This window comes from Tympanuchus pallidicinctus, unplaced genomic scaffold (assembly GCF_026119805.1).
Source record: "Tympanuchus pallidicinctus isolate F22 unplaced genomic scaffold, pur_lepc_1.0 scaffold17, whole genome shotgun sequence".
NCBI lineage: Eukaryota > Metazoa > Chordata > Aves > Galliformes > Phasianidae > Tympanuchus > Tympanuchus pallidicinctus.
In genome coordinates, this window is record NW_026294690.1 from 1,943,032 (window position 1) to 2,392,575 (window position 449,544).

General features: G+C 50.8%; 21 protein-coding genes and 1 long non-coding RNA gene across 45 annotated transcripts; 12 read left to right on the forward strand and 10 right to left on the reverse strand.

The window, feature by feature from the left end:
- Positions 1-1,197: 1,197 nt before the first annotated feature.
- LOC128078783 (uncharacterized) lies at positions 1,198-52,297 on the forward strand. 2 transcript variants are annotated; one of them, XR_008205795.1, is made up of 7 exons: positions 1,198-3,695; positions 4,672-10,694; positions 33,856-33,962; positions 35,356-35,573; positions 41,512-46,645; positions 50,912-51,197; positions 51,800-52,297. It is a non-coding gene; the product is annotated as an uncharacterized LOC128078783 (long non-coding RNA). The 2 variants fall into 2 exon arrangements; XR_008205794.1 differs by having other exon boundaries at positions 1,198-10,694.
- An 18,898-nt stretch (positions 52,298-71,195) lies between these two features.
- On the reverse strand, positions 71,196-77,088 carry TNNC1 (troponin C1, slow skeletal and cardiac type). The gene is made up of 6 exons (XM_052679346.1): positions 76,962-77,088; positions 73,432-73,462; positions 73,106-73,252; positions 72,171-72,285; positions 71,931-72,067; positions 71,196-71,371 (listed from the first exon to the last, which is right to left on the reverse strand). Exons 1-6 carry the CDS (start codon positions 76,983-76,985, stop codon positions 71,340-71,342), a joined length of 486 nt encoding a protein of 161 aa, XP_052535306.1. The 5' UTR covers positions 76,986-77,088; the 3' UTR covers positions 71,196-71,339.
- Positions 77,089-78,483: 1,395 nt separating this feature from the next.
- NISCH (nischarin) lies at positions 78,484-108,976 on the forward strand. Of its 9 annotated transcripts, none has more exons than XM_052679293.1 (21): positions 78,485-78,635; positions 83,415-83,498; positions 83,780-83,962; positions 87,841-87,889; positions 89,266-89,429; positions 90,687-90,782; positions 91,594-91,689; positions 92,202-92,354; positions 93,169-93,237; positions 93,641-93,826; positions 94,022-94,150; positions 95,395-95,508; positions 96,308-96,416; positions 100,095-100,216; positions 101,033-101,076; positions 101,556-102,869; positions 103,254-103,428; positions 104,555-104,708; positions 105,270-105,398; positions 106,253-106,409; positions 107,588-107,707. In XM_052679293.1, exons 1-20 carry the CDS (start codon positions 78,552-78,554, stop codon positions 106,372-106,374), a joined length of 3,576 nt encoding a protein of 1,191 aa, XP_052535253.1. In that variant the 5' UTR covers positions 78,485-78,551; the 3' UTR covers positions 106,375-106,409; positions 107,588-107,707. The 9 variants fall into 9 exon arrangements, 8 of the variants coding, with proteins under 8 accessions (XP_052535256.1, XP_052535254.1, XP_052535257.1 ...); XM_052679292.1 differs by having other exon boundaries at positions 78,487-78,635; positions 106,248-106,409; positions 107,588-108,976; XM_052679296.1 differs by lacking the exons at positions 106,253-106,409; positions 107,588-107,707 and adding an exon at positions 106,140-106,249 and having other exon boundaries at positions 78,484-78,635.
- A 20,332-nt stretch (positions 108,977-129,308) lies between these two features.
- Positions 129,309-132,318, forward strand: LOC128078778 (E3 ubiquitin-protein ligase RNF123-like). 2 transcript variants are annotated; one of them, XM_052679344.1, is made up of 5 exons: positions 129,309-129,523; positions 129,616-129,713; positions 130,465-130,657; positions 131,235-131,306; positions 131,845-132,318. In XM_052679344.1, the coding sequence occupies exons 2-5, from the start codon at positions 129,670-129,672 to the stop codon at positions 131,986-131,988; spliced, it is 453 nt and encodes a 150-aa protein (XP_052535304.1). In that variant the 5' UTR covers positions 129,309-129,523; positions 129,616-129,669; the 3' UTR covers positions 131,989-132,318. The 2 variants fall into 2 exon arrangements, with proteins under 2 accessions (XP_052535304.1, XP_052535303.1); XM_052679343.1 differs by lacking the exons at positions 129,309-129,523; positions 129,616-129,713 and having other exon boundaries at positions 130,015-130,657.
- Positions 132,319-132,635: 317 nt separating this feature from the next.
- On the reverse strand, positions 132,636-136,880 carry LOC128078765 (guanylate-binding protein 1-like). 3 transcript variants are annotated; one of them, XM_052679324.1, is made up of 9 exons: positions 136,400-136,877; positions 136,185-136,312; positions 135,999-136,108; positions 135,302-135,519; positions 134,977-135,219; positions 134,212-134,510; positions 133,775-133,987; positions 133,599-133,701; positions 132,636-133,090 (listed from the first exon to the last, which is right to left on the reverse strand). In XM_052679324.1, the coding sequence occupies exons 1-9, from the start codon at positions 136,590-136,592 to the stop codon at positions 132,702-132,704; spliced, it is 1,896 nt and encodes a 631-aa protein (XP_052535284.1). In that variant the 5' UTR covers positions 136,593-136,877; the 3' UTR covers positions 132,636-132,701. The 3 variants fall into 3 exon arrangements, with proteins under 3 accessions (XP_052535284.1, XP_052535285.1, XP_052535283.1); XM_052679325.1 differs by having other exon boundaries at positions 134,212-134,486; positions 136,400-136,876; XM_052679323.1 differs by lacking the exon at positions 132,636-133,090 and having other exon boundaries at positions 133,097-133,701; positions 136,400-136,880.
- A 2,681-nt stretch (positions 136,881-139,561) lies between these two features.
- Positions 139,562-142,202, reverse strand: LOC128078767 (guanylate-binding protein 1-like). Of its 2 annotated transcripts, XM_052679329.1 has the most exons (9): positions 141,912-142,198; positions 141,712-141,839; positions 141,530-141,639; positions 141,262-141,446; positions 140,939-141,181; positions 140,553-140,833; positions 140,271-140,483; positions 139,929-140,195; positions 139,562-139,813 (listed from the first exon to the last, which is right to left on the reverse strand). In XM_052679329.1, the coding sequence occupies exons 1-9, from the start codon at positions 142,102-142,104 to the stop codon at positions 139,613-139,615; spliced, it is 1,821 nt and encodes a 606-aa protein (XP_052535289.1). In that variant the 5' UTR covers positions 142,105-142,198; the 3' UTR covers positions 139,562-139,612. The 2 variants fall into 2 exon arrangements, with proteins under 2 accessions (XP_052535289.1, XP_052535287.1); XM_052679327.1 differs by having other exon boundaries at positions 141,712-142,202.
- Positions 142,203-147,063: 4,861 nt separating this feature from the next.
- Positions 147,064-151,104, reverse strand: LOC128078766 (guanylate-binding protein 1-like). Its single transcript, XM_052679326.1, has 9 exons — positions 150,843-151,104; positions 150,628-150,755; positions 150,442-150,551; positions 149,745-149,962; positions 149,420-149,662; positions 148,641-148,939; positions 148,204-148,416; positions 148,028-148,130; positions 147,064-147,518 (listed from the first exon to the last, which is right to left on the reverse strand). The coding sequence occupies exons 1-9, from the start codon at positions 151,033-151,035 to the stop codon at positions 147,130-147,132; spliced, it is 1,896 nt and encodes a 631-aa protein (XP_052535286.1). The 5' UTR covers positions 151,036-151,104; the 3' UTR covers positions 147,064-147,129.
- Positions 151,105-157,437: 6,333 nt separating this feature from the next.
- On the reverse strand, positions 157,438-158,868 carry LOC128078779 (G2/M phase-specific E3 ubiquitin-protein ligase-like). Its single transcript, XM_052679345.1, has 4 exons — positions 158,347-158,868; positions 157,995-158,157; positions 157,798-157,904; positions 157,438-157,631 (listed from the first exon to the last, which is right to left on the reverse strand). Exons 1-4 carry the CDS (start codon positions 158,487-158,489, stop codon positions 157,514-157,516), a joined length of 531 nt encoding a protein of 176 aa, XP_052535305.1. The 5' UTR covers positions 158,490-158,868; the 3' UTR covers positions 157,438-157,513.
- A 6,261-nt stretch (positions 158,869-165,129) lies between these two features.
- On the forward strand, positions 165,130-167,619 carry LOC128078633 (G2/M phase-specific E3 ubiquitin-protein ligase-like). Its single transcript, XM_052679022.1, has 8 exons — positions 165,130-165,179; positions 165,624-165,739; positions 166,025-166,116; positions 166,208-166,306; positions 166,563-166,687; positions 166,877-167,039; positions 167,130-167,236; positions 167,403-167,619. The coding sequence occupies exons 1-8, from the start codon at positions 165,130-165,132 to the stop codon at positions 167,518-167,520; spliced, it is 870 nt and encodes a 289-aa protein (XP_052534982.1). The 3' UTR covers positions 167,521-167,619.
- Positions 167,620-169,043: 1,424 nt separating this feature from the next.
- On the forward strand, positions 169,044-187,035 carry RHOA (ras homolog family member A). The gene is made up of 5 exons (XM_052679342.1): positions 169,044-169,185; positions 180,853-181,010; positions 183,499-183,619; positions 185,144-185,274; positions 185,758-187,035. The coding sequence occupies exons 2-5, from the start codon at positions 180,855-180,857 to the stop codon at positions 185,929-185,931; spliced, it is 582 nt and encodes a 193-aa protein (XP_052535302.1). The 5' UTR covers positions 169,044-169,185; positions 180,853-180,854; the 3' UTR covers positions 185,932-187,035.
- A 1,242-nt stretch (positions 187,036-188,277) lies between these two features.
- GPX1 (glutathione peroxidase 1) lies at positions 188,278-189,319 on the forward strand. Its single transcript, XM_052679341.1, has 2 exons — positions 188,278-188,654; positions 188,732-189,319. Exons 1-2 carry the CDS (start codon positions 188,433-188,435, stop codon positions 189,095-189,097), a joined length of 588 nt encoding a protein of 195 aa, XP_052535301.1. The 5' UTR covers positions 188,278-188,432; the 3' UTR covers positions 189,098-189,319.
- Positions 189,320-192,655: 3,336 nt separating this feature from the next.
- USP4 (ubiquitin specific peptidase 4) lies at positions 192,656-224,139 on the forward strand. Of its 2 annotated transcripts, XM_052679304.1 has the most exons (22): positions 192,656-192,828; positions 192,919-193,046; positions 193,159-193,289; positions 196,513-196,639; positions 197,778-197,923; positions 198,178-198,239; positions 202,046-202,189; positions 202,809-202,926; positions 203,598-203,771; positions 205,527-205,685; positions 207,302-207,526; positions 208,775-208,858; positions 209,570-209,664; positions 217,047-217,238; positions 217,772-217,860; positions 218,338-218,553; positions 218,632-218,702; positions 219,708-219,823; positions 220,376-220,525; positions 221,362-221,465; positions 221,694-221,782; positions 221,911-224,139. In XM_052679304.1, exons 1-22 carry the CDS (start codon positions 192,656-192,658, stop codon positions 222,010-222,012), a joined length of 2,895 nt encoding a protein of 964 aa, XP_052535264.1. In that variant the 3' UTR covers positions 222,013-224,139. The 2 variants fall into 2 exon arrangements, 1 of the variants encoding a protein (XP_052535264.1); XR_008205793.1 differs by lacking the exons at positions 221,694-221,782; positions 221,911-224,139 and having other exon boundaries at positions 192,678-192,828; positions 220,350-220,525.
- A 2,069-nt stretch (positions 224,140-226,208) lies between these two features.
- EMC3 (ER membrane protein complex subunit 3) lies at positions 226,209-230,014 on the reverse strand. Its single transcript, XM_052679339.1, has 8 exons — positions 229,761-230,014; positions 229,626-229,683; positions 228,982-229,075; positions 228,269-228,373; positions 227,577-227,658; positions 227,333-227,412; positions 226,670-226,752; positions 226,209-226,434 (listed from the first exon to the last, which is right to left on the reverse strand). The coding sequence occupies exons 1-8, from the start codon at positions 229,913-229,915 to the stop codon at positions 226,306-226,308; spliced, it is 786 nt and encodes a 261-aa protein (XP_052535299.1). The 5' UTR covers positions 229,916-230,014; the 3' UTR covers positions 226,209-226,305.
- A 21-nt stretch (positions 230,015-230,035) lies between these two features.
- FANCD2 (FA complementation group D2) lies at positions 230,036-274,683 on the forward strand. 2 transcript variants are annotated; one of them, XM_052679287.1, is made up of 44 exons: positions 230,036-230,162; positions 230,520-230,621; positions 231,372-231,503; positions 232,572-232,639; positions 233,343-233,446; positions 234,319-234,382; positions 235,537-235,589; positions 236,982-237,057; positions 237,768-237,892; positions 240,766-240,853; positions 241,260-241,364; positions 242,424-242,524; positions 243,339-243,447; positions 243,795-243,830; positions 244,218-244,361; positions 245,336-245,470; positions 246,829-246,960; positions 248,964-249,071; positions 249,977-250,086; positions 251,504-251,564; positions 252,056-252,181; positions 253,047-253,120; positions 253,223-253,363; positions 254,506-254,606; positions 254,903-255,018; positions 255,859-255,967; positions 256,144-256,242; positions 257,822-257,931; positions 259,079-259,225; positions 260,468-260,584; positions 261,094-261,222; positions 261,422-261,537; positions 263,281-263,394; positions 263,905-264,032; positions 265,501-265,600; positions 266,865-266,987; positions 267,769-267,862; positions 268,678-268,749; positions 269,809-269,847; positions 270,434-270,508; positions 271,507-271,581; positions 273,780-273,926; positions 274,424-274,498; positions 274,569-274,683. In XM_052679287.1, exons 2-44 carry the CDS (start codon positions 230,543-230,545, stop codon positions 274,617-274,619), a joined length of 4,308 nt encoding a protein of 1,435 aa, XP_052535247.1. In that variant the 5' UTR covers positions 230,036-230,162; positions 230,520-230,542; the 3' UTR covers positions 274,620-274,683. The 2 variants fall into 2 exon arrangements, with proteins under 2 accessions (XP_052535247.1, XP_052535248.1); XM_052679288.1 differs by having other exon boundaries at positions 230,037-230,162; positions 230,520-230,609.
- BRK1 (BRICK1 subunit of SCAR/WAVE actin nucleating complex) lies at positions 274,663-275,376 on the forward strand. Its single transcript, XM_052679347.1, has 3 exons — positions 274,663-274,815; positions 274,902-274,984; positions 275,052-275,376. Exons 1-3 carry the CDS (start codon positions 274,698-274,700, stop codon positions 275,076-275,078), a joined length of 228 nt encoding a protein of 75 aa, XP_052535307.1. The 5' UTR covers positions 274,663-274,697; the 3' UTR covers positions 275,079-275,376.
- A 4,586-nt stretch (positions 275,377-279,962) lies between these two features.
- Positions 279,963-301,710, reverse strand: LOC128078634 (uncharacterized). The gene is given in 9 exon segments (XM_052679023.1): positions 279,963-280,789; positions 280,931-281,049; positions 281,201-281,308; positions 281,527-281,630; positions 281,721-281,883; positions 288,134-288,258; positions 300,312-300,511; positions 301,152-301,392; positions 301,642-301,710. Coding segments are annotated over 9 exon segments (1,875 nt in total). The 3' UTR covers positions 279,963-280,043.
- On the reverse strand, positions 282,129-308,131 carry LOC128078760 (maestro heat-like repeat-containing protein family member 6). The gene is made up of 22 exons (XM_052679311.1): positions 308,078-308,131; positions 307,866-307,982; positions 307,375-307,702; positions 307,175-307,261; positions 306,803-306,907; positions 306,490-306,670; positions 306,296-306,405; positions 305,926-306,075; positions 305,632-305,786; positions 305,379-305,526; positions 304,983-305,164; positions 304,763-304,900; positions 304,484-304,598; positions 304,195-304,332; positions 303,857-304,033; positions 303,573-303,728; positions 303,292-303,393; positions 303,114-303,219; positions 302,963-303,022; positions 300,814-302,827; positions 294,746-294,837; positions 282,129-282,556 (listed from the first exon to the last, which is right to left on the reverse strand). Exons 4-20 carry the CDS (start codon positions 307,256-307,258, stop codon positions 302,652-302,654), a joined length of 2,283 nt encoding a protein of 760 aa, XP_052535271.1. The 5' UTR covers positions 307,259-307,261; positions 307,375-307,702; positions 307,866-307,982; positions 308,078-308,131; the 3' UTR covers positions 282,129-282,556; positions 294,746-294,837; positions 300,814-302,651.
- Positions 308,132-314,068: 5,937 nt separating this feature from the next.
- Positions 314,069-367,432, forward strand: RAD54L2 (RAD54 like 2). Of its 4 annotated transcripts, XM_052679285.1 has the most exons (23): positions 314,070-314,147; positions 329,137-329,340; positions 346,618-346,816; positions 348,579-348,718; positions 350,003-350,134; positions 350,864-351,096; positions 351,677-351,859; positions 352,120-352,253; positions 353,596-353,792; positions 354,514-354,856; positions 355,699-355,876; positions 356,482-356,733; positions 357,336-357,454; positions 357,767-357,882; positions 358,669-358,768; positions 359,103-359,308; positions 360,492-360,667; positions 361,348-361,544; positions 361,656-361,852; positions 362,334-362,423; positions 362,980-363,072; positions 363,263-363,727; positions 365,779-367,432. In XM_052679285.1, the coding sequence occupies exons 2-23, from the start codon at positions 329,193-329,195 to the stop codon at positions 365,844-365,846; spliced, it is 3,966 nt and encodes a 1,321-aa protein (XP_052535245.1). In that variant the 5' UTR covers positions 314,070-314,147; positions 329,137-329,192; the 3' UTR covers positions 365,847-367,432. The 4 variants fall into 4 exon arrangements, with proteins under 4 accessions (XP_052535242.1, XP_052535245.1, XP_052535243.1 ...); XM_052679282.1 differs by lacking the exon at positions 365,779-367,432 and having other exon boundaries at positions 314,069-314,147; positions 363,263-364,746; XM_052679283.1 differs by lacking the exons at positions 314,070-314,147; positions 329,137-329,340; positions 365,779-367,432 and adding an exon at positions 338,587-339,029 and having other exon boundaries at positions 363,263-364,746.
- LOC128078762 (semaphorin-3D-like) lies at positions 367,339-375,150 on the reverse strand. The gene is made up of 18 exons (XM_052679316.1): positions 374,402-375,150; positions 372,416-372,698; positions 371,190-371,350; positions 371,041-371,103; positions 370,818-370,937; positions 370,634-370,736; positions 370,430-370,558; positions 370,207-370,352; positions 369,805-369,919; positions 369,662-369,731; positions 369,439-369,583; positions 369,142-369,364; positions 368,958-369,040; positions 368,845-368,886; positions 368,579-368,736; positions 368,427-368,491; positions 368,194-368,324; positions 367,339-368,126 (listed from the first exon to the last, which is right to left on the reverse strand). Exons 2-18 carry the CDS (start codon positions 372,516-372,518, stop codon positions 367,758-367,760), a joined length of 2,226 nt encoding a protein of 741 aa, XP_052535276.1. The 5' UTR covers positions 372,519-372,698; positions 374,402-375,150; the 3' UTR covers positions 367,339-367,757.
- Positions 375,151-377,032: 1,882 nt separating this feature from the next.
- RBM6 (RNA binding motif protein 6) lies at positions 377,033-430,441 on the reverse strand. Of its 3 annotated transcripts, none has more exons than XM_052679301.1 (23): positions 430,342-430,441; positions 426,033-426,145; positions 422,759-424,103; positions 421,862-421,951; positions 420,863-420,932; positions 409,240-409,313; positions 391,820-391,894; positions 390,601-390,661; positions 389,464-389,532; positions 388,157-388,408; positions 387,501-387,661; positions 387,013-387,110; positions 386,561-386,603; positions 385,938-385,998; positions 384,894-384,985; positions 384,059-384,211; positions 383,200-383,289; positions 382,375-382,464; positions 381,518-381,781; positions 380,876-380,950; positions 380,219-380,316; positions 378,917-379,028; positions 377,033-377,331 (listed from the first exon to the last, which is right to left on the reverse strand). In XM_052679301.1, exons 1-23 carry the CDS (start codon positions 430,405-430,407, stop codon positions 377,206-377,208), a joined length of 3,678 nt encoding a protein of 1,225 aa, XP_052535261.1. In that variant the 5' UTR covers positions 430,408-430,441; the 3' UTR covers positions 377,033-377,205. The 3 variants fall into 3 exon arrangements, with proteins under 3 accessions (XP_052535261.1, XP_052535262.1, XP_052535263.1); XM_052679302.1 differs by having other exon boundaries at positions 426,033-426,142; positions 430,342-430,414; XM_052679303.1 differs by lacking the exon at positions 430,342-430,441 and adding an exon at positions 430,296-430,316.
- A 220-nt stretch (positions 430,442-430,661) lies between these two features.
- MON1A (MON1 homolog A, secretory trafficking associated) lies at positions 430,662-435,524 on the forward strand. Its single transcript, XM_052679333.1, has 6 exons — positions 430,662-430,921; positions 431,424-431,565; positions 431,795-432,262; positions 432,488-433,253; positions 433,379-433,526; positions 434,374-435,524. The coding sequence occupies exons 2-6, from the start codon at positions 431,439-431,441 to the stop codon at positions 434,512-434,514; spliced, it is 1,650 nt and encodes a 549-aa protein (XP_052535293.1). The 5' UTR covers positions 430,662-430,921; positions 431,424-431,438; the 3' UTR covers positions 434,515-435,524.
- Positions 435,525-436,029: 505 nt separating this feature from the next.
- On the forward strand, positions 436,030-443,987 carry MST1R (macrophage stimulating 1 receptor). Of its 4 annotated transcripts, XM_052679290.1 has the most exons (21): positions 436,030-436,319; positions 436,775-438,069; positions 439,051-439,239; positions 439,341-439,466; positions 439,536-439,706; positions 439,842-440,011; positions 440,079-440,256; positions 440,366-440,511; positions 440,615-440,776; positions 440,890-440,986; positions 441,063-441,284; positions 441,359-441,505; positions 441,571-441,727; positions 441,891-441,983; positions 442,063-442,284; positions 442,362-442,442; positions 442,519-442,700; positions 442,775-442,884; positions 442,960-443,125; positions 443,207-443,343; positions 443,420-443,987. In XM_052679290.1, exons 2-21 carry the CDS (start codon positions 436,855-436,857, stop codon positions 443,646-443,648), a joined length of 4,200 nt encoding a protein of 1,399 aa, XP_052535250.1. In that variant the 5' UTR covers positions 436,030-436,319; positions 436,775-436,854; the 3' UTR covers positions 443,649-443,987. The 4 variants fall into 4 exon arrangements, 3 of the variants coding, with proteins under 3 accessions (XP_052535250.1, XP_052535249.1, XP_052535251.1); XM_052679289.1 differs by having other exon boundaries at positions 442,960-443,343; XM_052679291.1 differs by having other exon boundaries at positions 442,144-442,284; positions 442,960-443,343.
- The last annotated feature ends 5,557 nt before the right edge of the window (positions 443,988-449,544 follow it).

Below are 449,544 nucleotides of genomic sequence, written 5' to 3' on the forward strand. Positions count from 1 at the left end.
TACCAAGGAAGATCCCAGAGCAGGAATTTTCTTGGTCCCTATCTACTTGTCCACCAGCATTCCAAGATGCCATCTCAAAACAGAGGTGAGGAGTCTCAATCCCACTGTTATTCCAAAGCATAGTAGACGGGGGCTGGGAAGCAAGGTGTGAGAGGCAATTAGAAACCCCAAGCTTGGAGGCCAGTCGTGACTTTTATGATCTCATTTCCTCATCCACACACAAATGTTTGGCCAAAGCCCAATCTCTGCAAACTAGCTTTGTTCACCGCTGGTTTTAATTAGCAGGAACAGTCCAGTGCTATGTTCCCAATATGAGAATGACAAAGTATCAGTCTCAGTCTCTGGCAGTTTTCTCTTCTTCATCCTGTCAGAGGGCCTCTTCTGAGCCCCAAACCAGCCCCTTGATCTCCGCTTCCAGGAAACCTTTATAAAATTCATACCAGATTCTTGAGCAAGAACCAAATGTTTCAGCCAAAGCATTTCTTCTTTTCTTTTCTTTTCTTTTCTTTTCTTTTCTTTTCTTTTCTTTTCTTTTCTTTTCTTTTCTTTTCTTTTCTTTTCTTTTCTTTTCTTTTCTTTTCTTTTCTTTTCTTTTCTTTTCTTTTCTTTTCTTCTCTTCTCTTCTCTTCTCTTCTCTTCTCTTCTCTTCTCTTCTCTTCTCTTCTCTTCTCTTCTCTTCTCTTCTCTTCTCTTCTCTTCTCTTCTCTTCTCTTCTCTTCTCTTCTCTTCTCCTCTCCTCTCCTCTCCTCTCCTCTCCTCTCCTCTCCTCTCCTCTCCTCTCCTCTCCTCTCCTCTCCTCTCCTCTCCTCTCCTCTCCTCTCCTCTCCTCTCCTCTCCTCTCCCCTCCTCTCCTCTCCTCTCCTCTCCTCTCCTCTCCTCTCCCCTCCCCTCCTCTCCTCTCCTCTCCTCTCCTCTCCTCTCCTCTCCTCTCCTCTCCTCTCCTCTCCTCTCCTCTCCTCTCCTCTCCTCTCCTCTCCTCTCCTCTCCTCTCCTCTCCTCTCCTCTCCTCTCCTCTCCTCTCCTCTCCTCTCCTCTCCTCCACTCCCCTCCCTTCCCCTCCCCTCCCCTCCCCTCCTCTTCTCTCCTCTCCTCTTCCTTCCCCTTCCCTCTCCATCCCTCTCCTCCCCTTCCCCTTCCCCCTTCCCCTTTTCCTCCCCCCACCCCCTCCTCTTCTCCTTTCCCCTTTCCCTTTTCCCTTCTCCTCTCTTCTCCTCCCTTTCCTCCCCTCCCCTTACTTTCTCTTCCCTTTTCCACTTTATTTTTGGAAAGGGCGTCTGGAGGATGATTAAATCTGAACAGATGATACTTTCAGTGGCACATTTAGCATCTATCTGAGGAGGCTTCTATGGGCACAGCCTTGCTGTTTTCTTTTTTTAAATATCAAACCGGCCAATGTGTTTAAATGGTTTTGTCTGTTGCCTTCTGTCCTCATGTTTCACAAGTACAACCAGTGAATCATGTACAATCTTATTTACTTTTCTTACAACACAGAAGTGAAGGCCTCTTGTGGGAGTCACTGCTTAAAGTCAGAGAAGGGCTTCAGTTTTAAAGAGCATCTCCAGCAGAACACCCAAATTCAGCTAAAAATGTCAACCTTCATTTCATGCAAAACTTCACAGCCTCAGCCTCTGCTGTGATGCTGAACAGGGCTGTGCACATTAGGGTTTGCTTTACAGGTGCCCACCTCACACACTGTGTTCAGGTAAGTTTGTACCCTTGCAAGTTGCACCCTTGTTTGCACTTTCTTGCTGTTGTGGTGTATGGTAGGGTCAGCACGCACCTCCCTGACCCCGCACCCACTGGCAGAGGCTTTTCAGCACCCAAAATGGGCTTTCTCCGGGCCTTAGTTAACTTCCTGATAAATGCAGCAGCATTAATTATTCATCAAACTGCTGATAAGGCAATTAAATTTCTCTCCCTTTGAAGGTAGCAGTACTTATTTCTATAATGAGAGAAAAGGAGGAGGCTGAAGAAGCAACTACAGGTGTGCAGAGCAAGGGCTTCTCATCTGCTGCTCTTATACTGTGCATGAAAAGCCTGTCTTTTATGGAGATGTCAGTAGCAATCTCACTTGCTTTTAAGAGAAACAAGTGCCTTTAACCATTTAAACCCACTTAAACATAGGGCTTTTGTTCTTTGATTAAAGACATAAAGCAGAGAGAAAACATCCCGGCTGCCCATGAGCATCCTGCTGGGTGGGGGTCAGCAGGGGCCAGCACAGGTCATGAGTGCTGTGCCACCCTCCTGACCCCAGCCCGTGACAAACCCATCCATGCAGCCCAGGCTGGGAACTGCAGCCGGGGCTCAGCCTTCACTGCAGGGTGCAGCAGGGAGAAATGCCCTCACCTCTGGGTGATGCCCTACCCCATCTCACATGCCACATCCCAGAACAGCCATTTGCCTGGTGCTTGAAGCACTGGCTGCACCAGCTTTGTCCCTTCACATGCTGGGCAGCTTTGTGCAGCCCACCAGAGTTACAGGGAGATGTGGGATGCAGGAGAGCAGGAATTTGGGTGCAGCCATCCAGCCCCCAGCCCCCAGTAATGAACTTTCTGGGCACCAGCTCTGAGCAGCCTGAAGTTCTACCAGCATCTAGGAATGCTGTTTTTGCTCCCTGATTTTGATACCGATATCACCATGTTGGTTAAATAGAAAAGAAAGCAGAGAGACTGCTTTCACATGTTCACAGTGCTTCCAGCCTCACTGTAAATAGCCCAGGAGAAAGGTGGTGGTGCCTACCTGCAGGCACTGGGCTGCCCACATGCTGACTGTGAGCCATGTCATTAAGGGAACAAGGTATCCCTGACATAACAGTGTTATTTTTGACATTAAAAATGTGATAAGGTTAAGGAGATTGTCTGGACCAGACTCAATTAGCTCATGGCTGGAGTGAAACCATGGAGGCTTTGTAGAGCAGGCTGAAGCACCACAACAGAGCTGCATAAAAGCCCAGAGACAGACACCCCATCTCCTTTCTTCACACTTTAAAGTTGTTTGCTGGCTTGTCAGATTTAAATCTGTTTCTTGTGCCATAGCTGGCTTGGAATTCATCTCAGCCTACAGCAGGAAACGTGTCAGCACCCAAAACTACAGCAAGAAGAAAGTTGTTCTGTGTCTGGGCAGACCAGGAAAAGGAAAGATGGTGGCAAGAGAAAAAAAGCAGTCGATTTCAATTTCTATTTATCCCTCTAGCCTTTGCACAAGGCATCAGGGAATGAGCATGGACAAAAAAAGGCTTAGAAATGCATCTCTCTGGCCGAGCTATGCTTGCTTAGCCCCACTCCACCAGAACACCAGAACACGTTGCCTGAGCTGGTGGTCTCTAGCAAGGACAATGCTACCACCTAGGCAAGGTCTTTTTGACTCACTGATTTATTGGTTCGTGGACAAAAGGCAAAAATAAACTCCTGGAATCCCAGATCCCAGCAGGGGAGAGAGGAATTCCTGGTGTAGCTGCAGGACAGCAGTGTTGCAGGTGTGCTGCTGCGCTGCAGAGTAGCTAGCACTGAACCACACCTGTTGGTCATGAAGCACTAAGGAGATTACATGTCATGTAAAACAGATGTGGTGGTAATATGTCAGAAATAAAGCCATTTCCCTATGAAATACAGGAACATGGTATCTGCACTTGTCTACCAGACCTCACAGCACTGGATGGATGCCCAGGGATGCGGTGGAGAACATCCTACCTTGAGGTGCTCAAGAGAAGGGTAGATGTGGCACTGTGGGACATGGTTAGTCAGCATGGTGGTGATGGGCTGGCAGGTGGACTGGGTGATCTTAGTGGTCTTTTCCAACCTCAATAATTGTATGATTCTATTAATCTGGTTCAGGAACCATGTTGGAGTCAGCATATGAACCACATCACAACCTTCCACGTCTAACATCAGCATGACGGGGCTACAGCGAATGCCGTTCCCACTGTCCCTGGGTCCTCCTGTAGCAGAGACAGAGAAGAATCGTGCAGGTGCAGGAAAGGTGCTGCTGCAGTTAAAGCAGACATGCCACCCGCAGTATCTTTTAGAGCCAGAGGCTGCAGTGTCCTGAGAGGCCACAGCACTGGCAGCCACAGCTGCGGGACTCTTCATGGAGTTGATAATGGTTGTTTGGAAACCAGAAGGCACCACAAAGAGTCATAAAACTAGAGAAAACTGTTGTCAAGGGAGGAGAGACGCATCCAGTCAGAGCAAGAGAGGTGAGATGCTATTTGAAGTTTGTGCCTGAGCACTTTCGTGGAGAAGAAGCCTCAGCTACGCCCAGTCTTCTTCATGTGGGAGGGGATACAGAGCCAGCATCTTGGGCTGCAACATGAAGCCAAGGAAGTTCAGCAGAGCCCGTGGTTTTGGCAGTGAGGCTGGTGAGCCTTGAGGCGAACTGCCCCCAGCAGAGGCTTCTTTGTCTCTGATGCTGTAATAGTCTCTTTTTCAGAATAGGCTTTAATCAACACAAGCCATTAATCTTAATTCTGGGGTAATTAAGCTTAATACAGGGTAACTGTGTGAAAATTAGTGGGCTGGGATGTACGGGAAGTCAGACAGGGTAATTCTCCCTGGCCGGACAGTATGCAAACCAGCTCTGTATCCTGATGTGAGCCCAAGGCTTGCTGTGCAGCATTGGAAGAAGGCATGTCTTGCCCTAATAACCAGACAGCCTTCTGCTCTGTTCCTACAGAAGCTGGAGCACATTGCTCAGCTAGAAATGGCACTGGATGATGAAGAGGAGGCTCTACAGAATTTTCTGCTGCGCTGCTGCTGGTTTCCATTGTGCATCCAGCAGGCCAAGTGAAGTCTGCAGGGTGAAGCATTTGAGCCTGAAGCTGCATAAAGAGGCTCCCTCCCCCTGGCAGCCTGCTGTGCCCCAAGTAACTGCAAAATCAGCTCTTGGGGAGCAGTGTCTGCATAGGCAGATCCAGGACTTCTGGACATGTGCCTGGCAGTGGCTGCATGAGGAAAGTTCATCTCGAGTGTAAATGTCTCCCTAGCCAAGGCGTCCTATGGGCAGAGGTGGCAGCAGCCACTGTCTGGATGTGAATGTCACTGCCCATCACTCCTCTGCCTCGGCACGGAGCCCTGACTGGACCCTGCTGAAACCTTGGCATTTTGGGGAGAAAGGGATTTCTTTCTGCTTTTTGCCTGCATTGCTTCTGATTTTGTAGCTATTCCTATACCTAATGACAGTTTTTCAGCTCCTCATTAGTTTCAGCTCTTTCAAGTCTTCTCTTGGGCTTCAGAAGGGAGAAAATGCAAATGTCCCAAGTCTGGAAGAAATAGAGTCGGGCAGCCGCTCAGACTTGGCTCCTCATCTGAAGGCCAGAGCTGCGCTTCTGACAATGCAGCCCCCACCCAGTTCTGAATTGTAAGGGATCACGCCTTGCCCTAGGTCCTTGGCTTATCCTTGGCTGACCCTGAATTAAAGGGCATGATGTGTGGCTCACTACGTCCCTAACCTGCTGTCCTAGGGACAAGAATTACATCTGTACCCCTCTGACACACAGCGCTAGTGGAAGGGTTGCCCTCAACACAACAGGCAGAAATGGATCAGCCCTGATTTGGGAAGCTCATGCTGCTCAAAGTGAGTGGGGAAACAGCCTGTAGAAATCAGAGGCCCCAGGTCCTGTTCTCGATCCTGTAGGCAGCAAGTCTGAAGTGACTGAAGAGGGCAGAGTGCTGCAGGTATTATCCCTGTGAACAGTGCTTTAATGGTAATGAAATTAGGAAACAGACCAGTTTAAGAGCTGTCTCCTTAGCAAGTGTTAATCACCTTGCTACCGTCAACATCTGAATTTAGATTAGTATTAATTTCCACCAGCCAAGAATTTGGCAGTGAGGAGCCTTATTGTAACCTTTTCCAATGCAATTCAAGTGCCCCTACTGTTTGTGATAACTGCAGTGGCAACACAAACCTCATCTGTATTCCCCTTCCCCTCTTCTCCTCGCTCTGATCAAATCCTTCATTCATAGTTTTTCTACCATGCTAGGGTTTCTTGTGCAGCTCAGCTCTGAGTAAGTAGCTGTATGATAACAAAACAGTGCTGTCTTTGTTCTCGAAAAGCAGAGAAATGAGGATGTATAATCTTGAAAGGAGGAAGCTCACAATGAGAAGAAAGCCACGCACGCACTGTTGTGCTCAGGCACCAGCTGGATTGAATTTAGCAATGCTGTTCAGGGAAAGAGCAAAGAAAACAAATTCATTATTTTGTTTTACCTCCTCCTAATTGACCCAAAGCTAATCAGAGCTGATGGTGTTTCTGTGGAGTTCAGGTTAAACTGATGACATTCATCTGCTTTTGTGCTTTTACCTTATTTGCTGTGTTTGGCTCTTTTACTGCCTCTTCACACTTGTGCCCTGTGCTCACTCTTCCTGCCTGCGTGGCCACGATGGAGTTCTTCCTTTTGGGAGGCATCAGCTCTTCAATCACTGTTCCAGACAGCAAACCATCCCCAGATCTGTGCTTCCTCAAGGGAACCTTCTGCACTTCCTTTATCACATGGGCCCACCCTGACAGCCTGGCCAAGTGTGCTGCAAGGAAGCCTCCATCGTGTCTCTTCCCGGGTGGTTTCCAGCAAATACAATCAATTCACCATGTTCACAGATCTGTGTGTCACCTTTAGGTATAAATATATAAAGACATGTATTCACTTCCACTGCAACTAGTGGCAACCTGCTGACTTCTGCAGGTGATGTTTGGTGTCTCCCACAAGGGCTGTATAAAATACATAGTTGATATGATATGACTGATATGATATGACATGACATGACATTAGTTGTTTTTTTTTCTCTGTATACATAAATAAAGGCATCACTTCTGCAGTTTACAGGCAGGCACACAAAGGATGGGGACAAACCTCTGTGCCTGGGAGCTGGCCTTTAGGGAGCCAAGAGCTGATCTGGGAAGCAGGGGAAGCGCAGCACTGCTTTATTAGCCTGTAACCCTGCAAAGCCTGCCCAGACATTCAAGGCACACTGTGGGCAGGAAAGGGGGATGAAGAACAGGTGGAAACCAGTGCATGCATGTTTAATTTGAGAGCTTGCAAACAGACCTGGGGAATATTGCATTCCCTGCTCTGTTGAGTCCACTCTGTAGTCTACTCCACAGAATGCGCACTCAGGATAGATTCTCTTGGGAAGTTTGGTTTCTTCATCTGATGACAGAATGCTCAAGATGGCTACAGGGCAGTGAGCTGAGAGGGAAGGAGAGGCAGGGCCAGCCCAAGAGGGACTAGACAGCTGCAGAAATCACCCAGAGATGCTCTAGAGGAGTGGAGAGTGGATGCAGGAGAAGAGGCACTGAGAGTATTGAGTCTGGGGAGCTCAGTGAAACCAAGAAAGGGCTTATTGTACAAGGCAAGACCAGGAGAACAGAAGGTAGATTTGGGCTAGTTTTTTGGTTATTTTTGGTGGTGGTGGTGGGTCTTTGTTGTTGTTGTTTTTGATTTTGGTTTTTTGGGGTTTTTTTTTCAGTGTTAGTCCTTTTTGTGCGTCCTGAAATAACTTTAGGAGTTCATTGCTCAGGTAGGTGCTGCAGTATAAGTTAGCTGTGAAGGCTGCTGTTGGCATATTCAGGGGTTGGCTGGGTAGATCCACCCCAAAGCCCCTGAGCCTTTGGAATCCCCGTGCTGCTATTCTCCTTCCAGCTGATTTCTGTGGCCCTCTCTGTCTGGTTGCTTCAGCACTCAGCCCAGCCCAATGTGTGGGCTGGCCCTACCAGTGACCACGGTGGGAAGTTGGCTGTGGGGACCCCCGTGTTGCAGTGCCACTGCAGTGCTCAGCCTGAGTGGACAAGTCATAGAATCATAGAATCATGGAATGGCCTGGGTTGAAAAGTTTCAACCCTCTGCTACGTGCAGGGTCACCAACCACGAGATCAGGCTTCCCAGAGCCACATCGAGCCTGGCCTTGAATGTCTCCAGGGATGGGGCATCAGGTCTCCTCTCTGGGCTCTCAGATTCTCTTTCATTGGTGGGATGAGGCCACCTTCTTCAGGGTCTTCAGGGTCCTTTGGGCCTCCTTCCTGCAGCAAAGTGGTTTCCCTGCACATTCCCATCAGTGCGGTTGTGACACTGGAATTCATTACGACTGTTACAACTGCAGGAAATAAACAGCGGGAGCAGATGGGCTTCCTGGGAACAGAAATCCTGTCTCTCTCTCTCTGAACATCCTCAATAATTACAATCACATGCAAAAACACAGGAAGGAAGGAAAAAAAAATGCCAAAGGCTTGGGGCAGAACTGCCTTAGCACAGGAGTGAGCCCTTTCTGGTAGGTGGCTGCAGCATGGTGGGCCAGCTGCAGCTGGAAGGGACCCCCTGGTGCTCCTCTCTTCAGGAGCTGCTGTGTGAAGGTTTCCTCGCTGCCACCCCAAAGCACTTGATCTGCAATTCCTGTTGTTCTGTGCAGAAATGCCTCAACCACAACAAAAACGATGTGCTTTAATGTGGTATTTGCAAGACGGGAATACTGCAGGAGGCTGTGGGGAAGCGATGGCCAATCTAAGGCATTAGGCACTGCTCACAGCTCCAAACCTTTTATCCAAGCTATCTGAGCACCTTGTACCAGAGGGGCTGTCGATTTGTTGGCTGTTCTCCTGCAAAGGCCCTTGTTTCTGTCTAGAATAGCTCTTCCCCGCAGCCAATACATATAAATTATGCTGGTCTCACGGAGAAGCCTGGCATATTGATGAGAAGGAGCAGCTCTGGAGCATCACCTGTGCAATGAGTTCCATTCAGGAGGGTACTGCAAAGGCTATTGTGCGCTATTGGAATGAGATGATAACTTATAACGGGGGAAGAGAGATTGCAAATAGTTCTAGGAGGTCTCACATGGGCTGTGAGGGCTTCTGCTTCTTGAGGAGGAAGGTGCTGGATCCAAGATGTAGGATGCAGTTTGGGCAAGTGCCTGTACATAACAAGATCCAGCTGCTCCGAGTGGGCTGCTGAGGGGACAGGTAATTACAGCTGGTAAAGAAGGGATTTTTCCAGCCAGTTTTGAATTTTTCTTGGAAGGAATATTAGAATGTGATATGTAAAAATTTCCATGGTAAAATTTGTATTTTATACTGCAATTTTGAGTTTTTATTCTGGGAATAAAATTTTAAAAAAAAAAAAAAACAACAAAAAAAAACAACACCAAAACCTAAAATCAATGTTATTTTTTTATTTCCTATGAAAGGACCAAATGTTCTATGGGTCAGGAACCAGTTTTCCAGCAACTCCCATTAAAACTGGTGGCAATTTGCTGGCTTATGGAGGTGACATGTGGCATCTCCCACAAGGACTAAGACCTACAGTAACACCTCACCTTTACGTGAGAGTGTCTCACACCATATTTGCTCCCTGAGAAAATGGCACATCACCCGAAAAGCCCTTTGAAATGTGCTCCAGTCACCATTCAGCTATAAACACACACATGGTACTTGAAATTGCCAATGCAAATGAGCGTTGGTTTAAAAAGTTCAATTGTCTGTAGTGATAAATAGAAACAGACAGCTCCAAAACATGCAAAGATGCACAATCATCCTGGCAGGAGGTAGTTAATCAGGCATTAAAAACCCAGGACAGAGTCCAGGCAGGGATTAGAGTTGCTTCTTAGTAAAGCAACTGAGCTCACATGTGAGTGCTGATAATACCTCTTTTTGACCTGGAACTGGAGTCAGAAAAGCAATATTTTCCTGTTACTCCATGAATATACTATTGTTTTGTAAATATTACTATTATTTCCTTAATGGTGTGGAAGCCGTGGTCTGGGATCCGGAGCTGCCAACCTCCACCTCCTGTTGGAACAGGAGTAAAATGAGAAGACACACAGTCTGCTCTGACCCAGCCCATTGCTCCCCCAAGCAGAGACAGAAACCAAGGTTGACCATTGCTTCTGAAGGTGCATGGCTTGTCGGGGTTTAATGCCAAAATTCCACCGTGTTATCAGTGCCAGGACAGCACTTTTGCAGGACAGCAATAAGGTACGTGGGCTTGAGCCTCACAGTGCTCAAGCAGTCTGTTTGGGCTTGACACCTGGACTGTGCCACGTTTACACCCAGGCAATGATCTGGGTGTTTGGCCTCTGGGCTGAGGGCTTCATCCTGCAAAGCTCGTACCTCCACGCTATGCTTTGTGAGGGCTCTGAGGGCCCCCTCACATCACGAGGAGGTTGCTACTACACTGACCAGGCACTGCAAAGGGCCAGGCAGACCAGAAGGAACAAAACCACTTGGAAAGTGTAGATGTTGAATACAGATCAGTGCGATCATCCGCCTCATCCTTCGTAGCGGAACTGTGCAGATGTGAGAGCCTGGGATTAACAGGGCCCCGAGCTCCTCACTGAGGGGATTCAAGGATAGGTTTGAGCTGCGATCAATCTGAAGAGGCTCAAGCACAGCTGCCCTTGTGCCCAGTGACCACATTCCTGCTCTGATCACCAGCTACTTTCCCTTCCTAACAGTCTGCCTCTCAGCCCTGCCAAAGCCTCCCCTGTCCAGCCAAGCTGGTGCTCGCCATCATTTGTTGGATCCTCGTGGGTTACTTACTTAAGTACAACTGTTAAGAGCAATTGGACAACTGCCAGATCTGCAGGAAGCATCACCAGGATTGCACCTCCAGCTTCACGTGCTCACCATCACTGCTTGGACTTTCTGGTCCTTTCCAGCACAGGGCAGGGTGGGCTTGTTCCCATGCTCTGCCAAGCAGATCTGGTGGGAGGGGGTAAGTTCTTTTCTGCAGCAGCTGTCAATAGTCTTATAGCTTGGTTTTTGTACTGTGCTGATAGCATGATAACAGGTCAGGCAGTTGACTTCATCTGATATTGGAAACCTTCCTGTCCTAACCCAGCTGCAATCTATGCCTTTTGGCTGTGTACTGCTATATTTCCATGGCAGTCTGTGCGAGCACAGGTGTTTGAATGAACTTTACCAGTCAGTTCTTCTGTGACACTTCAAGAAATGGAGAAATGCAGCAAGTCTGCTTCTTACCTCCAAGGACTCTCTGGCAGCAATAATGGCTGACTGGATAGAGCAGGTGCAGGACCTCCTGCTTCCTAATTTTGTAACTGACCTAAACTCCAGTTGTTTCACTGCTTATTCAGCAGAGAAAAGAGATATATAGGGATATTTCTCGGTTTTCAGAATGACAGTCTTTTCTCTATCCTTGCATTATGCAAAGAAGATAAAAGTTGGAAGCAATATTTGCGGATGGACGGACCAATAAACCAAGGAAGATAAATACGTTTGCCAGGAAGCCACCTTACTGCTTATACATGGCAAATAGATCTGTGAAATTAAGTGGTGGAGACTTGTGTAGACAGATGAAGAGGCTGCTGGGCAAAATCAGAGGGATAAAGAGATCTTCAGGCCATGTCTGACAGCCTGTTTCTCCTTGTGCTGATGGACTACAGTAACTGCTCCTTGTTAATTAGCGCTCTTTATTGTCATCAGAGGTTCAGGCCAGCCAGAAGGTGTGCTGAAAGCTGACCATCTACAGAAATGGCCACTCTCCAAAGAGAAACCACTGCCTGCTCCTTTAAGAGTTAAACCTGGACCAGCACAGTCCCTATTTTTAGCAGTCCCAACATTCACTAGCAGCCTGTTTTAACTGCAACTTTTTGCAATAATTTTTCCGTCACTGGAGAAATAAGGAATTCCTGTGCTGACCCAAGAGCTCCAGGACATTTGCAGTGTGTCCTGCTTTGCTTGCTGCCTTTTCCAATGTTTCTGTCTCGTTAAAATAGAGCCTGTTAAAACCTTTCCAAAATGTCCAAACAATTAAAACTCCTTGGAAGCTTGGCCTTAGTTATCTTTGAAGAAAGAAGACTAAATGCAGGCAGTTAGCAATGCCAGCACTGAACAACACAGCAATGCTTGGAGCAGTTTGCCCTCTGATGGCCAGTTGGAGCTTGCTGCTCCTGCCCTCGTACTGAGATAGGAAAATTGGATGGCCCCAGAGCCCAGTTTCATCCATTATGCTCCTCACTTGTCTTGTTATTCCATTTCAAGGATGATCTTTGGTTCATGCCAGAGCACAGCTCTCTCATGGAGTGTGCCCCATGCCACCTCCTGCCACATCACGCTTCCTTTTGGCTTCCTGCAAATATCATGGAGCTGTTCTGTATTTCACAGTCTGGTCACTTGTTTATGGTCTGTCGAGATTCTTGTCTGAGCTGCAAAAGACCTTGAGCTGCTATACTTCACTGAGTGCACCAGGTAAGCATCCACTGCTGTGCTCCTGTTGCAAGATGGCTCCTCCTTTCGGGGACCAGGTCCCTCTCAAATTCCATGCTGCTGGTTTGCCCCCCCCCGTGCCATGCTGTATTGCTAACTGGGGTGAAGAGAACAGGCTGCACTGGCATGGACTGGGAGACATTTCCACCACTCTGTTACAGGGAAGCCTCTGGACACTCATGTTGTCTCCTGCAAACAATCGTATCTTCCAGAAAGAAGCAGAGAACCAGGACCAAGTGACTGACCTGGGAGAGAGCACTTCCAATGATCACCCTTCATCAGGGACAAGAACTGGTTTTGGATGGGGAACATTGCAATTCTCTCTGGAAAATGAAACGGGATTAAAAGAACCACAAGGAGAAATGCAACAACGATAGAAAATTATCCTACTTTTGTCTACGTTTTTCATGGTGAAGCAAATGAGAAAGTACAAACTCCTGTCTTCCCCAGTCTTTTTTTTTTTAAGTACATTGACTTCCTTAGCCTTAGAGTTCAAGATATTTAGATAGAAAAGGCCCATATCCAGTGCCATCGCAGTAACCACGTGTGAAGCTCAGACTGCTCCTCTCCTTCTTCCTTCTTCCATCTTTCACAAAACTGTTCTGCTGCTTTTCTCTTTCAGTTTTCTGATGCTTTTTTTCCTCCTGGTATCTGCAGGAGACTTCCAGGCATGACGTGCACAGCAGCAATGCTCCCTGCACACCCTGGCGACATACAATGTCCCCAGCACTGCTCTCAGGAAGACGAACCTCCAAAATCTGGACCCTGTTAACTAGCCATTAACACCAGCAACATCCGGAGACTAATTTCTTCATATTTGAATGGCTGGTATTTACTATGTTTTGTCTGCTGTGGCAAGCATGGAAAGCCAGGTGATTCTAATGACAGCATGTCTGTTGAAGTCTCTGGTTTGTGGGAGGTTATGATCGTGGACATTTTGGATTTCTTATTTAATTTACTAGATAATGATCACATTTATGTAACAATTTTTTCCAATTTTCTCATTTTCACGAATAGCTTATTTAATGTCCTTCTGCACCACTTTACAGTGAGACATGCAGGAAGGAAAGTCATGCAGGGGAGCAACTTAATACAAACGAACCTGCACCAAAGAAGCATCAGGTTACTCAGGAATGCTGCTAATAGGAAGCCACAGAAAAATAAATAATTTTGCAGGTCCTCCACTGTTGTTCATTCAGTGAAATCCATCACAGGTCATTAGAGGTGTATTGCTGGCATTCAAGAGCTCTGCCTCCCACACCCTGCGCTCCCATACTGCTGGAGCTGCACTGGTTACACCAGATGCCAAAGCTTTTTTCTCTAAGACATCGAGAAATCTGTGCTGACTGTCAAAAGACTGATATGTGGTCTGCTTTACCAAGAGAACTGAAATAAATGATGAATGAGATCACAGATTAATTTACCCTAATGCTAATCCATTGTTTGGAAGAGCACAGTGTGTTTCAGCTGATTCTGAAAGAAATTTAATCCCCTGCAACTGAGAAGGAAGTGGGTTTGTAAGACTAAGGAAGGATTGCATCACAGACCAAGAAGAGCTAAGCACTGGTGATTTGGCAGAAGTTCTGGATTTAAATGGAACAGAGGAACTTTAGCCAGTAGATTTCAGCAATGGCAAATAGGGTGAGGGACACCTTGGGTCTCTTGGCTGCTTCTAGGCTGATGTACCAGGTTTTGTATGCTTACCCACATGACAGTAGCAAGATTAATTGGGTCTTTACAAAGAACAGAGCAAGTTCTCTTGCTGCTGAGCTCCACCTTCTCTGCATAAAAGAGCACATGAAGGGATGACATCCAAACTTCAGGATCTGCCATAGAGGAGGTCACGCGATGGCACAAAGAAGATGCCCAGGAAGCTCTCACATCTTCTCCCTATTTGTCCAGTCTGATAGATGACGAATAAACCCGGTGGTTGTCAAAATCAGAATGGAGAGAATGTGACTTACAGCAGCCTTCTAGTACTTGAAGGGGGCCTACAGAAAAGCTGGGGAGGGATTTTTTACAGGGGTAGAAAGCGACAGGACAAAGCGAAATGGTTTTAAACTGGAAGAGGTTAGGTTTAGACCAGACATTAGAAAGAAATTCTCTGCTGTGAGGGTGGTGAGACACTGGAACAGGTTGGCCAACGAGGTCGTGGGTGCCCCCTCCCTGGAAGCACTCAAGGCCAGGCTGGATGGGGCTGTGAGCCCCATCAGGGAGGTGTCCCTGCTTACAGCAGGGGGTTGGAACTACGTGATCTTTAAGGTCCCTTCCAACCCAAACCATTCTGTGATTCTATGATTCCATGACGGAAGGACTGTATGCAAAAGCACTACTTCAAGGGGTAGCACCTTTTCTGAAATCTTATACCTGCCCCTTGAATAAAGTGCAATTCTTCCTCTTCTTTTCGCTTGGTTTCCAAAGGAGATGTACAGAATATGTCTGAAGTACATAGGCAAACAGCTGAGCTGTCTTTGTTGGTGTCTCCTTAGGACCCTTCTGAAGAGCTCAAATGAAAAGCCAGGTGCATATTGCAAGGGGATTTGCTTTTCCAAAGATGAATTACTTTGAAATTATGAGATGCGGAGATAGACTACTTTTTCAAGAGCAAGAAACTCTTTGGGGTTGTAAATCAGACCATCAGTCATTCTTGCACCTTTATACAATATAGCTGCTTTTCCTGTAGCAGTTTGCGAATCATTCTTTAAATATTGCCTTAAGTAGCAGCATCAGAGCTGTGTTTCAAAAGCCCTTTATGATGGGCTTTTAAGTCATGTCTTTAGATCCTAGTCATTTTATGCTAACTGCTGACAAGTTATAATTGCCCAATAAACCACTCAGAATAATCTTCATGCAGATAATAACTACTTGAGAAGTCACTAAGAGTGACATACGAAAAGCAAAGCCATTTGCCTTTGGGATTTGGCCACTTCAAGTATTACTTTGCTTTTAAACAACAGGTACAAATTCTATGTATAAAAGATTGATTTTTAACCCCTGGATCACAGTGATAAGTTGAGCAGTTACCTTCAGGGTTTGTTTGGTTGGGGTGGGAATGGCTGGGTAGCAGTTTCCAACTTGATTTACAGGAGTGAGTTGCCCCATTCTTGACAACTTCTGTTGGCAGCTAAGTGCCACATTCGCCTGGGATCCTCTGGTGAATCCATGCCTGCTAGCACTTGGCTGCTCACTCCATTTCCACACTCAGGAATATGAAGTACTGACTACAAATTCTGTGATGTAAAGGGGTGACCTAGCTGCATTGCTAATAGACAGTGTGCCTGGTGACACTTAGAGGCACCACTGCTACCTTTGGAATCTGCCTGACTGCATGCTTCCAGCAAGGGAAGATCTGGGAGCAATCACTGGCCAGGCCACCTAGTTAAAGAATAAATCCTCAAATGCATCAGCCCTGCAGTCACACATCTGCTGTCCAGTGGCAACTTAGGGAAATTCTACAGAATGAGCTTGTTCCAAGCACCCTTAGTCATATTTGTTTTTGGAGGAAACCCAGGAAAAGTTATATTGGAAAGCTGAAAGCTATTAGGATCAGGATAGAAGTTAAGTGACTTGGTATGTGCCCTCAGGCACCAGCTCTCCCAACTTCATGAAAAATAGTATAATCTGATTCTCTAGTTTTGTGCCACTGCAGACCCAAAGTGGTGCTTTCTACAAAAGCATTGTGACACACAGCAATTGCTATAGCATTTCCATTCATTTCTGTGGATAGAGTGAAAAGGGAAATGACCATGAAAACAGTGAAAATGCAAAGTACAATATTGGCTTCCTTCTCTTAGAAGCCCAGTAAACTGCTGGGCACTAGATTTTTCTGGCTTTTCACCTAGTTATTAGGTAGCTCACAGTATCAATTATGGATGTCTAAAGAGAAAAAAATGGCATTTATCCTGTCTACCAGTTAAGTCATCACGGTCACAGTTTTCAGGGCAGCTAACTGCTGCCACCAGTGCCTCTAGACATCTTCTGTACCCCCTGCCTTCCCCTGTGGCTGCCTGGTACAGACTCCTCATGTCCATTGAGCTGTGTCCTTAGGGAATAAGCTCCCTCTGGAGAGGAAAAGTGTTGACATCTTGTCTCAAGGCTTGCAAGGAGACATTGAAGCGTAAGGGAGCAATCTGGGATGTGAGCTGTGCTCCAAGTGGAAGACGCAGGTAATCCAATCTTAAAGACATTGCAACACATGGAAGGGTCACACTCTTTAGAAGCTGGAAGATATCTTGTCTTTTTTTTTTTTTTTTTTTTTTTTTAAGGACTAGGCCATGCAGCTTATGACATGCAATGAATACCTGCATGCTTAAAGAAGCGGTAGCTCTTTATTTAATCCCAGGGCTGGCATTGTTCAAGTGGCACAAAGTAGCTGGAAAAAGATCAGAGGATCTGCCCTGCTGGTTTTTGTTACTCAAGGTAACTGACAACATGCCCTCTCCACTCACCCACAGACAATGCTCTCCATCCTACCTGGTGAAGTCATTTAGGAGGGACTTGCCAAAGCCACCCTGTAGCTCTTAGGTCTGCTCCTTGCACTGAATCACCTCCCACTGCAGATCACTGGATTCAAGAGGTCCCAGGAAGAAGGTGGCTGGGAGAGCTGCTGGGCAAGGGAGGCTTTCTTCTAGAAGGAGCTGCTAATACTAGTCTGCTTGTCAACAGGAGGAAGGGATTCAACCCAGAACAAATTAGTGATAAAACTAGAGAGAATGGCCTGAAGTTGCACCAGCGGAGATTCTGGTTGAATATTAGAACAAATTTCTTCTCTGGAAGAGTAGTCAGGTGCTGGAACGGGCTGTTCAGAGTGGTAATTGAGTTGCTGACCCTGGAGGTGTTCAAGAAACATTTAGTTGTTGTTTTAAGGCACATGGTTTAGTGGGGAGTATTGGTGGTAGGTGGACAGTTGGACTGCATAATCTTCGATGTCTTTTCCAACCTTGGTGGTTCTATGTTTCTATGATTCCAAGTTGGACATTTCAGACACTCTCTTAGGAATGGAAAAAGTTACTGAGAGAAAGGGATGAATGAAGGAGAGCCACTTTAGCCACAACAACTATCCAGTTGTCTTTGTGAAGGCCCCCTCCCATCATCCATGTCACACAAAAGAGATCCAGTGCTTAACAGGAAGCTGGTGAAAGGAGCACAGAGAAATAAGCCGAGGGTGGAAAGCTTAGTTAATCATGCTGATGAAAGATGACAAACCTCAAAGTTGTCTTATTTGCTTTGGAAGATAATGTGGAGCAAGGGAAGAGCAGTGCTTCACCTCAGCCTGCACCTTGGTGGAGTGTTCTGCGGAGGATGGTGGCAAGGTTGACTGCATTAAGGAAATACCAGAGCATGGTGGGCTCTGTGGGCATTTTTGAAGGCCATGGAGGCCAGAAAGCATTTACCTCTGCTTCACTGAGAGAAATGCTCTCTTGCATCTGGTCAAGGGATGAACCAAGAGGAAGATGTGGCGGCCTGAAGTGTGTGGCAGCTGTTTCCTTTCCCTACGACACGAGTGTATCTAGGGGAAAAAGAAGCTCGTAGACAAGAGTGTGTTCTTAAGTGTGTCTTCAGCAGAAAATTGGGCAACAAGACTAATGATACGTCCTGTGAAGTTCCCAGCACTGATGTGCTCTGGGGAAATGGTAAAAAACAACCCTTCTCTTAGAAGATGTTCCGGGAATCAAACTCTTGTTCCTTCCTTTGAAAGAGATGGAAATGGGCAATTTAACCAGAACAAGGAGAGAACCTCCCATAGTGAGGGGATGGGAGCTGAACAGCGGCCATGCAGGTCAGCGCCTCACAGCTGAGGTTCTAGAGGCCGAAAGCCGGCTCCGCTGCTCCAGGAGCTGCCACAAGCCAGTCAGGACCGGCAGCCAACGCTCATTTACGTGACAGCAGCTTTCTTTCCCTGTGCCGGCTGTACGTGCCTCTTCATGCCCAGGCTGTGTCACTTCGGCTCGTTTCCTCTGGCTACACCTCGCCTGGCCGCCCTCCTCCCGCTGTGAGCTGTGCAGGCCGTCGCCTGGCCGCGCTTCTCTTGCTCTGGTGCGTCACCACCGCCGGCCCCGTGGCAGCTGGGTGGCCCCAACCCAACCACGTAGCAATGCTGATGGCTCTGCGCTGCTCTCACGTAGGTGGGGTGTGACTAACAAAGGTCTGAGAACAAATGAGTAATCTCCCTTTCAACCCCAGCTCTTCTGCCTGTCGTTTTTACAGCAGTCCCTTTGTGTTTCATTGCTCATCTCTCCAAGGCCACCAAGTGGCCCTTTGCGCTTGATTGCCGCCATCAGCCCTGCCATCAGCACTGTCACCACCCTCCTGAGGGTAGACGTGGCTTGTCTGGAGGCAAATGGGAAGCTTGAGATAGGAGCTGATGTTTGACTTGAATCCCTCCAGCTCTGGTAGAGAGCTGTTGAAATTCTGACCAGCCTGATCTCACCTAATCTGGAAAAGCAGTGAAGCATGTGAGCATTTTGCCTTGCTGATTTGCAAATGCAAGTAATTGCCTGATGCCTGAAAATCACTCTTTTTAAGGTGTCCTGATTTGAGAATCTGAAAACAAAAGAATGTAGTCCATTTGAATGGCTTAGCTAGTCACTTAAATCTTCCAGAAGTGAAGGCCAAGCTGTGCAGCTCTTTTGGGAAACAAAGGAATGGAAATGTAAATAATGGAAATGGAAATGGGAAGGAAGGGAAAGGGGAAAGGAGGAAAGGGGAGGAAAGGCGAAGGGGAAGTGGAAGGGGAAGTGGAAAGGGAAGGGTGAGGAAGGTTGGGGAAAGGAAGGATGGAAAGGAGAAGGGAGGGGAAGGGGAGTGGAGGGGAAGGAGGGAGAGAGGGAGGGGAGGAGAGGGGAGGGAGAGAGGGAGGGAGGGAAGGGGAAGGGGAAGGGGAAGGGGAAGGGGAAGGGGAAGGGGAAGGGGAAGGGGAAGGGGAAGGGGAAGGGGAAGGGGAAGGGGAAGGGGAAGGGGAAGGGAAGGGAAGGGAAGGGAAGGGAAGGGAAGGGAAGGGAAGGGAAGGGAAGGGAAGGGAAGGGAAGGGAAGGGAAGGGAAGGGAAGGGAAGGGAAGGGAAGGGAAGGGAAGGGAAGGGAAGGGAAGGGAAGGGAAGGGAAGGGAAGGGAAGGGAAGGGAAGGGAAGGGAAGGGAAGGGAAGGGAAGGGAAGGGAAGGGAAGAAAGTTAAGTTGCAATGACATACAGCCTTCATGGAAAAAAAAAAAAGAAAACCCACCACATTTTCAAATTGCCATGTTTGATAAGGTTTTATAGATTTATCTTTCCCTTCCTCAGTGATGAGTTGGAGATAACTAATAAGCTGGTAAGGCTGAGTGTAACAGATCCAAAAATAAGCCTCAGAGAGATTCACCACAACCCATATCCGACAGGTCTTGTCACTTGGATGCATTTGCAAAATGCTGGTTTGTCTTTCCCCTTGACAGATGCTTTGATGAGCTAATCATCTCATTTCCATGAACTGCACATCTGTAAAAACAAATGGGGATAAGACTTGAACAAGTGACTAAGCTTTGCTCTTGTTTGCAGTGTTCCATTACAGTTGTTTGAGCAGATCTGGTATTGCAATCTGACAGGTGACATGCACACATGCTGTGTCACGCAGATGGTTTCTCTGAAGTTTTCCTCACCAAGAAGGCCATGATGGGCTTTTTTCTTGTGCTGCTGATGGTCTCATGTGCCCCCAACCAGCAGCAGCCAGCCTTGGGTCTGCAGGCACCTGCATTCTGTTTTGCCTCTGTAATGGTGGTGATGCAGAGCTTTCCAGCACTGACAGATGCTCTAATCCATTTTCTGCCCCACTCAAAGTCGGCACTATTGGATTTCTATTCCAGGCCATAAGCAGTAAGATGTCCTCTGTGCTCATACTGTGTTTGCAGGGTCTCCTCTACAGGACAAGATGCTGCCATACGCACATTAGCTTGGGCAGTAGCTGGATGCTAACCTGATTGTTTCCCATCTTTGTTTTGCCAAACAAGGGTTTCCTGTCATGTTTTCAGTGTGGTGCTCAGTGTCCAGTGGGGTACACAGATTACCAACCTCTGTGGCCATTTTGAGCATTTTTCTGTACTTTTTCTTTGCATTGTGGAAGTCAGTGTGCATAGGAGTCCAGGATCCCAGCAAGGGAATTAAGGCCTGCTTGGTGGCTTGATCATGCTTCCAAAGTCCCAGTACACACAGCCATGTATTCAGTCAGGAGTAGGGTGCCATGAAGACATTTCATGTGATTGGCCTATTTTACATTTATTTTGCACCATTAGTTAATACAGATGTAATTTTCTGCATGTCTCACACCAGGCAAACTTCTTTCTTCTGCTTTTTCTTTACTTCAGCTTCTCTGAAGCTTCTCTTTTCACTTTGAGATCCTTGTTTTCTTTTTTTGTTTCATTGTCACCTGGATGAAATAAACCATATCAGCTAGGAACAACAGAAAAACCATTTTGCTACACGGTTAATTACATCAAGAAAGCTGGCATATTTTCTCTTCCGGATTTTATGGAGCAGAGATGTGTTGGCAGAAGAGCAGTGACGCTGGTCTGCAAGTGCAGGGAGGAATTCACACAGCTCCTGAGAAGAGCAGGAGCTTTAAATACTGTTCGGGTTGTAAATCTTCAGAAGTTTGTTTCCTTTTTTCAGCTCAAACTTCAATCAAGAGAATGACAGCCTCCCCTCCGTGACTATAGCCACTCATTTTGAAGAAAGAGGGTTTTTGCACTAATGTTGCAAGCACGTTTTGCATCTCTGTTCCTGCTTAAGCAGGGTAAGGTTTTGCTGCAGTGCCGGCAGAAAAGCAAAATCCAGCTTCAACCCTCAGGGCTCCATTGCTTTGTCCCTTAGGACCATATTTGGTTAAAGGCTAAACTTCCATATGTTCCTGTGGGAAACGTGAAGGGAACTCAAAAGCTCGTGTATGTTTGCTGAGCACGGACACAATGCTCTGTTCTCAGGCTCCCTCTGTTCAGAAATGAGAGATCACAAAATAGAATTGCACAAAAGCAGCCAGGCTCGGGGGGCTCTTTCCTTGCCTGAAGAGTCCTGGGGGGTGGTTGGTTCTCCTGTTCTCAGATTAGCACTGCAAAATAAGTTCAGTGACGGTTTTTTTTTCATGCACAGTGCCCGCTCTTCAGTTCTTCTTCTTACGCATAATTATTATTGTTATATAAATATATGCTGATATATTCATTTACGGGGATACATTGACACTGGTGCAGGGAAACTGCACTGTGGGCCACAGTTACTGCCAAGCAAGGGTTAAAGCACAGCTATTCGCCTCTTCCATTTCCGTACTAACAGCCTTCAGATCTTGGCACCTATCAAAATAGATGCTGAAGCCAAAAACTAACAAAGGTGGAAATGATCGCTGCGGGGCAGGCTGCCGCTTCCTGTAATTGGATCTCATCCCAAACAGATAGGACTCCAGCTGCAGCCCTGCGCTTGTGCTGGACATGTTTCAGGGAGCTGCTGTGGTGCTGTGGTCCTAAAAACAAACCAAGCCAGGCAGGGACAGATATATCTAGAAGAGTGGGTTTTGACATAGGCATAAAAACGGGCTGCAGGTGGGGATTATAAAGATGGTCTTTCCTTGTTAGTCAGCTTTAGCTTACAGAGAGGCATGGTGGGAAAAGGAATCAAATTGAGGTGAAATAGGGCACCCCTGGACAGTGAACAAAGCAGTTTCTTTGTGTTCTCAGTGCTCCAGCCACATGCGGTGCCCTCAGCCCTTCTTCCTGATGTAGCACACACCGACGGGCACAAGGCCTGAAGGCTCAGCAGGAGGTGAGCAGGAACCTTGGCCACTGTGCAGCTCCTTTTGATGTTGCATTGGTCAAGAGGAAGCACAACAGATGGAAATACGGTCTAGTGGTGCCCCTCAGTAGCAGTGTGACACTGTAGTGGAGGGAAGAGATGGCATTAGCTGGACTGTGCTGCTCTCTAGTACAGCTCAACACTGGCACAGAGAGTCAGCAGCTTCTTGTGGACATGGTTGGGTGTCGGATGGCACCTCCTGGGTGCTGGTTTCTGGTTCTGTGCCCTTTCTCTCTTGAGAAACAAAACATGGGAGCACAAAGAATGTGATGAAACTACCTTGGAGTTGCAGAGATGCAGAAAAATGTGGTTAATTTTGATCTTTCAGGCATGTGATGCAGGAAGTGCTGGACTCTGGAAGCCCAATTAAGGACAGGGGAAGAAACAGCACACACCCTGCCTGTTGGGTAAAAGGCCATAAATGAAAAGGGTGTGTGATTTCATAAAACACATTGAGGCTTGTGGAGGAAGCTTACCTAAGTCAATTTTAGAATGTGCATGTTCCTTGGTATGCATGAATTCAACCAAATTTGAGCCAAATCTGATACGGTTCTGAGTACTCCTGGAAATTGGAAGCAATACTGTTCTCCTTTGAAAGAGCTTTGTGCTGGAATATTAACTTGGTTTTGAAAAGGTTGCCAACACACACAGCTCCACTGACATAAATGGAGGTGAGGTTACATCAGCCACCCCAGTGAAAAATGGTGGGTAGATGTCTATTCCATTTTAAATAAGGCTCATTTCCACTTATTTATATTTGATCAAGAAAGGACTGGTGTTGAACCACAATAAATCGCTCTCAAATAAAGGAAGCAATGCTAATTAATAAAGTGAATAATAAGCTAGGTCTAGAACCTCTGGGTTACGTCTCTGCCCGTCCAGTCTTTATTAAACACTGTATTAATATTCTATTAAATTTCCTTCTGCATTTCAGACTCTCTGTTACTTTCTCTCTGCTTTTTAGTGCTTTTAGATACCTGTTCTCTAATGGGTTTTGTGGTTTTTTGGTTTTTTCCCCTATAGTAAATTATTGGAAATGTCATACGGCTTCTTGTACTCAAAACTTTCTCCATGTAGAGGGGAAAACAAGTGCATTCTTGCTTGGCTTCTTCATAGATTTATGCCATGTTATTCACTCTGCTTGCGAATTCTTGAGAAGTATTGGGAGTTAGAAGTTAAAGCACTGTGTATACAGGTTTTGCATTGAGTTGTGAGATACAAGGCTGTGGTGTTCCTGACCCTACTGTGGATTTGCTATTCGAGCTTTCTTCCTGTTCTTGCCTTAGGACCACCCCGAGTTTGAAAAGTGATTTAGGATTCTGAGATGATCAGGTCTTTTTAGAAAACGCATTGCTACTTAGATTGCTCTGAAAATAATGCCTCCTGTTTATTTCCATGGAAACTACAACAGATGTTAAGAACACAAAAATGCTATTTTATTCTCAGCAAAAAAAAAAAAAAAAAGAAAGAAAGAAAGAAAGAAAAACAACACAGTCACCACCATTAGGTAGGCATTTTTGCTCACAGTGAACAAGAGCTTACATGCTTGTAGAAATCTGCATGGCTTGATGTGACTTGTCTTTCATGTCACTGTCACCACTGTTGAAACACATCACCCGCTGCCTCCCTGTGCTCACTGACAGTGAATGTCAATGGATGCCATTTGTTTTGCATGGAGGAATTCAATTCCACACCTTTGCTCCATATGCACTTCCATGTCAGAGGCCATTTTCTCAGACTGCCCTTCTGCTGCCATCCATTGCACAGCAGCAACACGTAACAGAACATTGTTGGGAAGGTTTGACCTCTGCTGCCATACCAACAACACCTGTGTCTGACACTGTGGCCCAATATAATAAAATAGTAGGCATTCCTTTCAGAGCAGCCCTCATACATTCATCATCTCTCTCAAGCTTATCAACATTACTGTCTTCTATCAGCACCCAATTCACATTAAAAAGTACAAGGCATTAGAAACTCATAATAGTCTCTCTCCTTTCACACACTGATTTCTGAAGTTTCTCAGTTCCCTTCTAGTTTCCATTGCTTAGGAGACATATATCTCATGCCAGTGAGTTTTGTAAATATTTTCTATCCCACCTTACTATCAGTTTTTTCCTGCTGCAATCTGAATTCATATCAGATCCCATCCGTCTGAGAAGCCACTGTTCTGCCTGGCTGCAGCAGTAGTAATGGAGCGGCGTAGTTTGCTCAGAAAATGCTCCCCTCAAAGTGAAGCACCCTTCAGTTGTATTTTTAACACAGAACCACATTTGCTTTGTATTTACACAGAAATTGCACTTAAAATCTTGCAACGGCACACCGTAAAATGTGTTCACAGACTCCTCTGGTTACCAGAACAAATACTGGAGCCTATTCAGAAGGGAAACCCACAAAGTAGAGATCAGGATGTTCTGGAGACTGGTGTGGCCACACAACAAAAAAACCAACAGCCAAGCACCATATTTTGGGAGGGTTTCTCCAACACTCACCAGTACAATAGGCGTAGGGTGGTGGGTTGTCATCCTTGTTAACGCAATGGGGTTGGGCAGGCTGAAGCTGCAGCACAGTTTCAAGAGGGCTGTTGCTTCACTGTGGTAACCAGAGGTGTGTTCAGTACATGGCAGTACATGTCACCCTCATTAAGCTTTACAGTGCTCTGAAGCTGGTAATTTGCTTCTGGGAGCATGGCCATGCATTGGGGTGCTTGTCTGGAGATTGTATGCATTCTTTTCAGAAAGTATTGCTTTCTAAACTGATTGTTAAAAGGAAAATATGTTCATAGGTGTTGAAAGAGAAAATGATTTTGCATTTGTCTGTGCTGCTCTTTTTTTTTTCTTTCTAATTTCTCTGGTCTTTGGAAGCAAATAGACGTTTTCATCCTCGTTTCCAGCTCTGTATCCTTGTGCACTGGCTCAGCCCAAATGCGATCAGTGAAGACTGATCAATTTCAGGGCATGGGGGGAAGGTGGAGAAGCGTTCAGTGATCCTGACAACAGACTTTCTGAAAGGCAGAGTTCTCTCTTAGGCTCTCCTGGCCTTTTACTTTTTCCTGCTTCTTTCCATTTTTATTTTTGGGTCATAAGCACTCATGCTTTCATACACCCATGGAGTGTTTCTGCAGCTCGGTTATGGCAGTGCCTATTCTGAGGCCTAGTTAGGCATTCCTTGCTGGGACCCTCTATGGGGCAATCTATCCTGCCTGCTGCTTTCTTGGTTTCAGAGAATCTTCCCTCTTTCACGTCATGTGCCAGCCATCTGGGCTCCGGATGAACAGTGTCTTTTTTCTCTTTTCCCCATTAATTCTTTCTGGCGCTGTTGATCTCCTGGCATAATTTTTTTTATGTAATTAAGGAAAGCAGTATCATCAGATCTGTCTGCGCAGGAAGGCAACAGCCAGTGACAGCCTGCATGCGCCTCGATCACCGACTTCCTACACGGCACTTGCTGCTTCCACGGAAGTTCTTGCAGATAGTTCTAATTACTCTTTTTATTACCTGCAGGAGGAAGCATTGCCCACAAGATAAGAGGTCAGGGAGAAGTCCCTTTTTCCCAGCCTGTGCGAGGAAAATGCACTGACTGCAGTTGGGAAGCAATGAGCAAAGGTCTGGTTGTGGTGCTGCCTCTTGGGACTCGTGGCTGTGCTCGTGTCCCACTGTCTGCAGCATCCTGCCTCCTCGGGCACATCACAGAGCATGGAGTGTGAGTTGGGTGTTTGCATGAGGGACAGGAGCCTCTGCTGCCCTGTATCCCCTCATCAGCAGACATCCAGATTGATCATATGGAATACCCCTGTCTCTTTTTTACTCTTCCTTTGTCTGTTCTCCTTTGGTGCATGCAGCCATGTTGAGGCGGTTATCACCTGATGCCCAGTGAAAACAAGGAAAGAAAAGAACAGTGAAAACTTAATTATTCTCTTTGTAAGCAGGATAGAAGGGCAGGAACTTGCAGGAACTGCAGACAAAAAGGGAAGCAGGCTTAATGGAAGAAGTGACCAAGTGTTATGTGAAAATGCTATCAACAGTGATTGTGTTTATTTTAATGAACTTCCAAACAACACATATACATACTTTTTTTTTTTTTCATTTTAAATATTATTAGAGCCTAGCTTCAAAGGAGCCTCATGAGTTAGCAGTTCAGATAACTCTTAGTAGAGAACAGCTTTTGAGTGAGAGCCTCATAATGAAGCTGGAAACATTAAAGCAGTCACTTCATTTCCCAGGTTACCTGTGTGCCTGGAATACCTCCTCCTTGTGCTCCTGTGTGGGAACCGTAGACAGGTGACAGCTATTAATTAGAACAGTGGTGTGCGTGAGGTTTTGGAAAGGGGACAAGAAATGCAAACGGTCTGTGAGTGATCTCCTCCTCCTCTCTTTCTCCAGCAATTGATTCTATTCCTGGCTTTCCATGTGATATCTTTTCCTTGCAAAAAATAAAAATTCCCACTTCCTCCATCCAAGGCTTATTTTGGGGAGATGCTTGGGATCATCTTTTGCTTTGCATTGAATTGGTGCTTTATTTAGTGGGAATGGATGCACCAGACGACACCCCCACACATTGCCTGGATCAGCTCAGCTGGTCAGTGTATAGACAGACCACAACAAGCACAAAAAGGTGTTGGCAGTATGTCCATGGCACAGTGGTGTGAGGGAGGCTCCCTGGCCTCCATCTGGGTCACACTTTTAGTGTGAAAAGACACACGGAGCTAGTCAGAGGCAAAGACTAGAGGTCAAACCCTTGCACCCAGCGCTGCCATCCCTTCCATCAAACAGTTCAGGACCTGTTATCCAGCCCTCGTGTCCTACAGAGCTCTGCGTCCCACAGAAAATCTCCCTTGTACCACCTGCCTCTCTGTAACTTCCTTGCCACTGTTCCTGAGTGTCCTTACTGCTGTGAATGCCTCAAGAATAAGTGTATTGCCTTCAGTAATGTCATTAAAAAAATTAATACATTGGAAATGTTTACTTCCTCTACAATAATGATAATCTTAATTTTTGAGCTTCCTGCACTGGAACATTATCTTAATTAAATTCTTCATTCACTGAACAGCTCCAATAAGCATGAATGGCAAATTTCACCTTGCTGTATTCTTCTAAAGGACGTTCTTTGAAGGCAGGTTCATGACCCACAGCACCAGCATCAATCAGGAGCCCTCTGTGCTCTGTTCAGCTCAGTGCTGATCAAAGCACGCTACTTATTATGCACTGTGCAGCCCTACTGAATCCCTTCTAGATTCCCTTTTTCCAGCACTGTGGAAGCTGGAGTTCCTTAGCAGGTATGTGACAGATCTGGAGCAAGCTGTCATCTTCTGGTGTGTCTGTCTTGCAGCTGATTTCCACCAGACAATTTGTTCTTTGTTCTCACTGTATTCTTTACTAGAGACGATCTCCTGTCTCTGTCCCAGCAGGTACATGTAGTATCTCTCTGCAGGAGCTCTGTACCATTGGGCTGCAGGAAGATCAGCAGCTCGTGTGAGCACACACCCTACAGAGAACTTGCTTGAACTTGGCAATTTTTGCTTTGTTCCCTTGCCACAGATCTTCTGATGCTGGCTGGCCCTGTGCTGAAGTACATCAGAAGACATCTCTAAGTAGGTGCTAAGGTGGCTGAGGATGTTATAGTTGCCTTGTCTCATTTAGAGAAGAAAGAAAGGAACAGAATGAAATGGAATGCAAAGAGAAAGAGCAGAAAGCAAAGGGAAGAAGTGAGGAATCCTCCTGTGTCAACTAGCTTCAGTGTAGATGGTGGTGTACGACGTCTTCTCCTTAGGGTTTTCCTCCCAGCAGCAGTCAGTCTCTGCTGTGTATCAGTGCTCCTTGCTGGCTATGCTCTGAAGCACTGGCCTTATTGGTCCTTCGAGGACCAACGCAACACTCTGGAAATGAGCTCTTCCCAGCTGCTGCCTTGGTAAAACAAGCAAAGTACATAAACCAGAGCACTGTGATAGCTTGTCTGTTGATGCAGCACTCTGTTCTCAAAGTGAAATGGGTTCTCCAGCTAGAAGCTGGCAGCAGTTGAGTAGAAAGATGAGCTTCGTGTTCACTGAACAGAAAAAGCACATCAAACAGGGGGAATGGTCTTTTGCAGCTCATTTAGATGTAATGCACACAATTCTGATCTCTAGGATGATTTATCTTCTACCTTCAATATTTTTAGAACCTGATTATCACTGTCAGTGCTTCCATGAGACTGATGCAAGGTGAACAGGCTGTGAAAGGGTTTGAGTTCCGTCAGGAGGGAAATCCCAAGCTAGCACACTCTGAGATGCCAACCCCATCTCCTCCCTTTGCCTCCATGGCAAACCCCACGTATTGCTGTTGGTTGCCCAGGAGCAAGATGGACATGTGCTTATCAAATAAGTGCCAGCTTGTTGAGCCCAGGAAAGCCACAGCCAGGGCATGCAGAACTCCCCAAGTGATCTCTGTGTCATTTCCTGTGGCTTTTAGCACAATTATTTCCTAATTGTTCTTTGTGCCAGGCTTTTTTTGACTTGCCAGGAAAGACTGCAGATGAAGCATGTGTGCCTGAAGCCCTGGCATTCTTTAGCCCTGACAAAGAGATGGCAAGCTCACAAAAGAAGAATGGTGGAAAATAACTCACTTGTCACAGGAGGTCTTCTCTGGGGGTTGGTGCTGATCATGAGCCCAGTTGCATCACAGCTCCTGCAGAACATTTCTCCCTTGCTATCCAGCTTCATTACAGTTCCTGTTTTCTGTTGCCTCCCAAGGCAACATTATTCTGCACTTTCATTGCAGCTCATGGGGGAAGGGAGCTCCAAACTTCCAGAGCAAGGAGTAGTCCTGATAAAAACCCCTTTGTGTGCAATGTGAAAGTGCCTGCCTTGGCACCACTCCGCAGTCTTTCTCTGCAGTCCATTTTAAACTCAATCAGAAAAATGCAACGCTGCCCACACCAGCTCTTGCAGGGCTTAAGTGCATGCACTAAGATGGCACACTCTCAGGGCTCAGCACTTCTGATACAAGAGGTATCAGAGGCTGCATGGGCCCTGTCTGTGCTTGGTGGTGGTTTTAGTGAGAGCATGCAGTGCTGAAGGCACTCCTGCACTTGTGCTAAACAGGAATAGAACATTAAACTTCCTAAACTCCAGCATTCCCCATCTAGAACTTGATGTTTTCTCTCTATTTTTAGTATTAAAATTGATTTGTATTAAGGATGGGAGCTTGTTGCACTGAGTGAGCATGCATCATTTAATTAAAGGGATGATGCAAACGTGTGTCTGAAATTTCCTGTGGACATCGTCTTCTGGGAGGTTGTCCACATTTTGTTTGGCAAATTGGTATTTGCGCAACACTTCCTTGCAGGAAGCTGGCGTGTGCTGAGGGCAAGATCTCATTTAAGGCCACTGAGAACATGCTCTGAAGCCAAACTGCATCAGGGCCTGAGCTGATTTCAGCTTTCATTAGGCAAATGGATACATGCCTGCTGCTTTGCATCAAGGGCCTCTCAGTACGCTGATGTTCTTCATGGCTTGGGCAGGGTACACTGTGCACAGAGGTCCTGCCTAAAAAGGAGGCCTCTGCCCAGAGCCATGTTCATTCACATAGGTCTGGCTGTGTTCTCAGGCAGGGGTTGAGTCTCAGTTCTCAGCAGATATCCCTGCTAACTAAAGCATCCAAACAACAAAAAAAGCCTTAAGCTTTTGTCTTTTGAGAAGCTGGACAGGTTGTGATGTGAGCATGCTTTGTATCAAACCTGACATCATCCTCAGCAAGGAGACTCCACAGGGTAAAGGCTGTCATTGCTGGAGGATCTGGCTGGATAAAAAAACCACAAGGACATGTAAAGAGAACCTGAGTCCATGAAGGATTGAAGGTACAAGCTCTGCTCTCAGCCAGGTCATTTTAACTGCAAAATCTGAATGTAATACCAACATCAGGATGTCCTCTAGACTTACTAACAGTGCAGTGAGCCCCGGGTCATCAGCCTGAGCTGCTCCCACACACACACACAAAAAAATTAAAAAAAAAAAAACATGATTCTTTGTAGTGTCACAGGCTGGGATTTTTCATTTTAAAAAAGAAAGTAAAATGCATGTTAAAAAAAATATTTATGTGCCACTGAAAGATTCAGGAGCGTGGTCCAACTCCCTGCAGTGAGGGAAAGAGATTGCTGTGACTTTTAATTCTGGTGCTCAGATCCCACACACTTCAGGCCGAACTATGAATAGAGAAGGTGAGCAGCAGACTCAAGTCAGGCTTCCTCTTGACATTTTGTTTCTGTAAAAATAAGTAGCCTTTCAGTACATCTAACAGAATCTCTTCCCTGGCTCTCCTTGACAGCTCCCCCTCCTGTCTCCACCTCCAGAGATGTCTGAACAGTATAATTTCCTTTTATTTTTAGCCATCTTTCATAATTGAAATCTCTGTGTCAGAGAGAAGATTTTGCCATGAATTCCTCAACAGGCACTTACCAAAAGCGATTGATTAAAATGAAATATTTAATGGGATTTCATACCCACAGACTTGGTGACAGTGGTGCATCTTAAAAGAGAAAAATGGTAACGACATTAGAATGGATGGAGATGGGGCTGCCATCTCCCCAGCTTTGCTGGTGCTTCCCTTCAGGTCAGTATAGGATCTGGGCTGAGGTGTGTGTAGCTGTGTGAGATGTGGATGCTGTTCCTGAGCCCAGAGTTGTCTCCTCTTCCTTGTGGAAACTCAGTGCCTCTGTTCGGGATCAAGCTGGTAGCTACTGCTTGCTGCCCAGGATGGCTGTAAAGCTCTCCTGAGATCCTGCCACATCATAGACAGCTGTTTCTCTTATCTAAGGTAAAAACCAGATGGGATCTGCTCCAGGGTCCAGCTAGCCCTGTTCCTTATTTTGCAGTGGCCAGAGCAAGTGCTTCTGGAGGAATACAGCACGAGAGCAGCGGGTTACAACGAGAGTATTGCAAAGAAAGGAGAGCAGTGGAAGCAGCTGCTCCACAGCACGTGGTGACGCAGGAACTGATTCTATTTGATGCAGCCACTAAAACTGATACTGATGATCCAAGGTTTTAATTGAAAACCATTTTGAAAACCAAGTTCTCTGTAATTGTACGAGACCCAAATGATAAAAACAATACAAATAAATAATAAAAAAGAAACCCCGCTGATGAACCTTGCAGCTCAAGCCAGGGTTGGAGGAGGTGCTGGTGCCCAGCCGGTGTTCACCTAGCGTGGGTCTCATCTCTCCTGCCACAGCCAACCCTGCTCCTCCCACCACTCCTGTCGCTTCAGGGAGGAGTCTGCATGAGAGTGGCAATAGAAGTGAACCCAGATCTGAGATCTTCAGACCAACGCCGTGTGCTTTATCTAAACACGTGAGGGCTCCTGTTGCAAAACTGAGCGATTCTGTTCGGTTCCTTTGTGAATCCTAACAAAGCTGGAAATTGTGAATCATAGCAAATCATGCTGCCTGGTACAGGGAGGATGATACCATCTGCCATCCAGTTACTGCTGTTGAGTCATCTGCAGTGGGTTCTGAGCATGTCACGCGACATATCGCCAGCTCCTAACATCAAACCACGGCAGAGGTTTATTCCATGGGTGTCCCTTCACTCTGCTTGGATGGAGCACCCCTGTCCACAGCCTGGATTGCTGTCCCGTCAGCTGACACATCCCGGAGGAGTTTCCCAACGGAATTTCTGCAGTAGTTTCAACAGTGAGGGAAGGAGTGAAGGCTTGGTTGTGCAAGAGGATGTTGTTGCATCCGTGTCTGCAGACACACGGAAGCCTATGTGACCTCCAAGGGAGTCTGAGGAACTTTCTCCCTTCTGCTGTCCCAGAGGAGATTTCACAGGCATGCAGCCTGGCCCTGTGCCTTGTGAGCTGCAGACTCATGTCACTTGTGCATTTTTTGCACAGCATCCTCAGCAACCTCCTGTGCTGCGCACAGATATGCTGCTAATGCAAGCGTGTCTGCCATGTGACTAAGCATGTGTTTAATTAATGAGGTAGATTTAAAATCATTGCCTAAATGGTATTCTCACTTCAAGAGGAAAACCAGTGGGGCTTCCCCACATAACTCACCTCCTGGCTGCCTCGCTCTGCCCAGTCCCCAGCAGAGATGCTGCAGGACAGCAGAGTGCCACGCAGTGCTTCATGCTCCCAATGCCCCCCCACTGCCTTTGGTAGAGTTTCAAACGAGAAATCAAACTGCAGCATTTTAAACATTGCCTCCCACACAGTGTCTGACCTCAGCCTCCATTACAGCTTGCTGCAGGTTCAAAAGCCTCCGGCAGAACAGCTTGCACCCCCAGAAATGTGGTTTTGCCAAAATAGAAGCATTTTGCAGAAGGCAATGATTTGACTGAATCTTTTGCCAGCATGTTGCTCTAGGTTTTGCAGTTTGTTTCAGCGTTTTGTGTTTTTGTTTAATTTTGGATTTCATTTTCTTGTACAAGATACTACTGAAACAATATTTCGTGTTTACAAATATTTTTTTTTTCAGGGGGAGGGCTGGGGGGCTGATTTCCAAACGCACTTGGAAATGACAGCATTCCCTATTGAGCAGAAGTCCCATTTTCCTATCTGATCTGGTTGTACAGAAGTTAATGCCACTGTGAAAAGACGTCTTTTCCCACAATAGATTTTGCTTCCAGAGCAATTAATTACTGAAGTATTCTGCACAGCTTTAGTCTGTCCAGAGGCACAATCTCACCTTTCGTTGATATCAGTCTCATGATCAGTTATTTGCCTACAGGAGCCATGGATACCCTGTCCCTGGATGAGTTCAAGGCCAGGCTGGATGGGGATGAGGCAACCTGGGCTAGCAGGAGCTGTTCCTGTCCATGGCATTGGGACTTGAACAAATGATCTGGTCCCTTCCAACTCAAACCGTGCTACGATTCTGTGATTTCTGTTAGTAGCTGGGATCTCTACTCAAGGGCTGAGGCATCGTTGGTACCTTTCTGGGTAGAGATGAAGTGTTGTAGAAGCCAGCATGATCCAGCATGATGCACGCGTTCTGCTAAAGCCAGGGTGGCTCCAGCCTGAACATCCTGGGGACAAAGGGGCCAAAGCAAAACCAACAGGTGAGGAGTTACACTGCTACTTGATCAGACCAGTTCCAGATGTGAATGGTTCACGGGCCTTGGACTGAAAGGCCAATACATGATAGTAGCACTGGGCACCTTGTCCTCTCTAATTTTTATGCATCCAGGATTAAAAGAGCACGCAGTCGCATGGACGGGGACATATGCTGGAGCAGGGACACAAGCAAGGCAAAGAAGACACTAGGGTTGGTGGCACTTAAAGAGAAAGCATGGGACAAAACTGGAAAAGGACTTTCAGAGCATTTGTATTTGACACGTGTACAACAGTGTTTTCTGACACTTAGGAAAACTATTCAGCAGTCCTCGTGGGAAGAGAGGGAGAAGAACAGTGCCTACAGCAGACATTCTGTGATTCTATGATTCTTGCACCTCCTGGCTCAGCAGAGGATAATTGCTGACAACTGGAGCCTGGTCAGGATGCTAGAGCTAACACCTCTGTTCCTGCATGACATGGGATTTTGGGTGGCCACAGGTTGTTGCCTTGAGATGTCATTAATGCCCTGCTTGCTCCTCAGCTCTCTTATTCCTCAAAGGCCTGAGGAAGCTGCAAGAGATTCATGGGTGTTTTTTTTCCCTTTCTTGAAATCACAGCTAAAAATAAAAAGCAGATTAAAATTGAGCCCAGCCCACAGTGCAGTGTGTAGGTGTGATGCTAACCAACACCCGGGGCTGGGAAGCTCCTGGGGGAGATGACTCCCAAGTCCTCTTATACCATCTGGCAGACATTCTCTTCCTCTTCATTCGCTCTTTGGCACCTTATTTGAAAATGTCTCATGCATTATTTCAGGTGTAAGAAGATGACGACGAGAGCCCTGTAGAAGCCAGGCAAGGAAGCCTCGAATGCTGCCTAGACCTCTGTTAACCTTTCGTCCTGCCATCCACCACCCTGCCAATGTAAGCATGTGGTTGGAAGCCGTTCATCCCCTGCTTAGGCAGAGAGGGACTCTGTGTGCCTGGCAGATCTGCCTGAAACACCCAGAGCCACCACTGTTTCCCAGGGGGATCAAGGTGGATTGGGTAATTAATCACAGCTTGTCTGGGGGAGGATGAGGAAGTCTGAAGGAAGGTGTTAACGGCTCTTAAAAGCTTTCCCACTTTGCAAAGGGTGCTGCCTTGAACAGATTATCTGGAAATATTATTAGCTGGAGTGAGAAAGAGCTTTTTTCCTCCTCCAGGTTCTTCGCAGTCACCCTAAATCGGCTTGAGCCTTGGAGACGGGTTTTATTGTGTGGGCGACGGTGGGGGAGAGGTGCTGGCTGTCAGTGGGTCAGCAATTAATTGGTTTATTCCTTTCTCACGGTTATTTTCTGGCCAGCATCTGCTAAAACTCAGCAGCCCATTTAGTCTCTGCTCAACACACAGGAACTGCCAGGATTTGTGTGCATTATTCTTACAGGAGACCCTCAGGGGCTGCAGGGAAGTCCCTTGCCCCCAGTCCAGTCTCTGTTTGTTGGCTTATCATAGGAGGAAGATGCAATTAGTGTTTTCTGCGATGGGACATTGACTGAGGGAGGAGATGAACATTCAAGGTGCAGGTAGGGTGAGAGCAGAGACATGACCCAAAGGAAACTTTCCTTCCCATGTCTCCACTGCCCATTCATGCAGACATCCCAGCATCACCTGCCCTCCTGGCAGCAGTGGCCAGCAGCTGCCTTACCCTGAGAAACCATTTCCCATGCAGCTGACTGCTGGTGCTCCTGGAGCAATGCATGTTCAGACACTGTGTCCTGCAAGGTCCTGCCTCCTGCTGCAGGTGAGATGAAGGTGGTGGTGAGGCTGCTTTGATGGGCTGCAACAGGCGGTGAGGCCTTGCTGAGAACACTGCAGATGGCTCTGACAGGGACTGTCCTGGTAGCACATCTTCATAGGAAATAACTATTCAGGGTAAAGCAGGAATAGAGAAAGAGCACCAATTTGGCCTGGAGGATTTTTATATTTTTAGCTTAGACTTGTTTTGGCTCAGAGTCCTGGAAAGGTGATGAGCAGGGAGCGAAGCAGCCCACGCTCAGCTTCCACTTCCCAGCCTCCACCAAACCTCCTGGGTGGGAAGGAGGTCCCAGTTGCAGAGAAACGATTCTGAAGTCACATCATCTTCAGGGAACTTTTCCTGTTGCCATGCCATTACTTAACTCCCCATAATTCCTGGATCTTTAGTAGGAATCAGGTGTTCTGACAGAGTCCCACAGGCTGCCTTTTTCATGGTTGCATCGATTTCCAACAACTAAATTAGCCCCAGGAAAATATAATGGAATCAGCAGGTTTCCAGGTCTCTCTTTTCGCTTTACAGAAGAGAATCCCTTTCAAAAGTGAAGCACAAAAAGTCCAAACCAGCACGTTTCCCTCTTTTCTTTGGGGAAAAGACTGCAGTGATGAATGGACAAATGGAGCTGGTCCCCAGTGCTAAACTGCAAAAACCACAGGCTTCAGCAAAGCCCTTCAAGCCCTCCTGTCCCCCAGCAGAGTTACTGCTCCTCTCTTCTGACTCAGGTCTGGAAATATCAAGAGGTATGGAAAATCCATTAAGAACAAGTAAATTACCCTCCCTGCAAGACTGCCAGCTCCATAAGCACTTCCCCAGCTGCTCGGAGACCGTGGGGATGCTTGCAGGACCAGGAGACCACAGATGTTGCTGGCACAAATGTGGGGGAGTCTGAGATTTGGGTTGTCTTCCCCTTCTCTCTACAGCAGGATCTCTGCACATCCAGCAGCCTTGCTGGGTTTTCCAGATGTCCAGACAGCCTGCTGTGTGTCCCTCGGATGTCCTACTGCAGGCCAGGGCTCTGGCATCACTGCTTTGAAAGCAGTGGCAACAGAGCAGGCATAGATCCAATTTCCTAAAGGAAAAATGTGATTTTGTGTTGAATTTTGTTTTTCCTCCCAGAGGGTCCTAAAGCATTCACCGAGTTGTTAGGAGGCAGGGATAGTAAAGTGAAAGGGGTTAAGAACTAAGGAGCGTAGTTTAATGATGACACTTCGAAGGTTGCTTGATGGCTGGTCTTGATGGTCTTGAAGGTTTTCTCCAACAAAGACGATTTTGTGATTTTAAGAGAGTAAGGTAAGGAGCGAAGTCCAAGGGCTCCATCAAAACCTTCTGTTGGAAGCAACACAGCTGGCTCTTCAATGGCTGGCCACCAGAATGAAAGCATCACTTCATTGATGGCAGCAGCACTGTGGCCATGTTGATCCCACAGCTGTGTCACACAGTGCTGCTGTGACTGTTGTGGCCTGGCCTGCCCTTCATCCTTGGCTGCTGGTTTCTGACGTTGTGGTGATACCAAGCCACAGATCGGGACATCACAGCATATCAGCACGTGTTCAACCTTGTGCTGAGAGACAGGCAAATAGGAGAATGCTTTGCCAGAGTCCCACTGCCTGAGCGCCACCTGTTTCATGCGTTTCTTAGATCAGCAGAATGGCTTTTAATGGCTAGAGCCCCCCCAACAACAAGGTGAAAAACATTGAGTGTGCTCACATGTGTGTGACAAGTGTTACTGCACAGTTCACTGCGTTCACCCAGCACTCAGGTTGGAGAAGGTGTTTTTACCATACATCCTGGCAGATACGCATGTTAGTTGAGGAGAAGAGCAGCTCTTTTAAGTTCATTTTCAATTGCTGTTGATTCCTGTTCTTTTGTTCGTGATCATAGCAGGGCTGTATTCCAGAGTTTGCCACTGTCCTGCTGGGTGACATCAGGTAAAAGGTGTCAGGGCTCAGCATGGCAGATGTCATCTCCCAAACTCAGCATGCCCATCCTAGCTGAGCACACCAGGACACCGTGGTGCGTGTGACTCCACCAAGGCACGGGCTCCAGCAATGTGACTTCAGATTGTGCTGGGAAGCAGTGGGTCACATCAGTGAAGTGCTGATCACTTGTAAAGCTGCCTCAATCTATTTGAAAGCAAACCTTGCTGGCTTTTGCCTGTAGCTTTTGCATCAGCCTGAGCTCAGTCCTGTGCAGATGCTTAAAGCTGATGTGTGCTGAATTCTTGTGTGCTGACCCTAATTTGACGTGCCATTGTAATCCTCCCAGCAGGCATTGATGGGCAGGTAAAAAAGCAAGTGCACAGACCTTTTTCTTTTAGAGCACTTTTCATCCTGGGACAAAACGCAGATCATCAGTTGAAGCATTGTGACTAAAGGGAGTTGCAAAGAATCCCAGCGTGTACCTGAGTGCATTAGGTTAAATACTGCTTTTTTAGACAGTCTTTGAAGAGAAGTAGCTCCCTGATATGCTCAAAGTGTTACTCATGCTCTGCAGAGAGACTGTATAAGGTTTTACAACACTGAAATTCCTCCTGCAGAACAAGTGATTTGTTCCCAGTAATGGCTATGTAATCTTGGCTGCAACATGGGCCAAGGTCTTGATAGAAGTCTTGATTCATGCATGGCTTTTCTCCAGGGATTCCTGGATAGTCTGCTGTGATGCTGGGCTCCCCACTTACCTGCAGCCCCTATCCCTGTGCAACAATTTGGATTGCAGCCATTGGGACTGAATAGATGAACTGGGTGTGTTGGTCTTCTGTTGCCTGTGTGTACAGCGAGAGAGGGGTGGTCTGCATGAAGGGGAAGGGACCACCAGCTCAGTCTTGGCTTGAAGAAACTTCTGTTGGAAGTGAGGGGCCAGGGTTCACGCTGCAGCTTACATCTCATCATCGATCTCTCCCATTGCTGAAGTTGTGTTGTCTGTTAATCAAGCAAGGCTTGTTTTCCCACACTGCAGTGAATTCAGCACTGCTGGCAAAGCTAGGGGCTGGGAATTCTGAATTACTGTTTGTGCAGTTCTTTGGGGCTCTGAAGGGAATGGTGCTGGAGCCCTGGGAAGAGTTTTATTATGTATTGGCAGATATTTATGTTTCATTCTGTATGTGAGCACTGTGAGGCCTGTCAGCAGCTCCTTCCTGATGCTTGGGTATGTGGGGCATCCTAATGCAAGGACTGCACGTATCCCTTCCCTGTAGCCACTCTCCTTCGCTGAGCATCACTATAAAGTAAGAGAGGAACTGCACAGCTCCATTGTCCAACTCCAAGCAAAATAAGCTCCCATATGGGGTGTGCTGTGCAGGGAATCATAGAATCATAGAATGGCCTGGGTTGAAAAGGACTCCTCTCACAAGGCTTTTCCCATTAGAGCACCTTTTCCTTCTGCACCACAGTCACGTACTGCATTAATCTTCCTGCCCCTTTCCTGATCAGAACAACACCTCTTTAATTATAATCCAACAAATTCCTCTCTTCTCTACCTGGAAAGAATGGGATTTGCTCACAAGGAACAAATGCAAAGACGTAAGTCTCTTTTCATGGGAAAGGAAGTCTGTAGAGTGTCCTGCTGGGAGCCCCGCTTTGCCTAAACCCTAGCATAATGCAGTAAGAAGTTAAGGTTATTAGTGGGCAAACAGCACAAGAGAGCTATTAAGCATGTCTTGGGGCTTTGTGGTCAAGTGCTCTGTGTTACTGCTGACACTATGCATTGCACAAGAGGATGCTTGTGGCCTCGCTGTGGCACTGGCACCCTGCTTGGCGCAGGTTGTTTGCACCGAGGGACAGCTGGCCCACACAGCCCTGAGGTGCTTGTTGGGGACAGGTGAGCCTTGGGACAATCATAGGCTGGAGAAAGTGTGTGTTAGCTATCGGTTAGCAGACAGCATTAGCATCTGTGTCTGTGCGTGTGCACCTGTGGGTTTCAGGCATTGAGCCAGAGCCCAATGGCCTAAAAAAAAAACAATCCGATGTGTGAAGGTGCTTAGAAGCCTACAGTACAATAGTGACTGGATACTGTTCCTTAACTAGGGTGTTCATTTTCCTGTTGCAGCTTTCATGGTGGAAGAACTCAGAACACCTCATGCTGGGCAAGGCTTTGCTGTGTAGGAATGCACACACCTGGCTCAGTTTATGATAGCTTTAAATAAGTGGGAGGCTGCTTTTGGTGGAAAACTCTGGAGCCATTTCAGCAGCAGAAGCATAGGAGAGAAGTCTGTGCAGCTGTTTGGGGAACGGCTGAGCCAGGGCATAAAGCTAACTACATTGACTCCTGCTCCACTCAGAGTTCAGACCGTGCTAAAACAGCAGAAGGGGCATGAGCTCCTTCTGTATGATGCTTTTCCCACCAGCTGTGGATGGATGGAGGGCTGCCTCGCAGGCAGAGGCACCAATATCAGCCACACAAAGACCATTTTCTGTGCCCCAGGTGCCACCTGAAAGCCGCCAGTTCCGATGGGTGCCGTGGCATGGCAGAGATTGGTGCTCAGCACAGGAGCAGGGGCACACGAGGACACCGGAGCACAGCGAGAGCCTTGTCATGCAGCCTGCAGTCCCCAGCAAGCGCCTATTAATAAGCCATGCATGCGCTTCCTCCGTATATTTACAGTGTGCTTTCTCCCTATTAGCTTAGTGAACCACAGCTTCATTTCGACACAGCGAACGCTTTTTTTTCAGCAGTATATTTGGTACTGCTGGTGCACTTGGCTGGAGTAGCACTTCGTTGACATCTTCCTCATTTAGAAAAGCAAGCAGGATTTCCCTTTACAAATTAACTCCGTTTCCAGATGAGCGGCTTCTGCCCATCCTCCAGGAGTCTCCCTGCTCCAGGGATGGTGTCCATGTGCCTGCAACAGTTTGTTCGGCTGCCACCAAATCCATGTGAAAGCACATAACAGCAAGAACATCAGCCATGGAGGTGTGTGGAGCAGCACTAGGGCTGGGGGGGTCCTGGGGTCCTCAGGGGCTGCGAATGAGCCACAGCCTCCAGAAGTGCCAGCAGGATCTGGCTGTTTTCTTACTCCCTCATGCCACACTGATGCTTCCACAAATGAGCCAAACCCAGCATAGATGCAGAAATGGGCTGGGCAGCTGGGGTGAGCCCAGCTTGTGAGTCATAATGGGCTGGAAAAGTAAGGAAAAAAAGAATTCTCAGCCTAGGAATGCAAGTGGGAAAAGGAATTGGAATCTGGACCTCTGAGCTCAGTTGCCCTTCGTTGGGGCAGGGAGAGCTGCAGGGTGAGGGGAGCAGTTCAGAAAGCCCGAGGGTTGTTGTAGCTCAGTCACACCCTCTGAGCAGCATCTTTTTGCTACAACACGTGCAGCTCCTGCCAGAACAACTTCCTTGTCTTCAGCTGGAAGCTGAGACAATGAAAGAATTGTGTGCAACGAGCTATTTATGGAGAAATTTGTCTCAATGTTTGCATCACTACTGCAAGAAAAGCCAGCACCAGGACTTTCCTACCGCAGTTAAGGACAGCTCTCAGCTGTGGGGAGCCCCCGGGTTGAAGCACTGCTTCTTTGCAAGAGGAGGATTTTATTTGTATTGCTGGAAATAGAGAGATGCAGAAAACCATAAAAACCTGTCATTCTGGTTGAACCCTTGGATTTTGTCAGGATTTTTGAATACTCCTTTGCAATTAAAACTCCCACTGGGTTGCCTTGTTGGAGCAAGGCTGATTGGGATTGTGGAGGTGCAGGTAGGCTGGCAAGCAGGCTTGCCCCAAAGCACCAAACCAGATTCAAAGAGCCCACCTGGACTGCAGGAACGTGGTTAGCTGGCAGCAAATCCCTGTGGAGGGGTTAGATAACACACGGTGGCTTAGTCACGCTGGGAAGTAAATGTCTCACAACTTGCCGAGACAAACTCCTCCCTGTTTTAATTAAATGTGAGCTCCTGGAGTGCCTAAAGCTGCACTGCTCTCCGGCTGCCCCCACCCCTGCATCAACCCAGTTGTGCCAGTCAGGTTTCCAAACCGTTGTCCTCACTTGCAGCACAAACAAGCTCTGTTTCCATTCACCATTGTTTCAGTGCCTGGTGGCTGCTGGAGGGGTGATAATAAAGTAAGGACTTAACTGTTTGGTATTCTGCCAGTAACTGGAAAACACAGAATTTGTTATCCCAGCCTTTTCAAAAACAAGTGACAGATGCTCAGGTCCCAGGGCTTCACCAGGAGAGCCACGGCTCTCATCTGCCTTCTCCTTGCCCCAAGGATGAGGCAGGCAGCACTCAGTGGGAGCTGCTGATGTAGTGGATGCTGAGCAAAGGAGCCCTTGGCACTGGAAGTCTTAAAAACCATCTTCACATAAACCATAATTGTGCGAAAAAGCTTTCAGGATGCCATGGTTTGTTTTGCAGGTTGGAAAGAGTTCCACTGACAGTTGTTAAACAATTTTGCTTAACTTATACCAGAAAAAGCACACCGAATCTGCATCACGTAAACAGCTCTAAAAATAATTATTCCTTTTATATCTGAAGATGTCTGGGGCTGTTACAAATGTCTGATGACCCTCCCTCTCGTTGCACAATATGCTTTACATATGTACAGTGGGTGTAGGACACAGCCTGCATGGATTTACCTGTTCATACTGGCAGCAGAGAGCTGCAGTTGCTCTGCAGGCATGGATGGGTTTGAACATGCATGGCACTAAAAACCCCGTGTTCATAAATCCTCATTTTCCATTGCAGAGGTGCTGGTCTGAACCTGACTGCACAGCGCCGAGGGCTGTGAGACTGAGAAGCTTAAAAGGGAGCAGAGGATTGCGTCCGCCCAGCACGGCCTGGGAGAAGAAAGGAATAAATGGAGAAGCATTTCAGCACTTACCTCTCATTTCTACCATCGCTATACATAACAAGTGCCTCTGCATATTTTATAGCACTTAAAAAGAAACAAGTGTAGCTAGTGTAGAAGCTGGCGTGTTCAGGGAAACTCAAAACATGTGCAGCCATAAAAATCCTTCATTTGATGCCAAGCTATCGCATTTTCTAGTGTCTGAAAGGCAAATGATGCTACAGGAGTCCCCCATGCTTTCTCTCAGCCTGCTCACAATCACTGTTACAGATCCAGAGCATTCAGCTCAGCTCCCCTCAGCTCCTAGTGGCTGAGCAGAACAAAAACATCGACGCAGCATCTCAACGAGTTTTGCTGTATTGCTGGCACACAACACAGATGTTTAGGTAGCAAACGCAGGCTCCATCCAAGGGTGTGCCTTTTGAAGAGGAGAGAGCAGAAACGCTTTCACCCAGTTAAAAGAAAAAACAACAAGTAGTCAGATTATAGAGGAAGGGATAAGCAAGGAGATGCCAAAATCCTGGAGAAGTGATGGTCCTGGAGCAATCTGCCTCCCTCTGTAAACAAGGGAATGTGGTTTGTGGGGTTTGGCTTGTGAAAGTATGGCCCTGTGTCCCTGAGAGCTACAGAGGGGTTGGAGATTAACAGGGTCTCTCTGTCTGGCATTTATTATAAAAGATTTGGGAATATTTTGTCTTTGAAAAAGCCACTTCTCTGTCCAAACATGGTCAACAGGTTCAGCAAATGTCAGCAGGATCTATCAGATGTTCATGTGCACACACAAATACTTGGTGTGGTCATGTAGACCTTCTTCCCATAGGAAACCAGGCATCCCTACGTGTTTAACTAAACATTTTGTTTTTAACATCTCTTTCCATTTCCCCTTCCCCCCTCCACTTGGGTATTGATGTATTGGATTGTCAGAGACATGGGAGGAAGACTGGCATTAGGATTAATGGTGAGGGATGTCGGTTCTCTCCAGAGCTCTTGCCTCATTCCACTTTGTGTGATGGCTGGGAGAAGCACCTCGGTCAAGCCTGTCATCCTTATCAAAAAGATCCTGGCTGCAAAAGGAAAGCCATGTGTTGAGCCAGGAAAGGGGTGAACATGCTGGGTGTGCAGGTGGCAGCAGCAGTCTGGTTGCAGCAGCTGGGGCCATCCCTGACCATAACCTACATAAGGAGAAGGCTGAAATCAGTTACGTGAGCAAGCAGGCAGGAGCACCGGATTCTGGTGTGAGAGGGAGTGAGATTCAGCCACCTGAAGGCATCTCCCTGCAGGAGAATTACCTTCCCTATAAAGCAGCAGGCATCGCTCTTAAGTGTTTTCAAGCTTAAATTGTTTCCCTAGGTGACATCCTGGTAAGTGGATTTCCCAATTAAGCACAATCCAATTAAGTGGGAGGTACTGTAATTACCAAGTGCTCAGCGCGAGGCAAAGATCAGATCCATCTATGGCAGAAGGGCTCTTCTCCACTCAGGAAGGGGCTGTAGCGAGGTGCTTCTGTAAGCATGAAGGTGGGCAGCTCGGACATGAGGCTTTGCAGCCCCCTCTCTGCCAGTCAGCATCTTCTGTGTCCCCACGGGGACCAATTCCCGGTGCCAATGCCCTGAGTTGCCGAAGCTGTGCAAGCAGAGTCGTGCAGCCTGCGCAGCTCCTCCAGCTCCGCACCGCTGGTTTTACAGTGCCACCCACTGGCAGGGGCTCCCACAAGCCCTCTTCTGCAGCTCTGCTCCTCCGCATCTGATGTTCCAATGATGAAATATTAGAGGGGTAGCTCTGGTGGGCATCATCCATAGAACGGATCCCACGTGTGCTGTCCCGGGCCATCTGGAAGCGTTTTGGAATCCGTTCTGGTGTGTCTCAGTGTCTGCTGAGCCCACACAGCAAAGTCGTTGGGTCTGCAGCGTGCCAGATGTTGGCTCAGGCTGTGTTTAAGGACAGTCAAATGGTGCAGTGCTATGTCCTGCCTGCGGAGTGGTAGGGCGGGTGATGAGCCTCCTTCTCGTCCTTGCTGTGCTGAGCACACCAAATGCAGGGCTCGGTCTGCATAGGAGGCTGTGTTAATGTTCTTCCAAGCAGGAGAAAATACAAACCGTGGCTGATTCTGAATGCCCCACTGCACATTATTAAGCGTGCAGCCCCATGGAGAGCATGCTCCCAGCAGGGGAGGGCTGGGGACTTGTGCAGGACAGATGGATGTTCTCCTGCCAGTGCACAGCACAGCGGTCAGCCTGGTCTCTCTGAATGTGCTCTGTCCTTTCCTGAGTGCTGCACTCGCCTCTGCTGCTGGTTGAATGTGTGATGTAAGTCCAGCTGACAAGCAGAAGGAAAGATGCAGCTGTCAGGGTTTCTGCACAGCAAGCTGCTCCTCACAAGCTACATTTTAAACTGAGTGCTGATTTAAAATCAAATTTGACAAATAGCATGTTGGGGTTGTCAGGTCCTGGAGCACTGTCTTCCAGAAAGTATGAAAAAGGCACCAGAGGAGAGCTTGGCATAGCCTCCCAGATAACAGTAATTAAAGGCTTTTACACTCAGGCTCTGGAAGCTGCTCCTCTTGCAAATTGGCCTTGATTGAAGGGAAAGAGAATGATGAGACTGGAGGAAAGTGATGGGGCCGGCAGGAGAAAACACAGAGGTAAGTCTCAGTTTTTTCTTTTTTTACCCCACCTCCTTGTCCCAGCCAGGGTGGAGGCAGCACTGCTCCTGGGCTGGCTCTGCAGTGCACTGGTGGAGATGGAAGAAAAAGAGGGGCCCCACAGCTCTGCTCCTGCCCCAGAGCATCACCCAGCACTGAGGGAAACATTCCCGTCCCCCAAAGCATTCCAGGTTCAGTGACACCAGGGTCACCCATCCCAGTGTAGCAACCCCAAAACTGAGTTATCCCCATGCAGGGGTTGTGCCCCTATGTGATCCCCAGGATTAAAGCTCTCTTCTCTGCCTGTCTTCAGCTGGATATCTTTAAGTACAGCCCTGCAAGCAGCAAAACCCATGGCCAGATTGTCTGCAGATGAGTGGGAGGCAAGCCCCACATCTTACATTTGGTGCTTGTTAATATTTGGATAAGACAAGCAGAATGCTTCATCCAGGGCGGTGCTTGTGTTTGCTGTAAGCCAATACCTCTGCGGGGTTACCATGAAATTCAAGGCAGCTTGTGAAAAACACTGGGATAAGGCATGACTGCAGGCCACTGGCAGCAAGGTCCTTTGAGCCAGGGAAAAGTCTGTGTTTGAAGCCAAAGGGAATGCACTGGGAGAGCAGCCAGACCCAGACACGGTTCCTGGAGGATGTGGGGAGATGCCCTGAGCTCCCACTCTGGCAGTTGATGCATCTCTCTGTCTTCCCGGCTCTTTGCAGGAGAAGCTGCTTTCTGCAGGAGCTGGGCAGGTCAGAAAGGAGCAGTAGCAACCTGCCAGTGGCTCTGCTCACATTCACACCAGCCATTGGGGTCAGCCCATTGCATGTTGCGTTTAGCACAATAAAACATCTGGGAAACGATATCTCAGTTCAACGTGCCCTGAATATCTTTAACAATCCCCACAGCTGCCTGCATGCCCTGTGCTGCATTTGGTTGCAAGCTGTGCTGTCAGGAGGCCTTTAACCTTGCTGGTGCCAAAATGCACCATGGTGTCCCTGCTGCCTGCCACTCCCAGCTCTGCAGCAGCGTGACTTGACAGAAGATGGCAGGGGTTGGAAAAGGGTTGGGATGCCATTGCCATAGGAACGGGTTAGTGTTCGGAAGAGTAGGAATGAGAACAACTCCAAAAGTAATGAGTTGTCCCTCTGATGATGTGGGGATCAGGGGGATTTAGTTAGGGGAAGCATTATGCTCCAAATAATGAGGGTCCATAAGCCGCATCTCCATGTTTGCTTCCTCCAGAAGGGCTCTGCTGACAGTCCTGGAAAACCATCTGACAGGGAGCACAGATACAGCTCCTGCACAGCAGCTGAGCCGCAGCTCTGCACTCCCGGGATGAAAGGCACAGCGCCGTGCAATATTCATTCACTCATCCTTCCTCTCTTCATTCATTCATCCATTCATCTGCTTCATTCACATTTCCCTGGCACTTTAATGAGCAGTGCTGAGCCCCTATAGTCCTGCAGAGCCTGTCTCCAGTGCACAACCTCGTGGCTGCAGATGGCCATCCCGAAGCTCAGGCTCAGGCATTTTGCAGGGCAGATGCTGGTGTGGCCAGAGCATGGCCTGTGGTGTGCCTAGCCAGTCACCTGGGCCCTTCAATCCCACTACAATCCTGGTGGCATTGTTGTTCCTGTGGTTTCTCTTTGCTCTACCTTGCAATTTGTTCAATTCACGTCCTCCTTGTGGGAGCACAAGGAGGGGGATTGCATCAAAACTGCAAACATGGAGGCTTTCCTTCTTTCTGCTGTGTCTCTAGGAAGGACAGAAAGGTGCTTTAGGAGCATCTCCCCTCCTCAGCCACGTCAGAGCTGCCAGGTGTCTGATTGGAGAGGCCATTGCAGAGGTCTCAGATGGACACTGAGATGGCACAGTCCTAACCAGAACCTGGCTTTGCCCCACGTTCTCTCTCTGCCCAGAGGCAACAGGGACTGGAGGCAGCAATTCCAGGCCCCGCAGAGCAGGATTTTCACCACTTGTATGCAGACATGACTCTTGAAGAGAGGGGCTGGGTAGAAATCCAGCAAAGATTAAAAGGAGACAATAATTTCCCTGCCGATGATCTCACTCATGGAAAACAATGCTTCTGCTTTTTCTGCATGCGCTGCTGATCTGTCCTCAGCTTCCCTTCAGAAACCTAAATGCAAAGGAAGCAAACAGAAAGCATCCGTTCTTTGTATAATGGAGAGAGCTTTTTCTTTTATTCCCTGCCTTTTATCAGGATCTGCTGCCATCACTGTTACTCAGCGGGTTATTACCTCTGAGTGGATACTTCCACCAGCAGGAGCTGCTTTGTGGTCTGCTCGGAGCAATTATGGATCGGGATCATTCCTGCTGCGTGGTTTCATTGCACAAGGATTTGCTGTGCTCCACGGCCAAGGTGAGGTGAGGTGAGCTGTGCTGCTGAGGTATCCACCCCAGTAATGAGGAGTGGGTGTTGGTATCCTGCTGCCTGGGGTGCCTGCTCCAGGTACTCAGGTTAGGAACAACGTGCTATGCAATAAATACAAAAGCATGACACTTCTAAGCACTTGCTAAGGCTGTGGCCAACATGGTTTTCCCACAGTTAGTAACCTGGGGATTAGGAAGCAGGGGTTTTGACTTGTTTTTCATAGCACACAACGAGGACAGATTAACATGAAACTGTAATACTGTCACATGCTCTGCAAATCCTTGATATGAGACCCCGTCCAAGTTCAGCACAAGCAGCTTTTCGAATGAGTCTAAATGATAATAAGTATTTTTCTCACTGGACCAGGGCTGGATTTCTGGGCCCATACATACGGATGGAGAGTCACTAAGACACGTGGTTTGGATTTCCTGTTGTTAAATTTGGCTCTCCATGCCCTCAGAAATGTGTAGGGTTCCAGAATGGGTCTGACACATGAAGTCCTGCTGCAGGACGTTGGCCAAAGTTCCTTTTGGGTTCAATGCTAAGTCCATATCCTGGGCTATTTCTCCAAATTTTCTTGGTTCATGCACGGTTTTGCTATTCAGACCCAGCTTATCTATCCTACCCACACTAATCGATGGATCAGACTGATCTGAGCAGACACAGCAACTTCACCCCTTGCTGCTGCGGGTGAGGAGAAAGGGCAGAGGCAGCAGGAAACCACCTCGCTCCCGCTCCTCTACATTGGCTCCCAGTTTAGGCAAGGGTCTTGCAAAAGCCTTGCTAACAAGTTAACTCATCAAAATGTCAGGCCCTGAGGTGATTCCCTGATGATACCTGTGTCCCTTTTAGTGGGCCAAGAGTAAATACGGCAGCCCTCAAGCACTCGGGGTATGGCCAAGAGCCTCCAGAGGGGAGCACACTGAGTCACAAGACATTTTTAGAGCCAATCTCTCTGCGTGCACTTTGTGCAAGCAGCATGCAGTGCCTGTGGTTAGAGCACGTCCGTTAAGAGTCACGGCAAAAGTGGGTGAAAAATTCTGAAACCAAACCTGGAAACCTCTCCTGACATTTCAGAGCAATCCTTTTTTCTTGGGCTCAGCTGCCAGAGCAAAGAGGGAAATGGTGATCACGGGTAGAACGTGTGTGCACTACAATGATGGCATTCAGGGACACAGAGGACAACCCCTCCTTGCCTCAGGAGAGCACAGAGAGAAGGTTGGGCCAGGCAGCAGCCTGAGACGTGATGCTGTCCCTAGATCAAGGCTTTCACTGCTACTCCTGACACCCTAGAGTGCATTAAGTTTGATTCATCACCACTAATTACCTCTTGAAGTACCTCTGTGGCACAAACTGCCTCCCAGCCAGCTGCCTGTGTTTCCCAGTGTGATGTTCTGGAGAAGACCAGAGCCCAGCATTGTACACCAGCTCTGAATGATGGCAGTGCTGGCCTCAAAGGAGATAACAGGGAGAGCTGGGTGCACACCACCCTCCTCTGACCAACCCTGGTGCCTGTGTCAGTCATTCGAGTTCAAGATAGCATGAGAAACATGGAAGCCAAAGTCCTCCAGCTCTCTTAAAGTCTTCAGCAAATGTTCCTCTCTAGTTCTGGCCCACTCTTGAAAACATTTTACGTTCGATCCAGTTTGCTCAACCCAGGTCTGTGCTTGTTGGTACAGGTAATGCCCCTCATCCAGCTCTGCAGCATCAGTGCCTTCCCCAACCAGATTATTCCTTGTTACCCATCCTTCCTCTTGGTCTGATGGGGGAGATACATTACCAGAATGGCTGCTGTGTTGTGCTTAGACATCTCATCTTCAACCAAGCCAGGTGCAGCCAGCAAAGCTCTTGCATACTGTATTTGGGTGAGAATGTTAAAGATTTTTTTATTATTCAGTGGTTAGTTTGTTGGATGGTCACATCTAGAGGGTTGTGGTCAATGGCTTGATGTCCACATGGAGGCCAGAGACAAGTGGTGTCCTCCAGGGTTCTGTCTTGAGACCAGTGCTCTTCAGCATCTCCATCGATGACATAGACAGTGAGATCGAGTGTACATGAGCAAGCTGGGTGGTGCATTTGACACAACAGAAGGAAGATGTGCCATTCAGAGGGACCTGGACAGGTTTGGGAAGCAGGCACATGAGAACCTAATGAAGCTCAACAAAGCCAAGTGCAAGGTGTTGCACTTGGGTTGGGGCAATCACAGATATGCATGCAGACTGGGAAAAGAACTCTTTGAGAGCAAGCCTGTGGAGAAGGACCTGGGGATCCTGGTAGACTAAAAGCTGGATGTGAGGCAACAGTGTGCTCTTGCAGTCCAGAAGGTCAACTGCATCCTGGGCTGCATCAACAGAGGGGTGGCAGCAGGGCAGGGAGGGGATTGTCTACCTCTGTTCTGCTCTCATGAGGCCCCATCTGGAGCACTGCGTCCAGGCCTGGGGTCCCCAGGACAAGAAGGATGTGGAGCTGTTGGACCACAAAGATGCTCAGAGGGCTGGAGCACCTCTCCTGTGAAGATAAGCTGGGGGAGCTGAGGGTGTTCAGCTTGGAGAAGAGAAGGCTCTGGGGAGACATCATCAAGGCCTTCAAGGGGGAGTGGCTTTAAACTAAAAGAGGTGAGGTTTAGGTTAGATGTTAGGAATAAATTCTTTACTTGGAGGTTGGTGAGGCCCAAAGAAAGTGTGGGTGCCACACTGCTGTTGCCCAAGGCCAAACTGGATGGGATTCTGGACAGCCTGATCTGGTGGAAGGCAAGCTTGCCCATGTCAGGGGGCATTTTGTGAGAAAACACCTATAAATGTAGGGCATTCACTCCATCTTCTTTGCATTTCCCCATGCTCCCAAGCTCCGTTCACCATCCCCAGACCCTGAAACAATTCCTCTGAAAGCAGATATGTCAGTCTTTGCTGCACAGGGAATATTTTAAGGCTCTGAAAACAAAGTTAATTATAGCAGAACTGCCAAAAGTGTAACCGCTGTCATGCTAAAATATCCTCTGCCTCCTACATTTGTAACGTGGGAGTCTTTTATATCCTCTTTACTGCTGCTGAACCATACATTTATCTTGGCAGCAGATGTATGTAGACTGGGGTCTATTTCAGTGTCATGCAAAAGAGCTCTTAGGCTAAAAGATGCATTACAGCTTACTGGAAGACCTGAAATTAACTGCGCAATGATGCCGCCTGAAGATAAAGAACCAGCAATTCCCTTGAATTGCAATTTTATCCAGATGGGCTGAAGGTCTGAACAGCATTGCCATCTCCAAAGGCTTCCCTTTGCAAAATTAACTATTGAGTGTAGTGAGAAACATGAGGGAGAGACTTTGTCAAACCATTTTAGGAAAAGATCTGCCTCCTTACCCAGCGTATGGAAGCAGTGATAATTCCATCCATACCAACCAGCACCAGCACTTTGGAAAGGGCATCTCTTCCCTCTGCTCTCACACTTGGTGCTAGGAAAGGCTCAGCAGCTCTCTACAAAGCTGTGGTTATGGTCAAGCCCATAAATGTTAATATTTAGTGATGCCGACAAACCTTTCACCAGGACTGTCCTTGGATGGCCCTGGATTTCCCTCTGGTGGCAGCACACGAAGAGTTAATATTGGGAAAACACAGATTTGGAGGACAGATTTTTGTTGTTGTTGTTATGCTTCACATCTGAGCTCTTGGCACAGCAGCCCCAGATTCTAATTGCGCCTTATAACTGCAGTTTAAATCAAAACTCATCAGGAGGAGCCAACTGGAGCCAGTTTCTATGAAAACGTCAGAGGAGACCTCTTCCCCCCAGTCTGCTCCCCTGCTGCAAGCTGCTGGGTGCTGAAGTGTGACCCACAGCAGCGCTGTGGTACAGCAGCAGGAGGAGGTTCTTGCCATTCTGGCTTAAGTGCCCTCGTCCCTTATAAGGTCAAAAACTTTTTACAAAGAACCATAAGATGAGGGCAAATCTCATTTTCACTTCCCACCATAATATATTCAATTGGAATAACAAAAAAGAAAATGGTGCCTGCAATGCAATTGCAGCCACTTGCCATCCCATCCGTTGCTGCTTCAGGCTGCCCCATCCTATGCAGGTTGGGAGTGAGCCTGGAGCAGAAACCTGCCTCCAGCTCAGCTTTTTTTGCAGATACTTTCTTTTTTTTGCTTTTTTTTTGGAGTGGGGGGAGATCAGGGAGTTGGAAGGGGAGAAGCGGGTGGTGTCTGTTCAGACTGTTTGTATTAATGGCATTATTTTTCATTCCCTTCATGTGTCACTGAACCACACGCAGACTCTGATCTCTGGTTCATGGATCCTGAACTCCTGAAGCTGATTTTGCCCCTTTGATAATAAGACGAATTACATGATTTGATGGCAGAAGAAAGTGATGTAAAGAAAAGAGAAATACAGCTCCAGAGTGGGATCACCGCTTGAGACAGGGCACTTGACGCCCCATAAGAAACACAGGACATCCTGGTTAAAACAGAGTCACTTGAGCAGCTACAGCATGGTTATTTTCTCTGCATGGCCTGCATCTGAGAGCTGTCCTCCAAGGAGAGAAAGTGCTGTTGAACTCGGTAATCGGCGGTGCGTTACTGTGTGTTATTCCAGAGCCAGAGGCTGTTGTCCACAGTGTCCTATTTGTTCAGCATGGCCACTCTGCAGGCTCTGAGATGCTCACCACAGTTGTCCAAGCCTCCATTAGAAATCACTTGGAAATTTTGGACTGTGTGATAGCATTTTCTACATGCAAAGTCTAGAGAGAAGAGCATACTCCAGCCACTCCTGTGTTAGTGTCATTAGAGAGATGGCCTCTGCCTTGTCTTCAATGGGGACGTGGTGCAGGCTGGTGCTTTGAGGGGTAGAGTGCCCTTCAGATTCCCCCAGAATGATGAAAACCTGGGTCTTTGCTTTCCTTCTGTTGTGAATAACAGATCAGGTCCTGGTCTGGAAGTGGCTGGGTTGTAGATCACATAGGCACATAGCACATAGATGATGGAAATGATGATGATGATATATAAGAGGGTTTTGGGGGTCATTTGTTTTCAGCCAGCCCATTCAGGCAAGAATAAGCTTTTATTTTCTTCACCATGACAGCATATGTCAAGCTAACAAAGGCTGGGTATTCCTTTGAGGCTATAAAATAAGCTCATTCATACTTTCTCTCTCTTTGTTGCAGCCAGAACAAAAAAAAAAGAAAAAAGAAAACCCTGCTGAGCTCCTGCTTGCTCTCCTGACCAAGCATCCTCCCAGCCACCACTGTGTTACTGTCATTCCCAGCAGCATCACACTAACCACAGGAGCAGGGCTAGGTTTTGAGTCCATGGTCATGTTCCCAATGAGAAAGGGCTGAATCAGTGCCCCGTGTTGGGGCAGGGGTCCTGGAGCCCATCCTGTATCGGAGAGGGCAGCCATGGTGCATCTGCACCTGGAGGAGTGGGGATTGTTGTCACAAGGCTTGATCCAGTAACACCCCAAATTTCAGAGCTTGTAAGCAGCCACTGAAATCTTGGTAGCCTAATTTAGCTGAAAAGCAGACCTCACAAAAAAATAAATGGCCTCATAAATACCTGAACAGGGTGTCTCTGCTATTGAAGCTGCAGAAATTCCCTGTGCTTTCGGGATGTGGATCTACATTTGCAATTCGAGTCTCAGACCCTTAGCAATAAGACCCAGGAGATGTCACTCTGCCATACAGGGTTGATTTGCATCTGCCACCCTTCAAGGTATGCACCCCAAGGAGTGGTGGTGAGAGCATCTCAGTGGGGGTGGGCTGCTCAAACAAATGAAGTGACATTTGCATTGTTTTTCAGCTATTCTGGGACATCTTTGCAGAAGTCACCTGTGACAGCCATGTGTTCTCTGGACACCTTGGCTGTCACTTCTGCCAGCATCGCTTTCCAATGGAGACAGTGTTGGTGGGTTTATAGTTCATAGGGAAAAGGGCGGGTGCATGAAGACAGAAGCCTGGAGAAGAAATTATCTCAAACGGCACTGGGCTGAACTGGATTGGGATTAACCTTCATCGAGGATTTTTCCCTCCTCTGAATATTTCAAAACCTACCAAGAAACACATGCTCCCTCCACTGTCCTGAAGGTCTTGAGATGTCAGACCTCACCCCTACCCATTTGTTTCCAGATTTAAGGAGGTGCTTTGTCTTGAATAATCCGTGGATGTGTCCTTGTGGCTACGCCAGTAGGCAGGACTGAACTTGGCCTGGGTGTGCAACCCAAAAGCAGAAATTGCATTGGAGGGGAAGAAAGACTCATGGTGCTGGCCGAGGAAGGGAGAAAGTGGAGTGGATATCCCTCTTCTCTATTCAGCAGGCTTAGGACCTGCTTTGGTGCATTTTACTGGCCCAAAAACAAAGCAAGTATCAGCCATACCACTGAATTCCTCCCAGATTCTCACACTGCGGAGTGACCTGTGCAAATGCCAGCAGCTGGGAGACTGAAATAGCAGCTGCCATTGCTTAGGCCCCACTGATTTGTCCTGTGGTTTTTCCACATCCTTTAATCTCCAGTAAATAATCCCTCATTTCTTTGTGGTCTTTCTAATTCCATGCTCTGTGCCGGCACTTCCTGTAAACAGCGGGTCCAGTGGCCCTTAATTGAGACTCTTGCCAGCTGTGCAAAGGGCACGTGGCAGGGCTGTGCTTGGGGCTGGATGTGGCAGCTCCAGAGGGCTGAATGATGGGAATTAGGAGCCTGGTTCGCTTCTTCATCCAGGCAGAAGTCAGGGCAAGCCATGGTGCAGCCAGTGAGTAATTCAGTTTTAAAGCATGGACACGTGGAAACAGCAGGTGTCATCAGCCTGCCTCAACACTTCATACTATCCAGTCTGAAGAAATGATGGGTGGGTCAGTGCTTGAAAGCACAACTGGAATAAATGATGTGAAATGAGTTCCCTGCGGCACATGCTTCCACTGGCTCTGCAAGAGTCTGTGCAGAAGCCACGAGCAGGCCTGTCTCAGCCCTTAGTTATTACATTTCCAGTCTAAAATCTTGAATGAAGTCCTAAAATGAAGGTCTGTGCTTTCTGAAGACCTACCTTGGTGCTCAAGGCCTTGATCTTTCACTGCCTTGTAGATACAAAGCTTCCAAATCCTCCCATGTGCTCCAACAGCAAGGAAGGCGGAGAACATATTTTCCAACCAAAATCTCTTCAGTTCTATTTTGACTTCGGGCTGTTGAAAGATTTGCAGTATCAGATATCCATCCTCAACCCTGGCAGAGTGTATTTTCTTCAGGTGAGTTCAGGTTGAAGTGATAGTGGATCGAATGGGATTTCAGCTTCACCTCCTGTCTGAAAGCACACCTGCATGTTGACTGGTTGCTTACATAGATCCTCAAATATGAGACAGATCAGAGTTTGTTCCACAAAATGTCCGTGCCCACGTAGTGCCAGTGTGGCAAAATGCCAGCGGGAGCGTCGTCAGAGCGCTCTGTGAAGGTCAGATGGAGGAGCTGAGGTTTCTCCTCACCTTGCAGAGCTGATGCTGTATTCTTGCAGTGCTGAGTTGTTGGCTGAAACGTAGCCCTGCACAAAGTTGGACTGAAACAAAGCTCCTTCAGGCTATGAGATGGCTGCCTGAGACCTGTTGAAAGCATCACAAGTGTAGATGAAATTGTTCAGTATGTATTTATTGGCTCTCAGTTGCCTCTGCATTTTTTTTTTTCCAACAACAGAGATGCAAACAAGCCTTCAGAGAGGCAGACGAGATCTACCCAGGCAGCAATAGGAACCCTTGAGCCCTGATGCCAATAATCCTCATCTGGAGTCAGTCCCGTTGGCTCCAGCCACTGCTGAGCTTGCTGGTGGAGAAAACCACTGCATTGGATCAAACCAATGTTAAAGGAGACTTCACAGAAGTTAATAGCTAGTGGTCAAGAGGAGTTGCCAGACTCTTGCTTTCTCAGTAACTAATAAAAGTGCTTTTTAACACAATTAATGTGATGTCTTGCTGAAGACTGAAGGAAATTGGAATTGAGACATTTCTATCTTGACAGACTCAGTGGAAAACTTCTGTTCAGACTGGTAGGAATGAGACCAATAAATTTCTGTAAAAACTTTCTGCATTCAGCCTTCAAGATAATAGATAGGCTGTTCTAACTGTGGATAAATAAACTCTGCTTTAGTAAGTGTTTAAAGACTTTCAGGATGACGAAGTGGAACATACTTCAAGTCTCCAAAGATGGGAAGTGGCTTTTGAGTCAAATACCAACCCATGCCAGGACTCGTATTTTAGACTGAGATCACTCTTTTGTGACTTGTTGACAGTGTTGGGGTTTTTTGTTTTGTTTTATTGCTTTTTTTTTCTTTTCTTTTTTTTTTTTGTTCTTGTGCTTTGAAGAAAAAAAAAAAGGAAAACATCACAGGCTGAAAATAGCAGTGCAACGTTCCCCAGCTGCAAACCTGCTCTTAAAGAAAGCTTCCCAGGGGACATAAAGCTTCAGCTACAGCCCAGAAAACCAGCTCATCAAGCAATGAGTGGGGTGGAAAACCCTATACTGAGTGACAACAGGCCCGCCTGAGCATTGCTCACTTCTGTCAGGGCACCAGAAGAAGGCAGGAAGTCTGTATTCCCACCAGCAAGTTTTCCAAGCAGCCTTAAGGTGGGAGCATCTCTCTGCCTTCCCATTTTATGAAGACCAGCCTAACCTGCAGCTCTTGTCTGCTCTGGCCATCCCAAAAGCAAGTGGTGGAAAGGCTGGATCAGCACCTTCTGGAAAAGCAAGGCAGGTCTCCCCATTTATGAAAGCCTGGGGCTTAATTCTGCAAATAAAACCAAAATAGACTTAACCCAAGCAAAATGGCTGGGGAGAAATTATGAAGCTCTTCTTGCTTTGTTCTCCTCCATCTCTACCAGCTGATGTAAATTGTTAGGTATGGAAGAGAGGCCAGCAAACGTGTGCTTTACTTGAGCTGAGGCTAAAATCCTGTGCCAGGGAGGTGGGGTGCTTCACATACAGAGGACTGAGCAGAGATCGGTGGGCTCTGAAGGGATGCAGGCGTCTGGTGGCATGGGGCCAGAGGACTACCATGACCTGAGACACACAAGTGGGGCAGCTTTAGTAGGCGTCAGAAGCTGTGTGAGCACACCCCTGGCCAAACATGCCTTGTTTTGGAGCCTTGAGAGCAAATGGTTTTGAGGATTGGCCCAAGGAGCTCTGTCTCTTTGGTTTCCCAAAGGAAAGGAAGGGATATTTGGTCACAGCTTGTGATTTACAAAGCTGGTGGGAACAGGGAATTAATGGGATTTTCAATTGAGTAGGCAAAGCCCTACAAAATGACTGGAAACGGACATTAAATGAATCCAGCCTGTGAACAAAGCTCTATTATTTAGAAGTCATTAATCAGGAAAGTCACTCATCAAAGCTTGCGCAGATCCTCTACTGCTGAGAATGCTTTGATCAAGACTCATCGTATTTTTTTTCCCCAAAGCAGAAGCTGTAAAGCAGGGTTCTGCTTGCTGAGGAGCCAGAGAGAAGCAGCGGATGCTTTGGAGGAGGCCTTGACTTGTGCTCAGAAGATCGCCTGGGAGATGGCAGGCACAGCAGCATCCCTCCAGCTCAGCACACTTCTCCTTTGCCACTGCTGCTGCTTCGGCAGCACAGCCTGGTCTCTAATTGCTGCTGGCAGGGGGGCAGGCATGGGGCTTTTTTGCCCAGCAGGGAATAGAATATCTGCATGCAAGTAGCAGGCTCACACTGATGCTGGCTGTAGGAAGCATGTGCTCCTGCTGCCAGAGACACCACAGTTGCTACAGCAACTGCAGAGCACTGAGACAAGTATCCTCCTTCTACCATCCTCACCTCCCCAAAATAAAGCAGAGCAAGGAAGGTGTTGGGGTATGAGAGAAGACGACCCTTAGTAGCAGTGCACTGATGCTTCCTGTCCTGCAGTGGATGGCACCTGTGCGCAGCTCCCTGCTCATCACACCACTCGAGCACTTGATTTCCAGGTCCATTCCCAGGTCTCCATTTCATTACCTACCTGCAACCCATCTGGGCACAGGAGCAGCTCAGCCTGCCTTCTCTCCCCACAGAGCTCTGTTGGTCACACACTGGGCACTTGCTGAGCGCCTGGGCTGCAGGGGTGAGGATGTTATACTGGGGACACTCCAGGAAGCATTGCAGCAGGTTGGGGAATGGGAGAAATCAAACCAGGTGTTTTGTGAGTGTCTGCCAGCTCAGTGCTATTTAAATCTGGCTCACAGAGGTTCTCAGCACTGCACCATCCTGCTGCAGCAAAACCATGTGGCTTTTCATATAAATATTTAATGGCAGGAGGAAGAACTGCTGTAAAAAATACTTTGAGGCTTGCATGAAAACAGAAGGTTATTTCAGGTAGCCAGAGTAGGGGGGGAGAGGGGAGCTTTAGCTGTAATTTCTCCACAATTGAAAGAGTGGAGATGTGATAAAGCAGGGTAGGGAGAAAGGAGGGAGAATGGACTGCTGGTGTCTGCACTGTATGCTCTCCCCTACTCCATGCAACCGCCACCTGCTTTCTTACACTAGAGTGGAAAATGCCTGTCCCCAGAAAATGCCCTTCCCCTCCACTCTGAATGCATCAGGTATGTACTACAGATGGGGATTTAAGGTCATCCACCTGCCAAAAACTTCCTGCAGATTTATTGCACTTCACCCTGAAGTGGCTTGAGAAGCCTGGCTAAAATTGCAGCAGAAGCAAATGTGTTTTTATCACCGTCAAACCATCAGTCAGGCCAGCCTTAGCACAAATGACAGCTTGAGATGGGGCTGATGCAAAAGGAGAGGGCTGGCCCCAGGCGTCTGCTCTTGTGGGATGCAGCTCAGGCACTGCTGGTAGATGGAGCATAGCTGTGCCCACGCTGAGGTCCTCCTCCTAGGTGGGATGCCAACAGTCCAGGCTATCTCAAGTTCCTAATGAAAGCCACTTCACGGTGGGGCAGCGGGCATCATGCTAAAAACAGTTGATTTAAACACCATTTCCAAAACATGTTGAGCACAAATGCTATTTGTTTATCACTAATGCTGACACCAAGCACAGCACAGCACTGTGGTCCACACTGGGCTGGAGCACAAAGAAACGTATTCAAACCCATGTTAAATGTCATGAAAACGCAGGCAGTGGGGATGCTGAACTCTGCAACAAATCTGTTTGGAAACCCCATCCCATACAGCCATAGTGCAATTAAGTTTTCAGTTTAATTATGTGCAAGGAGGATGTCAGTCATTTCTCAATGCTGACTTTGTACAAGGGCAACACCACTGGGCTGTTTAATAATTTATGTCCTTAATATCAGGGGGTGGTGTTTGGAAAAGTTCCTACTGTTGCCAGCAGGATATTAAGCATCCTTCCAAGAGAGCAGGTCTGATTGCAGCATGCTCTTACAGCATTCATGAAGCACACCAAGGTGCTTTTGCATGAGAGGTTCTGATGGAAATGTGATCTCCTAATTAGCACACCCTTCTGAAGAGATCCCGGCACAAAAACCGCCAGTAGGCGTCAGCAGCGGATGCTGCACAGGAAAATCAAGCGTCTGATGCATCAGTGCAGCTAAAAGCAGGAAAAGAAACAGAACGGGAGATGTGCTGCAAAGAGGAACTCTGCCTTGCTGCTGGTATCTTGCAGGTATCTCTGCTCGGCATCCCAGGAAAGCCAAGAGGGATGAGCTGGAACAATCCAGACAGAGGACAGCAGGGAGGCACCACAAGCACCACTGACTTGCAGAAATCATCACCTGAGTTACCATCTTATTGATTTCTGTGCACTAGATAGCCAGGATATGGGCAGTACTGCCTGTTCCACAGAAGAACATTAAATCTGAGTAAAGAAATGCCCTTGCTTCTAGAAACTGGGAAAGTGCCAAAGGAGAGGCTTCTTTGACTCTCTTTCCAAATACACGCTCCTGACATGATCAGCAGCAGTGTCCAGTGGTGGATGAGTCTGCACTGCCTGGGCAGCTGTTTGTCACATAGTTTGTAAAGAGCTGCAGAGCTGTAAATCCTGCAAGAAATGTCCTGAGAGGTTGCTTGGCACTGAATGCAAATCCCCTGCCCACATCCATATCATCTGTGCTCATAGAGAAAAAGTCGCAAGCCACCAGCCAGAGATGATGGCCATTAAAACCCCTTCCTGCAGTGCTCATCTTCCCTGAGCATGAGAGAGCAACTGGCATCTGGAATACCCTGTGTCACCTGCCTGTTCTGGAAGTGCTGGTGACAGGTTTGAAAAATGAGTTAGGAAAAAGTCCTGGGAAGGACCAAGCCTGTGTCCCATAGACCCCTGAGGCATCCTACTGTGTTAAGCAGAAAAGCAGGGATGTGGTGCCCCTCCTGGATGTCAAGGTCATGTGAGCATTATTTTAATGGATGAGCCATCTATTTCACAGTCGTGTAAAGTCCTAACGAAGTCCAGGGCAGAAAGACACATCTAAGGCTGTGCTTACCTGGATCATCTTTATTTTGCATATGTTATGTCCCACTGTCACGGTCCTTCCCTGGCACAGTCCTGGGGAAGTGCCTTGCATCAGCTTTTCCCCCATGACCAGAGCAACGTCCTTGGGCAAAGTCCCCAAGCAAAGCACCAGGTGATTAAGAGCAGCAGCCCCGAGTGTGACTGCTGTCCCCTTCCTTAGCAGGCAGGGAATGGCATGGCTCTGTGCTCAGAGCAGGGTTTGCAGGATGATGCTGAGCACAGTGCAGTGCTACAGGTATGAATCAACCCACTCAGCACCTTTGCTTCCCTTGTTCCACACACTGTGCAGCCTGTTGTATGGAATGCCAAGATCTTCAGCTTGATTTTAGCATTGTGGTCTTGTCCTAAGTGCAAACAACTTGAGTGATTTAAGTCCATGTCACAGGTGATAAATAGCTGCAGTGTTAAGAGAAATCTTCCTCTCTGTTTTTCTTTTTTTCCTCTCTTTTTTTAGCCTCCTGCTTAGTTTGCGGGTGGGAAAAAAAAAAAGAAAAAAAGAAAAGAAGAAGTGTTGTTTTCATTTTTCCAAATTATTAACAGCTTGTTAAAATGAGCTAATAATAAAAATGGGCTAATAGTTCACACAGGCTTTCTCAGATCTGATGCCTGACCCTGCGATGCTACAGAAGCAACTCAGTAATGCACCAGCTTTTGTTTTACATGCTCAACTGCAACAGTGAGAAGAAATACTGAAAGGAGCTGATACAACATAGGTATTTAAAATGTGATGGGGAACAGCAATGTCCTAGGGCAGACACATCCTTTAAACCTCCTTCATGGTACTCAGTCATGCTGCAGGTGGTGGCTGTTCAGTGCCTCCTACCTGCAGAAGGGGCAAAAGAAGCTGGAAACAGGGCTGCCTCCAGCTGAACCCAGCTGGGCGCTGTGGGCTTTTACAAAAAACTGCCATCCCACTGTTAAACCAGGTGTCAGCTCTGCTCAGAGTATATGCAGGGTCGGGCTCCGCTTATCCCCTTCCCCCTCCCCAGCCCTGCCTCCACACTAACCTACTTTCTCACTCTGTGGAAAGAACATCTTGGATTATGGTGCTGCAAATGAAAGGCTTCAGTCATTGCATCAGACGAATCACAGGTAAGCGCAGGGTTTCATGTCAGCTTTTTGGCAGCTTCTTTATTCCCTCCCTGCTTTGCACAAACAAGCCGTCTTTGTGCGGAAGTTCAATTTTCCTTTTGAGACCACGGTATTTGTCAACACGGCTTTTCAATAATGCCATGCAGATAAGGCAGAGCTAAAGCAGATCCCTTTTACTGTTGCTGAAAAGCTACCTGATCCTGCAGCTTGCTGAGGTCTGTCCCCTCCATCCCTGCCACCTGGCAGGAGGACAGAAGCTGTGCCCAGGTGACAGATCTGAAATCCCGGTGCAAAATATAACCTCGATGTAATTTCTTCCAGTGTTAGTGATGCTCTGGCTGGAGCTGTGATGGTGTTTGGAGTGACTTGGGTGATTTTTTACAGCATTAGCTGTATTTCCTTGCACAAATCCTGTCTCTTCTGGCCCCACACACTCAGCTTCTGGAGTCCATCAAGAATATGGAAATCTGAAGTTCCCTATTTGCTTGTTGCTGATGGTTCCCAAGTTATTTTAAGGTAAAAGTGTAAAATGGGAAACAAGCTTGAATGGCCAGAAAAAAAGCCCATTAAAGCCAGCTGGAATTTGGAGAGGGACCGAGGTGCAGCAGAGCTACATGGAGGAGCCAACCTGCTTCCAGCCTGCTGCAGCATCTTGGTGGCCCTGTTCATCACCTGACTGCTTTTCTGTGCCAGTAACCTTCCCAGCAACCTCCACCCTTGCAGACCGTTCTCCCCTCCTATCAGGCAGCCTAGGCTGCATTTTTGCAATTCCACTGGCATCAGTTGATTCTGGAGACAACCAGCCAGATCTGCAGCTGGACAGAACTGACACAGAGGGAAATCTTTTAAATCCCTAAGCTCTTCCTAAATCCAACAACATCATTTGAACGTCGCAAATAAATAAATAAACAAACAAACCTACCCTACAGTTCTATGTATTTATTGCTATGATGATATATTTTGGTTGCAAGCCCTGAAATGGGGAAGATCTAATTTATGTGTAACTTTGGGTTCACTGAATTCTAAGTCATTTTCTGGCAGGTCAGTAAAAGTCCACATAAGCCATCCAGAGCAGCTTCCCACTCCAGATGGCCAACATGAACATCCCAGCACCTCCAATGAGGATGCAGCAACCTCTGCAGTGTCTGTGACGGGCTGCTCCTGCTGCTGCCAGGCTCTGAAGCAGCTCCTGCATCCACCACATTGACTCCATCAGGCTCCCTGGGCTTCACAGCACCATGCTGAAAAACTCTCCCCATTCCCATCATATCCTGGTGCACTGGGGAAGCCTTCCTTCTTTTATCGAGGAGGAGTTTACCAGCATCAAGGGATACTTCTTCACTTTGCACCACTACTCTCAAACCGCTCTGGAACACTCCTGCTTCAGGAATTCCCAATTCATTGGACCCTCGCGGTCTGATGATTGACAGCAGTTGTCACCACTTGGTCTCAGCTCGTTAGCAACAGCCCTCCCAGGCACTCTGCACGCAGGGGATGCAGTGTTTGCTGTCTCAGTGAGTGGCAGGTTTAAGGAGAGCCTTACTGCAGATTGGCTGGCATTTTCAATAAGAAAACTGACATTTTTCATATTCTTCTTCGTATCTTTAAGAAGATTATAACGGATGTCAGGGCAAAATACCACAGTCGGGTAAAATGCCAAGTCATCTGGGAAGTTTCAGCATTTCCCGCTGTTATTTGCTGGAGGTGTCCCTTCTCCCTGACTGGGTCTAGTACTCCCACTCCGAGCCCGGAGCGGCATCTCTTATGCTCAGGCTCCCTCTAGTGCCTTTATGTCCTGGTATCCATGCTTCTCCGGGTCCATTTGTTGCCGGGAGGTGTCCTTCCTCCCCACTCCCCTTCAGCTTTGCTAGTGTGGGCTTTACACCACAGCCAAGCCTTACTTTCCCTTCTCCCCCAGGCCAGTAAGCTCGCCAGTGTTAAGGAATGCTCCATAGTGCAAAGCAGAGTCCTCCCGGGCTCCTCCTAGCCAGCACCTGAACAGGATCACAGAATCACAGGGGTTGGAAGGGACCTCTGGAGATCATCAAGTCCAATCCCGCAGCACTGAGGCTTGGCACCGCAGGCGCCCGGTGCGTTTCACCACGAGCTGGGGCAGCCCTGAGAAAGACCGAGAGAAAATTATCCCGTGCCAAAGTCCATAAACATCAGGACACTACAGAAACACCACATGCCCACAAAGCCCCGTTCATCTCTCTTTTGGGGTAGTTCCTCCAAGCGCAGCAATTTTCTGATCCGTACCCACGGGCCTCCGCTCAAAAGCCACTGAACCGCGTGATACAAGAACGCTCACAGAGGACATAGTCGTCAAAGAAACTTTGACTTTATTGGGGTTTTCTTTGGGGCTTTGGTGTTTTGTTTTTGTTTTTTTAATTGTTTTACAGCCGGAGTAACTCAGCCGCTGGGCCGGGAATACGAGGGAAAGGACGGGGAGGAACGGTCGCGACGCGGAACCTCCATGCCGGCAGCGCTTGTTGCGCGCCCCTGACTTCCGCTAGAGACTTCCGGTGCAGCCTACGTCCATTACCCAGGGGCCTTTGCGCAGCCTTTCTCTTCCGGTGCGACTCTGTCCGCTGTGGGTTCGGTAGGTGCCGCTCCGCGCAATCCGGCTCCATCCGCGCTCCTCCGGCCGGTCCCGGCGCCGAGCTCCGACACAGCGGGCTGCGGGAGCACCGCGGGAGGCGGAGCCGAGCCGAGCCGGATCGTGTCTTTTGTCCCGCAGGTGCCGCCATGGCCAAGTCCAAGAACCACACCACGCACAACCAGTGTGAGTCGGGGCCCGGCGCGGGGTCGGGGTGGAGCTCGGCGGGGACGCGCGGCGCCGGTCCGGGCCTTCTTATGCTGTAGTGAGATCAGCTGGGGGAGGAGGCAGCGGCAGCTGAGCGGTGGCTGCCACAGCCGGGGCTTAATGCAGAGGCTGCATAACCAGCAAGCGTCACGGCTCTGCGTGTTCTGATGTGATGCCTCGCATCCAGGGCGAAGCGTGGTCGTAAAATAATTCCTGTTCTCTCTTTTTTTTTTTTTTCTTTTTTGTTTTCCCCCATACAAATTGGTGTAAGCTTGCAGCGCTCGCTGTCAGGTTCTGCTGGTTCTGGCATGGCCAGCACCAGTGCCTTGTAATGCTGAACACAGATACTGGAAAGTGCCTGAGGCCATTACCCTGTATGTGTGGATGTGCTGCTTGTATTTTAATAATTAATGCACAGCCTGAAATCCCTAATTAGAAAGGTTTACGCTGCTGAGAGAACAGTGTGCCAAGGGGTGGGGATGGAGGTGCTCCCTTTATTTGAATTCAGCTGGGATTTGCAGGGCTGGCTGATTTTCTGTTCTGCATTATTCTCACAGTGTATTTAAAAGAAAACTAACACCACTTTTCAGTAGTAGTTGAAGTTCTGATCTGTATTGTTTCCCTGTCTTTCACGTAGCCCGTAAGTGGCACAGAAACGGCATCAAGAAGCCCAGGTCCCATAGATATGAGTCCCTCAAAGGGGTGAGTATTTCTGCTCACATTTCCAACCTCTTCAGACTCCAGAAAATCCATTACTGGTGTTTCTTACTTTTGACTGTCGGCGTTTTTGCAGATGATGATTGTGGGCTTCTCTTACATTGTGTACTCACCTTAGTTGCTGCTGTGACAGTTCTAACCTATGTGAAATCCACATTGTATTTCTACAAGACTTCTTATAACCCATTGCCCACCTTTGTTCTGCTTGGGATCAGTATTGCTAAACACTGCTTCCAGTGAAGCAAACACCAGGCAGTGTTACACTGCTCTCCTTCACTTTAAATCCTGCTGTGTCTCCTCCCTACTTGTCAGTGTTGTTATAGCATCTGTACTGGTACACAAAACTTCCTTCAGAAAAGAATTGGCATTGCTGGATGGCACACATGGAAATAACAAAAATTTGCATTTTCTTGATACTAAACACTTGGTCCATCACTAACTTTCTCCACGCAACAGAGAGAAAAGGAAAAAAAGATATTGTTCTGGTTTGGAAGAGTGCTTTGATTCTATTTGCCTTGTAGATGCGGGAATTTGCTTTTCAGAAGTGATGTAGAAGTTTCTGCCAGGCTCAGTGAGGGTTCAGTGCTCTGAAAATACTCATGCTATCTATGAGTGTTGCCTCATATCAAGCACTTGTGAGTTAAGTTGGAAAAAGTCCTGCTAGCTGTGAGTACTGGGGAAAATGTTCCTTGGAGTACAGCAGGAGGTTTGTCTCAGTGGGGCACGGATGGATCTGAGGATCCTTTGCAGCCATGAAAGGATGTGTTAGTGAGCCAGAAGGTGACAAAAGACAGGAGCAGCTCTTCAGAACACAGAAATGAAATTTGTCTTGTTTGCAAATTACTTAATTTGTCCTTCCTGAGTACTTAATACTTGGCTTTAGGGTTTTTTTGTTTGTTTAGAAATGAAAGAAAATGGTTTGAAGGATGGCTGTGAGTGGCTAAAATAATTGTGTTGATATCAAATCAGAAAATGTGTCTGCATTAATCACAGCTAGAATTGCAGTGACTGCAATGTGATGGAAGTACACAGGTCCTTTTCACATGTATGAGGGCTCATGTTTCCTTTGTTTTCACAGGTTGATCCCAAGTTTCTGAGAAACATGAGATTTGCCAAGAAACACAACAAGAAGGGGCTGAAGAAGATGCAGGCCAACAATGCCAAGCAGGCAGCTCTACAGAAAAAGGACTGACCTGGTTTAAGACAAAGAACCAGTTTGCCTTTTGGCATGTGTGTTTAAAGCATTTTTGTACAAATAAAATTGGACATAACAAAGTTTTCACCTCCTGAATTTGAGAAGAGCCCTCAAAAGTGCCTTGAGTCTTATTATAAATGCCAACTGTGTGTTACCACTTCTGTGTGCAGTGAGCAGTGCGTGGTTTTGCTCCGTGTCAGAAAAGCTGCAGAGGTTCTTAGCCTCCACAAGTCCTGGGTAAAGCAGCTGCTCCTCAGTGGTGTTCTGCAATTATTGGTATGGACTGTGAACATCTGATAACTGACAGCCTGTTTTCAATTTGTGAAATTGTTACTGAGTGAAGCTTTAAAATAGGAACAAGCAGCACCATTTTGCATCACACAGGCTCTTAGGTGACAGTATTCAGTATAGGTAAACTGGTTTTGATAGTGGATGTGTGTTCAAAGCTGTCTCACACTGATCTGTGCAGCAGTTCTTAGAGCTGTTAGAGCATTACCAGACTTGGAGGGCTGTTCTTTCCACACCCTCTGCATTACTGTTCAAGTCAGGTTGCTACAGCAATGGAAATCCTGGAAAATCAGGAAGAGTACTGAGTTAACTGCAGTGTAAGAGATCACAGCAGTTAATAATAGTAGTGTGTGTGGTCTTCTAAAATGCTTCAAGTAATAAAGTGTTAAAAGGGTGTTAAGTGTTAGCAGTTAGTAATTGAGCTGTATAAAAATACCCACGTTTTTCATAGCCATTGTATTTCAGTGGGATTTTTCATAGCTGTAACACAAGAATCCCTGTCTGATGAAGCTGGTTGGCTGGCCGGATCAGGGAAGTAGCATTTGAAAGCACAAGAAGGGATGGTGCCATGACGAGGTTTTGCTATTGTAGTTAAGTAGTAGACTTGATTTTCCTGGTGCTACCAGTCAGCAAAGTGGAGTGTTTGAGTTGAGTGCCTTGGCAGACAAGGTGAGTTCGTTCATTGCTGGCGCCAAACCTTGAAGCTGCAATTTCAGCGCTTGTCCACCTGGTGGCGTAAATCCACGAATCAACACGGGCTGGAAGTCTGTAAGAGGTTAAATTGCTGCTGGGTGACAAATATATCAACAGAAACATCCAATTAATGAGACTTTAGATATATCTATATACCCTAGCTAATTAGTACAATGAAACACTTCGTTGAAATAAGTATTTTGAATTCTTTGTTGCCCAAAGTGCTTCTACAAGACTTTTCTGAGTAGATTTTTCTTCTCTTTTTTTTTTTTTCTTTTTAACTGGTCCAGCCCTACCTAGGCCAACCAACACAGGGATTTACTGCAACTGCAGGAGTGTCCTTGCAGCTAGAGAGATGTGCAGCCTCAATCTGCATGAATTCTGCTGCGTGTATCTCTTGGACTCTTCTTCAGGCTGAGGTTTCTCAGCTTGAAGAACTTAATTTCTGTGCAAGAGCAACGTGCTGACGTTGCTGAGGGAGGGTAGTGTAATCATGTTTGGAGAACGCAGTCATGAGATTCGTATCACTGGATAAAATCTTTCAAGACAAGAGGACCAGCTGCGTTCAAATGAGCCAAAAGCCTGTGCTTATCTGGGGAGAGGATCCTGGAGATGACAGTCATCCCTGCAGTTTTTTTGGAACTGGTTACATTATGTGGACTTAACTCTACAATGTTTAAATCCTGGTGGCAGCTGAGATCAGAGGTCTCTGAGTTGCATGGCAGCTGCCTTCCTTGGTGCAGTGAGCTTGTCTGCAGGAGCATGGCCACATACTTGTGGTTCTGATTAATATGCACGTCGCCTTGGGATGCTGCTGTTCCTGAGGAGGCAGATTGGCTGGTCCAGCTGCTTGAAAGAAGGTCAGTGTATTGCAGGACTGTATGGTGACAGTGATGAAAAAAAGAAGCACAAACCTTGAAGACAGGACTTGGCATTTGTTTTGCTCCACCTTCACCTGTGTGTCTGCAAATCTTTAGTTGACTTTGAGTTGTACGTTATAAATTCTGCACTGAGGTGTTTCTGTCAGCTAAGGGACATTTAAAATCCTCTGTGTCTTCCCCCAGAGGGCTTGCGTTGCGAGAGCATCTCATAGGATGTGGTTCGAGGGAAGAGAGGCAAGGTTTGGGCTGAGAAATGGAAGTCTGCACCTTAGTGAGAAGCAGGAAATGGAAAATGGGCTGCCAGTGGCTCCACGGTTTCCCCAGGCCTGCCTCGAAGCAGCCTTTTCATGCCGCCCTTCATGTTGCCCTTCAGTGGGGCAGCTTCCCAAATATGGGCTTGCTGACTTTCTGACCAAAATAGCGTCTGCGTGACAAAATGCGGCACAGAGGAATGTAACCTTAACCCAGGCATCATTGTGTAGCGCAAGGCAGGAGTCTGTGAGCTTCCACAGCAGCTTGGTGTCAGGTTTGTTGTCATCTGCACCTCTCTTTGATTTCCCTGCACCACGGTGGTCCTGTGGGACACTGCCTGGATACTGGCAGTTCAGAACCGCATGACGGCTCAGTTCGTGAGTTCTCCCCTTCCCTTCCTTGAGGATGATGCTGTGCCAGCACAGAAGGGAAAGCTGTGAATGGGTACCAATGCTCTGCGCTGGGTATTCCTGCAATTTCATTTGTGTGTGCGATCATGTAAATTCTGCCTTCTGTTAGTTGAGGGAGGCTGATGATCGTTTTTGGGAGGATTACATCTGCAGAGCCTGGGAGATGGAACTGGCAGCTGCAGACCGCTTGAAGCTATTCCCATTATGCAGAGCTCTGTCATCCTTGACATTTAAAAACTTCAAAACCCGCATGACTAAGTCCTTGGTATCCCATCAGAAGGTGATGTTTTTGAGGGAGCCTCTCTGCTTAGCCACTGCCACACATCACGTTATGTGTTTTATACTTGCTGATAATGATTTCTCCCCTTTGCAATGAAGAGGGCTCAGTATTAATTTCTAGGTTGGCTCCTGTTTTCCCTACAGAGGAAAAAAAATAGGTTGCAAAGGGCATGTAACCTAACACTGACCAGCTCGTTTTGCAGAGGTGAGCAATTGCACTGAAAGTGCAGAGTACAGAAATGGGAAGCAGAGCTCAAAGCAGTGGGAAATGCCCTGATGGGACACAGTAATCACCAGAGACATTGATGTTTGCTGTGAAAATGAAAAGAAGCGACTGAATGCGTTTTATTCTGACCCCTCCACCACCTTTCAGTAGCATGCTCTAGCAAAAAAACGCATGAGCAGAACTCGATTTCTGCTTTGCCCAACTTTCAGAGCTGTCACAGGCGTTCCTTCACAGCTGTAGATTTGGCACAGTGAAATGTTGTGTATTTGGCATAGGTGAGCTCATTTCTTTTGCCCTGGTGGCAAACTTGCTTCAAACTATTGTATAATTAAATCTGCTATCACCAGAAGCAAGCAGAGCAAGTCACCCAAGAGCTGCGGCTGCATCCAGTGGCTCGAGTTGCAATCACATGGCAGCACAGCTCTCTGTCTCATCTGGGCAGTACAGAGTAAGAACGTGCAGATATGTGGGTTGTTTTACAGAATGTCTGTTTTCTGATTAGGAAAATTGAAAAAAAAAGTGGATGTTTTGATGACTTTATTTCTTCAAGCAGTGCTTGTGAACATGACACTTTCCTTTAAGCTCTCTGGCACTGGTAAGTGCAACATCCAGGGGAAACTGCAAGTGTATTTAAATGAGTTACATACGTGCATGGGGTCCTGAGTTTTCTTCTTGCTAAGCACATCTCCTAATCTCCAGGCACATCTCCTGCGTGGAGGCTTTAACAGGGCTGCCTGTGTGCCAGCTACAGGTTTGTCAGCCACCTAAACTGCTTGGCTGTCTATCATGTTGTGTTAAATTCCTAGTGCAGTTGTTCCTGTGCTTTAGCCAACAGTGAAATCTACCCACACCACCCAACCCCGTGGCATTTACTGGCTTACTCTTGGATGGCAGTCAGCGTGTTAAGACAAATTGGTCTTGCAGCAGTTTTTCTGACTTTACGCTGAGCATGCTGACCTGCCAATGTCAATGCCTCTGCTCTAAGGAGTGAAAAGGCCCAAACATTCCCCAGAATTTCTGCTCTTGTAGGAACAAGTTTCAACTGCTATAATGCTTTTGTCCTCTTCCTCTCCAGCCGCCATCATCCCTGTTTTGCTCTCAGGGAAAAGAGAAGGGCAGTGAGGTTGCGGTGTGTGACTGCTGCCTGTGCTCATACACCTGGCACTCTTGAACCAAGGGCAGAGTGCTGAGACATGGCTGGATGGCTCCTCTCAACCTTCACAGCCATCCTTTTCCTCGGTCTCACGGTGGAGTCCAGGCTACCCCATAAAGCAACCAAGTTGGCCAAAAGGGGGAGGAGGTTAAGCTGGGAAAGTTGCTTATTTCCTCTCATGTTCATAATTCAGTGAGACAAAGCATATTTCTAAGTGGTAGCAAATATCTTGGAGATGTCCATGTTGAGTAGTGGGATTTGGCTGGGACAAAAGAAGGTGATGGAGCTGTCAGTAGTGCCTGCTGAGATGTGACATGAGTGTGGGTTGCCTGCTGGCTTGAGTGGCTGTGGGGAAATTCAGTGTCCCTGCCACCTCACTGGGCTGTTCAAGAAGAAAAAGGCCAAATTTTACAGCTGTAGCATTGCTGTGGTTATAAGAGTGGCTGAAGCCCAGTTGTCTGAACCTCTTGTGCAGATTTCCAGTCATGGGTAAAACATTCCAAATGTTACCTCAAATGCAGGAGGCCTCAATGGGACTTGTGAAGTGACTTATGCTGCTCAGGAGGTGGAAAATGACAGCATGGAAGGAGAAGACCTTCAAGTTATCAAGGCAACAGGCTCCTTGCTCTGCACTGGGCTGTGTCTGGCCCAGGAGCCAAGGCACGGAGGCCTCGGGACCCACAGGTTTGCCAGACGTATGCATTAGAGATGTTGCTAAAATATCCTGGGTTTTAAGGAAAATCATAGAATCACAGAATGGCCTGGGTTGCAAAGGAGCACAGTGCTCATCCAGTTCCAGCCCCCTGCTGTGTGCAGGTCACCAACCAGCAGCCCAGGCTGCCCAGAGCCACATCCAGCCTGGCCTTGAATGCCTGCAGGGATGGGGCATCCACAGCCTCCTTGGCAACCTGTTCCAGTACCTCACCACCCTCTGGGTGAAAAACTTCCTCCTGATATCCAACCTAAACCTCCCCTGTCTCAGTTTAACACCATTCCCCCTTGTTCTATCACTACCCAACCGCACAAACAGCCGTTCCCCCTCCTGTTTCTATGCTCTCTTCAAGTACTGGAAGGCCACAATGAGGTCTCCCTGGACCCTTCTCTTCTCCAAGAAAAAAAATCTGCTGCCCTGGTGCATTTCTTTGTTTCCTTTGATGTTACAAGCCCTGCTTGGGCAAAACATTTGTTGCTCCTTGTCCAGAGGAAAAACACAACAATTCTCACATCCTCACTTACGCTGCTTTAATCTCAAGCCTGTTTGGTGTAAATTGATAATATTTCAGAACTGCGAGGGATCAAGGGCAGCACCTGCAGGGCTTGCACAGGAGCAGACTGGTGCAGTGCCCTGCCAATATTTATTTTGCTTGAGTAAACATTTGATTTTAGCAACATGAACACAATGTGTGAGCCGTGCTGGGATGTAATTCGATGGGAGGAGGCAGCTATGTGCAGGGGGAGCTGCTAATACCGTAGGAATGCCACACTTCCTTGGAGAGAGAGAAGACGGTGCCCAAGGCATCATAAACAGCACCACTTGTCCTCCTGACCCTGCTGCCACCCTGAATGTGGCTGTTAAGACCGTAGCAGGGTCATGCCCTGCAACAGATGTGATTTCTAAAGGAAAAATGTTGGGATTCAGATTCAGTGTGAAATAGCCATAGTGCTACAGTGCTGCTCCCTCACAGGGCCACCTGCCTCGCTCCACACAGAGTAAGACAAGAAAGAAGTGTTTCCAGATAAGTAGAAGTTTTCCTTTCGTATGTATCACAGAGTGGCCATCAGGATGGGGAAGGGGGGAGGGATGTCTCTGGGACAGTTGTTTAACGTCAGGGAGGAAAGGAGATGATCTTTTCCCAGGGTTTTAGTCATGGAATAAGTGGTTGTTAATTCATGTTTGATCATGAAAATGTTGCCAGGGCTCTGGTTAAACTAGCAGGCAGCAGTGCAGGCTCCTGCTGCCCTCACCATGGTGCGATCAGTGGGGCAACGCAACATGGCAGCAACACAAAATGGCAGCTCCTGGCAGTCACCCACAGCCACGAGGAGCGTCCCTTTGGTTCAGAGCCTGTGGCCAAGGTGCAGTGCTCACCTAACTGCCAAGGAACAACCACCAGAGGCACTTGATAGCAATGTGCTTTATTTTCCCTAAGGCCACCCTTCTTAGCGCTCAGTCTTCATGCTGGCAGCCAGGGGATGGAACCGAGGAGCTGAGTCAGAGAGCAGAAGGGGTTTCAGAGATTCGGGCTGTCCATCTGGCCTCAGATTTATTCAACTCCCTTCATGAACTCCAGGAACTCTGCCAAGGGGGAGACATCAGAGATGAGGGCTATTAGGTGGCACTGAAGTGTTTTCACAGCTGCCATAGTACACACTTGGCACGGCCCTTTCTCTTTTTCCATCTCACTGATGCACAAGAGGCCAGGCAGATGGCTACCGCTCCTCTGGCCACGGCCAGGGCTCCTCATGCCTGCCGATGGAAATGTCACCAGTGCCCAGTGTCACCCCCGGCCACAGACTCCACTCAAAAATGGTCTGCGGATCATTTTGGCAGCACTGCATTCAAAACATGAGCCCATCAGTGCTGACGCTTGTGTTTAGGTGGCAAAAGCAGACAGGCAGGTCTCAATGAAAGCAAACCTTGCAGTACAGCATCAGTGGGGAGTTAAGGGAGGCCCAGATCCTTGCAAACATTTTACAAGCCTGAGAATCACCCCAGCTCCATACAAACCCAGGATGGGATCAGGCGTGTTGCCCAGCTCTGCCTGCACAAGCTCACACCTGCCCCCAAAGACAACCGAGACTGTGGGAGCTGCTCAAGGACTCACAACCAAACTTCAGGCAAGAAAGACTCCTACCGTCATAGTCAATCCTGCCATCATTGTTTTTGTCCCCATCTTTCATCAGTTCTTCTATGTCATCCTCAGTGATCGTCTCTCCAGTTGCCTGTAGCATGATCTTCAGTTCCTCAAGATCGATGTAGCCATCGGCATTCCTGTGTGAGAACAGAAGAGCTTAGGAAGGGACCCACACACTGGGCAGGTGAGCTGAGGCCATCTCACCTCTCCCGTCACCCATACTGTGGCCATGGTTCTTACTTATCAAACATCCTGAAAAGATCTGAGAGTTCCTCTTCAGTTTTTCCTTTGCTGTCATCTTTCATACACCGGACCATCATAACAAGGAACTCATCAAAGTCCACAGTGCCGCTGCCTGTGTGCAGAATGAACACCGTCAGACAGCGGGTAAAGCCAAGGGAGAGGACAAACTACCTGCTAGGAACTGAGGGAGAGAACTCAGAGAGCAGCTCTGTGGCAGGAGGCAGCTTGCAGGCTGGAGTGAGCAACAGAGGCTGAACATGGACTGAATTCATTACTCTTTTTATTATTATTATTGTTATTATTTTACCTTTTGCAGTCATTTTGCCCTAGCAAACCAAACATACTGCAAAGCAGGACCAGAAGCATTGATGAATGTGAATTCCTACCATGGAGGCACCTGTCCATCTCGTTAATAATAAAACCTCCAGCAGGCAGGTATTCATGCACTATTTTTGCACCAGCAGTGTAATACTGTTGTTTTCAATGACACTAAGGTTTCGCATGATTTTTGGCCACTTTTACATTTTCCAGTTACTTAGTACAGTATTCCTCCCCAACCTGCACAAAGTGGCTTTTGTATGTGCACACTGATTTGATCAGTACATGTGTTTATATCCATATATGTTAGAGCAGTGAAAGACCTTCCTGCTGATAGAAATCTAATTGTGACATTTATGCAATACTAACTGCTACCAAATCGGTTCAAGTAGTCTGGTCATGACAGCATGATAATTTTTATAGTGTTTATAAGCTTGGAAATTTCCTAAAGGAACCACACTGAAGCATGGGGTGCATTCAGTGTCCATCAAAACCCCAGCTCCCAGCTCTCAACAGGTGCTGTCCCCAGCGTGGATCCTTCCTGAAGCCCATGGGCAGCACGGAGCACTGGGCACAGGGACAGGGCTTCAAATGAAGAAACCGAAATCTCTCACCATCCTCATCCACCTCATCAATCATCTCCTGCAGCTCCTCGGGGGTGGGGTTCTGCCCCAGCATTCTCATCACCTTCCCCAGCTCCTTGGTGCTGATGCAGCCATCCTCTGCCCCCAGCACGAAGATGTCGAAGGCAGCCTTAAACTCTGAGAAGAGAGTAGAGAGGAGATGTGTGGGTCCTGTCCCATGCTGCAGCCCCAGGTTGAGGGCTTGCCCTGTGAGAACACCCAGGGGACACAGAAGCTGCCTGTGATGTGATCCTGGTGGGTCAAAAGCCCTGGGAGCTCCTCTTCAGGCAGCCATGTCAGGTTGAAGATGCACCTACCATTTTTTTGTTCTTCTGTCAGCTGCTCAACCTGTAAGTGAAAGACAGAGCAATTCATTTTAATTCCTCATCAATGCTAATTGCTAACCCTCCAAGAGCTGCTCTCTTACAGGCTGGGACCCAATCAGAGGAGGGAGGGACGTCCTTGTCCCCATGGCCAAGGCAATTCCCAGTAGTCGTTTTCAGCCATAGATTCAATAAACTATCAAAAGCATTAAGATCTTGTCTATCTCCATCAGAATTAATTTTTATAAAGGTCCTGCCTCTATTCCCTTCAGCCTATTTTACTTCAGATGCTCAGATGGCTGCAGCACCTCCCTTACAAAAACAGGCTGAGGGAGTTGGGTTTGTCCAACCTGGAGAAGAGAAGTCTGTGGGGTGACCTCATTGCAGCCTTTCAGTACCTAAAGGGAGCCTACAAACAGGACAGGAGTCAACTCTTGGAAAGGGTAGATAATAGCAGGACAAGGGGAAATGGTTTTAAGTTGAAGGAGGGAAGATTGAGGTTGGATGTCAGGGGAAAAGTTCTTTACTATGAGAGCGGTGAGGTGCTGGAACAGCTACCCAGAGAGGCTGTGGATGCCCCGTCCATCCCTGGAGGTGTTCAAGGCCAGGTTGGACGGAGCTCTGGGTAGCTTGGTCTGGTATTTAATGTGGAGGTTGGCAGCCCTGCATGTGGCAGGGGGTTGGAGATTCGTGAACATTGAGGTCCCTTCCAACCCAAGCCATTCTATGATTCTACAATTGATTTAACAATACGGCCCAAATACTCAGCATCTGTGTAGACTCTTTGGTCTGTGTAAGCACCTCAAGCAAAATGGGCTTTTGGGATGAAATGGGGATGTGCCAAAGACAGGTAATTGTGCATAAGGAGCAGGCTGCAGTCACCACTGTTCCCAGAACCTGGGCACTGGAATGTGGAAACAAACTGAGGCAGATGGGAGCAGCTGGAAGAAACGGTCCCTGCAGCCACTCAGAGCTGGTAGATTGCTCCCAAGTCCTACCCCGCTCATCTATCCAGTCATAACCCCCACCATCCACCAGTGGGAGCTTATTAATTAGCAGGAATTAATGAAAATTGATGAGGAGAGCAAAGAAGAATCCACCAGATCCTTGTGAAGTGCATTTCTTTCGGATCCCCTTGGAGTGCACCGCCATGCCGTGGGCTTTGTTCCTGACCCACTGCCATACCCACCTGCCCCCTTGGTAACATCCATTACAGTAACTTATCCCTCCCCCACTGCCTCTGACATCCCGCACACTGATTCCCACTGTGTTTGGGTAGAAGCAGAACCCCTCAACCCTGCAGCACTCTGTCTTGGAAGCAAGGCTGATGTTTTTTCACCCGAAAAGCAGTACTTTGGCAAAGACAAAAACAAACAACAACTGGAAACCCTTCCTGCTTGCAGCAAGATGCAGGGAAAGTGCTTTATCTTAGCAAGAATTGGGAGAGAGCCCTATCCAGCTCACAGGGTGAGAAGGCCCAGCCAAGAGCAGCAGGAAGAGCCCCAAGCCCTACGCAGGCATCATTTGGGCAGCTCAGCCGATGGCCACGGCCACTTGGGTAACCTGACCCCTGGCAGCGTTGGCTATTTATAAGCCCTGATGAAAGAGGTGCTAGAGATAAAGATGAGCCCTGTGATTGTTCCCAGGCTTTTGGTATGCGTCCCCTCAGCCTGTTATCCTGACACTTGTCCCCAGCAACACTCTTAGAACCGCTCAACAGAGCTGAAAAATGCTCCCAAAATAGCCTTGTGCTTGCACACCCTTATCTAGACATGAGTGGGCAAGACAAAATCCCGCCGGGTTCTGCGGCTGCACCAGGTGAATTCAATATGGATATAATGTTGGTATATACCCTCAAAGGTTTGCTGCCATTAATATATGCAGCAAATAACAAATCCTTACTTCCAAAGCTTTTTTGACTACTGCATGTTGGATTTCTACAGGACTATGGATGTGGAGGTGTGCTGGATGGAATGTGATGCTTTTGTGATGCTTTTACTGCACAGCTTTCTCCCAAGCTGTTCATTGTGCCCTCTGGCCACAGATGCTGTTCACAGCTTTCTCCCTTTTTCTCCTCTACTGCTTCCTTGGGTAATGGCTTTTTCCTGCTGCTCTCTGTAAAGGCACCCATCCCACAGGATTTTGCTTTTTCAGCTCCTTTCTTCATCTCACATTTCCATTTGAAGTTGGGCAGGAGAAGTTTAAGATCTTAGTTATTTTGCCAGAGACGTGTTTTTCTACAGTTAAAATCTTGGGAACAGACTCATGAAAAAGCTATCAATTTCAGCCATGTTTTACCTCTTCTCCTTTTGACTTTACACTGGCAGCTCCAAGTCAGAGCCCACCAACACATTTCTCAGGTCAAGGACTCTGCTTTGGGTGTCCGCAGAGGAGGTTTGGGTTGAAACCCACAGGCTTCAGCTAGAGATGACCTTCACGATGGATTTTTGCCCATTTTGGGGTGGAAAGGCACCCCAGCCTTTCTTCCTAATTTGTGCATGAAGTCTCTAAACAATACAGCAAGGACCTGTTCCGTGGCAAAACATAACTATTTAAAAAGCGAAACTATAGGGGCTGGATTTCAACTGATTTTACAGGGCACATTCTTTTCCCTTTCGCTTGCTCCTCAGGGCACTCAGCACATTGCCATGCACTACCCAGCTCATTCCTCACATGCTATCCGGATCCTGGAAAGGGGGTCAGCATCTTCTTTCCCTCAATTTTGTTTCACCAAGCAATGTCTTTTTTCCCCCTAAACCTCTTGGAGTTGTAATTGTAGGATGTATTTTTCAACCTGGCCAACTCTACTTTAAAAAAAAACAAAAACAAATCGCCCCAAAGTTCTTACACTGCGGGCACACAGTAGAGTATTTTAACTCCCGGGTACACTGTAGTGATTCACACAATCCAGAATCTATTTTCATCCTTATCACACCCGCATAACACTCTCTGTCTAAATTACAAAATGATGCACTGAGCTTATTATGGACCCGAGCGCTCCGGGTGTGCAGGGCAAGCGCTGCGTGCAGCTGCCGAGATGCTCTGCATTCCCAGAGAGCCTGCTTTCCAGCCTGGATTCCTGCGCAGCAGACAACAGGGGGTAGCAGCCACAGAGCGGAGGGGGCCATTCAGAAACACCGGCCAAAGCAGAGAGATTTTAAAAGTCCCACGGAAAAAACACTCAGCCGAGGAAGGGGGGAGATCTTAAGCAACGGCGCAAAGGATTGTAAAGCTCCAGAAATGAAAGGGTGAGGTTGAACTCATGCAAATCATCTTTCAACCCATGCAAATCATGCTTGTTTTGTGGGAAACTGCTGCTTTGCCGGGATGTGACCACAGCCAGCAGCCGCCCCTTCCACTTGGCCGAGGTTCGGAACACCTCAGCGCTGGGAGCTTCACTCAGACGACAGGACGCGACTCCAGCCGAGCCGCCCGCCGGCGTCCCATAATCCACGCTGCCCACTGCCCACACCTCGTCCTCGTCCCGTTCCTCCCCAGCATCCCAGTCCCGGGCAGGCACTCACCGCCGCCTTATAGATGTCATCCATGGTTGGGAAGGGAGGGCGAGGGGCCGGGGGGCGTCACGGACACGCTCTGCAGCCGCCGCCCCGCCGGCCCCGCTGATATAGGGGGCAGTGGCCAGTGACGGGATGCGCCAGCCCACCGCGGCCCGGCCCCCAGCAGCGTCTCGCCGCGTGCCTGGGCTGCGTGGCACCGTGCCGGCTTGCGACGGGCCGGCCTGCCCCGCTGCATATCGCGGGCAGCCGGAGCCTGGACCCTCGCTTTGGGGCCCGGGACGACGTCCTTGGAGGAGCCGGGTAAATGTGCTGCACGCCGCTGCGCCAAGCAGCGGGGCGGGGGCAAATCGGGAGCGTTCCCCGCGCCTTCTGCGTTCAGCCGGGGCTGCAAACGGCGACGGGGCGCTGCCAAGCGATGCGCGTTGGGGTGACTTCCCCGTCCTTCAGGAAGCGGCAGCCTGCAGTCCGTCCCCGCGCGGATGGAGCAGCCCACACTCGGAGCCGGCAGCGCTTCGGACCCAGCGACATGCAGCTGTTACAGGGCAGGGAGAAGCCCTAACCCCGAAGCAGCCCAGCCAGGTCGCGCTTCTGGGGGTGCAGCACTCCCTCTGGTGGGCTTCGGCCAGTTGACGGCTGAGCCGCAGGGATGGATGCAGCTGTTGGCTTCTTCTCGTCCAAAAATAAAAGCCACTTGTCTTTTTCAGCAATCACACTGCAGGTCAGAATTTGGTCGTCCCTGCTGAGCAACCAGCAGCAGCGGTCAGGGCCACGGTGGGTTTCTGCACTCACCAAGCAATGTGAAGCAAAAGCTGCGATGGAGCATGTATCTGCAAGCACTGCTCCTCAGCTGGGCTGCATTAATCTTTGGGATGGGAACGGATCAGTCCTTTGGTGCCGGGGACACAGCAGAGGCAAAAAGGCCGCTGCAGTCTCCACAGCCTGGCTGCCAGCCCCATCCCCAGCAGCTGGACTGCAGCCAAGGCCGATGCTTCCCACCTCGCCTCTCTTGGAGGTTTCTTTCCAACCACTGCCTATAGCAGACGTGAAGCCCAATAAACTTAGCCCAAATTTGGCCTAGCACAGCACTGCATTGCACGGCGCTGCACTACGCTGCACAGCACAGTGCTGCACACTGTGGCACTGCACAGCTCAATTCTACACCGCACAGCACTGCGTTGCATGGCACAGCACTACGCTGCACAGCTCTGCATTGCTCAGCACGGCACCGCGCTGCGTTACACCGTTGCATTGCATCGCACTGCACGAGCAGCCTCCAGAGAGAGCAAGCACGTAGGCGTGCCCCACGCGCCTAAGCCACGCCCCCTCGCCTCTTAGCCCCGCCCTCCTTCGCGCAGACGGACGCGAGGCCCGACCAATCCCGCCTCCTTCTGCGGCAATCCCCGCCCCTCCAGCGCCGAACCAATAAAATGATCGCGGGCGGCACCGGCCGCACCCTGAGGGGGCAGAGCCAAGATGGCGGTGGCGGCGGTGGCGACGGCAGCGCGGGGCAGGCGGGGAGCCGGGGCGGGAGGCGGCTGCGGCGGGCGGCGGGGAACGGCTGCGGCGTGAGGGGCGGCTGCGTGTTTCTTCCGCGTTATGGAGGCGGCGGCGGGCGAGGACGGCGAGGAGCCTCTGCGGAGCGCGCAGGTCCTGGGCTCCGAGCTCGTGGAGACCTACACGGTAATGGCCGCGGCCCTCGTTCCGTGCCGTTTCGCGCTACGTGGGGCGGCGTTGGCGTTCGGCGATGCTTCTCCAAGGGGAAGGCGGGGGAGAGAGGCGGCCAGCGGTGTGTGTTGTTGGGAATGAGCTGGGATTTTGGTTTCTCACTTCTGTTTTTCGACGGGTTGCGTTGTAGCGGAGCTGTGTTGTTCAGGAAGCTTCTCGCGAAGCCGCTGGTGGCACACAAGGCGTTGCAGCACCGCCCTGCTTTATGTAAGGCCAGCCGCGAGCCGCGCCTGGTGGAGCGCGGCGTGACCGGGGCACCGCTGAGCCGGGGAGCTGCAGGACAGTGCCTGAAAATCCGTCCGAACGGCTTCCCAGGGAAAACTTAGAGCCGTTTCTGTGCATCATAGGACACGGAACGTGCACAGCTGTAGTACACGAGGAGTGTAACGGCTCTCTGAACTGCCCGCCCCTAAAACGTCTTTGTTTGGGGACGGCTGTCGGGAGGTGAGGAGCTGAGAGCAGACGGTGGGCTACTACAGGGTGTGTGTTCACGAGAGCTGTGCTGCTCGGGTTGTGGTTCATCCCCGAGCAGCGCTGTCCCAGCGCCGTGGTGAGACGTGCAGCGTGCTGTCTGGATGCTTGCATGCCAGGCATGTGCCATGACTCCGAGTTGTTAGTGTTGATGTTGAGGATTTTCACCTGTGTTTTACAGTACCCGTGCAAGAGAAATTAAAGTTAATTTAAAGAAACGTCCAAGTGTTACTTGCCTCTTGCTGTGCTGGCAGGGGAAGGGAAGTGCCAGCTGCCTTGGTGCTCAAACTGTTATGGTGGTATGCTGGGCAAGGCCATCAGCGTGCTGGGTGGAGCTGCAGTTCAGGCTTATGGCTTTGCAGGTAGAGCTCAGCAAATCAGCTGGTGGTTGGGGCTAGCAACTGTGTTAGCAGAAATCTTACTTTTAAAGATTGCTAATGAGTGGAGCTCTGGGAACGTTGCGCTATTCTGATGTCGCTTTGCTTGGGTGCTTTAAAAGGAGCACTTTAGGAAGTTTTACAAGTAGTTGATCCTGGTTTTGATTCTCTTGCTGCTGGTTTGAGGGAGTTGACACATTAAGCTTCCCTGTTTGTACAGCTGTGAAGACTGTTAGCAGGACTGCAAACCTGCAGCAGTTTGTATGAGAAAGCTTAAGCAATTAGATATAGGTGTGATTTTAAATGGAGACAAAAATGATTTAGAAAATGATTGACAAAGTGAAATGGTTTGCAGAAATTGGCATTTGTTTTGTTTTAAAATTGAGTTGTGCTGCAGTAAGGACCTTACAGTGACCTGTAGTGCAGCAGAAGTAAAAGGTGTAAGAGTCAGTCACCTTTGTTAAAGGTGAGAAAGGAAATACTGGCGGCAAACTGCATCATTAGCCATAAAAGATAGCAGCAGTCCTCTTTCTACCCTTATCTTTGAAAAGGTCTTTTATTTTGGTGCTGATGCTTGCTACTGTACTCTGTATTTCAGAGTTAATAATCTCACAGAAGGGGGCTTTGTTTTAATGGCATCTGGATGATGGCTTAGGTGTTAAAACCTGTAAAATATATGGGGAAGACCCACAGTTCTTCATAATCTTGTATTTTTCAAATGTGGTTCTTGCTGGAACTGTTAGGCAGGAAGGCAAGGTATGGATTAATACAGCAGAGAAGATATACACTTATTTACAGTGTTTCTGTTGGGTTAGAAAAGCGTGAGCACCTTCACTGAGTGTTTCCCCTGTGTATGCTAGTTGGAAATTGCCCTGAGTGAAGACTGGCAGATTGCTAGAAGGCCTCAAGGCTGCCAACGCTTCATTTGTTTCCTTCTGTGCATTTGTTTGGCCTAAAATCGTTTTCCTGCCTTTCTTGTCTTGAGCAGCTGTTTTTAATATAAGCTTTGATAATTCACAAGAGTCTGTGGCTTCCTCAGATGGGTGTAAACGAAGTGCCTGAGGAGGCAGGGAGGAGCAGATGCATCACTGCTCTGCAATGTGGGACCTGCTGGCTGCGGTTGCACCTGTGCCCTGGGCTGTGGATGTAGGCAGCTCTGACAGGTACTTGTTTTTCTCTCAGTGGTATCAAAGTTTGTGCAGTTGGAAGGAGGATACTGCAAAAAGGCAAGTTCTCTGTACAAAGCAAGGTGAACAGGTTCAGCTGTGCAGGCAAACACAGAAAGGAGTCTGAGATCACCAGTGTTTATTAGCAGCTGAATTAGAAGCTATACATCTTAATTTTACATAAGCATTTCACTTTATTAGATTGAGGAAGATAAAAGGTCTGCTGTAAGGGAGTGAGTACTGCCCAAGGAGGCTGTGGATGCCCCATCCCTGCAGGCATTCAAGGCCAGGCTGGATGTGGCTGTGGGCAGCCTGGGCTGCTGGTTGGTGACCTGCACACAGCAGGGGTTGGAACTGGATGAGCATCATGGTCCTTTGCAACCCAGGCCATTCTGTGATACTAATTGAGAACCTTGTTGTAATGGGTAAGAAAACAACGTAAAAATATAGCACTAGATATGGTAACAACAAGTAGAAAGACAAAATGCATTGTGAAGACACTGGGAGGCAGGCTTCCAGGCTGAGAACCTGTGGGTGGGAATGCTTTCATGTTTAGCTGGACAGTAATGCAGTTTGTCATAAATGCAGGTGGAGATTTCACATGGTAATGCCTGGGAGGAGGTGCAGCATGGTTTCATCTCCCCACGTGTGCCTGCCAGCAGGTGGCTGGGCTGGCTGGGAAGTCACCAATCTTGAACTGTTGGCCTATCAGTCCATCAATTAAATGAAAATGTCACTACATACTTGGCTTTCTTTAAAAGTCCTATTTTTTTTTTTTTTTGCTCTAGAATGAATTGAAACAAGGCTTTGGATCATACAAGTCTGTTTCATTGGTGTTGCTCAAGATAATGGCAGTTTGAAGATGAATGTGCAGTCTGTCTGAGGGCTGGGGCTGTATGGCTGGTTGCTGCAGTGTTTGCTACGTGGGGAGTGCTGTGAGGAGTTGGCTCATCCGAAATGTCTGCCTTAGAGATGTTTTCCTGACCAGACTGTCCGTTTGGCTCAGTGCTCTGTTTCTGGAAGTGCTCAAGGCTTGTCATTTTGGCAAAAGCCTTCATGGAACCTTTGTTGTATGTTTGCTTTGTATTCAGTGCAGAGAAGAAGCTTCTAGCTTTGTTGTCTCATGAGTCTGCAGTTGGGAGCTACAGGCTTTCAATATCTCATCTAAGGTTTTATTCATTGCACTTCCAGTATTTAGCTGTGCTGCTCGATCTGCCGTAGTTCAGCGCGCAGCATTAAAAAATAACTACTATTCTTCTGGCTTCTGTGCACAGTACTGCAGTTCTGAATTTAATCTGATGACTTCTTCGAGTCCCCGCCTTGCTTTTTCCTCAGGCACATGAGGAACTGCTGACACTGGGGTTATTCCTCTTTTGGTTTGTCATCAGCACAGTAAATAATCCTGACCGGCGGTTTCTCAACACAACCAGCCTGCAGATCATACACAGGCCTTAATTGAAACTAATTCTTGTAGGCATTCATCTGCACTTGCAGCACTCACCCAAACACTGACGTGTCCTCGTCTGTATGCACCGATCAGACATCTTGATTTGCTGCTCTGCAGGACGTGTTCAGCGAGGCCGTGCGTCAGATGCATCTCGTACCAATTATGTTTTCTGGAGCAGCTTCATCTCTAAAATGCAAGAGGCATTCTGTTTTATGTGTGACACTCTCCTGGTCTTGGCTAGCAGTGAGTGCTAACTGGCTGCCTTTTATGTAGCAAATTGAAAATTCACTCTGGTTTTCATTTCTTCAAGTGGAATTACTAGCTAAGTGTGCTTCAGTCTCAGGGTAGCAATGAATCACTTCTGTGTTGTCTGTAATGGGGAAACAAGTTATCATTTGTGCTAAATGCTTTCAAGATTTGATTAAGATACATTTTCTGAGGAGTGAAGTGAAGCTGGATGAGTTTACTGTGTTGCTTTCATGGAGATACACAACTAACTACTGATCCTTGTCTGTTTTCTAGTTGGTGCTTTCTTTTCTGCCTTTAAAGTTTCTTTGGGATTGCCTTACTTCTGGTTTGTCCAGAGGTGGACTGTGCACTCACTGCACAATCTGTGCTCAGCAGGGAGCATCACCTGCAATGAAAATAATCCTGTGTTCTGCTTTTGCTACATAGGATGTTTAAAATCTTTGTCTAAATAAGTGTTGGTTTGGAGAATTATTGTAAGTATTTGGGTGCAATTGTAGTGATCAGGAAGCTACGTTGTGTTTTACTGTAAAAGGAGTTGAACAGTTAATGCCCAAACAACTAGAGGATTCTCCTGGATTTCTGAAAAGCTCAGAACAGGATTCCTGCCTAACAGTGAAGTGGGAACAGGATGCCTGCCAGACTCCTGTGCCTACTCTGCAGCTTGGTAGATTGAAAAAGGGATGCTGCTAACTCAGACTTGTGGGTAGCTATGAATTCTGGCTTGGCTGCCAGAAACGTTAAGTTTAGAAATCTTGTTTGCTTTAGCTTTTGGATTGCAAGAATGACGAGGCTTTAAAAGAAGCAGCAGCTGAGGTGTTCTGTTTGAGGAGCAACCTTGTGCATGGCATTAGGTGTCCTACCTCAGCAAAATCACCTTAGAGTTTGGATTAGCTTTTAAGTTAACTGCAAGATTAGACTCAGGTTAGATTCTACGTGCTTTATGTGTAGCCTTATAGTGTACCTGTTGACTTTTCTTTAAAATGCTTTGCAAGTTCCTTTCCTTACTTTGTGTCCTTCGTTTCAGGTGTACATCATTCAGGTCAGTGTTGGCAGTCATCAGTGGACAGTCAAACATCGCTACAGTGATTTCCATGACCTCCATGAAAAGGTAGGGATCTTAAAACTGGGGCCTTAGTCTTTTACAAAAGCAGTTCTGTTGTATAGGACATCTTTTCTTCCCTCAGTAGCAGTGGAAATATCTACTAGATAGCACTGCACTAAATCCTTTTTGATTGAGTAATATTAACTGTGCATGTTACATTCCCCTTCTGAACTGTGAGAAATGAGCCTGAATAACTATAGCCTCAAACAGAAACTTGTGTCTGTGTTCAGTTGTTGCTTCCGTGTAACCACACATAGGAAGTAATAAGCCTGGTCTTTGTCTTTCAGCTCGTCTCAGAAAAGAAAATAGATAAAAACCTGCTACCTCCCAAGAAGATTATTGGAAAAAATTCCAAAAGTCTGGTGGAGAAGAGGCAAAAGGAATTAGAAGTCTATCTGCAAACTCTTCTAGTCAAGTTCCCTGTTACTGTTCCAAAAGTTCTGTCGCACTTCTTACACTTTCATTTTTATGTAAGTTTTGTTTTTAGTGTATAAGAATGTGGTCCTGAGTGTCCTTCCTTAGTTCTCCAACTTGAAGGGAATTTCATGCAGTCTTTTTCGGAATAACTGAAACTCTTTTTCAGCCTTTTGCATAATATAATGAATATAATGAAAGTTGTTGGCTTTTTTCTTTACACCAAAGCCTTTGGAGTAGGTACACTCTGCCCCCACTGCTAGTCACCATAGTAAGATCAGAAGTGGAATAGTTGGAAGCAGTGAATAAATCTGCAGCTGAACTGGCTGAAGTCAGCAGCGCTGGTTCTCAGAAGGAACCTTATGTAACTGATCCACTTCCTCCCTCTGCGTGGTAATGGGCAGAGCTGTGGTTCACACTGAAGCAGTTTCCAATAGACCAAATGAAGAAAAATAGCACTTCTGTAGGAGAGCATGCTAATGGAGAGGCCCCTGGAGGCATTGCTCCATCCAGCCTACAGTGTTACAGTAGGGAAGAAAGAAGCCATGGCTTTCACGTTCATATTGCAAATTGTTCGTTTGTCTCTTGTGCTTCGTTCACCTTTTTTGCAGTACTGCTTCAGATTGCAAGGGAGAGAGTGGACTTTTTATTGAGAGGAAAATGCACTGGAGAGAGCTGAGTGGAATGAAAGAGCAGTAATTGCTCTGGCGTGGTGGCTGAGATTGCCTTTTGTAGTTTCTTATGAAGGCTTCAAAAATGAGTCACAAATGGTTCATTAGGTATGTTGGTTCATTAGGTATGGTGATTAAGCCTCAGCAACAAAATGAGAAACTAAGTTGCATTACGTGAATATAAGCATCCTGGTTAGAGTTCAGACTTAAACTCAGCTGAAACTGTACGTTTAGTCCATAGCATTACTATTACCCTGCAGAGTTGATCAAAAAGCACTGAGAGTGTATGATGATTGAGTCCTCTAAATGAAGTAGAGGTATTAAATTGATTAAAAATGTGCATGATGGCATAGGAGCAGTTCTGATCAGGTGGAACAAGCTTCTTGAGGACTGAAGAGTTGCTTTTTTTATTCCTCTGGCTGCTCTTTCCTAAATGATATTCTGACGTTTCATTAATGTTTCAGTGCATCAGCTTCAACAAAGTTTCTTTTATGCAGGCTGAACCTCTTCGTATTCCTTGCCCTGTTTTTCAGCTGATTTTTTTTCTTTTGCTGTAGTGTTCATGTTTTTGCAAGACTTTCCCAAAGATCTGGCATTATTTGTGTATGAAAGCTGCTCTGTTTCTGTATTTTAGAAACAAAAGTGTTGCTTACTCTGCATATTGTTGGCTAATGTTGGGGGTGGAGATTGAAGTATAAACTCCAACTCAGTTGTTTTTGCTTGGAGCTTACAAATATTTACAGAAAAAAAGTTAGCTGTTCAGCAGTAAAGCTAAATATTTACCACAGCAATTCAACTGGAAAATAATATTCCTGTAGAACTCTGATCTTTTTAAGTATCTCTGTCAGATGACCTGCATGTGTTCTTGAGACGTTAATATCACTGCTCTTGCCTTGGTAGTTTGGGTAGAAAGGCTGCTACACTTCCTGTTCTTGTACTGTTTCCAGTAGGGATTGCTTAATTTTATTTCCCTGGTTAGCAGAACTATACAAAGTTGAAATAAGAGGCTTATCTTAAATAGATTTAAAACACTCTGAAGCCCATATGTATTGGAGGTGTGAAGGTTTGGGGACTGTCTTGGGCAGAGCGACCATGAAACTGCAGAATTCTCTATTCTTGGCGATGTCAGAAGGGTGACCAGCAAAACTGCTCTCTTGAACTTCCAGAGGGCAGACTTTGCCCTGTTCAGGACACTTGTTGTGGGGGTCCCTTGGGAGTCACTCCTTAAGGGGGGAGGGATCCAGGAAACCTGGATGCTCCTCAAGATGGAAATCTTAAAGGCTCAAGAACAGGCTGTCCCTGTGCCATAAGGCGAGCTGCAGGGGGAGAAGACTGGTGTGGATGAGCAGGGAATTATTGTTGAGACTTTGGAAGAAAAAGACAGTCTGTGTCCTCTGGAAGAAGGGACAGGCGACTTGGGGAGATTACAAGGAAGCTGCTAAGGTATGCAGGGAGGAAGTTAGGAAGGCAAAAGGCCAACTTGAACGCAGATTGGCCACTGCAGTAAAAGGGAATAAGAAATCCTTTTGCAAATATATCAACAGTAAGAGAAGAACCAAGGGGAATTTCTATCCTTTATTTGATGCAGCAGGGAATGTTGACCACTGAGAATAAGGAGAGGCTGAGGTCCTCAGCACCTTCTTTCATCTGCCTTTAATAGGCAAATCAGTTATCCTCAGGGCACTTTATGCCCTGATCTGGAAGTCTGGGATGCTTTGCAGAATACACTAAATGATCTTGCAGGTTGTTTCCAACCTTGTGATTCTATCATTGTAGGGAATGGTCAGGTACAAGTTGGCAAGGAGTCACAGTTGCATGTGGTAGCAATGCAGAACATCACATTGTGCCATCGATCAGAATGTCTGTGGAGATACAGGGGTGCTCGTTTTGTTGCTGCTTAATATTTTGTCATTTGAAGAGAATTGGTTTAACTTGCAGATATGAATTTTTGCATGAAAATAGAGTGCTCAAAAACTACTGGTCAGAAGCACCTGCAAACAATGGAGCTTCTGTGGGGTTGAAGCATGTAAGTAGTTGGAGCTGAGACAGAAGTCTCTTGTGAGTTTGACAGAGGAATAGAGTAGCTTTTTTTGTATGCTAGTCATCAAGCCATCCAATTTATAATCTTGTTTTAATTATGAACATATACAGATATCTGCTGTGTGTCTCAGGTGATGAAAGAGAATGTGAGCAGGCGACATGGGTGTAACTGGTTGGCTCAAAGAAGAGGTGGTAGTTTGGCATGCAGCTCTTTGTAGCTTGTTTCCTGTACAACAATGTGGAGGCTTTGTTCATCCTCTGTGAGTGGGGTGTCAGTTGTATTAAGAATGTGCTTTTCTAAAATGCTTACCTCATGAAATGAGCTGAAGTGTTTCAGATGCCTTGTGAATTTATTCTCTTTATGAATGGAGGATTTGTCAGTGAAGCAAAAACCCATCAGGTGCTCATTTCACGATCCATAGCATTTGTTTACACTGCAGCTATGTTAAAATGAGGTGTGTGTCTAGGGGAGTTTTCACCATCACAAATGGTTTCGTTTTATGCCTTGTGTGCCTTTGAGATAGAAGTGTTCAGAACAATTTGTGGGCTTGCAGAAAACAAGTGCACTGACCTTTGTGCACCTTCAAATTTAGAAGGCAGAAATTCCTGCATTGGGTTCAGTGTTTTGTTTTCCTCCGGGAGCCATCAGTGCCTGGAGTGGAAGCTGAGCAAGTCAGTCAGTCCTGAAAGGTAGAGAAGAAGGTGGAGGATGGGAAAGTGGTCTCTTGCTTTCTGCAGTGAGCTTAGAGTGTTGAAGTTCACAAGCTGAATTATTTTCTCTTCCTTGTAGGGTTGTTAATGGATTGGTGGTTTTTTGTTTACTGACACTCAAAATCTTACTTCCTGTGTTTTGTGGTTTTCATTTGTTTGGAGAATATTCTTACTTAGCTTCTTCATAGCTGAGATCTCTTTCAAGCTGGGTTGAGATGGTAATAAGTGCTATAGCTGCTGTTGTACTTTTAATACATGAGAATCTGATTAATTAAATGCAGTGCAATGCATTCCATCTTGGAAATCAAAAATATATGAAATAACCGATTTGGGATCATTTGTATGAAGAATTTTCAAGTTATAGACAAATCAGTAAGACACAGTCACAGTTCCATTGTATTATTTTCAATTGTGCACTGTAGCAAAAAGGGAAAGCAGCAACGGTGCACATTGGGAAATTGTAATTAGAAGTATATAAATAACATTTAATTACAGTGATTTATTCTTTGCAGGAGATCAATGGGATCACTGCTGCTTTGGCTGAAGATCTCTTTCACAAAGGTAAATAACTTGGAAGAATTAGCTGTGAATGATGTGACAGTTTTCCTCTATCTGCATGCATTCATGCACGTGTGGTGTTTAATTTCCAGACAAGTAGAGATCTGAGTTTTTGATATGTAAAGACTAAAAGGAGAAGCTGTGGTACTGCCAATTAGAAGCTTTCATTAGACTTTTCATCTGCTGTAGGAAAGTTTGGTGTGTATCAGTGAGTACTGAGACAGAGTGCAATAAATGCACTTTACATATCCAAATATTATTCCAGAATTTGGGAAATGGGAGACCTGGCAGTTAAATAAGGTACTGTAGCTGGCAGAGGAAAATGGGATGCACTTTCCTATACCTGCAATAGCTCTAGCTGTGCAGTTAACAGAGGAGGTTTGGAATGATTAAACCATGCTTGCTTTGTCTCTAAGGACGTGCTAGATAGATGTGGATGTTCCAGATGGCTGAGGCAGTAGGTGAAGCATGTTTCAGAGTGCTGTTCCAGATTTTCTGGCTCAAAATTAACTTCAGGTACAGCCATTCCAGAGGGTCCACTCAGCAAATGTTGGAACATTATGGCAATTGCTGAAGAAATCTGTCCTGTCTTTGTAGCCCATGCAGTCTCACTGCTGTATAGGGGTATATTCTCCCTTTTCTATGCAGGTGAACTCTTGGGCTTGCTCCCCCTGATGTTGAAGGGAATTGTATTTTTCAGCTTACCGTGAGAGATGGTGCTCACTGGTCTGAGTCAATCTGATGTCTCTAAAGGGAAGAGGGGTTCATTCCGTGTGTGTTCTGCTGTGCTCCATGTTAGCTCTTCAGCTGCCTCCAGAGAGGATGCTGTTTTCTACTGTTTAATGATAGTTCTGTAGGAATACAAGATCTTACAAATATCAGATGATGCCTTTATGCCCAGGGAGCTCCCATTGGTTTTAGTGTGGTGAAAGATCTGCTCTCAGAGAAACTGCTTGCTATAACTGAGCATTTAGGCAAAATTGCTAAAACTGCAAGAATTATTGTGTGGATAAACAAACACTGCTTTTTATGAATGGATTGAAGCTTTTTGGAAGAAAAGCTTGGTATCTCTTACAGTATGTGAACTTCAATTGTACTTCTGTGAAGGAGGGGAATATCAGCCATTAGTTGCACTAGGAGCTTCAGGCTTGTACTACAGATGCCTGTTTGAACAGCTGTATTCTGGTTTAAAACAAATTCTACTTAAACTGTTCAAAGTGACAAAAAAAGGAGCTGTTTTGTTATGTCAATCTCAAGCTTTTAAAGCATGAAAACAATTGTTTCCTCTCCAACCTGAGATTTTCCACATACCATTCATTCTTTATGATCACTGAAGTAGTGCAGCTCACTGCAGCAATGTTTAATGTCTTGTTTTTCAGGAGAGCAGTTATTAATGGCTGGAGAAGTCTTTACCATTAGACCACTGCAGTTATATGCTGTCACTCAACAGTTGCTACAGGGGAAGCCTACGTGTGCTAATGGAGATGCCAAAACAGACTTAGGTCATATTCTAGATTTCACTTGTAGGCTCAAGTATTTAAAGGTGAGCTATATGTGCACAAATACTGGAGATGTTGTTCCTATCAGCCTTTGGCTTGATTCTTAGCAAGCTTTTGGAGCTTAATTCAAATGTACAAGAGCTTTCACTGATTGTAAACCCCAACGATCATTTAGAATTCATGTTAAATACGCTTCTGCCAATTTGAAATACGTAATTCTCTAACAAGAATGCTCATTTGCTTGTGGTGTGCTCTTTTCAGCAGCTTTCTCTGTAGGCTCGTGCTTACAGAGTGTGGGTGCTGGTAGGACTGTGTGGATAAGTATTACTTTCTCAGCCCTGCATTCTTTGCTGTCGTTTGTTAGGTCACTGTATCTGTAGGAACACACACGTGTGTATATATGCTTACATGAATATCAATTCTGTCCTTTTTCTTTATTTCTGACAATCTGAAGGAAAAAACACAAGCCCTCACTTTCATAGTTGAAACTGACCTTGAAGCTGTAGCTAAAATGCCATGTCAGAATAAATGTAAGATAGCATCAGAACAGAGAGGTGTTTTTACTACTTGTTAAGTGCTATGGAAAGGATTTCCCTGAGTAACAAGCAGAGAAAGCTCCACTGGAAACCTAACAAGCTGCAATAGCAAAACCACACTTAGTACAGCTTTTCCTGTTGCTCTTCAGTTGCCTTTGCCATTCCTTGTTTGTACAGAACTCTCAGAACTGAGGATTCACTGGCTGGAGAACAGCACTGTTGTTAGAAAAGTTGCCATCTTCAGCATTTCTGCCCTGCGTGAACATTTGAGAGCTCTTTTGGAGCTTGTGTGGTTCAGATTAGACCAGAGAAAACCTTCAAGATTTCTCCCAAAACTGTGTGCACAGGATACATTAAGGAAACAGCCCTTTTTTTTTTGTGTTGCTAGTGTTCTCCAGGGGCCAAACTCCAATGGGCACATGGAAATTTTTAGATGCAGTTTTATCAGATGTGCATCAGTGAAGTGCTGTGTTTTCTCCAAACCTGTGTTGTCAGCACTCTGAACTTTTCCCTCTGTACTGGAAAGCAAGGCAGTTCTGCCTTAAAAGAAACAGGTGTTTCAAATAAGTTCCTTTCAGAGGATGTGGCTTTGCTGTGTTCAGCTCAGCATTGAAGCCTTGGTTTGTCTTCCCAATGGTGCCTTTTTTTCCCCATGCTCAGTGTGCTACAAAACACAAACACAAGGTGGCAGTTCTGAAATGTGTTGTGATGAGTTGTATCATCCTATGTGTATCTAAAGCTCTGTTGTTAAACATTGATAACCAGGTCACTGGAACAGGAGGACCTTTTGGAACCAGTAACATTCAGGAGCATCTCTTGCCATTTGATCTATCTATTTTTAAATCACTTCATCAAATAGAGGTATGACTGAGGTACTGCTTGCTCCTACAGGCCCTGAATCCAAGCTCTGCTGCATGTCTTAATACTGTATATATAATATACATACTATATAATAATATATAATACTATATAAATAATATATATAATATATATATAATATATAATACTGATAACTGTATCCTTAGACTTGGTGCTAGAAATTGAGAGTGCAATCTTTAGATGGAACTTTTCTTTAGAGACTAGTTTTATTAACACCTCTCGGAAATAAGGATGCCAAATTAGGGCTGCCTTGCACTGTGTGTTCAGAAAGGATGAGATTTCCAGTATATACCTAGATAGAGCTGCTTTTCATTGTCTTGAATATCTTACAGCTGTTGTGTAGTGTGATCTGTTAGTACACAGTGTTTTTTATTTGTATACCACCAAATGTGTGAAAATACCCTGTCATCCAATTTGTAAAAGTACAATTTGGGATATAGTGCCTCTTGCTCAGCAATGTTTAGAGTGTGTTCAGTGGTGTACTTTTACTGCAAATGAAGTTTCAGTTGTTCGGTGAATATTTTCTGGAATGTTTTCCTCTTCAAATCTTTCTAGAGAAAGAATAACCTATTTTATACCCTCTTATGGCATCTCATTTGTACTGCTATTTCTGGTCTGATTATCTCGTGGTTATTTGTTATCAGAAGGAGGTTTTAATGGAGTGCCATATCTACTTTTGAAATGGGTAACAGAGTGAAGAATCTGATATTGAGGCTTCTTGCTGCTGCTTCCATGTTTTTTCTTGTTCTAGCATTTATGGCTTTGTGCAAATTAAAGTTTTCTTCTAAAACAGATAAGTCATTGTGGAGGAAAGCTTATCAGAGGGCTGACTTCTTCGAAGCACACTCTGGCCACAATGAGTGTTCGATTTTCAGCAACATCAATGAAGGTAGGAGTGAGTTCCTCTTTCTGGTACACGTTTAAAGCACGTGCCAAGATAACATCTGCATTGTGGAAACATCCACTTGGAGAGCATGTAGTTTTGTGTTTCTTGCATGGACTGGTTCTACAACCATCTATCTTGGAAGGATTTTCTAATCTTTCTGTATCTCAACTTTTTGTAGCACGTGGAAGAATTGTGTACGTGTGTCCTTTAGAGGAATGTTAGTGATGTCTTTATTGGAATGTTCATGTAGAACTGAATGCTTAGCTCTTCTCTGTGCTTTGATGTGGTGAGGGATATATAGTTAGCATAACTTAGGCTGTTTCATATTCTCCAACTTGATTGGCTGCTAATATTGGTATTCCTGTAGATCTAAAAATTCCTGACCCAACCAGCTCCTTGTTAAGACCAACAGCTTTAGTCTACATAATTAAAGGTTAGAAGAGTTCCTTGGACTATTTTCAAAGTGAGTTGCTCTCATTGAAGACATAATGTTTTACTATGCTCATCTTACATAGGAAGTCCTGGTACCTGAGGCCTCAGAGTTTGATCAGTGGGAGCCAGAGGGTGCATCAGCAAGCTGTCCAGTGACAGCAGTTATTCCAACTTGGAGAAATTTAACAACTTTGGATATGAGTCACAATAACATCCCTCAAATTGATGATTCAGTGGTAAGAAATATCTTATGTTTAAAGTATGTCTGGTCTTCTGAGGCACATTTCAGTAGCAAGGATTTTGCATTTGCTTTGTATCTCTTTTCTCAGTTGCACTTTTTTTAAATGTTGGTTAGCTGCCCTTGTTAATACTTAGGGTAATTTTTTCTTTGACTACCTTCGTATTTTCTTTACTGTGGGAGAAAAGTTTGTCGTTCTGTGTGCAGTAAATAATGCTTTCATGAATGCTGACTTCTTGAAGCATGTTTTTTTTTCTTTTTAAAACAAAACTCCTTTTAGGTTTAACTTCAGAGTGTTATCAGGGCAGAAACTTCCTCTGTTTGAACTTGTGGCTTGGTGGTAGCCTTTTTGACATCCAAACAGTATGAAGAGCATGGAAACTGGAGTCAGTATTGTTGACAGTCTCTTAGTTTTATGTTTGATAATTCTGCTCTTAAGGAGAAAAAAAAAAAAACAAGACTGACTTTCATCACAAGAATTTGTCAAATGTGAACATAGGTTGTATTTTTAACTTTTTCTATTCCTGTGAAGAAGGAAATAATTACTTCTGTAAGCTGTAGATCATGTACTAGCAGTGCAGTTCTCTTGTTCACAATTTTTTGTGATACTGTTTTCTGTAAGAGCCATTTTCAATTCTTTTGCTGCACTGTCAAACTGCTTTTTTTTTTTTTTTTTGAGACAAATCCTGAGGAACTGTGCACAGGATGATGGTTTTCTTTACCTTTTCCTTACCATCAGCTAATACTGAAACAAACCTGGCCTGATTTATGAGCTAAAATGTTTCACCACAGGCATTTTTTTCCTCTTCTAGAAATTAATTCCAAAGATTGAATTCCTGGATTTGAGTCACAATGGAGTGTCACTAGTAGAAAACTTACAGGTAAGTGAAGCTTTTGAAGGTCGGTTTTTCTTTGCAGACTGCTTAGAGAACAAATATTTCCTTCAGAGTTGTGTTAAACAATTTTCCATAAGGAAATGAGCAAACCCAAGTTGCTTTTCCCTTGTAACATCCCAGTACCCTTACAGTGGATGTTTCTTACTTGCACTGTATGATTTAATTTCTTTGCCAGTACTGACATCTCTGTATTCATTGGAGCTGTTTCTCTGGGTCAGTATAAAAGCTTGTCAGTTAGGTCAGTTGAGGGAATTTCCATTTGACAGGCTTAAACCTATGTCCAGCATGAAAAATACTGTTGGACAAGAAGTGAGCGAGCTGTGATAGTGTTCCTGATGCTGTTGAATTTTAATGTGCTCTGTGTGATGGATGTTCTTGGCTTTTGTAGCATCTTTACAACCTTGTTCATCTGGACTTATCCTATAACAAACTTACATCACTGGAAGGTGTTCACACAAAACTGGGAAACATCAAAACTCTGAATTTAGCAGGAAATCAGCTGGAAAGTCTGTATGGTCTTAACAAACTTTACTCATTAGTCAACTTGGATCTCAGCAGCAACAAAATAGAACAGGTAACTTTGATTTTGATACAAAACTGAATTGTAGTTTGGAACACAAACATCCACTTTTAGTGGGGAAAACTACAAATAAATCCAACTGTAATTATTTTTTGCCTGCTATCATGTGTTGTAACTTGGGCAAGAAATGCTCCGTGAGCATGCTGATTTTCATTTATCTGACTTGTTAATTTATTTATAAACTTTCAGATTGATGAAGTTAAAAATATAGGAAGCCTCCCATGCTTAGAAAAGGTGGTCTTATCCAGCAATCCATTGAGCATCATCCCTGATTACCGGACCAAAGTACTTGCCCAGTTTGGAGACAGGGCCTCAGAGGTAAGCCACAGTGTACTTCTTTCTCTGAAGCTGGCACCTGAAGAAACTTTTCACAGAATCACAGGATGGCCAGGGTTGGAAGGGACCTCAAGGATCAGAAGCTCCAACCCCCTGCCACACGCAGGGCCACCAACCTCCACATTTAATACCAAACCAGGCTGCCCAGAGCCCCATCCAACCTGGCCTTGAACACCTCCAGGGATGGACGGGGCATCCACAGCCTCTCTGGGCAGCAATGCTTTTTTAAAATAAGTAAAGCAGCAGAAGAAAGAAATGGAGCTGTTGGAGCGGGTCCAGAGGAGGACCATGGAGATGATGGGATGGCTGGGGTGCTTCTCCTAGCTGGGGAACGTTCAGCCTGGAGAAGAGAAGGCTCTGGGGAGACCTGATTGCAGCTGTCCAGTGCTAATTAGGAGCTTATACAGAGGAGGGAGCCTGACTTTTGTATGTGGTCTGATAGTGATAAGAACAAGGAATGGTTTTAAAATAAAAGAGGAGACATAGCTAAGATGTTAGGTGGAAGTTCTTTATTCAGAGGCCTTGGCACCACTGTGCAGAGCTGGGGGTGCTCCATCCCTGGGGGTGCTCCATCCCTGGGGGTGCTCCATCCCTGGGGGTGCTCCATCCCTGGGGGTGCTCCATCCCTGGGGGTGTTCAAGGCCATGCTGAGTGGGGCTCTGGGTAGCCTGAGCTGGTGGGTAGCAACTAGCTCATGGCAGGGGGGGTTGGAACTAAATAATCATTGAGTTGTTAAGGTTGAAAAAGATCCCTAAGATCATCAAGTCCAGATGTCAGCCCATTAGTGGAATGCCTGCTAAACCATGTCTGTAAGTGTCACATCCCCTTAAAGTCTCCTCCAACTCAAGCCGTTGTGTGATTCTCTGAGTCTAAAATCCAATGGGATTTTAGTGTGAATTGGAAAAGGTCTTAAGAGAATGAAAGAATGCTGCTGTTATTCTACCACACTCCTCCCTCCTGGATCTGAGTGGAATTTTGTCTTCAGTGGATTAAAAACCATTATGTTGAAATGGCTGTGCTAAAAGGGTGCTGAAGAAGCTTAACCATTCGAGTTTACATTACATTCGTGTCAGCTTGGAGCAAGGTCAAATGTGATAATTTTTTTTTGCATCTAATGTTTACTAAGATGCACATAGTTTCTATTAGGCTGAGATATCTTTCTACTATTAAAACACTGTAGTACTGCTTTGGTTTTAGATATTTTGGATATTTTTGATCTTTTCCAGGTCTGTTTGGATAATGTTGTTACTACAGAGAAGGAACTCGACACTGTCGAAGTTCTAAAAGCTATACAAAAATCAAAGGAGGTGAAGTACAAACTGAGCAACTCTGATAAAAAGGTGAGTTTGAGCAGTGCTGAGAGGAGCAAATAAAATGTGCTGCTTAGCTTAGGACGTGTTTTAAACTTACAAAGACTTCTACAAATTAGGGCAGAGGGGAACACATTCAAGTTTCCTGCAGCTTTTGAGTTCTTGCTTTCTTTGCTTTGTGCTTTAATGCTGTTATGAACTTGTGATGTTGCCTCTTAGTTTTCATTGTAACTTCAGTCATTGTGACCTTTTTATGTTGATCTGGGAGAGAGGAGGTGGGAGGAAAAGATAGGATGGTTTAATAGTGCTTGCAGTGAATGTGCAGATGGCCATAAGTTGATTTTACACTCAGACAAGTAGAGATCTTGCAAAGGTGTAATTTCACTGCTTTTGCTGATGGGTACTAAATGACATTCTGATGTTCTTGTGGGTGCTTAGAGGTGGAAAAGAATCAAGAACCTGAATCTTGTTTACTTTCTCACACATTTGTGTGCTGTGTAGCTAGTCAATCTTGTTTGGGTGTTACAACAGAACATATTCTGTCCTTGCAGTGGAATTCCCATTTTTATTGCCTTATGGTTTGTAAAACTTGCTGTTGATTTCGTCAGGAAATAGTGTTGAAAAGTACTGTTCAAATGATTTCTTAGTGGAATTCTGCTAAGAACATGAATCACAAACTTCATTGGATGTGACAGAAGGTCACGAAAAAGCTGACACTGTCTTGCTAAAATTGGATAAGCTTGTGTAGACTTGTTTTAGTTCCAGTTCTAGTGTGTCCTGTGTAGTTGTTTCAGTTTTTTCTTTAATCACTGCATACTTTCTTTATTAGATCAGTGAGGACTTCAGGCTCACTGCTGCCAGTTCCAAATCAAACTGTTCTTCCCTTACTGTTCGTCCTTCCTCTCCCTCTCTGCCTCGTCCTGTCAGCTCCAGCCAAGGTAATCATGTATGTATCGTGCTGCTGGGCTGAGCCTCTTGGTTCTGCTTTTTTAAGCTGCATTGATATACATGAATATTATATGCATGGATATAGGGCTTACAATGAAGGAGAAAAGCTTGGTAGTGTTGGCTTAGAAGTTGGAAGTTGCGTGCAAGTCATTGAGGTTGACCTGTTTGCAGTGCTGTTCACCTGTACTGGAAGTTTGGGTTCTGGATGTTTTACCATATCATTATAAAGAAATCAGAGGAGGTCTTTCTTGCACTTCAGTCCTAGATTCTTAATGGAAAAACTGACACGTGTAGGCATGTTCTGAAATTGCTTATCTTAGCTGTGCTTGGTCTGCAAAATGACAGTTGAAGGAGCTTCCCCCCCCCCCAGAGGGCTGCATTTCATCAGTCAACTTAAGGGAAGACAGAAAAAGGAAAAAGTAGAAAAGGCTGTTGTGGGAGCAGCAGTGCAGGCTGAGCCTGTGATTTCAGCCCTTCTGTGGGGCTTCAGCACCTGCTCACATTACCTGAAAATGACTTCTGCTGTCTCTTTTGAAAAGAGATTCCTTTTGCATTGAACAGCTTGGTTGGGGGAGGGGTGTGGAGGAAATCACTTGCTTGACTTGTGCAGTCAGTAGAGCTTTCGTACTTCACTCCACAAATACTTTTCTTTTTTACAGCATTTGACTTAAGGACAAATAACTTAAAACAGGTGCAGGTTTAGTTGCTACTTCAGCAACTTTATTTGCCTCTGTAACTATTCTTGGTAATTTTTCATTTGCAGATAAAATGCTGGCAGTTCTTCAGAATTGTGTGTGGGAAGTACTTAAGGATAATGAGGAGTCAGTAGCAGTTGGGCAAGATCTCTGAAGGTCCTTTCCAACTGAACTATTCAGTGCTTGCTGTGATGTAGTAAGCAGTTAAGCCACAGGGATGAGACAGTTTCCCTGTGTAATGGCCTGCTGTTCTATGCAGGGCTCACATACACAAGCAACAGCTGTGATGGTCTCAGAATTACTGCTCAGTTGTCCTTTTCTGTGCCAGCTGATGTTTAAGAGCAGATGAGTGCACAGATGGGGAGGAACATCTTCCTCTTTCAAATTTTTCATACAAAAACTTGTATAGGATTTCCAGGTGTGTCTTTTTGGGATTATTTTTTTTTTTAACTACAGTCTTCTTCATGAGGCTCCTTTAGTAAAACCTTGGGGAAGGCTGCTGTAAGTGGTGGGAAAATAAATGAGGACTGGGGCAGGTCATTTTTCAATAGCACAGATTTACTATTTTCTACATATTTACCCAGCAAGAGGTGCTTTTGAAACTGTGACCTTGAGATCAGTTGAGAAATTCTGAAATGTGCTCAGCAATGAGTTTAACTGTTAGACCTTCAGTCATGAATGATAGAATTCATTTCCTGAAATGCTATTTCTATGAATTGTTTTCCCTGCAGTTTTTTTTAGACCCCTTCTGTTTCCATAAAATATAATTCAAATTAAATGTCACTGGCAAATGGCTTGTGGAAAAAGATGAAATATTAATATAGGAAATAGAAAACAAAAAAGCAATGTTCTGCTTTTCCTGTCAGTTTGAATTTCCTTCTTGCTAATGCAAAGCAATGCTTTGTTCAAGTAATAAACACGTTCTGCCTTTCTTCATACCACCTGCTGAACCTTGCCATCGATCCAGAAAGAGGCGTGCAGGACTTCTTATGCCTGGAAACACAAATCAACTCTAATTCTGCTGGTTTTATTTGCTCATTTGAGTTCTTGAGCTGGTTGGCTCAGTGGTAATACTGAAAAATGATTTTCCATGTTGCTTCAGTGTAGTACTGCAAAAAGTGTTCCTTTATATCCACTAATGATAAGCTTACTGATACTCAGCTCTGAACCCCTCCAAAAGGTTCTGAGTAGGGTGGTGCAGTAAGTTCTGAATGCCCTTGGAGTGTGGTTAACTTTCTGAAGGATTGACACAGATACTGATTCTCTTGAAGCTTTCAGAAATGTGAGGAAATGCTGAAAAGTTGATGAAAAAATGCTTTGCTGCAGTTGTTGCAAGCAGAGCAGTTGTCTGTGAAAAAGCTTGCCTCTGACAGAACTATTTCTATTACAACTAAGTCATGTTAAGAGCTCTTGCATCTGATCATAGAATCGGATAATACCTTGGTTTGGAGGGGACCTCAGAGATCAAGTTCCAGCTCCCTGCCACAGGCAGGGTTGCCAGCTGCTAGATCAGATACTAGACCAAGCTAACCAGGGCCCCATCCAACCTGGCTGTAAACATCTCCATGGTTTCAACATCTACAACCTCTCTGGGCTGCCTGTTCCAGCACCTCACCACTCTCATTAAAAACTTGTCCCTGACATCTAATCTACATCTCTTTTGCTTTTGTTTAAAACCATTCCCCCTTGTCCAGTCACTATCTACCCATGTATAAAGTTGATTTCCCTCGTGTATCTAAACTCCCCTTGAATACTGGAAGGCTGCCATGAGGTCTCCCTGCAGCCTTCTCTTCTCCAGGCTGAACAAGCCCAGCTCTCTCAGCCTGTCTTTATGGGAGAGGTGCTCCAGCCCTCTGAGCATCCTTGCGGCCTCCCCTGGACCCTCCCCAAAAGCTCCACATCTTTCCTGAGTTGGGGGCCCCAGACTTGCATGCAGTACTCCAGATGAGGTCTCACAAGTGCAGAGCAGAGGGGAACAATCACCTCTGTCACCCTGCTGGCCATCCCTCTTCTGATGAAAGCCAGGATAGCATTGGCCTTCTGAGCTGCAAGCACACAACACTGCTGGCTCATGTTCAGTTTCAACTAGGACTCCTAAGTCCTTCTCAGCAGGGCTGCTCTCAAGGAGTTTTCTCATAGTTTGTATGCATATCTGGGATTAGCTCAACCCAAGTGCAAGACTTTGCGTGTTGCTTTGCTGAATCTTAGGTTCACAAGGGCCCAACTTCAGAGAGACCTTGATCAGCTCAGGATGGCATCCATTCCTTCTGCTGTCTCAGCTGCACTGCTCAGTTTGGTGTCATCAGCAAACTTGCTGAGAGTGCATTTAATCCCATCATGTGTTGCTGATGAAGGTGTTAAAGAGTACCAGTACCAAGAGGAGCTCCCAGGGGAAACTGCTCATTACAGGCTTCCAGGATGTAGAGACATTGACCACAACCTACCTTCCAAGCAATTCATTGCCCACCAAGTAGTCCACCCTTCAAATTCATGTCTCTCCAAGTTGGAGACGAGGATGTGATGGGGAACTATGTGAAAGCCTTGCACAAGACCAGATAGAATCAGTTGCCTTCCTTGTCTTGCTCCATGACTGAACACCACCACGTTGGTCAGGCACAGCCCTCCCTTGGTGAAACCATGCTGGCTGTCTGGGATCACATGCTCATCTCTCATGTGCCTTAACATGTCTTCCAGGAGGATCTGTTCCATGATCTTCTCAGGCACAGATGTTGAGCTTTAAATTGTTAGCAGTCTTTAACACAACTTTGCACTTAAAGATGCTCCTGTGGTTCAGATAAGATTCTATTTTCTTCTGTCCTATTATGTGAAGACATCATTTAGCTTTAATAATTTATAGTTTATGATAAAGTATGATAATTGTGCAACTTTTATTCCACTTATTTGGCAGATAATGTTGTGCTTTAGTTTTGGTTTTACTGCAGTAGTTGTAAGAGCAATTTGTATTTGTTGTAGAAATAGTTTGTGAAGAAACAGTCCTAGCAAGCAGTTCACTGCAATGCAATGCATCGACTCCTACAGACCATACAGTTCCCCAGAGATGCTCTGAAATACCAGATTCAAGATGTAAAAATCAGGTAATTGCAATTCTTTATTTGATGGTATTTTAAGTCTTTTTGCAAGCTTTTCTGATAGTAGACTTCTTTTATCAAAGTAATCTGTAGCACAGCTATCTTGATTTCCCTTCAGGAAATGAGGCAGGGCAAGACCTTGGGGGAGTGTCCTCCTTTGCCACCACTGTGATTAGTCTTTGTCAAGTTCCTTTACCTTTTGCCTCACTTTGTGGTAGTTCAGTAGCTTTTAATTTGTAGTGTGCTGAAATAATACCTATGGGCTGCAGTTTGGATCTGTTCTAAAACCAGCAGCAGAGTCCGTTCTTTTTCTACTTTAAAAGAATGTCCAAATTAAATTAGAAAAGGTTGTGTTCTAGGATCCTCACAGCAGAGCTCAGCTGCCCACGACCGTGGCAATCAGGACTTCACAGTGAATTTGCTAGTTCTAAAAAGCTGGAGCCTAGCACAGAATCACAGAATGGCCTGTGTTGACAAGGAGCTCAGTGCTCATCCAGTTCCAGCCCCCTGCTGTGTGCAGGTCACCAACCAGCAGCCCAGGCTGCCCAGAGCCACATCCAGCCTGGCCTTGAATGCCTGCAGGGATGGGGCATCCACAGCCTCCTTGGCAACCTGTGCCAGTGCCTCACCACCCTCTGGGTGAAAAACTTCCTCCTAACATCCAACCTAAACCTTCCTGTCTCAGTTTAACACCTTTCCCCGTTGTCCTATCACCATCCACACTCATAAACAGTCGTACCATTAACTTTGCTTTTCGTGCCTGCTGCAGTCTGGCAGTCATAAGTAGTTGGTAGATTTCTGATGTTTCCTTCCTCTCCTCAGGCACCTGTCTCTCTATTGGAGTATGGAAGAGGTGGTAATATGTGGTAAGCTGTATATAAGTTCTGGTTTCAGTCCTCCTTAGCTTTGTGGTAACAATGCATTTTTAAAATGTGGCTTTCGTGGCAGAACTGTCTTTCACTGCATGCTGCATCTGTTTTTTGAACCAAAAGTGCTTACATGTGTTTCGTGGTTCTTAGCCTTTAAGCCCTGAAATGGATATGGGAGTTTGAAAAAACAGCAATAGCTGTATTGTAAACTGCTTTAACTTGTAGGATATACTTATTGGAGGTTGGAAATGGAGGATGAATGACAATTTTAGTCAAATTCTGTCTGTCAGATTGCACATTGCAAGCCTTTAATACCAGTGGCTGTATGCTTGACAAGGATGTTCTAAAGTATGTGCTGACTTGAGGTTTACTCTTGTTACTAAGAGCTCTGACAAGCAGCACCATCAACTGTAGATAGCCATAGCTGGTTTTAAGCTCATGTTTGTACTTACTGTGACGTATTGTCTCTTTTGAAGTTTGGATCATTCAGAGGAAGAATGCTGTACAGTGCCTGACCCCAGTAACACTGTCATCTTGCCTTTTAATTGCATGTCATACACTGCCACAAACCAGGATTTTACCCAGCACCTTTCTGCCTTGATAGCACAGACTGTGCAGAGGACACCCCCCTCCTTTATGGAGAATAAAGGAAGCCTTCCAGCCAGTTCCAGAACGGCAGACAAAGAAGATGGATATTTTGAAATGGGACTTCATGAAGGAGATCAGACTCTTGAGTTCAGTGCTTCACAGACTCAGTCAGCTGACAACGCAGCAGTGAAGAGCATCAGCATAGTCAAAATTCTCTGGAGTTTTTCTATTCATATTCATAAAGAAGTCAGGCAATTTGCTTCCTGTTTAGTTTTGACGGATGATTTTCTAGCTGTGTTTGAGATTCCTCCTCAGGAATTGAGGGGAAGCTGCCAGCATATCCCTTCTGCTTTGAAATTAATGCTGTGTTTTCCATATGCTGACCTAACAGAGTTTGGTTTCCTCATGCCAGAAATCTGTTTAGCGCTGAAGCTGAGAAACAGTGAGAACTGCTTGTTTGTTGTGTCAGACTCCCAGAATCTTCAAGACTTTTATTCCTGTTTGCACACTTGTCATTCTCAACACTGCACGCCAGTGTTACCCGTGTCCACAACATACTGTGGAAGTGCAAACCTCCAAGAGTTTCTTGGTCAGCTTATGGAATTGAATTGCATTTCGCCAGAGGATGTGGAGATAAAAGGCTGTTTTCCAACCTACCTTGTTTATGGGAATAAAACCAGCGTTCAGAAAACCTTGCATCAGCCAGAGTCAGCTGGCAGTAACAAAACGTGGTCAAAACATGATTTGTGTTCCGCACTTTATTCTTCAATGCATAAATCTCCTGACCCGTGTCCCTGTGTGCTCCATCCCTGCTGGCTGTTTCTAACACCACAGCATTTGTACATAATAAAGGTGGATTTCAGTGTACTGCCAAGTAAATTGATAGCCGCCGGAGACTTGAGAAGTGTTCTTAAACTGAACAGTGTTCCATTAGCATCAGTGGTGCTGCATCCAACCCGCGGGTCCATCCAGCAGAAAGGTTCATTTTTGGATGGGCACGTGCTGGAGCTGCTTGTTGGATACAGGTTTGTTACAGCAGTGTTTGTTCTACCTCATGAGAAATTCCACTTCTTAAGAGTCTACAGCCTTCTGAGGACACTTCTGAAGAACGTTAAGACTATTATCATCTTCAAAGCTTCAAACAAATCAGATGCTGCAAGAAATCACGCCTTGGAGTCAAACAGACATGGTCAGTCAGCAAGGTAACGCTTCCTGTGAAAGGTTTGTTGCACAGCCTCAAAGTGAATGTGGCCTAGCCACTGCTGGCAGTTGTCATTGTCATTGTTTTTGGCCTGGAGAGCTGATGAATTGTATTTTCATTCTGCTGGTCTTTGTGTGAATGGTTATCCTGGACTCGTTCTTGTCCAGGTACAGTTTCCTTATTGTTTTTCCTTATTTTCTTATGGAAGGAGGCTTCATATTTCATGTGCTTGCAGGCTGATGATGTGACAGAATAGACAGCAATGCTCAAGATGTTTCATTTTTATTAAGAATAGAAGTTGCCTGTTCATAGTTGTTAGATAGTGGAAGAGCTGTAGATTTGCTTAAATTTTGATCTTGTTTTCTGGATCTTGTCTGTCTCCTAGCTTTTACAAGCCTCATCTGACTCTGTCATCTTTATATCCATCTGAATTTCTGATTCAGAAGATTACAGAAGATAACCAGATTCCAGTTCACCTTCATGCTTCTGTGTCTCTGCAGTATGTGGCTGGGCTTAAAGGAAATGCCCTAGTTGAATTCTTCCATGGCAACATTGCAGAGGTATTGGCAACTAGCCTGGCTATGTGAAAATATGCTTATGACCTTTCAGTATTAGATATTTAAAAACTGACGTAACAAACTCAATTTAAGAAACAACAACACTGTTCTAATCAAATGTAGGTTATCCCAGACCAGAAAGTATTTTGATGAAACACTTGTGCAAATGGCTGTCACTGCTGCAGTAATTGTGCTGGCAGGCGTATTTGCCTTCAGGATGCGTGGTGCACAGCAGGAGGATCTCATGTCTGTTCCAATGTATGTCTTGAGAAGGTGATTGCTCCGAGAACGTTCCCATTTTTCTTTTAAAGTGATGAAATGGAAGAGTCACTGGAATGGAGTTATATTTTGACGCAGTGCCTGGCTAAATTGATGTCCTGACTGTGAGCATTATGTGAATACAAAACAGCTTTTTGTGTGGCTGTGGGCACTCCAGAAACAAGATCTGTAATTCAGAAATGAAGTGTAGAGCTTCTAACCTAAATTCATTAGCTGGCTGCAGTTGTTGACATTTGAAGTAGTAGAAGACTACATTCCTGCTGCAGACAGCAATAGAAAAGCTTATTAAGAAAGTCACTTTTTAATTAGCTGACTCCTTTCCCAGTCTCTTAAAGCAAGCAGTTTTTAAGTGTGCTTGTCTCTGCACCATGAGGATTTGATGAGGAAAAGTAATGGAGCTGGGTTACTATGGAAGCTGCACAGCTAGAAAAGGAGCTACAAGGATGAGCTGTGCTTCCATCCCTCTTAAGGATCTTTGTATCCAAGCACAGAGTAGCATGTGAAGGCTTGATAACCTTGAGGTGCAGGAAGCACTACTCATCTGTAGAATTACCTTCAGTGTCTCTTCTAGAAAGTCTCTTGTGCACTCGATGTTTTTCTTTTCTTTCTGCCCAGAAGTGGGGAATCATTAGACCACGGCAGAAACCATCTTCTCTCTAAAACAAAGGCATTTTCAGCAGATATCTATCATAGCTTTGGTTAGCAGATAAACTTCTGCTCTGATTGTAACATATTGTGCCATTTCAGATTTTGAAACGGGTTTCCTGGCCATCTCAACCTGCATGTGAGGCAATGAAGCTGTCTGAAAGATCAGTGTGAAGTTATTTGCTAAATACTGTTTACATCTTAGGTGGAGAATGAAGAGTTGAGGCACCTCATGTGGTCTTCAGTTCTGTTTTACAAAACTCCCAGTGTGGAAGTGATGGCTTGTGTGCTTCTCTCAACAAAGGCTATTTACTTCCTGTTGGATGATACTTTCAATCATGCTGATGAGCATCAGTCAGGTAAGGCAGCTGTTAGCTTTGATCCCCTGGTGAGATTACAGGCTTAATCTGCATCCACTCTCTGTATGGAGCTTACCAGACCTGGCTGATACTCCTGGCTGAGGACGAGTGGCACAGTCTGCCCTGTGCAAAGTGCTTGCATGAGGCTTTTATCTTTAAAAAAAAAAGTCAGCTTTGGGGTTTTGAGTCACAGCTCTTTCTCAAACCTTTTTGTGCCTTCGTGTCCAGGCTTCTTTCAGGTGTCACTTGATAGTCTTCAGCTGAGCAGTTAAGGAACCTGTCCCCAAGCAAAATGGCAAATGAAGGATAATGAGAATTACTGTATTGTAGTCATGGTAGTGGTTCCCAAGTGTTACTTGTACTGATAAGTGAGACCTGCTGATTTGAATTGCTGTGGTTCTTCAGGAAACGCCCTTTGCCAAGAGACTGGATGCTTGGAAATTAGCTGCTGTTCTGCCTTCCTTATTTACCTGTGATTTTTTTTTCCTGAAAATTACAATTACAGTCATGGAAAGAAGTGAAATTAATCTTTTTCACTTGACTTTACCATACATTCAACAGATTTTTGGAACCAAGAAAACTCGGAATGTGAAAATAACTCTTTCCACCTCTCTTGCTGCCTTGTGCTAAAGCTGAATGATCTGCAGTCAGTAAACGTTGGCCTGTTTGACCAATACTTCAGAATTACTGGTGAGTATGTATTATGCTTTAAGTTCTTCCTTTTCCATATCTTGCCTGGATGGATTATTACCTTTGGGATGGAAGTGTTGTTTTCACTTCATTTTCTGAAAAGGAATTATGCTGATGGTGCTGTATGAGTAGGCTTTGCAACTTCCTGTAGTTCAGGAACTGCAGGAATCTTTATCTTGAAATTCTTAAATTATCCTGACTTAATAACAGATTAAAAGGAATTCTGAGGACTGTCTTCTTGCTTTGAGGCTTTGGCTTGCATTAAACTATAGGATATTGCCCACGGTGCAAAATGCGTAGTTGGTGGCTGACTTTTTGGGATGAAAAATGAGGTGATGAGCTTCCAGGAGTGAGGATGCCAACTTAATTTTTAGTTGAAGTGACACAGGTGTATTTTCAGGGCTGTATTACTTCATCCTAGAGTCCCACTTCCTGTGAGTCATGCATTTGTGTTCTGAAATACCTTTCCAGTTTTGTTAAGACCTTGTGAAAACGTGTTTAAAGTTAGCTTATGTGTGGCCAGCATACAAAGGGAGAGATCTTAGAGGAAAAAAAATGACCTTCATAAATTGTAACAACATAAGGATGAGCCTGTAGAGCACTGGTCCTAAATCCTAAGTGTACATCATTTTAAACCAAAAGAATTCATATTCTTGTTTTCTAGAACTTGTGAGAGTTGTCCTTTTCCAAGGATTGGAAGATTTTGTATTCACAAAACTATTCCATGATGCCTATTTTCAGGAGAAAAATTGCTTACAAGACATATTTTAAGACAGCTGCTTGTTGGTGAAGAGGTTGTGGTAATTCCCCATATGAATGTATGAATGGTTGATGTGGTTTTCTGTTCAGGACAGTCTGCAGATCACATAGTCGCCTGCCTGACGAGAGACAGTTACAGCACTCACGCCTTCATGCAGCAGCTGATGGCAGTCCTGTCGTTGCTCGCACGCACGCCTTCACCAGAACCAATAGATAAAGACTTCTACTCTGAATTTGGGAGTAAAACCACTGGTAAGTATCCTTCCTACATGGCTGGGGCTGTTTAGGCTTCTTGCTGAGAGCATCTTCCCAAGTGCAGCGATTAAAAGGCCTTCAGGGGAGGTGCATGTGTCAGTTGATTCCCATCTGTTCCTGATGCTTCATTCAAACTCCTTTACCTTAATCATTATCTTATATGTGCCATATCTGAGAAGAATTGCTGAACATAAGCAGTCTTGCACGTGTCAAGTTTGGTTGCCTCTTTTGCCTAGGTAAAACTGCATTTCCTATGCAGTGTTTTGGAGAGTGGAGTAGTTCAGCTCTCACTGCGTGTTTCAACCTCTAAAAGCCTTCTAAGTCTGTCAGCAAGGGAACAGTGAATACAGCCTGAAAGCTGTTCTCCTTGTTTGGTCAGATGAAGTGATTCTGTCATTCTGAAGCAACGTACTGAAGTAAAAAACAGACCTCCATAAGGAGCATTAAGTTTGGTTCCAATGTAAGGTGAAACTTCTTTGCTCACGATTCTGACCGAAGGTCACAAAATAAAGCGACTTCTTCCTGAAGAATGATTGTTATTGCAACTCCTTTTTGGTGTGTAAATCCAAAAAGTGCAGGGTCTGATGGCAGGAGTCGCCCCATTCCTTACACCAGCTGATTTATGTGAAGAAAGCAGGCAGCCTTCCTTCAAGGAAGGGACTTCAAAGGAGAAAGGGACTGCAGTATTTCCTCCTGCCACTCCAGAACTCAACCCCAAAGCTGTCAGATGTGCTCATTAATTAGGGATATAAAAGCAGTTCTTGCAGGAGCCCTTTCTTCTTTTTTAATTCTGCTTCCAAGAAGTAGAAAACTTGTGTCCAGTGGTACGGTGATGCCTTCAGTCAATTTGGAACTAGGGAGTGGTAAGAAGGAGGCTGAGGAACTCAGCTGGTAGGAAGATGGAGAGCATGATACACGAGTTCAGTTTTATTTCCTTCTGTCTGTTCTATTGTCACTGGAACTGGTTGTGCTGAGAGCTGTAGGTAGGTAATGCACAACAGACTCCAGTAAATACCTGCAATCCAAATAAAATGATTCCAGTATGTCAAAGTAAAACTACACGTGCGTAAATGTAAACTTGACTTCCAGATGCAGCCAACAGCCAAACGCTGTTGCTTATCCTTTAAGTATTGTGTATTACTAAGCTTTATTAGAACATATTATTATTCTTGCAGGAAAAATGGAGAATTATGAACTGATTCACTCTAGCAGAGTAAAATTTATTTATCCAAATGAAGAGGAGATTGGGGACCTTGCTTTTCTAGTGGCAGAGAAGATGGATGGCTTAACTCAGCTCCGGTCTCTCCATATCCTCCTTTATGTGTTGGCATTTCAAGTCAGTCCTGTGGAAGGATCTGCCCAAAACACTAGTCCACTTCAACCTAAAACACTAATACTAACCAGCTCCGATTTGTTCCTCTTTGATGAAGATTATATCTGTTATCCACTGCCTGAATTTGCTAAGGAGCCTCCAAAGAGAGACAAGTATCGGCTTGCGGACGGCAGACGAATCCGGGACTTGGACAGAGTACTTATGGGTTACCAAACGTATCCACAGGCCCTTACATTTGTGTTTGATGATGTTCAGAATCAGAACCTGATGCAGAACTTAGCGCTGAATCACTTTGGAGATGCTGACGGTGCCCCAAAGGGAAATGCTAAACAAGAAGGCATCAGGAACAGAGAGATCCAGTGGTGCATCTTTATTCCAAGTGCAGAAAGTCGAGAGAGGTTAATTTCATTGCTGGCAAGACAGTGGGAGATATTGTGTGGTAGGGAACTGCCTTTGGAACTCACTGGGTAACTCGTGCCCAGCTCGGTGATTGCAGCGTCTGTTCTCAAGTGAAGCACAGCGTTTCAAAGAGCGCCTGTCAAGTTGTGTCACTTCAGTAAGGAGCTGAACTGGACTCCTGTGCTTCCCAGGGCGCTGCACAGTCCGTGCGACCGCTCTGAGGTGTGAGCTGGAGGTTGGACTTTTGGTGAAGTCTGTTTTTATGCAGTAGCATATAGTGACAAAATTCATGAGACATCCTGGGAAACTGTATGGAAAAAATCAAGGAGTCAACACTAGATATGCTGTCTTCTAGGGCTGTTGAGGTTTCTGCTGATTTTACTGTATATATCAATCTTGCTATTCTATACAAATTCCAATGTGTAAATATAATGGTAAATGCTTGTGTACGTTCCAGTGCAATGGTATTTGTACAAGATGTATTTTGGGTATGCTGCTAATGCTTATTATTTAATGACCATTGTTTTATGTATTTCTTCCATTCTAAGGCCAAATGTAATGATTTGCTGCCAATCACGAGCCTGGCAGCAAAATCTCCGGCACAAGCAGGCGACACTTTTTCCACACAGAGTTAGTTTCATGCACATTCTTTTTGTTTAGCACAGGAGAAAGGATTGCCTGTCAAAGTCTACTCAGTATATGGCCTTGAAAGTGGAAATAACCAAGATGACTATAAAACTATTTTGTCAACAAATAATGAGTTTGTATCGCTGAACACCCAGTCTTTCTTTTGCCTATTTTGTCAATGCAAATAAAGTGTAATTTGACAGTTGTCTCTTGGCCTTGTCTTAATTCAAGTATATCTTGTTTGCAGGATACTCCGTGTACAGTTCAGTGGTGCATTTTGTTCCTGGAGTGTATTATAAAGGATGGAATAAGGAACAAAGGGAAAGAAAATGGTTTCTACTGTAGCAGGTGTGTAAGGGTTCCCAAATGCTGTTGAGTTGTGGAAACAGAATCTGCAGCCTCTGAACACAGTGTAAAGGGATTCATGTCAGGTTTTGTCACAGGCAGGGATTTGCTTTCCAAGCTGGCGGTCATCCTTAACCTGAGGTGTTTGTATGCCCAGCGAGTTTCAGCCTCCTGTGACAGCGTAACAGAAAAAAGCCCCTACTCAGAGTTTGTCTTCGTATAAGGAGACTTCAGTGTTTCATTATATTACATTTGCAGGAAGTAAGAGATGAACTGTTCTGAAATACACGCAACCAGCTGATGCTGTTTAAAACTGGCGATCTTTTAAAACATAAAAAAGCAGGTTGGAATGCACCTCGGGAGCTTGGGACGGGGCATCCTTCCAAACAGGTTCCTCAGAGCCTTCTCCAAAGTTGTGAGCATCTCTATCGTTCTATGGAGCATTTCTCCCTACTAATAGGGAGTTGGGCTGTGCTCTGTAGGGTCTGGATGCAGGAATGTTGCAGCCAGTGCAAGAATGACAACAAAGTAAGCAGCCAAAGTAAAAAATTGTATGGTGAGATGCTGTGGAGCTCCATAATAACCAGAGCATTTCCCATCTGCTACTATCCTTTGTTTATTAGAGGAAGCCCTGCCACTCCTGGGCTTAGCCTGAGCTGAATGGTTACAATAGAGTGTGATTACTATAAACTGTACTTTCCTCTCTTATAAAGAATGTCTTCTGTTACCTAAAATACCAAGTGTACATATATATATTTAAGTTCAACCGTAATTAGGTAGAAAAAGCTTTACAATTAAAAAAGGAAGTAGGTATAAAGCTCAGGTCTTAATTATTTCTCCATTAACACTCTTAATTGGTTGGTATGATTGTTTTAGATAACACTCAAGAGGATTCTTTGGCAACTCAGTATTAATTGCAAGTGCTTGAGAATGTAGCAGATGAACAGATGTGCAACGTGGCTGCTGGCTGCCCAACCTGCTGCCTTGCCTGGGCTGCACTGAGTGAAGAGGAGTTGTCCTGGGCTGCGTATATGTTATATAATGGCTATGTTATAGAAGTTACTAAGCAATTTTAGATACATTTTTCTTTTAAACGTTATAATAATAATAATAAAAGTATATAATAGTGGGATATTTGTCCTTGTTTTAGTGGACCTAACACAACAGTCTAAATCAATGGGAGCTCACTAAGAACTGCAACCACTTCCAAGGTGTTCAGCAGAGATTTTCAATCATCATAGAATCACAGAATGGCCTGGGTTGCAAAGGAGCACAGTGCTCTTCCAGTTCCAACGCCCTGCTGTGTGCAGGTCGCCAACCGGCAGCCCAGGCTGCCCAGAGCCACATCCAGCCTGGCCTTGAATGCCTGCAGGGATGGGGCATCCACAGCCTCCTTGGGCAACCTGTGCCAGTGCCTCACCACCTCTGGGTGAAAAACTTCCTCCTCATATCCAACCTAAACCTCCCCTGTCTCAGTTTAACACCATTCCCCCTTGTCCTGTCACCATCCACCCTCACAAACAGCCGTTCCCGCTCCTGTTTATACGCTCCCTTCAAGTACTGAAGGCCACGAGTTCTCCCTGGAGCTTTTTCCTCTACAAGCCAAACAAGCCCAGTTCCCTCAACCTTTCCTCACACAGAGCTGCTCCAGCCCTCTGCTCATCTCAGTGCCTCTTCTGGACCCTCTCCAACAGCTCCATGTCCTTCCTGTGCTGGGCCCCCAGGCCTGGACGCAGCGCTGCAGATGGGGCCTCACAGGAGCCGAGCAGAGGGGGTCGATCACCTCCCTCTCCTGCTGGCCGCCCCTTTTTCATGCAGCCCAGCACACAGCTGGCCTTCCGGGCTGCAGGCGCACACTGCTGCCTCATGGCCAGCTTCTCATCCGCCAGGACCCCCAGGTCCTTCTCTGCAGGGCTGCTTCCAGGAGATCTTCCTCCACTTTGTATAAACACCTAGGATTGCCCCAACCCAGTGCCCTGCACTTGGCCCTATTGAACATCTTTACGTTCTCATGGGCCCACTACTCCAGCCTGGCCACGTCCCTCTGGTTGGCTTCCATTCCTTCCAATGTATCAACTGCACCGCTCAGATTGGTGTCATCCGCAAACTTGTTGAGGGTGCCCTTGATGCTACTGTCTGTCATTGAAGATGTTGAAGAGCACCAGATGTAGATGACATCCATTGCCCTTCCACATCCACCAGAGCAGTCGCTCTATTATAGAAATCCACCAGATTAACACGAGAGGTTGTATTCTACACAGTAGAGGTTTTGACCCATAATAAAGTTTTGGAACGTAAATGAAGCTTTTGCCAAACAAATGAGCACCTGGGAAAAAAAAACAAGTCCTCCTCACTCCATATAACTATGTGAAAGGAGACTGAAGTGAGCTGGGGGTCGGCCTCTTCTCCCAGGTAGCAGCAATGGAAGGAGTGGGAACGGCCTCCAGTTGCACCAGGGGATCCCCGCTGGATCCTAGGAAGAATGTCTTTGCTGAAAGAGCGGTCGGGCACTGGCACAGCTGCATGGGGAGCTGGGGGAGTCAGCGCCCATGGAGGCGTCCCACAACCGTGGGGATGTGGCACTGAGGGCCGTGGGCAGGTGGGGGGGGGACGGTGGGACCTGGGGATCTTAGAGGTCTTTGCCAACCACAGGGACGCTGTGATTCTGTGAATCGAGTCATTTATTGTAGCGAGAGGTAATGAGCAGCAAGCAACAAAAAGTCACGGGAACAGCCGAGCGCTTGGTTGGGACACTGCTGGAGCCACAGGCCTGGCAGCACTCAGGTGGGGCCAGGAGTGAGGGGCACTCAGGTGTCGCCCAGTGCCTTCAGCAGCACCAACACGCCGGGTTCCAGCGGGGCTGCGTCCGGCACCGGGCCCCTCGCCCTGCGCTGGCTGCAAGAGCCTCCGCCCTGCTGCCTGGGTGCCTGGGTGGGGTGTGATGGCATCACAGAGGGTGGCACGGAACGGCCACTGTGACCTGCGGGGTGCAGAACAGAGCCAAGGCTGCGGGGCCCAGGCGGAGCTCAGTGCGACTTGGTGAGGTGAGCAGGGAGGAAGGGGCTGCCTGAGGCTGCCCAGGGAGGAGGGTTCCCCAGCGCTCGGGGCCGGAGCTGAGAACTCAGCCTCGTCCCGCTTCTCCCCTAGGTTGTCACGCGGAGGAGAAAGCCTGGTTTTGCTGGGACAGACACTCTGCGAGTGCTCGCCGTTTGTGCACACGATGTCCGAGGGGACTCAGGATGCCGCCGGCTCAAGTGAGCCAGGTGAGAGTAAAGAATCCCTGCACGCAGGGCAGAAGGGTGCTGGGGGTCTGCCAGTGGCAGAGAGCGGAGGCAGGGGCACGCAGGGCCCCTCTGCTCCTTGGCCAAGGGTCCACAGTTGGCTGTAGCCGCCTGCTGGCGCCGTTGGGCCTGCATTGCCCTTTCCTCTCCATGGCCACCAGCCCTGCCCCTCAGCTGGCACGCCGGCACACAGCAGCCCCTGGGACAGCCCCCCCCAAGGTGCTCACTGCTGTTTCTCTCTCCTCTCCAGCATGCGTGCTCTGTGGCCGAGTGGATAACCAGAAATCCATCTTCGGCAGGAGATACGAGATGTATGGGATGTGTTTCCATGCATTTTGTGTGGTGAGTTCCCTCGTGCCTCCTGACACCTTCCTCCAACCAGTGCTTCCCTTCTTTCTGCATTCATAACATCGTGCTCTTTCCTCCTCTACAGGGATTTGCCAACGGTCTTTGTCAACATGGAATAGACAATCAAAATAAAGGTCTTTTCTATGTTGAAGACCTCATTCGCACCATGAGGCAGGCAGAGCAGACGGTGAGCACCGCACCGGAACAGGGAGCTTGGTGCCAGCGGAGGCATGGCGAGCTTAGCCTGGTGCAAAGAAAGCAATCCCAGCCCTTCCAAGCAGCCCCAAGAGAAATCCCTGCTCTTGCAGACCAGCCCTGTTCAGCAGGCAGCTCTGCAGAGTGCCAGCCAGCCCTGCCCCCATCCCGTGCCCTGCACAGAGGTGCGGGGCCCGCTGCGTAGGCCCTGAGCCTGCAGCTGATGGGAAATGCTCTGCTCTTTACAGCTCTGCTTCGTTTGTGGCCAGCGCGGGGCCACCATCACCTGCGCGGAGACGGGCTGCGACCGCAGCTTCCATTTCCCCTGCGCCAACGAGGGTCAATGCGTCACCCAGCACTTTGACCGACACTGGTAAGGGCGGCCAGGCATCGCCTGCGGGCCTCCAAGCCCTGCTTCAGCACCAGCCAAAGAAGCGAGGAGCGCGCCGTGACGCCTCCCAGCAGCCTGGCAGAGCCAGAGCCAAGGCCTGGGGCTCCTTCCCGTTCCTCTGCCCTCCTGGCAGCACTTCTCACCTTGCCCGTCCCTCCCATCTTCCTCCAGGTCCTTCTGCTGGGAGCACCTCCCACAGCAGCCAGTGGAGACAGCGCCAACGCAGGACACGACCTGCATCATCTGCATGGAGCCCGTGGGGCTCTGCAGGTCGTACAGCACCATGGTGTGCCCTGCCTGCCAACACGCCTGGTTCCACCGCGCCTGCATCCAGGTAGCAGCTCTCCCCTCGCCCAGCAGGCAGGCAGGCGCTCAGCAGCACCAGGCCTGGCTCACACTCACACTGCTTGTGTTTCTGCTGCAGGGAATGGCCAAGAGCGCTGGGCTGCGCTGCTTCCAGTGCCCTCTCTGCCGAGACAGAGAGGTGTTCATTCAGGAAATGATCAACCTGGGCATCCACATCCCAGCCAGGTGGGTGGCCTTCAGCCAGCTCTCGAGACATGAGGGCACAAGAGCTGTGCCTGCCCAAGGACTGCCCCAGCAGGCCTGGCCCTTCAATGCGGGGGTGGCTTTGCTCAGTCTTAGTCTACAGGCACTGGGAGCTCATCACATTCCCTCCTTTCTCTGGCAGAAAACCAAAGTGGGAGAACAACCGTGCCTACGCATCCCTGGGAGTTAGGCACCGGCGCTGCGATGCCAGCGACTGCCGTTACCCAGGCGGCAGGGAACGAGAAGAGCGAGAGGGGTGAGTTCCCTCAGCAGCCCTCTGGGGCTCGGCGTGGGATCACAGCCTCACCACGGGCTGGGAGAGCACACACTGGGCACCAGAGCCGTGCCGGCACTCCCTGGCTCAGCTCACTTTGTCCTCACGGCCACAACCCGCTGTTTTCCACAGGCCCTGGCAGCTGCTCCTCTGCAGCTCCTGCGCTGCACAAGGCACCCATCGACTCTGCTCCAACCTGAGTCACAGCGCAACAAGCTGGGAGTGCAACACCTGTGCTGGAGAGGGCATCGGTAAGAGGCAAACGGCCGCGTGCTGCTGGGCTGGGGCCAGGCGAGGCCTTGCTCAAGTCCCTTTGGCCCAGGAGGGATGAGAGCCTGTCCCACCCCGGGGCTGGACATCTGTCCCGCTCACCTTCCTGCCTCCCCTTACAGCCTCCAGCACCAATGCGGACAGCGCTGGCCCCAACACCACCAGCCAGCAGGGCCTGGGGCCATCCCAAGGCCCTACAGGACAGGAGAGCAGCAGCTCCGACACCACCAACCAGGCACCATCGGGAACAGACCACAGCTCCCAGGTGCCTGAGCTGCTCTCCGGGCAGACACGGCGGGCCAGGACTCGGAGCCGCTCGCCTCTGGAACATCGGGCTGCAGAGACCAACAGCCAGCCCCAAAGACGCCGCAGGAGCCGGTCCAGGCGGCGACGGCCAGCCTGGGGCCGAAGCCGCTCCCGGGTTCCACGTTGGGCCCGGAACATCAACCGCCGGCCGCACTGATGCCATCGGAGCGGCCGTGTGCCAGCTCCAATTGCTGTATAAAGTCATCAAAGTCCATCAATAAAAGTGACAGTTCCATCATGCCACTGTCAGTTTGGTTCTTCTCTGCCTTTCCCGAGGTGGGCAGCTTTAGGGGCTGCAACCACGGGCATCTCTTCTCCCCGGCACCCAACCCATTCCTTCCTCCCCCCAGCCCGGTTCAGGCTGAGCTGGGTTCTGGCCCCGACTCCAGCAGGCGCAATGTTTCCAACGCACAACGTGGCGGAGGCCAGGCTGGCAGCTGCAGCCCATTCTGGGGGTGTTTCTGTCATCGTGGGGATGCCGCTGAGTTTGGGACATGCTGGCAGCCCCACGGCTGCTGCCGGCTGTGGGTGGGCCAGGACCCGGGCTTTCCTCCTGCATTTGGGCAGTGCCTCAGGTCTGCTGCCACTGCAGTCCTAGAGCTGGGGTACACATCAGAGCTGCTCTCAGTTGAATACAGGCTCTTTGGCATTCTGGATTCCAGTCCAAAATTTCTCCTTCTCCTTTCACAGCTTCCTATTCCACGATCCTCCATCAGTCCACAGTTTGGTCTCCATAATCTACAGCATCCTGCCGTCCCTAAGGAAGCTTGCATTTCCCATTTATTTGGATTTTGGCTCTGGTATTTGACGTACGGCCTCCTTGCCCTCATCCCCAGGCTTTGGTATCCCCGGCGGATGGTAAAACCAACATAAATCACAGACTGACAAGCTATTGGTGCTTTCCTCGTGGATCCTCTGCATCCTGCAGAGCTCGGACAATTCCGGAGACTTGTTGCCACTTGTGGTATTTCCTCCTTGCCTCAGCACCTATAAGGAGTTCACCTGCACACTGGCACAGTGTAGCTTCCAGCCATTTGTGCCCTCGTCCCTCCAGTTCCTTAGCAAGCTGATTCCCAAGCATGATGGGGCTACTTGTAAAGCCCTCAGGGAGCACAGTCCAACACCACGGTGTTTTCCTTCCAGTCTGGGGGTTTTCGCACTCCGACACAAAGGAGGGCATGTGGGTTTTCCATAAGGGGATGTGCTTCCATCACAATTGGACTTACAGCCTTCGATCCTGAACCAGCTGACGTTCTGTGCAGTGAGGCTTTGTGGCTGGCAGAAGTGCGGTACTGCACCGTGAGCAGCATTCAGTGATGGTCCGTGAGTCACAGCACTACCAACTGGAGGCTGAGTTCCTCTCCTACCTTCCATTTTTGGGAGGTACTGGCTTTGCCTTGCGGGCTTAACTCCTGGCTTTAGGGGTATTCAGACTGCCTCTGGTGCTCTGGATCATCCTGGAATTTTAGTAGCCCACCCCAGTGGATTTACAGCAGACAGCACTTCATGGGGTCTACGATTTTATTTCATTGGCAGTTATTTGCGCATTCAATGTGTTCGGTAAGTGTCTCCCAGCGCCAGGTATTGGACACTGAAGGACATACGAGAAATCCTGGGTAAACACCTGGCTTCCAATCCTCTTCTCAACTGCCTTTGTCCAACCAGAAAGTAAGGCTGCATGGCTTTGGCCGTTCAGAAGCCTGTGTTTAGCCAGAGTATCAAACGCACTTAATTGCCATAGCAGATGTTTGCCCTGCAGCCCGTGGCCCGGTTTCAGCCCAGGTAGGGCTAACGTTGCACCGACGTTGGCTTGTTGGTGAGCAATGAGTGCGCACCCGCGGCCGGGCCGGGCCGCTGTGTGGGAAGAGCTGCCACCATGATGGCGTGGGGAAGGGGAGCCCATGCGCCGTGAGTTGGGCACGGAGAAAAGAAACCGGAGCCAGGCCAAAAAGCAGCAGCACAAGCCGCACCCCTTCTCCCACAGCACTGACATCTGCAGCAGCCGCCGGGGCTGCTCCAGCCAGCCAGGCCTGGGACGCTGCATGGGGATATGGGCGCCACGGCGCGTGGGCCTGGGGGGCCGCTGGGCTTCCTCCAAGCGGAACCACTGCGGGGGGCAATGCCTGGTGCCGACAGGCCAAGCGGGCTGGAGGAGGGGAGCGAGGCCAAGGAAGTAGGAATCCGCGTCTGCTCCTGGCGGCCTGTGAAATACAAGACCTGCTCTGAGAGCCTTCCCTGTTGACTGGCTCTAAAATTGGCTTGGCTTTTATTGAGGCTGGAGCCCTTTCTGCTCAGACGTTCCCCCGAAGGAGCTGCTGTTCTCTGGATCTCCTCGCCAAGGAGGGCGACTTTGCCCACCGTCTGCCTCAGGGCTTGTGGGACAAACAAAGGCATTATGAACAGCAGGCCTTGCAGATGAGTAAACAAGCTGGGCCGCTACTTGCGCCAGGCGTAAACACACACGAGGCACCTGGCTCCTGCACGTTACCAAGGGGCTGTGACGGGGCTAGGAAAGCTTGTAAGCACCTGCAGTAAAGGTCTTCGTTCTGCACCAGCAGCAGAGTCCGCGTCTCGCTTGCCACAAGGACCCCTGCCCTTCCGGCAGCGGATTGCTGCAGTTTTCAGCTGGATGCACGCACGGGTGAACATCCAGTTGTTCACGGTGTCTGCGCTGCTTTTCTGGTCGTCAGCTTGTAGCAATGTCAAAAGACGCACGCATTTCAGTAGTTGCCACAGTATCTAAAATAGATACGTACTTCTGCGCCCAGCGGTACAAAGGCTGCTCCAGAGGTATCTCCTCCTGTACGGTGATACTGGCCCATGGCATCAGGGGGGATGTCGGTGGGATGGCAGCAGGGCTTGCGCCTTTCTGCCAGCAGGGAGCACAGCGAGGCACTGGGCTGTGCGGGTCAGCAGTGCTGACAGCCACAGTGCGTTACTCCCGCTGGTGCAGGCTTGTACGACTGCGGCATGCAGACTGTCCACCACTGCTGATGAAAATGCGCAGCTACTGGTTGCAACTACGTTGAGAAATAGCCCTTGGAAGTGCAGAATTTGCTCTATCAAACAGTGTTATTATGCTGTGTCTGGAGTAGTTTCAAAGGAAATAGGGCAGGCATTATTTTTGGAGTGACCTACCTAAATTTCTAGTCATTCCATACCCACATGCTAATGACAAGGACGTGCTACCACCAAGTACTGGTGGTGAGTAAAAGATGTGAGTGGTGCTCCAGAGGGCTCCAGACTGAGGCCAGTGGGGAAGAAGCGCTGATCTGCTTGAGGGCCCTGCACGGGGATCGGGATGGCTGGCTGGATGGGCAGAGCCTCAGCAACTGGATAGGGCCAAGAAGACCAAGTGCTGGCTGCTGCTCTTTGCTCACAACAACCTCAGGCAACACTACAGTGCTGCAGCACCGTGCCCAGGTGCCCAGGAAGGCCGAGGGCATCCTGGCTTGCAGCGGAAACGGTGCAGCCAGCAGGAGCAAGGAGGTGATCTTGGCCCTGTACCCTGTGCTGGGGAGGCCACACCTCAAGTGCTGGATTCTGTTCTGGGCCCCTCACTGCAAGAAAGACATGGAGGCCCTGCAGTGTGTCCGTGGAAGGGCAACGGGGCAGGAAAGGGTCTGGAACAAAAGTCCCATGAGGAGAGGCTGAATGCACTGGGGTTGTGCAGTCTGGAGGAGGCTCAGGGGAGGCCTCACTGCACCGTATAACTCTGCGAAAGGAGGCTGTAGCAAGGAGGGGGTCTGCCTCTTCTCCCAGGTAGCAGCGTTGGGACGAGGGGGAACGGCCTCCAGTTGCACCAGGGGATCCCCGTTGGATCCTAGGAAGAACGTCTTTGCTGAAAGAGCGGTCGGGCACTGGCACAGCTGCATGGGGAGCTGGGGGAGTCAGCGCCCATGGAGGCGTCCCACAACCGTGGGGATGTGGCACTGAGGGCGTGGGCAGGTGGGGGGGGGACGGTGGGACCTGGGGATCTTAGAGGTCTTTGGCAACCACAGGGACGCTGTGATTCTGTGAATCGAGTCATTTATTGTAGCGAGAGGTAATGAGCAGCAAGCAACAAAAAGTCACGGGAACAGCTGAGCGCTTGGTTGGGACACTGCTGGAGCCACAGGCCCGGCAGCACTCAGGTGGGGCCAGGAGTGAGGGGCTCTCAGGTGTCGCCCAGTGCCTTCAGCAGCACCAACACGCCGGGTTCCAGCGGGGCTGCGTCCGGCACCGGGCCCCTCGCCCTGCGCTGGCTGCAAGAGCCTCCGCCCTGCTGCCTGGGTGCCTGGGTGGGGTGTGATGGCATCACAGAGGGTGGCACGGAACGGCCACTGTGACCTGCGGGGTGCAGAACAGAGCCAAGGCTGCGGGGCCCAGGCCGAGCTCAGTGCGACTTGGTGAGGTGAGCAGGGAGGAAGGGGCTGCCTGAGGCTGCCCTGGGAGGAGGGTTCCCCAGCGCTTGGGGCCGGAGCTGAGAACTCAGCCTCGTCCTGCTTCTCCCCTAGGTTGTCACGCGGAGGAGAAAGCCTGGTTTTGCTGGGACAGACACTCTGCGAGTGCTCGCCGTTTGTGCACACGATGTCCGAGGGGACTCAGGATGCCGCCGGCTCGAGTGAGCCAGGTGAGAGCAAAGAATCCCTGCACGCAGGGCAGAAGGGTGCTGGGGGTCTGCCAGTGGCAGAGAGCGGAGGCAGGGGCACGCAGGGCCCCTCTGCTCCTTGGCCAAAGGCCCACAGTTGGCTGTAGCCGCCTGCTGGCGCCGTTGGGCCTGCATTGCCCTTTCCTCTCCATGGCCACCAGCCCTGCCCCTCAGCTGGCACGCCGGCACACAGCAGCCCCTGGGACAGCCCCCCCCAAGGTGCTCACTGCTGTTTCTCTCTCCTCTCCAGCATGCGTGCTCTGTGGCCGAGTGGATAACCAGAAATCCATCTTCGGCAGGAGATACGAGATGTATGGGATGTGTTTCCATGCATTTTGTGTGGTGAGTTCCCTCGTGCCTCCTGACACCTTCCTCCAACCAGTGCTTCCCTTCTTTCTGCATTCATAACATCGTGCTCTTTCCTCCTCTACAGGGATTTGCCAACGGTCTTTGTCAGCATGGAATAGACAATCAAAATAAAGGTCTGTTCTATGTTGAAGACCTCATTCGCACCATGAGGCAGGCAGAGCAGACGGTGAGCACCGCACCGGAACAGGGAGCTTGGTGCCAGCGGAGGCATGGCGAGCTTAGCCTGGTGCAAAGAAAGCAATCCCAGCCCTTCCAAGCAGCCCCAAGAGAAATCCCTGCTCTTGCAGACCAGCCCTGTTCAGCAGGCAGCTCTGCAGAGTGCCAGCCAGCCCTGCCCCCATCCCGTGCCCTGCACAGAGGTGCGGGGCCCGCTGCGTAGGCCCTGAGCCTGCAGCTGATGGGAAATGCTCTGCTCTTTACAGCTCTGCTTCGTTTGTGGCCAGCGCGGGGCCACCATCACCTGCGCGGAGACGGGCTGCGACCGCAGCTTCCATTTCCCCTGCGCCAACGAGGGTCAATGCGTCACCCAGCACTTTGACCGACACTGGTAAGGGCTGCCAGGCATCGCCTGCGGGCCTCCAAGCCCTGCTTCAGCACCAGCCAAAGAAGCGAGGAGCGCGCCGTGACGCCTCCCAGCAGCCTGGCAGAGCCAGAGCCAAGGCCTGGGGCTCCTTCCCGTTCCTCTGCCCTCCTGGCAGCACTTCTCACCTTGCCCGTCCCTCCCATCTTCCTCCAGGTCCTTCTGCTGGGAGCACCTCCCACAGCAGCCAGTGGAGACAGCGCCAACGCAGGACACGACCTGCATCATCTGCATGGAGCCCGTGGGGCTCTGCAGGTCGTACAGCACCATGGTGTGCCCTGCCTGCCAACACGCCTGGTTCCACCGCGCCTGCATCCAGGTAGGAGCTCTCCCCTCGCCCAGCAGGCAGGCAGGCGCTCAGCAGCACCAGGCCTGGCTCACGCTCACACTGCTTGTGTTTCTGCTGCAGGGAATGGCCAAGAGCGCTGGGCTGCGCTGCTTCCAGTGCCCTCTCTGCCGAGACAGAGAGGTGTTCATTCAGGAAATGATCAACCTGGGCATCCACATCCCAGCCAGGTGGGTGGCCTTCAGCCAGCTCTCGAGACATGAGGGCACAAGAGCTGTGCCTGCCCAAGGACTGCCCCAGCAGGCCTGGCCCTTCAATGCGGGGGTGGCTTTGCTCAGTCTTAGTCTACAGGCACTGGGAGCTCATCACATTCCCTCCTTTCTCTGGCAGAAAACCAAAGTGGGAGAACAACCGTGCCTACGCATCCCTGGGAGTTAGGCACCGGCGCTGCGATGCCAGCGACTGCCGTTACCCAGGCGGCAGGGAGCGAGAAGAGCGAGAGGGGTGAGTTCCCTCAGCAGCCCTCTGGGCCTCCGCGTGGGATCGCAGCCTCACCACGGGCTGGGAGAGCACACACTGGGCACCAGAGCCGTGCCGGCGCTCCCTGGCTCAGCTCACTTTGTCCTCACGGCCACAACCCGCTGTTTTCCACAGGCCCTGGCAGCTGCTCCTCTGCAGCTCCTGCGCTGCACAAGGCACCCATCGACTCTGCTCCAACCTGAGTCACAGCGCAACAAGCTGGGAGTGCAACACCTGTGCTGGAGAGGGCATCGGTAAGAGGCAAACGGCCGCGTGCTGCTGGGCTGGGGCCAGGAGAGGCCTTGCTCAAGTCCCTTTGGCCCAGGAGGGATGAGAGCCTGTCCCACCCCGGGGCTGGACATCTGTCCCGCTCACCTTCCTGCCTCCCCTTACAGCCTCCAGCACCAATGCGGACAGCGCTCAACCCAACACCACCAGCCAGCAGGGCCTGGGGCCATCCCAAGGCCCTACAGGACAGGAGAGCAGCAGCTCCGACACCACCAACCAGGCACCATCGGGACCAGATCACAGCTCCCAGGTGCCTGAGCTGCTCTCCGGGCAGACACGGCGGGCCAGGACTCGGAGCCGCTCGCCTCTGGAACATCGGGCTGCAGAGACCAACAGCCAGCCCCAAAGACGCCGCAGGAGCCGGTCCAGGTGGCGACGGCCAGCCTGGGGCCGAAGCCGCTCCCGGGTTCCACGTCGGGCCCGGAACATCAACCGCCGGCCCCACTGATGCCATCAGAGCGGCCGTGTGCCAGCTCCAATTGCTGTATAAAGTCATCAAAGTCCATCAATAAAAGTGACAGTTCCATCATGCCACTGTCGGTTTGGTTCTTCTCTGCCTTTCCCGAGGTGGGCAGCTTTAGGGGCTGCAACCACGGGCATCTCTTCTCCCCGGCACCCAACCCATTCCTTCCTCCCCCCAGCCCGGTTCAGGCTGAGCTGGGCTCTGGCCCCGACTGCAGCAGGCGCAACGTTTCCAACGCACAACGTGGCGGAGGCCAGGCTGGCAGCTGCAGCCCATTCTGGGGGTGTTTCTGTCATCGTGGGGATGCCGCTGAGTTTGGGACATGCGGGCAGCCCCACGGCTGCTGCCGGCTGTGGGTGGGCCAGGACCCGGGCTTTCCTCCTGCATTTGGGCAGTGCCTCAGGTCTGCTGCCACTGCAGTCCTAGAGCTGGGGTACACATCAGAGCTGCTCTCAGTTGAATACAGGCTCTTTGGCATTCTGGATTCCAGTCCAAAATTTCTCCTTCTCCTTTCACAGCTTCCTATTCCACGATCCTCCATCAGTCCACAGTTTGGCCTCCATAATCCACAGCATCCTGCCGTCCCTAAGGAAGCTTGCATTTCCCATTTATTTGGATTTTGGCTCTGGTATTTGACGTACGGCCTCCTTGCCCTCATCCCCAGGCTTTGGTATCCCCGGCGGATGGTAAAACCAACATAAATCACAGACTGACAAGCTATTGGTGCTTTCCTCGTGGATCCTCTGCATCCTGCAGAGCTCGGACAATTCCGGAGACTTGTTGCCACTTGTGGTATTTCCTCCTTGCCTCAGCACCTATAAGGAGTTCACCTGCACACTGGCGCAGTGTAGCTTCCAGCCATTTGTGCCCTCGTCCCTCCAGTTCCTTAGCAAGCTGATTCCCAAGCATGATGGGGCTACTTGTAAAGCCCTCAGGGAGCACAGTCCAACACCACGGTGTTTTCCTTCCAGTTTGGGGGTTTTCGCACTCCGACACAAAGGAGGGCATGTGGGTTTTCCATAAGGGGATGTGCTTCCATCACAATTGGACTTACAGCCTTCGATCCTGAACCAGCTGACGTTCTGTGCAGTGAGGCTTTGTGGCTGGCAGAAGTGCGGTACTGCACCGTGAGCAGCATTCAGTGATGGTCCGTGAGTCACAGCACTACCAACCGGAGGCTGAGTTCCTCTCCTACCTTCCATTTTTGGGAGGTACTGGCTTTGCCTTGCGGGCTTAACTCCTGGCTTTAGGGGTATTCAGACTGCCTCTGGTGCTCTGGATCATCCTGGAATTTTAGTAGCCCACCCCAGTGGATTTACAGCAGACAGCACTTCATGGGGGTCTACGATTTTATTTCATTGGCAGTTATTTGCGCATTCAATGTGTTCGGTAAGTGTCTCCCAGCGCCAGGTATTGGACACTGAAGGACATACGAGAAATCCTGGGTAAACACCTGGCTTCCAATCCTCTTCTCAACTGCCTTTGTCCAACCAGAAAGTAAGGCTGCATGGCTTTGGCCGTTCAGAAGCCTGCGTTTAGCCAGAGTATCAAACGCACTTAATTGCCATAGCAGATGTTTGCCCTGCAGCCCGTGGCCCGGTTTCAGCCCAGGTAGGGCTAACGTTGCACCGACGTTGGCTTGTTGGTGAGCAATGAGTGCGCACCCGCGGCCGGGCCGGGCCGCTGTGTGGGAAGAGCTGCCACCATGATGGCGTGGGGAAGGGGAGCCCATGCGCCGTGAGTTGGGCACGGAGAAAAGAAACCGGAGCCAGGCCAGAAAGCAGCAGCACAAGCCGCACCCCTTCTCCCACAGCACTGACATCTGCAGCAGCCGCCGGGGCTGCTCCAGCCAGCCAGGCCTGGGACGCTGCATGGGGATATGGGCGCCACGGCGCGTGGGCCTGGGGGGCCGCTGGGCTTCCTCCAAGCGGAACCACTGCGGGGGGCAATGCCTGGTGCCGACAGGCCAAGCGGGCTGGAGGAGGGGAGCGAGGCCAAGGAAGTAGGAATCCGCGTCTGCTCCTGGCGGCCTGTGAAATACAAGACCTGCTCTGAGAGCCTTCCCTGTCGACTGGCTCTAAAATTGGCTTGGCTTTTATTGAGGCTGGAGCCCTTTCTGCTCAGACGTTCCCCCGAAGGAGCTGCTGTTCTCTGGATCTCCTCGCCAAGGAGGGCGACTTTGCCCACCGTCTGCCTCAGGGCTTGTGGGACAAACAAAGGCATTATGAACAGCAGGCCTTGCAGATGAGTAAACAAGCTGGGCCGCTACTTGCGCCAGGCGTAAACACACACGAGGCACCTGGCTCCTGCACGTTACCAAGGGGCTGTGACGGGGCTAGGAAAGCTTGTAAGCACCTGCAGTAAAGGTCTTCGTTCTGCACCAGCAGCAGAGTCCGCGTCTCGCTTGCCACAAGGACCCCTGCCCTTCCGGCAGCGGATTGCTGCAGTTTTCAGCTGGATGCACGCACGGGTGAACATCCAGTTGTTCACGGTGTCTGCGCTGCTTTTCTGGTCGTCAGCTTGTAGCAATGTCAAAAGACGCACGCATTTCAGAAGGTGCCACAGTATCTAAAATAGATACGTACTTCTGCGCCCAGCGGTACAAAGGCTGCTCCAGAGGTATCTCCTCCTGTACGGTGATACTGGCCCATGGCATCAGGGGGGATGTCGGTGGGATGGCAGCAGGGCTTGCGCCTTTCTGCCAGCAGGGAGCACAGCGAGGCACTGGGCTGTGCGGGTCAGCAGTGCTGACAGCCACAGTGCGTTACTCCCGCTGGTGCAGGCTTGTACGACTGCGGCATGCAGACTGTCCACCACTGCTGATGAAAATGCGCAGCTACTGGTTGCAACTACGTTGAGAAATAGCCCTTGGAAGTGCAGAATTTGCTCTATCAAACAGTGTTATTATGCTGTGTCTGGAGTAGTTTCAAAGGAAATAGGGCAGGCATTATTTTTGGAGTGACCTACCTAAATTTCTAGTCATTCCATACCCACATGCTAATGACAAGGACGTGCTACCACCAAGTACTGGTGGTGAGTAAAAGGTGTGAGTGGTGCTCCAGAGGGCTCCAGACTGAGGCCAGTGGGGAAGAAGCGCTGATCTGCTTGAGGGCCCTGCACGGGGATCGGGATGGCTGGCTGGATGGGCAGAGCCTCAGCAACTGGATAGGGCCAAGAAGACCAAGTGCTGGCTGCTGCTCTTTGCTCACAACAACCTCAGGCAACACTACAGTGCTGCAGCACCGTGCCCAGGTGCCCAGGAAGGCCGAGGGCATCCTGGCTTGCAGCGGAAACGGTGCAGCCAGCAGGAGCAGGGAGGTGATCATGGCCCTGTACCCTGCGCTGGGGAGGCCACACCTCAAGTGCTGGATTCTGTTCTGGGCCCCTCACTGCAAGAAAGACATGGAGGCCCTGCAGTGTGTCCGTGGAAGGGCAACGGGGCAGGAAAGGGTCTGGAACAATAGTCCCATGAGGAGGGGCTGAATGCACTGGGGTTGTGCAGTCTGGAGGAGGCTCAGGGGAGGCCTCACCGCACCGTATAACTCTGCGAAAGGAGGCTGTAGCAAGGAGGGGGTCGGCCTCTTCTCCCAGGTAGCAGCGTTGGGACGAGGGGGAACGGCCTCCAGTTGCACCAGGGGATCCCCGTTGGATCCTAGGAAGAACGTCTTTGCTGAAAGAGCGGTCGGGCACTGGCACAGCTGCATGGGGAGCTGGGGGAGTCAGCGTCCATGGAGGCGTCCCAGAACCGTGGGGATGTGGCACTGAGGGACGTGGGCAGGTGGGGGGGGGACGGTGGGACCTGGGGATCTTAGAGGTCTTTGCCAACCACAGGGACGCTGTGATTCTGTGAATCGAGTCATTTATTGTAGCGAGAGGTAATGAGCAGCAAGCAACAAAAAGTCACGGGAACAGCCGAGCGCTTGGTTGGGACACTGCTGGAGCCACAGGCCCGGCAGCACTCAGGTGGGGCCAGGAGTGAGGGGCACTCAGGTGTCGCCCAGTGCCTTCAGCAGCACCAACACGCCGGGTTCCAGCGGGGCTGCGTCCGGCACCGGGCCCCTCGCCCTGCGCTGGCTGCAAGAGCCTCCGCCCTGCTGCCTGGGTGCCTGGGTGGGGTGTGATGGCATCACAGAGGGTGGCACGGAACGGCCACTGTGACCTGCGGGGTGCAGAACAGAGCCAAGGCTGCGGGGCCCAGGCCGAGCTCAGTGCGACTTGGTGAGGTGAGCAGGGAGGAAGGGGCTGCCTGAGGCTGCCCAGGGAGGAGGGTTCCCCAGCGCTCGGGGCCGGAGCTGAGAACTCAGCCTCGTCCCGCTTCTCCCCTAGGTTGTCACGCGGAGGAGAAAGCCTGGTTTTGCTGGGACAGACACTCTGCGAGTGCTCGCCGTTTGTGCACACGATGTCCGAGGGGACTCAGGAGGCCGCCGGCTCGAGTGAGCCAGGTGAGAGCAAAGAATCCCTGCACGCAGGGCAGAAGGGTGCTGGGGGTCTGCCAGTGGCAGAGAGCGGAGGCAGGGGCACGCAGGGCCCCTCTGCTCCTTGGCCAAAGGCCCACAGTTGGCTGTAGCCGCCTGCTGGCGCCGTTGGGCCTGCATTGCCCTTTCCTCTCCATGGCCACCAGCCCTGCCCCTCAGCTGGCACGCCGGCACACAGCAGCCCCTGGGACAGCCCCCCCCAAGGTGCTCACTGCTGTTTCTCTCTCCTCTCCAGCATGCGTGCTCTGTGGCCGAGTGGATAACCAGAAATCCATCTTCGGCAGGAGATACGAGATGTATGGGATGTGTTTCCATGCATTTTGTGTGGTGAGTTCCCTCGTGCCTCCTGACACCTTCCTCCAACCAGTGCTTCCCTTCTTTCTGCATTCATAACATCGTGCTCTTTCCTCCTCTACAGGGATTTGCCAACGGTCTTTGTCAGCATGGAATAGACAATCAAAATAAAGGTCTGTTCTATGTTGAAGACCTCATTCGCACCATGAGGCAGGCAGAGCAGACGGTGAGCACCGCACCGGAACAGGGAGCTTGGTGCCAGCGGAGGCATGGCGAGCTTAGCCTGGTGCAAAGAAAGCAATCCCAGCCCTTCCAAGCAGCCCCAAGAGAAATCCCTGCTCTTGCAGACCAGCCCTGTTCAGCAGGCAGCTCTGCAGAGTGCCAGCCAGCCCTGCCCCCATCCCGTGCCCTGCACAGAGCTGCGGGGCCCGCTGCGTAGGCCCTGAGCCTGCAGCTGATGGGAAATGCTCTGCTCTTTACAGCTCTGCTTCGTCTGTGGCCAGCGCGGGGCCACCATCACCTGCGCGGAGACGGGCTGCGACCGCAGCTTCCATTTCCCCTGCGCCAACGAGGGTCAATGCGTCACCCAGCACTTTGACCGACACTGGTAAGGGCTGCCAGGCATCGCCTGCGGGCCTCCAAGCCCTGCTTCAGCACCAGCCAAAGAAGCGAGGAGCGCGCCGTGACGCCTCCCAGCAGCCTGGCAGAGCCAGAGCCAAGGCCTGGGGCTCCTTCCCGTTCCTCTGCCCTCCTGGCAGCACTTCTCACCTTGCCCGTCCCTCCCATCTTCCTCCAGGTCCTTCTGCTGGGAGCACCTCCCACAGCAGCCAGTGGAGACAGCGCCAACGCAGGACACGACCTGCATCATCTGCATGGAGCCCGTGGGGCTCTGCAGGTCGTACAGCACCATGGTGTGCCCTGCCTGCCAACACGCCTGGTTCCACCGCGCCTGCATCCAGGTAGGAGCTCTCCCCTCGCCCAGCAGGCAGGCAGGCGCTCAGCAGCACCAGGCCTGGCTCACGCTCACACTGCTTGTGTTTCTGCTGCAGGGAATGGCCAAGAGCGCTGGGCTGCGCTGCTTCCAGTGCCCTCTCTGCCGAGACAGAGAGGTGTTCATTCAGGAAATGATCAACCTGGGCATCCACATCCCAGCCAGGTGGGTGGCCTTCAGCCAGCTCTCGAGACATGAGGGCACAAGAGCTGTGCCTGCCCAAGGACTGCCCCAGCAGGCCTGGCCCTTCAATGCGGGGGTGGCTTTGCTCAGTCTTAGTCTACAGGCACTGGGAGCTCATCACATTCCCTCCTTTCTCTGGCAGAAAACCAAAGTGGGAGAACAACCGTGCCTACGCATCCCTGGGAGTTAGGCACCGGCGCTGCGATGCCAGCGACTGCCGTTACCCAGGCGGCAGGGAGCGAGAAGAGCGAGAGGGGTGAGTTCCCTCAGCAGCCCTCTGGGGCTCGGCGTGGGATCGCAGCCTCACCACGGGCTGGGAGAGCACACACTGGGCACCAGAGCCGTGCCGGCGCTCCCTGGCTCAGCTCACTTTGTCCTCACGGCCACAACCCGCTGTTTTCCACAGGCCCTGGCAGCTGCTCCTCTGCAGCTCCTGCGCTGCACAAGGCACCCATCGACTCTGCTCCAACCTGAGTCACAGCGCAACAAGCTGGGAGTGCAACACCTGTGCTGGAGAGGGCATCGGTAAGAGGCAAACGGCCGCGTGCTGCTGGGCTGGGGCCAGGAGAGGCCTTGCTCAAGTCCCTTTGGCCCAGGAGGGATGAGAGCCTGTCCCACCCCGGGGCTGGACATCTGTCCCGCTCACCTTCCTGCCTCCCCTTACAGCCTCCAGCACCAATGCGGACAGCGCTCAACCCAACACCACCAGCCAGCAGGGCCTGGGGCCATCCCAAGGCCCTACAGGACAGGAGAGCAGCAGCTCCGACACCACCAACCAGGCACCATCGGGAACAGACCACAGCTCCCAGGTGCCTGAGCTGCTCTCCGGGCAGACACGGCGGGCCAGGACTCGGAGCCGCTCGCCTCTGGAACATCGGGCTGCAGAGACCAACAGCCAGCCCCAAAGACGCCGCAGGAGCCGGTCCAGGTGGCGACGGCCAGCCTGGGGCCGAAGCCGCTCCTGGGTTCCACGTCGGGCCCGGAACATCAACCGCCGGCCCCACTGATGCCATCGGAGCGGCCGTGTGCCAGCTCCAATTGCTGTATAAAGTCATCAAAGTCCATCAATAAAAGTGACAGTTCCATCATGCCACTGTCAGTTTGGTTCTTCTCTGCCTTTCCCGAGGTGGGAACGTTTCCAACGCACAACGTGGCGGAGGCCAGGCTGGCAGCTGCAGCCCATTCTGGGGATGTTTCTGTCATCGTGGGGACGTTGCTGCATTTGGCAGCCCCACGGCTGCTGCCAGCTGTGGGTGGGCTAGGACCCGGGCTTTCCTCCTGCATTCAGGCAGTGCCTCAGGTCTGAGGGCTGCTGCTGCTCTGGGGATGCTGCCAGGCTTGGGGTGACGCAGCCCATCGAGCGCGTGAGCCACTCTTCTCTGTCCCAAAGTCCGGCGTCACGCCTCCTGTGCGAGCAATACCAGTGCTGCCGCTGCTCCTAAGCGGGATGGCCACTCTCTACTTACTCGCTCCAGCTGCCCAGAGCTGGCCAAACATTTGGCTCAGAGTTTGACCTTTGAACTTTGCAGAGATAAAACTTTCAGATGACGTGAAGGCTTCATAAATGAAGCCTTTATCATTTATGACCTGACTGCTGCTTAGCTCAGGCCTAGGCTGTTGCTGTGCAAGCTTCCTTTTAGATCTCATGGGTGTCCTGAAGTTCTTTCCTGAAGTTCTCACAGTCTGATGTGTGTAACACTGAGTGCAGAATTCAGGTACCATTGCAGTCTATCTGGCAACTCTTCAGAGCTACCTTTAAATCCTGCACATCTTTTTCTAACAAGTTATCTGCAACTCTCTGTTTCAGATCAGTTGACAGAGGGCCGGCTCGGTCCCTCTACTCTGGTTCTGGACCACACGAATGGCTTTGAGGGGCTCCTGCTGGTTGATGATGACTTACTTGGGGTGAATGTGATGCTGGCTGTTGCAGGAAACGGGCTTGTGAGACTAAAAGCTCTCGGTTTGTTTGTCATGGCAGGTCCCTTTCACTGCCTTTGTAGTGTGTTGTTAAATGGAATGTACTCAAAAAGCTGGAGGAAATTATCTCTCCTGGGAAAAGGTTTAGCACTGTAAAGACCTTCCACACAGATCCACTCAGTTTTCTCGTCTTGAGGTTGGCTGTGTGTAATCTACGTGTTTCCTCATTGCTCAGCAGGTTACTGATCCCTCTTTCTTCCTTCTCCCCTTTAAGTTCCTTGTTAGCTCCAGTCTCTGCTGGCTCCACTGGACAGTGAGCAATGGCCAACCTGAGTACAAATTGTTCCCAGGCCCAAAACTACAGCCTGAGACAAGTCAGCTGGAATGAAAAACTGTCAGATGCTGCCATCGTCTTTCAGAGAAGAGTGGACTAAGACCTTCTGTTTCTTTCCTTCTATTTCCTTCTATTTCTATCAGTGTCAAGTGGATGAGGCCATAAGTGCCACCTGCCTTTAAAATGTCCTAGTAATCACACACCTTGTAAGGATTTGGGTTGCCCTTGGAGCTGAGCAGGGCTCTTCATACTGTGCTGAGTCCAATGCCTTTCCATGCCATTCTATGCAGATGATAATTCGGCTGTGATTCCCAGGGTAGTTGCTGAGCAGCACTGTGGTGTTTGCACATCTGCCAGGTTACAGGTGTTTAGAAGTAGGAATGACTGTGATGTCTGTGTTGGCAGGTCGCTGAGAGGGGAGTGCAGACACATCAATTGCCTGCTGGACCACAAAACCGTGGCACTGGTGGAGTTAGCACGGGCAGTTGCTTTCCAGTTGTTACTGTCCAGTAGCAAACAGTGTGTCCTTGTTTTAGTGGTGGAAGGTCTCCAGGTTCAAATTCTGAAGCTGCTGCTGAACAACAAGGACAGAGGAGGGGTAAGCACTCTGTAGATGTTTTGCTACATTGTGTCTGCATCCCAGGACTTGTAGGGTACAGAAGTGCAGGTGAGGAGACATTCTGTCCTCAGAAACAGTTCACTAATTGATCTAGTAAGGCAGGCAGAACTGCAGAAACATGTTTTGGGCTCCGTTCCTTTGCCAGTATTGACTTATGACATGAGCTGCACCTGGGCCAGCCTTGTGTTTCTGTTGAACTAGGCAGACACAGTCTGACTGCAGTGCACTCTACTCTAACAATTAATATTAATTCCAGAGAGAAAAGAAATGGCAGGCGTGTGAGCGTGTGCCTCTACAGAGCAGGTGGAGGATGTTCAGCTGCATAAAGCTGTGCATCTTCTGGCCGTCATCAGAGCATCCCAGTATGGGCCTCAGAAGACACAACACTGCAAAACAGTGGCCCACAGCCTGCTCATGGGTGCTCCAGCAATGGTGGTAGCTGGGTCAACTGCTTTCTCTTGCTGAACATACTTCCCAAGCATATACAGCTCTGCTAATGCCTTTCTCTGGGAGTTCCTTTCCCTGTGAGTTCACCACCTGCTTTTCCTCCTGCCAGGGGGAAGCATCCAGATACATCTTCCTGAACAAATTCCGCAAGTTTCTTCAGGAAAATGCTAGCAATAGAGGGGTAAGTCAGAGGGACAGCCTTCCCACAGGCCTCACCTGAAGAGCTCTCTGGTACCTTTGGGGTGGGAGCTCTTGCCCTTTTGGCTGAGCTGCTTCCAGCAGATGAGCAATTGATACCTAGAAAGAGCATCCTCTTCACCACCTGGGTGAGGACCGCTCTTCTGGCCTTGGCTCAGGCTGATGGCCTGCAGCTAAGGAAGGTGGGGATATTATCATTATTGCAGGAAGCCCTTTCCTCACCAGCCTCTCTGCGTTAACGAGCAGCCCACCTTCAGAGGCAGAGCACGTGGTATCCATCCTCCCCTGTCACACCAGCTTGTTACTGCAGGGCCAGGGGTTTTACAGAGGTGGAAGCAGCTAGGTGCCATCAGCGCTGGGCTCCATCCCGGCGCTGGAAACCAGAGGTGCTTTTTGCAAACGGGTGCATGTGCTTTCAGCAGGACTGAGAACAGGAAGCTTCTGCCTGGCCCATTTGGCCACCAGAACTAAGAAGCACCTTCACAGCTGCCCTGATGGCTGAACTCTCATTGTTGCCCTAGAACTTGACTGTGTTGTGCCCACCAGAGTACATGGTGTGCTTCCTGCACCGGCTCATTGCTGCCCTGCGTTTCTTCTGGGATGGCCACAAGGCAAAGGCACCTGCTGCGCTGAGCAGCGAAGGTAAGGCCTGGAGGAGAAGCTAGCAGGACACTTCTGTGTTTGGGACAGGGTTTGTTTCCTGGCACTGCTCTTCAGGATGCTGAAAGCTTTGTGTTTCTCATGGGTGCTGATGCCTTCTCTGCCATGAGCCTGTAGATCCTAGGAAATTCCTATGTGCAGATCTAATCCCATTAACACCCAGACCTATTCTGGATGATTCCTCTGAGACTTGCAAAAGAATATCTATATTGTGATCTGATAGTTAAAGTACAGGGAAACATATTTGCAGTTTTGCAAGTGAGAACAGACCACATAATTCAAGACCCATGTTTCTAACAGATGCCACTAGAATATATGGTATTTCTGCTGTTCCAAACGCTCGCCGTGGCCTCGGCTGGCGCTGCTCTGCTTTACGGGCACAAACGGGACTGCAGCTCAGGCACCGCCCACACGCGCGGGACACCCGGAAGTGACCGCCACCAGCCGGGGAGGAGCCGCAAGGCCCACGCTCTCGCGAGATCGTGCCACCCAATCCGCTGCCGCGAGGTTTCGTTCATTCCCTTCTTCCGTCCCTCCCAGTGCCGCGCCGCGGTGCCGTCGCAAGGGGGCGCAGTCGGTTCTGGTCGCACGGGTTATGACGTCACCGCGCCGGAAGCGCCGCGAGACAGGGACGCGGGGAGCGGGGGTGGGAGGCGGGAGGAGCGCTTTATTGGGCCGCCAGAGCGGGGCCGGCGGAGGCTTTGTGGCGTGCAGTCGCCTACACGGCTGTGCTCCGGGACTTGCTCTGTATCAGCTCAAGGGCGAACTTGAAGGCGTTGCCCGTGGCGTTGAAGATGCTGGCCGCCAGCTCGTGCTTCTTGTTGCTGTTGATCTCCAGCCGCAGCGCCTCCATCTCTCGCTCGATCAGCGCCGCCCGCTCGCTGAAGCCGTGCTGCAGCAGCTCGCTGTGCTCCCGTAGCTTCGCTTCCAGCGCCCGGTCCAGCTCCCGCTGCGCGCTCTCCGCCTCCGCCTGCATCTTGGCCTCGAGGGCTCGCAGGTTCTGCTCGTAGCTGCTGCGCTCGTCCGCCAGCAGCGCCTCCAGCTGCCGTTCGCGCTCCGCCGTAGCCTTCTGCTGCTGCTCCAGGAGCTGCGTCTGCTGCTTTTGGTCTGGGAACAAAGGGACGGGGTGAGGAGTAAACAGGAGCTGAGCCTGGTGCTTCTGGTCAGGGAACCGAGTGGGGGTCCCCGTGGCACGGGGAGATGGGCCAAAGCCACAGTGCAAGGGCACGTGGGGAGGGGATGTAGGGGCTGGGGAGAGAGTGTGGGGATGTGGGGATGGGGTGAGGGTTCGTCAGGGAGGAAAAAGGGGCAATTTGAGGTGTCTCCTGGGTGCACCGGGATGCCCCAAGAGATGTGTGTACTCTGGGAGATGTCCCTGGGGAGAAGGGGAGTCCTCGTGTGCTGGGGCCATCATGAGATGCCTGTGAAGGGTTATAAGGATTCCCTAAATGCATGGTGATGCCATGCGCTGTCCTTGGGGGACACGGCCCACGGAACAAGGGAACGCTGTGAGATGTCCCCAAGGAATAACGCAATGCATCCGTTGTTCCTGGAGGACCCGGGGATGGGTGAGGGGGGAAGGAGAGAAGGGACGGCACTGGGATGCGCCACTCACCCTCCAGCTGCTTCTCGGCCTCGCTCAGTGCCTTGTCTGCCTTCAGCACTGCCTCCGCTTCTGCCCGGCGCTCCGCCAGGAACTCATCCAGCACCTCCTCGGCCTGTGCATCCCCACACGATTGAGGCACGGCCTCAAATCCTTGTTCCCGATCCCCTGCCTAGAGCTGCCCTCACCTTGGGGCCCTTGCCCTTTGCTTGCCGGTAGGCCTCCAGCAGCCGCTGCCGCTCGGCCTCGTAGGCGCGGTAGCCACCGGGCTGTGCGTAGGCCCCACGGGACAGGCTGGTATCCAGTGCCCCCGCCAGCTCAGCCAGCAGCGCCTTGCAGAGCTGCCGTGATGCTGCATTGTTCTCCTCCTGCAGGCGGCTGTACTCCGTGCTGATCTGTTCCTGAGGGACAGGATGGGGGCAGGGTCACGGTGTCAACGGGGAGAGTGCAGGTGGGAGCACAGGTACGGAGGCAGTGTTGGGGGGACGTGAGGATAAGGTAATGGAGATGGAGCGCCTTGAGGGGATGGGGACAAGGTCGTGAAGACAAGGGCAGCCTGGTAGGAATAGGAGCAGGGTGGCGAGGACAGGGACGGCGCTGTGGCACAAGGGGGGTGGCCACGCACCATGAGGCGCCGCTGGTGCTCCTGGTCGCGATCCCGGAAGCTGCGCTGTTGGAAGATGACGAGCGCCTCGTGCAGGTGCTCCCCGTGCGCAGCTGAGAGCCGTGCGGGCTCTGTGGGCAGTGACAGCCCCCGCATGCCCCCGGCATAGGCCTCCAGCGCTGCCGCCACCGCAGCTGCGTTCTCGTTGGCTATCATGGCTGCTGCTGCTCCCTGCAGGCAGGGCAGACGCCCGCTGTTGATGGCCTCCACGTAGCTGCTCAGCAGCGTGCTCAGGGCTGTGGGGAATGGCACAGGGACACCTTCCTCATTGTTGGCACCTTGCTGCTGTGTGTTGCTGTTGTCCCCTGTCTTCCCTGTGTTTTTTGCCCCATTGTTACCCTGTCATCGCCCAGTCATTGACTTGTGTCGCACTGTGTTGCCACTGTATCCCTTTTGTCCTCTTGTCATCACTCTGCTGTCCCCAGTGTTTTCACTCCATTGTCTCATGTTGCCGTTGTCATTGTCCCCCTGTTGTCCTGTGTCACCACTGTCACCCCGTTTTCAGCCTGTTGTCCCATGGCACCCTTGCCTTCATCCCAGTTGTCCCGTTGCTTTTGCTGTTGTACCCCCATCATCCGATTTGCCATCATCACTGTCCTCCCATGGACCTCATTATCATCAGCCTGCAGTCAGCACGCTGTCACCCTGTTGTCCTGCCTCGCTGTCACCCTGTTGTCCTTTGTGTCACCGTGCCCCCAGCTCTCCCCGCTCCCACCCCCTCCTTACCTCGCCCTGTCAGTGCTCTGCCGTCAGGCAGCGTCTTGAGCCTGGAGGAGCTCAGCACATAGTCGCAGAACTTGGCTGCCTGTTGGAGGAAGCGTGGGGCCAAGGCGGCCTCGGGCAGCTCCTCCATGCGCCCGTGCTCCTCTGTGCCCAGTGGCGAAGGCAGCACGAAGCACTTCCGCGTGGGGAAATAGTTGTGGAGGCACTGCCGCGTCGCATTGTACTGCTGCACCTTGCGGCCGTACCCTGTGGCAGGCAGGCAGCTGTTGGTGCTGGCGCAGCCGCTCGTTAGGGCCTCCCTAATGACCCCAAGGGGGCCAGCACTCACCGTGCTTGAGTTCCAGCGCTTGCTTCAGGTACTCGTCCTCGCTGATGGGCCGCTCGTCCACACGCAGCTCCAGTGTGAAGTCCCGCACCACCCACACAAAGCTGGGGAAGAAGCGCATGAACTCGTGGTCCTCGGCCTCATCTTCTCTTTCAGCGCCGTTGTTGCCATCCTTGTCCCTGTCGCGCACCTGGATCAGCTCTGACAGCTGTGTCACCAGCCTGCCCCGCTCAGGAGCACAACGCTCCCCAAATTCTGTGTCCCCTCCAGAATCTTGTGTACCCCCCAAATATTTCTGTCCTCCTCTGTACGTTGTGTCCTGCCCCACGGTGCCCATCTACGGCCTGAGTATTGCACTCCCTCTTAGAGCCTGAATCACCCTTAAATCCCTCAGTTTCCCCTTAAGTCCTCTGCCCCCTTGCCGAGTTCCCCCGGTTTTTCCCCAAATCCCAGTCTGACTTTGCCAACATCCCCCAGTCTTGCCACAAGTCCCACGCTGCCCACGTCACACAGGTTTTCCCCAGGGTTCCTGTAGCCTCAAACAGGCAGTTTCACCCCAAATCCCCCACCCTAGCCCTATCTCCCATTGCCCCAGTCCCACAGCTACAGCCCGTGTCCCGCGTTGTCCAAGTCCCCCGTAGCCCCAAGTCCCCAACTTTCACCCCAGCCTCCCGCATCCACTCAGCTCCCTGCAGGATACTCGAGGTACTCCAGTGCCTTCTGGTCGATGGTGCCTATGCTGTTGTACACCAGGGTGCTGGACAACAGCAGCGCCAGTGTGAAGATCCAGGCGTCGTTTTGGCTATCACCCTGTGCCCACAGCTGGGTTAGGGGTGTTCTGGACTCCGGGGAGAGATGTGGGGCCAGCCTTCCCCCCAGCACCCACCTTGGTGGGGTCTCCCAGCCCCTCGGTGTCCAGCAGCACCAGCATCACTCCGGGCCGCTGTGGGTGAGGCAGGCACCACATCCAGATGCCCTTGGTCTCTGCCTGCACCGTGGGGCCCAGCGGGAAGCCTGCAGGTGGCGAGCCGTCAGGAATCCCCAGCATACCCCGAAACGCCCCGCAGTGAACGAATGCATGGGGTTCTGCCCCCAACTCACCAGTGCGCTTCTGTGCCAGCCGGTTCATCAGGAAGGACTTCCCGGTGCGGTAGGGCCCGGCGATGGCCACCACCACCAGGGGCTGGGCCACCTCCTGCAGCACTGCCAGCGCCGTGGGGTCCAGGGACAGCTCGCCATTCTTGTTGTTCACCAGGCACAGCGGGGCCGGCATCGGGAGCACCGCAGCATCCATGGTTGTGCTGCTGTGTGCGGCTTTGCAGTGCTCAAACGGAAAGAGAAAGCAAACCCAGCCCTCCCCCTGCTGTTGGTTTTCCCTTCCTGTAAACACCCCTCGCTTCCCCGAAATCACAATGCCTCAGCTGTGGCCTGCATTCTTGTAGGGGCAGCTGGCACAGGCACAGCATATCGCAACCGGTTGGAGGCAACACCCATCCTGTTATCCAGACTGAAGGACTTCCTCTATGGTGCAGCCCGGCGATGGACGCGTCCACCGAAGGGCTGGTGGTACAGCACTGCACATCAGCACTGTGTTTGTGTAGGGGGGGGTTGACAGACAGCATGCTGCTGTAGCAAACCAGGCAGAGGGGGGCCGGCGTCAGGGGCACCAGAGCCTGCTTGGCCATGCAGCTGCCAGAACCGAAAGGGAAAGCACACCCAGCTGCTATGGATGCATTTCCTGCTGCTGCTTCCTTTGCTTTACCTAACAGGGCCCAGTGCTGTCCCAAAATGGCAACACCTGGAAAGCGTCACAGAATTTATTGCATGGACAGCTGGCAGGGCACAGGGCTACACATGGCTGTCCTCATCGCTGTCCTCATCACTGTCCTCATTGCTGACCTCCTCTTTGCTGTCACTGTCTGACAGCACGAGCTGAAGAGATGCGAGCAGATTACTCAGGAAGTTCACACCCGTGCGGCGCCATGAGGAGATCTCCGTTTCCCTCTTCTCCTTCTGCATCTGCTCCATCATCTGCTGCATTGCCATCTGCATGCATTTGAAACCTTCGTTTATCAGTGCCTTGCACTGCTGTGGGATAGGGAGTGGGGTTGCTGCCGCCACACGGTGCCGCGGTGCAGCCACAATGCAGCAGCACCACCACCGAGCAGCTCAATGCAGACACGGTGTGCTGGGACCACCACAAAGCAAGTCCATGGTACGTGTGCAACGTGCCAGCATCACCACACACCTTCCTGGCACAGCCATACAGGCCCATGGGGGAGCTACAGTGTGCTGGTGCCACCACCACACAGCGTCACAAAACTATGGAATAGACATTACATAGCCAGCAATGCCATCTAACACCATCACGGTGACCACCTTCACAGCCACAGTGTGCCAGTACCATCTCACATCAGCACCATGCGACAGCCACAGTGTGACACTAACAGCGCACAACACCACTTTCCCATTACACAATAATCATGGTGCAGCCACAGTGCCTCTGTACCACCACACAACACCTCCACAGTACCACCATTGTGCTCCAGCGCCACAAACTTGTACCTCCAGTGCTGCAGCCAAAATGCACCTGTACCACCACACAGTCACACACCACCATGATACAGCCAGAGTGTGCCTGCACCACTGCACAACAGCATCACTGCCCACCCTCTGCTGCTGTTTGTATGGAGGGAGCTGGTTGATGCAGTTGCTGAACCTCTCTCCATCATCATTGAAATGTCCGGGCTGTCAGGAGATGGAGACTGGAAAAAGGCAAACGTAGCTGCCATGTATAAGAAAGGGGGGAAGGAGAACCCAGGGAAATTCAGGCTGACAAGCCTGATCTGTGTGCCTGGGAAGGTCGTGGAGCAGATCCTCCTGGATGACACGCTAAGGCTCATGAGTGACGACCAGGTGACCCCAGGCAGCCGGCACGGCTTTGCCGAGGGCAGATGGTGCCTGACCTGCCTGGTGGCCTTCTGTGATGGAGTGACGAGGGACAATGGAAGGGCGACTGATGTCAGCTACCTGAAGCTGTGCAAGGCCTTTGACGTGGTCCTGTACCGCATCCCTATTTGTAAAACGGAGAGATGAGTTCAGAAAGTAGACTCTTTGGTGGATAAGAATTGGTTGGATGTTCACAGCCAGGTGGTTGTGCTCAGTGGCTCCATGTCCAGGTGGAGGCTGGGCTCGAGCCGTTTCCCCAGGGGACCTTCTTGGGGCCGCTGCTCTTCAGCATCTTGGTCAGTGTCGTAGCGGGATTGAGTTGGCTGACAACACCACGCTGAGTGGTGTCGTTGACACAAGAGGAAGAAGGGACGCCATCCACAGGGACCAGGACAGGCTTTGGAGGTAAGCCCACGTGAACCTAAGGAGGTTCAGCAAGGCCCAGTGCAAGGTGCTGCACTTGGGTTGGGGCAATCCCAGATAGATGTGCAGGCTGGGAGAACTCCATGAGTGCCGCCCTGAGGTAAGGAGTTGGGTGTCCTGCTGGACAGAAGCTGGACACGAGGCAGCAGTGTGCGCTTGCAGCCCAGAAAGGCCAACTGCATCTTGGGCAGCACCAGCAGAGTGGTCAGCAGGCAGGGAGGGGATCGTCGCTCTCTGCTCTGCTCATGAAGATCTTGAACCCCACCACATGAATGATGTGAAGTTTTTGCAGCAGGCCCAGGGGAGGGCCAGAAAGACACTCAGAGGGCTGAAGCACCTCTTCCTCTGCAAACACAGGCTGAGAGAGCACGGGTGTTCAGAATGGGGAGGAGAAGGAGAAGGCTCTGAGGTGACCTCGCTGAGGCCTTTCATTACTGAGGGGCTTATAAGCAGGATGGAGAGTGATTTTTTACACGGTCTGATAGCGATTGGGTAGGGAAGAAAGGTCTAAAACTAAAAGAGGGCAGATTTAGGTGAGTTATGAGGAGGAGGTTTTTCACTCAGAGGGCTGTGAGGCGCTGGCACCGCTGCCCAAAGCTGTGGGTGCCCCATCCCTGGAGGTGGGCAAGGCCATGGAGGGGCCTTGGGCAACCAGCCTGCAGCTGAGAGCTTGGAAGCAGAGGGTCACTGACACCCCTTCCAACCCAAGCCAGGCTAGACTTTGTGATTCCATGATTCTGTGATCCTATGATTCTGTGTGATGCCTGTGGTGGCCACCGCTCTGGAACTTAAAATGGAAGGACAGCCAGCCCCCATAGTCCACCCTCTGCCTCTGCTGCCTTTGCCTTCCTGGAATTACGCCCCATGCTTCCCTGAAATGACAAGACCCTGGGCAGTGCAACTGGATTTATTGCAGGGACAGCTGCTGGGGGACGGTCCACATCACATGCGCCGCAGTTTATTCAAAAGTTTTCCTGCCACACCAGGCAGGAATGGAGCCAAAACGTTGCTGAGAACGTTCAGAGCTGAGCTAATCCAGGTGTCCCGCTCCCTGTTCTTCTTCTCCTTCTGCAGCTGTGTGATCAGCTCCTGCATGGCTGCTGCCTCACGCTTGAAGCCCTCCCGCACCAGTGCTTCATACTCCTGTGGACAGGGAACAGTGTCAGTAGCAGCATACAATGCCACAGCACAGCCCAGTGTGCTGCTACGAGCACAGAACACATCGGTGGTACGCTCGCAGCACCATCACAGCGCTCACCTTCTTGTGGTGCTCCAACACGCGCTGCTGCTCTTCCAGCCACGCACGCTGCTGCTCCTTCAACTGTTGCTCCAGCTGACCTTTGTGCTCCTCCATGGTGCGCCGCTGCTCCTCCAGCCGTGCCTCTGCCGCCTTCCGGGCCGCCTCTGCCTCGGCCGCTGCTGCCTCCCGCTGCCGCTCCACCAGCTCCAGCTGCACCTCAGTGGCCTTCAACATCTGTGCCAGCCCCTCACGCTCCCGCAGGAACACCTCCAGCACCGCCTCCGCCTGACCGCACAACCATGCAGCACAGTTCCATCACACCTGGTGCCACCCCACCGCCCTCCCCCACACCCCACTCACCCTGACACCCTTGTCGGGCCGTTGCTTGTACTCCTCCAGCACACGGTTCAGGTCCTCCTTGAACAGCTGTGCACCACCAGGTGCCACGTAGTCCCCATTCTGCAGGCGCAGCTCCACATCCCTCCAAAGCTCCTGCAGCACCGCATGGCACCGCTGCTCCGACGCCTCCTCGTTGCGCCGGCAGAACTCGTCCTTGGCCGCCTCCAGCTTGCACTGCGCCACAGATCAGTGCTCAAGTGCACGGCCGTGCCTCCAAAACCCCACGGTGTGACAGCAACTCACCACCAGCTCCGCATGGTACTGGCGTTCATGGTCGGCAAAGGCACGGGACAGGAAGAGGGCGATGGCACGTTGCTCGCAGTCCCGATGCACGGCCACCAGAGCACTGCGTGAGGCCGTGGGCAGCACCAGGCCCTGCTCCATGCCCCGCTGGTACTCGGCCACCGCCGCCTCCACTGCTGCACTGTTCTCAGCCCGTGCCAGCGCTGTCACTGCGCTCTCCACGCAGGGCACCGCGCCGCTGGTGATGGCCGCCACGTATTTCTCCGCCAGGCCTGCCAGCGCTGTGAGAGGTGACGGCCCCCCGCATGCGTCACCGCCACACACGTGTCCCCGTCACCAGCACGCGTCCCCCGCACGCCACCCGTTCTCACGCTGCTGCCACTCACCGCTGCCCGTCACCTGGTGCCCACCCGGCAACACCTTCACCGGCGCCTCCTCCCAGATGTACCGGCAGAAGGCGTCCACCTGCTTGCGGAAGCCTGGCTGCAGCTCGTCCTCCCGCAGCTCCTCCAACCGCTGCAGATCCGCGTCAGCTGCCGGCCGCTCCATCGTGAACAGCTTGCGGCGGGGAAAGAAGTTGCGCAGGCAGCGCCGCAGCTCATTGCGCTCCTTGGCCTTCTTCCCGTCCCCTGCATTGCCACTCTTAGCACAGAGCCACCGACTGCGGATACGCACCGTGACGCCCGGGGACACACGCTGGTGGCCATACCGGTCTGCAGTCGCAGCATGTCCTCCAGGTACTCATCCTCACTCAGGACCTTTTCACCAGTCCGCAGCTGCAGTGTGAAGTCACGCACGGTCCAGACGAAGCACGGGAAGACGCGGACAAAGTTGGATGTTGGGTTGTCGTTCTCCTCCTGCACGCGGATGTGCTCCGTCAGCTCTGTTACCAGCCTGTGGGACCCACGTCACCCCGTCAGCGTTGTCACTGCAGAGCCTTTGTCACACCGTCACCTCCCTCCCGGCCATCCTCGTACTGCAGCTGCTCGAGTGCCCGCTGGTCAATGGTGCCAATGCTGTTGTACACCAGGGTGCTGGAGAGCAGCACCGCCAGCGTGAAGATCCAGGCGTCGCTGTCATCGTCATCCTGCACATATATCCAAGTTACTGGGGCTCCACTTCCACGGAGTTTTTGGGATCCCATCACCCCTGCACTCACCTTTTTGGGGTCTCCCAACCCCTCCGTGTCCAGCAGCACCAAGGTCACTCCCTGCCGGCGCGGGTGGGGCAGGCACCACATCCAGATGCCCTTGGTCTCCGCATGCACCGTGGGGCCCAGCGGGAAGCCTGTGGGCAGTGAGCTGTCAGAAATCCCACAAGATGCCCCTGCAAACGCATGGGGTTTCCCCCTCTGCTCACCAGTGCGTTTCTGTGCCAGCTGATTCATCAGGAAGGACTTCCCAGTGCGGTACAGCCCGGCGATGGCCACCACCACCAGGGGCTGGGTGACACTGCGCAGCACTGCCAGCGCCGTGCGGTCGAGGGACAGCACGCTGTCCTTGTTGGTCACCAGGCAGAGGGGAGCCGGCATTGGGAGCATCGGAGCGTCCATGGTTGTGCTGCTGCCTGCTGTGATCACAGACTGGAAACTGCAATATATAGTGAAGCCAGGTCCCGCTCCTCCCCACCCTCCACATCCTGTTATTCTTTGATTTTCCCTTTTTTCTCTTCCTTTCCTGGAATATTAATTCCCGGAATACTGCTTAATTCACTGAAGTCACATGACCTGTACCATATCAGTGGATTCACTGCAGGGACTGCTGGTGGGGATAAGAGCTCCAGCATGCTGCAGCACTTTGCTGACAGTGCCTGACGCCTAGCTGGCCACTAAGGGCAGGGACAGCACAACCACGGTGCCCATGACACCACCCATGGCTGCTGGATGCAGCGCTTCTCCTCCTGCAGCCACTTCATCTACAGCTGCAGTACCATTGCCTCATGTCTGAAGCAGTCCAGCACCAGTGCCTCATGTCCTGTGGGACATGGAGCTGTGCTGCTACTGCCTCACAATGCCAAGGTGCATCCACAACGCCCCGACAGCACAGCACAGTACCTCTATGGTACAGACACAGTGTGCCAGCACCACAACACTGAACCTCCAGTGCTGCAGCCAAAATGCACCTGTACCACCACGCAATCACACAACACCACGGTACAGCCAGAGTGTGCCTGCACCACTGCACAGCAGCCTCACTGTGCTGGCCATGCAGGGCCCAGCCCCTGCTGCTGTTTGTACGGAGTGAGCTGGCTGATGCAGTTGCTGAGCAGCCTGGCTGTCAGATGTCCCCAGAGACTGGAAAAAGGCAAACATAGCTGCCATTTGTAAGAAAGGCAGGAAGGAGGACTTGGGAACTGCAGGCTGGCAAGCCTCAGCTCTGTGCCTGGGAAGATCGTGGAGCAGAAAGCACTGGAAGACCTGTCAGCTGTCCAGGAGCTCTTGCATAGTACAAGAATTGCCAGCTGCCTTCCTGTGTGAATGCTGAGACCTGCAATTATCTGCTACCCTTGAGGTGGGAGCTCTCGCCCTATTGGCTGAGTTGCTTGCAGCAGGTGAACAACTGATACCTAAATATAGGAGCCTGTTGGAAGGAGCAAAGAGATTTGAGGGTGCTAGCCAGGGAACTTACCCGCGTCCCGTGCAGTGACTGCAGGGGAAAGCAATTCCTGGGAGCAGCCTTGGGTGTGAGTCAAATATCGTGCTGAAATCTCTCAAGTGTGGCTGTGGCATGCTCAGTTTGCCTGCTGGTTTTGGCATTCACTGCCTGGGTGAGGACCGCTCTTCTGGCCTTGGCTCAGGCTGATGGCCTGCAGCTAAGGAAGGTGGGGATATTATCATTATTGCAGGAAGCCCTTTCCTCACCAGCCTCTCTGCGTTAACGAGCAGCCCACCTTCAGAGGCAGAGCACGTGGTATCCATCCTCCCCTGTCACACCAGCTTGTTACTGCAGGGCCAGGGGTTTTACAGAGGTGGAAGCAGCTAGGTGCCATCAGCGCTGGGCTCCATCCCGGCGCTGGAAACCAGAGGTGCTTTTTGCAAACGGGTGCATGTGCTTTCAGCAGGACTGAGAACAGGAAGCTTCTGCCTGGCCCACGTGGCCACCAGAACTAAGAAGCACCTTCACAGCTGCCCTGATGGCTGAACTCTCATTGTTGCCCTAGCCCTTGACTGTGTTGTGCCCACCAGAGCACATGCTATCTTGAACTTCAAGAGGGCGGACTCTGACCTGCTCAGGACGCTTGTAGCACGGGTCCCTTGGGAGTCGCTCCTTAAGGGTAAAGGGCTCCAGGACGCCTGGACGCTCCTCAAGGTGGAAATCTTAAAGGCGCAGAAACAGGCTGTGCCTGAATACCGTAAGGCGAGCCGTAGGGGGAGAAGACCGCTGTGGATGAGCCGGGAATTACTGTCAAGACTCAGGAAGAAAAAGACAGTCTTTGTCCTCTGGAAGAAGGGAGAGGCTACTAGGGGAGATTACAAGGAAGTTGCTAAGGTATGCAGGGAGGAAGTCCGGAAGGCGAAAGCCCATCTTGAACTTAGATTGGCCACTGCAGTAAAGCAGAATAAGAAATCCTTTTACAAATATATCAATGGCAAGAGAAAAACCAAGGATAATCTCTATCCTTTATTTGACGCGGCGGGGAATGTGACCACAGATGACAAGGAGAAGGCTGAGGTCCTCAACGCCTTCTTTACATCTGCCTTTAATAGTCAGACTAGCTGTCTTCAGGGCACTTTGTGCCCTGATCTGGATATCGGGGCTGACACGCAGCATGTCTCCCCGGAGATCGAGGTGGAGACAGTTAGAGACCTCCTCCTCCATCTGGACAGTCACAAGTCAATGGGACCGGATGGGCTTCATCCTAGGGTGCTGAGGGGTTGGCGGGGGTGATTGCTAAGCCGCTCTCAGCTATCTACCAGCGCTCCTGGTTGGCTGGAGAGGTTCCAGAGGATTGGAGGCTTGCTGATGTGACGCCCATCTACAAGAAGGGCCGTAAGGAGGATCCGGGGAACCACAGGCCTGTCAGCCTGACATCAGTACCAGGGAAGGTCATGGAACAAATCCTCCTGGGAGAGATCACACGGCTCGTGCGCAACGTCCACGGGATCAGGCCCGGCCAGCATGGGTTCATGAAAGGCAGGTCGTGTTTGACCAACCTCATCTCCTTCTAAGACTGGGTAACCAGACTGGTAGATGAGGGAAAGGCAGTTGGTGTAGTCTACCTAGACTTCAGCAAAACCTTTGACACGGTCTCTCACAGTATCCTTCTGCGGAAACTGGCTGCCGTGGCTTGGACAGTTTTACCCTCCGTTGGATAAGGAACTGGCTGGAGAGCCGTGCTCAACGGGTGGTGGTCAATGGAGTGAAGTCTAGCTGGAAACCTGTTACAAGTGGTGTCCCCCAGGGGTCGGTACTGGGGCCCAACCTGTTTAATATCTTCATTGATGACATAGATGAAGGGATTGAGTGCACCCTGAGTAAGTTTGCAGATGACACCAAGTTGGGATGTGGTGTCGATCTGCCTGAGGGCAGGGAGGCCCTGCAGAGGGATCTAGATAAGCTGGATCGCTGGGCTGAGGTGAATGGGATGGGGTTGACCTTTAACAAGGCCAAGTGTCGGGTTCTGCACTTTGGCCACAACAACCCCATGCAGCGTTACAGGCTTGGGGATGAGTGGTTGGATGATTGTGAAGAGGAAAGGGACCTGGGGGTGCTGGTTTATGCTCAGCTGAACGTGAGCCGACAGTGTGCCCAGGTGGCCAAGAGGGCCAACGGCATCCTGGCCTGCATTAGAAATGATGTGGCCAATAGGAGCAGAGAGGAGATCGTCCCCCTCTACTCAGCACTGGTGAGGCCGCACCTCGAGCATTGCGTTCAGTTTTGGGCCCCTCACTACAGGAAAGACATTGAGGCCCTGGAACGTGTCCAGAGAAGGGCAACGAAACAGGTTAGGGGTCCGGAGCACAAACCTTATGAGGAGCGGCTGAGGGAGCTGGGATTGTTCAGTCTGGAGAAGAGGAGGCTCAGGGGAGACCTCACTGCACTGTACAACTTCCAGAAGGGAGGTTGTGGTGCAAAAGGGTCTGGCCTCTTCTCCCAGGCAAATAGTAGGACCCGAGGAAACGTCCAGAAGTTATACCAGAGGAGGTTTAGGTTGGATATTAGGAGAAACTTTTTCTCTCAAAGTGTGGTCAGGCACTGGAATGGCTGCCCAGGGAAGTGGTGGAGTCACCGTCCCTGGTAGTGTTCAAGAGGCGCCTGGATGAGGAGCTACGAGAGATGGTTTAGTGCTTGTGGTACTAATAGGAATGGGAGGGTGGTTGGACTGGATGATCTTGCAGGTCGTTTCCAACCTTGTGATTCTGTGATTCTGTGACATGCTGTGCTTCCTGCACCGGCTCATTGCTGCCCTGCGTTTCTTCTGGGATGGCCGCAAGGCAAAGGCACCTGCTGCGCTGAGCAGCAAAGGTAAGGCCTGGAGGAGAAGCTAGCAGGACACTTCTGTGTTTGGGACAGGGTTTGTTTCCTGGCACTGCTCTTCAGGATGCTGAAAGCTTTGTGTTTCTCATGGGTGCTGATGCCTTCTCTGCCATGAGCCTGTAGATCCTAGGAAATTCCTATGTGCAGATCTAATCCCATTAACACCCAGACCTATTCTGGATGATTCCTCTGAGACTTGCAAAAGAATATCTATATTGTGATCTGATAGTTAAAGTACAGGGAAACATATTTGCAGTTTTGCAAGTGAGAACAGACCACATAATTCAAGACCCATGTTTCTAACAGATGCCACTAGAATATATGGTATTTCTGCTGTTCCAAACGCTCGCCGTGGCCTGCGATGGCGCTGCTCTGCTGCCTTGTGCCACGTTGCGCTGTATTACAGGCATAAACTGGACTGCAGCTCAGGTTAGAGCGGGGAGACGAAAGCTGAAGAGTTTTCAGAGAATCCAGCTTTCCCCAGCGACTGGGAGACAGGAAGGGCTTGAAGGCTTGATGCGTGCCGCTTTGGTGTGCATCCAATGCATGCCTTGTTACGGAAGTTACCTCTGCCCCGTTGACTCGCGCTGTTTAAACGACACAACAGTCACCGGATATGGCTTCGGGCTTGGCTCGGGGCTCTATCTCAGGGCTTACCTGCTGGTGCTGGTTTCAAGCCCCAGACCTGGCTACCTGGGCCTCGGCCCCCAAACCAAATCGCTCTTCAAGTCGCCTTTAGCCCAGCGGCGCTCCGATCCGCCCCTGCCCTCACTGCCGCCCACACGCGCGGGACAACCGGAAGTGAGCGCCACCAGCACCAGCGCCGCCGGGGAGGAGCCGCAAGGCCCACGCTCTCGCGAGATCGTGCCACCCAATCCGCTGCCGCGAGGTTTCGTTCATTCCCTTCTTCCGTCCCTCCCAGTGCCGCGCCGCGGTGCCGTCGCAAGGGGGCGCAGTCGGTTCTGGTCGCACGGGTTATGACGTCACCGCGCCGGAAGCGCCGCGAGACAGGGACGCGGGGAGCGGGGGTGGGAGGCGGGAGGAGCGCTTTATTGGGCCGCCAGAGCGGGGCGGGCGGAGGCTTTGTGGCGTGCAGTCGCCTACACGGCTGTGCTCCGGGACTTGCTCTGTATCAGCGCAATGGCGAACTCGCAAGCGGTGCGCACGGTGTTGAAGATGCTGGCCGTCAGCTCGTGCTTCTTGTTGCTGTTGATCTCCAGCCGCAGCGCCTCCATCTCTCGCTCGATCAGCGCCGCCCGCTCGCTGAAGCCGTGCTGCAGCAGCTCGCTGTGCTCCCGTAGCTTCGCTTCCAGCGCCCGGTCCAGCTCCCGCTGCGCGCTCTCCGCCTCCGCCTGCAACTTGGCCTCGAGGGCTCGCAGGTTCTGCTCGTAGCTGCTGCGCTCGTCCGCCAGCAGCGCCTCCAGCTGCCGTTCGCGCTCCGCAGTCGCCTTCTGCTGCTGCTCCAGGAGCTGCGTCTGCTGCTTCTGGTCTGGGAACAAAGGGACGGGGTGAGGAGTAAACAGGAGCTGAGCCTGGTGCTTCTGGTCAGGGAACCGAGTGGGGGTCCCCGTGGCACGGGGAGATGGGCCAAAGCCACAGTGCAAGGGCATGTGGGGAGGGGATGGAGGGGCTGGGGAGAGAGTGTGGGGATGTGGGGATGGGGTGAGGGTTAGTCGAGGGAGGAAAAAGGGGCAATTTGAGGTGTCTCCTGGGTGCACCGGGATGCCCCAAGAGATGTGTGTACTCTGGGAGATGTCCCCGGGGAGAAGGGGAGTCCTCGTGTGCTGGGGCCATCATGAGATGCCTGTGAAGGGTTATAAGGATTCCCTAAATGCATGGGGATGCCATGCGCTGTCCTTGGGGGACACGGCCCACGGAACAAGGGAACGCTGTGAGATGTCCCCAAGGAATAACGCAATGCATCCGTTGTTCCTGGAGGACCCGGGGATGGGTGAGGGGGGAAGGAGAGAAGGGACTGCACTGGGATGCGCCACTCACCCTCCAGCTGCTTCTCGGCCTCGCTCAGTGCCTTGTCTGCCTTCAGCACTGCCTCCGCTTCTGCCCGGCGCTCCGCCAGGAACTCATCCAGCACCTCCTCGGCCTGTGCATCCCCACACGATTGAGGCACGGCCTCAAATCCTTGTTCCCGATCCCCTGCCTAGAGCTGCCCTCACCTTGGGGCCCTTGCCCTTTGCTTGCCGGTAGGCCTCCAGCAGCCGCTGCCGCTCGGCCTCGTAGGCGCGGTAGCCACCGGGCTGTGCGTAGGCCCCACGGGACAGGCTGGTATCCAGAGCCCCAGCCAGCTCAGCCAGCAGCGCCTTGCAGAGCTGCCGTGATGCTGCATTGTTCTCCTCCTGCAGGCGGCTGTACTCCGTGCTGATCTGTTCCTGAGGGACAGGATGGGGGCAGGGTCACGGTGTCAACGGGGAGAGTGCAGGTGGGAGCACAGGTACGGAGGCAGTGTTGGGGGGACGTGAGGATAAGGTAATGGAGATGGAGCGCCTTGAGGGGATGGGGACAAGGTCGTGAAGACAAGGGCAGCCTGGTAGGAATAGGAGCAGGGTGGCGAGGACAGGGACGGCGCTGTGGCACAAGGGGGGTGGCCACGCACCATGAGGCGCCGCTGGTGCTCCTGGTCGCGATCCCGGAAGCTGCGCTGTTGGAAGATGACGAGCGCCTCGTGCAGGTGCTCCCCATGCGCGGCCGAGAGCCGTGCGGGCTCTGTGGGCAGTGACAGCCCCCGCATGCCCCCGGCATAGGCCTCCAGCGCTGCCGCCACCGCAGCTGCGTTCTCGTTGGCTATCATGGCTGCTGCTGCTCCCTGCAGGCAGGGCAGACGCCCGCTGTTGATGGCCTCCACGTAGCTGCTCAGCAGCGTGCTCAGGGCTGTGGGGAATGGCACAGGGACACCTTCCTCATTGTTGGCACCTTGCTGCTGTGTGTTGCTGTTGTCCCCTGTCTTCCCCGTGTTTTTTGCCCCATTGTCACCCTGTCATCGCCCAGTCATTGACTTGTGTCGCACTGTGTTGCCATTGTATCCCTTTTGTCCTCTTGTCATCACTCTGCTGTCCCCAGTGTTTTCACTCCATTGTCTCATGTTGCCGTTGTCATTGTCCCCCTGTTGTCCTGTGTCACCTCGTTTTCAGCCTGTTGTCCCATGGCACCCTTGCCTTCATCCCAGTTGTCCCGTTGCTTTTGCTGTTGTCCCCCCATCATCCGATTTGCCATCATCACTGTCCTCCCATGGACCTCCTGTCGTCCCTTACGATGGCATCATTATCATCAGCCTGCAGTCAGCACGCTGTCACCCTGTTGTCCTGCCTCGCCGTCACCCTGTTGTCCTTTGTGTCACCATGCCCCCAGCTCTCCCCGCTCCCACCCCCTCCTTACCTCGCCCTGTCAGTGCTCTGCCGTCAGGCAGCGTCTTGAGCCTGGAGGAGCTCAGCACATAGTCGCAGAACTTGGCTGCCTGTTGGAGGAAGCGTGGGGCCAAGGCGGCCTCGGGCAGCTCCTCCATGCGCCTGTGCTCCTCTGTGCCCAGTGGCGAAGGCAGCACGAAGCACTTCCGCGTGGGGAAATAGTTGTGGAGGCACTGCCGCGTCGCATTGTACTGCTGCACCTTGCGGCCGTACCCTGTGGCAGGCAGGCAGCTGTTGGTGCTGGCGCAGCCGCTCGTTAGGGCCTCCCTAATGACCCCAAGGGGGCCAGCACTCACCGTGCTTGAGTTCCAGCACCTGCTGCAGGTACTCGTCCTCGCTGATGGGCCGCTCGTCCACACGCAGCTCCAGTGTGAAGTCCCGCACCACCCACACAAAGCTGGGGAAGAAGCGCATGAACTCGTGGTCCTCGGCCTCATCTTCTCTTTCAGCACCGTTGTTGCCATCCTTGTCCCTGTCGCGCACCTGGATCAGCTCTGACAGCTGTGTCACCAGCCTGCCCCGCTCAGGAGCACAACGCTCCCCAAATTCTGTGTCCCCTCCAGAATCTTGTGTACCCCCCAAATATTTCTGTCCTCCTCTGTACGTTGTGTCCTGCCCCACGGTGCCCATCTACGGCCTGAGTATTGCACTCCCTCTTAGAGCCTGAATCACCCTTAAATCCCTCAGTTTCCCCTTAAGTCCTCTGCCCCCTTGCCGAGTTCCCCCGGTTTTTCCCCAAATCCCAGTCTGACTTTGCCAACATCCCCCAGTCTTGCCACAAGTCCCACGCTGCCCACGTCACACAGGTTTTCCCCAGGTTTCCTGTAGCCTCAAACAGGCAGTTTCACCCCAAATCCCCCACCCTAGCCCTATCTCCCATTGCCCCAGTCCCACAGCTACAGCCCGTGTCCCGCGTTGTCCAAGTCCCCCGTAGCCCCAAGTCCCCAACTTTCACCCCAGCCTCCCGCATCCACTCAGCTCCCTGCAGGATACTCGAGGTACTCCAGTGCCTTCTGGTCGATGGTGCCTATGCTGTTGTACACCAGGGTGCTGGACAACAGCAGCGCCAGTGTGAAGATCCAGGCGTCGTTTTGGCTGTCACCCTGTGCCCACAGCTGGGTTAGGGGTGTTCTGGACTCCGGGGAGAGATGTGGGGCCAGCCTTCCCCCCAGCACCCACCTTGGTGGGGTCTCCCAGCCCCTCGGTGTCCAGCAGCACCAGCATCACTCCGGGCCGCTGTGGGTGAGGCAGGCACCACATCCAGATGCCCTTGGTCTCTGCCTGCACCGTGGGGCCCAGCGGGAAGCCTGCAGGCGGCGAGCCGTCAGGAATCCCCAGCATACCCCGAAACGCCCCGCAGTGAACGAATGCATGGGGTTCTGCCCCCAACTCACCAGTGCGCTTCTGTGCCAGCCGGTTCATCAGGAAGGACTTCCCGGTGCGGTAGGGCCCGGCGATGGCCACCACCACCAGGGGCTGGGCCACCTCCTGCAGCACTGCCAGCGCTGTGGGGTCCAGGGACAGCTCGCCATTCTTGTTGTTCACCAGGCACAGCGGGGCCGGCATCGGGAGCACCGCAGCATCCATGGTTGTGCTGCTGTGTGCGGCTTTGCAGTGCTCAAACGGAAAGAGAAAGCAAACCCAGCCCTCCCCCTGCTGTTGGTTTTCCCTTCCTGTAAACACCCCTCGCTTCCCCGAAATCACAATGCCTCAGCTGTGGCCTGCATTCTTGTAGGGGCAGCTGGCACAGGCACAGCATATCGCAACCGGTTGGAGGCAACACCCATCCTGTTATCCAGACTGAAGGACTTCCTCTATGGTGCAGCCCGGCGATGGACGCGTCCACCGAAGGGCTGGTGGTACAGCACTGCACATCAGCACTGTGTTTGTGTGGGGGGGGGTTGACAGACAGCATGCTGCTGTAGCAAACCAGGCAGAGGGGGGCCGGCGTCAGGGGCACCAGAGCCTGCTTGGCCATGCAGCTGCCAGAACCGAAAGGGAAAGCACACCCAGCTGCTATGGATGCATTTCCTGCTGCTGCTTCCTTTGTTTTACCCAAACACGGCCCAGTGCTGTCTTAAAATGACAACACCTGGAAAGCATCACAGAATTTATTGCATGGACAGCTGGCAGGGCACAGGGCTACACATGGCTGTCCTCATCGCTGTCCTCATCGCTGTCCTCATCGCTGACCTCTTCACTGTCAGTCTGACAGCACGAGCTGAAGAGATGCGAGCAGATTACTCAGGAAGTTCACACCCGTGCGGCGCCATGAGGAGATCTCCGTTTCCCTCTTCTCCTTCTGCATCTGCTCCATCATCTGCTGCATTGCCATTTCCATGCATTTGAAACCCTCGTTCATCAGTGCCTTGCACTGCTGTGGGATAGGGAGTGGGGTTGCTGCCGCCACACGGTGCCGCGGTGCAGCCACAATGCAGCAGCACCACCACCGAGCAGCTCAATGCAGACACGGTGTGCTGGGACCAACACAAAGCAAGTCCATGGTACGTGTGCAACGTGCCAGCATCACCACACACCTTCCTGGCACAGCCACACAGGCCCATGGGGGAGCTACAGTGTGCTGGTGCCACCACCACACAGCCCTCATGATGTGTCATGGCACTATGAGCATGGATAAGAGAATTACAAGACAGATCATCCACCAAGGTTATCTCCTCCAAAATGGTGATTGCTCCTGTTGCTGCAGGATATGGCAAAAACTCTTAGGACCATGATTGTGATGAAGGAAGAACTATAGAGTTAACCAGTAGAAGGGCCATGCCCCCAGCCAGGAGGGGAAAGGGGCAACAGAATATATTGGACTGTGTGGATTCGATAGTGTGGCACATCAGAACAACAGAAACATGAGGCAGTGGTGGACACTGGCACACAGTGCACTGTGATGTCCTGAAATCAAGGCACAAAACCAATTTGTATTTCTGGGGTGATGGGGGGTTCCCAAAAATGGCCTGTGTTGGAGGCTGAAATAAGCCTCACTTGTAAGGACTGGCAAAAGCACCTGATTGTGACTGGCCCGAGGGCTCCATGTATACTTGGTGTCAATTGCCTCAGAAGAAGGAATTTTAAGGATCCCAAGGGAAATCGATGGGTATTTGGAATAGCTGCTGCAAACAAAGACAACATCAAGAAGCTGTCTGTCTTGCTTGGCCTGTCAGAAAATCTGGCTGCTACAAGGGAAAGAGCAGCAGGTACTGATTGCTACAAAAACAGTGCACAGACAGGCAGTACCACACCAACAGCATTTACTGCAGGGACAGCTGCTGGGGGACAGGCTATGTCACACGCTGCAGTTTGTTGAAAAGCTTGACTGCCAGACCAGGCAGGAACATTGCAAAAATGCTCAGAATGTTCAGAGCGGAGCTAACCAAGGGGCCCACCTCCGTGCTCTCCTCCTGCAGCTGTGTGATCAGCTCCTGCATGGCTGCTGCCTCACACTTGAAGTCCTCCTTGAACGGCTGTGCACCACCAGGTGCCACATAGTCCCCACTCTGCAGGCGCAGCTCCACAGCCCTCCAAAGCTCCTGCAGCACCGCATGGCACCGCTGCTCAACCACAGAGCCCATGACAGCCCCGGCTGATGGATGCAGTGCTTCTCCTCCTTCAGCCCCTCTATCTACATCTGCAGCACCATTGCCTCATGCCTGAAGCACTCCTGCATCAGTGCCCCATCACAGAATCACAAAATCACAGAATTACAGAATTGCCATGGTTGGAAAAGACTTTCAAAGTCATCCAGTCAAACATCCACCCACCACCAACAGCACTCACTAAACCACGTCCCTCATCACAAAATCCAAACGTTCCTTGAACACCTCCAGGGATGGTGACTCCACCACCTCCCTGGGCAGCCCATTCCACTGCCTGACCACTCTTTCAGAAAAGTAGCATTTCCCAACATCCAGCCTAAATCTCCCCTGGTGCAACTTGAAGCCATTCCCTCTAGTTCTATCACCAGTTACATGAGAGAAGAGGCTGATCTCCAGCTCACTGCAACCTCCCTTCAGGTAGTTATAGAGAGCAATAGGGTCCCCCCTGAGCCTCCTCTTCTCCAGACTGAACAATGCCAGCTCCTTCAGCTGCTGCTCATCAGCCTTGTGCTCCAGGCCCCTCACCAGCTTTGTTGCCCTTCTTTGAACCTGCTTTGAACAATGTCTTTCTTGCAGTGAGGGGCCCCAAACTGGACACTGTACTCGAGGTGCTGCTTCACCAGAGCTGAGTACAAGGGGATGATCACTTCCCTGTTCCTGCTGGCAGCACCGTTCCTGATGCGAGCCAGGCTGCCATTGGCCTTCTTGGACACCCGGGCACAGTGCTGGCCCACGTTCAGCCGAGCATCAGTCAATACCCCCCAGGTCCATTTCCTCTGCTCAGTCCTCCAGCCATGCCGCCCCAAGCCTGTAGCATTGCCTCGGTTTGTTGTAGCCAAAGTGCAGGACCCGGCATTTGGCCTTGTTGAAACTCATCCCGTCGGCTTCAGCCCAGCTCTCCAGCCTGTCCAGATCCCTCTGTAGGGCCTCACTACCCCAGGTAGTACTCCAGGTAGATCCACACTTCCAGCCAACATGGTGTTATCCGCAAACTTTCTGAGGGTGCATTCAATGCCCTCATCCAGGTCACTAGCAAAGATATCGAAGAGGACAGGTCCCAGCACCGACCCCTAGGGAACATAGTGCTGGTGCCACCTCACAGTGCCATGATGCAGCCCACATGTCCCAGTAGCCCTGCACAGCAACTCCATGGTACAGCCACAGCACGTCAGCACAACCACACAACCACATGGCACAGGAACACCAGAATACCCTTTTACAACCACTTCTCACCTGCAGTACCGCACAGCACCTCCATGGTGCACTCAGCATATATTCATATTGATACAAGTTATAGTGATATTATTAGCTTGGTAATGTTCATCGATAAATAGCCTTGTAGCTTGTTTATAAAACAGGAAGAACCTGTGCCCTGGTACCAAGGAGCTAACAATGAAATACTGAACTCCTTATGCCTGGCAGATAAGGAAGTTCTGCTTGAGTGAGCTTATTTTGTGGAAGCAAATATTGCGCAGTCAAGGCAAGGAGATAACTGAATGTGTGTGAAGATCGGGTTAAACCAGCAACCACAGTGAGAGAGAGCACTGACTTCATCCACCACGAAAAGACTGAGCACGTGCAAGGAGCTCTATATTAATCATTTTGGGGGAAGCAGTGAATAGGTATGTACTGCCTGGGAAAATGTTTTCATATAAAGCACAAGTGATGTATCTAGGCTGAAGCTCTTTTATACCAGGTATGCATGATAGGAGGAGCCTAATCACTGTCGAGATGGTGTCACTGTGTCACGGGGTGGCGTCGTTGTATGCTGTGATAATGTCTTCGTGTCACTGTGCTGTGGGTGGTGTCACAGGGTCAGGATCGTGCTGACACTGTGCTTTGTGATGGTACTGTCTCACCTTAAACGCTACCATCCTGCCAAGTGTTGGGGTCACTGTGTCATGGGTGGTGCCGGCACTGTGATTCGGACGTGGCATGGTGTCGCCGATGCCGAGGATGTCGGTAGGTTGACCTGACGCGCCAGCGCGTTGTGTTGTGCAGGTATTCCTTTATTGTAGTGCGGGGCACATAGGGGATAACTCTACCTAATATGCAAACACCTTGGCCCATGTGCAGATTGCATTTGTTGGCTACGCTCATACATACTCATGTCTTTCCCCACGGTTTCATTCGTATGCTAAATATTTTCTTGTACTCGTTAATGTTTTCTTGGAATCGAACCTCAGACCCTCCCCCTCAGAGCATTCACAATCACACTTGAGGGTATTTTTGGTGGCTGTCTGGAGGGTCAAGGGAGGAAGGCTGATAGCCTTCATCACTCCTCAACTTTTGACCCCAGTCTTCAGGAGCTTGCTTAGTTAGGTGTGCACCTCCTCTCTAAATGTGTGTAATTATATTTATGCTTGTTAGCAAAGCAGAACAGGTATCACAAATCAGGAACTGGGTCTTAGTAACCTTTAGATGTTTCTTCTTTCTTAAACATGGCTTTTGTTAGTAGTGAGAAACCGGACGAAAGTACAGAGGAAACAAAGTACAGAAAAGCCTGGCATGAGACAGGTATGAGAACTTCAAGAAAGATTGCCCTCCTGTATCCATAGAAACATACAAAATGATCTTAAAAACCACAGAGGATAAACCTCATATGGAAAAATGGATTAACAGATGTGTCACATAGGCTGTGAGTCTGGGGTACTTGGCCAGTAGGGGAACAGGAGAGTAATTACCTGCCACGAGAAGAAAGGTGTGTAAGGAGAAGTGGTTCACTGATCAAGTGCGTGTTTTCTCCTTTGCCACAAGGGGAGCGTGCCCACTATTGCAACCATGAACAAAAAACCTTTGCTGCTTCACTGAGATCTATGATCGAAAATTATGCATTCTGAGCTTTTCTCTCACAAGGGAACATAAGGAGGGCATGGGGATGTAGAGGGGAACACGGGGATACGGGGCGTAGAGATCCTGTTCCTCCTACTGCACACTCCTGCATGAGGAACGTGAACACTGGCAGGGGGCTGCAGCAGAAGCACAGGTTTTGATTTCACTTATGATTCCGTGCAGTATGGATGAAAGCCAGGCAGGGGTTGGTTCCAGAGCTGAGGTTGGCTGCAGGGTAGAGTCTGAGGGCCCTGAGAGCTGCTCTGATGTCTAGCCCTGCTTAGGACTGCCCAGTCTGGGAAAGACTTTTGAATTGTATGGGCATCAAAGACGTCACTTTGCAGTGGGAGAATTAGCAGAACACACTGGATCTGGGAAGAGACCAGCAGGCTAATTCTTTAGACAACTGGACCAAGTAAATATAGGGCGGATGTCACGTTTATGAGCAGTGGCAGCAGACCTGAGGCACTGCCCAAATGCAGGAGGAAAGCCTGGGCCCCGGCCCACCCACAGCCGGCAGCAGCCGTGGGGCTGCCCGCGTGTCCCAAACTCAGCAGCATCCCCACGATGACAGAAACACCCCCAGAATGGGCTGCAGCTGCCAGCCTGGCCTCCGCCACGTTGTGCGTTGGAAACGTTGCGCCTGCTGGAGTCGGGGCCAGAACCCAGCTCAGCCTGAACCGGGCTGGGGGGAGGAAGGAGCGGGTTGGGTGCTGGGGAGAAGAGATGCCCGTGGTTGCAGCCCCTAAAGCTGCCCACCTCGGGAAAGGCAGAGAAGAACCAAACTGACAGTGGCATGATGGAACTGTCGCTTTTATTGATAGACTACAATGACTTTATACAGCAATTGGAGCTGGCACACGGCCGCTCCTATGACATCAGTGGGGCCGGCGGTTGATGTTCTGGGCCCGACGTGGAACGCAGGAGCGGCTTTGGCCCCAGGCTGGCCGTCGCCGCCTGGACCGGCTCCTGCGGCGTCTTTGGGGCTGGCTGTTGTTATCTGCAGCCCGATGTTCCAGAGGCGAGCGGCTCCGAGTCCTGGCCCGCCGTGTCTGCCCGGAGAGCAGCTCAGGCACCTGGGAGCTGTGGTCTGGTCCCGATGGTGCCTGGTTGGTGGTGTTGGAGCTGCTGCTCTCCTGTCCTGTAGGGCCTTGGGATGGCCCCAGGCCCTGCTGGCTGGTGGTGTTGGGGCCAGCGCTGTCCGCATTGGTGCTGGAGGCTGTAAGGGGAGGCAGGAAGGTGAGCGGGACAGATGTCCAGCCCCGGGGTGGGACAGGCTCTCATCCCTCCTGGGCCAAAAGGACTTGAGCAAGGCCTCGCCTGGCCCCAGCCCAGCAGCACGCGGCCGTTTGCCTCTTACCGCTGTTCTCTCCAGCACAGCCATTGCACTCCCATGCAGATGCGCTCGGACTCAAGTTGGAGCAGAGTCGATGAGTGCCTTGTGCAGCGCAGGAGCTGCAGAGGAGCAGCTGCCAGGGCCTGTGGAAAACAGCGGGTTGAGGCTGTGAGGACAAAGTGAGCTGAGCCAGGGAGCGCCGGCACGGCTCTGGTGCCCAGTGTGTGCTCTCCCAGCCCGTGGTGAGGCTGCGATCCCACGCGGAGGCCCAGAGGGCTGCTGAGGGAACTCACCCCTCTCGCTCTTCTCGCTCCCTGCCATGCGGATAATGGCAGTCGCTGGCATCACAGCGCTGATGCCTAACTCCCAGGGTTGCATAGTCATAATTGTCCTCCCATGTTGGTTTTCTGCAAGAGAAGAGACAGAATGTGATGCCCCAGGACTAAAACTAATCCGTGGCATCCCTACCCTTCCACCCGATGCCCAGTTCCATGTGAATGGCTGCGAGGGCCAGGCCTGCTGAGCACAGCTTGTGTGCCCTCACATCTCAAGAGCTGCCTGAAAGACACCAACCTGAATGGGATTCGGATCCCCATAGTGAGCATGTCTCGAAGAAACATGTCTCTGTCTCGGCAGTGGGGGCAATGAAAGCCATAAATTCCTGCGCACATGGCCTGTTCCTGCAGCAGAAACAGAACAGGGTGAGCGTGAGCCTGGCCTGGTGCTGCTGAGCACCTGCCGTGCTCATGGGGTGAGGAGAGGGCTCCCACCTGGATGCAAGCCCGGTGGAACCAGGCGTGTCGGCAGGCTGGGCACACCATGGTGCAGTATGATCTGCTGTGCTCCATGGGCTCCAAGCAGATGATGCAGGTTGTGTCCTGCACCGGCGCTGCCTCCACTGCCTGATGTGGACGATGCACCCAGCAGAAGGACCTGGAGGAAGATGGGAGGGACGGGCAAGGTGAGAAGTGCTGCCAGGAGGGCAGAGGAACGGGAAGGAGCCCCAGGCCTTGGCTCTGGCTCTGCCAGGCTGCTGGGAGGCGTCACGGCGCGCTCCTCGCTTCTTTGGCTGGTGTTGAAGCAGGGCTTGGAGGCTCACAGGCAATGCCTGGCAGCCCTTACCTGAAATCGTCGCAGAACTGGGTGACGCATTCACCCTCTGAGGTGCAGGAGAGGTGGAAGCTGCGGTCGCAGCCCGGCTCTGCGCAGGTGATGGTGGCCCCCACATTGCCACAGACGAAGCAGAGCTGTAAAGAGCAGAGCATTTCCCATCAGCTGCAGGCTCAGGGCCTACGCAGCGGGCCCCGCACCTCTGTGCAGGGCACGGGATGGGGGCAGGGCTGGCTGGCACTCTGCAGAGCTGCCTGCTGAACAGGGCTGGTCTGCAAGAGCAGGGATTTCTCTTGGGGCTGGCTGGAAGGGCTGGGATTGCTTTCTTTGCACCATGCTAAGCTCGCCATGCCTCCGCTGGCACCAAGCTCCCTATTCCGGTCCAGTGCTCACCGTCTGCTCTCCCCGCCTGATTGTGCGTATCAGCTCTTCTTCGAACTGACATGCATTTCTGTTGTTGTTTCCTGGTTTACAAAGACCAGTGGAGAATATCTGTAGAAGAAGAAAGAGCAGGCTCTTGTTAGGGCAGGAAGGAGGGAATCTGGTTGGAGGAAGGAGGCAGGAGCCATGAGGGAACTCACCACACAAAAAGTATGGAAGTAGAACCCGTTTTTCTCATGCTTGTGCCCATATATGCTCGAGTCCTGATCCACTCGGCCACAGAGCACGCATGCTGGAGAGGAGAGAGGAACAGCAGTGAGCGGCCTGCGCAGCCAGGGGCCCTGGGGGCTGTCCCAGGGGCTGCTGTGTGCCGGCCGTGCCAGCTGAGGGGCAGGGCTGGTGGCCATGGAGAGGAAAGGGCAATGCAGGCCCAGTGCGGCCAGCAGGCGGCCACAGCCCAACCGCGGCTCCCCTGGCCAAGGAGCAGAGGGGCCCTGCGTGCCCCCACCTCTTCTCTCTGCTGCTGGCAGACCCCCAGCACCCCTCTGCTTTGCGTGCAGGGATTCTTTGCTCTCACCTGGCTCACTCGAGCCGGTGGCATCCTGAGTCCCCTTGGACATTGTGTGCATTGGCGGCAAGCACTCGCAGAGTGTCTGTCCCAGCAAAACCAGGCTTTCTCCTCCGCGTGACAACCTAGGGGAGAAGCGGGACGAGGCTGAGTTCTCAGCTCCGGCCCCGAGCGCTGGGGAACCCTCCTCCCTGGGCAGCCTCAGGCAGCCCCTTCCTCCCTGCTCACCTCACCAAGTCGCACTGAGCTCCGCCTGGGCCCCGCAGCCTTGGCTCTGTTCTGCACCCCGCAGGTCACAGTGGTCGCTCTGTGCCACACCTGCGGAACCATCACACCTCACAGGGGCTGAGGGCACCCAGGCAGCAGGGCGGAGGCTCTTGCAGCCAGCGCAGGGCGAGGGGCCCGGTGCCGGACGCAGCCCCGCTGGAACCCGGCGTGTTGGTGCTGCTGAAGGCACTGGGCGACACCTGAGTGCCCCTCACTCCTGGCCCCACCTGAGTGCTGCCGGGCCTGTGGCTCCAGCAGTGTCCCAACCAAGCGCTCAGCTGTTCCCGTGACTTTTTGTTGCTTGCTGCTCATTACCTCTCGCTACAATAAATGACTCGATTCACAGAATCACAGCGTCCCTGTGGTTGGCAAAGACCTCTAAGATCCCCAGGTCCCACCGTCCACCCCCCACCTGCCCACGGCCCTCAGTGCCACATCCCCACGGTCCTTGGACGCCTCCATGGGCGCTGACTCCCCCAGCTCCCCGGACAGCACATTTTCTTTTAAAGCTGACAGATTTTGCAGACTAGAAAATATGCTTCTCTCATCTGCAATGTCAGAAACTGAGATGAAGTTAATTTCCAAATAAACTTATTATGGCTCAAAGCTGCAGGTAAATGAGTTTTTGAAGATTTTGGAGTTTATGAGGCTATTCTGTCATGTAACAGGTCCTTGCTGCCCTTTCGGAGTCAGTCTTAACCTGAATTTGTGTCACAGAACAGAAAACTGAAAAACTGCTGGGACACCTTATTTTTCTCAAAAGCTCATGTTAAATTTGGATGAGCTTCTTTGGGTCAGAGTTGCTCCTGGGAAGGGGCTGCAGAGAGGTGTCCACATCTATGAGTGTGGTGGGTTTTCAGCCCTGTGACATGGGCTTGCTACACTCTGAGATGACAGAAACCACGAAACCTTTGCTTGTCTCATCTGAGGGGAGACATGAGGCCTTTGAAATACTTTCTTCTGCATCTTCTGCTTCTTGCACTATAAAAATAATGATAATAATAAAAAGATATTAGAAAAGAAACACCATGGAACGATCACATTAAGGCCTCCCCTGGAAAAGATACTTTGTAGTGTGTCAGAGACAGTTTGCTGGCAAATCTGAATACTACTTCCCTGGAATAAGTGATGGAGTGAGCGGTTAGGAGCCAGTCACTGCTGCACATGAGAGCTATCGTGACCTCAGACCTGACCAGAACCTTTGGCACCAAGCTGGTCGTGGTGTATCTAACTGGGATGAAGGCAAGAGTGCTGCCTTCTAGCATGTGGGGAATGATGGACGGGATTTGAAGCACTGCATGGGGCTGGGAATAGAGATTCTGTTTAATACGGTATTAGGTAGGTATTACCTCCTCTCTTAGCCCTAGCCAGGTAACAATCTGGCTTCTTGGGAACAATGCAATAAACCAGAGTGAGAACCACAGCAAAGCCTGTGCGCTCCCAGATTCTCAATTCAGGGCCTTGTTAGAACTTCAGATGAAATCATCTGCCATCCAGATATCAGAGAAATAAGGCACCGTGTCCTGGTTGGGAAGGCAGGCTGTCTTGATGCTTAATTGCAGTCAAATACCTGCCAGTCTGAGGGCTGCACCACAGGCAGCATTTCTTCTCACTCACCGAGGCCTAATGAAGGAATACATGCAACTCATAAGAACTGGATCTAAGCCGTATCTCTGGAGGTAGAAAGGCTGCACCAGAGCAGCTCCCAGCGTACAGCCAAAAAAGCTGAATTTAACAACATCACAGGAGCTTCTGACTCAGAGCCCGTCCTGCCCAGCTGTGCACACGTGTCCCAGCCACCACTTTGCCACCAGCAGCCAGCAAGCAGCATCATGTGAAGAAATCCTTTTTCCTTCAGGGCTGAATTAAGCCACACTTTGTGCCCCTGCTGCTGGCCAGGGCAGGAAGGCTGCAGATCAGGTCAGCTTGGGGTTCTGCTTCGAACTACTCCATGCTGGCCCATGACCTCTGAGCAATCCATCCCAGGTTTTCCCTCATAACAAAGTGTTAAAGACCCCACTGCCAAAACATTCTCCTTGCAACGACCTTCTCAGGCCTCCTGCTCCCACTGTCCCTGCAGACTGGTTGCTGGGGTTTTGCACTATATGGTCATACAAACCATGCCCAAAGTTGGCCAAAGTGCCCTGGGCACTTCCAGGCCAGCGTCCACCTGTTGCAAATGAAGTCTGACACCATCTGTGGGAGGGCCACCAGCAAGCAAGCTGGGCTCTGCTTGCCAAGTCAGGCTGTGGTGAGCTGGTAGCTCCCTCCTCTGTCCACAGCACCTAAAGCAGTTTAGGATCTGAACAGGTGTCACTTGGAAGAGAGGACATTACACGTTTTCTCTCACTTTTCCACGTGAGAGCATCTTCAGCACAGTTTCCCAGGAGTAAGGCCAGCACACGCCAGCCCCTCTGCTCTGCCCCTCCGAAGATGTGTCTCTCTCAATATACCTCTTGATGGAACTCTTCCAAGTATTTCTAAATGCAGAAAATGGGAAGAGATCAGATGACCTTACTCTGAATCACACCAAATGTTAATTTTGAATACCTTACTGGACAGCTGAAATCTTCTCTTTATAGTCCATACTTGGGCGTTTTGCAAAGCATTACAAATTTCTCTATAGGAGCATCGTTGCAGGATCCCACAAAACGCCTCAACCTGCTTTTTGTATGCCCTGCTCCAATTAAAGAGCCAAAGTTCTGGATAAGTGCTGTCTTTGTGAATAAACTGAATTCCACCGGCCTTATCTGCTGCCTATAGATTTTTCTCATAGGGTTTTTCATTTGATTAATTCTCTTCACATGTACCACAAGGTACAACTTGCTTGCTTCAACTGCATTTTCCTGCCCTAGCTGCTCCCATGCACCCAAAGGCAGCAGAACATCACGTGCAAGCTTAAAGCAAAGGCTCTATGTAGGTGTGAAAGGAGCTGAATAATTGCAAATTGAAATTCAAAGCAGCTTCCCACTGAGGTGTGAGTGAAAAGGATCGTGCAGAAAAACAAATCACTTGCAACAAAATGATAGTGACATTTATGGAAGGGTTTTCACAACTGCTCTGTAAATCCCCCGCCAAGTGCTGCAGCTCTCCCCTGGCTGGAGGACAGCAGTGCTGACCCACGCCACTGCAAGCTGCCAGCTGCAGAGAGGGCTGCAGTCAGCTCACAGGAGGATGGCTGCCTCCTTCACAATGTCGGACAGGCAGCTTGCTTTCTGCTTTCCTCGTATGTGGGACAGGTGCAGAAATGAAGTTAGCTGCAGTTGGCCTAAATGCTGTGTTTCCTGGGAGAGAGGAAGAAGGATGTCCTACATGGGAGAAATACGCTGCTTCTTTCACAGTTGTTTGTTTTCTTTTTATTGGCTCCATTGGGAGAGTTCCCATTTGCTTAAGTAGGCTGTGTGTGAAGAACGTGGGGAGGCACATTTGGAGTGGTTTGCCCTGCTAATCTACAGAGGAGCATTCATGATTTTCACAAGAGCTGGACATCCAGACCAGCTTTAGAAAGTTGTTTTGCCTGGGTTTTGTTTTTTAGAAGTAGAAAAACACACAGATTACAACCATACAAATGCATTTCTCCTGGGGGACACAGATCCTTCGCGCTGCTAAGCCTACAGCAGTTCTGAAGTAATAATCTGATGGTACAAAGGTGTTACTTTGGCAAGAACATCACTGGGACAGGTGTCTCAAAGTCCCAACCTCTAAAAGCAAAATATAACACAATAAGCAAACAGAAAATGCAGTGTATATTACAGAAAGACTTTTATTAAACATCATCATGTTGGAAATAAGCACTCCATTTCCCAGCACAAAAACTATTTCCACTCTCCAACCAAGTGAGTATGACTTCAGTGAAAGCAGTGAAAGGAGGCCCTGCACTGTGTCCGTGGAAGGGCAACGGGGCAGGAAAGGGTCTGGAACAAAAGTCCCAAGAGGAGCGGCAGAACGAACTGGGGTTGTGCAGTCTGGAGGAGGCTGAGGGGAGGCCTCACCACGCCGTATAACTCCCTGAAAGGAGGCTGTAGGGGGTGGGGGCCGGCCTCTTCTCCCAGGAAACAGCAATGGGACGAGAGGGAACGGCCTCCAGGTGCACCAGGGGATCCCCGCTGGATCCTAGAAGAACGTCTTTGCTGAAAGAGCAGTCGGGCACTGGCACAGCTGCATGGGGAGCTGGGGGAGTCAGCGCCCATGGAGGCGTCCCACAACCGTGCGGATGTGGCACTGAGGGACGTGGGCAGGTGGGGGGTGGACGGTGGGACTCCTGGGGCTGTTCCTCTGCCCTCCTGGCAGCACTTCTCACCTTGCCCATCCCTCACATCTTCCCCCAGGTCCTTCTGCTGGGAGCAGCTCCCACAGCAGCCAGTGGAGGCAGCACCAACACAAGACACAACCTGCATCATTTGCATGGAGCCCGTGGGGGACAGCATGTTGTACTCCACTATGGTGTGCCCAGCCTGCCGACATATCTGTTTCCACCGGGCCTGCATCCAGGTAGGAGCCCCCCTGTTGCCCACAGGCACCACAGGTGCTCAGCAGCATCAGGCTCTGCTTACACTTGCACTGCTTCTGTTTCTGCTGCAGGGAATGGCCAAGAGTGTTGGGCTTTGCTGCTTCCAGTGCCCTCTCTGTAGAGACAGAGACAAGTTTATTCAAAAAATGGTCAATATGGGGATCCACATCCCAGTCAGGTTAGTGTCCTTCAGCCAGCTCTCCTCTCAGTCTCTTCTCGAGACATGAGGCACAAGAGCTGTGCCTGCCAAAGACTGCCCTAGCAGGCTAGGCCCTTTTGCTGCTCATGAGCAGTGGCCTCAGCTTCACAGGTATGGTGGAACTCCAGTCAGGCTGGAAGAGCAGGGATGGCTATGGTCATTCTTAGTCTACAGGCACTGGGAGCTCATCACATTCCCTCCTTTCTCTGGCAGAAAACCAAAGTGGGAGAACAACCGTGCCTACGCATCCCTGGGAGTTAGGCACCGGCGCTGCGATGCCAGTGACTGCCATTATCCACATGGCAGGGAACGAGAGGTGAGTTCCCTCAGCAGCCCTTTGGAGCTCTGCGTGGGATCGCAGCCTCACCACGGGCTGGGAGAGCACACACTGGGCACCAGAGCTGTGCCGGGCGCTCCCTGGCTCAGCTCATTTTGTCCTCACGGCCTCAACCCGCTGTTTTCCACAGACCCTGGCAGCTGCTCCTCTGCAGCTCCTGCGCTGCACAAGAAACACATTGACTCTGCTCCAACTTGAGTTGGAGCACATCTGCACATCTGCATGGGAGTGCAATGACTGTGCTGGAGAGCTGCAACCACAGCTTTCAGTTTTCTGTTCTGTGACACAAATTCAGGTTAAGACTGACTCCAAAAGGGCAGCAAGGACCTGTTACATGACAGAATAGCCTCATAAACTCCAAAATCTTCAAAAACTCATTTACCTGCAGCTTTGAGCCATAATAAGTTTATTTGGAAATTAACTTCATCTCAGTTTCTAACATTGCAGATGAGAGAAGCATATTTTCTAGTCTGCAAAATCTGTCAGCTTTAAAAGAAAATGTGCTGTCCAGGGAGCTGGGGGAGTCAGCGCCCATGGAGGCGTCCCACAACCGTGGGGATGTGGCACTGAGGGCCGTGGGCAGGTGGGGGGGGGACGGTGGGACCTGGGGATCTTAGAGGTCTTTGCCAACCACAGGGACGCTGTGATTCTGTGAATCGAGTCATTTATTGTAGCGAGAGGTAATGAGCAGCAAGCAACAAAAAGTCACGGGAACAGCTGAGCGCTTGGTTGGGACACTGCTGGCACCGGGCCCCTCACCCTGCGCTGGCTGCAAGAGCCTCCGCCCTGCTGCCTGGGTGCCCTCGGCCCCTGTGAGGTGTGATGGTTCCGCAGGTGTGGCACAGAGCAACCACTGTGACCTGCGGGGTGCAGAACAGAGCCAAGGCTGCGGGGCCCAGGCGGAGCTCAGTGCGACTTGGTGAGGTGAGCAGGGAGGAAGGGGCTGCCTGAGGCTGCCCAGGGAGGAGGGTTCCCCAGCGCTCGGGGCCGGAGCTGAGAACTCAGCCTCGTCCCGCTTCTCCCCTAGGTTGTCACGCGGAGGAGAAAGCCTGGTTTTGCTGGGACAGACACTCTGCGAGTGCTCGCCGCCAATGCACACAATGTCCAAGGGGACTCAGGATGCCACCGGCTCGAGGGAGCCAGGTGAGAGCAAAGTATCCCTGCAAGCAAGGCAGAGGGGTGCTGGGGGTCTGCCAGCGGTAGAGAGGGGAGGTGGGGGCACGCAGGGCCCCTCTGCTCCTTGGCCAGGGGAGCCGCGGTTGGGCTGTGGCCGCCTGCTGGCCGCACTGGGCCTGCAGTGCCCCTTCCCCTCCATGGCCACCAGCCCTGCCCCTCAGCTGGCACAGCTGGCACACAGCAGCCCCTGGGACAGCCCCCAGGGCACCTGGCTGCGCAGGCCGCTCACTGCTGTTCCTCTCTCCTCTCCAGCATGCGTGCTCTGTGGCCGAGTGGATCAGGACTCGAGCATATATGGGCACAAGCATGAGAAAAACGGGTTCTACTTCCATACTTTTTGTGTGGTGAGTTTCCTCATGGCTTCTGCCTCCTTCCTCCAACCAGTGATTCCCTCCTTCCTGCCCTAACAAGAGCCTGCTCTTTCTTCTTCTACAGATATTCTCCACTGGTCTTTGTAAACCAGGAAACAACAACAGAAATGCATGTCAGTTCGAAGAAGAGCTGATACGCACAATCAGGCGGGGAGAGCAGACGGTGAGCACTGGACCGGAACAGGGAGCTTGGTGCCAGGAGTGGCATGGCGAGCTTAGCATGGTGCAAAGAAAGCAATCCCAGCCCTTCCAAGCAGCCCCAAGAGAAATCCCTGCTCTTGCAGACCAGCCCTGTTCAGCAGGCAGCTCTGCAGAGTGCCAGCCAGCCCTGCCCCCATCCCGTGCCCTGCACAGAGGTGCAGGGCCCGCTGCGTAGGCCCTGAGCCTGCAGCTGATGGGAAATGCTCTGCTCTTTACAGCTCTGCTTCGTTTGTGGCCAGCGCGGGGCCACCATCACCTGCGCAGAGCCGGACTGCGACCGCAGCTTCCACCTCTCCTGCACCTCAGAGGGTGAATGCGTCACCCAGTTCTGCGATGATTTCAGGTAAGGGCTGCCAGGCATCGCCTGCGGGCCTCCAAGCCCTGCTTCAGCACCAGCCAAAGAAGCGAGGAGCGCGCCGTGATGCCTCCCAGCAGCCTGGCAGAGCCAGAGCCAAGGCCTGGGGCTCCTTCCCGTTCCTCTGCCCTCCTCGCAGCACTTCTCACCTTGCCCGTCCCTCCCATCTTCCTCCAGGTCCTTCTGCTGGGTGCATCGTCCACATCAGGCAGTGGAGGCAGCGCCGGTGCAGGACACAACCTGCATCATCTGCTTGGAGCCCATGGAGCACAGCAGATCATACTGCACCATGGTGTGCCCAGCCTGCCGACACGCCTGGTTCCACCGGGCTTGCATCCAGGTGGGAGCCCTCTCCTCACCCCATGAGCACGGCAGGTGCTCAGCAGCACCAGGCCAGGCTCACGCTCACCCTGTTCTGTTTCTGCTGCAGGAACAGGCCATGTGCGCAGGAATTTATGGCTTTCATTGCCCCCACTGCCGAGACAGAGACATGTTTCTTCGAGACATGCTCACTATGGGGATCCGAATCCCATTCAGGTTGGTGTCTTTCAGGCAGCTCTTGAGATGTGAGGGCACACAAGCTGTGCTCAGCAGGCCTGGCCCTCACAGCCATTCACATGGAACTGGGCATCGGGTGGAAGGGGAGGGATGCCACGGATTAGTTTTAGTCCTGGGGCATCACATTCTGTCTCTTCTCTTGCAGAAAACCAACATGGGAGGACAATTATGACTATGCAACCCTGGGAGTTAGGCATCAGCGCTGTGATGCCAGCGAGTGCCATTATCCACATGGCAGGGAGCGAGAAGAGGGAGAGGGGTGAGTTCCCTCAGCAGCCCTCTGGGCCTCCGCGTGGGATCGCAGCCTCACCACGGGCTGGGAGAGCACACACTGGGCACCAGAGCCGTGCCGGCGCTCCCTGGCTCAGCTCACTTTGTCCTCACGGCCACAACCCGCTGTTTTCCACAGGCCCTGGCAGCTGCTCCTCTGCAGCTCCTGCGCTGCACAAGGCACTCATCGACTCTGCTCCAACTTGAGTCCGAGCACATCTGCATGGGAGTGCAATGGCTGTGCTGGAGAGAACAGCGGTAAGAGGCAAACGGCCGCGTGCTGCTGGGCTGGGGCCAGGCGAGGCCTTGCTCAAGTCTCTTTGGCCCAGGAGGGATGAGAGCCTGTCCCACCCCGGGGCTGGACATCTGTCCCGCTCACCTTCCTGCCTCCCCTTACAGCCTCCAGCACCAATGCGGACAGCGCTGGCCCCAACACCACCAGCCAGCAGGGCCTGGGGCCATCCCAAGGCCCTACAGGACAGGAGAGCAGCAGCTCCGACACCACCAACCAGGCACCATCGGGAACAGATCACAGCTCCCAGGTGCCTGAGCTGCTCTCCGGGCAGACACGGCAGGCCAGGACTCGGAGCCGCTCGCCTCTGGAACATCGGGCTGCAGAGACCAACAGCCAGCCCCAGAGACGCCGCAGGAGCCGGTCCAGGCGGCCAGGGCCAGCCCAGGGGCGAAGCCGCTCCCGGGTTCCACGTGGGGCCCAAAACATCAACCGCCGGCTCCAGTGATGCCATAGGAGCAGCCGTGTGCAACCCCAAGTGCTGTCAGCAATCCTCAGAGTCCATCACAATAAAACTGAGAGATCTCACACACCAGGGAGCTGGGTTGACCACTGGACCTGACACCTTATTGGTCTTTTCCAACTTTAATGATTCTGCGCATCTAAAAACACTTGTGACATTGCCTGAGTGCAATAAGGAAAACTGACGGCAAAAAGCACTTTGTGATACATACTTCAAAATGTTTCAGCTGTCCCTGTATATGAGTTAATAAACTTTTTTGCTGTTGCTACTATATATGCTCATAAATATATTATTGGTAAATATATATTGGTAAAAATAAATGGGAGTGTCAAAAGAGGTCGGCAGTGCAAAGGCCAGAGGTGCTCCAGGCACTGCCGCACAGACGGCTGAAAGCCTGGCAGGAAGCACCGACCACATACTGTGCTCCTGGGGAGGGCTGTAGCAGACAGCAGGCCACTGCCCACGGGAAGGGCAGAGCTGGTAGAGAAAGAAGGCAAAGGCGGTTCCAGAAACACCGAGTAGCACAGGCAGCGCACGCCGCTCGGTGTCGGCCGGGCGAGTTCCGCCGAGCGCCGTCCCCTGCCATTACGGAAGGCGCAGCCCCTTCAGCGCGCATGCGCGCACACCCACCCCGCGCGGCGTAAATAGCACCCGGACTTTTATAGCGGCCGTTCCCGGCAGCCCCCGCGGCCGGGCGCTGCCATTGGTTATCGCGAGGCGGGGACGCGCTCGGGCGCGCGCGCCGGGCGGGGCGGGGCCGGCTGAGGAGCGCAGCGCCGCGCCGCGTCGCGCCGGGCCCGGTGAGCGCGCACGCCCCCGCCCCGCCCGTTTCCGTTCGCCGCCGCTCGAGCTCGGGCCTGTGGAGCAGGAAGCGGCGGGAGTCGGAGCCAGCGGAGGCCGCAGGTACCGGGACGGGGTTCTCGGCCGCTTAGGGGCGGCCGCCCGGCTCCCCCCGCCTCGGCGGCGGCGACTCTCGGGTGGGGCCCGCCAGACCGACGGGAGCCCGCGCGACCGCCGGCGGGCGGGGGCGGCCGAGCTTCTTTGAGCCGGGCCTGGCTCCTCGCCGCCGCGGCAGGCCTCTCCGCCCGCACAAAGCGGAGGCGGCGGAGCGCGGCTCGGTCGCTCGGCAGAGCGCCCCGAAGTTTCCGGGGTCGGTAACGGGGCCTTTCCGGGCGGCGGGGGAGGGGAGAGGAGGGCGGGGCGGCCCGGCGGGGCGTCGTGCGGGGGTAGCCGTGCGACGGGGCGCCCCGCGGCGGCCTGCTGGGCCCACCGGTTGTGAGGAGCCAGGCCGGGAGAGGCGCGGGGTCGGGCGGCTCCGCCACGGGGCGCGAGCGGGCGGCGGGGCGGCACCGTGACTGGCAGCCCGCCGTGGTGACGTCACCGCGCGGCGCCGCGAGAGCGCGGGGGGGCGGGGCCGGGCGGGGCGCGCGGGCGGCGAGCGCGGGAGGAGCCGGGGGCGGCCGGGCCGGGCCCGCGGCCGGGCGATGGGCTCCGATGTGGGACGGGCGCGGGGGGACCGGCGATGATCGTGCAGCCGCACCCCTGCCGTGGGCTGGCCGCCCACCGGCTCGGGCTGCCCGCGGCCCCTCCTTGGCCCGGGGCACCTCCAGGGATGGCACCCGCAGCTCTGGGCGGCACCGCCTCGCCGCCCTCTGAGCAAAGAGTTTACCCCTAACGTCTCGCCTAGATCTCCCGTCTTGTAGTTTTAAGCCACGGTTCTGTCGTCATCTTCTTACCGTCAAAACACCAAAAATTAGCTTGGTTCCTTCTAACCATTATCTATGACTCCAGTTATTATGGGCTGCAATGCCAAGGCCTTTAGTCCTGAATTTCGTTTAGTGGGGGAATATGAACTCTACTGCTCCCTGAGAATCTCGTCCATGGAAGCGCTTTGTGGAAGGCTCTCCCAGTCTGTCTCTGAGCCCTCCTCTCACTCTGCTCATTCCCACCTGGGCCTGCAGCCACGCAGCTCTGTGCTTCTGTTCCAGATGTGCTGAATGCTCCCAGCTCTGGTTTGGACCAAAGCCTTATCTTTAAGGGGGGGAGAGGGGGGAAGAAAAAAAAAAACCAAAAAAACCTGCCATTAGCCTGATTTCATTTTAATTAGCTCTCTAGAATGCTTAAAAGCATAAACGCTTGACATGAATTATTTTTTAATGGGCAATTTGTCTCGTTTAACACTACTGGTATGAAATGCTTAGGGCTGAGGAGCTGAGTGCAGGGCTGTCCCCCGGAGCTCCCTGCCCTGGCCCTGTGCCACAGCAACTGCCGGAGGCGGGGAGTTCCCTGAGCCAGGAACTGACGGTAAAAACATCCTCTGTGGTCTCAGCTGCCACCAGGATGTAGGGCTGGAGATGGCCCTTCAGATAAGTGAATTCCAAATGGAAACAGTTTGATGGTTTGGAAGGGTTTAGAAATGCCTTTCCTCAGTTTTTTTTACAGTGACTTGTTTTTTTTCACCATTTTCTTATTTCTGTGTCCCTCTGGCTCTGCTTTACCCTGTTTCTATGTGCTCTTCTGCCCCGATTGCTGCATTACCACCGTCGCATCCTCCTGTTCTGTGCTGGCTGCGGTGCTGCATTCCCCAACCAAACACTGCCTAACCTTTGCTACTGAAGCCTGGAACAGCTCATGTGTTACTCACCAAGAAATGCTGGTGAAGGGCTGCTTTCAGGCCATGGGTGCTGTTACCCTGGCTTACTGCTCGGCACCAGTGCCAGGTGTCCGGGTCCTTCTGATCTTACTGAGATCTGTTCTCTGCCCGTTCTGAGCTGCGTGGGGCGGATTCTGAAAGTGCAGGGGAAGTGGTAGAGCAGCTCACATCTGCCTGTCCTCTCTCTCTTCCGTCCTTTTCCTGTCTCTGTGTTTTTACTTAAGAAGGATACTAAGAGGTGGTGAAATAACCAAGATATTCTTAGAGCAACTTCTCCTTAAGGTGTTTGAATCATGTAAAAAACATTGGAGCAGGATTTGCTTTTCTCTGACCAGCCGTAGGTATGGTCTGCAGGGAGGAGCAGACGGTGTCACTGTATACAGCTGGGCTGTGCTCCCACGATAAATGCAGGTTTCTCTTTCCTCTAGCTCTAGTGCTTAGATTTTGTTGTTTATTTTTTGCTGCTGTTGATCAGAAACTGCCTGTGGTCTCCTTGCTCAGTAAGGCAGCAGTGCTTTGCAGCCCTCTGTCTCAGCTGGAGCTGTCAGTGTGGAGTGGGTCCTCCTATGCTTTGTAGAAAGTGATTCCTCCTCCTCACCTTCACTGCTTTTAGGAAGGCAGAGAATTTTATGGCCTTTGCTTGTGGCAGGGATTTGTGTGGCAGCGGTTTGAACACTTGCATTCTTCCATCTGATGGGTGTTTTACACCTGAAGGCTCTTTGTTTTTCACCTATCTGCCCTGTCAAAGCTGTGTGAGATGAGAGAGCTCTGACAGGAGGATCTTGGTGCTGACAAAGTGCCTTGGCTCAGCCCAAAAGCTATTGGGAAAGCCTGGCTTCCATGTACACCACAGCAGAGCTCAGCTTCTGCACTGTAAATCGAACGTGTTGCTGGGAAGATTTTGAATTATACTGTGGAACGTTGACAGAGGAGAATGAGCATGCAGTTTGGGATAAGGTAATTGTTAGGGATGCAGTTCAAGTCATGAAGTTGACCAGAGAAGTGAATTAGGATGTGAGCTCTCACCTTCAAGTCCACTGAAAAGCACGAGGACTGGCCAGAAAAGCCTTCAGCAGCATTATGCTGATAGCAAAAGAATACCTTGTTTTCCAAGCCCATCGGAAGCAAGAAGCTTGCTGGAGCCAGGAGGGTGGGTAGGTGATAGAAATATTTGATGCTAAAGCCATCAGAAGAAAATGAATGGATTTACAAGCGTCCTTTTTGCTTACAGTGGAGTCCAAAGAGGCTCCTCTGCCAGAACAGCGCTCGCTGGAAGTTCTCTCCCTGCTTGAAGCACTGTCAGCAAAGAGATTCTTTTAGAGAAGAGAGATAAAAATCGTTACAGAGTGCCAGGGCTGGATGGTACGTGCCCAAGGGTTTCCAAAGGAACTTGGGAATCCAGCAGCTGCATTGGTGGCTGTGCTGTGTGACTTCTTGCTTAATGCCACGAAGGCAGAGAAACTGAAGATGGCTTGCATGGCATCAGTTCTTAAAAATAGTTCAGTAGGAGGTCACAGAGTTCAATGCCTTTTTATTAATTTAATGGAAAGAGATTGGTCACTTACAGTGGGTGAAGTCGGTGTGGCTTTTGCAAAGGAAATGTGTGAGTGTACCCGAGTGTTTGAATGCCCTGCAAGCACCCAGAGGGGAGGTGTGGGGATCTGCTCAGTGCAACCAGAGGATCTGGTGAGGTCTGAAGGTGGGGTGGATGTTGAGTAGTCTGGGAAGGAAAGACAAAAAGTGAGGAGGAGGAACTGCAGGCCAGGCCTTTGGATACTAAATGAAAGGAGGAAAAGCATCAAATGCATTTCGCTCCAGGTAAGTGCAAATCAGGAGGGAGCAATAATCATAATTTGGTGGGGTGAGAGTTAATTATTGCCACTTATGAGGAAGAGTTTGTCATCGTTCAGTGGAAATCGAGTTTAATGTTTGGTAGTGATTTATTGAGGAGCAATGGGAAGAGGAGGCAGTAAGAAAACAGGATGGCATCGTGGCTCTCAGATCACAGCCCACTGTTATCCTGAATGCTGTGCATGAAGAGGGGCTTGGGGGTGCAGAATGCCAAGGGAAGCAGATGAGAGGCTGATGAAGGCGACTGGAGATAATAAGGCAGGGGGTGCCTGGAGGCTGAACCCCCTGGCTCAGCCTGGTTGGTTTTTTGGGGGTTTTTTTTTTTTGTTTTGTTTTTTTGTTGTTGGTTTTTTTTTTTGAGCTTCAGGACCTTGCAAGTGAAATGATGGAAGAAAGCACTGTCAGGTGTGCTGCTGAGCACAAAGATTGCGAAGCAAGGAGCGCCCAAGCTGGAAACTGGGAAAATAAGCTTGTAGCTGAGCATTTCCTGCTCCTGCCCTTGGTAATCTTAAGTGCCCGTGGAGCTGGTGGGCACCTGGGGGGGGGATACTGAGCAGAAAGCTGGCCTAAATGCTGAGCGTCCCACAGGTCGCACGCATGATTGGAAATCCACAGATCTACTATAATTACCTCAATATTAAGCCCTAATCTCATTTTGTGCAGAGTAATCTTGGGACTTGGAATTGCATAAGAGAAGTGCTCTCGTGTGTGCTGATAACAAAGAGAGGGTCAGCAGGGGCAAAGCAGCAGGCGTGCAGAGGGGCGGTGGGCTGTGCGCCCTCAGGTTAAATGCTTCCTGCCTCATAGCCCTGCCTCGGGGCAGGGTGCGAGAGTGTCCTGCCGTGGACCAGAGAAATGCTGCAGTTAGCTTCTTGCCTGAGTGCTGGAGCAGCATCCATCCCATAGCTGTTGGAAATGAAGGAGGGTGGCACAGTGGGGAGCCTGGCAGGAGCAAAGGGAGCTTGTGGGAGCCCAGAAGGATCTCGCTGGGTTTGGCATTTGGACAGCAGGGCACATGGTGCCAGTGTTTGGATGGAGGGTTCTGCTCGAGCGTATTGCAGCTTTAGCTTCTAACTGTTAGCGCTTGAGTTGGCTTAATAAAAAAAAACAAAAGCTTTGGGAACCTCACTTTGTGATGTTTTTCTGTAAGCAAGTGTTGAAAGTGATTTAACTGAGTAACCTGGCCTGGAAGGGAAATGAAAGCATCTGTTCTGTTTTGCATTTACAGCGTAATGCAGGAAAGCCGTGCAGATGGGACAGGAGAAAAGTAGAAACTGAAAGCAGAAAGTAGAAAAACAGGCTGGAAGGCACAGAAAGCGCCTCGCTGGGGGAAAAGGGAGCTCGAGGAGGAGCCTAGGCCAGGAGGTGTTGGATCTCACAGGTGTCTTCATTACCTCTGTCAGTAGGAAGGATGGAACATCACTGTGTGCTTTGGAGCTGCTGGCTTACACCTCTGCTCTGTGTGTGGCTCAGCTTGAAGCTCTGTCTGGCCTGCGAGTGGGGGGGTTCTGTGTGGATGTGTTTTTCTGGAAAGCTCTTGAACTACTGCAGTGATTTAAGGAGCCTGGAAGAGTGCTAATAATCAGGAGAAGTAGGACAGCCTTAATGATTATAATCCCATCAGAGTAAGGCATCAATCCCAGGTACAATAATGGAACAAGTAACAAAGCGTTCAGAAAAGAATTAAGGCACTGTCACTCATCGAGGACTGAGAAACAATTAGTGCTAATTGTTTCAGTTCTGTTCTTAAGTGCAGGTGTTCTCTTGGCCTTCGATGTGATTGCGCATTGCTTTCAGTAAGAACTGAACTGCTATAAAATCAGTTTGTCTTGTATTCAATGTGGAGGGGCTGTAGAGCCTGTGCCTGTGGGGCACTCAGCTCCTGGGCTGGGGTTCCTGCTGCACCAAGCAGCAGAGGAGGGATTGACAGGCCTGCAAAGGAGGAAGATGCAAATAAAACCTTACCCCTTGCACAAAGTGCAAGTGCTGCCAGAGCAAGAGCCACAGCTGTGGGTGCTCCTTCGTGCTAAAAGCAGAAAGGGTGAGGGAGGTGGCCTGCTCCTCTGTGCCTGCCTGGGAGTTGGGTGGCGGTGAGAGAGATGAATAGGGATGGTTCTGAGTTGGAAGGAAGTGGCTTTACTCACAGTGTGTCATTAAGCTGTGGGAGCTCCCTCCTCCTGCAGGCTGTGAGCCCAGAGCTGTGCGCGGCTTCAGAGGCGTCTGGCCTGGCTGGGGGAGGGTGGGGGTGTGCAGCTGCTCAGGGAGTCCTGCAGGATGCTGTTCCTTCCTCTTCCTCCTCCCTGCCCTTCTGCCAGCTCTGCCTTGCAGCTGCCCACAGTGCAGGGCGGGAGGCAGGCTGGGGTTGCTGCCGTGGCTTTGTTCCTGTAAAGCCCCGGTGAGTGGAGAGCCAGTGGCTAGAAATCCAGAAAGCATATCACGATCAGAAGCAGTTTTCTCTAGGGGTCAGATGCACTGCATGTTGTCACACGGGATTCCTCCTGAAGAGGAAAGCAAGGGCAAAGGCTGCCATCTGATACGAGGAATCCGGTGCTGAGGTGTCACACAAAACCCCCAGCACTGATCTGGTGCTGAGTGCCAACCTGGTGTCCTGGGAAGCTTTGCACTCTCTGCACTGCAGCAACGTGGGCAGCACCAGCAGCATGTAACTGACACACATGGGACGCTCGTGCCTGTAAAGCTCCGGTTTGGCACTTCTGGCTGGCTCTTTCTTGCTCTGTGTAAAATACATCAGTCATTAAGGGTTCACAAAAGCTGCCTCAGAGCTGATGCATTTGGGTTCTGATGCACTGAGCTGCCCCTGCTCGCAGTTCTGGGGTTGTGCTGCAGGGCATTGAGTGGGTTATCAGTTATCAGTGACCTGGGCCTGCTGAGCTTTGTTACCTGGGGTTTAGCACAGCTGCGTGGCTCTGGAAATGGGTGGCTCTGTTTGCAAAGCATTTCCCAAACTAGTAAAACTTGCCAGGCTTGAGCATGGCTAGCAGTCAGAACAACCCGTGAGCTGAAAGCCAAACGTTGTGCTTGGATGTCAAGGGTCCAGCACTTAGTCCTGCTGGCAGCTGTGCCAACCTTCTGTGGCATTTTTCGATTGTACTTCAGTCAGGTAATAGAAAATTTCCATTAAGGATTGCATACGACGTGTCGCAGCAGTAGCGTGCCCAGTGCTTTGCCAGCTCTGGGACTGTTTGAGTGCTACATTTCATATATAAGCCTCCAAAAAAAACCCCATCTTTTCTTACCACCTGCTCCTGTGGCGCACGGTAGTTAGAAATAGAACTATTTTGCAGTGCTGTCAAACAAAGCTGCCTCGTGTTCTCCATGCTCCCTAAAGAATATGGTTATTTCCCAAAAGCCTCAATAGCAACACGTGGAATGGCTGATGTGAGAATGAACATCCACAGGCCAGTTTGCACACAATCAAGCAGCTGTTTATTATTGAAACAAGCTGTGTTGACCATCACCTTGCAGCATTCATGTTTTCAGTGCTTGCATCCTGGTGTCCTGTGGCCAAGGCGTCCTCTTAGCCCGCTGTGATCTGTGCTGTTCGTGGTGTCACACAGGTGTGATCTCTCTGAGCGCAGAGCTGGTCAGTCATTGCTTTCAGTGCAGTGTAGATGAGCCCTGTCCTGGATGCCTTTGGCAATAATGAAGTGCTGGCAACGTGTTTTGGTGTATGTTATTCTTAGGGTTAAATCTAACTCCTCCGTGTGGCTGAATCGGTCTCTTTCCTCCCTTCCTTTCATTGGAGTCCCAAGGCCGATTGCAAACCTGTTTTGCAGCTTCTGTAAGAGGTGAATTGGGGTCACAGTTTCCTTTACTTCACAGGCATGGCTGGCTGAGCGTGGGGCCCATCCTGTGTGAGCTCTGCATGCAGAGAGGAGCTGACAAAGGCAGCATGAACTGCAGTTCATCTGCAGCGTTTGTAGCGTTTGCTTAGACGTACTTTCATTAATGTGAAGATGTGGGGGAAAGAAACCTTCAAGATGTGCAGTCAGTGACGTTTTTCCATGGGAGATGGAAGGAGAAGAAGGCTGGGATGCTTTGTCTTGCTGGCAGATCTGTGGGACTTGGGCTGGACTGGAAGAAGGGGGACTGGGCAGTCAGAGCTTTTGCCATCCTCCTCTTCCTTGTGATGATGATCTCGGTACCATTCCCTCACCCAAATGCTCCATACTCAGCCCCAGTCCCTTCACAGTCTGCATGCAGCTGCCCCACGAGCAGACTTGCTCTGCTTTCCATTCCAAACTGCTCTGAGACTTGGGTCATTCTCATTTTGTATGCCAGAAGACAGCAGTGGGAGCAGCCTGCTCATCCCTCCCAGCCCTCCTCTCCAGAACCACTGCAGAAGCTCCTCCCCCTCTGTCCTCACAGAAGGGAATATTTTAGAACAGAACACAGGGCCTGGCAGGGTTCTGCCCCACCTGGCTGGGTGTAGGGGGACACAGAGAGTGCTGGACATCGGTCTGCCTGGTGCTCAGCGTGCGGGAGGCAGCAGCAGGGCTGCCTGCAAGATGCCAAAACTCCGCAACGCCTTGTGTTGGAGGGCTTTAGTAAGACCAGGTGGGAAAGAATCTAAAGTGTGTTTCTGCTCCCAGCGGCAGAAATGTCCTGAGTGGGGCTGCTGGGCTGCTGCTGTGGTTTTGTGTATTTTTTTTTATCAAAGCAGCGATCCGTTTGGGTGAAACCTTGGGTCTGCCTGCGTGGCATAGCAGTAACATACAGTTGGTAGTGGCCAACAGGTCAGCGACACGAAGCATAGCGAGGATACCCGTGTGGTGGGAAAGGGCTTTAATGCCCCTTTCTTACTTTCTCTGGGGTGGAGATGCAGAGCTGGAGAGGCACACCTGGGCTGTGGGGCAAGGCCGTATCCACCTTAGGAGCGTGCCCGTGGTGCTGCCTTCTGAGTGTGACGTTGGGGTCAGCAGGAGGGGGGGGCACTGCCAGCATTCCCCTGGGAAAATAATGTATGTGCTGAGCTAAAGGGGCAGGTTCTGTTGCATTAAGTAATAATGCTTTGGGGGAGTGGGTGGCAGAATATATTTAAAACACAGAAGAAAAATTACTTTCCCCATTTTTTCATTCTTTGGGAGTGTTCAGTAGGTTCTTGTAACAAGCAGGGCTTTATGCTGCGCGAGTGCTGCGCTTGGAAATAGCTTCGTGTAACAAGGGTATTAGTGTGGCAGCTGAGCAAACAGGAGCTCCTTGTGCTGTCAGCTCTGTGCCGAGCGAGGAGCTGCAGCTCCTGTGGTACCTGGGGAAGGCGCTGGCTGGGAGGGTGTCATAATTTGGAATTTCTTCCCTTTGAATCTCTTCTCTCACCTGACTGGAGCTGCGTGCTGGCTGCACTGCAGCAAATGCAGCGTGTGCGTAGCCTAGGTGCTGCCCATCTTACAGCAAAGCTCTTCTTGCTTTCTGCAGCAAATGGGTGTATATCCAGGCCTCAGAATACCTGGTTAAGAAAGCAGAGCATGCCAAAATGCAGAAGGCCTCAAATGCCGCGTGTGCTGTTAGCGTTGTCCTGTGATACAGATTGCTAAGATGTGGTCCTGCTGCAAGCAGTCAGATTCCTTCTCATTTGTGCCACCCAGATGTTGTTCTCAGTGTTTGCCAGCTCTGACGATCCCTTCTAGCTGCCATGGAGAGCAGGGTGCTGTTGCCATGGCCATATATGTGCTGTCCAGCAAAGAACAAAACCGGTTGGGTTTTTTTGGGACTTGCAGCGTCATCGCTGTGAACACAAATTGTGCTGCAAAGGCACAGTGCTCCTTCCCTGAACGTCTGTGTGTTGGTTCTTGTCAGTGAAGCACTGGGTGAGCTCTTTGGTCCCCCACGTTCTGGTGAGCGTGTGCAGAGCAGAGCCATAGGGAAGCATGGGAAGCGTGATATCCAAAGAAGTGTTGGATGAGCTGGGATGGGTTTGCCTGCAGAGAAGCCTGAGGAAGGGTACGCACTGGAGAAAGGGAATAAGCTGTTGTCCTGCACCCATGTCAAGTAGGATAAGAGGTAATGGGCTTACATTACATAAGGAAGGCTGAGGGCAGCCTGCAGGGGAAGTATGCTCAGGGGGAGCAGAGTGCAGAGGCAGGTTGCTCCAGGGGTCTGTAGGGCTCAGCATTGTGGTTCTGAAGGGTGATGGAGAAACCTGGCAGGGGACAGGGCTTATGCAGTTGATTGTGACTTGGTGCAGAGGACAGATGATCTCCAGTTCTGTAAAATCAAATATTACCATTGCTAGAAATATTCAAAACCATCTAAAGCCACTGAAAGAGAACCCGTTTAAGGCATGTATCATTTTAAACCTTCCACAAATGTAAAAATAACCCTAAAGCCCTAAGGTAAATAACACAAATGCATGCATGTGTGTTAATTCATAAGGTGAATGTAGCCCATTTTAGGGAGAGATTTGGATTACAGCAGTTGTCTGATGTAGCCGTGCTCCAGGAGTCCCCAAGCCCTTGCTGACTGATGGCTGAGGGGTCCTTCCCTACTGGCACCCCCAGCAGAAGCCCAGAACCTCTAGCAACCACTGCTGCTTCGCCATGAAGTAGTGCTGAAGATTGCCTTTAGGTGGTTAGTTTTATCTTTTCATTTGCTCAATTTCCAAGGGAGAGAGAAGAGGTGGAAAAGGAGGAAATGTTTTGGCTGTATTCTTCTCTCTGCTTCCTCAAGCCTTTCTCCCCTCGCCAGCAGCACCAGTCATCCCTGTGAGCTTTGTACTGGGCTCGTCACAGTACCAGTTTCCTCTGGGAGTGTGCAGTTGGTCATAAAATGGCTATAATGGCAGAGTGCCTGTTGGCTGCATGGCTGGGGAGCTTTGTGGGGTGTCTCAGGGTGCCCTCCAAAGTGCCCTCACTGCAGAAGGAAGTCAGTGTGGTTCTGTCCTGTTCCGTTCCCATGCAGCCCAGCCCCTCCTTATATCTGTCTTGTTCCTGCAATGGGAGCAAATAATGCCTGAGGAGAAAAGAGAACAAGTATGTGTATATATAGTTCCAAGGACTTTCAGTCTCAGAGTACTTTCTGATGAGGGATTTTCTAATTCAGGTGTGGTTCCTGCATTCTTGAACCTGTGCAGGAAGCTTCTTCCACAAACCTGGCCAGTCTCCTTTAGGGCTGCATGCATTTCTTGTGCCCACATCATCCCCTTGCTGGAGTCGCCCAGGTCCCTGTTGCCCTCTGGTGGGCTTGGACTCTATTCTGCTGCCTTTGTGTCACTCCCTCATAGTCATTTGTGGGAAGTGATGACAAGCAGTCAGTGTCTATCCACGCTGGCCACTCCTGACTCTGTAGATGTTTGCCAACTCCGACATGGTCATCTCGTTCAGCCCCACCCTGACCAGCTTTTGTTAAACCTCTTCCAGCTTTCCTCCCATTCACGATGCTGCTTTGTCCTTCTGTTGCTTTCCTAGCAGTTTCTGCCATTTCCTTTTGTTCTTTTGACTGCTACTGAGGGGACACTTCCAGGAGGAAGCAGCAGGGATCCCAGCAGCCCGCAAGGAGCTACTGGCCGAGCCGTCCAGGAGTGAGCTGTGTGCTTCCCAGCCCTGTGCAGCGTGCTGCCTGTAACTGGAGGAGCAGGCTGAGACCTGGAGGTCCTTGTGTGAGCACTGTGACGTGGCAGACGGGCACTCCCCAGCCCCGGTGACTCACCAAGCCTTCTGGCACTGGGTCGCTGGGGCAGCTCAGCCTGGGAGAGTGGCAGTGCCCTCAGACTGGAGCGCTGCTCGCTGGATTGTCTAAAACACACTTCTCAGGATGTGCTCACTTGGTTTCTGTGGAGTTCCGTGTCTCAAACTCCAGGTCAGGCGAGGCAGTGCTACAACATGCTGATTTCCGTTCCCTTCTGCCGCTTCCGTGCCCGGTGCCTCAGCAGCACGATGATTTTCTTAAAAAGATGGAGATCTTTTTCCAGATGTGTCTCTGCACAGAGCAGAAAGACTCGATTTAGAAGTTGTTATTGATTGGAAATAATCGGTAACGATTGCTAATTATTAGCATCTCAATTAAAAGCTGCGACGGAAGGATTAATAAGCTGTCCTCTTGTGTTTCAGCTATGGCAGCCATTCGAAAAAAGCTGGTTATAGTGGGTGATGGTGCCTGTGGGAAGACCTGCCTGCTGATTGTGTTTAGCAAAGACCAGTTCCCTGAAGTCTATGTTCCCACCGTCTTTGAAAATTATGTAGCAGATATTGAAGTGGATGGAAAGCAGGTATGTATACACGCTTACAGTAATCACAATGAACACCGTAGAGATCAGCGTGCTTCTTTAATAAGTGGGCAGTCCAGGTGCTTTTAGTACCCACTTTGTCAATTTATTTTTAAATACATCGTGTTTGCATGCAGTAAAAATACTGCCCTGCTCATATCCAGTGTCTGTTTACAGCATATTTCTTGTTACGATGTATTTCTAACCCCCCACAATTTGAGATGGTGAAAAACAAGCAGTTCTGGCAGGTGAATGCTGTGTGCTGAAGCAAAGATGTGCTGAGAACACGGGGCCGCTGCCCATTGGGGCTGCAGAGGGGCAGCCTTGCCTTGATGGGGCCCTGCAGCTGTGAGGACAAAGTTCCTGGAGCAGTATTTTTTCCTACCCGCTCCTGGCAATGTGCAGAATCCTCTTTGGAACAGATGACTGGCAGACTTCAAAGGGATTTCATTTTTGTAGTGTTCATCAGCATCTGTCCTACTGGTCTGCAGGAATGCAGATCTTAGCAGCCGGGCGTGCTCACCAAGCTCCAATTTTAGTTTTTCTTTTGTGAATGCTTTGCTCATACACTTCATTTTCAGTACTTCGAAGAGCAGTTTTGAATTAATGGGACTCAGAGGTCACACAGTTTGCCATACAAACCCCCAAACCCCTGCTCCAGGAACCAGCCTTCAGAAGCCTGCAATCTGAAAGCCGAGTACGTTGCATTCTGTGTTTGTGTCCCACTAAGTGGCATGAGCTGTGTCAGAGGGGCACTTTGCAGCGTACTCTGGAGCCTTGTACCTCAAAAGGCCAACTGCTTTCAGAATTTTGGCAAGCATGACGTGTGTCTGTTTATTATCACACAGTTGACCTTCCTGGTCTTCTGTGGCAGGCTGTGGTGCTGAGCTCCCCTGTGCCACAGTCCTTTCACTGTAGGTTCAGGCACGGTCAGAATACCTTCCTGTCACTTGTAGTTCAGGTGCAGTGATGTGCATTGGAACTGCTTAGTTTCAGTTCTGATTTGGGCCAAGATCAGAGCTACTTATGGGTGTTCTGTTGCGTTTGATTTCCTGCTGTCAGAGGTATGGATTAATTGTGGTTGTAGTCATTACACTTCATGCTATCTGAGTCTGAAAACAGCTCTCATATGATGTGGATAGAATAGAAAAGAAATCCTTTTAGGCTAGTACAAAGACACGTTTCCCTCCACAATTACAACTTCTTCAGCTGCTTTATCATATCTGAGGTACGAGATCTTAAATTGTTTCAAATACATCTGGGGTTTGTTATCACCCAGTCACACAGCCTCACTCCCTCCTGCCTGAATCCCTGCATCTCTCAGTGGATGGGCCAGAGAGCTGTGCCATTCCAGCAGTGTGCAGCTCTGTGCCACCAGCACTTGGTACAAGTGGCACGAGCAGCTCAAGCAGTGCGTTTTCTGCTGTGGAAATGTCCGTGCCTGTTTGATAAGCAGATGATGTTTTATCCAAGCACTTTGTATTCTGAAAACCTGGTTACAGAAGCCTGCAGTGGAGCAGTGCTTCAGGCTGCGCCGTCTCAGAGATGCACGCCTGCTGTCCTCTTAGAAAAGCATTCCCAGAAATGCACAGTGCCACATGAAAACAGAACGGTGATGCTGTGGGATGTGTTTGTTCAGACAGAGCAAAGGAGCTGATGTGAGGGAACCTGCAGCAGATACCTCTGTAAAAAGCGTGAGTGCCACCAAGCTCACATTAGCAGCTGTGAATGCAGAGATTGCTCTGAGGAGTCATTCTGCTGTATTTATGTCACAGTGTTCTGTGTGTCTGCAGATAAGGCATCGCATCTTTACAGCGTTACCAGACATTTGCATTGCCTGTTGAAGCTCACATTTGAGTTCTGGTTCTGTCTGTCTCTATCTGAGCTGCTGTGGACTTATTTTCTGAAGGAGTCTAAAGGAGAAGAGTAAAATAGAAGTGTAAATACCAAGAACCTTACTCAGAACTGAATAAAATTGCTCACAAGAAGCTGTGTGCACAAACCAGCTGTGTGCCAAAGCAAATGGCAAGCTTGCATTTCTGCTCAGATGGAGTTGTAAGAATTTGTGCACAAATAAGTATTAGCTTGACATTTCGCTGTCACTACGGGTTCCAGCTGTAAACCAATTGAAAATATGCTTAATCCTAAAAAGTTTATACTCAGAGAGTCCTCTTTTGCTGACAGCTGGTATTCCTGGAATGCCTATCGAATGGCTTCTCACCCTGTGCAGCTGGGTCCCCTTAATCCCCATCTTGCTTTTCTGCTGGAAGCGTTCAAGTGCTTGCAGAGAACTGCTGTGGATGTGAGGGGAGGTCTCACGAGCTGCAGGAAGTCAGTCTGGGCGCAGGCAGTGCTGTTGCCAAAGCAGCTCTGTCTGTTCCGCTCCCGCGAGGCACTGACTGCAATACGTGGTGCACTGTGCTGGGGTCTCTTGCTTCAGAATCACAGCTTCCCTGTCAGGTGGCTGACTGCCCTGGTCTTTGTGCTGCAGGTGGAGCTGGCTCTGTGGGACACAGCAGGACAAGAAGACTACGATCGACTTAGACCGCTTTCTTACCCAGACACCGACGTTATACTTATGTGTTTTTCAATCGATAGTCCTGATAGTTTAGGTAAGCAGGATGGCATCACATGAAAAACTGCTCCTGGGTGTTGCTGTATTCCTTTGGAAATCATCCCTTAAAATGCATTCTCATGTGCTGCAATGAGAGCATTCCCGGCTTCAAAATCTGCCTTTATTGCAATGTATGGTTTTCATAAATTCAGATCTTTAAGGAACCTTGCAGTACAGATTGGCACTTTGATTTATTGTTATTATTTCTCCTTGAAAATGGCAGGTTCTTACGTGCTCAAGATTGCACTATATCCAGGAAAACTGACCAACTCCCTTCCTTTGTAAATGGGAAAAGTTAGCTTTGTGTCATTCCTCCTCCTCCCAACACACCCTTTTTATTCAGGAGAGAGTTTGGTTTGAAGCACTCCCAGTTACTAAGTTCTAGACACACAGAGTTCTCCTTCTCTGCGTGGTGGGGAAGAAACCTGACCTGGAGCAGGCTCAGGATGGGGAGGAGAGGCTTTCTCACTGCTGGAAGGGATTGCAGAGGCTGAGGGTTTATGGCCTGCTCTGCTTTCCTGTGAGTGGCACCTGCTTGTGGTGGAGAAGAGAACACAGCTGCTTGATTTAAGATTTCCGAGCTCCAAATGAGACAGATGTTTGTGTATCAGATGGCACCTCTCCTGCACAGAGCCCAAGGCTGAATTGTTTGGTGTTTGATATTTAAGACTGATGCACAGATACGTGTTTGATCTTAAAAAGGCAGCTCTGAGGAGGGGGAGAAGAAGGAAATAGGGAGGCTCCTATTGCAAAGGCTCAGAACGTCTCTTCAACTTTGATTCCTGTCCCAGTTAAAATGGTAATTGCTGCATCCAGCATAGCCTCCCAACCACGTATTTTGTGGTAACATTTTCTTAAACAAGTGATTTTCTGCAAAGATCAGCCACCAGTGGCATTTGTTCACTGGTGCTTATTTGGGAGCTGTCTCACTAGATCTCCGTACTCCTCTGATCCATCCTATGGGCAAACCCTTCCTCCCTGAGTTGCCTCAGGAAGAAACAAGGAGACAGAAAGGAGGTGTGAATCACTGCCAGTGGGATAATGCCTGGTGGTTGTTCTGATTTCTTGCCTTGCCTTACGAATGAGTGGCACGGTGTTTGTTTCTGTGCATCTGTAGTCCATGGAGTTCAGGTGGTGGTTTGGTGTTGGGGTTGGGTGTTGTAAAAAAGCTACACTGCAGGGTCGTGCCTGTCTTTAGCTTCTGGAGATAAAGGCAGTGCATCTCTCGAAGCCAAACATTCCAAAACTCTTCACATCAGAATTCTGATTTCTCTTTGAAATCTTGTGCTAACCCTTGTCAAATGGTTACTGAGACGTAGAGAAACCAAAATTTTGGGTGTCCATCAGCTTGTCTTTTTGGTATCGGCAGAACAGGTCTATTTGCACCTGGTGTGGAAAGTAGAATAAGGGCATCAGTGTGTTTTAGCTCGTTACTACAAGTCAGCAGGCAGAAGCCTTAAAAGAAAACCAGCCCCAGAACTGAGTTTTGGTGTGCTCACACTTGTGGTTTTTTTTTTAACAGAAAACATCCCAGAGAAGTGGACCCCAGAGGTGAAGCATTTCTGTCCCAACGTGCCTATCATCTTGGTAGGAAACAAGAAGGACCTGAGGAATGACGAGCACACAAGACGAGAGCTGGCCAAAATGAAGCAGGCAGGTTCCTTTGAGAGAGCTTTAACAAGACATGAAGTGGGTAGTGATAGGACAAGGGGGAATGGTTTTAAACTGAGACAGGGGAGGTTTAGGTTGGATATGAGGAGGAAGTTTTTCACCCAGAGGTGGTGAGGCACTGGCACAGGTTGCCAAGGAGGCTGTGGATGCCCCATCCCTGCAGGCATTCAAGGCCAGGCTGGATGTGGCTCTGGGCAGCCTGGGCTGCTGGTTGGTGACCTGCACACAGCAGGGGGTTGGAACTGGGTGAGCACTGAGCTCCTTTGCAGCCCGTTCTATGAAAGTGCATCTCAGCTGTCCCAGAGCATCGAGTGCGCATCAGCAGCTTGCTGTGTGTTGCATAGTGAGCAGTTTATGGTCGGGCTGTAAAAGGAAATGGCTTCAGCGGCGTCTGCCATCAGCGCAGACGCTGCAGCTCCTTCCTGAGCACGTCGCTTGGTTTTAACTCTGCTCTTGTTGTTGCAGGAGCCTGTCAAGCCTGAGGAAGGAAGAGATATGGCAAACCGCATCGGTGCATTTGGATACATGGAGTGTTCGGCAAAGACCAAAGACGGTGTGAGGGAGGTTTTTGAAATGGCCACTAGAGCTGCTTTGCAAGCCCGGCGTGGCAAGAAAAAGTCCGGGTGCCTTCTCTTATAAAGTGTGGCCAGAGGAAGATGGCCAAAGCAGCACCCTGCACTTGAGTAATTTTGAAGTGCTGTTTATTAATCTTAGTGTATGATTACTGGCCTTTTTCATTATCTATAATTTACTTAAGAGATTAAAAATCGAGTCATCTTGCTACCAGTATTTAGAAGCCAACCATGATTTTTATAACAATCTGCATCAAATTCATCTGTGCACCCAAGGTTAACCTCAACATTCCTCTAACCAACCTTTTCTGCACTCACAGGATATGCCAGGCGCTAATTGAAGACAATTCTCTATCTTCTTTCTTCTTTCTAGAAAGAGAAAAAGCTGTCAACACAGAGGATTGGTCTGTAACTACTTAATAACTAACGTCCTATTCTAATTGAGTACAACAGTTCATGGCTGTATGTGGAACGAAGCGTGGCTTCAGTGCTATCACATTTAGGAAGGTCTGATTTTCATGGCTGGGTGGTGTGAAAGGTTTGTTTGAAAATGTGATCACTCTGAAATGACCAAGTCCCATTCAGCTAAGGAAAAGTGAGGGTTCTGTGGTTTCATGTTAGTTACCTTTTAGTTACTGTGTAATTAGTGCCAGTTTAAATGTATGTTACCAAAAATAAATCTATTTACCCCAGCTTAGATGTAGTATTTTTTGTATAATTGGATTTCCTAATACTGTTACTTGTAACCTCTGCGTTAAGGTGTTCTGGGTTTTTTAAGAAACTGTATTTGAAAATAAAGTCCAATGGAAAGCAGCTGATCCTCTTCCCCTTCATTTGTAAGAGTCTGACCCACCTGAATGATCCAAGTGGTCTGCACAGCCAGGAGGAGTTTTTTCCATGACGTGCCGTAGGGATGAGAAAAGACAGCCTGCTCACACTCAAAGCTTCTGAACTGTTCAGTTGCCTTAAGCTCATTGCTGGACCCAGTTTCAAAACTAAAATTAAAAAAAAAAAAAAAAAAAAAGGAAACTTTTTGTGTAAGTTTGGTTACCATGTAGTGATCAGACTCCTAACCTGTGAACTTCTTGCTGTTCTGCAGCCAACTAAACTTTCTGTATTTTCATTTTTCCAACAACTAATAGAATAAAGGCAGTTTTCTAAGCTCCCTGTATCCTGGTGTCTGTATTGCTCACTCCGGGCTTTTGGCCCAGCGTCCAACAACCTGAACCAGAAGAATCATTCTCGGTGTGGCTGTGGAACAGCTGCAAATGCTTCTGTGTGTTTTTCCTGGTAAGTGCTGCCCGTGGAGGAGGAATCCTTCACCCTGCCTGGCGATGGGATCACAGAATGAGCCGGGTTGGAAGGGACCTCGAAAATCATGAAGCTCCAACCCCCTCATCGCAGGCAGGGCCACCAACCTCTATTTAATACCAGACCAGGCAGCGCAGAGCCCCATCCAACCCTGCCTTCAACACCTCCAGGGATGGGGCATCCACAGCCTCTCTGGGCAGCCTCAAATTCAGCGCCTCACCACTCTCATAGTAGAGAACTTCCCCCTGACATCCAACTTCAATCTTCTTTCAACTTAAAACCCTTCTTTCCAAGAGTTGATTCCCCTCCTGTTTACAGGCTCCCTTTAGGTACCAAAAGGCTGCAATGAGGTCACCCCGCAGCCTTCTCTTCTCCGGGCTGAGCTGTGCTGCAGCATGCATCCGTGCCCGTGTTGGTGTTTCCAGCAGCTGCTGCGGAGCTGAGAGCCCTGCCAGCAGAGCTGGGTTTGGGCCAGTGCCCTGTGGAAGGGAGCACCGAGCTGCACCCAGGCCGAGTCCTGCAAAATACCATTAGCTTTTTGAAGCTAATTTTTGAGGGCAGGCTGTGCTTCGGACACGCAAAGGCAGTCCTTTGCCCCCGCCCCGGGGTGACACAGCGGCAGAGCAGGAAGTTCCCAGCCGCTGCGCTGCCCGTGGGGATTTCATGGCTGTTGTTGAGCTTACTCGTTGCCGTGCTCTTCCCTTTTTGGGGTGGAGGTTTTTTTCTTCTTCCTTTTTTTAAAAAAGTTGAGCAAAACCGGTTTGCAGCCGCCGTTACGCAGCCGCTCATCACCCACGGGGTTCTGAGTAAGGGCTGCGCGCCCCTCCGTCTCACGAGCTGCCGCTCTGCCGCCGCGCTTCGCCCGCAAGCGATCCCTTCGTTAGCCCACGTCTGATCCCATCCCCCGCCTGCAGAGCCGCCCCTCAGCCGCGGGTGCCGCCCCCGGAGGCGCCCCAGGCCACCGAGGGGCCCTGGGCGGCGGGAGCTGGAGGGCGGGCAGCCCACGGCACGGGCGGGGCTGGAGGTCCTTTCCGACCCAACCGCGCTGCGTTTCTTCGTGCGTGCTGCCGCCCCTCCCGAGCACCGCCCGCACCGCCAGCCCTGCCCCGGCTCTGCCCCAAACAGCGCGGAGAGGCGCGGAAAGGGGCGGGCGGTGCGCGCCTGAGCTGAGGCGGGACAGAGCGCTGCGGGGTGGGCGGGTGTTGGTGCGTCTGTCCGTCTGTAGGAAGGAGCGGAGCGGAGCAGAGCGGAGCGGCCATGGCAGCAACGCGGCTGGCGGGGATCTTGGCGCGGCCGCTGGGCGCGGCTGAGCCGCTGGCGCTGGGGTCGCTGCAGGGCAAAGTGCTGCTGGTGGTCAACGTGGCGTCGCTCTGAGGCACCACCACGCGCGACTTCCTGCAGCTCAACGAGCTGCAGCAGCGCTACGGGCCCCGCGGGCTGCGTGTGCTGGGCTTCCCCTGCAACCAGTTCGGGCACCAGGTATGGAGCGGGCAGCGGGCAGCGGGGAGAGGGGCGGCAGCGCGGCCGGGAGCTCACGGGGCCGATCCTCCCCGCAGGAGAACGCCACCAACGAGGAGATCCTGCGCTCGCTGGAGTACGTGCGGCCCGGCAACGGCTTCAAACCCAATTTCACCATGTTCGAGAAGTGCGAGGTGAACGGGAAGGGCGCGCACCCGCTGTTCACCTTCCTGAAAGAGGCGCTGCCCTTCCCGCACGACGACCCCACGGCGCTGATGACCAACCCGCAGTACATCATCTGGTCGCCGGTGTGCCGCAACGACGTCTCCTGGAACTTCGAGAAGTTCCTCGTGGGCCCCGACGGCGTTCCCTTCCGCCGCTACAGCCGGCACTTCGAGACCATCAAGCTGCAGGACGACATCGAGCTGCTGCTCCAGAAGGTCCCCAAGGAGGGTCTGCAATAAAGGAAAGCCTGCACCTGCGTTGTACCGAGGGCCGCTGCTCTGGCTGAACCCCCAATGTCCGTGCAAGCTTTGCTCGTGACGGTGCATCTTCCAAACCCTCGAAGTGCACCCGATGTTTTCAAAGCTGCGTGTGAAGTGTTTGGGGCAACTCAGCCTGGGGAGCAGCACGTGAGTGTGGGCAATGGTGTGGGGTTCTCTGAATAAAGAAAAAGTCTGCTTTAAGGCTACGGCGTGGTGAATCTGGGTGAGTCGGGACAAACAGGGTGGCAGCGGATGGCCAAAGGCTGGGTGCACGCTCTGCCTGGGTGCGGGCTGGCTGGGTGCAGCTGGGGCAGGCTGAGCTGTGCCCGGGCAGCTGGCAGCCACTGCATGGCTTGTGGCTGCTGTACCGAGGGGCTGCGGAGGAGCAGCCTTTGCCCGAGGTCACTCATTCTACGTCTTGCATCAGTGGATGCCCCAAGGAGACCCAGAGCTGGAGCAGCGAGTGCGTGTGGTGCTGCTGTCCTATCTGCCCAGCGGTCCCTGGCACTGTTCTGTGTTGGAGGCAGCCTCTGGTGGTGCCACTGACCCTGAAAGTGTTCAGGAAGCATGGGGATGTGGCACTGAGGGGGTGGCTGAGTGGGCAGCTAGGGATAAAGATTCCATGATTCTGTGATCCTGCATTCAGCCCGGGTCACCTTGCAGCCCCAGCACAGGTACACGGGGCTCTAGCTGGAGAACCAGTTCTTTTGTTCCCAGCCTGTTTGACTACTTCTGCAGCAGAAGCTGTGCCTCGCCTCTGATTATCGCTGTTGCCTCTTGGGCACAAGAATTGTAGGCAACACACAGTGTGGGTGAGCTGGGGTTTGGGCTATGGCATTTTCTTGTTTCAATTCCTCTGCTGCCATGTTTCTGATTCCAACAAGCGCTGATCTGACAGGTGTTCTGCGGAGCTGCCAAGACCTTGACATTGTTCGTGGGCAGAAACGCAGGGTTTGCTGCTGAATGCCAAAATTGGGGCTGTTTTCCCCTGGAAGCCGTGAGCATGTGCCAAACTTCATCTGCTATCTCACTGCACAGGTCCTCCTGCGGTTGGTTTTCACTCCAGATATCTCACAGTTTCTGCACAATCAACCCTTACAAGGCCTCGAAGCACTGAGTGTAAACATGGTGCTACACTGCCGAGTTCAAGCATGTACCAGCAACTTGGGAAGGCACAACGCTTTCAAGCTCCATCACTTGTGTGTTGTTCTCATAACTGAAACCACTTAACTTTGGGATTTATGGTTTTTTTTTTCCTGTTCATAGCTTCTCATTTCTTACTTGCTTCATGAATGCAAGTACATCCAAGGCCCCTCCTGGTCCGGTTGTTAAGGCAAAGCCTGCAGGCAGCTCCACCCTGCTTACCGCTACCCCTGAGTAATCCGGATTTCAGCTCAGATTGCACAACTCTCACTGGGCTATTTCTTAATTTCCTTAACTTTTTAACTTTGTTAAAAACAAAAAAAAAAAAAACCCAAACCAAACCAAAACAAACAAAAAAAAAAACACCCAGGATGTTTTCAGTGGTTCATTTCGCCTCTGGAGCAGAAGTTGCTTGATTTGGTGCATTCACTTTGCAGTTAAATCCACTTCCCTAATTATTGCAGTATGTTGAAATACACTGAAAGCACAGTGGCTGACGAGCAGCAGGAGCTCATTGCATTGTCTTTAAAAATCTTACTCGATGTGAGCTGTGGCATTTCCTTCATCTTGGCTCACCGGACTCCAGATGTGTGAGCAGGAGCCCCTGCAGGGCACTCCATGCTTTGCCACTTCCCACTGTCTGCAGCCTCTGTAGAGCCCCACAGCTGCAAGGAACAGGGCACCAGGGCAGCCCCACAGAGGGATCCTTCCCCAGGTGGGAGAGCTGCCTGCTGGAGCTGTACAGTGTTCGTTCTGTATTAATGGCCAAGGGATTTGTTTATCTCCTGGCTGCCGGGGCTGTAGTGGCAGAAAAGCAAAGCGGCAGCTCCAGGACAGATGCGCACCAGCAGAATGATAGCAGTGATGCTACTCTAGGATGAAAATTGGCAGAAAAACAAACCATCTCAATGTAAGCATGCTGCAGTCCCAGCAGTCAGTGTGCAGAGCAGGTAAAAGCCTCTCGGCCTCATTCCCTGTCTGCTTTAATCACACCCTGAGAGTGGATGGCGGTGGAAGGGCCATCCTGGAAACATTCCTTGGTGACACACACATAAGAGCACAGTTCTTGTGCAGGCTCCTGCACTCCAACACTACTGGGTGTTGGAACCACGTGGGAAAGAGACATTTCACTGCAGGTAATGCATTTCAGTGATTCCGTGACCTGAGGACATTGCCCCTTCCGTATCTTATCTACACTCCCATACCTTCCTACTCCTACACCTTCCTACTGTAACACGTATCTGCTAACAGCTACTCCTTTGCCAGTGCACACCTTGCCCTTCCGTTCCTCTACCTATCAGCCCCAGCTCTCCCCCCTTCCCAGAGTGTTTGGCCCCTCCTTCCCATCATGATCAGGGTGACCTTCTAAGCTGCCATCAACTCCTTTAACCTTTAAACAAGTTCAGATAGGACACAGTCAGGAGTGTGGACTAGCTGCAAACAAAAACGTCCTATCCTGCCTTTATCTCCTGGCTTCCCCAGTATTCTGCCCATCAGCCTCAAGGACATAACCCTCAATCATGGAATAGCAGCGTTCAGAAGCATTTAAACAACAGAAATGCCATCAAGTGGAGAATAAAACAAGCCTTTTATTCCTCAGCCTGCTAAAAGCTCTTTCTGCTGTTAATAACTCCTTTTTCCTTTCCGAGGAGTTGCATTGCACACACAAACTTTGCACATACAAACTTCCAGAGGACTTGTAGTCATTTTTTGGCCACTGCCATGGGCAGGCAGGAGGAAACACCTGCCTACAGCTGGGTGGTGCCTGAAAGTCCTTGCTCCCTTAGCCCTACAATGAGACTATTTTGTTTCCTATTAGGAAATAGAGCTCAGCCATGCGTGCTTTGCCTCAGTACAGCTGACTCACTGTAAAACACCCACGACACCACGAGCTGTGGCAGCATTCTTAAAGCTTGCTGGCATTCATTGATGGGTTGCCCTGCCCTGCAGTTTGTTTAGGTAACAGAGCTGTGTCTCTGTACCAAGGAGAGAAGGAAGTTCTGCCGAACGTTTGTACCAAGGAAACAGGAGGTCGTGTAACATGTGATATGTAACAGAACTCTGGGAAACCTCTGCATGTGTAACACGAGCACCACAATCTCCCTGAAGGGCGGTTTCCAGAGGCACTTTCACAACTCTTACGAGCTCCCCTCGTTGCTCAGCTCTGTCCTCTCTTTTCTTCCCCCTTCAGTCTGAAGGCTCTCACCCCCAGGCTCGCACTCAGCGCAGGGAACCATGAAGCCTGGCCACCGGGAACACACACACACACAACAGGCCGCCGAACCACGCCCCCACCACTTCCGGTCACCCGGGCGGGGCCACAAAATGGCGCCCGCACACAGAGCGCATGTGCGCACGGCCGACTTCCGGTAGCGGAGGGGTGAGCGCACCAAGATGGCGGCGGCCCAGGGCGGAGGGGGGGCGGCGCGGCCGGAGCTCGGCCCGGAGGCGCCGGGCTCGGCGACCGTGGAGCCGGCGGCGGAGGACTCGGCGGCGCCGAGCCCTGCGGTGCAGCGGTCTGAGCTGAGGCCACTGATGGCCGCGTCCATGAGGCTGGGGGAGTCCTGGTGAGCCCGGCCGGCCCTTCCCCGCTGCCCCGTCCCCGGGCTGCCAGCAGGCTGCCAGCGCTGAGGGCCGCGCCGGGCCGTGTGTTGCAGGTACCTGCTGTCCAGCCGCTGGTTCGGTCTCTGGAAGCGCTACGTGGGTTACGACAGGTGGGACGTGTCCGGCGTGGGCGATCCCAACCTCTTTCCTGGGCCCATCGACAACGCGTGTCTGCTGAACGGTGAGTGCGGCCCTGTGTGGCCCGGCCCGTCGGGGCTGAGGGGCTGCGTGGGGCTCCCCGGACAACGGTAGCTGCGTGACAGAGCCGGACCTTAAGCACGTGTCCCTTCCAGATGGGGAAAGTCAGAGCTTAAAGGAACACCTCATCGCTCAGCTGGACTATGTGCTGGTGCCCAGCAGCGCCTGGCAGAAGCTGGTTTCGTGGTATGGCTGCATCGAGGGACAGCAGCCCATCGTGAGGAAAGTACGTATTGGTGGAGCAGGGTTTCCTCAGTATACCTTTGTTATCTTTGGGGCTGAGTCTGATTGGATGGAGTCCAACACAACCAAATGCCAGGTCCTGCACTTCTGTCGCAGCAACCCTGGGCAACGCTATAGGCTGGGGACAGAGCAGCTGGAAAGCTGTGTGGAGAAAAAGGATCTGGGGGTGTTAGTTGACACCTGGCTACAGATGAGCCAGCAGTGTGTTGGGGTTTACAAGAAGGCCAAGAGCATCCTGGCACATGTCAGAAACAGCGAAACCAGCAGGAGCAGAGGTGATCCTCATGCTGGTGAGGCTGCACTTCAAGTACTGTATTCAGTTTTGGGTCCCTCTCCCCAAGAAAGACATCGAGGTCTTGCAGTTTGTCCATGGAAGGGCAAGAGAGCTGTTAAGGATCTGGAGCGCAGTCCTATAAGGAGTGGCTGAGGGAACTGGGTTTGTTTCATCTGGAGAAGAGGAGGCTCAGGGGAGGTCTTATTTCTCTCTCTGCAACTCCCTGAAATGAGGTTGTAGTGTAGTGGGGATCAGCCTTTTCTGCCAGGTAGCAGTGATAAGATGAGAGGGAATGGACTCAAGTTGCACCAGGGGAGATTAGGTTGGATGCTATGAAAAATTTCTTAAAGAATGGTCAGACACTGGCACAGGCTGCCTGGGGAAATGATGGAGTCACCATTCCTGAAGGTGTTCAAGAAAAGGGTAGATGTGGCTTAGGGGGCATGGTGGTGATGGGTTGATGGTTGGACTCCATGACCTTGGAGATCTTTTCTAACCCTTATTCTGTGGTGTTTGTTTCACTAGATGTGAGTTGAGATAATAATGTCAGGTTGCACTTCGCTAGTTGTGTTACAGAACATGATTTGCCAGTGTTGAAGTGCCTGAATCCTCACTGACTCTGTGGGTGGGTTATGTGGGGTGAGAGCCATGAACCTTTATGTCTGTTTGGAGCAGTGTGGTGCTTTTGTGTTGTGTGCAGCTTGGGCTGTACTAAAGCATGCAATCTGTTAGGCTTATTGATCTATTGGGACAGAACAGGGGACTGGGGTAAATTACCTGCTCATGCAGATGGTTTAGGCACTTTCTGTGCAGTTGAACTTGGTTCTTGTTTTCTCTCCCAAAATTCTAGCACTCTAAACTCTGAAAAGAGAAGGAGTGTGTGTGGTTTTCTTTTCAAAGCTTGTAAGATGTTTTCTTCTATAGGTGTAGTTATGAATGCATTTTGAGTATGTAAGCTTTTCTGAAAGGTAGACTTCACATGTCACTCTTCTGAAACCTGTCAGTTGTTTACAGGTAGAAGGGGTTTTGCTTTTGTTTTAGTCTTGAGTTTTCAGATCAATTCAGTTACCATAATTGTTGAGTGTTAGAGATTAGAGCAAACGCTGCTTTGCAGACAGTCTGAGTTATCGTGGCTCAATTAAAAATAACTTTTTTAAGTCTAGACTTGCTGCAAGAATTTCAGTCTCTGTTGATAACCTGCCAGTTACAGTGGATTTTGCTGTTTAAAAAACAGCACCTAGAAATATAGCAGAATAGCATGTCTGTGGGATGTGGCATTCTGTTAGAGAAAAATAGGAAGTGAAAGGTCGGGGGGTACAGCAGCACGGGGCTGCATGCGATGTAACCTGGTTGGTATCTAGTGACAGGATGTTCTACATGGCAGTGGAAGGAACGTACTTAGATGTGTGATCCTTGGGTGCTCTTTGCTTAAATGGGGATCAATTCATGCATCAGAGTATCTGTAAAAAATAACATTTGGAAAGTAATTATTCCTCAAGCATCCTCATAACTTCACAAGTTGAGATTTCTTCCGTCCCTGTGTGTCTGGTAATTGAAAGCAAATACAGGAGGGTAAGACTAGATTTATCTCTAGTTTATCTTATTTCATATTTCCAAACTGTTTCTTGGGACAGTCACTGCAGAAGTCCTGTTGCAGATCATATGAGTGTGCAAAGTATGGGACAGCAGGGTTTGGGAGTTCATAGCAGTGTGGTTGTGTGTTGTGCTGCCCAGTGGGATCACCCACATTTTCCTTTGGCCAGCTTAGCACAGAGAGCAAGCTAGCTGGCCAGAGCTCTTCAGAGAAGTGAAGGAAGGAGATTTGTTTTCAATGACCAGAACTGTGTGCCCAAACCATGCTGCTGTTCTGTGAACAGGCACAGTGATGTGCTCAGGAACTTCTCCTGGAAAGGTGTTCTTCCATTTCTGCTGCTTGCTAAAATTTCTGCTAAAAAAGAGACAGAATTTGTGAATGGTTTCTTTTGCATTAAGCAACAACAGAGGTTTCATCTCTTATTCTTGATTCTTCTTTTCTTTCCGAAACTGAGCAAAGTGTTGTTTTGTATGTGGGTTTTTTTTCATTCATCCACTTAATTAATTAATCCACTTTTAAAAATAATGCAGCTATAGATTGTGGATGTGGATTGCAGCAAGTCTGATGTCTTGGGGAAAAATCCTTTGTATCTGCTACTGCAATGAAGTATGGTGTCAGTTTCCTAGACCTTTTAGCTGCAGAGCACTGTGTGAGTAACATGTTAGTTTTTCATGTTATTTTTTTAATAGGGTAAATTTTGCAGTATCCACGTTGAGAAGGATCTCAAGGTTTGTCAAGTTTAGTACTTGAGAAATCACTTCTTTCCTGTACAATCTTAAATGAACTAAATGTGGCTTTTGTTTACGTAGATATGTGGCATCACTTTTGCAAGCTGTGTTGCAGGACTTCAGGATTGTGCTGTATGTATTTCTCCTCAACAGTAAGAGAAGGGAATGAGCATAGTATTTAAATGAATAAAAGAGCAAGCTTGAAAGCAACACCCTTGTAGGCAGCCAGGTGTAGTTAAATAATACTGGTGGAGTCACCATAGCACGAAGCTGGGAAGTTGTGTGAATTAACTATGAACAGAGTGGTTCAGTATTGTGCACCAGTGAGCTGAAAACTGGTCTCAGGGAAGAGAAGTACTTGGTGTCAGGTCTGGGGGAGGGCAGCTGTTGTCCCACAGTGCTGTGAAGCTGTAGTATCAGATGGTATGATATTCTCAGCTATTTTTTTTCCTCTTCCTGCTGCACTGGTGTTGTCATATAACTGGCCTCCAAGACGTGCTGCTTTTCCTGCTGTGATATGATTTAAAGTCTGTAGATGAAGAGGGATATCTAATCTTGCAGAATACCTTATTATTACTCGTATTATTTTTCACCTTCTTTCTGCGTGCAGGTGATGGAATTTGGTCTGTATGCAAAGCACTGTGAGGTTGAAGTTTATCCTCTTGAGCTGAAGCTGTGTGAGAGCAGCAGTGCTTCCAACGTGATCAGCTGCTGCTTCAGCAGAAGAGATAGTGTTGGTAAGTAGCTCTCTATGCATTAAGCTGTTCTGATGCTTCGTCAAGAGGTGCTTTGTACCTTCCAGAGCAAGAGAGATGATGTGACTAGAACAGGTCTAGCAGTAAGGTGGTCCAACTGGAGTACATGATCTCGGGTAGAGCCTAAGGGAGCTGTGGTTGACCTGGAAAAGAAAGGATTTAGGGGCACCTCTTAACAGCCTCACGGAACCTGTGAGGAGGTTATTGAGAACAGAGGAGGCGAGCTCCTGACTGCAGCACAAAGCAAGGTAACAACAGGTGGTGGTCATATATGAAACACGAGGGTTTGAACTGAATATAATGAAAAAGTTTTCCCTGTCAGAACAGCTGGGCGTTTGAACAGAGCCCAAATGGGGATTTTCCTTCCTTGCCAGCTTTGAACACCCAGCTGGCTGTGTCCCAAGCAGCCCGGGCTGAAAGCAGTGTTGACTCAGCTTTGAACGCTCAGATTAGGAACAGCCTGAAGTTTCTTCCAGTCATAGTGACTCTTTGTGCAGTGCAGGGAGTTGTCATTAAAGGCTTTGCAGAACGTGTTGTTTACTAACCAGTGTCCTTGAGAAACCTCTGTGTTGTTTGTGTAAAGCACTTCAGTCTTTTGTTCTTGTTGTGTAATTCCTTCCTTGAGTGTGAATGTTTTAGATGTCCTCTCAGTGGCTTCTTCCTATGCTTCTCTACTTCCTGAAACGTGCCCTCCGTGTCATTCTTGTATTTTCAGATGTGAAAATACATCTGAAATGCATCTGATGGATTTTAGCTGTAATTTGTCTATAAAGAGGCTTCTTTCAGCTTGCTGGTGATAACTGAGACACTTCCTTCTCAACCTGCGTTTTCAAATCATGGCTCTTCCACCAAAGTTGTCCTTTGGGGAGGAGCATCCCAAGGGTTCTGAATGCTGTTGAATGAAGGGCTTGGTGCACAAATGTGTGGCTGAAATAACTGCATTTCTTTCTTTCACACTAAGTACTAGAGAAGCTATAGGAGCAATTGTAACTCCCACAGTGCACTCCCTACTCAGAAGCCCTTGACAGATAGTGGTGCTAGAAGACTGGCTTCCCAGTTTATTTTCTTCAAAAGTTTTTGTGTTTTAGGAGTTTTGGTGTTGCTTTTTCTTCCTGAACAGCCACACTTGTGAAAGAAATTCGGAAACTATTTCAAATCCCAGCTGAGAAGGATGTGAGGTTATGGAGCAGCCATTTTGATGGCTCCTACGAGCAGCTGGGCGAGCTGGGTGTCACCCTAGAAGATGCAAACATCTATCATGGGGAGGTAAGGGATGCATCTATCTTCCAGTGCTTGTGGTGAATGCTGGCATTCTGATAATGCTCAGCAATTTGCAGTGCAGGTTTCCTTGAGCAATGCTTTTTCTCTAAAGTTTTCAGATGCTCGTGTACTGTTTTCCTTTCAGGTCAAGTACTGCAATCACAGTTATCAATATTTGCTCTACTGATGACTTTGTGAAATGTATAGTGGATTTTTTTAGTTACTACTTTGTTTTTTTTTTTACCTGTACTCTCTTTCAGCTTGTCCTAATAGAAGTGAAAAATGAAGATGGCACGTGGCCTCAACATCCTTTCCTTGCAAAGTAAGAGTAAAGTAATGGCTTCCATTGTTTAGTTCAGCTCGTTTGCTGAGTTTAGTGAGTGTGCATTCCCTGGGGAGGCCCAGTTATTGGTGGCTGTTGTGAATTTGTTTGTTTTGTGTGTTTTGGAGAATGTCAGATCTTCAATGTAAATATCCTTTATTTATTGCCCTACAACTGGTTTCTTGTTTTAGCAACAGTCCTAAAGCCCATTTCAGATAGGTTGTGTAAGGATTAAATAGCTTAGGTTTCTGCAGTGCTTAGGAGACAGAAGTGCTATTTCTGTTGAGCTAGATTACTTAGGAAACTGCCTCTGTAGACTGCCCAGGAAAAGTCTGTAGTATTCTACTGCTGTAGGAAAAAATAAGAAGATTGCAGCATGTGAATGCCAGTAGTGAATATTCCACACTCTAGTAGTTTCTCATTAAATGCAGTATGCAGACAGCCTGACAAACGTGAGCCTTCCATCCCCTGCAAAAAAAAACACCCAAGAGCTAACAAAAAAAAAAATCAAAACACCCAACCAATTAGAACCCTGGAAATATGGCTATGAATCTTTTCTCTAATCTCAGAGTAAGATGAGGGTGTGATGAAATACTGTGTGTGTGTAGCAGAGTGTGAGTTATGTGCAATGGTGAGAAATGACTTGTTCATTGTTACACTGCAAAGGCAAAATCCAATGAAGTTGAGGCCATCAGATTTGATACTGATAAAGGAAATCTTTTCTGTACGGTGCAGTTGAAGTGGCAGCAGGTTTTGTAAGTTGCTCCATTTTTAATCAAGATCCTACTGGAGCTGTTTGAAGAAGAGGGAAAAATGAGATTGTTAGTGACAGCTAGTACAGAACCATTTCAGACTTCAGGGATGTCATGCTGAGGAAATGGGTCAAGAGGAGGTCTGTAGGATCACAGTGAACTCGATGTACATTTTCTCTCTCCAGTCACTGTTGTTGCTCTCTATTAATGCATTTGTAATTGCTCTGTGCTTTCCCTTCACGTCAGCCGTGATCTTCTCTGAAATTTATTTCGTTTCCTTCCCATTTTATGGCATATCTTCATATAAATGCTTTTTTTGGTCACTTGTGGTTTATTTGGTATTTGAATATTCTCCAACTGCTTTTCATACTTTAATCTTTAACTTTTTCAGTACTTCTTTTCATTAAGAGTGGTTTATGAATCCTAAGTGAAACGTAGCCAGCATCTCAGCTGAAGAGAAACAACGACACTCTGCTGTTACTGATGGTGCTGTACATTCAGTGAACCTCTTCCTTCCTGACCCACTCTTCATTAAAAAGGAGTTGAGGGGTTGTTGCTTAGTTCACTCATTTGGAGCACACGCTGTTTTTTCTTCAGCTGCCCTGTCTTGCCTTAGGCAGCTGTTTGACCTCATGCACCATTCAGTGATCAAGCCAGAAATTGTTGTGTGATTTAAGGCCATTGATGTATTTTGTATGCACGTCACTCTATGATTAAATGCCCTTCTGAGTTTGAAACTCTTCTTCCCCTGTAGTGCTGGTGACCTCAGGGACCCCTTCAGCAATGGTGCCAAAGATTTCAAGGGCAGGCCTTCATTTCTTGACTTTCAAGCACGTGTGCTTGCAGCAGGTGCTCTGCTTTGGGTAGCTTTGACTATGTCAGTTCTGCTGGAGAGACTCTGGCATACGTGAGCTTTCTAAGTGGCATTTCATGATGGCCATAGCTTTGCTTGTTCTTCCTTTTTTTTTTTTTCCTGAAGCATCTTATAGTGTTTTTGCTTTTCTGGATCCCTGCTTTATAAAGGAGTAACTTCCCCACGTGCTCTCAAGGGATCATCAGCTGAATCAGCTGAATTGGAATACTTTTCTTGCTTATGCCTTCCAACCACTTGAAAATCTTTCTTTTCTTTTTTTTTTTTCATTTTTTCTTTTTTCCAAGCAGTTCATCTTGGCAGGTTTTTGGTTTTTGGTTTTTTTTTGCTTATCACAGTTTTTGTACTAAATTAATCATTGGAGAGCAGCAGCATAATGACAGATTTCTCTTCCCTTGCCATCTGTGTGGGTTTTCAAAAGGTTGCGTGGTAGAACTTGAGATGCCTGACTATAATTGGCAGAATGGGGGCAATGTGCAGCAGTGCTGTGAGATGTGAAGTTTGGGGTTTCTGACCGTGAGCCCTCAGTGTGTGCTGGGCTCTGTGGGGCTGTGGTTCCAGTCCTGGCAACCTGTGCAACCTATGTGAGTCCCTGTAGCAGCATTGAGGTTCGTGCCATAATGAAAAATAACCTCAGTGGTTCACCAGGGAACTCCTGAGTGTGGATCAGAAGATTTCCTTTTCCTAGCTGACGTGCTGGTAAATGGCATGTGAAATGATAGCATCCTTTTAGGCTGTCAAGAAATGTGGAAAGTGGGTTAATGAGGTTTCAGAAGGAATCTAATGGATTGCTGAACAGTTGACAGGTGATTTTGTTACTGGAGGACTTAAAAGTGTTCTGTCGATGAGAAAGTTAAAAGCTGATTTGAGCACTTAAAGTTCTGTGTTGTACGAGAAGTGGAAGTGAAATAAGGAAGTCCACAGGCAGCAGATTGAGAAAAACTCGAGCCAGTGCCTACAAGAAGCTGAATCCAAATGCTCAGTGCTGCAGAATGAAGCAGGAATTTCTGACTGCAGTGATTACTGATGTTTCAAATTGTTTGTGCTCTGCTGGATTTAATTGAACCATGTTGGCTGTCATCAGTCACCTCTGTTTCCATGTGCTTTGGCACAGCTTCCAGAAGGATCTGTCTGCTCCATGATCTTACCAGGCACTGAGATGAGCCAAGCTGGCCTGTAGTTCCCTGGATCTTCTGGTTTTTTTTCCCCTTTTTGAAGGTGGGGGTTATGTTTCTCCTCTTCCATTTCCTGAGAACGTCACTGGACTGTCACAGCTGCTCAGATATGATGGCTAATGGCTTAGCAGCTTCATCTGCCACTTCCCTCAGGTTCTTCAGATGCATCTTGTAAAGCCCTGTGGGCTTCAACACGTTCAGGTTCCTTACGTGGTCTTAAACCTGGTCTTCTGCAGTAGGTTGTTCTTTGTTCTCTCCCAGCTCCTGCCTTTGGTTTGTGCATACTGAGCAGTGGTTGGAGCACTTCTCAGTGAGGACTGAGGGCAAACATTCGTTGAGTATCTCAGCTTTCTCCATAACCCAGGTAACCAGGTCCATCATATTCTCAGGGGATGTTCTCTCTGCCAGCCTTGATTGCTACCACCCAGGTTCCCTTTGTCATCTTCAGTGTGTACTGCCTTCCCAAACAGCTTGGTTCTGTGCATCCCTTCCAGTACCCCTCTCTGCAGCGTGCTGAGGGTTGCTGTGTGCATGGCCTTGGTGCCACAATAGTGGCAGGCGATGGAGTTGTATCAGCCAGCTCAGTGACAAACTGCTGATTACCGTTCTGTTTTGGGTGCTCAGTAAAGAAGAACTGATGTTGTTGCTTTTAACATGAGGTGAGCCTTTTGTGATGATTAAGACTGTAATTTTTGTTTGTTTCAAGCTGGTATATGAGTGGAGTTAAATCATGATGTCCTGTTACTTGTGCCATCTGAAATACATTCTTATTTCGGTCTGACTGAGGAATTTTGCCTTAAGCAAGAATTGCAACTCCTGCTTTTGTGCTTCTGTGTGATGTTTCTGTTCAGATGTGTTTTTGGAAACATGATCACGCAGATGATAGCAGTGAAATCTGTGAGGGGCTCACTGTAAAATGGCAAGTCCGTGGGGTTTTGTGGCAGGTGGTGTTGGGGTGGCCAAAGTAGTAGCACTGTTTCTACTTTTTTTTCTCCTCCTTTCTTCCAGGTCAAGCACTGCAACTAGCAGAAACTTTTCTACCTCTTCAAAACCCTCAGCAAGTTCTTACTCCTCAGCATCTGCCACGTCTGTCATTACTAACGGTGATAGCAGTAATTCCTATGGACTGAGCAGCTCCAGCCTAGGCAGGGGGTAAGAGCTGCAATCATCTTTTGTGTCTTTGTCCTTCGTGTGAATACTGCTGCTCTTCCTTGGCTGTATAGAAAAGGACTGTGATGCTGCTTTGAGTAACTTTAATCAAACCTTGCTTTTGAGACAATTAGGTTCTGCTGTTCCCTGCTCACTCAGAAGAGTAGCACATGTTCTGATACTGCTAACTGCTAGAGCTTGGCCTGATTTTCAGAGGACTGGGGGTGTGAGGGAAAGGATTATATTCTTCTCTCCATCTGCCTGTGTGATAGCAGCCTTTCCAGATGGAAACTGTAATTTCTTTACTAGCTCTAACAGCTCATCACACGAGCTCTTGCACTGGGTTGCTACACTAGCATGGAGTGCTGTGTACTTGTAGACAGAGGAAATTAAAGTGTTCTGAGGCATACATTAATAATAGACCCTGTAGTGATTAATGTTTCCAAAGTTAGTGTGTATATCTCATGATCCTGGTATCTGGTGCTAGCCACTGTGAAGCAGCAGAAATATGAAGGCTGGTGCCTTTCATTAATCAATTCTTTTACACATTTGATGCAAGTCTTCAAAATGACCAAGACTGGGTCGACTCATTGCGGAGTACTTGGTGTCGTCTTTCTTTCAGAGGTTCTGGATTTGCCTGCAACTCTTACAGCAGCAGGGACTCAGCTTCCCTGTCCCAGCCTGGCCTTTGTGGACTCAGTAACCTTGGGAATACTTGCTTCATGAATTCTGCATTACAGGTAACGTTTGAAAAGAGCGCTCTGCAGATTAAGCACAAGAGCGATTTCATCTCGCAGAGATCATGAGTCAGAATCTGTGGAAAGAAAAGAGCTTATGCAGGAATGGTCAGACGTGGAAAACGTTTCAAGCTGTGTGTGCAGCACTGGTGAGATGAGCGCACAGAACTGTGGTCTCTTGCAGACTTGGCATCGTCAGGCTTCAGCATTACGCTGAGAAGCTTTTCTTAGGTTGATGGAGTATCAGTGGGAGTTACAGAACAAATTAACCAAAAATTTCTGAAGGAAAACCAAGTTGCTGCAGGCCAGAGAGCCTTATGTGTCTTACTCTTGACAAACTTGTAGAAACTGCTCCAAAGAGAAGGGTTGCACTTGCGGACACATCTGCTGCATGAGAGTAGCCAGCGTGGCATCCACAAAGAGAAATGAGTCTCTTCAATGCTGTAGCCTTTGGTGTTCTATTTTTCAATTTGTTTTCCAGCCATGTTCCAGTTACAGTCGTTGAAGTATCCTGCCTTCTGAGAGATTTTTTTTAATTATTAAATAGTCTGCTTCACCAGATTTGTTTAAACATCTGGCGTGTGTACTGATGTGAAAGTTGGATTTGCTACTTCACTGTCACACAGATTTGTAGTACAGTGCAGTAAGTTCATTTCCTTAATGTTTTTTTTTAGTGTCTGAGCAATACTCCTCCTCTGACTGAGTATTTCCTGGAAGATAAATACGAAGCTGAAATAAATCACAGCAACCCCCTGGGGATGAGAGGAGAAATTGCAGAAGCCTATGCAGAACTCATTAAGCAGATTTGGTCTGGGAGGCAATCTCATGTGGCCCCACGTATGTTTAAAGTAAGTGCTCTGTGTGCTTATAGTGTTGCACTTTGGCAGAAGAAGCTAACGTGCCTTCCACAAATTCTGGTGTCTTGAAAGCAGCAGAGCTGCTTCAGTGTTCCTTCAGTTTTTAAGGAGCTATTTTTTGGAGTGTGGGGAAGGAAGAACAACTGAGAAAGTAAGGTCGTGACCTGGAGTTGGCTGTTGCTTTTTACCACTGTGCCTTACTTAGTAAATGGCCTTCTAACCTGAGAGCTGTTTTTATATGCATCACCATGGCTGTTGCTACAAAACTAGGCAAGGTCATGAGCACTGCCAGCTGTTAATTTTTAGCAGCATGCAAGTTGTAAATGCAAAAGTGGAATGAGCAAGAAGCATTTCCTTGTCTGCTGTGTTATCTGTTGGTTCGGTGTTGGCAGTGCTTCAGCACAGAGCTGCTTCCAGCTGAAACCTTGCAATGTAGCAGTGGTGTGCAACCACCCTAGGAAAACTTAAACTATGTTTTTTGTTCTAAATATAATGCAAAGATGCTCCAGGACAACATAATAAAAGCATCAAAGGAACATTAAAAGTGCTTCTGTAAGTGCAATCCCAGTAATGCAAAGAAGAACAACATTTCAAATACATGAAATAAGCAATGAGCTGAAACTGTGAATTCACATCCTTTTGCTGGTTGAGTTTTGTGTGGTGTAGTCTCTAAGCTGAGTTTTATGCTTTTGAGACTTGAAGCAAAAGTCCTGCCTACAACAGAAATTGTCCTCTGTAGGGTCACAGGTGGCTCTCAAGCAGCAAGATGTTTTTAATGTCTGCCTCTTGAAGTTGGTGGCACACCATCCATCTCTATTAAAGTTACTCTGTAAACTGTTTGGAGGAAGTAAACAGTAGTGGGCATCTTTAAAAGGGTCTTACCGTTGGCTGTTCTTATTTAAGACTGGAGTAAGTGTTGCTTTTTATTTCCCAGTGCAGCATTACTTGTGCTGCTTCTAATATTGCTGCTGTGTTTCAGTATTTCAGCCCTTGGTTTGGATTTCCTTGCAGTTGTCACTGTGATTAAAATGTGCTGAGCATAACTCTAGAATCGTGTTTGGTGCCACGTGTTGGTGAGAAGATGAGCTGTGATCCTTTGGACAGAGCACTCCTTCAGCTGCTCGTTGGACGGAGTACCACAGAAAATCTGTTGGTTGTGAAAGCAGGAAGTTAAATGGCAGTGCTGTGATATGGCACTTGTGGTTTGGAGTAGCACAGGTTGTGTTTGGCTGCAGTGTTTCTGGCTCTTGCTACTCAGCCTGTTGTATCTTCTAGGTTCATACCTAGCTGCAGACTACTGGTGACTCCTGGTTTCAAGCTTAGCTTTGAGCCAGTCAGTGCTAGCTCTCCTGCAGGTGCTTTCTGTCTTCACCTTCAAGATGCTGTCATGCAGTAATTCTGCATTGTGGCTGTAGGCTTCTGAAATAAAGTAAAAAAAAATGCAGCATGCACAAAAGTTTTCCGTGCTCACTGTTTGCAGGTTTGTGAATTAATATTCCTACTTCAGATCTCCATGTTGTAGCACTAAATACATTCATCTCCCATAGTAGTTCAGGGACGAAGTGAAAAATGGTTGGTAAAATTAATCTCTGCACTCTCTACTCTGTTAGCATTCAGTTCTCTGGGGTCTGCTGCTAATATAAGGCAGCATGGGGTTTGTCTGGAAAAGCTAGGTTGTGTTTTTATCCCACTGTCTTTTGCATACAGCTTATACTTGTCCCCTCTAACTCTTGTGTTATGTTGCAGACACAGGTTGGCCGATTTGCTCCTCAGTTTTCAGGATACCAGCAGCAAGATTCCCAGGAGCTCTTGGCTTTTCTTCTAGATGGCTTGCATGAGGATTTAAATAGAGTGAAGAAGAAACCTTACTTGGAGCTGAAGGATGCCAATGGCAGGCCCGATTCGGTATGGTGCTCTTTGCTAGAGAATAGGGCAACCAGTGCTCCTGAAGGAGTATAAATTGGTTTTGTCGTGCTTCTTGCCCACTAACCACAATAATGTCTTCCCTGTAAAGCTACTATACCCAGGAAGAGAGAATCCTGTTATGCCTTGTGGCCTAGATGGTTCTTCATGGCACCTTGCAGCACAAAGCTGTTGCTCTGTATTACAGCAGAGCTCTGTTCTTCCTGCCGAGCAAGAAAGTACCTTACCATACCATTCTGACATAGGTTTTCAGTGGAAAAGAAAGAAGTTTGATCTTGTACTGAGCTTTTGTATGACAAGTAGATTGTAGTTACCACTATAACCTTGTCTCTTGACTGCCTCATCACACTGTCAACTTCCAGGTAGTCTGGATAGCAGCTGTCAGCATCAATTTGAGGCAGATGCTGTCTGTGGACTTTGAGAGTGGGGATGCATGTGGAAGTGCAGGGAGACTCTAAGGAAATTGTCTGAATGAGTGCCCTGGGTTGTAAGCAGCATTGTGGTAAGCAGCACTCAGACAGGCTGGGGTACTCAGCTGTGCTCCCTTGTGGCCTCTCTGTGTGTAACCTGTGAAGTGTTACACTGAGGTTGTATGAAAGGTTTGGACAAAGCAAAGCCAGAGCTAAGTTTTATGTGGAGTTGAATCACTGTAATGTGGTCCTGCTGTGGATCTGGATGAATTCCTAATGTTTAGTAAACCAACTGCATCTCCTGCACAGGCTTCTCCTGATTTTTCCTCCTTTCTGGTGCTGTGGAATGGATATAAAAGCAGTTTTACACACTTGGGGTCCAGTTATCCACTCTACAGGGGTACAGGAAAATAATTCTTTGATGCCATTTCTTGACATAGGCCTGAAAAATCTCATGGTCATTTTTTCCTCTCTACCTTTATCCTCTATCAGTACTGGTATGAGAGCCCCTTACAGACACTTCTGTTTCTCTGAAGTTGGCAAACGCTGTGCCCACATTGAGATGAGACACATAATAGTGGAATGTCTCTCTGTAGGTGAAATCACATTCCTCTTGATTGGGTTTCTGACTTTTGTCATGGTACAAACAACTGCAGTGTACTGACAAGTGCAGAATCCACAGTAAATACACAGTCAGGGTGGCAGTAATGCTCATAAAAGCCAGGTAAAACAGTTTTTATTATTTTTTTTTTTAGGAAGTGTATGTGACTATTTATTTTTCCACTCAACTGACAATAGCTTATAGGTTGTTTTTTTTTTTTGCTTTTTTATGCAAATGACAACAATGCTTGAAGTATATTTATTCCTTTTTTCTCCAAGCAGTGGTGGTGGGTGGGGTGAAGAGGACACCCAGCTCTGCTTCATTTTCTTTAGGTGCTTCCACTTCCCCCGATGCAGGAAGTACACAGATTTCTGCCTTGTTGTCAAACTGCTGTACTTCTGGCTTGATACAGGGCCTTAGTTTCACTGTGAAAAATCCAGGTGTGTTAGGCTGAAAATAGAGTGTACACCCCCCTTTCTATGAAGATTTTCTCTGTATGTATTGACTTCCTGAGTTTGCTTCCATCCCCGTGCTTGCTGTGCCTCGTGTTTGTGAGAGTTAATGCTTAATTTCTGTTCTTTCTATAGGTGGTAGCAAAAGAAGCCTGGGAGAACCACAGACTGCGGAACGATTCTGTCATTGTGGATATTTTTCATGGTCTTTTCAAATCTACCCTTGTTTGTCCCAAATGCTCCAAGGTTTCTGTGACCTTTGATCCCTTCTGTTACTTAACCCTTCCACTGCCTTTGAAGAGAGATCGTCTCCTGGAAGTTACCCTGGTGTTTGCAGACCCGCAGCGCAGACCTGTCCAGGTGAGGCATGACCAAGGCAGGAATTTCTTTATCCCAGTCACTTCCTCTCAGGTTTTAAAGAGGTGGCTCAACTTTTCCTATGGTGAGGTTACCTGTGTGATGCACTGCTCTGTGAAGGCAGGAATGTGTTTGCATGGTCACGTTTAACTTATATTACCTTGGAAGAACGCAAAGGTGAAGCTTCTCTAAACAAGTAAGGATTTTCAATTTCATACAAATGGGGGAAAAAAATCTCTCTTGTAAAAAGAGAGGTATGATTTGATTGCTTTTAAAGCTTGCCTTTTTTCTGAGATAGGTACTGGTATCTACTTTTCTTTCTCTTTATTTCAAGTGAGCCTGTAGGTGGGCACACACGTAAAGTAGCCTTGTAGTTGCCATGCTTGTGCACAAGATCTGTGGCAGCCAGAAGCTCTAATGGTGGATAGACATTTACCAGAGGAAAAAGTAAAGTGGCTTTTGAGGTGTTGCTTGGCAGTATTTGCATACGTTGTGCATTAGAACCTTTGATTTATATAGTGTCATCTTGGGGGTAAGGGCTTGGTAGACACAGTGGTGATGTATGCTAAGTTGGTGGTGAATTTTGATTCTGCTTTTTGTACAGCTGTGAAGTCAAGGAGAGCTGCACTCATCACCAAGGTTTTGTAAAGAGAAGGAACAGAAGAGGGATTCACTGAAGAGATGGGAAACATAAATGAGTAGCATAGGGACTGAAAGTGTAAATTGTGCTTTGAAGAATGGAGATAAACCAAAGTTGCAGCAGCTGGAGCTCTGCTGGCTGAACTGGCCATGTTCAGTCTCACATCCCTACCTGCTGTCCTCCTGACAGCAACTCTGTGCATTTTGTGATCTCCCAGTTGAGATGCCAGAGATATGCACCACTGCCTTTCACCTCTGGTGTGTGTCACAGGAGAAAAAGTGTCTCCACTACGTGGGTTGTGCTAAGAGGAAGTGAACTGTAAGCCTGTGATGACCACGGGTGAGGGTACAGATGGATGGCATAACCAAGAAGATCCTGGTGAATAATAGTGAAACATAACTCTGTGTAGTCAAGGCAGGTGTGCTCCATGTGGCTCCCTCCAAGTGCCTGTGTGCCTTTGAGTCCTTCTCTAAAGCATACGGTTCTGATTCCCAAAGGAGGAAAGGCTGGCTGTGACCTTGAGCAGAACTAGGCATTCCAAGCTGTGTTTTCATATCCATTTGTGTACACAAGTTTGTTTTGCCTTTGCTAAGCATTATCTCTCTTTTTAGTACCGGGTTGTGGTGCCAATGATGGGGGCCATCTCAGATCTCTGCGAATCACTCTCCAAACTTTCTGGGGTTCCTGCAGAAAACGTAAGGATAAATGCAGTGTGGTGACATTGATAAATCTTTGCTGTTCTAGAGGCATTTTGATGTCGTAGTTTTTAAATGTGTAATGAGCTGAAGGATATATTTCTGTTATTACTCTATGAGAGGTTTGAATGCAATTTTTGACTGAAAAATATTAAAAAAAAAAAAGGCATGGAAACCACCTGTTTAGCCACCCACCTCCCTCTCTAGTGTTTCTGACACTGTAATTTCTTAGTAATGTGAGTTGCTCAGCCTGTTTTGAGGCCACCTCCCCTTGGATGTCCTTATAATAACAAAGGAATTGGGTGAGCTTTTTATAAAATGAATGGTTTTGTAGGTGATGGGGGAGATTTTCAGGATATCAGTGTAACACTTCAATTTATGTCAATACTTAGCGAGTTATAGATGGAGTGGTCTTTGTCTAAAATGTTAATTTGAGCTGTTGTTGCCAGCAGACAGACTTGCAGCTGTAGTATCTCATCTCTTCAGTACCTCTGTAAAATCAGTCTGTTACTTGCTTTGTTTTTCTGATCCACCTTAATGAAAGCAGCTGATGAGCTCCTGGTGCTGTTAAGGAAAACAGAGCACTGATGCTACAGGTGCTGAAAATTCTCATGGGGAAAAAAAACAACCAAGTGTTGCTTGAATTTAGCACGCATGAATTTATGTAAATATTTACTGCAATCTCTTTGCACCTCTCACTTGCTGTTCCAGATGGTGGTGACAGATGTGTATAACCATCGGTTCCACAAAATCTTCCAGGCGGATGAAGGTTTAAATCACATTATGCCGAAAGACGACATCTTTGTGTGAGTAAAGTGGGAAGATGCCACGATGCAGAGAGTGCTGAGAACCAACGTGGGTGTTACAGCACCCAGCTAACCATGGCAGGGGTTTTGCAAGAGCAGTGCTTGCTCTGTCTGTGTCCAGGTGCAGAGGACTTGTTTTGGGGAGCACGGGGGCCTGTGGTGAAGCTGCAGGTTCAGTTGTGCTTGATGTTTCCAGTGCACGTGGTGGATGAGATGACCTGGATCATCTGGGTGGAGAGCAAAGGTCGTGTTCCTTTATGGCAGCTGGTAAAAGATGGGAAGTACAGCACATGAAATGCAAAGCAGACTTTGGAGTTAGCTGCTGAGCCTGGAGCTTGTGAGGTCCAATGAGATCCAATGAGAAGCCTCCTCTTTCTCTTATGAGGCTACTCCACTGCAAGCTTGCTGTTTGTATAAGAGCATTGTGCAGTGGTGTCCTTGGGTGCAGTGAGTGGGATGCTGTGACGTGCTGTTTGGTGCTGTTCTGTCCTGCTATCCGTTGTGAACTCGCTGCTGAGGAGTCATGCCAGACTGTTTCTGAAAGTTCTTGTCGGATCATTTGTTTTCTTCAATTGCAGCTGAAGATCAGGCTGGTTAAGGTGCTATGAAGGGCATTTGGTGTCTGTATGTTGGGATATTTTAAGGCGTTAAGTTGCAAGCAAACCTTTCTCCATAACTTAAGAATGTAGAAAAGCAAGAAGGATGATGTTATAGAGATCTTTCCTTAAGTCCAGCATGGAGATGCTCCTTGCTGCCCCTCTCCCAGCAGGGTACTCTTCCTTTGATGAGCTAGGAAATGGCAACAAAGATGTTTTCCTGTAACCTGTTGCATGTTCCTTCTCAGAAAGCTGCTGTGTCTGAGTTCATCTCTGCTCCTGCACTGAACCAGAAGCGTTAGCTCAACTGCAGCCCTGTGTGTTCATTTGCAGTCGCTGTGAGGCCGTGCTGTGAGTCGCTGTGTCCTTGTGTGGAGGCCTGATTGTAAATGAGGCCGTGCTGTGAGTCACAGCAGTGAGCTGACCTGGGTTAAAAATAGCCGTGCGAGGAAGAAGAGAGACAGCAGGAGGAAACCATGCTAATCCTGTTTTTCCATGGAACCCTCTCAAGATGTTTTCAGCAGCCTGGAGTGCCTCTCTTATGGAGGCAGGCTGAAGGAGCTGGGGGTGTGCAGTGTGGAGAGGAGGAGGCTCTGGGGAGACCTCATTGCAGCCTTCAGTGCTTGAGGGAGCTTATAAGCAGGAGGGGGGCTAACTTTTTACATCATGTGATAGTGGTAGGGCGTAATGGAATGTGTTATCCTTTGGTATAGCTGAGAAATATTTTCTTTCTTTTAAGTCAGTGAGGAAAACTTGAGTGCCTTCTAGAAAGTGTTTTGCTCTTTGGGTTAAAGTCACCTCTAGCTCTGCAGAGAAGAGGTGGAAGAAGAGTTGATTCATATGACTGAAGCACAGCTCTTGTGCCTGCAGAGTCCACAGAGTGCTTGTCATGGAAAAGATCTTGTGCTGAGAGGTGATGTAGTTGGGTGTATATGCTGTTCACACTGTATGGTGCATCTCTTTTCTGCTCCTGAAAGAAAACTCTCTTTGTATTGATTAATGAACGGCAGCAGCTGCCTTGTATTAGAAAGTATGTGTAGTGCTTTTACAGCTACAGCAGTTTCACCCCAAATTCACAAATTAAAAAGCCAGGGAAGGGGGGGTAACACTGTTACCGTCCAGTCTTTGTTTTGCACTGTGTTTGCAGTGGGTATTGCCACAGAATAAACCCCAAGAAGACTTTCTGTGGTGTTGAATGGGACTGAGAAGGTCACAATTTATATGCCAGCAACTCTGTAGGCTGTTTGTTTATTGTGGTAGGAAAACACTGTTTTTTCCCTAAGATTTGTTCAAATCACTGGAGTGCCTCATGTAATAACGTGAGTCACAGGAGAGGTGAGTTTGCTGATATTGCTCCTTCTGTTAGAATCAGGTGAGAAATCTGCCCCATTTCAGGACATTGTGCCTGCAGTGCAGCAGAGCTGATGCAGAGATACAGCCCTCAGCTGAGGAAAGAGGTACTGGAGTGGGAGATCTGCTAATGATGGTACTACTTGCATGGTATGTTCTCAGGTACAAACCATCAGGAGGGTTTGAAGTTGATATGTGTAACCCAGAATATGACTTGAGGACCACGAGCTCATTTAAATTAAGGATCTTTTCTGGAATCATAAGGCCTTTTGTATTTAAATGCGTGTAATATTCACCATCTCAGATACTCAACCTATTTCCTCTTATATACTGACAATCTGCTCTTATTTTCCCCTCGTGTTCAGTGGTTTGGCCTCCTGCTGGCATGCTGTAATGAGTACATCTAATCATCGTGTTTTAGGTAACTGAAGTTAGATGGAAAATTTCTTTCACTGGAAAGGGCTCAAAAGTATAAGTAACCGAGCAATTCTAGACTGAGTTTAATCAGTACAGCATATTCAGAAAGAGATTTCTCAGATGCACATTCTCAAAATTTGTATTTAAAAATTGCAAAATTCTCAGTGGGGTCCCATGGTGGGTTTTTGTCCCTTTGGATTTTGCTGGCTGTTGTCATTCATTTGTTTTTCCTGATCTCCACAGCAAGGAAACAGAGAAGCTGTGATGATCTGAAGTTCATCCCTGCCTCTTACCAGCTTTTAAATCATCCTTTTAACCTCTCAATAGTGTCCTCATCTGAAATGTACTCCACCCTCCCACTTGAAGAAGCAAAACAAGGTTGTGTTAATAGTTGCCTGTGGCTGTTTGCTGGAGCTTGAGACTGCTGGGAACCAGCCTGCAGTGTCTGGGGGAGCTGTGAGGCCCCAGGGTTCCTGTTTCACCAGCAGCTGCCATCCCAGTGGGTGTCCTCATGCCCTGAGGCTCAGTGCTCAGCTGGTTGCCCTCTGGGTGGGCAGCAGAGCAGGAGGGGCAGGCTGCTCCTTCTTACAGGACTGTGACATTATGATATTATTTTACCAGTGCTTTTCTTGGTGTGGGAACCGAGGCTGTTAGCTGATGCCCTGGTGACTTTTATTTTTTATTTTTTTGTAAGAGAAATAAGGTGTAATGGTTTCTGAAGCTTTAGGGCCTTATGGTAACTTAACTTGGCAGCTTTTGCCTTCTGTCCCATTCTCAGCACCACCTTAAGTTGCCTGAGGATGGAGATGTGTCAGTATCAACATTCAGTCTCCTGCAGTATTTTATCTGGCTTTGCTGAAAGCAGTGGCCAAATATGGGGCTGCATATGAGAGCAATATCCCATTGCTTTGACATACCTCTGGTTTTAGAGGGCTGTGTGCTAGCCAGCCAGTGAGCTGCATGCATCTCCATTTGGAAAGCAGGGAGACATCTCATACCATAGATCTGTGCCCCTTGGGCGCACTGGGTTTGGGTTGTTTTCCTAAATTAAAAAAAAGGCAGTGCTAATACTGGAATCGTTGCTGTCCTGCTTTTGGCAATAGTACGTTTGATTTCTTGCCTTCAGATTTAGGTCCCTGTATGGGTTGCTTTCTAAGCACAGTGTCGCTTTCCACACAGCGCTGTGCTTAAAGCGTCACTGAGTGGAACTCATGCAGCACGGAGCAGCACTGCAGCTCAGCTGTGCTTTGTTCTCTCACTGCCAATTGCTCGCAGAGGGGAAGGGCCTGCTGGTACAGGCATTTAAATGTAGGCCATGCTGTTGAAATAATGAATATATGTGAAAGGCCCTGTACGAATATTGAGCTTGCACATCCTAAAAGAGATTTTAGTGGTGAGAAGAGCTGTGTTTTGGTGTTTGGTTTTTTTTTCTATTTTCACTTTAGAGAATGGGGAAGACAGGTCAGCTTTGTGACCTTGCAGTGCACCTGGATGTTCTGAGACATGCACAGTGAATGGTCACCTCCTCCCAAAGCAGTGGGAGATGTGGAATTTTGATGCAGGTGGGAGAAGGAGACTCCTTGGGCTCCATTTGGAATTGAAACTGAACCGACAGTCATTCTTAAAATATCTGTTCTGAATGGCTGTGATGTGCTTTTCCTTCCAGCTGGTCTGTTCCTGGTTTACTCATTCTTGTTGTGTATCACCTATTGTAATAGTAAAAGAGGACGAAAAGTGAATGTTACTGGACTTCCTGTTTTTTAAGTGATTTTAAGTAACTCATATGGATCCCTGTGCAAGAGGACAACAGCACATTGTTTTTCTCCAGAGAAGGATGGCTTGGAATTATAATTCTGCAAGCCTTATGCTCTTCTCTTTCTAATCATGGCAGGCTTGGAAATGAAGTATTGTCCTGCTGCAACATTTGGTAGCATTCAGCAGCAGAGCAGAGGGTAGGGTACGTGCTGAGATAGCGTTTTGTTCTAGATGTAAAGTAGGGCCTCTGGCCTGACACGTGGGACAGTGCAGCCAAAGCACAATGGGACTAACCCACTTCTCAGCAGCACTGTAAGTTATTCTCTGGAGGCATGATATTCCCGTGGAAGCTCAGAGAGATCTGTGGCAAATGACCAGGAAGTCACTGTGTAAAGGTGGTCTGCAAATCAATTTGACAAAACGAGCCCGGTGTTTGTGCTGAATGCTCTCCTTCTGCAGGCTAAGCAGGGCGCAGCGTTCAGCACGTCACTGCAATGCTCACTATTTCTTTCCCTTAGGTTCCGTGAAGTCCAGCCCCACTATAGGACCTCCGGCTCCCGCTCCAATCTAACACCCCACATGTACCATGCTGGTGATGTCACATCACCCAGAGATCCTGCTGGAGCTCGGAGCCGGCCTACAAGGGGTCAGGTAAGTGCCACCCAAAGGCAGCCTGCACAGCCCTTATCTACTCGAGCAGGACTCAGTATTTCTTCTTAGTTCTTAAGGCCTAAGAAGAAAAACGCTTAGATTCATTAATTGGATGTCTCTGATCTCTTAGCCTGGCTAATGGGGTGTACAATATAACGTGTGTAATTCACACTGATGGAAGTCTCACAAATTGATTTGCAGGTCACCTTTAACCTATAGAAGTCATATAAAATATATGTTTGGTTTGCCATGCGTGTATATGTTTGCCTTGTCTTACGACATGCTTTGTTCTACGTTTAGGTAAGATCATGGTCTTGAAAACCATAGCTGGCTGCAGGCAGGGCAGATTTGTCACCGTGACAAGCACAGCAGCTATTGCACTGAGTTGCATCAGCAAACTGCCTGATGTGACATGTTTGAGATAGGTGAGACTGCAGCAGTTGGATCTAGGAAAGTGATTGGTAGTTACTTTGAAATATCCTTTCTAAAATGTGCTTCGTTAACTTGGAACTTAACTTTAACTTGGAAAAATGATGCTGCTTGAATTCCCTCATCCTTTTGCTTGTTTTCTCAGTTGCTGTTGTTATACCCTGACCTGTGATCCATGCAGTGTTTCCCAGTTGTGTTTGATGTTATTTACATCACAGCATTTTGGAGAGAGTTATGGTTAATGTATGCATGCATTAGGTTGGCATCTAGCTCAGAGCCTTTCCTGCTAGTAGTGGCCTTTCATATAGTCCTTCTGTAGTTTTTCATGCTCCCCTGCACTTGCTTAACATTAATTCACCGGGAGACAAGTTAGCTGCTTCATTGCTCAGCGTCCCCTTGCTGAGTGGCAGCCATAGCCTGAAGCTTCCTGGTGCTGTTTTGCAGGATGAAGGCTAGTCAAAGCCATCCTGCTCTACTGTCACTTAGCTGCTTTCAGGCACTTTGCAGACCTGTCAGGAATTACTAACGCAGCTGGCCAGTGCCCATCAGTTGTATAGATTGATGCAGCCCTATAGGTTTATAGTATCAGCTCTGCTGGTTCTGAGACATCTCTAGTGCTAGAGTACAAGCTGTTCTGTGATGGAGTAGACAGAGGGCCACTTTCCTAGTCAGGAGTTGTTTTGGGGGATGTTGCAGGCTGTTTGTGAGAGATGTATGAGTAATCCTTAGCTTTTCTTATCCCATCTGTGCCGTCACAGAGGCAGGGCTTAGTTCAGGACCTGTGTGAGCATGGAGTATTGCTGGGGGCTCCTGTGATCAGCACTGCAGGTGGTGTGAGAGGCAGTCATTGGCATGGTGAGGAATGTAGGCACCTTGGACATGTTATGTACTCGTCTGCTTTGTGGGAGACCAGCTCAGAGGGTCTCCTAGAACCTGCAGTTAACTGTAAGTAATACACTGTAACTGAGTTATGTTATGTTACGGTGCTAAGTGAAATAGTTCTCTTTATAGCGGCTTCTCAGGAAACTTCAGAAGGTCTGGTGCTGTTGTCTAGCTGAATAGCACCAACAGCATAGAAAACATCAATGGCTGTTCTTAGTGGACTGTTAGATCCACTTTTTGTCGCTTGTGTTCTTGGAGGGGTATTTTTCTTCATGGCCTCAAGCTGGGAGCAAGGCTTTTGTTTAAGTAGAACGGAACAGAACTGCAACTCTGCAATTTGTTCCACTCCATCCTCTGCGAGGGTGTGCTGAACAGGGACAGAAACCTGTTTCTTGGCTTTTGCCAAGAAAGGAAGTGGCATCTCTAATGTGCAAGAGCTGTTGGTGTGTCACCTGAGTGTCATCTCAGTTAAGTGTAGTGACAACTTCCATGAAATCTCTTTTTTTCAGTTTTAAGATGGGTCTGGGACAGGTGACTCACAAAGCTGAAGAGCACTATGACTTGGACATCCTGAGGATAAGTCCTTTGTAATGAATGGTCTTGAAAGCCACGCTGGGAGCGAGAAATGCAGTGAAGTTGGACCACGTGGTTTCTTCTGACTCTCCTATCTGTGAATATCTGGTTTTGCTGTTGCATCCAGCAGCACAAATTGCAGTCAGTCTTCTCACTGCTCTCTGGAGCTGCTTTTCTTCCAGAATGTTCTTGCTGTGTGCACTGCTTTTGGATTTGTCTGTGAAGCAGGTGTTTTCAAGCTCTTGGTTTTCTGGAGTCCTGGCTGGTTGTGGTGTAAGCTCAGACCTGTAATGGTACAAGAGGCTGAGGGGGAATGTAAGACCCCAAGGAACTGAGAAGATTTCTTTCTCCAGACAGAGCAAACATTGTCTCAGTGATCTAAATGTTCATGTAGCATCTTCTCACTGATCCCATGATCTGATTGAAACATCTGATTGTCAGAATAATGTTCGGAGAGGTGAGCAGTAACACAGATGTGAATTAAGAGCAAAAGGCAGAGGGAAGGTGGCAGTCAAGTTGGTGGCAGGAACATACCCTGTGCCATTGTGAGCCATGGGAAGCAGGCAGGAAGCAGCTGTGCCTGTGCCAGGAAGGCCAAAGTACAGCCTGTATTGTCCTCAGGAGATCCTGGTCGAGAGAACTGTTGGACTGACTTGATATTGGTTCTGCCCGCTGCGCTTCTTGGCAGTAGAAATAAATAACCTGTGGACATACCTGTCTTTCAAACAGATACGAAGTCTGCAAGCCAAGTGAAGATGGCTCAGAGTACATTACTTTCTCTCTTTACTTTCGGGAAAAGGCAGTGAGGCAATCCAGCAGCACTTCAGGGACCATACTGTTTGGTCAGCCACTGCTGATATCTGTGCCAAAGCACAAGCTCACTGTGGATCACCTGTATGGTGTTGTTTTGGAGCGGATCGGGTAAGTCACATCTGTACTTCAGTGCAAAATTCTAGTGTTAGCTTGCTGAATTAGACTGTAACAGGATCACTGCATCCATTTTGATAGGAAGATTTTTTTTTTCCTTGATTTGTTTGTGGAGTACCAACCAGTATTTGCATTGTGCTATAGTGTCTGGAGGCCACAGGGACCTCCTGAAGTCCTGGTTGTCTGGGTTCTGTAAAAGCTGACTGTAAGATAATACTGGTGGTGGTCTCATGGGAAGTTACCTGCTTGGTGCTGCAAACCAGATTAGGAGCAGCGCTTGGGAAATACTGTGAGGGCTCTCACGTGGGCCACCGTAACCTATTTTGGTTTCCTATCTAATGCTTGTAAGACTTGGTGCAAGCACTGAGAACATAGACTTACTGAGCTGTTTTTGTTTGACTCTGAGAGTCGAGAGTTTTGATGCTGTGTGTGGTGAATTCTGGTTCGCTGAGGGCGTTGACAGGGTGCAGTTCTTGTGATGTACAGTTCTGTTACAGCTGTGTGGTTAAAATGTTCCCTCTGTTTAGTCGCTACGTGAAACTCCCCGTGGCAGAAGAATACTCCACACCTTGCCCAGGCAGAGGAGCGTGCAATGGCTCCAGCAGTGTGGCTGAAGGTAAAGTCTTCTCAGAACGGCTTGGAAGCTTTTGTTATCACGTGGTTTGTGCTGTGTGTAATTGGCTTGGGCTCCTGCAGATAGTTTTTAGCACTACGTGATGATTACATTGCCCTGTGGCATAGGGCTGCCTTTCTATGAAGACAACCAAATGCAGCCTTTGTCAATTCTCTTTTGGGATGTTTATTAGAGTGTGCTATCAGGTAGTGTGATGTGCTAAGCTGTGTTGGGTATATTTCCTCGTGTCTGGCAGGAGGATGTGAACCCTGATGTTTTACCTGGCCTTGGTAAAAGATAAAATACAGCTTCAGATGCAGTCGTTAGCAAGCACAGATTTATTCTTGTGTGTTTCCTGTTTATTTCTAAATGATCTGTGCACATCATAGCAGTCTTAAGCAAGCAGCTGTCAATGTGAGGTGCCAGTCTAAACTTTTCCCTGAAGGTCATCAATATTGGGCTTGTTTTAAATTTTGCCAGGTGACGTTGAAGAGATGGAGCATCAGGATGATGGACAGGAATGCAGGGAGAAGCTGGCAGAAGTTGATCCCTGCCACACTGAGGGTTGCATGCAGGTTGAACCAACGAGAGACGTGCAGCCTTGTAAGAAGCAGCATTTCACTTTTAGCCTTGTGAATTTATATGGGACCTCTGAGATAAACTCCATTGTAGAAGGAAAACTCTTGAAATTGAATGGTAATTATTGTCCTGTTACCATTTCTCTTCTTCCTCCTTACACCAACAAATTGGCAACCAAAGTTTTTCTTCTTCTAGCTTTTTCTACACTTGCTATTGACTGGGATTCTGATACGCGGAGGCTGCTCTTTGATGAACAGGAGGCACAGGTTGTAGTATGCTCTTTTCATAAGTATTCTGTGTGTAAACTTAGTACAAGGCATAGTACACAGCATGGTATTTCAATAGATCACAGTAATAAACAGTTGAAGTTGTTATGTGTGGCCCCCTGCATAGAGTTGGAGTCAACAACATGGGGTGAGTTGGTTGGGACAAGGACTACAGGTTTGCTATTGATCTGCCACCAGCATTCCTGAAAGTAGATACTTTAATTTCTATTTGTGTAGTTCATAATCCACTGAAATTAATAAAAAAAGGGAACCATGCACACCAACCCTCTTCCTTACACTTCTTACTAACAGACCACACTTGAACGATTGAGTGGCTCGGAGACAAGAGCTGGCTCACTTGAAAGTCAGAATCAACTGTGATTACTCCTCTGGGAGTTGGTAGCTTCTTTGCCCCACTGTCATTTTGGTTTCTGTCAATCATTTAAGTACATTTAGCATATGCCATAATGATTTAGCATTTGTTGAGTATTCTTAGTGTCACGCAGTGTGCTTGAGCAATGCCGTATGTTTGCTCAGCTATCTTTTTCTAGGAGTTTCATAATGTAATCAGAGAGCAGTTCAGGTTCAGTGGTCTGTTTGTCACCAGGCTATGCAGATTGATATTTAATTTTCGCTCTAGCTATCGTAGAACTATGTTGAGTGTTTTTTATCTGCTTTTGTGTGTTTCCAGTCTCTGTCACACCTTCTAAACTTATTTTTGTACTGAGGAAATGCTAATTCTGGTAGATGCTAGTCCTAGTTTATGGCTGCTAGAGTATGAGGAGTTGTAACTTCATCGGGGAGCATGGGGAGAGTGATAACTGAGGTGGAGAAAGTGCAAAGGACTGTTCACAAAGCAAGGAAGGGATGGCTGGAGGCTCGGGGTATTTGTGTGGGCAAAGGGGGCTGGAAACCACCAGCAGTGTGAACTTGGGCACGTTATTTTCACAGTGGCAGGGATTAAAGTCTATGTGAATTGAGTAAAACATGCATCTCTTTCACTAGGCGTGTGAAAAGCATGCAAGTGTGTTACAGCCACAGAAGATGAAGGCAGTGGTAGCCCTTAAAGACTGCATAGAGCTCTTTACTACAATGGAAACTCTCGGTGAACACGACCCTTGGTAAGAGCTTCTTTCTCCCTTTTTATATACTATAAAATGCTGTAACTGCTTGAGCTCGTGATTTGTCCCAGGATTCTGGTGATTTCTCAGGTCTGTCTTTTAGTGTGTGGGAGATGTCTCTTCTGTGGTCAGTTCACTCAGTAGGCTGTAGACCTGGGCTAATGGAGAGTGGTTTTTTTCCTTGTTTCCTGCTGCCTTTAAAAAAGGCACTGTATATGTAGAGATCTATTTTTAATTCCCCACCATACGTCTGTCTTTCAGACAGCGTCGGAAGAAGCATTTGTGATATCAGTGAAAGCAGGTGGCTACTTAAAGGTTTTGCACTATTTTCTTTCCAGCTTGTGCCAGTCTTGAGGCACTCTTAGTTTTGCCTAAATCCTCAGTCCAGTAGGATGTTCTACCAACAGAGTGAAAGTAAGTGGTAGCTTGGAAACCTCCAAGGAATTGCATGTTCCACAAGCTAAAAGGGGCTTCTGTGAGGTAGGGACTGAACCACATTACTGACGTGTCCTCTGACTTCTTTCAGTTTTCTTGTTTGTACTTTTTCCTCAGGTATTGCCCTAACTGCAAGAAGCATCAGCAGGCCACAAAGAAGTTTGACTTGTGGTCTTTGCCCAAGATTTTGGTAGTGCATCTGAAACGCTTCTCATACAGCAGATACTGGAGGGATAAACTCGACACTGTTGTGGAATTCCCTATCAGGTAGGATCCTTCCTTTGAGCCAGTCTTCATATTAAGAGCTGGTCAAGAGGAATCTAGTTCAGATGCTTGATGTTTTGTGAGCTCGTTATTAATGCTGTAACTGGGACAGATCTGTCTTATGGCTTTGAGCTACAAGACAGCAGGCATGAATGGGTAATAGCCTCCAGATGCAGGACACATCAGCAGTTTGCCTGCTGCTCTAATCCCTATTGCTCTGCTACTGGGCAGATGGAGTGGGCCAATATGTTACATGTTAGAGTCACTCCTAGGAAGGCCAGGAATGTGCATCAGTTCTGACTCAATCTTTTGTTTGTTTGTTTGGTTAGTCTTAACATTAATCTGTTCCACACATCTCAAAGAACACCAATTAACAGGCAGGTGTTGTTTCTTTTGGAAAAAAAAGATTAAAACGATGGGTTTCCTGCTGAACCAGATGTATACAGAGAATTGAGGAAACTTATTGTGCAGTGTTGTTTGTAGTCCTGAATGTTGCAAAAGTATGAGATGAAAGCCTGCCTCCTCCCCTGCCTTCTGCTTGTCAACATTCTGCAACAGGATGCTGGTGTTGTTCGCTACTTCTCTTTTACTTTCTACTCCACAGGGACATGCTCAGAGTTGGTTTTCATTCAGCACCTCCTTCTCAATTGTTTTGCAGCACCCCACGAGTTTACCAGGACCTGCCGTGTGTGGGACGGCCGATGTTTGGGTCTCTATGCTGATAACTGTTCAACATGAGAGCACAACACGTAGCTTCACCAGCGCTGCGTGCTAACAGAGCTGCACTGATGTGAAAGTGCAGACTGTTGGCATACTGATATTTTTGGATTTCCTTCCAGGGGTTTAAACATGTCCGAGTTTGTCTGTGACCCAAGAGGAAGCTCCTATGTCTACGACCTCATTGCAGTTTCCAATCACTATGGAGCCATGGGAGTAGGCCACTGTGAGTCTCTTTTTTTTTCCTGTTCTTTCCTGCAAGGACTTATGCAGGGGGGATGGGAGGAGGGCTCTGTGCACTGTGATTTACAGCAGCCCTCACTAAAAGTTTCTAGTACAGTGTCAAACATGAAACTGTGGAAGGCTAACTCTTGGACAGCCTTGCATGGTTGGTTTGAGTTTTGAATGTCACTGGTGCGATGCTTCCCTGAGCTGCAATTTCTTCTCCCAACAGACACTGCCTATGCAAAGAACAAGGTGAATGGCAAGTGGTACTACTTTGATGACAGCAGTGTATCGTTGGCTTCAGAAGACCAAATAGTGGTGAGTACTTGGCCTGCAGCTAATCTGAGTTTGTGCTAAGGGCTGCTCCTTGCTTTGGGCATTGTGTTTCTAGCCAGCCTACGTGGATTATTTCAATCTTTCAGATTCTTTGTCTTTTTGTTTGGTAGACAAAAGCTGCATATGTGCTGTTTTATCAGCGCCGAAACGATGAGGAACATGTTGCCCCATCTCCTCCCCAAGAAGAGTGTGATGGCATGGATACCAACTAAGCACCTCCTCCAGCACTCGACCACCATGTTAGAGGTCCCTCCTGAAGCCACCTCTGAGGCATCTGAAGTTTTTTCTCTCTTCTGTAGGAGTCGAGCAGAAAATCTAGCACTGAAAGATTTGGTGCTTGGGGTTACAAAACAGCACGGGAAAGCCAGGAATAGGTGCTGAATCTCAGATATTTAGAAGCCAAAAATAATATATATTGGAGCTTTGATAAAGTTCTTTTTAAACTCTGTCTGAGCTGTGTGGCTTGAGGCAAGGGTCAGGGCTGAGCCGGGGCTGTGGGACGTGGGTTAAGGTCTGTAGCTGGGGTTTGGGTAGTATAGCCTGAATCAGAGGTCACAGCTGAGTGTGGTGGGGCCCACGGAGGAGCACAGTGGGTAGGATTCTGTGAATTGATGCAGGGGCTTCCTGTCAACCCTGTGGAGTTGCTGACGGGCTCTGCTTGCGTCAGTGAGGCTTGTGTACCCTTTCTGGAATCTCTCAATTCAAATCTTTATACTTCTGGCTTGTCTGTTACCACCTCTGCCATTGTACTTTGATTCTCTTGCTTCAACACCAAAGTTTCTCTTACTTGCGTCCTTTCATTTGTGGATGCAGTTGAGACTCTTGTGGGCAGTTCTTACTCAGCCTCTGTTAGTGACAGCACAAAGGAGAATGGCTTTAAGAGGGGAGATATAGGTTCGGTATTTGGAGGGTGGTGAGGAGCTGGCATTGCTGCCCAGGGCTGTGATGCCCATCCCTGGAGGGGTCCTGGACAGCCCAAGCTGGTGAGGGGAGCAGCCAGCCTACAGAAGGAGTTGGAACCAGATGATCATTCGGGTTCCTTCCAGCCCAAGCTGTTCTATGATTGTAAACATGAATACCGAATCTGCAAGGTTGGCAATTCTTGTCTGGTGTGTCCTTTTGCCATAGTTACTCTGTTTTGCTCCATCCTTCTAATACAACTGGGAAATGCTCTTCCTCTCTTCCACCTTTACCTGACTGGCTCTGTTTCTTGCAGGAGTTCAGCTTTCCTCTTGTATGAGGATTCTTGTGAGCAGCAGATCAGGTTAGTCTTCAGAGGAGAACTGTCTTTTTCTCATTAAAAAAATTAGAAAAACTTAGTTTTCATCTGTTTTTGAGGGAGATGTTTAGCTCAAGGTGGTAAACCACACTGCAGGGGTCCTCCTTGCAGCCAGGTGCACTGGCAGAACAAAAGGCCAAGAGAAACTACTGTCCCTCCTGTGAGATGTGTGCTTGGAGTCGCTCTGTCCTCTCTGCGCAGTTCCTGTGGCTTCATTGCTGACTGTAGCTGTCTTCTCTGGCTGCCAGTGTTGAACAGTCGTTGTTTAACTCTGACCACAGCAGCTCAGCTCTCTTTGCTCTGCTCTGAGCAACAAACCCCATAGGAGGTCATCGTGCACCAGTCCCTGGACCTACGCTGTGCTGCGGCTGTGCAAAGGCTGCTCTGTCTGTCCTCCAAGCAAAGGGAAGTAGGGGGGGCAGCCCCCCATGGCTCCCTGCCAGGGCATGAGAAGAAGGAAGGACTGTCTCTAGCTGGCACATAAGTATTATTACCCCCTTCTGCGGAGTTTTGCTTTTAAAGCGTTAAAAGTTGAATTTAGAGATCAGAATTGCTTAGTTGTTTCCGCTGTTCTGGTTTGTGGGTTGTCTCGGATTTCTTTTTTACAGCTCTTAGTATTTTATTTCTGTTTTGAGGGGAGTATCCCCAAAGCAGTTTTTAACTGTAGCACTGCACTGAATTATTCTGATTGGCATTTCTTAGGTTACCCTGAAAGAAAACCACATGGGCATTCCAAAATGGAGAGGTGGGAGAGGCAAGAGGAGAGCAAAATAGCTCTGTAAAGGCAACTTCCATCTGAAGTTTGTTCTCCTCTTTACCTCCTTTGCTGCACTGACACTGAGAATTCATCAGTGGGGCTCAATCTCTGATGCTCAGATGCTGAGCAGACACTGTTGTACTGCAGAAAGAGTGGCCCAGCTCTTATTCTCTGTCTCAGAGCTGATGGCTTTGGCTGGTGTGAGTCTGCCGTAACACCAGACCTGTTTTTTTGGAGTAGCACTTTGTAAGTGGTTGGATGCGTTGTATGAAGAGGAAAATTAAAGAGTGGTTTGCACTGAAACTGGGTTTTGTTGTGTGTTTGTCTGTTGCTAAGTGGCCTGAAGTGCAGGTTGAGCAGCTGCTGGTTGTGGGGATGCCTGCTGCAGCAGGAGCTCTTTCAGCTGGAGCACAGTGAGTGCCGTGCAGGGGAGCAGTGCAGTGCTGTCTCAATCTGAAAGTTTGTTCTCAACGTTTGCTTTTTCTCCACTGCAGTGCTGTGCTGGTCTGTGGTGGTCCTTGCCTTTCTGCAACGTTGGGCAGCCTCAGTTGTGCCTTTCTCATCATCCCTCTGCAGATCTGGGGGAGGCTGCATTCCTTCCGGCCATTTTTGCCCCGTAGCTTCCCTGCTTGCGGCCGTACCACTGAAGTTGTCCTGCAGCTACTGTGGTTTCCCAAGGCATGCTAAATAAGTACCTTAAGCTGGAAAAGGTCAAGGAAGCAAGTTAAATGCAACAGGCTTGCATGCATTTAGCACATGCAGGGAATCTGGAGGATTGTCACCAAGCCTGCAGGTCGAGGACAGTTGTGAAGGTGAAAACCTCGTGAAGGGGTGTTGAGGACTGGCTTGAAAAAGAAGGCCGTGTTCAGAGTATGAAGGAATTTGAGCAAACAACTAGCTGCAAGTTGTGCTGTGTGAGAAAGCCCTTGTGGGAAGTAGGCCTAGTGGGGAACTTGGCGGTTACAGGTTGATGGACATGAGTGATAGCCAATGAGAACGTGGCAAGTGAACTTAAAGGTTATATAGGATGTTGCTCTACCATTAAACGTTGGATTTAGTTGCTAACTCGTGTCGAGTCGTCGCTAAGATCCTGCAGAGGGGGCTTAAAGCTCGTGCTGTGATTGCAGTGTAACAGCTGAAGGGCTTGGTCTTAGAGCCTGAGAGAAGGTTAGAAGAGCCTCAATAGAAAATGGCAGTTACTGAGCTGCACTGTGAAATGCTGACCATCAAAGCGTGATGTGAAACCCATCATGGATATCTGTGGCTCCAGGGGAACGAATACGTGGTTGCACATTTCTCTTTTCAGTGAAGCAGGGTGGTGTGCAGTGTTCTGGGAAATGAGGCAGAGAAAGAAATAGGGAAGGAATAAACTAATTGGTGAGAATCAAAGAATGCCTTAGGTTGGAGTGAATCTTGAAGATCATCTAGTTCCAAACACCCTGCCGTGGGCAGCATTGCCACCCACCAGCTCAGGCTGTCCAGGATCCCACCCAGCCTTTCCTGGAATGCCTCCAGAGAAAGAGCATCAACAATCTTTCTGGGCAACCTGTTGCAGTGCCTCACCAACATAAAAATAAATAAATAAATAAAGAGGAAGTTGAAGGACAGATTTAAGTTTTATGTAATAAGTTAGTGGCAAAAGCCTGTGCTGATTTCTGCCTTTTAATATTAAAGCAAGAGCTTGGAAAGAAGGGAAAGCAAAATGGAAGTTTGCTAAGGTGGAGGTGATCAGAGACTGAGCCAGTGCAGGGGCTTGTGGGGAACGTCTCATGCAAGAATGTCGTGGACAGGATGACTTGAAACACCAGTTGTACTGTCAGTGAAGTATTCAGGAATGAAACCTCTTGAGGAAAGAGCAGGAAACGTCTCGGAGCTAAGATTCCTGGCAGGGGGGCAAATAATGTGGAAATGACAGAAGCTCTCAGAGGAGGGTCCTTACCTGTGCTGGGAGGCAGGCATCGCGCTGATCGTGCCTCTCCACTGCACAGATGTGGTGCTCCCATCCCTGATGCCAGGGATCCTTGGGAACGTGCTGCCAAGTGGCAGTGAAAGAGTTGGAACTGCCAGACGGAAGCAGAGGCAGTTGGGAGCAGCTGGCACACCCTGTCCCACATCAGGATGAATGCTGGTTGTGGTGCTCAGCCTTGCGCTGCTGTTTCTCTCCTTGTGGCTGTGCCATTGGCGCAGCAAATGCTGCAAGGCAGGAACAACCTAGGAAGGGAATATTCTGGCCGTGCCTGGTGGGGCTCAGCTGTGGGGTCACTGCCACCTTGGGATGCTCTTGGGAAAGTCTGGAGTCCCTGAGGGCACGCTGCTTATCATATGCATATCACATACTTGGGCCTCAAATGACAGTTAAGTAACTGCAGTACTGAATGTGCTGTGTTTCTTTTATTCTTAGCTTTGCTAAATACATTAGACTGTTTTCTTTTCAAATCTTTTTTACAAGAAGAGACAGCATTTTCAAATTCAGAAGATGGAGGTCTGTAGTTCTTCCTTAAACATGCCTTCAAAATGGAGGTCTTTTGCCATAAGCTCTTCTTCTACATCCTCTAAAGCCCACTGATGATCAGTCAGTTCTAAAGCTTCCCATTCCGTCTGCATTGAAATGAAAAAGAGGTAGAGGGGAAAAAAAAGCAGATTTGAATTGGATTTAGATCAGATACACCTGTCTTATCAAGTTTGCTTCAGTGTGCTGTAGAGCTGCCAAACCTGGGGCAACTTGTATTATACCTCATCAGTTATCACCTCTAATTTTAGGAACAGGAAGCCAGAGTGCTTCCCTTGGTTGACATGGGGAAAGCAAAAGGGAATGCAGGTGAAAATACTGTACCTTAAATGCTTTGTTGGTATCTGCTGGCATGGCCATTGCTGCCCCTGTCATTTGTTCTTGCATCACCCTGGACTGATCTGCAGCTACAAAAAGAGAAATGAGAGGTTTATTTTTATTTGCTTCACTAAGCAGTGCTTGGAGCACAGAGCCTCTGGGCAGCACTAGAAAGCTGGAGAACTCATCTCCTCCCTTCTCCCCCCTGAAACAAAACATTAACTTGGCCATGTGAGTTCTCACGAGACATCCTGTCCCTGTTCCTTACATCTTAGCTAAATTTACTTAAAATATGCAGGCAGATGGAGGAAAATATGGTCCTTTACATTCCCCATCACCATCTTGCCTTGAATGTAACACTGACTACTGCAGCCTTTGTTAAAACTTATCCTTGCCAGCAATAAATCGAAGCCAAGATCAGAAGTTTCTACTTTCCAATTTGATGAGAAGGAAAGCATGGGTTAATTACCACAGAGGTTTACAAACAGTCAGCTAACAGCTGGTGCAGGAGAGATGAGTAATTGCTCCAGGTGATGGCAAACCTGGCTAGTGGAAAGTAATTTCAAGGAAGTGAGAGAGGCTTTTTGGTTGGAAATGTAAAAATGCTTCCACAGCAAGTCATTTAATGAAAGGAGAAGCCAGCTCCTCCCCAGAAGTGACAGGACTTACCATTATCTTGACCCAAAATGAGAGTATAAATGCTTCTGAGTCCAAACACGTTCAAGAAGTACCAGGAAGCAGAGCTCACCCTGGAAAATCAGAATAAGCATTTCTGACTTCAGTTTAAAAATGCCTGTTTGTGACAGACGTTGCTTGTGACTTGACTTCACAAGCACGCACAGGCTATTCAAGGGTTTTTAAGACTTTCAGAATATTCCAAATGTTCACCTTTGAGTGTGGAGAACACACTTACCAGGATGCATCTAAAGTGAGCAGTTCAATTCCCTGCTGCAACATTGGTTTGAAACGCAGTGTCAGAGGAAATGGGACCTTTGCTGAAGGACAAAACAAAACCCAGTTTCACAAGGTAACACAGCATACTTGCAGAGGAGATTGCAAAGCCAGTAGATGTTTCTTTCATTACATCTAGTGCAGTCTGAAGGTAATGCATAAAATAACAATGCACACTTTTGAAAAAGCAGTCATTCTAATTTTTATTTTAAAATGAAACCTTTTAAAACCATCATAGCTGTTGTTTCAGTGAAGGGAAACGTCTTTTGTTAAGGAGACAGTTACTGCATAAGCAACAAGGAAAACAACCCACAAAGCTGTGCATTTAAGGGAGCCTGCTTGATTTGCAAACTCTGCATGACACAGTAACTGACTGCTGGACAAGAGGAAAATCCCCTCCATCAATTTGAAGTCTAAGAAGTTTTAATAAATAACTCTTTTCACCACTAGACCTGTTCCCAGTAGAAGCTGTTTTGTTTGTCATCACGTCCAGTTCTCTGAGAATAACCTTCCTTCCTTTGCTTTGGGACGAGCCAATCACTGTGCTTCATGCAGCAAGCCAGATTCACCCTGCTTCCAGGTATGGGATCAGATTCCTCTAGAGGTCCTCACCCACCATGGCCAGACACTCAGGCTGTTATTCCACACTCTTACTTGTGACAAACCCTGAGAACGTCATGTTGATCCAACCGCCGATGAGGATCATAGGCAGCACGTTGGTTACATTCCCTTTCATCATGTCTGTCAACATGGTAGGATCTGCAAATCAAACACAGAACATCACGTAGCAGGGCAGACAGGAGATAATGCTTCCACCAAGGTGAGGTGCCTCAAATACAAAACTGAACGAGAGCTAACAGTTCTACCCCGCTATCTACCTGGATCTATTAGTTTCTACTGTCAGTCATCAAATATTTTGCAAGATAAGATGAGCAGCTGTTGTGGCAGCAGCTGCTGCTGAAAGCATCTTTTGTTTTCTGCTGCATATGTCCCATCCCAGTCTGGGCCCCTCTGTGAGGCTGCTTACCTAAAAAAGCGGCAGTGAACAACTCAGCCAATTTGCTATTGATGTCTTTGGAGCCAATAACGAGTTACGCATTTAGAGATGGTCCTGCTGGAGCTGGTGCAGAAAAACGACAGCAGGACTCCCATTTCTGGCCGTACTGAGAGGCTTGTCTCACGAGACCACGATGCTGAAGCGACCCAACACACTGCTACCTCCCCTCTCCTCTGCCCTCCAGCCTCAGCTCATTTCCCACCTCCGCCCTCACATTCACTGAACTCTTTGCCAAGGTGGTTCTCCTTGCTACCTCTGCAGAAAAAGACATCTTCTCCCTCCCACCTGTGTTCACCACGCCGTAACACACCTGTCATTGGTGAAGGAGGCACCACCTTTCTTTTCGTTTTCTTAAAAAATCCATCTTCTGGGTTATTAAAATAGTATTTCCGGGTCAGGAAAGACTGAAAACAAAAAGAGACAATGCCAGCATCGTGAGCAATGAAGGACAGCAATATTTCTTTCTCATTTAAACACTTCAGGAGTGTTTTTCTCTGATGACGTTTTTCTCAGCTACTTCACTATCTGGATGCCCTGAAGCTCATTACTTTGATGTTTCCCCAAGTACCAACTTTCTGTCTTGCCAAAATTCCTGAAATAATCCTACAAGTTATCTTCAGAAAAATCCACCTTTCACACTTTGTGCAAAGCTCCTGTTGGCTCTGCACCGACACCAGACAGTTCCACTCCCCCACCCCAACTTACAGCTTTTACAGTACACGGATTAGGCAGCAACTGAGCAAATGCGAGCAGCCGACTGCCTCATTCTCCTGAGCTCTCAATCCCTGCGGGTTTACCGGCAGCTGTTCAGCGCGGCGCTTTGGAGGCAGGTTTCACTTCAGCACGCCAAGCCAGGCGGCAAACCAGGGAGGGGGCAGCGAGGTCCCTGTGCCCAACCTCACCTCGGGGCTGCGCTCCCACTGTGAGACTCGAGCTGCCCACGCACCTCCGTACCTGCTTCGGGATGTATTTTCCATTCTCCCGCAGGACCCTGCTGCGAATCAGGACTTGGCTGCAAAAGAGAGGGGCGGTGTGAGCGGCGGCGGCGGCACCCGTGGGGCCGGGAGAGCGTCGGGGCCGGGGCCTGACCTGTCCGACACCTGCTCCTGCGTAAGGCGCTTGTCGCTCTGCAGCAGGATGGAGACGTAGTGGCGGATCATGCCCACGAAGAAGGTGATGAAGACGATGGGCAGCACCACCCACAGACGGATGTTGGAATCCAGCAGCAGCTCGGGCTCGCTCATCGTGACTCCGTTCCCGATCCGATCCCGGCCTCGGTCCTGACCCGGCTCCCGCTCGGGCTCCGGCCGCTTCCGGGCCGCCCTAGGCCCCGGCTCCGCTTCCGCTTCCGGTGTGCGCCGGAAGGACGTCACCGCGCGCTAAAGGCGGGAAGCTCGAGCTCCAGTAGCGCCGGTGCCGCCTGAGGAGCGGCGGCTGGAGCGAGGTGGGCTGTGAGCAGACGGTTTTCTTCTTCAACGGTAACCTGCGAAGGTGAGTCGAGAGCGGTTTCTTTGTCCTAAACGCTGCCGCCTACCCGGAGGGGACGAGTCGGAGGGGTTCGTGCTGAGAGCTTCCGCGAAGTCAAAGCGTGGTGTGACAGCTCTGACATCTCAGCACTGGGCAATGGAACAGAGCGGGGTGATGCTGCTCAGCCGATCCATCCGTCTGCCTCTGAGAAACGTATTCTTAGGTCGTTTCCCTTCACTGTTCGCTGCTTCATTCTAGAGTTGTTACAAAACAAAAAACCAACAAACAACAACAAACTAAAACAACAAAAAAGCCCTCATCTCAAACTGAATTAAAATCACAACTCCTAAACTCACTTGACCTTTTCCCCTGTTCTTACAGGCAGCGACAAAGGATTTGTTATCATGGTTTCGAAAAGGAAGTTGTCTAAAATTGATGTTTCTGAAGAGAGTTCCAAGACAGACCTGCAGAGTAGGTGCTCAGGTACCCCGTGGTGAAGGGAAACCCTCTGGTAGTGGCAGCAGCTGTTGTAATGATGGCTTTGGCAACATCAGCAGCTGCTCATTAGTAACACTACTGATCTTTAACAGTATTATTTTTATAAATCACAATAAAATAACAACACTAAAAGCAGTACTGTGCACCATATCTTTTCTCAGTCCTTGTACCTTTGGTCAGTGTTAACCTGCTGGAGCTTCAGTGCCTTTGGAGTGCATAGATCAATCCCATTTGTTCAAAATGGATATCTCTAAAAAGCAGCCTCTTTATGTGGCTGAAAGGAAAACGTTTTGCTTTAGCAGGTGGATGGGATACCCATGTTGCAAATGCGGTGGGAGAACCCAGGTTAAATCTGTGCTTTTCAGGGCAGAGAACGTATGTGCTCCATTCACTTGTTAGCAGATATGTCTTCCTTGAGAGTAAGGCAGTGAAAGTGCCTGTGGTTGTGGAGCACTAAAAGGGGAGAGCCAGAAGTGTTCCCTTGTGGTTTTGTGCTCAGGGGTGGCTGCTTCCCAGAACTGCATTGGAGTTTGGGTTAGCTAACAGCTGCTGTCAAATACAGCCTCACAGCACTGCTGTTGATCTGGTTCTGCAAGCGTATTCTTGTGTTACATTGTTAAGGTTAATTGAAGGGTAACTTTTGTGAAGGTTAATTTTAAATTAATTGTTTTTACGAAAGATTCGGGCTTCTCTTTTTTGCACAGCAATTTGATGTAGGTTGCCTTGTTTTCTCAGAAACAAAGAAGCCACGGGTTTCTGATAAGAGGACTCCTGCCCAAGGTGGATTGGAGAATGAGGGAGTATTTGAAGAGCTCCTGAGAACATCAGGAATCATACTGAAAGCTGGGGAAGGACAGAATGAAATAGGTACCTGCCCACTTGTGTGTGAAAACCTGCAAAGTTGACTGTTATAAGGCAAAGATGCATGTTAGTTTTGGAGGAAAAAACACTCTGGACAGCTTTTTCCCAATTTCGGGGAAACTTTCATCTGGCCTCTTATTTGCTTTATACTTTGTGAATCAAGTAGTTCCTGCTTGAATGTATCATCCAAACTCATTAAGTAGATTTTTAAGCTTGTACATGGCAAGCCAAAAGACTTTTGAGAGACTGTTAGAGGTAGATGCAATCTAACCTCATTCCATTTATGATTACAGTATTTTTCTATTAGTCAGACCAAGATGGATGAAATAACTATTGCTTCATTGAGTTACAGAGCCAAGAGCTCTGAAGCAGGAAAACAAACTCTGTAGTTCATACAAGGCCTTCAGCAAATGGAGGAAACGTGCTGGATAAAGCTGCTTCACCTTTGTCATAATTTAAGCAGCTGAAAGTTGAATGGCACAGCCCCACACAGGGCTCTCCATGTTCCAGCTCTATGATACAAGGAAGCTGTGTTGGCCCTGTTGCTGCAGTGTGGTTTGGGCAGGAGAAGGCTTCTTTGGGACGGCAGGGATGCTGGGGTTGCTCATTTGCGTGACGTTACACAGCACATCATGTGAATGGGCTTTGCTTGTGGTTATGGAATTGCTTCTGCTGGCAGCTGGCTACTCTGACAAGTTAGGCAAAGGGTCCTTTGTGTTGCACATCTGGTAAGGATTGTGTTGCACTCTCAAGGACAAAAAGGAAACAAACCTGGGGAATTCTTCCTCCTCTTCTTGATCCCTTGTTCAGTCTCGAATAGGTTTGTCTTTATCTACCAAAAAACAGCAGGGATTTGTCCATCGAGGCTTTTTATGCTACTGGCTGCCTGCAGCTCAGGGTGGAGAGAGCACAAGTGGTGACAGTGCCCAGGGTTTTGCTAAGTGGAGCTCCTGATAGAGCAAGTGCCAAAATAACGCGGGATGGTCCTGAGAGCTCGTGTCTCATGTAGTCGTTGTGATGTCATGTGGCTCCAACGTGTCAGTGCCTTTCTTCTCTTTTGAAACCTCCCCTTAGCTGTGGATCAAACGGCTTTCCAGAAGAAGCTCCGCGTGGCCCTGGAGAAGCACCCATCGTACCCAGGTGTAAGTAACTGATTGAGCTGTGGCAGGAGCCAGATTGAAAGTGCAGCCCAGGTTCCCTAATCCTCTCAGTGCTTTCATCCCAGCATTTTGGTCTCATTGTTCTTCTGAACGCTCAGGAGTGAAGCGATGACCAGCCAGTGTGTCTTACCACTGAGATTGCTTTTGCACAATTCCAAATGCAAGTGCTGCATTTCCACTGCCATGCCCTATCAAAGTAATTCACTGGCAATATTGCTCAATAGAAACAGACTCTGAAGTGAGCAAAATCTCTACCTTACCTTTCTAGTGAAGGCTGTGCTTGGTTTCTATTAACTGGGAGCTGACAACATGAAAGCTGCCACAATGTGATGCTCCTCTCCAGCTAACAAACCTGGAGGAAACTCCCGAGGCCAACAATTTGAATCCTGCAGATGTTTTTGGATGTAGCTCTTGTCACATTGAATGTTGCTGTTCTCGCCAAACAGAGAGTTGAGGAAAGCCCTTTTAAGTCAAAGTGAAACATGAGACTTGTTTTGTAGAGCAACTAATGTTTCCTTTGCGTTTAAAATAGAATTTATCTAGCATTCCTTCTGTCACAATTTCTGTCTCTGGCTATGCAGCGTAGGAAACCCTGCTGGTTTCATCACTTGCTCACAAACAGCATCCTATAGGACAGCAGCTGATTGAAATTATCCACTTCTTGATAAGTCAATCTGCTTTCCAGGTTGTGAAGCAGTTTATCGGTGGATTGGAGTCTCACATTAAGGACAGAAGTCAGTTCAAGAACTGCCTCTTGCCATGCACTCCTGCACGGACTGAGGGGTCAAGGTTAGGAAAATGTACTTTTGTGCTCCCCTTTGGTCAGAGCTGGTCTGTACTTAATGCCTTATAGCACTGAGCTGAGTGGAGGGAAAAGCCACAGCTCTGGCTGATGCATGACAAGACCTGTGCCTTGTGCAGCACTGGCCAGTGTAATGCAGTTCCCTACTAAAAGCAGTAATTGTGAAGTGGTAAGTCACAGAACTTACAAGCTGCCCGTGGGATGAGCTGAGTCCCCTGGCATTTAACTGCAAGATCCAATTATTTCGCTATTCCAAAGCTTTCCATTGCTGTTGTTCTTGGCCAAAATACACTGAACTAACAGTGCTTTCAGCACTGTACCTGAGTCTTCAGGTTCATTCTGAAGAAGCAGACCCTGTCATCTTTTGGGTTGAGTGTTTTCCCCTTTCTAATACGCTTGGGAAACCTTTCTCACACCCAACTGCTGGCTTTATGGCAGCTGAAGCCTTCAGTTTGTTGTGATGCTGGGTTAGGAACATCCAGCCAGCATGTAACTTTTATTTTTTTAATGGAATGCCTTTAGATTTCTAAACTTTCCTATGTTCTAAAACATTGGAAATTCTCCCACAGCAAAGGTAATGATGAGATGGTTAGGATTGGAATTTGTTAAAACCTGGCAACTGATTTTCATTTTGCACTTATAAAAGAATTCTGGCCTTAGAAGTCCTGAAAATGTATTTTCCTGGCAATGATTGAGTAAGGAGTATATACCCTAATGTACCATCTCTTTGGTTTGGGGGTGCTTTTGTGATATATATACATATGTAAGTGGATTTGAAAAAAAAAAAGAAGTAATAGGCAGAGGTGGTCTGCTCTCCTCATGTGCTTTTATGACTGCAGTGGAATCTTTCACATTGCAGGACTCTGGTGCACTCATACTGTGAAAGCCTCATTAAGCTGCTGCTTGGAATTAAGATCTTGCAGGTGGGTGCATCTTAGTTTGCTCTTTATGGTGGTATTGATTTATTTAGGGACCCTTTGCTCGTGTAAGTAGTGGCTGAGTAGAACTGGTGAGGATGCAGCTGGAATCGTGTCCCATTTCTTGTTTCCTTTGGCACACGGAGATGCTGTGTGCCTGGAGCACGAGGAGAGGTGGAACTGGCTTTGTTTCTTCTTAAGAGGAGGATGTCAGGGGACCTTGTGGTCTGTACCTATGTAATTGCATGGTGCAGAGAAAACAGCCAGAGTCTTCTCAAAGGTAAATGGACAGGATGAGAGATGGCAGCCAAGTTAAACATGGGAAATTCTGATAGAATTGAATCACTTCTCTGGAGAACATTGAGAAAACTTAGAGGTGCTTAAGATCAGGTAAGTCCCTGGTCTGGCCTCGATGGTTAGCCCTGTTTTGAGCAAAGACTTGGACCAAAGATCTCCAAAGTTCCTTTCCAAAAGAAACTCTTTAATGCTTGAATTACAGCCCCAAACAAGTATTACATGGAGACAATATGGAAGGAAGAGGCCCTTGCAAGACTTACTTGGATGCATAAGGAGCTCAGTTCACTTAGATCTCGTATCAGTCATCTCTGCTTCCTGCAGTTGCTGGTGGCAGATGTAGAAGTGGTTTAACAAGGAAAGGAAGGGGAAACTAAACATGGAGGTCCTAACACAAAAATGTCACAGCAATAAGTCACATCATTCTCTTTTCATCCCCTTTTGTCTGTTCCCCTCCCAAACGTGGCCCCAAAGACAACTGCTTTCAGTCCTATGGTGCAGCTGCACTGGCTTTCCTGGGAACTAAAAACCAATCACACAAGTGAAGCAAAATGCACTAAGGTGAGATTTAAACTGTGGGTGTGGTTCTAAGTGTGTTTCAAAGCATTGCTGTCAATAGCCAGCTCTGCTGGGTTGTGTAATAGCTGCATCAACACATGTGGAGTTGAACCTGTGATCTCTCACCACAGAGCGAGGGCAGGCACTGGGGAAGAGATGTCTTACATAGGAAGTGTTTTTGCTTGTTGTTTTGATGCTCTTATGCTCTGTGCATGTTTCACCTTCTGTGAAAGGGTAGCTTTGGCAGCAGTGCCACGGTACAAGCAGTAAGTCATCAGCCTCACTGTGTCCTTTTGCCTTTCTTACAGCCTGCTGTCGTAACGCTGCTGTTGGAAAAGATCCCCGAATTCTTTTTTGATGTGTGAGTACAGACTGTTTTCCCTCTATCCTGAAATGTACTTCCTCATTTTGAACAATCACCAGCTGTTTAATTGTCGTTTCAAATTTACCTACATGGATGTATTTAAAACGCTGCTGTATTTAAAGATATCATCCATCCATGTGTAAAATCATCTGAGGGTACCACGTCTTTAAAATGGTGGGTGCATGGGGCAGAAGGCAAATTCATAGAAGGTGAAACACATCCCCCCCCCATGATTCAATGCTGCTGTTAGCTGTTGGCACCAAGACTGGAAGTATTTCAGCAGAGGGACTGGGAGATATCCTGTTATTTAAACAAGGGGAAAGTGGCTGACAGAGTTCTGTGTGGCTGTTAGATGCAAGCAGACCTCCTTTCAAGAATGCAGTTTGTAGTCAAATGAGGAAAACAGAAGAAGCATCTGTTGTTTTTTCTTGAATGGAGAACATCGTGGCACATTTTGCAGTAGGAGGAGATCCTGTGGAGGTCTGAGTTGTTCAGCATGTCTGTAAGTGGGGAAAAAAGGAATGAAAAGTGAGGTAACAGCTGATGGCAGCAAATTTTCATGATCATCAAATCTAAAGTGGACTGTGAAGAGCAATAGAAGTTTCCTGTTTAAATGTGGGACAAGAAACAACATTCATTACAACTAATCTGTAACTGCAAATTGATTGGGCAATTTCAGCCCAAACTGACATAAAAGCATCTCTGAAACCTGTGAGACTGGTACGGTTTTCATGTCACCTGATGGACAGAGGACATCCAATTTATTAACCTGCTGCAGGAATAGTGTGTAACCCTACAGGGTTCTGAGTTGCAGTGTGTAGAGATCTGAAATAACTGTGGTTGGTCCTGTTGATTTTTTTTTTAAAGGGAATAAGGGGAAACTGCTTGCAGATAAATGTACTGCTGGATAGTGGGGGTGACGGACTGGGCACCATCTTCTGCCTTGGGAAATTGTTTGTTGTTGCAGACTGAGTGGAAGCTCAGGGATAACATGGCTCTGTGTATGCTCTGTTTCTTACAGCTTAGCCAGATGCATCGAACACTGCCAGCAGCTGGGGACAAGGACGCTGGGCTCAGGGGAGATTTAGGCTAAGCCAGCATAGCCACACTCATGGTAGCACAGGAGATCCAAAGCGAGGTCACACTGCTTGTGTTGTAACTACGATGTTGCCGGTAGCGTTTTGAGACAGGCTGTAGAATCCCTTATCTGTGTGTGCAGTGAGAGGCAGGGCTCCTTCACGGTGCTACAAGCTCTCCTTTTATATTTTCACAATGGGATTTGAATAGTTGGCTGATGTGACTTTCATTGCGTGGTTTTGCTGACCAGCAGCAAAGCCCTCCAGTCTGTGTGTGGATCTGACTCTGCTGTGCTTCACTTCTGTCGTTTAGTGTGGGCACCTTTGGGACAAACTTCCCTCGGCTCATTGTCAATCAGTTTAAATGGCTCGACAGCCTTGACAGCCAGGTGGGTACTGATGGCACATTTAATGTCTGAACACCTCTCAGGTGGGCTGAGGGCAGTGTTGATCCTAATGCAAACAGGTGTTTCCATATTCACACTCAATACTCAATGAAATTTAATTCTTGTTCACGTTCTTTCCTTCTGTAACTTCTGAATGTCCCCTTTTATTTTCTTCTTCTCTTGCTGTAACTCTTCTTTTTTGTATTTTCTTAAAAAATTTGTATCTATACATACCTATCCACATTCTGAAAGCAGTTTCTGGCAGAAAGTTACAGTCTCTTATTTAATTTTAACAAGAGATACTGGATGCTTGCCAGCATCTGGGGATGGATTCTCTGTTCTGGCTCTGGTGGTTCCTTTCCTTCTTTCCCTTTCTATATCAGCAGCCTCTGTGAATTACTGTGTATTAAAGGGCTGTTGCTAAGGAGAGTCCCAGAATGAAGAGAACTAGGAATTCATGCTTGACTCTGGAAAGCTTGCTGTTGGGTTTCCCAGTTTCCTCCCCTCAGCAAGACATTCAAGTTCTACTTGTAAAAATGCTGTTGTTCCTGAAAGTCTATACTACGATTCCCTGTTCCAGCAGGACAATGAGTGAAGGGACAGTTAGCAAAAATCCAAATGAATGGCTTGTGCATAATAATGTTGTCATTCTAAGTAACCACTTGCTAGTGGTAAGACTCACCCATTTTTACAAGCAATTCTCTTCTCTGCAGGATCTTGTCAAGAAGTTAATGGAGATGCTTAGTGTGTCTCCTGTACCAATCCAGCATGATATTATCACCAGTTTACCTGAGATCCTGGAGGATTCCCAGCAAAATGAAGTTGCCAGAGAGTTGAGGTACATTTAGTTCTATTTTTTCCCCTCTTCTTTCTTGAATAGAAAAAAAAGTATGAATGCAGGTTGCACGAGGACTGACTAAAGCTGCATGGCAACAGGATGTTTTCTACATGAAAATTTCTAAAACATTAAGTTCTTCAGTGAGTGTAGCACAGACTGATGATAGAGTCATAGAAGGGACCTTTAAGATCATGTAGTTCCAACCCCATGCTGATGGTAGGGACACATCCTTTAGCCCAGGTTTCTCACAGCCCCACCCAGCCTGGCCTTGAATGCTTCCAGGGAGAGGGCATCTCAACAACCTCTCTGGGCAACCTGTTCCAGTGTCTCACCACTCTCTCACAGTAAAACATTTATTCTTAATATCCAGTTCAAAGCCATTTTCCCTCACCCTGTCACTACGTGCCCTTATATTAAAAGTCCCTCTCCAGCTTTCCTGTAGGCCCCCTTCAGGTCCTGGAAGGCTGCTATAAGGTCTCCCTGGAGCCTTCTCTTCTCTAGGCTGAATGGCCCCAGCTCTCTCAGCCTGTCTTGTTGGGGAGGTGCTGCAGCCATCTGATGTCTCTGTGGCCCTTCTCTGCACCTGCTCCATCAGCTCCATGTCCTTCTTGTGCTGGGGGCCCAGTACTGGATGCAGTACTCTTGGTGGGATCTCATGAGAGTACAGGGGCCGAAAATCAGCTTCTTTGACCTGCTGGTCATGTTTCTCTTGATGCGACCCAGGATACAGTTGGTCTTCTGGGCTGCAAGCATGCATTACTGGCTTGATTTGAGTTTTCTATCAACTGAGACGCCCAAATCCCTCTCCTCAGGGCTGCTCTCTGCCCAACCTGTATCTGTGCTTGAGATTACCCCAGCCCACATGCAGGACCTTGCACTTGGCCTTGTTGAACTTGATGAGGTTGGCTTGGGCCCATCCCTCAAGCCTGTCCAGGTCCCACTGGATGGCATCCCCTCCCTGTGCTGTGTCAGCTGCACCGCTCAGCTTGGTGTCATCTGCAAACTTGCTAAGGGTGCACTTGATCCCACTGTCCATATTGCCTACAAAGATGTGAATGATCCAGCAGAAGTTATAAGCACTTAAGTGGAATCTGTCTGTGGTCAGTCATTCGGATATTACTAGAGGCAGCTTTGGATTTGGTTTGGGTTATGCTACAATAAGGGTCAACATTGCTTTTGTTACTTTTTAAAAAGCTCAAAGCACAACAAAATAGATGTGCTCACAAAGCAGAACCTTCTAATTATTTTATGCACTTCTCTCAAATGTATTTACTGACATGAAGAGCTGGATGACCTAATATCAAGAGAGGTTCTCCCAGAGAGTGCCAGCTTATGCTGTCCCTTACACCTGTCTCTTCCATATTTATATTGATTTAATTACACACACCAGTGTTTTTCATCCTGGACATTACACAGTTCACTTGCATTTATGCCTTTACCAATTATCATTTCACTTTGCTAGTTGTTATTTCAGCCTGTCCCTGTCAAGTACATCCTGTTTCCTGGACTCTCAGACTTCTGTATCTCTATTTGTATTTTTGCAAAGTTGAGAATCTAAAGGCAAGCAGCAAGACACTTATTTGTGTATTCTCAGTAGCTCCTACCCATGTCTGGTGTGGGAAAGTACTCAGTGTTTGTCACAACAAACGAGGGAGCATTCAAGAAGCAGAAAGATGAATTATTCACCTCACATTATTAATAGTTTCACTTGAATTGAGAAAGTTTATAAGGAAATTAGATGGCAGCCAAGAATGATTACATGAATTCCAGGAAAATGAAGTCCACAATGCTGTTTAAGCACAGCTACTGTCCCTTGTTCAGTAAGTTGCTAAACTTCTGCTTGCTGGAAACCAGACCAGGGACAGAGGTGTGACTGCAGCGTTTAGCAAAGCAGGTGTCTTTCAAGGCTTCACAGAACATCTTTGCTAACAAAGCATTGTCCAAAACATGCACGTAAAGCAAGAAACAGCTGTAGATGGCAAATCAGAAAACAGAGCAGAAACATCAGGACTGGAAACTTGCCTTCTGTCTTAACAGCCTCTACGTTGCCATCTTGGTACCTGGTCAGCACAGGGTTCTCAGGTTTAATGGGGTCCAAGTAAAGCCCCAGCTGTGTACCTGAGAACAGAGCTGTGCTGCCCACTGCTGCTGTGTGGAGCATTGGGGAGGAAACTGTGGAAGAGCTGGCTGGAGTCTGACCCAAGAGGTACTGCAGGGAAAGCCAAAAGGCCCTTTCAAGGAATCTTTCATGGCAGAGGCACCTATTACAGCTCTGACTTGATGGCTTGTTTGCTGAACTGTCCTTCCATTCCTCACCTTCTCCACTCCTGCTGAAGCAGAGGATGTGTTCCCTTCCCAGCTTTGCCAAAACGTCCCTCTCAAGGTTTTCTCTTTACTCAGTCTTCCCTGTTTCTTGTACACCTGCTAATATCTGGGGCTTAGAGCCCTCCAGTGGCTTATAAAGGTCCTTTGTTAAAGGCAAGGCAGTGGCAGCACGTTCTCCCTTAGGTATAAAGTCAGGTTAAGTAATACACCAGCAATCTCCCCCCCCTTTTTTTTTCCTGTTTATAATGAAACCAGGACCTACCGAATTTCAGGTGTTTGCTTAAGGTTCCTGCCAGGCTTTTCTCCATGCTCCCACTTATTCCAGTGTTGAAAAAAGGTACAGTCATCATATCAGCTCCACACCAACACCCACAGAATTGTAATTCATTGTGTTCAGAGAGTGATAATTTAGGGAGCAAGGTTTCTATAAAGTCAGTGGTGTATGTTTTGTGGTGAACACAGAAACAACTAGAATCCTGCAGTTTATTAAACATGAATTCCTGCTTTATATTAAGAGGGTGATTTGTTTTCCTTTCCTTGCACATCAGCTGCTTACTAAAACAAGGCAGACGACTCACAGTTCCAATTCTGGATGCTCTTTCTCGTTTGGATCTTGATGCAGAACTTCTGGCTGAGGTAAGAGCTTCTACTGGGTGGTAAAGCAAACTCTTCTAGGCTCTTCCCTTTCGTAAGCTAGTTAAAAATGATGGTGCCAAGCCCTTCCTGGAAGTGCCAGGTGATACGATAAGGAGCAGTGGCCACAAATTACAGCCTGGGGGTTCAGGTCAGACACTTGGAAAATGGGTTAGGGTCTACAGCACTGACATGGACTATGAGGGGTAGCATCAGGAGGGGAATGGTTGTGTCCTGTCTGAAGATCCTCAAGGTTTAGCAAAGCTGAGGCTAGTCTGATCTGGTAACGGTGATATTCCTGCTCTGAGCAGAAGGCTGCACCCGAGTCCTCCAGAGGTCCCTCCCAGTGCCTGCTCTGTATCTCTGTGAGCCCTGTGATTGCAGCCAACCCCTGTTGCTCTCCCCTCAGGTGCGGCAGTGTGCCATGAGCATTGTGCCTTCTGTGAAACTGGAGGATTTGCCTGTGGTCGTAAAATTCATCCTGCATGATGTCAAGGCTGCAGATGCTGTAGAGGTACGGAGCTCTCCCTGTACTAAAGACCAATAAGTTTTTTACCCCAGTGCAGGTTTTCAGAGAGGCTGTTAGTTCAACACACAAAGGTGCATGCTTTAATAAATAGTTCCAAGTAAAATTTTAGTATTGTCATGGATCAAAGCATGTGTGGAAAGCAGCTGTCCTTTGACATGGATTTGGTTATGCTTTGAGGCATGAAATTGAAATCTACCCTTTCTGCTAGCAGGTTTTTCTCATTTGTTTTTAGAACTTGTAATTTTCTTTTCGTTGTCAATGTTGTGAAATTATGTTAAGCTCCTAGACTGAAAAACTCTTTGAGGCAAATTTAAGCCTTTGAATTATATCTTAGAATTTGCACTCATTAGAACTTTTAAGGGTTCTAAACTCCTAACTTGTTCAAAAGAGCAGGGATTGTAACTTGGTAATTCTCTTCTTGTTTCCTCCACCAAATTCTGTTCTAAAAGCTCCTTTAAGAACCATCCTTTTTGGAATGTTTCTATGTTTGGAGGGCTGTTCTCATCCTCCCTTGTAAGACTCCTTGGTTGAGCCAACCTTGCTGAATAATTGAACGTGGGTTTTTATCATTCTTTGAGGAAACCTCAGGAGAAGTCAGATATGGATTCTGATCTGCCCGGATCTTCAAGGGAGATCACTGTGAAAAATGTATGCCTATAACACGCGACCTATCTTGTGCTGATCTGTGGTTTGACAGCCCACAATTCCTGTGGCTATTTCATATCCTGTCCTGCTGCTAAACAAGATAAAATTAGTTAAAGGCAGCATGTCATGAATATAATGGAAACTTCATGGGGTAACTTAAGAAATCCTTTTCTGCTTTCTGCCTGCGTGCACTTATGCCATCTTAATTTCGTGAAGTAATTGAAAAAGGAAAAAAAAATAATTGAACACAGCTAAATGTTTAGATATCATCACAAGTAAGTGAGTATTGGATTTGTAATTCTAGGGCTATTCTGGGGGAGTTTAATTTAAATTTTCCTTAGTCTTTTTCATTCCCCCCTCATATGTCAGAAGGTTTGTGCAAGGATCTGTGTGTTACAGGTGATTTCTGATCTTCGTAAGAGCTTGGATCTGTCGTCGTGCGTTCTGCCACTGCAGATGCTAGGCTCCCAGAGAAAGCTTAAAAGCCAAGCTCAGGCCAGGTAACTATTTCTGTCATTCTGCAGTGATGAGATGGTACACGAGGCCTTCATCTCTTCTTTATCTGCTCTGAGAGATGCACCTACTTACATTCATTCTAATTTGTCCTAAGTGAAGGTGCTGACACTTCTGTTCCTTCCTTGGTGCTCACACAACGCGTTATCAGTCCTTGTCCAGCGAGCTTCCCCCACAGTGCTTGTTGGTTGGATGAAGGTTGAGGAGCTGTCCTGGTTTGAGGGAAAAATTCAGCTATCAGAATAAATCTACTGGGAAACAAAATCTGTCCTTCGTTCTTGGTGTCAGCTTCAGAGGCTGATTTGGCAGCTGGGATTTATTTTCTTATTCTGAGTAACTCACTGCCGTTCTGTGAACACCCTTCTAGTGCTCAGACTCCACAGACAATATACTGGCGTGTTTCATTGTAAAGCAGAAATGTTCACCTTAATTCAGCAGCTCTCCCACCTTATCCCTAACCCTCATTTTTTTTCTTTTGTCTTTCTGCACTTATCTGGTGCATTAACAGTGCCCTGTGCATAGCTTACCTCCTTTCACTAAAGTCAGAGAGAAGGCAAGAGGCCATCTGCATCCACACCTGCATGAGGGCACATGGCCCCATTTGTAATGGAGGTGTTTGCTGCAAGTTGATCTTTAGGTTCCCCCTAAGTATGTGTTTGGTCCTGCACTGCCTGCTTCCACCCTGTTGTGAACCTCCCTGCCCTTACCAAAGCATTCCTCCTATAGGAACTGCTGTGACTGCCTTGTCCCTTTCACTACAGTATCTACAATGGCTGAGTCATCTTTTCTGGTCGTTAACAGTTCTTCCATGAGCCAAATGACCACCAGCCAGAACTGTGTGAAGGTGCTTTTTGATGTGATCAAGCTAGCTGTAAGATTCCAAAAAGATGTCTCTGAAGCTTGGATTAAGGTAAGATGCAGCTGTCAGACCTTGTTTCCTCATATAATTTAGTCAAATATAAAGAAGTGAACGTTAGCTCTGATAGTTACTGATAGAGATTTCATTCATTTCCAGAACTTTAGTTTTTTGCAAGACCAGTGCTGTTTGAAAATATCCATGCTGAATTCTCATGCCTTCTTTTGGCTGCCTTCTGAATTCTGAATTTGCTGGTTTGGGTAGCTGACCTGTTGCAGAGAAGTGCTTTGGTGTATGCCTTTTCTCATTTGTCTTCATGTAACACTCATGGTTTTAACATACAGTACTGTGCTGTAACCTAACAGCTTTCTTCATTTTTGGTTTTTGTTTTTTGCTCTTAGGCTATTGAGAACTGCACGTCTGTATCTGACCACAAGGTAATACTTCTGACTCTGTGCTTTTCTTTGTGAGTGTCCTTTTCTGGTGGTTCTCATAGCTCTCTCTATGGGCACAGATGGAGATCTCTTTCTAATCAGAGTAGAAACCACCAGTGATGTTGGCTGGGTGGTTCTGTTGGTGTCTGACTTATTGCCACTGTAACAGCCATTCGTTTTGTTATTACTCTTTAATTCATCCCTTCCATGCATCAGGAGACAGAGTTGAGATCTCTCCTGTCGGAATGATGAGAGTTCTGCTGTAATTGTGGCTGTCAGGGGCTTTTTGACCTCTTGATTTCCTTCTCAGTTTTGACTTCAAAGCATGTAGCTGTCTGGCATGTTTCATGCCTTTTCAGCATAATGATTAACAGCTGTTTCTTCCTAAAGGTTCTGGATCTGATCGTTTTGCTGCTAATCCATTCTACAAACAGCAAGAACAGGAAGCAAACTGAGAAGGTACTGAGGAGCAAGATTCGCCTGGGCTGCATGCCAGAGCAGCTGGTGCAGAATGCTTTCCAAAATCATTCCATGGTCAGTGCTGATTCTGTGTTGGGACTCTCCCTTCTTCATCCCTCAAATGTCCTGTCAGATGATGATTTAACCCTGTGCTGCATTATGTATAGTTCAGAGTTTCTTGGTCACTACTCAGTCTCGCAGGGCATTTCTCCTCTGTCGTAGTTGTCTGTCCTTTAAGAGAACAGTTTTTCTTTATTTTGGTGCAAAACCCCTCAGCCTTTGTGATAAACCTCAGGTCTCCACTGCATGTTCCTGACTTGCTGTTGTCTCTCACTGTGTTTTTAGGAGTCAGTACGTTTATATATCATTTTCTGTGTGCTGTTTTTTATATCTGTGTGTATGTGTGTCTGTGTATGGCATGTGCTTGCCTAATACTGTGAGAAAGCAGAAAATACCTGAAAAACTGATCAGAGTTTTCAAAACTGAAAAGCAATACAGGGCAGGAGCAGGGGGAACAGGTGAAAAACACTGTTATGAATTTACAGTAACCTATGTCAGTAACACAAGCGGGGACTTCTATTCCATTTATTCTGAATGTAACTGCTTTTAATTCAATTTTAGTTGAACAGCCCTTCCAGAAGAAGTTAATTAGGCCACTTTACATGAGTGAGAGCTTGTTCAAAGCTGCTTTAAGAGATTAAGCTAACTTCACTCACAGAAATTTATGTTTCGGATTGATGTGACAGTACTTCTGTCACAGTAGTGCCAAGAGCATGTCTGCCCCGTGGCTTTTAATCTGTGGCGCACTGCTGTGAAGCGACTTCCCATGGTGTCACTGATGAGGGATTCTCTGCTGTGAGCCCTGCAGCCTGGCGTAACCCATCTGAAAATTCTTTGTGTGAGCAAGGTTAGAGAAAGCCATTCTGGTCTGCCTTATCTGCTCTTGTTGCCCACTTCTGCTGGATTGGACAGCCTGGGAAAAAACTACTGATCTAGACAAAGCTTTTGAGATGAGCTGCAGCACGTTGTATTATATTTCTATTTTTCAGGTCATCAAGGATTTCTTCCCTTCAATTCTATCGCTTGCCCAGACGTTTCTGCACTCTGCACACCCAGCTGTGGTCTCCTTTGGCAGCTGCTTGTACAAACAAGCTTTTGCAGTCTTTGACTCTTACTGCCAGCAGGTACAGTGGGATAGATGGCATTTGTTTTATTTTTGTGTGCTTGCACTTTGTTGGAGGGTGTTGTCAGCCTTCAGAGGAGGGGATTTCGGGCAACCGGAAGCCTTTGAGAGAAATCTCTGCTATAGAAATCAGCCAAGAAGAAGATCACAGCTCTGGTACCAACTGATTGAGGCACAGAGACTGCTGAGAGGAAAAGGGAGCAAGTAGGCAGGTCTCAGAAGTGACAAAACAATAAAACAAAAACCAAAAACACTCCACATATGGAGCAGGGGGGACTATGCTGTTCTTTTTTGCAGGTCAACAAGCAAACGTTTTTACTGAGCTGAAAGCTGGACTGAGCTTCAGGGTCACAGAGAAAATTTGCTCATAAATTCTTATTTCTATTCTGTGTTCATCACTTTGAGTCTCCTCTGTTTTAAAAGAAAGAAAAAAAAAAAAAGCCACACACGATTCATATTGAAATACTTTCCTTGGAGAACTTACTGTGTTGAAAACACACAGCTTCCCCTCAGAGCTCTGACCAGCTTGGACTTCTTTTGCATACTCTGAAATAACTGCAGTTCAGACTTTAAGTGTGAGAATAAGGAAATCTGGGGACCAAAGACAGCTCTGCAAATTCTTTTGAATATATTTGCACTTTTTTGGACACAGAATGTTTGCAATTAAGGCTGATTGTGACCTTGCATCTATATTTACATGGTACAGCAAACTTAACCAGCTGAGAAAAGCTTGAGACATGCAATGCTGTCTGCAATAAGTTTAGCAATAGTTTGAAATGCTATGAATTTCCAAAGAGGTTGGCTGTGTTAGCAGCTGGTGATGTAGGGAAGTCCCAGAACCCCACAGAGGATGAGATTGCAGAGACAAGAGTGTCTGGAAGCCAGTTGAAGTAAAGCCAACAAAAAGATTTTTAAAATGAAAATATCCTTTTGAACAGCTGTTGATAAAGAGAGTTGAGACACTGGATGGTGTAGTTAGAGGCAATGCTTTCCTGGATAAGGTGTAACATTCTGTGTGCATGTGCAAATAATGTGGGTTTTTATTGTCTGAAGTGGTAGCTGAGAGCACAAGCTGCAGGGCTGGTAGCACGCAGGCAGGAGGAAAGTGGTGAAGAAAAGCTTCCAAAAGCTCGTTGTAAACTGAATAAAATTCAGGCTGAAGGTGAAAACCAACATTGTGACTATCTGGAATTAGAAAATGAACTGAGAAGAAAGTTAGAATTATAGGGCTGAGTTTCAAGATGGTTTTCTGCACTCGATCTGTATATTTATGGGAGTAGAACATAGCAACAGCAGAACAAGGGCAGGCATTTTTCCACCGACATTTCATTGCAGATTCTCTTGGGGGTCTTTCCTTAGGAGGTTGTATGTGCTTTGGTCACTCATGTATGCAGTGGAAATGAAACAGAGCTGGATATTTCTCTGGACGTGCTCACTGATCTGGTGATCCTGCACACGTCCCTGCTGCTGCGCTACGCCACCTTCGTGAAGGTACGTGCAGATCTGGGGGCAAACTGCATCTCAGGATCCTTTCCCAGCTTTGTCCCAGATCCACAATAGGTCAGTTTGCTTCAGAAATATCCTTAATAAAACAAGCTGTATCTGTAAAGCTGTTCTGAGAAATGCAGTGGTCAGGATGAAAAGGAACTTTGTGAAGGTGTGAGCTGGACTGTGAATTTCTGGAAGTGGAAATTGGACTAGAAAAAGAAGTTACTCTTCCCTGTAAATGGAGAACGTGTGTGTTGCAGGGATGGAATGACATCTGTGGACAGAAGGAAAATGATTTATTTACATATCTTTATTAATATCAGCTATTCCAAATCTTTGGCAAAAACCTGCTGCCTTTGTGGACTTCCTCTTCTACTATGCTGGAAGATTGGCAACACTTAGCCAGTATTTTGAATCATAAAACAAAGCTCCTAGCAAGAATAGGAAAAGACTTTCCTAAAAATTAAAAGAAAGTACTCAATAGGGAGAAAAGAAATAGTGAATTCTTGACTGGTAATAATGATTAGCAGAGTCAGACCTGCACAACTGCCACGTTCCAGAGGCAGTAGAAGTGGAGAGTATGAGGGGAGCGAAATAGCAAGGCAAGCATGTAGCATGATTCTGCTCGAGCTTCCTCCCGTGGTGATTTGTACTTCAAGGACCCTGTATTTCCTTCCCCTTGAGCAGTGGTGGCTGTGTGCATTTTCCTACCCACGTATTTTTGTGTTTGCCCACTTGGTGGCAGTGAGTTCTGTAGTTTAAGCACCCACTGTGGGGAGGTGGAGTACTTTTCACTTCTTGGTTGCTGGATTGTTAGATACATGTCAACATTTTAAAATATGCTCCAAGGGAGGATGTGAAGGTCTGCTATAAGAATTTGTATGCAGTCTGTCATGTTTAATCCATAAAAAGGAGAAATGGGACTCGCTTCTTTCTGGCAGAGCTGGGATGTGCTGGGGGATCAAGGTTGAAAGTGGTCCTTGAAAGAGACAGCATAGATTTCTTCCACTTCATGGAATGCTTTGTCACAAGTGTGGTGGGAGCACTTGCTCACAGCCTTCAGCTGAGACCTGCTGACCTCCTGACCTTGTTTGCACATTCTTATCTTGGCAGGATATTTACAGGTTATGGTTTCTGTGGACTAATCTTCGATGCATTACCAAAGCTTCTGGATGGCAAGCATTAATAAATGTTCTGGCCACACCTTGGGGCCCTGCAGTACACTGTGTTTGATGTGCTTCTCAGAGGTGGTAGAGGCAGTAGCCAGCTATCTGTGAAAAGATCTGCAAGGCTACAGATGGCCAGCAGGTTCCACACAGAGTTGGAGCCTTTTTAGCCTAGCAACACATCTACAGATCTCCTCAAACTACTTTTTTAGTGTTTAAACTGGATGAGTTTTCTTGGGAATGGCAGAAAGCGGGTAACTGATTCTGCAGTTGCCCCTGTCACACTCAGTGCCTTGTTCTAAATCCTGCTCAAGGTTGGCCAGTTGTAGGATGAAAATAATGCTAGCAAAGTACTGTGTCAGTAGTAGAAAAGCCTGCAGTGCTGTGGGCAGCATTTGGATTGCTTTCACTGAAATACTCAGAACAAGAAATATCCTGAGGGTGCCATTCAGCACAGATGGTGTCTCCCCTGAATTCTTAAGGTCTGGCTGTTATTACAGGGTTTGTGTTGGAAATATCAGCAAATGCACTTGTTCATCTCAAATACTTTGAGCACTGAGAAAATCCATGATAGAAGCTAAATAGCTGCCGCTAGTGGGATTGCAGCACTCCAAAATGCTTGTAGGAGCCAGGTTGTTCTCCTCATTCAGCTTCCAGTACAGCAAACTGCAAGAATTAAGGGCAGACCAGTAGCTCTGCATTTGTGTTCGTTTCAAAGTAGATTTTTCCTACATGTACAAAAAAGATAAAGGTAACTGGCTGCTCTTTGACTGACAGTTGTTGGAATTTTGAAAGGATTTCTCGATGTATCTGAGTTAGTTTGTGGCTTCTCTCTTACAGACCATTTTAGATTCTATGCAGAAACTGAATCCATGCCAGATCCGGAAGCTCTTCTACATTCTCAGCACACTAGCGTTCAGCCAGAGACAAGAAGGAAGTTACATTCAGGTAAGCAGGGACACAACAGAAAGGAGTTCAGCTGTACCATGGTTCTTTTAGCTGGGCTAAGTTCTAGTATTGCACTAATAGTAGCTCATTTAAGACCTGCAAGTAGTGTGAGGGTGTCCTTTAGCTTAATACCCTTCTCCACAACTGCAAGCTGAGCTGCAGCTCCAGACTTTGCTGTCCTGCAGAGGAAGTGCTCTCCACAGAGTCTGTACATCTCCTGGCTTTCCTGGAAGCGCCCTCTTCTTTCACATCTAGAAAGGATAGATTGATAGAAACGTTGGTGGAAGGAGACCAGTTCCTGATCTAACCTCTCAGTTACAGAGAGTCTGTTGCCAGCATGAGATCAGGTTGGCTGTGATTTTGCCCAGTTGAGCCCTGGAGATGTGCAAAAGTGTAAATTTAGCACTTCTTTCTCAAGCTTTGTTTCTCCATCAATTGGAAGCATTCAGAAAGCACAGTTCAGCTCCTTTCTCCAAGACACTTATCTTGATCCAAGTTCTTAATGTTTGTAGATCAGATATGACAGGCACTCATCAGAAACCACTCCATCCCTGAGCCTCTTTCAGCTGGCTGTATTTTGGAGGGCAACTGCATTGTGCGTGGAGAACTGAAGGAATATATACTAAGTTTTAATATATATTCTTAACTACAGAAAAAATCTAGACTGTGTAGTAATTGGAGCAAAGCCAAAGCACTTACAATGCTATTTGCAACCTTACCTACAGTTCTGACAATTATGTTAATTACAAACGAAGTCACAGGACGTACATTCAGTCTACAGAGCTGTAATCTCAATCAACCATCTCTGTGCAGCCTTTGGAGATGACATCAGGTGAAGATGCTGGCAGGACAGAGCGGTGTGCACAGATGCTCTGTAATGACACAGGCTGTGTCTTTCTTCTTAGGATGACATGCACATGGTGATCAGGAAGTGGCTCTCCAGCTCTGTTCCCAACCACAAACAGATGGGGATTATCGGTTCTGTTGCCATGATGGGCAGCGTGGCATTAAAAAGGTGAGAGAAAATGTACAGAGGTGAATTCAGTATGATTTAAGACAACCTGGAGTAGGGAAAGGTGGCAGGAAGGCATTGCCTTCTAGCGCAGGCACATCTTGGTCAGAGCCAGTAACTGAACTCTTACCTGCAAACTGCAACGTTTGGTGTTGCTGACTGCTTAGTACTGCTGTTTGCTGCAAATCCTGAAGGCGTCCACTGAATTTCTTGTTAGTGCTTATACATGAAGGCCTTGAGTAGCACTAGCAGGGCCTAACACTTGGGGAAAATAAATTGAATACTGGACTGAGTGGTGGACTGAATGCAGATCAGCCTGTAAAACTAAGGCTGAATAGTCTAATGTACCCTGTTTGAATGCAGAGAAATATAATGGAGAAGTAAGAAGAAGAAATGCTAGGTATTGACTTGACAGCTTCCAGTGTACTGCATAAGTAATTTATAAACAGTGCTGAAGATCCAGGCAAACTCCTGGTAAGAACTGCAAGAAAGATTGAAGAGCTTAGGCTAGAAACTTTTGAGCTGTGTTTGGAAATATGGTGTAGCTTGCTGATTTTTTCACTTCTTAATGAAATGCTTTTGCTGCTTATTACATGAAGGGAAAAGCCCAACTGTAGGCCCTGGGTTAGTGGGCTTCCTTACAGTTGCTCCCATAGCACTGACATCAGACTTGCACTGGCCTAAGTCTAAGCAGGACGAGATAAAATAGTTATTTCAAGAAGAGGTTTAGAAAATCCTCAAATGCAGACTACAGACAAAAAAGAACAACACAAGAATGGAGGCATCAGCACATCAAGCATCCCTCAGTAGCAAGGAACTTGCCAGGTAAAATGCACCCAGATGACTCCAGCAGGTGGTAGTGTGTTCCATGTCTCAAAAAAAGCTTTGAATCCCTGGGGAACTTGGTTGTTTGACCTATAAAGGTATTCCTTCCCAGTCCAAGTCTGACCAAGTGTTTTGGGAAAATGTATCTGCTGGCACTTGAGAAATATCTTGGTAGTATGTTGGGTCTCTACCTTACTAGCATCCTACCTGATTTCATCAGAAACACTTTGAAGGAGGCAAGCTCTAAAGCCTTCTTCCTTATTAAAGGAAAAAAACTACCCTTCTGAGCCTTGCAAGTAAGCAGCAGGTATTTGAGTAGTTGGCATCATGTACCAGATACAGCAGATGTTAGGCTTGTGAGGTGAGGCTACATGGCCTTCAGGAAGGTGAGTGACTAGAGGTCAGAAAAGGTGTAATCTTGAAGGTGATGCTGAGTCTTGACCCAAAGGAGTAAAACAGCAGCAGGTGTTTCTCTAGTACTGTTACAAAATGTGTCTTTTTTCATGCATAATTCTCCACTGAATTTCCCTGGGTGATGGGTTTTGCCATCTCTTAAGTGCTGTGTCACAAAAGTGAGGTTATCAATTGCTTTCAGAAATGAAGCAGACGGTGGTTCGCTGGAGAGACCTGAGCTGAGCATCGAATGTGATGGGCAGGTGGGTGCCAAGAATGGGTGCATTCTGGGGCAGTGTGTGGCAGAGAGAGGATGTGGTCAGCAGGAAGATCTTCAGGTGAAGCACTACGGGTCTGACAGTCAGCTTTACTCAGATGCTTGTACATTAATACTTGAGATGCCTGTACATTAACTACAGAGCCAAGAATCTATTAAAAATTGCTTGGGAGCACCCTGTTAAGGTAGCACTCATGCAGTGCTGCGGGCATCTAGTGAAAGTCTTCTATCCAGATATTATTTCAGACACAAAGAAACAGGCCGATCTCTTTTGTGTTGTCCCATGGTGGAGCAGTGCTAGGTCCTTGAAAGACCTTCTATAAGCTGCACCTCTGCAAAAGTAGCCACCACAGGCTGTTACCCTGGAGCAGAAGCTCTGCTCATGCCTCAGGATAAATAAATGCAAAAAGGAGAAATTAAGGTAAAAGCTTTAGTTGGGTCTATTTACCTGTTCTACAAACTGTTCTCCCCCTTCAGCTTTCTACACTGCTGGACCTTGTTGGCTTCTGCTGTGAGCAAACACCAGAGATCTTGGCTCTCTACTATGATGAACTTGCCAATTTGATCGAGAAGCAGAAGGGAAATTTGGACCTGCAGCTCTTGGTATGTTCCACAGTGTTTTGAACTTAATCACTGAAATGTATTCTTCAGACAAGTGATGTTTTTGAAGTATGGACAGGGCAGTGGATTCTACTCCAGCCTGAGAACTGTTTCTTTGCTGTAGGCATGCTAAGGTTCCTGTAAGAGATTGAGGAGATACAAACTACTCCTTCATCTTTCTGAGGGTTTTTTTGGAGCTTTTTTTTATTTGTTTGGACAGATTCCCTGTTATGCTTTAACAGCTTCCTGTATGTGAACTTTCACCTGACAGCAGGAAGGAGGAAAGACTTGTAAAGGAAATAAATAGACATTTCAGAGCAGGCTTTTCATATCCATAAACAAGGTAGAGCCTGGAAGAGCTTTAAACTTCTTATCAGAATTGGCTTCTGGTCAGACAGTTAAGGCTGTCTGACACCAAAGGACCTGGAGGAGCCACAGTGAAGATTTGTGGTAATTGGAAGAGCAGGGGCTCTTCTCTCATTCTTGCTGGAATCATTGTGCCCTATGCAACAACAGGTTGTATAGAAGAGATGTGCTTTCAAACAGGACTGGCTAGGCTAGAAAAGCCAGTCACTCCTGGCATCCAACTGAGTGCTCCCTGGAGGAAAAGCATTCATCTTGAATGTGTTTTTTTTCTTTCTCTTAGCTAGGCTGATACAGGTTAAGTTCTTCTTGGGACTGCCTGTGTATGCTTGGCAGTGTGTCCTAGCTGTCTCTCTAAAGTCAGTCCTTGGAAGCAGTGGCTTTCACTGCTGTGGCTGTTCCAGGGTCCTTTTGCTTGGCCTTGTCTTCTGCTTTTTCTACTGCAATAGTCAAATCTTGCTTCACTGTAGCAATTTGTTGAGCAGGTTTTTTTCTCTCTTCATAGGATAAGTTTGGGAAGAGTTTGGTGGAGGACTTTCCCAATGACTTTGTGGTGGATCTCAGCCCTGTGGTGGATGGGTATGCTGAACGTTGGCTAACCTTTGTGATATTTCTGCTACTGAGAACTGGATGTGTAAACACTTGATCCTTTCAACTGAGCTTGTCTGTCTTTTCTTGCAGTTCCTTTTTGTTCCCAGTGAAGTCCTTGTATAATCTGGATGAAGATGAAACTCAGGGAGCAATTGCCATTAACCTCCTACCACTGGTGTCACAGAGTGAGCCTGGCAGGGTCACTGATGAAATGAGTAACCCAAGGAAAAGGTACTTTGACATCTACCTTGCAGTTATACTGCAGTTAAGAGAAATGATGCAGTACACTGTGCCCAGCCCTGGCTGCCTCAGTGCTTGATGAGGAGCTGGGCAGAGGATTTGCCAGTTTTCAGTGTGCTTTTCTTGTCTGCTGTTGGACATGTTCAGATAAGTCTAGAGGCATAAACATCTGATGGGGACCTGGCAGCCTGTTCTGACTCAGGCTGTTGTGGTGGTCTTAGTAAGTTATGTTGCATCCACTTTGCTTTCCATCCATCATGTGAGAATAGAAGCTCTTTAGTCCAGTGTTACTGTGTTATTAATGCCTTATTGAGATGGATGGGCAACTCTGAGGTGGCAAAATTTGTATTTTGAGCAATGAGTCTCAAATAGAATCAGCAAGGAATTAGTGTGTGTAATTGTGTAAAGACTTTGACAACAAAAAAATGTGCAAGATCACAAGCATGCAGCCAGAACTGAAATTTGACTAAGGAACAAGGGCTTTGTCCTTGGGGAATGAAACAAGAAGTGTGTAATAAATAACTTAAACAGTGGGCCATCAGCACTGCAAATAAGCCTTTTTTTTTTTTTTAACATCATCTTCACATTCTGCATAATTTATTGTTGGAAGGTCTTGTTGAGATTGTAGTTGTGCTTAATAAAAAGATAGAATCAATCTATAGCAAATTAAAAAACCACCTAGTTCCCCTGCATACATCAGTGTAAAAGCAGTAACTTTTCTTGCTCAGAATGAGAGCAGTAAGTAGAATGCTAGCAAATATTCAAGAAGGTTTCTCCACTGCTGATAAACAGATTTTACACAAATTCTTGTCATTCCTCCTGTAGTTTTCATCTGGTTTCTGCTGGAAATAAATCTGACTCTGTTTTTGATTCAGTACAGCTGTTCCTGTGCCCATGTGCTTTCCCAGAAAATGGATGATAAATGATATATTTCTTGTAACCATGGGGTGCGTTTCTGCTTTGTGCTGCTATGGCTTGCAAGGAACAAAATCAAAGGAGTAGGCTAGGTGGCATGGGGAGGACACAGTGTGCCAGGGAAAAGTAATAAGCTTTCTGGAGAGACACAAAGCATAGGAGGACCAACTCCATTTCTCTGTATTTTTATTTATATCTTTGTATTTCTCCTTCCCCAGGGTAGTATCACCAATATGCCTATCGCCCTGTTTCCGATTGCTCAGACTCTACACTGGAGAACAAAACAATGGGAGCCTGGAGGAGATCGATGCCTTACTGGGTATGGGAGTGAACCTTGAACAGAGTCCATCCAGCTGACTTGCTCCTGTCACAGATTTGCAAAGACCTCCTGCATCTGTAGGGAGGAATCTGTAATTTATGATGGAGGCTGAGATGCTCTGTTGTCCATAAAGTAAAGGGAGGCAGGGCAGAGAATTGCTTTTTCTAGCAAGTAACGGGTGGAGTTTGCTCCAGGTAGTCATTGGAATTGTTACAGGTTTTGAGAAGGGTCCATGCAAAGATGAGAGGATGAGCAGCAAATGCTGCCCAACGTGTTCTCTGCTTATTCTGTCCCAGGTTGCCCTCTGTACCTGACTGACCTGGAGGTGGAAGGGAAGCTGGATTCTCTCTCCAAGCAGGAACGGGAATTTCTGTGCTCGCTCCTGTTCTATGCGCTCAACTGGTTTCGTGAGGTGGGTAGAGCCTTGCCTGCCTATTTTGGAGTGGCCCTGAGGAGTAGCACTTACACACACTAACCTCAGGCTTCAGGAGTGCAACTGTCAAGGAACAGCCTTGCCTTTTGGAAATATTCTCCAGCAAGATGCTGGAGATCTTCCAGTGTTCTTCTCTTCATTATTATAGCTGTTAGAGACTCAGAGGCTGTAAAGGACTCCCTTGCCATTTGAGTTTTCCATCTGCTACTCAGTTGCAGCCTGTACTCTGTGGCTTAGTTTTGTCTCTGAAAATCAGTTTTGTTGCTGCAAGGAGGCTGCTGTAAACCTCAAATATATTTCTAAGTTATGAGGTATAATAGTAGCCCTAGTAGGAGAGAAAGCACAAGAAAAAAGGTCAGTCTGTCCATGTTGTACTATCGTGAGAGTAGCCAGCAGGTTGAGGAAATAAGTCACTTTTTGGATTGTCAATTATGATACTGGAATTATGGCACTGGCACAGGCTGCCCGAGGAGGCTGTGGATGCTCCATCCCTGCAGGCATCAAAGGCCAGGCTGGATGTGGCTCTAGGCAGCCTGGTCTGCTGGTTGGTGACCCTGCACACAGCAGGGGGTTGGAACTGGATGCTCATTGTGGTCCTTTTCAACCCAGGCCATTCTATGATATGTCTGTTTTCATAGGGGCTTCTGAAGAGTTCTGTTCCCACAGTCTAGATCTGGTCAGATGGGCCACTTGTGCTGAGTGTCGCGTGCTTATTCAGGACATAGAAATGCTGTTTAGGAAAAGAAAAAGTAGTAAGGGTGCACATCTCCCTAATTCAGTTTGTCAGCCTCCCTAAGTCAGTTTGTTTTGTGCTTCTAGGTTGTAAATGCCTTCTGCCAACAACAAGATGCTGAGATGAAGGGGAAAGTTCTGACTCGACTACAGAACATCACAGAGCTGCAGAATGTGCTAGGAAAATGTTTGTCAGGTGAATGTGGAATATTTCTATCTGTATGTTCTGGGCCTCAGCTCTGTCATGTAATGTATTGTCTCCCCTTTCGTGGGGACGATGAAAGATGGGGTACTTCCTCTAGATGTGTATTTGCCTGTATTTTCTCATTCAGGATCTGAGTCAAACAAATGTCTGTGTTTTGGCTCTTTCAGCAACCCCTGGCTATGTCCCACCACCTGCTACTTTTGATTCTGAAGCCCCCGAAGGTGTACCATCTATTAATGCTGGTGGTCCAGCGAGAAAAAAAAATGGTAAGGAAATCTTGTAATGCTTAAGGATGATGGGTTGGTGATGTTGGGTTGGACCAGCATGTTGCACTGGACCTGTTGTGTGAGAGTAATTAAGGCAGAAGGAAAGTTATGATTATGTTCTGCAGACTGGTAAGCTCAGATCAGACCAAGAGATTCCTGAGCTCAGCTCATATTGCCTACCAAAAAAAAAATCCATCACATGGGTCACAGTCGCATGGGCTCATATGGTTTCCACACCAATTTCACCCTACTTTTTGGTTTTGCTCAGCCAAAGTAAATAGTTTGCTGCCACTAAGGAGGGGAAGGTTTTCCAGTTCTTTACTCGCACTCTGAGCTGCCTTATTTCATATCCTTTGTGGTTACATAGTAAGCTGCCTTGGCTGCTTACTTTTGGCAAGGTGAGTTCTTCACTGTTTTAACCTATTTACTGTCTGTACCCAGTGGTCAGGCTCCCTGGAAACATTTGCTGGAAGTTTCCCCAGGCATTCCCTTCTCTGAGTTACTTATGAAACTGAATAAAGCCAATTTTTAAAGGATTCTATAGCTGACTCCATGTGAAAAGTGCACATTAAGCCCTTCTCTTTGCTGCTTCTCCTCTAACAAGCTTTCTGTCCAAGAATGCACCTGTTCTTTCATCCAGTTCTTTAAGGGCTTTTGGTGTAAAACTTTATATGAGGCTTTTTGGATATCTGGATCTCTAGGGGATGCTGGATTCCTTTTATCAGTGTGATACCAGCAGCCTGGCAGCCCTGCTTCTTTCCAACAGTCTGCATGTCCATGTGCTCAGTGATCTTTTCCAGTAATGGAGGACAAACCCAACAGCCTTAATTTTCCTGAATCCTCCTTACACCCCTTTACATTCGTGGGGATTCCATTGGCAAGCTGTCAGTCCCCAGAGGCAGCAGACAGAGTGGCAGGAATGTTGCACTGGAACAACTTTGGAACCTTGAGTGAATGTTTCCTTGCCCTAGTGACTTACTGGATGCCCATGTAGTCAAGTACATTGTGTACACTTAAAGAAACTACACTGATTTCAAGTAATCTTTGTGCTACTGTGTCAGATGTGAGTCTTCCCTCCTTTGTCAGCAGTGAGGTCCTTTGCTGGGAATTAATTGAGATGTTCTGCTGTTGGTACAGCATCCCCATGAGTCCCATCAGTAGCTGTTTGCCCTTTTCCAGGTCCTCTGCCTTTGTCACTGCTGAGAGACAGCAATGCTAATTTTTTGTTCAAGCATTTTTTAAGATGATGACCCACCATTTTGGCAATCACTGCATAACATGTTTACAGTTCTGTGAGAAAAGTGAGACTTGCTTCAATTTCTTACTGTGATTTTACTTCATGAAAGAGGAACTGGTTGAAGAGAGAGTCCCAAATGCATTTGGCTTTCTTTTGGACTGTGACCCTGGCTACAGGTGACTCACAACCTGTGTGTGTTCCATGCTTTCTTAGGACTCATTGAAGTACAACCTCTGCTGTTTTCCTGCCTTGCAGCACTATTTGACACACTGCAACCTCTCTCTTTCCCCCTCCTCCCCCCCCTTTTTTTTTTCCTCTCCTGAATTTGCTGTTTTCTTCAAGGAAAGAAAAAAAAGTCTGACAGCAGCAAAGCCTGCAGTGCAGAGCATACTCAGGCAGATGAAAGTTCTGATGGAAACCAGCCTGATACTGAGCTCTCTGAGCTGGAGAAGGTAGGTACATACTTTGCAGGAAAGGTAAAGGGAAATGAAATAAAAACAAAAGCTTTGAAGTACTGCAGGCAAGTGCAGTTCCTAGTTTCAAGTCAGAAATTGATGTAAATCTGGAAAAATACAGACCCCTGTAAGAAAATACATACCTCTGATTCAGTCTCTTTTTTTCTCATTTTTTAGTTTTTTCTTGAGGTATTTGATCAATATATTCATCATAAAGCATACTTAAAATGACCCATTTTCTTCACACACTAGGAGCTGCTCCCCAAATCTATCAACAAATGGATTGTTGGATCTTCTTTCTTGTTCTTTGAAGCAAGCTCTTATCATTATGCCCAGAATGCACAATCTGTGCTAGCTGAAGGAGAGGGCCCAGGGAAGTGTGCCTGGCTTTGGACTCAGTATCCCAGATGCTGGGATCTCAGACATCCTTCAAGGCACAACTACCACTACACTGTTACTAATGACTGATATTCAGAGCCTATTTTACCATTTTTTTTGGTCCAGCAAATATGCTTTTCCTGTCTCCGTTCACTGTACAGCTATGAAAACTGAGTCAAGTACCATAACAAAGTCACTTAAGTTAAGATGAGCGAAATCTTGGGTAGTTCTGGAAATTAATGGATGTAAAACCTTTTTTTAGCTAACAGGAGTATTGGTCCCAGACAAATGCATGGATGACAAAATCCATAAATCCTGCATGATCCACACCCTGCTCACGTGGCAGGGTTACATGGAGTGAATCTCTTAGGAATGCATAGATTTGGGGCCAACAAGCAGTATAGCATGCCATGGTTTACCATCCTGGTGTTTATCAGAGATAAAAACATTTGTCTCTTATGGTGCTTACGCTGTCTTTCACCAGTCCAGGATGAATTTCATGCAGCCACTGTTTCATAGAAAGCAGATAGCAAAGATTGTTCTGGTTTCCTATATGTTATTTTTTCCAGAAAATGTTTAGTGGCCTGTACAATCCACAATGAAGATGCTTCTGATTGTGGGTATTCATCTCTGCTACCCGTTGCAAATTGTTCTTAGTCTTGTTTCATCTTTGCAAGAAATACAGAGGACTGTGTAGAAGAAATAGGTTTATTTGAGCTAGAAAGTGTTGCAGGTTGCAAGCTGAGTTCTGCCATTCATTTTTCAGAGTGCTGCTGAGAGAGAGACAGGAAACCCTCTGGCACAGCTGCAGAGTTATCGCCCCTACTTCCGAGAGCTGGACCTGGAAGTGTTCTCTGTACTCCACTGTGGGCTGCTGACAAGGTCTGTCCTGGACACAGAGATGCACACAGAGGTGAGTGCAACCAGTTTTGTGTTACTGATTGCCTCGCTGTGGCCTTGGCCTCTCCTGCTCCATTAAAGTGAAACCTAAGTAAAGTTAATATTGTGTATCACAGAACCTTCCCCTTGGGATGGGAAGTAGTCCAACCCTCTCTGCTGTGAGCAAGTTTGCCACCCACTAGATATAAGGAAAAAAAGATATAGCATATATAACTTTATGGAAAGAGAAAAGCTTTAATACTGAACACTGCTGAGGTATAGCATGTTAAAAACACTATGAGAGGGCCTGCCCATTCCAAAGAATCTATGACAGCAGAGTCCATGTTGCAAAAAGGCAGCTGTCTCAAGTCATTGTTAGAGGGGAAATGGTGCAAAAACGAGACTGGTGTCATGGATGTTTGCCATCTGGAAGCTTATATAAAACTCTGCATTACTATGGAGATGGAGAGCAGAAGTACTTAATTTTGTTTGACTCTTTGTAGGCAGGCTCAGTCCATCTGGAGTCTAATTTTGTTATGCAACCATAGGATTAGTAAAATGCAAAAAGGTTGTGACAGTGTGGAGTGCAGCCTGCCCTGCTCCAAGGACAGCTATCACCATGTGTGCAGGGTGCAGTAAGGCTACGTGAGAAACCTCCTGGCACATGTGGCATTATTTCAAATGATTACCTGAGAAGAAATCATAAATATCTAATGGGTGGGAGCCAAGTGGATGGGGCCAGGCTCTTTGGTGGTGCCCAGTGACAGGAAAACGGGCAAGTGTCACAAACTGAAATGTAGGAAGTTCCATCTGAACACAGGAAAAAATTCTTTACTATGAGGTGGCAGAGCACTGAAACAAGCTGTCCAGAGAGGTTGTGGAGCCTCCCCTGGAAAGATTTAAAACATCCCTGGGCACTTTCCTGTGTATCATACAGAACGTGCTTTAGCAGGAGCTTGGACCCAGAGGTTCCTTCCAGCCCCTACAATTCTGTGATTTTGAACTTCAGTGTATAAACACGTTCTCTCTCAGTAGCTGGGTGTTACTGGAGTTGTGTTCAGAGCACCAGATCCACCTTGTGCTTTGAGTAACCAGAACTGATATCCCATCCCTACAATGGAAAGGGCAAAAGCCTAGCACCTACCAAATTGCTCCCTGGCAGAGGTTAACTAAGCCAAGGAGACATAACTGGAAATTGAGGGAGTGAATGTCAGCTTCAAGGCACTACGATTAGGTGCTGAGTCCTGGAATTGACTTTTCTTCCTTGTAATTGCAGGCTAGTGAAGTTGTGCAGCTGGGGCCTGCTGAGCTCTGCTTCCTTCTGGATGACATGTGCTGGAAGCTAGAACATGTGCTGAGCCCAGGCCCCACTAGGAGAGTGCCCTTCTTCAAGGTGTGTCCAGCAGCAGCTTGGTGGGCCGTGACCCGGGCTGGCAGAGCTCATCAGTGGCTTCCAGCCTTTCCTGACTAAATGTTTTTCAGAAATATATTCACCTTGCAGTTGAATGGCAGTCTGTCTCCCAGCTGTGTCAGAGCAGCAATTGCCTTTTCAAAAGAAATTACTGTACTGCATCACTCACCAAAGTGTTTGCAGCATCTAATTCTCTCCATGTCTTGGGAGAGTGCATGCAGCTGAGGGAAAACCATGTAGCCCAAAACTCAGGTGGCACTTCTCCCTGCCCAACTTGGAGAAACTGGCTCTGCTGTTCAAGAAGCAGCTCAGCTTAAGCAGACAGAAGGTGTTAGAATCAATTTTCTGTTTTTTATTTTTTTCCCCTGTATGTTTTCATATTCTTTAGAATAACACCTTCAGTGCAAGGAGTCCTTGGTTTTCTGGGTGATGACTTCTGAAGTTATTATCAAGTAAGACTGAAATGACTTTAAAATTTTGGTTTGCTACAGGAAAAAGGCAACAAGGATATTGGTTTTTCCCACCTTTGTCAGAGATCCCCAAAGGAAGTTGCTGTGTGTGTAGTCAAGCTTCTAAAGCCACTGTGCAATCACATGGAGAACATGCACAACTACTTCCAGGTCAGCGGGCAGCGATTTAGACTCAAAAATCATCAAGTTTTGTTGCCTCCAGAAATATTTTTGGTTTTATTTGTGGGGTAAAGAGAGTGGCTTTGGTGTGTTGCAGGGTGTTTTAAGCACTGAGTTGATAGAAATGTGTTCTTTCGCCGTTTTCTTTCCCTGGACTAGTATTTAATGAAAAATTTGTTCTGCATTGAAGACAGTTATACCAAACCAAGGTGTGGTAGGTGAATCAGGACTGGACATCCAGGAGTACCAGCTGATGTCCTCTTGTTACCACCAGCTGCTGCAAACTTTTCGCTTGCTGTTTGCATGGTGAGTTTAAACCAAAGGGTCACATAAATGAACAAAGTTTGTGTGCTCCCTCCCTCTCATGTTCCTCTGTAGTGTTTGTACCCAACTGATGACCTACCAGTCTTGCAGAACTGCACTCTGCTGTGTCTGGAGACATTTAAATGCTTTGTCATTGACTCCCCTGAACAAAGCCAGTGATTGAGAGTGAATGCAGAACAGTTGGAAGCACAGAACAGGCCAGTGTTCAGTGCATTGATCCGTGTGATTTTTTGGATGATGACTGGCATAAGTAGAATACTGCCACCCCATTCTGCATGGGGATCTTGGAATTTCTTGCCCAGCAAGCCTCGTGCTAATTTGTCACTGCCTCAATGTTGAGCAATGAAAGGATTAATTTTTTTCACTGGAAATAATGGATGTGCATTTCACTGATGAGCTTTTGCTGCTGATGCTCTTGAACCAGATTCTGAAATGCCAAACTGTAATTGTACCTTCACTCTGGATTTAACTTCTGCGTCTGTTAACAAAATTCAGGGTAGCACTGCGCAGTTTTGTTTTTTTTTTTCTGAATCCTAATTTAGATCTGAGTGTGGAAAATGGTTTCCTTTGGTTGTGCTTTGAAGGTAGGAGCAAGTGTAAAAAGAGCAAGAGAAGGAAGCAGCAGAATGCAAATCAACACGCCTTTGGCACTCCCTGAACTTTGAATGCTTTGTAAACGTTAAACTTTCTTCAGAATCTAGCAGAATTTTGTAGGTTTTCTTGTTTTCTAATCAAACTGAACAGTTGTTTTATGTCATGTGTGAAGGTAAGCAGCTGATGATGCCTCTTCTGCTTCTTACTGAGGTGTGTCTCTCCTGTTAGCCGCTGCTAAAGCCATAGAGACCCCGATGGCACTTCTGGCTGTTTCCAAACTGATCATTTTCTCATTACGACTTATGAATTTGTTGTTCTTTAATCTACCCATCTTGTAAACCAAAGGACTCTTCTCTCTTTGTGCACCAGCAGCTCAAGATGAGTTTACCCTCTATTCCATGTGAACAGTAAGATAGTTCTGTCTTGGTATAAAACAAGCAGACATATACTGGGGGCTAGATGTCCACCAGCCCAACTGTAACTTACATTAATGTTTTGTGAATCTCTCATTTGTTGGCAATCATGAATTATCTTCTGTGTTAAAGGTGCACTTGATCTTTACTGTTATCAAGCCCCTGTGTTCAGTGTGAAGATGTAGAGCATGGAGCCAGCACTTCCAGAATTCGTAGTCAGAGTGGATAATTTCACAGACAGTGGTAGTTCAAAGAGTTAATGAAGGTCTTGATGAAGGTCTTTTCCTTCCTGTTAGGCTTCTGCTTACTGCTTGAGAGCTGACTGCACACCTCACTGCATTTGCACAGCAACTGTCAATAGGCATCCTCTATTTTTCAGATCTGCATAATATTGTTTGTATATATATGGACTTGTACTTATGTGGAAAGATGTTTTTCCTTCCAACCTGGATCTGAAATCCGTGCACTGTAAAGTGGGTAACCTGTGTACACGAGGTTTTACATTCCCTGGAAAAGACAAACCATAATGGACAAAGCTAGCAGTTACAATCGGCTTTCGGTTTTTGCGCCCCCTATAACTTCCATGTTGCTGAGCTCTTCTGGTGTATTGGCTTCTTTGCATCAAACATCCCTGTTGCAAACATCTGCTCAGATATGCTTTTCTATGCAGTATCTCTCCTCCTGTTCTGGTGCTGAGCTGGACTTTTTCTACCCTCAGGAATGGTTTTTCTCAGCATGAGAATTCCAACTTGCTGAGGTCAGCTCTCCAGGTACTTGCAGACAGGCTGAAGCCAGGAGAGACGGAGTTTGTTCCTCTTGAAGAGCTGATAAGGTACAGTCAACGTTTCCCAAGCTCTGAAAGTGATAAGATTTCAAGCATTGTGTATGAGTGTGTGTTCAGGAGCTCTCTTAGGGCTCTGAACACCTCTGAACAGAAAGGTTTGCATTTCATTTGAATGGCAGTGCAGTCAAAGCTGATAAAATGAACTGCTGGATTATAAGATAGGCATTAGTCTATGGGGTGCATGTGTAAGCATGCTGTGTGAAACTAGCAGGTCAGTAGGATTCACAGAAGGAACAGATGGGTTCTGAGCAGTTAAAATGTCTACAGGGCACAAGACAGAAGCAGTGTATAACGATGTTGCTAAGCTTAGAGCAGCTAGGGCTTACAAGAGGTTTCTCAGTCATTGACTTTTTGTCTACTGCAGGTTGCTACCCTTTCTTCAGAATGGAACTGCTACAAGTGCTAGGCTAGGGAGACCTTGGATCTTGAGCCAGTCTGTTGCTGGAGATTACCCTATCTATGCTGTCTTCACCTTTTTGCTTTCCTGTCATTCTGCAGTGAGAGTTTCCAATACCTACTGAATTTCCAGCAGAGCATTCCCAGCTTCCAGTGTGCGTTCATCCTCACTCAGCTCCTGATGGCCATCTCTGAAAAACCAATGACTGGCTGGAAGAGAGAGAAAATGGGTAATGTGTGAAGAGCCTTTTCTCCTGCATTAGTTTTTGTGCTGTTCTTTTTTTGTAAATCTTGTTCTTTTTTTGTAAATCAGTCTGCAAATGAACAGTTGTAGCAGTTAGCAAAAGGAACTGCAGTAAGTCTATTGGGAGCTCTTTGGTACTTGTTTTGCTGTGCCTCAGTCTTATGCAGAAAGGCAAACTCCAGCTCTTTTGGTTAGTGCTTTTTGAAATTGGAGCCTCACGGCTTTTAAGAGCTCTGTGAGTAAGTTTGCTGTTCAGTTTAGCTGCTAATGATGGAGCTGATCACAGATGTAACTGGTAAGTACACGTAGCTCAGTTTGTTGTGACAGTTCATTTCCAAGAACGTGGAAATAAACTGTGCAGGTAGAGCTCTTACTCCAGAGTGGAGGGAGAAAAAAATTAGCGACAGCTAACTGTGTGCATCTCAGTCAAGAGAACTGGCCTTCGTAGGGATTAGGAGCAGGACCGTAAGAAGAATCACCTTCAAGAAGGTGAGGCATAGGCATCCTTGCAAGGAATATACAAGAAAAGTAGTTTGTCTCCACTTGTAATTCTTTATTTCAGTGTATGATGAAGATGGTCTCCCCTCTCAGCTGTACTTGTCATACTGCAACACCTCTAGAATTTGTCTTTCTCAGATACCCACGGCCACTCAATGATAAATTCCCTACTTTGATGGGATTTTTACTGTTTTAAACTGTCCCACGTTGGAAGAACTACCCACAGACCGTGTCAGGGAATAACCCGTTTTTACTAATAATGTTCTGTTGGTAAGCATTTCTGCAAAAGAGAAACAAATTCGTTAGGAGTTGTGAGTAACCTATAAACTTCAGTTAACAGTCATGGTTACAAAGCTGTGGCCAAAGCAAAAAGTCACTTGTTATTGGAATACAGTTTTAGAAATGGATGCCCTAAGGGTGGCATATTGCCTTGTTTAAATATTTGGCTTTAGGAGCTACCAAAGACCTTATGCTTGACCTAAGCTGGAGGTGGATGGCTTCTGATGAAAGTGAGTATTCCAAACCAGGAGCATACTGGATGTGCACATGCTGTTGGTCACAGAACAGTTTGGGTTGGAAGGGACCAAACCATAGTTGTGCCTCCTCCCTCTGCCACGGGCAGGGACAGCTCACATCAGACCAGGCTGCTCAAAACCTGGAACACTTCAGGGATGGAGCATCCAGTTTCTCTGGGCAACCTACAAACCTGCCTCGCAATGGATAACTTCCTCCTTATGTCTAGTCTCAGCCTCTTTCAGCTTGTGACCTTACTGCTTTCTGGGGAAAATGCATTCCATCTTCTCAAAGTTCAAGCATACTGAAGGGTAATGATGCTGTGATCTTTTGGCAAGCCATCTGGATGCATGGCCTTTTTATGGAAGAAGGAAATTGTTTTGGATTCTTGGGAAACAAAACACATTCGATTCCTTCTGTAACTTATTCCTTACCTTTTCCAGCTTCACTAGCAAAGCAGTTCCTCTGCCAGTCATGGATGAAGCCTGGTGGGGATCGCGAGAAGGGCAGCCACTTCAACAGTGCACTGCATACTTTGCTCTGGTAAGACTCAAGCCTTTGTAAAAGCACATTAAGACACTGTGGAACCTTTTCTCTTAGTTACTGGTGTTGCAGAGGAACAACTCCTCTTGGTCATAATCCTCATACTTAGGCAGTTTGGCTTAGCACACTGTTTCTACATCACTGGAAGACGGTGCGTGATGGGAAGAATTCTGCTGGTCACTGGCCATAGAAGCACAGAATCACAGAATGGCCCGGGTTGGAAGGGACCTCAAGGATCATGAGTCTCCAACTCCCCTGCCACAGGGGGGGCCACCAACCTCCCCATTTCACAGCAGCCCAGGCTGCCCAGGGTCCCCTCCAACCTGGCCTTGAACACCTCCAGGGATGGACGGGGCATCACAGCCTCTCTGGGCAGCTGTTCCAGCACCTCACCACCCATAGTAAAGAAAGCACGCTTGGACCTTGTGTTAGCTGCACTGTAGCTTGTCAGTGTACATCAGCACATGTACAGATGTGTGTGAAGGCATGTGTGAATGTGTGTCTGGACCCAAGCTTCTGGTTTTGTTTTCATAAAACTGAACACAAATCCACTCTCACTAAAGGCGAGGAGAACAGGGCTGAGTCTTAGGTGAGACAGAGTCATGGGATGGTGAAAACTGGAAGGGATCTCTGGAAGTCACCTTGTTTCAGTTGCCCTTCTTCATCAGAAGAAAGCAGGCTGCCCTGGACCAAAAGAATTTATGACCTTTGGAAGAAGAGACAGGCAGGTCAAGGAGACTACAAATGTGCATTTATGCTGGGAGGAAATCAGAAGGGCCAAAGCCAAGCTAGAGCTTAACTTGGCCACTAAAGTGACAGGCAATAAAAAATGTTTTTGTAAGTACATAAACAACAGAAGGAAGATAAGGGGAGTCTCCATCCTTTATTGGATGTGCAGGGAAGCATGATTATGAGAGATGAGGAGATTGCTGCTGTGCTTAATGCTGCCTTTGGCCTCATTCTTTATTAGTAGGTAATAGTTCTCAAAATAGCCATCCCATGAGCTGGAAGACAGAGACAGGGAGCAGAAGGAAGCCTTTTGTATCCAAAGGGAAATAGTAAGCCACCTGCTGCATTGCTTGAACACACACAGATCTGTGGGGCTGGACAGGAACCCAAGGGTACTGAAGGATCCTGAAGATACTCAGCATAAGAATGAACCAGGCAATTTTAGGCTACGTGCTACAGGCAGTGTAAAGTTCAAGAGCTTGCTGTGTTATTCTGTGTAATATTTACTAATGAACTAAGCTGGTTTTGGATTCAGTGTCTACCTGGAGCACACAGATGACATCTTGAAAGCTATAGAAGAAATCTCCAGTGTTGGTATTCCTGAGTTGATCAATTCTGCCAAAGATGGGTGTTCTTCTACGTATCCCACACTGAGCAGGTAATTACCTCAGTAGACATCAGAACATCACAAGGTACACAGGGACATTTTCTACTTGATTTACATTTATTTTCATATTTTGTTGTCTGTTATGTAATAATTTCATCTTAGTGCCACTGCAGGCAACTCTGGGCATTCCTAAGTATTTTTGGCAGTCCATAATAGATAAGTAAATAATTATTAGCTTTAAGTTGAGGTGATAAATCCTTGTGCATTGATGCAATGTTGAGCTTTTATTTGCAAGCCATTTCACATGAAGAATGAGCTGTTGTCTGTTGTTGTGTGTGCTACTCCTTTACATGCCACTGCAGTGATAGAAAGCACACTAAAAGTCACCTTTGGTGACCTGGGGTGGCTGAAAGCACTCCTGGGTTAATATGTAGTTTGCAAAAGCTCCATACTTGGATTTGGGTGATTCTTGCTGCCAGCACAGCAACTAAGAAATGTTGCTTACATAGGGATAGACAAAATTTGTGTGTTTTTGAGGTACCAAACTCATCTTATGCTATGAACTGCAGACTTGTGTGCTCCCAGGGCTACAAAGAGGAAGAAGGTGTCTGTGTAATTTATACTGGGGAACTGGTAGTGACTATCCAGCATTCTCCATCTGCGTTGAGTGCTTGGGCAGTACCTGCTTATGAGCCCTAGGCTTAATCTCCTGGGATTTCCTACTAAGAAGGATGCCCAATGGGGCAATCTCTGAGTTTCCAAGCTGTTTTAGTGATGAGTTTATCCAGATGCTAGTGGATGGCTTTCAGTTTTGCTCTCTCTTTCTTCACAGACAGACATTCCCAGTTTTCTTCAGAGTAATGATGGCTCAGCTTGAGAGTTCTGTGAAAAGCATCCCAGCTGGGAAACCATCAGACTCAAGTGAGGTAGGAAAACAGATGCATTGGTATCACAGAGGGGAGAAGGACCTAATCTAAACTGGGTGGTATAATAAAGATGTACAGCTTGTAAAGGAATCTACTGCTGAACGTGGACTGGGAAATGCAGTCAGAGAGGTTCCTTTATCAGCCCAAACTGATACACAGGTTAATATGTGACTAGCATCCTTTTGTTCCTGCTTTCCACCATCTAAAAATCCAGTAAATCTATCAGAAGCTATGAAGAGAAAACAGGTAGCAATCCACAAACTAATATGCTGTGCAGGTGGTCTGCACACCTGTGTGGCTTCACAAAATTATTTTCCAACCTAAAGCTTCTAAAAACAAAGAAGTGGTATTAATGCCAGAGGAAGATAAATATGAATACAAATGTGCATCTGGCAGCTGTCTGAATTCTTTATCAAACTCAGCTTAATTCTGGGGATTACTGATGTCCTGGATGGGCCACACAGCATTCTACATGTATCCTTTCTGTGCAGAATTTTTCCTGGCCCCTGGGCAGCCTGACCTGGTGAGGGGCAACCAGCCCATAGCAGTGGGGTTGGAACATGATGAACTTGAAGGTCCCTTCCAACCCAACCATTCTGTGATTCTGTGAACTCTTAGCATTACAGGACGTGGGGGTCCTGATCATGCTGGCATTGCCACTGAGTGCTTTTGCTGTGACAGATCTTCCTGTGGTAAAGCTCTGTCCCTCTGTCTTCAAAATAACTGCACTTTGAGTACAGCAAACACGGTGAGAGCATTCAGCAAAGTGAGAGGAAATGCACATCTTGGGTTACTGTCCCCTTGCATCCCATCAGGTACAACTGGAGAAGCTGCTGAAGTGGAACATTGCTGTGCGGAATTTCCACATCCTCATTAACTTGGTTAAGGTGAGGATCTGTGGTGATGATGATCTGTGATGTCTCTGCTTTTGCCTTGTGATGCCCAGCACATCCCAGTGAACCTGGGTTTATGAGCACATGAGAAAAGTGTGAAGGATGATGTACTGGCAGAACAACCTGGAGGTGGGAAATAAAGGTATTACAACCTGTGTACAAGGGTTTCCATTTTAGCACTCTGATTCTTACAGCCTGCACTTCTTATAACATAGCTGTCACAGAAATGGTAAGTCTGTACAAAGAGAGAAGCAGGCTTTTTCAAGTACAGCTTATGAGTTCTCTTGAATTGAGCTGGATTCTTCTGTAATAGCAGCACTCTCTGGGGCCCTATTTGCACTCCGTTCTCTCACAGCACCAGTCTTCTAAGAGCATGAAAGCATAGAGCTAACTCGGTGTTTTTTCTGCAGTCCATAGCAGCACCATGGTAACATCTCAGCACTTGCTGACACCTGTGTGCTCTGTCAGTTCAAATGCTCACAAATTCGTGATAGAATCAGTAACTGGCAAAAAAATGTAAATAAACATGTACAAAAAGGAAACCCTCAGCAGGGCTGAGACCACCTATTCAGATTCTTTCTTTGTTCTCAGACCACAGCTGTGTGATAACTGGTGCCTTCTGCCAGCTGGCACCAAATTAATGCACAAGCTTCACTGTTTCCTGTGAAAGACATTCTTTTGCACACCTCAGTTTTGCTTTGTCTGCTCTATGGCTGCTTGCCTATCAGCTGGGCAGGATCTGTCAGTTTCCAGGCTATTACGAACTTCAGAATCACTGAGATGATTTTGTGCCATCTGCAAAAGGTCTGCCTCCCTGCTCTCTTCAGATGGCTGAGTGGCCATCCTGCAAAGCACTTCTGTCTGACAACCATTACATTTCATGCACTTGCACCGTGCTCCCTGTCAAAAATTGAGAATGGATTTTGCCTTGAATAGGTGCCACGTGCCAGCAAATGGCATGCAACAGTGAGCTATTTTTAATTGTTTGCTGGGCTTGCATTGTTTCCTTCAGATTTGCAGACTTATCTGACTCTTTAACTCTTGTCCACGTAGGTGTTTGACAGCAGGCCTGTACTCAGCATCTGCCTGAAGGTAAGTAAGAACTCCACTGAAGAGAGCTGCTGAAGCATCAGCTTTTCTGAATAGTCGTTTCCAGTGCAGCAGAGCAGTTACTGCATTCTCTGGAGGGAGCACACGTACCTTTGCATTTTTATACCCTTCCACTTACTGTCCTTGCATGGCTCAACCACAGAGAATTTGCTGCAATTGCCAGTACTTGCTGAAGCCCTTCCCCCTCTCTCCTTTTCCCATGGTACTTCAAGGCAGAGTAAACAGCACGACAAGCAGGTCTCCCTTGGAGCCCAGGAAGACCGTGCATCTCCCTGCAACTCTCCCTCTTCTGACTAGGATTTCTGTAGTGACTCTAATTCTGTTTACTTAGATTCTATTGCCAGTTTGCTGGTAAGACCAGGGTTGTGTGTATGTGTTTTTAGTCTGCCTTTTCAGTGATTCAAATGAACCTCTTACTGAGCCTGTATATTTCAGAATAGTCTTCTACTGAGTAAGAGGAGTCTTCAGAGTAGCTTGAAAGAATGTATGGCTATCTTACCTGACTTCCTGGTGATTCTTTGAGAAGGAATTTAAACTTGCCTTTTAAAATATTTGTCATTTTTGGTAGTATGGCCGTGTCTTTGTAGAAGCATTTCTGAAGTTTGCCATGCCTCTCCTGGACCACAGCTTTAAAAAACATCGGGTAAGTGCTTTGAAAGGAGAACTGTCTGCTCTCAGTTGGGAAGCATGCCCAATGCTTGCTGTAACACGTTGGCCTAACACTTGTGACACTTAATGACCAACCTGTCTGATGTCTCTAGCTGTGCTGTGCCTTGCTTCACTAGCCTGTCCAGTGCTCCCTTAGCAAACAATGTTTTCCAGCTTGCCAAGAACCTTTGACAAAGCTGCATGGCTTTGCTGATAGCAGAGGAAACCCTTTCAAACTCCTCCTTCTCCTTCAAATACCATCACCACAGAGGTGTCCCTGACAGAGTGGGAAGGTCACATTCAGCAGGTCAGGTTGGTGAGGATTTGCAATCTGGAGGGACAGCGTTTTTGCAAAAAATTCTTGCAACTTTGGGTAGTTCAACATCTGTGGGTGCAGACCAACCTAGGTGCACCACACCATAGACAAGAACAGTCTGAGGTCCCTTGCTTTGTTGCAAGGCAGTGCCCGTTTGTCAGTGAGACTTGGTTTTTGGTTAGCCTCCACATTTCAACCAGCTCTCTAAGAAATGACCATTTCTATAGCAAACTTGAGATCTGTTCTCCAGATATGTAGGGATTTAGGTTATCAGGAAGGATACCTGCTGCACGATAGACAGGGCCTCATAATTCACTCAGTAGAATGGGTTGTTGCCCAGAGTTCATGCTGGAATTGTTTCAAATACCACAATCTGACAGTATTACGTATTTTCCTTCCAGTTCCCCTACTTTAGAAGGTTGTACTTAGGCAAGATGTGACAAGATTATCTTGATCCTAATTGCCCCTAATTGCTTTCATTGATAGGTTATGATGTGTGGTCCTTTAATTGCCACATGCACAGTGCAGTTCTCCTATGGCTCATCCTGTTCACCTGATGATTCCTAATTGTACCTCTAAAAGGTTTCTTTAGTCTAAAACTCTTACACTAATTCTTTAAGTCACTTGTGGGACAAAATGCTTTGACAATTATTTACTGGTCTATGTTTTTATTTCAGGACGATGTGCAGAGTTTGCTGAAAACATTGCAGCTGAGTACCAGACAGCTCCACCACATGTGTGGCCACTCCAAGGTAAGTTCCAATTGTTCCACAAACTCCTCTTGTAAGCACGTTTTATTCTTTTCCCTGGTTTTCCAGGGCACGGCCAGGTTCTAATTGCAGTCTTACATGTGTCAGTTATAGCAAAAGCTCTGAGAGGAGGTGAGATAGCCACGGTCAACAGCCAGAAAGCTGAAGTATTTGATTTGGAAGCTGCTTAATTGGATGTCAGATCAGGTTAGCATACCCTATTCAAAAGGAAAGTTATCTTCTGTTGTTGGCATGTGCAAGAGAGTTTCTGAACACACAAGCCAAGACCCTGGAAACCTGGTATAAAGTACAATTGCCAGATTGGTAATGTGTGAGAGAAGCCACGGCGAAGATCACCAGCCTTGTGAGCCAGAACAAGGAGACAACCATACTCAAAATCCCCTCTAGGTGTCGTCTTGGTTTGTTATGTTGATGTTAGAGGAGAGGGCAAACGGAAAGGATTGTGCTGGTGGCATCCAGCCAGTCTGCCAGCCTCTGTAGTGAAGTGAGGGAAAGAAGGAAGGAGGACTATCGCCCTGCTTGCAGTGTGGGCAGCCAGTGCTTGTCCCAAGAGAGACAATCACGGGGGGAAAAATGCTGTTAGAAAAAACTTTACTTGTGCTGCTTTGTTCCTTCCACGTTCCTCAGAGGCCCAAGAACACATTTCTGACAAAAGCTTTTCCAAGGCAGGTAAAGGGAAAAGACCATAAAGCATGGCTCCACGAGGCAGATTAGATTTGCTAGCAGTTTAGTCCAGAGCTGGCATCAGGAGCAGAAAAGTTCAGCTGAAAAGCAGAACACACCATTGCAGCCTAGCAGAGAACCTGTCCAGTCAGTCTGGTGAACTGGAACCTGGCACAAACCCTGGAGATGCTAAAAAGCAATTCTCGTATTGGAAACTGAAATCCTCATGCCTACTTTAAAGTCTCAGTTCACTGTGTGATCAGGATAACATCACTGCAGTTTCAGTGTTGTATTTGTCTTTGCACTCAGCCAGGATGTTCAAGTGCCGTTTCCTGTGGTCCCTCTTAGCCTATAAGCACAGTCACTGAATACTTCTGTCTCACCAGTGTGGTCTGATCAGGTCTCTGTGCCAAATGGTTTGGGGAAAACAAGAGAAGGAGAATTTCTGGGGTCAGATTTTGGCAAATGAGAAGGTGCTTTGTTGAGACTTCAAACTGCCTGCAGGCAGTGGGACAGGTTCCAGTCCCCAGGGAGAACAGTGACATTGGCAGTGTCATTACTGCAGTCGCTCCTGGGTAGGTTCTGATTGGTGCCAATGATTGCCAGCTCCTGCCTGTACTCAGACCAGAGAACAGATTGCTGTTGTTACTCTGGTGGTACTTCTCTGCTGGTAGCAGACGAAGGAAGGCAGTGCCTCCCTACCCTCATGTGTTGAACTCATCCAAGATATGCAGTTAATCTGATTTCAGACTGCAGCTAATGAGAGGATCTGATGCTAGAAGGCTGCAAAGTACTCTCATGAAAGAAAAATATTCTTATGCACAACGTAGTTGTTTATGGCTCTCTGTTTCAGCAATGACTCCGTGCTGTATTGCACATCCAAGCCTTGCAGGAACAGACTGCTCAGACAGGCTTACTCACCCACAGCTAAATCACACACACTACCTGGCATAGCTGCCCTTCCTCAGCTGCTTTGTGCTTACAGCAATTCCATCTCTTCCCTCCTGTTCCAGTCCTCCAAAAGCCCGTGTTTCTTTGTTCTGCACAAGATGGCTTTTGAGTTCGTACTGCATCCCACACATCTAATGTAAAGGAGCTGTGTCAGGCACTGAGCAAGAAGAGATTGCCATTGCAGTGGTTTATTCTACATCTTTCTCATTTCTTCTCTGTGCTTGGCAATCTGATGTGATGAGCTTGCAGCTATCAGCAAGTAGCTGTGTCTCTTCCTACGCAGGTGGTTTGGTGCTCTGATGGCCGTAGCTCTGCTTTTTGCTGTGCATTGGCACTGTGCGGCTGTTCATTGCTGCCCTGCAGAGATGACTGCTATTTCACCAGCAATAGCTTGCTCCATCCCACTTGTGTAGCCATGGCCTGGGCTAGCACTGTTCCCTGCAGCTGCTACAGCAGAACATATTTTGCCAGTGACATTCTCCACCCAGCCTGGGCTTGTGGAGCCTCAATGTGCCTAGGCACTCAGCCTAGGCACAAACCAACCAGACCCATTCTGCTGTTTTCAGATTCACCAGGATCTCGGCCTGACCAACCACGTGCCTTTGCTGAAGAAGTCCCTGGAACAGTTTGTGTATCGTGTGAAGGCAATGCTAGCTTTCAACCACTGCCAGGAGGCCTTCTGGGTGGGCATCCTGAAGAACCGAGACCTGCAGGTGAGCACTGCTGTGCTGCGTGGGCACCGAGAGCTGGGGGACAGTGCTCACCTTGTGCAGACTGCAGCTAAGAGGCCACGTGAATCATAGAATGAATCACAGAATGGCCTGTGGTGAAAAGGAGCTCAGTGCTCATCCAGTTCCAACCCCTGCTGTGTGCAGGTCACCAACCAGCAGCCCAGGCTGCCCAGAGCCACATCCAGCCTGGCCTTGAATGCCTGCAGGGATGGGGCATCCACAGCCTCCTTGGGCAACCTGTGCCAGTGCCTCACCACCCTGTGTGTGAAGGTGGCTGTTACGTCTGTAGCAGAGCGGGAAGTACTTGAAGTTGGCCGGGTTCTGCACCTCAGGGTGCCGGCCCGGTGCGGCCCATCGCACTGGTGACTCGTGCTGTTTGCAGATAAGGGCGGGGGTCCCTTTGCTCGCTGCCCCATCGAGGCTACCGAAACGCTTTCACATCCTGCCCACTCAGCGCCGCTCTTCCTCCCTCCGCTCAGGGAGAAGAAATCCTGTCCCAGGCTACCGCAGCTCCGGAGGAGGACTCGGAGGACTCGGCGGACGGCGGAGCCGAGGTAGGGCCGCCCACGGCTCCGCGCCGCCCGGCCGGGCCGCCCGCTGCCGCCTGAGCCCGCTGTCCCGCAGGAGCCGGGCGGCGCGGACAGCGACAGCGACAGCGGCGGGGCGGGGCGCTGAGCCCGCGGGGGGGCGGGAGGAGGAGGAAGAGGAAGAGGAAGAGGAGGCGGCGCGCATGCGCGGGCGGCGGCGGCGGCCATGTCGGTGCAGGAGGACCCGGTGCAGCGAGAGATCCACCAGGACTGGGCCAACCGCGAGTACATCGAGGTGATCACCAGCTCCATCAAGAAGATCGCCGACTTCCTCAACTCCTTCGGTGAGGGCCGCGGGGTTTGGGGGGGAGGAGGAGGAGGAGGAGGGGGAAGGGTCCGGGCGGGCGGGCGCTGACCGCCGCTCCCGCAGACATGTCGTGCCGCTCCCGCCTGGCCACGCTGAACGAGAAGCTGACGGCGCTGGAGCGCAGGATCGAGTACATCGAGGCGCGGGTGAGCGGGCGGCGGGGCGGGGCGGGACGCGGGGCGGGCGGGGGCTGAGCGCTCGCTGTCCCCGCAGGTCACCAAGGGCGAGACGCTGACGTAGACGCCGCCGGAGCCCCCCGCGCTCCCCCGCCGGCGGGGCCGCGTTGCCGGGGCCGCGGAGTGCCGCTGGGGGTCCGGCACAGCGCCCGGCGATGCGCATCTCCGTCTCCTCCTCCTCCTCCTCCTCCTCCTCCTGTCCGGGAGCTGAGTGGCAAGAAGCGAGAAGCCGCCCCCCGCACCGCCCCCCCGTTTATCGCAGTTCTTCAGCGGGCATCCGGATCCGCAAGCACACTGCTCTTGTTGAGTGTTTCGTTGGGAGACCGCGGGGTTGGCGGCAGTAAAAGTCTTGTTGCTTCCCAGCAGGCTCGGTACATTATTCTGCAGCTCCTCGTGGTGCCGATGTGACACCCAAATGCCTTGTATTCCCCTTGTTATCCCCCTGCTGCCAGCCCCGACCTCAGCTGGGTTGCTCCCTAGAGTGCATTCTACCTTAAGGTTTCCCTGTCTGTGGGAAGCTTTGCTTTCTGCTCTCAAAGCAAGAAGACTCCTCTAAGCCATCTCAAAGCTGCGTAGCCAGCTGTGGGTGCCCGTGGAGGCAGTAAAGGCCAGCTTGGGTGGGATCCTGCCCAGGTGCCTGGCACCCAGCCCAAGGCAGGGGGTTGAACCTATGGTATCCTTAAGATCCCCTCCAACCTTCTCCATTCTGTGACGCAGCTTGCTGTCCGGTCAGGCTGCACATCCCTGCTGCAAGGCTGCCAGCTGACAAGACATGGGGTGCTGTGCTTGGGTGCGTCAGAGGGTTGACACACTGCTGTCATGCAGCAGGGGCAGGCTGAAGAGCACCCAGCTCTTCTTGGAGAAAGCTGCATTGTGGCCTGTGGATACCAGAAGTCCACCTGTGTGCTGTTTGTGCTCATGGATGGGCTGGAGTGGAGGCTGCAGAGAGCTTTGTGGGGGTGAGGTGCTTCGAGTGCACCTGTGTGGAGCCCAGTAGTGGGAGTTACAGACCTCCAGAGGTCCCTTCCTGCCTAAATTCTCATAGCATTCTTCAGCCTAATGGGGTGGAAGACAGAGTATTGCAGATATCCCTGGATCGAGGGCTGAACCTTGCTAACTTGTTGGCTTGAGATCCATTGCTTACTCTGCTTCTCAGCTGACTGTGCGCTGTGTCTCTGCCTGCTCTCTGGCAGGCTCTGCAGTGGTTCCCCCTTCTGCCAACCTGCTGTTTCCAACAGCAGCAGGTGCTGCTGTGTGTCCAGAGCATATTGCTGTACATGCGTTTTCCCTGCCACAAGTGTATTGTAGCAGCAGATGAACACATGCTCTGTATCCTCAAAGCACACTTTCATTTGGCCCTGGGAGAGCTGGGTGCTCAGGCAGCCTTGCACCTCTGGTTGTTAATGCTCACAGTCTTGTCCCAGAGCCCAGCAGAGAGGAACAGTGAGATATACAGACTGAATTCAAAGTTGCAATCTGATCCGAAGCACATTCTAAGGCACATGAGGTGTGGACCAGGAGCTCTCTAGGTACTTCTTGCTATCAGAGCCGTGGTGTTAGGCACTGTACTTTGAGGAAAGATAGGAAAGAAGGTCTGTAAGAGAAAATAATCTTAAACGCTATTGAATTTAACAGAGAACTGCTGTTTGTCCCTGCTAAATGCCCAGCTCTGGGAGGCTCTGAAGGTGCAAGGAGGTGGTGTCCGCTTCCCTCTGGGTGCCAAGGCCCTGGCAGAAGTGCTCTCCCAAAGAGAGGGCTTGCCCTGCCTGCTGGGCACAGGGGTGGGAAAGGTTCTGATTCACTGAGCTGTCTGCACCCACTCACATCACTGCACCGCTGTTTGCTCATGAGGATGCTGTCAGGGGTCCATATTTACCACAATCTTGGGCCTTCCATGTGTGGGGGGATGTGATTTTTAAGAGTTTTATCTATTCAGACATGGCATTACATGGGGTTTCTAATTTAGCTGAGTGATTAAAGAATATCGCAAAACCAAAGCACATGTTGGTTGCTCTTGCTGAAATACAGTAGTCACAGAGGTCCCAAAATAAACACGGTGCACGCTGTCAGACTCTGTGCTTGTTGTTGGGGCTCGGCAACCCTGCACTGCTGTGGCTGGATGTGTTCTTGGCAGCACCGCTGCAGAAGCATTGGAATCACCAGCTGGGACATAGAGCTGCTGGAGCTCTGTCTAAACTAAGGCCAACTTCACACTGACTTCAATGTAAGTAGAAGTGGAGGTGGGTATGTGCCTATCCAAAACGGCTCTGATAGTTGTGTCCTGGAATCAAGACTGCAAAACAGGGCCACCGCCTCCCCACCAGCCCACTGCCCACATTCCTCAGGGCCACCTCCCCGCAGCTCTTGAACTCCTCCAGGGACGGTGACTCCCCTTGAAGCTGCACCACAAGGCAGAGCAGCCGTGCTTTGGCATCACAGAGCCTGGAGTCTGCCAGGCGTCCCCGGCGAGGGCCCACTGCCTCGACAAGGAGATCCAGAGAGCAGCAGTTCCCTCAGGAGAACTCCTCAGCGGGGGTGGCTCCAGTCTCTGTAAAACCCAAGCCATTTTTAGAGGCCGCCGATCGGTTTGTATAAGATCCGTTGGTCTTGCAGCTCGGAAGGCCAAGGGTATCCTGGGCTCCATCACAAGAGGGGTGGCCAGCAGGGACAGGGAGGTGGTTGCCCCTCTCTCCTCTGCCCTAGGCGGGCCCCATCTGGAGTTGTGCGTCCAGCTCTGCAGCCCCCAGTACGGGAAAGGTGTCGAGCTGTTGGGGAGGGTCCAGCGGAAGGCCACAAAGATGATCAGAGGGCTGCAGCACCTCCCTGCAAAGACAGGCTGAGGGAGCTGGGCTTGTTCAGCCCGGAGAAGAGGAGGCTGCGAGGAGACCTCATGGCAGCCTCCCAGTATTTAAAGGGAATATATAAACAGGAAGGGAATCCACTTTTCACTCGGCTAGGTAAATAGCGATAGGACGTGGGGGAATGGTTTTAAGCTCAAGGAGGGCAGGTGTAGCTTGGGTGTCAGGGGAAAGTTCTTTACTGAGAGAGCGGTGAGCTGCTGGAACAGGCTGCCCAGAAACGTGTTCGAGACCAGGCTGGATGAGGCCCTGGGCAACCTCCTTTAGTACCAGACCTGGAGGTTGGTGACCCTGCCTGCGGCAGGAGGGCTGGAAATCGATGATCCTTGCGGTCCCTTCCAACCCAAGCCATTCTACCATTCCGTGATCCTAATTTCCAATTGTCTGCTTTGACAGATGAGAGTGCCGATGCTACAGACATCAAAGGCTCGAGCTGCCTTTTGCTTTTGCAGAGGTGCAGATCAGGAATGTAATGTCACGGCAGAAACGGCTTCTTGGGTGCTAAGTGAGGACACAACTCGGCCTCCTGGTCTGTGTGAAGCACAAGGAGTACGTTACGGCTCCTGCGCCTCCCCTCTGTCAGCGCATCCCCTACAGCTGCCGATGGCGCACAGCCAGGCTCAGCCCGGGGACGCGGTGCCTCCTGTTTCCCGAGCTCCTGCCAGCAGCAGCCTGGTGGTGCTGGTGGTGCTCTGGGGCCTCCGAGCCCTGCGACTCCAGCTCCGAGACTCGAGCCCGCAGCGCGGGGGGGCCAAAAACCTCGCGTCGGCGTGCAGAGCCTCCTCGTGCGGCGCGAACTCGCGATTCGAAGACTCCCAGCGCCTTCCCGACGATCCAAGGCCTCCGAAGCTTCCCGTCCCGCTCTTCTCGGCCGCGACTGCAGGTCCCGGCGGCCTCCTCCCGGCGGCCCTGAGGCGCGGCGCGAGCTGGAGAGCGCGGGGCTCGGTGCGAGAATCCGCGGCCGCCGTGCCGGGCCCGAGCCGGCGCCGGGAAGCCCGCAGCCTCGTGGGAGATCGGCCGAGAGCCTCGGCGGGGGGCTCGCCGCCTCGTGCGTGCTGAGCGAGCCGTGCTTGTCGGCGCGGAGCGAGGCGGGGGGCCGGAGGCCGGGTGTGGGCGCTCTGGGCGGCGCCCGGCGCTCCTTCGCGCGCTCCGCTCCGCTCCGGCCGCCTCCCGTCCCGGCCTCCCGCGCGGCTGAACGCGCCGAGGGAGAGCGCTTGGAGACGCTTTCTGCTTCCAGGCGGCTCGCTGTGGGCAGCGCTTCTTCGGCAGCACGCGTGTGCAATAACGCGTCCCAGAGCAGGTGGCAAACCCGCTGCCGGCGCGCTGCTTTCCGGCGGAGCGCCGCCCGTAGGCGCTGCGTGGCAGCGTGCCGCGGGGCCCGGAGGATCCCGGCGCGGAACAGAACGCCCTTGTCTTGGAACTCAGCTGATAGCGGGCCTGACGTGTGGCCCTGCTCCAGGAGGGCTGCCCGGTCTTGGAACGACTTTTGAAAGGCATGACAGAAGGCACATTGCACTGGGAGTGTTAGCGGAACACACCGGGTGCAGGAAGAGAGCGGCGGGCTGCTTCTCTGGGCAGTTGGACCGACTAAGTAAAGGGTGGCCATCCCGCTTAGGAGCAGCGGCAGCACTGGTATTGCTCGCACAGGAGGCGTGACGCCGGACTTTGCGACAGAGAAGAGTGGCTCACGCGCTCGATGGGCTGCGTCACCCCAAGCCTGGCAGCATCCCCAGAGCAGCAGCAGCCCTCAGACCTGGGGCACTGCTGGAATGCAGGAGGAAAGCCTGGGTCCCAGCCCACCCACAGCCGGCAGCAGCCGCGGGTCTGCCCGCATTTACCAAATGCAGCAGCATCCCCAAGATGGCAGAAAGACCCCCAGAATGGGCTGCAGCTGCCAGCCTGGCCTCCGCCACGTTGTGCGTTGGAAACGTTGCGCCTGCTGGAGTCGGGGCCAGAACCCAGCTCAGCCTGAACCGGGCTGGGGGCAGGAAGGAGTGGGTTGGGTGCTGGGGAGAAGAGATGCCCGTGGCCGCAGCCCCTAAAGCTGCCCACCTCGGGAAAGGCGGAGAAGAACCAAACTGACAGTGGCATGATGGAACTGTCACTTTTATTGATGGATTGTGGTGACTTTACACAGCAATTGGAGCTGGCACACGGCTGCTTCTGCAGCATCAGTGGGGCCGGCGGTTGATGTTCTGGGCCCGACGTGGAACCCAGGAGCGGCTTCGTCCCCGGGCTGGCCTTCACCACCTGGACCGGCTCCTGTGGCGTCTTTGGGGCTGGCTGTTGGTCTCTGCAGCCCGATGTTTGAGAGGGGAGCGGCTCCGAGTCCTGGCCCGCCGTGTCTGCCTGGGCTGCCTTCTCTCAGCCGCCGTGGAAACCCTCGAGGACCACGGTGCTCCCCATCTTGTGTATCTGTGGGTGCAGCTCTCAGCACTTGGGACTGGATCCTGCCTGCTCCCACAGTGTCTTTGGGACTGGCTCGGGGAACCTGTGGCCCCGCGCTGCAATGGAGGGCGGCTTCTTGTCCACGCCCGCGGTCCCTGTCTGCGCCAGCGACTGCAGCCGACTGCTCGGGAGTGCGTCGAGGACCAAGATGTCCCTTGGCTGGCAGAGGTCGGGATGCTGCTCTCGCTACTTGGGGCTGCAGCACGGCTGCTCCCATAGCATCCTTGGAGCTCGTTGCATGCATCGTCAGCGCGATGTAAACGTGAGCACATTCTCTTCCATTTTATCCTGCGCTGGCTGGACAGGCCTCTGCTCTCAGGCACCTTGTTACTGTGAGCCGACCCCGATGGTGCCTGGCTGGTGATGCTGGAGCTGCTGCTCGTCTGCGATGTCACAGGGCCTTGGAGAGGCCCGTGTCCCTGTTGGGTGGCAGTGCTGGGGCCAGCGCTGTCCGCATTGCTGCTGGAGGCTGTAAGGGAAGGCAGGAAGATGAGTGGGATGGAACTGCAGCCCTGGGGAGGGACAGACTCCCATCGCTCCTGGGCCAAAGGGACTGGAGCAAGATCTCGCCTTGCCCCAGCCCAGCAGCACGTGGCTGTTTGTCTCTTACAGGTGCCCTCTCCAGCACAGGCGTTGCACTCCCAGGCCTTTGTGCTCAGGCTCAAGTAGGAACAGCGCCGATGGGTGCCTCGCGCAGCACAGGAGCTGCAGAGGAGCAGCTGCCAGGGCCTGGGGAAAACAAGAGGATGTGGCCGTGAGGACAAAGTGAGCTGAGCCAGGGAGCGCCCGGCACGGCTCTGGTGCTCAGTTTGTGCTCTCCCAGCCTGTGGTGAGGCTGCGATCCCACGCGGAGCCCCAGAGGGCTGCTGAGGGAACTCACCCCTCTCCTGCTCGGTCCCTGCCGTGGGGGTAACGGCACTCCCTGGCATCGCAGCGCTTGTGCTTGTCTCCCTCTTGTACGTATGAATTGTTGTCCCATATTGGTCCTCTGCCAGAGAAAGGAAGAAATCTGATGAGCAACCAGTGCCTCTGTAGTAAGACGGACCCAGGCCGTTCCTGCTCTTCCAGCCCAACACCGTTTCCAGCTTCTCCATGAAGCTGAGGCCAACGCTGTTGGCGGCAAAGATCCAGGCCTGCTTGGGCCATCCCTGGGCAGGCACAGCGCTTGTGCACTCAGGCCTGGAGAACCAGGAATGGGGTACCAACCTGGATGGGATACGGATCCCCATGGCGTTCATATAATCAAAAAATTCCTCCTCGTCTTTGCAGTGCGGACAATGCAAAGTAATGCCCGCACACAGGGCCCGTCTCTGCAGCAGAAACAGAACAGGGTGAGTGTGAGCCAGGCCTGGTGCTGCTGAGCACCTGCCGTGCCCATGGGGTGAGGAGAGGGCTCCCACCTGGATGCAAGCCCGGTGGAACCAGGCGTGTTGGCAGGCTGGGCACACCATGGTGCTGTAGGACACGCTGTCCCCCACGGGGTCCATGCAGATGGTGCAGGTCGTGTCCTGCGCCGGCGCTGCCTCCACTGCCTGATGTGGACGATGCACCCAGCAGAAGGACCTGGAGGAAGATGGCAGGGACGGGCAAGGTGAGAAGTGCTGCGAGGAGGGCAGAGGAACAGGAAGGAGCCCCAGGCCTTGGCTCTGGCTCTGCCAGGCTGCTGGGAGGCGTCACGGCGCGCTCCTCGCTTCTTTGGCTGGTGCTGAAGCAGGGCTTGGAGGCCCGCAGGCGATGCCTGGCAGCCCTTACCTGTACTCTCCAAAGTACTGGGTGACGCATTCACCCTTGGAAGCGCAGGAGAGATGGAAGCTGCGGTCGCAGCCCGGCTCTGCGCAGGTGATGAAGGCCCCCAGATTGCCACAAACGAAGCAGAGCTGTAAAGAGCAGAGCATTTCCCATCAGCTGCAGGCTCAGGGCCTACGCAGCGGGCCCCGCACCTCTGTGCAGGGCACGGGATGGGGGCAGGGCTGGCTGGCACTCTGCAGAGCTGCCTGCTGAACAGGGCTGGTCTGCAAGAGCAGGGATTTCTCTTGGGGCTGGCTGGAAGGGCCGGGATTGTGTTCTTGAGACCAGGCAAAGCTCAGCCGTGCCTCCGCTGGCACCAAGCTCCCTGTTCCGGTCTGGTGCTCACCGTCTGCTCTGCCTGCACGATTGTGCGTATAATCTCAATCCTGCTTAAGTCATCATTTCTCTTCTGTCTCGCTGCTCCTTGAAGAAGGCCACCCACAAACAGCTGTATGGGAAAAGAGCATGATCTTGTTATGGCAGAAAGGAGGGAACCATTGTTTGGAGGATGGTGGAAGGAGCCGTGAAGGAACTCACTGCACAAAACTGATGGAAATAGATCCCACTGATGATCAGTTTGCGCCCATAGATGTCTTTGTCAGCATCTCCCTGACCACAGAGCACGCAAGCTGGAGAGGAGAGAGGAACAGCAGTGAGCGCCTTGCGGGGCCAGGTGCCCTGGGGGCTGTCCCAGGGGCTGCTGTGTGCCAGCTGTGCCAGCTGAGGGGCTGGCCAGAGGCCATGGAGGGGAAGGGACACTGCAGGCCCAGCAGTGCCAGCAGGCGGCCACAGCCCAACCACGGCATCCCTCTGCCCAGTGGTGGGGAGCTGTGCGCAGCGATACGTACTTTCACCCATCTGCCATGAGCTGGCAGGCTTCTTTGTCCCCTTGACGTGGAACCCGGGAGCAGCGTCCCCCCTGGGCTGGCCTTCACCGCCTGGACCGGCTCCTGCGGCGTCTTTGGGGCTGGCTGTTGGTCTCTGCAGCCATTTTCTCAGGCTGCCCCTCCGCTGCCATCTCTTGTATGACAACAGAATGTCAGAGAACATAGGCGGGAAGGTTCCACCTCTACTGCCGTCCCCCCAACATCCGCCTCCAATGTCGTGCGCTGACATCGTACAACAGGAGGCCTTACTTTGAGAGCAGCCGCTGTACCGCCGGTCACGGAGGTACAGATCTGCTTCCATCGCCGCAGCAGCCAAGAATTGCAGCCATCAGTTGCAGCAGCACGTATGTGCCTTCAGTACCTATTGCCGCAAACACGGCCAGCGAGGCGGCACAGGCACGTACCGTGAATAGTCAGGCGCTTGCCCGTGTGTGCATCTCATGGAGAACGGCACCAAACTGCTCCCGGCAGAGGGGCCCTGAAGTGGACGATGGACAAAGCCGCGCTTTGGCATCACAGAGCCTGGAGTCTGCCAGGCGTCCCCGGCGAGGGCCCACTGCCTCGACAAGGAGATCCAGAGAGCAGCAGTTCCCTCAGGAGAACTCCTCAGCGGGGGTGGCTCCAGTCTCTGTAAAACCCAAGCCATTTTTAGAGGCCGCCGATCGGTTTGTATAAGATCCGTTGGTCTTGCAGCTCGGAAGGCCAAGGGTATCCTGGGCTCCATCACAAGAGGGGTGGCCAGCAGGGACAGGGAGGTGGTTGCCCCTCTCTCCTCTGCCCTAGGCGGGCCCCATCTGGAGTTGTGCGTCCAGCTCTGCAGCCCCCAGTACGGGAAAGGTGTCGAGCTGTTGGGGAGGGTCCAGCGGAAGGCCACAAAGATGATCAGAGGGCTGCAGCACCTCCCTGCAAAGACAGGCTGAGGGAGCTGGGCTTGTTCAGCCCGGAGAAGAGGAGGCTGCGAGGAGACCTCATGGCAGCCTCCCAGTATTTAAAGGGAATATATAAACAGGAAGGGAATCCACTTTTCACTCGGCTAGGTAAATAGCGATAGGACGTGGGGGAATGGTTTTAAGCTCAAGGAGGGCAGGTGTAGCTTGGGTGTCAGGGGAAAGTTCTTTACTGAGAGAGCGGTGAGCTGCTGGAACAGGCTGCCCAGAAACGTGTTCGAGACCAGGCTGGATGAGGCCCTGGGCAACCTCCTTTAGTACCAGACCTGGAGGTTGGTGACCCTGCCTGCGGCAGGAGGGCTGGAAATCGATGATCCTTGCGGTCCCTTCCAACCCAAGCCATTCTACCATTCCGTGATCCTAATTTCCAATTGTCTGCTTTGACAGATGAGAGTGCCGATGCTACAGACATCAAAGGCTCGAGCTGCCTTTTGCTTTTGCAGAGGTGCAGATCAGGAATGTAATGTCACGGCAGAAACGGCTTCTTGGGTGCTAAGTGAGGACACAACTCGGCCTCCTGGTCTGTGTGAAGCACAAGGAGTACGTTACGGCTCCTGCGCCTCCCCTCTGTCAGCGCATCCCCTACAGCTGCCGATGGCGCACAGCCAGGCTCAGCCCGGGGACGCGGTGCCTCCTGTTTCCCGAGCTCCTGCCAGCAGCAGCCTGGTGGTGCTGGTGGTGCTCTGGGGCCTCCGAGCCCTGCGACTCCAGCTCCGAGACTCGAGCCCGCAGCGCGGGGGGGCCAAAAACCTCGCGTCGGCGTGCAGAGCCTCCTCGTGCGGCGCGAACTCGCGATTCGAAGACTCCCAGCGCCTTCCCGACGATCCAAGGCCTCCGAAGCTTCCCGTCCCGCTCTTCTCGGCCGCGACTGCAGGTCCCGGCGGCCTCCTCCCGGCGGCCCTGAGGCGCGGCGCGAGCTGGAGAGCGCGGGGCTCGGTGCGAGAATCCGCGGCCGCCGTGCCGGGCCCGAGCCGGCGCCGGGAAGCCCGCAGCCTCGTGGGAGATCGGCCGAGAGCCTCGGCGGGGGGCTCGCCGCCTCGTGCGTGCTGAGCGAGCCGTGCTTGTCGGCGCGGAGCGAGGCGGGGGGCCGGAGGCCGGGTGTGGGCGCTCTGGGCGGCGCCCGGCGCTCCTTCGCGCGCTCCGCTCCGCTCCGGCCGCCTCCCGTCCCGGCCTCCCGCGCGGCTGAACGCGCCGAGGGAGAGCGCTTGGAGACGCTTTCTGCTTCCAGGCGGCTCGCTGTGGGCAGCGCTTCTTCGGCAGCACGCGTGTGCAATAACGCGTCCCAGAGCAGGTGGCAAACCCGCTGCCGGCGCGCTGCTTTCCGGCGGAGCGCCGCCCGTAGGCGCTGCGTGGCAGCGTGCCGCGGGGCCCGGAGGATCCCGGCGCGGAACAGAACGCCCTTGTCTTGGAACTCAGCTGATAGCGGGCCTGACGTGTGGCCCTGCTCCAGGAGGGCTGCCCGGTCTTGGAACGACTTTTGAAAGGCATGACAGAAGGCACATTGCACTGGGAGTGTTAGCGGAACACACCGGGTGCAGGAAGAGAGCGGCGGGCTGCTTCTCTGGGCAGTTGGACCGACTAAGTAAAGGGTGGCCATCCCGCTTAGCAGCAGCGGCAGCACTGGTATTGCTCGCACAGGAGGCGTGACGCCGGACTTTGCGACAGAGAAGAGTGGCTCACGCGCTCGATGGGCTGCGTCACCCCAAGCCTGGCAGCATCCCCAGAGCAGCAGCAGCCCTCAGACCTGGGGCACTGCTGGAATGCAGGAGGAAAGCCCGGGTCCCGGCCCACCCACAGCCGGCAGCAGCCGCGGGTCTGCCCGCATTTACCAAATGCAGCAACATCCCCAAGATGGCAGAAAGACCCCCAGAATGGGCTGCAGCTGCCAGCCTGGCCTCCGCCACGTTGTGCGTTGGAAACATTGCGCCTGCTGGAGTCGGGGCCAGAACCCAGCTCAGCCTGAACCGGGCTGGGGGGAGGAAGGAGTGGGTTGGGTGCTGGGGAGAAGAGATGCCCGTGGCCGCAGCCCCTAAAGCTGCCCACCTCGGGAAAGGCGGAGAAGAACCAAACTGACAGTGGCATGATGGAACTGTCACTTTTATTGATGGATTGTGGTGACTTTACACAGCAATTGGAGCTGGCACACGGCTGCTTCTGCAGCATCAGTGGGGCCGGCGGTTGATGTTCTGGGCCCGACGTGGAACCCAGGAGCGGCTTCGTCCCCGGGCTGGCCTTCACCACCTGGACCGGCTCCTGCGGCGTCTTTGGGGCTGGCTGTTGGTCTCTGCAGCCTGATGTTTGAGAGGGGAGCGGCTCCGAGTCCTGGCCCGCCGTGTCTGCCTGGGCTGCCTTCTCTCAGCCGCCGTGGAAACCCTCGAGGACCACGGTGCTCCCCATCTTGTGTATCTGTGGGTGCAGCTCTCAGCACTTGGGACTGGATCCTGCCTGCTCCCACAGTGTCTTTGGGACTGGCTCGGGGAACCTGTGGCCCCGCGCTGCAATGGAGGGCGGCTTCTTGTCCACGCCCGCGGTCCCTGTCTGCGCCAGCGACTGCAGCCGACTGCTCGGGAGTGCGTCGAGGACCAAGATGTCCCTTGGCTGGCAGAGGTCGGGGTGCTGCTCTCGCTACTTGGGGCTGCAGCACGGCTGCTCCCATAGCATCCTTGGAGCTCGTTGCATGCATCGTCAACGCGATGTAAACGTGAGCACATTCTCTTCCATTTTATCCTGCGCTGGCTGGACAGGCCTCTGCTCTCAGGCACCTTGTTACTGTGAGCCGACCCCGATGGTGCCTGGCTGGTGATGCTGGAGCTGCTGCTCGTCTGCGATGTCACAGGGCCTTGGAGAGGCCCGTGTCCCTGTTGGGTGGCAGTGCTGGGGCCAGCGCTGTCCGCATTGCTGCTGGAGGCTGTAAGGGAAGGCAGGAAGATGAGTGGGATGGAACTGCAGCCCTGGGGAGGGACAGACTCCCATCGCTCCTGGGCCAAAGGGACTGGAGCAAGATCTCGCCTTGCCCCAGCCCAGCAGCACGTGGCTGTTTGTCTCTTACAGGTGCCCTCTCCAGCACAGGCGTTGCACTCCCAGGCCTTTGTGCTCAGGCTCAAGTAGGAACAGCGCCGATGGGTGCCTCGCGCAGCACAGGAGCTGCAGAGGAGCAGCTGCCAGGGCCTGGGGAAAACAAGAGGATGTGGCCGTGAGGACAAAGTGAGCTGAGCCAGGGAGCGCCCGGCACGGCTCTGGTGCTCAGTTTGTGCTCTCCCAGCCTGTGGTGAGGCTGCGATCCCACGCGGAGCCCCAGAGGGCTGCTGAGGGAACTCACCCCTCTCCTGCTCGGTCCCTGCCGTGGGGGTAACGGCACTCCCTGGCATCGCAGCGCTTGTGCTTGTCTCCCTCTTGTACGTATGAATTGTTGTCCCATATTGGTCCTCTGCCAGAGAAAGGAAGAAATCTGATGAGCAACCAGTGCCTCTGTAGTAAGACGGACCCAGGCCGTTCCTGCTCTTCCAGCCCAACACCGTTTCCAGCTTCTCCATGAAGCTGAGGCCAACGCTGTTGGCGGCAAAGATCCAGGCCTGCTTGGGCCATCCCTGGGCAGGCACAGCTCTTGTGCACTCAGGCCTGGAGAACCAGGAATGGGGTACCAACCTGGATGGGATACGGATCCCCATGGCGTTCATATAATCAAAAAATTCCTCCTCGTCTTTGCAGTGCGGACAATGCAAAGTAATGCCCGCACACAGGGCCCGTCTCTGCAGCAGAAACAGAACAGGGTGAGTGTGAGCCAGGCCTGGTGCTGCTGAGCACCTGCCGTGCTCATGGGGTGAGGAGAGGGCTCCTACCTGGATGCAAGCCCGGTGGAACCAGGCGTGTTGGCAGGCTGGGCACACCATGGTGCTGTAGGACACGCTGTCCCCCACGGGGTCCATGCAGATGATGCAGGTCGTGTCCTGCACCGGCGCTGCCTCCACTGCCTGATGTGGACGATGCACCCAGCAGAAGGACCTGGAGGAAGATGGGAGGGATGGGCAAGGTGAGAAGTGCTGCGAGGAGGGCAGAGGAACGGGAAGGAGCCCCAGGCCTTGGCTCTGGCTCTGCCAGGCTGCTGGGAGGCGTCACGGCGCGCTCCTCGCTTCTTTGGCTGGTGCTGAAGCAGGGCTTGGAGGCCCGCAGGCGATGCCTGGCAGCCCTTACCTGTACTCTCCAAAGTACTGGGTGACGCATTCACCCTTGGAAGCGCAGGGGAGATGGAAGCTGCGGTCGCAGCCCGGCTCTGCGCAGGTGATGAAGGCCCCCAGATTGCCACAAACGAAGCAGAGCTGTAAAGAGCAGAGCATTTCCCATCAGCTGCAGGCTCAGGGCCTACGCAGCGGGCCCCGCAGCTCTGTGCAGGGCACGGGATGGGGGCAGGGCTGGCTGGCACTCTGCAGAGCTGCCTGCTGAACAGGGCTGGTCTGCAAGAGCAGGGATTTCTCTTGGGGTTGGCTGGAAGGGCAGGGATTGTGTTCTTGAGACCAGGCAAAGCTCAGCCGTGCCTCCGCTGGCACCAAGCTCCCTGTTCCGGTCCGGTGCTCACCGTCTGCTCTGCCTGCACGATTGTGCGTATAATCTCAATCCTGCTTAAGTCATCATTTCTCTTCTGTCTCGCTGCTCCTTGAAGAAGGCCACCCACAAACAGCTGTATGGGAAGAGCATGATCTTGTTATGGCAGAAAGGAGGGAACCATTGTTTGGAGGATGGTGGAAGGAGCCGTGAAGGAACTCACTGCACAAAACTGGTGGAAATAGATCCCACTGATGATCAGTTTGCGCCCATAGATGTCTTTGTCAGCATCTCCCTGACCACAGAGCACGCAAGCTGGAGAGGAGAGAGGAACAGCAGTGAGCGCCTTGCGGGGCCAGGTGCCCTGGGGGCTGTCCCAGGGGCTGCTGTGTGCCAGCTGTGCCAGCTGAGGGGCTGGCCAGAGGCCATGGAGGGGCCCAGCAGTGCCAGCAGGCGGCCACAGCCCAACCACGGCATCCCTCTGCCCAGTGGTGGGGAGCTGTGCGCAGCGATACGTACTTTCACCCATCTGCCATGAGCTGGCAGGCTTCTTTGTCCCCTTGACGTGGAACCCGGGAGCAGCGTCGCCCCTGGGCTGGCCTTCACCGCCTGGACCGGCTCCTGCGGCGTCTTTGGGGCTGGCTGTTGGTCTCTGCAGCCATTTTCTCAGGCTGCCCCTCCGCTGCCATCTCTTGTATGACAACAGAATGTCAGAGAACATAGGCGGGAAGGTTCCACCTCTACTGCCGTTCCCCCAACATCCGCCTCCAATGTCGTGCGCTGACATCGTACAACAGGAGGCCTTACTTTGAGAGCAGCCGCTGTACCGCCGGTCACGGAGGTACAGATCTGCTTCCATCGCCGCAGCAGCCAAGAATTGCAGCCATCAGTTGCAGCAGCACGTATGTGCCTTCAGTACCTATTGCCGCAAACACGGCCAGCGAGGCGGCACAGGCACGTACCGTGAATAGTCAGGCGCTTGCCCGTGTGTGCATCTCATGGAGAACGGCACCAAACTGCTCCCGGCAGAGGGGCCCTGAAGTGGACGATGGACAAAGCCGCGCTTTGGCATCACAGAGCCTGGAGTCTGCCAGGCGTCCCCGGCGAGGGCCCACTGCCTCGACAAGGAGATCCAGAGAGCAGCAGTTCCCTCAGGAGAACTCCTCAGCGGGGGTGGCTCCAGTCTCTGTAAAACCCAAGCCATTTTTAGAGGCCGCCGATCGGTTTGTATAAGATCCGTTGGTCTTGCAGCTCGGAAGGCCAAGGGTATCCTGGGCTCCATCACAAGAGGGGTGGCCAGCAGGGACAGGGAGGTGGTTGCCCCTCTCTCCTCTGCCCTAGGCGGGCCCCATCTGGAGTTGTGCGTCCAGCTCTGCAGCCCCCAGTACGGGAAAGGTGTCGAGCTGTTGGGGAGGGTCCAGCGGAAGGCCACAAAGATGATCAGAGGGCTGCAGCACCTCCCTGCAAAGACAGGCTGAGGGAGCTGGGCTTGTTCAGCCCGGAGAAGAGGAGGCTGCGAGGAGACCTCATGGCAGCCTCCCAGTATTTAAAGGGAATATATAAACAGGAAGGGAATCCACTTTTCACTCGGCTAGGTAAATAGCGATAGGACGTGGGGGAATGGTTTTAAGCTCAAGGAGGGCAGGTGTAGCTTGGGTGTCAGGGGAAAGTTCTTTACTGAGAGAGCGGTGAGCTGCTGGAACAGGCTGCCCAGAAACGTGTTCGAGACCAGGCTGGATGAGGCCCTGGGCAACCTCCTTTAGTACCAGACCTGGAGGTTGGTGACCCTGCCTGCGGCAGGAGGGCTGGAAATCGATGATCCTTGCGGTCCCTTCCAACCCAAGCCATTCTACCATTCCGTGATCCTAATTTCCAATTGTCTGCTTTGACAGATGAGAGTGCCGATGCTACAGACATCAAAGGCTCGAGCTGCCTTTTGCTTTTGCAGAGGTGCAGATCAGGAATGTAATGTCACGGCAGAAACGGCTTCTTGGGTGCTAAGTGAGGACACAACTCGGCCTCCTGGTCTGTGTGAAGCACAAGGAGTACGTTACGGCTCCTGCGCCTCCCCTCTGTCAGCGCATCCCCTACAGCTGCCGATGGCGCACAGCCAGGCTCAGCCCGGGGACGCGGTGCCTCCTGTTTCCCGAGCTCCTGCCAGCAGCAGCCTGGTGGTGCTGGTGGTGCTCTGGGGCCTCCGAGCCCTGCGACTCCAGCTCCGAGACTCGAGCCCGCAGCGCGGGGGGGCCAAAAACCTCGCGTCGGCGTGCAGAGCCTCCTCGTGCGGCGCGAACTCGCGATTCGAAGACTCCCAGCGCCTTCCCGACGATCCAAGGCCTCCGAAGCTTCCCGTCCCGCTCTTCTCGGCCGCGACTGCAGGTCCCGGCGGCCTCCTCCCGGCGGCCCTGAGGCGCGGCGCGAGCTGGAGAGCGCGGGGCTCGGTGCGAGAATCCGCGGCCGCCGTGCCGGGCCCGAGCCGGCGCCGGGAAGCCCGCAGCCTCGTGGGAGATCGGCCGAGAGCCTCGGCGGGGGGCTCGCCGCCTCGTGCGTGCTGAGCGAGCCGTGCTTGTCGGCGCGGAGCGAGGCGGGGGGCCGGAGGCCGGGTGTGGGCGCTCTGGGCGGCGCCCGGCGCTCCTTCGCGCGCTCCGCTCCGGCTGCCTCCCGTCCCGGCCTCCCGCGCGGCTGAACGCGCCGAGGGAGAGCGCTTGGAGACGCTTTCTGCTTCCAGGCGGCTCGCTGTGGGCAGCGCTTCTTCGGCAGCACGCGTGTGCAATAACGCGTCCCAGAGCAGGTGGCAAACCCGCTGCCGGCGCGCTGCTTTCCGGCGGAGCGCCGCCCGTAGGCGCTGCGTGGCAGCGTGCCGCGGGGCCCGGAGGATCCCGGCGCGGAACAGAACGCCCTTGTCTTGGAACTCAGCTGATAGCGGGCCTGACGTGTGGCCCTGCTCCAGGAGGGCTGCCCGGTCTTGGAACGACTTTTGAAAGGCATGACAGAAGGCACATTGCACTGGGAGTGTTAGCGGAACACACCGGGTGCAGGAAGAGAGCGGCGGGCTGCTTCTCTGGGCAGTTGGACCGACTAAGTAAAGGGTGGCCATCCCGCTTAGGAGCAGCGGCAGCACTGGTATTGCTCGCACAGGAGGCGTGACGCCGGACTTTGCGACAGAGAAGAGTGGCTCACGCGCTCGATGGGCTGCGTCACCCCAAGCCTGGCAGCATCCCCAGAGCAGCAGCAGCCCTCAGACCTGAGGCACTGCCCGAATGCAGGAGGAAAGCCCGGGTCCCGGCCCACCCACAGCCGGCAGCAGCCGCGGGTCTGCCCGCATTTACCAAATGCAGCAGCATCCCCAAGATGGCAGAAACACCCCCAGAATGGGCTGCAGCTGCCAGCCTGGCCTCCGCCACGTTGTGCGTTGGAAACGTTGCGCCTGCTGGAGTCGGGGCCAGAACCCAGCTCAGCCTGAACCGGGCTGGGGGGAGGAAGGAGTGGGTTGGGTGCTGGGGAGAAGAGATGCCCGTGGCCGCAGCCCCTAAAGCTGCCCACCTCGGGAAAGGCAGAGAAGAACCAAACTGACAGTGGCATGATGGAACTGTCACTTGTATTGATGGATTGTGGTGACTTTACACAGCAATTGGAGCTGGCACACGGCTGCTTCTGCAGCATCAGTGGGGCCGGCGGTTGATGTTCTGGGCCCGACGTGGAACCCAGGAGCGGCTTCGTCCCCGGGCTGGCCTTCACCGCCTGGACCGGCTCCTGCGGCGTCTTTGGGGCTGGCTGTTGGTCTCTGCAGCCCGATGTTTGAGAGGGGAGCGGCTCCGAGTCCTGGCCCGCCGTGTCTGCCTGGGCTGCCTTCTCTCAGCCGCCATGGAAACCCTCGAGGACCACGGTGCTCCCCATCTTGTGTATCTGTGGGTGCAGCTCTCAGCACTTGGGACTGGATCCTGCCTGCTCCCACAGTGTCTTTGGGACTGGCTCGGGGAACCTGTGGCCCCGCGCTGCAATGGAGGGCGGCTTCTTGTCCACGCCCGCTGTCCCTGTCTGCGCCAGCGACTGCAGCCGACTGCTCGGGAGTGCGTCGAGGACCAAGATGTCCCTTGGCTGGCAGAGGTCGGGGTGCTGCTCTCGCTACTTGGGGCTGCAGCACGGCTGCTCCCATAGCATCCTTGGAGCTCGTTGCATGCATCGTCAGCGCGATGTAAACGTGAGCACATTCTCTTCCATTTTATCCTGCGCTGGCTGGACAGGCCTCTGCTCTCAGGCACCTTGTTACTGTGAGCCGACCCCGATGGTGCCTGGCTGGTGATGCTGGAGCTGCTGCTCGTCTGCGATGTCACAGGGCCTTGGAGAGGCCCGTGTCCCTGTTGGGTGGCAGTGCTGGGGCCAGCGCTGTCCGCATTGCTGCTGGAGGCTGTAAGGGAAGGCAGGAAGATGAGTGGGATGGAACTGCAGCCCTGGGGAGGGACAGACTCCCATCGCTCCTGGGCCAAAGGGACTGGAGCAAGATCTCGCCTTGCCCCAGCCCAGCAGCACGTGGCTGTTTGTCTCTTACAGGTGCCCTCTCCAGCACAGGCGTTGCACTCCCAGGCCTTTGTGCTCAGGCTCAAGTAGGAACAGCGCCGATGGGTGCCTCGCGCAGCACAGGAGCTGCAGAGGAGCAGCTGCCAGGGCCTGGGGAAAACAACAGGATGTGGCCGTGAGGACAAAGTGAGCTGAGCCAGGCAGCGCCCGGCACGGCTCTGGTGCTCAGTTTGTGCTCTCCCAGCCCGTGGTGAGGCTGCGATCCCACGCGGAGCCCCAGAGGGCTGCTGAGGGAACTCACCCCTCTCCTGCTCGGTCCCTGCCGTGGGGGTAACGGCACTCCCTGGCATCGCAGCGCTTGTGCTTGTCTCCCTCTTGTACATATGAATTGTTGTCCGATATTGGTCCTCTGCCAGAGAAAGGAAGAAATCTGATGAGCAACCAGTGCCTCTGTAGTAAGACGGACCCAGGCCGTTCCTGCTCTTCCAGCCCAACACCGTTTCCAGCTTCTCCATGAAGCTGAGGCCAACGCTGTTGGCGGCAAAGATCCAGGCCTGCTTGGGCCATCCCTGGGCAGGCACAGCTCTTGTGCACTCAGGCCTGGAGAACCAGGAATGGGGTACCAACCTGGATGGGATACGGATCCCCATGGCGTTCATATAATCAAAAAATTCCTCCTCGTCTTTGCAGTGCGGACAATGCAAAGTAATGCCCGCACACAGGGCCCGTCTCTGCAGCAGAAACAGAACAGGGTGAGTGTGAGCCAGGCCTGGTGCTGCTGAGCACCTGCCGTGCTCATGGGGTGAGGAGAGGGCTCCTACCTGGATGCAAGCCCGGTGGAACCAGGCGTGTTGGCAGGCTGGGCACACCATGGTGCTGTAGGACACGCTGTCCCCCATGGGGTCCATGCAGATGATGCAGGTCGTGTCCTGCACCGGCGCTGCCTCCACTGCCTGATGTGGACGATGCACCCAGCAGAAGGACCTGGAGGAAGATGGCAGGGACGGGCAAGGTGAGAAGTGCTGCGAGGAGGGCAGAGGAACGGGAAGGAGCCCCAGGCCTTGGCTCTGGCTCTGCCAGGCTGCTGGGAGGCGTCACGGCGCGCTCCTCGCTTCTTTGGCTGGTGCTGAAGCAGGGCTTGGAGGCCCGCAGGCGATGCCTGGCAGCCCTTACCTGTACTCTCCAAAGTACTGGGTGACGTATTCACCCTTGGAAGCGCAGGGGAGATGGAAGCTGCGGTCGCAGCCCGGCTCTGTGCAGGTGATGAAGGCCCCCAGATTGCCACAAACGAAGCAGAGCTGTAAAGAGCAGAGCATTTCCCATCAGCTGCAGGCTCAGGGCCTACGCAGCGGGCCCCGCAGCTCTGTGCAGGGCACGGGATGGGGGCAGGGCTGGCTGGCACTCTGCAGAGCTGCCTGCTGAACAGGGCTGGTCTGCAAGAGCAGGGATTTCTCTTGGGGCTGGCTGGAAGGGCCGGGATTGTGTTCTTGAGACCAGGCAAAGCTCAGCCGTGCCTCCGCTGGCACCAAGCTCCCTGTTCCAGTCGGGTGCTCACCGTCTGCTCTGCCTGCACAATTGTGCGTATAATCTCAATCCTGCTTAAGTCATCATTTCTCTTCTGTCTCGCTGCTCCTTGAAGAAGACCACCCACAAACAGCTGTATGGGAAAAGAGCATGATCTTGTTATGGCAGAAAGGAGGGAACCATTGTTTGGAGGATGGTGGAAGGAGCCGTGAAGGAACTCACTGCACAAAACTGGTGGAAATAGATCCCACTGATGATCAGTTTGCGCCCATAGATGTCTTTGTCAGCATCTCCCTGACCACAGAGCACGCAAGCTGGAGAGGAGAGAGGAACAGCAGTGAGCGCCTTGCGGGGCCAGGTGCCCTGGGGGCTGTCCCAGGGGCTGCTGTGTGCCAGCTGTGCCAGCTGAGGGGCTGGCCAGAGGCCATGGAGGGGCCCAGCAGTGCCAGCAGGCGGCCACAGCCCAACCACGGCATCCCTCTGCCCAGTGGTGGGGAGCTGTGCGCAGCGATACGTACTTTCACCCATCTGCCATGAGCTGGCAGGCTTCTTTGTCCCCTTGACGTGGAACCCGGGAGCAGCGTCGCCCCTGGGCTGGCCTTCACCGCCTGGACCGGCTCCTGCGGCGTCTTTGGGGCTGGCTGTTGGTCTCTGCAGCCATTTTCTCAGGCTGCCCCTCCGCTGCCATCTCTTGTATGACAACAGAATGTCAGAGAACATAGGCGGGAAGGTTCCACCTCTACTGCCGTTCCCCCAACATCCGCCTCCAATGTCGTGCGCTGACATCGTACAACAGGAGGCCTTACTTTGAGAGCAGCCGCTGTACCGCCGGTCACGGAGGTACAGATCTGCTTCCATCGCCGCAGCAGCCAAGAATTGCAGCCATCAGTTGCAGCAGCACGTATGTGCCTTCAGTACCTATTGCCGCAAACACGGCCAGCGAGGCGGCACAGGCACGTACCGTGAATAGTCAGGCGCTTGCCCGTGTGTGCATCTCATGGAGAACGGCACCAAACTGCTCCCGGCAGAGGGGCCCTGAAGTGGACGATGGACAAAGCCGCGCTTTGGCATCACAGAGCCTGGAGTCTGCCAGGCGTCCCCGGCGAGGGCCCACTGCCTCGACAAGGAGATCCAGAGAGCAGCAGTTCCCTCAGGAGAACTCCTCAGCGGGGGTGGCTCCAGTCTCTGTAAAACCCAAGCCATTTTTAGAGGCCGCCGATCGGTTTGTATAAGATCCGTTGGTCTTGCAGCTCGGAAGGCCAAGGGTATCCTGGGCTCCATCACAAGAGGGGTGGCCAGCAGGGACAGGGAGGTGGTTGCCCCTCTCTCCTCTGCCCTAGGCGGGCCCCATCTGGAGTTGTGCGTCCAGCTCTGCAGCCCCCAGTACGGGAAAGGTGTCGAGCTGTTGGGGAGGGTCCAGCGGAAGGCCACAAAGATGATCAGAGGGCTGCAGCACCTCCCTGCAAAGACAGGCTGAGGGAGCTGGGCTTGTTCAGCCCGGAGAAGAGGAGGCTGCGAGGAGACCTCATGGCAGCCTCCCAGTATTTAAAGGGAATATATAAACAGGAAGGGAATCCACTTTTCACTCGGCTAGGTAAATAGCGATAGGACGTGGGGGAATGGTTTTAAGCTCAAGGAGGGCAGGTGTAGCTTGGGTGTCAGGGGAAAGTTCTTTACTGAGAGAGCGGTGAGCTGCTGGAACAGGCTGCCCAGAAACGTGTTCGAGACCAGGCTGGATGAGGCCCTGGGCAACCTCCTTTAGTACCAGACCTGGAGGTTGGTGACCCTGCCTGCGGCAGGAGGGCTGGAAATCGATGATCCTTGCGGTCCCTTCCAACCCAAGCCATTCTACCATTCCGTGATCCTAATTTCCAATTGTCTGCTTTGACAGATGAGAGTGCCGATGCTACAGACATCAAAGGCTCGAGCTGCCTTTTGCTTTTGCAGAGGTGCAGATCAGGAATGTAATGTCACGGCAGAAACGGCTTCTTGGGTGCTAAGTGAGGACACAACTCGGCCTCCTGGTCTGTGTGAAGCACAAGGAGTACGTTACGGCTCCTGCGCCTCCCCTCTGTCAGCGCATCCCCTACAGCTGCCGATGGCGCACAGCCAGGCTCAGCCCGGGGACGCGGTGCCTCCTGTTTCCCGAGCTCCTGCCAGCAGCAGCCTGGTGGTGCTGGTGGTGCTCTGGGGCCTCCGAGCCCTGCGACTCCAGCTCCGAGACTCGAGCCCGCAGCGCGGGGGGGCCAAAAACCTCGCGTCGGCGTGCAGAGCCTCCTCGTGCGGCGCGAACTCGCGATTCGAAGACTCCCAGCGCCTTCCCGACGATCCAAGGCCTCCGAAGCTTCCCGTCCCGCTCTTCTCGGCCGCGACTGCAGGTCCCGGCGGCCTCCTCCCGGCGGCCCTGAGGCGCGGCGCGAGCTGGAGAGCGCGGGGCTCGGTGCGAGAATCCGCGGCCGCCGTGCCGGGCCCGAGCCGGCGCCGGGAAGCCCGCAGCCTCGTGGGAGATCGGCCGAGAGCCTCGGCGGGGGGCTCGCCGCCTCGTGCGTGCTGAGCGAGCCGTGCTTGTCGGCGCGGAGCGAGGCGGGGGGCCGGAGGCCGGGTGTGGGCGCTCTGGGCGGCGCCCGGCGCTCCTTCGCGCGCTCCGCTCCGCTCCGGCTGCCTCCCGTCCCGGCCTCCCGCGCGGCTGAACGCGCCGAGGGAGAGCGCTTGGAGACGCTTTCTGCTTCCAGGCGGCTCGCTGTGGGCAGCGCTTCTTGGGCAGCACGCGTGTGCAATAACGCGTCCCAGAGCAGGTGGCAAACCCGCTGCCGGCGCGCTGCTTTCCGGCGGAGCGCCGCCCGTAGGCGCTGCGTGGCAGCGTGCCGCGGGGCCCGGAGGATCCCGGCGCGGAACAGAACGCCCTTGTCTTGGAACTCAGCTGATAGCGGGCCTGACGTGTGGCCCTGCTCCAGGAGGGCTGCCCGGTCTTGGAACGACTTTTGAAAGGCATGACAGAAGGCACATTGCACTGGGAGTGTTAGCGGAACACACCGGGTGCAGGAAGAGAGCGGCGGGCTGCTTCTCTGGGCAGTTGGACCGACTAAGTAAAGGGTGGCCATCCCGCTTAGGAGCAGCGGCAGCACTGGTATTGCTCGCACAGGAGGCGTGACGCCGGACTTTGCGACAGAGAAGAGTGGCTCACGCGCTCGATGGGCTGCGTCACCCCAAGCCTGGCAGCATCCCCAGAGCAGCAGCAGCCCTCAGACCTGAGGCACTGCCCGAATGCAGGAGGAAAGCCCGGGTCCCGGCCCACCCACAGCCGGCAGCAGCCGCGGGTCTGCCCTCATTTACCAAATGCAGCAGCATCCCCAAGATGGCAGAAACACCCCCAGAATGGGCTGCAGCTGCCAGCCTGGCCTCCGCCACGTTGTGCGTTGGAAACGTTGCGCCTGCTGGAGTCTGGGCCAGAACCCAGCTCAGCCTGAACCGGGCTGGGGGGAGGAAGGAGTGGGTTGGGTGCTGGGGAGAAGAGATGCCCGTGGCCGCAGCCCCTAAAGCTGCCCACCTCGGGAAAGGCGGAGAAGAACCAAACTGACAGTGGCATGATGGAACTGTCACTTTTATTGATGGATTGTGGTGACTTTACATAGCAATTGGAGCTGGCACATGGCTGCTTCTGCAGCATCAGTGGGGCCGGCGGTTGATGTTCTGGGCCCGACGTGGAACCCAAGAGCGGCTTCGCCCCTGGGCTGGCCTTCACCGCCTGGACCGGCTCCTGCGGTGACTGCAGCCGACTGCTCAGGAGTGCCTCGAGGACCGAGATGTCCCTTGGCTGGCAGAGGTCAGGTGCTGCTTTTGGTACTTGGGGCTGCAGCACGGCTGCTCACATAGCATCCTTGGAGCTCGTTGCATGCATCGTCAACGCGATGTAAACGTGAGCACATTCTCTTCCATTTTATCCTGCGCTGGCTGGACAGGCCTCTGCTCTCAGGCACCTTGTTACTGTGAGCCGACCCCGATGGTGCCTGGCTGGTGATGCTGGAGCTGCTGCTCGTCTGCAATGTCACAGGGCCTTGGAGAGGCCCGTCTCCCTGTTGGATGGCAGTGCTGGGGCCAGCGCTGTCCGCATTGCTGCTGGAGGCTGCAAGGGAAGGCAGGAAGATGAGTGGGATGGAACTCCAGCCCTGGGGAGGGACAGACTCCCATCGCTCCTGGGCCAAAGGGACTGGAGCAAGATCTCGCCTTGCCCCAGCCCAGCAGCACGTGGCTGTTTGTCTCTTACAGGTGCCCTCTCCAGCACAGGCGTTACACTCCCAGGCCTTTGTGTTCAGGCTCAAGTAGGAACAGCGCCGATGGGTGCCTCGCGCAGCACAGGAGCTGCAGATGAGCAGCTGCCAGGGCCTGGGGAAAACAAGAGGATGTGGCCGTGAGGACAAAGTCAGCTGAGCCAGGCAGCGCCCGGCACGGCTCTGGTGCTCAGTTTGTGCTCTCCCAGCCTGTGGTGAGGCTGCGATCCCACGCGGAGCCCCAGAGGGCTGCTGAGGGAACTCACCCCTCTCCTGCTCGGTCCCTGCCGTGGGGGTAACGGCACTCCCTGGCATCGCAGCGCTTGTGCTTGTCTCCCTCTTGTACGTATGAATTGTTGTCCCATATTGGTCCTCTGCCAGAGAAAGGAAGAAATCTGATGAGCAACCAGTGCCTCTGTAGTAAGACGGACCCAGGCCGTTCCTGCTCTTCCAGCCCAACACCGTTTCCAGCTTCTCCATGAAGCTGAGGCCAACGCTGTTGGCGGCAAAGATCCAGGCCTGCTTAGGCCATCTCTGGGCAGGCACAGCTCTTGTGCACTCAGGCCTGGAGAACCAGGAATGGGGTACCAACCTGGATGGGATACGGATCCCCATGGCGTTCATATAATCAAAAAATTCCTCCTCATCTTTGCAGTGCGGACAATGCAAAGTAATGCCCGCACACAGGGCCCGTCTCTGCAGCAGAAACAGAACAGGGTGAGTGTGAGCCAGGCCTGGTGCTGCTGAGCACCTGCCGTGCTCATGGGGTGAGGAGAGGGCTCCCACCTGGATGCAAGCCCGGTGGAACCAGGCGTGTTGGCAGGCTGGGCACACCATGGTGCTGTAGGACACGCTGTCCCCCACGGGGTCCATGCAGATGGTGCAGGTCGTGTCCTGCGCCGGCGCTGCCTCCACTGCCTGATGTGGACGATGCACCCAGCAGAAGGACCTGGAGGAAGATGGCAGGGACGGGCAAGGTGAGAAGTGCTGCGAGGAGGGCAGAGGAACGGGAAGGAGCCCCAGGCCTTGGCTCTGGCTCTGCCAGGCTGCTGGGAGGCGTCACGGCGCGCTCCTCGCTTCTTTGGCTGGTGCTGAAGCAGGGCTTGGAGGCCCGCAGGCGATGCCTGGCAGCCCTTACCTGTACTCTCCAAAGTACTGGGTGACGCATTCACCCTTGGAAGCGCAGGGGAGATGGAAGCTGCGGTCGCAGCCCGGCTCCGCGCAGGTGATGAAGGCCCCCAGATTGCCACAAACGAAGCAGAGCTGTAAGGAGCAGAGCATTTCCCATCAGCTGCAGGCTCAGGGCCTACGCAGCGGGCCCCGCAGCTCTGTGCAGGGCACGGGATGGGGGCAGGGCTGGCTGGCACTCTGCAGAGCTGCCTGCTGAACAGGGCTGGTCTGCAAGAGCAGGGATTTCTCTTGGGGTTGGCTGGAAGGGCAGGGATTGTGTTCTTGAGACCAGGCAAAGCTCAGCCGTGCCTCCGCTGGCACCAAGCTCCCTGTTCCGGTCCGGTGCTCACCGTCTGCTCTGCCTGCACGATTGTGCGTATAATCTCAATCCTGCTTAAGTCATCATTTCTCTTCTGTCTCGCTGCTCCTTGAAGAAGGCCACCCACAAACAGCTGTATGGGAAAAGAGCATGATCTTGTTATGGCAGAAAGGAGGGAACCACTGTTTGGAGGATGGTGGAAGGAGCCATGAAGGAACTCACTGCACAAAACTGGTGGAAATAGATCCCACTGATGATCAGTTTGCGCCCATAGATGTCTTTGTCAGCATCTCCCTGACCACAGAGCACGCAAGCTGGAGAGGAGAGAGGAACAGCAGTGAGCGCCTTGCGGGGCCAGGTGCCCTGGGGGCTGTCCCAGGGGCTGCTGTGTGCCAGCTGTGCCAGCTGAGGGGCTGGCCAGAGGCCATGGAGGGGAAGGGACACTGCAGGCCCAGCAGTCCCAGCAGGCGGCCACAGCCCAACCACGGCATCCCTCTGCCCAGTGGTGGGGAGCTGTGTGCAGCGATACGTACTTTCACCCATCTGCCATGAGCTGGCAGGCTTCTTTGTCCCCTTGGACATCATGTGCACAAACGGCGAGCACTCGCAGAGTGTCTGTCCCAGCAAAACCAGGCTTTCTCCTCCGCGTGACAACCTAGGGGAGAAGCGGGACGAGGCTGAGTTCTCAGCTCCGGCCCCGAGCGCTGGGGAACCCTCCTCCCTGGGCAGCCTCAGGCAGCCCCTTCCTCCCTGCTCACCTCACCAAGTCGCACTGAGCTCCGCCTGGGCCCCGCAGCCTTGGCTCTGTTCTGCACCCCGCGTGTCACAATGGCCATTCCGTGCCACCCTCTGTGACGCCATCACACCTCACAGGGGCTGAGGGCACCCAGGCAGCAGGGCGGAGGCTCTTGCAGCCAGCGCAGGGCGAGGGGCCCGGTGCCGGACGCAGCCCCGCTGGAACCCGGCGTGTTGGTGCTGCTGAAGGCACTGGGCGACACGTCCACCTTCATGGCCCCACCTGAGTGCTGCTGGGCCTGTGGCTCCAGCAGTGTCCCAACCAAGCGCTCGGCTGTTCCCATGACTTTTTGTTGCTTGCTGCTCATTACCTCTCGCTACAATAAATGACTCGATTCACAGAATCACAGCGTCTCGGTGGTTGGCAAAGACCTCCAAGATGACCTAGATCAGCAGTGGTAGGGTGTGTGTGTGCTGTAATACAAATGAATACTGCTTGTGTGAGGTTTCTTCTCTGAGTGCTGCAGGGCAAAAACAGCGTGGCTGCCCACCACAACAGTGAGGCTGAGGTGGAGATGCACAGGGGTGAGCCATGACCTCCTGGGATGATAGGTGCACCCAAATACACTCAGGTCACCTAAACCTTCAGGTTTTGGGCTCAGGGTCTCCTTTTTCATTACAGAATCCTTGTCCATCAGGGCTCTGAGCCTCTGTCTTGGATCCAAAGATGTCACTGTATTGTTTACATGCTCCTTTGGACGTCCCAGGCTGTCACCTTCACAGTACAGTGCCTTAGTTTTAGTTTTAAGACCCTCCATTTCATTTTAAGATGTAGAACCACATTCTGAGGCTCCCAGTGCTTTCCTCAAGAGGAAAACTCCTTTTTTTTTTTGTTTTTTTTTTTGTTTTCTGAGCTCCCAAATCCTCCTCCTAGGAGCCTGAAGTTTAGGGCCAAAAGCCTCCTTTCAGAGAACCAAACACCCAATTTCAGGGATCAAAGCATCATTTGGGGATCCGCCCCGAGGTGGAGAGTCCAGATACCCGGTTCTAAGGGCTAAGGCTACACGTTGAGGTGCAGACCATAGTCTCTGGGGCACAAAGCCTCTTCTCAGTCTCCAGATAGCTTTTTTTGCAGACCCAAAGGCACGGTTGTAGTGCTCTGAGCCTCTTCTGTAGTGCCCAGTGTCTCTCCTGTAAGACCAAATCTGCTGCTTTGAGTTCAGAGAACCATTCTTGGTTCTCATTCTTTTCAGACCCAGCATGTCCTAAGTGGCCTCAAGCCCCCTTTTTGAAGGCCTGAAGTTGCATGTTGGGGGCCAAACCCTGATTCTTAAGGCTCAAAGTCTCTTTTGGGGATCAAACTGCCATTTTGAGAGCTCAAAGCATCACTCTGGGTAATCCAAAGCTGTTGTTTTATTGCCTAAACCTCCATCTCTGTTTTTAACGGTCAAAGCCTGATTTGCACAACCCTGAGCTTCAGGCTCACGTACTGAGCCAGCACAGGAGAAGATGCACAAGGAGCAGAGCTGAGCTGCAGGTGGGAGGAGATGCACGAGGAGCAGAGCTGAGCAGGAGATGCGTAAGGAGCAGGGCTGAGCAGAGGGCAGGAGGAGATGCCAGGAGATTTCCAGGGCGCTCAGCTGTCTGCCTGTGAGGAGCGCCACCAGTGCCACACACTGTGGAGCCTGGAGAAAAGCTGCCAAAAGCCGAAGCCTGATGGTGGTGGTGGCCCTGTCTCTCTCAGGATCCATGCCGTCTGAAGGGACTGCAAAGATATGGATCCACTGGGGTCTCGCAGCACACTGTGAAGGCCTGAGATAACAGAGGAACAGAGGCGCTATGATAGCCATGTACCTGCAGGACGCCCAGCTCTCCTCACCAGCAGAAGGGAGCAGGGGACAGGCATGTCACCTGCCGACTGCGCCAACATCCCGCTCCCTGGCTCACCCTGGTAGATGTTCTCTCTCTCAGCCTGCTGCTGATCCCTCTTGTGCTGCCCTAAGAGTCCTGGTAACATAAACCCCATCAGCGACCCCGGCTGCTCCCTGTGTGCAGCATGGAGGGCCGGGCACAGGGGAAGCTCAGTCTCGTGGCTCACCGATGAACCTCACGGCCTCCCGCCGCAGGGGCTCCTGCGGGCTCTGTAGGTAGAGCAGGCTCTGGCCCAGGTAGTCCTGTGCTGCGCTCTTCCTCCTCTCCACCAGCTGGAGAGAAAAGGGCACGGAGTCAGCGCGGAGCAGAACTGAGCCCGTCCTGGGCTGTGGGAATGCGCATACCAGGCACTCGCCGATCTGCCAGAACTGCGCCACCTCTGCCAGGCGCTGCAGCCGCCTCCAGCGCAGGAACCGCGTGGCACCAAGGAAGGCTTTCTGGGAGGCCTGCCAAACGGCTGAGATGCCACTGCAGTCCGAGCAGAGGCAGAGCCCGCGATCCTCGCAGCCCCTCCGCAGGGGGGATGCGGCTGCAGGGCTGACGCTGCCGTGGGCTGCAGCACCCCTGTGTTTGGGGGGCACCGCAGGGGCGGCGCCGCCCTCCCCCAGATGAACACACTTCCCACCTTGGCCACGCTCTCTTCCTCGTCGTGCAGGTGCAGATACAGCGGGACCAGGCTCCTGTACACCTCCTTCCGCATCTTCCTCTTCTCTCTGCCCTCCACAAAGCTCAGCGTGTCGAGGAAGAGGTGCATGGAGAGCTGGCGCACCGTGCCGGACTCCTGCGAGGAGGAAGGAAGGATGTAAATGTCAGCTCCAAGTCTACTGTGAGCAGGGCCAGCACCGCCAGCGTGGGGACACTGGGGTCACGGCCACATCCCTAGCAAGCTGGGCTCCCTGCTCCCCTTACGTCCTCAAAAAGCGCTGGGAGATTGGCGGCCAGCTCCAGAGCCACGATGCTGAGCTTCCCCCTCTCCAGGAGCCGCAGCAGGGTGCTGAGCACTGGCAGGGCCACGGCGCGGGCGCCGCTGTCTGCATCCTGCAGCTGCTCCATGATGCACGGCAGCAGGCCGAGCATTTTCCTCGCCTGCGGGAAAAACAGCCCAACAGAGACCATTGCTGGGGCAGAACGGCTCCAGCTGCAGCCTCCCTACTGGCTTGTCATCGTGGCACGGTGCCGGCAGGCAGGGCCGTCCCACACAGCCCCGGGGCAGCAGGCAGCTGATGGGCAGAGCTGCTCCTGCTCACCGCGTCCGGCCTCTTGCTGAGCTCCAGGATGCTCCTGAGCACCAGCTGCTGCGTGCCCACGCTCTGGCTCTGCAGACAGGTGTTGAAGAGGCTCACGACGCGGTGCAGCTCTTCACTGGGGTCCACGCCCTCCAGCATCTGCAACACACGCGGCTCTTAGTGCTGAGTCCTACCACCAGCTCAGGGCAAGGACAGCAGGGCACGGCCAGGCCTGGCCCCGAGGGAGGCAGCAGGGTTGCTGTGGAGGTCCCGCAGCTCCACGTTCACTGCTTCTGCAGCTGCTGCTCACCTCAACGAGGAAGACCATGGCCACCATCTCCCAGGAGCACAGCTTGGTGCTAAGCAGCTCAACCAGCTGATGGAAGATGGGGTCACGCAGAGCACCAGGCAGTTCCCTCATCACCCTGGCAGGGATGAGAAGGCACCATCAGCCCTGAGCCGGGCGGGCACAGCTCTCCTGGCCGTGCTCTGCTGCCACAGTGCCCCAGGGGCCACAGGCTGTGTGCTGTGGCAGCACTTTGTCTGAGAGCTGGGGACTCCCCATGACACCACAAGGAAGGGCTCTCACCTGGCCACCACCTGCACGCCCTGGAGGTGGGTGACGGTGCTGAGAAGCGCGTCCCAGCCCCCCTGCTCCTGGATGGCCTCCATCTGCCTCTGGAGGCCCACGCTGCAGAGCAGCACCTTCAAGGCCTGCACCGCGGACCTGCAGGTGGAGAAGGGTGCGAGTCGCATCGGGAGCCCCAGCACCGGGTCCTGGGTGCAGCGGGGGGACGGGGATGCGGCACCTGATGGGAGTGAGCTGGTGCTGCCGGTGCTCCCCCCAAAAGATTTCCACCTCCTGCAGTGTCAGCTCCGTGGTGAAGGACACTTGCAGGAGGAGGGCCAGGAAGAGCTGGGGGAAAATGGCCTCGGCCTCCTTCATGACAAGAGGCAGCTGGAGTATCTCAGGGATGGTCCTCGCTGCCTGCTGAAAGCACCCGGACGCTGTCTTTGTCCCATCCCCCAGGTTTCCAGCCCACCTCAAGAGGTGTGGGAATGGAGGGACAAATGGAGAGGGACACCCCCAGAGCACCAGGCAGGTCTAGGAGTGTGTTCCAGTGCCCCAGGGCAGAAACCAGGCTTGGGAGTGGACAGGGAAGGGGAGAAGGGGCTCAGCTGAGCTGGGTGAGTGAGGAACTCACAGCTAGGGCGAGGACACGTGGCCAGTCCTCGATGGATGGGGATGTGTGTCGCAGAGAATGGTTTGTGAGCACTTGGAGCAGCTCCTGCAGCACCTTCTCCACAGCTGAGGGCTCCGAGAGCATTTCCCTCCACATGGTGACGGTGACACTGCGGGTCCCCAGGGCTGTCAGTTTGGCTGCCCCTACCTGGCTGATGGCCGTGGGGCGGGGAGGGGAGAGGAGCCCCGAGGGCCGAGGGCCGTGGGCCCCGGACCTGGTGCAGGTGGGGGAGCAGCCCAGCAGGCTGCTAACCATCTCCCTCGGGTGTTTGCCGGCCAGCACGAGCAGGGCTCTGCCCAGGCTTTCGAGAGCCGGCTCAGCTTCGATGGAAGGCAGGCTGCCGTAGATCGTCTTCACAATCTTTCGCACCTGGAGGGGGACACGTGAGAATGGAAAGGACCGGAGCAGGGCTCTGCCGCCGTCCCCTCTGCTGCCTGCTGGCCAAACGCGGTGCCAGGGATGGGGCAGAGCCCCGAGGGCGGGAGCTGTGGCAGCCGCAGGTTCCCACCTGCCCTGGAGGGAAGCGAGCCTCTGCTGCGAGCACATCCACCATGTGGGCAGCCAGCTCGGTGCTGTGCAGGCTCGGCGCTGTCATGCTCTCAATGGCTGTGAGGAAGATGCTCACCTTTTCAGGGTACTGAAGGTATTTCAGGAACATCTGTGGGAGAAAGGGGAGGAGGGACGACTCATCCCCTGCAGGGCTGCTTGGCTGTGCGGGCGCCTCAGGAGAGCTGGGAGCAGGGGCTGGGCTGGGTGATGCCTGGGGTACAGAGTGTGAGGGCCCCGCGGGCACCAGGGCTGCTCGGGGACAGTGCCTGCGCTCTTCCTGTCACTGCAGGCCTGGGTTCTCCTGTGGGCTCAGGGTTTGCTCTTTGTACCTCAAAGATATTTCTGGCTCGGTTCTCTTGGGAAACCTCCTGGTGGAGCAACATTTGCTGGCACTCCCAAAGTTGTGAGTTCTTGGGATCCTTCTGCCACAGCCACATTCCTGGAGAGGAGCGGACACAATGTCAGTGTGGGGCCTGGGCTCCTGAGGGTCTGCAGGGACCTGGCCCAACACAACTCCTCTCACTCTGGGAGGTGATGAAAATGAAAAGCTGACGGATAGCCTTCATCGCCTCATCTCTGGTCCCCTCATCCTGTGCTGCAGCTCCATGGATGAGGTGTTCAGCCAACTTCCCCAGCACAGGGAAGCGTTGGTTCTCTGTGCAGTGATGCCGGAGCACCACGGCTCCCATGAAGCAGGAGCACACCTGGGGAGAGAGGCAGCAGAGATGCACAGCTGAGCAGAGCAGCAGGGCCCAGCCCAGCTCTGTGCAAGCCTGGAGACAGGTGGGCTCCAGCTGGCTAGACAGGATGGGGTGCTGGAGCTGCGTGCTCCCTACCTTGGGCAAGGAGCAGGTGTTGCTGAAGGCGAGCAGCCTGCCAATGCACGCCACGGCCCTCTCCTCCACGGCCGCCAGCTGGCACGTGGTGAAGGGCAGCAGGAGCTGTGGAGAGAAAAGCTGCGGTGTGCCCACAGCACGGGGCGCTCGTCCTTCTTCTCGCTCCCCAGCTGCAGTGGGGGTGGGTGTTTCATCCCTGTCCTGCTGCGGCCCCGCCGCCTTCCCGCCGATCCCCACCCACCCCTCTGACCCCACAAGGGCCGGTCCTGGGCCGGCACCCCTTGCCCGCAGCTGGCCCTGGGGAGATCTCGCGTGGATCCCCCTTTACGGCTTGAACCGTCGCCGCGAATCCCAGCCTTGCCGCAGCCAGACCTCCAAGATGTTCTGCAGCTCCATGAGGACAGAGGTGCCTGCGCTGCCCACCAGCCCCTGCAGCAGGCGGTGCAGGGCTTCCATGGTCTGCAAGGAGGACGGCGGTCAGGGCGGCCGTCCCTGCTGCGTCCTGCTGGCAGCGGAGCGGCATCCCGGCGGTGGTGCCCAGGACGCGTCCCCAGGGCCCAGCCCGTGCGCACCTCCGTGTAGAGCGCAGCGCCCAGGTCCTTCGCGTCCTCGTGGCGAGGGAGGCGCAGGACGCTGCTGAGGCAGGCACGCAGGAGGCCGCTCTTCCGCTCCTCCGGAAGCGGCCACGCGCTGCTGTAAGGGGAGAGAGGGCAAAGGCGCGATGCTCCGCTCGGCACCCTGCGCCCCGCTGCCTGCCCCGCTCAGGGCCCCCGGCCGGGACCGGTGCCACCACGTTGGCCGGCGCTGGGCTGGGCGGTACCTCATGGCGGCGACGGCGCTCATGGCCAGCTGCCGCAGCTCCGTGTCCAGGCGCTCGGCGGGCTCCTCCTGCAGCAGCGCCTGAGGGCACGGTGGGACGGGAAGGGACGGGACGGCGCGCCCTGCTTGGCAGACGGAGCCCCGGCACCCCATCCCAGCACCCCTCCCAGCTCCTGGGGCTCCCCAGCGACCCCGCGGTGGGAAGGGCTGTGCCCACCGCCCGGCCCTGCGGTGCTCCCCTTACCTCAATGCACTGCGCCACCTCCAGAGGGCAGACGCACAGCCGGTAATGGGCACCGCAGTCCTCCGCTTCGCAGACAGCACGGACGGAGGCCAGAAAGCTCAGCTTCTGTGACTCTGTCTGAGACAGGGAGAGGAGTTACGGGTGCTGGCATCAGGGCACCAGCTGGGCACGGCCTGGCAGGGGCAGCCAGGGAAGCACAGAGTGCCCACTACCTGGGGTCTGCGTGTGCAGCCAGCACGGATACAGCTCAGAGGATCCTCCTCCTGTGGTGACATGTCCGAGGCAGAAGGATGCTCACTTGAGCCTGAGAGCCCCTGCGGGGCTCTGGGGGTGCAGAGTGCCCCAGGCCTCTCCGACCTGGCTTTTTCAGGTTGGCTTGGGAGTCTCTGTTGCATCCTTCAGTGAGAGAACAGCGGCAGGTATGGCTGCTGCTCCAGCCTTTCCTTAATGTGGCAAGGCTCACAATGACGGAGCAGGGATGTTCCATCACTGTGCCCTGCCCCAGTCCCACTCAGGACCTGTCCTCATGCCCAAAACCCCTCCAGCCCTGTGGGTCCCCCACACCACCCAGAGGTTCCAGTATGGGCCTGCAGATGCCCCTGCACATACCGAAGGACTTCCCCTGCCCTAGCTGCCCACAGCCTCCCTTCACACCCCGGCCTCTTGGTGCCAACCCCACTCTGGATCCCCAGATCTCAGTTCTGGTGCCAGGCAGGGCCCAGTCTGCAGAGAGTTGCTTGGCAGGCAGGCTCAGCTGGGCTTCTGCCTGCCCTGCTGCCGTGCAGAGCATTCCCTTCTCCCCACTGTGGCCTATGGCCATCCTTGACCCCAGGCAGTTTTGTCTGGAAGGAGCGCTCGACTTCGCCCTGTGCCTGTGCCACAGCTGCAGTGTCTGGGTCTGCGAGTCCTGCTCGGGGCTCTCAGCCCATCTGTGGCTGCTGGGTGGTGGGGCACTGCTGAAAGCACTGCTGTCCCAAGCCCCTCTCAGGAGTGCAGCCATCTCCTCCTCATGCCAGCATTGGCGACAGGCAGTCCACCTTTGCTGAGCTCTGTGCCCGCACTGCACACAAGCTGTTTTCAAGCTGTGGACTAGTTAAATGCGATTAATAAAAGGGAAAATGACTGAGAAAGACAACTTTGTGTAATCTGTGGAACAGATCTCCAGCCTGAAACGGCTGAAGAGCTTTGCAATTCTCCTGCAATGACCTGTGAGGTACACAGATCTCCCGATAACATCGAAACACCCTGGAAAAGAGCCCGGCAGCATTTCCCTGCCTCACACTCACCTCCCAGCAGAGCTGAGAGCATAGCGCTGGCACTCAGAAATGCCACTCTGTCCGGCGGTCTTCTGGGAATCCATGGAAGTGGGAGAGCCTTCCCTGCGACTCCTCTTCACCCCTGTGGAGCAAGCAGTAGTGCAAAGGAGCAATGAGGGCTGCCACATCCTGCTGCAGCCCTCAGCCCCAGGTCCTGTCCAGTTCTGACCCCCTGTCCGAGCACACCAGGATTGCTGCGTCCACAGAAGCTCTTGGCAGGTATGTGCGAGCTTGTCTGGATGCACTTCTCTGCAGTTACTTGGTTGCTGAGTTCTAGCACTCTGCGGACGCAGTTCTGAGCGTTCCCTGATTCCTGTCCCTTCTGTGGTTCTTCTTTAGTGCCCTCCTTGTACCTCACCCTGCTTACAGGTTCAGCCACCCGTAACAATCCACCACCACGGGTGTGGGCAGTTTGGCTGCAGAATGGGAAGGTTCTGAGTCCTGCTCTCTGAACACATGTTCCTGTCCCTGGACTATTAAATAAAAAGCCACTGTTTGATGGTTCATAATCCTTTGGTAGCGTCTGAAAGGGAATGCTGCACAGTTCCCAAGGAGCTTCCAACATGTTTCTTATCACCTTAACTGCTTTCCTGATCTGTAAACAGCAGCTCTCAAAAACTAATTGCTCAGCCCATGGAATCCATTGTCCTTCTCCCCTCCCTGCCACAGCCCAGCTGCGCAGGTTGTGCTGGATTTGAGCACACAAGTCACTCCTGGCCCAGGCTCCAGCCATACAGGGGAATGAGTTAACATGTTCATGTTGCTTCCCACTTTATGCAGACAGGCAGCCTAGCGATGATCTCTTTCATTCATGCAATTCCAATGCTCCCAATTGACCACTGAAGAAGCAGGGCTAGCTGTGCTATGAAGACCCTTTCCCAAACACAGGGTATGCCAGGATGGTAGAGCACAATGCGTTGTGGATCTTAAGTACATCAATCTCTGCCATTAGTACAGTTACTTTCATCTCTAACTGCTGCTGACAGGAGTGCAGTTGTGAAGCAACCATAGCAGAGAGGCTTCACTGAACCCAATAAGGGTTCCTGGTTTGTGGCTGTTGTGTAGCCATCCTGCACACATGTTCTGTGCTAAAGCCAGAGGGTCGTCCCCAGCAAACAAACTGAGGGTAGGATCCAACAACCTCAACCCCAGAGAGGAGCAAACACGGGGCAGAGCAGCAGCAGCTGCCAGGAGGCCTGAGTGCATGGGGCAGGCAGGGCTGGGCTCTTAACAAGCGTTCTTGACCAGAAAACAATGCCAAAAAAAGCAGAACTAGCTATAGACAAAAGCAAAGCAGACATCGATCTCGCCCAGCTCTGTGTCCCAGCTGCTCCTGCAGTACTGAGGCCACCCTGTCTCTTTGGAGTGGCAAAAATTGGGTTGAGTCTCCGTTAAGGACAAGCCAAGAACCACCTGCAATAAAGGCTGACCCTGTGGTGCCTTTTCCTTGCAGCTTCCAAAGCACTGCAGGGAACAGGGCAGTCCTGGCCAGCCACAAGATTTATTTTCCACTAAGGAAGGTGAGGATGTGATTTTTTGCCCCATAATCTCCTCTTGCACGGAGCAAAATGTCCTGGGATGAAGAAAGACCACATGGGCCATGAAAAGGGTCAATGCATTTTGGGTGGGTGGGTGGGGTGGGCGTGTTTGGCTCCCTGTTGCACCTGCAGTAATCAGCAGGCTGGGAAGGAGGGCTTAAAAAAGGAGAGAGTTGCCTCTGAGAGGTAGAGGGCTGGTTTTTCAGATTGGATTTAGAGGCATGCAGGTAGTAATGTGGTAATGCCTTCTTGTAAGGCTGTGCTTAGCTTGCTAAATGCTCCGTTTCTTTACTGCCTCTGATCGTGGCAGAGCAGAAGAAGAAGGAAATTGCCTAACTTCCCAGTTGTTTTTTTTTTTTCCTTGAGACTTGCTGGGAATTTGCTAATGGATTTTCACAGGTAAGTCAGTGATGCAGCAAAGTGGAGCTGCAGTTTTAGCTTTGCCCCTGTGAAGGGGGTGTCTGAGCTTTCTGTGCTCTGCAGGGGGGTTTACTGCTGATCTCATGGTCCTTGTAGGAGGTGGCTAAGCAGTGTGAGCCCTGATTGAGCGAGGATCCCTGCTGTGGGGATTGCCAGGAAAAGCTGGGTGACCTTTTCTAAGAGGGGATTGCATTTGTTCTTAAATTCCTTACTTGCATCATTGAATCTTCCCTGGACAAGTGTAGTTCAGAGCCTTGCATGCAGAACTTGGACTGTTCCAGGCAATGATTACCTGTAACAAAACTCCCTGCTTTCTCTTCTCCAGTGTCTCATTCTCTCTGAGATCCATGGTATGTCCTTAGCCAAGCCTGAAGGGAAAGCTGGGGTTAATGGGGGCATGTCATTCTCCTGTGGCACCTTTTGCAGTGTTCTCACCTGTGGCATGGTAAATAGGTTTAGGAGATGTGTGGAAAGAGAATGCTGAGTGCCTACAGCAGGGCAGGTCTCCTTTTCAGGATGCTGAGCATCACTGCAGCAGAAGTACTTGATGGACACTTTCATCTGGATGTGAAACCAAGGCCTGTGAACTCTGTGTGTTGAGATCTAATTTGGAGCTGTGAGCAGGAGGGCTGTGTAAGGTAGGACTTTGAGAGCACCCCTCCCAAAGCAGGTTGAAATGTTATAAACTGGGCTCTGCTGGACAAGAATGACATAGCCGTGTGCGGAAGTGCTTGTGGTTATGAGAGGCAATTAGGGCATGTCAATGAATAATGCATGTGCAGCTTAGGAAGGCTGGATGACATCTGTTTTATTTTTGCACCGTTAATTGAGAGTGACTGTAGGACAAAGCAGAACAAAGGGAAGGTGGGGAGATTTGGGGCAGATCATTAGGAAGTGGATGCTCACCAGTAATGCTTCCTGTCCGTTAAGCTGTAAAAACCTCAGGAAGAGGTACTGTACAAACGACCTCAACAGCTCCTAATCCACGTAACTCACAGAACACAATTCAGACTGTCAGTGACACGGTCATTTACAGAGAGCAGAGGGTAAAGCCATTGCTTGCAAATCTAATGGCCTTTCCTCCACTGATACAGTGGCTGCCTTGCACTTCTGAGGCTGAGTGTAGGTTGTGGGATATTCGTCAGCTCTACTTGTGCTGGTGCCATGGGGTGCTGGACCCAGATGGAAAATGACCTGGTTCAGCTCATACTCACCGTGATTCCATGCATGAGAAGTCAGTTGGGAAATTATCTGCTTTATGGACCTTATGGATCTTCCCGTGGGTTCTCCAGAGCCAGAGGGACCATGTTGGCCCTGCGATTAGAGGAACTATGTCTGCCTGCAGCTGGGGCCTAGTGAAGGAACAGCAGCTGTGCTCTGCATCCCTCTGCTTTGGTCTTCCCAAACATTCAGCTAGGGAAATTTCCCCATGTGTGGATGCCTGCCCAGCTCAGTGCAAAGCCTACTGCAGGTGGGCAGTGGTATTCACTCAAGCAAAGCCTGTAAGGGAGGGGGAGGGGGCATGCTGCTCTCTGTACCTACCAGGCTTTCACCTGTGGTCAGTAGCCAGCCTCTGGCCCAGGGAACGACCAGGGACTTGACCTCCAGTCCAGTTTGATAGAAACCACAGAATCATGGAATGGCTGAGGTTGGAGGGGACTTGAATGATCATTGAGCTCCAATGCCCTGCTGTGGGCTGGCTGCCTGGGGCACCTCCAGGGATGAGCACCCACAGTTGTGGGCAGCACTGCCAGTGCCTCAGCACTCTGAGCAAAAAAAATATTACCCCTAACATCTCACCTAAATCCCCCTTCTTGTGGTTTAAAGCCATTCCCTCTTCTCTTTTACTATCACTCTGTGTAAGAAGTCATTCTGCCTCCTACGTGAAAGCTCCCCTCAAGTACTGGAAGGTCACAGTGAGTCTCCCTGGAGCCTTCTCTTCTCCGTGCTGATCACCCCCATCTCCCTCAGCCTGTCTCCATAGGAGAGGTGCTCCAGCCCGCTGAGCATCTTCGTGGCCTCCTCTGGCCCCGCTCTAACAGCCCCACAGCCCTCCTTTACTGCGGCCCCCAGGCCTGGACGCAGTGCTCCAGGTGGGGCCTCATGAGGGCAAAGCAGAGGTGGAACAATCCCCTCCCTGCCTGCTGCTGATGCAGCCCAGGATGCTGTCGGCCCTCTGGGCTATGAGCGCACACTGCTGGCTTGTGTGCAGCTTCTCGTCCACCAGGACACCCACGTCCTTCTCTGCAGGGCTGCTCTCAAGTTCTTCTCTGTGCTCACATCTGGGATTGCCCCCAGCCCAAAGTACAGCACCTTGCCCTTGTTGAATTTCATTAGGTTCTCTTGTGCCCACTTCTCATGTTTGTCCAGGTCCCTGTGGATGGCATCCCTTCCTCCTTTTGCATCAGCTGTGCCACTCAGCTCGGTGTCACACACAGATGTGCTGAGGGTGCAGTCGTTCCCGCTGTTGATGTTGCTGATAAAGAAGCACCCAGCCCACCCAGAACCATTAGGTTAATTTCCTTGCTTTGGGAGGGCTCACTTTTCACCCTGATCTTTCCCAGCGATGTCCTGCACGGGCAACTTGCTTTTCACAGCACTGAGTAGCAAACGGTTGGCTTGTGACCGGGGGGAAGAACGGATACGAACAAGGAGCTTTTGTCGGCGGTGAGGCACGGGCACCGCTGCCCAGAGCTGTGGGTGCCCCATCCCCGGAGGTGCCGAAGGGCACGGAGGGGCCCTGGCAGCCCGGGCCGTGGCCGTGGGCAGAGGGGCAGCTCTCGGCGCAGCTCCCCGGGGCCGCTTTCCGCCCCGCGCGCCGGGAGGGAACCTTTCTGCGCCCCGCGGAACCTTTGCGGCGGAGGCGCCTGTTGCTGCCCGGGGGAGCGCGCGACCGGACGCTGTGCGATGCGGCTCCCGAGCGGCGCTTGAGCGCCGAGGCCGGTACGGAGGCGGGCGGCTGCCAGCTCCAGGCCCCGCAGCGCCCCCGGTCCGCACCCCCCGCCGAGGTGAGAGCCGACGCCGTGCCGGGAGCGGGCCGGAAGGCCGCGGGATGGGTGTGGGTGTGCTGTGTGGGGGGGGGGAGGGGTCGAACCGGCGGAGAGCCGCCCGCCCCGCCCCACGGGCCCGGGGGCGGCGGGGAGCGGGGCCGAGGCTGCAGCCCCCGCCCTGGGCCGAGCCGGCGCGGCTCTCCCTTGGCGGCATCCCCGGGGCGCGGCGCCGGTCGGGGCCTAAGAGGGGGTGGGGCCTCTGGGAGCCCCCGGGAGGCCGCGGCCGCCCCCCGTGCCGCGAGCGGGGCCGTGCGCTGCCCGCGGGGCCGTGACCGGGGCGCGGCCGTAACGGTGCTGCCGCGGTAACGGTGCTGCCGCGGAGCGCGCCGGGGAGCTCTGGGGGGAGGGCCCGGCTGGCTCCCTCGTTTCCTCCGTTGATCCGCCTCGGGGTCGCTCCCGCTGCTTGTGGTCTGAGCGCTCCCGGCTGCGGCAGCGGACACGTTCCCCCCGATTCCCAGATCTGCTGCTCCGTCCATCTGTACGAAACGAAGGCTTCCAAAGTTCTCGGCCGGGGCTGTCTGTGTGCAGCTGTGGAATCTTTGTCGCTGAAAAAGTCTTTAAAAGACGGGAGCTCTTTTTATGCTGGCGAGGTGTTAGCGTGCACCTCTGCTCGTCTTTGTAATCTTGCCTTATTGTAGCGGTGGGTGTTCTCAGAGTTACCCAAGTGCTATGTTTGGTGAATACTCGTTCAGCCCATGGGATCCGAGCCGGAGGTTCCGTCCCTCCCCGGCTCCAGGAACGGGCCGTAAAGCCCTCTGTCTGCTTCGATACAAAGTCAATTAGTTCAGAATAAACAGCCTTTGTTTTGGTAGTGCTGCTCTAGGGGCAGTAGCGTCCAGCAGAGGGATGAAAACAAAACAGCCTGCTCTGACCATGCTGGGCGTCTGAGCGAGCTCCGACATGGCCTGTTTGTTGAGCAAGGGTGCTTTCTTTCCCTGGTAGGAAGGTGTATATCTTAAGTACACAGAGTGAACAGTGCAGCCTTTTATCTCATGGTCCTCTCAGCACCAGCACGAGGGGCTTGTTTGTTAATGGAGGGTGCTGAATGTGAGATTCTTAAGGAAAACACGCTCGCCGTTTTAAGGAAGAGCTGATGTGGATGTAGTGTGCAATCTTTTCTGTCTCCCACCAAATTCCACTTTCTCCACTGATGTCAATTGAGTATTTGGCCCCTGTGCTCCCCTTGTTCTACACCTCAGTTATCGATAACTTCTGCATCTCACTAATCTGTCCAAATTCCAGTTTTGGTACTGGAGAGCAGTGCAGCTCCTTAGCTGGAACACAGTGTGCTCTGAGAAGAACCGAACCATATGCTTTCTGCCTTGGTGAGGATCTGAAAGGTTATAATCCCATCTAGAAATTGTAGTAGGCTGTGATAGCACCCTCTGGAATCCAAGTTGGTGTCATGGTGTTAATCCTGGCCAGGAGGGACTGCACGTGTGCACAGCCCACAGCAGTGGGTTCAGTTTTTCTTTCTTCCCTTGGAGCTGAAACCCCCTGAAGACAAAGATTCAGCTCTGTGCCCCTGCCCCAGGCTGTGTTGGACCTGGCAGGGATCAGCCTTTCCTTGACGTCAGGTCACAACATCCGCTGCTGCAGTCGGACCACTGCTTTGTGTCCTGCTGCATGCAGTCCCAGCGCTCACACCTCTCCTCCCATAGCAGCGCCTCTGACCTGAGTGTATGGAGTGCCCCACTGAACTCTCTGTCTTTGCTGTTGCGGGGCATCAAAGCTGCCCGTGATGTTCCCAACAGAGGTGAAAGGAAGGGATGGCTGCTCACAATGGGGCCGTGCTCCTGCTGATGGAGCCAAGCGTGCTGTTAGCCCACGTCGCTGCCAGGGCGCACTGCTGACTCACGTTCAGCGTGCTGCCCACCATTTGTGCTGCTTTGTTTGTGAGCACGTATGGAGGCACGTTGTATGCACATGCACACGGCTGTGCAGCTCCAAAGAGAGCCTCAGTCATGCATGCACTTGTGCAGATAAACACGCATGCATCAAACAACATGTTTTGCACCTCTGAAGGGCAGCTGGACTGTCCTCCCCGGATTCCAGGTGGTGTTGGTGTGCGGGGGCACAGCAGCAGGTCATCTCTGGCTGGCCATGCCACCAGGACAGCCTGTGCTTTGATTTTCTCAAAATGGCATTGTTTCAAATGCTTCTGTGCCACGTGATCGGGTCAGTGGGACAGGAGGAAGGAGCAGCTGTGTGAGTACCGAGCAGTTTGAGCCGAGCGCAAAGCCGGAATGGAAGCGCGTTGTGATTGAGAAGGTGCTTTCAAATAATGTTGTCCATGGGTATGAATTAAATGGGATGTATTGCAGCAAGTAGCAGCGCTTCAACCATCCTGCCTTTAAAGCAAGCAGCTGGTGCCTCCTCATTCTGAGTTGTTAGTGCTGACTGATGCTCAGCTGCAGTAACCAGCTAATGCTGGCAGCACGCAGCTGCTGGCAGGTTAAGCACATCTGAAGTTGAAACAAGTTCTGGAAAACCAGGAATCATGGAATGGCTTGGGTTGAAAAGGACTATAATGATCATTTAGCTTAAACCCCCCTGCTGCGTGCAGGTCACCAACCAGCAGCCCAGGCTGCCCAGAGCCACATCCAGCCTGACCTTTAATGCCTGCAGGGCTGGGGCATCCACAGCCTCCTTGGCAACCTGTTCCAGTGCCTCACCACCCTCTGTATGAAAAACTTCCTCCTAAAGAAGGTGTGGAAAAACACGTTTTCAGCCATGTGAATCTAAATTGTACCAAATTGTTGATCTGATGAATTCCTCAAAGCATGGAAAATAGGTTTTTAGAGCTCCTTGAAGGTCAGGCACGCTATTGACTCAGTTTTATGTCTGACGTTAAAGAGCAGAATGTCAGCTTAGTCCAGTGAGCGAGACTCATTCAGCGCTATTGTAATCATGGAGCAGCAGTGATAATTTGAATTTTGTTCTTGCTCAGTCAGTGTGATACCTGACTTGGGGTCAGCCTGACACCTCTGAAAGCCTTGCGCTGATTTGAAGATAGCCAGAATGGCCTCGAAGGAGGAAAAAATACAAGGTATGGCACCACTTAGATGTGATATCGGCACTTTCAGCATGCTCACGTTGGCATGCAGGTGGTCAGGGCCGTGTTCCAGAGCTGCCATTCCGCAGGTGTGTCTGTGAACTGGAGTGTGGAAGCAGCAAAAGGATGAATGGAACTACGCTGGTGTAGCTCTGCATACCCACGGGCTTTCTGGTGTCACAGATACATCCAAGCCTGTGCTGAATTACGAGGGCTTTGATGAAGGCCTAACATGCAAAGCAATGTGTGTTACGTAAGGAGAGACTTCAGAGAGACGCTGAACTTCTGAACACAATTAAAGATGCTTTGTAGTGTTTGGCATGTAATAAGTGGACGGCGTTACTCTGGCATTCTCAGTGGAGAGCTGACTTGATCTAATTAAGAAGGAACTGGAGCTCCACGAGGACAGAGTTGATTAACAGCCACAGCAGAACCTTTCCATTGCTCGGCCAGGTGGGTGACGGAGTGCCCAGTCTGCAGGGCCAGCTGGGGCTGGGAAACCCCAGTCCTGCCTCATACATCCTTTTCTCTAAGCTTTTAGCTTGTGAAGAAAGCTTTTATCTATCTATCTATCTATCTATCTATCTATCTATCTATCTATCTATTTCAGAGTTACTGAATCTGGAATAAGCAGGTTGTAAAAGCATGTTCATTCAATGCAGATTGCTCGAGCTGCGTGGCACCCAAAGGCCAATAGATAAAACAAAAAACCCCTTATGGTCCTGACAAAGCCGGGAATGGGAACTGGGGATGGAGCTGCTCAGGCTGCTGAGTCAGACTAGAAAATGGGTATTACCCAAAAAGGATTTGCTTGAGGGCTGATGGCAGGATTTGTTCAAAAAGAGCAAATTGAAGGAAAGTGCTCCATGGCTGATGAGTGCCCGTGCTCCAGAAGATCAAAGCATTGTGATTAGAGCTCTTGTATCACATGTGTGTACATGTGGGCTTGGTGTGATGCTTGTATGATGGAGCACCTCTCCTATGAAGAAAGGTTGAGGGAACTGGGCTCGTTTAGCTTGGAAAGGAGAATGCTGTGGGGAGACCTCATTGTGGCCTTCCAGTACTTGAAGGGAGCGGATAAACAGGAGGGGAAACGGCTGTGTGTGAGGGTGGATGGTGACAGGACAAGGGGGAATGGTGTTAAACTGAAACAGGGAGGTTTAGGATGGATTTTTTTATGAGGAGGAAGTTTTTCAGCCAGAGGGTGGTGAGGCACTGGCACAGGTTGCCAAGGAGGCTGTGGATGCCCCATCCCTGCAGGCATTCAAGGCCAGGCTGGATGTGGCTCTGGGCAGCCTGGGCTGCTGGTTGGTGACCTGCACACAGCAGGGTGTTGGAACTGGATGAGCACTGAGCTCCTTGTCAACACAGGCCATTCTGTGATTCCGTGATATCCCATTCCTCCCCTGAGGAGGGGTGTTGCTGCAGCCCAAAGGATAGGGCTGTGTGTGTGATTGGTGCCACACACCTGCCCCACAAGGAGTAGGTGTGCAGGCAGCGTGAATGGAGGCTTGTTGAGGAATTTCTGTTATGTCTGGTGCTTTGCAGTATTGTCATAAATGATTCAAATGAAGGAAAAAGGCAGAGATTTGAGTAACCATAGAATGGTTTGGGTTGGAAGGGACCTTTAAGGTCGTGTAGTTCCAACCTCCTGCTGTAGGCAGGGACACCACCCATGGGACCGGTTGTTCACAGCCCCATCCAGCCTGGTGTTGAGTGCTTCCAGAGAGCACACAGCTTCACTTGGCAACCTTTTCCAGTGTTTCACCACCCTTTAGAATTAGAATTTCTTCCTAATATCTAGTCTAAATCTACCATTTTCCCTCATCCGTCTCTACTTGCCCTTATAAAAACCTTTTCCTATGGGCCCCCTTCAGGTCCAGGAAGGCAGCTATAAGGTCTCCTCGGAGCTGAACAGCCCCAGCTCTCTCAGCCTGTCCCCATGGGGGAGGTGCTCCTGTCCTACTGGGAGAAGTCTCCCTCTGAGTGCATTTCCCCAGCAGAAGCTGCTTGCACCCCACTGCTGCTCACACTGTAGTCTTAGAAAGCAGGGAAGTTCTCACATTCTGTTCTTTGCACTCTTAAGCCATTCTGGGCAGCAGGGCTCGCAGATAAAGCCCTTCTATTGAGGGAGGCTGTTTAGATGTTAATCTGAATTTCCTTGCCTTGTGGCAGAAGTCTCTCGCTGCCCTCACAGTCATCTCATCTGAGCCATTTTGCTGACAAAAAGAAGCCTGTAAAGGAGCCAGAAGTTGCTCTAAGTGAACAGCTCCCTTAAAGCCTTACAGTGGGAGAACACGAAGGAAGTTTAAGCTCATGGCTTCTTCTTTTTCTCTTCATAACCATTGGGAACAGGAATGGTTCTGAAAAGTGATGAAAGGTGCTGAAAGTAATGGCTCTTGTATTTCTGAGCCTGCTACTCTGCTCCTTCAGTTTTTAAACCATTAAGAGTATAAAATTTGTTAAAATACACTGTCTTGTGCTTTGAGTGGTGCCTGTAGTCTGTCGGGTCTCGCTGCTTTAACTGCAGCTGTTATGTGGAAGAATGCACCACAAGCACTGCAGGAGAGGAGATGGGAATGAAGAGGCTGGATGAGGCTGTGAGCAACGAGGTCTGGTGGGAGGCGTCCCTGCCTACAGCAAGGGCTTTGGAACGACATGATTTTAAAGGTCCTTTCCAACCCAAACCTTTCTACAGTTGTATGGTTTAACTAAATAAGAACAGTCTCAGCTTCACCTTACAGAAAAGGGTCTTTTTGGCGCATGAAGCTGTTGGCTCTTGCCTTTACTTTTGACTGCCTTTAGGTTTCACATTAGCAAGGTTGTGTTCTGTTACTCGCTAGCCAGCAGAAGCCCAAACTCGAGCCCTTTTTAGGCTTTTGGAAGTCTTTCACAGGTTCTGAGTTTTGTTTTCTTTGTGGGTGGCTTTTTAATTTCTGCTTAGTGCTGTAGGAAATCAAAATGCACACGAGAAGAGGATGGAGCAGAGAGGAAACAAAGTGTTTGGCTGTTGCTCTGAATTCCTATCTGTTTCATGCTGCTGCTGCCCAATTCTCCCTCAGCTCCGCCTCTTATTGTTTATGGCAGGGAAGGTTGGGGGAGAGCAGAGTTAATCCTCCAGGGGTCTGGGGGTGGTTTTGGGTTGGGGGAAGGACTGTGGAACTTGGGAGGTAAGGATGCCAGTCTGTATGCTTCATTTTGCTTTGATGTGCATCCTCTCCCAGACTGGTGGCTTTCTTATAGCTGCTGAGGGGACCTCTCCTCTCCTCACCCCCATATCCACTTGTCTGTGACATTTAGTGTGAGGTTGTAACGTGTGGAAGGAGTCACCTATGGAACTGGACAGCAGGAGTAGTTTTCTTTCAGGTTTCTGGAGCTGCAACCTCACCCTAGCATAAGAAGAGCTGTGCTGGCTGGAGCACTCTGGGGGAAGCTTGGCAGTGGATGAACCAAGCACGGAGTTTGCAGGGAACTTGAAAGGAAGGCACTGCATACAGTATGGCCAGAACTCCATGGTGGCCCTTGGTTGTGTAGGATGGATTGGGGGCCCTGCTGTTATGGGATCTGAAGCAGAGAAAGCATCATGTGCAAAGAGCCCTGGGTTTGAAGCATGCAATGAGGTGTAGGGTAGATTGAGATCGAAGCAGAAGTTTCTGAACAAGAATGAAATGAGATATTGATACCCCAAGGGAGATCTTGGGAAGAGGTTGATGTTCTAGGACAGCCCAGGAGTATCTACTCATCTCAGGTGTAATTATGCAGAACACAAAAACAAAGAAAGGCTGACAGTTGAAGGAAGTGATTTTCCTTCATTCAGATACTAAAAATTAGCCCCTGGTCTCAGGCTGAGGGCGTGATGGGCAAAGCACAGTCCTCCTTGTGAGGTTGCAGCACTTACCCACTTGTTCTCTGCTGCAGGGATGCTGCAGGCTGCCTCGCTTCCCTTTGTCCCCATACGCAGCTCTGCCTCTCCTAGTCCTACAGCAGTGCTGGGGGAGAGGCTGCCTGCAGTCCCTGGCTCAGGACAGCTGAGCTGCCTGCTCCCTGGAATAGAGCTTTATCCCTTCTTTGCCCCTTTAATGCTAGTACCCGCATGGAATTGCCCTGACCTGTTGATAGAAGCGATCATTAAATACTATAAATCATTAAGGACTTACGTGAGGAGGTCTGATGGTAGTTTACTTTGTGACTGGGGTGGTTAAGAGTATTTGCTGTGTCTCTAGTTGATGGGGTGAGCATAGGATTTTTGTTGCCATACCATATTATTCCGGCTTATTTATGCTTATTGTTTATTATTTGCATCAGTGGATGTCGAAAGCAAAAGAAACAGCATTTGTGGTGTAACAGAATTGTCCGGGGATTTAGATTACTCTTGCACTGTGAGTGCTTAACACTGCGGTGAGCTGCTTCTCCTTTGCAGGAGCGGTGTGGGAGCTGTGTTCCTTCCTTGGAAGAAGTGCTGGGGTACAGGGAGCCTTGGTGCAGCTCAGTGCAGCTCCTGGGTGTAGGATGAGTGAGAGGTCGGGGGGGTTGGCAGGGGCTGTTGGGCTGCAGACTTCTTCCACGAGGCTTGGGATGTTACCCCAGAGGAGGCTGTATTGGACTTCGTTCCCATCGTTCCTGGGACGTGGTCTTGTTACCTGTGGAGGAGAGCTTTGTGTGCAAGCTGTGTGCTTTGGATTCCCTAATTATGAGATTTTTTTAATTTTGGAAGCTATGAGGCAGCACACTGGGAGCTTTGCAGTAGCCAGCCTGAAGCCGAGCCTGCTGTGACTGCGCATCCTGTTCTCAAGGAGCATGAGCAGGGAGGCCCTTCCTCTTGTTCTGAGCTTGTTTATGCTCTAAGGACAGTAGTTAACTGCTTGAAAATGAGACCCAGATAATGAGTAAATGAGTAGAGAACAGTGAGGAAATAGGTGATCTGCTTGATCATGTGGGCTCTGAATGCTTTTTTCTGACTCTCCCTTGAAAAAGAAACAACCCAGTTGTTTAGAGGTGCCTTTTGTTTCCTCCACTACTTGCCACGGCGCTCGTGAAAAACGCAGAAGAGGAGGTCTTATATTTCAACTGAATCAATGCTTCTGGTCAGCAAAATGCCTCTTTTAACAGGGTGAGGTACAAAGCTGTTATCCCCCGCTGTCAGCGTGCAACCTCTGTATGCACCCATATGCTGTCATTGCCATGAGCAGGTGCAGCCTCTTGACAGACTTCAGTTTCTGCCATTTGCCTTTAATAAAGACAGACTAGGAATGAAATTCAGTGACTTTTACAGCATTGCCAGTAAATCTGCTCTGGAAGTGCCCCATCACTTTTGGTAGTACACAAATACCCATCGAGAGGAAAGGGTTACTGCTCAAATGTCGGGGTTCTGCCCAGTGAATGATGACCAACAATTCCTACAATTTGCCAAGTGAGTAGTTTGAGGGAAATGAATTTGCAGCCTTGATTCGGTTACTAATTAATAACTCATTAGTGAGGAAAAATAAAAGCAGGACAAGATATTCTCCTCCCAGTACACTTCACAGGGGTTATCAGCAGGTGGGCATGAGGGGGTTAGGCTGTGGTGTCCCTCTGCAGCACCACCCAGCGAGCTTCCATGGATGAAGTGAGGGCTTGGGAAAGCCGCTCAGCTGAGACCTGTGCTTCTTGGAAGAAGCAATGCTCTAAAGGTATTTCCTCCCAAGGTCACAGGTGGATGCTGTGCATTTTGGAACAGTGTTTGGGCTGGATTCGGTGTGAATGTCTGTACAGCAGTGTCTTTTCAGCGCCAGCCAGAGCTACAAAAGACATTCCCAGCATTTATCAGCATTAAGTCATTCTGTGAGCTTGGCAGACAGCAGCACTTGTACTCCTTCAGAGCTGTGTCCAGTAGCCAGCAGCTACTTGTGTGCATCGCTGCCGTGGTGCTCGTTTACCAGAGCCCCTTCTCAGTTGAGCCTTCCTGTCATAGCCCTGGATATACGTTTATGGGGGTTCGTAAGGGTAATTAATGCTTGACATCTGTTGGGAGTGGGCGCTTGTCACTGTTACCAGTAAGGTGTGGTGACTCCCAGGTCATCTTTGTGTTAGCAGTGTGTGAGGCTCTTTTGACAAACTTGTTCAGCTTTTAAGGCTCTACTGAAAGGAATTTCAAGTGTCCAGAGTCATATCCTCAAAATTTGGAGGAAAGCAAGTGGCACGGCTGTGGCTAAAGACAAAAGCATGGAAGGCTCTTTCATCCAGTTGGTTGCAAGCAGGAGGGAAACAGATGCTAGGTTGGGTTTGTGCAGGGTAGGAAGGTACCTGATTTATTTTGATACGTTCAGTGGGAGGGGTGAAGATGAAAGTGTTTGGTAACCTTGATCTCAGAACCAGCAGAAAAGTGCCCTCTGTGAGTGGCACTAACTGTAAATCCTCCCAGCCCTCTGCCAGCAGGACGTTCTGTTGGAAGGAATGGCTCTGGAAGAAACCCATGCTGCTGACAGTTCTGAATCCTCTAATGGATTTTTAATCTACTGTGGTAGCCAGTAAAAATAAGTTTGCTGTCTGATTGCTTTGCAGACAGGAGCATTTTGGATCTGCCATATGCTTATTGTCATCTTTATTTCATGAGAGCTCAAAACTGTGTATTTCCATTCCTTCCTGCTTTGGGAGTTTTTCTTTTTTTGCTTGTGTTCAACTTACTTTGGTAAACTGTAGGTGGCATAAGTAATACTTTCTGCTCTGTAGCGTAATGATTGCTGGAGGTGGGGCTGCGAATAAAGAGGGACAAACCTGTTTTGAAGTCTTTTTCTAAAAACTGCTTAAACCAGAAACCTAGTTTTGAGTCCAGTGCTGGAGAGGAAGAAGGACGAGGCACGGGAAACGAGCTCCCAGCCCTCAGTGGTGAACTGCTGACAGCTGAGCACAGGCAGGGCTGGGTTGTGGTTAGCTCTGCGTAGTGGTGTGCAGTGGGACTGGCATCTGCCTCAGAGGGGCTGCTGGTTGCCCTGGACCACTGGTGATGGGAACACATTTCCTGAGCGGAGACGCAGTCGCAGACAGTGAATCATTCCCCAGTAATGAAGCGTGCTTCTCTGCTGGGCAAAAAAAAGAGTGTGGGTAGGGCGGTGCTGAGAAAGTGGAATAGATCAACTCGGCCCTCAGCATTGAGAAAACACGCAGTTTTCCTCTTTCTGAAGCAAGAAAGTGTTGCTTATGAGCTGTGTGAGGCTCTTTCCCTGGGACGCTCTTCAAGTAGGTGAGCCATAATGTTATCATGGCACGACATCCAGAGCCATAGATTGACCTTGTCGAGTGGCAGCAACTGAGCTTTCTTTGAGAAGGGGTCAGCTCTTTGCCTTCCCTTCTCTGTTCCACTGCTGTAATTTATTACATAACTTCTTTACCACTTATGTGTAATAAGAGCCTGAAGTCCTAGAGGGATCTTTCTATAGTCTGGACCTTCCTTGCTTGTCAAAATTGGCCAACCTATTGCTACCTTTCTGTGTTCACAGGGACAAGGCTTTGGCATTGCTTTCCCATCAGCTGACTTTTGAAATCTTGTTTCTTGGATTTCCAGACTGGGCGGTCCTTCATGCTGGTTCATCCAGGTTCATCTTTTCTGTGCAATGAGTTTGGAATCTTGGTGTGCCACATCTCTCTGTTGAGTCTTCCCAGTCTTTGCTCAGGATGTTGTTCCTTTCTTCGGTGCTGATTGGTTTCTGTAGCTGTAGGTGCTGTGGGCAAAGCATGTGAAATCTGACTTGCAGGTAGCTTTTATGCTGAAATGCTGTTTGCTTTGAAAATAAAACTGTGATCTTTAAACCAAAACAAGGGAGGTTTAGGTCAGATATCAGTAGGAAGTTTTTCACCCAGAGGGCGGTGAGGCACTGGCACAGGTTGCCAAGGAGGCTGTGGATGCCCCATCCCTGCAGGCATTCAAGGCCAGGCTGGATGTGGCTCTGGGCAGCCTGGGCTGCTGGTTGGTGACCTGCACACAGCAGGGGGTTGAAATGAGGTGATCATTGTGGTCCTTTTCAACCCAGGCCATTCTGTGATTCTGTGATCTGGGGAGGGAGGGATGTTTCCTATTCCTAACCTTTCTTCTAGGAAGGAACACAAATGCCATCTATGCAGACACTGACAGTGCCGAAAATATGACTCTGCAAAGTAAGCATTTTTTACTCAGTTATGACGTTAACACAGAGAAATATCAGTAACTGTTAGGACTGATCACTGCTGCTTACCTCAGATGGTCAGGTTTTGTGGAGTGCAGCACTACGCACACCCCTCCGTAGGGCGGTCAGCTGAGGAGGGCATTTCCCCTCCCAAGGAGTTTTGAAGGAGTTTACTTTTAGGGAGCCAATATCGACTTCAGAGTAACTAAATAATTTATTTTTATTTTAATTAAATACAATCACCCTTTTCGTAGCAAATGGCTATCCATACATGCATGTGTACAAATACAGCTTGCTGCTTCATTCTGCCTTTGTCCAGTGCTCCTTCTGAAGTCCGTGTGGAAGTGAGCACTGCCATCTCCTGAAGAATATCCCTTTTACTTCTTCCAGGGCTGCCAGGGGCTGGCCCTGCCGTGTGTCACAGCCCGGAGCAGTGGCTGGCAGGGCCTGTGCCACCAGCCCATGTTGTGTAATGCCAGCGTGTCTCGGTGGGGATGGTGGTGAGAGCAGCCTTATGTAATGCTCATTGTCACATTCCCGTTCCAGCACTGTCGTGTCAGCAGAAGGGAAGGATTAGCTCTCCCTTTTCTTTGTCTCTTCATTTTTTTCCTCGCTTTCTCCCACCCTTTCTCGAGAGAGGCTTTTGTTGTTGGGGAACATGCGGTTTCGTGCTGCGTTCAGCATCGCCGTGCTTTGCAGGAAGGAAGATTTTATCCTAGAGGGCAAGACTTGCAGGTCTCCCGAAACTGATGGATGGGAGAGTTTTCTAAGACACTGTTTCTCTCAGTTTCTGCTTCCCATAAATCACAGTGGGCTCCTAAATGCACGCATCAAATGTGGGTTCAGGCTGGGTGTGCCACATGGGTGGGAGAGGAGCACCTGCCATCCCCAGAGGGCTGCTCTGCACCAAGCAGATGCCCTCCCCTTTGTGATTCTACAGCTCCTTGCCTTTCTTGGCTGTTACTGAGTTCCACTGCGGTTTGAACAAGAGGAAAAGGAGAATTGCTTTCTTCCTTTCCAGCGAGCTGTGTGTGGCCACCAGGCATCTGTGAGTCACAGCTGAGAACTCAATCGCTGCAAAGGGGGAAGGGACTATAATCAAAGTAATCATCCGAGGATGGCTTTACATCCAGTTTGGTTCAAAAGTACGTGAAAGGATAAGAAAATGGATCTGCTAGGCTTGTATTGGCCAGTAATACCGCTGGCTCAGGTTTATTTCCTACTAGGTTGAGTTGTTACTTGCAAACTGTTAAAAGGTTTTAAATCTTATACAATACGTTAACATCAAGCTGTTAGAAATCCACATCTGGGTGCTTTATCTTTGGCTGAGGGCTGCCTAGGAAGTACCCAAACTTTTCACCCAGAGGTGGTGAGGCACTGGCACAGGTTGCCAAGGAGGCTGTGGATGCCCCATCCCTGCAGGCACTCAAGGCCAGGCTGGATGTGGCTCTGGGCAGCCTGGGCTGCTGGTTGGCGACCTGCACACAGCAGGGGGTTGGAACTGGATGAGCACTGTGCTCCTTTGCAACCCAGGCCATGCTGTGATTCAAACTTTGCTAGCACGGGACCCAGCAGAAAGATGATTCCCCACCCCAAAGAGCCTAAGGCTGCTCCCAGTTTGAAGTGCTGATGTGCTCTGCGTGCGTAAGAGGAATCTTATGGCCACAAACAATAAAAGAAAAACAAAAACAAAAAAGGAGGGAGGGGAGGGGAAATGGTTAATACCATGAAATCTGTGGTGCAGCGGAAGGCAGAGGGCTTTATGCAATGCTGACGTTGAAATACCTGTTTTTATTAAACTGCCCGTGCAGATCCCTCTGCGATCTGCTGCTGTGCTCCGTTCTGTGGCCAGTCACCGCGGTGTCCGCTGATGTCTTGGTTGCAAAACAGGCTTTGAGGGACAAATCTTGATGAGTCCCAGATACTGGACGTGGCTGGAGGTTGGGGAGGTGATGGAATCCTCTTTACTCCTCAGCACCGCAGCGGTATTAGCGTTAAACCTTCCTCTCAACTTCAGACAGAAGAAATGGTGCTGCTGTTGCTGTGCAGAGAGGGAGAAACACCAAGAGGACAGGAGTGTGTCTGAACTTGTCAGCCTGTGAAGCTTCCTAGGCTGTAGCCAGGCCTCGCTCACTGTCACCACATGGCACTCACCACCCAAAGTCTTCTACCTTCAAAAGCAAAGCCCAAAAGCTGCTACACTATTTATATCTCTGCCGAGAGATGGGATATGGTGGATGAGAGAGGCTGTCTGAATCCTAATTTGATGTTCAGCTGATCGGACGCCTTGGCTTCCTGGAGGGGGATAGACACCACAGATCTTTTCTCCTCCCTGGATAAGGCAGAGGATGTGTTCACACGTGATATGCTGTGGGCGTTGTGGCAATGGGTAATTCCCTTGAAATCCCAGGTAGCAGAAAGGCACCAGTACAGCTCATCTCCTGAATGGCACAGTGCATGCAGCCTTGTAATGGCAGGTTTGAGTACAACCCGGCTGTTTCTAAGGGCAAAATGCTTGTTTTCCTCAGGGCTCTGTATCAGCTGCGAGGAGACACCAAAGCTTTTGAAAAGCAAAGCTCAGCTACTGTTTTGAAACGTGCATCGAATTTAGGAAACTTCTGATTGCTTCATGTCTGCAGTGCTTGCTTTGTACCACGTGTGTAAGAGTGAGGACTTCAGCTGTCTGCCTGGTGGTGGAGTGCTACCAGGACCTCGTAGTGAAACACTTCCTATTTCAGTGTGAAAAAAAGCCTGCTCTTCCCTTGTGTTTGTTTTCTTCTTTCTCACCCATGCTTTCAGCATTATTGAGAAGCTAAGAGAGGCAAAGCAGAAACTGATGACTTCAGCTGGAATAATTCAGCATACGTGTCAAATTTGCAGCCTTGCTTCGGGAGCCTTGAGTTGTCTTTAACCTTCAGACTTCCAGCATCCTTTGCTTTACATTCCTTGTGATGCTTTCTTTATTTTCCTTTAAAGAGTGTATTTCTTCTCATTCATCCATGGTAATTCTTTGTGCATGGAGGAGCACCCAGATAGGCATCACTGTTCAGAAGCAGCGGTGTGTGATCTGGATAAACTTGTGAATCTGCAATTCCCACTAATCCATCTCTCCTTTATGATTGCTTTTCTTCTTGCCCCCCTTTACAGAGGAGCACGCAGCCTTTACAAATGGGGATCCTGGTTGTTTTCTGCCTGTGCTGTCATTAAGATAATGCTGTCCCTGCTCCGGGGGCTGAGAGGTGGCTGCAGGCTGTGGGGAGCAGTGGGTATGGCTGGGACACAAGGTGGTTGCCACCTGCATCCTGCAGTGATGCTTGCAGTGGTCGGGGATCAACGTAGCACAGCAGTGGGGAATTCTGAGTCCAGTCCTTTTTTTCTTGTGCTTGTCTGTCTCTTGTCTGGACTGCAGCATTCTGAAATTGTTCACATAACGTATTTATTTTTGCATCTTTGTATAATCAGACATAAATACCAGAACCCTCCTGCTGTGCACATGTCAAAGATACCAAGAAAGAAATGCTTTCTGAATGATTAGTCGGTATTGATTCTAGAAGGCTGGGCCTGCACCGTGGTACATTGCCTGTGGCATCTGCCTTCCATGCAGGTTTTTGTGCAGTCTGATGTAATTATCTAAAAGATTACTAGGACATCCAGGCTTTTCCATTGGTAGCAGTGCTAACATTTGGAGCTGTGGTGCTCAGAGGTTGGGTTTTTTGGAGCTCCTAACGTACCTCTTTGTTTCGTGTTGTCGCAGGGAAGCCTCACAGTGGAACATGAGCAGGTAATGCACAAGGAGCACCGCTGGGAGTCATGTCAGACGAGTCAATCTCAGGGAGTGATCCGGACCTGGACCCGGACTTGGAGCAGGAGGATATGGAAGAGGAGGAGGAGGAAGATGAGGAGGCGATGGAGGAGGACAATGATGGGGATGATGAGGAGGACCTACTTGATGAGAGTGGTAAGTGGATGGGGCAGTGAATCTGTGCATACTTCTGTTACACAAAGCTGGTGTTGCTAAGTTTGGTGAGCGACGTCTTGGTAGGTAGTGCAAGGGATAGATTATGGATAGATAGTCTGGGGACTGGTAGGGGGGCCTGCATATCTGGGTGGTTAGTTTAAATGGGATTTGATGCAGGTAAAAGTTGGTCTTCTGGCCCACAGAATCTCCTTATGAACTACAAGCATAGCCTGTAAGGAGGTTGGAATTTTTTAAATGGCTGTGTGTTCTAGGAAAGCAATTATCTAAAGATATGGATACATCCGTTTACAATTCCATGTGTTGTTAAAAGGATCTAGAAGAATTAAATATATTTACATCACTGCTTTTTGCCCACAAGTAAACAGTTGAATGAATGTTGTTGGCAATTATCCCATCTTCATCAACAGGGAACCATTCTTTTCTGACAGCTGCAGCGTTTCTTCACTACATGAAGAACGGCACCGCTGACAAAGTCGTCACCTTCTGTGCTCACGTAGTTGTAGTGGCCCCAGTCTCATCTTCAGTTAGGACCTGTATAGCTGTTTGTGGACCTCTGCTCTGAAAGTACCTTTTAAGCAAGGTTTTGGTTCATGACCCGATCTCAGCAGCGTTTGGTGGCAGGGCACGGAGCAGTGCGTAGCAGGTGGGAATTCCATGTGCTGTCTTTGCCACCGACTCCTTGTCATTAAACCACGTCCCAACCCTGTTGGCGTGCCATTATTATTCTCGATGATCAATCTTCAGTTATTTCAATTGTGATTTAAATTCAGAGCGTACAGGTTTTTAAATGTACTACTGAGCATAGGCCTCTTTTTCTTAGCATAGAATATGTTAAATACAGGCACTACTGTCTTGTCCCAGTTCCAAAAACATTACTGGTTTTTAAGTACTTTGTCCTTGAGTCCTTTTATTCCTTCTTGGCACTTGAAGATGCTCTTGTGATTTAAAATGTTGAGATAAGGTTCATACGAATGAGTTTTATTCCTGTTTTTTGTTGCATGGTGCCTTTCTCATGAGAAATCAGCAGTGGAAGTGTTAACTGTGGTGAGAAGCGAGGTGATTGCAGGGCTGCAGATGGCTCAGAGGCTGGCAGTGACCTTGTCACTTCATTCATAGGAGCATGCACCCAGCAGAGCCTGAGGAGCTGTGACATTTTAGGAAAACTTCTACTAGCAGAGGAGTGGCTCTGTTCAATGTCCACCAGAACACTGTACACCATGCTTGTATTTTATATTCCTTCAGTGACTGACAGAACAATGGAAATAATGAGGAGTAAGAGGAGTTTGCATGCTGATAATGCAGAGTGGTGTTGTATTTATTTATTAGGCAAAGGAGAAAACTACCGAACGCAGTCTGAGCAAAGCTAGATTGCCTCTGAGATTTTGGATTTTTTCAGCTTTAATTTTGCCTGACAGAATGTTAGAGTGCTGTTATGTGGACTGGGAAGTATAGCTAACTTCAAATTCAAGAGGATCGCTTTGTGGATGTGGTACTAAGGAGCGTGGGTTAGGGATGGGCCTTGGTAGGTTGGGTTGGTGGTTGGACTTGGTGATCTCGAAGGTCTTTCACAGCCTAAGTGATTCTGTTTCATTTTATGTGTCTGTAGTCCTTGTTGTGCAGTTGATCCCCGTTCATGCAAATCCTCCTGGAGCAGTTACGTGTACTTCCTAAGAAGGAAGGAAGAAGTCTGATGTTTATACCATGAAACTTGACAAAGTCTTGGTTTTAATAATTCCTGTTAAAGCTTTGTTCTCCCCGTTCCCAGCAGGGCTGTTCTCCTCCCTCCTGGTGTTGTGGTCATCCTGTAGATGTCCCATAAGGGATCCTGGGGGAATCCTTCCCCTGTGGGGTGGCTCTTGCACATTTCAAGCAGTGAAAGATTTAACAGATTAATAGTTTTTCCCCATTATTTCCTCAAAAGGGCACCAGGCTGCATGTTTTCCCCAAACTGAAAATGATTCTTGTTTTAAGTAGTAGTGATGCAACAATTATAAAACTAATAATTTTACAGTTGTCTTGCAAAATAGTGACTGCATGAAGGTTTGAATTACTCTTACTATAATGCTCTGCTGTTCACTCTTTCTGAATATCTTCTAATTATTCTGGAAATCATTATCTCTTACTCATACATATTGCTGTTGTTCTGCTATTAATAGTTTGGCAAGTTGGTTGCATTCTTGCCTCAGAAAATATAGGTTAAACACTTTTTTAATGATAATTCAAAGGAAAAATTGTTAAGAGCTGATTGTTTCAGGTGTCTGAAAGGTGCCTTAAATGCAGGCATTTGGATGCTGTTCTGGCAGCTCTGGTTGTGTTCACATTGCAGGTGTGTGGTGCAGCAGATGGGGATTGAAATCAGTGCTCCTGGAGTACAGCAAGAGACAGCTTTCCAGTGTCATCCTATTACTACAGTTCTTAATATACAGATACACCAGCACCAAATAATAGCACACTAGATGCTCCGACTGGGATGTTACAATATTCACACCCTTAGCTTCACGTCCTGCCCTGTGTTGCCTGCTGTGCCTGTCATCCTGTGCCGTGCCCTCTTCCTTTCCCCAGGCCTGGGGAGCGCTGCCTCTGTCGCACCTACATTTGACCAACAGAGGGCAGGAGGAGGTGGAGGCAGTGTGCACTCCTTCCCATCTCAGAGGGATCACCTCTGCCTTCCTTGCTGAAGGGCTGGTGCAGAATGTACTGCCCTGCCTCGGGACGTGAAGAGGGCAATGAAGGAGAGGCACAGTTGGTGCTGGTACAGAGTGCATCCAGCCTCTCTGGAGGGTGATGGCACTGACGTCTCCTCTTGAGAGGAGACCAGAGGGACTGGACCCACTGAAAGGTTGGTGAAGGGGAAAGAAAGACCCCCTCCTTCCTCATTCAAACCCCTTAAAACCACTCAGCTCTGCCTGTCTCATTTAATAATGTCACGGCTTCAGATAGAGTCACCTGTTATTTGTGGAGCGTGCTCCAGAATGCTTTCTGTTTGTCTGCTTTCTGTTTGAACTTGGGCTGCCACCTGACAGTCATAGTTTTGGGTCTCCCAAGATGCCAAAGCAGGAGTACTTCACTTGAGAGACAGCCACTGAGGAGGCAGGTTTGTAAAGGTCTTTGCTTTCCTTGGGCTCCTGCAAAAGGAATGCCTTTCTGGTTAAAAGGGTGCTGCCGTGCTTGGAATTTATGCTTGGTGGTTGAGGAGTAAAAACATCTGCATAAAATTACAGCAAAAATGGATTTTGTTGAGCATGATGTTCCTTTGTGGCCCTTTGGAGCTCGTAGTGGTGGTGTGTGCAGGTGGTGTGTGTACAATTACACTGCAGGTGGAAAAAAAAGAGAAGGAGCTACAACTAGAAGGTTGCAATTTTGCATGAATTTGATGGTATTTTTATAGGAGCAAATGGAGACAAGTCCCAGCAACCTGAATTCCTTTTGCCTTGACTGCACAGCATGTTCTGCTGGGAAACGCTGGTTCCCTTCCAGCCCAAGCCGTTCTATGATCTGGAAAATTACCTTAAGGAATTGAATTTGAAACTCTGCTGCAGTGTGTGTACGTGTGCCAACGATGGGTCCCCGCAGGTGTGGATCCTGCAGTCTAATTGGCAAATGCCCAGTTGGGTGCTGAGGGGAGTGGGGGCTGACGTCATTCATTTGTTCCCTTCTTGGTGGACTTTCCTACCTCGATTCCTTCGTTTTGGTTACCCCTGACTGGATGCAGCTCCCTCTGGAATCTGCCCACGGCTATTTGTGAGGAAGCTGGAAGTTTCTGTTTTGGGGAACCAAACCTCAACGGTAACATTGCTTGGCCCTGATCTGAGAAACCAAACCTGGATGTCTGCGTGCGCTTTGTTTTTAAACAACCAGGGAGATTTTAGTGCTGACAGTGAGTTCTTGTAGGCTGTGTGCTGCACTCGTGGTTGGATGCACAGGGGAAGTGTGTGTGATTCCGGAGAGGTACAGAAGTAATTGCCAAAGGAATCAACTTGTGAACTTATATCCTGCATACTGGTGTGGTTCTGAACCTTATGGAATTGCTATCAGAAGCTGCATTACCTTGTCAGTGGTTCTTATGGTTGAGAACATTGAACGTTTCATCATAAGGGTGTTAGCCCATGGCGCAGCCCCACGGCAGCTGCAGGTGCTCCACGCGTTTCTCCGGTGCCTTGCTGTAACTAAAACTAAGCTTTTTTCTAATGCTTTCTCACTCCCTGAAAGGGGCAGGAGCACCTCTGAGGTTGCTTTGTGTCTGCTAAGCATGCACTCTCTGCCTCTGCAAGCCTTACATTCGACAGTTACGTTAATTTCCTAAGAGCCAGAAAGTTAGGAGCTGACTGTCCTCTATGCTTGTGCAATCCAGCTGAATAAAATACAAAAGATTTAATTGATATCAAAGGTGAAAAGGGGCTGGATGCTGCCATTTGCAGTTTTAGCAATCCCAGCTGTTGAGTAATGCAGAGAGGTTACGCTGAAACCGCAGGGAAGGTTTCGTGTCCCAGGAAGGCAAAGTTCCACTGGCTTCCCTGGGAGCTTTGCTTCACTGGGAGCAGGGTTCCCATTGCCGCCTGTCTCTCAGCCCTGTGAGCTCTCAGCCAGGAGAAAGGACGCTGTGTGCTCAGCACAGAGCTTTGTGCCAGCTGCTGCCTCTGCCCCGTCTCCTCTGCTCGCCCTCAGCAGGAGAAGCTCAGGTGGAAGGTGCCAGTGTCTCCTGGCCCCCTTGCAGGCTCTCTGACGGCAGCTGCCTTTTGGAGAGGGTGGCACCGAGTGCGGTGACGTCAGAAGGTTGCATAACCCTCCGGAATGACTTCGCTGCTTTCAAAGGAGGCGATGACGCCAGAGCCCTGCATCCTCCTGACCCGCCGGCTGCGCGCCGCTGCCTCATCCCGTCAGATGATGCTGTTAGGACTCAGCGTGTGCTCCCCCCCACTTTCCGTTCTCCTTCCCTTCGAGCTATTGCGTATGCAGGAGCACAAAATAGAAATGCTGCCGTGCCCACGTCCGTGGCTCTGCGCTGCGTCTGTGGGGTTTTTTAACCGCTCGCCGTGTGCTGAGTGCTCTTAAAGCTGCACAAGCATGGGAGCAGCACCTGGGTGCGGGGTGTGGGTGAGCAAGCAGTTATTTGCTGAGCACAGAGTGACTGCAAGGCTTCCTGGTGGAGCAGAGGGTCCTGTTGCTTCCTGCTTTTCTGATAGGCTTGGCAGGATTGGAGGCTTGTGTCTCATGTGGGAGGCAGAGGATCTCAGAGGGACAGCACATGGTCAGTCTTTGTACCTTTTCCCCATGTTGTTTTCAGTGGTCAACTTTGTACCACATGTAGTCATTGCTGAGAGGTGCCATGCTCCTCCTGCAACTTCTGAAAGCACGATAGAATCACAAGGAAGCTAATTAGCAAATTTGTACTGCAGTATTTTCCCTCTCAAACAAGGAAGGAATGGCAAAGTCGCTTTGCCAAGGTTGCATGGTAAAGCCACACTGAAAATCCCCTGCCTTGCATTTTATGCAACGCTCCCTTTATTTTCAGATGTACCAGGCAGGGAGAAACACTTCTCTGTTTGTTCTGTGTTGGAGTTTAAACTATGCAAGGACTTACTTTCTTTTTTTCTTTTAATTTGTCTGGTGTGGTACTGCTTTTAATGACTGGCTCAATAAAACTTGTGTAGCTGTCTGTTGCTTAAACACTGTTGTTGGCCAAGAAGTGGCAGCAGATTTGGAAGGAGAAGGAACTGTTTTAATTAACTGACATCTGTTCTTTGGATATTGAAACAAAGCATCACGTTGCAGTTATTAGCTCGATTTTGTTTGGTTGCTCGAGGCTTTGTAGAAACCTGCAGCATTGAGCTTCCACCAGCGTGCATCCTCATTCAACTCAGTTTTTCGGTGCAGTACTCAGCAGTTTGTGCTACAGATGTTGAGAATGCCTTATGTTTTCTTCAGCTTGCAGTTCAGCCAGTGAGCGGAGAAAAACCTCTGAGTTAGGAGTACAAGGGCTTTAACTGTCATTTACAAATAAGCAAACAGGAATGATGCAGCAGAAAGCTGCAAGGTAAAATCTTTTGGGGTTAGGTGAAAAAACTGCTGGTCTCTGTAAAAACAAATTTTGCAGTTAAAACAGCTGTAAGGTAACCTTTGTGCGTGTAAAACACACTGTTGAAAGTAGTTTTGAAGTGACACTGTGTACTTTTGGTTGGGATTCATGTTAACGTTGGGCTTAAGTGGAAGTGAAATGAAGGTGTACAAAATCCCCTTGTTCCAGTGCACAATGCCATCTGCAGCAGCAGCAACGTAGGAAGAGATGTGAATCAGTTTCTTGAGGGTAAGTGGAAGACAAATGCTGGGATTGTGTCCCAGTGGGCAGTGAAAAGCACGTGAATCACAGGCTTTGGCAGGATGATCAGTGTGTGTGATATGCATCCCTGGGGTCATTAGGTGGTACGCTTCTCATGGCTGCTTTGCTGCAGTTCGGGTAGGCAGTCTGAATCCTTGGGACTCGGGCCTGAAGCAGTGCGTGTTTTGTCACAGCGATCCTCTGAAAAGCGCCTGTGGAATGCACAGCTTCATCACTTCATGTCACTGATGGTTGTGTAGGTTGCTCCTGAAGTAATGCCTCCTATTTATTTCCCTAGAAACTACAACGGATGCAATGAGCACAGTAATGCTGTTTGATAGAGCCAACTCTCAGCTGCAGTAGATTATTTTTCAACACAGTCATCACCTCTGTCTCTGCGTTTTGGGCAGTGATGAACGAAAGCCTGCACACCGCACTCAGAACAGTCTACACCAGTGCAGGTGATGCAGTCTGGCCGTTGCCACTGCTGAAGCTGCCCACCCACTGCCTCGCAGTGCTCATGTCCACCGTTTGATCTCCACAAACACTCAGCAAGTATCAGTGAATGTCAGTGGGTGCCATATTTTCTGCACAGAGGAACTCAGTGACCCACCTTTGCTTTGTACACGTTTCCACGTCAGACGCCGTTTTCTCAGGCTGCCCCTCTGCTGCCATCTCTTGTACAGCAACATGTCATGGAATAGAGTGGGAAGGTTTAACCGTATTGCCACCCCACCAACATCCACCTCTGACACTGTGGGCAAACAGAAAGGCATTAATTTTGGAGCAAACCTTATAGATTTTTGTTGCATCATGTACAAACCCAAGCTGCCCCTCACGATTTAGGGATATTCAGGTTTCTTGTGAAAAATGACCTTAGGTAGCAAGGACAATAAACCAAGATTTGTATGAATTTAAGTACAGTGTGACAATACAGATTGGATTTCACACCGTGCAGCTCACTCCAAAACTCATTATATTGATGAGTTTTCCATAGTGACCTCAATACATTCAGCGTTTTATTTTTTATATTGCAACACATAGTGGGAATTGGTGATGATGGGCTGATGGCTGGACTAGGAAAAAGATCTGCAGATCTTTTCTAGCTGTAACGATTCTCTGGTTTGCTAAGGAGCAAGTGATTCAACTTTGGGTGATGAGAGGGAGGTTGTTCTTCTCCATGGCAAGGCTAGCCTCATAGAAAGCTGTTCAGTAGATGGACTTAACAGTAAGGTGACCAACAGGGAGGACGCTGCTCTGTGACCTGGCTGCTGCTGGCGGTGTGGGCTGCAGGATCGGGGCTGCAGGAATGCGTGCTTCCACAGCGATGGCCTCACCAGTAGGGCTGCCATGTGTTGATAAGTTCCTTTCCATCTTGCACGGTAAGGTAAAGAAGGAAATTCCCTTTTTATTCCTTTGTGGTAAAGGACAGGTGCAGGTCACGTTTTCCATGATACGCTGAGCTTTCGTTTCCGCTGTGCTTTGTGAGCGTAACAGACGTGCCCTGGAAAGCACCCAGCTGTATTTACACAAACAGTTGCCTTGAAGTCTCGCTTCCTGGTTTCAGAAATCCACTGGGCAGATGCAGAGCTTGTGCTTGGTTACCCCTTCCAGCCCTGCAGTGTCATGTGCTTTTCCCAGTTGATCGGTCCCTCCTCTGCCCTTTGCCAAGCACGGTGTGTTCCTTTGTGCCAAAGTGCTTGAACTGGTGACAAAGAGGGAAGCCTATCTGGGTAACAAGCCTCTTTTAAGCTACTTTTTTCTCTCTTTTAACTAACTTCATAATCTTTTTCTTTGGTAAAATGTAGCCAGCTCTAGTTATGAAAATGGCATGTTGGTTTTTTTTAATGACATACTCTGAAGCACTGCAGATATTTTGCTGGTAGCAGGCATTCTCTGTGCTCCACCACCCCGAGTGGTGGCTCTCACAAAAGATGGTTTCATCAACGGTGACTCTCATAACAAGGAGTGCCTGTGCTGTGCCATGGCTGCTTGCACACCTGTAGCCCGAACAGGAGTTTGCCTGCTGGTTGTCCCAAGCAAAGAGCTGGCTTTGGGAGCAAGCTGCCTTCATCACACGTCCCTCATCCCCAGGTTGAATTTGCTCCTGTCTGTGGCTCTGTTTGTGGAGGGACACACGAAGAAGTCAGTAGCTCTGAGGAGGACTGGGCAGGACCTACGGATCTTTGGGTTTTGGCCACAGCGCAGTGCAGATGGGTGGTAGGGAGGAAGGCACGGCACGCTCAGAGCTAAATGTGCCCTGCAAATTCTGCTTGATCATTTCCTTATAAACTTGGAACTTTCTTTCCTAGCCCTTTCGCTGCCCTGCGAGCGTTGTGCAGGCAGGCAGTGCTGTAGGCGTTACTGGTTCAGTGAGACCAATGGGATGCTCTTTTCCCGGTTGTTGAGCAAACGGGTTCGAACCGCTCGGGTTTGATTGTGCCGGTTTCTTGGAAGCCAGCAGGCACAGTGCAAGCAGTTCACCGTGCCGCAGATACAGAGATTGTCAGAGCCAGAGGGCTGTGCGCTGCTGCACCCCAGCACCCCCCCTTGGTGCTGTGCAGCAGGGAAGCGCAGCGGCGATCCATCCCTCCGGCCCCTGCCCAGACCGTCCTGTTGTCTGTTGGGATTCCCCTTGTGCGGGGCCCCGCCAGAGCCCTGCGGTTATGTAAGGATTTTCATTTTATTCCCAGGCTCGATCCCTGCCACTAGTTGAACCGGATCGCGGGCTGCGTGAATGGGACCCCGATCCCAGCAGCGCGCAGCCCCGCAGCACCAGGCGGGGGAGAGGAGCCAGCCGTCCCCGCGCTCACCCAGCGCGCCTCCCTGCGCCCTCCGGCCCTGCAAACCTCTTTTCCCAGGCACATCCCACAGCCAGGTGGGCAGCGGTGCCCAGTGCAGCAGCAGCGGCTCCCCCGGGCAGGGCTGTGTTGCCTGACGCTCAGCTGGGGAGGAGACGGTGACAGGTTTTATTTAGGCTGAACACGAGGCGTATTTAACCAGTTATATAACAGTGACCCCGCTCCGCCTCGGCTGAGTTCAGGGAGGATGTCTGCATGCTGAGTCCCGGCTCGGTGGGTTCGTGCACCGGGAGCTATTTACCAAAGTTATTTTCAGAAACCTTAAGTACAGGTTTCCCCGCCTGTACCCTGGACTGCTTTATCAGGAGGCATTTCCCACTTGCCAGCCGAGCAGCCAGTGAGAGCGGATCTGGGGCTGCAGGCAGAGATAAGGAGTTGTTGGGAGTGCCTGGAAACTTTCATACAGAAGACCCTGAGCCCAGAATAGCTGCGGGCAGCAGTCAGCGCGCCGGGCAGCATGTTGCTCCTGGATGAGTCGCAGCAGTTCCCAGGTAGGACCCAGGGGTTTGGTTTCCTTCTGCTTTCCTTGCCCTCCTGCTTTCCTGCAGAACACCCTCTCTGTGTGCTGGGAGCAGCAGTTTCCTAACTCTCAGGCAGCGGTGGAAATAGTTGAATTTTCACAGTCTTGCAGTGCTTGTTGCTTTGCCGGAGGGGATACGAGAAGGAAACTTTCCTTGTGCTTATAATTCTGAAGACCGAAGTGATGTGACATGCTGAGTCTGGCTGTTCTTGTTTCTGCTGTTGTATCACAGCACTGCAAAAGTAGTACTTAGTGAGAGAGGAGGCAGTTGTTGATCGTCAGTATTGTTTTGTATCAGCGTATCTCCCCCACCCCCTCAGATCCGTGCTTGCTTTCCCCAGCATCTCACCCCCAAGAAGTGCCTGGTGCCTTGCTGGACAGAGCAGGGCTGCCCACCCCTATCGCCTCCTTGGTGCCAGTGGGCTTAAGGGCTGCCTGGCTCCTTTTTCTTCCCTCCACCCATCGGAACGCACTGGTGAGACCCTCACACCAGTACACACTCTGAGGATAGCTGCCCCTTGGGTTGGTTGCTGTGTGTCGAAAGAAAAAACTTTGGATTTGAAGAACTTTCTAAATGTGTAACGTAATGTGTTACTGTGAGGTCAGGTCCTTGCAGGAGCCACCTCACTCCCAGGGAGATACTGGTCCCAGCCCCATTTGTTGTACAAGTTTGAGACACTGGTCTTCAAGAGGAGTTTTGATGGAAATAAACCATGCAGTGTTTGTTGTCCGTTAGTGGAGAGGTGTGGATTCTAGCAAAGAATGCATCTTTTCTGCTTTCTCATCTCTCTGGTAGTGGTGGCAGGGCAAGGAGGCCAGTTGTGGGAGAGTGCCAGGTGAGAGGAGAAAGGAATCACGCTGCAAAGTAAGTTTGGATAAATGAAGAATCTGGGTGAGACAAGTGGCTTATGTAACTCAGTCTGGATAATAGGTATATAAAGAGAGGAAGGGGGTGGGAGGGGAGGATGCTTTTCGAAGTGAGACTGTAGGTCATATGAACAGGGGAGAACAGAAGGTTAGAGGTCTTTCAAATTTTTTGGAGGGTGGAGAGAGATTTTGGAGACATGAAAGAGCAGTAGTGCAGGTGAGCTGAGCCTTCGTTGTGCAGCATTGTGCTTGTCAAGTTAGAGTGCCTGGGGTGAGGTGTGTCACAGCGTGCTGCCAATGGAAAGTGCCTCTGTTTGAGGGAGTGCTGTAACTGATGGGGAATGGCTGTGCACGAGCTGATGGCTCTTGCTTCAGAAGAGCCCTATCCCCTCCACACAGACCCACATCCTCCCCTCTGACCAGTGGGGTAGCAGTAAGGTGAGCAGCCCCAGGGCAAGGACTGGTGCTTGCTGTCTTCAGCCTGTAATGAGCTTTGGCGTGCTTTGGGCAGGGGTGTCCTTGTGACGCTGTGTGAGTGCCCCAAACAACTTGGCAGCTCTTGGTCAGACTGCTGTAGCAGCACACAAAGCAGTGCTGGCATTCTGAAAGGAAGAGCCAGAAACAGCTCGTTCTTCCAGTGATGCTGTTTCATCCTGCTCTTATTAGCTTTCTCCAGCACTCAGTCACTGCTCTGGCTGCTCTGGGTGGGAGAGGTGCCAGAGGAATGCGGTGGCACACAGGCTCAAACTCAACCATTTGCATTTTTCTCCCAAGCGATGCCTCCCTCATTAAACAAAGCCCGTAAAAATTCCTCCAAAACTACTTGAGGAAGCGGAGCAGAAAGGGGCAATGCAGCTGAAGTTCTCTTACAGTTTGAAAACCAAACAAACCTAAAGCACCACTTTTGCTTTTAAAGCGTGAAAACGCATTTCAGGGGAGGAAGAGAAGCACACAGGTACCAAGGGATGACACTTTGTGCTGGGATTATTTCCCACGCAGCTCCTTGGAGTTAGGAGCAGCAGATGCCTCTCCCCGCCTCGCTTTGACCGGGTGCTGAATGAGGGCTCAGGGAAGAGATGGAAGTTCAGAGAGTGAGCTGGTGCTCACTGTTTGCTGGTTTGGTGGCCTTGGCAGCGTGTGGCAGCAGTAATCCCCTCTGCATTGTTTCCCCTTGCACTGAGGGTACCCTGGCAGAAAGCTAACGCCACAACTGCCAGCTACCTAGTGTACACTACTGCTTATGTAATCATTGCATAATGCACAGTGCCTGCTCCCTCGCTCGTCCTCTTTTCTTAGTCCCTGAAATTTGTGCCTAAGAAGAGGAATGGCAGCAGCCGGCCGGACCCACTGTGCTGGAACACGCTAGCCCCCATCTGCATCTATTTTCTGAATCTGTGTGTGTGTGCTGGGGGGTGGAAGTCAGCTTTTCTACGTAAATGAGTGTTTATCCACCTTAAAAGGAAAAAAAAACAAAACAAAACACAACCACTGTTCTTTTTTAGAGTTCGGGACTGTTATGAAAACAAGCGAGGTCTGAGGGTGCAATCCGGTTCCTCGTGATTTGGATGCCTTTGGTTATTTTTTCTGAATGTGGCTGGCAAAGCTCTATCCTGGGTTACTAGTTAACTGGGCTAACCAGGGCGGGGAGGGCCAGCCCCTCCTACACGCAGCTCGCTGAACACTTTCCAGCTCTGGAGACGCTTCCCGGCTGCGGCGCGGTAGGTTTATGTAACTCATCCCCTGTGTAAAGGACAAATGCAGCCCAGCCCTGCTGCACCGCTGGGTGCTGGGTGCATTTCCTGGCTTTGTTTCCCTGCCCCTCTGCTGAGAGAGGGAGGGAGGGCTCGAAAGGAGGGGGCATTTGTAGGTAGGAGGATTTCTCCTGGGAAAAGTATCTTAAATATCTTGGGCCGTGCGTGGAGGAGGGATGTGGGGCAGTGCCCTGTGCTCCTGCAGCGCTATGGAAACGTCCCCTGGTGCTCTGCATCCCTGCTGGGGCTGCTACCTGTGCCCTGCTGGCGTTGTGTAAGTGCTCCTGGGGTTTTATGTAACCCGGCCACGGCTGGTACGCGGGCCTGGTTCTGCTTGCATAATCCCTGGGTTAGAAGATATATTGTCTGTCACCAGAGTTGGCTGCAGAAGGTTCCAGCCTGCCTCACAGCGCTCCCAGCTCTCCCTCTCCCTCTGGCTTTCGGGTTCTTCCTTTCTCCTGCCCTTCACTTCTGCTGCCTGTGGGTTCCTTCAGGCAGGGAAAGTTTTACTGTGCAGCATAACCTTGTGGTAACCGATACACCAAAGGGCCGCTGATGAAAAAAACAGAAGGGCAGTGCTGCCTTATCTGCTAAACTTGTCCATTCGTTGCAGCTCCATCCTTCCAAGAGGAGCCTGGAGGTGGGTTTGGCTGCTGTATGCTCTCCTGGTCAAGCTCCTACCACGTTTCCTCTGCCAGGATTTGCTCTTCCCACAAGCCCAGGGCAGCCCCTGACCTGCAGGCTGTGTGTTTCATAGAGTCCTGAATCTGCAGCACCATCACTTTACAGACACGTTTTGTTTACAGAAATGGAAAATGCACTACTCGGATTTGTAACAGCACTGATTGCCATGCCGACATGACAGCCTGTGTCTGGTTAGCAACACACCAGTGACAGTGCTGGGGTGGTTAGCCCTAACTCAGTCGGCAATGGGAATTGAAGATGCTGGAGCTGATGTGGATAACCCAGAAAGCACCTTCCAGCTGCAGGGCTGGACAGAATGCTGTGCTCATGTTTTACAGTGTGTGGCTGTGACTTAGCAGGACAACAAGCGCTGTCAGCCAGGGTGAGGTGGTGGGACCGAGCCTGCATCTCCCCTTATCCTCAGCCTTGGTAAGGCAAGGGAGCCCTGGTGTCACCCAGCACAGACATACGCCATAGTGGTGCTGGGTGCTGGCCCTGCTCGGCCGGAGAGGAGCGAGGGGTCAGTGGGTGCTGCACGGGGCCTGGGGGTAGGTGTGCCGGCTTATGTAATGCCAGCACTTACATAATTAGCGCTTTGTTAAGCGGTTGTGGCTGGGAGGGGCATCCTGCCGCCGCTGAAGACTGAGAGCAATGATTTTCCGAGCAGAACAAAGTCTGGTTGCTAATTAGCTGCCCTGATAGCAGCTGGGGGGGTGGCTGTGCCCCAGCCCCCTGAGAGCCACTTCCCTGCTGCAGGGTGGGCTTTCTGGTGTGCGCCAAGCCCTTGGAGGGCTCATGGTTCTGTGCGGGTCTTGTGAGCTTTCTGGTAGGTAGGGCTTCAGGAAGTGGGCCCAGGCTTCCTCTGCGCCTTCTTTTACAGGGGTTTCATCATTGTCCTGCCTCCAGCTGGGTGTACTGGGGTGTTCTATAGCACTGCCTCCATATGAGGTGTGCTTTGGGAACACCACCTTGCATGGCATGCACACAACAGCTGCACCAGTAACGTACACAAAAAAATTCTGCAAATACTTCATTTATCTTCTGCTTCAGCTGAATACGGATAAGCCCCCACAGTCCTCTGCCAGCCTCCAAGACAATTGCTGTGCTGCAGCTGAACCCCATTGCCTCCACACCCCCTGTGCCCGGCACAGGGAGGGCAGCAGACTGACTCACAGTATCTTGCAGTGTGTCAGTGCCAGTGCTTTGCAGAGCTGCTGCTCTAGCCTTTGGCTGTGTTGTAGTTCAGTGTGTCAGTGACTGCAGCTGGAGCTGTACAGTTAGGCTTCCTTGTGCCATTGCTTGGTGCTCCTCCCACTGTTGCTCTGGCAGCTCAGTGCTGGCTGTAGTAGTATGAGCCAGTACTAGCTGGTCTCTGGTTGCCCACAGACTGCAGGAAACAGGATAACTGCTCTTTGCTCTTTGTGCAGGGCAGGAGAGAGCTCCCACAGCAGAAACGGACGGCTCTCTGCTCTGCACACAGCTGCTATCCTCGCCGTGCATGCATGTCTCAATCCTTAGGGCAGGAATAATGCCCGCACTCAGCAAAACATTACTAGTTAGTACCCTGAGTATATCCCTAGTGAAATGACTTTAAAAATAAACAAGGGGCTGTTTTCAGCAATCCGCTGTCCCTGGAGCCGTGCTGGCGGAGGACTGCCATCCCAGGAGAGCTGAACCTAGCTGGCTCTGTTAATATCAGTGTGGCACAAAGGAGCAACCAGCTCCCTCAGTGTGGTGAGAGCTGAGGCGCCTCCTGCACCTTCCTGTGCAGCAGCCTCAGGTGGGGACCCTCAGGTCTGATCCTGAATGGCATTTCCTGTGAGTTTTTGACTGTTTTACAGACCCGTTGGGATTTATTTGTACAGATGCGTGGCCTCACTGGAGCTCTGGCACTATTTCTCACACACCTCAGTGCCAGGGGAAGACTTTTGTCAGTTACAGCAATCTCGCGCTCCCCTAAAAAACAAGGTGCTCAGTGCTTCAGGAACCTTGCATAACAGTGTTTAGTGCCTTGCAAAACCTGAGGTGCTGGAGAATATTTTGTAGGCTGCATGCCATGCCATTTTGTGAGAATAAACATTGAGAATATTACGCAGGAAGGAGTTGGTGAGCTGAGTTCTTCAGGCCTAGGTGCAATAGGAAATGCCCTGCGGTGGGGCAGATCTCTTCTGTTATGTATCGTGAGTCATGGTGTTCAGGGGCAGCTCTGACAGTCATCCCACCCAGGGGGCAGATGCACAGAGCTGTCACGACTGTGTTCCTTACAGACTTCTCAGTGGTGCTAGCGGAGGAGCCAGGCGTGTGCCCTGCTCTGTGTACAGCTGGGGGTGGTGGGTGCTGCTGCGCAGTGAGCCGGGAAAGTCGGCAGCCCCAACCTGCAGCATGAACCAGAGCTGTGACCAGGTCTGTGGGTTGTGACAGCGCAGTCCTGGCTACGTGCAGGTGTCTGTGCAAGGAGCAGGGCACAGCTGGGTGCTGCAGAGCTGCAAGAACCCCCAAGATTCAGAGCTGGATGCACGGCTGCAGTGATGTCATTCCCACTGCCCTTGGGAACACCCAGCGCGGAACAGCTTCTCAATACAGACCAGCAACGGAGCAACCTCTGCTTGCAGCTGCAGCCTGTCAGGTAGGAGCTATGGCATGGCTGGAAGAGGAAGCGGAGCGCTTCCCTTGCCCAACTGGTGGGACTTTGTGCTCCTCCTGCCTCACCAAGATCCCCTGGGCAGAGTGAGATGGCAGCAGTGTAACCATGGCAGTGTTTGCCTCCAGATAGTCACTGCTTTAATGACTCATCCCTGAGAATGCGGTCACGTGTGCAATCTCCCTGTTTCCCTTTGCCCTATTTCATCTGATCCTTTGATCTAGTTATGTAACCTTGGGTCCAGGTCCAGAAGGCCAGGAGGAAGGAAGATTTGCTGAGGAGTTGCAGGTAATGTGGGTTTGCTTCCAGCACAGAACCCCCTGACCTTGCCTGCAGCAGAATTACTGCAATGGTAGCAGCGAACCCCTTTGCCTTTAGTGCTCACATGTGACATTTCTTCCATTCATCGCATAAGCTGTGGCTGCCTGCTTAGCTAGCACACGTACAATTTATTGGCAGTGCCATTCCCAGGGATGCTGAGCCGCTCATGCTAGTTGTGGCTGTTGCTGGCACTGGGCAGGGGCACTGGAATGTCTGGATGAAGCTACATAGTTGGCCCAAGGCACGTCAGGTCCTTGTCACCTCAATTTTAATAGGTGATATTGATGGTAAAATTAATTTAAATAGATGTGCTACACTGGAAGCCAAAGAGGTGCCTGTAGTGCTGTACTGAGGCGTCCTTGGCTCCAGCTCTCTGCTCTGTGAGAAGGGGTGCTCTGTATCTCCAGGTACCAAGGTGTTACAAAATGATGCTTGATGGTTCAGTGTTACTTCTGCATTTTTTTCTGCTGATGTCTTTTTCCCCTCTTTCCTTCAGAGTTCTGTCCAAGCGTTGTTGCAGTGCAGTCATTAGCTCATACACATGCTGTGAGCAAGAAAGCTGATGGAGAGATGAGGTTTGGGGTGTCTCCTCCGACACAAGGGGACAAGGTGCTTCAAAGAAGCTACTACAAGGCTTGTCAAAAACAGTTTACTTCAAGGGAAGCTTTCAAACAGAAAACACTTCCATTCCGTGCTCTGCAGACTTTGTCACTGGCAGCCTGTTGAAGAGCCAAATGACATGGAACACAATGTCATTTTGCATAGGACTTTAAGACTGAAGTCAGGCACTAATGCAAGCCTGAAAACAGGAGAAGGCAGGGGAAAAGGAGTCTATAGTCTGTAACACAGAAAGAGGATTGTCACTTTGTGGTTTCTCAAAAGAGCTTGCCAGAAGGTAGCATTTAAATCATGAGAGTGGAGTCTGATGATAAAAGTGTGGGGCTTCCTGATGGGCCATGACCCAGTGTTTGAAGCAGATAGCAGTGTGTCTTAGCTTGGAAGATAGTTACACAGGTGTCATGTAAATGGAAGCTCTGTGTGGACTGAAGCAATCTTACCCTATTTTTTGTAAGGACACTTCAGGGCTGTGCTGAGTAGGATAGTCATGGCTTTTACTGGGAAACAGACCCTTCAGCATATGATTTCTTAACACTCCGAGTGGCACTGTTAGGAAGGACTCCAAATTTGGCACGAGTGGATTCCCATACAGCTGAAATCCTGATGGGTGCTCTTGTAAAAACCAAGAGATGGCTTGGCACAGCTGTTCTCATGCTGTTACCACCTTGTCTCTGCAGACCAACCCCAGGAAGCTGTGTTCAGCAGTGACCATGTTGAGCACGCAGAGGATGGAGAATGGCAGCGCTCTACTTCAACTACCTCATCGCAGAGTGAGCGGGCAGAGCGACTCTTGCAGAACCAGCACAAGAGCCTGGCCTCTGGGGACGCCAAAAAGAAGAGGGCTCAGAAACCGTCTCACATGCGGAGAAACATAAGGTGAGCATCAACAGGACAAGAAGTAGAGTCCTGTATATTGCCATATTGTATCATGAATGGCCTGGGTTGAAAAGGAGCACAGTGATCATCCAGTTCCAGCCCCCTGCTGTGTGCAGGTCGCCAACCAGCAGCCCAGGCTGCCCAGAGCCACATCCAGCCTGGCCTTGAATGCCTGCAGGGATGGGGCATCCACAGCCTCCTTGGGCAACCTGTGCCAGTGCCTCACCACCTCTGGGTGAAAAACTTCCTCCTCATATCCAACCCAAACCTCCCCTGTCTCAGTTTAACACCATTCCCCCTTGTCCTATCACCATCCACCCTCACACACAGCCGTTCCCCCTCCTGTTTATCCGCTCCCTTCGAGTACTGGAAGGCCACAATGAGGTCTCCCCACAGCCTTCTCTTCTCCAATCCAAACAAGCCCAGTTCCCTCAACCTTTCTTCATAGGAGAGGTGCTCCAGCCCTCTGATCATCTTAGTGGCCCTCCTCTGGACTCCTTTGGGTAAAGAGGGAGTTTTGGAAAAGCAGATGGCTTTTTTTTCCAAAGCCTTTGGATTTCAACAGTGGCAGTAGTGTGTTTTCAGTCTGGAGCGCTGCATATGGGTACAGATTCATTTGGTATTTCAGAAGAGTGAATATCTAATTATGGAACGGATTGCAAAAATCAGCTGTTGGCTGCTGTTTATTTAGACATTTAATTAAAAAATAGCACCATCATTAAGTAAATACCCAGTTTCAGATGTGTACGTGTGATTTGTTGCTGATGATTGTGTTGTAAACAGCCTACAATACAGTCCTACCTCTGTCCTGGAACACACTCACTGTGACAGGTGAATGAAATGCTGGAAATCCATTTCACCTGAATTTTGCGAAGTAGCAACTGATTGCATGAGTTACCACTTACATTGTGGGATAGGCTGTGAGCTGGTAATTCACCATTACATTTTGTTCAGAGGAGTCATAGTGGAGCTGGGATTCCTGTGGCAACAAGTGGCTCTTCTGCCTGTATGGTGCTGGTGATCTTGGGTGCGTGTTTCAGCTGGTGCAGGCGGAGTTCCTTGAAGCTGAAGCAGTGAGCACAGAGTAGGCTTGGAAGCCTGAGACTTGCATAGGATGGAGAAGCTGTCCCTGCAGTGGCTGCACACTGGGAGCTGGATTTTGCCACTGCTTGGGCTCTACCTCTTCTCTGGCAAAAGAGCCCTCATTTCCAGGGCTGCAAATTGGAAACTGAGAGTGGAACTGAAAAGAGGAAAGCGACTTTCAGAAGTATGGCAATTACCTGGTGGTAAAAGTGGCTTTGAGAGCAGCCTTTGGAACAGTGGTGTGAAAGCCCTGAGAGGTCCTGCTTCCTGAAAACACTGAAGCAGATGGAAATCACCACAACGACTTTTTGTGGGGGAACTGATGCCTTTTTTCCTCATACTTTGTGCCCTATCTATTTGTAAACTGGATGGCAGTAAATAATGCTCTTTGAAATACTGCTGGTCTCTGGTAACCTAGCTTAAGTGTATTCTTACCCACTCATGTTTTTTCCTCCTTTTGTTACTTCTTTCAAACTCTTATCCTTGAGTATCGTTGCCTGCAGCTGGGAAGCAGTCTTGACAGAGCTGTAGCACTGCTTTTGGCTGTGATGTCTGTAGTCACTAGCTGACACACGACTTGGAGCTGGTCGGTCTGTTAAGCCAGCTGGACAGCTGTTTGATTTTGTTGGAAGCAAACTGAGTGTAACCAGGCTGTTTCTCCATTTGCTTGTGTGTTCAGAAAGCTATTGCGTGAGGACCAACTAGAGGCTGTGACAAAGGCAGCCCAACAGGAAGAGTTGGAGAGAAGGAAGCGTCTAGAGCAGCAACGGAAGGATTACCCAGCCACTATCCCAACCGTGTCCCCCGAGTTCCTTCCTGGTAAGCAGTGGGAGATGCCACCTGAAGCAAGAGTTTTAAGGATAGGCATTTCGTTCCACTTGTGAGCTAGTTCTGGAGCCAGATGCTGTGGCTGCATGGTAGAAGGTGGCAGAAAACTTTGCTTGAAGGTATTTTGGCTGGTTAACTGTGTAAGCAGGGTAGTGGAACAGGTCTCTCTTGTCTTTCCAACTGCTCTGGAAGCATAAACAAACTGACTTGACAGAAAGGCCATGTCCTTGCTCTAGATCATGTTTGTTCTGTGAGTGGTCTGGTAATGCGTGGATCTGGTACTGGGACAGCAGAACAAAACACTGGGTGTATGTGTGTTCATGTAGCCTTATCCTTTCTAGCATGTTTCAACAAGCAGCAAAATAATAGGCAGTATAAATGGTGAAGTATTCTCTTCTCGCAATGGGAGTGACCTCAGTTCCTGGCAGATAACCCTGTGCCAGGATGCAGTTCGACGATATGTCGTCTTGCATCATCTTCTAACCTGGATCAATGAAGTGGTTTTATAGCACAGCCCCTCAGACTGCTGTGCAAGGGCAGAGGAGTGCAGCTGGGAAGCCTGTCAGGGGACTGGGAGTTCTTGGGTTGGCTTTACCTCTTGGGAACAGGTATAATGTCTCTGAAGTTCAAGAGTTTAAAGTGTTTTGCTTTAAAAAAGAAAAAGAGGAACGGGAGCTTAGAACACTTTAACTTGTGAGGAATAGGTTGCAGCCCCAGATGAATATGGTTGCTTACTGAGTCACTGCAGCAGTTTTTATCTGACCCTGTTGATCTTGCCTCTCTCACCACGTGGGAATACTTAAACATACAAAAAAATGGTCTCGATCATCAAAAGTTGTTTATGATATGGAGGATATAATCATTACAGTGTCTCTACTAACAGGCAGAGGCAGTTATTATGCCTTCTGCAGTTGGTACTTCTCTGCTGGATGAAAAATAAGATTGGAATGAAGAAAAATGAAATGCTTTTGTTTCTGAGGCAGAAACAAAGGGGGAAGGGGGTGACTTCAGCATGTGTATGGTCAGTGTGCCCCAGCCAGGGCGTGCAATGAAGAGCATGCCATGAGCAATGGGTTATTGTTTAGGTATACTGAGAAAGAAGGCGACTGTGACCCAGGAAGCTGAGTCATAGCAGTATTTTAGACAGGGAGAGTCTGTTATGGAAAATTCCAGGACTAAGTTATTGGAGCAAAAATGGAAGGAAATACTGTCTGGTTTCTGAACAGTTTTGTCTCCTTCTCCGTTGTTATGAATTACTTATTGTCGTGTTTGTAGAGGACATCATTTTCAGAGCAGCAGAGGCTACCCAGCTCCCCCCTCAGGTCCTTGCTGAGGAAGTGATCTGCCTAGACAGTACCAGCAGTGGCAGTGAAGATGATACTAAAGGAAAAAATAGCATTAAAGATGGTAAGTGACCAACAGTCTCACCCTTGTCTTCTCACAGCAGTGCCATTTATTCAGCCACAAACTTGTTTCTCTAGTCAGATGCTCCAGTAAGGAATGACTTCGGATTTTTGTAGGTCTGTTTGTTTCCAAATACATGGCCAATTTTTGCCTTGGAGTCCTAAATTGACACTTGTAGCCTGGCCCATCAGGCACTGTTGCAAGCTTGTATTTATTTCTGCTGTATAAATGCTCCTCATTTTGCTCAGTGCTCTGCTGAAGAATGCTTACATGAGATGTGGCATCATCTGCATCTGAGTATTCAGATCTACAGCTGAAAGCAGTTGTGTCCCTTGTCCCAGATGGGTCTCTCCTGATTGCTTTATACCACCCCAGTACTTCTGCCTGCACTCTTTGGCAGTCATTAGCACATCAACAGGTAGCAGTGCTTGTCGGGATTTGGGAAGGAGAATGTAAAACACATACAGGAACTACCTCATGTTCTGCATGGCCCAGCTCAATGAGTATTCTCTAAAGCAATGGGAGACTCAAGGAAAGGCCAGTTTTTATACGCTAGCCTGAGAGGCCTCCTGTAGGCCTGTGTCCTGCCTGCTTGCTCAGGGTAGGTCACTGGGCCAGGGCAGCATTGCAGAACGTGGTGGCCTTATTTTCCCCATATGAGTTCTTTTCCAAGCCTGACTAACACTGACGTCACGTTAACCTCTGCCCTTATCTCTCCTGTTCTGTGTACAGAAGTGATTGAGCTGAGTTCAGGAGAGGATGATGCCCTCCAAATTGTGGACAGCAGTGACTCTGGCAACGAAGGGGAGGAAGACGGCAGCGAAGAGAGCAGCGGCTCTCATGTGAATGATGCCTTAAATCAGTCAGATGCTCTGGGGCAAGTCATTGTCAACATCAACCATCCACCAAACGAGGAAGACATTTTCCTGGCTCCCCAGCTTGCACATGCAGTGAAGCCTCATCAGGTAGGCTCTGTTAGGCTTGGGAGTGCAAGAAGGTCAGGCAGACCAGCTCTGCTATTGCAGCCGAATTTCTTTGGTGATATCTGTGACCAGTCTGGTTGCAGTGGTTGCAGCTGTGGACAGTCAGATGATGAGGAGAAACTGAAAGAAGGCCTGGGTTATGAGTAACTGTTGTAATTTGTCTGCTGTTACCATTTGATAACAAAAGCCCTTTGCTTTTATTTCAAGGGCCCGTGCTCATATTCGTAGAATCGTAGAATCTCCAAGGTTGGAAAAGACCTCCAGGATCATCTGTCCAACCGTCCACCTACCACCAATAAAACTCAATAAAAACATAAATAAATTGTTTTTTCTTTATTCTGGCTGTACTTGTAACAAAATTCCTTCAGCTCTCAAAGGCAAAATATTTTATTAAGATCAGAGTTCATTGGGAAAGCAAAGTTGTTTCTTATCGGGGTGTAGCCGTATCTGGAACAGACGGGAGAGTTTTCTTTACCTATTTAGATGAGCATTTTAAAAAATGAAATTGTGTTTACAAACAAACTAACCAGTCCCAATTCAGTTTTTCTGCTTTTCTCTCTAGATTGGTGGGATCCGATTCCTGTATGACAACTTGGTCGAGTCCTTGGAGAGATTTAAAACCAGCAGCGGGTTTGGGTGTATTTTAGCACATAGCATGGGCCTGGGCAAGACCATACAGGTCATCTCTTTCTTGGATGTACTTTTTCGGCACACGGAGGCAAAGACTGTTCTTGCCATTGTACCTGTAAGTGGTCCTTGTGAAGAGCTTAATGATCCCCTTCCCTGCTCTGCTTCTCTCTTTGTGTAGAGGTTGATTAGTTTCCCATCTTACATCATGCTCTGTCATGCCCTTGCTGCTCTTTTCCCCATTTTGTTCCTCATGTCCCTGATTATGCGTGCTCCTGTCTGGGCACAGCAGGGAGATGTTCCATGCTCTCATCTCTGCTGTTAAAATCCTGAGCAGCTCAGCTGGGTTCTCAGTCCTTCCATGGCTAACTTTTTCAGGTGAATACGCTCCAAAACTGGCTAGCAGAATTCAACATGTGGCTCCCAGCACCTGAAAACCTTCCTGCTGATTATAACTCCAAGGAGGTCCAGCCTCGCACTTTCAAAGTCCACATCCTGAATGATGAACACAAGTAGGTGCCTGTAGAAGCCCTTTTGAACTGTTAGACTGTCTTGAGGAACTGTTAGAAGGAGAATTACTGTTGCAGACTGCTATGTTTGGGCTAATTCTGTCAACTGTCAACTCCTGGATCCTTCCCACTCTACTTTTCTTGTGTAATGCTGCTATGAGGGGAGGATTTTGGTAATTAAAAGAGATTTACAGAGATTTGCTTTTGTGGATTGTTTGTATCTTGTACTTTCTTCTCACTCTGCTTACTCATCTTTCTTTTCTTCCTTTCGTACTGAGATCAGAAACTCAGTTGTCAAAGATAAGAGCTAATTCTGCAGAGAGGAACAGAAATGCTATTGTTTGTTTCTGACTGTACCTTGCTGGCCCTGTCAGAGTCCTGGGACTTGTGAGATGTCCCCTTGTACCATGCATCTCTTGTATTTTAAATGTTTGGGTTTTTGCCCTGGGAATTTTCACACACTGAAGGATTCCTCTGCCCTACACTGCGACTTTCTATGAATTGTGTTGTCCTTGAGAGATTCTGGCAATTGATGCAAAGAATCCTTTTCCAGGAAGGAGCAATAGCACTTACAGCCTGCTGTGGAGTGTATTTTTGGCCTGTGCATCTCTGCTTCTTTCTGAGGCATTTGTCTTGCATGTATCAGGACAGGGCAGTGGTCGTTGGGAGCTCCCAGCTGTGTTCATACACTCACGTGTTTTCATCCTCACCTCCTGAGTGCAGTGTGCTTTGAAGCTGCTGGTACTGCTCCAGCCATGTATCTACTATTGGATGAGCTTCTGTAGGCTCTGGGGAGCTTGGATGAGGACAGTGTATCTGAACCAATTCTAAGGTGGGTAGCAGGGAAGGGAGAGTGGAAGGACACTGGAATTGGAAGAGACAAAAAGGTGTAAACTTAATAAAGGGTGACAACCATGTGCATTCGCACCTGATTGCTTTTGTGGAGGCCCTCTTCTCAACAGCTCTTTTAGAAGGATGCTCTCAACTTTTATATGCTTTTGTGCATGACAGACTTCTGCAACTCAGTTCCTGGAAGGATTTTTCAATCTCAGCCCATGACCTGTGGCATGCCAAAAGGCCTTTCTTCACTTCCTATATACCAAATTGTCTCTTCAACAAAAATAAACAAATAAATAAATTGAATAAGTGAATAAAACGTCACCACCACCAAAAAAACCAGTGCTGCAGCAACTTCTTTATATTCCTCTGTCTAGTTTGATGCTAAAAAGTACTCTAATTAACTTAATTAAGATCAAGTCTTTCTCGGCAGGCTCCAATCCAGTGGTTCAAGTTGAAAGTGGAGACAGTGCTTACAGCCTGTTCTGTTTGTTGGTTTGTTTTGCAGGACCACGGCTGCACGTGCAAAGGTGGTGAATGACTGGGTGATCGAGGGCGGTGTGCTGCTGATGGGATACGAGATGTACCGCCTCCTTTCACTGAAGAAGTCCTTTGCCACTGGAAGGAAGAAGAAAACAAAGAAGCAAACTGGACCTGTCATTATTGACTTGGATGAAGAAGACCGGCAGCAAGAGCTTCTGAAAGGTGGGAAGTCAGGAGAGAGTGTGTGTTCCTGTTGTCCAGCTGGCTACCAGCTCTGGCAGTACAGGGAAACAACCTACAAATTGCTTATTTCTGGGAGCTAGTAGTGTGAATAATAGTCAGCCCTAGCCATTGGCAGTAGTTTTTTTCCTTGTAGGCAGTCAAATCAGGGCACTCTTTTCACAGTCGATGTATTTGTGATCACCTGCTTCCTGCCTGTAATCCAAGGGCTGTTAGGTCTATTCACTACGTTTGGCTAGAAGCCACAGCCCTCAGTATCAGAACATGTCTAGAATGGGGTGTTCTCTTCTAGCATCCCTGACATGATCAGGCTTTGCTGGGCAGGATTGCATCTTTGAAGAGAGTGCATTGTTCAGCTCTGGGTGAGTCTCTCATTCTGCAAGTAAGAGTGAAAGACAGTCCCCTGAGCTTGGAGATGCCTTGTGTGAACTTTGCCGGTGGTGTATGACCCAAGACACCCAGCCTGATGTAATGCAGTCCATTTGAGCAGTAGTCAAGGGGCAGCCATGTTTGGTCGTGACCACATCATGCTGAATGGGAGCTGGTGTTACTTCCTTAGTCAGCCTTGTTCCGTGCCACCCGTGAATATCAGTTTTGTCTTTCAGAGCTGCCCCTCCTTTTCTTTTGTGAAGTCGGTGACGGTGTAAAGGCAGAACTTCATCTTGCTTGTCTCAAACTAACGCTTAACGTTCCTTGTCCTCAGGGATTGAGAAAGCGTTGTCTCGCCCCGGCCCAGATGTGGTCATTTGTGATGAGGGGCACCGCATCAAGAACTGCCATGCCAGCACCTCGCAGGCCCTGAAGAACATCCGCTCCCGGCGGCGGGTGGTGCTGACTGGCTACCCGCTCCAGAACAACCTCATTGAGTACTGGTGCATGGTAGACTTTGTCCGACCCGACTTCCTAGGCTCACGGCAGGAATTCAGCAACATGTTTGAACGCCCCATCCTGAATGGGCAGTGTATTGACAGCACCCCCCAGGACGTGCGTCTCATGAGGTATCGCAGCCATGTCCTGCATAGCCTGCTGGAGGGCTTTGTGCAGCGGTGAGTCCACGGGGAGCTGCTGCTAGTCTGCTCCATGCAGCTCGGTCACCCCAAGCCAACCTGCTCGATGGCTGAGTTTATGCTGTACAACTCATTGTGCTGTCTTCCTGGGCTTGAGTTTTATCCTTGCCAGTCTCCATGGGGGGGACCTTAAGCGTACAGAGAAAACCAGAGATGTTCTTAAGTCAGTAGCTCTTATTTCTCTCAGAACCTCTGTCAACTGCTGGGTGTTTTTATGGCTCTGTTTTGCCTTGGGGATGGAAGTAAAGTTAGTTTGTGTTGGTACTGAACACACATGTAATGGAGAACAGCATGTCTAACTGTACAGATTAACCTCAAGCTTATTTTGATGTCTTAATTTGGATGTGCAGTCTTTGATATCCTTTATATAAGGATAAGGATCTGAAAGTGTTTTGTGAACAATCAGTTACAAAAAAAGTGACGGTGCCTCTGCCAACCTGGAGACAAATTGGCTTTGTTTCTTGGTCAAGGGTTCTCAGGTGCTGGATCAGTGATTTGGATGGAGTGTCTTAGTCACTGGCAGAGCTAAAAAGAAACCTTAGATCTCAGTTCTGTTTTTCAGCTGCCAAGAAAAAAAAAAACAAGACTTCCATCACACTCCTAACACTGTGACCTGTGCTGGAAGATTGTAACATTTGAGATCTCTGTAATTGTGCTTGCTGTTAGTATTTGGCTGCAGGGAGAGTATCTCATGAGTGTCATGCATTAGAGAAGCATGCAGCCAGGTGGGCAGGAAGTCAAGATCATGCCCTGCAGGCAGCCACAGAGGTTGGGAAATTCCCTTCCCTGTATTTATCTCTCTTTCTTTATTGTCTCCACAGGCGGGGGCACAATGTGCTGAAGGTTCAGCTCCCCTCTAAGGAAGAGCATGTCATTTTGGTTCGTCTGTCAAAGATCCAGCGGGCCCTTTATACAGAGTTCATGAACCGCTTCCGAGACGCAGGCAACAGCGGTTGGCTGGGACTGAACCCACTGAAAGCCTTCTGTGTCTGCTGTAAGGTAGGTTTTGACAGGAGTTGCAAAAAAGAAAATAATATATATATGCAAGGGAAAGGCAAGAATATGGATCAAAACAGGAGACAGAAGGGTGGTTGGCCAGGTCCATCCTCCCCCCTCAGTGTTCTCAGCGGTGATCCAGCAAAATTGTTATCTTTCCTTACAGACCTGGCATGCAGGATTGCTAGACATTGTGTTCAAATCTGGGGAAGAAACCTGTAGCTGTCAGCTGAACCAGTGCTGGGCTGATAGCGTGACTGGTTACCTGCCTCAGTGCAAATAGCTTCCTCCGTGTTTGTGCTGTGAGAGTCAGAGTGGCATTCTGTTTTATTCAGAGGGAAAAAATTGGCAGCTTTACAGTCAGGAGAGCCTTGGCTAAGACAGCTTGTACCTTGTGTTGTGGCAGAATCGTGTTTTCTATTTTTGCTCTCTTAATGCAGTCAGGCTGGCTTTCTCTTCAGTGCCTTGCAGTTCCGCGTGGGGACGGTGATGAGATTATCAAACTATTAATTCTGTCCTTTGAATAACTCTGGGAGCTTTCAGTTCCCAAACATTGCAAGGTAGCAGGCTGGCACAGGCCTAACCATTGTCTTTTCTTACCTCTTCAGATCTGGAACCATCCTGATGTCTTGTATGAAGCTCTGCAAAAGGAGAATTTAGCAAACGAGCAGGACTTGGATGTGGATGACCTTGGCACAGCAAGCACTAATTCTCGCTGCCAGCCTCAAGGAGTTAAAGTCAAAACTGAGAGTAATGCTTTGGCATCACCAGTTGGAGAAGCCACCAACAGCAAGTTCCTCCAGAGCGTTGGCTTCAACCCCTTTCAGGAGAGAGCAAATCAGGTTGTTACTTATGAGTGGGTGAGTACCACTGCTGGATGATTCTATATTTGGCAAATTGCAGGACACGTAGACCAGGCACTTACTCTTAAAAGCTGTGCCTGTTTTCATTAGGATGGTTTTTCTGAAGCAGAGCAAAGAAAAGACTCTTCTGTTTGAAAGCTCAGTATTTATCATCCATTTTCTCTGCTACAGAGCATCTTGATGAGCCTGAGTGCATGGCACTGGGGGGACCTTTGTGACGCTTGTGTGACTGGAGCGCGGGCAATATACTGAATTGTTTTTATTGGACCAAAAAGGCTATGGACTTTGTTATTCTGAAGAGATGTCAGGCTGAGATTTAGTCTAGATAAGATGGTGGTAAATCTGGCAGGATGCAGAGGAGAGATTTGGTGATAGGGCATGAATCGTGAGAGGTTAGGAAGATGCTCCTTCATCCATGCTCCCTTTGGAGCTTCTGGAATGGGAGGCAGCAGCAGCGGTTGGAAAAAGCATTGTCACCTGGACTGACTGGATGAACATATCCTCTCTGGAATTATTTGTTTAGTTGAATAATCTGTACTCAAGGTGAGATAAACAGGGCATCAACAACTCCACCTGTAATGTCTCTCATTTCTTGATAGGCCAAAGACATCTTGTGTGATTACCAGACGGGAGTCTTGGAAAACTCACCCAAAATGGTGTTACTGTTCCACCTAGTTGAGGAGAGCGTGAAGCTTGGAGACAAGATCTTGGTCTTCAGGTAAGCAAAGTATCAGTGGCTGATCCTACAATCACTGAATGCTCAAGTTGTTGAGCACCTTCTGGTGCCAGCAGTTGTTACGTGGGGCGAATGGTGTGGCAGTTTCCCTTTTCTCCTTTGCTGTATTAGATCCTTTTTCTTTTTTTTACCTTCACATCTTTTATGCTTCTGCCTATATGTAGTTTACAAGCAAGAGGTGGGCTGCAACAGGCAGGGTTTGATACCATCAGTGCTGGGTTTGTTGGGGAAGAGCTCTGATGTACCACTTCTGCTGCTGAGGCTTTCTCCTGAATGCAGTTCTTGGTTTTTCAGCCAGAGCCTGTCCACTTTGTCTGTCATTGAAGAGTTTTTGGCAAAGAGACCAATGCCAAGTCCTCCAGGCTCAGACGGAGGAGTTCACAACTGGGTCCGAAACATCAGCTATTACAGTAGGTGCAACCAAACCTCCTCTCCTTTGCTGTAATACTGTTTGATCTTTTGTGATGGACTAATTCCTGAGTGTCTTCCACCACCGTCCTGTAGTATTGCCTGACTCCGTAAATGCTCTTCTGAAGCAATCTTCTGATGAAGTCTTTTTCTTGGGAAGTTGCTTGGGAAGACAGTGTCAGTTCAGTCCTCGGGGCTGGGAATTCCTCCTTCCCTCTTTCTCAGCTTTAAATCTTGTTCTGGCATGGGTTGTTGCTTTGTGTGGCTACTTCACAGGCTGGGGCTAAGAGGAATGGTGGGTATGATGTTCCTGATTTTTGCAGAGCTGCTAGAAGCAAACTGCTGCACAGGAGCAGGGCCTTGACAACCCCTCTGCACTCCTTCAGTCCAGTGTTCTCTGTGCTTTGATCCAGTCAATGAGGTTTTGCCAAAGCCTTTCACAATTTCCTTCCTCTTGGCTCCTCGAGCTTCCAGTCCACATGAGGATTTTCCTGCTGCTCTTGCTTGCCTAATACAAAGCCTTTATGTGCTAGGTATGTTGTAGCACTCCCAGTCTCGGCTTTGCCAAACTTGAGTAATGTTTTGGTTGATCTTCCAATTGAACAAAGCCCAGCCTGGCTGGCTGCATTGCACCTAGACAGAGTGGTCCAGTTGAGGTCCAGGAGTGCATGAATGCATAGAATTGAGTAGAAACCAGAGCCAAAGCTGAGTGGTTGGAAAGCAAGTTTGTTCTGCTGGGATTCCCCCAAAAGCAGTGCTTTTAAATGCATCTTTAATTTCCTTCTCAGGACTGGATGGCAGCACCTCTGCCTCAGAAAGGGAACGACTGATTAACCAGTTCAATGATCCCAGTAATGCTTCTGTTTGGCTCTTCCTTTTGTCCACACGGTAAGCTGGCTGCAGAATGACGTGGTGGAGGACTTGCATCGCTCCTCCGTATGCGTGTGGGTTTTCAGTTCTTAGCTTCCTTTGTAAGCTGCTCTCAAGAATGTATGGAACAATAGTACCAGCTCCTTCTGAATTCCCTAGAGGTGTCAAATTTTACCCTTAGTCCTCTGCAAACTGTTAATGGAAGTCTTGAAAACCAGATAGAGGGTTGAAGTTGCCTGTAAAACTGAAGGGAAATGTCCATGGAGGCATCGTGGTCGTGGCGGCCGTCCCTGCCTCGAAGCTTTAAATGTTGGCCGAGGCAGCGATTGCAAATTTTGCCTTTCATTTCCAGTGCTGGGTGTTTGGGCGTCAACCTGATTGGTGCAAACAGAGTGGTGGTGTTTGATGCTTCTTGGAACCCGTGCCACGACGCCCAGGCTGTGTGCCGAGTGTACCGCTATGGGCAGAAGAAGCCGTGCCACATCTACAGATTGGTGTCTGATTACACCCTGGAGAAGAAGATCTATGACCGTCAGATCTCCAAGCAGGGCATGTCAGGTAGGCATGGACATAAGGCTGCTTTTGGCTGTTCCTCCTTTCGGCTCCTCCAAGTCTCATTTCTGTGTTTTCGTAACTTATTTTAAAGGTCAAGAACCAAACAGCCGAAGAAGTTGGCAAAAGGACATCATTCTAAGGCAGAGTTTGATGTTTGAGTCAACAGCGATTTGAGACCCTGCAAGAAAATCAGGGCAGAGCACTGAGAGTTGCAGAACCAACATCCTGCAGCAGAGTTGTGCTCTGCAGTGCCATTTACATTCCTTGTTGCTTTCTTGGTTGTATGAGAGACCAGGAGCTTGAGGGGTGGTGATCCTTCTCCCCACGTGCCTGGGCATTATTTTTTTAAGTAGCTCTGTACCTCCGTTTCTCTGGCAGCAAGAAAGCAAAAAATAGCAAAATAAAAGTACACACTGATATTTTTGACTGATAGAAGTTACTCAGGAGCCAAGAATAACGAATTAATTCCCGTTTTAACCTGCCCTCATACCAAAAGGTCTTTTTGTGCTGGTTTGTGCCAGCTGTCAAGCTGCTCTTGTAGCATATGCAGCTGAGGGCTGTAGTGACCCAGAGTTCTGCTGCCTATGTTCTGCTTTGTCTCAACTATCTGTGCCAGAGGCAGCAGCTCAGTGCGCTGCCTTTCCCTCGAGGCAGAGTCTCCTGGTGGCTGGCCTGGCTCCCAGGAGAGTCCTGGGTACGGGTGTTTTCTCCATGCTCCACATTCAGGAGAAAACGTCCACGCAAAACTCTCAGGCTCTTGCAAGGGATGGACTGTGGCTGCTTTTCTCAGCTTTTGACTCAAGAGTTCTGTGGATTTCAGCACCCTATTGAACCTTTTTAGTGGCATTTTACTGGGCCAGGTGTTGATGTTGCCACCTTTATGTCCCTAACCTGCTCTGTTTTCAGCCTTAGAACGTGGAGGTTGTGAGATGGGACACCATTTATATTTAGCTTCATGTTCCTGTGTGCCTGCGTTGCAGTGCTGTGTGATTTGAGGATAAGACATTTGTCAATCTGACTTGGTCAAACAGACTCATCTCCCAACATGAGGCCTTAACATTTACACAAGGCTTCTGAGGAATATTCAGTTGCAAAGAGGGGAGCTCTGTTAGGACAGGAGTGTAGAAAGGGGAGCAGTGTTCATCTCTTCCCTTCTCAGCTCACACTGTTTCCCTCCCTTTTCCAGATCGGGTGGTGGATGACCTGAACCCAGTGCTGAACTTCACCCGACGGGAGGTGGAAAATCTGCTGCACTTCGTGGAAGAGGAATCTGACCTTGCTCAGCTCTCCCTCAATCCAGGCAAGATGAAGGAGTCAGTTCTACAGTTAGCCTGTCTCAAGTATCCTCACCTCATCACCAAGGTATAAGACCAGCCTGCTGCTTTTCTAGTACAGCACTGTGTAGGCTAGAGGGGGTCTGTTGGAGTTTGGCTGTGTGATGGGGATGTGGTGGCAAGAAGAACACATCAGTATGCTGGTGGGAATAGAAAAAAATTCCTCCAGAGGGGGTCCTAAGAGACCTGCCCTTTGGTGCAATATCTTTTACACATTGTGAGCCACCTCTGTCCTGGACAGGTTCAGGGGCAGGTGGTAGGGGCGTCTCTTATTTCAACCAGAAAGGAGGCAGTGGCACGTCCTGATTTGCTGCCAGCTCTCTTTCTGAGGTGATTTTAAAACAATGCAGGGGAAAGCCAGCACTTGGCTCTGCTGGGGAGAGCTCTGCTGGTAGGATGGTGCTGCAGAGTGGACCTGTGGCCGGGTGTTGGGCTCTGGTGCTACGGGACACCTCAGCAGGCTCTGTACTTGCACTCTTAACTTGGCTTGGCAAACACGATGGCTTAGGTGACTCTCAGTCAATCTTCAGGCCGTGAAGCTTGGTTGCTTCTGCAGCGTGTCCGCAGATACGCTGCGCTCTGATCAGCTCTGCCTCCGCTCCCCTCGTCCCTCACACTGGGATGGGGACGGGATGGCTGCCGTGCAGGGTGTGTTGGTTCCCTCTTGTGGTGAGTTGGTGACAAAAGCTCTGTGCTGTGGGGCTGCAGGAGCCTTTTCAGCATGAGTCACTGCTGATTGACCGGAAAGAGCACAAGCTGACCAAGGCAGAGAAGAAAGCAGCCAAGAAGAGCTACGAGGAGGAAAAGCGAGCATCCGTCCCGTACACTCGGCCGTCCTACGCACAATATTACCCAGCCAGTGACCAGAGCCTGACGAGCATCCCTGCCTTCAGCCAGAGGAACTGGTAAGTGTTTGCATCTTTCCCTTCTTCCTGTGTTGTAGATGAGAAATGAAGGCACAGAGGACATTAGCCTTGTCGGTGGGGGCACTGCACTTTCCTCTCTCCTCTCACCAGGCGACCAGCCCTCAAAGGCGAGGACAAGCCAGTGGCAAGTGTCCGCCCAGTTCAATCCACTCCCATTCCTATGATGCCTCGGCATGTCCCCTTGGGCAGTGCAGGATCCACCTCAAGTTCCAACCCTGCTGTCAACTTCCCCATCAACTGTCTACAGCGAGCTGGTGTCCTTGTGCAGAAGATTGTCACAACCACAGGTGAGTTGCTGCTGCTTACAGGCGATTGAGCTGTGATGACCACAGTGAGTTGAGGAGCAGGGTGAACTGCTCCTGCCCACGTGGGCTGTGGGTGAACAGATGTTAGAGCAACTGGTGCCACCACTTTGCGTTTGAACAGTTCTTCAGTATGTGGAGGACTTTGCATGCAGGTGTCTAAGCGGTGCATGCTTGGTGGCTTACTGGGATTGAACTCTGTGAGAGACCAGTGAACACTTCTTCTGGACAGGAGTCACCAGCTATCTTTGCTGGGACGGGAGATGTTGTACCAGAGTACCAGGGCTTTGCTTCCTCGAAGCCTGTGCTGCCTTCTGCACTGCTCAGAAATACACCTGGGGCTTGCTTCTAGCACGGCAGAGAGAGGAGTCAATTGCACTGCAAGCAGAGGGGTTTGTTCCCCTCTCCCAGCTGTGGCTGGCACATGTTTTCACAGTCACTGTTTGTTTTCTTCCTCCACTCCCAGATATTGTGATTCCTGGTACAAACACATCCACTGATGTACAGGCAAGAATCAGTGCTGGTGAGAGCATCCACATCATCCGAGGGACAAAAGGTAAGTCCTTCTGCTTTAGAAAGATTTCTGGGTGGGGAGTTGGCCAGTGCTAATTAGCAAAGATGTAAAGGCATCAGTCAGGCCCTTGAGAGGAAAGAAACAAGAAGAGGAGATCTGGACTTCACAGTGCTCTGTGCAGCCTGTGGCATGCTCTTGTAGCTGACACTTTGGGATGTTGCAGCTATGACTGTGTCTGCCCCTGAGAGGAGCTGTTGGACGTTGTTGCTGAGTGTCTCGTTCTCACAGTACCCACTGCGTGTAGTGGGGCAGCCAAACACTTTTCCCAGTATTCCCAGGGCAAACTTAGCACCCTGAGTATGAGGTTCCACGTTTCCCACTGGGAGTGGGTGAGCTCCAACCCAGGAATGCTGAAGAAGAGAGTATGAGGAACGAGGAAGAGGCCAGAAGCCCCCCACTGATCACCCCGCTTGTTCTGTGGGCCTGGCCTTCTGCAGCACTGCTGTCGTGTTCCTGCCCGGGCAGCTTCTCTGCTCAGTGGTTGGAGTCCTCAGCTGAGACCAGGAGCTGAGAATGAAGTGTTCTCCCTCTGTTCCAGGGACGTACATCCGGACCAGCGATGGGCGGATTTTTGCTATCCGGACCACTGGGAAGCCAAAGGGCAACGAAGACCGTCGGACAGCTGCCTCAGGTAGGGCTTGTGAGCGCTCTGCAAGGCTTGCTCATCTGCTTCCACGCCCGAGTGTATGGAGCCTGCTGTTCCCTGGCATTCAGAGCTCACCCCACAGCCTCCCCACGATATTCTTGCCTTTTCTGCCTCTCGGCTCCCAGCTTTCTCTCCGAGGCTGTCCTTCTCACCTACTCCATCTCCTTGTTTGCAGGCTCCCAGAGCTCTTCGCTGGAATCCACAAGCAACGGCAGACACAGTGCCTCATCCCCACAGCTCCCGAGCGCAGAGGAGCTCACTCGGCCCATATCCCCCGACAGCCCCGAGATCATCAGCGAGCTGCAGCAGTATGCGGAGGCGGCGGCAGCCCGGGAGTCCCGGCACAGCTCCCCCAGCACCACCGCAGCACAGGGCCACCCGTCCCGCACCGTCAGTGCGCCCGGCGTAGCAGCTCGAGGAGCTGAGCAGCGCGCGGGGATTCACTGCGTGGCTGACTCCGTGTCTTCAGCCCTGCCAGTCACCAGCCAGCACGTCGATGCCCGCTCCGTGTTGGACTTACGGGGCAACAAGCGCAAGTCGAGCTCGCCGTCGACTCCGGAGGAGCAAACCCGCAGGCAGCAGAAGAAACGCCAGCTGCCGTCGTCCGTGCAGCCGTACGAACACGGGTACCCCGTCTCCGGTGGGTTCGCCATGCCTCCTGTCTCTTTAAACCACAACTTAACCCATCCGTTTGCCTCCCAGCCAGGAAACTCCTTGTACATGGTCGCTGGCTCCTCTTACTACCAGCTGCCCAATTTACTCCCAGACCCTCATCTGGTGTTCCCTGTGACTACTGACCCTCTGCTGACAGCCGGCACCGCCAGCTCTTCTGCTGCTACCTCAGCCACCGCCAGCGTCCCCTCATTCATGCTAAGCCCTTCTCTGACGGGGGTGCTGCCCAGTTACTCGCTTCCCTTCACGCAGTCCCTCCTGCCCGAGCCCAGGATGTTCGCTCCTTTCCCAGCCCCCGTCCTGCCCAGCAGCCTTCCCAGGAGCGTGGCATCCGCCTACCCTGGCTTCGTGTCCCCTCATTCGGGCTACCCGGCCGGGGGCTTCCTTCGCTCCCAGGTGCCTCAGTTTGAACCCCAGGAGGTCCCAGAGGTGGGATGCAGCTCTAATGACGAGGACAAAGACGACGATGTTATAGAGATCACAGGGAAATAACGGGCCCGGCTCCCACTCGGTCTCAGCTCCACCGGGAGACAAAAGTTGCAGGACCTCTGTGGGAGTCAGGATTCCCTCCCCCCCCCCCCCCACCCCAGGCAGTGGGGTGGAGAAGGATGCGAAGGGTGTGGCGTGGGGTTGGTTTTTTTCTTTTTGTTCTGTTCTGTTGTGTTTTTGGGTTTTTTTAGCCATCGAGGATCTGAATTGTACTGAGGGGCTGGGAGACGGTGGGGGACATAGGGTGGACCTGAAGGCCGGGGGAGCACAAGCCAGGGCTGGAGGGAAGCGGCGATGCAAACCATAGGAGTGCCTCCCTCCCTCCCACGCCCTGTCTGTCTGTCTGTCTCTGTTCTGTCTTGTCCGAAGGGGGAGGCGGCTCGGTGCCCGTCGCTGCCCTTCTCAGCCCGGAGGCGCGGTGCTGGCGGGCGCTCTCCCTCTCACACGAACTGCCTTATCCGTGAGCTTCCCTCCCCACGGGAGGTGGGGGCCAGGGGGAGGCTCCAGCGGAGGTCGGGGGGTGGGGGGGTGAAGCGTTTTTACTGGGGGAGCGTGGGGGGGTGGGGGGGAAACTTTCTGTCATGTGTGTTGTAGGGGGAGGGATTGATGTTAAAGAAAACAACAACAACAAAAAATGAACAACAAAAAACAAACCAGACACAAAATCACCCCACAAACAATCTGTCGTCCTTTTCAAATTCACTGCTAAGCAGCACGAGGGCTCCAGGCCCTTCTGGGGCTGCCAACAGAGGTAGGTCCATCCCACAGTGCCCACTGTGGGGCTGCTGCAGTGGGCTCAGCCCCAGGCAGGACAGGGGGCTGCGCCCAGCTGGTGGCTCTGTGATGGAGCCACTTCCCCCCGCCCTGCACAGAATCTCTACCTTAATTTATTACATGAAGGCGTCATATTTATTGCTTGGGGGACTCTCTCTTTCTAAATTAATTTCCGTATGAACGCAAAAGAAAGAAATCCGTGAAGCTCTGGCCTCCATCACGCCATGGAGGCTTGTCAGGCTGTCTGGCAGGGGAGCAGCTGGAGCATAGAGCAGGTTGGCTGTGGTTTCATAGCTTCCCTTCATCACGCCGCATCCCACGGGGGCTGCAGAGCAGCTGGAGGGACAAGGAACCCCTTGGTGCTCTCAGGAGCTGCTGTGCTCCTTCCGAGTGAGGAGACTGGATGGGGAGGAAGGAGAGGCAGCTCTGCAGGGCTCGGGCGAGCCCTGAGGGCTCTCGGAGTGGAGAATGCCTGGTCGGTGCTCGCTGGGAGCAGGCAGGGCAGTGCAGGATGCGCTGCCATCCTCCGGCAGGGCTGCGCGCGCTGGAGACGCGGTATGGAAACAATAAAAGAACTGTTGCGGGGCTTTCCTAGTGTCCTTCTCTGTTCAATGGCCGTTGTCTGTCGAACATAACCACACCGTTCGTAGAAGCCTTAGATCAACAGTTTAGCTATGCAAGTTACTTTAATTATTATTCTTTTTTTTTTTTTAAGACAAACATTAAAATAGTGCTTTCTTCTTTAACATATCCTAGGAGTTGAAAACCGAGGGGTTCTGAGCAAACTGCTGGACAACTTGTCTTTGGATGCACCATGGAAATAAAAATCAAACCCCCCCACAAAAGTAACAAAGCAAATTAACTGATGGTGTTCATGCAAGTTCCTCCAAAGCCGTGACAGTGCTGCGTTGTGAGTCATGCCCTCCCGTGCTCTGGGTGTCCGCCTGCGCACAGCCCTGTGCCGCTGATGGTTACCAGCGTGCCCCGCTGCCCGCCGCGTCCCCGTGAGGCTGTGGTTGCCGGTGGATTTGGGGATGGGTCGTAGCAAAGGGTGGTCCTAGGGGGGAGAGTGGGAGCGGAGTGGCAGCGGAGCCCCTCCGCAGCCGGCCTTCCTCATGGTCCCTGCGCTGAGATGTGTCCCCAAGGTGTCCCCGCTTGGCCCCGTGCCACTGCAGGTGATGGAACTTAGAACGGCTCTGCAGGCAGCCTCCCTGCAGCTCACCAGGTGCCTGCCCCGCTCCCAGGCACCCTTTGGATGCAATGGGGTCCCCCCTTGAAGAGGGTCTGTGTCCCCACGCCCATCAGAGCCTGGCCCAGGGGGGGTGGCCATCAGGGCTGCCTGCAGAGCTGCAGGGACAGCACTTGTGCATCTCCTCCCTCCTCCTCCCAGCACCGTGGGGTTATGCAGGCTGTTCTTAAGCGGAGGGACCTCTGTGAGCCCTGCAGCACCTCTCCCAGGGATCCCCACCCTACATCCCTTCCCTCAGCATGTGGTTCTGCTGCAGGGCTCCTGTCCTGGCCCTGAGCCTGGAGCGGCGCTTTCCCACCCGGTTCAGCCCTCTCTTTATTTTTGCTGCTGACTTTCTGTCTCCCAGCGACCGGTGGAAGCAGTGGGGATGGGGGTGATGTTGGGGACAGCCCTGCAGGGCTCTGCCTGGAGTCTCACAGACCCTAAGGAAGAGCTTGGGGTGGTGGGGCAGAGTCCCAGAGGCAGGGTGGGCTCTGCGGGGTGCTGGGGGGCGGCTGCGGATGCGCACACAATGCAGAGGGTTCCAGCAAGCAGAGGGGTGTTTGCTAGAAATGATGTATTGTGGCTTAGAGACAGCAGCGAACAGCTGAGCACCACCAGAACATCACTCTTGGTTGAGGGGTCAAAAGAGGCAAAGGGCAGCAACACCTTTGCAGCTGGTGTTGCTCGCCACACTTGGATGAATTGTGTTCATGCAGGGGAGGTGGGCTGGGGGTGTTGGTCACAAGGGCAGCGTAATGTGATGCTGTGGGGATGGTGGCTCCGGGCAGCAACAGAGGATGCGCTCCCTTTGCTGGGACAGTGGCTCAGCGCCGGAGCCCGCAGCGCAGCCATGCGTGCGTGGAGCCTGAGTGAATCCATCAATAAGTCTCACTTTGGTTTTGCTGTTTTTTGGGGGTTCTTTTGTTTTTTAACTACCGCCTTAGTTTGTGGTTGGTCTTTTGTGGTTGGAAGGAGGAGCACCCAGCAAGGTGGGTGGGTCGGTGCCCCACGCATGATCTCGTGCTTCCCTCTGCTCTCTGTCCAACGGGCTGTACTTGCCTGAGCTCCCAGAGCAGAGACTTGGAACAATTTGTTGTTTATATGATGTATTTATTTTTACTTGTGTTTCATGTCATTTTTTTTTTTTTTTTAATAATAAATTGTAAGTTGGTAAAACTGCCTGTTGTCTCTCTGACTCTGGAATCCACAAAAGCAACGAGGGCTGGGATGGGAGAGGCGGGCACCCCTCAGCCCACCGGGATGGTGCTGGATGTGGGCACTGCGCCCACCGCAGGTCCAGGTGCCGCCAGGTGCTGGGAACCACACGCAAGAATGGCTGCTTTCCATCCTCAACCGCTGGTCTTCCTTATTGCTGCCAAGAACTGCCCAGGGAAGAATGGGAATCAACTCCTCAGGGCACACAAAGCTTTGCGTCCAGGAGCTGTGCCAAGGCGGACAGTCCCAGCACGGTGTGAGGTAGTCGTATTGGAGAGGTTCTGTGCCCCTACAGCCTCCAGGGCTGCCGGCGCACACGGCCGCTCTTGCCGTCGGGGGCGCGGTGCTGCCACTTCTGCTGCCAGGCCTTCTGCCGCTGCCGCTCCCGGAGCCGCAGTGCGGTGCAGTAAGCATCGAGGCCGCCGCTGCCCGGTGCCCCCAGCGCCCGCGGCTCTGTCCACGTGCTCTCGGCCCCTTTACCGCGGCGGTGCTGCAGCTCCGTGGCCTCGTGCCGGATGACGTGCAGGCTGTAGCGAGTGAGGGGCCAGGAGAAGGAGCGCTCCACGGCCCGGCACTCATAGGTGCCGGCGTCCTCCCAGCCCAGCTGGCGGATCAGCAGCCCCTGCTCCAGCACCACCACGCGTCTGCCGCTCCTCACCTGGGCACGGGCACAGTCAGGCCCTGCTGTCCTCCTCGCCTTCACCCCCTCCCCGCTGCCCTCATACCTCGCTCAGCCCCAGCCCCTCTCCACGCCGCGCCAGCCACCGCACTGCTGTCTGCGGGGAGCGCGCCTGGCACTCCAGGAACGTGGAGTTCTTCTCCACACCAAACACCGGCTGCTCCACGGCCGCCATCCCTACGTGGGAATGGGATGGGGTCAGCCCCAGCGCCGCGCTCCCCGACGGCAGAGGGTGCCGGCAGTGCCCCGCTGCCCACCAGTCCCAGCAATGGCGCTCACCCTCTGCTGTGTCCTGGCACTGGCTGAGCACATCGGCCTTCAGCACGTCCTGGCAGCGGGCACGCCTGTGGGACAGTGGATGGGGATGTGCTGGCACCTCTTTCCAGACCAGGGCTTGCAGGGAACATGAGGTGACCTCATGGCATGCTCACCGCTTCTCCGTGAGCAGCAGAGAGGTGCAGGCACTGCCATCCCACGTGCAGTAGGGGTCTCTGGCCAGGCAGCAGTCCATGCAGGTCTGCCCATAGAGCTCACAGCGGGACAGGGAGAGCTGCAGCAGCCCCTGTGTGCTGCTCACCAGCAGCTCCTGCTGCTCGGGCACATCACAGTGGTCAGTGGGGCAGGGCCTTGGCACACCTGGGAGTGAAGGGCTGGGGCCAGATGCCCCGTCCCTTGGAGTAGAAGCATGAGGACTCACCCGCTTTGGTGACAGCTTCATGTCCAGGATGGGTGAAGGCACCTGGAGGGTGAAGGAAGGCAGTGAGGCCTTGCTAGACGCCGGGCAGTCGTTCCCAGTGAGCGCCTCCATACCTCAGTGACGCTGATCTCCTCCAGGCTCACAGCCTCAGCACCCGCCTCACCGGGCAGCCCCACCTTCAGCACCTTCCCATCATCTGCCAACACAGAAAGGTGTTGTGGGGTGGGGGTCTGACGCTGTGCACGCACCCTTTGCCTGGCTCCATTCCCCATCCCCAGCGCCGTGCCGAGCCCCGACCTGTGCCAAGGAAGAGCACATCGTAGTGGCGGCCCTCAGCCTCCAGCCGGTGCACCAGCAGCTGCCGCAGGCGGTAGGGAACGTTGGCACGGAGCAGGACGGGCCGGCGGCCCAGCGGGTGGATGGGCTCCCACATCAGCTGGTGGGCGCGCACAAAGCTGATCACCTCATCGGGGAAGTCCTTGGTGGAGCGCAGCAGTGGGTCGTACGTCTCACTGGGGCACTGCAGGGAACACCGAGGGACGTGTCACGGCTGGGATGGACCCTCCTGATGCCACCTGCTGCCCGCGTCCATACCGTGCCAGGGCGGGGGTAGGGGACGCGGGCCTTGTACTGCACCCAGCGGTGGTCGAAGCCCTCCTTGTGCGCGAAGGGGCCGCTGAAGGCTGCTCTGACTGCAGCCATGGAGTAGACGCAGACGGCGGAGCCGCTGAACACAGCACTGCAGGGCAGCTGTCAGTGTAGCAGGGTTGAGGGCTGGGGAGGCTCGTGGATGCCCCGTGCGCAGGAGTGGGCTCACCTGGATGCTGTGAAGAGGCCGAAGACGAGGGGGTTCTGGGGGTCTCGCGTTTGGAGGAGGAAAACGTCCTCTGTGGGGAGAGAGAGGGGAGTGGCAGGGCGCTGGGTGCAGGATAGCAGCAGCCCCAGGAGGGAGGCACTCACCCAACTGGTCAAAGTGTGTCTGCGTGCCCTGGGGCCCGGGGATGGAGCACAGCAGGCGGGCCTTGAGGAACGTGCTCCAGCGGTTGATGAGGCCACGCTTCCCTCCAACGTCGTTCTGATGAGCAAACAGCGCTACGCACACCTGCATCCACCCACCCTGCCCAGCACCAGCACTGGCATGTGGCCCTAGCCCCAGCCCCAGTCCCTGCACTGCCTGGGTGCCCAGGGATGGGGATGTGCTCATGGCTCTGCAGCAGAGCACTGGCAGAGGTGTGGGCTGTGCTCCTGCTCACAGGGGATTTGGGGACTGGAGAGACCTCGGGTGACCACCAAATCGAGCCCCACAGCAGGGATGGGGACTGCAGCCGGGGAAGCCAAACGCCCACCTGGCTTCACACTGACCTTGCAGACCCGGGCCACCCTGGCGTGGATGTGCCGCCGCTCCCACTGCCCGCCCTCCAGGGCCGTCTCACGGAAGAAGACGTAGACCTTGTCGTCGTGTGGGTTGTGGGTGTCGGGGATGGCAAAGGCGCCGATGAACGTGGGCTCTGCGAGCAGCAACATGGCATTGCCCCACGCCCACAGCACCCCGTGGGGCCACCAGCCAGGCCCGGAGCCCTCGTACCATGTAACCAGTGGTCCTGGTGCTGCTCTGTGCGGATGTAGCCCCGCTCAGCCCCGCTGACCTCGGTGCGGAAGAAGGCGGCACTGCTGCCCATGAAATCACTGGAGGTGCCCGAGTACAGCTGCCCATCTGTGGGGCAGTGTGGGCATGCAGCAGCTGGGATTCGCCACAGACCCCCCACAGCACCCGGTACTCCGCTCTTACCGACCAGCAGCGCAGCAAAGGGCTGCCGGGGGCTGTAGGGGCACCGTCCTCGCCCCGACTGCAAGGAATGGCTCAGCAGCCGCATCACGGGGATCCCAGGACCCTGCAGAGAACGGGGGGAGAGGGGAGGTGGGTCTGCAGCAGGGCTGCACTGCCACCAGGCACTGCCACGGGGAGTCCTCACCTGCCCGCGGGCTCCCAGCTGCACGAAGGCACAGATGGGCTGATAGGCGCCGGTCCCACAGGCCAGCACGTGGCTGCTGTTGTAGGGCTGCAGGAGGCGGATGAAGTTGGCGCACTCGGTCTGCTCAAGGGGAGACAGCTGTTAGTGGCGGGCACGCTCACGGTGCTGGGGCTCAGCTCTCAGTGCCCAGAAGCCACACGCAGGTTTTCCCAGCCCCGCTCACCTCCACGTCCTTGCCTGCCAGCTGGCAGTGCTCTACCTGTGCTCTGGGTGCCGGCCAGGAGATCTGCAACCACACAACCGTGGGCTGTGATGGGGATGCGGTGCCAGATGCCGGCGCTGCCCAGCATGCACCCACTGCCCCACGCTGACCTTCTCAGGCTCCCTGCCCGGCTGCTCCAGGTGCAGCAGGACGATGTGGTTCTTGGCTCCTACCATCAGCCAGGTCCTGTCCTCATCCAGCAGCAGCGCCTGGGAGCCCGGCGTGTCCCCTGGGGCCAGCAGCCACCGGGAGCTGTTGGACTTCAGCAGCTCTGAGGGCACAGGGTGGGAGGAAGGGCGGCATTGAGGGGACCCCCCCCCAGCGTGAGGCCAAGCACGCGGGTGGGAGCGAGGCGCTGTGGACCCGGCTGTGCACACTGCAGTGTTAAGTGCATGGGACGTGGGCACCGGCGCGTCCGCAGCAGCTGGGAGGAAGCGAGCGGAGTGGCCCTGACGTAGTGCAGGGTAGCACACAGGGCCAGGCAGGGGCTGCCATGTGCTTCCCACCGAGAGAATGGGGTGAGCAGCTGGATTCCTGTCCCTGCTTCCACTGCACAGCGGCTGTGGCGATGGGTGAGACACATCCTCTGCTTTGTGCCATTATCTCCCAAGGACAGGGTGTTTTTCCTCCCCCCCTCCCATCTATCTCCTGAGCCTCAGCATCCTCGATGTGAGCTGACCTCGCTTCCTGGGGTCACCACCTGCCCCACAGCACGCCCTTCAGCCTGGGGGGCTCTGCACCTCCATCCCCTCGCTGGTAAGGTTGAAGCCCCACTCTGCAGCCCCACACCGTGCAGCGCTGCTGCAGGGACACAAACTGTCCCAGTGTGACCCACACCCACCTCTCTCCGTGCCCATCCTTCCTGTGCTCCCATGGCATCACTGCTGTCATTTCCTTCTGCAAACTGCTCACGTTTCCCCCCCTCACCAGCTCTCTCTCTCTCTCCCATGCTGAGCCCCGACGTGAGGCTCTCAAAGACCTTTTCATTTTATTTATATTTTTTTTTCCTAGGGTTTTTAAACCTAAACTTCTGGAGCCTCTGTGTCCTTGAACCTGCTGCCCCTCGCTGTCCGTGAGTCACATCCCGTGCCATTGTTCCATTGTTCCTCAGCCCTCCCGATGCTGGGAGCTTCCTCTGCTGCCTCTGCCCATGGCTGCGGCCCCATGGATCCCCCACCCCACGGAACCACATCCCCGGGAGTGGAAACACCTCGGATGGGGACCGCGTGCAGGAGGTGGGACAGAAGTCGGTGGGGGCCTCCAGGGGACGTAGCCACGTGTGGGGATGCCACAGCCCTGTGCCCCCCACCCTGTGCTCCCACCTCCAGCCTCTCACCTCTGTACGCGACACGAAGACGCGGGCTGTGCTCTCTCCACGTCCCGGCACTGTGCGGCCGCAGCAGCAGCACCCAGAGCAGGGCTGCAGCCAACGGGGCCATCGCTGCGGGCACGGGGCCTCCGCCCGAAGGGGAGAAGCTGCGCTGCGATGCGCTTTGCCCCAGTGGCGACCTGCGTGAGCCCAGCCCGGGCCGGGTGGCAGCCGGGGGTGGCACCTTCCTACAGACACCACGCTTCTCCCGGGGGCTCAGTGCAGGCGGAGCGTCCTCGGATGGAAACAGCTGCGGGCGATGAATCCAGGGTTAAGCTAAACACTGCCGACAGCTTCAAATAATCAACTCCTGCGAGAGGGGCTGCTGCCGAGGGCAGGCGCCGAGCGAGGGATGCTGGCAGCACTTTTTGCCGTGCCACGAACGGGGCAGGAGCCCAAACGCTGCGGGGGGAAGGGCGCCGGCAGAGCTCCGTCCCCAGGGACGGAGGAGGGCCGAGCGAGCCCGCAGCCACCCCCGCCACGTGCCGGCCCACAAACCCCGATTGTCTCGTGGCTAATCCAGAGCCCCGCGGGCTGCGCTTCTTGGGTTACAGCGGGGCCGGCAGCTGGGGGAGAGCTGGGGATGGGGCTGCGGGATGCGGCAGAGCCGGGCAGCAGTGCGGGCAGGCGGTGGTGGGGCGGCCATGCCTCGTCCCCGTGCGTTTGCCACCCCTCAGCTCAGCCTATGTCACTGTGTGCTGCCAGCGCCACCCGTGCCCATGGCTGCATCTGTACGTTGGGTTGCCCCATGCATCCGCGCTGCCCGTGCCTCTGTCCCCCGGGGGCCGCTTGATGGATGCCTCACAGCTGCTCCATCAGGCAGAGGCAGCTGTCGTCCCTGTCCTGCTGACCCAGGGCCGCTGGAAGGGATGGATGTTCACAGAGCTGGACCCCGAAAGAAGAGTGCTGTGCCATGCCAAGCCCTTGGGACCATGGTTTGCACACAGCCAGCGGCCCCAAAGAGTGAGGTTCCCTCAGCCTGGAGATCTCCAGGGGCACGGCCACGTTCCCAGCACCATCCACACCCTGGTGCAGCGTGTGGGCCGAACACAGCCCTCATCCCTTGACCGAAATGGCGACACCTGATACAGCACCTCCTCCTCCATTTTCAGAGCTGGCTGAGTGCGTGGGGGCTAAAATGTGAGCAGGGCTCTCGGGGGGAGATGGGGCCCCCGGGCACCCCCAGGCCACACCTCAGACCCTCAGCTGCCAAGGCGTTGCGCAGAGTCCCCCCATGGCTCACAAACCACAATTCTCTCATTCCCAGCCCCTGTCCCCGCAGTGCTGCACTGTGCAGGAGCATTGCCCAGCACACGGCTTCAAACCATGCCTGGGGTTTGGGGGAACATTTCACATCATTGGGGTTTCCTGTTTAATTCTCAACCAAAGGAACCAAAGGAGCGATGGAGCCCTGCCTCGCATCCTTGTGGAATTTGGTGAGATTAGATTAGGGATGAATTCTTCCCATATTTCCCTATAGCGCTGCTTTCAAACTGCTTTCAGGCTGACCTCCCTATCTCTGGCTCATAAACCATCGGGGTGTTTGTTTCTCTGCCACATTCAATGCTCTCAGCTCTGCAGGAGAAATCTGTACACCGCACCAAGACACACTGCTGTGTGCTGAGCGTCACAGCAGCTTGAGCATCACACCAACCTGTCCCAGAACACCAACCACCCCAGCGCTCCCATTTTGGGCTACCAGCCATCCCAGTGCCCCCCCCCCCCCCCAAGCACACCAACCACCGCAGTGCCTTGCCCCGCCGCACCAACCCCGACCCCGACGGCACGAAGCTCACTCAGAGCCACGGCGCTCGAAGGCACAAAGCGCACGCAGCCCGACCCGGAGCGGGACCGTCCCACACCCGACAGAGCTCTGCGGGTCCGACTCCGGGGCACGGCGCTCCCCCCGGGCCGCCCGGCTCAGGACGATTCCCGCATCGTTCCGTTACTCACCCGGGAGCCGCGGAGCCGCCGTCCGCCGATGGCAGCACCTGGGGCTCTGGGAGGGGCCGGGGGCTGCGCCCATTCCGTCCGTCCGTCCGTCCGTCCCGCTCAGCCCCGCGGTGCGGGCAGCTGTTGCCACCTAGCGGTGCGGGGCTCCGAAACGCTCCCGCAGCTCCACGGAGTGCAGGGGCAACGCACCCGTCGGGAGCGGCTGACGGAAGCGGTCCGCACGTCGGAGCCGTGATACGAGCGTCGGAGCCGGGAGAGGGGCTGTGCCAGCTGCGTCTGCGGGGTTGGGCAGGGAAGACTTTCCCCGGCAGGGTTGATCCCGAGGAATGCGGGCAGCTCCGGGATCCCCGTGTCTGCACCGTGCCAAAAGGGCGCCGTCCGAGCGCGGCGTGCTCACCACGCGCCTGGAGGGATTTGCTCTGGCTGGGCTGGCGAAGGAGCGCCCGCGCTCTGCTCGGATCCGCAGCACAGGGGGTGGCCGTGACGCCAGGGTGGCCGCTGCCCCCGCTGCTGCCCCCGCCTCTGAGCCCCTCTGGGGCGGCCCTCGCTTCTCACACCGCTGGGACCACGAACCTCCCGCAGCCGGGCTGCTCCTCTCCTCCCCTCATCCACCCAACGCGATGCCAGGGGGAATAACGCAGTACAGGGAGCGTCGGGCCCGTGGGTGCCCCACTGCCGGGTTTTCCACCATGGCAGCTCCGGTGAGGTGGAGACGAGGCAGCTCCCAGCCTTCCCCAGCTCCATTTGGGAGCAGCCCATCCTTCCATTGTGCGGCCGCAGGGCTCCATCCCCTAGGGGTGCAGTGCTCTCATTTCCCCTCTTCCTTGCCGACAGGATGCCGAGGTGCATCGAGCAGCTGGAAATCCTCCCGTGAAGGAAAGGGAGATGGCCAGACTCAGAGCTTCTGCATGGCCGCAGTGTGGCTCTCAGCTTCATTCCAGCCAACCCTGGGGTCTGCAGCAGCTCAAACCCCATCAATGACCTCACAGAACGTGGATACATGGAAGGGAATTGCTCTTGTTGAAGGGCTGACAGACACAAAGATGGGGTGCAAAGGGTTTGAGCTTCCAGCTGTGCAGCAGAACACTACTGGCAGTACAGCTCCAGCTCTACAGTGCAGAGGGTCCTAAAGCACTGTTCAATGAGCCAGTATCGAAAATCAAAGGCCATCTGCAGCTCTTCTTTGGGAGCAGCAGCTCTCACTGTGCAGGATGTGTGGATCAGCCTCCTGCTCCTGCACTGTGACACGCAGCAGTGGCAGCAGAACCACTACCACTGGGAATACTCTTGGAAATAGGAGAAAAGCAATTAAAAAGGGATGAAGGTAATTGCAATACAGCTGTGGCTTCAGGTGAACGGTCTTTAAATAAATATCCTGTCAATGGTATCAAAAACATCGAGGACAGCAAAAGCATCCCCCCAGGTTTGGTTTGGGTTTCTACACCACCGCCATGCCGTTATCCCTAACAGGTCACAGCACTGCCCTGCGCCCTGTGTCCAACAGCATGAGTGCCCTGCAGTGCTGGCTGTGTGCACTGCACAGCAGCCCTGTGTCTCTGCAACCCTTCCTGCAGACACTCGAGGGAGCCCACATGTTTTGCCCTGTTCTCCTCCGGGTTTGGAGATGAAGGGGAGGAGCACGCGGGGCTCTGTGGTTTGGCAGCACTTGTTCAGGCTCTCGTTTGGGATCCTCCCTCTCTATTCCCACTCTCACAGAACTCCCAGGCTGTGGACCAAAACAAACTGTTCCCAGCTGCTGGTCGATGGCTTTCATTGTAAGACACGAGTGTTAAGGTGGCTCTTCCTCCACCTGAACACAGTCCTCTAAAGCAAACTCCTTGAGCAGCTCCTCTCCCTGGCTTTGCTCCAGAGCCCCAGGACAGGGCGCAGAGTGGGTTTCCAGCAGCAGAGGGCTGCCTACCAATCCTTTATGAAGGATGCTCCTCGCCCTGGGTGCACGTCTCACGACATGGACTCACCAGCTCCGCAGGTTCCCCTGCATCCTCCATTGCTGGGTGCAGCACCAATGTAGCAGCAGTGCTCCATGCCTCTCCAGGGTTACCTGTGCCAGAGGTAGAGAAATGCAGCCTCGACAGGTCTTCTGTTCTCCTCAGAAGTTGTGTGCAGGTGGTCCCTCACCTCCCAGTCTTGCTGTCTTCAGCTTCCCCACGCCTCTGGTGGGCGAGCAGCAGATGTGTGCGAGCCAGGGCAGCTCCATCACCACCTGCTGAGGGCTGGGCTCAAAGTCTGCTCCATGCTGCCCTGCAGCACGCACCAGTCTGCCCAGGCCACACTCAGCCCCAGCACTGCTGTCCCAGCTGAGCTCACACACACGTAACTCACTTCCATCAGCTTCAGCCAAACTGCTCTGCACACATCCCTGTCCCAGGAGCTGCCTCTGTGTGCTCAGCACTTGCTCAGAACGGCTTCCTTGCTAAAGGTGAATCCCAAACAGGTCCCTCCCTGTTCCCTACCTGGTCCTGGGGCTGTCCTCTGCTCCCTGTCCCCACAAAGCACAGCACCAGGAGCACACAGCCCAGACACGGATGTAAGCTCCAGGCCCTCACCAGCAGGCAGCTGAACACGATGGCGATCCTCCGAAGCGACACATTTCAGGCAAGAGACAGGCACTGACAAATTTTCAGTTTTATTAAAAAAAATCTAGCAGCAAAACCTGTAACAATTCAAAAACAAACGAACAACAAAAAGAAAAAGAAAAAACAAACCAAAAGCCAACCCCCGAGAGAACATTACACAGAGAAAGAGACAGAGATGGGAGACGGGCCTGGGGTTTTGTCCACCGTTTACTCAAGTTCCTTGTAGCGGGCAAACATCACTCTCCTGACAGCATCACGGTAGGTCTCGTTGGACTGCCTCCTGTTGGGCCTCCCCTGGGCCCCCAGCCCAGCTCCCCTCTTCCGATTTTCTGCCTGAAAAAAACCCCGACCACAACACATCTTAGTGATTTCCGACCGTCACCCACTGCCCACAGAGAAACAGTTTTCCCCGGGCTGCTTCAGGATGGCCAACTGCTCCCACATGGATGGGTGAGAAGAGGAAAAGCTGTGCTCCTCTAAAAGCTGCAGGCCTCAGCAGCAACAAAAAACAGAGGCAGGAGATGCCCTGTGGGAGCCAAACCGCAGGGACTGGCTGTGGAGATCAGCACCTGCACACTGGGTTGGAGTGGGCAGCCAAAGCAGTGCCAGCAGGCAGGAGGCAGACACATGCAAGCAGGAATCGAAACAGAGCAAAAGAAAGCAACAGCAGGAGAGCTGGGATCCCAGGGAGCTGTCTGCAGTTACCTTGTACTTGCACAAGCTCAGCAGCTCTCTCTTCTAACAGCGTTCCCATGGAATCTAGTAGCTCACTTTGAAAGTCAACCAATGTTTAACGACTAGCTTGGGCAGCCAGTGCCTGAATTATTCAGTAACACCTGCCAAGAGTCAGCCCAGGAGATCTGGCCCAAGACTGAAAGTTTCCCTTGCTTTTAAGTCTGACTTCTCTCGATACCAGGGCTGTGATCAATTAGGCAGGGAGATCAAAGCGTGGTGGGCTTGAAGCGGGCACACGGCTTTGTCCAGCAGGATTTGGAAGAGGGAAGAAAGCACATCTCTCTGGGAGGCGCCTGCAGGAGCTGCACGAGGGCTGTGCCTTGCAGCAGCTCTCCCAGCCAGGCCAGGGAGCCCCGACTGGAGGTCAGACCTCCCAGAGCGCATCCCCGAAGCCAGCTCTCCAACTGAGCCCATTTTATGGCCACAGGAAGCTCTCTGGGAGGACCGAGCAACAGCTGGGGCCCGTCCCTGTGATGTGAAGAGGAAAGCCTTCCCAGTGCGCGTGGGCTCGAGCAAATACACGCCACAAAGCCTCAAATATTTGCTTTTAATGATATAATCGGCTGCAAGCTGTCACGAGGCGAGCTGCTCTGCAAGTCGCTCTGCCCCCCAGTGAGCACTGACACCACGCAGCAGGGCACTCAGAGGACAAACACACCATGGCACGGCTGCAGCTGCAGGGGTTTGCTGCTGCTCACCTGCCCCTGGGCAAGCAAAGCAGTCCCTGCCCCTGGCTCTCTGCTCCTGCTGTGCCTGAGCAGCCCATGCTGCCCACGAGGTAGATTTCTGCAGAACAGCAGCCTCAGCAGCCATCGGTCCTTTGTATCCATCTGTGTCAGTGTGACTGCATTTGAGTTACGTGGCTGCACAGCACTGAGCTGGTGGTCTATTTGAATCCCAGCCTGGCTTTGGGCAGGTATTAATTAGAAGCTCACAGCCTCCTTACCCACTGTTGCTGTTTTCCACCCCTACAGATGCACATAAACCCTAATCCCTTTCTTCTGCCAATGCACTTGCGGCCCCTCCCAGCCTGCAGAATCACTCAGTGCACACATGACTGTTCAGTGGGCGCTGAGTCTCACATCCTGACTCTTGCTGCAGCTCAAAACTGCCTCCAGCTCTCTTGGGAGACGTCACCAGCTTGAAGAACAGCGATTTGTTCTGACGGGAAGGTAAGACTCACCTCCACTGGTGATGCTGTACCCTGCTGGTTGTGACCGAAGCCTTTTTTCCACCCTGTGGACTGCAACATTCGGTTTCCTTTGTTGTTACTGTCAATCCTTGGGTCGTAGTCACTGGGAAGGAGGCAGAATCAATTGTTCAGCATTGCAACGCTTTGAAAGCATGCCAGAGTTTTTTAGTTCTAATAATAGCCCCTTCCCTGCCATCCAAACCTCTCCTGAGGGGTATTTCAAGTTGCTCGCAAGAAGTAAACCGCCCAAGGAAACCACCACAGGGTTCAGACACCTTTGACCATGTAACTCCCTGTTCCACCTCAAGGGATAATAGGCTAGGGCACAGGAAATGAGCTCAGGCTCCAAAATATTTACAAGACACGAAATCCAGAAGTGTTCTATGCTTGAAGTTTAGCAATAGCGAGAAAGTGGAGTCCAATCCCAGCTGCTCTGGTAGACCTTTCTTCCCTCCCAGTGCTGTGAGCACTGTGGTCACTGAGCAACGTTGATTTGGACACCCCTTCTCCCACCTGGTCGTTACTCATCCAAGACCACAATCCATAGTTTTCAAAGCTGCTCTGTACAAAAATAGCTTTGTACGTTCAGGCAAGTTCTGCTGTCTGGCTGCTGCTGACACTGCACACAAACTGCTTTAGTTTACCTACAGCTTTTCCAAGAAAACACAGGGAAGAGAAGACACTGATTTTTAAACTAGATGTGGAGGGAAAGTCCAGTTCTGAGGTGCAATACCAGAAGGGAACAGGAACATAATCGGTTCTGCCTTCAACATATGGCCAGCAGTTGCTCAGCCCACTGGAACAGCACAGACTTTCTTCCTCCACCTACTCTGAATGAGATGGAAACAGCTCCCAGCATTCCTATGAGTCAGAAGAACAGATGAAACAGCTCTGCTCCTTCTTCCAACAGCTAACCACCAGGACAGGAAGTCAGCAAGTGCCTTAAGGATGAAGTGGATGGGAATGGACTGCACTCTGCTACCTGTGCCTGTCCAGGCACACTCAAAACTGCTATCCAGCCCATTCAGTACCTGTCTGTATGTGCCTAAACACTAAACCCTGATCTCCACGCACTACATAACCCTCATCCCCGCCTGCCCTCCCCAAGAAGTCGTGCAGCACAACAGATCTGTGCTGGGGGGAACTCCAGCCACAAGAACCTCAGCGTGGCTGTTCCTCTGTTCCTCTCCAACATCTGGCCCACTGGCCAATTCTGGCCCTGGCGTGCCAGCAGCACACGTGCCACGCTGACACCAGCAGCCCTGAAGACATTCATCCAAGAGCAACCATTACCTCTCTGCGCCCCGATCGTATCTGAATCGTTTCCTCTCTGGTGAATCCATCTGCTGGAATTTCTCTCTCCGGTCGTTTCCTTTGTCTTTGTATCTCCCCTTGGTAACAGAAAGAACAAATCAAGCACAGGATCTACAAAGGATTGGATGCTCCAGAGGAGCTGCTTATCTAGGCACGTGGAAATCTACCCTGGGGATCTACAGACCCTGGATGTTTCCAGGACCCACAGTCCACCTACTCTGTTCTGATGGTATCTGTGGGGCAGACCCGGATCTGTGGTCACAACCTTCCCGCTATGGCAGCATGAGCAGCTTCTGAGTAAGTGTTCCAGCTCTGCCATTCCTGGCCAGGCAGCATCAGCTTCCCATACACTGCACCGACTTTAAGTAGAAATCTGATTTCTATAAAGCCCAGAGCCCAACACAGGCTGGCAGGACAAGAAAACCACTGCTCAGACCCTTCTGGGAGGAAGGAGACCTACTCTTGGAGCCACAGCACTATTTACAGGCCCAAACGCAGTGCGTGCTCACAGTTCAAGACTCCGTGGGAGGCACCTGAGGCCCAGGCTCCAGACAAAAGTGCACAAGTGAACGAGGTCATGCCTGAGACCAACATTGTCCCTAGCAAACAGAAATCTGCCCACCACCACAGACCCACCTCACGCTCTCTCTTCTCCAAATATGCCAGTTCCTGCTCAGATTGTTTGATCTTCATATGTATCTCCAGGTTTTGCTGGAAGGAAGATAACAGAACCAGAGTCAGCAGAGGATACAGGCTGTCAGGGTCATTTGCTGCAGCCATAAAGAGTACAAATAAAGCACCAGGCTCCTGCAGCTGCACTAATCCAGATGCAACACTTTCCCATGAAGCTACCCTGGTCTACCCACAGGGACCAGGAGCCTATTCTACACCACAGCAGGAGAGGCAATCCGTCCTACTGTCCTACTGTAGCATGCATGCAGTTTGGTCTTCCCAGAAGCAAGATCTCAAAAGACAGCACAGAAGGTATTCCTGAAGTTCTTACTGCTACCACACTTGAATGCACCACTCTCCCCAGCCCTGAGGTTTCCCACTATAGCTTACTAAGAAGTCCCACCCGAACGTTATGGCATTCTTGTAGCAGGAGCAAGCAGCTCACACAATGCTTTGAGCAGAGCTTTGCTGGGAACTTTACCTGCCACTCTGTCAAATTCAGAATGGTTCTCCCCACACTGCATTTCCCCCGTACGTCACAAAGCTGCTGAGCCAAAGGCAGCTCACATCACACACGCAGCTCCCACTGCTACCAGCTCCCCATACCTTGTGCAGGTTGGAGAGCTGCTGGTGCTTGATGAGCACTTCCTTGTTGGGAAACTGCCTCCTGCACAGCAAGCAGGCCAGCTTGTTCCAGTCAGTCAGCTTGTCATCGCTGGCCTTGGCCCTTCTCGGCTGCTCCTCGCGCTGTGCTGGTGGGTGAGGAGATGGCAGCCACTGCACCTGCTCCTCCTCTTCCTCCTCCTCTTCGTTGTCACTGTCTCCACCATATTCTCCCAGCAGACCTATCAGAGGGTTCACCACCTTGGGCTGAGGGAAGAAGCCGAAAGTTTGACAATTTGTAGCACCAAGTCTGCCCAGCAGTGCTAGGGTCTTCTTCCCCAGACTATCCACAGTCTCCATTCTAGCTCAACAGCAAGAGAGCAGCAGTATAAGTAAGGCATGGAAAGAAGCAGGCTGGCCAGCATTTAAGCACCACAGAGTAGAAGCTGTTCCATTCTCAAGATGGGCTGTGCTTTGTTGCCAGGCTTTTCCAATGTGCCACACAACTAAGCACGAGAAGTTGACAACTGCAGTGGTGATCTGGCATGGAGTAGCTATCAATCTCACTGTCCAGCAATGGAAATTAGTGATGTTTACCCTTCCTCAGTTTGGAGACAGCTGCAAGAGCTTCTCTGGAGTGAAGAGATCCTGCTCAGATGCCAGTAACAACTTTCATCACGCTAGAATCCTGCAGACAAGCTCAGCCTTATGAAGCAAACTGCCTTTGCCATTCCACTGCCAATGGTTCCTCTGCCAGCATGAGAAACTGGCACTTCTGCCACCCAAGGTCACAGCCAGGCTTGGGTGAACTCCCTGGACACCAAGCTCAACCAAGGCAAAATTCCTATGGAATGTCTTACCCGGGCTGCACTCTCATCTTTTTTCACAGAGGGAGGTAATGGTTTTTTAAAGACATCTTCTGCAAAGAACTTCTCATCTCCAGAGTCGTTCTGAAACAGTCAAGATCAGGTGTTAAGACTGCCACAGCGTGAACTAATCACCATCACCCATGTAAAAAACCTCCAGGGAAACCAGGCAGCTGAAAGAAGTAGTTTTGGTGGGAGACACTCCAACTCTGGGCATCACCAGAAGCATTTCTCCTGGAGCTACATCCTTGGTTTCAGAGGCAGCTAAAGTCGCTTGCCAAGCTGTTTTACTCTTGTTTTCTGCTAGACTGTGATGCTGACCGCGCTCCCAGTGGCCTTAGACCAGCAGTGGAGAGGGCAGAGGGCCAGTTCACATTTAGACACCTCCACCTACTCAAAAGATGTGGACAGGAGCTGAGGTGCAAAGTAACCCCCACAGCCAGTCAGCTGGGGAACAGGGAGTGGTGCAGAGTTACAGTCTTGCAGAGGAAAGCCATCAAGCGAAAGTACTATAGGTGGGGAGGAGTAACAGTGACACTAATTTTCCCTGCTGTATCTATGGCATAATATATGGCCAGGCTCAGTGCAGCTCTGTGGCTTCAGGATTTTCTTCTGGACAGAGAACACCAAAACTAGTAACCCAGCACAGCAACAGGACGAACCTGGGATGCTCACTCATGTGTCAGCAGCACAAACAGGAGGCTGGGTGATGCTTCATGTCTACAGGCTTTACAGAAAATCCAGACATGATCTAGTTTAGTGGTTTGTCAGCTACATGTGCCTTGACTGGAGAAAGTGAAGCTCTAGGCAGCATCTTACCAGGCCTGCAGTTTCGCCCTTTTTCACAGAGGGTGGTAATGGCTTTTTGAAGACGTCTTCTGTGAAGAACCTCTCCTCCCCAGGCTCATTCTGAAAAACCCAAGATTGGGAATTAGATCACCATCAGCACAGAGGCAGGGCGCAAACAGCCAGACCAGTAGGTAAGGAAGAAAAAGTTCCTACAGTTGTGACTGAATCACTTCCACCATCTCTCCTGGCATTCCTCAGGCCAAGGAGCATATGTCAGTGTGGCTGAGGGAGATCCAGCTCAAAATACCCATGCTTAAACTTCACTTTTGGCAGCTAATCCCAGTCAGCAGCTCTGCAAACTGGGGAAACAGCTTTGCTCAGCATCAAACGGCGCTAACTCACGACTGGGGCTGGACTCTGGGATTCACTGTAAAGAATGTCCAAAGATGTTGGCTCATCTCTGCAGTTCATCTACACCACCTGCCTCATCCTCCTGTCTGTGACGTTTGAGGGGGCAGGAACTGCAGTTACTCTGTTACTACCTGACTACATTCAAACATCCCTACCATTATTTTGCTCGCTCTGTTACAAGAGTTGGGTGCTTTCAGCACCGTGAGTGAAATGCCAGTCTCAATTATGCAGATGTTTCTGCATCCTTTATAGTAAGGAAGGGATGAGAAGCCCTGACTTCAAGTCACAAGGCAAAAATTTCAGGAACTTCTTCCTGCTTGGTCAGACTCACGTTCGTGGCCTGCTGGTGACCCCACGAATTTCATCACTTTCTCCCCTTTTTGACTCCTCTAAAAATTACTCATTTTTGCTCTAACATGTTTCACCTCAACCTCCCGACCTCAGATCTCTGACCATTCTGACCACCGGAGGGATTTACCTTGACAGAAGTATTTTTCCCTTTCTCCTTTTTGTCCCTGTTGTCCCTGCTATGCGGCTCCTTCTTTTCACTTGTCCGTTCTTGGCTTCCGTGCCGCCTCCTCCTGTTCTCTGGAGGTGATGAGCACGGCTCTCGCTCTATTGTGACTTCTCTCTGAATGGAGCAAAGGAAGAAGAATCTAGCCCAAACCTTTCAGCCTTCTCGCTGGACTTATTATCCTTATAGGGCAAAGGAGACCAGCACAGTGAGGAGGGACTACAGAGTCTCAAGACAGCTGAGGCAAAGGCTTCATGGCTTTGCTGGGCAGTAGACTGTCTGCTACAGCCAGGTCATCAGAGCACTGCCCTGTCTGCACAGAGCACAGGCATCTTCAGTTGCATGAAAACAAGATGACAGCCTCAGAGGACCTCAGCAGATGGCTCTTTTTTGGCATCCTTGTATCTATTCCTGGCCAGGCTCAGGAAGCAAAAAAGACAAAAATAGAGCTCTGCTCTCCATCTTTATACACAGTCACATAACATGTCTTCAGTAAAATTGAGCAAGGATGCTCTCTCTGTAAATCTGTGCAATGAAGAGCAGACCAAAAGCCTTCCAAAGGCTTCAGAGGTCAAGTAGGCAGCCACAGTAAATGATTCGACACAGCTGCTGGGCTCCTGGCTGCTCATTAAGGTAACATTTCAGAACATGGAACTCTTTTATACAGGTCAGAGAATTGAGAGAAACAAAGCTCCCTCTATGCTGTTCTATGCTAGACCTCTTCGGGCTGCAAAATCCACACAGAGAAGGTGGTCTGTAAGAACAACAGGTGTATAAAACTTTGTTCCTATGCACTCACCTGAGTCCTGGGGTCATAGTATGTTCCAGCTATGGGATCATAGTAATTCCCAGTTTCAGGATCATAAATGTACGTGGACACATCTGATGGAGCTGAACGGAGAGACAACAGTTAACACAAGTAGCCTTCCAAATGCAGAACTCGCCTTTTACACAGACAAAAGTAAATCCTGCACTGGTGGAAGGATCAAATCTGGGAAGGAAGAAATCTTCTCTCCTGGTAAAACAGGCGAGAGAATCCTGACACTGATCTACCTACGTATTTTTTTCTCTAAGGAGTAGTAAGGTAGTCAGGTTTTCACCATTCTTCTGTTATAGGGCTCTCACGAAAACTCCTTATCACAACACTTAACAACAACACGCTCACAGGAGGATGCAATGAGATCACCAGATCCTAACACTTGACCGGATAAAGAAATGAAATTCAGTGATTTCCTGAAGAATGGGTTAATGAGTACAAGGCACTGCTTCCACCCACCCTTGTGAACAAGGAAGATCTGTGCTCTTACAAACAATCCTCTGTTTAAAATGATGACACTCCCCACATCCCTTCCGCCCGTGGGTGCTTGAAGGCTTGTGGAAGAAACAGAGCGACCTGTTTCTACAGGAAAAGCCTAAGGCCCTGAGGGTATGGCCATAACATGAGCAATGTTTCTCATTTCCAAGATGTTACTTAAACAAAGCTCAGCGATCGTGTATATAAGTTAGCTAAACAATCAGGACTGGTTTTACAGCCACCAGCACCACTGGTGCAGTGTATATTCTTCCAGCTCATCTAGCAATTGCCTGGCTGATTTTATCCCTTGCTGCAACAAGAGAAGTAAGCAGCAAGTTTTATTTATTTGCATGTAGATTTTGCACAGTAAGAGTAACCCATTATCAGATAGGAAAATGTGACCAGAATTTGGCAAAGGAACTCAGAAGTGGGCGTAGCAAATAAACCTACTCTTGGCCTTTAAAATATTTTTTGGCTGATTCCTTCATGTCAGTACCCTTTTAAGGAAGAAAAGTCTCCATAGTAGGAGGGAGGCAGAGCTTAACTTACACTGTGCTCTGGTGCGTCTCTGTGATTCGCCACCCCTCCTGTCTCTCATGCCCCTCCTGCCCTGGAATAAGTGAACAACACAGACAGATCAGAAACTCTCACACATCACCTGCCTCTCCCTCCCACAGGCCCAAAGAACAGGAAAACATTAATTTAGCCACTCTACATAGAACACAGACCTGCAGACCTGACTTCTCATTTACAGAATGATGGGCAGTGGTGCAAAGCACAGGACTCCTCCATCTCCCCCTCAGTCTTTAAACTGAGTCCTCATGGCAACACACATGAAAGCGCCAGGCCGATTCAGCATGGCCCTGCAGCCCAGTCACACTCTGTCCAGGAACTGAGATGAGCCAGCAGTAATGCAATGTGCTGTGTAAGTGTGTCATACAGTGAGCCAGCCCCAAACTCCTTCCAGCAGCACCTGTGCTCTGACCTGCACTTCTGAATGCATTAGGATTCTGTGTGGTGGATGGGCAGCAGTATGGAATACACCCAAGCATCACCACTGTACCTTCAGACATTGCTGAAGTTTCAGCAGCACAAAGGAAAAAAGCCTAACAAAGTCAGGCCACTCTTGCTGCTCCCTCCCTTCCCTCCTAGGTGCAGCTGTGCAGACCTACCTGGCCATAGTAGGAGTTGTCTCCGTGCTCCCCGTAGTCGTTCCTATTGAGATAAACACGGCAGGTTAACGTCAATCTAGCTTCACATTAACCTCAGTGTACTCAAAACGATCAGCAGGAGCTATGGAAACAGAAAGACTACTTTCATTGGCCACACGCTGGACTGTGTCCACCCCAGGAGACAGAGAGGCTGTGCAGATCACTGGCTCCTTCACCATGGGACATGATGGCTGGACAACAGAAGGCCACTTAACACAATGGTTACTCCTATACACACGATCCCTGAAACTTCTTCCAGCTCTGCTACTTTTGCTTTGTTGTTAAAATCTTGTTAAGTTGTAGGAACACCTGTGCTAATTCATATGCTGACGTTTAAGCATCTGCTTTGACAGCACAGCTCTAGCCTTACAGCACAACGCAGAGGGCAACCCTACTGCCTCATCTGGCCATACCTTCTCCTCCCTGTAGCAAGATTCACTTCCAATGTACGTCCATCAATGCAGATAGGAGGATCCAGATTCTGCAATATCTTTAGCAACCTCAGTGCTTCCTGTCAAAGCAAAGGACAATTTCACATCCATGTGAACCCTCCCCCAGAGCTCCCTCTTAAGATTCCTGCCTTTTGCACACATAAATTCAAGATCCCTACAAACAAAATACCTGAGCAAGTTATGGTCAGGTTTAGGAAGGTCTGCAAACAGACATATTCAGAAAGCACCGCAACTTAAGACAACAGGCTCTGGCTCCTAAGACCTGAGATAACAGATGTATCAGGTGTTCCCTGTAACTAGCCAGACAAGCAGGAGAGCCACCAACACTCTCCAAGACAGATGCTCCACAAGTACAACAATTTGGTATATTCTTTTACTCCTGTGTTTTTCCAGCTTCTGCCTGCTATACACGCCAACAGGGAGAGATGTGAAAACAGGAAGCTACTCACAGCATGTGACTCCAGTTCAATGAAGCCATAGGTCTGCCCCATCCGGCCAGCCTTGTTCTTCATGATGCGCACGTTGGATGTGGAGATACGCACATATGGAGCCAGCAGCCCCACAATCACTTCTGGTGGGGTGAACCGAGTAATGCGCTTCAGCATGATTGCTGAGAGGGACAACGAGAGGTGGCCAGAGGAAAAAACAAAGAAAGAAAATTCAAACCTAGGTTTACTGTGACAGCAAAGGTAGAATTAAACTCTCCTAAAGCAACAGCAGGGCTTCTTGCAGTTGGGTCTGCAAGTCTTCCCATTTCTTCTCCCCAGCTTGCTCAGAATCCTCCCTCTAATTCCTCACCTTTCCCCCTCAGAAAACAGAGCAGAATGCAGTCTGCTCCTTGGAGATGCTCAGTTTAAGTTATGGCCACAGAGACTTTTGCTGCTGTGCTAATTTAGTTGTACCATCCTGAAGACAGCTTGCCCTGAATTAACTTTTAAAAGGGCAACTTGCCAGCACTTTTGGAGCTGGACAGCCCGCCATTACTTGATGCCTTAGATTAGCACAACAGCCTCCAGAGGTCTTAGAGAAATGCTGCCCTTTCTGCAGATAGGAGTGCTGAGACAGCAGTCCAGAAGAATTCCAAATTGGGCTCTTCGCCACTCACTTCTGCTTCCTCCACCTTCCTGTGGTGTGGCTTCCTCTCCTTCCCTCTGAGAAGGCAGCTCCTGGTGCCTTTCCATGTCTCTTCTCTTTTCCTGTGAGGGACGCCGTTCTCTCCCTTCATCTTTTTTCCTTGGCTCCTGTTCTTCAGGCTGGCACTCCTGCTGTGGAGCAGGATCTGAGGCCTGGAGAGGCTGCTTTGGAGATCCTGGTTGTACTGGCAACTCTTGCTCAGGTTTTTCAAGCTTTGTCTCTGCTATTAGAGAAAAGAAATGGTCTGGTTTCAAATACAGTGCTTCAGCACATACTTTTTCTTGTGCTGTTTTCTGCTCAGTACAAACGCTCACCTCAGAAAAGGCTACCCTATTCTGTCCTTTGCACATCCCATATCTTTACTCTCTGCAGACCCAAGGCATAAGAAGGGCAAGATTCATGTCCACCTCATCCTTCCACTGCTGTATCACATCAGGTTCCTCTGCTTGACCTCTGCAGTCAGAGATGAGGCATTCTGGCCTCTTTTTAGGACCAGCTCTTGCCTGAGCACATGTAAATAAGGATGGTTTTGGGTATGGTATACTCATGTCTGGGAAAACCTACACAGCAATGATATTCCTCACCATGCCTGATCCATTCAGGAACACTCCATAGCCGAGCGATGTCAGCTAGTGAGTGTCACCCTGTCTATGCTAGAGGAAAACTGGGTGCACAAACATACGTCATAAATAAAATCACTGATTTTTATTAGGTCCCCACTTACCATAAATGATGCACCATGATGTGGAGACACCCTGCTGCTAGCCCAGCTGTGTGATACACACAGGGTAAATCCCATCAAGTTTCTGAGCATGAAGGCCTCTGGATCATTTAGCTTCACTTCAAGAGATCCCTGCCTGAGCTTCTGATGCTGCCAGAAAGGGAAGCCTAAGCTGTGGGGCTCTAAGGTCAGATGCCACCAGCCCTGTACCCGCTGCTGAAGCCTGTTTCCACAAATTAAGGAGTGAGAGTACAAGCCCTGGCACAGCGAAGCTTCACTCTTTAACTTACCCCTGAGCACATCCCTGCTCTCACTGTGTTTGGGCAGTGGGAAGCACAGCGGAACGCAATCATTTGGCACATAAACACTGGGAAAGCTGCACACTGACTTGCTTGGCTGCCAGCACAGCTCACACTGGTCAGTTCTGTATGAATCTGTCTCCAGTTTGCAGAGGTTTGGCTACACGTCACGAGCAGGACCTCACATAGAACTTGCAAATGAAACCAAATCACACAGACATAAACACATCCCAGAGATGGGGATAGCACTGCTCTTACTGAATTCTTGCTCAGATGATGCATCTTCTCCCTCAGGACCACCTCTGGACTCTGAGCCTGCTCTGTTCCCTGTAAGAGACACATATTAAAATCCATTTCAAAACCAGCAGCTGCAGAGCATGCCAGAACCCATGCAAAGCTGCAGTAACGAATGCTTATGTGTAGAACCTTACTTGATTTCACTAACAATTAAGGGACAGCCACGGGGAGATGACCTTCACCTTACAATCAACACAACAGGCCAGTGTGAAGCATGCCACACGACCAGTCATCACAGCAAAGATGCTGTGATGAAGGCTCATTTTGCTCCTTGTTTTTTATTACAATACACAACTGTAGTGACCAAGGGGGCCAGCTATGTAAATTCTGCCTTCCTAACACCAACAGAGGAGCCACAGTGCAAGGAAAGCACAACATCCACAGAGACAGTGCTTCAGCAAGTAAGGAACTCTGCATCAGCAGCTACTTTAACGCTCTCCTACCTCAGGTGCGTAAGAAACAGGAAACATTAGAAGTCTGCTCAAAGATGCCAAGGCAAAGCTTCCAGAGGGTGTGGAACACCTGCTCAGCTCTAAGAGATCAGCTCCTCCACGGAATGTGTTATGGCTCTCATGCCATCCCACCCAGAGGTGCTGGTGGGAAAGGAGGATCTTCTGGAGGAGCTGAACTCCCTTCCACATGCTCCTTACTGCCAGCAAGGTGAGTTCAGCAGTTCACATCCTGTATTCACCCCAACCCCAAGAACCTCAAAAGAGTAACAGCAAAACCATGCAGCTGCATCTCCCAAGGAAGGGGAGCTGGGGAAAATTCATGTCACCCGCAGGCAGCAATATGAGCCCAGAGACCTGGAGGGCACACAGCCTGTCACTCTGGAAGGGCAATGCCAAAGCAATAGGAAGGAAGGGCCTCGTGTGGTAAGCCTCAAAAGAAGAGAGAATCTAGCAGCAGCATACGGCATGCAGCACCTTTAGTGTGGGCAGGAAGGGGCCTAAATGAAGCAAAATTAATAACCCTCCTACACAGCGCTCAGCCAGTTCCAACAAGAAGGATGCTACTGGGAAGCCAGAAGGCAAATTTACTTGTTGGGGCAGATGAAACTTCTAACTGAGCAGACAGAGGAGGACCAGATATACTCACCGTCTCTTGGGAGTTTGCAATAGGAGCAGGAAGATCTGTAGCCCACATTACACACTTTGCACTGCAATGGAAGATGTAGAGCATGAGGAAGTCATGTTTTGCAGATATGGTTACAGCCTACTTCAGAAGGTCAGATTCTGCAGTGCTTTCAGAAAGTAAGTTACAGCCATAGAAAAGTTACAGAGAGAGCCTGAAAGTCAGGATGAGTGATGGCAATGGGAGCTTTGGCTGGGATGGAAAGGGAATGTTCCAGCTGGGATTGCCTTGGGAACATGATTTTAGCACAGCTCTGTTCTCATCACAGAGGAACCCCTGAAATGGGGCTCTGTCCCTCTAAAGTGGGGGCTGAAAAGCCCCACACTGGACACTATGCTGCTAGCCATCCTGTTGTTTGAAAGGAGAGTAAGTTACTGGTTTTTTCTCAACTCAAGCAGAGACAAAGTCCTTCTCAGAGTTAAAAGACACTTGTGGATGTGATTTGCTACACAGGGACAGTCAGCAAACAGGTGTCTGCCAACAGAGAGGTAAAGCTGGTAGGGCCTGGATGGTAATCCCACCCAAAGCCTGCTGTAAGCTTGTGGATTGCAGCCCATGGGATCGGGGACAGCAACCCTCTTCTGCTCTAGCACTGAAGCACCTGTGCTGGGAGAAGCAAAGGAAGGGCAGGGGAACACAGCTGGCAGTCAAGCAGTTGTGCTGCCCCACAGACGGGTCAGTTGTGGCCTGAACTAACCCTACCTGCACTCGTATCTATTTCCACGCTTCCCTGCTGGATTTACTGCACTCAAATGCAGTCACAGGTTCCTGAGTGGAGATAGAGGGGAGGTCTCCACTGCTCCATCCGTGAAGGCTCTGATTACCTGGGGAGTGAAGACACTCACGAACCAGAATGGAAATCTGCTCTATTCCAGCTGGTGGAATCACTGCCTTGTTTTGAGCCAGCAGAAATATGCTATGCTCCCCACACGTTAAAAAAGAACCACTGCACAGGGACAAGGCTGCTCTGCACACAAAGCTGTGCTACCCGTACCAAAAGCAACAAGGCAGTACCACGTAAGGCAGGGGAAAATACAGAAGTTTAGAAGAGAAGAGAACTTCAAGATACATATTACTCTTCAGGATTTTCAGCCATTGAGCAGGAGTTTAATGCTCTCTCAGCTGCCACTGCCATAAAAACCAGCAGGGGAAGCACAAGGCAGCTCTCTGGTTGCATACTTACACGTTTGCAGCGCCAAAACTCTGGGCATAGGGTGTACTCAAGGGTCACTTCTTCACCACCAATCGAAAGAGTTCCCTGTTGAGACAAGGGGGTATATGACGCATGCACCCAGCACACAGAGATTACTGAGGCAAAGAGAGGGGTTAAAGCTCTGCTTCCCAAAGGGTTCACGAGTGAAACAGGCTGAGAGGGGGAGGAAGCCTCTGGTTCAGTTAGCTGGAGCTCTGCCATGGAAGTGGGAGGAAAACTGCCTGTGGCCTGCTCTAGCGTGGGGCTACAAAGCTGCAGCCTGACACCAGAGGAACCAGGCACAAATACCTCCCAGAAAGAGCAGAAAGAGTGACCAGGGCACAAGGGGGGAAATGAGGTTGGGAAGGGGCAGCTGGCCAGCTTCCTCCACCCCAGCCACACCGGGCTGGCCTCGAGGCAGCTTCCTGAGGGGGAATAAGCAGAGGTGAGAGCAGGGAGGGTTTGTCTGACACGGACACAGCCTATGCTCAGGCACACGGGATGCAGGCCTGAGTGTCACCATCACACGGGATGCAATGGCCATCAGGTGACACAGAGCCAAGCCCTGGAGAGCAGCCACCCTTCAGGCCAGTGCAGACAGGTGCCGAGGAGCTGCACATGGCACTGTGCCATTTTGGGAATCACGAGTGAGCTGGAAGCTTGCCGGATGCTCTGACCCTGCAGCTTTGTCATGCTGAGAGAACACACAGCAACTATGAACACGAGCAAACCAGGTCCCAGGGTTCTTGTTCAGAAGTCACAATACACCCATGCACACATTGCTGTGACAAACGTGACAGAGATGCTAGGGAATAAAAAAGGCAGGTGGGAAGCGTTCATGGGAGGGAATCACTTGGTTGACAGCACAACAGCAATCCTTTGCTCCTCCAAAAAGAGTGCAGAAAAGAAAGCTGGAAATGAAAGGCACTACTCAGGCAGCGTGCCACCACCTCCCCTTTTTGGCAGCCTGCTTTTACACATCAGGGCTGTTCTTTCCTACCAGGCCTACAGGCACTGAACATCTCAGGGCTTTCCTCTCTGCCACCCAGATTTTCAAGCTCTTCTCTCCAGCCTGGCTTTGCCCTGCCTTACAGAAAGCTGTGCTGCCCCCAGACCTCGCTGAGGCCAATGTGTGCATGCCGAGCACAGGGACTGCTCACAGCCCAGCAGAACACTGTACCTTCACAAAAGGCATGCAAGCAAACATGAGTGAGGAAGACAAACCGAAATCAAGGCTCTGCACATGGGGCTGCCAGCCCCTTTAACGTGGAGGTTCCCATCCCAGGCAGGCACCCATCACATCACACACAGGCCAAGGGCCTTGCTGGGAGAGCAGGCCAGATGCACCAGCCTTGGGGTGGGGAGAGAAGGCAGGGTGCACATCCTCACCAGCACAGCCTCAACTGAGCCCTGAGTCAGGGCCTCTGGAACAGCCCTGCCGTGAGCTCGGCCCAGGGGCAGAGAGTGCTTCCCCTGGCAGGGCAATACACACAGCTTCACCCTTCCACCAGCTACTGAGAATGAAAGTTGCCAGAAAGCCTTCAGATTGTTTTTCTTTTTATGGAAGACAGTTTTCAAGTGCATGTGGTGCTGTTCTCTGCTGCAAATTCATTTCTTGGAGGCTGCAGAAAAGTGTCACTTGCGTAATTAGTCACTAATTTCCTTAACACCCTGCTGACTGCCTGCTCACTTTGTCGAGCTTGCTCTTGCTGGATTCTGATAGAACCATTTTCAAGGCTGCAGTCATTTAACAGACAGAAATGGATGCTTTGCTCAGGACACAGAGGATTCGGCAGCTCAGTGACTTCAAATTCCTCAGTTTCCCATTTCGTTCACAGACCCTGTCCCAAATATTTCCCAAATCTTTATTTATTCTAATCCCTGCCACTCCTTATTGTATCCTAGTGACATTTTCTTATTTTTCTCTGCAAGATACTTTGGATAGAAACAATTTTCAGTTTAGCAGATCTTTGTGAAACCATGAGAATTCTCAAGAGTATTACAGAGAAGAATGCAAGAGGGCAAAAAGAAAGGCCAAGCAAGGCTATGTTACGTCACAGCAGCACCCAGGCAGTAACCATCTCTTCCATCTACATGCTTTATCAGGGACCTCTCTCCTCGACTCATTAAGCCTGGTAGTTCTCCTTGTGTATTCCCAACACTTCCGAGCAGCCTGGCCTCTTCTTTCTGTATCATCATGCTATAGAAATGTCTCTTTGGTCCTCCCAGAGCAGAACCTCCCCCTCAAATCCAACTGTAACACAGTGTTGACCCACCAAAGGCATGTTTCAGAGGTAGAGTGGCCCCATGCTACCATGGAAGTGAAATGCTGAGGTTTGTGAGGGCACCAGCAGCTTTTCCTTTTGTCTCCTTATTTCTACATTCAAAACAGAGCAGCAGGACCTTAATGCTGGGATCCATACCTTTCAAATGCAATTATATATATATATTTCTGCTTATGGGTCTGTTGGAGATGCAGTACTGGATTACAAATGATACAAAAGAATGTGAACTGTTGCAGCTAAAGCTATCCAAAAATCCCCACCACTTGGGATAACAGCCGATGGCTTAGCAGCAAGCACCATGGCAGCAGGCTCCAACCACCTGAGCAATGTCACCACAGTGCCCTGGGGAGAGATGCCATGGAACCACACAGCCTGTTTGCAAGAAGTGCACACAGCAAGCAGCAATGTCCCAGAGCCCTTCAGTGAGTGGGGACATTGATCCATGCGATTCCCAAACCCACAAGAACAGGTTACTTAAAAGAGGGCAAGAAAAGGGAAGACCCCTTAGCCATCATATTTAGATGACGGCACCCTTCCAAAATCACTTTGGAGAGCATGTGTCAGCTGGCCACGAGGCTTCAGCAACAAAACACCAATATTACCAGAGCAGCATTCATGCTCCTTGTCACTGAAGGCATTTAAACCAGCAGAATTTAAAAGATATTGATGTGATTTAAATGGTAAAGATTACCCTGACTGTCAGGCCAAAACCAGACTGTGCCGCTAGCACGTGGAAAGCCTGCTCACAAGGCTGCTGTAAACCACCTCTCGTTAAATCTCCTTGCAATAACGTTGCCTTAGCCATCTTCCATCCTGCTCTGTGCAGAGCACAGCTGGCTCACACAGGCAGGGGAGGCTGTGTGCTGCCAAGCCATGCAGGGCCAGGAGCAAAGAGCAGGTTGGGTCAGGAGGGCAGGAATGGCTGCTCGGCTCCCAGCCAGCACTCCCAGTCAGCTCCTGTTATGCTCACATCTGTTGTCAGACTTCTAATGGTGATGTCTGAGAGTTGAGGATGGGAGAACTTGCTGGAAAAGTGTCCCAGTACACTGGGATTACAGAACAAAACAAATTATCAATTGAACATCTAGCTAACTATTTTGAAGAAAATGCAGAGCCTCTAACAGTGATCTAGAAAGTCTGAAACACTTCTGGAACACCGCACAGTTCCTCAAGTCAGTCCATCTTCTGCTTTTGCTGAATTTATGAATCTATGATCCTACAATTCCATGAATTTGGCCAAAATCTCACTTCAGAGCCTCTTACCAAGGAGCTGACAGCTCTCCAAGCATCACACCCCACAGGTCGCACTTCAACAGCTGCCAAGAGCTGCCAAACAGCACAGAGACATGGCTGCAGCATGCAGTGCTGCTGTGCAGGATGGCAGAGTGTGCCCGGGCTCTCATAGGAACAGTACCTATGTGTTACCATCCCTTATCACAAGAAAGGGCACCTGGGATCAGAGCCAAGACTCACCTGTGAGTCTCTAGATCCATAAGGATTAGCGAGGCAAAATCTTCTCCCTGGCTGGATGGAATGCAGCTCATAGGAGCCAAGAATGCTCTGTCTCACATCCATCAGAGATGCCTGCACCCCAAGCACACCATACACAGGTCTTGTCCAGCAGCTGGTTCACACACAGCACTGAGCATTGCTGCACCTGATCACTCCCTTATAATGTTCATCTGCTTTGATTAAATGGAAAATATCCACACCATATCCATACTGAAAGCTTCTGGTTTCCACCTTGCTAAGTAGTAACCAACTCACAATGTTGACATGGTTCCACATGTTCAAAGTGAACTGAAATATCACTTGCAAACAGATGTAAAATTGCATATGATTACAACACAAGAATGCTTACACGAAGCACAGCAAAGCAATCAAATTAAAACATCAAGACTAACATCACTTACATGTTATTAATTCAGCCCTCTTATGCACATTTACTCTAATTAGGATGGTTATCCAAAAATCATTACACAATAATCATTTAAACATGACTTTAACTGATTAGTGACTAGACTTTATTGCCTCGGTGAGTCTTGGGTTGTAGCCAAGGAGGCAGAGGAGAAGGATGCAGGGGGAGCCCACAGCCCGAGCAGCACTGCTGGCACAGCGAGGGCTCACCATGCAGCACAGCATGCAGAGACAAGGGGCTGGCAGCAGCTGTGTGCAACTGCAAATCAGACTTTGAGTTTGGTTTACAAAGCACTCCAATCACAGCACAATCTACATGACAATCTCATCCTGTGTTCCTGGTGTGGCTCATGCCTCTGCAGAGAGGATAGATGTGGGCTGGCAGGAAGAGCAATAATGCTCTCTCCCTTAAGGTATTCATCTTCACATGCAACAGAGAGGGTCAAACACCTCCAGTCCCTCTGACCCTTGTGGAACTCACAAGGCAGCACCTTCTGGGGATGGAGCAGTGGTCAAGCAGCAAGACACTGAGGGGGGGTAAGAGTCCAGCTGGATAGATTTCAAAACAAGACCATCTCAACCAAAGGAGCTGGATTCTCATCCTAGTTTTCCCATATGCTGAAGCTTTCATCTTCGAGTTCCTTGGCAGCTGCTGCACAGGGGACACGATCTACAGAGCAACAGGCAGTGCATCTGCTCACCTTTGACAAAAAGCACATGAGAAAAGCTGTGAACCCACAAAGCACAATCCTTCTGTAATTAAGAAATTAATCAGAAAACTTAGCATGACATGGAGATGAGAAAGCGAGCAGTCCATCCTGCTATGGGTACTGCAGCGATCTGGCCTTCCCTACAGCAACAGTAACGCCAAGAAAACTTCCAGTGGAGTGGTACATTTGACAAAGGCTCTCAACCCCATTCTGGAGCTCCCTGAGCACCTGCAAAGCAGGCATCTTCCCATTGGCCTCGTCTCCCAGTGTGCTGCTGCACAGCAGCTGATAGCTATGGGCTGCTGCTTCCAGATGCACAGGGGAAGGGGTGGGCTGACCTGGGGCACAGTTATGTGGCTGAATGGATCCAGCCAACCCTCCTGCGTATTACTGCACATCTCTATTAAGACCAACACTGACATAAATCCTGCAGAAGCATTGTGCTAGAGGTGACCTGGGAAGAAGGTAAATTTGGCTCCTGGGTATCAGAGATGTTGGGGAGCTGAAGAGCATGCGGAATGACTTCAGAGCATTGGTTTCAGCAGCAACCTGACAACAGTCAGCAAGGTGCTCAGAGCTCACTGCCTTCAATGTCGAAGGAGGCCTGAGACAGACAGCCAAAGATGTCCTCAGCAATCCAGCGTTAACACAAGACACGTGGGCATGGTAAATGAAGCTGGCACTAACGCGGGACAGAGGCATTAGGAGGATAACCTAAAGAGTCCTAAAGATACAGCAGCTAAATGTAACGGATTAAGATGCTATATAAGGCTCATCTTATCCCAGACAGCCCTCTGTGCCCCCTTCCCAAACTCCTTTCCCACAAAATCCATTGTCCACCTGCACTGGGACCATCTGTTAGGACATACAGATGCTGTCACACAGCCCTCCCCAGCCCACTCTTCCTGCCCGGTTATCCAGGCAACATGTCCTTCAGCACAATCTGCCAGTCTGCATTCTTATTTCCACAGACACCTCACCTACCCCGCTGAGACACCTCTGGTTTTCTTCTTATGATTTCTAATTCTGGATAACAACTGTGCTCGCTTTAAATAAGTCTCAATATCTTTCTACAGCTCGTCCCCCCCCCCCACTGTCATCCCTTCTGCAAAGACACACAGCAACTGCCTCTCAAACTGTGCCAGCTCTCTACACTTCAGCGCCTGGATTTTTGAACTCCAGTTCCCTTCCAAGTTGGTACTCTCCAAGTGCTTATCTTTTAAATACAGCATTTGCTCCACTTGTTAGCACACTCAGTCCCGCTCCAAGAATGTCACCAAAACAGCACAGACAGGCTGCAAATTAGGGCTTCAGGAAGGATGACAGCTTTGTGTTGCAACTTGAGAAAACAAGCAATATGCCTAGGACTCTACATGTTCTGGGTCCAGATTTGGATGGTAGGCAATATGAATAGCTTCTGCATCTTGTCCCTTGATGAAATCTCAACTCATCTGAAAGGTTATCTTTGATCCGACGAGGCAGAGTGGATCTTTTGCCTTCCACTGAAAGCCCTAACTTCTCCTTTGCCAGCTAATTCTAATCTCCAGCTTCCCTCCCCCCAAACAACTTCCCTCAAGAGGGCACCTTTGCAGAACAGCATTGTAGGGTCGCTGAACAAATGGGAACATTTTTAAAAGAAAGCTTTTTCTATATAGTCAGAAGAGGACAGTGATGGCCAGGAGGAATCTGGAGATAACGCCTTAAAGTGGGCCAAATTCCACATACTGCTGTTACTGGTGGGGTTCCCATCCCACAGCTAACAGAATCGTGGATGGTTAAGGGTTTATACTATGGGGTAAGCTGAGAAGGGCACAGATATCAAACATTTCTTCCAGCGCCCACAAGAGCACGAATCAGGTTGTCTGCTACATTTGAAAAGCAAACACAAGCTATCAACATTTAAAGAGTATTTAAACATATACTGTATTGAGTGCAGTTATTCATAGATGGCTCTGGGGAGGTGTGCACATGCCTCTGCTTCATCTGCGCTGCTTTTCTCATTCACTGTGGTCTGCTGCCTGGACCACGTTGTCTCAACTGCTGCTTCAAACACTCCCTTGGCTCTCAACACAGAGATTTTCTCCCTCTCTCCAAAATGCTGCCCTGGTGCCTGGGCACATTCCTCAGTACTTTGTTAAACAGCCAGCTTCTTTCTCAAAGGTCATCTCAGCCCTTAATGCTGTTAAACAATACAAACATTAAACACATTAGCACAATGCAATTGTATGCACTAATCACCCCAGGACCTTCCAGCACATTTCCCACAGGGGCACCTTACAATTAGCAGCAGTCATTAGGAAACTGGGAGAACAATGAGGAAATGCTCAACTCCTTACTTACATATTGGACGCACAGTATCAAAACACTGCCAATCAATCCCAGTGCAGAATCGTGCTGGGAAAAAGTCAGCCTGGAAAGCTCTGCCTGAAAAGAGTAAATGTACTCCTAGGTAACTCAGAGCATTTTGTTATGTATTTCAAGATCCCACAGGCAGACTGGAGCACATAGCTGTGAGAATACACCCTGAATCCAGCACACTTGACTCACGTGGTGAAAGGAGTTCAGGATGTTCTGCAGGGTAACAAACTTGCAAAGAACACAATGACTGTGTAAGAGCAGCTGAAAGTCCCCTCCATACCTCAAAGCTCATTTCTGAATTAATTAAGCACCCACTGAATTAAGTACTCAGAGCCATTGCTGGCAATGCTTACTTTGCAGCCAGTGCTCAGGCAAGCGCCTTGGAGAACATCTGCTACAAGGAAAAGACACACAGTCCAGGGAACAGGGAGCAGCTATGTGGATTAAAAGAAGGTTTTGTCCCTGGAGACCTCATTTCTCAATATTCACAAACTCTCATTTAGTGGCAAAAGTACTGACTCCAAAAAGGCCAGAGAAAGAACCAGGTGAGCTGCCAGGAGGAGAGCAACACTTACCCATGCCTTCAAATGCTGCTTCCCATCACTTCAGAGTGACCAAAAGCCAAACCCAGGCCCTTAGCTGTCACACCTGGACAGAGCCACCTGGCACATCTTCAGGCTGGCAGCTGGACAGATTTCTACATGTGAACAAGTGCAGTCTCTTAGCAGCGCTTTTAGGAGTTGATTTGGAAAACTGCTGCTTTAACATCTTGAGTCAGAATTCACAAAAGAAGCAAGGCCCAGAGTGAGAACTGAGCCACGTGAGCTCTTTGGGGGGAAATGAGTTTCTCCTGTCAGCTTGGCATAGATGCAACATACACCTGTGAGTAGCACAGCTGCACTAGGCTCCAGCAGCCCCTCCTTCACAGACGTACCGAGCTGCAAGAGGTTCAGCCAGGCAACATCAGGAGCACAGCCACAGCCCTGCTTCCAGGCACGTCCCCACAAGTGCTGAAGGAAGGGCTTGGTGCATTCTCAGGGTGCAGGAGGCAGAAGGTGACAACATCTATGAGGAGATCCAGGCTCTGAGGACGACCATAGCTCTACAGGAGAGGACTCCAGCTTTCAGCTGCTCCTCTCAAGAATCAATTTATCCATCAATATGCCTATCCCTAAGAGCTGCCTAGTCAATATTTTGGAATTTGATACTTACGTTTAATGACTGGCCCGACAGACACGGGAAGGAAGAAGACTAGACAAGCCATGGGCAGAGAAGCAGGCAGTGGGACAGAATATCAAGCCCATATGAACAGCACACTGTCAGGGCAGGGGAAAGCCCAACACCCAAGCTCTCCTCTCCTGTGACATAACAAGTTGGGAAGAGTCAAACAGACCTTCAAAAACTTATGGTTATAAACATGAAAATACCTTACTCATACAATTAAGACAGCAAGACAGCTACCTAGTGAGAACTCTCAACCTGATTGGATGTGTAAGAAGGCACATCTTAGGATTCTGAAGACTTAAAATTACTTTATCTGGTAACTCTTCTCCTGAGATTCTCGATGGAAAATACAGCAAATGTTTGCTTGAGCTTTTACTGCCATCCTGGCTCTAGTCTGGTACAAGAAACTCATCTGAACATTGCTAATTTTCTTTTGAGACATGGACTGTACATCACAAAACTCAAGATTTCCCCTGCTGTCTACAAGAACAGCAGAGAATCACTTTCCTCTTCCTGCTCTAAAGAAGACAGTCTCAGAAATTTGAATACTTCATGTATTCAGCTTTATAGCCCTGACCCTCATTAAAAACGTACTTATCATATGATAAATCACATTTGATTTCAGACCACTTTCCTTTTGGGGAATGTGGCTCCAGGAGGCTGCTTGCTCATCCCATGGAAGACTGACTCAGTGAGAGTTTGGGTGGGATGGAGCAGCGGAGATGCAGGAGGACACTGGGATGTAGCAGCTGGTAGTTGTCAATGCACACACACTGTGCAACAGTGCAGCAGAACAAACCTCAAAGCAGAACTCCACAGCAGACACTTCATTGCAGCCTGTCAAACCTCCATGTCTTTTGTCGCTGCGGAAGGCAGGAGGAATCTTCCACCTCCCTCCTGTGTCTTCTTGTACAAACAAGCTTCAGGATTTTTCCCCCACTGCCTTGCTATGAGGGTCCTATGAGCCAAATGTACAGTAAGCTGGTCGCACAGGAGCGCTGAGGACCTCTCAGCTGCTGTTCATACATGCTGAGTGCAACAGGTCACTAGATGTGATGTCAGAAGGAATTTTCCCTCTCTCAAGTGAGAGGAGCACGGGAAGCGTGTGCCTTTCCTCTGAAGCGCGGAGTGACAGCAATGCTCCACATTTCTTTCTGCAGCATACAGTGCTTTTTGTAGATATTACAGCTTTAATAAGAGTCCTGAAGCTGCCCTGTGGTTTGAGGGAGAATGGGGTGGATAATACTGATTCCTTCTGTGTTAAATACCTGCTTCCTTGCTGCCAGTGATTGATGCATAACACACACAACAGTCCGCTCACATGTCAATCTCACTTCCCACTGCAATCACAATCCATTTCTAATCAAGAACATTAACAACCCAGTAATAAGTCAAATGGAAACAGAAATTCACAAATAAAAGTTGCTGTGATCACAGCCATAGCTGTGATCTTGCATTGCTTAACTTGCAACACTTGAATTCAACCTCTCACATGCATGATCTTCATAACCTCACCAGAACGTAGCAAAAGACAAGTACCCTTTTTGGACATACCCCATCAAGGTACCCAGACCTCCAACATAAACTGAGCTGGAAAGAAAACAGACCAAAATCCACATCTGATCTACATTCTGCTCAGACTGCTGGTCATAACCACAGTTACACTGAAAAGCAGAGTTTCTGCAGAAAAGCAGCCTGTCGTTCTCTTAAGCAAAAGAAATCGTGCTTCTGCCTTCCCTGACACCAGAGGTATGCAGTTTGACTTTTGTCCAGCCTCAAGATTGGAGCTTTTACCGTCCAGTTCCAGCATTATGAGAACAGCTCTCACAGCAAGGAATGGAAAAGCAACCACCAGCAGACAGCACAGAGCACGAACAAACAGTCCTGGTGCCGAAGCTAACAAACATGACTCATCAAGTGAAAACTGTAACAACATTTTGGTGTGCTCCCACTTCTCAGAATAGGCCAGATGGAGTTTTAGCACTGGAATCTGGTGCAAAAGCTGGTAAAGCACTCCCTTGACATTGCTGGGAGTGGGCTGAGGACTGCCATCTCTTTCGCTGTGACAAGTCCTGTGCAAACCACTATGCTAATGCTGTGATAGCAATTGATCTTGCTATGGAAATGGAAGTCGTAGTATGCTCACTTAGGTGCCTTTATTCACGTAAGCTGGACTCATACAGACACTGCTTCTGTTTCCTTGAAGTAATTTCAGTCGTATCATCCACTTTCAAGAGTACAGAGGCAATTTCTGAGAGTGCATCCGCAGTTTTGTTAGTCAGCAGCTTGCTTAAAGGACGACTTCAAAAGCATCACAGCACATTAGTGTCATAAGTCCCACTAACTTTCAAACAGGAGCTGGATCAAAGCATTTCACATCTCCATCCCAAACCACCATCTGACCACACAAACAACCTATCAATTGAAGCAATGCACTAGCTGCACTACAGCTGATTTACCACAACCCTCTGAAGCATCACGATGCTGCAGTGATAAACATGTGCTTGTACAAGAATATATTTGGAATTTCTACAGACTTTCACAGAATATCAAACAATCATGAATGTAACCACAATAAAAAACATAACCAGGGCGTAAGAGCAAGCCAGCAGAGCTCTGCTTGTTGTTTTAAGATGAATCTACACCTAAACATAGAATTAGGATCTCCTTGTTGTTAGAGGATTATCTGCTAAGATGTTGAGAAAACAGAGCCAGATTATCTTCACAGATAGAGCAGCATCTGTATCCTGCATTCAAGGACTACCTGAAATCTTTCTATCTCAAAGCAAAATTCTGCCTATAAGCAAATGGATCGTGCAAGATGCCACATCACACAGGACCATGCTTGGCATGTTAACAGTAATAGAGAAAAGACCACTGAGGTGTTGCTCTGGCAGCGAGCGCCCTAGAACACAACAACAGTCCTATGGAAGAAGCAGAGAGCAGACATACCCATGGCACATGCTGCATTTCACACTCACAAACAAAAGCTTTCATATATCCCCGTATTTCCAACAGCCATGCTGGGCCTGAGCAAAGGCCACATGTTGCTGGACGCTGCACAGCTGTCTGAGGTACCCAGCAGGAGTAAGTGATGCACTGCAAGCACCAGTGGATCACCATACAGTCAGACAGAAAGAACTGGACATGGATCTTGGCAATCACTTATAGATCGAGTTATTTAAACCAACTTTGGGAAATGACATTATTCCTTAATGTTAGACAGCTTAAGCTCCTGACATTTCATATAGAACATTTCATACAGACATTTCATTGCATTCCAGCAGAGAAATACCTGATTACAAGGCACTAGAGATCTACAAAGGAAGAAGGGATATTTCAGAGACATAGCATCACACAGACTTGCTAATATCAACTGGCAAAAAAAAACAAAAATGTAGCCAGAATATAACTGCCAGGGGGCCGCAGAGAAAACAGTTTCAATTTGGAGAAGAGTACAGAAGGATGCTTTACCTGGAACATCCCATTTATAGACAGCCCACGTCAGCTTCAGCGCATGGAATGAGTAACTGCAGTACACAACATCCACGTCTGCAGATAACCCTGCTGGCCACCCGGCACTGTCAGCAACCAGAGACGCTGCAGAACTCTTGCTGGTGCATCTGCCACATGCTTCAAACAGCTCACCAGAAGCTGTCCTCTGGTTACTACAGAACAGCAACCCAGCAGCAGCATGGAAGCATGCAATCCTCACCTACGCCAGTGGGACTGAAGGAAAATAGGAGGGTAAGATTTCTGAGTGAGATCAGGAAGGCAGAGGGACACGGCAAGAAAGGATCAGATGAGTAGACCGAGAACACGCAGCTTCAGGACTCCTCCAGTTAAATGGACACACATTTTAAATAAGTTGGCTACCAGGGTTTGCTTCCTGAGACAGGGCAGGACAGAGCTGTGAAGTAGGAATTTGTAGTTTTAACTGACAAAGGTTGGAAAAGCCACGCTGGTGGTGGCTACCAGTAGCTGAAGGAAGTGTGCAAAGTCTTTAGCAGAAGATCCCTTACTACCTCCCGTGCCAAGGGAAGAAGGGACTCAGAGGACTCACATAAGCTTGAAAAGGTGAGATGACAGAAGAAGGCTGCTGCAGGACGTGTGCCCACACAGCGCTGCAGGTCACAGGCAGACCCTGCCAGCACCAGGACCTCTTGCTGCACGCTTCCTCCCTGACCTCAGAGGCTTGCAGTTCCTACCAAACATCGGTGCAGCGCAGCCATCAGTGAGACACGGGTGGGAATGAATACATGACTGACTCAATATGTCAGGCCTCGGTGACGGCAGGCCCTGGTGAGCTCATGATGAGGTCAAACACTGAATCAGACACAAAAAATACAAATGGGTTGTGCTGCCCGGAAATCCAACCAGAGAGAACTTTGCATAGGTCACCGGAACATGAAAAATTATGCAAGACACTCGTTTCCTAAACCAGCAGTATGCTGACAGAAGAAACACAGCCGAGGTGCACGAGGCTTCTCCCTCTCCTTGTGCACACACAAAGCTGAAGACTCTACAGGGTAATTCTAGAAATCCACGTGGTCAAAAGCAGGGCAGGTTCAACAGGGAAAAAAAAGATGCATGCGCAATGATATGATCCTAGAAAACTTCACAGCCCTCATAAACAACAGGAAAAGCAAAAGACTACGTCAGCTGATAATCCAAGGAGGAAATATTCAAGGCAAGACTCTCTCCAGTGCTCTTAGCCTAACAGACGAAGGGGTTTCAGACTATTGGTGGACACCCTCAACTGCTAACACCACTCTGAACTGCAGGTTAAAGCGACCATGGGATGCAGTGAGTTTGTCAGGTGAGTACATGATAGAAGGAAACGCCCTTGGGGTTCAGTCAGCCTCCTTTGCAGGGGGCATTCTGCAGGTTCTGAAGAAAAATCTCAGACTCCGCAACTCAGTACATCCTACCGAAAAGATAACAGTCACTTCTTGCACCCAGACTCATGCTTTCTCTTTAAAATCACAGCAGTGCTCCTTTCACTGAGTGCATCAGCAGCTCTCAGTAAGTACACACAGCTACAGGTCTCCAGAGCAGAAGCATTCCCAGGAGAACAACAAGCTCCTTCTGCATTTAGCTGGGAAGGCACCGAGATGTGACTGGCTGCTGCAAATGCTTTGAGGACAGAAAGTCCCAGGCTCTGCCTGCTGTCAAAGCACCTCGTGGATTTAAACACCAACAGCTCCAGCAAAAAGCTTGTGAAGGCTCATCTATTCCAGAAGCTATGTTCACACAAAATGCAAAGCGCTGCAGTGAATGGATATAGAAGGGGATGCAGAGGAGGAGAAACACACAACTGTTGTTCCCAACTGCACAGTGGTTGAATATGCTCAACTAAAGCAAGCACCCACAAAATACCCCTGTCCTGTGAGAAAGGAGCAGGGAAAAGAGGTAGCACTGTGCTCAGCAGGCAGACTGCATGGCACACAGGAAAACTGCTCTCCAACAGGCGCTGCTTGCAGTGCAGGAATGCACAGGGCAAGGCTGGGAGCAGACAGTCCTGCATGTTCCTCGAGACCCCCACAACAACACAGAGCAGGTATTTTTACAAGCTGATGCTACAGCTCTCCCATTTTTGTCCTCTTGCTTTAGAAACAGAAGGAAAGCATTTAGTTACTAGCAACTAAAGCTAGGCAAATAACACCACCAGTGTTGCTAAGGTTGGGGCTTGAGCGGACTTGGGAGATGCTTGCTGTAAAGTCGGTCAAGACAAATCATTTGCTCCTAAGCTACAAGTAAATATCCCAATTCCATCAACGTAACAACCAGATCCACCTCTGTGAAAACAGCCACACATCCAGGCAGCAAGCAGCAGCATCTCCCTGCCTCTCCTCCATCAGCTGCCTTTAAGACAAGCAGTGTGGTACAAAAAGGCAACTTCCTTTATCCCACTCACCTTCTTGAACCCAAGAACAAGGTCATTATGTGCATTTCTTCTACAAACAGAGGAGGAGGATGAGAGAGAATTCAAGTACCCAAACAAATCCACACATATACAGACAGCTGTGGGACAAACTGCCAAAGCTGTCCCTCAGGAAGCCAACATGGTGCCCACAGGCAGGAACACTGCTGCCCTGCAGCTCTGCCAAGCCTGACTGCAAAGGAAACACGAGATAAGGGACACACACACACTGCAATGTCTCAAAGAGAGAACGAAGGAGGAAAAGATTAATTGGGGAATAAACTGCATGACGTAGCAGACAGAAATCCCATTTTCCATTTAAAATATTTGTGCCTCTCAAAAGGAAAAGCAGCTCATCAGAAACAAAAAGAAGGCCTCATTAAAGTCAAACCACAATCAGCTTGTAACAGAAGACCAACAGAATCACCATAAACCACCAGGTTGAATGAAATAGAAACAAGTGCTGCACCATGTTCTGCAAAACAACAACAGCCACACTGTCCTACCAGGGACAGAGGAGCAGGCAGCCAGCTCTGTGCTCCCATTAACTGCAATCCAGCACAGCTCACATACAACAGATGGACCCTCTGAGCTGTGATAAATTGCCACCACCACCATCAGCAAGGCAGGAGTTATTTTAGTTACTTGAGCTGTGGCCATTAATGCAGGGGGAATAAAACTCTCTTGCAAAATTTGGGCAGCACAGAAGATGTGCGCTTCCTTCCTGCAGCAGATTGGCCCCAATGGATCTCAGCAGGCAGGTACACATGGTGGAGTAACTGAATGGAGGGTGTTGGACCTGGTAAATCTGCAGGTTGCAAATTTGGGAATGGTCTACGCAGAGTAAAATAAAAAAGATTTTCCAACAAAGGAAATAAAGACTACAGGGATGTAGGGAGGAAAACAGTCGTTCCTCAGGCAGGAACAGTTTAATAAGCTGTTTAAAGTGCATCAAAAAGGCGACGTCTGCAAAACAAATTTATTTCTAGCCTGCAGAAAACTGAAAAAGAGGCAGGCTGGCTAGTGAGTTGCTAGAGGCTGACACTGCTTCACTATTTATGCTGTCACCAGTGATTAAATTTGACAGAAGAGTCGATAACCTTCTGAAAATAACTGAACTATCAGAGACTGAGCTCCAGCTAACACAGGTTTAGGTCTTGCATCTTGTAGAAATCCACACCAAACTGCCAGTCTCCAGAGGTGATCTTACACTTCCACCCTGGAAGGCTCTAACATGGGCTATCCACTGTCTAAGGACAACTGAGTCGCACCACTCCCTTTCTGAATATCTCTATTTGGGTTTCACTGAGCACTTAAAAGTTAGCTTCTTCCCTGGCAGCAAGCCAGATACAAGCCTTTGTTTATATATTCCTTAACTAAAAGGAAAAAGGGGTTATAATCACCCAGTATGAAGGTCTACCCTAACTGCTGGTTGAAGGCCAGTCAGCACTTCCTCACGTGCACACAGATTTACTGGTGATCTTGAGGTACTCTGTCCAGTTTAGGGCCTGCTGCTTACAGGCTCTTTGCCGTAGCAAAGGACCTAATCTAAGTCAAGCACCTGCCAAATACATTAGGATGCTCAAGCAGAAGGCGGAAAGGAGATATTAACAATGGGAAGTGGAGGAATTCCCAAACTCCACACCTCTGTGTATTTGGGAATGGCACTTTGCACAGAGAGACATCATTTCAGGTGGTGAGAGCTAGGGAGGGACTATGCAGAGGCATCGGGTTAAAGGGAGGGACACACGTAATTATGTATTTCTCAGTGACAACATAGTAAACTAGGAGTTGTTGCAACACTGAAGGGAAGACAAAAGTTGTTACTGATGGTAAAAAGCAATGAATAATTCTGGAGCCTTCTCTAGCTGTGCTCCGCCTTCCACCATCCTGTAAGAATGTGCCAGGCTCTTTCCCAGCAACAGAATTATTTCTGTAAAACGTTTTTCTAAGTTGCAATACCTCTGTAACTGAAAATAGAGGCAAATGCAAGTGCTTAGTGGGACCTCTGAAACCCCAGCTGTGAAGACTCATTAAGTGTAAGCACATTTGTGCACTTGCACAGCTCGGAATCCGACTCATGACTCTCCTCCCATGACAGCGAGACACGGGATTCAGGTAAAAAAAGGCTTTTGATAACTGATCTCAATTCTTACTCAGGCAAATTAGGAGGAAGAAGGCAGCAAGAGAGGAGATGTGAGGGATGTAGCAAAGATACGGGAATCGATTGTTTTTCTTGGGTGAGCCCTCACCCACAGTTCCAAGGCACAGACAGGCTGGTGTGAAATGGAAATGATCTTTTATCTAACAAGTGTTCTGCATCTCGCTTCTGTCTACTAGCCCACAGCTCTAGCCTCAAATGTCAGGTCACAGCAGGCTCCCCTTGGGAACTTCTTCACGGGAGATTTAATCCATCAAGCACTTTTAAGGACCAGAAATGCTCAGATTTACCAGGTGCAACTGAACGTAGGGTAGTCCTCATGTCTGCAACGCCAGCTTGGCAAAGGACAGAGATGGGGGAGATGCACAATTAAGAATCTTTCCCACGCATGAGGCATATGGAAAGTCAGCTCAGAGCTGCATACAGAGCGCTCACCTACAATCACGTGTGTGCGCACGCACAGCCGGGGGAGGCAGTTACTGCTAGCAGAGCTCTTTCCAACTGCATTTCAGTGTGACTACAAAAGTATCAGGGCCAAAACCTACTTGAGGAGCCTGAATCCAGCCAGTGTGCTGACATATGCCGGGGAGGAGGGAGGACCATTCAGTGTCTGGCAGCTCTCTCACACTGGCATTTCTAAGCCTTTTACAAAGTTCCGGAAACAATATTTAAACCACAGCCTTGTGCATTATACAAGAACAGATCCTCCTCTGAACGGTTCAAAGAAACACAAAACCTCATTGGCTTTCCACCACCCCACCAAAAAAAAAAAAAAAAAAAAAGAAAAAAAACAACAACATCTTCTAGCAGCATTGACCGAAGTGTAAAGCAACCTGGTTGGCTTCCATGCATCCGATGGCCTCTTCCAAGAGTGAAAACTCCACGCAGACATAGCGATAGTCGTAACCTGGGGACAGCATTTAAATACAGACGGGAGTCGAGTTAGTGCCTTGTCATGAAGAAAGCCACAATCAATATTCAATTTCCCTCTCCCTCCAGTGACAAACCCTCTAACCACCACCCCTCTGCTCCAAAATGAAAAGGAGAGAAACCAGGGACTAGCTGGATGATGACTAACTGCACTTGATCATGAATTTTAATAGCGCAGTGTTCCCACTTCCCCTTGCACAACCCAGTGACAGGCACACCCTTCCTTAGGGCAAGAAATAATAGCTTTTTTTTCTTCTTTCTGTAAGGCACAGTGATTTTCCATGCTCATTTCACGTCTTGTACTGCCCTGGGAGCAGTGCTCTCCAAAGCAAGCGTTGGTAAGTCATTCCAAAGCACGTTGCTGTGAATGTATTTCACACAAATGGCCAGCATTTTAATTTGGGCAGTATTTCAGAAAGAACTACCATGATTCTATTACCTTTGCTATTTTCCCTCCAACACCTGTTCTTTGCTGAAGTCCATTTCTTGCATTATGAAACAGCACAGTGGAGCAGGAATCATAACTTCAGCTTTCTCACTCTGGCATTTTATTTCCAATAGATGTTATTGTACGTTTAGTTAAGAGAGTGTGGGAGCTTAAGATCCTCCCCCAAGAAACCAGACGCGAGAAACCAGAGAGGCTTTACTCTTCTTGCTTCCTGTTGATTTCTACTCCAGTTACCTGCACCAAAACGTTCTGGCCCACAGCAAAGTGCAGGGTGAGCACTACAGAAGTTAAGGCCATCCTCAGAGCCATCCTTGCTGTTGCAAGGAACTCCGAGAAAAGCTGAGCAACAACCTACAGTCACAACCTTTCTCTTCACATACCAAGGCCACCTCACTGCAGAACAGTGTTTTCCAGATGACTGTGGGCTGGCATGCCTCTACATGGGAACACAGAAAGGGGAAAGCTTGGTTCCCTCCTCCTGCTCCTGGTCAGGGGTGAGAGGAAAGCTGTGCTGTATGTGGGTTGCACCATTTTAGGCACCTCGCTGCGCAGGGGAAGAGCTCTTCTCCCTCCTAAGGATGCATGCCTTAACACAGACACATTCAGCCCAGGTATGCATCTGGTTACCACCGCTTCAACCTTCCATGGCAACGTAAACCCACACACACTTCTCCCTGTCAAGGCATTTCCAGTCTGCCAGAACACAGCTTCTGTGGCCCTCCAAAGTTACTCCAAAGGTCACTTGCTGCACTCACCCATTTTTCCTTCTGTTTCTTCTCTTACCATCTTCAAAGTTAACAGTTCAGAGACAAGGCTGTACAAAACTATTCCATCACCAAACCCTACTGTGTTTTATTCCGGGAGCTCTTCACACACCTAACACCACATTCCTTTGCACATTTACTGCTATAACAGGATTCCAATCTGAATCCAGCTCCAATTCTACTTCACACGGGAGTTCATTTCCCCACCACACATCAGTTGTGCCAATACGAGTATGCTGGAGGGAAATGTACGAGTGCTGCATTTCAGCTCAGTTAAAGAGGCCAGCCGGCAGTATATCATCAGTGGGGAAAGCAGCAACAGCCACTTGATGCTGCTACATGAAGTAGGCACCTGGAACTCGACGTACAGTTTCAGATGGCAGAAGTGACAAAAAAAAGCAAATTTGCTGACCTGCTTCCAGAGTGCTCTGCAGTTCCAGCCACACTCCATGGCCTGGGACAACAAAGCAATGCCTGCTCAGCAGCAGAGAGCTGCTCTCCAGGAGCAGTGCTGCCCCTTGCTGGAGCATGGTTTGCATTCTGGGCAGGCACCCGCTGCCTTATGGCACGGTACGCAGGCTCACGTAGTGTGTTTTAAAGTCCTATTCAAATCCAGAGCCACTTCTCTCCCTCCTATTTAGAACAGAGTTGTTTGAATGCTGTCAGCCTCTAGACCCCTGATTCCTGCTCACAGGGAGGATTTTCAAGAGCTGCTGCAGTCAGCACGCCAGGCTCAGGGTGCTGTCTTATTCCTATGTGCATATGAAGTAAGGGTACCCCAAGAGCCCAAAAGCACGACTGCAGAAGTTTGCACTCTTCAGCACGAGAAGCAGTTTGCACTCAAGTCTTGATGAAGCAAATGAGTGCTTCAGACATGGCTGTAACGCAGCATGACACCAGTGAGCCCAGCACTAGATGCGAGGCAGTGGAGAGAAACACTGCGCTCGGAAGTCTGTATGCTGCACAACCACCCCATGCATCACACAGAGACAGTGAAGAGGCAGCTTAGCGAGGTTTTCCTTGTATACTCTCCTTTCTCTACTCTCCCCACCAAACTCAGCGCAACTAAGCAGCACTGCTACAATAATACATAGGATAAGAACCAAAACCAGAAACTGCAACCCCAGACCCTGCCAGAAAGCTGCTCCAGGCCAAATGTTGATGTGCACGTCTCGTGGTTGGGTTGCACAGGAATGCATTCTGCAGTGCAGTCTGGCCTCCGTCACAGCCACAACAACGATGGGAGAGGGAGGCCTGGAGCTGCTGCCACAGTTCCATGAGAGCACCCTTCCATTTCACACCGTGCTGGAAAGCCCACTGAAATGGAGGCCAGCAGATCAGCAGCTCTGCTACACAGCATCTTTTCCCCACCGCTGGCAATAATCACATTATCCAGAGGACAACTCCTGAAACCAAACCGAGCACCCTGAGGTGGGCTGCAGAGGCTGCTGCTGGCTGCCCTGCCTCCCCCTGCCTCCCCTGCAGGGCTGGGTCAGCTCTCTGTGCCGCCACTGCTGAGCTCACACTGTTTTCCCCCTGAAGCCTACACACAATTTGCCCACCAGAACACAGCAATCCAGTAGCAGCAGGACAGAGGATCTGGGCAGATGCATGGGACAGAGCAGGGACTGACACAATAGGCATCCCAAGGGAAGCTGTCCTTCCTGGCACATCAGAGCCATGGGGCACCCAACGGCACTCTTCAGGTCTTAGTGATAAAACCAAAGCAATCGCAGTGGCAAAGCAGAATCACTGCTAATAACTACAGCACGGCTTTGTGACTCGAGGTGGCATAAATTCACTCACAACGCTTCATGTGAAGCTATAAGATTTGGTATCTTCTTAATTAGATCCTTCACTTGCTGCTTATCACAAAGCCACTGTCAGGGGACCTACAAAAAGGGTAGAATGGCGTAAGGAAAGCTTTGTGTCTCGGAAATATTTGTGATCAACATGGATTCGCTGTCAAAAATACACACAAAAAAACCAAATCAGCATGTTGCTGGAGAGTTTGTTACACTGCCCACATAAACATTCCAGGAGGAGTATGCAACAGTCCTCCAGCACTTGAACTCATGCAGTGGTTGAGTTGGTTCACCCTATGTATGCACAGTCCTCTCTGGATGTTTCCAAAGCACGCTTGGTTGTTTTCTACACTGGAAACAACAGTGATCTCCTAGTACTTAGGAGTAAGGATACATTTAAAGCACCAGGAAGCTGCTGTACAAACATTTGAATAAGAGATGTTTTGCTTTTTAAACATGCCTTTTAGTGAAAGGAATTTTGACAACAAATAGCAGGTCCTTGTTAGCATCCACAGTTGGGCTAAAAATCCTGAATGCGTGACTTAAAATTACCTTCTTTGGATTTGAATAAAAATATCAAAGACTTGTGATTTAAAATAAGACTTGCTTCTATACAGGCAAAATTTCTGCTGAACAACTGATACATAGCAATGTGTTATTTCTTGACAGTCTGTAACATCCAAGATCCAAATAAAACAAAACCATAACTTTCTTTTGATACGTGCTGTAGGCAGCATGGAGACATCAGAAATATCTCTCTGGAGTTCTGGGAGGCCAAACGAAAAGATCACATAACAGGAGTGGCTCTGGTCTGTGCCAAACTGAAAATACTTTGGGAAAGAAGGCACGATGGCAACATGGCAAAGGTATCCAACTCAAGAAAGCTGATCCAGCTCCTCCGTTCTAAGAATGCACATGCAGCATCACATTACCACCCTCCTTACCAGAGTAGGGGATTAGCAAACATCCAAAGTGAAATGTCACTGCTTTCCTGAAAACAACTGCTAGAAAGCTCCCGTCCCTTGTGCTGCAGTACAAAGAGCCTCTCCTACAGCTGGAAGAAAGGAACAACAGTGGTTTCCTATTAAAGTAGCTCTGTTAGCACACAGTCTTCTGGCAACCTGCTGTAACTTTACAGCTGGGCCAGATGCAGACACGCTGGGGGCCTCTGCTCTGCCATCACTCACACCTGCATCTGCCAGATGGGGCCAGGCAGCCTGAGGGAAGAAGATAATGATGGTGTCTCCCTGAGCAAAGCCAGCCTGCCAATGCAAGGGTGATGTTGGTGCTTGCTCTTCCCAGAGACTGCATGGCAGAACAGAACACCAGGTCAGAGAAGAAAGCTGCACTGCTTTCAAAGGCAACAATAGCATAAAGTGTGGGGTGAACATGAAGGTCTTCCCTCATTGGCTGACAAGGCATCTTGGAGTTGGACTTGATGATCCTTATGGGTCTCTTCCAAGTTCCAATATCCTATTTTATTCTATGACTTCTGCTATCCTTCAAGGGATCTGCAGTCTCACACACTGGTCTTCACAGCTGTGGACACTGGGTTTTGCACATTTCTCACAGAAAGAACCTGCTTTTGTGGGAGGTTTTGGCAGCACACCCATCACCCCACACAAGGCAAGGTGCAGACAGAGGTCACCTAGAACAGGAGGCCCAGGAAGCCTGTGGAGTCATCCATACCAAAAAGCAAATACCTCCTCTCAAGGAAATGTTGGGAAATATAGGACTCTCTCCATATTTCTGTACTGCTACAGTGCTCTATCATTAGCAGGTATGATACACCTAAAGCCTCCAAGAAGCCAGCACCTCTGACTAGGCACTGCGTGCACACAAGTCCTACCATGCAGCGAGGCAGCACAGTGCCTGCCGAAGGGAGCAGGGAAAATGAAGCTGACCGCAGGGTGTGAACATCAGGAGGGCACCCTGCAAGGAGCAGCCAGCAATCAATCTGTGCTGACACACACACGTACACTCAGAAGCCAAAAGCAAGAGCGCTCTCAATACCAGCTGGTAGATTCAGAGCTTCCATCACTTTGTCAGGATTCTTTTCTGCACGGATAAATTGGTCTTGAGAGATACGGAAGCTGAAAAGCTGTATTGGAAAAGCTCCCTGTTGAATAATAAAGAGAATAATCCACAAAAAGCCATGTCCCCAGTTCATTTCAAAGGCTGAGTGTACACAAGCCACACCTGGTTCATGGAAAAAAGGTGGTCACGTCATCTTGTCCCCCTGTATAAGAAAATCATACTCTCATGCACTCATTCATGACAGTGCTGCACAAGAGTACAACACTGAAACCAGAAAATATGAAATGCAGCTGTATTGTGGAAGGTATGATGCCACAGTCCATCTTTCTCCCTCCATCCAGAAGGAAGGATCTCCTCGTTACACGCTCCCAACATGTGGTCAGTCTACACTGCCCCATAAATTGCAGGGGCTGTGGCAGAGCACTCAGAGCACCAAATGGCTGCCCTCGACCTACAGGGCAGCAGCCAATACACGGTGAAGTGAGGAAAAACCCACAACGTAAGACATCACAACTTTATTAGAGACACATTACTACGTGATGTGTGTACAGAATTGAGGAACCTAAGGAAGGCTGGGGCCACCACAGAACTCTATGAGAGGACTGGAAGCTGCCTACCTGGGGAGGTTTCATAGAGAAGAAATGGGTTTTTAAATGCTGGCAATGTGTACCAAGGCCTCCAGCACCTGCCATTTAGCACAAACAACTCAGAAAAGCAATTAATCCAATTAAGTCAGCATGGTGCGAAAAACCTTGAAGCTTTACATTAGAGATGCAAAAAATAAATAAAAGCTGAACATATTTCTAAAAGCAGTCATAGAGAAGGACTGTGCATGTCAAAAGGGCTGTGATCATGTTTTATGGATGACTGTTTGTTTCTTTCTCTGTTGAGCACGCTGTAAATCATGAACCAAGGTCGATCACTATTGCAAACACCAACTTCATCAGTCACACTTCTCACTTCCTAAGCCATCGCATCACAGACGAAGACAGCCTAGCAAGAATGCCTTTTGCCTGTGCTGCCCTAAAATTAGGCAAGACTAGCCAAAAACCTACTGCCCCCACAGCTGGGAAACCTAGGTCCTTTTTCAGTCCTGGTCAGGCTACTTTGTCTACAGACAAGACTCAGCACCGACAGCACTCCCCTACCTCCTCAAAGACAAGCCCTGCAGAACCAAGAGCTCTGGAGATAAGCAGCTGACTTGGTCAAGCCTTAGCAGGAGGCTCCCAGTGTGCTGCAGTGCCAGCCTTAACGGTGAGCCAAGTTGTGTTCTGCATAATTAACACAACAGGCACCTCTGCAGCACAGCGTGTATTAGAGACATGTCATGTCATCCCATGGCACGCTCTTTGTAGCAAACTGAAGGATGTAAGTCTTTGTGATCAAACTCCATAGGGTTGGTACAAGTTGTCTTCATGAGGAAGCCATGAGCTGGCCACAAAACCACCCTTCCCAGGGGTTTGCCTGAGGGCACTGCGTCAGCCTTGTAAGGAAACTAAAGAGCAAGCTTCAGAATGGAGGTGCATGGCCGCATGCTTGCAGAAACATCCCCTCTCTGTGCAGAACAGTTCAGCTCCTCTGTCCTTCCCAAGGCTGGAAGCTGCACTGAAGTACTTCACCAGCAGTCCCGACCTCCTAGGGCATCACTGCCCCAACCTTGGGTGTATGCACAGCCACTGGGAGGGACCTAAGGCTCAGCTACAGGTGGGCCAGACACAAGCACAGCCATGCTCTCATCCACAACAAGAGCTCTACTTTGAGAACTCACCCTGATCAGATCTCACCTGGCCTTGCACCCCGGCCCTAAAAAATGGAGTCCTTATGCCTGGTATGGAGGGATGCATCATTTGAGATCTGTGTCAGTTTCTCCACCAGGAAATATACATTTCTGGATTTTAAATTATAAGTTTGACTAAAATTAAATGTTGTAAAGAATGCCATTTTAAATTTCAGGGCCTACTTGGAATATTCCTGCAAGCAATGATTCGTTGCTCTGATACAGACAAAAAATGACTGCACCTGGGGGAAAAAAAAAATGAAGAAAACCAAAAGGTACTTTTTATAGGTTTACCTAAAGGTCTTAATATTAAAATTTTAAAATATTAATTATTAAAATGTATAGCAGGGTACCAGTGTGGCAGAGCTTAGCAAGACCAAGTTAGAGTCCCTTGGCAAAGCCCTAGAAAAACTGCATTAAGTTTAACAAAGAGAGGAACAGGGTGCAGCTCCAGGCACCTACAACATAAGGGCCACAGATCTCAAACAATAAATAAATGCCAGTGCACATAGGTGGCTACGTCAGCAGTGAATTATGTCTGATGCCAATGGTACTGGATAGAACAAAAGCTTTTCAGAACTGAGCAGGCAGTTGCCATGAAGACGTTGCTAAGCTGGTCAGGGACGCGGGAATGCAAAAGTAAATACTCAGAAGAGGGATGAAAAACCCAAATCAGCCAATTTCTGAAGTGCTGCAGTAACACAGAGGGTGCACAAAAGGGCTGGGAAGACCCGCTGCCCCCAATTGAGCCCAGCTCACCTACTCCCCGCAAGCCCAGCGAGCTCCTCTCAAATCATGCTGCTCTCCATCTCTCCCAGATCAGCAAAGACTCCTCTCAGTTCCCCAGATGTGCTCTTGGAGTCCACAAGGAACATCTTATCTGCTGCCAACAGAGGCTCACTTTCTCTAAACAGCTTTTTCCAACTGTGAATCCTGGCTGGAAAGCACATTGCAAGATTGGCAACTGCAGACTGCATCCAGGAAAACAATCTGAGCAGAGGGCCCAGAGCACGCCTCATGCTTTCATTTATTACTTGGACACCACTGCAGCATCTCTCAAAGGGGGAACAACTCAGCAGAAGCTTTAAGATAAAGATAGCACTGCACATTCTCTTCCCTGGGACATATGTATGCATTCACCCAAAGTGCTCTGTGCACATCAAACACTCAGGATCACTTCTCAGATCTTGCTTATGTTTGATGTTAGTCAGAAAATCAGAAATAGAGCTTGATGAGAACGAGGCAGCACGTAAATTTAAAATACAACTGAAATCAAAACAGGGACAAAGTGCGTACATATTAGATTCCCTGAATGCCAAAAGGTGTCAGCTTCAACTTTTTGGCAGTGCTGCCACAAGTTGCTTGTGATAGCAATGGTAATGGGAGGATGGTTGGACTAGAAGATCTTTAGGTCCTTTCCAACCTTGTGATTCTACGATTCTAAGTTCCCAGACTGACAGGAGAAGGACTGACAGCCTGGTGCTATCGCACAGCACCAACAGCCCTGTGGCAAGAGGACCACCGAGAAGCCTTGAAATCAAAGAGAGGAACTTCCAGCTGGGGAGCTCACAAGCACCAACAGGAGCTGTCTGATAAGCTCCAAGTCAGCACTGTTAGCACCTACCAAAGAAGCGGTGCATCTGCAGCTCTGCAACAGCAGTGGGCAGCAAGAGGCACCAGGAGACATGAAGCTGAAGCAAGTGATGGACTTTGGCAAAATTCCCCCATCACCTCCAGTTTTATGCTTTGTAATGATTAATCAAACAGACCGGCTCAAACACACTCGAAAGGAGAAGCTGGAAGCTAAGCCAACAGCCTAATAGTTCTGCCAATGTTTAACACGATGTCGGAAGAAACCCTTTTCCCCCCAACAAACTGATGATGCTACTTTCAGTCCAAACGTACAGGCACCACTTCAAAAGATCTGAGACAGCTTACAGACAAGGAAACATGAGATAACACTGCACTTGGTATTCCAGTGAAATTCCACTTTGATGCTTTCTGATTGTCTGCAAACACCCGCCTCTTTGATTCAAACAGAAATACCTGCCGCTTCTTAAGGTCTCTCCGTTCGCCACCTTTTCAATGTCTAGAAAGTGTTACAGTCTGTGCACCTCAGAGACCAAACAATCTAAAGAACAAACAGCTTGCATGCATATCAAAACCCCAGCAGGCACACTAAGAACAGCATTCCAAGGCTTAGCACAACCTTCACAGAAAACGCACCTCCCTCAGCACTTCCAGTATGCAAAAAGAAAGGTGTTTGTAAAGAACTGCTTTCCCCCCCCCAGAAAAGCCAACCATGTATCTTCCCTCAGAATAGAGCCTCGAGGAAGATCACCCAGCGGAATCATTGCATTGAAGCTGCTGAGATCATCTTTATGAAAAGCATCATGTCCTTGTGAAACTGATCTGAACCTCGCTTCTTTCAAGTTAATTGCGCGCTATTTGTTATGGCTGGTTTTGTTCTCCAGCAGCTGCAGGCATTCTTCTCTCCCAAACACACTCAACATGAAGTACATGCACACATGATTAATGTTATTTTTAACATTTCTGGACAGCGCTCAGAATTATACAACCCGCTCTTCTGAGCCAGGCTGCTGCTGTGGCAGCACTGAACCAATACACGAAGGCAGCCAGGGGGCCCAGGTTGATCAGAGACATGAGCGATCCAGGAGGTTTGCTTTTAACTCTTCATTTACACCCCACTCCACTGTAAAAGCCACATTCAGCAACAGACTGGCCTCTACTTTCCAACAGGATTAGCTTATCCGAAGTTCAGATGAACTCAATTCTGCACGTTTCTCCATAGGATAACCTCATGCAAAAGCTGGATTAACTTTACTACAGCTTCTAGTTACCCAATTTCAAGTAAACGTTTACACAACCCAGGAAGCTTTTTCTGTCCTAAATGCACATCCATCTTGTGTAACGAGGATCAGAAAGCTGTTTAAATTAGTAGCTGCATTTGCAGCCTCAGGACATGATGCAAAACAGTCTTTGAAGCATCAATATAACCTAGAATAGCACTACAGTGCTTAAATTACTGATGCTGAAAGGACAAGGTTAAACGCTGGCTTTATATAGCTCACAAAATATGAGCTGGTTTTAACTTCATTCCTCATCCCCTCACTTTCGCAAGCTGGAAAAACTTTATAATAAAATAAAATCTGAGATAGACTGAAACAGAATGCAGCTTCTACAGAGATACCAGGAAAGCTGTAGCTCTCATTCTATATGCGACCATCAGCAGATGTGAGGGCTTCCACACCAAACACCAGGCACCACCTCTCAGATGATCACCTCTGAAACTGGGAATGGGTAAAACACAATGGTTCTCTCATGAGGGCAGTGATTCTGGCACTGAGTCGTAGTACTGAACGCAAGGAAGAGACTTACAGAAACATCCCCAGTTCAAGTGATTTATTACTGAAAAGTTACTTGTTTCAGAAAATCAGCCACTGGCAAATCACACCGAGGAGGGCAGAAAGGGAACGTGCTGCAGTGGTGAGGCTGTGCTCGGTGCTGCATGGCTGACAGCCACGCTGTGCTGCCTTTAGCAAAGAGGAAAGGAAGCAAGAAAGATCACGCCCTTTAAGCCACGTTTGTTGGGCCAGACCAGATTATGTAACTCAAGTGTTCTTTAGTTCAAAGGTTCGTGAGAAGGTTGTGAAATCTCCTTTGACGGCTTCCAGAAACAAAAATATACTTGAGAAATACCCAACTGCCCCAGTTTCTGTCCCCAGCTACTGAACACTCAGGAAGCCTTTATATCAAGCATTGACACGAAGGATTCCGGCTGCTCCACGTGCAACCCGTACTGGTAATATGGAAAAGCACTGACGACAGTAGAAGCCTCTGCTTTCCTTGGTTTAGAAAGAGACAATGGAACCAGCTCTGCCGTTTTTCCTCTTTGGAAAAAGACAGAAATGTATTTTGGAGCAGAAGCTGTTTGCTACCATCAGAACAGGAGAGGTAACTTCAGACGGTCCTTCTGTTTCCAGGCAGAGCCCAAACCTCTCCCCAAGACTCACCCCTCATCTCCTACCACCACGCATCTTTGCTCCAGTACAACTCACACAAAGCAACCTTGCAAAGCATTTCTTTCTTCAGAATCCCATATACACTGATCAGACTTACAACAAAACTCCGTTCTTTGATATGAGAAGGGCATTCTGGCCCAGCATTTGGATTTTTTTTTCTTTTTTCATATCTAAGAAGGGTGAAGTTTCATGTTACTGAAGGAGAAACATTAGGGAGTATCAGGGGGGCACTGTTCACGGGGACACTATTTGTGCAGGATGTGTTCCACAGCCTCACATATCAGAAACAAGACTGAGAACAATCCAAAAGGACTGAATAATATTAATTTAAAGAAAAAAATCTGTTGGGAATTAATGTTTCTTGTTTTTCTTGTTTTTACCCTCGGTAGCCATTAAACCAGCCTCGCTGCTTTTTTCCTGCTGCTCCTATAGCTAGAAGCACCAGGACACACGTAAGCTCTGAAGTAACAGTGAGCACAGCCACCAATTCCAGAGACAAAAGAGCCAAATACAAAACTCAGTGGGCATTTTCATTCCAAAATATCTGTAACTACAGCATCAGTGACTCTAGTGAAACCAGCTGGGTACATACTGGTGAGAAAAATACCCTCTTGTAAACCCCAAACCAGAAGTACTGGCAAAGCACTCTCACCTGAACTGTAATCCTTCAGTCGCAAGTTCTTCACAGGCATCCCATCTGGCCCTCGGAAAGCATTGAGGATCTACAGGAAAACCAGGATCCACTCAGTCTCCAAAACAATACCTCAGAAAGTGAAATCCTTGCTTGCGTACAATCCTTTCGTAATAAAGCTCCCACAGCACCCGAGAACTATTTTTTGAGTTTTGGGGAATATTTGATTGGTTTTTAGTTTAAGTAAGCAACCACTATTTACAGCAGACCTCAGCTGCTCCAAGCAGTTCTCTCATGCTGTTTGCAGCCATGCAGCTCCCTCTGATCCTAATTTAAGGTCCAAGAGATCTGACTCGCCTTTAATGGACAGTTTCTGCCATAAGTTCTCTACTAACCAGATTTCAGTATTAAGCCTCAGAAGAGCTGATCACCACAGCTAAACCTTGCAAAAACTGTGTGTAGGTGTTCTCCAGTCTGGAGCTGTCACCGAAAAAATATATTAAGTAGAAGTGGAAGCCTTTGAAAAGATAACTTCTTTCACCTCGTAGCCTAGATATTTTCTTTTTCCAACTCAAATGAGCAGGAGACATCTTTCCTGTCTTCATGAGATCTCATTTTAGCACTTTCAAGTAACCAAGAAAGAAAAAGTTCACTCAAACACAAATGTCCTCCAGACTCCAAACATAATACCAGAAGTAATAAAAACATTGTCTCTATATAAAGTAATCCTGGAAGGAAGGCATGTTAAAAAGAGTCTGGCGGATGAGGCTTTCGCCCACCAACATCACATATGTGACTGCAAAAAAAAAAAAATAAATCAGCATTTCCAGGCCCTCAAAAAAGCAGAATAATCAGATAAGAAAATAACACTGCCATCATTTCTATATTGGGATTTTCCTTGGGGAAAATGACAGACTGTCTGAATTACACTCACCAGGCTTGAAAACGCTAAGTTTAGAAACATTGCATAGAAGTTTTGAAAGTCCTGCAGTGAATTCTGGATGAAGAACAACTACTTACATCATCCTTCGTGGCAGTTTCAGGCACTCCTCCCAGCCGAATGAGCTTGCTTGGCTTCACAAATTCGGGGCAGGTCCGGTAATCTTGGTCCTTGAGTTCACACAACCAAAACGTTTTGTTTTGTTTTTTAGCAAATCAGACATATTAACTCACAAGTTACACAAACCATAACAAAATAAAGCAAGGGAGGATAATAAGGCTTATAAGCAGCATGGCTCAGGTCTCAACCATAACATCGTTTAAGATTCAGAGAGCTCTGCAACATTAGCATAATGAGCTTTGCATGCTTCTCATGCTGTGCGACGAGATCCAGGTCCAGGCACAATATACACAACTCGAATGGACTGAAATACCAAGAGCCCATTCTTGTCCTGATACATCTCCATGTTTTTAAAACATGAAAAGCAAAAAAAACCCACCTCTGCCTGCTTTCCAAAAGTAGGAGACGAATTCAATAGTAGCTGTTAATTCAGTAGTCATCATTAACTCAGATTAACTACTTGATTCTGAAGGCAAACAGCTGCACTGTTCTACGTCCACCTGTCCCAGCATCTTGTCTCTGCAGCTCCCACAGGCAGATGCCCAGGAGAAAATAAGGTATTCCACAGAATACTTCTCTCATAACTCCCTCTCTCTGGGCATTTTCAAACTGGGGACTTTCTGAACCAGATCTACTTGCACACATTTAACAATTCTCAATTGATAAACTGCATTTCTCTTAAGAAAATATTTCTAAGACAGAAAGCAAAACCACTAGAATGGCTCGGAGCAAGAGGCTCAGCTCAGAGGCCAGTGAATTAGGCCAGAAACGACGTTGTACGCAGACTCCCGCCCAGCTCCTCCCACCCACTGGACAACCCATGTTCAAGGAAAACATCCATTGACAAAGCCACCTACCTGAAGGCTCTTATAGGGCCTAGAATCTTTGCTGGGTTTTCCTTCTGAAAATGACTTGCCATGTTCATAGTCAAACAACTGACACGCTGGCAGCCGGTGATCCACATCACGATACTCGATGTTTCGGTAGTCCGTATCTTGCCTTCCAAGGAAATCCAGGTCATCTTCACCCTTTAACCCAAGATCAGAATTGGATCTTTGCTGCTCCCCCCCAGAAAGCTGCTGCTGCTGCTGTTGCTGCTTGTTAGCAAAGGTCTGAGGTTGCTCCTCTTGGTCCTGAAGAGCAGGAAGAGGTCCACGGCTATTTTGGAAATTGTGCGAAGCGTTGTCTTTGAGACCCAATCCAAGGGATTCCTCTTCTCTGGCTGGTGCTTCCGAGTGTTGAAATTCACCTTTCTGACTACCAAAAGGAGTTCTTTCCAGACCAACGGCAGGCTCCTCTCTCTTGCTGGTGTTTAAACCAGAGCCCTCTCTTTCTGCTAAAGGTATGGTAGATTGGTTGCGTCTAAAATCTACAAGGCTTTGATCCACAGGAGGCATTTCCCTGTCTGAGAAGTCCATAGGAGGAGGCATATCCCTGCTCCTGAAGTCCTGATCAGACCGGGACCTGTGCCTATTTCTGAAATCTGACGACGGTGCGTTTCTGTTTCGGAAGTCCAAATCAGAGGTGCCCACACCTCTGAAGTCCAAATCGGGTACATCCCTATTTCTGAAGTCTGAATAGGAATGGTCTCTGCCCCTGTAGTCTAACTCGGGCACATCCCTCGCCCTGAAGTCTGAATGAGATCCATCTCGACCTCTGAAGTCCAGATCAAAAGATCCCCTTCCCCTGAAGTCAGACGGAGGCTCCTCTCTCCCCCTATAGTCCACGCTATGAGCTTCCCTGTCCCTGTAGTTCATACGGAACGTCTCCCTGTTCCTGTAGTCCACTGGAGGAACGTCCCCACCCCTGAAGTCCATAGGTGGCCCTTCTCTCTCCCGAAAGTCTCCGGGGTACACATCCCTGCCCCTGTACTCAGAAGGGGGTAGCTCCCTGCCTCTGAAATCCAGCTGAGACTCCTCTCTGCTCTGAAAGTCAGACGGTGGGAAGTCTCTGCCCCTGAAATCGTGGTGCCCCTCCCCACCTCTGAAGTCACTACGTGGTCCATCTCTAGCTCCAAAGCTGAAAGAAGGTTCCTCTCTGTTGGCAAACTGAGGATTGAGGAGGCCTGCGAGTGCCTGGATATCAAAAGGAAGTGATTCTCTGCCAGAGAAGTTGCCAGAGTGTCTTTCTTGAGCAAGACTATCAAGGGAAGGAGGATAGTCCCTGTTCCACCCGGGAGCAAACCTTTCTTCTTGGCTCCCACTGTAGAAATAAAGACAGTATTATTCATAACGTGCTTAGAGTCTGAAATCTATATAGCAGCACATTCTTCTCTAAACTTTTTATAGAGTGATGTAACAGTCTAAGATCCGCAGAAGATATTGATGTTTGGCAGTATAAGATGAGGCAGCATACGACAGATGTGAGAAAGTAAACTTGGGTGCTCCCATTTCAGCACAATTTCCAGAAGCACTCAACAGGGAATACCTGCAATATTAATGGGTTAATGATGGTAGCAATCCACATAGTCCTGCACTGCACACAGCTCTGCAGCTGTGTTCAAGGTTCCACCAGCTGGTGTGTTTGTTTAGGAGCATCACCACCAGCACATGCCTGGGAGGAACAACTTGAGCTTAAGTTCTCCAGGCAGTATTATGAACAGCTGATGTACCACACTGTCACGAGGCACACAAAAGCAAAGGCTACCAGACATGCTCCAGTAACACGCTACTGAGACTCTTTTTTGCCTCTCGTGCTGGAGACAGCAAAATACTGACAGCTGTCAGTTCAGACTCTAAAGATGCCTCACAGGAGCATGCCCATAATCAGCAATTATCCTGCACTCGTGCTTCGAGACAGGCAGTCCTGCACCAACATTACAGTCGCACAGTCATGAGCTCTCCTGATCCCTCTACACCACCACTCAGGAAGAAGTTTCCTCTGAATACAGGTTTTCAAAACCCAATGTTTGGGGTTTTTTTGTTCTTTCGAGCTACCTGTAGAGCTAAGCTCTACCCCACCACGTGGAGAAAAAAAAAGGAACAGTAAATAAACTTAATAGCAATAATTCTAAAGAAACACCAAATCCCACCCAGATCAGCAGACATTTCCTTTGCAACTGCAGCAAGTCCTTCTTGGAGTTTCATTATAGAATCGCTCATCGACAAAAAGTGCATTTGTAATCAAACTGCATACAGATTTACCAAGGTGCAAGCCCCTGCTTCACCAAATACATAGGAGTTACTTTGTTCAAGGTTAGAATTCCCTACCCAGCACAGTAAAAATGCCAATTAAATCCACTGAAGAATCAGCACAGCAGCACTACTAACAGGGCCACAGATTACGACCACTCTCCCAGCAACACCATCAAGACAGGACATTGCTTTTTGCAGTTCACGTGATCAGTTTTCTCCACCCATTACAGCAGGACAATTATTTGAAATATCCTCGCTACAGAAACCTGTGGTGTGTCATAGGAAGCACATTTATCATGCTGATATTCAAGTAACTGAGGTGGACACGGGAGCAAAGGATGAAAGAATTACATAGAGTGGAGCGAAGCCCTAACTGTGTGTCTCCACTTTACTTTTTCTGTCTGGATTCCCATTTCAAACAGAAGATCCAGTAACAAGCAAAGAAATATGAGCTAAAAAACATCACATGCTGCAGGTCAGAGACACATGAATCTTCCCAACACCTCCAGTGATATTCAGAAACATCTTGTGCAGGAGCACAGCCAAGCACACGGGGATATTCTGGTCTACCTCATCTCATGGAAGAGATTAAAGTGAAGTTTACACAAAATCCCGGGTGCAATTAAACTGACTGCATTTCTGAAGTTAGGGAAAGAAGCACAGCTGAAGAGAATCAGCATCACACTATTAGGCATTTCTCCTCTGGGTCTTAAGAGTGGCTATTCACACAGCACAGCACCACCTAAGCTTACAACACCTAAATGAAGTATCACTAGAAAAGGTGCTGTAGAGAAGGAGCAGAAAAACTCAAAGCAACTGCCAATAAAATGCAGAAAGCTACACGGAGCTTAACTCGCTTCTTAGCTCCACAAGGACCTCCCAGCTTTGACCAAAACTGCCCTCTCACAGGAGGATGTGTGCAATGGCACCAGCCAGTTCCCACTGCTCAGTGTCATTAAATGCACGACAGAAACAAGCTGTACGCTGCCATGCTTACCGAAATGATCCCGTCCTGTTGCCTTGTCGATGGTCTCCCCACATGTTTCCCTTGTCTGGGAGGTTTCCAGAAACAGGCAATTCACCGTAAGAACACCAACTCAGCACAACCTGCTGGATAAATAACAGGACAGTAAGCCATGGGCAATGAAAACGCAGCATGGAAGAAAAGCACCACCAGGCACGGAAGGCACGTGGGGACATGTGGGACCCATAACTGCCCACGGTGCCTCTCAGGCACGAGTTCATTTAATTGTCATGGTTCTGTATGTTCAAAATTACAAGCTTCAAATGACTTCTGAAACAAAACCATCAATACGGGCGGGCAAACAATGTGGTATTTGCTCTTGATTAACATAAAGATTTTCAACATACTGTGCTGTCTAACACTACTCAGAGTGACTGGAAATGTGAGAACACCACAATCTATAAACAGCAAGGACCATTCGTGAACAACAGTTTGCAATTAATGTTTAATCCAATCTATTTCTGCCAAAAGCTCTTTGCTGCTCAAGGAAACCATCGCTGCAATTGGTCTGCTAGGCTTACTTTGCCCTCAGAAAGTATCTAGATAACAGAGTATGCTTTGCCAATAAATCATTACAGGCTCTGCTCTCCAGCACTGCCCTAATCAAGCCGAGCGATGGGAAAGGCACATGCCTCAACAGAGAGCTAAAAATCTCATCCACTTCCTCCCATCTGTAGCAAAGGTGAGGACTTCCTGGCAATTGCCAAAGCCAGGCCTTCAAGCAGGAAGGACATCCAGCTGCAGCAGAGCACAGCACAGAACGATGCTGTTCACGCACTGATGCTCTCAGATCTGCTCCAGCTAATCCAGCTGCTGTGGTTTAGGAGCTTATCTCACACACCAATCAGTTTGAAACTTATTTCCTCTCTACCTGAGTAAAGGGTGGATTTATATCAGCGCCAGCTCACTCCTGTCCGGTTCTGAACTCTACTTACAGACCAGACATCTCCACCTCGCCCAGCCGAGCGTGGTCTCCATCACCAAGCCAGCCACGTGGAGCAGGCTGTGCCCAAACACCAAGCTGAGGAGACCTGGGGCTCACGTGCTTCTGCAAACGAGTTCTAAAGCAAACTAACCCAACTGCAGCAGTTTGGTGGAACAGATGGCACGGACAGTCACCGCCAGGCCCGGCTAGAGCAGTAAATCTCAAAGGGAAGCACATGACCTCCTGTTTCTGCTCGCTTCCAAAGCTCAGCGTTTCCTTCTGTGCAGCAGGTCAAAGGCACAGCAGGTGAGCTCTGAGGTGCAGAGCGGTTACAGGTGGGCATGCACAGCACCACCTCCACACGGCAGCCTCAGGTCAAGGTGTGACAAAGCCCCTCTCCATGACCGCCGTGCGGATCTTCGGTCACATCGCTGCTGCAGAAGCAGGCCATGAAAGCCTCGGTCCCTTTGTGTTTCACGTGGCTCTTGCTGTGAAAAGCACCACCCTCCTCCCAGGATTTCCTCCATAAGCTCTACCATCTTTTCTTTAACAGGGATGAATTGCAAGGAAATGGATTCCTTCCACTGAGAGGACAGGCAAGGGGAGATGGCTGTGGCACTCCCTGCTATGGTGGCTGACAGCAGCCAGCCCTCCCATCTGTGATCTTTAGCAGCCTCTAGACCTGGAGTTTCTTGTTCTTTCCTTTCAGAAGAAAGGGAAGGAACTGTTTAGACATAATATTCAAATTATTAGATGAGGAAACAATGGCATTGGACTGAGATCAGAGCCAGCATAGACCAAGCAAGCCATGCAGCAGCATCCACAGTCACGAGGTCTTGGTTCAACGACATGGGCAGCAACACTGGCTCAAACCATCCCCTGTTCAGCCTCACACAACATGCTGTCTCTGCTCTGCCTTTGGCAACAGGCACCGTGTTGGCTGTGCCAGCTTGTGCTTTCCTGGGTTTGCACCCAGGATAACCCTCCAAAGGAGGTATATTTAACCCGTGCCATTTCAGCGATCCATTTCACGACGCAGCCTCACAAAACAAAGTGACAGCAAACCACAGCACAAGGACAGAACCTCTGCAGCCCTCCATCAACACCGAAGTCTCTCTGATGCAACTGCTACAAAAGATGCAGTGAGGCACTCCCAGGACCCCCAATCCTATTGCACCAGGTGACCACCAGCTCAGCTCCTGCCTCTCTGCTCACAACCCCTCACTGCCTGGCATTACTTACAGAGGTGATGCAACCAGGACCAGAGCAGGCAAAAGGAAATCAAGGCAGATCTGCTGACAAAAGCACATTTTTGGTAGAGCCACGAGCAGCAGCACAGCGGGAGGCTCCTAACCCATCATTCCATGGTGCAGGCAGATGGGTCAGAGTGAGTGAGGCTGTTTGCCAAAGATGCACTAACGGAGCCTGTGGAGGGGGTCTGGCCAACAGGAAAGCATAGCAAAAATCCACCCTTGAGTGCTGGGATGGTAATAAAGGACGCTTTAAAACAACAACAGCACAGCCACAGAACACACAATGTGGTCCAAGTTACTCAAGGAGCCCAGATTTACAGCTCTTTTAAAATGATGATTAGCTGTTATAATTATACTGAGGATTCAGGATGGCTGATGCACATCCTATGAGTATGTATTATACTTCCCTCATCCCCTCCAGCCAGTTCTGCTTCCTGCTGGCAGAGACCCCAAAGAAGGCACAAAGGTGCACCCTAATTATAGAATCTCAGAATGGCCTGGGTTGCAAAGGAGCTCAGCGCTCATCCAGTTCCAACCCCCTGCTGTGTGCAGGTCGCCAACCAGCAGCCCAGGCTGCCCAGAGCCACATCCAGCCTGGCCTTGAATGCCTGCAGGGATGGGGCATCCACAGCCTCCTTGGGCAACCTGTGCCAGTGCCTCACCACTATCAAGAAAGCTCCTCTGTGGCTGCAGCTCCTCTGGCAGTTGGGGGTCCCACAGCCCTCCCAGCAGTCAGGGGACAGTCCAGAGGGCTCAGTGTGCCCTGGCCATCACACCCACGGACTTCCTGATGCAGAATCCAACTCTTTCAATGCGCCCCAAACAGCCTGGCAAACACTGCTGCTGATTTGGGGATGATCCGGTTCTGCTTTCCCAACCGAACATGCCAAGCCTGGCAGCAGACCCTGTTCTTTCAGATCTCTTACGTCACAGTACAATAAAATAATGGTGCTGTACATCAGAGTCAGGTAGCCAAGCTACACTAAGCAGTCATTTTCCAGGAAAAAAAAGGTTTCCCCTAAGGGAAAGCAACAGGAGAGCCAGCACTGCCCTGAGCACCTCCCAGCCTGCACCCCTTGTGGCACGCTGGGGTAGGAGGGCAGCTGGCCATGGAGCAGGCAATATGAAAGCTTGGAGAGATGCAATTTTGAGAAAAGCACCCTGATACTTCCAACTTCTCCCCAGACTTTGCCAAGGCTGCCAACCTTGGTATTTATAGACAATGAAGAAATCAAATATGCACAGGGCTACGCTCAGCAAACAGAGAAAGTAATCTGCTATGGAACAACATTGCAGCCAATCAAGTTTGAGTAAGGCTAAGGAAAGGGAAAAACCTCTGTGAAACTCCAGCGTTATGGGAGGTATAAATGAAAACATTTCCCCACACTACAGGAACTGAAAGCAGCCAAGGAATCTTGTTGCTTCACTTTTAGAACTGAAGGTCTCCAACCTACACGGTAAAAATAACAAAACCACATCCCTGAAGGGTGGAAGGGAAGGGAGAGAAATCCAAGTTATGTCTATCAGACACCATATTGGAGCTTTTCACTGTGAAACAAAACGGTGTAGACTCTCTTTCGTTCTACCGTGCTACAAAAAGCGTGTATTAGAAACAACGGGGTGAACTTCCAGCCCCTCCCACCACACTCCTGCCCTCCTTAGGCACGAAGGGCTTCACGCAGGGAGCTCGGTAGCAGCCGGAGGCCCCTCCCGGCACCCCACCGGGACACGGACGCGGGTTCTCTCCTCAGCAGCACTTCGAGAAGGAAACCCGGCGGGTCCCGACGCACCAGCGGCTGCGAGACGTTCACAACGGAACGCAGGGCCTCGGAAGCCCCACTGACACGCGGGAACTCCGCCGAGCCTGGAGCGCCCGAGCGGCTCACCGAGAGCCCCGTCTTCCGAGGACGCGGCCGGGCACCCCGGAAACGGCCCCGCTCCGCCGTTCCGGGCGGCTCCACGGCAGCGCCCGCGGCCCTCCCCACGCAAAGCCGCAACCCGTTCCGCCGCTCCCCGGCCATCCCCCACCGCCCCCGTCTCCCTTCTGCCGCCGCCTACCCCCCGCAGGGCCGGGCCGAACCCGCGGGGCGGCACCGCCCCTCACCTGCACACCGCCGCGCCAGGCCCAGCGCTCCGTTGACGGGAACCGGAACTTCCGGTGCCCCCCCATGTTCCGGGCCCGCCGAGCGGCACTCTGGGAAACGGAGTCCGAAGGCCGCACTACCGCTCCCGGCATGCCCGCGCCACAGGGGGAGGGGGGCAGCGGAGCGGGGCGGAGCGGAGACTGCCGGGAGATGTAGTCCCGCCATAGAGGTAACGAGCGCGGGGTTCGTGCGTGCGGACTACGGACCCCACAGCTCCGCGGGGCGGAGGGGCTGGGGCCGGTCCGGGGGGCGGGGAAGCGGCCGGAGGGCCCGGGCCCGGCCGGAGCCGGCGGGGAGGAGCGGAGCGGGGAGGGACGGGCTCCGCGATGTCTTCGGCCGAGGGGCGGGCCGGGACAGGGGCAGGGGCAGGCCGGGGAGCAGCAGCCCGCCGTGCCCGCGCCTCCCGCTGCGCTTAGGCCGCGTCGTGACGGGAGGAGGCGCGAAGGTCGCTGGGCGCCGCGCTGCGTCCTTCGGCCGTCCCGTGTCGCGGCTTCCCGTTCTGCTTTCCGTTGTGCTGAGCTGCCGAGCTCCTGTGTGCATGTGAGTACGTGTGCGACTGTGTACGTGTACGCATATGTACGTATGTACGTATGTGCCCCCTCCCCAGGGCAGCCCCTCAGCGCCCCTAGGCCCGGAGCCGTCCCGTTCCCTCCCTGGACCACAGAGCCACAAACCCGCCCTGCGCAGACACTGCTGGGACGGGCCGTGGGCCTGCGCTCTCTCTCCCCCCTCTGTCCACTCGCTGACCCCCTGCCTACCCCCTGTCCTGCGCCCCGCCCCCCCCCCAGCTCCCTGCCCGGCAGCTTTTCAGGCGCAGAGGTAATCGGGGCCAAGCCTGGATGAAAGGTGCTGGGGCCTGGAAGGAGCTGGGGCCGCGCGAGGGAGGAAATCCTGCTGGATTAGAGCAGCTTTCTGACGTCTGGCTGAGCTCGGGTGCTGTACTGAGCCAGCAGCGCGGGGACAAGGACGCTGGTACTGCCTCAGCCCAGCGCTAGGGGATCATAGGGGAATACCGCGGGCTGACATTGTGGGTTCCACGCAGGTCCCGCCCCAAGGAATGGCTGCGGATGTACACAAGAAGAAAGGCTGGGAAGTGCCCAACGGGTCCCTGGCGCCGGGCGATGGGCAGCACGCAGAGCGCTCCGAGAGCCCCACACCGGGGCTGGCACAGGGGACGGAGCCGGGTAAGGGACAGAGCTCATAGGGTGGCTGAGGGAGGGAAAAGCAATTCCTCATCCTGCGTACAGGGCTCTCTAGCAGGATCTGCATCTCTGGGTGCCATGGGACACAACAATGAATGCCCCACTATTTCTCAAGGGGAAGGACACCAGATCCCTCCCTGATGCTCTCCGTCCCTTTTGCATCACCCATCTGCTGCACTGGTGCAAGGTAGACACTGATCTTTGTTTCCAGGTGCGGGCCAGGAGGGAGCCATGTTTGTGCACACCCGCTCCTACGAGGACCTGACCAGCCCTGAGGAGGGGGGGGCTGTGGTGCGGAGCCCTGAGGAGAGGCGAGGGGAGCCGGCTGAGCCCACGAGCATGGAGCAGATCAGTAAGGACTTCAGCGAGCTGAGCACACAGCTCACGGGCATGGCCCTCGACCTGGAGGAGGAGATGAGACAGAGCCAGGAGGAGAAGCTGGAGCCGTCCCCACAGGCCACCCGCCACGACTCGGTGCTGTCAGGAAAGGAGGAGGAGGATGTGACCATGGACACCTGGCGCATGCATCGGAAGCACGTCTTTGTGCTGAGTGAGGCTGGCAAGCCCGTGTATTCCCGCTACGGGTCCGAGGAGGCCCTCTCCAGCACCATGGGGGTCATGATGGCCCTGGTGTCCTTCCTAGAGGCCGAGAAAAATGCCATCCGGTCCATCCACGCAGGTACTGTGCTAGGGGTTGGGACAGGGTGGTGGCACAGCATGCCAGCCCACATCATCCAGGGGTTCACACAGCAGTGCTCAGCCCATGCCCCTGCCACTGTGGGACATGTTAGCTGAACCCAGGGGCAGACTAGTGGCCGGGGGGAGGTGGGAGCTTCCCCTTGCAGCCTTGCACACTCAGGCTTACGTCTCTGTCCCCAACCCATGGGGACTCTCTCCCAAGCAGACGGCTACAAGGTGGTCTTTGTGCGGAGGAGCCCGCTGGTGCTGGTGGCTGTGGCACGGACCCGGCAGTCTGAGCAGGAGATCGCCCATGAGCTGCTCTACATCTATTACCAAATCCTGAGCCTGCTCACCTGGACTCAGCTCAACCACATCTTCCAGCAGAAGCAGAACTACGACCTGCGCAGGCTCCTTGCTGGCTCTGAGCGCATCACTGACAACCTGCTGGACCTTATGGCCCACGACCCCAGCTTCCTCATGGGTGCCGTGCGCTGCCTGCCCTTGGCTGCCAGCGTGCGGGATGCAGTCAGCACCAGCCTCCAGCAGGCCAAGGCCAAGAGCTTGGTCTTCTCCATCCTCCTGTCAGGGAACCAGCTGGTTTCTCTTGTGAGGAAGAAGGATCAGTTCCTCCACCCCATCGACCTCCATCTGCTCTTCAACCTCATCAGCTCCTCCTCCTCCTTTCGGGAGGGCGAAGCCTGGACTCCCATTTGCCTCCCTAAGTTCAATTCCAGCGGCTTCTTCCACGCTCACATCTCCTACCTGGAGCAGGAGATGGACCTGTGCCTCCTGTTGGTCTCCACTGACCGCGAGGACTTCTTCACAGTCTCCGACTGCAAGCGGCGCTTCCAGGAGCGGCTGCGGCGGCGAGGAGTGCACCATGCTCTGCAGGAGGCCCTGCGCACCCCCTTCTACAGCGTCGCCCAGGTGGGCATCCCTGACCTGCGGCACTTCATCTACAAGTCCAAGAGCTCTGGGCTCTTCACCAGGTAAGGATGCTGGCAGAATAACAGCTGGGGAACTGTTGGGGCACGGCTGGGGCGTGGGCAAGCCTTCTCCACAAATCCCGTTCTCCAAGAAAGGCAGGAGCTAATGGGGTGCTGTGTTCCTGCAGCCCTGAGATCGAGGCACCCTACGTGCGGGAGGAGGAGAAGGAAAGGCTCTTGGGGCTCTATCAGTACCTCCACAGCCGGGCTCACAACTCGTCACGCCCCCTGAAGAACATCTACTTCACAGGCCCACGTGAAAACCTCCTGGCTTGGGTAAGGGCTGTCTTTAGAGTTGGGATGACCCCGACCTCTCTGGTCCTGAGTGGCACAGTGCAGCTCCAGCACTGTGGTGACCAGGATGGCCCCCAGCCTGGCATGCTCCTTTTGGGTGTTCCTGTGCCAGAGAGTGATAGAACAGCTATGTGGGCTACCCTGCTGATCACCGGGGGTCAAAAGGGTTTGGAAGGGACCTCGAGATCGAGCTCAACCCCCAGTCAAAGCAGTACCCTACAATGGGTCACACAGGTTGGCATTCAGATGGGTCTTGAATAACTCCACAGAAGGAGACTCCTCCACCTCTCTGAGCAGCTTGTTCCAGTGCTCTGTCACCTTACTATAAAGAAGTTCTTCTGCATCTTTGTACAGAACTTCATGCATTCAGGTTTTAGGCCATTACTGCTTGTCCTATCACTGAGAAAAGCCTGCTCTCATCCATTTGCCTCCCACCTCCCTTTAGATATTTATAAACATGTATCAGATCCCCATCAGTCTTCTTTTCCCCAGGCTGAACACACGCAGGCCACTCAGTCTTCCCTCATACAGGAGGTGCTCCGGGCCCTTCATCATCTTTGTGGCCCTCTGCTGGACTCCTTCTAGGAGACCCCTGTCTTTTGAACTGGGGAGCCTAGAACTGGACACAGTCTTCTAAATGTGGCATTACCAGGGCAGAGTAGAGAGGCAGGATCACCTCCCTTGACCTGCTTGGACACAGTTTTTAATGTCCCCCAGCTCAGAAGCTCATGTATCCCAACCCGGCAGCTCACTGTGGACTCACGCAGTGCCAGCTGCATGTAGGGATGTGTGGATGCATGGCCAGCATTTACCCTATTTCTTTGCCCAGGTCACCAGCGCCTTCGAGCTCTACATATGCTACAGTCCACTGGGGACCAAGGCAGGTGCCATCAGTGCTGTCAACAAGCTCATGAAGTGGATCCGCAAGGAGGAAGACCGGCTCTTCATCCTCACACCCCAGACGTACTGACAGGCATTGCCCAGGGCATGGTGCCACCTGGAGGACCCCTGCTGTGCCGGGACGCTCATCTCTCTGAGAAGCCTGGGCTGTGAGCCAGGGGAGAGGGCGCAGGGGACCCTGAGGGCATGGGGAAACTGCCCAACCTGAGTGTGAGAGTCGGGGATCGAAGCTGCCCAGGCAATGTGGTGAGCAGGGCTTTCTCTCACCTGCAGGCAGTGCTTCCCTCATCTGGGGGGCTGCCCTTCTTCTGCAGCCCCCCGCTCTGTCCTTTGTGCTGCTGTGTCCACAGAGGGCAGGTGACAACGCCCAGCTAGGGACAGGCTTGGATGGGGCACTGCTGGCACTGCTCCTCTCCCCGCTTTAGGGGAGCTGGGCCCCCCAAGTGCCAGGCAGCTCCTGATGGTCCTGGAGCCAGGCTGGGAGCCAGCAGGTTTGTCCCCTTGGCACCTATGTGTGCCTGGTCCCTTTCCACTGAGGCCACAAGAAGGATGTCCTTGGGGATGCTGAGAAGCAGGGCAGCGGGCTCCTGCCTGCAGGGACACCGAGCAGCCCCAGAGAGACTCGGGGTACCAGGATGCCACTCGGCGTGCTCGTGGTGCTGGCTCCAAAGCAGCAGCTGTGGTGTGGTCCCCCTCCCCTCCCCCAGAGCCCCAGCTGGCATGGGGCACTGATGTGTCTTCACTGCGTCATGGGGTCCCCTATCGTCCAAAAAGCAGCTCCTCGAGCTGTGCTTGCTGTGCGAGGACCACCTCCTCCCTGCTGTCCCCAGCTGTCCCCAGGCACTGGCTGGGGCTGAGCACCCCGCAGCACAGCGCTGGGCACGGCTCCCGGGGCGTCCCCGTGAAGCACAGCCTGACTCTGTGCCTAGGGATGGGCGTCCGGGAGGGGAAACCCCCGCGGTGACACCGAGGGACTGGCAGGAACCCGGTAGGGCTAACGCAGGGACTCCGCTCCCTTATTTATGCTCCTGCCAGATTGTAGTCGCTTGTCTTTGCTCATAAACATTATCTGGACCCGAATCGAGGCTCGGCACGTTAATGTTGGGTTGGCGGGAGGCATCCGGGGCTCCGCGGACTCCATTTGGGTGACATCTCGGGCGGAGCGGGAGCGGCAAAAGGCTCCGGGAGGAGCCGGCTGGGACCAGCTCATGTCGAAACCGGGAGGGAGCCTCGGGGACGGAGGAAGGAGCTGTTGGGTAAGGCTCGCAGCCAGCAGCATTGCCGGGTTTACGCAACTCGGGCAGGCTGAGTCCGATGGCGGCGGGCGCGACCCGTTCCGGGGAGCAAAGTCCCGGCGGATGCGGGCGGGGAGCCGAGCCCTGCCCAGGTGAGTGCCGGGGGAGCGCTCCGAGCGGGTGGCTGCGAGCCGCCCCGAGCGCAGAGCTTTGAGGGTAAATCTGTGCGGTTCACGGGGTCAAAAACATCCCTTTTCTCCCTTCCACGGGAGCGGCGGCGAGCCCGGCACCGCCTGCAGGCAGCCCTCGAGTTTGGGGAGGAAGGGAAGGGGGGGGGAAGGGAAGCAGCCACGAGGTAAACGACGTGTCCCGGAGAAATAAGTTACACTTGTGGAACGGGGAAACCGATCCGACCCGTCCGCCTGGAAACCAGCCAGCCGTAACCGGGGCCGAGCCAGCTCTCCCCTGCCCGTTGTCACCAAATCCTGCTGCACCGCCCCCGGCACCCGGAGCCCCGCACGGTGCGGGGGTAGGAGCCGCCCCGCCCCGCCCTGACCCGGCACAGCCCCGCTCCGCCCCGGCACGGCTCGGCACGGCTCGGTACGATAGGGCTCGGTACTGCCCGCAGCGCAGCGACCAGGTGAGCGCCCGGCTGGGCACGGCTCGGTACCGAACAGGGCGCGGTTTGGCACGGGACAGCCGCTGGGAGGGACGGGTGGGGACAGCCGGAGCGGGACCGGGCCCGTCGGGGCGGGGTGGAGAGCGGCCGTGGGGCTGCTTGGCGGTTTCCTTGCCGAAGGGTGGCTGAGGGCTCCTCCCAGGTCCCCGAGGTGTCCCTGCAGGGCTGGCGGCCGGTCTCCAGCCCTAACCTGCTAAGCCGGAGGGGCCCTCAATCGGGTCCCCGTCCCCAGGAGGTGCTTGGAGGGGCCGTTCCGGGTGGGATTTGTCACCTTCCATAGGCCTGTGGGAAGGACTTGGGAAGGGAGAGGTGCCACCCGTCCCCACGTTAGCACCTGGCACGCGGCCATGGGGAGCACGCAGCACATGTCTCTCCCCAGTGCCGTGGGTAAAGCCCTTCCCCTGTTACTTCTGCAGATGCGATGGTGACCTGTCCTCCCCGAGTCCCGGCCCCTCCTGGTGCTGAGTGCCATCAGTAGACTCGTGCGGGTGGCAGCATGGGGCCGCGATGCCCTGTGTGCCTCCTGCTGCTCCTCGCCCCATCCCTGCTGCAGGCCGGCGCCTGGCAGTGCCCCCGCATCCCTTTCAGCTCCACCCGCAACTTCTCAGTGCCCTACACACTGCCCAGCCTCGATGCTGGCAGCCCCGTGCAGAACATCGCCGTCTTCCCCGATCCGGCCACCATCTTCGTGGCCGTCCGCAACCGCATCCTGGTGGTCGATCCCGAGCTGCGCCTCCGCTCCGTCCTCATCACCGGACCCACAGGCAGTGCCCGCTGTGAGATCTGCCGCCTGTGCCCAGCCGCCGTGGATGCCCCGGGGTCCGAGGACGTGGACAACGTGCTGCTGCTGCTGGACCCGGTGGAGCCGTGGCTGTACAGCTGCGGAGCGGCGCGGCGCGGGCTTTGTTACCTGCACCAGCTGGAGGTGCAGGGCGGCGAGGTCACCATCGCATCCAGCAGCTGCCTGTACTCGGCCTCGGCCAACAGCCCCGCGTCCTGCCCCGACTGCGTGGCCAGCCCCCTGGGGAGCACCGCCACCGTGGTGGCCGACCGCTACACCGCCTCCTTCTACCTGGGCTCCACCGTCAACAGCAGCGTGGCGGCGCGCTACAGCCCGCGTTCGGTGGCGGTGCGCAGGCTGAAGGGCACGCGGGATGGCTTCGCCGACCCCTTCCATTCACTGACGGTGCTGCCGCGCTACCAGGACATCTACCCCATCCACTACGTGCATTCCTTCACCGACGGGGACCACGTCTACTTGGTGACGGTGCAGCCGGAGTTCCCCGGCTCCTCCGCGTTCCACACGCGCCTGGTTCGGCTCAGCGCCCACGAGCCGGACCTGCGTCGCTACCGCGAGATCGTCCTCGACTGCCGCTACGAGTCCAAGCGGCGGCGGCGGCGCGGGGCCGAGGAAGAGACGGAGCGCGATGTGGCCTACAACGTGCTGCAGGCTGCCCGTGCTGCCCAGCCCGGCGCTCACCTGGCCCGGGACCTCGGCATCGACCGCACCGAGACCGTGCTGTTCGGTGCCTTCGCCGAGAGCCACCCGGAGAGCCGTGAGCCGCAGCACAACTCGGCTGTGTGCGCCTTCCCCCTGCGCCTGCTCAACCAGGCCATCCGAGAGGGCATGGACAAGTGCTGCGGTACCGGCACGCAGACGTTGAAGCGGGGGCTCAGCTTCTTCCAGCCGCAGCAGTATTGCCCGCACAGCGTGAGTCAGTCGGGGCCGGGGCTGGGGCCGGGTTGCGCCTGGGACGCGGTGGCACCCAGGTGCGGTGAGTCACCGCTGCCACTCACCTCCCCCCCCCCGCCACCTTATCGCGGGCTGCTGGCGCCGGGCCGGTGTCACCGTGCTTTGGGGCTCTGCTGGTGTGGCAGGCTCTGGCTGTGCTCGCTGCATAGGACCCAGATGTGCCGTGGGGCTCGAAGCGCCCTACCCTCTATCCTTGCCCGTGGCTGTCCCCAGCACGGCGCTGTATACGGCCTCCCTCCTCGGCTGTTTCCTTGCAGCGGGGACGGGCTCGTGCTCCTCTGCACGGCTGCTCCACCGTCGCCCCGTGTGCCCAGCTGACTGCGGGCGGAAGCGTGCGGAGTCACCGGTCCCACAGCGCCGCAGGGCAGGGACTGCCGCGCTGCGGGGACGGGGCAGGGCAGCTGCTGGCACACATGGCATGAGCGCGCCTGTTCTCAGCCAGGGCGAGGCGCAGCCAGATCTCCTCCCTTTCCTGGCTGCGTGCAGCAAGCAGCTCACCATCACCCTGCATCACGCTGCCGGGAAGGGGATCCCGGCTCCGCGTATCCTGAGGGGATCTGGGGAAAGACTCTAGAGGCACACCAGGGCTTTGTATCCCCCTCTGCCCCAAGCCCTAGTATGTTTTTAGGGCTGGCACTGGGACAGCAGCCCTGCAGTGCCTGAGCTCATAACCACACGCAGACGGGGAGGGAGGGCAGGGCAGGATCTGACGCTGCTCGGGGATGTCCTGGTGGGGGGGCATGGATGCGTCACGCCTCCAACAATCCCTGGTTCTTTGTTGCAGCCTAGAGGGGAGATCAGCACATGCATCTCTGGACTCTCCGGTCCCAAAATATCTCCCATCTCAGAGCCACAATTGCTCCGGTGCTCGCACCCACCTGTAAGGGTGTGGGGAGCTGTGGGGTGTTTTTGAGGTGCCCTCGTTATGCTCGAATGCAGGTGAATCTCTCGGCGCCAGTGACCAACACCAGCTGCTGGGACCAGCCCACCCTGGTGCCCGCTGCCTCTCACAAGGTGGATCTGTTCAACGGACGCCTGTCCGGCATCCTCCTCACCTCCATCTTCGTCACCGTCCTCCAGAATGTCACGGTGGCTCACCTGGGCACGGCACAGGGACGTGTCCTGCAGGTGGGTGCCAGCTGAGGCCAGGCAGGACACACAGTGCCCAGCAGAGTTGCACGGTGCCCATCGGGTGCCCGGTGTCTCACCTGATGCCTGCCCCACTGCAGATGGTGCTGCAACGCTCCAGCTCTTACGTGGTCGCCTTGGCTAACTTCTCCCTGGGGGAGCCGGCACCGGTGCAGCACGCCGTGGGGCTGCAGGGACACTCGCTGCTCTTTACTGCTGGCACCAAGGTAAGCCGGGCAGTGGGGCAGGGTGTGGGGCTGCAGAGCCCCCCACTCAGCCCCGCTCTGTGTCCTCAGGTGTGGCGTGTGAATGTCACCGGCCCTGGCTGCCGCCACTTCTTAACCTGTGACCGCTGCCTGCGTGCCGAGCGCTTCATGGGCTGCGGCTGGTGCGGGGACGGCTGCAGGCTGCACCACGAGTGTGCCGGCCCCTGGGTGAGGGACAGCTGCCCTCCCGTCCTCACTGATGTAGGTCTGCGCCGGTAGGGGGGGGAGCAGAGAGGGAGGTGGCACGTGGGGTGATGTGCAGTGGGAGCCCTGCCCTGGGCTGGGCATCATACCCAGCGGTGGGGCCCCCCGCGACCATCACTGCCTGTCCCGCAGTTCCACCCCAGGAGCGCGCCGCTGCGGGGCCAAACACGAGTGACGCTCTGCGGCAGGACCTTCCGTTCCCCGCCGGACCCCACCGCCCACCGCAGCTTCACTGACCTCTACAGGGTGGCGGTGGGAGGGCGAAGCTGCACTGTGCTGCCGGAAGAGAGTGAGAGTTACAGGTGCGGTGCTGGGGGGCGCAGCGGGGACGTCGTTCCTGTCCCACCGCTGAGCCCCGTTACCCTGCAGGCCGCTGCCCACGTTCCGTCGCAAGGACTTTGTGGACGTGCTGGTGTGTGTGCTGGAGCCGGGGGAGCCAGCGGCAGCGGCAGGGCCGGCTGATGTGGTGCTCAATGTGACGGAGTCTGCTGGGTCCTCGAGCTTCCGTGTCCAGGGATCCACCGCCCTCAGCGGCTTCATCTTTGTGGTAGTGTCCTCATGGTGGCAGTGACACCAGCCCCCGGGTGCCTTGAGTTGGGCGCTGGGCTGTGCGGTGTTGGCTCACTGCCTGCCCTGCCGTCCTTGATTCTGCCCAGGAACCCCGCATCAGCATCCTGCACCCCAGCTTCGGTCCCCAGGGCGGTGGCACCCTCGTGTCCCTCCGTGGCACCCACCTCTCAGCAGGGAGCAGCTGGCGGGTGACGATCAATGGCTCCGAGTGTCCCCTGAATGGGCAGCCCAGGTACAGGCCAGCCATCGTCTCAGCACTGCAGGGTCTGTTGGCACAGGGCGGGGATGCCCTCGCAGTCCCACTGTCCCTTCCAGCTCCTGTGCTGTGTCCCCAGCCAGGGCGACGGGGAGATCCGGTGCACAGCTCCCGCTGCCACCAGCCTGGGTGCAGCCCCTGTGGCCCTGTGGGTCGACGGCGAGGAGTTCCTGGCTCCACTGCCCTTCGAGTACCGCCCCGACCCCACTGTTTTGGCCATCGTCCCCAACTGCAGCTATGGGTGAGCGTGTAGGGATGCAGGGACACCCCTGTCTTCCCCTTGCTGAGGTGCTGGGCACCACAAACACCCTGGGGACCGTGTGTGCCTGGTGCCCTGACCGCAGCCCGCTGCAGGGGCTCGATGCTCACCCTCATCGGCACCCACCTGGACTCAGTGTATCGTGCCAAGATCCAATTTGAAGGCGGCGGCGGTGGGAAGACCGAAGCCACGGTGAGCACCAGGGTAGGAAGCTGTCACCCTCATGCTGCGCTCAGCACCGTGCCAGCAGCCTCCTGCTCACCTACAGGAGTGTGAGGGTCCGCAGTCGCCCGACTGGCTGCTGTGCTGCAGCCCGGCCTTCCCCGTCGAGACCAAGCCGGTGCCTGGGAATCTGAGCGTGCTGCTGGATGGGGCTGCTGGCCGCTGGCTGTTCCGCCTGCGCTATTTCCGCCGGCCCCAGATGTTCCCCTTCGGGCAGCAGGGTGAGCGGTACCAACTCAAACCCGGCGATAATGAGGTTAAAGTGAATGTACGTGGCGGAGTGAGGCGTGCTGGGGGGGTCACAGTGGGGCTGGCCGGGCTCAGGGCTGTCTGTCCTGGCAGCAATTGGGGCTGGACTCCGTGGCTGGGTGTATGAACATCACCATGACGGTGGGGGGCCGGGACTGCCACCCCAACGTGCTGAAGAATGAGGTGACGTGCCGCGTGCCTCGTGACGTGGATCTGTCCCCCGCCGGGGCCCCTGTGCAGGTAGGTACCCCCCGGGGCACCCCGACCCCTTTGCTCCTGGCCCTGCTGATTCCCTGCTCCTCCAGATCTGTGTGAATGGCGCCTGCCAGGCACTGGGTTTGGTGCTGTCTGCCTCCTCGCTGGACATGGCCGCCAGCCTGGCCCTGGGCACTGGTGTCACCTTCCTTGTCTGCTGCATCCTGGCTGCTGTGCTGCTCCGCTGGCGCTGGAGGAAGAGGAGGGGTGAGTGCCACTGCTCGCCGGGTGCCCCACAGCCATCCCATGTCTGCGGTGCCATCCTCTGCCTATGGTTTTACCCTTTGCCCACAGTCCCACCCCACATCCAATGTGCCACTCATTCTTGTTTGTCCCAGAGTCACCCCTGCCCATGTTCTCCCACCTGCAGGGACGGAGAACCTGGAGCTGCTGGTGCACTCTGCCCGGAGCGAGCACCCCATCACCATCCAGCACCCCAGTGTTGACTACAGAGAAGTGCAGGGTAAGCAGGGCTGGTGGGCATTGGGGTGCCAGGGCCGTGCTGCCCCAGCACCTGAAGGCACCTCTCCCTGTCCCGGCAGTGCTGCCTGTTGCAGACAGCCCCGGCCTGACCAGGCCCCATGGACTCTTTGCCGGTGCCGGTGCTGGAGCTGATGCTGCAGGCGGTGGCTCCCCGGTGCCGCTGCTCAGGACCACATCTTGCTGCCTGGAGGACCTGCGGCCAGAGCTGCTGGAGGAGGTGAAGGACATCCTCATCCCCGAGGAGCGGCTCATCACCCACCGCAGCCGCGTCATCGGCAGAGGTGACGATGCACCCCGGGGCACTCAGGCACAGCGTCGCCCTCCAGCTCCACATCTCACTGCCACCTGTCCCCCACAGGGCACTTTGGCAGTGTGTACCATGGCACCTACATGGACCCGCTGCTGGGCAACCTGCACTGTGCCGTCAAGTCCCTGCACCGTGAGTGAGCGCCTGTGCCCTGGCCCCGCAGCACACAGCCTCGCAGCACACAGCCCCATGGCTCGGCTCCCCACAGGTATCACAGACCTGGAGGAGGTGGAAGAGTTCCTGCGCGAGGGCATCCTGATGAAGAGCTTCCACCACCCGCAGGTGCTCTCGTTGCTGGGTGTCTGCCTGCCCCGCCATGGGCTGCCCCTCGTCGTCCTGCCCTACATGCGCCACGGGGACCTGCGCCACTTCATCCGTGCCCAGGAGCGGGTATGGGGTGCTTTGGGGGGATATGGTGAGTGCTGGGGACCGAGCTCGCCCAGCTCACCACTCCCACCCTGCAGAGCCCCACGGTGAAGGAGCTCATCGGCTTCGGGCTCCAGGTGGCCTTGGGCATGGAGTACTTGGCCCAGAAAAAATTTGTGCACCGGGACCTGGCGGCCAGGAACTGCATGTGAGTGCAGCTGGTTTCGGGGTCCCTCATCCTTAGCGCCCCGATGGGGTGCTGGCCCTGACCCTGTGCCCGTAGGCTGGATGAGACGCTGACAGTGAAGGTGGCTGACTTTGGGCTGGCGCGGGATGTGTTTGGCAAGGAGTACTACAGCATCCGGCAGCACCGGCACGCCAAGCTGCCCGTCAAGTGGATGGCGCTGGAGAGCCTACAGACCCAAAAGTTCACTACTAAGTCAGATGTGGTAGGTGGTCCCCCCTGTCCTTATCCCCATCCCTTGTCCCCTTCCTTGTCCCCCTGCCCCAGCGCGGCTCTCTGTCCACAGTGGTCCTTTGGGGTGCTCATGTGGGAGCTGCTGACGCGAGGCGCGTCGCCGTACCCCGAGGTGGACCCCTATGACATGGCCCGCTATCTGCTGCGGGGTCGGCGCCTGCCGCAGCCCCAGCCCTGCCCCGACACGCTGTGAGTGGGGCCGGGGGGCAGCGGGGAGGTGGGATCCCCCCCAGGCAGTGCTGGTGCTGACGCGTTGTTGGGGCAGGTATGGGGTGATGCTGAGCTGCTGGGCACCCACACCTGAGGAGCGGCCATCCTTCTCGGGGCTGGTGTGTGAGCTCGAGCGTGTGCTGGCCTCACTGGAGGGTGAGCACTACGTCAACCTGGCCGTCACCTACGTCAACCTGGAGAGCAGCCCTCCTTTCCCCATGGGGCAGCTGCCCGACAGCGAGGACGAGGAAGATGAAGAGGACGAGGATGCTGCTGTGCGCTGATGGGGTGCTCTGCACCGTGGGTGCGCTCCCCCAAGGGGAGCTGTGGGGCACAGCCCAGTGCACCCACCCTATGGGCTGGGTGCTGGGTGCTGTGGATGCTGTCTTGTGCTGCACACTGGGACGGTGCCAAGTCCCATGGGGTTCCCACCACTTGATCCCATGCTGGCAGGGTGCTGTGGGGCTCATCCTGCACCAGTGAGGTGCTGTGGGCCCCGTGTTCAGCCCCAGCACTTGCTGTGGGGAACCCTAACCTGTCTCCAGGGGTTTCAGGGCCTCCCTGGGGAAATTCACCATTTTGGGGGTTGAATCACTGATAAAAACCAAATGCTATTTTTACCATCTGGTGCTGCGTGCTCTGCCTGTGGTGGGTGCTGGGATCAGGGAGGGGGTCACCCACTGCTCCTGTGCAGCCATGGGAGGGCACCTGCAGACTGGCACTGGCCACCGAGGTGCTCACCCTGCAAGCACCACCCCCTGTCCCTGGGGCACACTCAGGGGGGGACCTGGGCACCTGGGGGGTTGGAGATTCGTGATCCTTGAGGTCCCTTTCAACCCAAGCCATTCTGTGATTCTGTGAGGTGATGCCAGCACTGATTGAAAGGATTGTTCTAAAAACCCATCCCAGCCCCATCTTCGTGCTATTGAGCAGGTGCTGGAGGGGACACTGGATGCAAAATTCCGTGCTGTCTTTTGTAGTAAAACACTGCCCTGGCAGCTGCTGCCCTGGGACACGCAGCAGGGATGCGCTCAGGTGCGGGCAGGACCTGGCACGTGGATGTGGGGACATGCAGCCCCTGGCATCACAGCGACATGGGCATGGGGACATGCAGCCCCTGGCATCACGGGGACTTTGGCACGGGGCACAGCGGTTCTGGCACCACCAGGTTTGGGGCACCGCTGCCCGCCCTGCTTGGGGACCTGGTAGTGACATTGCCAACCTCACCTCATTGCACCCTGAGGGCTTTGGGTGCTCCTGCACAAGCGGTGCCCCAGCCTTGCTCAATGGGGCATCCCTTTCCCAGCACCAGGCAGCTGCTTCAGAGCCAGTTTTCATAACCAATGCTTTTTTCATATTGATGGAGTGCATTTCCTCCCCTGAACGCCCTTGAACCTGCGGTTAACCGGCCCGTTTAGGAAGCAAAACTCACTGGTTACAGCCAGGGAGCGTGTGCATCCATCCCCATGGGGTGTTCTCAGTCTGTGGCAGAGCAGGGCACACACGGCCCAGGAGGGGACAGCAGTGACACCCCGCAGAGCACATGCCCCCACACATACCCCGCAGCCAGCTCCAGCAGGAGCCAACCCCCCCAGCTGTTCATGAGGCAGCACTGGAGCCTGGGGCCACGTCAGCTCCTATTAGAGAAGCTGTCCATCTCTCCCCCGCACCTCACACCTGCACCAGCTGCTTTCAGCAATGTATTTTTAGCCCCGTCTCCCAGCAGCGCTGCCTCAGTTTCCCCAGGGTGGCAGCTTGCCTCCCCTTGCCCATCCGCCAGGCTGCAGCACAGCCCCTGGGTGTCCCGCTGCGGCAGCACGCCTTGCACACGCAGCAGTTTAAATGTTTTATTTGGGGAAAGTGCTGTCGTTAGCAGGGATTAATTATTAAAATCGGAGCCATCTCTAAGGCTGCGCACGGGGCCGTGGGCATACAGGCAGCGGGATGCAGCCCTGCCACCCTGCAGGGGAGGTGACAATGCCAGGCTGACGTGCTAAGGGTGGCGTTTGCTGGCTGCAATGATGCACACGCCTCGTGCTGGTGGCAATTCTTCAGCGTCACCCTGCCCTGCAAGAGATGGCAGCGGACAGCAGGTGGGGACGGGCCGTTTGTAGCCTCTGCTCCAATGCTTGGGAGCAGCAGCACGGCGGCACGGGGCCAGGTGCAGAGCTGGCTGTGCTCGTGGGGCCTGCAAACAGCGTGCTGGCCAGTGGGCTGACTGCACCCCGCAGGGCTTCCTTCCCAGCAGCTCATACAGTCATAGAATGGCTTAGGTTGGAGAGGATCCAGTTCCAACTCCCTGCTGAGGGCTGGCTGCCCCCTACCAGATCAGGCTGCCAAGGCCCCATCCAAGCTGGGTGTACCAGCTGCGCCGCTCAGCTTGGTGCCATCCGCAGGCGTGCTGAGCGTGCACTCGATCCCGCTGTCTGTGTTGTTGATAAAGGTGTTGAAGAAGAGTTGTCCCGAGAGAAACCCTGGGGGACAGCACTTGCCACCAGCCTGTACCTGGACATAGAGCCATTGACCACAGCCTTCTGGCTCCAGCCAACCAATTCTTTATCTGTTGAATAGCACAGCCTTCAAATCCATCCCTGTCCAACTTAGAGTTAAGGATGTAGTGCAGGACCGTCTCAAAGGCCTTGCACAAGCCCAGGTAGATGACATCAGTTGTCCTTCCTCTGTCTACCAAAGCCATCACTCCATCACAGAAGACCACCACATTGTCCCGCTGGCGGCTCAAAGCCCACCCCACCATCAGCCAGCATGTAAGGCCCAATGTCCCCTGGTCCAACACCATATTGAGGACATCCTCCCTGCAGAATGAGAGCTCCTGCTGCTCTAAAATCCTCCTCACCCTTGCGGACCAGGGAGGGCAGGGCTCAGTCCTGCTGGAGATAGCAGCCAGCTCCTCGTGCCCCAGCAGGAACCATCTCCACAACTCCCTGCTGCTGCTGGCCATGCCACCAAGAAAGAGCAGTGGGGTGGCAGCTGCTGCCCCTATTTCATTCCTGCCCCACTAAATGGAGAGGATGGGCTTTATTTGGCCCCAGTGCCAGGCTGACATGCAGCGCAATTACTGCTGATTGCCTGCCGGTTGCCATGGCGATGGCAAGCATGCAGGGATGCGGTGCTGCGTGGCACTTGAGTCATGGGCACGCTGCATCCCCCGTCCCCTACCCGTGTGTGTGGGGTGCAGGGGGCCGCCGTGGGACCCCAGCCCAGCACCCCACCACTGGCAGGTCCCACAGGGATCTGGGTGGAGATGGAGCTGCCACCTGTGGGGTTACTGAGGGATGGTGGGAAGGCTGGAGGGTGCATGGGGTGGGGGTGCAAGGGGTGGTGGTATGGAATGGCTTAGGTTGGAGGGGACCTTAGAGATCATAGAGCTCCAACCCCATCACTGCCATGGTCTGGCTGCCCCCCAGCTCGGGCTGCCCAGGGCCCCTCCATGGCCTGGGACACCTCCAGGGATGGCACCCACAGCTCTGGACTGAGCCATTGCTTCATTGCCCCCTGTGAAAAGAATTTACCCTAACATCCCTAACATCTTGCCTAACCTTCCCTCTTTTAGTTTAAAGCCATTCCCCCTTGTTCTATCGCTGTCAGACCCTGTAAGAAGTCATTCTCCCCCCTATATGAAAGCTCCCCTCAAGTACTGGAAGGTCACAGTGAGGTCTCCCTGGAGCCTTCTCTTCTCCGTGCTGATCACCCCCATCTCCCTCAGCCTGTCTCCATAGGAGAGGTGCTCCAGCCCGCTGAGCATCTTCATGGCCTCCTCTGGCCCCGCTCTAACAGCCCCACAGCCCTCCTTTACTGTGGCCCCCAGGCCTGGACGCAGTGCTCCATGTGGGGCCTCATGAGGGCAAAGCAGAGGTGGAACAATCCCCTCCCTGCCTGCTGCCCCCTGCTGCTGATGCAGCCCAGGATGCTGTCGGCCCTCTGGGCTATGAGCGCACACTGCTGGCTCGTGTGCAGCTTCTCGTCCACCAGGACACCCACGTCCTTCTCTGCAGGGTTGCTCTCAAGTTCTTCTCTCTGTGCTCACATCTGGGATTGCCCCCAGCCCAAAGTACAGCACCTTGCCCTTGTTGAATCTCATTAGGTTCACTTGTGCCCAGTTCTTGAGCCGTGTGGATGACCTCACTTCTGTTCTATCAGCTGCACCCTGATAGATATATAGCTGCACCCTGAGTGCACCCTCAGCTGCACTGAGCTGCAGCACTCAGCTCAGTGCTGAGGTGCACTCAATCCCACTGTCCATGTAATTGATAATGATGTTAAAGAGCACTGGTCCCAAGAGGAACCCCTGACAGCACTCATCACCTGGACACAGAGCCACTGAGCACAACTCCCTCACTGAGGACATCCAATCAACTCTTTATCCACCAAATAATTCAGCCTCCAAATCGCTCTCCAAGTTAGAGATAGGGATGCGGTGCAGGACCACGTCAAAGGCCTTGCACAGCTTCAGGTAGCTGACATCAGTCGCCCTTCCATTGTCCCTCGTCACTCCATCACAGAAGGCCACCAGGCAGGTCAGGCACCATCTGCCCTCGGCAAAGCCGTGCCGGCTGCCTGGGGTCACCTGGTCGTCACTCATGAGCCTTAGCATGTCATCCAGGAGGATCTGCTCCACGACCTTCCCAGGCACACAGATCAGGCTTGTCAGCCTGAATTTCCCTGGGTTCTCCTTCCCCCCTTTCTTATACATGGCAGCTACGTTTGCCTTTTTCCAGTCTCAGGGGACATCTCCTGACAGCCAGGACTGTTCAAACAGAATGGAGACATCCCATTCCTTCCGAACCCTGGGATGCAAGTCATCAGGGCAGCAGAACAGGACTCGCAGCAGGCACGAGAGCCCAGCAGAGCCCATCACCACACAGCAAGGTGCTGGGAGGGCTGGGAGCCCAGGCAGAGGAGGGCCGGGGGCTCCGTGGGGCCATTTTGCTGCAGGCACAGTGCTGCCACAGCACCGTTCTGCTCCTCACCCGGCGAGCAGCCTTGGGGCAGCCCAGAGAGGAGCGGGTGCTGCTGAGTAATTGTGAGTTACACTCCGAGTTCCCGGGTGGGCAAAGATTAATAACAGAGCCGTGCGCTGCTTCCAGGCTGTGTGATTAAACTCTTGATTAGAAGCTCAATCTACGGCGCTCTGCTAATTCCCCCGGGCTCACGTGCTGTTAATTATGTGGTTCATGTGGCAGTGAGGCCGGGGCTGTGGGGGCTGTGGGACTCAGCAGAGGTCCGTGAGCAGTCATGGCCCTCCCTGCACTCCATGCCTGAACTGCGGGCAGAGCGAAGGGCTTTGAGAGGGCTCATGCTGTTGAGAGGCCATCGCCCCTCTCTTGCCACTTCTGGCAGTGAGCGATGCCCCTGGCCTGCAGCCAGAGGGATGGAGCCCGAGGGAAAGTGCCCGGCTCCAACAGGGTTGTGCTCTTCCTATTCCATCTCATTCCATCCCATCCATCTTTATTCTGGTTAATCCATCCCACCTTGTGCTGTCCTATTCTATTTTATCTTATCCTCCCCCATCCCATCCTGTCCAACCTCATCCATCCCATTCCATCTAACCCATGCCATTCCATCCTATCTCCTCCAAACTGTCCTATCAAATCCTGTCCTGACCCATCCTATTTATTGCATCCCAGCCATACCACTCATCCCATCATCCCACCCCATCCACCCCATCCTACCTCATCCATCCAGTCCCATCCCATCCAACCTATCAGCCCCATTCCAATCATCCCAACCCATACTATCCACCCCATCACACCAATGCCATCATATCCATCCCGATCCATCCTATCTCCTCTGAACTGTCCTGTCTTGTCCCATCCAAACCATCCCATCCCATTCTGATCCATCCCACCCCATCCTGTCCCATCCCACCCACACCATCCCATCCCATCTGATCCCGTCGCACCCATTCCATCCAACCCATCTCAGCCCATCGTACCGCCTCTAACCTGTCCTATTCTGACCAGTCCTTTCACATTCCATCCTATCCATCCCATGCCAACCATCTCATCCACCTCATCCCTTCCACCCCATTCCAGCCCATGTTATGTTCTATCCTGTTACGTCCCATCCCATCCCATCCCAATGTCACGGCACCCCGTGCCCGCCGCCCACGGCACTCCGGGAGCCGCCGCTGTCCCGTTGCTCCATCCCCGCAGGTGTCCC

What these genes read in the sequence shown, in the direction of transcription:
- LOC128078767 (XM_052679327.1), bottom strand. Translation starts at nt 142,104, where the DNA reads ATGGACGCTCCGATGCTCCCAATGCCGGCTCCCCTCTGCCTGGTGACC. An exon ending in CGGGCACTCGAGCAGCTGCA is followed by an intron (nt 141,447 to 141,529) that starts GTACGAGGATGG and finishes TGGGTCCCACAG; the next exon opens with GCTGGTAACAGAGCTGACGG. An exon ending in CATGCTGCGACTGCAGACCG is followed by an intron (nt 141,182 to 141,261) that starts GTATGGCCACCA and finishes GTGGCAATGCAG; the next exon opens with GGGACGGGAAGAAGGCCAAG.
- LOC128078765 (XM_052679323.1), bottom strand. Translation starts at nt 136,592, where the DNA reads ATGGATGCTGCGGTGCTCCCGATGCCGGCCCCGCTGTGCCTGGTGAAC. An exon ending in AAGGCACTGGAGTACCTCGA is followed by an intron (nt 135,520 to 135,998) that starts GTATCCTGCAGG and finishes TGAGCGGGGCAG; the next exon opens with GCTGGTGACACAGCTGTCAG. An exon ending in AGCGCTGGAACTCAAGCACG is followed by an intron (nt 135,220 to 135,301) that starts GTGAGTGCTGGC and finishes TGCCTGCCACAG; the next exon opens with GGTACGGCCGCAAGGTGCAG.
- RBM6 (XM_052679301.1), bottom strand. Translation starts at nt 430,407, where the DNA reads ATGGGGGGGCACCGGAAGTTCCGGTTCCCGTCAACGGAGCGCTGGGCC. An exon ending in ACAACTCCTACTATGGCCAG is followed by an intron (nt 385,999 to 386,560) that starts GTAGGTCTGCAC and finishes CACTTATTCCAG; the next exon opens with GGCAGGAGGGGCATGAGAGA. An exon ending in ACTATGACCCCAGGACTCAG is followed by an intron (nt 384,212 to 384,893) that starts GTGAGTGCATAG and finishes TGCTCCATTCAG; the next exon opens with AGAGAAGTCACAATAGAGCG.
- NISCH (XM_052679292.1), top strand. Translation starts at nt 78,552, where the DNA reads ATGGAGGCGGCGGCGGGCGAGGACGGCGAGGAGCCTCTGCGGAGCGCG. An exon ending in TGAAGATCTCTTTCACAAAG is followed by an intron (nt 87,890 to 89,265) that starts GTAAATAACTTG and finishes CTTGTTTTTCAG; the next exon opens with GAGAGCAGTTATTAATGGCT. An exon ending in ATTCAAGATGTAAAAATCAG is followed by an intron (nt 100,217 to 101,032) that starts GTAATTGCAATT and finishes TCCTCTCCTCAG; the next exon opens with GCACCTGTCTCTCTATTGGA.
- RHOA (XM_052679342.1), top strand. Translation starts at nt 180,855, where the DNA reads ATGGCAGCCATTCGAAAAAAGCTGGTTATAGTGGGTGATGGTGCCTGT. An exon ending in TTGAAGTGGATGGAAAGCAG is followed by an intron (nt 181,011 to 183,498) that starts GTATGTATACAC and finishes TTTGTGCTGCAG; the next exon opens with GTGGAGCTGGCTCTGTGGGA. An exon ending in CGATAGTCCTGATAGTTTAG is followed by an intron (nt 183,620 to 185,143) that starts GTAAGCAGGATG and finishes TTTTTTTAACAG; the next exon opens with AAAACATCCCAGAGAAGTGG.
- FANCD2 (XM_052679287.1), top strand. Translation starts at nt 230,543, where the DNA reads ATGGTTTCGAAAAGGAAGTTGTCTAAAATTGATGTTTCTGAAGAGAGT. An exon ending in TTTCGCTTGCTGTTTGCATG is followed by an intron (nt 261,538 to 263,280) that starts GTGAGTTTAAAC and finishes TTCTACCCTCAG; the next exon opens with GAATGGTTTTTCTCAGCATG. An exon ending in CGGCGGACGGCGGAGCCGAG is followed by an intron (nt 274,499 to 274,568) that starts GTAGGGCCGCCC and finishes GCTGTCCCGCAG; the next exon opens with GAGCCGGGCGGCGCGGACAG.
- EMC3 (XM_052679339.1), bottom strand. Translation starts at nt 229,915, where the DNA reads ATGAGCGAGCCCGAGCTGCTGCTGGATTCCAACATCCGTCTGTGGGTG. An exon ending in CAGGAGCAGGTGTCGGACAG is followed by an intron (nt 229,684 to 229,760) that starts GTCAGGCCCCGG and finishes TCTCTTTTGCAG; the next exon opens with CCAAGTCCTGATTCGCAGCA. An exon ending in GAAAATACATCCCGAAGCAG is followed by an intron (nt 229,076 to 229,625) that starts GTACGGAGGTGC and finishes TTTTGTTTTCAG; the next exon opens with TCTTTCCTGACCCGGAAATA.
- LOC128078779 (XM_052679345.1), bottom strand. Translation starts at nt 158,489, where the DNA reads ATGCTCTGCTCTTTACAGCTCTGCTTCGTCTGTGGCAATGTGGGGGCC. An exon ending in TCCACCGGGCTTGCATCCAG is followed by an intron (nt 157,905 to 157,994) that starts GTGGGAGCCCTC and finishes TTTCTGCTGCAG; the next exon opens with GAACAGGCCATGTGCGCAGG. An exon ending in GGGATCCGAATCCCATTCAG is followed by an intron (nt 157,632 to 157,797) that starts GTTGGTGTCTTT and finishes CTTCTCTTGCAG; the next exon opens with AAAACCAACATGGGAGGACA.
- MON1A (XM_052679333.1), top strand. Translation starts at nt 431,439, where the DNA reads ATGGCTGCGGATGTACACAAGAAGAAAGGCTGGGAAGTGCCCAACGGG. An exon ending in GGCACAGGGGACGGAGCCGG is followed by an intron (nt 431,566 to 431,794) that starts GTAAGGGACAGA and finishes CTTTGTTTCCAG; the next exon opens with GTGCGGGCCAGGAGGGAGCC. An exon ending in AGCTCTGGGCTCTTCACCAG is followed by an intron (nt 433,254 to 433,378) that starts GTAAGGATGCTG and finishes GTGTTCCTGCAG; the next exon opens with CCCTGAGATCGAGGCACCCT.
- TNNC1 (XM_052679346.1), bottom strand. Translation starts at nt 76,985, where the DNA reads ATGGATGACATCTATAAGGCGGCG. An exon ending in GACAGAAGAACAAAAAAATG is followed by an intron (nt 73,253 to 73,431) that starts GTAGGTGCATCT and finishes CTCTCTTCTCAG; the next exon opens with AGTTTAAGGCTGCCTTCGAC. An exon ending in TGATGAGGTGGATGAGGATG is followed by an intron (nt 72,286 to 73,105) that starts GTGAGAGATTTC and finishes TTCTGCACACAG; the next exon opens with GCAGCGGCACTGTGGACTTT.
- LOC128078760 (XM_052679311.1), bottom strand. Translation starts at nt 307,258, where the DNA reads ATGGAAGCCCTGCACCGCCTGCTGCAGGGGCTGGTGGGCAGCGCAGGC. An exon ending in CACGTGTCCTCGCCCTAGCT is followed by an intron (nt 305,165 to 305,378) that starts GTGAGTTCCTCA and finishes GGGTGCTTTCAG; the next exon opens with CAGGCAGCGAGGACCATCCC. An exon ending in GGCGTGCAGGTGGTGGCCAG is followed by an intron (nt 304,599 to 304,762) that starts GTGAGAGCCCTT and finishes CATCCCTGCCAG; the next exon opens with GGTGATGAGGGAACTGCCTG.
- USP4 (XM_052679304.1), top strand. Translation starts at nt 192,656, where the DNA reads ATGGCGGCGGCCCAGGGCGGAGGGGGGGCGGCGCGGCCGGAGCTCGGC. An exon ending in AGCAGCCCATCGTGAGGAAA is followed by an intron (nt 193,290 to 196,512) that starts GTACGTATTGGT and finishes TTCTGCGTGCAG; the next exon opens with GTGATGGAATTTGGTCTGTA. An exon ending in CCAATGGCAGGCCCGATTCG is followed by an intron (nt 205,686 to 207,301) that starts GTATGGTGCTCT and finishes TTCTTTCTATAG; the next exon opens with GTGGTAGCAAAAGAAGCCTG.
- LOC128078778 (XM_052679343.1), top strand. Translation starts at nt 130,334, where the DNA reads ATGCCATTCTATGCAGATGATAATTCGGCTGTGATTCCCAGGGTAGTT. An exon ending in ACAACAAGGACAGAGGAGGG is followed by an intron (nt 130,658 to 131,234) that starts GTAAGCACTCTG and finishes TCCTCCTGCCAG; the next exon opens with GGGGAAGCATCCAGATACAT. An exon ending in AAAATGCTAGCAATAGAGGG is followed by an intron (nt 131,307 to 131,844) that starts GTAAGTCAGAGG and finishes TTGTTGCCCTAG; the next exon opens with AACTTGACTGTGTTGTGCCC.
- LOC128078766 (XM_052679326.1), bottom strand. Translation starts at nt 151,035, where the DNA reads ATGGATGCTGCGGTGCTCCCGATGCCGGCCCCGCTGTGCCTGGTGAAC. An exon ending in GCTGGCACAGAAGCGCACTG is followed by an intron (nt 150,756 to 150,842) that starts GTGAGTTGGGGG and finishes CGCCGCCTGCAG; the next exon opens with GCTTCCCGCTGGGCCCCACG. An exon ending in AGCACCAGCGGCGCCTCATG is followed by an intron (nt 148,417 to 148,640) that starts GTGCGTGGCCAC and finishes CCTGTCCCTCAG; the next exon opens with GAACAGATCAGCACGGAGTA.
- RAD54L2 (XM_052679282.1), top strand. Translation starts at nt 329,193, where the DNA reads ATGTCAGACGAGTCAATCTCAGGGAGTGATCCGGACCTGGACCCGGAC. An exon ending in CACATGCGGAGAAACATAAG is followed by an intron (nt 346,817 to 348,578) that starts GTGAGCATCAAC and finishes TTGTGTGTTCAG; the next exon opens with AAAGCTATTGCGTGAGGACC. An exon ending in GCCTTCAGCCAGAGGAACTG is followed by an intron (nt 361,545 to 361,655) that starts GTAAGTGTTTGC and finishes TCCTCTCACCAG; the next exon opens with GCGACCAGCCCTCAAAGGCG.
- LOC128078762 (XM_052679316.1), bottom strand. Translation starts at nt 372,518, where the DNA reads ATGGCCCCGTTGGCTGCAGCCCTGCTCTGGGTGCTGCTGCTGCGGCCG. An exon ending in CCAGGACCACTGGTTACATG is followed by an intron (nt 370,353 to 370,429) that starts GTACGAGGGCTC and finishes TGCTGCTCGCAG; the next exon opens with AGCCCACGTTCATCGGCGCC. An exon ending in GTGCCAGGACACAGCAGAGG is followed by an intron (nt 368,325 to 368,426) that starts GTGAGCGCCATT and finishes ATTCCCACGTAG; the next exon opens with GGATGGCGGCCGTGGAGCAG.
- BRK1 (XM_052679347.1), top strand. Translation starts at nt 274,698, where the DNA reads ATGTCGGTGCAGGAGGACCCGGTGCAGCGAGAGATCCACCAGGACTGG. An exon ending in CGACTTCCTCAACTCCTTCG is followed by an intron (nt 274,816 to 274,901) that starts GTGAGGGCCGCG and finishes CCGCTCCCGCAG; the next exon opens with ACATGTCGTGCCGCTCCCGC. An exon ending in TCGAGTACATCGAGGCGCGG is followed by an intron (nt 274,985 to 275,051) that starts GTGAGCGGGCGG and finishes CTGTCCCCGCAG; the next exon opens with GTCACCAAGGGCGAGACGCT.
- LOC128078633 (XM_052679022.1), top strand. Translation starts at nt 165,130, where the DNA reads ATGGAGGCGTCCCACAACCGTGGGGATGTGGCACTGAGGGCCGTGGGC. An exon ending in ACTTCCATACTTTTTGTGTG is followed by an intron (nt 166,117 to 166,207) that starts GTGAGTTTCCTC and finishes CTTCTTCTACAG; the next exon opens with ATATTCTCCACTGGTCTTTG. An exon ending in TCAGGCGGGGAGAGCAGACG is followed by an intron (nt 166,307 to 166,562) that starts GTGAGCACTGGA and finishes TGCTCTTTACAG; the next exon opens with CTCTGCTTCGTTTGTGGCCA.
- MST1R (XM_052679289.1), top strand. Translation starts at nt 436,855, where the DNA reads ATGGGGCCGCGATGCCCTGTGTGCCTCCTGCTGCTCCTCGCCCCATCC. An exon ending in CCGCCGGGGCCCCTGTGCAG is followed by an intron (nt 441,506 to 441,570) that starts GTAGGTACCCCC and finishes CTGCTCCTCCAG; the next exon opens with ATCTGTGTGAATGGCGCCTG. An exon ending in CTGGCGGCCAGGAACTGCAT is followed by an intron (nt 442,885 to 442,959) that starts GTGAGTGCAGCT and finishes CTGTGCCCGTAG; the next exon opens with GCTGGATGAGACGCTGACAG.